Source organism: Aptenodytes patagonicus, chromosome 4 (genome assembly GCF_965638725.1).
Source record: "Aptenodytes patagonicus chromosome 4, bAptPat1.pri.cur, whole genome shotgun sequence".
Taxonomy (NCBI): Eukaryota; Metazoa; Chordata; class Aves; order Sphenisciformes; family Spheniscidae; genus Aptenodytes; species Aptenodytes patagonicus.
This window is the reverse complement of record NC_134952.1, coordinates 29,513,946-30,090,661: the sequence shown is the minus strand read 5'-3', so window position 1 is coordinate 30,090,661 and position 576,716 is coordinate 29,513,946. Positions and strand designations below refer to the sequence as shown.

The 576,716-nt window shown below is 40.1% G+C and overlaps 9 protein-coding genes across 18 annotated transcripts; 6 read left to right on the top strand and 3 right to left on the bottom strand.

Annotated features, from left to right (window-relative positions):
- The first annotated feature begins 3,732 nt into the window (after window positions 1–3,732).
- Window positions 3,733–57,390, top strand: TEC (tec protein tyrosine kinase). Of its 6 annotated transcripts, XM_076336208.1 has the most exons (19): window positions 3,733–3,806; window positions 22,680–22,727; window positions 22,817–22,999; window positions 39,970–40,071; window positions 41,087–41,168; window positions 42,798–42,926; window positions 44,385–44,425; window positions 44,901–45,082; window positions 46,025–46,090; window positions 47,915–47,969; window positions 48,154–48,233; window positions 48,692–48,825; window positions 50,041–50,115; window positions 50,912–51,083; window positions 51,248–51,464; window positions 52,003–52,067; window positions 53,152–53,270; window positions 53,618–53,775; window positions 55,780–57,390. In XM_076336208.1, the coding sequence occupies exons 3-19, from the start codon at window positions 22,862–22,864 to the stop codon at window positions 55,855–55,857; spliced, it is 1,893 nt and encodes a 630-aa protein (XP_076192323.1). In that variant the 5' UTR covers window positions 3,733–3,806; window positions 22,680–22,727; window positions 22,817–22,861; the 3' UTR covers window positions 55,858–57,390. The 6 variants fall into 6 exon arrangements, with proteins under 6 accessions (XP_076192323.1, XP_076192320.1, XP_076192322.1 ...); XM_076336205.1 differs by lacking the exon at window positions 22,680–22,727; XM_076336207.1 differs by lacking the exons at window positions 3,733–3,806; window positions 22,680–22,727 and adding an exon at window positions 4,389–4,495.
- Window positions 57,391–65,201: 7,811 nt separating this feature from the next.
- TXK (TXK tyrosine kinase) lies at window positions 65,202–79,801 on the top strand. The gene is made up of 14 exons (XM_076337596.1): window positions 65,202–65,272; window positions 65,508–65,610; window positions 66,420–66,625; window positions 67,945–68,010; window positions 68,651–68,705; window positions 69,515–69,594; window positions 70,986–71,113; window positions 72,333–72,407; window positions 73,384–73,552; window positions 74,280–74,496; window positions 75,459–75,523; window positions 77,660–77,778; window positions 78,234–78,391; window positions 79,733–79,801. The coding sequence occupies exons 1-14, from the start codon at window positions 65,202–65,204 to the stop codon at window positions 79,799–79,801; spliced, it is 1,581 nt and encodes a 526-aa protein (XP_076193711.1).
- Window positions 79,802–83,912: 4,111 nt separating this feature from the next.
- Window positions 83,913–95,530, bottom strand: NIPAL1 (NIPA like domain containing 1). Its single transcript, XM_076336204.1, has 6 exons — window positions 95,472–95,530; window positions 91,373–91,639; window positions 90,218–90,274; window positions 89,676–89,766; window positions 87,728–87,888; window positions 83,913–87,587 (listed from the first exon to the last, which is right to left on the bottom strand). The coding sequence occupies exons 1-6, from the start codon at window positions 95,515–95,517 to the stop codon at window positions 86,983–86,985; spliced, it is 1,227 nt and encodes a 408-aa protein (XP_076192319.1). The 5' UTR covers window positions 95,518–95,530; the 3' UTR covers window positions 83,913–86,982.
- A 10,336-nt stretch (window positions 95,531–105,866) lies between these two features.
- Window positions 105,867–110,499, top strand: CNGA1 (cyclic nucleotide gated channel subunit alpha 1). Its single transcript, XM_076337595.1, is given in 7 exon segments — window positions 105,867–105,981; window positions 106,273–106,343; window positions 106,724–106,749; window positions 106,852–106,953; window positions 107,872–107,979; window positions 108,128–108,234; window positions 109,082–110,499. Coding segments are annotated over 7 exon segments (1,947 nt in total).
- A 3,141-nt stretch (window positions 110,500–113,640) lies between these two features.
- On the top strand, window positions 113,641–160,898 carry NFXL1 (nuclear transcription factor, X-box binding like 1). Its single transcript, XM_076336203.1, has 22 exons — window positions 113,641–113,917; window positions 115,282–115,452; window positions 115,815–115,924; window positions 118,126–118,259; window positions 119,959–120,137; window positions 120,305–120,466; window positions 120,572–120,672; window positions 121,915–122,029; window positions 122,382–122,506; window positions 123,217–123,339; window positions 124,725–124,815; window positions 128,334–128,454; window positions 129,103–129,259; window positions 130,015–130,106; window positions 132,990–133,011; window positions 139,292–139,432; window positions 141,935–142,101; window positions 142,872–142,941; window positions 150,405–150,509; window positions 151,724–151,807; window positions 155,203–155,256; window positions 160,378–160,898. Exons 1-22 carry the CDS (start codon window positions 113,758–113,760, stop codon window positions 160,549–160,551), a joined length of 2,658 nt encoding a protein of 885 aa, XP_076192318.1. The 5' UTR covers window positions 113,641–113,757; the 3' UTR covers window positions 160,552–160,898.
- Window positions 160,899–167,796: 6,898 nt separating this feature from the next.
- On the top strand, window positions 167,797–334,364 carry CORIN (corin, serine peptidase). Its single transcript, XM_076336202.1, has 22 exons — window positions 167,797–167,871; window positions 188,045–188,189; window positions 200,697–201,149; window positions 227,147–227,357; window positions 249,778–249,959; window positions 265,464–265,577; window positions 279,850–279,957; window positions 281,538–281,648; window positions 282,581–282,697; window positions 286,311–286,409; window positions 293,648–293,879; window positions 297,064–297,209; window positions 299,816–299,923; window positions 304,205–304,318; window positions 306,771–306,881; window positions 308,553–308,682; window positions 321,145–321,267; window positions 324,304–324,353; window positions 325,889–326,063; window positions 330,911–331,182; window positions 332,881–333,014; window positions 333,473–334,364. Exons 1-22 carry the CDS (start codon window positions 167,797–167,799, stop codon window positions 333,653–333,655), a joined length of 3,393 nt encoding a protein of 1,130 aa, XP_076192317.1. The 3' UTR covers window positions 333,656–334,364.
- A 5,829-nt stretch (window positions 334,365–340,193) lies between these two features.
- Window positions 340,194–392,906, bottom strand: ATP10D (ATPase phospholipid transporting 10D (putative)). 2 transcript variants are annotated; one of them, XM_076336200.1, is made up of 23 exons: window positions 392,865–392,906; window positions 381,582–381,890; window positions 380,608–380,802; window positions 374,382–374,586; window positions 370,202–370,287; window positions 369,011–369,117; window positions 368,279–368,410; window positions 367,353–367,480; window positions 366,954–367,206; window positions 362,893–363,128; window positions 362,032–362,220; window positions 359,314–359,929; window positions 357,703–357,812; window positions 356,676–356,802; window positions 353,567–353,751; window positions 351,570–351,876; window positions 350,859–350,935; window positions 350,202–350,327; window positions 349,529–349,729; window positions 346,686–346,766; window positions 346,336–346,440; window positions 344,804–344,991; window positions 340,194–342,202 (listed from the first exon to the last, which is right to left on the bottom strand). In XM_076336200.1, exons 2-23 carry the CDS (start codon window positions 381,848–381,850, stop codon window positions 341,680–341,682), a joined length of 4,446 nt encoding a protein of 1,481 aa, XP_076192315.1. In that variant the 5' UTR covers window positions 381,851–381,890; window positions 392,865–392,906; the 3' UTR covers window positions 340,194–341,679. The 2 variants fall into 2 exon arrangements, with proteins under 2 accessions (XP_076192315.1, XP_076192316.1); XM_076336201.1 differs by having other exon boundaries at window positions 366,954–367,137.
- Window positions 392,907–407,530: 14,624 nt separating this feature from the next.
- On the top strand, window positions 407,531–414,063 carry COMMD8 (COMM domain containing 8). 2 transcript variants are annotated; one of them, XM_076337594.1, is made up of 5 exons: window positions 407,531–407,586; window positions 408,740–408,895; window positions 409,933–410,085; window positions 411,767–411,922; window positions 413,587–414,063. In XM_076337594.1, the coding sequence occupies exons 1-5, from the start codon at window positions 407,542–407,544 to the stop codon at window positions 413,605–413,607; spliced, it is 531 nt and encodes a 176-aa protein (XP_076193709.1). In that variant the 5' UTR covers window positions 407,531–407,541; the 3' UTR covers window positions 413,608–414,063. The 2 variants fall into 2 exon arrangements, with proteins under 2 accessions (XP_076193709.1, XP_076193708.1); XM_076337593.1 differs by lacking the exon at window positions 413,587–414,063 and having other exon boundaries at window positions 411,767–411,955.
- Window positions 414,064–424,688: 10,625 nt separating this feature from the next.
- Window positions 424,689–568,642, bottom strand: GABRB1 (gamma-aminobutyric acid type A receptor subunit beta1). 3 transcript variants are annotated; one of them, XR_012995169.1, is made up of 10 exons: window positions 568,575–568,636; window positions 568,401–568,492; window positions 568,248–568,315; window positions 489,839–490,059; window positions 456,584–456,666; window positions 435,018–435,155; window positions 434,761–434,913; window positions 431,647–433,420; window positions 430,998–431,165; window positions 430,556–430,877 (listed from the first exon to the last, which is right to left on the bottom strand). XR_012995169.1 is itself a non-coding variant. In XM_076336199.1 (9 exons), exons 2-9 carry the CDS (start codon window positions 568,471–568,473, stop codon window positions 425,502–425,504), a joined length of 1,335 nt encoding a protein of 444 aa, XP_076192314.1. In that variant the 5' UTR covers window positions 568,474–568,492; window positions 568,575–568,642; the 3' UTR covers window positions 424,689–425,501. The 3 variants fall into 3 exon arrangements, 1 of the variants encoding a protein (XP_076192314.1); XR_012995170.1 differs by having other exon boundaries at window positions 433,170–433,420; XM_076336199.1 differs by lacking the exons at window positions 430,556–430,877; window positions 430,998–431,165 and adding an exon at window positions 424,689–425,849 and having other exon boundaries at window positions 433,170–433,420; window positions 568,575–568,642.
- Between the last annotated feature and the right edge of the window lie 8,074 nt (window positions 568,643–576,716).

The following is a 576,716-nucleotide window of genomic DNA, read 5'->3' as shown; positions in this document are numbered from 1 at the left end:
TTCTCTTAACCAAGCCTTATTCAAATACTGTCCCTGTGGTTTTCAGTTATTTTGCTGGTCCCTCCATCCACCTTCAAGACAATATTGACTGCAAGAAAGAATATTTTATGGTAGGTCTGTAGTACACTCTGCTGTTTAGAATTACTTTCAGTGGTGCAATGGAATTATTACCCCCAAAATCTCTCAAAACTGGGGAAAAGCTCTGGAGAAAGGAAAAGCAGCACATTTGCTGATATGGAAACCAGACAATGAAAAATGACTGTAATCTTTTCTCTCATTCTCACCCCTCTTGAGGGTGAGAAAAACTCTTGTTTGTCATCTCTGCCCACAGCAAGCGAAGGAAGAGAAATAAACAGAAGAAATGCTCAGCAACTGAATTCACAGGAAGCCTCAGAGAAATGAAGAAGGGCTGAATAGGGTGAAGAGGGTTTGACAGGCATGAAAAGGAAAAAGAGGAAGAGCCTGTCTGTGACCAAGGGACTGGTAGAGATGCTTCCCTCTGACCAGAAAGATTGCCAAGAAGGGGCTTTTTGGACTCAAGAGCTCACCCAAAAGAACAACACTGGCTCCAAAGAGAGAATGGACATGGACCATGAGATGATGACGCATAAATAGGTGAATAACTGTTGGAAAAGATGGTCTATCAAAGTTGCCATGCAACTTGTATATTTTTCTTTCCCTCTTTGGTACTTTACACCACATGTGAGCCTGAAATTTCATAAGCCTTGGTCTTTCCCAAAGTGGAGCCTTTCTCCTAGAGAGGGGCGGTTTGCCACAAGAACTCTTCACTGCTGTTCCTTCCTTTGCAATACAGCAAAATCAACCGCCCTGGGAGCTGAGTGCCTTTAATCCAAAATGGAGTAAGATCGCTCTGCCATTTCAGTTCACTGAGTCCCCGGGGGCTTACGAAAGAAAAAGCTCAGTCAACAAGTGCTCCGATCCCTGCAGCCCAGAGGTGGGATTGATGCTACACCACCCCAGTCTACAGGGGTCCTGAACTTCTAAGAGGAAAGAGAGAAAAGATGCAGCAAGTAACACCGAGCTCCTCTGGAAATAGAACCAAAGCCCTGAAAGTCCCCTCCTTTTTGCATTTCCCACGTTTGCATAACATTTCTGCATGTGAAATTTTAGGGAAATGAAATAATTTCTGGTTCCAACTTGCTGCTTTTTCTGCAAAGTGTTGTTTTTTTTTTAATCCTGAAGCAAAAACATTCCCCTGGATAGAAAGCTCAGCCCCCTCCTGGCTGTAAAATTTATACAGACATATAGAAGAAGCTTAATATTTGAAAAGTACTTTTGCTCTTCAAATACACTAGATCAGGACACACTAGTAGCCCTGGTGATGGGCACTTTTAGATATTTATGAAGTACAGAAGGAAAACAAAAGCCTCCTTTCAAAATGAAAACTCCTTCCCCCAGTAATTCTGCAAACCCTGGCACTGTGCAGGGATTGGCATGTCTCTCAAATTGAAATCACACCACTTGCTCTGTTTAACAAGAGTGAAGGCATACAGGCCATGAGAAACCAAAACTGTGCAGCAGAAATCCAAATGCACGGTGCTGCCCTGCTCACCAAGCCATGAGAAGCCACACAGAACGACAGGCAATGCTTTTTCCCAAGGCTTTTGGAAAGCTTTCCCAAAATTTTTTCCCAAAGCTTTTGAGCCTTTCCTCAATGCATGTGCTCAGCGTGCATTTAGGAGAGAGTTTCCCAAAGGCTGCTAAGCACATCCTTATCCTTCACCACCCAGCCTTTGCAGAGCTCTTTTCCTGGCTCTCACAGCTGCTGTCCAGCCCAGAGCTGTTATAATTCAAGGCAAGCACAGCTAGTCAGAGCCCAGCCCTCAGGCAGTGACCAACCCTCTTAAGTCCCTCAGAGGCGTATCCCTGTCCTCAGAAGCAGTGTCATCTTGTAGTTGCTTTGATCCCACTGTTCTGCTGATGTCTTTATCTGCCATTGCAGTAGAAGAAGGTGGGAGGGGAAGAGAGAGCATTTTTAGGACTGAGAACTGGCAAGCTTCATAAAGCTTGCAAAAAAACTTGTGATCCACACCTCCACCACAGATGCTCCGTTAGTTGACCAGTCATCATCAAAGTGGTTAACTCCTGGTCAGTAGTTGTAAGAAGGACACCTTCAGCATGGCAATAGCCACATGCTTTGGACCACGGAGATGTGTTCTCCTGTCTCTTTGCTGCTGCTGCAGCTCTGGAGTGAAGTCTCAGGAGTGATGTAGCTGCTGCTGGTCAAGTCACATTGTAGCATAACCGCTCTCTGCTAGATGACACTTCTTTCTGGAGCTCAGAAACGGCACCTTACGGGGTAAAGCTATTTCAAGTCACTCCATAAGCAACTGTTAAGTTTTACTGTCCTTTTCTCCTGCCACAGCAGCAGCAGGCAGGGTGGGGAAAGCTGTAGCTGCTGTTGCTTGAAAAACAAAGCAAAATTTGCCTGCTTTGCAAAACTGACCGCATCAGTGGCAGTGGGTAAGGAGGTCTGCCTGGGCACCTGAGTGAGCGCTACTACAAATGGGTGGGGATGGAGTGGAGGGAGGGTAGTGAGAGCAGGCTGGTGGGACTGGTCCCTGTGAGGTGGCCGCATGGAGACTGCCCACGTGTTTATACCAGAGATGCCCCATGCACTAGGGATGCAGCCTTCTGACTCCCTGGGCTCAGCAGTAGTGTGACGGGCATGGGAGACGTGGCCACAGCGCCAAAAGCATAATTTGGAGGAAATCCCCCAAGTGAAAACAAAGACTCTGCAAGTCATTTCCTCCGAGCCGAACAGAAAGACATCTGTGTTGATCCAGCTATTCCGCACTAGTCACAACAAAACAATTCGTTTGCAAGCAGCATAGACCCCACTTGCTTTCCTTAGATTGACGCTTAGAAACACGAGAGATGTATTTCAACTGAACTTTACAAGCTCTTTTTCTCTCAATGAGGTTTTGCAGACTGACAGCTTCTATAGGTAAGGTTGGGCTAAGAGAAGGAGGTAAAGAAGAGAGCCTGAGTGACATCTCACTATAGACCCTGAAGTCTGAAGTTCAGCACAGACTCCTGATGGGTACAAAAAGCCACCTTCAGTTATTCTGGCTGTAGATGAGCGCCTGAGCTTTGGGGTCCTGGATGCAACCATTACACATGGTTAAGTACGAAGGAAGGCACTGTAACCCCAGGGGCCGCCTGGGCATGAGCAGATTTGCGATGGCCATTATGCAGGAGCAGCCTCAGGGTTCACAGCCCACTCGGGACAGAGGGGAGTTGTGCCCGTGACTTCCCCTCAGCCCAGCCTGCAGCCCTGTGAGTGCTCACTCTTCACTGCAGTTTGGAACAAGAAACACCTGAGCCAAAGCACCGGTCACACACATTTAAAGCCAGCTGGTGCCAAGCACATAGGTGCACCTAGATTTTAGGGGACAGTGTGCATCCTGCTCTGAGTTATAGAATTTGCCTTTTTCTTTTACTTTACCGACACGTTTCTGGGCAGCTCCTGCCGGGTCTGTTTGATGCGGGCCACCTTCTTACTTCAGCTTCTCGCCGCCTCGCACCTGCCCCGAGCGCAGAGGGCGCCCGTGACAGCGCTGCTGCCCCGGCGGCGGGGCGGGGAGCGGGATCCGGCGCAGGGGCCGCCCCCGCCGCTGCCGCCCCGCGGGGAGCCGCAATCGGCGGGGCGGCGGGAGGAGGAGGCGCCGCGGCCGCCGCCGCCGCCTTCCCGGGCCGGAGCGGGGCAGTGCGGTGCCTCCCTCCCTCCGCGCCGCCGGCGCCAGGGCTCCTTCCGCGGCGACGGCGGCGGCCGGGACACCCAGGTAAGGCAGAGCCGGGGCTGGCGAGCAGCGGGGCCGTCCCCGCAGAGACCGGGGGGAGTCTATTTCACCGTGCTGCCAGCCGGGGCTGCCCCGAGCGCAAGTAGCCGAGTCCGCGCCCCGCAGCAGCGCCGGTCTGCGGCGGCCGGGGGCCGCAGCGGCTGCCGGTGTGCCGTGGAAGCCTGTCCCGGGAGGGGTGGTGGCTCACGGAGCGCACCCTACAGCAGCCGCTGTTTGCAACTTAAAACGTAGAAGTATTCCTTCCTCGGCATCCACGTGTCACACGGATCTGTAAGCGGGAGCTATGACAAAAACTGCATTTTGCTAAAAATTGCTCTAACTTGTGTAATATAAGGGGTTGTAGCCCAGGCTGCCAAATCCATCTTAAAGCTAACAGTTGCTGAGTATTTTTTTGTTTATGTGACTTCCTTCTCTGAGTCTTTCCTTATATCCATATAACCCCTGTGCTTTACTAAGACTGTTCCACCTTGTCTCAAGGCACGATTAGCCTTGTGTGTGAGTTCAGTCATCTCAATAATTCCCCCTGCTTTCTGTCCCACAGTGTGGTCATCCTTTCCTGGCGGTGAATGCTCTTATGTAGCCTTGTGCTGGGATACCTCATACCTGCGGCTCATGCAGTAGGTGACTAGATTTGCATGGTGCTCTTCCACAGGCTTCCTTTCTGTGTCCCAGTAAGTTGGAACCGGTAACTATTTGAACTGTAAACTGAGCTTTTAGTGTAGACATGGCCATGAGCTCTCTGCTTGGAGTGACAGATGTGTACCTTGCTGTGACAAAAGCTAATCTGAAATACTTAGTATTGTTTTATGAGTCAAATAAGTGAGACTGTAGCTTTTATAGATGGAAAAACTGACTGTAGCAGAAATGCAGATAAAAAGGTGTCTTGCAAGTACTTGCTTCTGGAGCATTTGTTTTCATTTTAGAGTAAATATTGCCGATGCTTTATCTGACTGTCTCACCTTCGATATAGCATGGCTGCAGGGTGAAGCATCGCTGTTTAACTTCTCAGAACTCTCCAGTGACTGGAAGATGGGTTGTTACTTATGGCTGCTACATAAATGTGTAGGGTATTTTGAGCCATTGGAAAGCACCACCCATACAAATAGGCTCCCAGTTACACTTGAGGGAGTACCCAGAGTGATTTTGCACATGCTCCTCTTTCCTTTCAGCACACCAGCCGTGCTGCTCGGATCACACCACCTGTGCAGAAGAGGCCCTCTAGGCATTCTGGTCTTGTTTCACGGGTGCCACTCATGTAGGCGGGGAGGTAGTTCCCGGGCAGGGTGCTAATCGTAGCCTTTTGATGGTTACAGTTCATAAGGGGACTACAGCAGGAAAGAGACCGTTTGCTATCAGACTCTCCTCTGATAGTATTAATATTTCTCTAGGTTTTATTTTACATGTTTTATTTCACCATAAGATGTAATTTCTCAATAAATAATCACATTTGTCTCTGCATTTAGTCCTTAGTGAAAGGGTGCTTTACATGTTCTGCTAAATTTCTAAATGAATATTGTGAGTGTTTTGAACCAAATGACTTCTATGTGAGCTTGCCTGCTGAAACCACTGAAAACAGAGCAATGTGGTTATATTTGGCACCTGGTTACTCCCTCCTCTTTTTTTTAAATGAGATAATCTCACAGGTGTGAAAATCAAAAACAAAGATTTGGAGTTCACATAGTTAAAACATACTGCCAGTTAGATTTCTGTCGTGAAATAACTCTAGTTCTCAGCTGCCAGACCTGATTTTATTAGCCCTTCAAAATGTATAGTAGTACCACCTTTTTTTTTTTTGGATGTTAATGTAGAATTTTTAAAATCTCTTAAAACCATTGATTGTGAGGCAGCTAGAATTACATCCTAAGTGAAGTTATATTTTAATTCTTAGCTGTGGGCTCAGTATTGTGGATTTGGCATTGCAATGTATCCAGTAAGCTGGCTGACTGCCTACAACAGCTAAAAAGGGAGAAAAATAAAATAGACCTGATAAAACAATATCAGCTCCATATTGTTTCATCTTGCCCTGAAATAACCTCGTATTCAGAAATGCCGTGATAGTGTGGTATCCTGTAATTAAAGTTAAAATAACTGGGAAGTGGTTACTTTCACAGAATTGCTTGGAAGCATCAAGAAAAGTCTTCCCCCTCCACCAAATGTAGGTGTAACCTGTTGTAGATTTAATTCCCTCTGTGTTGTGTTAGTTAATAGACTGGATACACAAGAAAAGGTGCACAATGGTGTAAGTTTCATACAAATATTTGTATCTCAAATATGCAAAACACTTTCTGTGTATTAGACAATGGAAGTCAATGCAAAGATCATGGAAAAAATGTCCTCAGCCTCTGTTGTTAACCATTGACCTCTAAGATGTTTTTCTACTTTTGCTTGTTTTGACTTTTTTCAGTAACCTATTACCTTTTCACTGCTGAACTTGGAACTGTGCTTTAAAAAACGGCAAGTTTGTGTATGCCAAAGAAGCATGTGTATGCCAAAGACTGTTGTAGCAGCCTACAATGGCTCTCCTGCAGAAATAGGATAAGAAAATGCCAGTCCTAAAAATCAAAAGATATATGGAAAGCAGTATTTGGGCAAAGTGGAGTAAAGGTTGGCTTGGAGAAGAAGGCCTGGGGTGGTGGGTTTTTTATATTTCAAAGACCATACATGCTTCTGAAGGACATCTATCATACATTTTTGGATTTGTGCTACAGATATTTTTATTATTATGTAGATGCATCTATTTGTACAGAATTACCAATATGTTGGCTAAAAAGCAACAGCAATGGTCAGTCAGTTGTTGCACTGTGGAAGTTAGAGTGATGATGTTCATTAGTGACCTGCTCATACCCATAGCTTCCTCCGTTAGGCAAAACACAAGGGAATGACTCTTGTTACACTGGTTGCAGCCTGCCAGACCTCCTTCTCACTGCAGAGGGATCAGCCCAATTTACCCTAACTCTCCTGGCCGAGGCCTCATGCTAGCACTGGGTATTAGGTATGTCACTGATATAACAGGGCACAACTCTCCAGAAACCAGTGAAGTTGCACCTGTGTTTTAGCAAATGGTCAACTGGGTCTCAAGAAATGTATTTTTGTTAACAGAGGGTGTTACTTCTAAAGGCAAATCCCCCGTCTGCTCTGCTGGGCCTCAGGCAGAGGAGCACTCTGTTCTCCTGCTTCTGGTCTGGTTTTCTAAGTGTATTTTCTGAAGGAAAAAGCATTAGGAAAGAAAGCGGTGTGTAGGTGAGGGAAGCTGGCATTTGGGTGTATGTGTATACCCTTTGTCTGGCATGGCAGAAGAGGAACTGGAGAGCAGAGGCTTGTGATTGACCACTGCCCCGTGGCCGTTACAGCTCCGGCAGTTCTCAGTCATCCCCTGCCCTGGCTCAGCCGCATGGGCTGTGATTCAGAGTCAGGGAAAAGACCATGTGAGATAAAACTTTGAAAAACAGATAGACTTCTTTTTACATGTGGGGAGATGAGTCTCATCCTAGGAGATGCTTTGCAGGGAGGGGAGTGGGTCTTTACAATTTCCTAGATGTGGAGATGGGATGGAGTAAGGAAGAGGTCTGTTCCTTGCAAGCATTGTGATGTGGCCACTATGTTCAAATGGGATCATGAAATCTCTGGAAGAGTAACAGAAGCCTCCTGGGAGTAGGTCTGTCCATCACAGGCAGGGTTTACCTTTCTTAGGAAGAATGTCATCACCTAGGAGAAGTCTTTGGTTTTGACAAGACCCAAACATTTAGGAGGAAGATGACATTGCTGAAAAGATGCATCTTGGTTAGATAACTCTGTCCTGTATTCTGGGTGGTTCAGTAAAGCTTGTGCCTAGCTTGGTGTGGTCCTGCCTTGGTACTGTGGGCAGGAGAGATGGTTTTTGGGGGCCTGCCGCAGAGAGACGAGTTGCTCTGGGAGAGCCTGAGCCTGGCTGACGGCTGATGTACAAGAGCTGTTCCCCATCTGCCAGGGGCAGCTGTGGGACTCAGCTCTTGGTGACAGAAAGGAGAAGTGTTTGGCCACGTTTGCAGTTGCAGCCCCTCTACTGAGACAAAGCAGGAGGCTGGCAACTAGGCCACCTTGTTTCATTTCTTAAGGTGAAAATCCTATGCAACATTAAACAAATGCAGGAAAAAGGAGGAAAAAAAAAAAAATTGCAGTGTGCCAGGGTATATGGGACCTGGGCGAATGCTTTCTCGGCACTCCTGCTTTTCCTCATTCACGTTTCTCTTATCAATGGATGTATGAATGGGTACCACTTTGCCACACGTAGGGTATAACTTCATGTATGCTTAAGTAGGTCACAGCTGAGTTTCCTGTTGGGGGGGTTTGCTGAGCCCTGTGCCTATTACGAGCTGCGATCTGATTAAATTGTAAGAACGCTTTAGATCTAGGCCTTGTTTCCACTTAAACGTGGGGCAGAAAAACCTGGCTTTGGGTGGTACAGGAAGCGGGGTTCTTCCTTCTGAACCAGGGTATGGGCAGGACACCAGGACCCTGCCCCTCTGGAGAGTGCACTGTCCCCTGTCACGTTAGACTGGGACCAATTCCTGACCATTTATGCTTACTAAACAAAAGATGACTTTTTTCCCTCTCCAGGATAGCCACATATCTCGCCATCAGACCCAGATGATAACTGCCCTTCAGTTTTAGCTGAATGTAGTATCCCTTGTAACTCTGTCCTAGGTAGCCATGTGCAAAAATCATTTTGTCAGGTTCTCTGTACCAGTCTACAGGGGAGGTGAGAATCACAGTACATCAAATCCTTAATGTATTCAGGGTTGCTGCTTGTCCTGCAAGCTACAGGATGTCCTATATCGCAGGCTCAAGCTCCATATCCTGGCAGAAAGAATTAGTGTGTGTGTGTGTGTTTTCCCTGCCCCTCCACCCCCAATTACAAGCATCTCTTCCCAGCTGAAGTTGCAAACTGCAGCCATTCCCAGTGCCATGGTGGGAGGAGGAAAGAGGGGGCCTGTCCCACCTTGGGTTGTGTGACCCAATTTGAGGGACTGCACTTAACATGTAAAGTGAGTTGAGCTGAATGGACGGCTTTTTCTGTCCCATGGGAGATCCTCTAAACTGGTAATCTTAAATATACTTTGGGATCTTTTGGAAGTAAAATTGCTACCTAAACTATATCCAGCAAAGATGCTTAAAAGAACTTTTTTTTTTAACATGAAGAAATCTAGCACTCAGGTGTTAAGAGTGGCCGGTTCAAAACTGCCAGTGCAACTTCAATTCAACTTGCTTATGCATAATGTGTTATGAGATATGTTTTGTTATGTAGCCACATGTGGTTTTCTTTTCCCATCAGGCCACTGTTTCATTCAGACCATGGCTGGTCGGGCTGTTCTGGTTTGCTTTGTCATAGTAGGCCATGAGGACCAACTTGTCCTCAGTGCCGAAGGCTGGCACCTGGCTTGCAGCTTAGGTGACCTCTTGTTGATCCTCAGTGGTGCTTGAATGGTGCAGGTTCGGCTGTTGGGAGGAGGCATATTTACAGCTCTGGTGTGTCAGATGAACTATGAGGGTCTGTTTTATGGTAGGGGCATTTGGGAGAACAACATAGTGAAAGGCTGTGGGGTGTGACAGCAGTGAGAGATTGACTGGAGGGCTGTGGTTCTGCGTCAGGGGCTGCAGGCGGTTCCTCCACCATCACAGTGGCTCTCTCTCTCAAAGCATGAGGGGATTACAGCTGTCTGATTTAAAAAATGAAGTCACGGGCAAGCAGCAAAACTCCCTCAATTTTGTTTAGTTACTTTTCTGGATCTCTTGAACTGAAACTAACTCTAAAAGTCAGCGTGAAGCAGGTACTCCCCGTGAAGACCTGAGACCTAGCCAAAAGGGACTATCTTATCTTACCTTTGCAGTGTCTTAACTTTACTCCTTGTAGTTTTGACCTCAGTGGGACTGGATTGTGGCAGCCCAACTTCTGGTGGTGCCCCTTCTGTAATGTCCTTATGCCTCACCATAAATAATCGGAGTGGAGTAAGATACTATCAAGCATTAATGACTGTATTGCATGATGTCTCAAGGAGAGTTTAAGCTGAATGCTCTTCCTTAAGGTGATAAATGTCATGTGACAACTGACAAGTGCTCTCCATTCCCTGTTTAGCTTGCAACAGTTGAAACACCTTGACATCTGAGAACTGACATCAAGGAGAGCAGAGATAACAAGCTGCTTAGCTAGAGATGCTCACTACCTTGCAGGAGTGAGAGGAAAGGGAAAACGTGAGACCACAGCACTGCCTCAGTTGTGTTTATTTTCAGATTCAGTGAGAATTTTTTTCCCTTAATTCTTATATTTTGACATGAGTGAAACTAAAGTCCTTTGGTATTCCTTGTTGCTTAGGCTGCACTGTATGTGAAGAAATTCTTCAAGGTCACAGCCTGGGTTTTCAGTCCTGTATGTGGAGACTTTATTAGTAAGTGGCTGAAATGCAAGTAAAAGTTTAACAATTTAACAGAACTCTACAAATAACTTTAGGGTAGAACTCTGTGGGATCTGCCTAAATAACTTCAGGAAAATAGGTCTCACTCTTCCAAGTATCTCTCCAGAAAGTACCCAGCAGTGTGGATTCTACTTGAAGAGGTCTTTGTTTTTTAATTTTTAGTCTCTATCATAACATACATGTGGTTCAAGCACAGAGTAACACAGAAATTGAAAGGCTTTGTTAGCTGATTAAAGAAAATGAAAGCTGCTGTAAGTACAGTCTTTCAAGTAGTATGTCACTAGACATGCACAAATCACGAGAACATGAAATTTGGTCTGGTACTTCCACAACTTTGAGCGCAATCAAGTGGTAATTCTCGCACCAAGAGTTGTGTTGTCCCATCTCAGTGAAGTGAGGGTGTGGAATGATGGGGAGGGAATTTTGATTTTCGTTTATGTGAAATTTTCCTTGTAAACTATCCAACATAACAGGGTAAGAGAGTCTGGAATCAGAAGATAAGAACACTGACCTTGTCAACACCACTGCTTTGGTATGCGTAGCCCTGAATTGCCAGATGTGGGAACAGTAGCACAAGATCTCGGCCAAAATGTAAATGGTCATTCATTTCGGGTTCAATCTCTTGTGCTTGTTTCGTAGCAGAGGGGATGTATCCTGATGAAAATGATGCAGGGGAAACTTGACAAACAGGAACTTGCAGTATTTCTTGTTCCCCACTTGCTGCCTTGGGTTTTTCCTCATGCACAGAAGACAGTTCTGGCCTGTAACTTTAGATGTATCAGCACTGTCTGTATGAGAGAGGTTTGGGGCTAGTCAGACACTCAGTAGGTGCAAAAAAGCGATAGTTATCAAGTGGCCTTATAATACTACCTCAAAATAAAGACTTTGAGGGGAAATATACCCATTAGTCAACATGGATGTCAACACATGGGTTGTGGCCTGTAGTTCATCTGAGTCAACTTCACAGCTTTGTCTTCAGCTGAAATTCCCCTGTTTATTATTGAAGTATTTCTCACTGTGTAGCCTCCATGTAGTATAGCGGGTGCTTGTTTCTGTCTTTATTTAAAACCAGTTATTAATATAAGTGTATATTTTTCTTATTAATGGCCCTATTAATGAATGTGTTTAAATACAGTGTAGTTTCTGGTATATTTGGTTTGAATTAAACAGCCATTATAATGGGGGGAAAAAAAAGCATGGTATGTAAATTTTTAGTATATATTGCTAGCATCTTGCCATATAGCATATGGTTACCTGGACTATGCCTTTTGCATGCCTAATTTTGTTAAAAGCATAATACTGGTGTACAGATGTTGGAATTGCTCCTGGTGGAGGGTACAGGGCATGCAGGAGCTGTGCTTAATCTCTTGCTCACAAACCTGTTTAACTCTTGCCTCAGATAACCTAACTAGTCAGTGAAACTTCAATATTGAACTTCAATATTACAGCTTGCTGCTAAGATGTTCTTCATAGACCATCTGAAAAGCAACTAAAAGGCTAACTAAAAAGAGGGTATGATTTTATTAAGCTTATTCTCTTTTTAGAGAGACAGCGGTTGGTTTTGTGCCTACAATGGGGCTGTTAACAGCTATTCCTATGGAGTAGACATAAACCTGGCTCACATCTACTCTACATGAATGACCTAGAAGGGTGGATGCTTGATAAAAGATATAAAGAAGGTCGTGATTTTAGCAATATGGAGAGTAGACTGTGGTTGGTCTTCAACAACCTAGGAAAAAGTAACAGCACATTGCTGGAGCTGGTTCAGGGCCATCTCATCTGGTTCTGTTAAATTGGTGTTAACATGAAAGAAGAACAATACAGCAGCCATCACTTCTTTCTAACCTAGTGCTTATCCAGAGGTAGGTTTGTCTTCTGCAAGCCGCATGCCTGAGTCCTCCCAAATTCCCTGAAAGCCAACTACTTTTTTCAAATTTTCCCTGACCTCAGGACTTCCTTGCAGCTCTTCTCAGCCATATGAGGTCCTTAGCTGGGAGGTAGCCAATTTATTACAGATGAGTCTGGACTGGTTTTCCCACAAGCCATCCCTTTGCACTGAGGCTCAAGGATGCTTGTGTAGCTGTCATTCTGTAGATACTAAAGCATTCAGCTGGCTTTTATGTTGCAGGTGCTACAAGTTTTTATCCATTTTGGGAAGTAATATAGTTTCTATATAGCTGCAAAGAGGGGAAAAAAATAATAATTTGAGGAGCGCTGCAGAAGTGATAAAAGGATTTATACCTGAATTCTTATGAGACAGTTCCATCCAACTAAAGAAAATCCGATGATTGAAATAATAGAAATTAGAAGAAAAACAGATAAAGAGCTACAGCCTGCTATCAATTTGGGAAATGGTAGTTTCCCCTGAAGAAATAAAAATTTCCTTTACACTTCTTGTGAATAAAATATAAGTGCAAAAAGCGGGTGACAGGTTGCTATGTAAATAGCTTGCTTTCCTAGCAATAAGCAGCAAATACATAGTTGATGTTTGCAACAACCAAATGCTGTTTTGATTCAATTCAATTTTGAGGAACTTCTCCAAATAAACTCATCTCACTAATGGTACTGCTGGCTGGCACATTGCAAGGGTGAATTGCTACATTTTTGAGTACCATCAGATCATTGTACCTGATCTAGCAGGGCTCTGATGGACTGCATAGTCTGAGCTTTTGTAACTAAAGGCTGGCTTTTGAAGATGAATTCAAAACCTGTGTATCCATATCACTGGATTTCCTGCAGGCATTGAGGAAGTTATAGGTGCTCTGTGACCCACTGTGCTTCTACATATGCAAGGCATATTGGGTCATTTAAGGGTAGCCTGGGATGGAGTGTGGCTGAGGTGAAGTCATAATTGATGTCTGCTTCTACTTCGTGTGGGATGTACCTACAGACCACTTCTACATACCTCTTGTGAGACATGGAAAATATTTTTAATTCATAAAGCCTTTATCAAACTTAAAACCAATCCAGTTCATGGCATTCTTTGAAAATTGTGTGTCAACCCAGGAATGAGTGACTCAAAATGTTCATCCTTGGGCTGGTCTGTGGTTTTTTCCGTGGAGTTCAGGTGAGAGAAGCTAGCAACAAGTTGACTAGGATCACAAGCAGGTGCAGCAGAATCTGAACCCAAATGAGCAATTCCAGAGTAGTGTTTAGTAATGCAAGTGCGGGGTAGTGCTGGTACTGCTTTTCTGCCATCAGGAGCCAAGCCAGGATTTCTATGGCTTCAGCTGTGCCATGTAGATGTACCAGTGGCACTTTGCCATGCCTCTTCAGTGCAGAGAACAGACAGCCTCCTTAGGAGTATTTCAGGCTTGCTTATTGCTGGTAGAGTATGTTCAAGCCAGAAGAGCTTTCCTTCAGCCACTGATTGAGTTTTCTTGGTAGCTTTAAGATGATTGCAGGTAATGATCTAGAAGGCTGGGTGTTGCTTTTATGTGTTGAAATATTATTGTAGGAGATTGGTTCTAGCTCCAGAATGAATGGGCTTGGGACCAGAGGAGAGGTGGTGCCAGATGTTTAATAGGTGGCTTATTTCTACCATTCTCTACTTTAAGAGGTGTGTAGCCTGGTGGTAGAAAACAAGACTGTGATCGCTATCAAGTTAGTGCAAAGTTAGGTTCATTGTATTTTAAGTTACTTGGCATGTATGCTGGCAGAGCAGAAAGAGTTAACTTTAGTAGTCAGAGAACAAGTAGTTGTTTAGGGGAAAAAGTTCATCTTGGAGTGTTTCAAAAGAGAAGTAACTGAGGAAGTATTAGTCATTCCCTGTGCATAAAGCAAGTCATAATTTGTATGTGTTACAGTATTTTAGTTAGACCATGTCAAGAGAGTGTCTTGAATACTGAAATAAATTGAGCTTATTTGTGGTGTAATACATCACGTGCTTACCTGAGATTGTATAATGTTGGAAAAACAAACTCAAATTATGAAGAAACTGAATTCAAATGACCCCTAATTAAAAAGAAGCATAGCTGCAGGCACTGTTGACTTTATTTTTTTTTTTCTTTCCCATAGATTTGATTTGCTTTTCTTAGACTTGCAGTTTTGTGTACAATAGCAATTGACCTCCTACTTAATGGTGAGCTTTAGGATTCCCAAACAGAGTTAGGTTCAACCTCTGATTTAGCAGAACATTTATTTTTCCAGCCCTCTAAATCTCCAGCTTCCTGGAGAAGTAGGAACAGCTTTTGCACAAGCATCGCCCATTTCCTTTGCGAATCTCACCTTTGCCTGTTTCTTTAGTAAGCGGGTGTTACTGTTTCTCTTCCCTTCTGATCGGCAGGGGTTTTTAGAAAATGCTGAGACAGCAGCTCTGCTTTGCTGAATGTCCACCCGGCGCCACAGGGCTGGTGGGGGACTGGTGGAATAGCCTCGGTCTATGTAGAAGTTAAGGAAATAGACTCTGCTCTGAGCTTCTGCTCCTCCAAATCAATGCCATGCCAGTTTGGAGGTAGTTCTTCCATTTTCCTCTCTAACCTTACTTTGAAAATATTTGCTAGAACAAAGAGGACTGTCTCCTTTTGAAGGTACATACACACACGTAAGAAGGACCAGTATACCACATACCTCCTCCCAGTTCAGACCCTGACTTTCCCTTTCTGTTCTTGCTCTAGCTTTTAACACTTCTCTGTCAGCTGAGGGCCAGTTATATTTGTGCAAGTAAACCACAATAATAGTCTTCACCAGACCTTTACGCTGCACAAGTGAAAAAACAAATCTCTTTACGCACTGCCTCATCTGGCCAGCTGCAGTCAAACTCCTTGCAGCATCCTGAAGTCCTGGTGATGGCACCCCAGCTGATGAGAGCTGCTGTACGTCAGCAGAAAATTAAGTTTACCATTTTTGCTGCACTTTATATGTGGTATTTAGAAATAGAAATAAACCTGAGCAACCAATTTCAGACCTGGGAAAACCTGCTGTGTCCCTTCTAAGGGTTAGTATCAAATATCAGTGCTTAAAAATACTAGTCAGACGTGGATTAGGTCCTTGTCCGAACAGCGTGGATTAGGCATCATGGAAGTGGCAACAAATGCCACACCAGGCAGTGTGTATAGTTAGCTACAGCATCCTCAGTCAGCTGTTTAAATTCATCACTGTGATAGCACTGCCTCCCTCATTCAAAAATCAGAAATCTACCTTCAAAAACAAGTCTTTAAAAAGAAAGTGAAGTTGCTTTTTTTTTTACTTGCCTTCTCTAAATTTAATCTTCCTTTGCTTGAGTCAAATGTGTGATAATTAAAATATAGCTAATTTTCTCACACGTGATTTTGCTGACGGTTGCAGGAGTTTTTGTCAGAAGGCCCGGCTGGGGATAAATTTATCTTCTTGTAAAAGTTTGGTCTGCCTGTGCGCTAAGGCCACGAAATATGCAAAGCTCTCGCCTGGAAGCTGTGTGAATGCAGTAAACCCTGCTGACAGGATATTTTAGTTTGTCAGACTGCATATGGCTTCTGGTGAGCCCAGAACTCAGGCTCTCAGTAGAAGAGGTCAGTTCTGCCTGCAGAAGAGTTGAGATTGGGTTTTTTCTGTGGGAAGCACTATTCAGTTGTGGTAGGCTGTCTTGAAAGCTTTTCATAGTCTACAGCAAAAATAAGGTGGTGACTTTGGCTGCTGGAGTAGAATTTAACAATAGTAGCTAATGCTAATAGCATTGTTATGGAAATAATAGCAACCATTAACTGCTGTATATGGGTTGAGCAGAGGGTGATGCAAAGCCATGTTATGTATGTGGTTACAGAACTATCTAATATTCTCAACTCTTAAAAATAAACCAACAAAAACAAAACTAGACTGGCAGAGTATTTGAGATTCTCTTACTGTTAAAGGTTTTCTGTGTATGGTTTTGCGTACATTTTTAATTACCTTTCCCATGAATAGGATGAATTACAACTACCCTCTATATATGTGTGTATATATACCCTCTATATATACCCTTTATATACATATATATATATAAAGGCCTTCCCCCCAACAACATAAACAATCAGCTTTTCATGTCATATTATTATTACTCTGTGTGAGGAAAAGGGGTTGGATGAAGGTAGGGTTAAACTGTAATCTATATAGGTGATGGTGGAGAACAACAAAGACTTTTCACAAGCATTGAAAGAGTGGCAAAAACACAGGCTTGGAGATGTTATAGCTGTACCAACATCACTTTGCAGGCAATAAATACAGTAGGGGAACAAGTTCATGTTCAGGAAGATTTGCAACTCTTGGGCAGTGGGTTTTGCTTATCTTTAGTACAGAAGTGAAGATGACTTTCTAGTCTTTGAAATTGCAAGATGAAGTCATAATACCTTTTGACCAACAAAACAAACATGGGAAGTTGGGCATAGCATACAATGCAAGAGCTGAATACCTGCTCTATCGCCAATACCGTTTCTTGAGGCAGTGACACATTCAAAAGCTTTTTATCTTTTAGAAAGGACAGGTGGCTGAGCACGCAGAAGGTCAGCAGGCTGAGAAAACTTTCAGGTTTTGCTACTTAACTGATGTTTCAAAGTCTTTTTTTGTGCCTTGCTTTCCTGTGTCCCAAACTAAGTTTCAGCTTTATTTTCTTCCAGCAAAGAACATTACAAATGCTAAAGAGGTTTTTGATCAGAATAAACTGAAGGCAAAATAGTCAGTGCAAGTTTATAGGTATTGCAGAGCTTTTATGTGGAAGAAATAAGAAAAGCTACAAATTCTTTTCTGAGGAATTAAAAGCAAATACTCAGCTCTAGAGGAATGAATAAAAATACAAGAAGCTGTTGAGGATAGTGAAAATTGATCAGTCCATCCTTTGTATGGTATCCCATAGTGTTGCTAACTCAGTTAGCAGTAAATAATTTAAATTAAAAAATGCCCATGTCAGGCTACATCATGGATGGTAATAATGTAATTTTTGTTTCATAAAGCAGAGGTTCCTTTCCAAAATAATTTGTTCATGAGGGAATTGAAGAAGGTGCACTCTAAAGCTGTGAAAGGATAACTTAGTCATTGGAGTGTACTGCTTACAGGAGGTCACTATGAAGAGCAATAGCTGAATTTACAAATGTCTTGGAGACATGTACATGTCATTCTCCTAAATCTGAACTTGTCATTGTAAGGGGAAAGAAACCCTTTTGCTGCTCGTACCGTTTTCCCCGAGCTGTTCTGTGCACTTTGGCTCTACTTCTCTTTTGTGATGGTTTGATGGTCCAGTTTGGTGTGACTGAACCACCTTGATGCCAGCTGACCCTATCTAAGAGGGACCGTTACCTTTTCAGTATTGTTTTCTTCACTTACCCCAGCTACCTAAGTTACAATGCTAAAAGGAAACAAATGCTTGTATTTTGTAAAGTGTAGTGAGCCTGTTTCTGAGGAATTTTGGAAAATGTGTGCTGGCTGCAATGAAATACTCCTCCTGTGTGTGTACGTGAGTAGCTTTCAGTTGAACAAAGGATATTTTGCAACATCACATGGTTATCTCAGAGAATCTCCAGTCAGAGTTGTCACTGAGTTACCCTTAGCCTGTTTACTTTTTAACCTAAATTTAGTGCAGGCAAATACGAATTTTATTTTCACAGGGTCTGATTATATATAAAATTAGCCAGTTATTCTTTGGCTGACTTTCAAACAGAAACTGGGGTTTTGCAAACCTTTGGGTATAACTTTGAAATCTATTCAAAAGTAGCCCCCCAAAATTGTATTTCTGTCAATTTAAAAAAAAAAAGCTTGCATATGATAAAGTGGTTTCTGAGAGCCTGCTGTTATATTAAAAAAAAAAAAAAAAAAAAAAAAAAGGAGGAAAAAAGCAAATCAAGTATTTTACTTCTCCTTTTTCTGGCATATGATACATTTCAGGTATCATTACAGTATTTTTCCCCTCAGTTCCAATTTTAAAATTATGACAGATTATGCTAAAGTATATTTTTCTGTATTTGTATTTCTGTGAAATTTACCATTTGAAGAGGGATTAATAACAGTTGTCTTTTATTCAGTTGTATTTTATTTTTTGGAGTTTGAATCTGCAACCTTGGATGTGGGGCAAAAAGACTCTTCTACCATTTGAAGCACAAGAGCAGATTTTGCAATCCTTACTTACACTGAGTAGTAATTATTCAAATAAGCCTGTGCTGGATACTCATGTAAGTAACTATTCACATGTAACTTGGTTTGTAGCTTCATGATAAAGCAACAGTAGCTTCAGCAGAAAAAACAGGGTAAGGAGTTCTCTTTTTCTTCTTCCTTTTGCACTGTTTCTGCTCTCTACCCAGAGCTGTAGCATGCTGCTTATTCATTTGCCCCACTGCAGCTGTTTGCAGGGACGCATTTTGAACTTGATCAGCAAATTGATCTGAATGAATTAATTAACAAAATTTATATTGTGGAAGAGTTACAGATTTGAGTACACCACCTATGTACTTAAAATTGACATTTTGATTTAAAAACAAAACAAAACCCAAACCTGAATTAGTTAATATTGCATCATTTAAATTAATGTACTGCACTAGGTGATATGTTTTCAATGTTAAATACACAGACCTGGTATTGCTACCAGTTTGGATTGATGTGCCCAAAATGTGAAAAAGAGCAGTTGTGCAGGATGCATGAAACCCAAGTCAGAAAGCTGAGGATGCCGATTTCTTAGAGGGATTCTCTATCTTGGATGGCAGCCCATCAGCTTAGCATTAAGACTTTCCACGGCACAACCCAGATTCCTAGGTAAATGTTACCATTGCTAAGGAGAGGCAAAACTCAGACAACAGAGTTTCAGACTGTGTCTGTGGCTGAAAACAAAAATAAAATAAAATGTTTTCTGCTGGTGTTTGTTTTACCACTGTTGTGATAAGTGTGTTTTTCAGAATGCCTCTTCTCTTCTGAACCACTCCATAAGTCTGTGTGGTACAAAGCTTTGTGCCATAAAAAAGTGACAATTACTTAATGCATTTGGATCGGAGAAGCCCTGGTCGGATTGGGATGCACTTTTTCTTTTCTACTTACTGGGACTTTCATCCATTTATTCAACAGTTTGGACGTTACATGTGCTTATGGACAGGCTTACAGTGACTAATTGTTTCAATAAACAAACACAATCCAGGAGCTGGGAGTGGGAACCAGGAGATACACGGGTAGTGTTGCAGCTGCTGGGGTTACCTCATCACTTAGTGCCTCAGTTTTCCCCAGTGAAAACCAGGAAGGGTGGCATGCATGAGAAGCTCTGTATAAAAGTAAAAACTTATTTTGTGCATCTTGACCAATATTGAATTAACAGATTTATCTTGATAGTTCTTGGCATTTGTTTTGAGGAAAGCGTGTGGGGACTTTGTGGCCGGACAGGTGAATATTTTTATAACGTGAAGATGGATCAGTGCAAGTTGATGCAGACTTTTTGATACTTAAAATTGAGAATATTTCCCCACCCTAAAAAGGCTGAGAATCTGTAACTCTTTCTGATTTCAGTTGTAATTCTGAGTACTCAGCATCTCTGCAAATTAGATCATATTTGTTATGTAACTAAGGTTGGCAGGAACAGGGCAAGGAGATACTGTGAAAAGTTTAGATGGGTGGCAGCATGAAACTCCCACAGCTGTTGGGAACAAATAACAATGTGTCATGCAAACAGCTTCATGTCCTGAGGAATGCTCTGGGAACAATAGAATATTTGGGGGGAAAAGTGCAGAAAAGTTCTAAAACTGTACTGAAGAAAAAGTAGCGATGTATGGGTTTGCCAAGAGGTAAGGGTGGCTGTGACAGGTGCTTCTCAATGAAGTATTGCAATTTTGGAAAGGAACTTTCAGAGTAATAGGTTCAGTTGTCCTGAGCCTCATTTATGGAAACAGAAACGTGGCTAGAGCATTGGCTTGGAAAAACCCCAAACAAAACTGGTTTCTGTGACCAAATGCAGATTCAAAGGCTGATCTTCTGACCTGGAAAACTGGTTCTAATCTGCAGAGATCTCAGTGTAGCAACCACGTGCAGACATTGACCAATTACATTACTGATGCTTTTATTTTTTAGTGCTGATTTTGTCAAAAGGATTTTTGTTTTGTTTCTTGTATAATGTTAATATGACCAAAGAGGGCTGGTAGGGAAACGAAATATTTCAGCATTTACAGTATTGAGATTTGAAATCATAGTTAATTTTGAATCCTTCTTGTGATCTCTAGTGTAGCACTCTGGGGATATCCGTCTTAGAAATTGTGATCTCGGATAATAATTATGTTTTTCTTAAGTGCCAACAGAGAATTTGTACTATAGAGAACAGAAGGATTGTTTTGAGTGGGACAGGCTGTGATGGGAACCCTTATAGATTCATGTGCATTAAGCTGGTCTGAAAGTTAATACTGACTTTTAATTCTTTGAACAATATCTGTATTTTTAGTTCATGGTAGTATCCTTCCTTCTGCAATTACCTTTAAGATTGCCAATTTATTTTTAGAAGGGCAATAAACCAGAATTGGGTAGCTTTAGTAATTAAAGAATATACTCAAGACAATTACTAATTAAAAAAGATCTGTCTTCTTCCCAGGAATGCAGTGTGACAGATGACCAACGAAATATGTGTGTACATGATTCAGAGGAAGAGGAAAAGCAGAGATTTTTCATAATAATCACCATTTCCAATCCTATTATAGTCTTAGGCATCCTAACCTGGTCTTATTTTGTAGTTCCATGTAAACCACAGCCTAATTTTTTTAGCATATGCAGCGATTTACCTTGAAAAGAAAAGGATATCTTAAAGCAGTGAACAACTACATCCAGCTGTGTGAAATGGCAGGAGGGTGGGATATGAGAGCTTAGTTGGCCACAACAGGGAGTGAAACGCGGTATCAGGACTAGCCTGGAAGGCAAAGGGTGTCATTTCATGTACTGTCACAACAAATAATGAAATGTTTAGGCACAAAGCAAAAGGAGAGGCACTAAAGTGAATTTGTTTACATTTAATTTTATTTAAACTGTATTTTTGTAAGGTAATGTTGTGAAGAGGGCTGTGGCTTTTCAAGCTTCTCTGCACAATGCTGTGAAATGCACTATTTTGCCCATGCTGAAGCTATGTTGCCTGCAGAGAAAAATGTACATACATTTCCCCAGTGAATTTTGAAATACTGTAAGTAGTAAATAGGTGCATAAATTAAGCCCCGTGAGGTGAAAAAAAGTTGGGTTTTTTTATAGGTTGGGGGCAAATTTCCCACTGGTACGGAGATCTGCAGTGCTTACCTAGGGCTTGGGCTTGGGTTGTCCCCCCACCCCCTCCACACATACACTTGAGAAGATATTTGTAGTCACTGGTGCTTCTGCAGATGCTGCTGTTCCTTCTTCAAGCCATGGCTGTGCTGCTGTGCTGCTCTAGCCCAGGCTGCAGTCGGTCTGTGCCTGCAGTGTGTCCTGGCTTTGGAGCGTGGCTCGAGATGGGGGCCAAGTGGTGCAGCAGGCAGGTCTGGCAGAAAGCTAGCAAAGGGAAAGGTAATGGGGGAGAGAGGTTTCTGGAACAGTTTCTCAACAACCTCTCCCACACCTTTCATTCCTGCAACAGTTTCTCAACAACCTCTCCTACACCTTTCATTCCTGCCTCCGTGCCACCTCATGTGTTAAGTCTGCACAGGCAGCAGTCTGTGCTGCATGATGAAATGTCTGGTTGGATCCCTTCCCTAGCCAGCTTCCCAGCCCAGCGGGAGAAACACTCGCACCCACGCAAGGCAGAGTGGCATGGCAGAGCAGCAGCGAGCAGATGAGGGAGGAGGTCAGCTGTGCTTAAGCTGGCATCATTGCAAAGAACAGAAAGTGCCAGGCAATCTCTGTCTGGCAGGGCTCTGGAGCCAGACTTGCAAACCAAGTAACTGTGGGTGCGTTTGTTTTTATGTACTCCTAAGTCTGTCCTACAGGTATCAATCATGGTGTAAAACTTTAAAGCAGCTCAATGTTACCGAGTGACCAGAACTGTCAAAAGTGAATGTTTTAGGTTGTTGATGGTCAGCATAAAGTCTTCCTAAATAGAAGACGGAGGGCATATACTTAGCAATTTCTGAAAAATAACTCTAATGCTCTGTTCTCAAATGGACATCTTCTAAACGACCGTTTGCATCTGAAAATTTTCATTAATATAATTGGGGTGAATTTTCAAAATGACTTTTACTGATCCATGTTCAATTTTGTATATCAAACATATTTGCAAATGGCATTTATATGTGCACAGGCCTTAGCAATTAAAACTTTGACAGACATTAGGACTTTGCGGTGAAGAGCAGTTGTACACTGCTGCTTGCCTGAAGCACGTTTTGGATTTCTCACCCATATTTTCTGTGATGTAGCCTGCAGTGTCCCTTATTTCATCTCAGTCAGGTACAGCTTTTGACTTCCTGGGAACGTGCTAGTGCAACCCTCAGCTGAGCAAAGCTTGAACTTTCTTGTCTAATAATTAACTTTTGTAAACTTCCAGATACTTAGGGTGAGCTCCAGCTTTCTGTATATTCAGGTAGTTTCATTTGTAAGTATAAGCTCTTTTTACTACAGAAATTTCCAAATCTGTGATCCACTAAAGATATTATCGTAATGATTTTTCTTTCGTCTTCACAGGAACTGATATTCAATGGCTAAAAACAGAGGTGACAAGTGGCTGAAATGAATATGACTACTATCCTACAAGAGATTTTGATTAAAAGATCACAGCAGAAGAAGAGGACTTCTCCGTTAAACTACAAAGAGAGGCTTTTTGTACTTACAAAGTCTATGCTAACATATTATGAAGGCCGAGCGGAGGTAGGAGATGTGGATTTATACTATAGACTGCCTTTGTTCCTTTTTGCTTTTGTATACTATTGGCTTTTTTTCTACCATATATCGTACGGTATATCAGGAGCAGATGGGGGCAATGGCCATGGGTGGCAATGAACATGAGCTGCCACTTCTCTTTTCTCTAATTTATAATGCAGATTTACAGATATGTAGATAACTTACCTGATAGTCAATGGGAACTGGTTCTTACTCAGAGCAGTAGTACATAGCCAGGATGCCAGGAATAGATAACCAGCTATAAAAGCTGTTTTATCTTTTTTTATCAAAGCTGATTTCTTTCTCTATCCAGAGAGATGAAAGATCACTGCTATCACAAAGTGGGGGGAAAGGTAGAAAAACAGTCGTAGCTGCTTGTGGCCATGTTTACTGTGAAGGCCATTACTTTCACATCTGGGAATTAACTGAATTCAAGCAGGAGAAAGAGCATTTGATAGGAGCAGTGCATTGCAGACCAAGTTCACAGGCCAATTTCACTAGAGATGAGATCCATTAGAGTGGATCATGTAACCTAGTGACTGAAATGAAGCTGGAAGCGGTTTATTTTTGGCATGATTAACAGCTCATTGCTGTTACCACTTTATGTAAATTCAGTGACACCAGAAGTCAACAGCGTAAACTAGGCAAATCCTCAGACCAGCATTTTTCAAATATGCTCCAGACTTGGTTTCATCAAGATCACCTGTCCCTGGAGTGCCCTGTCATATCTCTTAGTGCTAGGGAGCCAGATTTTCCACTTAATTGAAGCTACATTACAGATTTGTCACAATGCTGGAGGGGATTAAAATGGCTGCAGTAGCTAATAGAGCATTCTCTACTCTCTGGGAAGCCATTCAATAAATAAACTTAATGGAGACAACTCTGCAACCTCTTGTGTTGGCTGTCTTACCTCCGATGAAGGAAGGTACGGGAGAGCTAAGGCTTGGTAAGCATGTTTCTCTGCCAGAGCTTGTGCTTGCAGCAGAATTGAGCTCATTTACCATGCTCCAAGACCACGGTGGACTATTGTAGTTGCCATTCTCTGAATATAACTTGGACACAGTTGAGGATTAAGAATAAAATCGCAGAACCACAGAATGGCTGAGGTTGGAAGGGACCTCTGGAGGTCATCTGGTCCAACCCCCCTGCTCAAGCAGGGCCACCTAGAGCCTGTTGCCCAGGACTGTGTCCGGATGGCTTTGGAAAATCTCCAAGGATGGAGACTCTACAACCTCTCTGGGCAACCTGTGCCAGTGCTCTGTCACCCTTACAGTAAAAAAAAAAGTGTTTCCTGATATTCAGGAGGAACCTCCTGTGTTTCAGTTTGTACCCATTGGGTATTGTTCTGTCACTGGACACCACTGAGAAGACCCTGGCTCCATCTTCTTTACACCCTCGCTTCAGGCATTTGTATGCATTAGTAAGCTCTCCCCTGTACCTTCTCGTCTCCAGTCTAAAGAGTCCCAGCTCTCTCAGCCTTTCCTCAAAGGAGAGATGCTCTGGTCCCTTCATCATCTTTGTGGCCCTTTGCTGGACTCTCTCTGGTATGTCCATGTATATCTTGTTCTGAGGAGCCCAGAACTGGACACAGGACTCCAGGTGTGACCTCACCAGTGCTGAGTAGAGAGGAAGGATCATCACTCTCGGCCTGCTGGCAATACTTTGTCTAACATAGACCAGGATACCATTAGCTTTCTTTGTGGCAAGGGCAAAGTGCTGGCTCCTGTTCAACTTGGTGTCCACTGGGAGCCCCAGGTCCTTTTCTGCCAAGCTGCTTTCCAGCTGCGTGACCCCCAGCATATATTGCTGCATGGGGTTGTTCCTCCCCAGGTGCAGGACTTTGCACTTCTCCTTGTTGAAGTTCATGAGGTTCCCGTCAGCCCATTTCTTCAGCCTGTCGAGGTCCCTCTGGATGGCAGCACGACCCTCTGGTGTATCAGCCACCCCTCCCAGTTTGGTGTAATCAGCACACTTGCTGAGGGTACGCTCTGCCCCATCATCCAGGTCATTACTGAAGATGCTGAACAGAACTGGACCCAGTATTGACCCCTGGGGTATGCCACTGGTTACTGGCATCCAACTAGATTTTGTGCCACTGACCGCCACCCTCCTGGTCCGACTGTTCAGCCAGTTTTCAATCCACCTTGGAATATGAATTTATATATTTTTTTTCTGACTATCAAGTTAAAATAGTACTTATTTTAGAATGCCTGCCTTTTTTTTTTTAATAGAACACTGTTTTTTTTTTTTTCCCCAGAGAATAAATAGGTGGGGGCTTAAAAAGCCCTGTGAAACATGTCTTGCATGCTTATCTTGTGCTAGCTCACATTTAGGTCAAATAGAAATGTAACTAACAGGTTTTGCAGGTCTAGTTGTTGCCCTTTAAGAAGTTACCACTTCCAGCTTTCCCCTTCCAGCTTTACCTTTCCCCTGCAGGTTAATGTCCTCTAGCTAAAATACCCTCCAGGAGACTGATGGGTGGATCTGTCTGAGAGGGGGTTTAAACTATCGGTTTTATTTGCAGTGAGATGGAGCAGGGCTGCCCATAGTGACCTCAGCTGTGGAGTCAGTAACTCCTTAAAACATTCCAGCCTGAGATAAGGACTGTTGAGGTGAAAATATACATTACACCTACGCTAGCCTAGCAGCTTGCTGCTGAAAGAGGCAGGTCCATCTCATCCCTGTCCTAGCCTTTGCAGGCCTCCCCCATCCACTTGAATTCGTCCTGGCACTTCTTGGAATCCATACTGCTCTGAAAAAACTTGCAAATCAGCAGAAAGATATTTGATCTGGTTTTATTTTTGCTGGGTTAGTGTTCTGCTGGGTTAGTAAGCCGCATTAGCTCGGTGCAGGATCTAACAAGCACCAGAGGCGGTGCCAGGTGGTGGAGGAGGACAGGATGCTCTGACTGTTGACATCAGCAGGTTGTTAGACTGGCTCAGCTGTAACACAACTTTCCAACCTCAAACCCTTTTCATTTTCATTGTTCCTCCCACTTTAGATTCTTTTAAACATTAATCAGCATTTTATTTTATTAACAATATTGTCTGAAAATAATGAGCTCTGATCTTAGAGGGGCACGCTGAATATTTTTGTCAGCAATACTTGGTTTCTATTTGGAAAAAAAAAAAAATTACTGTGTGACTAAGACCTCTGACACAGTGGTAGTTACTCCTTTGTGTCACTGGGCAACTGAAATGGAAAAAGTTTGGGGGTTTTATCAGTTGTTTGGTTTTTAAGCCAATGATGGTGGCTGTAAATTTGTATTTACAGTAAGACAGTTGTATATTTTGGCTGAAATAATTTATAGAAAAAGAAGAAAAAAAAATTAGAGATTAAAATAATTCTGGCCCCTCTGAATAGTTGGAGGTTTATTGCTGTAAGAAATGTAACTACTGTGTATGTTGGTTGAACTTAAAGATATGACAGATGAAAGGATAGGTATGGACTGATCTCACTTCGGGCTTGGCAATACTCAAAGTCCAGATTGGTAAGATAAGCATGGAAATCCTAAGTCAAAAGGACCCCACACCCTCATTTTAATCATATAACTGCAGTGGTAGCAGTCTGCCACAGGTGGCTGAGTTCTGCTCCTCTAGGCAAGTACATAATTCCCAGTGTGGTCATTGGCCAAACTGGAGTCTCTTGTGTGTTTTCCATTTTAACTTCTATGGGAATTCAGTAGGGAGAGTTCAAGAAGAACCCAGGGTTTGTGGTCACGTGAGTAGTCATAATGCTTCTTTTTAAAAACAAGATTAAATTAAGCCTCATTAACCACATTAGTCAATACTCAAAGTGTGGGCAATTCGGGATTGTAAATAAGGCGACAGAATTAGATACTTGGTATGTCTGGTGATAGAAGTGGAACATTTATGACAACAGAAAGCAGTCAACCATAGCAAATGTTCTTGTAAATGCTGCTGAAAGATTTAACTGACCCTGTTCTGTGCAGCCGGTGGTGGGGGATCACTTGCTCTTTGACCAGAAACTGCACATTATAGAAGCGCTTGTCTCTATTTTCTGTCCTATGTGTTGACAAAGTGCTGTATACCTACTTGGAGCAGTAAATTATTATCTCATAAGCATGACTACTAGCAACAGGGTAAAATCTTGTTTAAACTTGCTCATAACCTATTTAAATCTCTTTATACGTGCTTTCAAGCAGCTCGGCACCCTGTCATGGTACAAAGTGCCTACAGTGAAGCTGGAACTGCAATGCTGCCATGAAAAGGAGAAATGTAGCTTCTGCACTTAGAAATATTGCTGGACTGTACATGGAGGAGGTGTGTGAACTATCGATGAAGCATAACTACAGAATCAGTAAAGAGGCTGAATTTCAAGACTGACTTCAAAGCACAGAAACCTGAGGAAGGAGAGCCCTGGTTTAGGTTACCTGTGCAAAGCTCTACAATTATGAGTAATGTCATGGGAAACTTATTTTGTGTAGGAAGGACCATGTGTAGGACCGTGGCTTTTATGGCTTAAGTTCTTCTGGGCATTATGCTGTTTGGTTAAAAAAAATGGGAGATGTATCATCTTAAGGTTGGTTAAAAAGATGGACATTAAAAAGCTTGAAAATAAAGATACATCAGGAACTGACTTGCCTTAAGCATCATGGAGATGAATTTTTTAATGTCAGAAAAGAGGAATATTCTGTTTAAGCTGGAGATGGCTTCTGGTTTTGGCTTTTTTGGCATAAATTCTGTGAATTAGTAAGTGTAAATGTTGGGGAAATGCCATTATTGCACAATAGTGTAATATTGGGCTAACAATAATTATAAGCATATAAAAGGCTGAGTTAATGCTATAAGTTTCATGAAGCCTTTAATGGTTTATCAGCTGTCACTGTTGGAACGAGTATTTTCTGTCTTTTTTTCTTAATCTTGCAAAAGTGGCTAATAAGAACTGTATGTGATGGATTCCATTTGTAATGAAGACAAAAATTCATTGTAGTAAGAAATAACTGAATCAGTCTCCAAGCACAGAGTACTGATCATGAATGTATAAAAACAGGGAAGTAAAATATCTTCCTATTCTGAATATGGAGGTGTACTATAAAACTGAATATGCTACAGTCAGAAAGACAGAAAGACTTAAGATATGTACAGTGTTCTCAAATATGCATTGTAGACTTAGCGAGCTAGCTTTAAACAAGTTTATGTAGACAGTAGTAACTGTGGCAGTTTGGAAGTGGGAGGTAGTAGGCATTTTTGCATAAACTGGCCCTTGCTCTTGAGTACTCCTGCGCTATGCTTACTGGTGTCAGCTGGAGTCACTGATTGCAGTGTAACTGCTCCAGGTAATCTGATTGTATAGCAAAGGCATGTAGTTAGTGTTCTAGTGAGGAAACACTAGTGTGAAATATTTTATTAGGAAATCTCTTTCCAATTTTGTGTGGTTTGAAAGCTCAGCATACAACTTCAGGTATGCTTCTGTTCATTTTCCTGAACTATTCTCTTCAAAGAAATAAAAAAATGCTAATCTGTAGGAAATTAATAAGCAAAGTTAAGCAATTCTGAAATAAACCTGCTTGTTTGAAAATAAAACATTTAATGCAGTAATTAAAAAAAAACCAAACAAAAAAAAACCAAACAAAAAAAAACCAAACAAAAAAAACCAAAACAAAACTCATTTGGAACGGTTTTTTTGTATTTTTGACCAGCAAAAATTTAGCTAAAGTTTTAGTATTACTTTTTCCAAATTGCTAATTTCATCTTGAAGGGAGTGCAGGTTTAAAATCCAAGGAGGCATTTGTGGAAATAACTTCACATATGCATGGCCCTAGGCACGTTTGGCCATTTTCTGTCAAAAGTGGCCTCATATCTTGCATATTCAACTTAAAATGCTCTGGAGTTTATTTTCAAAGGTGTGATGCATTCACACTTTCAGCTGACTCTGTTTGGAAAATCAAACCTTAGCATTTATCTAGGAGTCCACCTTGTCACTGAAATTGGAAACACTTCAGTAAATATCAGCTGAACAGTTGTAGTGGAGAGGAATACTCACTTTACAGCTCTACTAGTATGCCTGGTGGCTGGTGTCCCACAGTGCAAGTGTCCCACGTGCTCCTTTGCAGAGTGGCTTAGCTGCTGCAAAGAACGGCATCTTTTATTCCTCCTGAGTTAGCCAACAGGACAGACCACACAGAAATAGCATTCAAGCTATTGCATCCACCAGAGTGGTCCACCAAGTACTCTTGGTTTATCCTCTTTCTCCTTGTGTGGCAATAAGTCTTACTGTTGTGAATTCTTTCTCAATAAATGGTCAGAAGATGTCTCTGAACTGGGAGAAGACATTAGGGCAGTCTGATGGCCCTGACTGGAGCAGGCTTGCTGCCATGTTACAGAATAGCTGTGACAGCAGGTAATGTGTGCTTCACCCAAGTTTTAGTTAGCTCATGCTGACAGAGCATCTCACTTGAACTAAAAATGCCACCACACTAGAGGTTTTTTCCTCTAAATGGCATTTTAGGCAAGGGAAGTTCTTTGAGATGAAGGCAAGATAATAAATGTAGGTGTTAAAGTACTTCTCATCACTGGAGTAGTTGAAAGGAGTTGGTTTGCACAAGTAAGAAGTCCTGCTAGTTTGTTGGTTTGAAAAATTTCACATTGATGTTTCTCATGAGTGCGGTCATCATTTTATGAATTGTTATCAATGTGTGGACTGTTAGCATCCTCATATCTGTTGGAGTTGTGGAATGTTCCCTTTCACAGTGCGTGCGCGCGCTCTCTCTCTCTCTCTGAGCTTGCTTAGCAGTGACACTCTTTAGTTTGAAAGTGTGCTGATGTGTGTGGTTTGGTTACTGTCCTCCCACACATGGCATGGCATGCTCTCATTAACCTTTTCAGCCTACGGCAACTTGCACTGACCTTGAGTATGAAGCTGAGTATGAGCTTAGGAACATGAAATTGCTTTAAGCTTTAGCGTCTTTATTGTTTGCTGTATGGATTACAGTTTACAGCAATAAATGGTTTATATTGGACTTTGCATTGTCAAAAGGTATAGGCTAAATCTTGGTCCCCATGGTCACCCTGCATGCGTTTGGGTGAATGGGGGTCTGCGGTGTTAGAGGGAGGACAAATGGGTGAGAGTCTGTGCTGCAATACCCGTTAGCTCTGGAGGGGCTGCACAGAGGATGTTGGGGTAGGCACAGCACTTAGTGATTTATTAGTATGCAGAAGCCGTTTGCTTCTACACAGAATGCAAATAATAGACCCAGAGGGAAAACGTTTAAGAGTCTTATTTAGAAGGATGCTTCTGCGGAGTCAAGTAGAAGGCAGCTTCCTGATGAGCTGATCTTGGGAGGTGCAGAGTGCTCTTGTCTTCACTGGCAGTAGTAGTATTTGCCATCAGGATCAGACTTGTGTGAAAACTGTCTTGCATAAACAGAAGAACTGTTACAACTAACAAAAATCAACCAGGATATAAATGAAAAAAGCAGAATAAAAACTTGAACATTCTTGGGGGTTGCTAATTTTGAAAGTCTCTTCCTAAGGAAAAAAGGTTCTTCTGCAAGAGTTGCATTTGGTTCTTGTAATTTGAATAGAGAGGAGACAGAAGCTACTGAAATTACCGTGGTGATATTTTAAGGAAGGAAAAATAACTTTAAAAGCTCTAGGGCCCACTCTAAAGCTGCAGGTTTCAGGGTAAAATTGTGTAGCTTCATTGCAACACTAATCTTGTGCAAATACTTCCTTTGGAGCATAACAACATCATAGAGTTCCAAAAAGCTATGCCAGTTACATTTTTTTTTTTTTAACAGAAGATTAATGGGTATCAATTCTACTGTTGTTTATTCCTATAGTGCTTATCCTTTATTATTTTTAACTTAATTACCCTGATTTATATGGCTTCCTTAGTCATTGCATAGGTGATTTAATTCTTTAAATGAAAGCACAATTCAGTATTAAAATGCTCCTGATTACTCTTGTTTTTTAATGTAAGATAAATAGGTTCTGAAATGAGTAGATTGGCAGAGCCTTTTTTTGTTCCAAGTCATAGGTAGAATCATAGAATCATTAAGGCTGGAAAAGACCTCTAAGATCATCGAGTCCAACCGTCAACCCAACACCACCATGCCCACTTAAACCATGTCCTTAAGTGCCGCATCTACACGTCTTTTAAATACCTCCAGGGATGGGGACTCCACCACTTCCCTGGGCAGCCTGTTCCAATGTTTAACCACTCTTTCAGTAAAGACATTTTTCCTCATGTCCAATCTAAACCTCCCCTGGCGCAACTTGAGGCCATTTCCTCTCCTCCTATCGCTAGTTACTTGGGAGAAGAGACCGACACCCACCTCGCTACAACCTCCTTTCAGGGAGTTGTAGAGAGCGATAAGGTCTCCCCAAGCCTCCTTTTCTCCAGGCTAAACAACCCCAGTTCCCCCAGCCGCTCCTCATCAGACTTGTTCTCCAGACCCCTCACCAGCCTCGTTGCCCTTCTCTGGACATGCTCCAGCACCTCAACGTCCTTCTTGTAGTGAGGGGCTCAAAACTGAACACAGTATTCGAGGTGCGGCCTCACCAGTGCAACGATAGAATGTAGTTCTATCTACCTACCTATAGATAGGTAGTAACGATAGAACTTTCTTAAAATACAAGTTTGCACAATAACTATTCCAGCTAGACCTGGAAGAGGACTGAGAGTTGACTGCTGTTTCCCCTCTAGGAAACAGAAATGAATATACACTTCCACAGGAATTGCGTAGAAGTTCTTAGCTGTACTTACTGGGGACATACCTTCACAACTGTCTCTAAGAGAGGTGGTGGCTTTAGATTGGTTCAGCTCTTACTGTTTAGTGATTTTAATGGAATGAAAAACAGTTTTTTCCCAGCATTGTCGGAAAAAGAATGAATCAAAAATTTTAAAGTGCAGTCAGGATAGATGGATTGTTTAAAACACACACGTGCTTTTATTTATATAAAATTAAAGATGTAATGATTAACTTGTGACAGTTACTTTCAGCATAAATTATATTGCTGAGCAAGTACAATGATGTATTTGCAAGTTATCCCACCTAGAATGATGCCTGTCACATCCATCTGGATAGAGAATATTGTGTTTGTACCTGTTATGAAAAACTGAAGAGTAAAAATACATGATGGAATAGAGGGCTTTTCAAACTTCTTCACAAGATCTATATTTAAATGCTAACTCAGAATATAGGTACCCACCTTTTCTAATTGTATAATACCTCTATAATGACTACAACCATTGCTTCTACAGATTAGCAGCATTTGGAAAAAAGTTAATTTTAACTTCTTTTCTTTGCACTTGATTACATAGAAATCAAGACAGAGAATTAGCAAGTGACTTGATAATCTGTCAATGACTGACCAATGGATACTGTTCAGGTTAGTTTGTCAAGCAAACTTACAGACATCTTTGTTGATATAACAATACCTGCATTGTTATTCCTATATACAGATCTCTTTGCTCAGCTAGAGTAGTGGAATTATGAGAGATCCATTTCTGATGAGAAAGAGCAATGTAGGAAGCCGAGTCTTGCTTCAAGTAAATACACAGATGTAAAAATTATATAAGCTGTGTTACATTGATTTGCTTATTTTGTGATAGCTGCTAGTCCCCCACAACAGCAGTGAACACTTAGAGCAAAAACCCAGTCCTTCTGAGGAGCTCTTATCAAAGTGTAAGATGCGCCAACAAGTTAGTAGAGACATGGTGCAAAGCATTGGTGGGACGTTAGAGTAATGAGTAAAAGTTTTACTGCAGATTAGTTGCCTACACCTCTTTTGTATGGTAACCTGTGGAAGAGAGAGAGCTAGGTCTGTAGCTAGCCACTGCTCAGAGCAAATATAGTAAGGAATCGGTTTTCTTTTAGGTAGATCAAACAGTAGGAATTAATTGTCCAAAATACAGCTGCACATAAAGCTGGTCAGCATTTTGAGCTATCAAGGTGATTGAAAGAAAAGACCCTGTTCTGCAGCAAAAGCCCCAGAAACCTCATGGGAGGGGTAAAACCTAGTCAGGAGGAAAGCAGCTGAGAGAATCTGAGAAGAAAAATCTTACAGAGAGCGTCTGGATAGAAGGTCTGCTGGAAAGCAGTAGAAGTTGGCGTTGGGAACCATGAAGCTCCATCCTTCCTGGTTTGTTTGTTCCTGTTCCCTCTTTCCCCCAGATTCAGGAAAATATTTTTTTAAATAAATTTTTTGCTCATAGTGGAACTACTGTATTGATGATGATCCAGAAGACACCAAATATTGGCTGAAAACCCAAGATAAGACAGATAAAACTTCCACAGCTGTGCCTACTGTTAAGCAGGTGCAAGTGAAAGCTGTTCAAATTGGAGAAATAACTCAAAGCTATTCATGTGAATGGAGGCAGCTTAACAGATGCATGGGAATGCTCACTTGAAAAGAGCAGGTCATAAAGAAACTTGAGTTGTAAAAGAAGTTGGTTATGTTGCAGTAATGATTCCCTGTTCTCTATAACATCTACCAAAAGAAGTCTGATATAAAATGAGGATCTGCAGTAATTATCTTTCTAGAAGAATTTTGATGTTTATGAGATGGAACAAATTAGATATAGTTGAAGTCGAAAAGTGTAGGTTGTAGTTGTTGAGACACTGACAAGGCATGGATGAGAATATTTACCTTATGACTAGACAGGAGTGGATGAGTCTTAAAGGTGCTAAGAAGGAAGAGCTGGAAGATAAATGAGATTCTGGAAGGCTAGAGAAGGCCTAGTTTTAAAAGAGCACAGAGGAGAAGCTGAGAAACTGTAAGCTATGAAGATAATTTCCAGAAAAGTGCTAGAAAAAAACAGGCTTTTTGAAAGTACCTGGAAGATACCAAAATTGCACATCAGCCAACAAAGATTTGACAAGAACAACAAAAAAAATCTCAGACTTACCTATGTCCTTTCTGCCATGGGGTAACAAGCCTCGTGGGTAGCAGAGAAGCAGCAGATAATCCTGTGTTTTCATTCCAGTAAGGGTTTTTCGACACTGCTGTATGAGACCTTTTCAGATGTCAGCGTTAGAAATGACCTATATAAGTCTTTTGTAAATCCGATTGCAGAACACATGGGAAACTGGTACAGTGTTCAGTAGGCATTGGTGGCTTGTTTTCAGATTGAAAGACTGTCTTGAATGGGGTGTCCTGTCTTGCATTTCAGTACTTTCACTAGTGATACTGTTGCTGAAATAAAAGCTTGTTGAGTTCTCAGGTGACATAAAACTTGATGGAGCTGCAAGCATTTTGGAAAACAAGTCTAGAAATCGAAGTGGCATATTGGGATTAGGTGTGTGGTGGGTTTGGTTGTTTGTGTTTTTCTTTATTTTGTAGAACGTGATTCAGTGTGAACAAGTGCAAAAGGTAAAAGTTTAGGCAGGAATGCTGAAATGTTCAAATATGGAATGGGAATAAGTAGTTAAGTGTCAGGCTGTCCCCAGCAGGACCTGGGTGACAGGATAGTGAATCGTAAGCTGGATATGTATCAATGATACCTTATTGCTGTGAAAAAGGCAAATGTTATATTAGGATGAAAAAATGGGACTGTGAATCCTTACAATCTGATGATAAAGCATCAGCTGTAGTGCTCTATCTGGTTTGCGGCAGTAAGTTTCAAGGAAGATGTGGACCTGCCTGGAAGATTCAGGGCAGGAACAGTGGGAAGGATGAGGTTCCCAAAAGCCTGGACTGTAATGAAGGGTTAGTGGAGCAGCAAGTGTTTAAAGCAGAGAGATGGACTGGTGATGGACAGGAATCTTCAAAGACAAAAAAAAACCCCTCAGCTCTGTAGTTGTGGACTCCATCTGAACCTTGAAGGAGTAGGTAAAGCAGCTAGTGCCTTGGCTAGGTGACCTAGCCAAGGGTCCTGTCCTGGGGCTCTGGTCGCTCGCCTGTGATGCCCATGGACTTGGGCTCTCCTCCCTTCTTGGCTCAAGTTGTCCGAGTCTAGTGTTCAGACAGCATGAAGGCTGTGTTAGAGGGGTGGCTGAATGAAAGGTGCCACTCACCCTATGGACAGAGCGATGGCCCTGAGAGGGGAGAAAACAGGGCAGAAATGCTACAACTGGGCTGGCCAGACTCAGAGCTCTGTGAGGACTTCACAGAAAACCAGGAGGAGAAGACTTGTGTGAAAGAACCTGAAGCTATGTGCTAGTTATTTTGAAAGCTGAAATGTTGTAGGTGATTTAGAGTCTGATACGGATGGAGGCCTGGTTGATTTACTTTGTGTCCTTTACTCTTATTTATATTGCTGCCTTATGTGATTGCAACCATGTATCATAACTGTAATTGTGTACGTTTGACTGATTGCCTCTCAACTGCAGGAGAAGAATAAATTACAGATAATGTGTTGTAGTCATGGTTAGGAAGTTGCATCAGTGCTACTACAGAGAACTTCTTTTTGTGCTTTTTGGTCTCTCCAGTGCTGGTGGCTGACATCTGCTGAGCAGCCAGGCCATGGTAAAGGATTCTCGGTTTCCTATTTTGCAGGACAGGGTTTAAGACTTTCTTCTTCTCGCTTATGTTTGTATTTTTTTTCCACTTGAAATTCTTCCCAAGAGTCAGATCTTGGATCAGGTCAGACTAGATCAGAATAATAATCACCTCTCACTTTTTATCTTGACTCTAGCCACTTTGGAAAGGTGAATAGAAATACTTGATACTTGCTTTTCTTAGAATAATAATTTAAAAATTAATTGAAAGGAGGCAAGGCATTCTTCAACATATCTGACACACTGGAAAATAAGGGGGTGGAAAATGTGGCCATCTAACACCTACCTACAGTAATTATATTTGCATAATCAGTAATTGCTTGGGTGAAAATGCCTCTCAAGAGGGAACTGTAGTATCCAGTGCTTCTTATTGCTAAATGGCAATGCTATTTTAAGAAAGAAAGAAAACCCAAACAAACAAAAAAAACCCAAAACAGAACCGAAAACACCCTTACATTTCGCTCTGGAGCATATTCTACCAGAGAAGTTCTCTACAGGGGATGTTGGGTTATCCAGGCTTTTCTGAGCTTTTGTAACATTTGCAGAGCAGCTCCATAAAAGGAGATGTTAGTAATGCTGAGACCTTCTATACTTGTGAGAACACAAGTTCCATGGGTCACATGCTGATGACCTCAGGATTTCCTACATGGGGATAAGCATAGGAGAAAGAAATTATATGAACAACAAAGAGAGACAGCATGGCCGAGACAAAATCTAGCTATTTCTTGACAGCCGGGCTGACTTCTGTGTGTTTTCATTGAGTGTTTTTCCAAATTGAATGTACTTTGTATTGTTTAACCCCCCCCAACTCCACTTTTCTGAGGGTAAGCAGCACAATATCTTCATCAGCAAAGAGGAAATACACTGAAGAAACATTTTATCTGATAGTGGGAATATGGGCTTCTTAAGCTGTAAAGCTACTATATTCAGTAGAGGAGTAATTCCAGGTGTACAGAGAATGAGCTGTTTGATTGTATATGTATCTAACACTTTGATATTTCTTGTCTTCCTGTATTCTAAGATTATTTTTTTAAAGGAATTGTGTAATCATATATTTGTTCCATATCTGACATGGTAGGTCTAGTGTTATAACTTCTTGATATTACTGTCTTATATATTAAATAATAGGAATAGCTTATTCTTTTTGCATTGCATGAAAACAAGACTTATTGCCTGGACTGGCCATCCTCACTGTGAGCAAGGAGCAGGGCTTCTAAAACTGTAAATCAAATTTTTGAAGCCTAGGCAAGTATGAAGTACATACGGCATTTTGAGAAGCTTTGTATAGTAGTTTCTGTATAGTCACTTCCCTTTTTGTTATTTTCAGCAAGCAGATACAGTTCAAAAAAACAAAACAAAAACAACCTTTAGTGTGATTTTGAAGCACATATTTTTATCTATTTGTTATCCTTATTAGGATAGTAACCTTTATTAGGATTAGTAACCTTTATTACTATTCTAACTGTGTTTCCTTCTACAGGCCTCCCTCTAGAGGCATATATCTGTCTTCAGAAAAGGGATGGACCAGCTTTGATAGGTCTCTTGGGTTCAGTGCCCTGTGACTCTTTTTTCCAAATCCTCTGTGAATACTTGTGTCCAGTTCAGACAGCATGCATGAATGTGCTGGTGAAATACTACTATTTCTACAGTGAATCTAACCTTTTTCTACTATGTTAGCCATCTTCCACCTCCAAAAACAACCGTGAAAAATGTCCCTCTGCCTCCTATGGTTTGACATTGTATAAGTGGCCATTGTACTAATTTGTCTCTTTGTAGCAGAGGTCACTTGTTGGAAAGAGTGGTTGTGGGTGGATTTGTCATGGGTGGCTCATGCCTGCACCTCTAATTCCCAACTACTTCGGGGCTTGAGCTCTCCCTTGATTCTGCATTTCATGTCTGCTGTATGCCTGGGTCTAGAGCAAGCCATTTGGCTTGCAGAATAGATGGAACACAGTGATGGTGTGCAAGATGTCCCATTATAAAGGGAAGTCATTTAAGCAGGGAGGGGAGAGCAATTGCAGTGGTCTTGTTAGCATTTTTCTTGAGTCATTCCTTCCTGCCTGTGCCCCTTGGTTTAATAGTGAGAAATGCTGAGCTGACAATTTGAAGCCTGCTGGCCATTAATAACTGTTGCTTCTGATGCAATCTGAAACATGTCTGGAGCAGCACGCTTGTATTTAATTTCACATATGTAAGTTTTTCTTTTAATCTGTAAAGTATGCAAAAATGGAATCTTCTCTGATGTTAGGCTTAATTTGCTGGATTGAGTTGTGAGGCGGGTCAACTTTGAGTTTAATTTGAGCTTAATTTAGCATCTCATGGTGAAACAAACTGAGCCACCTTAAATTATGAAAGTGTACAAAGGGACGACTTAGGAAATATGATTACTAGAATGATGTGCTGTGTATCAGGAGGTTTGCTTTATTTTTCCCCCCAAAATGTTTGTTGATTATTTTGTTGGATTCCTGTTCTTTGTCCTCCTGGCAGATGTATGCTCATCTTGAGTGAGCATTCACTGAATGCCAGAATTGGCAATACTTGGTGCCGTACCAAGTGTTGTAGAATTCAGTAACTCAATTTTTTGGCATTTGCATGAATGTATGTTTTACTTTAGGCAGTCAAAGTTCAAATAAGGGGATACCGTAAAATAAGCAGAAGACTTGAAACGTTTTTTTGATTGAAAATCCAAGGTTGCATACTTAATGCAAATTATTTTTCAGAATAACATGATATAGCTTTGTAGTACAGCCTATGGTAATGTTTATGATTTGACTTTTAATGGTTCATTAAAATGCCTAATTCTCTTCCCTCCCCTCCCTCCCCCCCAATTTTAAAAAGCTCCTTATTAGGGCTTCTCTTTGGGCTTTTTTGTTTTTCTGATGTTAAATAACAGTTACAGCTTTATCTGAACTTAGTTCCTGTCATTCTTCCTGATGCTGACCGTGACGTGCATGAATTCTTCACGCACATTTTCTCTGCCTGCTTTCTTCATAACAATATACATAAGAAAAGGAGTACTAAATGCATTTTAAATGCTGACGAAACTTCTATGTTTTCCATGGGTAGTAACTATTGTGTTTCTCTAGGGTGGTGGAATAGTGACAGCTGTATTTGAAGTTGCTCTTTGCTTCTGTTTATAAGAGTGTTTTCAGCTGCTTATGGTTGTGCCAGACTTGTGCTGTTTGGGCTGAAATTTCCATCCTCAGGAGAGAAGAGGGCGGCTGAGTAAGATTAGAGTATCTCAAGTAATTCAGTGATTACTAATTGTTTTCACGTTGTGTGAACAGTGTCCATCTTTCATAAGCCGCACTCTGGACTGGATGTGTTGGATGTGATTGGCAAGTCAAAATTTTTGACATGGATTCATTCAGGACCAGCCATAAGCTGCTGCCATTTTTGTTTTGTTCCGGATTCCAGTAGAAACTTCCTCTCCTATTACAGACTTGGTTTTCCCAAAAGTGAGAGGTGGCTCTATGCAGTCTCCGTAGATTCATCATAATTTTTCTGTCAGAAGTGTATTGTTCATGTGTTTCCCTTTGCCACATAGTAGAGCATGTTGTAAATTTCTGTGCTGGGCTTTCATTTTTAGCCTCTTGTGCTTCAGGTAAAGGCAAATGGTTTTGAACAATTCCTTCAGAAACAGCCACCTTAAAAAGGTCCGCTTGTGTGCAGACTTCACTGTTATTTCCTACTGCTTTTACATGTAGACTAAAGCCCAGTACACACCACCTCCAGTTATGGGCTGTTCTTCCAAGGAGCTTCCTCTCCAGAGTGTTGAACTACACTGTATTTCCATGCATTGTTACTTTGGGCAGCACCTGCTGAGCGCTGTGGGCACTCCTTTCCTTCTTTAAAATCTTCATAATTATCAATTTAGGTGAGCTAAATCTTCTCAGATGTCTGCACTTTTGACCTTGCTTCTTCAGGGCTTCTGCTAGCCTTGGTCAAAGAAGGTCCTTCAACACAGACCCCAGCTTGGCCCAGGGATGGGTTTCACCCCTATCTTCTGCTTCCTGCCTCAGCAGGATCTTGTGTTGCCTGAGCAGCATCCCAGTTTCTCTAGAAACTTGGTGAAACACGGTGGGAGCACTTCAGCAACAGAGTGAGGGAGCAGGTGAGATGATGCATTGACACCTATTTCCCTCACCGGTTTTAATCGTAATTTCAAATCGGCAATGGGGAAGCCTTCCTTCATCTGTGCTGAAGTTATTTTTTGTAAAGAAGAGTTAGATTAAACCTATGATTACAACTGATTGGAAACTTTATATATAAAGAATTGGTTCTTTTCACTAAGCAATTATACTGTACTCTGTGCGCTTTCACCAGTGTAGATCTCTATACCCGCGCTCTCTGTCATTTTTCAAATGACTTCTGCAGTTAAAGCAACATCAGTATCATAAGTGGAAAAGAAAGCAAGAAGTCTCTGCTGAAAAAAAATTAATTTGATAAATTAGTTATATTTTACATAATGTTTTTTGCTTTTCTCTTATAGAAAAAGTACAGAAAAGGATCTGTGGATATTTCAAGGATTAAATGTGTAGAAGTTGTAAAAAGTGATGGTATTATTCCCTGTCAAAATAAATATCCATTTCAGGTATGTTCCTTTTAAATAAAATATAAATTACCGTGCTCTTTTCAACAGTGCCAAGCCATTTGTATGTAACTTGCTTGAAATTACTGTCACTTCTAAATACTGAGTCTGTTCTCTGGTGCTCTGGGACTGTGTTAGAGGTGGTTCAGGATCAGTGATTAAAAACCATCCCCAGCAATCTCTGCTCCCCCTGCAGTCCCCTCCCTTGGGAGCTGTGCCTCATATGCTTGGTCTCTTTCTTTTCCCCACTCTCTCTGCTTGTGTTTTGCCTGGAAAGTGCCTTGTCCTGGTCTTCCTCCAAAATGGGTTAGCTGGCAGCCCATTTTCCCTGTCTTCATTCTTTCACATTAAATTAAATTTACTTACCGTTAAATTTTATAAGAATAAGAAAATCAAGATAAAAATTGTTGCATTTTCTTCCATTGTGAACTTGAATGGAAATAAACACAGAAAACAAAGTGCTTAGAGGGGGAAAAAGAAATGTTTAGATATGGTGGGTCGGATGCTGTGCCTGCTTATGATAGAGGGAATTATTGGAGTGACAGTGAAGTCCGCTGCCGGAGAGGGGACTTCGGCCCCTTTCTCCCAGGGCAATACTTGCTTTCCCACCAATACAAGCAGTGAAGAAAAAGAAGGCAGGAATTGCCTCAGAGCAGTACAGAATAACAAGGAGTTATGAAATGGCTGGGAACAAAGGATGTCTGATTATGAAATAGCTTTAGCAGTTAAATTGAACTGTTTTCTAGAAAACACACAGTGAAGAATGAACAAAGCAAAGTGTGAAGCAAACATTTTAAGGAATGCTCTCAAGATAGTATACCATTACAAAATCCTTCCTTATTCCACTGAAAGCAGCAGGTGTGAATAGTAAACCTGAAACCTTTTCCCAGGTTCTGCATTTTGTGGCTGAGGACACTAATTTTGCCAAATGTAACAGTCACTTGTCTTGTTCTGTTTCCTGAGGAATAAATAAATTAATATTACTGGGTGAATGTCTTTATTTATTCCCCCCCTCCAGGTTGTATATGATGCTAATACGCTTTATATTTTTGCACCAAGTGCACAAAGCCGGGATCAGTGGGTGAGGAATCTGAAAGAAGGTAATGGAAATTGCTCATGCTTAACATTTGACATGTTTAGATACCTTCACTTGAGCTGTCTGGCTGGGATGGAGTTAACTTGGTGCTGTGTTTTGGATTTGTGGCCAAAACAGTCTTGAAAACACACCAATGTTTAGTTGTTGCTGAGCAGTGCTTGCACAGCATGAAGGCTCTGCCTTTTTCTCCCTCTGCCCCTGCAGTGAGTAGGCTGGGGGTGGGCAAGAGGCTGGGAGGTGACATGGCCGGGACAGCGGATCTGGGCTGACCAAAGGGATATTCCAGGCCATTTAATGTCGTGCTCGGCAGTAAAAACTGGGGTAGAGGAAGACGGGGGTTGGGGTTTCTTGGCTTCCATATTGGCCGTTGCTCAGAGACTGGCTGGGCATCGGCCTGCTTTGTAGGATATGGTGAGTGATTGTCTTTACATCACTTCTGGGTTTCTTCTTTCTTTTGGTTATTAAGCGGTCTTTATCTCAACCCACAACTTTTCTCCTCTTGCTTGTTCTATTCCCACCCCTGTCCCGCTGGGTGGGGGAAGTGGGCAAGTGGCTGCGTGGGTGCTTAGCTGCTGGCCAGCATCAACCCACAACAAGCTACAAAGATAAAATGGTAGAGCTCCTATTGCATGTATCCACTGATTTTTATTTTTATTGGGCCAGCTCATGGTTTGCATACATAACATGTGGTAACGGGTCTGGGAGTATCAAACACCCAGACTGATTTAATTTGATTTGTGAAGTCCAGCTGCAATCAGAATTTGACTCTACTTTTGCACAATGTGTAAATCATCAAAAAGCTTATTCAAGCTAGTTAATGGCATCACTGAAATGTTTTGTTTGAATGTAGCTAGACAACATTGTGGGCCTGATGCTGGTCTTACACTGATGTAAAATGACAGGAGCCATCTCCACTGAGATGTGATCTGATAAATGCTATCATAGTGAGTAAAGGTGGGTTTTGGTTTGGTGTGGGTTTTTTTTTTTTTTTTTTTCCCAAGAACGTCTTAATGCTTTCTGCCACCATCAAATGTTCATGTTACTTGCAGGTGCTCTGTAAAGTAGTAAGAAATAATTCCTGGGCTGGGGACTACAGGGCAGGGAATAACCTCTGAAACTCAGCAATCCCATAGGATGGGAGTAAGGAGTCTTTCAAGCCAAACACAGGCGTTGTGCCATGGAATAGCAATAAACGTCAGCTATCTTGCCCTCAACAGAACACTATTTGTAGAGGAAATTGAGTCACTTACAGCAGTAATAAAAAGAAGAGGGGCAAGCAGAGCCCCCAGGGCCTTCACAGCTGCCTGACTGCTTTGCAGGGTGCAGGTGGGTGCCTAGGTCTCCTTTTGTGGATGCACCAACGCCTGCCCCTGCTGGGGTGGCCGGTTTAGGCAGGAGTATAGCACTCTTTTCTGGAATAAAGTAATGTATTATCCTAAAAATGTCCTCTACTGTCACTGTATCACCCCTTGTAAACTTGTTAGAAGGTCCTTAAGAGAAGCAATGCTGTAGTAAGGCCAATAAGAAGTGAAGATTATGTCTCCTGTGAAAGATACTGTAATATTTATTAAAAATGTCCCCCTCGTAGAATTTTTTTTTTATCTTTCAAGATATGCTCTTTTTCTTCTTGTAGAAATAAAGAACAACAGCAATATAATGGTAAAATATCATCCAAAATTCTGGACAGAGGGAATTTATCAGTGCTGCAGACAGACAGAAAAATTAGCACCTGGCTGTGAAAAATATAATCTTTTTGAAAACAGTAAGTACATATGTCTTCATATGAAGTTGCTTTGGCATATTTTTCTGCTTTTTTAATATGATCCTGTCATCACACCTGGATGCCCTAGATATTATTAGGCAAATTTGTAGAGCAGAGTGAATCAATGATACTGTGCCTAAAGTAAAGCAAAATGTTTGTTTCATTTCCAAGCATTTTGTGGGGAAAAAAAAAAAAAGCACCAGTGACTTGTCCTCCCAAAAAATGTTTGGAAAAAGCTGAAAGAAATCATTGAGGTTGCTGAATTTGTTTCACTTGGTTTGTTTTTACCATCTGAAACTTATTTGACCAAGTGTTTACCTGTTTACCTCAGGCTGAGGATAAAACCCAATGGCAAAAAAGATTCCGCTAGAAATCCTTGCCAGCTCTTCAGTTTTAATAAATAACTTCTACATACCCATATAAAAGAATAATAACCATGTTGCATTTGGTGTTACCACACCAGTGTTAAAATGATACAAGAAGGCTTAATGTATTTACAGACACATGGCTGAATTTTCTTAGAGGCTCATAAGCGTCCGTATGCTGAACGTGGATGAACTGTGACTTCCGTAGGCACGTGTATCTTCCAGCATCCAAATCGCGGGTTCTGCTTCTTCAGCAGTGGATGCTGTAGCATGCAAAGATGCGCAAGCGTGACCCTCACTGCAATATTGTCCTACATAAGGATACAGGATTATTTAGTCCTCGATTTAAGGAAAACTGTAGTAGGAAAAGAAATTGAGCCATTGCTTACCTCCTAGTGAAATCAGCAGTGCCTGGATGGTCTCCTACTTCGGGGCATTAAATGGGAATGGTGGGGACCTGTGGATTTAGTTGCATTAAAAGACTTGAAGAATAAACAGTGACTCATAGTCAGCCTTATTCGTCAGGAAGATGTAAAACCTGACATACAGCTCAACCTTTTAAGTGGAGAGAAAAAAGCAGTACAGGAGAAAAAAAATACTCTTGGACCTGAGAGAAGTAATAAAAAAAATACATACAACATTGCCTTACTTAGCAAAGCAAGGGTCAGGGGGAGTATTATTTTTTAGAAGTGCAGATGTTGATAGGAACAGACTTTTAGATTATCATGGTGATGAGCACTGCATCCTTTTTATATACCTTTTTTTTATTTCTATCTCTTTTTTTAGTTCTCATATTTCTGCACCTCAGGGCTGGTTAAGGGATCTCTGTGTGGCACACTCAGCTGTGGCACAGATATTGCCAAATCCTGTGGTGAATGTAGCCTGCCATCTGATTTAGGATGTTTTTGCAAGAATATTTAATCAGTGTTTTCCTAATGCTTAACTGGAGCTGTCTTTTCTTTCTGACTTACTAAACTATCCTGAAGGCTAGTTAAGATATTAAAACGTTGTCTGAAATTTAAACATTTCATTCAGTTTTTAAACTTATAGCTAAGTGGATAGACACAGATCCTTTCCTATGCTCTGTTTCTAGGTGTAATGAGATTGCCCTCTCCGATGCCAGAAAAAAGCACGGTAGGTAGTGTCTTTAAAATATTGAATAGATAATTGCTAGGTTTTGAGGTGGTGTTTAGATTTCCTGTGATTCTTGCCATATCCTACAGCAAAGGTCTATTTCTGTACATGTCAATGGGCATCATGCTCTACCTCAGTCTAGGCTGGAGAAAATACCATGGAATTTCAGTGGCACCTATTAGCTGTATCTGTGCTGCTGGTGGGAGAGGGGTTGGAAAGCAAATGCCAGCTAGCGCTGCCCTTTACTGGCAGCTGTAGAGCTGCAGCGCGAGCCAGCCCCATGGGTAGCAGCCACGTTGACCATCTTCCACATGCCCCAGCTGCCTCGCCAGGCCACCGCAGCTCGCTCCGGGGGCAACCCAGAACTAGCCCAGCTTCTGCCTCTAGGGTGCTTGGCTGGTTTGCACTGGTGTCATGGTAAGGGTGGGGTGGAGTGGAGCAGAGTGGACTGATAATAATGGTGGGTTGTTTTCAGCGAAGGCCTCCACCACCTGTTCCTCCAGTCGAAGAAAATGGCAACAAAGAGGAGGAGATAGTGGTAGCAATGTATGACTTCGAGCCTACAGAACATCATGATTTAAGATTAGAGAAAGGTGAAGAGTATACGGTGATTGAGAAGAATGACATTCACTGGTGGAAGGCGAGAGACAAATACGGGTAAACACAAGTTCCTTATTTTTTGTTATAAAGTTGATAAGGCTATTTCCATGTTCTAGTAGTTTATATTGACTGTGTATCAACAAATAACTGTATTAGACCCCACTTTGGACCCCATCCCTGAAATCTCATCTGTATCTTTATTCCGACATAGAAACCAATTTTAAAAAGCGCAGTTCTAGATAGATAGTGGGGCCTGACTGCAAAGGCTGTTGCAGAACTGGAAGCTTTTCAAATTATATTTCCTGTCAGACTTTATGGTTTCCAAATTAAAGCATCGGCCAGCCTGCAAAACCTTGCTAGACTGGTACAGTACTCCCGCTTCCCTGGGGAATGGCTCATTAGAGAGCAATATGATTAACACTTGGCTCAGCAGGCTCCGGCTTCCAGACTTGAATAATCATCATCTTATTTAATAGCTGGATCATTAGGGGCAGTCTTTAGATGAGTTGAGAGAGTGTGGCAGTGAGATGCCTTAATGACTACAACATTACATTCCCTGGATTAAATTTTTTCTCTGAGGTTTTAAAGGTGAAATTTTCCATACTTCAATATTTATCAGGTCCCTGTTGCAATACGTTAGGGGTAGTTGCGAGTTATCAGGCTGTGGTAGGCTCCAAATGTATTTCCAGTGACTGACTGGGACCTCCAAGCACAGAAGTGACAGAGCAGCAGAGGGTTACTCTTCTTTGCCCCTTCTGCTGGTTTTCTTGGACACTGCTGCTGCCCGTGTCACTTCTCTAGGTGCACTGAAAGTTAATGTGGAAATGCTGATGTGGAAAATTAGTTTCTGTATAATCAGCAGTAGAGTGGGTAGGTCAGTAATAAATAAATTACAGCGAGGGACCTCTGGTAATTAGCAGAATGAAATACTGTCTTCTAGGCATGCAATTTTACATGTTTTCACTCAGATTATACATTATATATATTTTTTTTTTTTAGAAAACAAGGATATATTCCAAGCAATTATGTAACAGGAAAGAAGTCCAACAACCTTGATCAATATGAGTAAGTGAATATTTGAATTAAAATCTGGAAGATCATAAAATGAAACCTATGCTTTAAGAATAACAATGTATTTTTAAAGTTTTTAAAGCAATTATTTACATACGATAGCAGTTATCTCAGAGGTGAAACTTAAATATTTGAAATAGGCATATATTTGTTCTGATTCTCCTCATTGTCTTCCCTGTGATTTATAATGTCAAGTCAAGTCAGTGAGATGGCCATAGGGCATGTAGTTTTTTAGGCTATCTCACTATAAAAGCAAAAAAATACCCCTCCCAGTTCTCTGATAGACAAAGGGAAACTTTAAAGGAAATTTACCTATTATAAGTGTGCTGAATGTTTGGGGGTTTTTTAATATTAAAGTGACGTGTCTATCCAAAGCGTGTGGCAGTAAGATAGTAGAGTAGAAAATAGTGGAAATCATTAAAAGTAAACATAACAGATCAGATATTTTGGAAGGCAGCTCTAATTTTCAAGAAAATATATCACTCGGTGCATTTTAAGTCTCAGTGTATGCATATAACTTATCAGCTATAAAAGTATAGCTTTCCTTAAAAAAAAAAAAACAAAACAACAAACCACAACACAAACAAAAAACCCCAAAAAACCCACTTTTTCCAGTTGATGTTTAATTATGGAGTAGTACGTATTTAAGAACATGAGGATAAAATTTAACACAGTAGTTTCCTAGCCTGTTGTTCTTGATATTCTAATTTCAGAACAGCATAAATTTTTGTGCCTGAGAACTTAAGACATGTTTCATGACTTTTAGATAAAATGGAGCTGTAAGGAAATAATAATTAAAACCATTTATGAAACCACATTAGTAGCTCCAAAACTCTACTCTCAGCCGCATATGGCTCCTACTGCTGTGTTTTGACAGAAGGCAGAATTTCTTTGGGGATTTTGCCCTCAGCTTCACTAGAGGGAATCACTTGTTCTTTGTTGCTTTCCCATCTTAGAGGCTCTTGCTGAGAGCTCTGGGCTGGGCTGCGGGGCTAGCAGAAAGGGAAGGAAGGAAGAAACTGGGCTGCCTTATCTGGTCCAGCCACTTTGTGCCTGACCACCTTGGGGCTGTAAGTCTCTGAGTCTCTGCGCAGTCCAGGGGAGGATTACTCCAGGTCATCTACCAACTGCAAGAAACCACTACCTCCGAACAGCAGAACTTGATTGGAGGCTGTGCCACTTCCCTACTCAGTTACCGCCGTGACAGCATAGTTCAAAATGATTGCACAATGCCATTTGTGAGCTGCGTGTTTTTCCTTTTTATATTATTTGCTGTAGCTGGCTGAAATGTCGTGCTTCTGTGGCGGCTTCAACCTGCCCGTGCAGCACCAAGCTCAGGGATGTGCAACTGTGACATTTAATTCACTTTTGACCTCCTCTTTGGTAGGTGGGTCCTCCCTGGAAAATCAGAACCGTGAAGTTATTGAATGACATAGCAGTCTAGCAGCCAGCTCTGCAGGTGGCTCAACTGGTGTGCAGGCAGCTGCTTTCACGGGGCTGTCAGCCTGCCCTTGGGCTGCCATTCAGAGCAACTACTGCCATCAGCCTGTGCGCGTTTGAGAAGTGTTTTTCCTGAAAAAGTAGTTCCCTTACCTGAACTTCATTGGCTTCTGTGGGATCTCACTGGATTTGTTTCAGGGCATTTTTATGGGATAACTGTACAACGTAATAGAGACTTTTTTTTTTACACTAAAGTTCAGTTGTTGACCTTTGTTATCATAAAATTATTGAATCTGTAGCTTTGTAATACTTTGCTTTAAGCATCTAACGGAAATCATACACTTCGGAGAAGTTTTGGTTACTGATGTTGTGTTGCAGGTGGTACAGCAGAAACCTGAACAGAAGCAAAGCAGAGCAGCTCCTCAGAAACGAGGTGAGTACAGCAGCCTGTACTCAGTACTAATACTGTACTGCAGTATTAACCGTGAAATTCACGTAAAGTAGCTTCTTTTATTAAAGCAAATGCTTATTTTGGCATGCACAAATCACAGAACAAGTAGAAGAGACATGCAGCTTAAAACAGCTTGTACAAAACTGTCAATGTGCTTGCATTTTAGGATAAAGAAGGTGGTTTTGTGGTGAGAGACTCAAGTCAGCCTGGCCTGTATACAGTTTCCCTTTATACAAAATTTGGAGGGTGAGTTTCTGTGGCTGCTCTGCACACCTTGTCTCGTCCAAATCCATTTGCATCCACCTCCAAATCCATGGGCTGGAGGAAAGCCCAGGAGAGAGCTCAACAAAGAAATGAGGGGTGCTGTGATAGGAAAGACGGGTGACTAAAATGAGCTTCTTGACTCCATGGTTAGGTCACATTTGCTTTAATCCAGAGTAGACCTGAACTGCCACTCAAAGAAGGTGGCCTTGCTTTCCCACCCCGTTTGGTCTCTTTCCCTCCTGCCAGTCCAAGTGTTTGCATTGGTGTATGGTGAGCTGGGCTGGGAGCTCACCAGGCTGAAAATTAACCTTTTATGGGTTAATCTTCAACTTGGTCTGAGCACTGAGATGAAGGAGAGTCACCAGTGCTCAGGATCTTTTGATATTCAAGCTGTTTCTGAATCGTGTGACATATTATTGTTATTGTTGTTGTTTTTCCAGAGAAGGTTCATCAGGAATAAGACACTACCATATAAAAGAAACAGTGACGTCACCGAAGCAGTACTACCTCGCAGAAAAACATCTCTTTAACTCCATTCCAGAAATAATTGAGTATCATAAACATAACGCAGCAGGTAGATGAATTGGATTTTTTTTCTGTCAAGGTTGATTTGAAAAGGAGTGTGAGGCATTTAGGGTTTTAATGAAAGTTTTTAGTTTTTTTATAGATCCTTCTTTTTCAGGGAAGTCATGAGACACTGCATTTTCACATTTTTTTCAATATAGGCAATCATTTGAAAGGTTTTATGTAAATATGTTCCTGTCCCCAGAGTAACAGAAGAACGGCTGTATCGAGTCAGGAAAAATCATTCATTTAGCTCCACATCCTGTCCCCATCAGCTGCCTGTAACCCACAGCAGATGGATAGAGATGGTACTTCCCCAGAGTGCTCTCCAGGCAGTAGCTTTTTACCTGCAGGTCACCACCGCTTAAAATGATCTAATCTTCCTATATAGCAAACAAATGAGGAGAACAGTAATGTGTTTGTTTAGGAAGTCCCGAAAGATGAGTCTTTGTAAAGGTTAGACGCTTCAGATCTATAGCTGATGCTGGTGTCTGCCCACTGTATGAGGGGACAGGGAGAGTTTAGGAATTACGTTCAAGGCACAGATACTACTATAGTATTTCTTTCAAGTCCAGTCTGTGCTTAAGTTTCCCTCATGACCAATATTTTCCAGATGTTTATATCTAATTCAGATGACCTGGCATTTCCTGATATTCTGGAAAATATGCTCCAAAACATAACCCTGCTTTTCACTTATTATAACTGATTTTACTACTTGTTTTTTAATTGCTTCATTGCTTTTACCTTATGGTGTATTGAGTTCTGACAAGATCTTAGGAGAATATTCAGCTAGCCTGCAGCATTTATTTTGTATATATAAAATCCCTGCGTGAAACCGCTGGGATTTATATGTGTGAAACAGAAATGATCAAAAGTAACATCGAGAGTATACATTTTAGATAATCTTTCTGATCTGAAAGGGGTCCTCAGCCTTTGTTGGTGCCAGCATAACTGTAAAGCACAAATATGTATGCCTATATTTATATCCATCTCTCACCAGTAAAGAAGCAGCGGCAAATTAGATGCAGTGAGTGCTCTTGTGTACCTCTTGTAGCCATTTTGAGTAGTCAAAACAATGCAATAGCAGAAAGTATGGTCAAAGCTGTATATAATGATAAGCTTATTGTTAATCAGTGTTGCAGTTTGCAGTGAACAAGTGGCTGATTTGCTGCCTGGCAGTATTTCAGAAGTAAGCTCTGTGTCTTGAATTATCTTTGAACCTCAGGTCTTGTTACCAGGCTGCGTTACCCAGTGACCCCAAAGAAGACAACAGCACCAACAACGGCAGGATTCAGCTATGGTAATTGCATGTTATATTAATCTGCATGTAGCTTTTCTAATGATTTTATACATGTAATTTGCCACAATATTTTCTAAAAATTTTAAAAGGCCTAATTTTTTTTACTGTGATTGCCTACACTAACTTGCGCGGGTCCGAGTTGTACCGTGGAGACCCTTGCTCAGAGGATCGGCATGCAAAGGCATGACAGCTGGTGGCAGGTGTGTGGTGCCAAGGGCATCAGCGAGGAGAGGCAGAACATGTTGCCGGTGCTCCAGGGCAATTTGGCATCTTCCTCCATCCTTTTGTGGACACCTTGAGCTCTGCCCAATTAAAGAGCTGTGCCTTTGGCTCCTTCATAAGCCTCCAGACTTCTGGCTCAACCTTGGCCCCTCTGATCTTTGTGGAGGGGCTAGTTTTTGTTGTTTGTTTTTTTTTTTAAATTGGAATAACCTGTTTTAAGCATGGCACATCAGGTGATGTGAGCAGCTGCTACACACTAACACAACTTTCTATGATGGCAGCTTGTTGAAATCAAGTCTGATGATACCAGCATGTAATTACCGGCTTCAGGAAAGTTTAAGTTTTGCCTTCTGTGTTGCTCAGGAGCTGCCTAAAGGTTATGTCTAGCTAAAAGTTTGTTTGTTTTGTGATATATAGAAATGCTCCATTTTCAAGTTAATTTTAAGATGTTTTCTCCCTGAATTCCCTGATTTGCTAGTAATCCAGCATTTCCGTTTCCTCCTCCCTGTCACCTACCAGTTTGGTACATTCCCTAGTACAGCAGTCATGGGCTCTCATTTGTTTTGTTTTATAGAGAAATGGGAAATTAATCCCTCAGAACTGACATTCATGAGAGAACTGGGGAGCGGTCTCTTTGGCGTGGTGCGCCTTGGGAAATGGAGGGCGCAGTATAAAGTGGCCATCAAGGCAATTCGGGAAGGTGCGATGTATGAAGAGGATTTCATTGAAGAAGCTAAAGTAATGATGTGAGTTGTGTGCTTGGCACTTTTATTGCCAGTTCTAGGCCTCTGATGCCGTTTACTGATTATAAATAAAACACTTCAGGCAGGTGGTATTTTTGCAGTTTTGTGGGGTGGAGAGCTAGCACTGCGTGGAGGAAGTAATAATGACATGATCTCAATCTTTTCAGGAAGCTAACACATCCTAAATTAGTTCAGCTGTATGGTGTGTGCACACAACAGAGACCTATTTACATCGTGACAGAGTTCATGGAGCATGGCTGCCTTCTCAATTACCTGAGACAAAAACGGGGAGTTTTGAGTAAAGATGTCCTGCTCACTATGTGCCAAGATGTATGTGAGGGAATGGAGTACCTGGAGAGAAACAGCTTTATCCACAGAGACCTGGTAACATCCCATTAAGCAATACACTCTTCTCCGAAAACTTTATTTTTGAGCTTACCTATTCTTTTTTGAAACAGCCTGCTTGTAAATAACTACTTTTGTTCCTGCAGAAAATTATAAGTAGTTGAAGTTGGCTCTTTAGGGTCTAATCAAATCTCTAAAATTGCCCTATACAGAAAACGATAGAGGCTTCTCTCTCAAGAAAATGGAATAAAATCTCTCTGAAATTTTTATGAAGAGTTAATAGCTATTTGCGCTGATATAAAAGCATATCTCTGTTCTGTATTGGTGCCATTTTCACCACTCGTGAATCCCTTGAGATGATAACTTTTGCTGGTGATTTTTTTACAAAATGGTTTAGTTGTAAAAACAGTACTATCAAGAGCAAATGCACACGTACTTTTATAATGCGAATACACCAATGAACTTGGTAAATTGGTGAACTTGCTAAGCAATGAGGACAAAGTCCTCATTAGACCGTTGTAATTTGTCTGCAAGAGACTACAAGTTTTCCATCCGAATCTAACCATTTTCTTTGCAGGCTGCCAGGAACTGCTTGGTGAGTGACTCAGGAGTGGTCAAAGTGTCAGATTTTGGAATGACAAGGTATGGCTGAGTGTGCAAGCACATCTGTGGGCATTTGGGAAAATTCACCTAACCCTTGTACTTAGCCATAAGGCAATACACGCCCAGCAAAATTAGAGGCAAAAATTATCTTTTCTGACCTCTCTAGGGAAAGACATCCTTTGGTTCATTTTATTTCCAGTGTCTTTAAAGCTTGTTCATTCTGTGGTCAAGTGTCGATTTCCTTACTCATTTTAACTCTGGGAAATCAAAACTAGGCAGTTTATTCTCTAGAGAAGTAAGTGTGTCTAGTGCTTACCATGAGAGGCCTGGCTTTGAACTGACTCCGTGGTCTGACTGGTCTTCTACTAGCAACTTTCTGTAACATCTGTGAAAATCTTACAAATTTTAATCTTGTAGTGATGCAGGAGGCATATTAGAGCTTGTGTCTCGGACAGCAGAGCTCACGCTGCAGAGGTAATAGTTGTTAGTCTGTATTTTGGTAAACAAATGATAGAAAGAGGCTGTTCAGTGAGTTTGGGGTCCTCTCGGGGTAGATGGTTCAGAGTTGCATCTCACTAGCTGAAGTGCTGGGAGGTGCTGAGACCCAGAGAGGGATTAATTTCCTGCCCTTGTTAGCACCCGCGGATGCTACATCAGGTGGGTGATGTGTGGGTGAGGCAGGGGGTGGAAAGCAGCACCTACAAGGAAGGTGTTAAAGCACTGTGGCTTGACCATGCTGCTCTTGGCTTTTGCCACCTTTCTGTGCTACTGAGCTTGCACGTCCCCTGACATCTGAATTCAGACTGGCCAGTGAGAAACAGAGCAGAGCAGAGCATCATTTTCTCTTGTAATACAGACATTTAACTTGCAGGTGGCCTAGACCTGTGTTGTATAACTAATAATCACAAGAGAAGACTCTGAGGTCATAAGAAAAATGAACTGGGTCTTGACTGAAACCCTAGTACTGCGCCAGAGAACCTATTTTTATCGTGTGATGCTAACAGTCTTGGCCATTAGGTGGCAATATGAGCTTCTAATATTCAAATCCAAATCTAAATTATAATTTGCAGGCTTGGAGGCTGACTGAAGGAGATCATGTTTTTCTTTCTTTTTTTTTTTTTAGGTATGTCCTTGATGATCAGTACACAAGCTCCTCAGGGGCTAAATTTCCTGTGAAATGGTGCCCCCCAGAGGTTTTTAATTATAGCCGATTCAGCAGCAAGTCAGATGTCTGGTCATTCGGTAAGATGTTCACTGTTGAAAGAAAGCACTATTTTTACATTTTATCAATAGCGGTTAAGCTCCAGTTATTGGGAAGGATTCAGACATCTGAGAAGAAGCTCAGAGAAACCGTTTACCACGGTTTTATGCTTGCATAAAGTTCCACAGAGACCTTTAGAACTGTTATTTATTAAAACTCATGCTACTAGAATAAGATGTTTTCAGCGATGACACATGTGAACACTTTCTAGAATATGGATCTCAAACTATTTATCTGTCAGAAATCCTGAGCCCAGGGCTCAAAATAAACATATATTTTTAAGAAGTTATTTGCTTATTTTCTTAATGTTTATTTTCTTTTTTTTTAGGTGTTTTAATGTGGGAGGTATTTACGGAAGGAAAAATGCCCTTTGAAAAAAGCTCCAACTATGAAGTGGTAACAATGGTTAGCCAAGGACATCGTTTGTATCGGCCCAAACTAGCCTGTAAGCAGGTGTATGAAATGATGATGATGTGCTGGCAGGAGGTATATATATATTTTTTTTTCTTTGAATTGAAAAAAGGTCAATCTAGCAACAGCAATTAATCCCTATTGCAGCATTCTGACTGTATCCAGCTCTCTCAGCTATTCATGTGTTTATTGCTAAGACTTTGCAAGTGAACTAGAGCTGTGATAAGAAAAAAACACCGAGGAAATTTCTATGAAGTAAACAGACTGTAGGATTAAGTATGCAAAGGCATTTAGTAACAAAATGAAGTAATTGCTAAATCTGTGCTGGTCATGATTATATCTGCATACAAATATTGCTAGCAAAAAAAATTCGGTGAGAATGGCCGAGAGGTGGAGAATCTAATTTTATATTGCCTCAGTTTATTAATCATTACAGAAACATGCCAGAATGACCGAAAGTATTTTTAAAGGAATACTTCATTACCTGATTATAAATTATATAGGAAATATAGATTAAGTTGCAGTTGAATCTAAATACAAATCCCAAGGTTTATAAAGAAAGATAAAAATACGCTGTACTATTAATCCTCCTAACCCAGAAAGATACTGACTGTACAATTTTCAGAGGTCAAAGGAGCAGCAAACACAAATTTAATACCTTATCAACTAAATCAGTATAAAACAGTTTTTGTGGTCTTAAAGAAGAAAGTCTCTAAGGATAGGTGCATTTAATGAGATGCCTCTAATTTTGAGAGAGCAATTGAGGAAACCCAAGAATGGAAAGAGCTATGTGACTTATTTCTAGTTAGTCTTTGCCACAGGGGGTGCTGGGGAAAAACTGTTCTTTTCCAGTAATAAAGATGACATACTGTCTGACACTTGTCTTGGAGGAGAAGGTGCCAGAACAGAGAGCAATTAGTCATCAAACCAACTGGTGGAGATCTAAAACTTACAAACCAGTTGGTTTATGCAGCAAAAAATACATTAAAAACAACAGTGCCCTGGAGGGCTGCGGAATGACAAATATGTCTGTAGTTCAAAAAATCTATTCACGGGAGCCAGGAAACTACAGATCATTAAATTTTATTTGTACTTGGTAACCTGCTTGAAACGGTCATTAAAATGGAATAATAAATTACCTGGAAGATAATGATAAGTTATTTGTTAAATACATATTAATATTCAAAGAACATTATAGGATTTATATGAACATCAATGAATTGATTAAAAATGTATTGATTTCATCGGGGGTTATTAACAATAAAATCTAAGCAGTCATCACGTGGGAGAGAAAGAACCTTTGCGAGTCACAAACAGGACACAAATAATGGCAAGATACTGTCAATCTTTGTCATAAAATATGATTAACTGTAGGTACCTCAGTCCTCATTTAATAAATTTATTAATGGTTTGTAGAGGGCAGTGAATACTGAGGCTTCAAAATTCAGCAGGTGATACAAATCTAAAGAGGCTGATAAACGGAGGAAAAGTGCAAGTTACCCAGATATTCAGAAGATGCTAAATTAACTGTGTCAGCAGGGTCAGCGAAGACTACCTCAGTGTATTGCCATAATTAAACAAAACAAACAGGATGTTATGACACATAAGGAACTCTATGGAAAATAGAGTAGATGAAGGATGCCATTGCATAAGCCTATGGTGCAGTCTCATTTTGGAGTCCAAAAAATAACGTTGAAGTAAAAGAGGCTTCAGAGAATGACACTCAAAATTCTTAAGAGCATGAACGACTTGTGTAAAGAAAGATTGGAGAAATTCATTTGGGGAGTTGGGGATGGGGAAGAAAAATGAAAGTGTAGCACTGTGCAAAATAATGAATTATATGAAGAGTGTAGTCCAAAACCTATTTATGCTTTTCCAAAGCGTAAAAAAAAAAAAAAAAGGTGGCACTTACTGAGATTAAGCGACACATCCAAAATCCACACAAGGAAATATTTTTGCATGTACATCTAATGAAACGGTAAATTTGTTGCCACAGAATGATATCAAGACCAATAACTTATCAAAATCAACACAACTCTGTTGCTTTCTGATCACAGCTGTGCGTGCTTTTATTTTTAGAAACCAGAGGGTCGCCCGACTTTTGAAGACTTGCTTCACACAATCATAGACATTGCAGAGGGTGAAGATTCTTTCTGAAAAAGAACAGCAGCAGAAGTACAGGAAAGAAGCCACTTTCCAGACATGTGGCTTCACCATTTCTTTTAAAAGGCTTGATTCTGTAGGCTGCTGGATGCTGCTAAACAGTATGGGGAACCTGTAATATCTGATCCACTCCAGCACAAGGAGAGTTTTACATGATGTTGGGAAATGAGCACGGTATCTTCAGCAATACTAGCAGTCTCTCTTTTCTCTGAAAAGTCAGCATTGCATATCTGGCAAGTTGAGCTCTTTATGGAGGAAGAGAGAGAATGTGGCCAAAGCCCAGGAGCCTAATTTGCATTTACTGGGTTGGGTTCATGTACATACAGTCCATGTTTCTGAGTTTCTCTTTACACAAGCAGTAGTAGTAGTAGTGATTTGCATGCTTAAAAATTGGAGGTATCTATAAATGGCTATTTACTGACATTGAAAAGTTTCCAGAGATTCTCCAGAAACATTGTTTTTCTTGGTTGATGGGTGTTTTATGATGCATCAAGAGCACAAAATGTGCCTCTCATTTGCACGTAGTAGGTTGTTAACAGCACAGTCTTCAGTTTAGTGTAACACTCAAAGCTTTGCTTCAGAACTGAGCCGTGATATGTCCCAAGCCATTCTAGGCTGTTTGGTCAACCAGAGACCTCCCACCGTTAGTCTTGATGTTACTTGTGAAATATAAGTCCAAGATTCAGCACAACTGGCTGTCAGTGTACCATAGTACCTTGTTTTGGATTAATTATAAAATAATTTATATGCTGTATGTATTGTAAATATATAAATTCTGTGCATTTATTTATATAAAGTGTGTTTTCCTCTTGAAATTTTCAAGCACATTTGTCCTACCTTCACTTACTTACACCACTTGATACATGGGGTTGTAAATGAAAGAAAGTACACTCTCAAGTGTGTTTAAGGAGGGCTCCTCTTTGTCTGTCATCTGTACGTACAGTGATCTAACCTTTCTGTTCTTAACAAAAATGTCATACTACATGTGTATGTAAATAAACTGAATGTTAACTATTGTTTGGAACAACTAATGTGTTGCCAATAATTTACTGTCAGTGCATCATAAGCCAAACTCATTGTTCATGTGAATACGGTGTTACGATAGTCCATGTATGTGTGTATACACACTCTATACAAATATATATTCATACTACTATATATATATTTAAAATGAATTTGGCCATGATGAAAAGTTCAGTGCAGAAATGCCTGAACTCTCTTTAGAAGTTCCATGCCCTTTTCCCTCTGCTAGAGGCTAATGTCTCCACAGCCTTGCTGAAGCCTGTTTCAATTAACCTGACTTTGTACCAGTGGATGTGAGGAGTATTTGCACTTCAGTTTTGCTGTAGCCACCTCCTGAGTAATTCTATTACATGTTTTCTTTTTCTTTTGTTACTTGTGCCAAGTGTAATAGAAAATAGATTGCACAAAAACTTTTTTAAAATTTTTTTTGCAAGCGGGCAGAGAGGGCTATGGTGCAGTGTATTTCCAATCAAGTTATTAAAGGTAACTATCGTTGGCTTAATACGTTCTGTCGTTGCTGCATTTGAGTATTTCTGTAATCAATTTTGGAGATGCTTTGTCTAAACCCTGATGTTCAAAAGGAGGAAGCCTCTTGTTTCTTGGAAGAAATGTTTTCCTTTTCTCATGCTATTCCATTGAAAAGTTACAAGCTGTCAGAAAAGATGTAAATTGCTATTTCCTTTTTCTTAATGACAAAATCTCAGAAGATGATCGCAACTATGCAAACAAACCTGTCAAAGTGTTGAGTCCAAACCACTACCCAATCATTACTCAACCACATGTATTGTTAAAGGGGAAAATCTAGGGTTTTCTACCTGTAGTAGAAAAAGGAACATGGAAGATCTAAGGTAAGCTGAGCTCGTCTTTCCTTCCCTAACTGCTCCTTTACACCCCAGTTTCTCAGTGGAGACACTGCAAAGTATGGCATTGCCAACACTTTTGACACTACGTCATGAGGAATTCTACAGTAGTAAGTAATGTCTCCCTTAAAACACAAATGAAGCATAGGCAAATCAGGAGATTAATAGTTTCCATAGAATCATAGAATCATTGAGGTTGGAAAAGACCTCTAAGATCATCCTTAAGCCTGTTTCTATACAATAATTATATATTTATTATTAATTTATATGATAAAACACACGCTAACTGCTGACTTTTGGCAGCAGTTTACTCATTGAGGTGGGTGCTTTGAATTGGCCACCTTTGCCTGCCTCTTCCTAGTACCTGAGGATAACTTCTGTGTACCTGCCATTGGGTTTGATACTTACTTAGGATGCCAGGAACTGTGAGGCACCTAGTTTTTAGATAAAAGCATTTTTGTAGTTGAATGTAGCCTTAGATGGTTAATTTTGGAAAGGATCAGAACACCTCTGGAGGCAGCTGTCTTGCTGACTCTCCCGATGTCTTTAAAGGCAGGTTGAAATACCGCACCATCATTTCTTCGGGATGAGCTCGCTCATCCTTAAGCAACTTCAGTCCTTCTTCCCCTTTATATTATAACTGAATTTTTTCAAACATTGTGGTCAAAAAAAATCATCTGGACAGAACCAAATGCTGTGATTTACATCTGCTGTATTTTTTCCTTTTTTTTTTTTTTAAGAAATACTTAGCCCTACTGACTACAGTTTAATAGTTTTTTCTGTAAAATGTGTGTGAGATACTAGAAAGCAGACACTTCTTTCACTTTTTTTTTTTTAACAGATGTGAGATTAATATCTAGTCTGTTTGGGGCTTGTCTTTTTTTTAAAAAAAAGGTAAGTAGGCGGGGTCAAGAAGTATTTGTGATTTACCATGTTTCATATCGGAGCAAAGAGCTCAGCTAGGGCTGTTTTACTGGCACAACTGATGAAGAGAGGTTTGCATTTTTATTTGAATATAAGCGGACAAACGGACATGATTCTTTCTACCTGTAAGTAAACTGGGCAGCATATTTTCATCTTGCAGTTTTGTTTTGTGCAGCAGCAGTGTACTTAGCAAATGAGCTATTTAATTATTGTCATAAAAATACCAACCAGCTTTCTCTTGCACTGCTCAGGTAATCTCTGTTCAGACTGCTTGTCTTGACTTTCAGAATTACTGCACAAATATGAATCCATTGTACGATGGATTCAGCAGAGCAACTACTTTTACATACAGATAGGGAGATATTCCCATATGCTGTCATTGCAAGCATGTACAGCATAGGCATGAATAAAAAGTTTGGTAGAACTAGAGCTGGCTGTCTTCTAGAGCAGAATTAACTCACAGGAAAGACAAAGTCTCATCTTGCACATGTGAAAAGCTGAAAGCTTGTCTTTTAGAATATTTTTAGAAGCAAACTATACTGTGGCTTTCTACTAGATTATTGATTTTCTAGTACTGTTGAAAACTGACAGACATACCACATCAGGAGGCCATACTGTGTGTTACAGTAAAGATTTGGGTTTGATGGGTGAAGCTGAGTTTGTAGTGTTGAACACAGTTAACCTGCTGCAAGAGCAAGAACTTTGTGCAAAACATGCTAGAAGGGTGCAAGTCTTAGACATGGACTACAGCACTCTCAAAATTAGTAGTGCTTTGAGAAACACTGAATCGGAAAAAGAAACTTAAGCCAAAAAACCCATGAAATAATAAAATTAGAAAATGCAAATTATAAAAAGTAATCTCTAACTTGTTGCTTGTATCTTTGATACTACTTCCCCAAGGCTGCAAATTACAGTGAGTTATAACTGAAGATAGGAGGAAGATTGCACACATAAAGATGTGTGAATTGGCCACCTATACAGACAATATTATCAACCCAAAGCATACTGCTGGGTGTTGTGGGACTTTATAAGGACAGCTACTGGCAGCAATGGACCATCTCAAAGGACTTGTGTGTTTTCACTCTCCCTTCTCTGTTTTCATGGGACTATCTTTCAGCTTCTCAAGCAAACAGCTGTTCCTGACAGCCGACCAATACTTTTCTTCTTCCTTTAGCATCCCATCTGCTCCGTTGTGTACAGATAAATTTGTTTTCAGGCCTCTAAGTTGTTTATCAAAATGTCAGCTGCAAATTTTTAGGCTGCATATTTGTCAAGCTAACTTCAACACCAGTTTCCTAGTATTTCCACTTCATCCACATGCTTCTCTTGCCATGATATCTTTTCTCGTTTCAAAACTGTGCATGCTAAAAGGTCTGATTTTGGGCATCAGAATTCAATAGGCTATCATGGCTCTGTGCTAGTGTTGGGATTCCTATTTGTTAACCTGTCACCAGGGATAATATGACACTTTTAAAAACAAATGCCTTCCTCCTAATATAGTCATTTCCAGAAAGAAGATGACATGAGCAGTGAAATGGAATACGCTTTTTGTTCCTATGTTAAATTATTTCTGGAATTGGCTGAACTTTGTCTGAGGTTGCAGGATTTCATCAGAAATTGGAGAAATTAAATTCTCCACACAATTGAAGAAGGAAGATTCGGCAAATCCTAGATTCAACAGCTCAAATGCTCATCTTGTTTGATTTAAACTTAGGTTTTAAGCTATTGACTTTAATTGCTCTGTGATGACTTACTCTGAGGATCAAAACCAAAGTGTTTTGGTAGTTTATGTTTTGATAAAACTCAGGGAAATGTGGGCCGAGAGGTCTAGTGGGGCTTTGGATGCTGGAGAAACCTTCCTTCCTGTGGATTTAAAAGAAGCAAGGTTTGACCACTTTTTCTGGAAGTTTTGGGAAAATTTGTGGTTATGTAGGAAACAGAGAAATTGGGCCTGAAAATAATGATAGGTCTGTAAGTACTTTATTTTAAGAGACTTCAAAAAACAATTTACTGTTAAAAATTATGGGATAGTTCTTTCTGTTAGCCTGTATTTCTTTCCTGTCTCCTGTCCAAGCAGCCTGTCATTCATAATATGGTAAATGTTATAGGGGTCTCTGTTCTCTCCAAAATATGGAATCCAAAACGTGATTTCCTTGCTGAAGCACGACTCTCACCGATACCATCACTGATTGAAGAGTTCACAAATTTAAAATTAACGTGGTTACTTGAGTTAGGGACCAGGGGGTCAAGGCTTGCTCATACATATGTGACTCTAACACCCTTTGACAAATCCAGAGTGTTTTCCTTAAGGAAAGGTCCTTGGTCCAAAATTGAAGGAAATCGGATAGAATAGTTCCATTTATTTCAGTGATTTGAGTTAGGGTGTAGCAGAAAGAAAAATCAAAAGAAATATTTAAAACAATAAGTAAATTCTGAAAATCTATTTTCAAGTTGTTATTTGCATTTTAAAAGATAGCAATTTTTCTGCATTAAAATGCAGGGGTTTAAAAGTTATTCTTATTTCTTAGTTTGTCTGATGGCTGTTGAATAGAAGAAAAGAGAAAGGAAGGAAGAGCCTGAGTCACAGGAGGGTGTGTGTAGCTGTGAGAAACTTCAGGCAGGAAATGCAGGCTTCCTGTAGCGCTGCCGTGAGCATTGCTGTGGCACCTGGAGGCAGCCCTCAGTGTAAACATCTCCCTCGGCCGCTGGCAGAAGGTCCAAATGCAAGCCAGTTTAATCAAATTATTCATTCAGTGTATCGAAGCTGTCACCATTTGCAGCGTTGGCCAAGTCTTTCTAAAACAGCAGCGCAGAGCAGCTTTGGGCCTTTCTGTAGTGAGTTAGGAACTCAAAAAATATGATTTTAATCAAGGGGAGGAAGTGTTGTGCACGAAGCTTACCAGTGACTAGGGAGGATGTAAAATGCATAGATCAATACACAGGTCTTTGCTTGAGATGCTGAAGTTCTAATCCATCAGGTCAAAACTTCCTGACTTAGTTCAATTTAATTAAAGCAGGACTTAGCTCCACAGAACTGAAGGCCTTTCTCTATGTTCCTTGATAATGTTTCCCAGCAGACCAAATTTCCAAACAGAAATTAGCAGTTTGCACTGCTATAATCTATGCTCTTATTAATTTCTACTGAGTTAATTCCACGAGTGCTCTAGGAGTAATGCATGGACAAAAGAATTTCAGAAGCGTTGAGGTTGAAAACAAACCTGTCTGTACACATCTGTTCTCGGCAAAGAGCTGGAAATGCTCTTCTTTAGGATGATGAATACCTGCTGGAGTGATAGGCTGTGATTTGACACTTAAAATACTCCAATAAGGAGAATGAGGAGAAGCAAACTTTGCAGAACTGTGCAAAGTTTGTGCTGCTCCTCAGGACCCAGCAATTCAGTTCAGCATGGGCTTATCTGGCCCATGGCCTCAGTCTAATCTGAGCCTTCACTTTTCGCCTGCAGAACTTGGTCACGTTTTGTGATCTTTACTTAGTTAGACACTCTAGCCTTGGAAAAATCGCTCACCAAATGAAGCACACGTCCCAGGAAGCACTGTAATTAAAGCTTTAACCTATACCTTTTCTGTGGTTTTAGGGACAGGACAAGAGACTAAATATTTAATATCATATATGCTTGGGATGTTTTAAAAACATCGCATACATTCATTTATTGCTAATTGCTTTTAGCACAGTAAAGGGGGGGTCAAACACAAAAAGCACCCATTAACAGAGCAAGTCTGAAATGCACTGAAGGCAAAAAGGATTCCTGAGCTTACACTATAAATTTATTCAAATCGCTGGGTTCATAAAGAAAAGCAAGACAGAGTTACATGTCCATAACGTCGGTCTGAACTCCTTGCTTTCATGCTAACAGCCCAATCTTTAAAATCTTATCAGAAGATCGTTCTTAGATCACATTGAAACTCTGCAATGCTGCTTCTAAATATTTCTGGTAAGTGTTCTATAAGGAGAGCAAGTTGTCTAATGAGGAATAATATATTTAATTAGACTAGATGGTTTAATCAGAAGAAGTAGACAAGCTTTCAAATGTCATGTTCCTTCTGGCACATCACTAAATACTTTATAAACATCGATTAAACTTCATGGCACTGGCTGAAGTAGAAGAAACCCAAGACTTTTTTTCACCCATGGTGTTCACTGTTTATGAAACACAGAAGCGATTATAAAAATAAATGGGAACCTAACACAGTCTAGGTCAGGGGACAAACATAATTCCTTCCCAAGATATTTGGGAAGGTTTGGCAAATAGCATGTAATTTTAAACAACCCTTTTTCTAATGAAATTGCCATAACTTCCTCAAAAGACAGTACCTGCAAGACCACACTGTCATGCAATATGCTTCCAAGGCACTAATTAATACTGCTTTAGAGACACTCACTCCTTGACACCATGACACTACTTTACTCAAATTTATGGGTTTTTCTGGGGAACAAAAAAGCAATGGTAATAAACCAGAAATAATTCCCAACTGACTTTTTAAAAGTGATTTTCATTCCAAGCTTGTTCTTACCTTGAACATTAATAATCTCAACCCTGTAGTAAAACAATGCTAGAGACCATGTTCAGGCAAACTTCAGCTGCTATAATTTTAAACAGCTGAGGGACAGTTTAATGTACACTGGAATATTATGCAGCAAATAAATTGCATTGCCCGTATCTTTTCAGCCTGGTTTCTTTAAAGAAAATTGTCTGTGTCAGGTGGCTTGGGTACTTGTAATTGCTGCATTTTGCATAGCCGTCAGTGGAAACTTTTATCAAACAGTTGATACTGTCTTCTGATTAACGTAGGCTTGCCAGCTTCCCACATGATAGGTTCTTCACAGGATGCAACAGTCTAAGGGAAATTGCCCCACAACTTTCAAGATAAATACTCTAACCAAAACACATGTGAGACAGGTCTCTTCCAGCTAAGGACTAGTTTTGATCTAATCTTTCTGACATCTGACATTCTCCTTTCTTTTATTAGTGCAAGATTTGCGAAATTAGGTACCTTCATAGAGAAAATAATTACATTTTCATTGTGTAGAAAGGTTGCTTAATGTTTTGAGTGCTAGGATGCATACTCTCGGCACACTTGGCTGAAACGTTGGTAACAGGCATTGGCAAAAAGTCTTACAGAACACCAGAAGGGACACCCTATTTATTCCAGGCTGGATTAAGTCATTAGGCTCAACAAGCCAAAAACTCCATGAGAGAAAAACAAATAAAGTGGAAGACACTGGTGGGACTGGTGGGAGAAAGACATACCTTGTGAAAGATAAAACAACAGAATACTGACACCTCGGATATTCTATTTCAAGTAACTTTCTGAGGCCTCTTTTTGTACTATGACCTCTGTGGCAGAAAAAACTTAGGACTCACTCGTTGGAGCGGGATATAAATTTTATTTTCTGTCAGTGCAGCTGAATATGACTGGAGCCTTGCCTCTGCGTGCCTGGCTCTCATGCTTCCTAAGAGAGCGTGCATTGCACCTGAGAGCCTGAGCCTGGCCCGCTGGTGCTGCTGCCCTCCCACCTGCCCACCAGCGATGCATGTCGGTGAGATGGTTCAGGGAGCCGACCCAGCAGAGAGCGAGTCCCCACTGGTTTAGCATCCCGCCTCGCTCCATTGGAGATGAGATGAGCAGCAGTGCAGAGGGAAAGGGGACGGGACCATAGCTGCCACAGCTTGGCTTAAACTGCCATCGAAACACAAGTTGGGGAAAGTAGGTCTCAGCCTGAGTAGAAGTGGACCAGAGCGGATGTCAACCATTTATTTACCTCGTTCAAATCTTCTTAATGCCTTCCGACCTATTTAATATCACATCCTCTCTGCTGCTCATACAAGATATACTAGATGGATTTCTCTGTAAAAGTATGATGTATGTGATGATGTGTCCAATGTATTTTTCTCAGGATTATCAAGCACTTGGCACATAAATGTAAAGCACATCTTTGGTAGCATTTAAACCTGGGCTAATGCATATATTATATTAATGGCTGCAACAGAAACAGGAAAATCAGTATTAATTCAAAGAATTTAATGTAGCATGTCTCCTTTAATAAACCTCACAATAAGAAAAAGCTTGTTGTGCAAGAGTGGTTTTGTATTTGGCTTGAATGATCTAAAAATTGTGTCATTGCTGAAGGGAACGGTTCTCCACCTCCTGTCCCTGATGATGTTCTCATCCCCTTTATTGCACTGGTTAGAGCTTGCACGGGGTGGTGAGATCAGTCAGATTGGTACTGATCTGGCTGACAAGATCTTTTTTTTTCTTTCTGATTTAGTGAGCTGATTTAACTAATCACATGGCCTCATAAACACTAAGACATTGTAAGGAAGACAGTGGGAGCAAATAGATGGGGTGGCAGGAAAGGTCTGCTGTCTTTGGTGGATGCAAATTCAGCCTTAATGATTTGCTAGATATCTCACAGCAAGACAGAGCTAATAATGGGGCTAAGCACATACGGTAGTCCTTAATTCTGTAAGTTTTGTAAACAACCAAACAGCAACACTTCAAATATGGGAAATGTTCTTGTTCACAGATCACACCATCCAGTCTGTTTTCTGCTGCTGCTGCTGCTGCACAGTGCAAAAAAGGTATGTGAAATGCTTAAGCTTTTCAGCAATTAGGATGATCAAAATATCTACACATAAAGGACTTTTAAAAATTCCTCCATTTTCAGTAGAACTGCTAATTGTACAGAAGTTTAAAGAAGCTCTACCCTGAGTATCCCTAATATGAAGGAAGGCGTATATATCCGTGAATGAATATTTTTATGTGAATGTTTATAGACATGTATTCACACAAATACTTCATGTTTTTCAAAATCAGAGCAATGAGAACGAAAATGAACCTGGACCCTGATACTGGCCTGGTGACCCAGTACTCAGCCTCACAACCAGACGTTTCCTATGCATTGACTTGGAAGTGCAGGGTAAGCAATGTTTTTGGCAGGTGAAAAGAGAGAATTGAGGTGGTGTGCCATATGGTGGCTCAGTACCAGAACAAGCAGAGGAGTAACTAACTCTTGAGCACGTAAGGTGCTTCATTGAATAAAAATTATAGAGTAAAGGTATCCGAAGATGCATACTGATGTAAATACAGGGTCACAGTGAGGTTTCCCAAGCTCTCTGTCATGGGCAAGGTGGTTCCTTCTCCCGCTTCTGGGTTTGGGTGATGGAGGTGGGAAAGGTGGGACTGCCCTGTTGGGCAGATGCAAGCTCACCTTGCGCAGCTGGCATGTGAAACATCCACCTCAGTTTCGCTAGATCTAAGCTGAATAAGCTTTCAAAGCATAACCAAGTGCAAAGCTAGAACCTAACCTGATGCAAAAGAAAATGTTCCTGCCGATTTGCTAAGAAAGTCTGCAGCGCCCTCCGTGTTAAATCTCTAGATAAATGACCAAAATTCCAGACATTGTAACTCCACTGATTTCAGTGCTGCTCTGCTTTACACCAGCTGCGGAGTTGTCCCAGCATTCATACCATGTAGAAGTCACCCCGATTAGGTAGATGGCTTGTTTATTATTCACTGTACTTTCCATTGTCATTTTGGCTTCTACACCAAACTACTCAAATGTAAGTCTCCCGGTTTTACAAGTGATGAGGTGATAGTGCTTTACAAGGAGAACTAATGACCACAATGAATTCCTTTTAGTTACTGGGACAATATAATAGCAGGGGAATTAAGCAAGCAATAGTAGGGAGAAAAGACTAATTACGAAAGATACTTTTTTTTCACTAGCGTAAGAGGCAATTACAGTTAAAGAACAAGCCGTTACCTCCTCTACCTGCCGAGGCCTTGGAAGACTACACAAAAAACCCCAGAGTTATTGCACTCTATGACTTTTTTGCTAGAGGGCCCTCAGATTTACCGCTCAAGAAGTCAGAAGAATACATTATCCTCGAACAGTATGATCCCCACTGGTGGAAGGCAAGAGACCAACATGGGTAAGAGAATGGGCATCTATTTCAATCTCCCTACACAGAAAGAAAAAAAACCTAAAACAACCCCTGTGAAAGCAGGCAGGTAGAATGAGACATGTGCAACAATTTGGGGGCAGGTTTGAAAGTATTCAGCTACGTACGAGGCACACGGATTCACCGGGCAGACTTTAAGCAGTGTTTGGCGTCCCAGAAATGGATGGGGAATCTAGAATCTTTTGGGAATTCAGAGTTAAATCCTAGACTCAGTAATTTCCCGAGCAACATAAGGGCGTTTGAGGACCATGTGAATCACTGGGCTCTGAGCCATGTGCAAATCCAGCTTTCCATACTTCAAGTGCTTTACAATGCAGTGTATATGTATAAACACTTCATAAAGGCCATAGAGATTATTAAGACATGTGCCTGAAACAAAATCCCTGATCCAAAATTCCTGGACGTTTTAGAGAGCTAGATAACTTCAGATAGGATCCTTTCCACATTTACGTTTGTTTCATGTCGTTCCCCTTTCTCCTTTGCATTTTCTTCATTCTACCAGGTACTGTCATGCTGGGAATGGTTATATGTTATATAATAACGGTTTCCTTTTCATTCAGATTTCTCCTTTAAATACTTTTAAATGCTTTTTCTCAACTCATTTGTAGTGAGAGTCCACTGGATTATTATTTTGTATATACATGCAAGCACACACTTTACACTTTATACACTTTACACACTTTACATTTAAACAAAAAAGCTTTATATAGTTACAAGGTTAGAAATGAAGAGAGTGGCTTCTGATTCAGAATAAATGCAATTTTTTTCTAAATTTTCTTGTGGTTTGACTTGAAAATTTTCATTAACATGCTGCTCTCAGCACTCTATAAATATCCTATCCCAGCTGACTTACTCATTGCAGTAGCCATCCACAGTTGTGGGGCAGAAAGATTGTGCCTGGGATGAAAGGACTCAGACTTCTATTCAACACTCACATTGGGATTCAGTATCTAACAACATAGCCAATAGTATAAGTAACCTTTATAATTCAACAAAAGGAAGATGCATATCTTAATCCTATTAATATTTTACACCGTACTATAACAGAATCACAGAATCATCTAGGTTGGAAAAGACCTTTAAGATCATCAAGTCCAACCGTTAACCTAAAACTGCCAAGTCCCACTAAACCATGTCTCTAAGCGCCAGGTCTACACATCTTTTAAATACCTCCAGGGATGGTGAATCCACCACTTCCCTGGGCAGCCTGCTCCAATGCTTGACAATCCTTTCGGTGAAGAAATTTTTCCTAATATCCAATCTAAACTATCCTCAATATGTCATTTCAGGAATGAAGGCCTAATTCCCAGCAACTATGTTACTGAGAACAAGAAAAGTAATTTAGAAACATATGAGTAAGTACCCTTGAAAATGATAATTGCGCTTTCTTTTCTAAAAATGGATTGGAGTGATACATTTTAGTGCTTGATCCTTCAGTCTTCATTAGACATGAACAGATGTTTATTGAAAGCTCTATTTTTTTTTCCAAAACATTACTCTTACAATGAAGTAGCCATTTTGATTTGGAACTATTTGCTCAGGGAGTGTAACGTGAAGTTACAAACACTGAGTACTTCAACAACAGTCATTTGCATAAATCAGAATGTCAGAATCCAGATGTTTCCTATTTCTGTAGGCTCACTACATGATACTTCTATATTCTGATCTCTTCCTGTTGTGAACGTGTAATTAATTGACTAGAAGCTAATTCCAATTACTTCAATCTAATTTACTGGAGAGAAGAGTAAAATTCTGCAAAATTCTAGAGAATTTTATTGCATATTTAATCACAGTGAATGGGGAAAAGAGTTGTCATATTTATAGTGGTCTAATAAAGTCATTCCAAATTAAGAGACGCTTATATACAACAATAGTTCTATTTGGGTTTTTGGACTGGGAATACGGCAACTATTAAGATGGATTACTTTTGTGAAACAGAGCAAACATTAATTTTTACTGGCTGAAATTAAAGGATAGGTTATCTCCTTGTTGCAGGTGGTACTGTAAAAACATAAACAGAAGCCAGGCAGAACTTCTCTTGCGCCAGAAGGTAACTCAGCTTATACAAAAAGCTAATGATATCTAGAAAGATCTATCAGTAGAGGCATCAAGAGCATTACCACAGCCAAATCAAAATCTGCTTGGTATGCAGTAAGAGAGAGAGTACTTTAAAATAAAAAGGCTTTCTGGGGTAAGCGTACAGTGCAGACTATCCAGAATTCACAGAGTTCTAAATTGTAGCCCCAGCAAATTCTATGTAGATTTTCCACACTAGATAAATCGCATTACATGCGGTTTACTGTGCTTGTCTTTTGTACGGAACATTGAAGACTGAAATCCATGTAGTAAGTTCGTGAGGTTAGCAGAGCTTTACAAAACCCCTGTGTCTTCCTTATGTATAGAGCAAACAATCCATATTGCGTTCTAGCTCCTATCAGTTACCAAAGTGCCTAACTCAGTTAAACTCATTAGGTCTTTGCTCAAGGACTAACACAGGGCTTGGGCAAGACATACCAGAGAAGAACATCTCAGATTGAACTGTTTTACAGTATTTTATTCTAATGATCTGTACAATTTGATTTTTTAATAAATCAAAGCATTTTCACTACTTCACACTGAAGAGTATAATTCATCTAAATTATTTAACTCCAAGAAATTGCCTGGCACTTAGTATTTTCCCTTGGTTAATTTTGCTCTGCTATCTACCTGGCTATCAATTCCCATTCTCCACTGCTTTATCCCCCTCCCAAGTAGTCATAGGTATTGCACAGAATTTGGTAATCAGCTGCAAGTCCTATCTCAAGGGAGGATTATTCAAACTCAAAAGCAGAAAATAACTCTACCTGGATTTCTTTTCAGTCCAAAGAAGGTGCATTTGTTGTCAGAGATTCAAGCCAACAGGGACTTCTTACGCTGTCCATGTATTCGCAGGCTAAAGGGTGAGTTGCTCTGAATGGTTAGGGTTTGAATCAAGAGGTGATGGAATAGCTTCCCCAAAACTCTTTGGGATAAGTGGGTAGGTTGGACATGCCAAGAACAGGAGCAGGGAACCACTGGGGTGCTGTTCATGCAGAGTTAATTACCCCATGTGCAGAGCGTTGATGGTGGGCAGTGGATCTGGGAGTCAGGGTGCAAATGTCCTGCCAAGACAAGATTAACTGCACTCATTGAAACCCTCAAATAATCTGCTGTGAAAGCCGTGCATCCCAGCCCTGTAATGCAGGCGCCTTTGCGCATTTGCGTCTTCTTGCCTCTCTTTCTAGTTGAAGTTCCATGGCTGCCACACCACGCCGCCACAGCCTTCCGCCACTACACCAACTGCTTCCCTTCTCCACAGGCTCTGCGCACTGTAAATTCATCCCAGACTCTGCTGTCCCCAAACTTCTCCTGGTTTTCTCCTAAAATCACCTCACCTCCTCACTGTACAGTCTTACTTCTTTTGCCAGAGGACGGCCACAGGACTTGCTTTTCCCCCACAACAGGAGCAGTCACCTAGAGCGCTGACTTATCCCTTCTTGAGCTGCCTTATACCCTCCTCCCTCAGCCCTCCTACATCCTCCTGCATCAGTGGCGTCTGCTTTCCTTCTCTTCTCTTAGAGCAAGCCAGAGGTGAGAGGAGCAAGGAAAAGGCATCGCTGCTACCACCACCCTCTTCCTCTCTCCCTCCCCTCCTCAGGAAGGTGGGGCGAGCCCTCCTTGCCACCCCCTGTGCTGGGCACAGGCTCACGTTTGCAGTGGGGTACCAACCTTCCGCAACCACCTCCAGCCTGAAATGCAAACCTAACTAACTTCTTCATTTTGAATGTCCCAGAAAGCAGGGGTAGATGGGCAGCAAAATGTACAGAAAGCAAGAAAGACAGATAATGTGGAGAAACACAGGAAAGTAAATGTATCAAATAAAAGCTCCAGTGAGGAGCCTTTTGAGAAGCAGAACAGAAAATGTAATCTCACAGTATACATGAATATGTTTTTAACTTTTGGGGGGAAACTCAGGTAATGAAGAGCATTTTAATTTTAAAAGCTTAGATTCAAATAAGTGCTGAATTAGGAGGAACATCTGTTAAATGCTACGGCTATTTCTTATGGATGCAACAATACTTGTGCAATAAAAAACATCGTGCAATATCTCCCAAAGTTGGGAGAGAGAGCCACTCAAGGGGTCTTTTTTGTTTTCCCTGAAACACTATCCCAGCTACACACAGCCATTATAAGTTGAGACTTGTACCCCAAGTTTTTAGATTTTTTTTGTACTTTCTTTCAAAGTGAAATTCAATCAGATTTATAGTATAATCTATTTTTACTGAAAATTATAATCCTTTGTTGATTTCAGAAGTCATAGTGGAGATATTCGACATTATCAAATTAAGAAAAACCACTTGGGACAATATTATGTAGCAGAAAAATATCTCTTTTCATCTGTTCCTGAACTCATCGAGTATCATCAACACAATGCTGCAGGTAATGCATGCAAGTTGATAAGGTTTTACAACTGATGATTTGAAGCTCCTCAGGATTTTGAGAGATTGGAAATCACTCTTCCTCTAATACTTTCCTTATAAAAAGACACACAAGTTTTTTTATTGCTAATGAATTAATATATGCCATGATCCTTTCTGCCAAAGTCATAGCTGTAGTGTGCATATACTATGGGGGAAGTGAAACTACCAAACTCATCTACACGTATTAAATGAATTTTACAAAGCTAGAAGCCTAATGTATTTACCTGCTCTGTATTCTCTTGGTTCATATTTGACTGAATGGAACTTGCGTGAAATTTGATCATAATTCTTTCCTTGTCTACAACAAGGACTTGCATGCATGCAATTTAAGAAAAGCAGGAGCTATGCTGTGCATCAGCAGGCAGCATTCTACTGATTTTGGCAAAAAAACCCACCCCACAAACAATCAAAGACAGAATTAGGGAACACAAGGACTCTCTAACACTGGTTTGCAGCCTACCAGAGTTAGCGACCTCTAATTGTTGGCTGACAGCAGCCTTTTATAATTTTTAGCATTAAAAAATGCCCTTCACCTTGGTTCTGCCCATCATTTTAATACAATATAAAATGTTTTTACCCTGAATGAGTGGAGATGGGAAAACACACAGAGATTCCTCGCACTAGGGAGGAAGGAAGATCTGGGAATGGACAGAGCCTTTTGCTGGAGGGAGGAGGATTGTAGGAAACACATGAAGCAGAAAAGGACCTGAAAGTAACAGTGGGAAGAATGAATGCACGCAGGGAGTCCTTGGTGAGGGGTGTACTCACTGGTACTGTTGGCTCATGAATTCAAAGAAAATGAATGACAGACACACAAATATTTCTTGCAATGGGAAACAATCCTGAGGAATCATGCTGGAAGAGACTGCTTAGGTGGGTGATATAGTATGGTAGTACACATTTATTTAAGATCACTAACATCGTACAAACAAGCAAGAGTGTCGCTTTTGGTTGTATGAAAGTATAGATACTTTTGTAGTCAGGGCCCTATTGAATAGTCTTCCTCCATTTCTTCTCACCATAGTGTTTTATTCGAACAAGCTGTAAGCAAAAGTAACTTCAAGAAATAAGAAACGTACATCAGATTCCAAATATTTTTGTTTGAGAAGAGGTACGATATAGCGTACTTTAAAATGGAGTAATTGGTCAACAGAATATTGTTGCTTTGTCCCCTACAGGTCTTATCACTCGTCTCCGACACCCAGTTGGATCAGGTGGATGTTCTTCACCAGCAACAGCAGGACTTAGTTATGGTAAATTTTTTATCTTCTTTTAGTGGAGATTTAGGTATCTGCCTAGGCAAGAATTTAGATCGCATTCACCCAGCTAATAATTAAGTTGTATCTATCTGTGAAATTTCCCAGTAATAAGAAACACATAAACAGCCGCATATTCACCAGAAACAGATACTCATTTCCTCGTAAGGCGTCAGTACCAAATGAGACACCTGACTCAAGTCTTCCTGTTCAGCGACTGTTGTGTTTCTGTTACAACCACCAGTGCATTTCAGAGCTATCTGGACTTTTCTAAGCAGGCCTAAGACTCACATATACATTTAATAGTTTTTCAAAGGCTATTTCATTTATTGAACTGCTTAGGAAATTGAAATGAAAATTATTTATGGGGAAGATGTTCCTTGTCAGTTCTGCAAGTTTTAGAAATAAGAATGAAATCTTATACAGTATTAGAAAATAAGCAATAAATGCCAGTTTTGTGTGTATAGATCAGGAAGTTCATATCATCTGGCTGATGATAGGAACCTCCAAAATTGTGTATCTTTCCTGTCAATGTTCCCATTAATCTCAAAGCTTAATATTTCTGAAGGGCAGAACTATTGTGGTTATTACAATAGAGGCAGCCAGTAACTATTTCTGTAGCAATACTATCCATCCAGAACTGGTTCAGAGTTCAACATCACGTACGATAATGCCAAAAAAGGTCTCATATGTAATCAAAGCTAAACATAACTTGTGTTATCTTCAAGCCTCAGACATTCCTACATTAAGCAATTTAAACACTAATCACATTCTACAAGCTGTAAAATAACATTCACATATAAACATATATGAGCATGTGGAAATTTTCAGATATTTAAAACTCATGCTATAGCTGATGAACAATTGTGATGTTTTGCTGCATGCATTAACTGCAAATAGCAAGGCATGTCTCCTGGAGCATGGCTCAGGAAAGCTGACCTGACTGTTGTAACATACTGGGTTGCTTTTATAGAGTGGGAATTAAACCCATCTGAACTGACGTTCATGAAAGAACTTGGGCACGGGCAGTTTGGAGTCGTTCAGCTGGGTAAATGGAAAGCAACCATCAAGGTTGCCATCAAAACAATCAATGAAGGTGCAATGTCTGAAGATGATTTCATCGAGGAGGCCAAAGTGATGATGTAAGTATAAAAGCTATTATATCTGACAGTTGACATTGAGATGACCAAGAAATACATGTAACCTAATTCCATTAAAGCAACCAGACAAACCAATTTGATGGGAATGGTGGATGTGCAGGACAGAAAGGCTGATACAAAGGTCTGAATCGGACTGACACAGATGCTTGCTGCACCTATTGCCAGACTCTTTCTTTAGAGCGTGCACTGCTTTGTGCTGTGGAGCTCAACGGGGAGTAAATGTGCTGATAAATAAATATGCTTCTACAACTACTCTCTCATCCATAACTCAGTGCCTCTAGGACCACTGGCAGTGCTCATACCTAACTAAAGCTTTTGAGAAACTATATTACCATTTCTGCTAATTTTGTAAATTAGGGAAGTATCCAGACCAGGTCTTGACACAGCCCGGAAGAGAAGAACCCTTGCAGGGTCATGTCCCCTGCCTGAAAGCCAGGCATAACTAGACCTTTCCATTTCACATCATCCAAATCAAGCTTTGCATTCACTGCATTTATATAACTGATCAACAATTATGAATTCAAAGAGTGCACTTTTTGGAGGAAATTGTAGGCAGAAATGTATTAGATAGTGGGACAACTCTCAGGCCAGTTGAACTGAACACTATTTATCAAGTACTGAAAGTATTTTTCAAAACCATCACGAGAATCAAAGGTCTAGTTACCTGCCAAGGGAAATGCTAGCCTGTCTAAAATGCGATTTTAAACAGGAAACTCTCCCACCCGAAGCTGGTCCAGCTTTACGGAGTGTGCACACACCACAAGCCTCTCTACGTTGTGACTGAATTCATGGAAAACGGCTGCCTGCTCAATTACCTTCGGCAAAGGCGAGGGAAACTCGGCAGAGACGTGCTGCTGAGCATGTGCCAGGATGTGTGCGAAGGGATGGAATACCTGGAAAGAAATAGCTTTATTCACCGTGATTTAGTAAGTACAATAGGTTTTCTGAAGTTCTTGGTAAATATTGGCAGTATAGAACATGCCACTGTATTTTATGGGACACTAATCTGTCCTGTAAGACTTCAGCCCTGCAGGATCTAATAAGCCAATAGTGTTTTCCTGCCTGTAAACCAAAACTTTTCAGCTGTTCTTTTGTCTGTGGACAGCTGGAAAAACTACTTGATAATTGAGAGAAGTCAGAAAAAATTGGGATATTAGCATGGAGCAGGCCAGTGTTAGAACATCCCAATGTAAGAGTATCATGCAGTGATCACAACACAACCAAAATCACAGCAATAGAAAAGGTCAGCAACAATGAGGATTTTTTTTTTTAAACAAAACCTTTTTCTATCTGCATATTTTCTGCTCCCTACTGCCTTACCTTGATGCTGGGATATCTGGGTGGCTTTTCTGCCCTACCCCTCATACACAGGGAGCCACAGGAGAGGAGCTTGTTTCCTTACTCTCTGCTTTTTGTTCAATGCTTGTATCTGGATGCAGAGAGGAGATCTTCCTGCTCTCCTCCCTAGCTGCCTGAAGAAATGTAAAATCTTGAAAATTTCCAAGGAGTTCCTGATTTCTGTAATGAAAAAGTCACAAAACATTTTTAAAAATTCACATTGAGTGTCCTAATCCTAGTGTTCAGGAAAATATCTGCTTGAATAACAGACTCTGCAGCCTAAAATTTCTTTCACCATGCAGGAATATGTAAAAATACTGCAACTCATACTACAAGCATTTAAGCTGATATATGCTATGGATGTATAACTACACAGTAGCAAAATATTTTCACTGACTCAGAGCCAGAAATTCACTTATATTTTTGAGCAAGACACTCATCTCTTTTTAGAATATAAACAGTATGAGCTGAAACAAAAATAATCAGCTGTTGTATTTTTCTTAAAATGCTTTAGCACAGATTTCAGCTATGTTTTTCTCATTTTCCCCAGGCTGCAAGAAACTGTTTAGTCAATGCTGAGCACATCGTTAAAGTATCGGACTTCGGCATGGCGAGGTATGAGGCCATTGATGCCGGTTTAGTGAGTGACTATTCTCAGTCAGCAGCAGCATGAACTTGAGTTAACCTCATTGCTTGCTTCACTGATTTGGGGAATCCCACTGCGGTCAATTTTTGAATTCTAATGGAAATTATAACGTTGTTTAACTGTTGTACCATGAACTGGATGTTGTGTCCTCCTCTTGCTATTGGTGAGTGTAAGACAGGTAAACAAAGTGCCTGGTAAACTTCAGAAGTAGTTCACGGACAGAGAAATGCCCAGTGCACACAGGGCTGCCAGAAGCTTGAAGAAACAAATTCCCCAACTTTTCTGAGCAGCGGGGAGGACAGAAAGTCCCTAGGGACAGATCCGGGTGCTGGTGCTGACCTTTAGAGGCGGCAGCGGCTGAGTAGGTCAGGCAGGAGGCAGGGAGGACCGGCAGGGCGGGCAGGAAGTGTGATGTGTGCTGCTTTACCAGGGAAGTGGTTTTTCTGCTTGATGAGAGGGACCAGCCAAACATGGAGAAAGACAGCAAAATGCACTCTGACAAGCACAGGCCAGAGAAACGTAGCTCTGCCCCCATAGACTTCCCCCAGAGGATGTGCTATATTTTATAGCTGAGCTGACCGAATGACCAACTGCTACCCAAAGGGGTTGCCTCACTCCTTCCTTCTTTCCTCTTGCAAGCCCAGCACAAAGCTCTCCACTTCTGTGTTTTACTGGCTGGTTTTTCTGCCGGATTAGTAGACTTAGTAGACTGAATCGGCTCACTCTGGAGGCAGACAAGCTTGAAAGGCAGTGCGTGGCTCTGAGCAGGAGGTGGTGGTGACATTCGCCTTGCAGCTGCAAGTCATTAAATCAGCACAGCCGTGCTCCTTTAACTTTCCCTTAGGTTTTGCCTCCTATTTCTAACCTAAGGATTACAACACCCCAGCAGCTCATAACCGAATACTTGTTTTTCAAAAGGCTGTCCTATACCATGGCAGTGCCCAGTGGTTGCACTGCTTCCCAAAAGGTAAGGTCAGTATCAGGGGTCTGGACTCATCCAAATGCACCAGAAAACACAGTAAGAGACCAAAGGGCTGTCAGGGTCCAGTCTGAGAATAATGGACCTGAATTGCTCACTGTGCCAAAAAGTGGAGACCAGTGGTGTGGCTCTAGGACAGGCACTCACTCCCCCGGGGAGACCATGGAGGGGTGATGGGATCACAATCTTATTATTCAGAGCTCGCACAACTGCCACTACTGGTTATTTTGTACTGTTATTTCATATGTTCCTTATCCAATAACCTCTCATCTTTCTGTGCCTGCACCAAAATAAGAAAGGGAGAAAAAGAGATGATTTCTCTGAATGTGACCTCCTTTAAAAGGTGCTTTAAAAGGTGCTTTTGCATTATGCCTTCTGTAAGAAGAAATGTTGTGTAGTGCACATCTGTCGTCTGCTCAGGAACATTAATACTGGGAAAATGTGCACAGAGCTCGTATGGAGGTAGGGATCAGTCTAATAGCCTTTTAAAATGTTGCCCTATAAATGCCTGCATCGGGCACATAATTTCATCTTAACTGGGAAGTCAGCCTCTATAAGCTTGGGCAAAGAAAATTACTTTTCCAGTGCACCTGCAAGAGCTGTTGGCTTGTATGTGATGAACATTTCTTTCTGTGTTGCTTCTGTAACAGCATGCCAGAAATAGCATCTGTGAGGTTGGGCAGTGAATTCCACCCATCAGTTACGAAGTGTAGCCCTCTGCCAGTAGTGTTTGGGTACAAGTGGTTGAAAAGGTGGACTCTTTTAAAAAGAGACAATTATCTATTGCTGCTGGTTTTCCTGCCCATGGCATAGGGATCTTTCCTATCAATATATACCCAGAAGATGACAATAACAACCTCAGTCTTACAGAGCGTATCAAAATGTTTTATTCTGACATACTTCTCATAAACAATTCAAATCATTCATTTAAACAGAAATGTCTTTAAGCGCATAGCTTCCAGTGTGGGTACTGTGTGCATTTTGTATTAAATTAGTGATACCATTTCTTTGTTTCTAAATTGACACTGTATTTTTATGGAATTATGAACCATCTGTGGAAATGTTGCCCGACCTGCTTGCCATTTAACTATCATTAAAATATTTGCTGTTTCCTGTTATTCTTTAGGTATGTCATTGACAACGAATATATCAGCTCTTCAGGTGCCAAGTTTCCAGTCAAATGGTCATCTCCTGAAGTATTTCATTTCAAAAAATATAGCAGCAAATCAGATGTCTGGTCATTTGGTGAGTTGATTAGGTTGATGTGCAACATACTGTGCTTCCCTAAAACTACTGATGCGATTTAAGAAAGTGTAACTTTTTATTGATGCTACCTATCTTAAGCTTGAGTCCTTCCCATTTTTCACATCTTGCCTATATTGGACGAGTATGTTTTTTAATAGAAAGGCTCTGTGCCTAAATACTAGATTTTGACTGAAATGTGTATTCTTGGTACGTCTCCATTAGCCAAATGTATATTCACCTCTGTTTCATGGACCACCATCTTAGCTGACTTAAGAGAGAGCAGAATTGTATCAGTTGAAAATGCTTTTGGTAGTCTGTCTTCATTCAGCTCACGTTGCCCGTGTTTTCATGCAATACACAAAAAATCAAGAGTGGTTTTTGTGCTTCTAATGTTGTTAAATAGCTTGTGGGTTTGGGGTTTTTGTTTTGTCCTAAATATTTTGGTTCAATTCTAGGTGTACTGATGTGGGAAGTTTTCACAGAAGGCAAAATGCCTTTTGAAAGTAAGTCAAATTCTGAAGTTGTCCGTGAGATTTCTCAGGGTAACCGACTTTATCGACCACATTTGGCATCACATACTGTGTACGAAGTCATGTACAGCTGCTGGCACGAGGTTTGTTGCCCTTTTTTTTCCTGTGATATTCCTTTATTTTATTATTAATTTGTAATGTGGATCTAAAAGCAATCTTAAAAAATTGAGGCATTAAATCCTTATTTCACATCTGTGGCATCCTCAGTACCTCTCACTATGCTTTTCACAAATCACACCTAGGTTTACAAGCCTCTGTTTCTTTTGACTGTTGCATCTAATAAATATAAAGCACATCATCAGTACAATAGGTCTAGACCATCCCTGGTTTTGAATATGCCACTGTTGTCTCTCTTCTCTACGGCGTCAAATGTAATACCTTTTTCACACCTCTGTATCATGCATAGCTTTCTCTAGCTCTGCTCTGAATGGTAACCTTAACACATTCATACACAAACTGGGTATGCTCACTAAATGTGGATTTTGAACCCTGTTTTTCAGGTGTACATCAGTACCTCTGCACATCACTACAGCTCCTAGGCTGCACCTCTTTCACTCTCTCCACTCTGATTTAGTACTTGATGTTCTTTCTCCATTTCTCCAGCACCTATTTCTTTCTATATTGGTATCAAAACATTGATTTAATCAACTTCTCCATCTGAGTAATCCCTTAAGGTCCCTCCTTCTCTAGTGTCTAGAGGAAATTAATCTTTGATTTTAGATAAAAAGTACTTTCAGAAGAGCTTTGTGTGCAATGCTTTCATGTAAATAGGCAGGCATACACTGACAGCAGCCGGGGAACCTTGTTGCTACCATTGTCTCCTTTATCCTACCTCTCCTTTCTTGCCCATCTTTTAACTCTACATGAAATTTTTAGACCCTGAGTAAAAAAAGCTTAAGAGACTGAAATCTAAATTGCATCTAGCTTGCTTGCTTACTGCAAACATCCATCGGGATGCCAGCCAGCAGAGAGAGGAGGGGGAAGAAATTCTCTCTTCTCCTGTCTGCCGTCACCCATGAGTTTGTTCCATGCTGAGCTGCAGTACATCAAATGATACAACAGTGAAGATCCTTTTTCAACAGCCCAGGAAACATTCCTGAGTATGATGGTTTCCTGAGAGGTAGTGCTTTCCAGTGACCCATTGCAGGGCAGAAATCTTATAGGAATTGTGGTCCAGAATTGAAACAAATATAAAGAAATTTTAGGAATACTTGGAAAAGTGGCTGTGCTCACGCTGCTGGTGTCATGAAGAACAGATGATTTTTTTTCCTTCAAATGATAAACTTGATCTTTTCTTCTATATTAATAAAATAAAATGTAATTTTTAAGTGGTAGCTCATATGTACTTGTAACCATCTTCTGAAGTCTGGTACTATAATTGATCAATCTGCTAATATAAATTTATCCTCTGCTTTTCTTTTCAGAAACCTGAAGGACGTCCTACTTTTGCAGAGTTAATAGAGACCCTCACAGATATGACAGAGATGGGATAATCTGAGATTTTACACGAATTTATTTACTGAAAGGTTAGCCTTAAGCATGTCAATAATGTAGCTGATACAGAAAATCTCAGCCTTTTACAGCAGTCTCCACTTAAACTGCAGTACCAGCATCCTACATATTGAAGCAGCTGTTCAGGCTTGGCCTAATTTTTACTCATTTGAGAAAGATACTTCAGGAGGCTGGTTCAGGACTCTCAGGCTTTATTTTCATAATTTCATAAAGAAGTAACCAAGCTTACTCACCTTACAGGCCTTCTTATTTATTCTTTTTGTCAGAGCTACACTAATTCCTGTAACAATATTATTAAACTATTTGGCACTTAATATGACTCATGCACTGGGGAATACTGATTGGCAGCAGCAAAAATGATGGAAGAACCTCTGATGAAGCTCTAGCTAGGTCATGTTTAAAGGCAAGCCCTTTTGCTGCAAAGCATCCAGCACGGAAGAAATGGAGCAGTGTTTCAGAAGGGGCAGCGAGCTAACTACCAACTGCCGGAGCAGCGCCCACACGTGTGCCCGTACCCACTGCTGTGGATAAAGGCGGGCAAAGGGAACAGTCATCACTTAGCAGCTCCCAAGTCACATGTGAGCAGCTGGAAAGACTGAACATCCCCGACGCATTTTAAACCGGCATCGCAGGTCAAGGCGCCTTCTCTAGCAATTCTGTGTAAAAGAAGGAGAGTAAGGATTATCTTATCCAAACCTCTCCCTGAGTTTTCCAGTAATCTCTCCCACTCCTCGCCTGCTGCTGCCTACTCAAACGCCCACACTTGCCTTAGTCTTCCCCTTGCAAGTGCCCAGAATGGTTAAAAGACAAGTTAGAGCTGGGACCTGACAGTAAAACGAAGTGCTCTGAATTAGTCTAGCTCAGATGGATCCTGCGATAGCTGACATGGACAATGTCTGTAACCCTAGTTGTTATGTTATTATTCACTTTTAATTTTAAACCTTAATTTTGGTTGATACAAATATATTATAGAAAAGGCAGATGAAGGTAATAATTGTTTAATATAGAATAGAGTCAGACCATTACAAATAAATAGTTTTTTAAAAATATGTGATTGCATTGTGAATTATTTATAGGTAAATACATCATAATATTTCATTTTATAGCACTTTGCAGACAAAATACTTAAAACCCACTAGCTGAAGAATGATTGAGTTCCACACAACTTAATTTTTCCTTTCCAAATTTAAAAAATAACTGCAACAATAAAATTAAATATACCAATCATCCCAAGTTTTGAATTTCCAGAAGATGACAGCACCTTTGGGTCACATCCATTCCTGGCATTAATCACTCACCTTTACTGCAATAGTATTTTGATAGTTATCATCCCTTGGGAAAAGAAGTTCTTAATCCTATTGTTTGAACATTTGGGGGTACCTTCCAACACACTTTTGAGGCATTTCTGCTTCAAGTGAAGCATGATGTCCCTATCGTTTCATATAATCTGCTAGAAGAATTGCCACCAACTGATGTCACTGTGTGCTTTTATGAATGACTCATTTACGAGCATTCAGTTCCTTATCAGACCTATGACTAAATACAGATCTATACAACACAGTACCACACATTGTGCTCACCACAACTTTATGCCCAGGCCACAGAAGTACAAGGCTTTTCAGCAGATGATGCGCCACAAATGTGAAATTCAAACAGTCTCTGCAATATAAAAGTACATGGGGAGTTTGAATAATGTATGAGGCATCTTTTTTAATAGCTCTTGTAAAACTGGTTTTGCCACATTTATAATTGCAAGTTAATATGTAATACACTACAGTACCGTGCAATAAAAAGCTCCGGTAGGTTTATGTACTCAAAGCACCTTGCTCATGCTCATCTCACTGAGTTGTCCCATGGTGAATACGCATCCATCCTTGAAACGTGTTGGTCTAATACACAAGAGCCAATAATGCTTGCCTACCAAGCCTTCAACTTCTCAATATAATCTTTCTGTAGGCTGCTTTGGGCAAATTATGAGTAGGCTGTTATTAACACTCTGACGCAGATAAATTTAACAGCTGCTATCATCAGGCTGACAGTAAATAAATGAAAAAGCACTAGAAAATGCTTCAGAGTCAGTGAAACCAGCGCTTAATCAGCAACAAGAAAGGTCTACAGGACAAAGGTCAGGTATCTACAGTGTATTTACTTACCAGAACGGCTACACCCATAAATAAAGACTAAGTAGGCCACCTCAGTCCTCACAGTGTCTCTGAGCTTAGCTCAAACTCAAAGGCAAAAATGAAAGTACTTATACGGGTGAACAGTGAATGCCACCCATGTCACTGAACATAGAGAGGCGTATGTGGGCAAACGGATGTCTGTTAGCTGTCTTTTTAAAAACCTTTGTGTGATAAAAGAAAGACCTGGAAGAGCAGTAAAGGTTAGAAGGAGACACTATACCACCCTCATATAGCGAATGTCTAGTCAAAGGCTGTATGAGTGCTCAGCATTTGTAAAAATTTGGTTGATGTTTCCTGATCAAACATCAGAAAACTTGCAGCAAGTCAGTATTAGGCAGAATTCCCAGCCTCTGTGCGCCAGCTGCTTAGGATATATCTCTTTTCTATAAAAAAAGCTGCACTGTTGACAAACTGGAATGTATTTTCAGAAAATGAAATTACTTCCCTCATCAAAAGTATTCCTGACGAGCAATGGAGATCAATTACTTGTGTGTATGAGTCTGGTGACGTTTCTCTCCGGTGCCATTTGGTTTTCAGACCAACATTTTTACCCCCTCTATAAAGTTTCACAAACAGGGAGGCCTTGCAGACACACTAACGCACATCGCCAAGCGCCACTCCTCCCTCATGCACCACCAGCCTGGCTCCCCCTCAGCCTCCCCGTCCTGTTCTGAACCTTGGCACCACTTTAAAACCTGCCAGAAAGGAGTCAGCTACGGGAAACTCGCTCTGTTAAAAGAGTAGTTTCTAACACACTTGTCAGTTTTGTTTTGCTGGAATTTAAACAGTAAGAGAACGGCATTTGCTAGGAGTATATAATTCCCCATATAGTTCCAGGATGCAACCCTGATGAGTAAAGAGGTTGGAGTTTTGAATCAGTACTCTTTGGGATGGAAATTTTTTATAGCATGGCTGTTTTAAGCATGGCTGGGAAGGCAGGTAAAGGAAGATGGTAGAACAGGTTTCTATAGAAACTAATAACCTACGTACTTCCTTCCAAATTCCCTGCAGATTATTTAACCTATCCAAGTCTTCTTGACCTACCTACATTTAATCAGCACAGCTATGTAATGAATTTAATTGCCCATTAATTTGTCCTGAAGTACAGTAGTAATGAGTAGCTGCCAAGATTTGTTTTGTATCAGCATTTGAAAGCCGTAATTTGGTTAGCAATGTATTGCCTCCGAGGTTTTCTTTGTTCTAGTTCTTAACCATTCCCTCTAATTTCCAAAACACCTCAAGTTACTTTAGATAATATCCTTCATTTCACTGCCTGGAAAACCTGACAACTCACTAAAATACTCTCCATTGAGACTGCCATGAGAAAGAGATCCCTAATACATCAGCTTTGGGTTTTCTTCCCTAGTTTAGAAGGGAAGGCATTTTCATTTGCCCATTATTTTTGTCTCTCAAAATCCATGTCTTTTGACTACTGATCATCGGCATTAAATGTTCCTTGCCGATGCTTTCTACAGACCACCAGGGTAAAAATAACACATCTGGACAAACTGGGTAACTCTGTAAGAGAAGCTAAAACCTCTTGATCTCCCCATAGTCTTCCCTCCAGTTCCATCATAACAACATTACAGACTTTTTAGCTCAAGGGGAATATATCGTAGTTTCACACGTGGCTTTGCTAGGGGAGTGGAAAATTTTCTTTCCTATCAGAAAAAATACTAAAAGTCAAAGCTACTAAAAGGTCATGATCAGGCCAGATGCACATGAACTGCAAGGACATCAGCCAGACTTTCTTCATCTAGAATCCACTTACGTGTGCATAGGACCAGCTGCTAAAACCAAGATTATTCACTTTGGATCTATCAGATAGCGTTCAAATGCTTACCAGAAATATGAATTACACTCCTTTTAATCCCTTGTTTAAAAAACACATACCATTTAGTACCTAACCATGAATAATTTATTACAAGAGAAATATTAGCATAGTTTCATTAAAAATTATTTCAAATTAATAACTAAATATAAACATTTTCAAAAATGACATCTCTTATAGCAAATGTTTTTTATACAAATAGAAAATCAGTAATTTACTTCTTAGCATGACAGACTTCCTGTACACCATGAAAATAAGCATTAACTTTGGTTTTCTGACATTGTAAGAAAATAATACTATTTCCCTAGTAGATGTTATTTATGTATAAAAGCAGATACACAGGTCCAGTAGAAAATACAGAATTTTTGCTTGGTACAAGTTAATTGACTGCCAGGAGTTAGTATGAAAAAAGCCCAAACTTGGTATAAAAAGAGTCCAGACCCTTCTCAAAGAAAGTATTACTACATATCTTAAAAAAAAAAACCCAACACACATCCATTCAAGAACTGGACTGGTTGCTTTTTCGTACAAATAACCCATTTGGTCACACCACAGTGATGACTGTAAAAGCAGATAGAGGGGCCACCAGCTATGCAAAAGGATCTCTTTTTCTCTTTTTAGGGCAAATCAAGATTTTCTTCAGTTATTCTTTAAATTTTATGAGTAATTCACAGTGAAAAGCAATGCAAGTTTTTGTTAAAAGGCAAACTGTAAAGAAAACTCCATCTTTAGCCTTTTTATTATTTGTATTATCTGTTTTTAACTATAAAGATTTTGTAGCTTGAATCTGGCTGACAAAGCCAAAGTATTCTCTACATTACCTAAGAAGTAATGAAACTGTTTACATATTTTCTTCTCTGAAGCTTTTTTAACACATGTATTTTAACAGCAAAGAACTGCTGTAAGTCTCATCACTTGGAAAGCTGAAAAATATTCCAAAGCTGTATACACTGTCATTATATTTTCAAGGCAAGTACATTTTTTGTGAAAATGTCTCTTTTGCCGGGGTAACATTGCTGCCACCTCCTGCACTATTGAATGTACTTCTCAAATTAGGTAATCACAGGTGATAACCTGAATACCCATTGCCTAATGACATCTTCTGGGCTTTTCTTTACGTCGGCAAGATTACCTGCAATCTTTTGTAAAGTACTGTGAGCAGAACAACCGGACACACTTTTCAGTATCACATTTTTCAGATATGCTCTTCATTGTAAAAATGAGCGTTTAGAAATAAGGTGCAGGTGATTCATACAATTTCTACCTCTTCCTGTAGGTATGTCAACTACAAACCTATCCAAGTGAAAAAAACAAGGTGCTTGTAATTTAGAAATAACCTTAAGCTAGTATCCCTAGTGTTACTTTCTAGTTTTTGATAGCTTCTAAAGCATCATTAAAAATCATTAACAAGCGAGATATTTCATGAACGTCTTTCAAATAGGAAGTACTTAAACCTTGCACAACGCAAACATGTATGAAATATCAGTGGCAACACTTTTGTTCTTACAGCTAATTTATGAGCCTTCTTCCGCAGAACAATTTGCTCTCCATCCAAAGTGTCCACTTTTACTACACTATTTGCACATTAGAGAATATACAGCCTGCTTCATGAGGAGGTTCTGCTTGGCGTATAAATCTCAGCTGATTAAAATAATTTTTTAATTGCTGAAATGCTAGCATCCTCTGGCAAAGGTTCTGGACTCACACTTAAAATCCCAAGAATTGGAAATACTACCTTTCTGATGAACTCGTCATGAACCACACATCTGATTGCTGAAGCTACTTTCCTGCTCACAAAGTGGCAACAAAAGGGATTGTAATGAGTAAACCATGGACTGTGCAAGCTGTTTTTGTGAGGTAAAGATCAGTGACCACAACTGAGGAACATACGTGGTAAAGATACTAATCTTCAAGGCCTACGGTAGATTAATAGCTAAAACATCTAATAAAGGTGAATACTCATTTTTAGAAAAGATGAAAAGGCCAAACTAAAACAAAAGATGTTTTGATGTTTCTCACCCCTTGTTTACAGCCCTTCCTTTACTTAGTACTTTTAGAAATAGCACACGGATTGGAAAACGGATTTTGCTTTTATGACGGAATATAAAATAACAGGACTAGTTTGCTGTTAAGAAACACCAGTATTTTTCCGGAAACTGAGAAAAGAATTTGAAAAGCTTAAATAGGTTTTGATGAATAGATGGCAGTATTAGGAAGAAGTACAGAAATAAGTAAGGCCCATTCTTAAGCCTCAAAGTAGTATAAAACAGAGTGGAAATTGTTAAATGCACATTCTGGTTTTCTTCTGCCTTTGAACAATTTGGGTTTTTCTCTCATGTAATTTTTTAAAGCCAACAGCAACTGTGTTCAGGCCTCTAATGAATTTGCTTTTTCTTAAAATGTAACTTGGTCATAGTTTTGAAATAAAAAGGTACCTGCACATCCAGGGATTTGCAATCCATTCAGGACTCCTAAGGTAGAAGAGCTAAGACTTTGCTGCTAAAAAATGGATTTTGAAGGAGAATGGTTACCAAGAACCACATTTCATAAATTTTTTGGTGACTTCTATTCGAGATTCATTGGTAGGTCATCAAAAATGAAAAAAACTTGCAAAAAATGTTATATTAAAAGCTAAAAGGGTTAAACAATATTTTCTTCATATTATATCTCCAATTAATATCCTTCAGGTAGACGATCTACAAGTTTGCTCGGCAATAAATTATAAAAATATAAAGAAAGCCTGAAATATTAAGGCCATCACTAAGATAATAGCAGAGTGCTTGTCACTTCAGCAAGGATTATCTTTTATCATGATGGGAAAAACTGCACTTTGTAAACACAGCTTACAAAGACCATTCTTTTCTGCTAAAATTCTCCAATAGGAGATGCTGCATAAAAAAAGGACAACCTTGAACAACCTTGTTCATTGCCTGACATACAATCACCATTAGGTTTCTGTCTGTCATGTTACTTATTGAACATTTTCATTCATTACTACCAACAGCTGGCACAGAGGACTGGCCCACACTTAACCAGCCTTACAGACGGTTTTCCAGAGGATTGCAGAAAAGAAGAGCATTCTGGTAGACACAGAATGGGCTGAGTCTGCAATTCGTGATACTTCGATGATGAACACCGCTTGAGAGTTTCATTGACTGAATAAAATGTTGTCCTCCTCATATGCCAAAGCTGGGTCTTCCATGCTCTCCAGTAAAGTGTGACAGGTTTCGTAGTCACAGTGTGGTAATGATGGTTCTTTTGCAACAGTAGACATCAACTGACTCCAGGTGATACTAGTATTTTTGAAAGCATGCAATAGAAAAATGCCTATGATGATACTGCAGAATCCACTCAGGGTTCCAATGATATCACCCAGGTCCATACTACTCCACTCCTTGAACAGGATAATGGAGCATGTCACAACTGTCGTGGTGAAACACACATAATAAAGAGGTGTCACTAGAGATGTATTGAATACATCCAACGCTTTGTTGAGATAGTTTATCTGAGTGCTGACTGAGAGCACTAAGATGCCCACCAAAACGTAAACCAATGGATGTCGATAAACTGGCTTCTGCTCCAGCATTTGTTTCATGGCAATGCCCAGGCCTTTCACAGATGAGACAGAGAAGGCACCAATGAATGAGCAAATTAAAATGTAGATCAGTATATTTGTCTGACCTCTCCTTGGAGCCACGATAAAAATCAGTATGAGGGCAACAACTGTTAGGAGAACAGCAAAGGTAACAAACGCTGTAAGAAAGAGGAAAGAGAAGAGTAATACACATAAGAGAAAATATCAGACTATGTCCAAGTACATGCAGAAAGTTATTCAGTGTCCTGAACACTTCTCTATGAACCGTAGCACAAGTTCATTGCAATTGCATACAGACCTGGATCTTGCAGCTTTCTTTCCATCTCGTCTAGTGAGGTGACCTCCTCCTCCTCAGGGGCGTGAATAACCATGACCGTTGACCCCAAAACGCTCAGTACACAGCCCAGCTTTCCATGAATATTCAGTTTCTCATTTAAGAAATAGGATGACAATATAGCACTGTTTGGCATAATATAAATAAAAGGTTCAGCTCCACCAGCCATGTGAGACATTAAAAATCTTTCTGTGTAACATGATAGTAATTCAAAACCTCTTTTGAATTTGGATATATGGGAAACCAGCCTGAAACAATCGAATTTTAAGGAATTTTGCAGGAAGGTTGGTCAGGACCAAGAAGGTCAGGTCAGGTTTTAGGGGGGTTAGCAACCCTGATCCCTCCCCTCCAGATTGTAAAGGGTCCCAATTGCTCAAGGAACTTCTCTCATTACTGATTGCCTGGGTCAGGAGTATGCACTCTCACACACCTGTAGGTTGACCACACAAGCTGTTTTTTTCTTCCAAAAATGGTTTAAAGCACTTCATTTGCCATTAGAACCAATGCACACAAGTTCCTCCTCACCCTCCCTGGGCTTTCCCACCCAGGCAAAGTTTCTGCCTGGCTTGCCAGGACTCTCCCAAAAACACAGAGAAGGCACATCTTCCCCTTCGAAGAGGACTGACCCCAGGCTCTCCAAGGGATTCAAGATTTAACCTGAGGATAATAACATGGCCCAAATGAGGCCACCTCACAGGGCACATGATTAGCCAGCTAGAGCACAACCTTAGGCACAGACACAGGCTTAGCAGTGTGTGGACAGGCTCACAAATAGTTTTTCAACCCACTGGTCAAATTACAGGTATTTTTTCGCACAAGGGTAATGAGCTCACCGACATGAAGTTCTCACGACCTCTCTGTTTTACGAAAATTGGAAAGATTGCTATCCACATCAAAGAAGAGGGCATTAAAAATCAAGCCGTTTTGAGAAGCAGCAGCCAGGCAGCCAGTTAGTCTGCATCTGCCTACACACTGATCCCAGCACATCTGCAGGTGACAGAGTTACACTGGTTTTGCTATGACAGAATGATTCCATTTTTAGCAGTTAGATTACTGCAAGCATCTTTAAAAAAAAACCCAAAAAAACATGGCCAGGTTGGTTTTAAACACTATGTTTCATATAGTATACTCAGGTCTTAAAAATAAGAGTTTTACAATTAACATACAATAATTCAATTTTGCTAATAAATTTTTCCCTAGAATGTTTGTTGTAAGCATAATCCACGTCTTTTCAGCTTCTGTGATAGCCATATTAATTTATGTGCTTAAGTACTTGGAAATTATTTGTTTCTTCATACATAGGAAATAATGAGTGTTTGAAAGGCATTCGTATTTCAAAAGAATGACAAATTTTAACTGTGGATATTAAAAACGCTAAAATTTCCTTTGCCTTCTTTCCAGAAGGACTTAGAAAAGACCGACAAACCCAAAATGCTTCCTAAGTGTGCCTTTATTTGAAATTATGCTCCTATAAAAAAAGAAATGTTTTTGAAAACATTTTAATGGGGGAATACTGTATTTTCTTTTAAAGTTTTGTCACAACTGAAGAACGGGGTAAGACTTTTTAAGAAAGCTTCGGTTCTCTAGGAAGAGATGAATTACAGCCTTCTACCACTGTGCATCAGCAGTATAACTGGTATACACTGATAAGAAATACTTTATAATATAGGTGGAAGGCTGTTGGGAAAGCATATATTAGTCTTTGGAACAAGACTTCTCATTCCCTCTACCCGGAAAAATTCAGTTCTAAATAAGCAAGGGATCTTTCCACCAAGGAACAAAAAGCATTTTTTGTCAATATATTCCTTTTCAGTTTTCTTATTACAGTTGTCTACTTTTGGCCAAAGACATTGCTTTTTCCTGACGCAGTGACTGGTTCATTTGTCAGAGCTTGCTTCCAGTTTGTACTAACCTTATGAGAACACTCAGTGCACCCAAGGGGGTAACTAAGGTTGCAGGTGCAAAGGCATAGGCAGCAAAGTTTGCAGCTTCTCCTAATCCCACTGCAGAAGAAAGAACATTTGGATCAGGTTGAAGGGGGGGAATAAAATAATAAATATTTTGTATGACAGCTATGATAGCAAATATAAACCAAAATCTTTTCTCTATATTATATATGCAAATTTTCCTTTCAGTATTATCTAGCCTCCTCTGGACACAATAAAGGCTGAAGAAAGTTAAATACCTTTCCCCTAAGTACTCCTAGAAGCTGGACAGATTCAACCCCATTGCTTTTGACTGGATATTAAAGAAAAGGTTGTTATTCTGCAAAGAGCTCCAATGAGCAAACACAATATTTGAGAGATGGGATATCAGAATGGCTTCTGTCATAAAGGTGATTGCAAAGACATTTCTTTTAAGTGAGGGGAGTGAAAAGTCAGGGAATAAATCTATTTAAAACAATCTGCTGTATGTAGCATTTACATACAGGTTGAGAGGAAAGAGGTGACTTACTTGATAGCAATCCAGCCCACCAAAGCCATTCCTTCAAATAAGAATATCCACCTTGTCCTGAAAGCAGAAAAAATAATCTCATCTTAGAAGAGAGATCACCTTATTATAATAAACAAAACTACAGCTTCACATTTGCCTCTAGTCATATAAAGTACTCAAAGAGCATGTTATCTGGATGCGACATGTAGAATATTTTGTTTGATTTTGACTGACATTTTTATTAATCGCTCCACTGCTTTGTGACTTGGACTTCTAAAAAATCGTATTTGACTAAAGGGAAAGTTCCAAGCAAAAGTAAAATGTCCAAGAAGATTGTTGGTGAGCTTAAGAAACGCTACAAAGTGCTTTCCCAGGTCAGATCCAATACATTCATACACAGTCAGCTGTATTTTGACACTGCTCATACTTTAAATTGAGAGAAATTAGGAAGAAAAATGCCACTGCATGCTTTATTTTTTTTTACATAAAACATAAGTATATTGAACATTCAGTAACACATTTTTTTCCAAATAACCAAATTCTCTGGAAGAGTATATTGCAAGAAACACAACAAACAAAAGAAAAACTTCTAATGCTATATATTTAAATCCATGCAAAGGGAATTATGAGATTAGTCCAATGGGTTTTTTAAAAGCTCTCCACATTTTTCTAGCTCTAGCTCTTCATCTGTTGACTTTGATAAAAGAATAGTTGTACTAACTGTAGAAACCTTTGTGGTAAGTATCCTTTCCACAGCTCATTGCAGTTCCTTTTTTTAAAAAAGAACTAAACCTAGTTAGTGTCTTAAGACTTTCCATCTCAAACGAGGGGGAAAAAAGATGGGAAAAAAGAGACAGAAAGGCGCTTTGAAGGGTAAGACAAAGGGAGAACTTTATTTGGTATCTAGCTGCTGTCAGGGAGGAAATATCACCAGCTCACTATATTTAATACCGACCGCTGCCACCACAGCCCTAAGAATTCTGAAATCTCAGTTCCTGTAATCACACCATATTTCCATCCCTAGCCAAGAAAGGACTTCTCATCACTGTTGAAGTATGACAGTTTTCAACTATGACGGTTTTAAATGTGTGATCTGTGACTCAAACCCTGATTTTGCCGAGTTATAACAGAGGTGTTTGTGTCCCCAGCAGGAGCAAGGCAGACACCACCGCTTACCAGCTCGGGGGACTCCTTTGTCTGCCAGTTTCAAAAGTCCTTTCTTCTTCAGTATGAAGCTAGAACCAATAAAGATACTGGAACCTATCGCCAAAGCCAAGCCAACGTAGAGGCGATATTTGCTTCCAGCAGGCGTGGAAATACTCTGGTTTGTTTCATTGAGAGTCCCGTCCATAGAGGTAAGGAGAGAAGAATGGGATTCAGACACGTTGATGATCTGGCACCATGCTTGGCAGGAGTCATGGCAAGCAAAAGAGAGCACAGCACCTGGGAGGAGAAAAAGGAGGACAAGTGATTCATGAACTAGGCATAGCTCTGAAGGAGCCCCATCCTCGCTCTGCTCACTCCTTTCCACATCTTCCCAGAGCACTTGTCATTTCTGACCATGCAAATAACTCACAAAATCCATATAACATACACAATGCTGCCCCAGGTCATTACCCACCCCTGTAATTCGCAGGTGCATGCCTTATTTTAACTATATTTTTTGCACTACATTGGCTCAGTCAAGCAATTAGGGCAATACCAAGGAATGCAACAACACAATATTATCTTCAATGTAAATTTCAACTTGAAATCGTAAAAGCTAACCTGAAACCTCAAGAAGAAAGGGTTCTTTTGTATTGTGCAGAGACCATATCCCTAAAACACAAACACACAGCCAAATCCATGATTTCAGACTTTGTCTGCTAAAGTAAGCCTGCTGTTATTCCAGGCTTCTGCTTTTACATTTGTAGCTGAGATTTGGAAACAACAACTAAAAAAGAGAAGGAAAAAAAATCTATATAGGGAGCAAACCCTTGCTGCATATGGGTACTAATACATTTTGTTAAAATCGTTCAGTGACTACTGTGTGAGCCAGATCTCCTTTAACCAATCATAAAATTTTGAGGTGGAGGCCTCATTACAACTCACAGCAATTTTCATCTAACCTCAACAACCCCTAGCTGGAGGAAGACCACAGCCTGCAAGGGACAGTCCCCCTGGCTATGCCTGCAACACAGCTGCAGAGCCGGGTGACCCCGAGCTAAGACTGAAACTTCACACTCTCCTCCAGCCAAGCCTTATCAGCATCATTACCGTGATAACCTGTGGGAATGACATCATTGCCATCAGCCTAGACGGTTTTTTTAAAGGAGGAAGAGGTATTGCATTTCCAAGAACAAAGGGAGTCGTTGTTTTGCATGGGGAAGCAGGGGACAGGCAGCAATGCTGCAACAGGGCTTATGGTAGTCTAGGCAGACGTTTCACAGTTTCTCATGGTAGACTGCAGTACGGAAATAGCATGGATCACAGAACCTAGGCTGGAATAGCTTTTAAGGACAGCCTTTTTGGAAAGAAAGGTTTTATTGCAAAGACATGTTAAAATATGAAACAGCAGATGCAGAAGTACAAAAGCTCAGTCCATTGTGATTCATATAAAGCATTGGACGCAACAAATTGTTTTGCTTTCCACGTTTCCCCTGTAATTAAAATGACACATGAAGGATTCATCCTGCTGAGTGGCACCATCAGTAATACACTCACTATTTTTCCAACTGAAAAAAACACTTGGAGACTTGGTAGAAAAGGATGTGCCTGTGTGTCTGTTCATACCTAAGCTCTGGAAATAATGTTCTGTCAAAAGTACTTCACTGCACAAGTAACAATAAGCAGCCTTGGATAATTCACCTAATACTGTTTAGGAAGGAATATTTAAAATATCGAAAGTATTAAAAATGGTATGAAATTTGACAGCATATCTTCATTTGCAGCTGCCAATGCTGATACTAACACTGGGAGATACTGCCCTTTACAAGTAAGGAACTGAGAATGAATACCTACTCCCAGTTGTCCTGTGCCATACTGTACAACAAACACATTACAGTAAGTCATCATTTGATTTTCGGGCTGTGCAATCACATTTCCTTGTTTGCCAAGAGAGTTTGTTTTGTATTGCTAAGCCAGGCTTCATAAAAATGGTCCCACAAGATGGGTATGTCCATATTCTGCAGCTGAAGATTAAAATCTTAAAGAATTTACAACTACATGAAACTACTTTTCCATAGTGTAGGACAGAGTATTCTGCCATCTTATCATTACTAGAAGCTGCAATTGGATAATGTAAAAGAAATGGGATTTGCATCTGTATCTAAAAGTATTTTAAAATTCTAAAGTATTAGTATAGTCTTAGAAGAAGAAAATTTTGCATATACTTAAGCTTTGACATTATTAAATAAATTACAAAAGAAAATTACAGAGAAGTCCTTTAAGCATTAACGTTTCTCTTAGCTAACACACATCAGGGCAAGGCAAAAAAGTGGAGAGGTTGCCAGTGAATGAAATCCCTTCGCTCTCAATACCTTATAATGATGCTAAACCGGACTGGCGACAGTTGTACCACCACCACTCAGCTACTACAGGCTTTACGTGAGAAGCAGCAACAGTTCTTGCCTTTAATTAAAAGAAAGCATCAAGAGAAAACCTTTTGATAAGTATGGTCTTTTAGCTACCTGCAATGGTAAAGGCAGCTTTCTATCAGTGTGTTGGGTTTCTAAAGTGAAGAAAATAACACTCTTCTCCCCCTTTTTGTGAATGGTATGCTTTCATTTAGGTGGAGATGAACGGCAGGCTTATTCCCTTCCATATGACACTACTACTACTTTTTCTACTGATTCTTAAGTTTTCCATTCCCCGGCAGACTTTATGATACTAAATAATGAAAATTTAATCATGCCATCTGTAGTAAGTCACTTAGTGACTGCCACAGGATGCTTCTCTCCTTTCTGAAATACAATCTTTGCTCACATTTACAAAGAGACGTTGGATTTTTCGCCTGTTCCATCTGCCAGCTGAGAAGAGTAATTTTGAATGGTTGTGATCTCTGTTTATTGTGCTGAGAAGGTTTTTCTAGTTTTAAAAAATGTGTCATTTGTTCCACTTGCATGTAAAGTGATATGTCACTCCACTGATCGAAGAACCATCTGAGAGCTGGGAAGAGGAGGCTGATCCAGGAATTACTATTACTTTACTCCCCATTGTGACCAATCTAAAGGTTACCTGGAAGGCCTGAGGAAGGTGACAAATCTCTGAGGCCGCCTGGCTTGCTCAGCACCCAGTTTCTGTAGCTAAGCTAGTTTCACCTCCCACTTCCAAACGTCAACAAACATGAACCTGTCAGCAGAACCCCTCCTGGCAGAAATAAAACTCTCCGAGTTCTGACTCAAGGCTGATAGCAACAGGAAACCAGTCTGAGTTCAGGCGTCCGCTGTTGTAACTTCTAAAGTGTTTTTATGATCCAAAAATGCTTTTGCAAACACCTAAATATTATCTGAGTCGGCTAGATTAGCCAGCCCGGTACTACCCCTTTCTTGTAGCAATTTTAACTTGCAGTCCTGCAAAGGCCTAGGGCTAACGTACCCTGCGGTTCACTAGTGACAGCCAGCTTAACTTTTATCCTACCACTGAAGAAACTGGTCCTAAGTCATCTGGAAAATTGTTTGCTTTGATTAGACATGTAATTTGACCATTTTTATCGTGCTCACGAGTCAGCTCACACCTGGCAGGGGCATGAAATGCCTTTCTCGGTCACCCAGGAAATACCAAGCCCACTGTCGCCAAGGCCTGGCTACCGGGGCCGAAAGTCGAGGTACTGAGAAGCAGCAAGGATTCGCTCCCCGGCACACCCCCATTCACAGAAATGCACAAAAGCTGCTGAAAAGAAGGTTTAGACACGAGCCAGCCACGGGAGAAGCAGCGCAGGAACCTCCCCGGCGCCAGCCGCGCCACACTCCTCGGAAAAAACTGCGTGACGTCACGGCAGAGCAAAGTCTTACGTATACAGGCGTCATGGTAGCCGCTGCCGCGGTGCGGGCGCAGGGGGCTACAGGAGCGGCGCCCGGCGCCGCGCACTTACCGCGCCCTCACCTCCGCCCATTGCCGCACCCCGCGCCGCGCACCTTCCGCGCAGCGCCGCGTCCCCAGCGCGCCCTCCCCCCCAGCGCCGCGCACCCACCGCACACTGAGCGCAGTGCCGCGCACCCACCACCACCACCCCCCTCCCGCCCCAGCGCAGCCCCGCGCTTCCCGGCTCCCCCCCCGCGCCCGCGCAGGCACTGACCCGTGCGGCAGGACGGGCGGGCGGGCAGCGCCTCTCGGTGCCCCATGGCTGTGGGGAGCCCCCTCCGCGGGCTCCGCAGCGTCGCGGGCGGTGGCGGCTCCGCCCGCCCGGGCGCGGCCCGGCGCACCTGGGCGCGCCCCCGCTCGCCCGCCCCGCGGCCCCCGGCCTGGCAGCTGGAGGTGGAGGTGGCATCCCCGCCCTGCCCGTGGGCGCGTCCTGACGGGGAACGGGCACGGAGGACTCCAGGAGTGACCCCGAACGGGTTTTATTTTGTATGAATCGTTATGAAGTCCCAGTTCTCACCCGGGGACTTACGCGACCCCACCTGAACACTGAGTGCAAAGGAAAGAGCTCTCTCCTGGTATACCTGGGCAGTATTTGGGTCTACTGGAAATTTCGATAGATTTAATTTTCCTCCCCTTCACACCTGGGAGAAGAGCCGTTTTAATGTGCATCCACGTAAGTGTGTGTTGGGCTGCCTGTGCTAGCCTTGATGGCTGTTTCTGCGGGCAGGCAGGGGGAATCCCCCTGGCCAGACTATCCCAGCTTCGCAGAAGAAGGGCAGCGTCTGGTGATATCCTGAGATGACTCCCTGTGGTTGAACAGGGTCTAGGGTGTCATAAGAAACAATTATCTTAATTACCCAATCAATCGTTTCAAGGTGGAAGTCTAAGCCCTTGTTTTTAACATGGTTAAGTGAAATACATTTACAAAATGTATGGCTTAATAAGCCATTACGTGCAGACCTAGAGTTACCCAGCAAACTTCCTGGGACAGTCTGAGGACCTTTAGCATGCACAAGAGCTCCCCAAACTGGAGCCAAACTGAGCTATGAATATAACACACCTCTACAGAGCACCACAGGGACATGCTGGTTTGACTCTAGCAGAGTTGTAACCATGCTTTGCAGCACAGCACCTAAATTAATCATTTTGGTTTTGCAAAGTTTATTAGCTCTGGTGCAGACTGGTGAAATATGGTGACGATGTCAGCAAAACAACTCGGTTTTCCCTAACTTAGGCATCCTTGACTTTGCAGTCCTGGGGTTAAACTGAGAGATCAGTTTCAATGTCTTAGTCTCATTTTTTATTTCTGTATTTATTTTTTAATATAAACAGTGCTCTGTATGTTAGGAGAAAAGGAGCGTTGCATTTGGTTTTGTGCATTTAATTGCCTATCCACTTTATCTTTACCATGTCTACATTATAAGAACTTCTATGGAAGGTGGCCTGAACCGAGTACAGGCTGTCTTATAAAAAGAATTTGACTTCTCTGCTTTAACTTTTCTGAAACACAGATTACTGCTACAAAAGAGCAATAATTTTAAATAGTATTTAAAACAGATAAATTAAAATCTTAAAGCACAAGCTGAAAATTTGGGAGCAAACTTCCATCTTCTTGTACAACATAAGCATGCCCATAGGATAAAACCACATATATGGACAGATACATGTCTGCAGTCTGTTCCCAACTCCTATTTTTGTTCTGTGCCCCCTCAGATCTGTCAACTCTGCGTGTTCACACCTCTGTTTCTGTCAAAATGTGTCAATTTTTCCAGCTTCCTTCAATTTGACTGAAGCACATGAAGTGTCAATCTTGCAAGCGACTCGGAAGATCTGCAGAGAAGAAGGGAGGTGGTAACACCTGCAAGAGCCTGCTGAAGCAGCGGAGAGGGTGAGCTGCCAAAGACCACTGCTTCCCCTGGCACAGCTCTCGCTGACCTGCTGGTCAAGGCTTCACTGCCGTGCGGTACCCAAAACAACACCACCAAGAAAAAATGTGGTTAACACTTCTGCAGATCTGCCTCTCTACAGGCCAACTCCTGTAGCAGACCATGGACATCAAAGTGTTTTCAATTAATGAATAAAATATTTAATCTGAGATACACTTACTTGTTTCTTGGTTGAAGATCTTTATATAGCTTATGCTTCATGTTTTTAAATCTGCAAAAAACTGTGAAAACACTATCAAACTCTTTTTTTCTGAAAAAAAAAAATGAAGCCACAAAAAACTTACAGTTAACAATCCAGGTCAATGGATAGACGTAAAGAATGTGCAATCCATAATATAATTACAGAAGGGAGTGGCTATACTTCATGTGTGTATACTTCATTGATGATCTATAGTACTTTGCATACTCAACTACTTTCAAAGAACTTTGAGACAATGCCAGGAAGAAAGAAACTACATAAAAGTAATTTATCAACATTGATATATTTTTCTTTATTTTGTATGACATGCAAAGGTCAAATGGGAAAGCAAATAAAGCCTTGATATACAATCTTATCATCTGACATAAAGAGGAAAAAGGTGCTAGTTGACCATTCAAACCAGCACCTCTGACTGATTTAGAGCAATGCCCGGATCATCAGCTAATGCAAATCAGCACAGCTCCGCTTATTTCAGTGGAGCTATGCCATCTATGGTTAAGCACAGGTCAACCCTTTTTTGTATGAAGCAACAATATGCATGTACCAACAGTCAAAGCAATTTTGTGGCAGTTCGCATTTCTTCAGAAGAGAAATAAGGATGTTATGAAACCCTGCTATACCTTTCTGGGTTATTGTACTAATTTTTTCCATTAGATGTATAGAAAATGCAAGAGAGAAGTTATGTTAAAATTCTGTTATTTATGCAATGAATGAAAGATTTGATGAAACTGATTGTTAAGCAAGTACTGACTTTAATTTTTGGTTTTCAATAAAAATGGAAGCACTGAATATCTAGACAACTTTATACTTTTATATTTATAAATAAAATAGTCATTGGAAACCTCATTTTTGTGCCTTAATAAAATTCATCTTGCCTCCGTGTTGGCCATGAATGACTGACATGGTGGTGTTGGGTTGACGGTTGGACTCGATGATCTTAGAGGTCTTTTCCAACCTCAATGATTCTATGATTCTATGATTAATTAAACAAAGTTTGTGTGACTTCTTGGCTTCATCATAAATTCTTTAATGTTGTTGATTTTTTTTGTTATACATAGATACATAGAGTTCCTTATATGTGTTATTACGTAGTATTTAATTATATTATCGTAAATACTGAAGATGATGATAACAGGTTTCACCACAGTGAGAAAAATCGTTGACTGTGCAGCTAGTCCAGGTGCAGACGTGAAGTGAGATTTTTTTTTTTTTTAGGAAAGCTGCCTATAGCATTTTGAAGTCCTGTCGTCATTGCTCAGCTTCTCTGTTGTGCATTACTGTTTTCTGCCTGCAGTCGCTGCTACCCGACAGGGTCCAAACAATACGGTCAATACGGCAGCTGCAGAAAGGCTCATTACCTGTCCTGCATGCAGCCACGCAAAAATTACCGAGCTAGATTTGAGAGTGGAGCTCTGATCGTGGGAACTTCACCTGCCCCAAATGCTGGTGATTTAGTTCGACTTGCAGGAGCAACACATAAAGGAATTAACTTCAACTGAGACAAAAAATGGTGCCTCTAGATTGCAGTTCAATATGATTAGATTGCTGTACTTGTTGTGAAGAGATTACTCCTATACATGTTGCCTTAAAAATGCCCAGATAGTGCCACCTTAACTACTACTTTACAGTGAATGAAAGACTAGCAAGGCTAGACATATCAAATCTATTTTAACTACAGTGCATTTTCTACCACTCTTATCAGTGATAATATCGTATATTGATGATTTTCTTTGAAATGGAATTAATCTCAATGGAATCACCTTTGTCTGAGTAAATATTTTAGCATCATTATTCTGTGCAACCAGCCTTGATTTCCCATGTTATTTTAGCTTGGAATAAAACTCTGCTAAACAGAAATCCTAACTGACTCTTCAGAGCTACTGGCACTCCTGCAGGGTCACCACATCCATTCTTTATCCCACAGATATTATTGAATGAAGTTCTGGGTTTTTTTTTTCAGAGGGTTTTCTGGTGAGCCTGCCCCTCTGTTCCTTGCAGGTTCCGGGTTGGGAGGAGAAAAGGCATCTCAAGCCACCTCAACCTGGGTGGCACAAGGAGAGCCTAATGACATGTTCTGCTCAGGACATATAAATAACTCTGCTGGGCACGGCCAGCCACAGCGCTCGTCATGCCTGTGGATATTTCAGAAGTGCTAATCCCACCTCAGAGTAATCATGCAAAAACTAGGGTCTGGACCTGGAAGACGCTGGTAAAAGGCTTTGACAGAGTCTTTTAGCATGCTGTGTGGTGTTATACTGTGTGCCTGTCAGCGCTCACGTCCACAGGAGGCTTGCAGCCTGTCCAGTGCTTTCCAATTCCAGCCTCATCTGCATATGGGAATCTAACACACCAACACACATCTTAAATTGCTTCTACTTCTTCCCTCTCCATCAAGCACCCATTTAACTCTAAAGTAAAAATACAGTACCACCTACTGGTGGAGATACTGTTTGCGCTGACGGTTTTCCAGTCACCAAGCCTCGTTGGGGCCAATTGTGCTTCATGACACTGAATTCCTCCTAACACTGGTCTACACAGAAGAGTATTAAATAAGCCAGAAGCCCTGGAGCCTTCTCAGCTACAGCACTTCCGACATGACATTCATTGCTGAAATAGCATCAGCATTAGAAAAGACGGAACAGTATTTGCAGAAAATAAGCCTGCCAAAACTGTGGTCCCAATCCAACCACCCATCTGTGTACACAGCTACAACACAGTAAGCTGAAAGGCAATGTTGTACCATTAAAACCTACTTATTTATAAATAAATACATAAGTATAATGTATCTAGTGTTTTGGTTATGAGTGTCTGAAACTAGAGGCAGCTTTAATAGGATTGAGAAGAATTACAGATGATGACAAAGCAAGATACAAAAATAGATTAAAGTTGGCCTACTAAAACAATAATCCATTAGTGCGGTCATTCTCCCATCAGTCAAGGTTACTTCACTGGAATGCGGAACGACAGGGAAAATATCTGTGAAAAAATATTGATGCTAAACTAATGTAATTGTCAGTGAAGTCAATGACAACTATGTAATTGGCTTTTAAAGGAGGGCAGGATTGAGACCACTGTGTTGAGCTCACCCAGAACTTGTCCTGCAAACCTCTTTGCAGGTAAGCGAGCTCCTGGCCTGTGTCAGACAAGGAACTGGTCTGGCCCAGTAGGACTCATCTTTCTCTGTTTGAGAACTTTGAAAAACTCCACAGTAAAACAGATAAGAAAAAATGTTAGAGTTGCATTACAGGACTGCTTATTTTAAAAGAAAACTCACTGTTCTCCACCAGAGTAAAAAGGTGTATCTCCTTTGTAGTTCGTATTGACTTGAGAGACCCAACATAGACTTGCTTAGCTTGGTTGGTCGTCTAAAACTTTTGGACAAAGGTATGCATCAAATGCAGGAGTTCACGATTAGTTTGATGTTCGTGTGACACACAGCAAGGCATATGTCCCAGACACTCAGTGCCACCACATATTCACAAAATCACTGCTCAGCATTGAACATTGAGATCTTTCAGACTGCAAACCAGGAAAAAACCCATGAGAATGACAGAGGTAAAACTGATCCTGAATCAATACTAGCTGGATGTAGCGACCTTCCGAGATTCCTTTCATATCTATGATTTTAGGATAGGAACTGTATTTCAGCCCTTCGAAGACAACAGTGAAACATATGCCAGAACTTAGAAGATTATTCACTTCTTTGTCCATTTGTTATGTTGGATACCTTACTGTAGATTTGTATATCTGGCTTCCACTGGGCATAATGTTATGCATTTCCTTGTTGCCCATTACTGTTTTATTTAAAACATTTTTTATTCTTTACATTTCAAATGTATATTCTCTTTCCTAGAAAATGGACTGTCTTAAGGGTTGGAAAGTTGTAGCAGCAGATGAGTCTAATTTGTTTCTCTGGTCAGGAGGCTGACCTGTGATACTGAGCATCATTTTGGGTTTGTGATTAAATGCACAACGTGCCAATCCACTTATGAATGACCACTCAGTCAGCTGGGCTGCAAGATTTAAGCTGGTTCATATGAATGCTAATGGCATTGCTTTCTCCTGCTCTTGGTTACAGAAACAAATGTGTCTTAATCCTGGGGTCCCAGGGGCTGGACTGCTTTCCTGGATGCTGCTTGTTGTGAAGCAAAGTTAAAAAGTAGCTCAGTAACTTTAGCTATGTCTCAGTTGTGACAAAGATACCATTTCAAATTTGAACATTCACTCCTTTTGCTGCCTGAAAGATTTTCTTTACTGGATTTCATGCTCAGCAACGCCTTTTTTTTTTCCAAAATGGGCCACGTAAAACATGCCAGATCAAAAAATCAATCACTAAAGCTCCTGAGAACTTAATTTTCCTCATTCTCATGGTATCCAGCAGTGAAACGAGAAGGTTGAGGTATGCAAACACCTTTCTTTCAAAGGTTCAAACAAACTTCTCTTTCAAAGTACACTAGGATCCTCTTGGGAGCTTTCTTGATTGTGTGGCCTCTACAGATGAAGCTTTGCACATTTCTAATGGAGGAGGACTGCAGCTACTTTACAAACCATTTTGCAAAGTCATAATCCATACCAAACTGGAAGATTAGTTCAGTGTCTTAAAACTTCATCATCATGGCATTTTCCACTAAATATATATTCACAATTTGTGGGCTTTTTTAAGCATCAAAATAGGAATGTAAAAGTTATGTTAGATTAGTTAGGAACTTTCAGTAGTTTAAAATGGTATTTCCTATTATTCAGCAATATGATAAACACATTAAAATAAACAGGAAATTTCCATTTATGGTGTTTTATCTATTCTAGTAAAGACCTGTTATTACAGTAAAAAAGCATCTGCAATATTAAGAAAATGGGCCAGCAGACAATACTGAATATATAGCCATTTACAATAATATTTTTTTTAGTTTCCAGAGTACACTCCAATATTTGTCCCTTCTTGTGCATGTTGATAGGGCTAGTAAGCTTCTGTTCAGGTGAGGGATAATAGTGACTGCCACTGTCACTTTCATCTCTCTCTAAATCTCAAAATCCATCACTAGGTCGAGGAAATCCTCCTCTAATATCTATGTCCTTCCCTGGGAATAATTCAAAGAACTGCACATGGGACTGACTGGTTGAGAAATCGATCAATAAGGGATTTATATATGAAATGTTGATTATATTTAGCTTTTCATGGTGGCTCTGCTTATGTAGTAAGGAAACGTGGCTGATTTAAAGGACTGAAATCGCTATTAGAAGCAGCAGATTACATTGCCAAGGTAAGCCTGCACACTGATGAAACTGCTTATTGCAGAACTGCTAAGGACTCTTCGCATGTTAGAAAAGAGAGATTTTGCTCTAACACACTGCAGATTTTAATGTTAATGAAGATTTTTTGCTGCTTTTTGTAAAGAAAAAAAGTAGATCTTTATATGATACCAAATTCTGTTTCAGGATATCCTTACTGGAAGCATTTTCTCTCTGAAAATAATGACTAGAGAAGTGAATAGGATGGGCCAGTAAGAAAGTGAGAAATAGGTAAAGTGAAAGAGCAGAAGAGATGGAAGCTGATCTTCCATTCACTACAATCCTGTAAAAGGATAATACTGCCTTCATTTTCGTGCAGCAGCATAGTAATTAATATAATTAGGTTTTAGGTCGTAATGTTTGAAAACTCAGCTGTTTATCATAGTAGTCACATTTAAAAATCAAAGATAGTAAAAGCAAACTATTTGTACATTTATCTGTATTACCTTTCAAACTTACTACCTAAATATGATAATGTGAAAATGAGCATTAGACTATTAAAGTAAAAGCAGTGTAACAATTTGTGACAATGTGTCAGTTTAAGAAAAATATGTGTGACCGTAGAATAGGAAACATGGTAGTGATACAATTTAGTAAAAACCACCTGAAATATTGCTTGAAAAACCTCTATAATACAATAAAAAAATGCATTAAGGTGAGTTCTGGACCCACTGAGTTTAACGAGATATTTTCTATTGTTCCCAGTGTCAGGGTTTTGTCACACAAATGCTGTAACAAGGTAACCATGGTCCCGAAACCAGGAGCAATTACCGTGTCTGTTCAACTTGCACTGGGCACATGCTGCATTAGCATTTCTGTGTCTTAGACATAAGAATTTCAAAACTCCCCACAATGTGCTTTGAGACTAACAGAATTCGAAGATATTCTTGTGCTACATATCCTGACTGATTGGCAAGGGAAACAACCTGGTGCAGTAGTCACCCAAGCCTGACATTCAGATTTAGTATTTTGAGACTACAGGGTAGTAAATACTTCCAATTTCTATGCCCATTTAATGCTTCCAGTGCCTCAGTAAGACGAAATCTCCAGTCCTGTCCCAAATGGCATCTCCTTTTTCCCAGCAAGTCCTACGCACGGCTGGCATAGCTCCTTCGGCAGAACACAAAGCACGCCACAGTGCTTCCACTTACAATAGACACTATCAGAGCGAGAGGAATCTGTTTATTTGCAAAAATGCACAGAAAATCCTCTTTACCTGAAGAACAGGGGAATGTAGAGAATACAGATTTTTCCCCAGTCTCCGGGCTACGTACTCTGGATTGGTGTGGATTTTTGTACACGTCCTATTTTACCACACTTCTCGTCATTTTTAACCTCTAGTACATCTGCAAATCAGTATGTCTGGATAGCACAAAGTCAAAGATGGGTTTTTTTGCTCTTCAAACTGAAGAAGACTCAAAGAGCGAAGACAAACATGAAAAATGAATGCCTATGTAGAAATATTGGTACTGGGAGTCTTAATGTGAACTGACTGGTTTAGAGCCCACTCTGTTGGAGGAATGATTTCCCTTGAGATGAATACATTTGCATTTGTCTGGCGCTGAGTGATTGGAAGTGGTTGGACACAGCTTTATTTTGCACCATTATTTGTGAGCTCTGTGGACTCCAGTGTGGCTCTGTGGAGGATATAGGTTAAATCAGGATGGAATTTTGTGTGCCAGCATTAGCAGAGCTTTCAGAGCACCTACAAGCAGATATAAAGCTGCTTAACTCAACCTGGCGTACTTTCAATCTCCACACTTTCAAACACAATTTATCCTTGGAGTAAGTCAGTAGAAACCCTGTTACAGCTTTTAGGCTCCTGGTGAATCTAACCTAATGTTTACTATGTCTTAGAGACTTAGAATTTTTTAATGTGACATCTTAGACCTGATCCTTCCTCTTAAGCATTTAAAGACTGACCAGCAATGTTGGACGACATTTAGATTATTCGTGGAAGAACACATCTTAGTCTTCAAACTTCATCTTTCTGTTTTGTAGAATGTGTTATATTGCTGTATTATTTTTTGCACCATGTGTCATTCATGTCTGATGACTGCTAGAAACATGGGTTTCCTCTCCTATTTCCTGTATAGGAATATTTTTAATTTCATTGACTAATAAGGAAAGTCAGGTAAGTCTGGCAGCAATGTGGCAACTGTATCATCCTGCTTCTCTTTTGCAGTGTGCTTGACTACAGAATGGAAGACTGATTCATTCTATGGCATTTGACTTCACTTATCAGTGGTACAGCAACTCATTTGTCAGTTTGTGGCTTACAGACATCTCTATACTCTGATTTCACATGCGCAGGGATATTGTTGCTGCAGTGGATAGCATCTGTTTCATAATCCTATCTAAATGGCCCTGCCAAGAGCAGATCACACTTGTAGACATAATTCATGCCCAAAGAGTTGGCAGTCTCATTGATGATGAGACATAACTCACAAAATTGTAAGAATAGTGGCAAAAAGGGAGAGCAGGAGTTATGTACACTACAACATTTTCAATTTTTTTAATATTGAGATGAACAAAACAGACATGAACAGCCACTAACACTTCCATTTATGTATTTATGTCCGACTTGCTATATGAGTAAGGAGAGACAACTACAACAGTCTTTAAGTTCCTAGTTACAGAACCTACCTTTGCTCTCAACAGAGTATAACTCTCAGATGTCAGACATACTGAAATTTCTTTGTACATCCAACCAATGGATGCTTCCTAGTCTGGCTTTCAGGATGTCACCTGTGCATGAATCTATTTATCCATCCTGATACAATAAATTATGAGCCTTTGGTTCAAAACCAAATGAAACAGCAGTAGACGTTTCAAACACAACTCTCTAAATATTTTCAAAGTATGTGATTAGGCTCAGGAGAAAGACCTAAATTAATGCTTCCTCTGAGAGAAAGATGTGTTGAACATTCTCTTCAGCAGCTGTTGCCTGGTCATTCAGCACACTGAAGCACCCACAGTGCCTTCTTGTCTGATGGGAATGTCATGGGAGAGAGGAAACTGGAAATACTATTGTTGTTTTGGGGGGAAGCAAGGATATAAAGGATTCATCTCGAGGGAAAAAAAAAATTGCTTGTTACTTCTACTAGTTGTGAAATGACTTGATTCTTTTTTAAATCAGTCTTCCTCAATTACCCAAGGTAAGACAAACTTGACCATGAAGGTAGGAGTGATTGAGACCCATCACTCCCATACAATTGTTCCCAGCGTGGTAGTACAAGACACCAGTGAGGAGGACCCTGGACTGATGGACAAAGGGGAAAACAAGTATGTCAAAATTACCTGTTTGGGGTTTTTTCTTTGATAATTTGGTTTGGATTAACTAAGCACAGATACTTGCCATCATATAATTTTCTTCACCCTCTATTAATAAATTAAGTTTTTAATACTGTGATATATTGCTTATTGTAAATATTTAGGAGATTAAAATCTGTGCTCTTTCAATTTCCTTAGATAACTTAGCCCATGATTAAAATGGTGAGAAACAGTCTGTGACAAATTAGATTAAATGGGGTTTTTTGTATTTCAGCAGATACCATATAACTGTGTTGTTTTGCTGTTCCCTAGGCAACGGTATCTACCCGGTGCATTTGCACGCTACAATATTAACAACAATAGTAATAAAGACGAGTAAGTATCTTTGTCATTTCATAAAATGAGAGTACTGCAATATTGGTTGGTTAAGCAGCAATGAAAAAGAATGATATATATCTAATAATTTCTTTATAAACAGTTATGTCATTCAAGCAATCCCAAAAGAGATTGCACATACATTTGAACTACATGCACATCAATTATGGTGATCATTCTCAATACCAAAGTTAATGGTTATCTATTAATTTAAAATAAAAGTAGTTCTATGTGAATACAATAAGCAAAACAGTTTTTGAAGGCCAAACATCTAAGTATAATGTTATCCTTACTGAATTCAGATGATTCTAATAAATAAATGTGGAAGCAATGGCTATGTGCATCCCGTGAACCTATCATATTTTTCTTTTCCTTAGAGAGGAGAAGAAGAAGAAGAAAGAAAAGAAGAGGTAAGACAAAGAGTAATAATACTATTTCTAAGACATTTAATTTCTTTCCAAATATGTTTTAACTTAGTCTGTAACAACTGAAAATGTAAATCTGTTTCTTAGCAAGTCAGAAAAAAAAAAGGATGGAGAAACACAAAAGAACAAGGAAAAAAAGGAGAAAAACAAAAATAAAGATAAGTCCAAGAAGAAAGAAAATAATGAAGAGTAAGTATTTTTCATTTAGGTCCTGCTATGTTCGTCTAATAAAATTGTTTTTGATGTAAAACCGAATCCATTCACAGGTATCTTGTAAACAAGATGCTTATACTCTAGTGAATGAGTGTACAGACTGCTGTTGTTCTCCTTAGAGCAGAGTTGTTCTGATTTAACTTCATATGTGGACAACAGAAATATGCATGCATGGAATTGATCTAAAAAAAATAATCGAGGTAAATCTCCTTTGGAGTCTGATTATTCAACATTTTTTGGATAACACCCTGCAGCAAAAGATGTGCCACTGTAAAGCAATCTCTTCTGCACATAAGGGCACCTACAAGCAAGTAAACTCTTCTATGATCTAAAAGTTCTTGCTTTACCTTTTGCTTGGTAAATTCATAATTTTCTGGCCAAGGAAGATAAACTTAAAATAGTGCAGTAAGAACTTGTGTTGTATGATTTCACATTCATTGGCTTCTTTATGTAAACTATGCCAATGTTTCATCTTTCTCAGAGCTAGACTTTTCCCAGTGAGAAAGGTATGATTTATCTCACTTATTTAAACACTAGTAGTCATATAATAATTTTATTTTTTGAAAGATGATCAAATCAGTTATCAGACAAGACAGTTACTTGGGTAGGAAACAAATTAATTGAAAAATGTTGAAATTACATGTGCCACTATAAACTGAAGTAGGATTGCCAAGTTGATTTTTCTCAGCAAAATTTAGAGTCTAAAATTTGCGTCCCAAGTCACACCTAACAAGCAGCTTCATGTTCTCCATGCATTCGAGCAAGGAAGCTTAACTTTAATAAAGACCATTTATTTTACAGTAACAATTTCTGGAATGCTTCATTCCTCAAAAATTGTTATGTGTATTTTAAGTCTCTCATTAAATCTCCTTTATTTTCCTGCCTATCACTTAGGAAGAAGAAAGATATTTTCATTATTGATCCAGCAGGAAATATGTATTACAACTGGTTGTTTTGCATCACAATGCCTGTCATGTACAACTGGACCATGATTATTGCTAGGTGATGTACTCCTTTAATGACTATATAAAACTTCTGGCAAATCATAACATCCCTAAATAGATAAAAAAAATATTTTATTCATCACTGATTTCATGCAAGTATTTAATCTCCATTTCATGGTAATTTACTTTTGTCTTTTCCTATTCAGAGCCTGTTTTGATGAGCTTCAGCATGACTACCTAGCGGTATGGTTTATTATGGATTATGTTTCTGATGTCATCTATATTGCTGACATGTTTGTACGGATAAGAACAGGTAAGCATACTCAATGATTAATTATTCCTCTTCATATATTTGTGTCAGGTGGTTTAAAATATTCAGAATACTACTACTTTTATTACCTGGGTATCCTTGATGAGGTGCAATAGTGAAAAAGACATTGAGATAGATCTCTGAAAGACTGTGGTCTGTGACCTGTAAAAATAGGAGAAACTCTGATGTATTACTCAAAGAATACATAAAGCTTGGGGTAAGCTAGGCATGAGGTAAGCTAGATACAAGCTGTTCTGCCTGCAGCTGACTCAACAAGACAAAATAAACATGCAATGCGGCCAAGTGAGGAACAGGGGTTCTGAAAAATTAGCACCAACATCTGGATTTTGTATTTAAGGAGACTCAAGTATTTGCTTGATTTTCAAGACCATTGAGCAAGCAAGACATCCGATTAACTTCAGCTGCAACTGTTTCTTTTAAAATCTTATCCTACATCCAGACCTATTGAGTAGATACACTCAATATGGAACTGAAATTCCCATGTTTAAATTCTTTCCCTCATTAACCACCCTTCCTATAGCCTGTGGAGTTTTTTGGGGGTTGGGGTTTTTTTTCAGATGTTCACCATCTGAAAACCAGTGGAAAAGCGGAGGGAAAGAATCAGAGCTAGAAATGTTTAATTTTCAAAGCTGTATAGTTTAACTCAAGCTGAGCCATATAGCACTAAGTTGAATATTTGGAAATAAGAAATTGCTTATTAAAAAGTAAGAGAATTTATGTACCATCTGGAACTTGCACCCAAAATATATTTCAAAGTAGATTTGGATTGACATTAAACACAACACAGTTGAAGTCGTAACATTTTTTATTATTTACAATTCGATCTTAGGTTACCTGGAGCAAGGTCTTCTGGTGAAAGAAGAACAAAAGCTTCAAGAGAAATATAAGTCATCTTTTCAATTCAAATTAGATTTTCTGTCAGTCATACCAACTGATCTCTTTTATTTTAAGTTAGGACTGAATTACCCAGAATTAAGAATAAACAGACTACTCAGAGTAGCTCGGATGTTTGAATTCTTCCAGCGAACAGAAACAAGGACGAACTACCCAAATATCTTCAGGATCTCTAACCTTGTCATGTATATCGTGATTATTATTCACTGGAACGCTTGTGTGTACTACTCGATCTCGAAAGCTATTGGATTTGGGGCTGACACATGGGTCTACCCCAACACCTCCGATCCTGAATTTGCCCGTCTGACTAGGAAGTATGTCTACAGTCTCTACTGGTCAACACTGACCCTGACTACTATCGGTGAAACGCCCCCTCCTGTAAGAGATTCTGAGTATTTCTTCGTGGTTGTTGACTTCTTGGTTGGAGTATTGATTTTTGCTACCATTGTTGGTAATGTGGGCTCTATGATCTCCAACATGAATGCTGCCAGGGCAGAGTTTCAAGCAAGGATTGATGCTATCAAGCAGTATATGCACTTTCGGAATGTGAGTAAAGACATGGAAAAAAGAGTTATAAAGTGGTTTGACTACCTGTGGACAAACAAAAAGGCTGTGGATGAAAGGGAAGTCTTGAAGTATCTGCCAGATAAACTAAGAGCAGAGATTGCAATCAATGTTCACCTGGAAACACTAAAAAAAGTTCGGATTTTTGCAGACTGTGAAGCTGGTCTGCTGGTTGAACTGGTTTTGAAACTCCAGCCGCAAGTATACAGTCCTGGAGATTATATTTGCAGAAAAGGAGATATTGGACGAGAGATGTACATTATCAAAGAAGGCAAGCTGGCAGTAGTCGCTGATGATGGAATTACCCAATTTGTTGTCCTAAGTGATGGCAGCTATTTTGGAGAAATCAGCATTCTTAATATCAAAGGTAGCAAAGCTGGCAATCGAAGAACAGCCAATATAAAAAGTATTGGATACTCAGACTTGTTTTGTCTATCTAAAGATGATCTCATGGAGGCTTTAACAGAGTACCCAGATGCAAAGGCTATGCTGGAAGAAAAAGGCAAGCAAATCCTAATGAAAGATGGGTTGCTGGACATTGAAGTTGCAAATTTAGGAAGTGATCCTAAAGATCTGGAAGAGAAGGTCACCTACATGGAAGGAGCGATGGATAGATTACAAACAAAGTTTGCCAGGTTGTTGGCTGAGTATGAAGCTGCGCAACAGAAACTGAAAAAAAGACTTACACAAATCGAGAAAATATTGAAGCCGGTTATAGAGCAAGAATTTGCAGACTTAGAAGCAGCAGATCCGTCCACAGATAAACCTGGAGTGTCAAAAGCAGAATAAAACACTGGAGGTTGCCAATAAGACTTAGGGTCAAATCCTGCATGCGGCTCAATACATTCATTTCTAATCTTTGTAGGACCTGACTATTAATTATGAAAAATTATTTACTGATGTAATGTCACTAATTTCCTACAAGCAGCACATATTTGGCAGGTTTTGGAAAGAAAAGGAAGAATTGAGAATGAAGATGGAAGATAACACCTTGCTCTTGCACAAACAGGTGGTATTATCTGCTAATGCGTTATGTACTCTTTATGTAACACCGCTCTACAGCAAATGCATTCGATCTATATACAGTCATATACTGGCAAATATTGAAAGTTTTGCTATTTCAAAATAATTTCTTTGTGTCTACTTATGGAAAGAAAGAAAGGTTGGCAACAATGGTATTGATTATTTTGAGTCAATATAGGCATGAACCATGATATTAAATTTGTGTATAAAGAAACACATTTTAATCTCTACTGATTAACATAAGATTAATTAAGTATGGGATATTACAGAAAGAATTAGGTATATCTACAATGCAGACATGAGTACTGAAGATTTAAGATTTGGGAAATACTATTACTTCATTGGGTCCACCTTGACTGAATTCTTGAAATATAAGTGGGCAGTTTTAAATGGTGCTTTTTTCGGGATGTTACATGCAAAGGCTGGAATAGGGAGGGGATAAAATCTGACCTTTTGTAAGCATCCCTATGACAAATATGGATGGCTCAAAATCTAGCTGTTCTTTCCACAATAATAACAAATACATAATGTTCAAGACTGTTCTGCTCCATGTAATCATATGGCTGCTGAACATGGACTATCAAGTTTTTAAGATCTGTGCTTAAAAATTTTTATGTCCCTAATGTAACAGTTGTGGATGCTGGCAGAGTGCAAGGGGCAGACACGACAGAAGGAGGCCAAACTCTTCCTACAGCGTCCTCTGTAGCTGCTGTTGGGGAAAGAATACAATGACTAAATAGGCTATTTTTTTCACTGATAGGTTATTTCTTTCTTCTGTTCTTAACTATTGCTAAGATAGTAAAATCTACTGTTTCATATGTCAGACACGTTTTCAACTGCTTTATGAAGCATTATCTCCTTGGATTTTTTCCCTAATTTATGTCTTTTTCCATTTGCAAAAATTGGTTTTATTAGTTGTGGTCTCAGCTGGGTATTTTCAGCTGGATATTTTTGGTAGACTTTGATCATAGCCATTTAACAGTGGAAAAGTTTGATTACAGGGAGTGAAGAAAGCGACTACAAGGAGACAATGGATAATTCTGTATTTAGGGCAATTTTATTATCTTGGGCAATCGGACTGCCACTCTTAAAAAATACATATGTAAATATTACTATCACTTGATAATATCTCTATACTTTCATTCTTCTCCTTAATAAGATGAAGATATTATAAACTGGATCTTTTGTAAAGTGCATTCATTTCTGCTTGTTTTATTTTTTGTAATGTTGATAGGTTTCCAGAATACCAGAGATCTATAAATAACTCCTGATTTCACTGCAAGGATTAAATGTTATGAAGTAATTAATGCATAGGATATATATGGAACAACAAGGATAAATGTAAATTTGAAACGGCTGTTCATTCACTGTTGATCCTGCGCTTTGAATGACATATGGCATAATGTGCTGGTGAGGGGAAAGAGTATGCCATCATTTCATTAAAGACTCTATCCGTGCACACAAGAACAAGCGTTATTCTGGCATTTACTATATTGTGAATGTTGGACTTTGCAATCAGCATTCTTCCAATTCAGGTCTTGAGTATAATTTGCAATCTGTATGGCAGCAGCATCCTATAGGGCTGCGTCATATTCTACTAGGCAGTTAGGAAGCACTTTTCTCCTTTGTTGAAGAGTTTAAGGCTTTGTATTAGAGAAATGTGTGATATGATAATGAGTTTTAATTAATAAAGGCAGAGATCTACTGTTGACATTTTTTCTTGTATCGATCCTTCAGTCTATGGACATGAGTTGTAGTCACTAGCTGCCTCTTTCTTGAGAATAAAAGTTCTTTGAGTTAAAGACACTTCAAAATAAAACGGAAAACCAGAACTGACCTCCAGTAGTTTACTTACTATTTTCAGACTCTTTATGATTGGAAATCTTGTATTATTTAACTTTTATAAGCATATATCTGCTGAAAATAAAACCTAAATGCAGAGTTTCCTCCTGGCACAAGACAGAACATAAGTGCTATAAGGAAATGTCAATAAAATTAAAACTATTTCAACTTGCACTTACTTGTCAGAACTTTTTAGGAGGCATACAGGTTCCTCAGTATGTATTTCTGTGCAGTAAAACCTTCCGACTATACTTCAGTAAAGTTTCTAAACACACTTTGTGGCCGATTTTTAACTCTCATACTCTGAAGAGGAGCTGTGAAGAAAATGCGTGCAAGAGCCACACGCTGCAGAAATGGCTGCCAGGAATTTACTCTGAAGAAAAGGAGGCTGAGGGGAGACCTCATCACTCTCTTCAACTCCCTGAAAGGAGGTTGTAGCGAGGTGGGTGTCAGTCTCTTCTCCCAAGTAGTGAGCGATAGGACGAGAAGAAATGGCCTCAAGTTGCACCAGGGCAGGTTTAGATTGGACATTAGGAAAAATCCCTTCACCGAAAAGGTTGTCAAGCACTGGAAGAGGCTGCCCAGGGAAGTGGTGGAGTCACCATCCCTGGAAGCATTTAAAAGACGTGTAGATGTGGTGCTTAGGGACATGGTTTAGCGGTGGACTTGGCAGCGTTAGGTTAACGGTTGGACTTGATGGTCTCAAAGGTCTTTTCCAACCTAAATGATTCTGTAAAAGACAGCTGAAGCCGTTGCTTCTGCAGCCAGAACGGCAGGCAAAAAGAAATTCAAGCATTAAGTAAGAAAGAGATGCCAGCCTGAGTATTAGCAAACATTTTTCTGATTACCGAGCGCGGAACAGGCTTCCCGCGCGCACGGCGGACCCTCTCCACAGAGGACTTCAACCACAGGCCGGGCGGCCACGTGGCGCCCCGGTGCACGCTGGGTGTTGGAGTCACCTGGCGGCTACTTCCGTCCCGCCCTCGCGGGGAGCGCTGGGAGCTGTAGTTGCGCTGCCGCGGGAGCTCACCGGCGTCCCTGCCGCCTCCACCGCCGCTTCCGGACGGAGGCGCCCGGCCAGGCGGGGCCGGGCGGGAGAGCTCGCCTTGGGGCGGCTGCAGCCGGCGGTGTGAGAGGGGATCGGCCTCCCTCCGCCGTCTTTCGCCCAGTGGCGGGGGAGAAATGGAGGCGGCCTGGCGCCAGGGCGGCCGGGGCCGGGGCCGCGCCAGGCCCGGGGCCGGGTTCGCCGCTCGCGCGGGGGCGGCTGCCCGACCCCCGGCACCGAGGGCCCGCGGCGGTGCCTGCGTTGCGGCCGCGGGGACCAGCGGCGAGGGGGCCAGCGGTGAGTGTCGCGTCCTTCCCCTTCCCCGGTCCGGCCAGGGGCTGCGGGGTCCCGGGCTGGGGGGCCGGCTGTGGCGCGGAGCCCAGCCGGGCCTTGGGGAACCCCTACAAATGCCCCGGCGTCGTGGGGAAGGGAGGCCGGCGGGCCCCGGCCCCGCTCCCTCGCTGCTCCGCGGTAGCGAGCCGGTGTTTCGCTAGATGTGCCGTCTCCTGCCTGCAGGTACCTTCTGGGGGGAAAGGCGGAGGCCTCGGGCAGCGGCTGGGGACTCGGGGGCTGTGTCCTCCCCGGGGTGCACAGTCAGTGCCCTTCGAGCAGAAGAGTACCTCTCGAGTAAAGGATGAAGCAGCTGTTTTTCAGTACGATCGGAAATACTCAGGAGAGTGCTGCCTGCTAGGGACAAACGTTAGGTACGCTAGTCAGTGTGCCACATTGCCCCGCTCTGGGAAAGGTGCGGGCTTTCTAATGCACGAGGGTTGCTATCAGTGCAAGTTAATGCTCGTGTAATACTTCGCAGGTAGAGAAGGGCCAAATACTGAGCTATTTTAAGTGGCAGCATAGTTTCTTAAGGGAAGCCCTAAAAATAAACTTGACGGAACGCCGGTAAATACATTGGGTGCAATGGTCTTATATGGAAAATTAGGAGGTGCTGAAGACCTGTGATCTGCTGAAGACCTTTGTATCTCCGTGGTATGTTACCTTAAAGGGACTTTGGTTTATTGCGAACTCTGTTAGGTTACATAATTTTTTTTCTCCATGTGAGAATCTTCCTCTATTTCACATGCAATAACTTAAAAAAACCCTTACGTTAAAATACCTTGTCACTTTTAATGTTGCCAGCTATGAAATAGCATGAACCCACTATTGCAATAAAGACTTGTTGGGTGGAAGGAGATCAATAAAAGTCGTAATTTAAAAAATACCAAATGCTGGGAGAGGTACCTGTAGGGTATCAGCAAATTATAACAATTGCTCTTGTCAAGAATTGCATGATTTTGTTTTTTTTTCTTCCTCATGTTACGGAAGCTGTGTTTGTGTGGGATGTGTGTGGGGTTTTTTTTTTTAAGTATCCTTTTCGTAAAGCAGCATTATAGATGCATATATTGTAGTATGTTTGGTTGGATTTGTCAGCAGTAATTGATAGATAATGATTCCTGCTGTGGATTTTATGGATAATGCACAGTAAAGAAGAAAATACAGTTAATCTCTTCTTGGGTGGTATTGAAAATGTAGCAACGTACTGCCCTTAAAAACATAAAATCAGCAAGCTCTTTAAAGAAAAGGACAGTTGAAAGTATGTAGAACTGAATGTGGCATTATGATTAACTGTCATGGTATTAATCATCATTAATCTGTTCTCTTAATAGAATTGTCTTCACAGAAGAAATTTGATGAAATTAAGAAGGCTAATCAGGCTGCAGCAAAAAAGCTAGTTGAAGACCAATTTAGCTCCTCATCTGAAGATGATGAGGAAGATGCTGAAGTAAAACAAGGAAAGATTTTGGCCAAAACATTCACCATTTACACCAGTCAAACTGGTAAATTTTTTTTTTCTTTTATTGACTTTTATTTTGGTATGAAAGCATAAACAATGCTGTATTATTGGTTGTGTATTAGAATTTTTCCATAATTGGAGGGAAAACGCTTTATTCCGATGACTTGTATTAAAAATATTTGTTCCCAACGATGCATGCTGGCAGTACTTCTTGCCTTTTTATGCAGAATCAATGGTATAGTTTTGAAACTGTCTTAAGTACTTCTAATAATCTGGTTTTGTAATAATATGTGCCTGGCCTCTGTTCAGAGAAAAAAAGTATATATACTTTTACAGCAGTGTCAACATGTACAGAATAGCAGATCAAACGTTACTGGTTGCTTTAAAAATCTTTATACATTAAAGATGGAGATGCAAGTGAACTGGAACGTACAAGACAGTACATGAATGAAGCTTTTCAGTCGGGGGCTATGACGTGTCTGATCTGCATTGCTTCAGTTAAAAGGAACCAAGCTGTAAGTATTTTGCAATAGTCTTTTAGAATGAAGCAAATATAACTGTCTGAATAACTTGCGTTTAATTATATTACTAAGGTAATTCTTGGGATTGATAGTTTTAAAATGATAGAGTACTAAATGCAACATTGGGCATCTCTGGATTTTTCAAACACTTGAAGAAATAAGTGCTTATATATATGTAGCTTGTAATCAGAATATGTATTTTTTGACATATGTTTGTTATCGTAATGTAAAATAGTTATTTTTAAATTTTAGAGAGTAGCAGATGAAAAAAAGAAGTGCAGGAAGGCCAGTGCTTACAATGGTGTATTCAATAAAACTGTGTTGTAGCAAACACTAAAGCAAGAAATAGTAGGAAGTCAGGAAATATTCTTGTTAGATTTCTAGCAGGGGAGCTAAGATAAACTTCGCTACCCCAAATGCTGATCAGGTGAAAGAGAAAGGTGGCATGTCTGAGGAGCTTGTCTGAATTCATATAGGTACATTTTTCATGGGAGAGATTTCAGGACAAACCTTTTTCACTTTTATGTATCAACTTCCTTTTGACGTTGACAGGCCCAACCCTGTTTCTGTTACAGTTACTTGAATCAAATACATGTTTGCAACTGTATGTTTAACATTAAAAGAAAAAAAGCGCAGAAAATCTTTAACTTCTTATGCTGGATGTACATGGACTACAAGTATCCAATGAAACTGTAGTCATTAACTTTTTTTTAGAAAGAAATGCAATATGTTTTGTATGAATTCTTAACATATTTAATCCGTATTTTTTCAGACCTTAACATATATGTTTAGCTTGATTTTAAAGTTCTGTGTCTCTTGATAGAGTTAATCTCATCTCAGCCCAAGTGAGATGATTTGGCAACTTGGAAGTCTTCTTTTATAACCCAGTGGTTTGTTAGTTATCTTGAATCTGTAACGTTTTAGCCAAGTGTGTTTGTTAACTTAACATCTCCTGTTTAGCTTTAGTTCTGGGCAGTTAGTTACTGTACTTTCAGAAACTTATGTCATTGACTTTGTCCTCTATAAGTTAATGGGGAAATTCTCCTTGTTTTCACAGTATAATTTTATAACAATGCCATAAGTTATTAAAAAAAATAAAGAAGTTCAAACTTAAATTTTCTGCTGCATTTCTCTTACCAAATTGTTATAGTCATTCTAAGCTGACAATTTAAGACATCAATACGTGGAAAGTACCAAAGTCATAAAACTGCATTTCTGTTATTTAAATTGCTTTCCAGCAGCAGGCTGGTATTCTAAGTAAAAGCTTGTGACTTCACTCCAGAACTGACAAAGAGAAGTACACTGGGAACAAGAACATAAAGGTTTAGTGATGGAGACAGGATACTGGCAAAATCAACTTTCTCTTAAACACATTCGCTTTTAATTCTGTTCTGTTTTATACCTCTCTTGCTCTTTGAACAAAAGACACTATGTTGAAAGCCACACTTCTAATCAAATCTTTTTCTTACTAGCGTTGTATGTAAATCCTAAAGTTTGGAAGGGGGAAAAAAATCATTTTAGTACTTTTACTACCAAGATGTCTAGAGACCTAGAGTATGGGACAGGGAGAGAGGTGGAGGGAGAGCTGGGCTTGTTTAGTCTAGCAGAGAGGAGGCTAAGGGATGATATGATTGCAGCCTCTGTCTACTTGGAGTTGTGAAGGTGGCTAAAGCCAAAGTCATCTTTGTGGTGACAGGTGGTGTAATAAGGTGCAATGGCACAAACTGGGGCCTGGGAGGTGCAGATGGGTACTAGGAAGGTAGTATGACACTTGGAGCAGGTTGCCTAGGATGGTTGTGGAGTCCCCATCCTTCAGGATTTTTCCAACTTTGCTAGGCAAAGCTGTAACTGAACTGAGCTAAGTTGGCAATAGTCCTACTGTGGGCACAAGGTTATGCTACATGACGTCCAACAGTGTGTTTAAATCAACATTTCTGTGATTATATGAGTATTTTGGGCTCCACAAGCCTTGGCAAAAACTTCCCACAGCAGCAGGAAAAAAGATTATAGGTATGAATCTGTAACAGTAAAACTGCCTGTATTAATCTAACAATAGGTATAATCTATCTTTGGAAACCCACTTTCTTAAATGGAAAAATAGCAAGCTTGTATGTCTTTAGATATTATGGATGTTCATCAATGGAAACAGAAAGAAACCTAATATAAAGCAATTGGCACTTGTATCTGCTCTCTAGGTCTGGAGCTGTTGTGGATGCTTTTGTATATTTCACCTGGTGTGTATCCAAAAGTGGGCCAAGGACAGCCTTTTCCTTGTGTCTTCTCCTTTGACGGATGATGATTTTGGGAAGAAAGATCATCCCTGGCCATGGTGAGCTCTTCGTGGTACACTTACAAAGATACTTTTATTGTGAAACATATGTGAACTGGAGTTACTTTAGAAAGGAATGGTACTTGTAAACAACATGCACACCAAAATAGTTTAGAAGACTGACTTTTCTACTGTTTTTCTGAATTATTTTTAAGTTTTCATTAACATGATTCAGGAATATTTCATAGTGATATTAAAAACCTGCTGCATCAAATTTGTTTTAACCTCTGAGAAGGTAACTTATCTATCGTCTGTCTCGGCTTCTAATATTTATTTCTGAATGGCTTTACATATTTATCACTTTTAAAATTGGCACTGTGAAATAAATTTAAAAAAAACAGTTGTAAAATAGCAAGATTTAGGGATTATTTTTTTTTTAAGTCTTTGTATAACTCAAGCATTAAAGCCAGTCTTACAGTTTTACGTGACATTGTATAAAGAAGAAGGTAATATTGTGGCTGCATGAATAATGAAGCTTGCTTTTTCAGTAGGTTTGTGTCTGAAAGTTCAGTCAAGGTTTCTCTGTGCATGTTTGTTCTATGCTTTATTTGCCCACCTACTTTTATGTGAAAACTTTTAGTAATATTTTTCAGACACGGTCCTCTGTCAAATTTGGTTGAAAGTGCCTGGTAGATTCAAAAGCGCCTGGTAGATTCAAAAGCTCTATTAATGTGGGATCTCGGAGAGCAGGTTTGCTTAGGAAATCGGGTATAAAGTTGTTGGCTTGCAGCGTCTCAAGTTGATAATGCCTATTCTACTACAAACTAGGTTTGTGTTTAAGCATAATGTTTATAATGAAAAAATTTCCAGGCGAATGGTATTTATTTAACATTTAAGTACATGATAAAACTGTGCAGTCACCATGAAGACATGGTTTATGGCCTGTAATGTATTATATAAGGGCAAATTGACATTTTATTTGATAAAAATGAGTACATAGGTCTTTCAAAGCCTCTATTCTTCTCTGAGGAAGAGCTCCTTGTCTGTTGTCTTTTCCCAGTGGAGCCAGAAATGGGAGCTGCTTTGTTTCTCCTTCCTTATGTTGCCTCCCTCATCCATGGCTTGCACCTGAAAGGCTTTAGGGCTTGTGGCACTTGCAAGTTCCAGACCTTTGGTGCCATCTATCTTAAGGAGTAATGTATTTTTTAATATCTGACACCATCAAGGATAACAAATTAAGGTGTGCATCTTATAATATCTAAGATGCTGAACTGATACAATCTAAAATATTTCAGATAAAATTTTAAATATTGTGCATAGCTTTAATAGCATCACTAAATCTTGTTTTACATAGCTTATAAATTGCTACTGGTAAAACCCTGTTTTTCAATCTCTTTTTTTTTATTTGTTCTGTTTAGGTTGTCTCCTTGTTGCATACATTTCTTTGGTATTACATAGAAATTGTTCTGTATGCTTGCTACACTGAGTTTTTTTGTATATATTCTTAGAGAAAAAAGATTGCAGTGATAGGACAATTCCTTAGACATTATAATGAATATATTGTAAAATCTGACATATAGCAAGACCTTTACTGTATATTATAAATTTAATTATGTTGTTATTGGTTACAGTATTTGAAAAATGTTAATTGGTAGCCTGGTAACAGTCTTGGGAAACTGAAATGATAAAAACTGCTTTTCTTTTTAAAAAATTCTTCAAAAAATTGATTTTCTTTCACTCCTTTTTTCCCATGTTGTAGTCCAAAATGTAGGTTTGAATACAAACGGTCTGAAACTCCCAGTAGATATTATTGTTACTGTGGAAAAGTGGAGAATCCAACACTGGACCCATGGCTGGTACCTCACTCCTGTGGTCAGATATGTGAGAGGGAATTCAAACCTTCTTGTGGTCATAAATGTTTGCTGCTTTGTCATCCAGGTAAATCCATTGCGTCTCTTGGTTGTGTGACCTGTATTTATGTAGCTGTTACATAGTTTTATTTAAAATCTGCTAACTATATTTAACATTCTCAGAATAAACCAGATGTAGTCAAGGCTGCATTTGCTGAATGGCCATTAGTGAGATATTCTTTTTCCTGTACTTAGGACCCTGTCCCCCTTGCCCAAAGATGGTCACAACAACCTGTCACTGTAAGAAAGCTAGACCAGTGCCCCGAAGGTGCAGTGCCAAGGAATGGTCATGTCGCCTGCCGTGTGGACGAACATTGCTGTGTGGACAGCACGCTTGTGAGAATTCCTGTCACGCAGGTAGACCTGCCTTCTTAAACTTCAGAGGAGTAGTTGTTTTAACTGTTAAGATACATCATTCTTTTGCAATTCCTACTCTCAATGTCACTTCGCAATTACATACAGGAGATTGTCAGCCTTGTCCACGAGTTAGTAAACAACGATGCATCTGTGGAAGACAGACAGCAGAAAGACTTTGTGCAAGTCCTCAGTGGCAGTGTGATCAGGTATGTTGAAGCTGTGCTTTTTAGCTTATTTCTCATCTTTATAAAATTTGATTGCTCAGTGCATTAAGGATTGGAAAAACTCATTTAGTAAGAAAATAATTTTATTTTTTAGGTTTTGAAAGTGCAATCAAAAATGTAAGCAGCAGTGTTTGAGAATGGATCTACTTGGTGGCCCAGTTCATTTCTGACAGTAAATGTCACTGTTCTGGAATTGTGCTAGGGTTAAGATAGCAGTGAATTTGACCTTGTATATTCTATTTTCTTGTACTTGAGGTTGAAATTTCAGCTGCTATCTTCAAAAACAAGCATGAAACCACAGCTTAGTAGATAAGAGTTTCATGCTTATTTACTTCTAGTGACTGTAACAGAATGAAAGCTTTGTGATTCGTTCTTTGAACTGTATTTGCAGCTCATTCTTAGGACCAAGGCTATGGATTGACAGACTGTAAAAAATAAAAATAATTTAAAAAATTAAGTGGCAGGGGGGAGGTTGCACCAGGAGGTACTTGGTCATTACGATCCCAGTAAGAACGGCACTCAGCTTCTGTAAAGTATCAATTAAAATGCGATTTATTTCAGCCAACACTCCAGAGAAAGGGAGTATAATATAAATAATAGTATGGCCCTTTTAGATGCTGGGAACCCCAAGCTGTGCAGCACTGAATGGGACCCTGATCCACGTGCAGCATGCAGTGCAGACCCCATCTGTAGAAAGGGTTACCCCATTTTGGTCATTGAAGCTATTGTAGGATTTTGTTACAAGAAAGCAACTCTGTTCATAATTTCTACTGTCAAACATAAAGGATGTTGAGATGAGAACTTCTTGCTGCACTTTTAGATAAAGGCAAGGACATGCAGGTGGCATAATCACTGGTACCAAGTGGGAGCTGCCTCCAATCTCCTCTGCCACAAGAAGTTTATCCTGTGGCCAAGGGATACGTGCAGCACAACACAGGCCTGAAGGCCAAGCTGTACGTGCAGCATGACACAGGCCGGGGAGTACTCAGGTTAACTGTTACGTGAACCACTAACTCCTCAATATACAGTGGTCTTCCAGTCAGGATCACTGCAGGGGTGATCAGTTTTATTTGGTGAACTCAGTGAATATAAGATTAACAAAATTCAGGAAAAAGTTAAATTCCATCCAGACATCTCCCACCCCTAGTTTTTCCCCTTGGGTTGCTTTGTCTTGTTATGTAGTTCTGTTACATTGCATTCACTTGGTTTCTCCGAGTTATCCAGGTGTGTGGGAAACCTTTGCCTTGTGGTAATCACACATGTGAACAAGTTTGTCATGCTGGTCCCTGTGGAGACTGTCCTCGTTCTGGGAAAAGGTCCTGTCCATGTGAAAAATCAAGTAAGCTGCTTTTTTTTTTTTTTTTCCCCCAAATAGGATAAATAAAGAAAAAAAGTCATCCAGTCTTTGACAGTCAGTAGTTTAGGTTAATTCTGCAGGGCAGGATCCATAAAAAGTTCTTACAAACGGTGAACTGTGACAGCTTGTATTAACTTTTTTGATTAATTCTTCCAAAGCTTTATTTAGTACCAGGCGTTTAATTGGCGATGTGAATAATTGAGTAATTCTAGATAAGCTTTTAAAAAAATGAGAGAGAATTGGCATTTGAAGTCATATCACACAGTGCATTTTTTTCCTAAATGTTTTGGCTTTTTTTCTAAATGTTTGCTTGTATTTCTCTTTCTTCATCTAGGGTTTACATTGCCTTGTACAGAAGATGTGCCCACCTGTGGTGATAGTTGTGACAAAGTTCTGGAATGTGGCATCCATAAATGTTCACAGCGCTGTCATCGAGGTCCCTGTGAAATATGCAGACAGGTTAGTCTTACTGTAGCAGGCTCACATTTCGTTAGGGTTTTTAAACACTATATGCCTGGAACAGGCATAGTCTCCTAAGGAAAATGAAGTCATACCTATCACAAAATCTATGACTTTCTGTTCATTAAAAGCAACACATTTTTTCCCTATTCCTCCCCTGCCCCAGCACAATTCTGAATTAATAGTTGAGCATTATGTATCTGAATTGAGGCATGGGTGAGGGTTTTATTGTTTTGGGTTGTTTTTGTTTTGGTTTTTTTTTTTTTAATTAATTATGCCATAAAGGCACTTAATTTTTTCCCCAGCTCTTCTAGCTTCCTTGCTGCTTTGTTTTATGCTATTTCTTCATTAGTGAAATGGAAGATGCTGTAACATAACATTATTTCCCTGTTAGTAAGAAAATAATATTTTGCAATATTGTATCAAGAGCAAAAGCCCTTGAAGTGGCTTTCCTCTTGGTGAGACCAAGGCTACAGTGAGGTGTCATCTAGAGCACAGCGTTTGCAATACCGACACAAGGTCCCCAAGTAGTTATTGCACAGATAGGTAATCTGCTTCGAGCATGTGATATACTTCCTGTTGTGATAGAGCATTGTAATGTTACTCTCCCATGAACTTTTCTTTACAGCTAGTAGTAGAACACTTTATTTTCCACTTTTTTTTTTTTTTAATTAAAAATACCCTGCTTTTTCCCCTATCTTGCTGCCCAGGAAGTTGAAAAACAGTGTCGCTGTGGAAAGCACACTAAACGCATGCCATGTCATAAGCCATATCTGTGTGAAACAAAGTGTACTAAAATTCGTGATTGCCAAAAGCACCAATGTAGGAGAAAGGTAAGTGTCCAGAGATGATCTTTCTCAAATGTATTGTTTAGATAACTTTTTTTTTATTTAGATAATATTTTATATTATATATAAATCACATCAATCTCTTGTTCCACCTCATGTTATTGTATAGAAAGAAGAGTTTTCTTCAGTGTCATTCAAAGTAGTTTGCAGTGTACCAGAATTCTCTGAACAGCATGTCACCAAGAAAAACTCAGTGGCCTTAAAAACTGGGAGGGGATTTTGACAACTTTCCGGTTCCAGAAGGCAGTTTTGCTTTCAGAGACTTGAGTAGTTACTGATACTTTATGCATTCCTGAGTAGTTAAATCCATTTATTTTCTTACTTTGTAGGAAGAGCTGGGAATATCTCATAACTTTGTAAGGGACATACTCTTATTTTTGACAATGCAGCATTCCATCCATCCCACCTTCTACTATGCATCACTGCAAAGAGCAGTGGTCTGACAATTAGGAATTTGGGTTTTGTTTCCTTTCTCATTTGAAGTCAGAGGAATGACTGATAGCTCAGACATATCTTTTCAGTTTATTGATTCAAGAAGGCCTGAAAGTTGTCTGCTATGTGTGAATTAAGGCATTACGAAAGTTGGACTTATTACCACAAAGAAGCATGAAAAATACAGTTTTATTCTTAGGTATTTTTGAGTATTATTATTATTACAGTGAATTTACTTTATGTGAAAAGATGGCAAAACAAGTAAATGCAATCTTGACATCTTTAATTTATGCTAAAAAAATCCAGGTTTCTCTTCCTAATTGGCATCCTTCCTTATACAGTTTGGAAGGAGGGTACCTTTCAAGTTAATAGAAAAGATGGGGTTCTCTCCTGACCTGGCATCCACCAATGTGGTGGTGGTGTGAGGTTCTGATTCTTCCACATCACTACTTTATATAAGAACAGAAAGTAGGTAACTGATCCTAAAGTTATCTGACCTTTACTGCAAAGGTAAAAGGTGTTCAAAACACTTTTGTGCCAGGGACGATATAGTGTAAAAGTGGAAGAAATTGCAGAGTAATGGGGAAAACTGTTGGATATCATATGTGTAATCTTCTGAAATTATTTTGGATTAAAATATTATAAGAATTTGAACTTTTAAAATGTTCTTATGCTTTTTGGAAGCCCTCTGCCTTTTTAGTGCATTGAAATGATGCTTTCAAATGTGTGTTTTCTTGTTATTTTATAATTTGAAATTTTTAAAACATCTTTACAGATGACCTCCTTTCTATACCTGGCATGAATTTGAGGAAATTTGACTAAATTGCATGAAAATTTTTTTTAAGAAGTATTAAAAAAATGAGATAGTAGAAGAGGGCAGATTTATACCAGAAATGTCTAAGTTTTCAGTTACATAGAGTATATATTTTTTTTAATAGTGCTGTCCTGGAAACTGTCCACCTTGTGATCAAGTCTGTGGGCGGACTCTAGGCTGCAGAAATCATAAATGTCCTTCAGGCTGCCACAGAGGTAAGAATAGGTGAAGGATCCCTGTAGTGACAGAATACTGTTTATTTTTGCTAAACTTTGTGCTTGCATGACTCTGTGAGGTGCTTAATGAATTCTCTCCCTTATTGCATGCGGGCATTTTGCGGGGGCAGTGTGTTTGAAAGATTTTTAGTGCTGGTTAGAGCTTACATAATGACAACCTGAGTTTTTACCTGGTAATTTTGCGTAGCATTGTTCCTCTGAAAATACTCTGTCCCCTTTCCAGCTGCTTAATTCAAAATCCATGGCTTGACTTTTTTCCCCAGATAATTCTGTTCACTGAATATATGTAACAAAGTCCAACTACAGATAGAAATGGCTGTGCTGGTTGAGTCTGGATGGTTTTTAAGAATCCTAGAATACAACGTGTGATACAAGTGGGCTTAAAAAAAAGTTGATGGAATTTGAATGTATATTGGTATCTTACTGGTAAAAGAGAAAATAAGAACTTGTTACTGACTATGTGAAGGATAACAAAAAAGTTTACTTCTGTGCCCTGTGACCTTGGTTAAAAAGATGCTGAAAACGGCCAAGATTACCTGGCGGCTTTTATCCTGGCCAATTGCTTGGTAAGGGATTAAATTGGAATGATTGAAAGAGTGGCTGTCCTCTCAGCAATTTTCCCCACAGAAGCTGCTGCCCTGCTGAAACAGCAGCTGAGTAGCCTATGTAATTTCCCTTAGTATTCTGGACTATAGATTGCAACAACTCAGGAAATAATTCACAACTTGTTCAGCTAATCCTACTTTTGAGGCAGTGATTCTTAAGAGGACAGGACAAGTAAATGTGTGTCGTGGTTTAACCTCAGTTGGCAACTGAGCACCACACAGCTGCTCGCTCACTTCCCTCCCCCCCCACCCCCATGGGACGGGGGAGAGAATTGGAAGAGTAGAAGTGAGAAAAACTCGTGGGTTGAGATAAAAACAGGTTAATAATTGAAATATAATAATAACAATAATAATAATAATAATGTAATAATAATAATACATAAAGCAAGTGATGCACAGTGCAATTGCTCACCACCTGCTGACCGATGCCCAGCCAGTCCCCGAGCAGCGGTCCCCCCAGCCAGCTTTCCCCAGTTTATGTACTGAGCATGACATCACATGGTATGGAATGTCCCTTTGGCTGGTTTGGCTGTGCCCCCTCCCAGCTTCTTGTGCACCTGCAGCCTTCTCAGTCAGTAGAGCATGGGAAGCTGAAAAGTCCTTGACTAGTGTAAGCACTGCTTAGCAACAACTAAAACATCGGTGTGTTATCAACATTGTTCTCATCCTAAATCCAAAACACAGCACTGTACCAGCTACTAGGAAGGAAATTAACTCTATCCCTGCCAAAACCAGGACAACGTGGTAGTTGTCCCAGTTAGCCTGCTATTAAATCTGTCACCACAAACTAGTGGTTTGTTTTTTCTCTGTTAACCGTGCCCCTTATCTTCTTCCCCTTCCTTTCTTCTCCCTCCCCTGTACCCCTCCAAAATCCTGGAAATACATAATTTTTTTTTTTTGTACTGTTAGGAAAAAACTGGTAACATTGTTTTTCTGCATTAGTTTGGTTGATAACTAAATCATAGAATAAAATTCTGGTTGGAAAACTAAGGAGCTAATGCTGCATTATAGGATAAACTTTTACATTGAATAGCTGTTTATATTTGATACTGCTTGCATCTTACAGCCTGGCTAAAAGTGACAATGATTTCTAATAACTAACAGCAGTGTAAAAATAATAAAGCAGTGCCTATAAGAAAACAAAAATGAACTTTGAGAATGTAAATATCAAATATATACATGTTAAAGTGTATGTAATTTATCAAAACAGAGCTAACTCTTGCCAAAAGTTGCATCTAATGAAGCTAATAACTATGATATCAGATGATAAATTTAGAAAAACAAATAACTTGTGTGCTTTAACAAATTACAATCTAGTACAATTTGTCATATCTTGTCAAAATATTTGAAAATATTCCTAATAAAGGCAATGATTTTGATTTAAAATATTTATATTCATGTGTTTCTCCTTATACACCAATATTTTAATAGCTGCTGAAAGTTATGATTAATTATTTTACCTTCAGTATGTAATACCAGGTCAGGTTAATTTTGCAGTGATCTGCCAGATCTCAGTGACCACTAATTTTAAAGGAAATAGTACGCCTCCTAGAACGTAACTTGCCATATCAGGTCCTTTAAAAGGTACCTGATCTCAGAATTATTAGAGGTTGCTAATAATAAGCACTTGGCCTTTAGCAGGGGTTCCTGGAAAAAGGTAGCTTAATCTATTCTGTTTGTGGTTTGATTTTTACATATCTCTTTTTCTTAAGTATTTAATCATGCTTGCTGAAATTTAGAATGTATTGCCAGGGAATAGAAATGTTTTCTTTCCTACTGTAGTACATTATAACACTTGATTTGAGAACAGTGTGCTCTCACCTTAACTGCAGGCTTATATGCGATCTGTGCCCTTTCATCTTTTTGAGAATGTAGGCAGTCTTCGTTAATAGACCATTTAAGTAAATTGTACACATTAGCCACTCTGGGCAGCATAGCTTTAGACCTTCAGTTTATTTTGTAAAAGTAGCTGTTTATGTGTGCTGATAATATAGTATAATTTAATTTCCTTTGCAATATGAAGACTGTATACTTCCATCCTTTTTTCTTCAGCAGCCTTTTGTCAATGAGATCTGCTTCTTGAAGTGTTTCTTCTCAGATCCTGCTAACAAGTCATAATTGCTTACCAAGTTGTGGTGTCATAACGCTTTCAAAGCATTGCTTTCTTTAAAGTTTCAGAATGCAACATGATTAGTAAGCCAAAATCCCATGTCTAAATTTGCTTTTTTTAGAAGATGCATATTCTTACTGTTAATTACTCAATAATAAAACTTAGCAGTTGGCACTTGATAAAGAAATAGTGTGGGAGAGTTATAAATGAAAACATAGATATTTTACGCATCTCTTTTTTTTAAATATAGCAGGTTAGTAGCATGAGTAACTTTATAAAGGAGGAGGGTCTTTTCAAAAAAGCATTAATTATACATAGAGGATGAACATTTCTTTAATATAGTACAAAATCTGCAAAACTTTATTGTACCAGTTTTTCAATGTCTCTTTTCTGTCTTTTGAATATAGATGAAAGATGACATGTCATCATATGTATGTAAGACTGAAATATAAATAGCAAGTATTTAAGTGTTGTGTGATCCAAATGACTGCGCTTTAATAATGCTGACTTCTTTTTAAAATGTGAGAGGGATTGTTTCTAACTTGATACTGGTTAACAGCTGTGGAATAATCAAGATTATTATTACTATTCTTTAAGAATGGTGAAATTCTCTTTCCCAAGAGGGATTTGAAACTAAGCAGAAATAAAAAATTAACAGCCATCTATTATTTAGGTCAAACAGGACAACTATACCATGTGCATATTCAGAGTTATGTTAGTTACTGTTTTTTATAATCAGTAGCTTATTCAGATTATCATACTGTTAATATATTTATTTTTAGGTAGTTGTAATCCATGTCCAGAGACTGTAGATGTGAAATGTAATTGTGGAAAAACTGTCATTAAAGTGCCCTGTGGCAGAGAACGCACCATCAAACCTCCCAAATGCAAACAGCTGTGCAGGTCAGTATAGAAAGTGTGTGTGTTTCTAGTTCTTCAGTGGAGTTTAAAGTGTCCTTAAAGAAAGTAGTAAAATATAACTCTAAAAGGCAAAAATTATTCCTTTAATATGATTACAGATATTACTTCTGAGTTTTCTGCATTCTTGACTACGCAGATGGAGATTAGCAATAATCCTCCCTATAAGACACCTCTTTGGTGCTGTGGTTTCATGAGCAGCTTGCTGCTGTCAAAGGGGAGGTTCTGTCCCACCAAGCACTTCTAATTCTGTAGTCCCACTCCCTTCTTCAAGTCATCTCTGGTATGTTTTGAAGTACCTCCATGAGGCAGTTTACCTAGAAAACTTGACTAGCAAAAGAAAAAAAGAAAATATTTTCTGCTGGGGTATAGCAAAATTACTTAGCGCAGAGTAGAATTAGAATTGAAATAGCTGTTTGAATATACAAACCCAACTTTGATTTTAATTTAATTTAGAATTCCTGTATAATTTTACTGTCATATTAACCACTGCTGAAGGTGAGAAGTAAACTCATTTAAAAAAAAAAAAAAACTTGTTTGTCTCAGTTCTTCATATTTTGAGCATAATTGTCCAGTGACTGTAACTTCATATTTCTTGCTGTCATATTGATTCATTCTTGGATTTTACTTCAGTCGACCACCTACCTGTCACCACTCTACCCAGGAGAAACACTATTGTCACTTCGGTCGGTGTCCTCCGTGTCGTCAGTCCTGCCAGAAAACGTTAATGTGTGGTCATTTGTGCCCTGTTTCCTGCCACGACGAAGCACTTGTGAAGCAAACTGGCTTAGTAAGTAAATAGTGAAAAATGGTGTGTTATTTGTGTTCTGAGGAATGAGCAACAGTTGTTTGACCTTAGTCTTGTGTTGGAGGCTTTTGGAGTTCAGGGTATACAAGTAATCAAGTAGGGAGATATGCATAGTGCTTAACCGAGAAACTAAGCGGTTCGAGCTCCTTTGTTGCAATCTAATTAATTTTGTAATACATATAATTGAATGTGCAGTTTTCAGCAGTTATAGTTACTCAAGAAATTACAAGATTTTTGTTAGAGTTGTATTACAAATGTTTAATTTCAAATGTAAGCAATTACTTTTAACATAAAAGCAAAAAATAAATTTTATCTCTGATATTTACTAAACTATCAAAATTTGCACAAGTTAGAACTGAGAAATTGTTTGGCATCTTTAAACATGACACATGCATGCACTGCATGATGATAATTTCACTTGTTTAGTAATTGAAATATTTTTATATTTTTACCTCTATTAAATGCTTAGAATAATTTTGCTGGTTTTTTGTTTGGCTTTGTGCTTGATTTTTAGCATTAGGGCCACAAGTCTTCATTTTCCTATCCCTAACCATGCTAAGGATGAAATTGTAATCTTTTGTATGTAGGGGGTGTTGATATTTCCATTAGTAAAATGTTAGTTACTAGAAAGTGGATTTGTTAGAACTGGGATCTCTTTAGATGATATGTTTGTTTATGGTCAAGCAGATCGTTCCAATTGTGTTTTGTATTCAACTACTGTTGTCTTTTGCTCTCAGCATCAGTCTGCAGGTCCTTGGGAACAGCCGTCTGAGCCAGCTTTTATTCAAACTGCATTACCATGCCCTCCCTGTGAGGTTCCTATACCAGTGTAAGTATTAAAAAAGAAAACAAATATGTTTGTTGTTTTCCTTTGGTATGAAAAGAGATTTTTTTTCTTTTTATACTGTTGTAGAGATGGACATGAAAATAACCATCTTTTCCTCTTCAGATGCAATGAGCCTATGTGAACACCACTCTCATAAAACTGGGAGCATTGGTGGTTGTTTAATAGACATTTTTGTAGTGTATGCTCACTGTATGAAAGGACTGATAGTGTTAGTAAAGATTGATTTTTCTAATACATGTTGTGCGCAATGCTATCTTAAAAAAAAAAAAATGAAAATTGCAAAGACAGCCATTGTAGGGCACATCTCCTAGTTCCTCTGAATTCCAACCTCAAAATCACCTCCTTTAGTCTGAAGACTCCTCTCCAGAGGAGGAAGGAAAGGAGAAGGATACCATACTGGAAAAGTTGTGCTTAGTTTTCTAACTAGAGGAAGCATCGTTACATTTCATAGTGCTTGGGGCAGATTAAGGTTCTATTAGCGTTAGATCACATTAATTCTGGAATATCCTAACCCTTGATTGATCTTTGCAACTGTAATGTTCTTTTTTCTTTTTTTGTTTTAAATGAAAGTGATACGAGAGAAGTTTCCTGAATTAACAAAATAATAATAGTAAACAAAACCATAAAGTAATGTGTTGCTACAAAGCAAAATAACTGATGCCTAAGGCTTTTAGAATCATTGCTAAAACAGTGGCATTTAAACGAATATGATAATGGAGAATAGTTTAAATAATCCTATTCTGTATGGCTGGATGTTAGTGGGGATTCCATCCTTCACCACTGAGATTTTGCAATACTTTTTGATGTTTTTTCTAATAGTTTGGTATCTTTGAACATGAGCAGTCAGAGATTTGGAATGGAACGTATTCGGTGTGTGTTTCTGTAAATAATTAAAAGAGAGTTTCTGGAAAATTACTTGCTCTGTTAATTTCACAGAACCATTGAGGCTGGAGGGTACCTTGGGGTGGGGTCATCTAGTCCAGCCTCCTGCTAAAAGCAGATCAACACTGAATTCAACCAATTTGTTCCAGCTTTGTCCAACTGGACCTTGAAAACCCCCAAGTACATTGATTCTGCAGCCTCTCTGGACAGCCTCTCAGTGCTTGATTATACTGATTTCTCCCCCCACACTGTGTATCCAGTCAGAACCTTCCTTGTTTAAGAGTATGGTTGTTGTCTCTTACCTCCCTGCTATGAACTTCAGTAAGGAGCCCAGCTTCATCTTCTTGGTAACTTCCCCTTAATGCTGAAAGACTACTATTATATCCCCAACCTGCAGTCCCCAGCCTGCAGTGTTGCTGGGATTTAGTTAGTCCCAGGTGCAGGACTTTGCCTCTGCATTTCGTGAATTTCCTCTCAGCCTATTCCTCCAATCTGCCTAGATCCTTCTGAATGGCTGTTCTGGTTTCGGCAGGGATAGAGTTAATTTCCTTCCTAGTAGCTGGTACAGTGCTGTGTTTTGGATTTAGGATGAGAACAAAGTTGATAACCACCGATGTTTTAGTTGTTGCTAGGTAATGCTTACACTAGCCAAGGACTTTTTAGTTTCCCATGCTCTACCGACTGAGAAGGCTGCAGGTGCACATTCCCTGCCCTCGAATGTATTGATTGCACCGTCCTTTAGCATTGTCTGCAAAATTGGTGTATTTTGTCTCTTCCAAGTTACTGCTGAAAAAAAAAATTAAACAAGATAGGTCCCAGGCTGAAGAATTCCACCTGTAACTGGTGTCCAAGCAGGATACAAACAACTAGCCACTACCCTTTGAGCCCGGTGATCCTGCCAGTTTTTCATGCATCTAGTAGTTCATCTGACACCATTACATCTCAACCTGAATGCAAGGTTGCTGTGGAGAACCTCTCATCCGCAGATTTAGTAGTTACATGGCAGAAGGCAATCGGGCTGGCTAAGCAGTTTCCCCTTGCAGTGGAACAGAAACATGCTACAATGGAATGCAGAGGTTCTAGAAGCCAAATTAACTGCTTATAGGAAGATTATCTTGGATATAATTGAGCTGTATAGAGTGAAGAACAGGCTCCTGTGCTACATCTGCTTTGTACTATATGAGGTGAAAGACTGATTGCTCGTTAATATCCTGCTGTCCTAAAGACCATTTGTACCTATTGGTAGTTGCTTTGTGTTAGAGAAATTATCAGGGATAGTTTTTGTTTTTTAAATACTCTTCTAGAAATTTTTAGGAACTGATTTACAGGTATTTTTGCTTGAATATTAATGATGTTTTCACTACTGTCCCTTGTAAGGTTTGAGTAGAGAAATCAAAATAATACTTGGGAAGGAGATGACAGGTATGAAATCAGAGGTAAAAAGAAAAAGGTACTTTTCAAAATAAATTGAGCAAAAGATTGATTTCATTTTTAGGAGATCAGTGTTTGAATGAGTCACCGTTTAATACCTTCACAATTCTGATCAGTGTGCAGTTTTTCTTTCCTAGGGATGGTAGACCATTCTAAAAGGGATAAAATAGTAAACATAAGAGTAGACTATATAGTTCTCTGAAATAACTGAAAAATATGAAGTGATATATTAGTAGAGCCAAAGGAGGAGATATTTGGAAGCAATTCAGGTAACTTTCTAAACACATTTTCTAAAATAAAAATTATTAATTTCATATACAACTATAATTAATCTGCACATGAAACACTGATTTTGGGATTGCCATCATAAAATACAGCAATCCAAACAACTGTTGAGAAAGAGAAGGCATTGATCTGCATAGATAGATGATTTTCTCTTTAGTTTGCACTTTTTAAAGCATTATTTTTGTGTGAAAAGCACTGTCACTGTTTTAAGTCCCTTATTAAAAAAATACATGTTTTCTAAATCTCTGATTTTTCTCTCTTTAACAGGGAGTGTCTTGGGCAACACGAGGTGAGTCGTGGAAACTGCCTTTTTAAGTGGAATATGAAGTATATCTCCCTTTGTCAGTCTGCAAAAAAAAAAAGTATTAAAGAGAAATATTATATGGCTTTTTTTGTATTTTAAAACCAATGAAGTACCTTATCACAAGGGCTTACGTATCAGAAGGTATTTTAGTTCCTTTTTGAAGAATACATAACTACTTGACTTCATAGAATTCTTGGACAGAAATTTAAACTCAGGATTTTTGAAGCTAGCTGTGTATTCGTGCAGTTGTTTAAATAGTGTAAATTTTTTTTGGGCGGTCTTTTTTCATTATCTACTTCTGGGTTTTTTTTCCTCATTCTATAGTTATTGTTCTCTCCCTATCACACACTTTCCTCAGTTCTCCTAGAAACTGCTGTGTTTCTTTTAAAAGGATAAGGAACATAGTGTCGTACAGAAAATTTCTCATGTGACTCAGATCTAAGCATGCATGGATGAAATCAGACAATATAGTGGAAGCTTCTTTAGTGTTACTTATTAGTTTTTCTTTTTGGTGTGCAGCCTTCTCCAGTTTTAGATGAAGTCATTGTCTATTTTGGCTTACATGAGAAGAAATCTAATTGACGCTTGAAGCTAAATAACGATCATTGTTATTCACAGTAATTTCTAAAAGTCATGAAATTTAAGATCAACTCATTTTTCTCAGTTTGAGAAGATGATTGCTAAACCAATCTTTAAAAAAAATTATTGCTATTATAGCTTTGGCAATATCTCTACTAGTAAATTTGGCATAAATTCACTATTGAAGTGCAGCTAACAATACTATAACAAACTAAGTTTCACTTTAAGCTAGTAAAAAATTCTAGAAAACAGTAAACACTTAAAAATATTTAAAGACACCCCCCTTTTTTTTTCTTTGACCTTCTGTAATAATCTTTTGGTATGTATTGTAACGGTGGCTTGATTACGTGGTGGCAACATCTACAAATGTTGTTAACAAGGTTCATATATCTGCAGTCTGTTTGTGCAGCACATTTATTAATCCAACCAAGCTGTGAATACAGCTTCCATAGAGCTATTTTGCAGCTTGTTGGTTGCTAAAGAAAAATGTGCTCTGAAAATGGATAAGAACAACTGTGCCTCTTCGTTTGTTGTTGAAATAGCTGGGGTTTGTTTTTGCTTTCCACAGTAAAATTTGCAGGTGTATCAACCAATGTTTTAGTGAGCCAATGACGTGTTTTGTGATAGGACATCTCGAATCTCACCCTAACTTTTATGAACTTATGTATAAACAAAATATAAGCTGTGGTCAATTGACCCAATATGTAACTTGCTCTAGACAATGTTACTGGGTTTGGTACTGTTCAGATGTACATGATTGTGAAGTTTATGTCCCTCCCCATAACAGAGGACAGTATGGCTGCTCTCATTAGAGGAAATGGTTCTAATTACTACATATTTATAACTACTTATTTCAGAATAATTTAAAAAAAGAAAAAATCCCTTCTCTGTTGCATACTAGTCTTAGCAGAATCAGACAATGGCTTTGGGTCATGTTTTCTGTATGGGTTAGTATAGAAAAAAAGGAAAAATCCCAGGGAGTCTATACCTAACTTTAATTATTTAAGTTTATTGATACTATATGATATTCTAGATTAAACATTTCTTCTGTCAGCCAGCAGAGCGCAGTGCTTCCTTCCTGCTGAAGTTTAGCAGTTTCTGGAGTGGAATGAAGTGTCCTAATCTCTGAGATTTTGATAGCAGTCAAGGAAAAGAATGATTTGTTAGAGTGTGTGTGTGTGTGTGTGTGTGAGGGGGTGTTACACAGTATTTTATGTGCATTGTACATTTTTATGTTGTTCTGAGATCTCTAAAAAGAAAAAAAAAAACCCCATGTAATGTCTGTTCAGTGTTTTACAGCCACGTTGGCTCTTAACAAGTAATCTCACCTCAAAATAATTTATTTTTGTTAACAAGAGAAAACACTTGTATGTACTTATGAATACTTCCTTCCTATAGTAGTTTCCAGCCTGAGGGGATTTTCACTAGGAAATATGAACTTTTCACAGGTGATGGAAGTAGCAATTTTCTCAAGCAAAGTTCTGTTGTGAAGAGGGGCTCGTTGCTGTACTATGTTACTACTTATGTTGGACTGTTGTTATACCTCCTATAATGGAGGAGGAATAAAAGAAACAAACTAGGAAATGAGTTATAAAGACTTCTTGTATTTTACCGGGATGACTGTAGATGATGAGTAGAAGAGAGAATGAAAACAAACATCTTAGGAGTTGTATAATAAGCAAATCTACTGTCTTTACATTTTTACTTGGACAGTAATTTTGTTTAGGTATTGGAGTTGGTTGTTTTGTTGGGTTTTTTTGTGGTTTGGTTTTTTTTAATTTCACTTTGGCATTTAGTTTAAAAAGTATTTTTAAGGGATTGATTTAGTTTGAGCTCTTACATGTCTGGGTATTTAGAACAAGCAATTTCTCACTTGAAACAACAGACTTAAAATTTCTTTTCAGATTATATAATTGTATAAAATCTGTGTTCAGTGGAAGTATGATTCTACATAATGTTTAACCTAAAATAAGATTTCTTTTAGCTACAGAGTGCAGCCTTCTTTTAAATAATTTTACTGTGTAATTTTTGGATGTTTTTACTTATATTTAGAAAAAATAACTCTTCATTCTTCGATTTGTAGGTGCTTAAAAGTAGCTCTCAATTTTGTTTCAGGTTGTAGATCAGAAAAATCACCTATCATCAACAGTTGCTGCCACCCCAAAATGAAAACTTGATGTTTTACTTTGAACTGCTATAAGCATTGGCATTTCATAGCAGTAGCATAGATGTGCTCTTTTAAAATCAAATTATGAGAGCTAATGTTTATATTCAAAATCTGTTTTTATGGGAAAACATTAATTAAAGCCCATACAAGGTAAATGAGAACAAACAAGGAAATCTTAACTGGATATGTTATTAATTTATCTGCTGTATTTAATTATCTTGTAGCTGCTTCATTTCATTAAATGTTCTAGGGGAAGGGAAACGTTCTGTTTTTGTTTCTGTGATGAATATTTTGAATATCCTGTAATATCAGTCTTGCTGTTCTCGGGCAGATAGAACTTTCTTCTTTTTTTTTTTTTTTTGGTAGGAATTTAATGCTATGTTTTATTATTCTAAATTTTTTTAGTTGTGGTTCATTTATAGGAGGAAGACCATTACTCTGCCTCTAGGTAAAATTTTATGTAAAACTTGATAAGATTCATCTTTATGGCTAAATACCTTATGAATATTTCCAAAATTTCCCTGCCCTATTGTACTTGATTTTTATTTTCATATTCCAATTGATGTATCTGTTAGTTGCTTTTATGCATTTGGGACATGTGCTGGAAAGCTTCTGAAAGTTGTCTTGTCCTTTTTTCCTTGCCTTCCTTTCCTTATCCAGTGGAAGACCTGTGGTCTGAAAATGATGCCTCATTACTTTCTTTCTCTTTCCATTCAGCTTTCATAAAATACTTCTGGTTCTCATCTGCATTCTTTATTCTTCAGCTCATCAGTCTCCTGGAGTTTGTGACTTCTTTGATATTCATCTTTGTAGCAAGAGTAGCGACCTCCATTTAGCCATTTCAGAAATGCATTCCAACTATAGAAAGTAAAACTTTTCTTTACTTTGTCCTTTGGATTTATTAGTAATATCCACAACAGATTGACTTGTCAAGAAATTGAAACAAAATTTGAAAATATAATGTAGGTTTAAATTAATTGAAATTCTTTTGGTTTTGGCTACAATGTCAACTGATTCCAGAAGACTCTTATCTTTTATTGGACTCAAGACTTGGGAAAGTCAATGAGTGGGGCAAGCTGAAGCTATGCTGGATGCAGCCAGAGGGCTGGGATGTTCTCTGCTGTTGACTGTCTGAAAGCTGCTACTGTTGTCTACTGGCTAGTGTGCTTCCCTGCCTCTGGCTTCATTCAACATTGCATCTCATCTGGTGTACTTGAGGGATGCTACCAGAAAGGATGCTCCACTTCTGCCTATGTGCTTCTGCTAATCCTCTTTAACTGGAGCTAGTGGCTGTGTCCTTATCTGATGGAAGACTAACTCTTGGTAAAGAAGTCTCATCAGCATATTGAACTGTGCAGCCATAGAGCTAGTCTGCTGTTACTGCCCTGATCTGCTGTAATTGCCTGAGCCGCAGAACCAGTAGTCATAAAAAATTGAGGGGAAATGGGGGAGCAAGGAAAGGTACAGAAGTGGGCACTGGCAGATCTTAGTGTTTAGTATACCTTTTCATTCAGTCTTTTACCTTCCATCATCCTTTGACTACTTTTGTTGCTACTGAAAGGAAGTTGTGACTCTGAGGAAGGAAGAGGAGGACGATGGAGGAGGATGAGAAGGGACAGGATATTAGGAACGGTAAAAGCTTTGGTAATTGGTGTGTGTTCGCTGGGTACAGTACTATTCTCTGCTTCAGACCCTCTTTTTATTAGGCCTATTGCTGGCTTTTGCTGTCTTGGTCAACAGAAACATAAGCCATCATAGACTGAGTTGTAGGATGTTTGCAGGGGGGAGTATGAACCAGGCATTCAGACTACTTGCTATGGTTGTATTAGTGCTTTAGCCAGACTAATGAGCTTCAGCTCTGACATACGGATGGGAGAGTAGTTGGACGTGATAGCCTCAAGGTTTTCTCCTTTGTATTCCATGCTTGATGTTCAGCCTGCCATGCAGACTACTCCTGTTCAGAGTCTCGGTGGGTCAGGATGAGGAGTTCAGAAGTCTTGTGAACGAATTGCATTTTGCAATGACTTGATGTGGAGTACAGTCTTTTTTTTTGAGTGGAGCCCGGAAAACGTTTCTATAGGCAAGTGGATTCAAATCCTACTTTGTATATTTTTGCTTTAGGATTGAGGGAAATCAACATGGACAGTGCTGAAGGGAGAATGTCCCTCGCTCTGCCCTGTGGGGGACCATCCTCTCTTCCTTCATTTCAGTTCCAATGCTCATCTGGGTGTATGGCCAATCAACTTGCAAACCTAGCAAAAGACAAGGAACTTTTTTTCTATTAATTCTTTTTCTTCCATTTTGATTAGTTGAATTGTCTTGCTCTAAAGACACATGTGTGGTAGGACTTGTTCAAAGTAAGTGGTACAAGTGTGCAATTAGTATTGTAGAGTTGGAAGAGAGAGAAGGAAGAGGTACAGTGCAAAGCTGTTCAGTCAACTTAAGTGGTAACACAAAATCACACCCTTAGTCTAGTCAAAGTAAGTTATGTCACATTAGCCTATTGTGTAATAACATCAGAAATAGTTTCTGTTTTTCTCTGCGAAATGATCATGATATTAAGGGGGAAAAAAATCAATTTTTTTGACAGCATCACAAAAAATTTTTTTTTTCATGTGAATATTATATAATGGTTGGAAAATGGGAACAGAGAGTTTGCTCTAATACTTATGATATGGAGGGACTTGTACTATTCAACTTTAGGAAAGTAACCTAGTTAACCAAGTTAGGAATTCACACTGCATTTCAGTGCCAATGAAGATTAAAGGCTTCTAAATAGATGCTCTGAATAGTACTACAAAGCTCTGTTAACTGGAGTGTTAACCTCAAATTAGAAACTACAAATATATCAGAAGACATTAAAATCCTAGTCCTGTCATAGAGACATTCTTCTTCCCCTTCCCATTCCTGGGAGGTGTATTTGATATAGTCAGTATTTGGTTTTTAGAATTTCTGGCTTGCAGGTTGTTTTCTGTTTGTAGAATTGTAAAATTTTGGGTTTATGATGACCATAACAGAATTAGCCCTGTGAAAGCAAACTGTAACTGTCTTCTGCAATAACCGTAAAGCAGTTTAAGAACCTTTAATGGAAGGCACGAGTATAATTCAGAAAGAAGGAATAAATCACACTAAAAGATTTGAGAATGTAATAGTCTGTTTAAAAAAAAAAAAAAAAGGAAGCTATGTTGCAAAAGTTAGACAGCTTGTTTAATTAATAAAGGGGGCTTTTTACCTGGCATAATCAGTGTAAAACAAATGTGTGGTTATGTTGGGATGGAAACCTAAAGTCTGTTAAAAAAAAAAAAGGTCAAATAGACATTGCACTGGTTTTCTTCTTTTAACAAAGATACTCAAGAACCAAAACTTCTCTGTAATGATGCTGTGCCTCTGTGTGTGTGTTTGTGTGTGTATATATAGTGTTGTGTATATATATGTATCACACAGTACACATGTGCAATGTGTGTATATATACACTATCTGCATATATATATTTTTTTTATATTTATTTTTAACTTCTAGGTTAGTCCATTACCATGTCACTCTGCAAATCCCTACTCATGTAAAAGACTTTGTGGGCGGCTTCTTGATTGTCAGAATCACACCTGTATGAAAGAATGTCATCTTGTAACTAAATTGAACAGTAGTGCAGATGGAAAGAAGGTAGGTTAATTTCCTTTTTGCTTTTGTTTTTGTGTATTTTATACATTGTCTTCAGTTTTAACTGGAAAATAAAGAATTTGCAGGTGGAAGGCACAGGATCTATTCCAGATTCCACTGGGAGACTTGCACGTGTTCTGTTCCCATTGATGCTGTGACATTTAGCTAATCTATATTTCTTTAGATTATAAAACTGAGACAATATTATATGTTTTGCAAATGCTACACTTTTTTGGTTTATGTTAACACACATTACTTTGTTTTCCTCAAAACCTTATTTAACACTCTTGGCAAGTCTCTTTTAAAGTCAGGTTTTGTAACTGTCAAGATGAAGTGAACTACCGATAATCCCTATATACAAATGCAGTTGCAATCTACTGGGGAAACTATTTACTGAGGAGAGCTGTAAATGGGTTGAGGAGGCTGGCAAATCTTTAGGAGAGAACACTGGAAATGTTGTAGAATAGGTGAAGACTTCTTAAAGCACTGGGGTCATATATTCGTGTTTATCAGCCTCTACTAGAAACTGTCATTTATGCGATTAAGAAGCTGTAGGTGTTAGTTGCTGAAGATAATATGAAACAAATGAAAGTAAGTACAAAGCTGAAAACTGTTCTAGTTTTGAGCAGCCAGAAAGCATATAGCTTGCGGTTTGAGAGTCAATTTGGAGGAAAACAGCTTTTTAAGTTTTTAAAGCATCACTTTAGAAGAAGTTGCAACATGGTCTCTCTGGGCATTTAGAAAACTGAGCAAACATTTAGTTGGGTACAAAACATAAATGTTATATTTTAACTTACTATTATGTTTTAATTTAAATAGGATGATTTCCCTGTGGATTTCAATCCTAGAAGTGGTCTTGTCATCTAATAACTGTATATATTGCAGTTACCGTATTATTCTATTAATGATTGTGGAACTTTTGTCTGAGGAGTATGAGCTGTTAGTGCAACTTGTGGAACAGTAACCTGCAGCAATAGAGTGATATCAGTAAGTACTGAGAGTGACAGTTGTTTAAGCGTCTCCAGTTATGACTATAAGAGGGTGTCTGCCTACTCCTTCAGGTAAACCAATTAAAATGTGAACGGGTCAGGATTATTCCTAGCTCCATTCTGAATGAGACAATACATTCTCAGAAAACAGGAGTCTATGTACATGTGAAGTATGGGTAAATCTTATTTCTCAATTTTCTTTGAGTTTTTATAAACTCAAGTTGGTTTTGACCTTTAGAGCTTTTGTTCTGTTGTTTTGATAGACTACATTGTAGGTGTAGTCAGAAAAGGGCTGATTAAATTTCTTGCTTATATGTCTGAGTAGTGATTTTTCTGTCTGGAATTTAGATTTATTCTGCATAGAATGTTGTGTTACAAAATGTTGCAGAAAGGACAGCTGTTTGCTTTTACCTACTGTTAAATTTTATATCACGGTTTTCTACATGTTTTCAGCTGCTATTGTCTTTTAGATGTGAGTTTTTGGGGGTTAGGTTTTGTAAATGATCACTGTACAAAGGTTCCTTTTTAAACTTCAGCAAAAATTGTTCAACTGTAGAAGCAGAAGAAAAGGGGACTGGAAGAAAATGGGGGAAAACTATCAAAATTTTAAATTCTTATGCCCTTATTTTGAACAGCATAAAGTGAGATGTTGGCATGGAATTAGTCCTTTTAGGGAAGCATTGTGTAGGTTCATTCTTGGATAAATTGGCTTTACTTTGAGTGACTTCTGTGAAACTGAGCATTTGAATGTGATGGTGGTTGTCAAATACTGTGCAGTGTAGGTTCAGTTGATAAATCATGTCAATCTATCTGTGTGTATTTGCAGGCTGGGGTTCTGGATGAGTTATTAAGATAAGAATATGAATAGAAATGGAACTTAATTTACTGTGCTGATGTTCATCACGTTATGCTGATGTTGATTGCATCACCTGGAATGAGAATGACACCACAGCTCTTGTAGACTGTGCAGTATATGGAGCTGAAGCAACGCCTTAGCAGCTCCCAGCATATACCTAAGCTAATACTTTTTGGAAGACTATACAAACTATCGTACACGTATGGAAATGGAATGACTTAAAGTTTGCTTCTTAAAATGAAGCAAACAAACCTCCCCACCCCTGTATTACAGAGCAGTATGTCATGACTAAAGTATTACAATAACATGGTGGGTGGTAGAAGTTAGTTCTGAATATGAAATTACTTCTTTTTCTAACAGTTTTCCACAGAGAATTAACAGGCTTAATGGCAATTTTCCAAAGCACTAATATTAAGAGATCCTTTTATGCCCAGGAAGCAAAATAGAACTCTGTCTCTTTGACCGACGAACGCTGGCATTTCTGCTTTTCTTTTAAAAGCATATTTTAATAATTATTTTTGCTTGAGGGATATCTTACTGAATAGCTGGATTCCCTTAGCAAAAACACCCCAACGTTTTCTTCTATATAAAAGCTTGTCAATGGCATCTAACAAACAGATGTTTGGCACTTTCCTTAGTACTTTGTTTTTATTTTGTTAGGCAGGTCCAGAATGTTCGCAGTGTGAAGAGGAGTGTACCAAGTCCCGGCCATCTGGCTGTCCTCACCGATGTGTTTTGCCCTGTCATCCTGGGGATTGCCCATCATGTCTCCAGATGCTTAAAATAAAGTGTCACTGCAAACTATCAGTACTGTATGTTGAATGCTTGTAAGTGTCAGAACTGAACCAAAGTTTTCATTTGAATGCTACTAACTGGAAACCATTTGAAATGTCTAGGGATGGGAGCTACTCTTACAGCAAGTTATAAGATTTCTCTGGAAGGTTACAATTTGTAATACAATGGGTTTTTTTCTATTTAAAAATTGCCAGTGTTTTATTTGGTATTGCTGCTAAAATTATTATAAATGCATGGAGTCTCGTGAGCAGAACTGGTTTTTATAATACAGTAATATTTTGAGTTATGTAAATATATAGATCAAACATGTAGTTTACTATATGTGGTTCTTTTACAGTATGTAAAAGAATTTTATAACAAGAATTAGAATTAATGTAGTTAGTGTAAAAGGTCTTTACAACTAATGTCCTTCAAACTCTAGCTGTTTTAATTGGAAAACTTCTTAGTAATCATTTGTACTCCTTTTTAATCATTTGTGTGTGTGTGGACAGAGGGTAAGCTAGGCTTTACTAAATATAAGATGGGACTTGTGGATTTAAGCATTATCCTCTGTATTGCTCTGAAAACATTCATCCCATGCGTGTATGTTCTTCTTTGTGCATTTTCTTTAAAGTACCTCAAATCCTCTAACTTTATGTGGTTTTGTCTGTAAAATAGTGTAGTTTATATTAGTCCCACAGGATGTGGACAAATGAGCCCACTTTTCTTTACAGCGAGACATACTTAAAATATACCCCTAATTGTATTGATTTTCGTTGTTTTTAATTTGGAATTTATCAAAAATACATCTTTTCTTTTACAGAAAACTAACATGTGCTGATTTAAAAGAAAAGGAGCTTCTTATTTCCTGCAAAAATCAGTGTCCAAAAGAGGTAAGCCATATTAACAGAGAAATACTTGATTTGATGAATGTGTGGAATTTTGTGGATTTTACTTTTTTGTAAGGTTTTTGATGCAGTTTCATAGGCCAAGCAAACTAGAGAAGTTTAGTCTAAATGAATATGCTAAATGATAGATGAAAGGGTGGTTAGTGAACTGTACTCAGAGGACAATTGTTAATGTCTTGCTGTCAAATTGGAAGGTTATATTGAAGGATCAAAGATTTGTCTCCAAGGCGTTAATGGCTTGAATGTTAAAGCATGCAGATGAGGTTGAATGTGGAAGAGTATGTCCTCTAACGTGGTTAAAAACTGGTCTTGAATTTGTATCCCCAAAATAATGGGATGCTGTTTGATTAGGAAAAATACTGAGAATTGTGCTTGCAATTGTTCTCGTCTAAGTGCAGGTCTAGTAATCACTGTCTGTGCAACAATTCTGGGGAGGGAGGGAAAGGATTTTATACTTGACAAGTGAGATGAGTTGTTAATGCATTAGTGAAATATATGTTAAGTAGTGTGAAGTAGAAGACAAGCCAGTTAATCTTTCTACTGGATCCGGGTACAGCTAAAGGGTTGCTGTAAAGAAGAGAAGAATAATGTCCTTATTGCATGATGCTTAGACTATGAACCAGTGTATATAGGCATCAGTAAGGAAGATTCATGTTAAATACTACTTCTGAGTAGTAAAGCCTGTGGAGCAGGGGAAGAACTGGTTGGAGAAGCTACCAAATTTTCATCAGCAACAGCTTAGATGTGTCAGGATTTGTCCAGTTGTGAATAGTACTGCTGTAAGATATGAGGGACGGGCCAAATGACTTTTTCCTTGTCCCTCCTAGTGCTGTTATTATGTGCTGCCTTGTGTGCTTTCAGAAATCCATGCATTACTTACTATTGTATCTTTGTTCTTTAGTTGTCATTAGTTGTGAGAGTGACAGCCCTTTCTTTGTTACCCACTGCAGGGTTATAATATTTATTAAGTGGAAAAACAGGAATAGTCAGGAATATTTTGGAAAGTGTTTCCACTGCTAAACTCTCCAGAATTTCTGAGAAATTCTCCTTCCCTGCAATAAAAATGCTTGTACTAAAGAAAATATTTTATCCCATAATCACTTATTATTTTGTTGTTCTGGTTTGGCCTTTTACTGTGTAGCTGAGTCTTTGTCTCATGCAGTATTTAGCTGGCACTCATAAATAATTTGATTTAACCCATTCTCCTTCCCTGATTCCACTCAGTTCCCTTATGCTGGTTTACCTATGATGTCCTCTAGTCTAAGATTTCTGTCGTCTTACCTCATCTCTTGTAGTTCTGAATTCTGCCTCAACCTAATAAATGTAGGTTCAAAACTTTTCTTCTGTTTCATTATTTTCCAGAGTCAGAAGCATCAAATTTGAATCCTTGCCTTTATTTGAAAACTTTTTTTGGTTTTGAGTAAATGCAAAAATTCACAGCATTCCAGTCTCTGTTCTTCTGTTTTTCAGACAAGATTGTGTTAACCCCAACAGGAAGGCTGTGCTGTGTGCCTACTTGTATCTTCCGCTTTTTGCCCTTGGAGATGCCTTTCTGATGTCTTTTTTTCTGTAAATAAATGTGCCTGTCACAATTTTCTCATCTGGATGTCTGAAAGCTCTCTTCCTGGTAGAGGAACACTTTTGGATATTATTTCATTGTCCATTTACCTCTTAATTTTGTCCTTTCATTTCCCTCTCTGTTACTTTGGTTTTATTTGCTCCAAGACTTCCTACTCTTTTATTTTCAAGAGTGCTTATAATCTCTTATCATGAACTATGTGTTCCTGTACTTCAGCTTCTCTTCAAAGATTCCCCCCCCACCCCCATATCTCATCTTTGACTTTGATTAATGTAACTGTTGTGATTTTTCTGGACATATTCCCAAGGCTCAGTCTGGGATTTAAAATCCACCTAGTAGTGGTCCTGAATTCTAGCTTGCAGTTCAGAATTGCCCTGTTCTACAGATTATGTCTTTTTTACTTAATTCAGTGGGATGTGAAAGAAAGCTTAGGACAACAGAGTCCACTTTGGTTTTATAAAGCTTTTATTTAAATCTAAAATGCTTATTCCTGTAGATGCCTTGAAAAATAAGGTTTATGCAGCTTCTGCTATCCAGAGAATCTTTTTAGTGTAACTGATGACGAAAAAATGCATGTGCTCTTCCCTTCCTGTGATTCTAGCTCTAGCTCTTACTGGCTTTCATGAAACATAAAACTACTAGTACAGTCCTGCTTCAGGTAGTTCATATCTTTGTCTTACAGTTCATCCTACTTTCCTCGGACCCTATTTTGGTAACATCATATGTACTGTATGGTTTTTTACCATTTTTTTTGGTCTAAAAAAATTGTTCCTGTTTCTCTGAATATTGAACAGTGCTAGGGATATTTTGTCTGCTTTATAAGTATACAATATTTGTCTGCAACTTTGGGAAAATTAGCTAGCTGTATCATAATACAAATTGTACTGATAGTTCTCTTTTAAAGGAATCATTGATAAACACAATTTGAAGGAGCAGCCTTAACATACATCACCCTGCCACTACCACCACCGCCACCCCTCCCCAGCAAATATAGATCAAGCCCATTAAGATGACCTCATGACAAGAACTTAAAAACAACTTGGCCAAAAGATAAGATGGATAAGACTACCAAATTTAGAACATTTAAAGTTTACAAATCAAGTACGTCTGCTCAAAACTAAATTTGAAATGTTTTGTGTGTAGTCCTGACAGCCTCAAGTAAATTTCAAATTAGTGTTTTATAAGAATTTTCTTACTCGGTCAGAAGCTGACCTTGGGACATTAGCAGAGCTCTGTGAAGTTGCTGTTTGATAAAAATCAGTGTGCACTGTAACTCCGCCAAGCTTAGCATAGTGCAACTTAGTAAAATACTGTATTCTATTGAACCTGAAGCCTTAGTTTTGAGATGTTTTTCTTTTTGGTTAGTGGAAATTGTGGTAGACACTACCATGTTTGACTTACAGGTAGCACGGTAGCGCGGTACATTTGGGGATTATAAAAATCAATTATATTGTCTGGTGCCTTGAAAAAACGCAACAGGAACTTGAAAGTCTTCAAAGGCTTCATGCTTTTGTTTTGGCAATGGCAGTATAAAACTATAAAAATAACTTCTAGTATTATACAGTACAGCTCACGTTTCCTTTCTGCTTTAGGGAGAAGCAAAGTCTTTGATATTGCCACAGCTGTTAGATGAGAAGCTTTAATTAAAAAGTTCTTTCTCTTATTTGGTAGCAATAACAAAATATCCTGTTGAAGGAAATGTAACTTTTTTTAAACCAGGGGTGATTAAATTCTTATGATCATGTTTGCAGATGTTTTGGGACAATTCTTACATAGAAGTTTTAACAGTCTATCAGTTTTCATTGTTTACATATTCATATCAGTATTTGTGGATCTGTGTTTAACACTTTATTCTGTGTAATTAATATTTTTTGACAAAATAACTGTACTTTGTACTTTGACTGTGCACTCTGCTACTGTCTTGATGTGAAATATGGGACCCCATTGTGATAAATTTATTTTAAGATGATAGTGCAGTAGAGACGATGTCATAAATTTTAAGAGTATGCATATCTTTTTTTTTTTTTTTAAATAAAGGAAATAAATTTTAGTTCCAGAATACTTAATTAATTTCTGTAAACACACCTTGAAAATGTACGTGGGTTGCAAAAATTTAATTTTAAAAGGCAAATGCACAGCTTTGGTCTATAATGAGAAGATTCTCTTCAACGTCTGGCTTAAGTAGTGGAGGTTTTCGTAAGATGTCTGGAAGCAGAGCCACCCTTTAAACTGAAGAGTCTGCCCCTTTGTTTGGAAGTGATAAGTTTATCTTTTGTATTTAGCTTTTAGGATTGCTGCTCAAAAGTTCTGTTTTCCTTATTAACAGTTTTTCTGTATTACCAGGTGTGTATTAACAGGTTGTGTTTATTACCTTCTGGTGGAGATCAGTTAAGCCTCCATGAATGTTGATGGGTTTTATCATCATCAGACATAATGTTGAGATTTAAATGCATTGCCTACAGGGAAAATACTTGTAAGATTTTTGTTTTGTTTTCAAAGCTGTGGATTAAATCCCTTTCTTTTAAAAGCCTCGCCATGTCAAACATAAAGCCTCTTCATTTTGGCCTTTAGTTCACGAGCTATTGACAAGAGATCTTGTATGGTGAAAAAGATCTGAAGAGGCACACACTTTCTATTTTAGTGCCAAGTAGCTCAGCATGGACACTTAAAAACAAGCAAAAAAAAGTCCTTTCCCACTACATTATTTATCCAGCAGAAGCAGTGGTGGGATTGCTTTAGTCTTCTGAGATCATGGAGAAATGTTGTTTTGCCACTCATTTCACTACTACTCTTGGTTTTGGGGTTTTTTTTTTATGTTGGTTTTGCATTGGAGGGAGTAAAAGGAAAGTTACACTGCCAGCTTTATTCTTGTACTGCATCCTGGTGGATGTGAACTGTGTAGCTCTATGCAGAGAACCAAATGTGTAAATTTGGGTTTCAGTATTAGATTATACATATTTCTGTGCTATGCAAATTTTGCTCTAGTGGTTTGTAAGAATTTTATTGCAGTACCACCTGGAGGTTGAGGTAAGGGCTACTGTCTTGAATTTGCAGCTCTGACATGTCACTTATAAGACTGTTTGTTTGGGCTTTGACACTATTAATGCAAATGTACCTAATTAGTATGAAAGACTAAGCTGGAAGTAATAGTTCTAGCCATGGATTGTTCTGGCCAGCATGGGATGACTTGCAGGTCAGACTAGATCGTGTTATTGTGTATGATGCTCTTGGGTAGGGAGCCAGGAGAAGGGCCCTCTTACTGCGCAGAGGTCATGCAGTAGCAAATTGGTTTTGCAAAGATTGTGGTCCCCAGTGAGTAGACTCAGCTGTTAGACCCTGTGGCCCCAGCTGGTAGTCTGACCTCAGTAGTGTACAAGGCTTAAAGACAAGTTTCTCCCCTCATTTTTTCAAAATGAGGCAAAATGCAAGATAGATTTGCTGATGATCAGTTATGCCTGAACAAACCTAAATTCCTTCTTTGATAGGATGACCAATTTATAATTTTTCCCCTCCAGATAAAGCAAATAGATTAGATCTGCTACATAAGGCTTCAGCAGAGCAATTGAGTCGATGCCACTTAGTGAATAGCTAGTTCAGATACAGAAGAGGGTTAATACAAGGATGAAGGTAGGCTAAAGGAAACGACTGCTTGTATTTTATTATTTAACCCCCCCCCCTCCAAAAAAAAACCCAAAATAACAACAACAAAACTAAATGAAAAGTTGGAGCAAGAGATGTTAACAATAAGAAAATTTTCCCAAGGACTGGACTGATGCTTGACCTTGCATTGTTTTCAGTAACGACCTTGGCACCAAAAAACATTGGAATTTTCTGATGGAAACTTGTGGAGTGTTGTCAGTACATGACAATTCAGGAAATGCATCTGCAGAACATGTGTATTTGGGGCATGTTATTAGATACAGAAAGAACAGTAAGACCATGCATGTCAAGGATAATAATAAGCGCCCAGGAAACAGCAGAAATTCTTACTGTCACAGCATGATTAGCTGGAGAGAAATGCAAATGAGAGCTGAAGATGTATTGGGGAAGATATTCTATTAAGAATAAGGTGCAATTAAGGCATTGTACAAAGTCCTTCCTGCTGAGATGTCATTTGGAATATTACATGCAGTTCTGGCTACTGTATTCAAGAAACACTGATTTAAGCTGGTTGAAATTCAATGAAGGGAATACTATGGGAATAAAGAGCCTTTTATGAAAGGACAGTAGAGAAATATCTCAATATGAGGATAAGAACTAAGGGGTTTAGACTGGCTAGAATAAATGTAGGAAATTCAAAAAAAGCTTTTGCATCTTGTAGTGAGCTCCTGGAACAGCCTCCTTAGCGAAACAGTAGAAAGAGGGCAGAATGGGGGACTGTTTTCATGGTAAGGCTTCATCCAGTCCTAGAGGGATTGTAGGAGCTGCCTGCCTTTAGGAGGACTGGACTTTAGGACTGAACATGACGACTTAGAGGTTCCTTCTAGTCCTGTGTGGAATGTGCTGAAACAGTGACTAAAAAAACCGAGCCTAAACCACAAAGTATCTATCAGTGTAATAATAGTTTGTGACTGGCGTGGACATGAAAGTATGTATGTCTGTTCCATAATTTTTATTTGGAAAATTTTGCATTCTGTTAAGGTATGTGTTTCATGACACTAGCTCAGAGGTTGAGCCAGTTCCAATGGACTTCTCAGAATCCACATTTACTAATCAAGAAGTGTATACAGCTGGGTTTTATAATTATCTTATGTAGTATTCTCATTCTTGTGGGTGAAGTGATGTATCATGTATACATTTTCATTTTTTAATAAATGTGGAAAAAATTTATCTTAAAGTTGTATGTCTTACAGCAGTTTCCAAGTTGTGTTAATCCCTTGACAGTGAAGAGGTGTTCTTTAATAAAGAACACTATCCAATGCCATTTTAAATGGTTTGGGGATTTAAAGCTACCTCTATAAATAAATCAACTGGATATCTTATGTGAGATTCCACCTTCAGTTATTAACAGTACTGGGTTATGTAATTGAAAATGAAAAATCATTATTGTGAAGATTTCTTATGGGTACGTGTATGAGCAAGGTATATTTTCAGTCAAGTTCTTAACAGAAAGTGAAAAAAATTGTTTGCTTTCTTGTCATTTTTATCTAATATAATGCTGGGAGCGCTGCTACATTCCTAACAGCATATTTAAATTAGTATCTCAGTTCTTAACATGGTAAGTGAATGATAGTATTTTCATTATAAATGTTAAAAATTGCACTGGCAGTAAAAAACATCTCTATTTCACAGATGTCAGAAATGGGTTAATCTGCCAAATGCCCAAATTTAGGATTTTGTGAAATTATTTTGTACATGATAAGAATATCGGTGACCTGTATTTGATTTTTGCATAGTTCAGAAGATTCTTGCATGCAAAATTTTCTTTTGTGGTATTTTTGCTTCTGATTCTCCCCTCTTTCTTTTGTTGACTCTGATCTACAAGTTGCTACAGTACACTTAATTTCAGTTTTCAGTTTCTTTTTACCTTATCTATTCACATTCCCCGAAAATACAGATAGCTAGGGTAGTCGTTGTATAAATTACTGTGGAGATGACTATTCTTGAAACATTTGAAAGGAGAAATTTGTTTTTAATCAAGCTGTGCCAGTAAAAAATAAATCGTTCTACAGGAACTGAAATACGGTAAATAACAAGCAAACGTTTGCAAAAAAAAAAATTAACTATTTCACAAGTGGAAAAACTGATAAGCTGAATAAGTTTTCTGTTAAGCTGCTACGTCTGAAATAAAACCAGTTCATAGATTCTTTGTAATTTTACAATTGTTTATTGGTGTGGGTGTTTTGTTTGTGTTTTTTGTTCTTTATAGTTGCCCTGTGGTCACCGGTGTAAAGAGATTTGCCATTCAAGTAGCTGTCCTCTGAACTGCAGCCAGAAGGTTAAACTCCGATGTCTCTGTAAGAGACTGAAAAAGGTAAATTTCTAAGTTACAATTTTGAGAACTATGTATTTTCTTTGTATGTTCCTAGGCTTGTATGGATGGATTGTTTCTGGTGCAGATTAGAATAGGTCCAGTTACTCTAGTAGAGCTGTAACAATTCACGTCAGCTGAAGATCTGGGCTGCAATATCAAAAGATTCACTGGAGAATATAAAATCCTGTTAGTTCTAAAATATGTTAGCTGCCTGACTTACAATAGCTTTATCTTCAAGCACACTTGAATTTTTGTAGCTCCACTGGAGAATAGTCAGATGATCTAGCGTGATTTGGCAAGAAAAAAAAAAAACAACTTTTCTGACGATATTGGGAAAGTTTATAATTACATAAGTTGGAACAAGCACAGATGTTGTGAATCCCTAACTAATGTAATTGGTTACGGTTCTCTGCAAACCTAAAAGCAAGTACAGACATCAGCATCCTTAGCTTCTAACAAAGATAAGGGACAAAGTAATGTAACAAGTTTAGTATAGCTATATAGTTTATGAGGGGGAGAACAGAAATTGATGTGAAGTCTTGGCAAATAATAATGACTTAATGAAAAAAAATCATTATCTGGCTTAATTAGAAGATGCTTAAATTATTTTCCTGGACCCAGTTAGTTTCTGAGGCTTCCCAACAGGCTGCAGTTCCCCAGAGCTCTCAGCTTCTCCAAGAAATGTCTTGTGCAACCAAAGTCTTGCAGGTAGGGTGTTCAGCAGGAGAAAGGATGACACGTACAGAACAAGTGCTTCACATTTTTCCTTCAATATTAGGGGGAGAGGAGGAAGCGTGAGTGAGAATTCCCCCCCCCCCCCCCCCCATGACCAGACCTTGCCCTGTAATCTCAGCCAGTTAAGAGAATGTATATGAAATTACTGAGACTCTGAATGCTAGCTCTTTCTGCCAGACTTCAGAAGGTTATCTTACTTTGTCTTAGGCAAACAAGTGAGAAGAGAGGAGAAATTCAACTGGACTATTTGATTTGTTCTTGCTTTCAGCTTAGCTTATCAGAAAGAAGGAAGAGAGAAAAGGACAATTTAATACAGAATTACAGGTCCAAATAATGTTTAATCATTAGCTTTATTTTCTGTGTAACCAATGTTTTACTAAATAAGAATGTTTTATAATTATTTTCATCAAGAAATGGACATTATAACTAAAATTTTATATAGGGAAATGATTATAAAAGACTCAAATTATACTTAACAGGAAATACAGTGCAGCAAGATACAAGGTCAAGTTTCACTGGAATGTGATGCATTATGCAAGGAAATGAAACGGAAAGCATCTGAGGTAATGTATCCGTTGTAGCTATAATTTCTTCCCAGTGCTTCAAGAAAAGTAGGAAAAAATGAACACAGAATTATTTTTCAAGGCAATACCAGCAAAAAATACAACATAAATAAATACAACATAAATAGATGTACTGTTTAATAGCAGCTACTTTTTCAGACTTGCATTTGGCTTAGTGGGGAGAACTGAAGTGTTTGAAGACAGTGTTAATTAACTCAGTGAAATACTATGTTAACATTCTGTTGTTTTCCTTTTTTTAAATTTGTTAGAACTGGTTCTTTCCTCTTCCGCTGAGAACAAGTGATGATCAGTGGTGATAAAATTGTCATTGCTGATGATTAGTGCTGTAGGATTAGGGCCAGGCTACTTCACAGGGCATTGTTAGACCTGCTCTTTCTGGTGAAAGTTTTGCAGCCGTTGAATGCTCAACTTGTCCAACATGAAGAGTGTAATCCTGTCACCCTGTACCAGAAGAATGGAGAGTTTTCAGCAATTGCAGTATACTTTTTAGCCTTCTGTAAATGTGACTTCTCCCTAGTTCCGCTGTTTTACGAAGTAAAGAAATTGCGGCATGCTGTCACCCAGAGAGGCAGAATATCAACCTTGCTCTTATAAGCCTTTTATAAAAACATAAACAAAAAGAATTGGTGCATAACTTGCTTGGTTTTTATCAGGTAAGTGTTAGATGTAATAAATGTACAACCCAAAGACTCAGTGGGTAAAGCTGACTTTTGTCAGCTTCTGCTCAGACTTTCAGGATTGATTGGCAAGTTCTAACAAGTACCACACAGACCAAATCCTGCAAGTTTGCAAGCAGGTCAAATGCTAAGACTCTTGGGATTTTCTAAAGGCATATCCCAACCATAACAAACAGTTCCAGTAAGGGTGTGAAGAGAAGTTCATAGGACATGGAGTGCACTAAAGCAAGGTGAATTCATAAGAGACTGCATGAGCTTGGACACAGCAGCATGTCTCAGTGTGGTGCAGTGCAGTGTCGGCTGCTGTGTTACTTCAGCAGATACTAGTTCCTATTTCTCACCCCTGACACTGTAAGCCACAGGGAGGAATCATCTAAGGCAATGAGCAAATGACTACGAGTTTCTACTATAAGCAATGCCAGAGGCAGACTGTGTGGCATAACCTAGCTACGTGTACCTTCCTCACAGAAGAACATGGATTTATTTGTTTTGGGTTTTTTAATATGAAGTTATAAAGGTCTATTTAAATTCTTACTAGGCACCTTTTTGTAGCCTGTGTTGACTTGTAAATGACATACTAGAATCATCTCCTATTATATACACTGACAAAAGTAGTTTATTATGTCAATGACTGTTCATTGTGTCAAGACTGGGAAAAGTCTTTTAAAAACTGCAGACATGTACAAAGATAATTTAGTTTGCACAGTTGCAAAACAACCATCAATTTCCAAAAACAGTGTGTTAACTCTTAATAAAACTCTTCATATATAGCAGCTAGGGAGTATGCACTTCTGAGGAATTGAATGTGTCTTTTACTGTACATTTTATTAAAGAAATAGTTCTAAAATGTTTTTCCATACTGTGATTATAACGGTTAAGCTTCCCTCTACCTACATCTATTATACCTATGTATCTTATACAAATATGACCACACCAGTGTAAAAAGAAGCTCTTCTGTTGCTTTTTTCCCCACGTTTGTGGGTCACTTTTTCTTTTGGAGCTGAAGTTCTGCCATTAGATGGCAGTGAAATACCAGGAGGCTAGTTGTGCAGTTTTTTTCACACCAGACTATGATTTCAGATGTGCGTGGCTGAAAAGGTCTTTCATACACTTTTCTAAAGGGAGTCTCTGCCATTGTGTCTAGATTAATGAAATTCTCAATAATGCTTTTATTTGATGCACGGTTTAGCAATTTAAAAAATTGTCTGAAGACCTGCAAATAGGACTGTTCTATTGACCCTGTCCTCAGTGCACACTGAGCTACATGGGCCGGTATGCTTTCTCCTCAGTCGTGAAGAGCTCTTGAATTGCAAATTGTTTGCAACAAATTCCACTTGCGCAAGTCATATTTAGTAAATTATTGTCACTGTTAGTATGCAAATCATCCAGTTATTAGGATCAAGACTGTTTTTCATTTCAAGTTATTAATCAGATTTTTATATCTAACTTTTCTAAAGGTAGTGATTCAGTGGCCGCAATGCTAAAGGTCCAAGAAATGTATACAAGAAGGCAGACACATACACTTCTCCAGGGTACTCTTCCTCTTACTACTATTACTGTAGTGATCTCTGGCTATGGGGACTTTTAGAGATCGAGCTGGTGTCTTTCTGTTTAATGGTCTTTGCTGGATTTATCTCCTGTTAGCATGCCTAACTGTTTTTCAGTCGACATAAACTTTTGGCATCTATAAACATCCTGTAGCACTGAATTTCTAGATTTAGCCAAATACTACATGGGAGTAGAATGCTTCCCTCTGTTACGAACCAGCCTCATGGTAATTTCATTTTATGCCTTTGCTTTTGTATTATGAAAAATATTCAGCATCTTCACACTCTTCAGGATTTTGTGCCCTGTTAGTCACATGATGAATCCTAGTTATGCATCTCTTTAGATGGAAGCCACTCCATCCTGTTGTCTTTTGTATATGTTCAGGCTTTACGTTCTTTTGTTATTGCAGGACCAAAACTGAATGCAGGAGCTAAGATTCAAGTGCATCATGTGTTTACATATTGATGTTTCTTCTGTACCATTCTTAATAATTTCTAGGATTTAATTTGCTTTCTTGAACATTACAAAACACTTCTATAAAATTATCAGTTGTAACTCCCATGACTTCTTTCCATATGACTTTCTGATGGTGGAGCATTTTTAATTACATTTGGTTTGCATTACACCAAGAGCTTTAAAGCAGTTTGGTTATGCATTATCCAATATATGTCGTATTTGGTACAAATACAGAGGTTTCCTTTTGCTCTAATAGTCAGGGAATAGTTAAAGTACTTGGAATGAAGTATATGTGTGTCAATTATATAGGAATTATCTGTATGTGTAAAGTGTACTCAATTGAGGATAAAGTTGCTGAAAACTTAGAATAACTGTCTTCAGGGATTTTCCTGGTTGTTAGTGAACAAACTATTCTTTTAGGTTTTATGTTTGTTGGTTGAGCTTGTCAAGTTGAAGTCAGACATTCAATTTATTACCTTGTAGCATCCATTATATGTTCTATGTTTTCCAAATGTGAGATGGTGCAGCTTTTTCCAAGAATATTTTGTAATCTGAGTAAGTTAAGAGCTCACTTCATGAAGGTTTTGCTCACTTTTGCTGAGAACCATTTTATAGGAGCAACTATGACTCTATAAGAAAATGGGTTTAGCTGCTGTTTACAATAGTTGCTTATCACTTTGTATGTCTGGACAGATAAAAGAGGCAGAAGCCAAAGCTGCTATTGAAGAAGAGAAACGAAGACAACAGGTATCAACCTTTCTCCCCCCCCCCCCCCCCCCCTTCCTCCCCCACCTTGTTCTTGTTAGTAAATAATTTAATTTACATGCAACTAAAGATGTATAGTTTGTAATGTGATATGCACGGTCATTCCTGTCAGCTGTTACCTTACTCTAAGATGTGTGCTGTGAATGATTTACAATGGTTAAGAGCCCACATGTTTTCCCAAACAATTTTCATAATTTTATGCAAAATGATAACTAATCAGTTTAATCTTGCATTACTATAACTGTGTATAGTATAGTTTATTTTTAAAATACTAAGTACTCTTGATTCTAATCGAACATTTTATAATGCATAAACCCCACAGCATTGCTGAATAGCCTCCACAGAGATTTAAATACTGGGTGAAGCTTCTCTCCTCCCTCCCATCGTGAAAGAATGAGGAAGCCTAAATGAGTCTTTGTCGTTCAAGGTCTCTGAGGGGGGAAAAAATGTGTATTTACTATAATTGCTGTTGTTGGTGAGTGTATGGTGTCAGCATTGTAATCCAAGAAGCTTCTGTGCCAGCTGCCTGGAGTCACTAATACTAATCGTATTTCAGGCCATAACTGTAAGCTTGGTTGGTGGTGATGGCTAGGTCAGGTTTGTCATCTGGAGGCTACAGCCTTAATGCACTCCTTCCAACTAGTTCATGCATGTGTGCCTGTGCCTGAGCATTTGGCACCAAATCATATTCTAAGTCCAATGCGTGCTTTCTGACCCTCCTTTTACTCAGTTATCACAATGGTTATGTATTAGGTTTATACTTGTGTTTTCACCTGCACGTCACACTCCGTTTTTACCGCAGAGCACTGGCTCACTCCCTGCTTGAAAGGGGGCGCAGGAGGCTTACTCGCAGACCGATCCTCTTGTACCATTCTCCCGATCTCATTAGGATAGACAGTTTCTCTGTGGGTCACCAGTTCTGTTATGCATACTTTGATTAATTGCCTAGAGACTTTATTAAAGCGTTATATCTACCAACCAATGCTCTAGCAAGGCCTGCTTTTGTTTTTCAAAGGGGAGTGTGTCTACTCATTGTGCAGGAAAAGCATGCAGTTATGTACCTGTTGTCCAGGGGACCAGGCACTGTTTTGTGATCATCTTGTAATGTTTATTGTTACATTCATGCCTCAGTGGTCTACAATATTGATCACATATTCCCTCATACAATTCATAGACAGTTCATCTAATTCTTTTTGTTCTCTAAATTGACCTTGGAAATGTTAGTTCTGGGACACAGGTCAGGAAGCGTAGCTTGCATACAGATGTCTGAAACATTTTGTTAGGCAGAGGTGATCTATAACTGATGGTTCTGCAAGCTGAGTACTGAAGTGTACTAATGGACATTTACACATGTAAAGAACATGTTTACCATTCTAGAGCTAGAAATTCAAAGTTGCTGCTGTTTGTATTGTACCGATTGTTTTTTTCATGCATTCCAGATGGCATCCCAGTTACTAATGATTTCTGCCTCAAAATCACTTAACTTACAGTCCCTCTAGTAAAGTCTCAGTGATGAGGCTCCTCTGAAACTGTAGCAGATTCACTCCACCAGCATAGTGTGCAACATTATTTTTGTCTTGATTCTTCAGCAATGATTGTTTCTCTCTGCAGTCACACCACCGTTGCTTTCTACTTGTACATTCGCTGAAGTCTCACAGTTACAGTCCAGCAGTACCCTTGTATGCAGAAGCAGTTGCATATATTGCACGTGTTTTGTGATGGATGCAGCTTCAGGGATAGAAGACTTCACCTACACATAATCAAGCCCATTAAAAGGTTAATTAAGAGTGGCCAGTTATAGAGCACAATAGCAAACAGTAGGATGACAGTAAAAAAATGGGACAAATAAAAGAGAAAAATAGGACAACAGTAACTAATAAGTACGCTCTAGAATTGCATACAAGTACTAACCTCAGCTACTGCAGCCTTTTGTCTAAAATTGATTCCCTTCCAATTTGATCTCATAATCTGCCATCTGGCAATGCAAACTGGAGGACATCGCTATCATAGGATGTTGGGTCACATTAAGAGTATATATTTATTGAGTATACTCCCTTCTGACAAAAGTTTGCACCTTGCACCACCTTCTTGATCTCATTACCACACTTTTATATAGACAGTTCATCTGTTACTCACAGCTTCTTGAGACCTGTTTTGATTAATACTTCATTAAATCCTTTATATACAAACTAGTTAGTGCTCTGGTAAGTCTGCACATTTATATTTTGGTATTTGCTATATTTGGTAGCAGCTTCTGCTAATATCATTTACAGATGGAATCACTTGTTTCTTAGTGGAAGGGAGATCGCTTGGTTAGGCTTCTTGTCATGGCCCTAGCAGCTGAACTTTCCCTCTGCTTCTAATTCGGAGGCACTGTGTGAGGCCAGGGTTTTCACAATTGCTAGAGGTGGAAAAAAGATCAGTGCTTTGATTATTTAACAGTTCAGACCAAGCGCTCTCTCTGTCCCACTCTAGCGTAAAAGATTTGGTTAAATTTTCAAGCTAACTGGTAATAGTCAAGACTTTCAATACTGAAAGTCGAGGTCTCAAACCTGAATTCTAATTTAATGAGTTCTATGGAAGATTTTGTTTCCTTTTTTTTTTTAGAAAGAAAAATGTTTTAACAGCTCCTTAGAAATTGCAGAAGTCAAACACCGCAATCCCATGTCTGTCTGTCCGTCATCTCCCCCCCCCCCCCCCGCCCCTAAAATACAAGACCTGCAACTTCAGGATATGTGCTTTTTGTATGTATAGTCACTGTTGTTTGCTTTCATTTTGCTACAATTTCCCATAGGGCTGCTACTCCTTCCAGTGCAGGAAGAATATAGAGAACAACACATGAAGGAGCAAAATCCAGTACCTGAGCAACGCTAAACTAGACATTATCTGGCATCAAATTGTTTTGAGTCTACAGTTTAAATAAATGCAGTTCATTTTACTTTTAATATATCTGTACACAAAGAAGTTAGGTTCTTACTCTAAATAAAAAGCTTGAGCTTGTTTAGCTTGAAAGATTAAGGTAGTTTGAAGACTGGGCACAACCACTACTTTCTTGTTCAGAGATCATTGAGGTGACACTTTGGGAACAATGACAGTTCTATAAAATCCGTAGGTAGCTTTTCAAGGATAGAGATGGCTTCTTTCTCGTATTCTGTGCCCACGAACCTTTTTTCATTCTGTGTTTTGTTTTTTATGATGTATTTATTTTTAGCTGGGTTTTTGTAAAGATCACTAGGAAAGCAATTCAGTACCTGTTATATAATTGTTTGAGCCCTATATTTTGATTCAGATTACTGCAATTCATGAAGCACTGTGCTTTTAAAACTTACAGATCACAAGTATATAGAAGGCCCAAATTTTATTTAGTGTTTGTGTAAAATGAAATGCTGCCATATTATCTATAAAACCTTAAGAACTCTGCACTTGCCTCCAGATTTTGGATTTTGAAAAACTGTTTCATTAAAATAATTTGCTTTTCTAAAGGAGGATTAGCTAGTTGAAAGTAATCTTGTTTCAAATAGCAGGCTGTGGAACTTTGTCTGAACTTTTCTCCCATATCGTCAGAGAATTGCCAACAGTTTCTGCCTTTATTATGTACAAAGGAATAGACATCAAAATGGGTCCCTTTCTCCTGCTAACAGTGGTATCTGGCACAAGAAGGGAAGTAAGATCTGCTTTGTGAAACTCTGACAAATACTTGCTGTCAGTAGAGGAAGACCAGACATCAGGCAATCTTGAGTTCCAAAGGAAAATTATATTTACTGGACTACTTCTCTGCCCATTTCCCAAAACAGCCTTATTCTTGTTTCTTTAATGCACCTACCTTATTGTCTTAGTCCCTCTCTTCCTGTCAGCACTGCAGTAGTAGTCATGTAGATTTATTTCCTCTCATGCCCAGGCTTTGTCTCTGCTCACTGTCCACATTTCCTCTGCTTCAGCTCAATCTTGTGCCTTTTGCCCAGCCAGTCCCGGCTTGCTGCGCTCTGCTGCTCCCATCTCTCTTCTCTCTTTCAGTTCATCTAGTCTCTCTGCTCCCTAGCTCCTTGTCCCATGCTTTCTCTAGCAGCTGACAACTCTACCCAAAAATCAGATAATCGTCGAACCTTTTCTGGTTTTAGTCTGTCTTGACTCTCCTTTAGAGCATCTTTTCTGATTTTCCTAGCAATTAGATGGCTCCTCATTGGAGTCTCATCCCAGTCTTACACTCTTTGTGCCAGGCTGCCTAATTCCAGTTTTATTTCAGCTTTGTACCCTAAAATGAGTTTTGTCTGTATTCTCTTGATACCCTTTTAAAAGGATGTAGAGGGGGATGAGGAACAGGGATCAGAGGATCCTACTGTTAATTCTAGGCATCACCCTGAAACTGCTATTCTGGGTGGAAGCTTGGCATTCTTCTTTTTTTTTTTTTTCCAGTTGCTTTTGCTTCGTTTTTGGGCCTAAGGGCATGAGCTTTCTTTTGAAGGATGCTGTGCACCTACTAGAGTCATATATGAGTGACTAAGTGTTAAGTTGTAACAATTAACATGGAATCTTTTGGGGCATGTCTAAGATTATAGCTAATAATCTAAAATTTAGCTGAGCATGCAAAATATAAAGAATTGGGGGAAGATGAGAGACATTTATTTATATTTTTATTAATTTATTTTTAGCAGAGAGCGCATCCTTACTACGGGGGGGAGGTCTTTGAAGATTTCAGCCTATGCTCTTATATACGTTATTTTAATAGCTTAAATACTTATGAGTGCTTTTCTTTAATAGGAAAAATAATATATTTTTAACATATTTCATGGAAACAACAATCTCATTTTGGCGTAACATATTCAGCCTGAGTTAAAAATCTAATGTAAAACTTCAGTTGGTTGCATTTTTGGCGATGTTTTTTATAGGAAACTAAACAATGGTTTAATACTTGGAAGCTAAGTGCTTTGTAACCACGGGATATAGTGCTACCCTCTCATCTGTAAGAGATGTATAACTTCCATTGGCTGCCAGTTATTTTTATAAAACTGTTTTGGGGAATGTTATTTAAAATCTGCTCATTTCCTTTTTTTTTTTTTTTAATTCTGACGCAAATGTCAACTACTTCTGTTTTTCTTCATCTAGGCTGAACTGGAAGCTTTTGAAAACAGATTAAAAGGGCGAAGAAAGAATAAGAGAAGAAAGGATGAAGTAGAAGTTGAACAATCATCATGGCAAAAATACAAGAACCTCATTATGCTGCCAATGTTCGGAGTTGCCGTTGTGATGGTTGCGTGGCTCATGGTCTACAATGACTGAAACAACTCAATATTTAATATACTTTAGTCGGGCTTTAGGTAGCTATTATTCCTAGAATGTTAGTCTGTGTGTAACAGAACTTAATATGCATAGATTATGTATGTATACTGTTTGCCAAGAGAAGTGCAGAGGAGGGAAGAAATGTCACCTTTTGTGTTGTTACATTCACAGCACAAAACTGAATTCAGACACTGAAAGTAGTAGTAGATTTTAGTCTACACCGAAGTGCTGATGTAATTCATCTGACTGAGATCCGTTAACATCTCTTCTATTAACATATTGTGTTACTTTTCCTTGTCTCCATTTCATAATATTAAAAATAGCTTAGTATAAAATGCTTTATTGAATATTTGTTTCCTGTAAAATCAATTTAGTGGTTTATTGAAGATTAGTATTCTTTTGCTAGTCTTTATGTTGTATCACACAATAATTTCTGTGCTTCGTCTCAGTTTTAATTATAACAACTGATGGGGAACTTCAGATCACCTAAGCTTTGAATATTTTGGGGCCTCATGTCAGAACTTTGTTCAGAGAAGGGAAATGTGAACTTTCAAGTCAACTGTATCACAAACAATAAAATGGGCCCCCTTACAGACTGGGGGGTTTGTTTTTTGGTCGTTCGTGGCCCCCCCCGGCCTTGTTTCCTCAAAATCAAACCAACTGAAAATTCATTTAGTGGACAGATGCATATGCTGAACATGGATGTGAAGTAGTTTCAGGGTACAGGGATGTGTTCTCATCACTGCCCCCATCGCCAACAGCAGAAAAGCAATTTGAAATTGAACTTAGAGCATCACTTGACTATTTGTATAGATAAATGTCACATTTGAATATTTGCATAGTTGTGCAAAAACGTAATTGAATAGCATAACAATACAGTTATATGTCGTTCTGAAGCCATCTGGATGGTGCTTGCTAATCATGTATAAACTATCTAACTAATCTTTTAAATGTTTAAATATTTTCTTACTGACAGTTTAGAATACCTTTTGGGATATCGGTGTTGGTTGATGGAACTGAAAGGTTTACACAGCTTCAAGATTATTAGAGAAGCTACATTGTCTAGCTTAGGGACTGCAAGTTAAATTTGGGGGCAGGGGAAATCAGAAAACCGAATTTTTAAACCTGTGCTGGAAATCTTATGCTGATACTTGAGTGTTATGGGTAACTGAAAAGTGCTTACAAGATCCTACAAAGGTAGGAGGTACAAAGCCAAAGGGCATTAGGTTGCCCTTGTAATTCAGGCACATAATTTCATCACAAATCCTGCAAAAGCAGTGGGACCGTTTGTGTGAATTAGTAGAGAAGACTGCAGTTTGTTTGAAAGCTCTTTCGGTTGATTTTGGCCCACTTGCAAAGGGACCCAGTATTAATTTGAGCTGATACCCAATTGTAATTATGGTTCAGCAGCAGAAAAAACATAGAAAAGCTGCAAAAGGCAGTAGCTTTTATATTGCATAGATTGACAAAATGGAGAGAAAATCACTTTCTTTTCAATTTTTCACCTAAGTTTGGTGAAAGAGAAGAGAGGTAAGGAAAACCTGGCAATATTTAGCATGGATTAGTGCTATTTGATAGTATTTAATGGTTTTTTTTAAATTGATTTTTCGAAATGCATACTACTGTTGTGTCAGGCCGTTAGTATGTAAAGTTGTAGATTAATTGAAATGACACTAGGCAATCATAGTTGCATCTCTGTTGAATTCTCTTATTTTCTAGTATAAGGAATAAACCATTTTCCATATTGTTACTTTAACTCTTTCTATAATATTAATGCCTGGAAGATAATTCCATATATAAATGTTGTTTCTTTAACCAAGTGAGGTGATGCTATTGTGTGACTGCTTATGCCAGTAACTCTTCTGTCACTGAGAGAAAAAGAAGAGAGATTTTTGTTCAGCTGAGGTAAAACATGAGGTATTGTCCAAAAATACAAAAAGATACCTTTATAGCTGAAATATGCAGATCAACATGAATGAGACCATTGTGGAAACAGCTTTTATCTTACATGACTATAACTCATTTTCCTATTTACTGCTAGCTTTTTCTTTAATACAAGTACAACATAAGGTTTCTCCTTGCCTCGACAGCAAAGAGAAGAAATACCTCTCTACAGAGCTATAAAAGCGAACTGCACTTGAGCTATATGTTTGATGTAGTTCTTGGTGTTCTTTTCTGCATATTTTGTAGTATCTGTGTGGAATATTGGAGAGAAAAGACTTGCTTCTTGTTGATCATCTTTATTATAGTAAGAAAGCACACCAATCTTCAAAAAGTCATTCCATTCATACAAATGTGTGTATGAGTAGGCATATTCCCTTTCTTAAAGGATTTGTATCTCTCCTGAACCTCGCATACGCGAGACAGACCTATTTTTGAAATTTTATTCAAAATAGTTCTGTATATCTTATCCAACCATCTGAGTCATTTGCACTCTGTTGGTCTGCCTGCTGAACCAGATACTTGTTTCTTGGCATTAAAAAAGTGTGGGAGTTCGAGCAATCTGCAGTTTAATAAATCACTGGTTTCTATTTGTTTTTTTAATTATTTTTACAGTTAATTTTTTGCCTTTTTTGGTTGGAGCTGCGTGTTGCAAGCATGACAACCGTTGAAGTAAAAGGTACAGATAAAATCTCCTGTTACTCAGTATAAATGAAAGATGGTAGTTCTAGAAAAGAAATACTGAACTGAAGGTGGAGGGGTGGGGGGTGTGTGTGTTGCAATTTAAATGTAATGTACTGTTATATAATGTAATGAGCAAATATTTTGAATGTTAACAGTTTACCAAAAAATGCATATTGATAAGTATACTTTAAAACAAATTATATGATCTGACCTGCTGTTGAAGGGAAATTATAGAGAGAAGCCTGATGATGAGGACACTTGACATGCAGAATATTTAGCTATGTGTAAAATGAAAAAACTTGGGGAGGCTTTTCCTGATTCTGAATGCATTCTGGTGAGCGTTCATCTTTCTGCTGAACCAAGGTGCTTACAAGTTGTCAATATATTTTGGATTGGAAACTCCTTGGACAAGTTTGTTCCCTGTAACAATAACGAAGCCATTGTGTGTGTTAATTTAATGTAAAAACCAAGTCAGACAATAAACGCAGCAAAAACAACTTGAAAATTTGTTTGTTCTCAAGGACTAGTGTAGTAAAGCAGCAAACCTCTCCTGGGTAATGACGACTGACATACTGCCGTGGAAGTTTTAGGCATGCTTTTTGTTCCCTTCTCTGGCAGTAGGAGCTCTTACTGCTCAGATTAATGCTGGAATTATGTAATTGCGTTCCTTCATGTTAGTGCTCTGACAAAATTGCGAGAATGGGTTGGGGAAGTAGATTAAGATGAAACAAATGGGAATGGACTTAGTAAATGATTTTTTTGGCCTCATGGGGAAATATAGCTGATTTATTAGGCATTTGTCCTGACCTTTACTAGAGGAGGAAATGTTACTATGCAGATAGCACCAAAACTTGCTCATAAAAGCTTCTATGCTTGATTGTGGCTTCAAAGCACTGAACTCTTTGAGTTTATCATCTCAGTAGTTCTGGCTCCAAAGCGTATCTGCTATATGCCAGCTTTTCTGAGAGTGATGAGCCTGTGCGTTGTGGGGTTAGAGCACAGAGATGCTTGGTCTGAAGGAGGTTTCTGTGCCTGGCAGTGGAAGCTTCTGTGTGGTAGCTGCTCTCTGGTGCGTGCTTTAGGGTGGAGTATTCATGTGTGGACAGCCCGTGGGCGACTGTCCTGGTTTCAGCAGGGATAGAGTTAATTTCCTTCCTTGTAGCTGGTACAGTGCTGTGTTTTGGATTTAGGGTGAGAACAATGTTGATAACACACCGATGTTTTAGTTGTTGCTAGGTAGTGTTTACACTAGTCAAGGACTTTTCAGCTTCCCATGCTCTACTGACTGAGAAGGCTGGAGGTGCACAAGAAGCTGGGAGGGGGCACAGCCAGGACAGCTGACCGAAACTGGCCAAAGGGATATTCCATACCATGTGACGTCATGCTCAGTATATAAAGCTGGGGGAAGAAGAAGGAAGGGGGGGACGTTTGGAGTGATGGCATTTGTCTTCCCAAGTAACCGTTACGCGTGATGGAGCCCTGCTTTCCTGGAGATGGCTGAACACCTGCCTGCCCATGGGAAGTAGTGAATGAATTCCTTGTTTTGCTTTGCTTGCGTGTGTGGCTTTTGCTTTACCTATTAAACTGCCTTTATCTCAACCCATGAGTTTTCTCACTTTTACCCTTCCGATTCTCTCCCCCATCCCACCGGGGGGGAGTGAGCGAGCGGCTGCGTGGTGCTTAGTTGCCGGCTGAGGTTAAACCACGACAGCGACCTTGTCCTCAGTTTCATTTAGTGCAGATATCCCTCTTCTGCTTTGATTTCATCCCACTACCAGTTGTTGTCTATGGGAATTTAAGTCGCTCCCTTTTCTTGCTTCATGAATGTAAATTTCTATTTGTGTCTGCCCTTATAATTCAATTAATCAATCGCTCTAAAGAATTATAAAATGAAGATACTGTAGTGGTCTGTATTTACTCGGAAGGGAAATACAAGGTAAAAATTAGAGAAAAATCAAATGAAGTCAAATTAGTTATAAACTAATGAGACATGCTTGCTTCCTTCCACTAATGGTTGCATGCTAATGAATTATTTGGACTCTGCATTAAAATGTTTATATGCCATGCTACCAGAAAACAAGTTTCTGATATGGATAGTGTATCAATATGAGCTCTGTGATATATTAAAGTCAGTAGGCTAAATGGCAGCTGTCTAGAAATAAGCCATACTCTGAGGGAACTGTGGCTTAATTCAATCAAGCATTACTTAATCTAAATTTTTCCTCATGCAGTGATTTCCATAAAATTGCCAACACAAACAGAACTTGGCTTAGACTTTCTCTGTCTGCTGTACACTGTGGCTGAATCTTGTAGTTGTGAAACTGCAATGTAAGTGGCTCCCCCACTTGAGGAAATTAGTATGAGATCAGGAGTCAAGACTGGTTTGGGGTTTGGAATTCACAGTTCTGCTGCTGAAGAGAAGACATCCTCCATCCAAGCCAAGCTGGCTTTGCAGTCTGAGCCGTCTGCTGCACCTCTTAGATTTCAGTTTTCAGTTGTGTTTATTGTAATTTTGTACAGGGCTAACCTCTATCTGTAAAATATTGTCATATGTAATGAATTACGGTTTGATTCCTCTTTTTATCAGCGTTACAGCATATTTGTTGTTTTACATTAAGCAATTTGAAGATTTTGCATAAATGCTCTTGCTTCTGTCTCTTTCTGTGCTTTTCCTATTATGTGTGCAATTGTTTTAAAAACAAAACCAAAACCACTGCTTTTTTCCTCCAGAGGGGACTTCACTTGGTTGGGTAAAAAAATGCAGGACTGAGTTACCAGGAGCAGGAGTTACTTACGTACAATGGCACTCCAGAAGCAGAGAGTGCCCAGCCTCTGCCCCGTAAAGTCTGCACACAAACAGAAAGTGACAGGGCCTAAATCTGAAGGTATGGAAATAAAGATAACTGGAAAAGAAGCTGGAAAAAAGCTAGGAAGAAGTGTTTCTCTTAGACATATATAAACAAACTCTATATAGAAGGGCTATCATCCTCACTGATAGCCAAGAGCGGTGACCAGGGATGGAAGCCATATTCATGTCGAGGTGGTTGTTCACATTTTTGGGGTGTTTTCTGACTCACATTTTGAATGATAGCATTTCAGAAGCACTAAAACATGCACAGTAAAAACTGGAAGCCTTTCTGTTTTACAAATGTCATCTCAGAACCCAGTTGTGGTGCCAGTGACAGCTCTCCATGGCTCCTGGAAGGGTCCTGAACCGCTGTTGTCTTTATCAGTCTTGGATGTGTTATGTACACAGACCCGGGCTACAGTCAGCCTCGACATCTTTGGATGCAGATACAGGAAAGAGGGGACAAACGCATCAAAATGCAAGTCTTAAAAGCCGATGTCTCATGGGGGTGGGGCATTTGCGCTGTCATTTGCAGCTTCAGGCGGCACTTGTCTCTCGGCATGAGACCTTTGCTTCAAAAGGTTTGCAACAAACAACGCAACCCTCCAGCTCTTAGGACGTTGGGGTCGGTCACGCCCGGGACCAGCGGAGGGTCAGATGCAGCGTCCCCGGCCGCCGCTGTCCTCCCGCGCAGCCCTTCCTCGCACGGGAGGGACTGGCCGCGACAGGCTTGCGTGGCTCCCGGAGCCTCACTGCGGGGAAGGAGCTGGAGAAACCTGTCGCCGGCTCCGGGAGAGCTTCCTCCCGCCGGAGCCCCTTCCCCTCCGCTTCTGCTGTGCCGGCGGCAGCGCCCGGCGCCGCTTTCAGCCCTCTTTTTGGAGATAAGGAGGATCGGTTGGGGAGAGGCAAGCCACTGTGCTACGGAGGAAAGCGTTGCAGTCCCTGTAGGCGCGAAACTCCCTATCCCTGGGGCGAAACGAAAGCCTTTGCATGACCGTAACGTAAAATAAAGAGCCGCCAGAAGGCAGGCGGATCCTCCGGCGCCCGGACGAGTCCTGCGCCCGGCAACCGCAGAAGGATGGACCCGGGAGCGCGGCACGGGCTCGCCATCCCCCCCCCCTCCGAACTCCGCGCTCCAACTCGGCGGGCCGGGAGCGCCGGTAGGTCCGTGCCGCGGGGTGGCTTCGGATCGCTTCAGCCGCCAGTGCGCATCCGGGCAGCCCGGGCGCTCGCCGGCAGCCGGCAGCCCCAGGGCGCTGCGGGGACAGCCCCGGCGCCTCGCCCGCGGCAGAGCCCCAGCAAGCCAAGGTAAGGGGTGCGAGGGGTGAGCTCCGCGGGTTCCTGCCCCGGACATCCTCCCTGGCTCAGGCTTGTCTTGCCACCTGAAGCCCTTCGCGGCGTGACGAGACGTTCTTTATCGGGGGTGGGGGGTGGGAGGCGGGGGGAGGGCAAAGGCTGTGCCCACCTCATCCGCCCTCCCTGGAGGACGGCTTTAGGGCGAAATTAGCAAGTGGGCTGTCTCTCAGCTTGTCCCCAAGAGGTAGAGCCTTCTGTGCAAAAGGGGTGGGGATGTGGCGGCTTTCTCCCGGAGGTTTATTATTATTGGGTGGAGGAGGGGGGAGGGGGAGTCTGCCGAGCAGACAAAATGCGGAGCCCCCCCGCCCCGCAAGTGTGTCTGTGCGGGAGGCGGGCGGTCGCGGCTCGTCAGAGACCGAGGTAGAGAAGGGTGGGGGGGGCGGCCAAAGTGGAGAGGGTTCAGCAGCAGCCAGAGCATGCTCTCCATGCAACAGTTCGCTGCTCTGCCTGCGGAGGAGGAGCGCTACCGGCAGGTCCTCTCCGCCAACCGGGTAAGGCGAGTCCGAGGGCGCTCCCCTCCGCGCGTGGGGCCGCCTCGGGGCCACGGGGCCGGGGGCTTGCGAGGGCGGCTGACTCCGCCGCTCGGCGACCCCCGGCCGCCGCCGGGTGCCGGGGGTGGCGGACGGGAGAAAGGGAGGGCGGCCGCCGGTCCGGCGGGGAATCCCCGTGCGCCGCGGGGCCGAGCGGCAGGTTGCTCGGGCAAGCGGAGAAGGGGAGAGCCCTGCTCCGAGCCCCGCGATCTGCCGTAGCGAGAGCGGACCCCGTGCGTCGCAGGCAGGGGAGGTGCCGTGTCCCCGGGAGGCACGGCCTGGGGGTCGGCCGGGGGCAAGTGACCGCCCGCGGGGAACCTGTCGCGGTTCCAGAGGGCCGTCCCAGAGCGCTCCCGTGGCGAAACTCCCTCTTGCGTGGCTGTGCGGGAGAAGCGCCGGGGACGGCCGAGTTCAGAGGCGCAGGGTGCAGGTGAGTCGCAGTCAACAACCGGTCGTTATTACCGTTTCACGAAGAGCTTAGCGGCGCCCTCTCCCCACTTCTCTCACGAAGTCGGCAGGGAAGATCAACGGGGCTGATGTGCCCGTCAATTGCTCTAGGACTAGAAGGAGCGGGGAGGAGTTGCGCCGAGCCCGACGGCAACAGGTCCGGCCAAGATTTGCAAGAGGAAAGTTTGGGCTTGACCTCCGGCAGGACGGCAGTGGCAGCTCCACCGGCGGCCGGGCTCCCGGGGAGCCGATGCATCGTGACCTCGTCCCCGGCACGGCAGCTGCCTCCCGGCAGCAGCGAGGGCTGGCTTCTCCCTGGGGTAGGATGCACCCTGGGGTCGGGTGGAGGGCCTCCTTCCGCCCGTCCCACGGCTGTCCGACGGGATGGTACCGCTGGTCACCACCATCCACGGGAGGTGGTCATCCCGTGGAGGGTCACAGAGGGGGACAGTTAATCGTTGTAGGGAGAAACAGAATAGCTGGGTGGTTGCAAGTGTCCGAAGGGGATAGCGCGGGTGTCCCCAGTCTCCCAGCACACCCCCTGGGAGGAGGGATGAGGGGGGCGGAGGAGCATGCTTTGCCTACCCTTGTGGGAGAGGCTGCACGGGAGGGGGGGCTTGTTCGAGGCGGCTGACGCGGTAGTGCGAACCTGCAGTCAGCCCCCCTTGTCTGCCCTTCCCTCCTCTAGCCGGGCAGTAGGTGTCTCCCGGTGTCCCCGGTGCGGGTGGCGCTGTCAGAGGGGGAGGCACGGCGGGGGCCGCAGGTGAACAGCGGGGCCGAGGGGCAGCCCGGGGGGCACCGCTCCTTGTGCGGGGCGTGTGCGGAGCCCCGCGGCGGGCGGGCGGGCGGGCGGGCGGGAGCGCCCGCCGGGAGGGCTGGCTCCTCTCCCGGCCCGCCGGCCCGTCGAGGTGGCGCGCAGGAGCGCTGAGCTTGATGCGGTAGCACCTGGAGAGAGGGCGGCGGAGCTGCCCGCGCTGTCACACCCATCCGCATGCGACCGAAATGGCACGGCAGCGGGTTTTACAAGTTTGTAAATACGGCAGTATACTTCGGTGGTATCGTTGCTCCACTTGATTTAAAATGCAGAATCCTTGGACGCATTTCATGGCAGACGATTAATTAATTAACCTTTATTTTAAATTACTAGCAGTCTGGCAGAGATGGTGAAACTCTTAAGTGAAATCAAATATCTAGAGCTTTTAATGCATTCACGGGGTCTCTTGGGAAGGTTTAGCTTTCAGCAGTAAAAATATGGGAATGGATTTTTCCATATGGCCACATACACCCTTCCTGTGTTCCTAAAAGATGGACCAGTCAGCAGGACTAAATTGTAATTCTTTAGTTTTGTTTTTGTAATGGATGCCTTAGTTGGAGATCTCTGTTACAAGCTTCTCAGGTACTGTGGCACAGGCAGCATTGGATTAATGTATCGCTGAGGTAATCAAAACAACTGTAAAGGAAGAATACAAGGAATGACAGAACCATTCTGTTTATGTGTCTCTGTAAAAGCTGGTGACATCTCCTGAGTGTCTTGGACATCAAGGTTCTGTAGGAAGCTGGGGGCTCCTCCGGGGGACAGGGGAATCCCGAACAATGTCCAAACCTCCTTTAGAAAGGAAATGCTTGTGACTTTTTTTTCCCTCCTCCATCAGCCATTTATGGGGTACCCTGACAGCCGGGTTTTTCTGCCCGTGGGGAAGCCCGGCCCTTCAACCTCGCATATAGTCGTCACTCAGCATGTATTTTTAAGGAAGCCACCGGTACTCGTTTTCCTGAGAAGGCTCTCAGGGTGGTGAGCCAGGCAGCACAGCTTGCTTGCCCAGATTAGAGAAATCTGCTTGTGCTCTGTTAGTATCTGATGGGACCATCAGGACAAAACATTGTTTTTCCTCAGTCTTTTGGAGCTGGGTCTATAGAAGGCTGAAGAAAGCATTCAATTCCTCTCCAGAAATCTTTGCTGGCACTTGACTGTGTGCCTGGGGTGGATAACTTGAGTGTGCAGTGAATCACAAAAAAGTGTAAGGGTTTGAAATGTGTCATGATTGGAGGTGTTCTATAAAATGTGCAGTGCACACAGGGCAATTTAATATGTCTGTATTATTGTTTAGCTGTTAATTATGTATTAGATGATGTCTGCAGATACAAATGAAAGCCAGGACTGTTAACAGTGCCAGTAATTATTTAAAAATGCAGGCTTACTTGAATGTAGGAGTTTTTTGGGGTTTTTTTGCTAAGCTGATAGACATGTTTAGGTCTTAGCACTCTGCTCCCTTGAGGAACATTACTGTCCTGCCGTTATACTAAGTCCTTGTATTGCCAGACACATAATTTCTTGTCATTACTTGCATGGCCAAGCGAGGAGTGCATGCAGAGGCTGAGGTGGATAAGCACCCAGACAGAAATCTCATTTACCAGAAGGGGAACGGTCCTTCCAAGAGAAGGTGGAACAGGCAAGGGAATGTTGGGATGGTTACACCCGGCGAAGAAACTCAGCGGCTCCTGCTTTCACCGCTACTCAACTGCTGTAACCAACAAATGCTGAACTCAAAGTAAGCCCTTTGTACACAAGCGGGAAGACAGTGCCTCCATCGGTGTGGCCTAATGGCTGTTTGGGCTCCGTGAGTCTTTGCAGCACTGAGGCCCAGCAGATTCAGGCCATCCCAATACAGGAGGCACAATATAAGCACTACAGGCGCTTCCTTAAGAGAGGGGAGCTGTGGCTTTGACCCCACTGGGACCAGGAGGCCATGGATACCAGGTCATCTGCTTTCAGGCCGAACAGCAGGCGCTGTGAGGCAGTTACACACAATGCCACTATCTCCTGCTGTGGTCCGGTTTTAAAAGATGGCGGCTACCGCTACATTGTGTGGGAAGAGTCGAATCCTGTCAGCATCTCAGGTATCCTTGGCAAGCACTTACAAGGCCAGATGAATGCCTTGTTTCTGAATGCCAGCCAGGGTTTGGCAGGGGCGGGTGTCAGGCCACTTGCAGCAGGGCAGTTCCAGGCTTGCACATGCAGCCGAGGCCCTTCCAAATGTGGCAGCCAGACACCTCCTGATTTTTAAGTGCCTTCAGGATGAAGCAGCTAAGCAGCAGGGCTTGAGGGGGGAAGTCTGATTACGGTTTGAAATACTGATGTTTTTACTCTGTCGCAGTTTCTTTCCCTACCAAAAAGAAACGGACCTCATAAATGGCAGGCTGGGTAAGTACAGTTCTCCAGTGTCAGGGGAGAAAGGTGGATGATATCCCCTTGTGAAGTGACGGATTGTCACAGTAGGACAAGGAAAGCTTAAATCGTCCTTGAGAAGGTTTTCACACACGGAGCAACCTCTGAAGACAGTGGCCAGACAGGCTCCCGCCTGACTACCGTCATTGCCTCTGTATTTGTAATTCCTAGCGACACTCCACAGTCAGTTTTTGTCATGTGAGGGTGTGCAGTTTTGTCTGGAACTGTCCCGAGCCTGTCTGGGTGCCAGGGCATAAGAGTCCCCCTCCACTTGCTGGGATCCGTAACTGGGGGAGTTAATACGTGCGTGAGGTGGGTCCTCACTTCCTGAGAGGCTGCGTGAGGAAAATGGGGGGAAAACGAGGTAAGGAAGAGCGCCTGCGCCTTGCCTAGGTGGCTTGCCTCCTTGGCTCACGTCGCAGCCTCCCGTGTCCTCCGGCCGGCCCGGACTGCCCCCTCTCCCCAGGCCGTGAGCGGCGGCGCAGCGGGCGGAGGCGCGGGGCGGGCTGGCGGCCGCAGGTCAAGCCGGGCGGCGCGGCGCGCCGCGGCGCTTGGGGTTTCCCCGCTACAGCCGCCTTGCCCGGCTGCGCTGAGGGACGCGGGGGGGACACACGACACTTCGTTCGTGGGTGCCTCTCCCAGTCCGCAGCCCGGCGACAGAAGAATATGATGCCGATCGCATCCCTTCCCGCTGTCCCCCGCCCCTCTATAAATAACTCTTGCTGGGCTGACCTGTCAGATCCCCCGGCAGAGCGGATCCCCTGACCCGGGCCGCCTGCAGTGGAAAGTCTGAATGCAAAAAATACCGTAGTAAAAATAGAGCAGCCGGGTAGCCCCTCCGGCAGGTCCTAGCGCCGGGGCCCAGTGGCTCTCGGTGCCGCACCGGCCCTGGCGCTGACCGCTGCCCTCTCGCCGACGGCTCCCCTGGCGTCAGGGTCGCTCGCGCGAAGGGCTCCCGCGCGGCCGGCTGCGCCCCCCGCCAGCGCTCAGGCCCGGGCGGCGGGGCGGCCTGCGCCGCCTCGGCGCTGCGCGGCCTTGGGAGCTTCCCCCCGCCTCCAAATCGGTGTGCGCTTTAATGCCCCAATGGTGAATTCTCTTCTCCTTTTTTAGCTGTCAGATGGAAGCATAATTCATTTCTGCTGTTCTGCTGTGGAACAGATAGTTCCCTTCCAAGTAGTGTTTTTAATTTCGGCTTGTCTTTGTAATCGGCAAACATGAAAGAAATAGGGATAATGGTTTAATATCCTAAATGTAAAAATAATAATGAGACCGCAATCGAGCAAGAGCTTGCCATTCCAAAAAGAGATGAGAATTTTGCTACCTCTGAAGTCCGAATTAGATTTCATCCCGTGCCTACCTCGTGCAGAAGACTGCTCCCCTGAAGGGATAGATTCTCCTCAGCTGTCATTTCAAGCCACTATAATTTAAAGCAATGCTTGTAAATATTTATTTTTGCATATGCTGTTATTTCTGGTTGTTCTTCCTGCGAAATCTGAATATCTGGAGGTTAAAGCCAGCGGCAGATATCACAAAGTGTTGTCTGAGTGCTGCTATGCCTTCTCCTTCTGGCGCATCCACGTTGCAGTTCCAGGTCCCCAGTGCCCACTGGAGCACAGCCTTCTCTGGGTGTGGTGGTGGGGTGGCCTTGGCTTGCAGCCAAACACCTGCACAGCCCTCTGTCTGTCCTGCGGGACGGGGGAGAAAATAGGAAGAATGAGAGTGAGAAAGCTCATGGGTCAAGGTAAAGGCTGGACAATCTTCAAGAAGGAAATCTTAAAGGCGCAGGAGCAGGCTGTCCCCGTATGCCATAAGAAGAACGGGCAGAGAAGACGACCGGCCTGGCTGAACGGGGAGCTCTTGCTGGGACTCAGGGAAAAAAGGAGAGTTTACCACTTGTGGAAGAAGGGGCAGGCGACTCAAGAAGAGTACAGGGATCTCGTTAGGTCGTGCAGAGAGGAAATGAGAAAGGCAAAATCCCAGCTAGAATGCAATCTGGCCGCTGTCGTTAAAGACAACAAAAAATGTTTTTACAAATATATTAATGACAAGAAGAGAGCCAAGGAGAATCTCCATCCTTTATTGGATGCGGGGGGGAACATTGTCACCGAGGATGAGGAAAAGGCTGAGGTACTCAATGCCTTCTTTGCCTCAGTCTTTAACAGGCAGACCAGTTATCCTCAGGGTACTCGGCCCCCCATGCTGGAAGACAGGGACGGCGAGCAGGATGAACCCCCCATAATCCAAGAGGGAGCAGTCAGCGACCTGCTACGCCACCTGGATGCTCACAAGTCTATGGGGCCGGATGGGATCCACCCGAGAGTGCTGAGGGAGCTGATGGAGGAGCTCACCAAGCTGCTCTCCATCATTTATCAGCAGTCCTGGTTAACGGGGGAGGTCCTGGACGACTGGAGGCTTGCCAATGTGACGCCCATCCACAAGAAGGGCCAGAAGGAGGATCCGGGGAACTACAGGCCTGTCAGCCTGAGCTCGGTGCCGGGGAAGATTATGGAGCGGTTCATCTTGAGGGCGCTCACAAGGCATGAGCGGGACAATCAGGGGATCAGGCCCAGCCAGCACGAATTCATGAGAGGCAGGTCCTGCTTGACCAACCTGATCTCCTTCTATGACCAGGTGACCCGCCTAGTGGATGAGGGAAAGGCTGTGGATGTGGTCTACCTGGACTTCAGCAAGGCCTTTGACACCGTCTCCCACAGCATTCTCCTCGAGAAGCTGGTGGCTCACGGCTTAGACAGGTGGACTCTGCGCTGGGTCAAAAACTGGCTGGACAGCCAGGCCCAGAGAGTTGTGGTGAATGGAGTTACATCCAGTTGGCGGCCAGTCACGAGTGGTGTTCCCCAGGGCTCAGTTTTGGGGCCAGTCTTGTTCAATATCTTTATCAATGATCTGGACGAGGGGATCGAGTGCACTCTCAGTAAGTTTGCAGACGACACCAAGTTGGGCAGGAGTGGGGATCTGCTCGAGGGTAGGAAGGCTCTGCAGAGGGACCTGGGCAGGCTGGATCGATGGGCCCAGGCCAACTGTATGAGGTTCAACAAGGCCAAGTGCCGGGTCCTGCACTTCGGCCACAACAACCCCATGCAGCGCTACAGGCTTGGGGAAGAGTGGCTGGAAAGCTGCCTGTCGGAAAAGGACCTGGGGGTGCTGGTCGACAGCCGGCTGAACATGAGCCGGCAGTGTGCCCAGGCAGCCAAGAAGGCCAATGGCATCCTGGCCTGTATCAGAAACAGTGTGGCCAGCAGGAGTAGGGAAGTGATCGTGCCCCTGTACTCGGCATTGGTGAGGCCGCACCTCGAATACTGTGTTCAGTTTTGGGCCCCTCACTACAAGAAGGACGTTGAGGTGCTGGAGCGTGTCCAGAGAAGGGCAAGGAGGCTGGTGAGGGGTCTGGAGAACAAGTCTGATGAGGAGCGGCTGAGGGAACTGGGACTGTTCAGCCTGGAGAAAAGGAGGCTGAGGGGAGACCTCATCGCTCTCTACAACTACCTGAAAGGAGGTTGTAGCGAGGTGGGGGCCGGTCTCTTCTCCCAAGTAACAAGCGATAGGACGAGAGGAAATGGCCTCAAGTTGCACCAGGGGAGGTTTAGATTGGACGTGAGGAAAAATGTCTTTACTGAAAGAGTGGTTAAACATTGGAAGAGGCTGCCCAGGGAAGTGGTTGAGTCCCCATCCCTGGAAGTATTTAAAAGACGTGTAGATGAGGTGCTTAGGGACATGGTTTAGTGGGCATGGTGGTGTTGGGTTGACGGTTGGACTCGATGATCTTAGAGGTCTTTTCCAACCTTAATGATTCTATGATTCTAAGATCGCTTACCAATTACTGTTGTGGGCAAAACAGACTCAACTGGAGGAAATGAGTTTATTACTGATTAATATAAATATTTAATTATTGATTCAGGTATTGAGAAACAAAAAAAAAGAAGCAAACATTAAAACACGGGGAAAACTTCCCCATTCCCCCATTCCCAGGCTCAGCTTCACTCCACACTCCTCCCCTCCCCCTTGTTATCGCCACAGGTGGCACTCAGTCCCTTCAGTGAGGCAAGGACGGCACAGGGGAGGACTGTGGTTCTCTGCTGCTCCTTCCTTCTCACTCCTCCTCTGATCCGGTGTGGATCCTCCATGGCCTTCAGTCCTTTTGGGAATATCTGCTCTGCCATGAAGCACCTACTTCTCCTCTGACCTTGGTGTTTGCACTGCTATTTCTCGCTTCTCTGCCTGTGTGGTGTTTTTTGCCCTTTCTTAAATAAGTTTTCACAGAGGCACCACCAGCTTGGCTGATGGGCTCAGATGTGTCCTGTGGTGTGGAGCCAGCTGGAACTGGCCGTGTCCAGCACAGGACAGGCCCCGGTCTCTTCTCATAGAGGCCACCCCTGCAGTCCCCTCACAGGTGCCAGCAGCTTGCCACCTATATCCAGTACAGATGTCCATGTAATCAGGGGCAGAATTATCTAGAATTGGTGGCCACCTCATCATAGCATCAGCTTGGGAAAGTATATCTGCTTACAACTGACCAAAGTGGCAGTGTTACCTCTGTGGTTGTCTGCTCCCCTGTCCCTCTTCCCCGATCCCCAAATCATGAAAGGATGAAATGAATCCAGCCGTCCTCCAGCTCCTTTTCACCATCTGTGTCGTTAGAGTGGAACCTCTGCAGCATCTGCTTCTTTGGGTGCCACACAGTTTATAATTCTCTATTTTTTCTTAGTGTTGTTGCCAGCATAAGGTAGTTTTTAGTGCGTTGCCATGTAGAAAGTGAAAAGAGGCTGAAAATCAGATACTGCCAGAGCTGCTTTGGAATGGTGCAGTTTATGCTTTGATTCAAGCCCTGCTCCTCTTCGTGAAGCATGTTTCCCACAACAGTATGCGTTCTGTGGGACCCCAGCCTTTGCATACGTGCTAAACCAATACATATTGCTTTTCTTCAGAGACACAGAAATCGAGGCAGTTTTAAAAACTTTTCCTCATAAAATAATCCACGGGGGACAGCTCCTGTAAACCTGTGGGAAAGAATGTCAGGTTGCATCATTGCAGGTGCTCCTGTAAGCTACTACTCTTCCTGAATTCCAAGGCTCGCTTTTTCTTGCAAAAGAAGCATTTTCTATATTGAACATTTAAGTCATCTTCACCCAGTCCTTAGGGAAAGGAATTGAAGGTAGACATGAGTTTCCTCCTTTGGGACTGCATCAGACTGCATCTATTCCAATTCATGCGTCGTAGTTCAGAGAGAGTTCAAGATCAGTGCTCAGTGGATGGTGCTTGTGCTTTGGGACTGACCGGTCAGTGATTGTCAAAGTCTGTCTTTTCCCTTCTTCTCTTCCTCAAACCTGTAACACTCAGTTCTGCCCTATACAGAACCTAGTGTTTTAAAAACTAATGCACTAGAATCTTCCACATCTGATCTGTTTGATACCAGAGAGATTTAACTTAACAGTGCTTTAACAGTAATAGTAATTGCCCAGAGCAATTGCCATTGCTCGTCACTTCAAAGAGCTCCTAGTTTCAAAATAGCCTATACTGTCACTCCAATATTACTGAAAGTTACTTGAGAGCGTCTCAGACTCAGGAAGCATTTCCTAGGAAAAGAAACTCTCATTTTTTCCCCTTGCCACCTCTGAATGAAGCAGTAAGAAATCACTTATGTGCTCCTTGTATTGTTCATCTCATTAGATTTCAGAAAGCAGTCAGGGCATTCTCTTGGAAATAAAACCACTGGTAGCATTGAGGAGCTTTCCATCCCAGGTCTCTCAGACCTGCGGCTCTGCATTCATGTAATAATACAGCATATATCTGTAATACACAGTTATGTGTACTCTGGCCTTCCATGGGCCAGTGGTGCGACACGGAGATTTCTTCCATTGCTCCTGCTTCCGATGTCAAATCTTTTGCTGAGTGGATTATTTTGCCTATGTTAAAGTTGTCCCAGAACCAGTGGGACCTGGAGATTACAGAGCAGGACATGCTACAGTTGTCAGGCTTTCCCCAACCTCCAGCATTTTCACATCTTCAGGAAGAAACTGACAGCTGAGCCCACCTTGCCTTAACAGCCTGTGCATTTTTGCCATCACACAGTGTTGAAGGACAGACATTGCTGAGAGACAGCTTATTGTTTGAAAGATGCTAGTTCTGTGCACATACGAATATTGTCCGAACGGATAATGTATCTGAAAGAATATCAGGAACTGTAGAGTAAGTAGCTATCTTTTTTTTTTCCCCCTTGCTATTTGATTTGTAGCAACCATGTAACAAAAGCATTAAGTAGTAAATGCCTTTTTTAAGCTTTGGTTTATCCCTGCTCAGCCATTTTAAAGGTGTAAGTTTAAATAATTTGTAGGGCATATAGAGAAGGCTGGAAAGGAAGTCTGAAATGATGATTGAATGTGTTTAGAAGTTATTAACGATTCATCTTTTCCCTATAAAGTCAGAGTATATGGAATAGTGTTGATAGTGGTCTGGAAGGCCTAAAAACCCAGATGGTTTCCATTTGCTTTTTCCTCATCATAGACAGGATTATTATGTGACTTTTGGAGATTTCCAAAGAAAATGTGAATGGGAGAAAAACGGGCATCCATTCTAGGGATGACAATTAAATTGAATAGTCCTAGCCATAAATACAGTAGGATTTTTCTTCTTTGACAAAATAATTCATCAGATTGTTACTGTGTCAGTGACTTAGATGGAAGTTTTTATCCTACAAATCCTTATGTGATCCATAAACCTTTGATACTATATCAAAGTCATAGTCAAACACGTACACCAATATAAGTGCCTTGTTAACCCACTTAATCTTGAGTTTTCTGTATCAGCTGTTTGTTTCATAACTTTGACAATAATGAATAGGTTTAATCTCTAGTAACCTATTCAGTTATTTCTGTCAAGATGTCCTGGTAGTTTCAAAAAATATCCTTCTCTTTCTTTATTTTCTCCTACTGAAGCAAAATGTTCAAAGATTACATGTTTCTGAACAAAGTGGTATCCTACTGAAAAATGAATGAGTCGCCTCTAAATTTTATAGGTAGTAGGTTATTGACCTGTGAGACATTGTGTAAGTCCATTTTCATCTTTGGGAAGAGGACAAATAAATATCCAGCTATGCTGAACAGATGAAGCTTTGCTCTGATGCTAAACCATGTCCTTTCCTTTGATTAATATTGCTGCTGCTCTTATCCTTGGTCCAAGGGTTAGTATCTTTTTATTCACAATTCAGAAAAAAGTCAGTAGTGTAAAGTTAACATTATACATTCAAATCCAAAATTTTAACTTCTTCTAGGCAGACGTTTGTAATCTATACATTTTAGAGAAAAATGAATAAGAAATGCATGAAACATAAGGGCACGAATGCTTCCAAGAAGATTCCTGCCATTCATTTAGCTTGCATTCCAGTTTAGCATCCTATTCATGTCATTGAAAGCTTCTGATTTTAAATAGGTTAAGTAGTTGTATAATCAGCAATGTGCATGGTGCATATATGATGTACTGGCCACCTTCAAGTTCAGAAGGCTAAGCCTACTGATGAGGCATTAATAGGACAAAAAAAAGGTATGTCCAATTATGAGGTCTAGTTGCTCTGTGCAGGATGGGGCTTCTGGTGGGATTTCTACACAGGTGGTGATTGATATACTGAATGGGAGCCACAGGGCAGGCAGGATTTCTTTTTGTCCCTTCTAGTTTTCCAGGCTTGAAAGCTGCTTTTAAGAGGTGGTTTTCCTCTAACTGTATCCCTCCACCCCCTCAAAATGTTTTTTCAGAATCTTTTTATTGCCACAAATTAGGCCACTAAGATTTTTTTTTCCCAGCTTTTGCTTTCTGATGCTAATGGCTCTTGTGCAGGCATCTGCTTATTGACATCCCAGCAAAGCAGGAACCTGAAGCGAGTACTGTGTGTTACTCCCCTGCCTGTTGAATTGTGATTCTCAGCAATGTATAGCCAGAGACTTGCCATCACCGCTCTACTTGCTTAGCAAACCTCAATGCAGTGAACATCTGGGTAGTCAGGAAGGCATTAGAGTGGTCTCGGGGTGTGTTCAGAAAAACAGCATGGCACTGTTGAAACTTTCTTGAGTAATTTTTGCAAGCCCTAGAAACTTAAAGAAAACTCATAACCCCCAAAGCATAAATTCTGCTTTAATTAAAGATTAATTTCCCCCGAACAATTTCCCACTGCCTGCTGAGGTAGGCTGAATGGATGTTCATGTTCTGGTATTGAGAAACATCAGCTAATGCTAACCATAGTCTGGTTCTTAAAATGAATGTCTTCCATAGACACTTCAGTTTTTGAAAAATCTTTGCTATCTTCCATATGTTTACTAAATCTTGCTCAGCTTATGAGGCATGGCAACATCACACATCTTGGCCACCAGCTGTTAGTAATAAAGAAGAGAGAGTTTAGAATTGTAGTAAGTTTGCCATCAGCTGAACTATTTCTTAATCTGAATGTTCTTGAAAATTCAACAACGTTTCATTGTAAATATGGGAAGCATCCATTGTTGTAGTTGCAAGTTTACACCACTGAAATTATAAATAATTCTAAATATGTACAATATATAAGTAAGTATGCAAACAATTAACATTTATGCCGAAGTGGAATCATTATTCAACAGCACTTCTTCTGAAAAAGGAAGAGATTCAAACATATTGCTATTGAAGAGGCAATACTGCTGTTCTTTAGTAATGATAAATATCCTTTTTTTCCCTCTCTTCTAATTCAAATTTTGAAGAGTGATCGTACTGACCCTATATGATGGCTAAATGGTGTGTCTAATTCTCATTTTAAATGAGGTGGAGAGCAGTTATTGGTATCACATCAGATACATGGAATCCAAGAAAATCCTTTCTTTTCCACTTCCACCCCTTTCCATGGGATGTTAAGGATAGATCACCTGTAACGGAGAACCAAGGTCAATAGTTTGTATGTGAATAACTTTCTGATTTCTAAATTAAATCTTCTCAGGGAGACCAGTTATTACATTATTTATCTAGATTTCTTTCAGTATCAAATAGATGCTTTTGAAAGTGCCTTTATAATCACTATATTGCCAAGATAAAACACTGGAGCCTTTCCCAAAAGAACTAGATGAAATGAGAATAAACTCAGAGCTCCACATCTCCTGGCCGTAGTGCTTATGTCTGAGTGACCAACTTATTTCCACCTCCCTCAAAGCCTTCAGAAAGGGAAGAATGAATTATGAAAGAGATGTTGCACCAGGAGCTAGCTCTCTTGAACTGAGCATACGCTGTAAGATAGTAACTTGGACACTGGTAACACCACTGGCAGCACAGCATTCATCTGTCATCCTGGATAAAAACGGATTTGGAACGCAGTGTGTGGGTGGCTCTGATAGCTGGTCGTACCTCAGCTAGAAAGTTCAAAGCGGGGGTGGGTTATGTCTGAGGGGGTCTGCAGTCACGCTGTTTGGACAACACTGTAGGCATACTCCAAAGGAGATCCAGCTTGGCAGGCAGCAGCAGTGCAGGGTCTCAAACACACAGATAACTGGAACACCATAGTTGTGTTTGGGTTTTGTCTCAACAAAACCGCTGGCTCTGTCTCAAACTGAAGCTGGAGCAGCATCAGAACTGCACTGCCACAGAGCTGGGTGAGACATACCTGAATGTCACCTTGTGTCTTCTGGGCTTCTCATGCGCATCTCCACGATTTCTCAGTTCCAAAGTTGTCTCAGTGGCTCACAAAACTGCTGAAATTATTTGTCAGGAGTTAAGAACCCCAGATTTGTGTGACGGAAATGAAGAAAAGAATACCACATCAACATTCATTAGTCTGAATTGGTGGCTTCTGGTGATGCCAGGTTTGGATTTTTACTACAGTGTCTCATGCTGGATTAATAACAGCTTGAAAGGTCACCTGAACGGAATAAGTGGCCAATGGGTCTCTGTGGTAGTCTGAAAGGCAAAAAGTCACCTTACTTTACGCATTGTGTCTTCTGTACACAGAAGAAACATCACTGACACAGTTACACTCCACTTACTTTAAGTGAAAATCTAAGTCAGGAAGGTTAAATGTGTTTCTGCTTCAGCCAAAAGAATCTGGCTGGACATAGCATCTAGCACCAACCAAATATTTCTTTTGGAAAGATGTGCCCAGCTTTATATGACATCTCCCTTACTGGGATACTGTGTATTTCAGATTGGTATGATGACTCAATATGTTTATATTTCAGTGGTTAAAATAGGGGTAAATCACAGTATTTTATTTCATGGATGGGAAAGGAGGTCTGGTCATCAGAATGAACTTTGAATGAATTATGTCAGCAATGTGTAATTTGTCTGAGGATATGGAATTTCCTGGGAGAAGTTACAGAATTACAGTGAACTTGAACTATCAGGAAAGCTAGTGCGTTTCATTGTGCAAATAACAGTTCATGTGATAATAACATGCTTCTCATGTTTGCTGCCTTGCTGTATGAAAAGGTTTTTTTTTTTGCTGCCTTGCTGTATGAAAAGTTTTTTTTCCCCTAAATTGCACTGTTTCCTTTCAGAATAACTATGGCACTTTTGTTCTTAAATTTGTGTACACTGGAATTTGAGTATTACTTGTATTTGCAGACAAAAGCTGCTTAGTATCCAATTTCTTATGCTGCCTTAATATTCATTCTTCAGTTGGTCCTTTTCAGTTTGGCTCTCTGATTCCTCTAACACTGAAAATGAAAGATTATGCAAAACCTTGTTTCCAGTGACTTTTCGCCTATTCCTGTTTTTAGCGTGTGACTTTGCCTGTACCTTTGGAGGATTTATCTTACACTTTCTACTTGTTACAGTGACTATTAAAGCATAGTGTTATATTTTTTGGATGATAGAGTAGTCAAATAGAAGTGCATTGCTGACTCCCAAATTTTCATGTGAACAGGACAGAACTGATAAAAAATGTAGAACATTTGCAGCTTCTGTTACTCATTCCCAGACATTGGAATATTGTGAGTTGGTCAAAAGAGGCTGTAAGAATGAGTGTGTTTAAATTTCTTTATATATGCTGTTGTGTGTTTAAACATTGACACCTCACATGTTCAGTTTTTGCTCTGTAGCCATGAGAACTGGGAACCATCTTCCCTTACAGGGAAAGGAAAGCTGTAATGGCTGGTATGGTCAGGTGAATCCAGTATCTAGAGCTTTAAGAACAGCATCATGAGGGTTGATAAAATCACAGGAGCTGACAACAGAGCACTGCTTCAACATTAGAACAGGAAACAGTATCAAGGATATGGGAAGAACTGCAGATAGTTTTCATAATCTAACATATTTTCCACACATGAACTATTGCTTGGCTGGGCAGCAGATTCCTCAATGGCATTATGAGGACTTCTACAAGGCCACCTGTTTACTGCCCCCTAATGACAGTCTTTCTGCGTTTCATGGTAGTACCTGTCTTCTTTCCACTTCTTTCCAGCATAAACACTACAATAGTACTTTGGTGTATGGCTTGCTCAAGATATTTTGATGCTTCTGATCCAACAGTTGTCTTCTACATTTCTTTGTAGAGAGCCATCATGCATAGAAGATACTGACAGTAGGCTGTTAGCCCTAATGGTATTTCTTTATTGGGAGAACATCTGTTAGGTTTGTGGTGACAACAGCAGGAGATATTTTTGTCAAGTGCTTATACCATGATTCAGGCTGTTTTATAGACTAGTAACTTAGATACTTTTTGTGTCTAAAAAGGAAAACTGCATGCTACCATAGGCTTTTCACCCATAAATCTCAATGTAATCTGTTATTTCTGTGCTTTAATATGACAGGCATGTTATTGAAATGACACCCATGAGATCAAATTCTCCCCACAACTTGCAGAAGATAAGTTGTGAATTTTGGTCCAATGAATTTTCAGTCTTTCTGTAGTCAGATGGCACTGTATTTTTTTTCCATCTTACTTTTTTCTGCCTCTGTGATTTCAGAAAATCAACTGTGAGGAGTCTGATCCAGCAGACCTAGATAAGCTTAGGATTTTTTTAAAAATCTGCGCTGAAATTAGCTCAGAGTTACTTCATGGTGTATTTCCTTTATTGCAGTCATTACTGAAAGAATGGCACTCAGGTGAGCAGTGGTTAATGGCATTTCATTAGGGACAGAATTTTTTAGAATTTAGAAGAAATTCAGAAGAAATTATCTGATGTTTTTAAGCATCCTGTATTCTGACTATATTCTTGTTTAATACAAAATCTGGTTGTATTAATACAATCTTGATCTTGTTTAATACAAAACCTGATTGTATTAAAAGCAAATGACTTGTTGCCTTAAAAACCAAACACTGACATTTCCTAACTACAGTGCACACAGTATTTAATTCAAAACAGTCTTCCTTGCATTGAGTTTTCTAACAGCAGTGGTAGGAAGGGAACTTGCACCGGTATTCTTCAAGTATTGAGAATATGTTTTGGTCCCGTGCTGTGCTAAATCTATTTTATGCCAAAATCTCCAGCATTTAGGGTTGGTTTCTTTCAGTCTGCCCTCAAGGATTCTGCTTCTAAGTCTTCTTGCCCTTCCCTTGGAAAAGGAGATAAATGTGTATCTACAAGGTACCTCAGTCTTACAGACTTAGAGACTGATTCAGAGAAACTGTTGACTACAGAGAGAGTTGAGCGAGACTCATTTCTTACCTTGGCCACTAACCTGGAAGCTTGAAGTGAGCCAAGTGAATAAGCATGTAGCACCCCTGTTTCCTTCTACAGGCCCATTTTTCTCTGAAGAGTCCATTATTTATGCCTTTAGTCCATTATTTATGCCTCTATTCCATTATTTATTAGAATTGAGAGGACAGAGCATGTCTGAAGTTTATGCAGATACCGGTGGCAAACTAGAGCACTTAAAACTGGTGCATATATTCTCTGTGTATTGCAATATTTTGCGGCAAGAGGAGAAGAAACAGTATCAGGGAATATATAAAGAGTAGGTATAATGCATTTAGGTTTACCTATAGGACACTTTATTAAATTCTCATTGATGATATAGGAACAATTAGCACTATCTCTAGTTTTATTTCGTATTCACCACAGAAATTGATGGAAAAAACTCATGTAGATGTTCAAGTGGTGGAAAACTGGCAAAATTGGAAAACTGGAAAAATTAAGTTTATGCTTGCTGAGTAACTGATGATGATTTTAAGTAGGTTTAGTGTTTTTCATGAGGTCTTTTCCTGTAGAAGGAAAAATAAAACATGCTGTTCAGTTGCTTATAAATATTTACTTTGCTATTGTATGAAACTAGCAATTCGTGGTGTTTAGAGAAGCATGTCCTTCACAATCCAACATTCTTTTCTTGAGCAGTCACTGAAAGCAAATTTGGATATAACAGTCCCTTTTAAAATCTGTGGTAGTAAGTTGTCAATGCAAAGACTGAGGTTTATTGTTGCTTTCAGGAGTTGGCAAGAAAGAAAATGTTTGAGGTTCTCCTTTAGTATGAACATTTGCCTGAAGTAGCTAGTATCCACAATGCCAATAGACTTCAGAAAAAATTCATCACAGAAACAGAGGAACGTAAGAAGCCCACTGTTTTCATTGGCACACATTTAATGTTTCTCCTGGGTTAAATCTGCGGCATCTGTACAACAGTGGTGGTAACTCTGCTCTCAGTTATACGCTTGTGCTTGGGATGATTAAGATCTCATGTACCTCCAAAATATTCAATATCACCTCCTCTTCACAAGAAGAGTCAAAAAAATTGATGATGAATACTATTTCTGTGTGTTTTCTCAATTCTTTGAAAATACAATTTTGTTGTTTATTGATAACATAGGTTTTTTACTCCTGAGACAAACTTTTTGTGGAGTCATTGGTCAGCATTTAGCTTGTATTACACTGGGTGGAGTTGGGCACTTTTGCCTGGGATTTGCAAGAAGTGCATCTTGATTGGGAGTTATTCCTTTAGGAGAACGAGCTGGATCTTACATTTGTTTGTCTTGAAGAAACTAAGAAGCAGCTTCCGAGTGCCCTAATCACTGGGCTGTGTAGTGATGGTCCTGCTCCCTATTATCTGGCCCAGCAGAACTGTGTTCTTTTTTACAGAATATCATGATTTCAGGGGATAGTGTGCTCTGATTCAGGAGTCGTCTACGTTCAGCTGGTTGTGATACTCTACTGAGTTGTAGATCTAATTTTTAACTGCTTCAGGCTAAAGAGGGAATTGAACTCAACAGCCCCATTTCCTGAGGGAGCACTGTAGCCACTGCACTGTTAGAAAGGGCAATTTTATGCCATTTTTCTCTTTTTTTTTTTTTTCTTTTTGGCTGTGCTTTCAAAAGTAGTTAGTGGCAGCTGTGTTTTGGGAGATCTGTATTCGTAACAGAGCTGTGTTACTCCTCTGTTACCTGTGCTCAGACCTCCCAAGGGGGCCTAATACGGGCTGTGCAAACCAAGGTTATGGAATTCAGGGAAGCCTGCCATGAGTAGCTGCTAAGCTGCTATATTCCAGCATGACCAGAAGCAAAACTTCAGGCAGACTTTGAAGACTTTAATATGAAAATGTAGGCAAGTGTGGACTGCAGGAAGTTACATAGTCAAGCAGGGATTGTCTAATTCCTAAAGGTCACCTAAGTCCTTATCTTTATCTGTGCCTGGTGAGGTGTTACTTGTGGGTAAGGGCAGTAATTTAGCTGAGATATCCTGAAATCTTGGATTGCAGCATTTGCAACTTCTGAATAAGCTGTTGATTAAGAAGAACACTTCTGACAACCAATTAATTCTCTCCAACATTCTTTATATTTCTCTTGTTGTGGGAAATGGTGATGATCAGATTACTGACCTTGTCAACTCACCCAGGCTGTACCTTTTCAATAGACAGAGCTACCACTTTTATTATTCTCACCGTGAGCTGGCTGTTGCAGATGTTCAGATAACTCCACTGTCTTTAAGCTGACCGTCAATTTACAATCTGCTTGCTAGATAAGACCAGTAGTAGGATGGTGTTGAGACTGAATCACTGGAAAAGGAAGAAGCTTATCAAGTGTGAGATACTGCTAGCATACAAAAGGTGCATGCAACTGCACAAATGCAGTTTTCTTAATTTCTGCTGTCTGTACAGTGTCTGCAGTGTCTAGTAACCAGGGGTATCAGAAATAGATGATAATTCTAATATTATCAGCAAGGAAAGTTTCCTTACAAATAGTCTTTGTGCCATGCTGGCACAAGAGACATTGCAGAATGATGGAAAATTATGCTGTAAATCCCACTTATGCCTACAGTCTTCTCAGTCAAGGCAGTAAAACAGACAGTGAGGTTGGTGTCGGGGTATAAATCTAGTCTCTCTGCAGCAATTCCTTAAGAAATAATTCAACTTCCATTTGTGCTAGTCAGTCTGGTAACCTGTTCTTCACAGAAAGGCACTTACAGCAGGGCCAGCCAAAGGGATAACCCACGGGGACTGGCATTTACAAGACTAATAATATATATGTTGTAGACCTCAGACTCTTGAGGTTCTTTGGGGAGAGGCTGTCAGGGTAATGGATGCATTTACACTCTTGTGTCCTGTCACAACCAACTTCAATGTGATTGATCGTCCTGACAAAGAGGATAAACTATTAGTCATCCTTTGGGAAGACATTGCTGGAATTAATAATCCTATCATTCAATTTCACCTTATCATAGGGAAAATTGTAATTATTTTTAGTCAATTTTGAATAAAGATATATTAACTTCATAACAACAGTTTCAGTCTTGCTATTAAATATTCATTTGGAATTTTGTTTTTGTTTCTGTTTAAAAAGTATGACGATTTTCCAGTATATGAGATCATAGTCTTAATGAAGTTATGTTTAAAAAATATATATTAAATACATATTTAGGCTTTTGCAAAGGTTTGAATTTTTGTACTTTGTGCAGCTTAATTGAATTCAGAAAATAATTTTTCTCTATTCTTCTATATTCCATTTATAGAACAGAAAATATTAGTTGCAAACTCTACAGAATACTGTGATAAGTTATAATTTTGTAAAGTACTTAAAAAATGAGACAGCATTATTGTGCATAATAAGTGGAACAGTCCTTATCACTTCTATTGTCACTTAAAACAAAGATTATAATAGTTGCTTGATTCCTTAATAAAAGAAACTTAAGAACATGGAGCTCTTGAATAGTTAGTAATGGATTATTTTTAATTATAAAATAAGCTGTATTTAGCCTTATTGCTTAAATTTATTATGTATTTTACATTTTTTTCAAATGAAATGCCTATCCAACTTCTAGTTCATCAGAAATGTTTAGAAATTTCAATGAAGCTGTTAAGTCTGGATATTGGGTGAACTAAACTAAATTATATGGATTACACTAGGCTGTCCACCAAGAAGAAAGTTTACATTCAACTTTTTGTTAAGAATTTAAAAGCCATTTATAGCATATATTTAAATCATATAGCTGTTCTGTGTAATGGGAAGGACTGCTATTGAAAACACAAGAGTTACTAATTAACACCAGAATGATAAAACTGTGCTCTTTTGTTTTTCAGGTCTTAGGAACAGATGAAGATAATATGGGGGATGGTTGCTCTCAGAAACTGGCTTCTGCCAAGTTCCTTCGACTTTTGCTCCTAATACTGATTCCATGCATCTGTGCCCTTATCCTTTTGTTGGTGATCCTGCTTACCTTTGTAGGTGAGTGCTAATGGAGTAAATAATTGACACATTTTTAATTTAATTTTAAACTGAGACTGCATTCTCAAGTCCTAATGTAGTTGTGGACATTGAAGATATATCTTAGCACATCTCCCTAAGAAACTAATCTACCTAGTGACTTAATAATGTTTGTTGCAGAGAAATAAATATGCCATTTAGATTTATATATTTAAAACGTATTTAAAGCACCGAAGAGGAAACCTTTTCTGAATTTCTCAAAGTAGATTTTTGAGGAGCATACTACCTTGAGCATGTAGTATGTAGATGGTTTTCAGCAGTCATTTTACAAGTACAAAATGACATTTATGTTAGAACATTAGATCACTGTCAGTGGAATGGAATATTTATCCCTTCATGGCACACATTGATGTGCAAATCTGATTTTTATTTTAAGGTGGAAGTTAATTTATAAATAGCCACAAATCCTTCTGAACAGCCTACAAAATATTACTGTTTAACTAAGGAAAAATATGGTCATTTCTTCTAAATATGAAATATGTATCAATGCAGAACCCCAAGTATGTTTTGTGGAAATTTGTCCCAGGTGTATTAGATTTCATAATGGCTTAGTCTGTTAACTAACTTTGTGTCTGTTACAGAATTAAAAGGTAATAATTTATTACAAAAAAATTTTTAAAAAGCCTTCCCTTTGTTACCTTTAGAGAAGCTGACATATTAAATTGCTTCAACTACAACATGACAAAGACAGTAAAGCTAGGTTAAAGCATTACTTTTTCAGGAGAAAAAAAAGTAAAAAAATCATCTACTTTCAGTGCTGAGGGTTTCTGGGATTTTTACTTCTTTTTTTTTTTGTTAATGAGAGTATTTTCTAGTTGAGCTTCCTTAAGTACTTCAGAAGCACATCTGTAACAAGTGGGGTAATGTGTGAGGTATATAGCTGTAAATCTATTTTCCTATTTTAAAGCCCCAACTTCAATACACTTCATACAATCAAACAGTTAGCAAGCACAGGAAGAAACTAAACACGTCTCAATAGCACCTTCAGCACTGTCAAAATCAAGACAATTTAAATCTGTTTTCTCAATTCAGTCTGTAAAGGATTTGCAACAAGGCGTTGTAGGCCTGTTCTTTTCATTTAGCTCAAGTTAGGGAAGTAAAAAAAACCCAAAGCTAGTGAATGTTATGATTGACAAGTAAGTCTTGGGATGTATCTTTAAATTAAGAACAGTCTGAAGTTTATTAAGATCAAGTAAGTCTGGCAATTAGGAAATATGATGCCATTCAATTTACTTTCCTTATGTTTAGCATTCCATTTGTATCCTTCATATCCTCTGCCCTAGATTTTCATTCTTTGGTGAGAAAGCAGATAAAAAAGCAGGTGTATTTATGTCAGCTCTACTCAATCTCCTTCTCTGAGGCATGTATCGACATAACACTCATTAAAATGTATGAAATCCTCTGGGGAAATGGGACCTGTTCCGATCCTACTTATGTAGCAAAAATCGGGACTATCTCCTCTTAAGTCAATGTGATTACTGTAGGCTGAAGAATAAGGCTTGGTGTTATTACCCAAGTCTAAAACTGGCAAAGCTCCCTTCAGCATCTTTTGAATTAGCATGATTATAATTTAGTATTCTTCTCTCTCAGTTAGCAGCTTTCATTTTATGTGCATTGATAGCCTAGAAACAATGTATCTATCTGATGACTGGAATTAAAAGAAATTTTGTGGGCATCTTTAAAGTGTGCATAATATAATACAGACTGTCTATTTATTGAGAATACACTATATCCAGAATAGTAGTTCATATTCATTTCAGTTCAATAATAACTGAATTCTGTTACAGTCCAATACTGGTATGATGACTTACATTGTAAGAAATGAGTTGATAGTCCTGACTGGCTAACACAAATTATTCGATATATAGGAAATTTTGTTCTTATTTTTTCATGAAATGGAGGAATTAAATTCTGTGGTTGTCATTCTAGTACCTTTCACTGGGGCTTGAAACATAAATAGAGAGCTCCAGTATATAATTTAGAACTGTATGAACTGTTTTGATTTGACTTTGGAAATGAACTCATCAGAAAACTAGGCATTTCATATTTTGCAAGAAAGTATTTTGTTTCCTGTGGTGAATTTGTAGGTAATTATTCTTTTCCTTCTGTAATATTTTTTAATTAAATGAGGCATATACACATGAAAAAGTGTGCGTGCACCTTAGAACTTTCCTATTCACTTTCCTTACATCTGTTTTGTTGTCTGCACATCATTGCAAGCTCTGATGTTGAAGAAACTGAAAAGTTGGTATAGGTGGAAGGAGACAGGTAGAGCAGTACAGTTATATTGTAGTAATAGAGAATATCCTACCTGAGGTGTGTCATGGGGGCCTGTTTTCAGAATATGTCATTAATCAACCTTTCAAAAATTATTTACCATCAAAGTATTCAAGATGCAAAACCCTTGAAAAAGTTATTTTGTTAGAACTGTGTACAAAGAAAGGACAAAGCAAATTCTCAGTAGAGATACACATTATTTTGACTAAAGATACAAGAGACTTTTATGGTCCATAGAAGACTATATCAAGCTGAGTTGTTTAGCTTTGATTTCTCTTAAGTACTTACACTCTGGCTCTGCATACTCTTGAGACTCCTGAGAACACAGAATGAGCTGTGTCTCCTTCACAGAATAAACATCAGGAAAAGTATATTATAGTAAAACTGCTAGGCTTAGCTTTGTGGCTGTTGGATCTTCCACATTCATAAGGTAACATGCATATGTCAAGACTCCTGTATCAATTTGGGAACCCAAATGTACTGGCCATAAGGAACTTTTTGCCACACAGAGGAAGTTAAAGTTGCGGGGAGTTATAGTTATACTCTAGAGTAAAAGGATCTTGATCCCTGAATCATTTGGAAATGCTGGTAGTTCTCCAAGTGATGTCGAGCCTCGAGGCATATGTCACGTCCTCAAAATCTGAAGCGACTAGCAGCATGGAGATCCAAAAGTTATAATTGTGAAAGCAACATGAAATATAAACGACAATGGCAATATTTGCTGTAAGACAGGTGTCTAAATTTAGGAGTTTAACTCTAACATATAAATAAACCATTTGGTCCCGGGAGTTTTTCTGATGGAAGATGGTAATCATCAGCTAAATGATCTGCCAGTTCTTTAATTTGATCTTGCCAACACAGCTATATTATGGGGAATGTCCGAAGGAGTATATCCCAGAGCAGCCTGTATTTCACCCATCTATAAGAACTAATTTACTCTATCAACCTTCTTTACTGATACACCTGGAATATTGGGAAAAAAAAAAGATGCTGTGAATACAGCTCCAGGTCAGAATGTCTGCTGTGAGACATCACTGAAGTCAGTGGGGAATTGTTCTTGTGATCTAGAGAATAATAATGAAAATCTGGCAGTCCACCCAGCACAGATGGACAGAAGGTCACAGTGACTGAAGCATGGATTCTGGTGTGGCATAACTGATTCCTCAGGTGCCCATGGAGCTTTATTCATTAGCCAGTGCAAAGTGAGTGTTTAACACAGGCACAGAGTTCAGGATTGGTTTCTGAATTGCAATATAGCCATTATGTATATGTTACATTTCATTTCTTAGGTTAAGAAAAGTTTTATAAATAAAAATTTCTAGTTGCATGACATATCATGCTCAAGAGACAGGAAAAAAGAAAGACACCAGATAAGATTTTTTGTTAGACCACAGTGTTATAACTGTAACTGGGAACTTTCAGGCAACAACAGCTGTTAATATGAAAGCTAGATACTGTCTTTCCGTCCAGCCCTTTAGTACGATCCTGATATTTTTGCTGAGACTTCATTGCCTGAAAGCCAGAAGTTGATGAAAGGGAAAATCTCTCCTTTCTGCACAGGATCTTAGGAGCCCAGCTTCATTCTGCAGCTTCTTTAAAAGATGCCTTCCACAAGTCTACTTTGAGTTCCATTTTATCTGGGAACTGATCCATTATTTGCATGTCACCTGTTAAGTTGCAAAACAAAACAAAACAAAAAAATTACAGCTGACCTCCTTTTTGACCCTTTGGGCAGCTGGTAAGCAGTTTAAGTTAATGTCTTTACTTGACAGGAGGAGCAGGATAAAGTCTATTACTGCAGCTCAACTGATGTGCAATTGTTTGGTATGCTATGGGACCTCCATATTATCAATGATGTGCCCATTTCTTCAGAGTGCAGAGTCATAGGGACAGACCCTGCAGAAGAAATCTCAATGGGTACGTGCTGGCTACTTACAGTAGTGAACCAGCGTTTTATTCCATGTGTAACTGCCTCATCCATTACACATACTTTGGTAGGCTGCTTTGCTCTGTTTCATTAGCTTTTTAAACAAACTTGGTCTTTTTGAGATTTCCTGCTGTGAACTGCTAGAAATCACCCACAGTATACACTGCCAAAATCTCCATTTAATAGCTTGAACAGTGTGACTATTTCTTAGATCTCATAACTGTCCATTTCAGATCTTTAAATAAAACATTAATTCCCCAATAGTGAACAGCAACTGGAAAATGATCAGTAAAACTGTTGGCAAAGCATCACTTTGAACTGAATGAGCCTGGTGCCAGTTCCTTGGTTTTGTACCAAACACAACGAAGGCCAGCATGCTGTATATTTCTGTCATCTGGACATGTCCAGCTGTAGCTGGAGACACAAATCCCAAATGGTTAGAGCTATTTCTCAACTAATTAACTATCTGGCTTACGATTTACTGTCTCCAGCTCTGTGTGAACTCACATCTGAAGAATAGTTGGATATAGTGTGCATGTATACGTGAATAAAATGCATGTTCTGCGTGTGTTGTATGGCTGTTAGCAGACATTGATAGAGAGTAATTCAGTTCTCATTACTGAAGAGATTAAAAAAGAATTGATTGTTTTAAAGCATCACAGTTTTTTCTTAGGTATCTTAACATTTAAATAGTTCCTTCAGGGCTTTTGATGCTATAAAAAATCTCCAGTAAGCTTAATTTAAGATTGAAGATATATGGTAGTATTTTGGGGGGGGGGAAAGGATGAGAATCAAAGCAAATGGGAACCTAACTCAGAGAGTGGACTCTATAGCCTGGAATTAAGTGCTTGAATTCCCTACCGTGCATTGGGAAGCTGAGAGGATAGGAGGAAAATGTGCGGGGAGAACAAGGTGACTCAGGAAGGTGATCCAAAACCGTCACATACTAAGTAGAAACAGAGTTGTCATCTAGAGCTAGCCAGTGGGGAATGCCAAACAGGTCTACGCCTACCTCTCTCAAGGGCATATGCACCAGAGCCCAGGCTCATGTTATTTTGTGGGGAAAAAAAACTGTTAAAAAGAATTTTAATACTACTCATTGTCAGCTGAGATGATACAATTGGGAAGGCCTTTTGTGTAGAAGAGGTTCATTGTGTGGTACACCTGTCAAGAAGAGAAGGGGAGCTGTTATCACTAGGAAACTGTGAAAATAGAACAAAAAATGCTATTGTTGGAAAGATGGGTTGAAGAAGCAAACAAGCATTTTGTTTGTCATTTCAGTGAAAGAAGTAAATGATCTTATGGGTAGTAGATCTTATGGGTAATAGACATAGCTATTATTTGTAGTTCCAGAAAAAGAATGAAATAAGGCTCTATGGGGAGAGGACAGAATCCGGTGGGTAACTTCAATATTCTCCTTAACAGTATATATTGGTCCACTGTATTAAGCCAAAAGGTTTTTTTTAAACTTCTTTCAATCATAGAATCATAGAATCATTAAGGTTGGAAAAGACCTCTAAGATCATCGAGTCCAACCATTGACCCAACACCACCATGCCCACTAAACCATGTCCCTAAGCACCACATCTACACGTCTTTTAAATACTTCCAGGGATGGTGACTCAACCACTTCCCTGGGCAGCCTCTTCCAATGTTTAACCACTCTTTCAGTAAAGAAATTTTTCCTCACGTCCAATCTAAACCTCCCCTGGTGCAACCTGAGGCCATTTCCTCTCGTCCTATCGCTTGTTACTTGGGAGAAGAGACCGGCCCCCACCTCGCTACAACCTCCTTTCAGGGAGTTGTAGGGAGCAATAAGGTCTCCCCTCAGCCTCCTTTTCTCCAGACTAAACAACCCCAGTTCCCTCAGCTGCTCCTCATAAGACTTGTTCTCCAGACCCTTCACCAGCTTCGTTGCCCTTCTCTGGACACGCTCCAGCACCTCAACGTCCTTCTTGTAGTGAGGGGCCCAAAACTGAACACAGTATTCGAGGTGCGGCCTCACCAGTGCGGAGTACAGGGGCACGATCACTTCCCTGCTCCTGCTGGCCACACTATTTCTGATACAGGCCAGGATGCCATTGGCCTTCTTGGCCGCCTGGGCACACTGCCGGCTCATGTTCAGCTGGCTGTCGACCAACACCCCCAGGTCCTTTTCTGCTGGGCAGCTTTCCAGCCACTCTTCCCCAAGCCTGTAGCATTCAAGAGTTTACCTGTCTTGTAATGTATTGCCTGCTATTCTGCTGAGTGATCTATAAATAGCTAATAATTTTTACTTTAATTTTAAATCATTATTCATAGCTCTTTGGGACCAACGTTTTCCAGGCTTTTTCTATTTTTGTGTTGAGTGGAGGAGAAGAGACAAGCCTAGGGAGGAGGAGAGAGAATGTGAAAAAAATCCCCTCAGCTATTCTTAAGTTACGGAAAAAATTATGCACTTTTCCAAAGGAGGAAAAAAAGCTCATTTTAACTTTTTGAAAACTACAGGAAGAACTACTGAAGTTAGAAACTTGAAACAAAGTAGGCTTCTGAATCATAGAGATTCAAAGCTTTATTTGGAATCAAAGCATCCAAGTAAAGATACATATTAGTGAGCACAATTTCTGAGCATGATCAGTCACAATTCCTTAGATTTTAGCAAATCACATTACTACTGGTCCTTATTTGTGAAACCAGAGCACATTCATTCTTTCTGTTTGGCCTGACCAGAGGACTCAAGCAAAAAACATTGCTGCTGAAATAATTTGCAGGTGGGAGATTTTTAGTTGCTTCTGTAAAATACACGCAGTAAATTCCTCCAAATCCCAATGAATTACGAACATTTGCTGGTGGAAAAACAGAAACCTTAACTATAAAGTTCCCCTGGGTTCTTCCAGTAGAAGTTAGACACAAAGATTTAGTCACAGTTAGTGACACTGGAGCCAAAACAACCCAGTCTGGATAAATGAGGATATGGTAAATCTCAAATGGTAACTGTTTCATTGAACCCCATTATATTTCAGGAATCTTAGAAGTTTTTCTTGCTGGTTCCAGTTGCTATAGTTATAGGTTACTCAATGAAAAAGAAAATGCTGAGATTGCCCCTTCTCAGCTATTCTAGTTCTCTTTTCTTCTTACCTATAAAGCTTTCCAACCCAAAGTCACTTCAGACCATAACTGGAAGTTGGGTTCTTCTGGCATTGTTAGTTATTTGTGGCTGTGATTAATAAAGACTTCCTTCTGCCCAATCCTTGAATTTCAGACCAGTCAACTGATTTAGCCTAGCTGCAGAGTGCATGAAGGGGTAAGAAGAGGAATTCAGTAACAGCAGTGGGAAGGGGCTCAGGATACCCAAGTGGGTACGGACTGCGTGTGGTACCTGGAGTTGGCAGAGCGGTGGGTTTGGCTAGGGAGAGAGCCTGGGGTGGTGGCAGGTGAATGATGCCTGGCTGAGAGGTGATCATGCGACTAGCCATTTTGGTAAACGCAATAACCAAACTGAAAACGAAGTTCAGGAGAGATGGTGGTGGGTGTTGTGTGGACTCAAGAGTCATCTCTACCAAGCAGCTAATGAAGGATCAAATCAATATGAAAGCCAGGAAAAAACGATTTACGTATCAGAGTGGAAAGAAAAATCTTCAGTTCAGAGGATTTGTAGAGAACAACAGGAGGTGAACTCTTGCTGATGCACTTGAGGCGTGACCATCTTTTTGGCTTGAGGGCCTGTAGCTAGCAGTAAGGGTGAGAGAGAAGAAAAGGAGCTGAAAGGATAAGCAGAAAACTCTCTTCTTTCCACACAGAGCCCAGCTGGAGGAAGCCATGTTTTAGGCCTTTTCTTTGGATTTTGGCTAAGGAAAGGCTGTGGTATTTGTGTCCCATTATTGAAAGGACAAATATTCTTCACTCCCTTGTTTTTACTTTATTGTCTTGAAACAATTTGAGAGGAGTGTTTAAATACCACTGTTAAGAGTAGACAACAAGAAAAGCTATTAAAATTATGAATTGTTCCCAGGGTATTTAAAAACAATTGGGAGATTTTATGTTTTGAGGGATTCCTCTTAATTATTTGTAATCAAGTCTAGCTGAACTGTGTTTATTATGATTGTTAAACACTTTTACATGACTAGCTAGTGGCAAAAATTGCTTTTCCTGTTTACCAAAAATTTCTTACATTGTGATACAGAGTGGTGCTTCTCTTCTAGCATTAAGTATGACTCTAATATATTTGGTTAAAAAATTTGAGTTAGTATTTGCAGTTTTTATTATTGATAACTAAGTTACATGTCCTATAGATGTTTGAGATGCCTTCTTTAATATTTGGATTAATTACATGATTAATTAAATAGAGATGCTGGGGGAGGGGAACCTCAATCCATCCTACTCCTACCAGTTTGATGCCAGGGCTGGCAAGAGATGCCCAGAGCCTGGAGAAGGATCACAGGTCAGCAGGAGAGCACCTGAAGAGCAGCACAAAGGAACTCCAGCCAGTAAGACAGCTTCATTGGGTGCCCAACTTAAATGCCTCTATGCAAACGCACGTAGCTTGGGGAATAAACAAGAGGAGTTAGAGATGTGTGCACGCCTGCAGGGCTACGACCTTATTGGCATCACGGAGACGTGGTGGGATGGCTCCTATGATTGGAGTGTTGGGATGGAGGGATACAGGCTGTTTAGGAAGGACAGGCAGGGGAGACGAGGAGGCGGTGTCGCCCTCTATGTCAATGACCAGCTGGAGTGCATGGAGCTCTGCCTGGGGATGGATGAGAAGCTGACCGAGAGCTTATGGGTCAGGATTAAAGGGAAGGCAGGGACAGGTGACATTACGGTGGGGGTCTGCTACAGGCCACCTGACCAGGAAGACTGAGCGGATGAGGCCCTCTATAGACAGATAGGAGCAGCCTCACGCTCACAAGCCCTGGTCCTCATGGGGGACTTCAACCACCCTGACATCTGTTGGAGGAACAACACAGCAGGGCATAAGCAATCCGGGAGGTTCCTGGAATACGTCAATGATAACTTCCTTCTCCAAGTGGTAGAGGAGCCAACGAGGAGAGGTGCTATGCTGGACCTTGTTCTCACCAGCAAAGAGGGGCTGGTGGGGAATGTGAAGTTCAAGGGCAGCCTGGGCTGCAGTGACCATGAAATGGTGGAGTTCAAGATCCTGAGGGCACCAAGGAGGGCGCACAGCAAGCTCACTACCCTGGACTTCAGGAGAGCAGACTTTGGCCTCTTCAGGGATCTGCTTGGTAGAGTGCCATGGGACAAAGCCCTGGAGGGAAGAGGGGCCCCAGAAAGCTGGGTAATATTCAAGGATCACCTCCTTCAATCTCAGGATCGATGCATCCCAACAAAGAGGAAGTCAGGCAAAAACGCCAGGAGGCCTGCATGGATGAACAAGGAGCTCCTGGACAAACTCAAACACAAAAAGGAAGCCTACAGAGGGTGGAAGCAAGGACAGGTAGCCTGGGAGGAAAACAGAGAAACCGTCTGAGCAGCCAGGGATCAGGTTAGGAAAGCTAAAGCCCTGATAGAATTACATCTGGCCAGGGACATCAAGAGCAACCAGAAAAGCTTCTACAGGTACGTCAGGGATAAAAGGAAGACGAGGGAAAATGTGGGCCCTCCCTGGAAGGAAACAGGAGACCTGGTTACCTGGGATATGGAGAAGGCAGAGGTACTCAATGACTTTTTTGCCTCAGTCTTCACTGGCAAGTGCTCAAGCCTCACCGCCCAAGTCATAGAAGGCAAAGGCAGGGACTGGAAGAATGAAGAGCTGACCACTGTAGGAGAACATCAGGTTTGAGACCATCTAAAGCACCTGAAGGTGCACAAGTCCATGGGACCTGATGAGATCCATCCGCGGGTCCTGAGGGAACTGGTGGATGAAGTTGCTAAGCCACTACCCATCATATTTGAAAAGTCGTGGCAGTCCGGTGAAGTTCCCAGTGACTGGAAAAGGGGAAACATAACCCCCATTTTTAAAAAGGGAAAAAAGGAAGACCCGGGGAACTACAGGCCAGTCAGTCTCACGTCTGTGCCTGGGAAGATCATGGAACAGATCCTCCTGGAAGCTATGCTAAGGCACATGGAGGACAGGGAGGCGATTTGAGGCAGCCAGCATGGCTTCACCAAGGGCAAGTCCTGCCTGACTAACCTGGTGGCCTTCTGTGATGGAGTGACTACATCAGTGGACATGGGAAGGGCTACAGATGTCGTCTATCTAGACCTCTGTAAGGCCTTTGACACGGTCCCCCACAACATCCTTCTCTCTAAACTGGAGAGGTATGGATTTGATGGGTGGACTGTCCGCTGGGTGAGGAGTTGGTTAGATGGTCGCATCCAGAGGGTAGTGGTCAACGGCTCAATGTCCAGATGGAGGTTGGTGATGAGTGGCGTCCCGCAGGGGTCCGTATTGGGACTGGTATTGTTTAATATCTTCATCAATGCCATAGACAGTGGGATCGAGTGCACCCTCAGCAAGTTTGCAGATGACACCAAGCTGAGTGGTGCGGTCGACACGCCAGAGGGACAGGATGCCATCCAGAGGGACCTGGACAAGCTCGAGAAGTGGGCCCCTGTGAACCTCATGGGGTTTAACAAGGCCAAGTGCAAGGTCCTGCACCTGGGTCAGGGCAACCCCCCAGTATCAGTACAGGCTGGGGGATGAAGGGATTGAGAGCAGCCCTGCTGAGAAGGACTTGGGGGTACTGGTGGATGAGAAGCTGGACATGAGCCAGCAACGTGCGCTCGCAGCCCAGAAGGCCAACCGTATCCTGGGCTGCATCAAAAGAAGTGTGGCCAGCAGGTCGAGGGGGGTGATTCTGCCCCTCTACTCTGCTCTGGTGAGACCCCACCTGGAGTACTGCGTCCAGCTCTGGAGCCCTCAGCACAAGACAGACATGAACCTGTTGGAGCAGGTCCAGAGGAGGGCCACAAAAATGATCAGGGGGATGGAACACCTCTCCTATGAAGAAAGGCTGAGAGAGTTGGGGATGTTCAGCCTAGAGAAGAGAAGGCTTTGGGGAGACCTTCTTGCAGCCTGTCAGTACTTCAAGGGGGCTTATAAAAAAGATGGTGGCAAACTTTTTAGCAGGGTCTGTTGTGACAGGACAAGGGGGAATGGCTTTAAACTAAAGGGGGCTAGATTTAGACTAGATAGAAGGAAGAAATTTTTTATGCTGAGGGTGGTGAAACACTGGAATGGGTTGCCCAGAGAGGTGGTGGATGCCCCATCCCTGGAAACATTCAAGGTCAGGCTGGACGGGGCTCTGAGCAACCTGATCTAGTTGAAGATGTCCCTGCTCACGGCAGGGGGGTTGGACTAGATGACCTTTAGAGGTTCCTTCCAACCCAAACTATTCTATTCTATTCTATTCTATTCTATTCTATTCTATTCTATTCTATTCTATTCTATTCTATGAAATATTTCAGTAATAGTCACAGGTTAAAAATAGATTCTCTTACTATTTAGTTTGAATTCCCTGATGCTTATGGGCTGCATCTCCTTAGTGTTATGCAGCTCTTTTGATTTGTGAACTATAATTACTTGCAACTGTTCCAACACATACAAATAAGCAATGTGTCTTTTTGTCTATGATATAATAAATGAACAAAAATAAAAATATAGCAAGTGCCTAAAATTTTGGATACAACTATATATTTAAAATACAGTATCAGAGAAGAATGAGAAAGAACTCATGGACCTGTATTTAGCAGCAGTAGTTAAATTACGTAATCCTATATAGAGAAAACAATACGTCTTTCAATTTTAAAAGTTAGTGAATATAAAATATATTAAAAATCTATTGGTTCCCTTGAAGCTTCAGAATTAGCTTTCCGAAGATGGTGGTACTATGAAAACAAGAGGTGATGCAATTTAAAAAGAGAAAAAAAACAGTATTACCAATCTTGTTAACACTATGATAGAATGAATGCATGTTGGAGCTCCCTGAAATTACACTCTATAGTTACAAACACCTAAGAGTTCAGTGACCTACTACAAGTAAGTTTAAAACGTTTTTAGTTCATGGAAGTGTTTATTTGTTTCTCTATTTGTATGTTTCTTTATTTATCCTATAGTAATCATAGCTTTTGTTTTGATGTGCTACTGTTACTTTGTTGCTACATGAAATTCTTAACTTTAGTTCTATTTAATTTTAACTTTGAAATAAATATTACTTTTTTCATCTGTGCCATTATAGTTATTATTAAGCTTCCAAAACAAATTGGTAACACTTGTCATTCCAGATGATGGTAATTTTGGTGCTTCTTTTCCTTTCTTCCAGGGGTGTTAGAAAAAACATGCTTTTATTCAAATGGAAGTGAGGGCCTCACAGTTAACGGTGGCATTGAAACATCTGATGTTCTTTTGCCAAACATGTTTGAAAACAGTTCCAAGACTGATCCCACAATGGATCTCAGCACACAGCCCTCTTCCTGGACCACCACGCCTTTACCCCACATTGACCAAATGAACAAGAACTCAAATATATTTAGAGACACTTTCCAGGAAAATTCATTTCCTCTTGCAACTCAAGCCACAGTGCTCAATCCTCGCCCTACATATGATGCTGCTTTGGCAGAGGGCTCTGAAGACAGCACCCAGCTGTTTGCCACTGCAGAGGAGGCGACTTTGTGGTCTACACATGCATCCTTTAACGACGCAGAGAGGATGACCACTCTGCCAGTATTAAGTCCTACCCGGCCATCTGTGTCACAAAAAATGGATCAGAAAAAAAGTAAGTTTACATTTTATTTGGCTCCATAATTCTGACTCAAAAAGTACAGAACGTACTGTTGGCATGCTTCCCAGCGTGTTCCCATGAGTTCTGAGGAATGTGTCCCTTTTGATAATTTATTTTATCGTGCACATTCCGTGTTGCAAGTGACTGGTTTCTTATCAGAACATCTGATCGATCCCGTTGAGGAAGATGCAGTAAATTCTTTCAGGTATGAATACTTACAATACATTCTTCAATTGGTGATAATCACACATGCTTACCAAGGCTGAAAATGAGTTATTGCAGACTGTATTCAGTTTGTAGATTGAATTTTCTATGTTTCTTTAAAATTACGTATGTTGCAAGTACCTTCCTGAACTTGGGATGTAATTACAACTTTTTCTGTGTTAATGGATAAATTCTTCTCTAATTTGAAGCAGTTTCTCTATGTAGCAATAAAGTTCCAGTGATGTTTCTGAGGACTATAATCAAAATGTCTAGAGAGAATAATAACAATTAACTGTGATCAGTATTTTGTTTTTTGGTTTGACTATGAAAGTAGGTGCATTTCATTAGTGCCATGGTAATTTTATTGATTCATCATGTCAGTGGTAGTGAAAGGTTCCCTGATACTGTTTTGCTAACAACTGAAACAGTAGGGTACCATATTAAAATGAATTTGTTTCTCTTGAACTGTGTATCATTCCTTTGCTCTTGATCCCACCAGAGCACAAAGCAAAACTTATTCCAGGTCATAGAGAGGTCTGAAATAGATGAAAGGAGATAGTCAGTGACCTAAAAGTGGCACATTCTGTTAAATGTATTTTTGAAATTTCTATAAAATGAAAATGAAGAGATGGTATCTGACAGTGGTGATCGCTTCTGAAAGGCCACTGAATTATATATGTTATTTTGAGGAGCAGGTCTGTATGTCATTCCTCTATTGGATTCTGTGCTCAGTTAAGTTGTAAGACCTGATATTAGTTACCTGAGATTTTTTGCTTGGCTGTTTTTCTTTAAGCATTCTCCCTTCAGGAGTTTGTGTGTGTCCCGTCTTCCCTCCCATCATCAAACAGGCAGGTAAAAGTTGAGAAACAGCTCTGTTATGACTTTTTCTTGTTCTTTCTGGAGAGAAGTAAAAGTAGGGAAAATCTTTGAATAAGACTTTCTTTTTTTAAAACCTGGCACACAGAAGAGATTTGTTTTGAGGGCATTTGGGTGATAGCTTATTTTCTCAAAAAATAGCTTTCAAAAATAATAACTTACTGTGAATCAATGATTTGTCATATTTTCTTCTGTCCCCTAGACTGTAGTGACCCCACAGGCCATTTGAATGGTCCAGGCTTTCTGTAGGTTCTGCTTGCTAAATGATTTTTCTTAAACAGATTTATCTCTTATTTTCTCCCCCTGCACCTCAAACTCATAACAAATGTATATAAATGCACACTTGTATCCTATTAGTGATTCATTTATTTATCTCTTTTGGTAACTTGGTTAATTATCATGGTGCCAAGGAACAGCATAGAAGCATAGTGTGCTACGCTACAGATACTTCCAACCCATAGGATTTTCAATAATTACTGTAGCAAAGGACACCTCAAAGCTAGTGGCCTGATGATTAATGTTGAGATAAACTGTAGGGCAAGATACTGCCTGTTTTTCTGAACTAGGTTGTCTTTGATGTTTTGTGGGGTCTAACTGTTCCTGTTCTAGAAGATGGTGTCTTTGCATTGCAGTCTTAGTAACTGGGTAGATACAGTATGGATATATTGTATAAGATTCTGTGTTTGTATTTGTATTCATTTGCCTAATCATCACATTTGAGACACCTGGAATTCCAGGAAACAGAGATGAAACAGTGTAAAACGTTTTTCCCTTTTCTTACCACGTTGGAATGAACTCTTTCAAGATGGATATAATATGCGTGTGTGTGTGTGTGTGTGTGTGTGTGAAGTGATATCTTTCCCTCCTAGGATGTTGATGCAAGGACAGTGCTACAGTGGCTCAGGACAACCTTAGGTCTGGATTTCTAAACTTTCAAATATTTGGGGTTTGGTGTTATATAGAAAGGCATTTGTAGCCTATGAAGACATTTGTAAGTATGTGCTCTATTCTGGTAAGTGCAGTTCATTCCAACAGCGGTATGACTGTGTGTATATTCAGTAGGCGTGACTACATGGCATTCTACTGTGAGGTAGTTTCTTCTGTGTAAAGAGAAAAGGACAAAAGATTTGCAATGACAAATTTGAAAGACCACAGGTTTCTTTAAAAAACAAAAACAACAACAAAAAACCCCATCCCAAACGGAGATACTTCAAGTTAGGTTTTTCTCCTCCTACCAGAAACATCAGGAGCTAGTATGTTGCTAATCAATAACCTCTCAGTCTTTGATTCCACTTTCAAGTGTTTTGCTTATCTGTATTCATGTGAATGTTGCCTTAATTCTGTGTGTAGATACATAAAAGATGTATATATATTTTGGGGATCCAGAAGAATTTGGTCTTGGAATTACTATGTGTTCCCACGGCTGACCGAGGCATGGAGGACTAGAAAGCAGGGGATTTTGACAAGTACACAGGGCTCCTCACTGCCTCGCTTGTCCTGGCCTTTGCAAATTAACTCCTTACACTTGTCCTCGGTCTCTTTGATCTCTCTTTTCCCACTAAGCTTTGCTTCTTGGAGAGAACTCTAAGGTAACAGAGAACATGGTCTGTTGTTCACAGGAAGTTCTTACGTATTCTGATGTGGAGGCAGATGGGGAATAACTGGGAGATGAGATATGAAGAAGTTTTGGAATAGTGAGACTGGAATAGCCTTTTGGAGTAAAAAGGATTTTTTGGGACAAGTAAGACTTAATGACCACATGGGAATGGTGGTAGTAGATCAAATTAAGTCTCTCTTGCTTAGTGTCTGGATCCATCTGCAACCATTACCACATGCCTAAAGAAGAATAAACTAGGGCTAGCATACAGAGACACTTCAACATTATATGGTAGCAGATTCCAGTGATCTGCAATGAGTCCTGATGAGCGTTCTCCCATGAATTTATGTAATCCCTTTGGAACCCATGTAAAATGGAGGTTTGAGCTTTTTAGGCATATCTTATAAGGAAATTAATCTCCAAATGAAGTGTGAGGCTGATGTTCCACCGTCATCAATGCACGCTAGCAGATCATCCATCAGTACAAGTTTCATCTGGTTCAAATGTGGGGAGGTGAATGCATTTCTGTTGATTTAGTAAGCATGCTTAACTTGGACTTTATGCTGGTTTTATGCAGGGTGTTAAAAGACAAATGATAGGTAATACAACATAGAGACTGCCAGTGCAAAACCAACCAGACAAAATTCTCTGAACGCATTTGAACTGGCATTCATATGGCTGTAATGCTTATGGTCTGGTGTTCGTATCCCTAGCACTGGATTTGCTTTACTGGTGAACCACAGCTTCAATAAAAGACATTAGAACACATTAATAAGAGAAATGATAAACATTGTGACCATATGGTATTCACTCAAGACTTTAAAATAACACAAGTAAGACATTGCTGAGTTACTAACTGGAGAGGAATGAAATTTGGCACATATGACATATATTATTTAAAAAGTCCTTGAAGCAGAAGGAAGTTCTTTGGCAGAAATTCTAGTAAAGAACAGATTAGTGGGTAAATGGAAATGCGTGATACAATAAGGAAGAGATGAAGAAGTTTATTTTCATTTTACAAAGGGAAGCAATGCCTCACAAGTCTATTAGAAAGTTCTTTGAAGGAGTCAGTGAAAATGCTGGTTAATACAACATACTTGGCTTTTCAAAGTGCTGTTAACAAGAGTCTTCACTGAGAAGTCTTAAAGACACTCTTCTCACAGACTAATTGCTCATTAAAAGACAGAAGGAAAAATAAGAATGAATGGTTAGACTCCACAGAGAAGGAGGTTACTGATGGAGTCTTACAGGGTTTTCTGATCTGGGAAAGCAGTGAATAGTCAAGTAACGACATTTCTGCTAATACAGAATTATCTGTCTAAAATGAATAGCTGGGAATCACACGAAGGTCTCATAGAGGAGGGAGTGACTGATAAAATATTTAGATGACTTTGTGCCAATAGGTGCAAAAGAATGCTGGAGAGTGGGAAACAACCCTAGCTCTACGTAATACAATGCTGGACTCAGCTAGCTTTGCCACCAAAAAAGACTTCACAGTTTGCTGCAGACAGCATTCTGGCTCCATGACTGTCAAGAAGGCAAACAGGGTGTTAGGTATCGTCATGAAGTCTGTGAAGAACAAAACAGAAAGTCTCATTACATCAGTTTATAAGTTCAGACAGATAACAGTAGAATTGGAAAAGGCAAATAGCAGACAACCAGACCAGTAGAGACGTGGAATAGCTTAGATGTGAGGAGGCACTAGATAGGAGGAAGACATTGTTTTCCTCCTGGAAAACAGCTGGCTGAGGAGTAAGAGTATGGCAGATATCCATACCATTTTGAGTGTCCTGGAGAAATAGAACAGGGAACAGTTACTCACTGTTTTTCATTATATCAGTAGGTGCCCTTTTTTTTTAATTTTTCGTTATCAGACAGTAAGTTAAAACAAAAAAAGGAGACATCATGGAACTCATTGCTACAGGATGATGAGAAAACCAGAAAGTACAAAAATGCTTGGAGAATTCATGAGGGGTTGGTCTGTTGGGGGCTTTTAAACACAATAGTGTCCAGTGGCAACCTCTGACTTGTGAAGGCTCAAGATTTTAGGTTGCCAGAAGTTGTTGTTATACTCCTAGGTGGTTGTTCCTTATATTTGCCCTAAATTATTAGAATTTTTCTTGAACATATAATGCTGGCCCCTGCCAAAGGCCAGCTTCTGAGTTAAATGTATCACGTGTTACCTCTCTGTTGGAAAGCAAGTGAAGGAATACGTTTTTCCTGTTGAGGGATTTGAGTTTGTGTGACTTCATGTTTAAATGTTTTCTGAAGGCATGGGCCATGGTCCTAAGTCACTAGGATGGTTCATTGGAGAGTTTTCTGATAGCGAAAACATCAGGAAGGGAGTCTTAGGTGAACCAATAGGTTCAGTAGTGTATATTCATGGAATTTAGAAGTATATGCAGTAATATTCTGTTCATCTGTCTATCAATGCTTAACAGAAAAAGTACCATGTACTAAGTAGTAATTATCTTAAAGAATAAAGGATGGTTTTCCGAGATAAGTATCAGTACAATTTTATTGGTACTTTTTTCTGTTTGAAACAAAAGTAGGCTGCAGTTAGGCAGTAAAGCAGGAGACTGACCAGGAGAGACCTCAAGCGTATGAGATTGAGTGGAATGTTTTCATTTCAAATGAAGCAGACTCCCTGTTTTGTAATACTGCTGATTTGGGGAGACAGGAAGAAGGAGAGAGAGCGAGGGTTGACATTCTTCCTAGAAAAACATCCCGTAAACTAATGGAATATGCACTGGGACAAGAGGTATTAGTATCTGATTCTGTTTCTTCTACTTACTGATGTTTATGCATACATATATTTAATATCCCTTTTTTTTCTGTGCCAAGTCTCTCATACTTCTCTCCTAGCAGACAGTCTAGTAACCCCTCTGCCATTTCACAAACAAAGTTTCAGTGAAGAACTGTGACAGTGTTCGAATCCTAACATGAAGAGTAACATGACCAAGCTTGATCTCCTGCCATACCTTTCTGTGCTTGGCATCACCCCCCCACCCCAGCAGGCTCCAGCGCTGTGAGGAGCTGAGAGAGCAAGACTCGTTCCTCAGCACAGCCCCAGAAGCCGCAGCGGGTCTCCATGGTGCCCGAAACGGTTCCCGCGGCTTGTGATTGCCGCTGAGCAACATCGGCTTCAGCCCCGTTTTTCCAGCCGCTCCGCCGCCGCCCCGGCTGCTGCGCTCCGGCCGCCAGAGGGCACTGCTGCCGCTGCCGGCGGCCCCGAGCCCCGCCGGGAGCGAGGCCGAGGGCGCTCTCGGGAGGAAGGGGGCACCCGGGGCGGGGAACACGGGCACAGGCCTCATCTGCTTGGAGGGGACGGGAAGTGGCAGCTGCGGAGGAGGAGAGGGAGGTTCCCCCGTGTGTTAGGGGGAGGCGGCACTGGTGGTAGAAGAGGGGGTCTGCAGCGGCTTTCGCTGGGGAGCAGCCTGCCTGCACAACTCCAGGCTGTACTGGGGTGTCCAGGGAGAGCGCTGGGCCTCTAGACTTTTCATGAGGAAAAGAACTGAGTAAAGAGCAAGATGGATAGAAATAAGGGACATGTTTTTCCTAGCTGTGGGTTATTCCGAACGTACTTGACAGAGTGCTAGGAAAAGGCATGCATCCCAAATGAACACGGGATGCACACACACAAGTGTGCAGGAGGGTGGAAAAAAGCATGAGTCCTGAACAGTTGCTTGGAAGAAAGAAGTGGAAAAGTGCATTCGCAAAAGCGAGTCACTGTATCAGAGGACTTGTTAAGCGCTTCAAAAAGCATAGCATTTATGTTTGCTTGTTTGCATCTTTCACTCTTTTCCTAAATAACAAATATTCTTATTATGCAGAGGACCCTTGGGTCTTTTCACATTTCATGCACATCTTTGAAACTGAGCAATTTAATTTATTTGCAGTCCCCTGCTCAGCCTAGAGGTTATCCTAATCCTCTCTATTGTCATTTAACTGTGTTTAATTTCTATATGAAATAAATCTCTGTCTCTACCCAGCATTTCTTACTTTGTATTTGGTGTTCTGGCACTACTAGAATCTACAGAGAACTAGTCTGGCCCAGCTTTCTGTTTGGTAGAAAAGAGCAATATGAGAACCACTGTGGGGATAGCTGGACGGGATATGTCACATGTGGCACAGAAACAAGAAATTCCCTGCCTCTCTCTCCCTGCCTTGCGCTGCTCATACTAAAGGCATTTTTTTTCTACTGAAGCTAAGGTATCCGGTAACTGCATCCCAAGTCAGACCATAGGCTTGCATCTCCCTAATCCCCAGTATCTCAAGCAGTGATCTAATAAATCACTTTGTCTTCTAGCTCAATTTATGTGTAATTACTCATACAAGTTGGAGTAGACCCAATTGTATAAGGAGTAATAGCAGCAATAGACCCATGGCAGATCTTCAGGGGTATTCTTGTCCTCAAACCCCCCCCCCCTCAAAACGTTGTTAAAACATGATTTTCTCCTGAAGGGAAAATGGTTTTGTTTTTTCAGGTTGGCATAGAAGAACATAAACAGTGGTCTCCTAAATGCCAGGCCAGGAGTTTAGCCACTCAGCTGTGGTTTTTTCATGCAAATGCAAGCATGAGTAGACTAATGTGGTAACTATTAATTTTTTTGGTGCTTGAGTTCATGCTTGAGAGTGTTTTCTCTTCCAGCAGTAGCTTCTGTTTCTTTATCTCGCCTATACCTATTTTTTTTCTCAAAATTAAAGAAACAAAGTGAAAAAAGCTGCCCTAAAATTTTGGCAATGTGGTCCTCATTAAAAAATGCATTTTTCTCACTAGTCAAAATAATCCCTAGAGCCATTCAGATTTTCTTGTCTAGCAGAAATTTAAAATCAAATTTGTAGTTGACATGGCAAAATTAGTGACTTACAAGAGAAACACATGGTGAATTTTCACTAAATTCGATAGCAAGAACCTGGTTTTCATCAGTTTGCCTATTCCACTATTGCTGTTTCATATGGGTGCATGGGCATAGCTTGGCAAGGAAACCATTAAGTTTCTGACATATAAGATGTATCAGCTGGAATCCAAAAGATTCTTAAAAGTCATTACTCTCTATATAGAATATAGAGAGATTTTTCATTGCGACTTACGTTTATAAGGAAGAAAAAGCTTACTAGCTTTTATCACCCGGTGCATTGCTGCTCTCAGGTGACTGTAAGTTTGCCAGAAACTTCAAATACTTGTGTGAGAATTGTAGTGAAGTTGCTAACACTTTCATACATTTACCTCTAGCTAAACTTGTGATTTCAATTCCCTTTAATAAATTCGTGGCTCCTTGTTGCAACTATTTTTTTGTAGATTATCATCTGTCCAAATGCAGTCTGATGAAACACTGTTCTGTATCAGATACCTAACAGACCTCAAGTATCTGTTGGGATTAATATTCTAATGAGTACTATAAATAACTATCACACCCCCCTTGCAATTCCATGTAGGTTTACTCTTTGGCCTTTCAGCAGTGTGGTTTACTTTCGAGTGGGAGATTCCCTCCTTGGAAATAACTACAAAGTGAGCTTTGTTCTAGTCTTTAAATGATGTGTGTGTGCTTCTGGAGTTATGGATGTGTGTACCTTTAAGTCTTTTCAGCTTTACGCCTTTTATGCATCCATTATGTTTTTTTACACTTGGTTGCTTGTAGTTTCAACAGATCTTTGTTGTCGAAATTGAACCATGAACTGACCAAGAGGCTAAGCAAGGAGTCATATGCTTAGCCTGGCATGAAGCTTTCAAGGATGGGAACAATGGAACGAGGCATATCTGCAGATAATTGGTTGAGAATTGCAGCCACTGACTTCCTTTTCAGACCCATCAGCTTCTCTGAAACTATTTTAAAAGTTATTTGCGTGGTTATTTCAACAAAAAGATGATGTTAATACATGTTTTGTTCTATATTGTGATTGATCACTTTGTTTCCAAAAGTACACCTTACATCTGGTAGCAGCATGTGATTTTATGTTTGATTAAAGTTGATCTGCTTTATGCTTCTGCATGGTCTGTTATGGATTATAATAGATAGAGTGCAGCCAGGTGTTGTGGGTACAGAGCCATCATTAATATAAAATGGTAAGATCTAAACTCTTGTCCAAAAACTGGCAGGTCAAAGTATTGATACAACAGGAAGTGATTTACAGTCACTTGTCATCTTTTGCAATCATATGAAGTTCAAGAACAACATAATGAGTACCATGATTTGAAATCATTATGGGGATGGGAATTTGAGAAAGTGATAAATAGCCCAATACGGTTAAAGATTAATTTAGCTACTAATCCATACACAGTGCAGCAGTAGAACCCGTTGCCCACAGAGGCTGTGGGATCCCTATCCTTGGGTGTTTCCAAGACTCAGCCAAAGTTATGGATGGCAACGTGCTGGTGGCAATCTCACTTGGAGCAGCAAGTTGGCTAGAGGCTTCCAGAGGACTCTTTCAAACAGTATTTCTATGATTACAAGGTATAAAAAAATTATTTGCACATAGGGAGTAGAACATGAGCATTTTGCACGGTTGAAAAAAGTTGAACATTACAGCTTGTTTAATGGTATTTGAGATAATTTTGTCCTAATTTTCATGGGGAAACTTGTTTCTCTCTAATTAACATAGGCAATTAAACAATGAACTCTAAGAGAGAGCATTGAAGGAAGCTATCTGTATTTATTAGTGGGATTATGTGAAAGAAATAAATGGACTTTTCATTCTGGGAAGAGCAATTGAAGTGCGAGGATTTAAAAATCTCAGTTTGCACAAGCAACTCGCAGGCATCATGTTCATAAGATTTAAATGCAACCTGAACTGACATACAGTTATAGAAAACGTCATCATAGTTATGTTAAGCTCTTAAACACCCGTATATTAATCTAATCCTTTTACACGTTAAAAAACACGGTGGTTTTTGACGTCTAACTGCTCAGGCTGTGAAAGTTTGTCAACATTCTTCTTCATTCACACAACAATCACATAGTGTAACTGGAACTCTAAAGAACAACTCCATTAATGTAGATAGCCAGGCTTGTCTGTGAACGAAGCGTTCGGACTCTGGTGGTAGAAACAGAATTAGGCTACCACTGAATATTTTAAAAATACGATGCTCAAAAGAAAATTCCAGTGATATAGACAGGAGAGTCATCAGCAGCCCCTCAGAATAATGAAAGGGCCCAGGAAGTTGTATATCATGTTCTGCAACATATACTTTGCCAAATATGCTATCAAATTCAGAAGATTTAGGCTGCAGTATTTCTGGCTAATGCAAATGATCTTTTACAGACAATGACTATCTATGCTGTAATGAAACAAGCGCATACATACCTCTGAAAAACATAGTTGTGGGAATTTTCCATAGGGAAAACAATAATTCGTTAGCCTGATCAGTCCTTAGTTAGGCAGGGCTTTGAAGATCAACACCTGGATCTTAAGCTCCACCTGCAAACTGCCAAGGAGGAAACTGCAGTTTGCAAAGTGAAGGTTTCATGTACTTGCAGTGTTCTGCTTAGCAAGTATGGTGCTGTATTCTGCTCTTAGTTTCTGGACAGATTTCACAGGGAGGGGTTTGCTGTTAATTTTGCCTGAAAGTGAGATGGGCATAAGTTATCATTGCGAGATATAATTGGAAAAAAGGATCCTAATTTCATACTGAATAGATCAGAAGAGTAATTTGGCTATTCTAGAAAGGTGATTAACCAGAGACAACTGAGACAGCTCAGGCACAGCCTATTTCTATGCTGACCTATTCATAGCCTGTGGAGTATCTCAACTATTGTAAGTCTTTTACAAAGCACTGTGTTTTTTTGTTTTGTTTTGAACATAACAGTACTGGTACATAGTTAAATGATGTCAATCAAGCTAGCGTTCATTTTTACTTATTGAAAACACATTTGTTAAAAAACCCCCAAAACAACCAACCAAAAACATCTGGATGCCTGCCTGGGTCCTGTGGAAGCTACCATTTTTTAATCCCCCCTTTTTTTTTTTTAACAAAGCCTATCAAGAGTACTAAAGTCACACACATGTTTCAAAACAATAGCAAAATCCTGTCCAACCTAATATGCCATGGAAAATAGTCTCTAGTGATAGATCTAATCCTAAAATTAATTTCATTTTGTGCCTTTTGTTTATTTAACGGTAGGTACTTAGAAATATGTCTCCAATTTCACCAAAGAATCCTGTAATTAGGAAATGACTAATCAAAATACCAGATCTGGCATATAGGCCGGCTCACACCTTGTGGGGGGTAGGTGTTTAGCCTCAGCTTTGGCTAATGAGCTTACCTGCTCTCAGCTGTGCCTGCCCAGGGGATTAAAGAAGCAAGTATGTGCCTCAGCCAGGAAGGGCAGCATCTGGAAGCACCTTGGTGAAAGAAGTGGGGCTCCAAAAAATGAGGTGGCTTGATGAAGAGTCCAGCCTTCTGCAATATTCTTTGGTCAGGAAAATAACTGAGTTAGAATTTATGACTGCATTAAGCTCTGAGCAAGAAGTGTCTGGTGCAGACTGGTTGTGGTGTTCCACTGTACAGCAGATGGTACAGATTGCCTTAAAAAAAATTATGATAACACTTCAACTCTGATCTAAAATATGAGCTATATTTCCCTCATGGCTAATCCCCTCTCTGTGACCTGGGAGATAATGAATTGTTTTTCTCCCTACTGCAGGTGGTCAGTAGCCTTATCACCTCTCCCTTTGGTACCTGTGGAGCACAAGGGGGAGTTGAGAATCACTCATTCCTTTCAAATTGTATAATTCATTAGCTGAATGAAGTTAAATCCAGAGCAATTGTTTTCAGCTACTCTTGGAGTCTGACTTCTATTTCAGATCTGCAGATGGGGTTTGCTGTTCAAAAGCTTGTTTCCCTCTTCCCCACATAAGCCATTATGAGTCAGCTGGGCTTCATTTAGAGGTTAGTGGTGCTGAAAAGGTGTCCCCATTCCCTATGCTCAGAGCCATACAGTGCTGTACGCTTCTTTTTATGCGCTGGTATTTGCTGTCTCCTCGATGAACTGACTCAGCTCTAACACTGGCTAAGTTAGCTCTTGGCTGGTTTGGCACCAAAGTTGTTTTAAAGGAAATGGCAAGCGCACATGGTTGAGAGGAAGCAGTATTGCAGCATTGCATCAGTCCCATTGTCTTGTGAAATGTTTTTCTGACTGTGTCAGTTGACCTAAAAAAAGTCATGAACTTCTGATAGAAACTTACTCTGACTGTACCTTGCTTACATCTTTAGGCTACCATGGCTGTTACTGAAACATGAGTGTGAGCCCTCAGGAGACATGAGTTTGTCAAATGTCTACCCACATGTAAATGCAACAAACTTAAGTTTGTACTTACCCTCAGGAGGAGTAGTTTGTACTTACGTCTTTGTGCTGAATTGAAGTTGTATAAAGGCACTCCTGTTAAGCCTTTCTTTAGGGATCAAGACATGACATTTCATGTGTAAAGTACTTCTGATAAACCAGATTTCCCAAAATCTGCAGGATCATTTATGCCTATAATCACCTAAAATAAAAGCTATTAGTGCTTTTACTTAAGTGCTTCTTAATCCTTGTTTCCATTTTGCAGTGTACTGTAGAGGATCTCAGTTCTAGCAAAGGAGAAATTTTTATTTTTTACAGATTGAAGGGAAGCTGCTTTTCACATTGTTTTCCATCCCTTTGTCATTTTTGCATTTTGGTACTGGAGGTATTGCTGTTTGTACACGCTTTTTCTTTTGCATTGGCTACAGACACAGTGTTCACCAAAAATTTATTGACTGTGGTAGCAGTCTTGAGACAGAAATATTTGTCAGCTCCTCAACGACATGTTGGTCTTGTCAAGAGAGACTGTTAGAAATGGGGACCCTGCTGCTGACAGTTGTTTGTAATATTGCGTTTTTACAACAGAGTGTAGAGTTAAGTATTCCCACTGTCTTTTCCTTCTCTTCCCGAGTGCTTAATGGATACTTCTAGGTATGAGCTTTGTATTTCCACAGTACAACTAAATAGTTTGTCTTGCAAAGGAAATGAGAAGTGTCATGGAAGTGATGATTCTATCACTGATGAACTGGTTCCTACACTAGCTGAGAATTAATCTGTTTTGGCAGTTCTAGAAAGGTAGAAGGTTCCTTTGGATCAAATCAGTGTGGATGTTACAAAATTTGTGGAATTTTTTTTTTCTCTGAAATTTGGTTTTCAAAACACTTCAGATGACTCAAAGCAAAATGCTTTGAATGCTGAACTGGAATTAACCATAGGTTAGTTCTTATAGAAGCAAGCCTACAAAAGATGTGCTGAACAAGCTCATTTAGCTTGACTTTCATTTTAATTTTCAGAGGCGTCAGGAACTTAGTGTCTGTTATCAATCTTCGTTGTGGCATTTTTAGCATTTTTAATGGAGTCCAGCCCAACACAATTATTTAACAACCCAAACTTACATGCAAATAGAGTCTTCTTGCAGCAGTTTAAAAAGGAGATATCTCATTTTGAGCAAAAGATCTTACAAACCTAGTAGCTTTAAAGATATCTTGAACTGTCCCAGCCCTTGAATGTTGTACATACTTTCTAAATATAAATAGGATGACCCATCTTGTTCTGTCTTTTTCTGTCCTCTTATATCATACACGTTAAAGCTTTGCTACACCTCAGCACAGATATGAAGGATTTACTTACCTACCAGTGACAAAAAACCTTCAAAACTAAGTTACCTAGCACTTCCTACTATCTTGACATAATTTCTGGATGATAACTAGCTTTACATATTAATTCTACTTAACATAGGGTCTATCATGACACAAACCCTTTTATTCTCAAAGTTGATACTTAAGCTAACTGGACAATATTGTTGTGGCTTGACCTTGGCTGTCTGCCAGATGCCCACCCAGCTGCTCTCTCACTCCCCTTCCTCAACAGGACAGAAGGAGAAAATAAGATGGAAAAGCTCATGGGCTGAGATGAAGACAGGGACATCACTTACAAATTGCTGTCAGGTGCAAAACAGACTTGTCTTGGGGAAAATTAATTGAATGTATGGCCAATTACAAATAGAGTTGGATGGTGAGAAAGAAAGACAAGAACTAAAACACCTTCCCCCCACCCCGCCCTTCTTCCCAGGCTCAACTTCACTCCTTCATTCCCATCTCCCCTACCTCCTCCCTGCCGTGAGCGGCACAGCGAGATGGGGAATGGGGTTGCAGTCGGTCTATAACTGTTCCTCTCTGCTGCTTCTTCCTTCTCACACTTTTCCCTGCTTCAGTGTTGGGTCCTTGCACAGGCTGCAGTCCTTCCAGAACAGCTCCCGTGGGGGTCCTCTGTATGGGCTGCAGTCCCTCAGGGTAAGCCTGCTCCAGCATGGGTCCTCGCTGACAAGACCTTATTTCAAAGTATTGAAAGAGTACTCTCTTTTTTGTGACATCTAACATGTTTTATAGCAAAAACAGTTTGCTGAAATTAAATCTGTGAAATCTTTTGACAAATCTTCATGTTTTAGATGATAAATGACCTAACCATTTTGCTATAGTGTAAAAGGGATAATTTAGCAATATAGTTACATCAGACCATGGAATGTATGCAGTGTGGGAATAAGTTTGTGGATATTTGAGTTTTAGTGATCTAATGAATAAAGAGTCAAAATGGATGAGTCATGAAGCATGATTAAGGTTCTAAGCAATCTCATATGGCTCTAGACTATTTTCTCCATCCAGTCACTTCCGTTGACTTGCATAACAACCATAACAACCTAAGATGAGGAGAATCTGTCCGTCTTATTTTATTGTGATAGAGCAACCCCCTATAGTTTTAGCATTTCTTTAATGGAGAGCAGATATAAGTGGGAGACAGCAACAAACTGAATGCTGATCTTGTGACTTCTTTTGGCAAATAACCTGTGTGGTAGTATTTGGCATCAAGTTAGGGAAAGATAGCTGTAGAATAATTTACTCCTCAGTAAGTCTCTGTCTTTAAAAATTAGAGGTTAATTTTAATCTTGAAACTATAGCTTTTTATGCTACTTTTTTTAGAAAGTGAATATATAATAAAGGAATGCTTTAATCATGTAAGAGGACCTTGGTTTTAGTTGTAAGACAATGGAAAATGTCACCTGGTATACATCGGTGAAGAAACCTTTGGGCTATTTGGTAAATAGCTGGGGTGAGACTGTAAAAGTAAACCATCACAGTGACATAATCCCCCAGTACATTGTTTTAGCAGGAAAAAAGCAACTGCTGTAACTGCCGTAGGGATGTTATGAAAATGCGATATGGCATGAGAAATAATAGCTGGGGGGAAAGGAGGTGTGTGTGATAATCCACAAAGATGTGCCCACTATTATGAAAATGCTTGAGAACATCTGCTCTAAGAAAGCATTTCTTAAGTGTATTTGTATTATTTGTCCTATTATTTACATACTTGGGTTGCTATACATCAGGATGGAAGCACCAAATGCATTGAGTACACAGGAGCTGTTAATAAAACTTCTAAAGCCTGAAACTTAAGAAATAAGTGCTTTTGAACCATGAGATTCTTATAAAATAAGCTTCTTATTGACTATAACTTCTTTTTTTGCATGGAATCACTCTTTCCATTTCCAATTATTCCTATCCAGATATCCTAAAATACTTATTTAATACAGTTGCAGAAGTGAATTGTGTCTATTTTCCTAACAGAAGTTTTGAGCTAATCAAAGGCAGATGACATGTATTACGTACATGATATTCCTTTTCAGGCATCAGCTTGTGTGGAAGTTTGAAATATTCTTTTGATTTTGTGCAAATGTACCTCAATAGATAACAAAAGGAGTATGTGCAGTTGAAGAGAATCCTAGCAGGAACCAGAGATGAGTAAACGGCGTTCAGCTGTTCTTCATTCATTGTGTTACTTTAATTTCTTTCACGCCACTTTCCTTGTCATGAAGAATTTGGAACCTGCTTCATTTACAGATGTCTCTTTAGCAAGCTTTTTATTTTTCCAGTATTATGGTGACAGTGTGTCTGGCTCACATTAAATCTTAAGGAGTTACAGAGGTTAAGAGAGTGACACATTTAAAAAGGGAGGGCAGCTGTTTAGGACAACACTTGAGCATATGCTAAATTCATCCCTATTCAGAAAGCACTTCAGCACATGCTTAAAAGATGCTCTCAGCAGAGAAGCTGTCTAACCTCAAGGTTGAAATTCCAAATACACAGTCGTCAGTGCTTTTCAAAAAGTAGTTGGCACCTACCTCCCCTGTTGATTTGAATGGGGTCTGCTGATGCTCAGTAGTTCTGAAAAAATTGTCCATTTATTCTGTGGCTACCTCTTTATCCCCACATACAGGGATATGAAGAGTTTTCAGCAGTTTCTTATCAGGATGTTGAGCACAGCGCTAAACTTGGGAATTTCCTTAATTACCCATGGTCTGCCAGAGAGGGTCTGCAACTTTTCCCAAACCTGTGACTTCTGATTTAAGGCATGCGACTAGTGCTTATTAGAGTAGTGCACCTCTAATTAGATGAAGCTTTAATTTAAGACTTTGTGAATTGTGAATGTTCAATGCCTTTCAGAACTGGGTGTGTCATTTTGGATATCCAATGAAAGAGGTTAAATCTTGATATGGCAGCCTCGAATATTCAGTTTAGTGCTTCGAAATATATAGACAAATAAAGTTAAGAACACTCTTTTTATTGGTAATGTTTTCATTAACATATATAATTTTGAACTGCTTATAAAGCAAATGTTACCCTCTCATTTAGATAGATTTAATTTTGGAAGGATGACTAGGTACCCTGGTTACAACAATTGTTTAGTATGTTATTTAGATAAAAATGCATGTGCAGTATTTGTATTCTAAGTGTTCCAGCATTCCACAAGGGAAAAAATGGAACTGAGGTGTAAATGACATAAAAGTGTAATGGTTCTTTAGGCCTAAGATAACAATGCAACCCCCCCCCCCCAGGTATTATAAATTTTAAAATAGGCACAAATGATTTGTATCTGAATAGCTTACACCCTCATAAGTATTTTTAAAATTCTTGTGTAAACAATTTTTTAAAATCTTATCTAAACCAAAAGCCTTTATGTGCAGAAAAGTTGGATGAAATCCAAGCAGAAGAAAACAACAAAGAAACACAAGGTGGGGTGTGTTGAAAGGTAAATTGCACTCATTATAATTGCACTCATTATTGAAAGGTAATATGCACTCATTGTAAGTAATGATTGTTATGTCTTGGGTAAAGGAGAAAGCATATCAGTAGGGACATACAAACTATGTGAAAATAAGAGCTGTATTGACAATACGAGATTGTAGAAATTATAGAATGAAGCTGACATTGTAATACAGAAAGTGAAGGGAAGGTAAAGATGGAAAATGAAAGGAAATGTAATTACATGGGAGGTTAAGTCATACAAAGAGTCATTTCCACCGCATCCAGAATAAGAGAGATTCTGGTGAGAAGAAAGCAGGGGTCTCCAACAGACGGCAAGAATAATTCAGACACTGAAGAGCTTGACATTGTTGAAGAAATGAAATGCATTCTTTGTCTCGCTATTTACAATGGCAAATTTAGGACAGATGTCTGAAAGACAAGCATTTTCAGGAGTCTTGAAGGGGAAATATTAAGGGAAAGCAGAAAAAGAAATAATTAAAAAAAAATCTTTAACTGGCTGATTTAAAAACAAAGCCAAGTGAACTGGATCCAACCTGAAAGTATGAAGAAACTTGTGACTTAGTTTGACTGGTACATTTTGAGTAGTATGGCCAAACTCTCTGTGAAGTTTCTTTATTGATTTCAAACTGTAATTCAAAGAATGTCCTGACACAAACAGCTGCAGCATAGCCAACAGAGTACTTTTTGGAAGAATTGAGAATTTTATACTGAAGGAAATAGTACAAATGATACAGAGATGTTGATCAGACTTGAAAAGAACTGAAGACTTAGGATTTTTTTAGAGCTATTTCCTTCCACAGCTTGATTTTGGTTTTCTGTCCATGTTATGTCTTCCTCCAATTTATACTTTTAACATCGATGTGGCCTGACACAGAGACTCATCAGGATTTTATTCCATAGTATGAACTATCCAAAGGACCTAATTCCATTACTGCATCTTTGATGTGTCCCTGTCTCTTCCTTGCTTCTGTCTAGCCTTCCATACAGAAAGATGACCTACAATTTCCCCCTCTCTCGGGCTTCCTCTCCCAAATTCACTGAAATTTTTCCACATGATTCTGAGTCCAGTATCGCTATTTAAGGTCTGCTTGGTTGGCATGGGGTTTATCTTCCCCATCATGGGCACCTTCATGCAGTGAGAAGCACATAAAAATTACCCAAATCTGACATGGCTAGGTGGGATCTGGGCTAGTTAAAGAAAAGATTTAAAAAGACAGTACAGCAATGCATGAGTCGAAACTAAATCTCCTTTGTAGAATTGTTTTAGTGTTTTCAATTATTCTTTCATGTTACTTGAATTTGAAAAGAAAGAATATTTTTATTAGACTATGGTGAGTTGCTCTTGGCGGGCTGCCAGGTAACCACCCAGCTGCTCTCTCACTCCCCTTCCTCAACAGGACAGTGGAGGGAGAAAACAAAATGAAAAGTCTCTTGGGTTGAGTGAAAGACAGGGACATCACTTACAAATTACTGTCAGGTGCAAAACAGACTTGTCTTGGGGAAAATTAATTGAATGTATGGCCAATTACAAATAGAGTTGGATGGTGAGAAAGAAAGACAAGAACTAAAACACCTTCCCCCCACCCCGCCCTTCTTCCCAGGCTCAACTTCACTCCTTCATTCCCATCTCCCCTACCTCCTCCCTGCCGTGAGCGGCACAGCGAGATGGGGAATGGGGCTGCAGTCGGTCTATAACAGTTCCTCTCTGCTGCTTCTTCCTTCTCACACTTTTCCCTGCTTCAGTGTTGGGTCCTTGCACAGGCTGCAGTCCTTCCAGAACAGCTCCCGTGGGGGTCCTCTGTATGGGCTGCAGTCCCTCAGCGTAAGCCTGCTCCAGCATGGGTCCTCCACAGGCTGCAGTTCCTTCAGAACATATCCACCTGCTCTGGTGTGGAGTCCTCCACAGGCTGCAGAGTGGATACCTGTTCCACCAGGGTCTCTTCCATGGGCTGCAGGGGAGTGTCTGCTCCAGCACCTGAAGCACCTCCTCCCCTCCTCCTTCTCTCACCTGGGTGTTCATAGGATTATTTCTCACACTTCTTTTTTCCTCACTCTCACTCCCCCATGCAGCATTTTGCCCTTTTTTAAACATGCTTTCCCTGAGGTACTGCCATCACGGCTGAAGGGCTCAGCTGTGCCTTGAGGTGGGCCCGTTGGAGCCGGCTGGAACCAGCTGTGTCTGGCACGAGGCAGTCCTGCCCTCTCCTCACAGAGGCTGCCCTGCAGATCCCCCATTGCACCTACACCCGATACTGAGAAAGCTGGGAAAAACAGGCAAGTTTTGGGCATAATCCTCTCAGTAAATCATATAAGAGGAAGCAAAACCCAGGGAAATAAAGTGAGAGAAATTATATCTAAATTTTATTTTAATTATGAGAAATTAATTATATCCGTGAGAGAGAATACAGTAGTTAATACAGTGAAAGCTTTTGGCCAGAGGGTGGTGTGATATGTGTTAGCCATTGGTGGAACCGTCAAGACCAGAAGACACTCATAAACCATTATAATCTATTGGCTGAATTTTCCTGTGACAGAAATGCTAATAATACTTTATTCTATCTGTATCGGGCGTTGTAATTAAAAATATCTTTTCCTTCAGACCTTACTTTTCTTGTAGTGTTAAAGCTTATGAGTATGACACCACTACTACTTCGATTTTATTAATCTTTTATCATATAATTAGTTTCTTAAATTTATTAAGATCTGTTATCCTGCATTTAACTGTACTTTTCCAAGGCGTTAAAAGGGCACCCAACCAGTGCTCTTCCTAGTTGAGGAAATGGAGGCTGCTGTGAGTTGTGGAAATCGTGTTTTCAAGCCAGTGTTCATGTGAAAAAATTGCAGAGATTATGCTTTTGTTGTGAAATAGTTGATTTTAACTTCTGATACTTGAACTAAGGAGAAAACAGTTTGTAGATTTCCCTGCTGGGTGGATTCCAAAGGATAGATCCTAGTTCCTGGCATCTATTGAAGTGTGTCAGAAGAAAATCACTTATTGGGGTGCTTTTTCTGAGTTATGGAGGAAGCATCTAAAATGCAGTATCAGATGTTCAGTCTCAAGTGGACTGTACATGAGAAATTCATAGCTGGAGGGAGGCCAAGAAATTTGCCCGTCTTCTGTTTTAATTGAAATGAAAAATGTACCAAGATTTCATAGTAAATTAAAAGAGGTATTAAAATTTTTGAAGACAGTAATGAGTTTTGGAAAGAAGTTTTGCTGAAAAGACCAGATGCTAGGTGGATCAGGTGTTCTTTTGATCTGGAGCAAAAGTCCATGACAATCTGGATATTCAATAGCAACAGGACAGAGGAGGTAAAAAAGGCATTCTGTAGCTTCATATGTCTCACATATGAGATTGTGAAATCAAGCAGAGTCACAAGATCCTTTTAAGGTCAGGAGAACATGGCAATTTGGGATTGGAAAAAAATGGATTTGCTGAAGGTCATTCCCTTATCAAGAAGTCTGCAAATTGCTGCTATAGGCAAGTTAGGCAAATGTCTAAGTTAGAATGGATGAGTGTGGTTTGGTTTTGCTCTTTTTAATGGGATTCCTAGAAATTTTTAAGACATTCTGGGATTAAAGATGAGATTTCATTCCACGTTGGTAGAGCTTTTGCTATGAAATAGCCAGGTGAATGTTGCCATTTTTCCTTGGGTATACTGAAGCTTTACCAGTGAATTTATGGACTGCAACTGTGCAACTTAGTACTGAGAGTGTACTGAGCTAAGTTCTGTAACGAAGTGGGTGGTGATCGCTGCTGCAAATTGAACACTGTTTCATTTTCCATAAGCTTCTTAAAGATGTTCTGTGAAAGTTGCTCTGATTAAAAAGATTATTTTCTAATTGAAATATCAGCAAGCTTGACCTGGGATATGAAAATCAGCTGCATACTTTCCTCTTTAAGCACTCTCATATACCATGTTATGCTTTGCATACCTGAGACAGAGGCTTGTTTTGCAGATCTACTATGATATTCCTAGTAAAAATATACCATAGTTAGGATCTAGGCCAGTTCACATTAGCTTTAACTGAAGGCATCATTTAACTGCATTACGTTTAAAATGGCTGATGCCAGGAGGAAAGATCCCAGATCTGGTTTTGTAGTGCAAGTTAGAAAATGCATTCAGAATGCAGAGTTGCACCAAATTTATTAATCCATTTTTAGAGTAAAGATGTTCTTTCATTTCTTATCAGACAGAAATTGACTCTGATGGTGCAATTCAAATATTCCTAACCCTTTCAAAGTGCTTTATGGTACTGGGCAGTGATGACATGTTCTGCAAAAGCACTGCTTCAGTTGCTGTGAGCAGGCTCTGATCTTACCCACTGGTTCCTGCCACTGCACTGCCCCTTCTCTTGTCCTAGAACAAATGTTTTTGCTGCCGAAAAACTATTCAACCCAATGATCTGATCAAAATAAAATAGTTATTTTTTTCCCCTCTTCATCTCCTCCACCATGTGCCCACCAAAAAATTAAAAAGTGCTGCAGGAGAGGAGAGGAAAGGCTGTTTTTTTTCAGGCAGGCTAATGTCCAGAGCTAGTTCATTGCATGGCCTCAAAAACATCCAGAAGCAATAACCACTGTTGGGTGAGGAATTATGACCTTACCATTACAGGGATGGTTGAGCGTTTTAAAACGAAAGTGATTAATCAAGCTTAAGCTGCAGTTTCAGTTGCATTTCTTTGGGGCTGCCATAAACATTGCCTTTCGGGAAAGAATGTAGGTGGTTATTTTCAGTCAGCTCAGTCGTCTAGTCCAGTTCACTTTGTGCAGATGCAATCCATAGGTAGTGGAATCTGGGAACAATCTGAAGAGAGAGGGAAAGGGAAAATGTGTTGTTTAAATTAGTTTCAGCAGCACTGAATATGAAACTGTAGACTTGCATTGCAATTGTTGGAGTAGAAGGAAGCCATTTTTATCAGTTCAATCCATCTGGCAATAGCCAGTGATAAACAGAAAACTCTTAATTTAGATGAATGTCAGAAATGACCTGTATAATTAGGAACCATGCTGTTCTGATCAACAGCTTTTTCACATGTTGTTATTCCCATTCACTGCTCTCCCCCCCTCAAGTATTGCCAAAACTAGTTTATGTGCCTTGTATTCCCCATTATTAATGAATCTTTACTGGAGAAAAGAAGTAAATAGGTTGAGGCTTTTCTATGTGTATTCGGCATTTATCTTCTTCTCTGGTCTGTTTCCTGCTTGGTTTGTAAAATGTTTAGTACTAGTATGTTATACCATCAGTAAGATTATCATTCTGGCACTGCAGGGCCACGTAGTTTATAAAACGCACTTAGCCTGTAAATATGGAGCAGAATTTAGCAATTTGATGGAATAGGTATGCATTTTGAGGTTTACTGCATTCTTTTCTTATATCTGTGGCTGTTTGTCAGTGTAATTATTCAGATTTTCTGTTTATTTGAAAAAAATACTGTTATTCTTACTAAAATATGTTTTTACCTTATCTCTTTAATCTTTTTATTTGAATACCTAGTCCTCATTAAAAAAGCAGTCCCTTTTGCTTGTATTTTAAATAGCTTTTCTCCTACTTTCAATGTCCTCTAAAATAAATTATTCCTTGCTCTGTAGAATGCTGTGTCTGTATCACTGTTTGCCTACATACTGAGCAATTTGGCACTGAGCAGACTTCCCTGTCTGAAAGATATGTTCCATCTATCATAAGCTATTGGGCTTGATACAAGAATTAATGGAGGAACTTGTTTTGTGCAAATGATCAGAATAGAGAATCTTTGCGTTTTCTTCTGGTCTCAGTTTAGGTGAGACAACCTTGTGCTGAAATAATGTGTTACTGAAAGTATGACCAACTTAGGCAGTTGTGTGGAACTTGAGGCGTCCCCTGCAAAGCAATAAGGATATGTCTGCCTGCTGCTGGGTTAGAGGTCTGTGGGCTGGCTTGGAGAGGGCTGATGCGTCTGCTGTGCAGCTCCGTGTGGTGTAAGTGAGCTAGTGGGGTGCTCTTCCCAAGCTCATTAGTCCTGTGCAGAACTAAATGTGTACGAACACAAGGTAGCTTTCCTTAATTTACTGGGGAAGGTTTTTGAGACTGTAGCACTTGTTACTACTGCAGTGAGAATCCGGGATGTATATAACTCTGTGATACAACAATTGCTATGACCCTGAAATTATGCTTTTTGACTCAGGGGTGTGGAGGGAACAGGACACTCACCTTTTGCACTGTAATTTACTTGCTGGGTGAATGATGGAACAACAAATAGAAGAGGTGGATTGAGGACCTGTGTTAAAAAGATGGGGTTCTAACCCAGGCACCTGTTTTCCAGAAGAGTGTTCCAGGATACGGATGTGCCTGGGATTAATACTGAACTGATGTCGTTTTACAGAAATGCAAGATTCACGGAACTGAAGATGGATCATGATTCTGTTGCAAGGATAGGTCCTGGGTTTAGTCCCTCCTTCCACCTCTCTTTGTTTTAAAAATTCTTGTATAATTGCTATAAAATTCCATCTTCTTGGCAATGAATGTTGAATTCAGTGCTGTGTTGTCCAACCACTGAGTACTCCTAAAAGATCAGATAGCTCCAAGGAACTGTAGCCCTTCTCTGTCAGGATTGTGTGAATTTTAAAAGGTCTAAAGCAGCTCATGCACATGATCTCAGCCAAAATGTCACTGCTTCTTGGCACATGCCATGGCAGGTACTATTTTGCAATTGTGCCTCAGGAGATACAAGATGATTTTGTGAATCATTTTGTTGAAATACTACTTGTGTAAGCCCTATGTGCCCCCCCCCCCCCCAGTTTAGGATAATTTGATTTATTTAAATAACTGTAGTGTGAAATTTTTGTGGGTGAGGGAGACCCAGAATTTTGCGTGGGTATGTTATCCTCTTACCACAACAGTTACTGAAAATGTAGTCCCAGCATCAGCAAAAGAATGTAGGCAAGAGATAACTGTGGGGAGGTTAGCAGTTTAAAGAATTTCTGCTGTAAAAGCTTCAATATTTTTAATCTTTAAATCAGAACTTTTGTGTTTTCTTGTTAAGCTTTCCCAAGCAATAAAAATGTTACTAAAAAAAATGAAGGGAGATTTTACGTTTTTATAGCAGGTCAAGATACTGTGCAAAAGTCACAAAATGGGTAGTCATTAAAGAGATGGCATCTTTCAAAACAAAACTTTGTGATTCTGAAATGAATTTTCTTCCCTTCCCTCCACCTTTTTTCTCTTTCGCCTTTCCCCTGGAAAACTATTTTAGTATCACCAGATTTTGGTCTCACAGCCTAACAGGTAGATTTGATGATCATCCTGGTGGTATTTTTCAAAAATACCTGTACAACTTCAGAAGTTGCACTGAAAATCATTGGCTTGTGGTACTAACTGATACAGTCACTTCTGAAAACTGCACTCTGCAGTTTTGAAAAGTTCTCTTAATTTGGAGGCTCACCACGTTTTTGCTGACCTCCTAGCATTTACTTTTAGTTCTGAATGGAGAATCTGTCCCTGAATAATATGGAAAAATGTGATTCCTGGATGAACAGATCCATTAGTCATTGTACTGTGGGAATGAGAAGAGATTGTAGCAGAAAATGGGTGTACACTGGTGCTAAGATTTCTTGTTGGCAGTACTGGGAGGGGGGGAATCTTAAATTGGGACTTGTGGACATAGTTTTAGCTTGATTAGAATGAGGGAAGAGACTTGCTGTTATTTCAGTGGGGCAAGATTCAATTCCTTAGTTTTTGTTGAGATTTCTGGAGAGGCAGAAGGCAAAGGGGGGAGCTTTGAGTATACTCATCAGGCACTAAAAAAATAGGGATTGTTTTTTACCAAGTCTAGATAAAATTTGAAACCCACCTTTTTTGTCCATCCCTTCAAAGACATTGCAGCTTGAAAAAGCTCTAATGAAATTTTTCTTCATTGTGCTTTGCTTTCCCTACTCTTATGTGAGGTTATATTAGTGCATAGATACAGAATTTGCCACTAGTGCATTTAGACAGTGGAGACTGGGTCTAGACTGAAAGCTGAAGAAGAGACAGACTTGCTGAACCCTTAGAGCTGAATCCAGTGTGCTTTACGTCCCCAGCTTTTATCAAGTCGGGAGGTTGGGTGTAAATGACCCACACAATTCTTGGAAGAAGCCAGTCCCAAAACGTCTGACGATGGAAAGGATCTACTCTATTCGGTGCTACCTATATCCAGTTTGCTCAGATAATGAGAACAGGAGAGCTAAGGCTTGAATGCGCTCATGAGTTTTCCCCCTTCAGAAGGCTAGAGTTGGGATGATTTACAGCATGATTAGTGGCAGAGTCTAGTCTTGAGAATGAGCTGAGGTCCCTGCTTATTGTACAGTGTGGATATGCTCTGAGTGTGAAAAAAATGCTGCCAGAGCCTGACTAGATGGCCTAGAAAGGCCTTCATCAAAGTAGGGAGCTGTCATAAATATTAGATTTTAATAGTTTTGTTCTTGATGAAAATTCTGAATTTGGTGTATGGCTTGGGAAACTCACTCTTAAGAACTTCATGTAGTAAGTTAACCCGCTGATAATGCATAACTGAGAGAGCCTACTGCACGTGACAGGGCATTAGCAGAGAAAGGTTCCTCTGGTAGGTCAAGAGTGGGACAACAGTTTAGGACAGGGTAGGTGTTCAACTTGTAAAATGAGATAATTCTATGTTGGTAGGATAGAGAAGAAAGACTGTGGAGGTAAAACCATCACCTTGGGAAAAATAGGTAAGCAAGTTGATGATTTTGGCAGGAAAGCCAGCTGCAAAGTAGAATGGTAGCAAAAAGAGAAACTTTACGGAAACACCAAAACCAGAGCAGCTTCAGAACCCAATTAGCCTTAATTTTTTTGTATGACTTCCATTTTTAGTTTCAGCCAAAGTTGGCTGTATCCAGGCTATTCTTACGGAGTGTTCATCCAACCTGTGTCAGAAAGAAATTTGTTTTATGTTATTTCTAGTCCAGTTTTGTAGAGAGTCAGAGGATTGTGAAAATATCTAAGAGTTTATTTGGTTTTCCAAACTAAGCTACCAAGCTTCTCCAGATCCTTTTTTTCTTAGATACTTATTTTTTGACAGTATTATGATAGCATTATGGAATGCCATCTTATCTGTGAGGTACAGGCATTGCTTATGTATTGTATGTGCTGACTAGTCAATTCAATATATGCTTTGAACCAACTATTAAATGGTGATACTTTTGTTCTAAATATATTGTTTTGATTTCACAGGTGCCTGCATAAATATCACCAACAGCCAGTGCCAAATGCTGCCATATAACTACACCACTATAACTTCAGTTCTTTCCATTGTCAAAAGTATTGAAATGGAAAAGTTCCTGAAGTTCTTCAGTTATCTCAATCGTCTCAGCTGCTATCAACACATCATGCTGTTTGGCTGTAGTCTTGCTCTTCCTGAATGCATCAGTGACGGTGATGACAGGTATTTGGGAACGAAAATCAGTCAGTGACTAGAGCCAATTGTGGTAAAATACCCTCTGTCTAATCAGACAAGGGAAGATCCAAGCTAAGCCTATGACCTTCTCATTGCAAAACTCCTGTCTGTCAAAGCTATTCACAACATTTCTGCCATGATAAGCCGACTGCAATAGAGTTCTCTTAGAAAAAATATTGCCACTGTATGGAATAAAATGGGGATATTAGGGCAGTCAGGCTTATTTTCTTAAAAAAGGTTGTCCAAAATTCTTGTACCTCATTTGTTCAATCTGGATGTGCCGAAATGGAATGCTTTGTAACAACATAAATGTATTGGGTATTTATAGTATTGGCATAAAGTGTGGTGGCTGTTAGTTAAATTAAACTTCAAATTTTTTTAGTCTTTCCTTCAGAAAAGTTAGTATTTTAAATATATTTTATGGTATTAGATTAGCAGGATGTATTCAGAGTGACATAAACTGTTTTGGAAGCTTAAGAAGCATGTCTTGTTTTCTGTATTTACATAATTACACAGCATTAGTATCATGTGCATGCACTTTTTTCATTGAGTTTGATTTGAAAAAGGATCAGTGAGTTTAACAGTGCTAAAATCAAAATACGGCACAAAAAGGAAAAAAGGAATTTTTTTTTTTTTAATATGTATACAATCTCTGATGTTTCTGGAGGGGGAAAGAGAGAGGGTAGATTTTTGTCTCCTTATTTTCATTTCTCCTTATTTCCAATTTCTCCACTGCGAAATTCAGTGGAAGAGAGTATGGCAATTGAATAAGTGATTCAATTAACACAACAAGAAACAAGAAGCCGAAAGCTATGCAGTTTAGAAGGGATAGGATGCTTATGAAAAAAGTTCTATGAGATGAGGTAAGCTGGTCTAAAATATAGTTGCCAATGAAAGGTACAGTCCCACTCCAGGCACTATATGCCTGCCATTTCCATTGCACCAGGGTGATTCCTGGATTGGTCAATTAAGCTCACTAAACTGGCAGAAAACTAACCCAGAAAAAAAGTGTGTACAGATGATTATATGGATAGGGTTAGGGTGGAGGTAAGGCAGCATGGGTAACGGTGGAGCGAGACTGACCATTAGACTGGCTGAGGTGTTTAATCCAAATACACCTGTGTGCATATCTTTGTTAGACTACCGAAAACTATTTTCAATTAACCCTGTTTAATTCAGTGCATGACTAATTATAGCCCCCCGGCTCCAACTCAGTATTACAATTGTTCCAGTTAAAGAATCTGATAACATACAGTCTTAAGCTACTTGCTGTCTCTAGAAATCATAGAACAAAGTAAGAAGAGTCGGTTCAGGTAATAAATGGATGCATTTAAATGTTCAACAACAGAAGAGGCCATTTCTCTGTTGCTTCACTTATTCTGTCTTGTTTGGAATTCGACTTTCACAAACCTTTTGAGAGTAAGTGGTGCGCGTCAAAAGTGCAAAGCTCATAAATCAATCAAATAAATAGAGTTGTGAAAGGATAAGATTTTTACCTTTCCTCTTCCATTTCTTTCCTGAAGACATCTTTCTTGCAGGGCTTAACATTATGACAGTTGCCTTGCTAATTTAGAAAGAATAGAAGTTAAACTAATGTTTGGAACATGCAGTTTTTTTCTCTGGTTTTGGGTGGCAACGAAAATACTTTGAGATTCAAGAGTCAGGGTTTTTCTTTGTGTGTGTGGGTTTTTTTTTCACAGCAGCAACCTTCTCACATTAATTTTTAGTGTCAAAGCTGGAACTGGTTTCCATGCCCTGGTTTATATTCTGGAGGTCACAATGCCTCCCTCTATTCTTATTTTAAGATCTTTTTTGTGGAAACTGTTCTGGCCCCTGCAGGCTGATCGGGAAGACAGTCCAGTGTGAGACTGTAAATGATGCAGGATTATGTTAGAATCTGACTTCACTTTAAGTAATCATACGTCTCCGGAGTGTGTCATGGGTGACACTGAAAATGTAGGCTGATTGGCAACCAAAGGAAGAACCATAAGGGTGGATTGCCAAAGTGCTGGTTTGTTAAATCTAGTTTGCTAAACCTGAGTTGTCCTAGTTTAACTTCTGCTTTCTTCTTTAAAGAGAATACTTTTTTCTGTAGGCAACTGAGTGATTTTTGTGATTACTGTTTTTCTTGTAGCATCCAATTGTTGCAGGCAAACAGATGTATTTCAAAGCCAAGAATAAGGATTTTAAGAAGCATCATGTCTGCATAAAGTAGTTATTTAACACCTTCCCTTCCCCCCTCACCCCAGCCCAACCACCCCCCCCAATAACTCCTCTCGGTGAGATCTGGAGAAAGCTTTTTGTTATGAAAAGCTCTTGGTATAATAGGGGGAAGTTACTTTGCATGTGTTGAGTGCAGATATGAAAATGGAAGAGACAGGCCTGTTTTAGGTCTGTTGAATAAGGGAATCTGGGAAGTAGAAACATACTGAAGGAGAAGCAGAAGAGCCACTGTGGAAGGACTCTGATGATAATGAATCTGTATATGTATGTATATACTGTAGCCCTTTTTTGGGACTATGGTTGTTTTTAACATGCAGTATCACAAAACATACACTGGTATGGAGAACAGTTGTTACTGACATTGTCACTAGTTCCTCTGGTCAATTACAGCTGTTTCATTCTAATTGCCAGTGCATCTCTGATCATAATTTTTCATCTATTGATACATCTTTGTTTTATAGAACAATTGTTTCAAATTTATGTAAAGCATAATTTGACAAATGCTGCTTACACAGTAGAGAGGAAATGAAACTCATGTGATGCTCAGATGTCTCTTCTTAGGTATTGTCGAGAGAGTCTGTGTTGGCAGCTGCAGCCATGGGAGCAATAATTATAACAATGCGTTACAAGAAGCAACAAGAAGGAAAGTTACAAACACTAATCTTTGGCATCCAGTGTACTGTCATTACATAGCTTTGCTCTGATATTTAAACGTATATCTGTTTCACGTTTATCTTTCATGTGTTTATAAACATTGTATTCATTAACACTTGAAGGAGATTAAGTTTCTAGGCAGAGAGTATCTTCAGTGTTTGTGTAACACACAGTGTAGTTAGTACCTAACTACCACAATACTGTTGCTCTTAAAAATTGTTCTGTATCTTACTGCAATGAAAATCATGTGTGACAGTAAAAATATATTAATTTGAAAAGCTGTATTTAATTCCAGCAACTGGATGTACAATCAGCTAGCCCTGCTCTTTTAAGAAAATATGTAACAGTACCTTTAAAATACTACTTTCCAGTAAAGGTGAAGTTTGAAAGTACAACTAAAACCTGTGTGAGAATGGAACATGGAAAGTTGAAATGCAGTAAGACTTCTTGCTTGCTTATTACTTGCTCATAATTTGCATAGTAAGAGGCTGTTTACTTAAAGGCATTATGGAACTTCTTCCTCCTTGGGTGAATGGATGAGATCTTTCCAATATGACTTCAAAATCAGACTTAAAAAACCTGTCGTAACACAGTCCAGCAGCACTGCTTAAGAGAACACGACTCAATCCTGCAAAGTAACACCAATGATGCAAGAACATCTTAAACTAGTTGATGTGCTTAACTAATGACTTCTAAAACATTCAAGGTAGTAACTTTTGTCCTTTTGGGTAGTATTAGACTGCAACCTATTACCGCCACATGCAACACTGGTCCTTTATTTGTTGTAAGAAAGATCTGTCCTCAGAGCTATTGGTCATGATTAATGGTTTAAGCTAGTGAATTCTACTTTACCTTGGGAGACACTAAGAGTGGGCCAAAGGTCAGTTACTGGAACGTAGTGGATGTTTATTTATAGCAACTCACTTGCATTGGATTCCACAAGTCCTACAGACTTCAGCTATTGCATTCAAGAAGACCAAAAAAAAATCTGAAAAAAGTTAGTGTGCAATGTTTTCAGATTTTTGAAAGAAAAACAGAGTGTATTTTAAAGCCAAAACTAATGTAAAATTTAAAAATTCAAAATCAATAGAGAAGTTCATAGTGGGTCAACCTATAACTGCATAATGCAGACAGACTCATTGAATGATGCTTTCTAATATTTCTTGCACTCTCTGAATACTCATGTTCCATCAAAAGACTTGGTAAAATAGGCAAGTTGTATAAGATCCTGAAGGCCTATGTACAGGGCTTATTTCAGACTGGGAATAAATTTGAAGGTTATGGATTCTCATAATACCTCTTCGCTGTCATGCTGTCTTCTAAAGCAGAAACTAATAGCTTGAGTACTTCCGCTAATCCTCTGTGTAAAAGTGTATTCCAGAAAGCCGAGGAAATGCCTTCCATTGATAGATCCCCAGAGTCTCAAATCTTTGGAGGTAAAACTTAATTTAAGCTCTGCCTAGAAAATAGTATTAGGGCAATACAAATTAAAAAGTGTAATAAGCTCTCAAGGTAAAATTCTAATGCACCTTCTATTTCTGTATCTGTTTACTCACAATGCTTTTTTTCATGTCAGACGTCTTTGAAAGTAAAGTTTTGAAGTGGTTTGTCTTCAGTTAGGGCTCAAAGAGTCCATCTGAGATCATGGCTTTTTATGCTGGATGCTGTACAGACATGCACTGAGGGGCAGCCTCCTGCCTCTGAAAGTTTATAGCCCAGCTGAACAAAATGAGTAAAGGATAGGAAGAGAAAGTAATACTGTCACATTAATAGCTAGGGAAGCCAAGACTGAGCAAGAAATTTGCAGTAGAGCAGAGAACTGAACCTGTAACACTTACATCCTCTGTCTTTAGTACAATATTATTTTTCCTCTTGATTAAACTCTGCAAATTCATTTCACTCATTATGATTTTTTCACTTTAGCTGTGATCTAATACCTACTGAACGTAAGAGGAAAAAACTCTGCTGTAATTTGATTTTTGCTTTTTTGCCCCCCCTTTTTTTTTTCCCTCTCAGGTTCATTCTAAAGGAGAAAATAATATAATGAAGGGAAAATGCTTTCTTTGATTTTCAGGCTCTTTCTTTCGAAGGAGTTTGTCATGTTAATGTCTATATGTAACAAATATTTTTGTTGTGCTGTAATATCTATGCTACAGACAACAGTAGCCAGATAAAGACTTGTAGAAAGCCAAAGAGGTCAGAATAGGGCTACATGGTATGTTGGGGGCAGGGGAAATTAACAAGTGAAAATGAAGTTAATAGGAAAAAGGTTCTAAGAAGCTGTGAATAGTTTGTATGCAGTCAAATATCCTTTGAAGAGCTGCTCTGTTATGACTCACAGTGGCAAATTCAATTTTGTGTTTTCTTCTTGTTCATTGTCTTCATCTGTTTTCTGTAATTTATAAAAAGGAAGAAAATGTCTCATTTTCATTATGGAAATAAACTAGGATGAAATATTAGGTCCAAAAAACAAATCCAGAAATATGTGTGGTATCTTTTATTACAAGCCGACAACAGTTTAAAACAAATTTGGGGTGAGGTACAAGGAAGGAGAGGAAGAAAATTTCTTTCAAGTCCTCTTAGAATATGAAAAAGAATCAAACTTCATAGAGTAAGGGATCTCTGTCTGTCATGTTTTGTATAACCCATGAATGAGATCAGTGATGTGGCTGTTTCCCTTTTCCTGCTTTTGTGAACTGCACTCTAAGCTTATCCATGTTCTTTGTTTCTCCTGCTTACAGTGAAATTAATTTTTATTTGATTTTCTTTTATCACAGTGCATATTTAGACTTTTAAAAATAACAAGACATTATATAAAACTATTTTTTAGAGTTAATTGAGGCTTTTGAAGTGTTCAGGAGAAAAAGTTGGCTGAGTCACATAGATCTTGTTTACATAGCTAACAAGAATTTTTATTTTAAGACTTTGAACAGGAAGCTATCAGCATACATTTAAGTCAATATCTGTTATGCAAAGTCCATAATGGGTTTAATTGTGTATGAATGGTGTATGAATATGTATGAGTTTGGATAGGCAATCCTCCACTGGCATGTTTGTCTTATTTTAATCTACCTAATTTTGGTAACAAAAGCAAGTAAATATGCTAAGACAAAATAGCAGCTGCTAGGAACTCTGGGTAAGCATTCTGATAGGTAGTCTGTGACATGGCTGCTACGCTATCTTTTTATAATGCACCTGCGTGGAAATGTCAAATTATAGTTGCACAGACAACTTTGCCATTCTGCAGCTTTTAAGAAATGTTTAAATTTTACACACTTGTGAAGTTACAGTTTCAGAGTCATTTTTGAAGTAACTGTATTGAGAAACCCTCCTGGAAGGACATTTAGAATCCCCTATCATAATCCTATCTGCGATGGTTTCATTAGAATCGGCGCTACCCAATTTAAAAAGTTAAGCTACAGCATTGGTAACGATCACTTACCAGTCCTCTGAGGAAGAAGGTGGGACAGTTTTCTCCTACCCCCACTGCCTTGTCTTTTTGTGTTCTTCTCATGACTCCATCCAGTGTATTTCCTGCCGTGGCCCAAGCACATGGGGTGGAGGCTACTTTCAGATGCTTATAAAGTGGCTACCAGTTGTTTCCTGAGTTTGCAGTCTGGCTTTTCACACCCTGTGGGAGTTGCTTCATCCTTTTAATATACTTTCTTTTTGATGGTGCCTCTTTAGACCAAGCAAGTTAACATGACTCAAAGAGGCTATTCCAGCTGGAGTTTTGGCAATGGTTGCCTATCAAGGAGATCCATTTATTCTATTCATCAGCCTTGAAACAGAAGATTATAAACTTCAACTTTTTAATCATGAATAAAGCAGAGGTGATGTTCAGTGGATGAAGTGCTTTATATCTAGAATGTTTGTAATCACGTGTTTTGTTTTAAATGTTGCCGTGTCTTGGCTTTGAGCCCTTGGGAATCCAACAGACTGATTATGTGCAAGAAAACACACTGTTGTAAAATCTGTCTTTGAATACATAACTGAGCCATAATTCAGCTTTCAGTTTTTAAATCTAGTTGTGGTTCTAGTTGAACCACACAACCTTGGAGAACCAGCTAATGAAAAACACATATAGTCCTGTCAAAAGTGAACACAAAAATTAGAGAGGAAGAGAGTGTGATAAAGTTGTGAATGCTTGCCCACACAAATAGTGTGCTCTGTCTGCCACTGTTACTAATTTTTGTGTCTTTCATTGTTGATTTAAAGCATTCTACAAAGGAAATTGATATAATTGTTACTGTTTAGCAGAAAAACTGAGGAACACACAGGGTGTGTGTTACTTGAGAAAGCCCAGACCAGCAGAACAAATGAGTAGTTTTTTCTTTCATTGTGCCCTTTGTACCAGTCAATATGCCTTCCAATAGCTGTAATTTCACCAATAGTTACAATAATAGTAATTGCATGGTCTAATTCTTTCAGAAGTAAAACGTTGAGGATAGAGTTGCTAATGGCAGATAGTCAACATGCCCCAAGAAACATTGAGCAAAGTGTTTCCTGCACAGTCTAAATACTCAGTTTCAGCTCCAGTCTACCCTCAAATTGATAATGCACTAATTCAAGGTGAAATAGAACTGATTTACACCAATAAGGAAGTGAAGTGGTTGGCAGGTGTAATGCACAGGGTAGAGATTCAAAGTAGCAAAAATGTCTGCTTCAGAGATCTGTAAAATAGCACTAAACAGTTCCTGTGTGCTTTTGGAAATATTTATGTACAATAACAGATGTCATATGCAACGTCATGATTGAAACCATGTTTCAGTGAACGTCCTGAACATACCTGAATTCTTTTCATAAATAAAGGGACAGTGAATCAAATCAGAGATAGTTCAAACAGAAAATTGAATAAGTAATAAATGGATACATATGAACAAAGAAAATCTACAATATGCAGATTCAGAAATTGACGGAGTATTTGCATGGAGAAAGGAATTAGAAGAAAACAAATCCTCAAACCCCAACTCCCACTATGAGGAAAGATAATCGTTCAAGAAACAAAATTGTATTTCTGCTGTCCTATGACTAGAACGTGTTCTTCATGAGATACAAGTGAGATGTTGAGTTAAGAAACAGCTGGTTTACATCTGACTTCAAAGAAAGGAATGCTCACATATTTCTGAAAGATTGGCGTTGACCATCTTGCCAAGAAAAAAATGAAGAAACTTGAAGAAACAGCATTCAAGAAGTAGCATTTCTGAAGATATATCTTTCTTCTCAATGCAGCCTGTATTACTCATGAATAATTTCATACTTCATGAGTTATTTTATTAGTATTGTGTAACTGTTACTTATAAGGCAGAAAAAAATGTGCTAGTGAGAAGATTACACTTTGCATTGTCCCTCAGAACTCAGACCTTGAAGTCGACATGTCATACTCAGCACCTTAGGAGCCATTACTACTTGGTCCCAAGCTGAGACAGTATAAAGGTTACAAATATAAAGTTTGTTTTTGCAAGTATTGCTAGGGAAAGTATAGGTAATGATGTGGCATTGGCCGAAATGCCTATATTTCAAGTTGATTAACATGTTTTCTTAGAGGACCCTTTCTCCAGATGTGTATAAATTTTTTTTTTGGGGGAAGCACCATTTAAATTTTTTTTATGCCTAATATCTGTCCTGGGCAAAAACAGAAAGAAAAAATGGGTTGCTTATGAAAAAGCATTCTTGTAATCACCAAGAGTTCCTAGTATGTCCAAGTTTTCGAGCAATGTAACTTGAAATTTGGCAGGGAGGTTGCTCTAATAAGTGGTATGCTCTTTATCATGGCTGTTGGAAGCTAGGAAGATAAGGGAAGTAGAAGAGAAAATGTGTTTACTTTAGGGGAACTTCTGTTTATAAAGTTTATGTGCCTATGGATATACCTACAGCAGTTAATCCCCAAATTTTGGCTTACACGTCTCTGAAAAATCATAGAGTCTCTGAAAGCTTCTCTGTCAATGTCATGGCTCAGCTAGTGTGGGTGGGCCTAAGAAGGACTCTACATGTCACTGACCCTCCCAGTAGCTAGGGGTGGCACTGGAGCTAGGTACAGGCCCTTACAGGAAGGGGTGGCTTATGAAATTAATTAAAAAAATAAAAGCTGGAAAAGTAATACAGATATATAGGCAATGGCATCCTACATTGGCCAGAATGATGTTTGTGGTCCAGTGGGTGTGAAGCCAGGGTTTGCCATAGCAGGCAGCATCAAACTTGCCCGCAGTGTTTCACCCTCTCCACTGATCTGATGTACTGACCACGAAAACTTTTCCAAATCACAAAAGAATCTTCTTTCAAAGTGTGCGTGTTGGGGGGAATTATGGATAGACCAGAGTTAAAAGGTTATCAAGCAGAGAAACATTTTTGAGAACAATTTGGCCATGGGAATGTCCCTTTGAAAACATATTTCACAATGCTGCTCAGAGGAGTTAAGAGAAGGGAAGGAGGCAGAAAAGAAAATCAGGAGGACTGGTTATTTTATGAATGCATATTTTACTGATTGATTGCCTCCAGCCCTGTTGTTGTAATGATTTGCTGTGTGTGTTATCTATTATAAGCTGTGGTTTCTGGTTTCTAAGTTGGTATATTAACTAGGGATCACAGGTCATCCTCCTACACACGCAGTATATTACTACTTATAAATAAATACTGATCATTTCAGTAACTGAAGTAATTGTTTACAATAAATCATAAAATGAACATCGCTTTTTGTTAATGCTTGTTTGGCAATTTAATATATCTGCTAGAAAAACACACTTTGTTTTTACAAAATGAGATTTATTTCATTTAATAAATTGCAATAATTATAGGACAGGAGCTTTCAGTAAAACCTTGCATTTTCACAAACATTGTGGGAGTATTAACACTGGTAGTTTTCCTATCAGACTTGTGCACCTGGACTCAAAACCAGAAACGTATAGATGAAAGAACATTTTATCTAACTATAGCAAAACTCCTCTAGTAGGTATGAGTACATTGTCCTGTGCAGAAGTTAATAAACAAAAGGGTTTTGGATTGAACAGTCATTAAAGGATTCTCCAAGATTCTTATGCTTTTCAGCTCATGTTTAGCTTCTTTTAGTGCCCAGCTCATTAATAAGTAACTTTTAAACCACCTGCAGTTAAAAACTAATGAGAGTTTAGTTAGTGAGACATACTAACCTTTCATAAGTTTGTCTCGCCTGTGAGAAGTTATTGTTGCCCTGCTGGAGACCGTAGTGGTAAGCACCAGGCTTACCACTCACAGGCAGAGCAGGACAGGCAAATTAGAATCACAGGATCACTCAGGTGGGAAGGGACCTCTGGAGCTCTTCTAGTCCACCCCCTTGTTCAGATCAGGGCCAACTAAGATGGATGAGATTGCTCAGGGCCATCTCCAATTTAGTTTTGAGTATCTCTAAGGATGGAGGTTCCACAACCTCTCTGGAGAACATGTTCCAGACCACTGTTTCATGGTAGATGTTAAGTTGATATAATTTGGTAGTGCTGCTGAACAAATCAGTCTTATCCTATTTCCCTGCTTGCTATTCCCCAGCTCAGCAGTGCCCTTTCCATGTCCTGGCAGGAGTATTTGTTCGGCTCCATGACATATTGGATCAGGAAACTGATCTGAATTAAATTGGGAGTGACTGATCTGATTCATTGTGTAACAGCATGAAGTGTCATGCTGGCACAAAGAGGGAGGGAAGAGAGGTGGGGAGAGGTTCAGAAGCCAGGCTGAGGAGGGGTAGGACAGCTTCTTTCTTTCGATGACATCTGCTCCTGCCAGCTTGAAGTGTTTGTGAAACAACTTTAATGTGAGGAAGCAACATGATAATGGATTACAATGAATTTCTACTCAACAGAGAGGAGTCTAGAGTGTAAATGAGTGATAGGTGTCTGTGATTCTTTAGGATTCCTGACAAGATGCAGCTTAAAAAGGTTTGACTTAGGCTGATTCTTGAGGTCTTCCTTTCGACAGTGCTCTGAAGTGCACAGGGAAACATGAGTTCTGGAAAGCTACGTGGAATTAAGGATATCTATCACAGTGATCTGTGGAAATGGGAGGCTGTCCTTTAGGCACAATGTTGTTTTGGGTGCCTTTATTATCCTGGTCATACAAATAGTTAGAGCAGCTGTGCAGTGTATGATTTACTCACTGTTACTCCAGAATTTCTGTAGCAGTGCTGTGGTTGAAATAGCTTTCTGTGATTCAGAGGACTTCCATTTCAGTGTGACAGCTTGTCTTTGCCAAGTGTGAATTTTGTTTGCCAACATCAAAAGATCTTGTAACCTGGATTCTCAGGCATATTAGGAGCTTCTTTTTTTCAGGAGACATTTCTATATACTAAATCAACAGTGTGTTCAGCATTTGCATGATAAATATCAGGCAAGAATTTTCAGAAATTTGACTTCATTTAGGAGAAGTTTTGGCAGATAGTACAAGATTGTAAAAATAGCTCATAATTGTAGCAATATTCTTAAAAATATTTGTTTAAACTAATTCCTGCCTGAACTATAGCTCTAATGAATTAATTTACTATGTCTCGCCCATTTTCACTGTCATGTTTGAATCAAGTGATGGGATCAGTAAGAGAAATCTGGAAGGGCTCGCTGCTTTAGTCAAGACAGATCCTCTCAGCTGATTATAGTCGTCATGCAAAACACATTAAATCATTTCGCTAGCTTTTTTGTAGTAATAATTTCAACACTATATGGCAAAATTTATATAGCACTTTGCTAAGTATGGTAGAACAGAGAAACTGCTTTTGCTGTACAGGGTATACATTAGGTGTTACAGTATTATAAGCTCAGCTGTGACATACGGTGCTGTCATATCCAGAAAGTGACTGAAGGGTCAGAGTGGATTTCTGAATTTCTGTTTGTTGCTGATTCCAGATAGAAATGACTCCTTATTTTGGTCAAAATAATTTATCTGGGGTTTGTCTACAAAATAAATGATTACACTGACTAAAAATTCTAACCCGCATCGTAGAGACTGTATGTGTCTGTCTTTAATGGATATCAGCTGAGTTGGGCCACATTGTCCAAAGAGCATTGCTAGGCCTGAAAGAGATGTTAAATTCAACAGCAGCTGATGTAGAAGATGTTAAATTCAATGGCAGCTGCTGCCTCCTTTATTCATTTCTGGATGGATAAGAGGAGTCTTTTTAATCTAATGGTATCTTTGGATTTGTTCCCAGTTCCACTTACACTGGAATCAGGAATTTATATTTCCTTCCTCTGTCTCAATAGCCTTCAGAGTTCTGTGTGAGCTCTTTGTTAAGTATGGTACTCTTGGATATCAGTGATCTGTTCTAAGACTTTTGCGAGTGAAACTCTTTAGCTGTCTCTTTTCTGTTGCCACCAGATATGGCAACTATTAAGGAATAGTTAACTGGACCTGTAATTTTTAGAGGAAAAAATATAAGGCATCTGTGTGGGCCCACAGAACAGATTCCAGTCCAATTTTTTCATCTCATTTGGTTCTGAGACTTTCGTGTCCTCATAGCCTATAAACAGATTGCATGCTCTTCCATGCTCCAGGCAATCCATTCAGTATCTCCATCTTTTTCATTCTCATTGTATAAACCAGGCTTTTTTCAATGTCTTGGAAAGTGCGTTCCTCTTGTGGCTCATCTGTATTTGCCAACCTTGTGACAGCAGATCAGATATTCATGAGTGAGAACTTTCTGCTTTCTGCTCTAGCTGTAAATCCTTACACTCAGTCCCTGCAGGGCAGATGAGTGGGCATCTACCAGCAATTCAGCCAATTAATATAGGCCTTAATCTTGTGTAAACAACTGGAGCCATTCTTCAGTCTTGCACCTCAGGGGAACTGAGCTGCTGCTACCTTTTGCCAGGATCACCTCTGAGGCCTTTTTTCTCCTTTAAGATGTTAGGTGTTTCTCAGACTGTGGGTCCTATGTAGTCTTTTTACAGGTTAATTATGCATCTTTGTACTTATACACAGGAACCTGCTTCAAGAAAACAGTACATGCATTCTAGCTAAAAACAAGGTGGGAAGTCAGAAAATATGTGCAGCTAGCTCTGCATTCAGTACTACAAAGTGTTGCATGGAGTTGAGGCGCCTTCCCTAAATGTTGCTATATGGATTCAATATGATTTTGTCAAATGAAATAACCACAAAAATCTAAAATAATCTTGCTTTCTTTTCAGATTTTATTTCTATGTAAAGAAGCAAATTTCAGATTTAAACCCATTTCTGGAGACAAAATAGAAAAGAAAATACAATCTTTCCAAATAACTTGCAAGATAAAGATGAAAACTGAACAATGAAAGACAGAAATACATGGTTTTCTTGATTATGTGAAATTGAAACCTTAAACAGCCCATTTATTTACAAATCCATGAATCAAAAAGTAGTATTGAGATTTTTATGAGCTTGCCTCATACAGCTCTATTCAGTGGCTCTGTATATGCTGCTCTGCGTGTTGGAGTACTGTGAGAGGGTACACAGAAAGATTTCACAAGAACTATTGCTCTCAAAATCTGTAATGCTGGGTGTGGGTGTTTGCTCTACTATAGAAACTTCCTTCTGTGACATTTATATTCTGTGGAAGTCTTTATTGTTAGAAAATCTCGAAAAGCATTAATGACAATTAGAACTAACAATGTCTGGTCTGTCAGCTTGTCACTTCAACTTGTGTGATTTCAGGACTGTAGGAACACAAAGGATAAACTCAGTTTTTTTCTTCCCATAATTTTTGCATGTTTCCTGGGTTTTTCAGTTTGTCCCTGTCCCCGTCCCCCTATGCCAGCAGTGTCTCACAATTGTATTACGGGTTCCTTTGTTCTGCCTCAGATCTTAGATCTATCATCATTCTTAGCCTGTGTGCCTGTGAATGATATAGTGGATTACCCCGCAGTGCTCTACAGCAAGGCTGTAGTATGATTAATATTTCCTCTGGTAGCCATGCCAGTTTAAACTTTTCCTTAAACAGATTTGGTTGAAAAAATCCAGCAAAATACCCTACAGTTGTTTTTAACTTGGCTCAATACCTGGAAACGGCTTACTGTGTGGCCACAGAAACAGTTATCCTGGAACAACTGAAGGGATGGAGTTGGGAAAAGAACAGTAATGAGGACCAGCAGTAGCTGAAAATGTTCATCAGTCTGCCTTCAGTCAGGTTGTCTACTGAACCGCAAATGTGACCTTTAGCCAGAACAGGTGCAGTCAACAGTTGTGTGTTCTAAGAGTGATCTTCATGTTGTATTTTCAGCTCTGGCATGCCAACTTCATTTATAACCTTTTGCAAGTTATTTACCCTCTATTGTTTTAATCTGTAACATTGCAATAATGAATTTCTCAATAGGGCATGGCTGTGGCAGTGTTTTTGCCAGTGGAGATACTAATGTGAAGACACAAAGAAATGCCACTGAAAAAAATGAGCACTAGATATATTCTAGAATTTACCAGCTTGCATGGAGAGTCCCTGCAGGATGGTTAGTTGTGTATTTTATTTAATGCTTTTGTCAGCTTTAGCAATTTCTACCTCTCCCTCTCCTGACAGCTTATTCCTGCTTTGCCTGTATCCCTTTGGAGGGGCCAATTCAGTTGTCAGATGAGAAAAAAGAATACTTTTTTTTTTTTTGTCACATTACTTTTCAGCTGAATCAGTTACTTGACTTGGCTTACTATACAGCCTACAAACAGCTGTTATTGCAAAACTGAAAGCAGCACAGAAACAGACGTAGACATTTGGGAACAAGAGCTGCATATGCTGGTTCCAGAAAAGACATCTCAAGAGCCATGCCCTCAGTGGCTGCTGAGTTTGAGAGCCAGACCCTTGAGCTACCTTGAACAATTGTTCTTTAGAAAATCTGTTAAATTCTGCAGCAAGAGGAAAACAGTTGCCTAAAGGATCTTTCCCCTCCTTACTGCTTCTTGTAGCATACTTCTTTGATAATTTCTAGTGCTCAAAACAACCACTTAAGTGACTTACAGAGTCTACTGATGAGCCCTGTGCATGGTAATGGGATTGCAAAGAAGAGAAGTCAGTATTACAGAAGGAGTAATTTCTGAAAAGAATTAATCTAAAAATGTAAAACATCTTTAAGTGAGTGATAAGGACTAGATCCATGTAGGATTATAATCAGGCAATTTGAATTCCAATTCAAGTGAACTCTAGGTGATTGGCATGAAGAGGAAGTCAGATCATCTGCTCTCAGGCAGTGTGTAGCCTCTTTGGAAGCTTAAAATCAGTTAACATAATAGTTTTAGAGCATATGCTGTTTTGTATATATCTGCTTCAATGAATATTTGATACAAAACTCTTTTGATAAATGGCTTCTCTGAAGATACCCTATGCAAATTAAAACCCCTTATTTATTCTCTTTACCCTTAATATTTAAGAAACTATAAAGAACGTTTTTATTTCTTTTGGTGCCATATGATTCTTAATGTTGATATTTCTATGCAGCTGAAATAACTGAAATATGAACTTTTAAGTGTGGGGAAACCAACCACAGAGTTAAAAATGTCACATACCTGTTCTTTCATCAAACCCCATCTTCAGCAAGAGTTTTTTCCATTAATATCCCGAAGAGCAGAATCGCACCCTAATATGTTATAACCTGCTTCTGTGCCTGCCACTGGCGCCAAATAAATTATGGTAAGATTGCCATAGACCTGCCAGTTTATTTTTAAAATGATTGGTCTCTAAGTAGCTGTAAATAAGACTAATCAAGATGGAGATTTTTAATGATCTTTTCATCCTTCAGTAGATTAAGCAGTATGTCCATACTAAACTTGATCATTATCCAGAAATATTTAATTTATGGAGCACACATGACTGAACATTGAAACTGGGCCAAATATTGCAGTAATTGCTGGATAATCCTATGTTTTCTGATTTGTCAGAGCTTCTCTAGAGACTGCAAATTCTGCTTGGCTTATTTAATCACTATGCAGTTGTCTTTTAGAAGCCTAGTAATTTCTAAATTATTATTGTGCTGTGTATATATCCAAACATTTACACTGCACTGTAATATTCAAATGGCAGACTGCATAAGCTAAACAAATGAGGTGAACTTTTTATTTTTGTGATTTTTTCATATAGATGAATCTTCTGAAAAAAATTACTCCTAACATTTTTTAGAAACTTTCTAGCTATTATGTGTAAATATAACTGTGCATAGTTATATTTTAATATAACTTTTTACTATTATTTGTAAAATTTCCATTGAAATGAATGATCAGTATGTTGAAAGACCTTTGGAAACAATGAACCATATATTGAACTTTTGTTCATTTGTTACATTTGAAGAAATGAGCGTACTCGTACTACTATTACCTGATGGCTATATGTCAGGCTATAGCTGCTATGTGGTGCTTTGGAAGTTAATGATTTAGGTGTGGGTCGAGGACAGAGATCATATCGAATACATCACACTTGTATAAAACTTCATCTGAGAGTCCTCAAGAAATGTTTGTGATTTTTTTTTCAAATAGCAGTCACATTTGTAAAAAACATAAGAGCAGTATAAATTCGGTTAGCTGTGGTAAACTCAAGTAGATCTCAGTCACAGACTTGTTAAATTCAAGTAACATCCCTGCTATCACTTCTTTGGAAAAAAAAAAGTCGGCAGAATATACTGCCTTCAAATAACTTTGTGATCATCAGATATGCTCCATTGGACCAGTGGGAACCACTTACAGTTATTGAGGTAGAACCACTGCTTACGTTTCTTTTCACTGTAATGTAATTTTGTAGTGTATTGTGTGTTTTCCTAAAAAATAAACAAGAGATTAACTCTAAGCATATCAGTCTGAATAAATTAAATGTCTAGCATCCACAAATAGATCAAATCAATACTCCATTTTAGTTATGTGGCATCTTATTTCTTACAGATATTTTGGAACTCAAGCACCTTCCATAGTAAGTAGCGGCTTTGCTTTTGACATTTTCTGTATTAGGGAGCCTCTGTTAAACCAGTGGGTCTGCTCATGTGAATACCTCTGCCCACATGTGATTATGCTAATACAGCTTTTTAGAAGTAGTAGATTAGTTAAAAATGAAAAGCTAGAAAACATCCAAAACCCTAAATGAAAGTGACTGGAGACAGTCACTTGCCTTGTCAAATCCCCTTTATTTAGGGAGATTCTCAGGCTCCAGTCAGGAGGCAGCGATGTCTACTGCAGGGCTCTTGCTGTGCCCTTTCTTTCTCTCCGTATCAAGTAGGTTCTGTAAAAAACAGAAGAGTGTTTTAGAACATCGTTATCTGAAGAGCCATTACAGGTCAGATAATAAACTTTTAATTAGCCAGTACAATGTGCAGAACTAATAAGTGGCAGCTCTTCCTGTCATCAGGAGGGACCATTTGTTCTTGGTTTTGTACACAGCCAGATATGTGCTTTATGGTGTTGAAATTTTCTGCCTTTCAACACATCGCAATCTGGTGGTGAAAAGTACTATTTTAGAATATATCTGCTTCTTTCCAGGCAGTAAGTAAGCTGCCAACTAGGAAGCTGCAAGAGACAATTTTAGAGATAAAGGTCCTTGGCTTGTTTCTGAGATAACTTCAGTACTGCACCACATAAAGTGCATTGTGTGAAAATCCTTAGCACTACCTGGAGAATATAACTCTGAAGATACCTATTTTGAAACAGTGGTTCCAACTAGAGTATGTAATGAACTCAGTAACAACATTGGCAGTACATTCCTCTTGTTAGCTACTAAGCAGAGAAAGGCAACCATACTGACTTCAGAATACTTATGCAAGTGAATATTTTGCTTTACACCAATTTCTTCATGTTACCGCTAGTAGTCAGGCAGCTCTAGCAGCTTTTTATACCTTGCTTTTGGGGTTTGTTGCCGTATCACACGGTTGCTAATAGTACTGTGTTTTTCTCTATTACTGTAGAATGAGGCACTAAGGGAACTGTTTGGTACTGTGGACTTTTTCAGTACACGCCACTTACTTGTGCCTGAACATGGAGTTCTAGCCACATTTTTGGGGTGGGCAGGTACAACCAAGAGTCAGACACAAAAAGAAAGATGATATGATTTAAGTGGGGTACTAGGAAAAAGATCTTTTCCATGGTATTATGAATGGTCATGAATGAAGCAAAATTACATTTTCTAAAGCCCAAAAGGTTCTGCAGTAATTTAGATATAAACTGCAAAATGTCATGTTGCAAATTTAATCACTGTAGGGGTATGGGAGAAAACATGTTAGATGTGGTATGTGTGATCTAAATGTGGGCTTGATGTGAAGACACAATGCACAGGCTGACAACGATCCCCAAGATGTAAACCTGAGTGACAGATTGACCTATTTCTTGAAATAGCCCTTTGTTTCCTTTCGAACACTGAGGAGACTGTGTATCCTTACAGTAAAGAATATGGTAAGGATTCAGAGTCATGCATTTATATTTTTGCGATAAATTAGCTATTTCAAATATGACAACTTTCATTAATGACTAGACTTACTATAATCTACTTTAAGTAAAATGATACTTAGAAGAGTGTGTGTGTGTGTTTTTATATGTATTTATTTCTGAAACTTCAAACAAAATATCAGAATACTGAATTGTTCTTGGCTAGGCAATTTATTTTCTTTTGGGTAACTACTTCTGTAATAGCTCTTCAAGTTGTTTCAAAATTCCAGTAACATCAAGAATTTGCAGTTTGCCCAACTTTATGAAAAAATTCAGTATATTCAGTTCAAATTCCTTATTTTATGTTAGTTTGTGATACTTCTTTCAGTTTTGTTCTCATTTTCTATGTGAATTTCCCTCAACAGACCAAATTTAAATAGCTCAAACAGTAATTTCATTTTACTGAAACTGTTCATTGTTATCATGATATTCCTTGTCTCTTCAGTGGAGCAGAAGTACATTGATTATGTATTCAGGGCGTTACCTAGTTATGTCTTGAAAACATGCAAGGATGGAGACCGCACAACCTCTCTGGATAACCTGTTTCACTCCCTAATTTCATGCTGAAAAAGTTCTTTATATCCTGTCTGAACATCTCTTGTTTCAGCTTATGTCAGTTGTCTCCCATCCCCCCACCATACACCACTGTGAATAGCTAGACTCCATAACCCTCCCCATGGGTTCTGAAGGGCGTAGTGGTTGATGTTACCCCCAAGCTGTCTCTTATTCTGGCTGAAGGAGCCCAGTTCCCTCAGCCGGTCCCGCAGGTGAGTGTTCCAGCCTCTGACCAGCTTGGTGGCCCTCCCCTGGATTCGCTGTTGTTTGTCAGTGTCTTTCCTGTATTGGAGCAGCCAAAACTGGACACAGTATTCACATGCAGGCTAGCAAGTGCTGAGCAGAGGGGGACAATCCTTTCCCATTATATACTGACTGTGTGGTTGTGTGATACAGGCCAGGATACTGTTGGTCTGCTTTGCTGCCAGGACACACTGCTGGCTTATGTCCAGCTTCCTGTCTACCAAGACCCCCAGGTTGTTTTCAGCAGAGCTGCCCCCCAGTCAGTCAGTATCTAGCCTGTATCATTACAGTGGGTTCTTTCTTCCCAAAGTGCAGGACTCATCCTTGTTAAATTTCATAAATTTCCTCTTGGCCCATTCTTCCAGCCTGTTTAGGTCCCTCTGAATGGCAGCTCTACCATCAAGTACATTGTTCCCACATTGTGGGAACAGTTTGGTGTCATCTGCAAACTTGACAAGAGCACACTTGGTCATCTCTTCCAGGTCCCTGATAAAGATGACAAACAGGACAGATCCCAGTACTACATATCTAGTTATTTTATCATAACAGGCAATCAGGCTGGTCAGCCATGATTTACCCTTGATAAATCTATGCTGACTGTTCCCGATCATCATCTTCCTGTGTCCAGAAATGTGTTCAAGGAGGACTTGCTCTGTGATTTTCCTCGGGACTAAATCAGGCTGACCAGCTTGAAGTTACCCAGCTTGACCTTTTTGGCCTTTATTTGAAGATGGGTGCAACATTTGCCTTTTTCTAGTTGTGAGCAACTGATGTCCATGACCTTTCAGAGATGACAGAGATAGGCCTTGCAAGAGCACTGGACAGTTTGCTCAGGACCCTTAGGTGCAGCCTCTTGGGTCCCATGGACTTATATGGGTGAAGTTCTCTCAAGCATTTCTGAATGTGTTAGTTGTTTCTGTAAGAGAGCCATACTTAACAATTACATGTATTTCTAGGTCTCTGTACATGTTGTTCTTTCCATTGAGAGCTGGTTGACATTTTACACTTCAAAGCAGTTTTGTTTCCTTTCAAAATATTGTGCCAAATCACCTTCCATGTCAGTGTAATGTTTGTTTAGCTGAAATTCACTTCAATTACATCACTTCCTCTATGGAATCTTTCTGGAATTTAATGGTTGTGATAAGAAAATCATGTATGGTAATGGTGGTGGCAGCTCACAGTTATGATAAAGGATGTAATTGTTTAGGTACAAGTAACTCTCTGATTTTCTTTATTTACAGTGCTGTTGATAATCTCAGCAGATAGCCCTGAAGTTATAGACAGTGAAGACAGTGGACATTCACAACTGTATTTCTAAATTAGATAAGAAAATGAATGAAAAACAAGGCATGCCTTCCCAGTCTTGGTGTTCACTGTTTAAAATATATGTATATAGTGTAGAATAAAATATTATATTATAAAGTAAGAGGTATCATTAAGAATATAATAAATACACATTAAGTTAACAAGCTAATCATATTTTAAACATTGCACGTTTTAGAAATTGATCATTCTTTTTTCCTGAATGACAAAACATTGATTTCAAGCTAAGTAAAAAAATTTCAATTTATGTCATATTTTGTAATAAAGCAAAGCCAGCAATGCATAATAATGCTTTAAAAAAAATACTATTTTACTTGCAAGTCAAAGCCAGAGTTACATTTCTTCATTATATTCTTAGGAATAAGTGCCCCAATTTTAATTATGCCTGAGAAAACTTGAACTGTTTTAAATGTGAGTGAGATCTTTCCTGCTTAGAGCATGTATGCAACTTCTGCTTTTTGGTCATTGATTCATAAGTTACGAACGTACATTAGCTTCCCAGTCTTCTGCTGGTAAATTTTTGTAATATTTTAAGAAATGCTAAAAGCACTGCTGTAAATTTGAGGAAGGAATCCACACATTGACAAAATGTCATGATGGGGCATTAGGAACTTATATGAGAGATCTTTTTAACCATTTATATGTTTTCTTTCTGTTGCCTCATCCAGAAGGCTGACATAGTCTTCTGGCGAAGACCACTCAGATGTCTTTTCTTTCCTACTATATATCCAGGCCTCTCTTCTTCCTAATTTTTGATGGTTATGATGCACTCTCTAGCTCTAGAGGTTATGGAAGGCTATTATGCTGTCCAGTTGGAGTTTTGATATTTATTCAGTGTGAACAGGTTGGTGTTAGTAGATGCCACCATCTAGCTGCCTTAGTGCTTCTGCTTTCCAGCAAGAAGAGCTGGGTCTTTTTGACTTACCAGTCATATGGATGAGAGAAGTGTTTGTATAGGCAGTGTGTCTCATTTGGGCTGTGTTATTTGCTTGCATGTGTGGACTTTCGGATGCAATTGCACCTGCTTACTGAGAGGCTTTCTGTGCTCCAGTGGTAACATGTTAGTCTGTTTGACAGCTCTCAGGTAACGAAGTGCTCCCACAGATGGTGCCGATCCTTACTGGGAAAGGCATTGAACAGTTCTTCTTTGTAGCTAAGACTAATGTTGACTGTGCTAGAGCTTTTCCTCTGCTCCACCAAAATGGTTTTCAGATAAAATGTCAGTGGAAGCTGGCAGTAAAGCAGAGAACTCTATGTGTGGATGTTCAATTCTCCCTTCCTGTGTGCATTATGCTGCAATAGTCTATGCTGAATTACAGCTGCCACGTATCAACTAACTTGGCTGAGGCTTCTTTGAAATTTCTTGCCTTTTAAAATCTTGACTAACTTGGCTAGCATTGTGTTACCTGTAATCTTGTAACTTTACTGTTTTTATCCTTTTCCAGATCTACAGTAAACATGTTAATAGATTTTCTAGATTTTTTGCTTGACTTTGTTGACTCTAATTATGTAGACCTGGAGACAGTTCATAGTTACCTATTTTAATTGGTTTTCCTATGTACATGTAAAAGACGAATAAAGAAGAAATACATATGCAGGTATATATCTCAGAATAAGAAATAGACAAGTATGCTGCATTTAAACTTGTTATACTTTTAAAATTGCTAATGTATAGTGCTTTTCTTAAAAAATATACAATTAAAGTCACGTTGATATTTATTGCATTTGATCTGACACTCAGTATGTTTTGACTGCTCAGGGGAAATAGCATAAAAGCTCATAAATGCTAAAAGGGGGTGATATAGTGCACAGAGTTGAACTTAGAAACTGTTCTGAGTTTGATTTGGGCTTAAATTTAGCCTGAAAGCCAGAGCTGATGTCACCGTCAATGAATAATGAAGATTTGACACCTTTTTGGTGTAGCTCTGTAGAACATAACGTTCTTCAAAAGTGTTTATATTACCTTTTTCTCTTTTTAAAAAGATTTCACAATTTACTAGAGTAATAATCTTTTGTATTTTTGTTCTCTGTCTCTTTTCTCCAGTCGAGGCCTCTTGCCCTGCAGGACATTTTGTGAGGCAGCAAAAGAAGGCTGTGAACCAGTTCTGGGTATGGTAAATGCTTCTTGGCCAGAATTCCTGAAGTGCTCTCAATTCCAAAACAAAACTGAAAATGACACCACTACAAGGGTATGCTTCTCACCACACCAAGAAAAAGGAAAGCAGTGTATGTTTCCATTCTTAACTGTTACACTATGTTAATGAGTTCCTATTTAATACTGTATTTTTCATTGTGTAGGAAAAGCTCTGGGATGAAATTACTATTTCTTGTTCTGTTATTATGTTCCTTCACATTACTGTGATAAAGTCTGGTTGTCAGTTGGTTATAGTTTTGCTGTGCTTTAATTGTTTAGGCTGAATTTTTTTCAGACTTGTATTGATTTGAGGCTTTTTTGTTTTGCATCAAATACTCTGAGCTGTTTCAAGGAAAGAAGGTAGGAGAAAAGTAATATGCCCTTTAGAAATGTTCTGCTGAGTTTTTCTTTGCTAAGCTCTAGTAAATGCAGGACTGTTCTTTGGAGCAGGAACCTGATACTCAGGCCAAATTTCAACTGTTTCCTTTTTCCTTGCTATAAAAATGAGCCCAGAACTGATCGAGAGGTAAACTTTTCAAAAATCGTGGTTTGTAAGTATCCACTCATAGAATCACAGAATCATTTAGGTTGGAAAAGACCTTTAAGATCATCAAGTCCAGCCGTTAACCTAACACTGCCAAGTCCACCACTAAATCATGTCCCTAAGCACCACATCTACACATCTTTTAAATACCTCCAGGGATGGTGTCTCCACCACTTCCCTGGGCAGCCTGTTCCAATGCTTGACAACCCTTTCAGTGAAGAGATTTTTCCTAATATCCAATCTAAACCTCCCCTGGCGCAACTTGAGGCCATTTCCTCTTGTCCTATTGCTTGTTACTTGGGAGAAGAGACCAACACCCACCTTGCTACAACCTCCTTTCAGGGAGTTGTAGAGAGCGATGAGGTCTCCCCTCAGCCTCCTTTTCTCCAGGCTAAACAACCCCAGTTCCCTCAGCCACTCCTCATAAGACTTGTTCTCCAGACCCTTCACCAGCTTCGCTGCCCTTCTCTGGACACGCTCCAGCACCTCAACGTCCTTCTTGTAGTGAGGGGCCCAAAATTGAACACAGTATTCGAGGTGCGGCCTCACCAGTGCGGAGTACAGGGGGACGATCACTTCCCTACTCCTGCTGGCCACACTATTTCGGATACAATCCAGGATGCCATTGGCCTTCTTGGCCACCTGGGCACGCTGCTGGCTCATATTCAGCCGGCTGTCGACCAACACCCCCAGGTCCTTCTCTGCTGGGCAGCTTTCCAGCCACTCTCTAAATACAAGGCATTTCCATCTCCTCAGAGTTGCTGCTCTGTTCTCTAGATCCAAATCTAGGTGAGGTCAGACCTGAGAGCAGCAAGCCTGACTCTTTTTTCTCATTGACATCATGGCTGGAGTTCTCTTGCTGGCATCTGAGACTTTACTGTTGATATGCATCATCCCATGAGCCTAAGTGACAGAGGCTTATATGGTCCATCTGTGGGTTCTAACTTTGTTAATGACTTCTGGGTGACAATAAACAAGAAGAAATGATATGATGAAAATTGTTTTTCTATTTTGTTTAAAAAACCTAAGAAGTTATACACTGAAAACTACCTTAAAAGGTCAGTGAGGTTATACAGTGTATCTTTGAATGTTAGTTAATGCTACAATTAAGATTGTTTGTCTAATGGATCTCACCAAATGGGGACCATAAGCAAGTAATTATAAAAATGCATATAGTTTTTTTTGTGCCTCAACTTCCCTTTGTAAAATAGGAATAAAACTGCCCTTTTAGCTCACAGGGATGTTGTAACCATATGTGTGTTGATGCCTTTGGTATCATAGTGATAAACATCATAGGAATTAGGAGTACAATAATTTTGTCCTCATGGCAGGTTCAAATAACAAATAAGGTAAGAGGCTGTAGCATAAATACGTATGTATGGTAAGGGGTTGTACATTGAACAATGAGAGTAACTAGCAATGAGCAATGAGTGACTAGCATATCATTAATTGAGCACGCTCATACTGGGCACAGAATGAGGTATAATTCTGAAAAAGCATCAGGATGTTAGAGACCTGGGTTTCATGCATGTGTGGTACACAGACTGAATACAAGGTACGATATAAATATGCCTATTACATTTTGACAAATTATAGCTGGCCGAAGTGTTCGAAAGCCCCACCAAATCTAGATAGCTGAACTTTTAGATCAAGCCAGAAGAGATTGCTGACTTCTGAAACTTTCAAGTTTCAGAATATCTCCTGGCTAAAATCACATTTTTAATACTGCTAGAGAAGAAGTTGGTTAGAATAGTGCCTGGTTGATGATTCTTCCATAATCTGTATGGCAGGATTTGCATCTATCTGGTAGTGAACTGCATAAATTACAGAGAAGTACACAGTGGAAGCTTGCTATTTCTCACTAGGGGAAAATATCTAGAGCCAGTAGTGAGATTCACTGCCCCTACCTGGCAGACTGTGGAGACCCAGGCTGCTTATTGGCAGTTCTGATATCCTGCTGTATAAAACAAAAGGCATTTTTAATTCATTTTTTTCATGAACTATGGTGTATAATGCTTGGATATGAATTGTTTCCATAGAGAATGATAGACTGTAGGGAATATTTTGACTTTTTTTTATTTAAAAGAATGGTTCTAATGTGATTCCTCTATGACTGAAAAAAATGAGAGAGCAGGTTCACTAGGCTGTTTCTCTTACAGAAATAAATTAGGCTGTAGTTGAATATTTCTTTCTGCAATTTGTGTATTTGAAAGAATTTACTTCTCTGAACACAGAGGTCGGTTCGCTGTTCCAACCCGTTTTTACGTAGTGCTCAGCCCAAAGTGATCTTCACGCTTTTCTCAGGGCTCAGTTCCTGGAAATTCCAAGAGCATGTCCTTGGCATATGGCTGCTTATGTCTTAACTTTGTGGTTTCTTTTGGGGACTAATGTCTCCAGATTACATGCAGTGAAACCCTCCTTGCCCACATATGCCTTGCATACAATTTGTTTTGTGTGATGATGTAATTCTCTTTTGGGGCTTTAGTTATTTCTTGTATCTAGCAAAAATAAGGTCTGGCTGCTATACCTGCTTGTTTTAGCACAGTATCACTCAATCCAAACCAAAATTTTCTCTTGATTATTTTTGTCTGATTGTGACTAAATACTCTATATCCTCCACATTTTCTGAGTTGAAAATTATCACTCCTCCAAAAATTCCTTGAACCTCACATGCTTTTCCAAGCTTTGTTGGAGAATGTATGCTTGACTGATCTAGTTAGAATCCAGAGCATTTATCCTGGGGACAAATTACCAGCTTTCCTGAAAAAAGTTTATTAGTTAGAATTGGGATTATCTAGTGGATATATACTTGTTCGTGTGTCACTGCTGATATTTATCTTTTTGTCTAGATTTTTTCCTCCACAGGCATTGCAAATTGAGTGCATGTTACCACTATGGAGAAACTATTATGACATACATTCCTGATGTGACCGCAGATGTACTGAATGTACTGGAAAATCTGAGCCATGTGCCATTATAGTAAAACCATCCGGGTGTACAAAATGAGTCACAGAGCAAAAGGTGCAGTTCTGTAGACAGGGCTGCATCAGTCAGGTTGATATTCTTCCACACAAGTGACGAGTGAATACCCAATAGGTGAGAAAATCAGCTACTCTGAAAATAGTTTTAGGAATCCAGCTGTTGAGATTTAAGATAGATGGTTGAACTGGTTACACAGTTCTAGTGAGTTGTGAGCATGTAAGGGAGTGAGGGGGAAGCATCATCAGTCAGTCATTCCACATGAATCCAATAATGCATTCTGGGGGGGAGAAATCTCAGAAACATTTCTGGGGCTGCTATACGCAATGAGCTGACTTACATTAACGTGGAGCTCTCACAAGAGCCCTGAAATTATTTTTCAGTTAATTTGAATGGTAAAATGCTTTCAAAAGCAGCAGTGAATATGATGCTTCTGCTCTTCATACAGCAAAACTGTGTAAACGACAGTGTGGAACTGTCGTGGTTTAACAAACTGTCAGACAGTGTTCACTTTTGTATTATTACTAAAGAGGCATATGAATGTCTGTTTCTGTTAAAAAATGATGCACAAGAGGCCTGAACTGCACTTCATAGCCATGAGGTTTGTAATAAATAATACTATTTAAATTATATAAAAGACATAGTACATTAAAATTTAAATATAGACTATAAATTCTATTGCATTGCGATGTGGCATATTATTTATACTGTTAGTTCTCAAAGGTACAAAAAAGTATATGACAAAAACCAATGAGACCTTTTTTTCCAGTGCGAACCTGTTCTTAAATAGCTATCAATTGTGCCAAATTATGAAAATACTTTTCATAGCATTTTTTCCAAGAACAAATTTACAGTTTTGTCTTAGGAGATTTTTATCTCTCCAAAGAATTTCTTTTCAATGTTTCAAGTAGCGAAAGTTAAATATACGAAAGTACATGTTTTTCAGTTACCTTTTATTGCAAATCCTCCTGTGATCACAATTTCATTCCTATTGGAGTGAATGTTATGGATTTTAGTCCTGACTCAGATTTAATGGAGACACTAACTTACTTTTTTTCTCTTTATGTTAGTTTCTTAAAAAATACTGTTCTTTTCTACATTTTTTTTCTGAACAATGTAAGAAAAGGACTTTACATGCTGTAATGGTTTCTGATTATTCTAATAATTCCTATATACTAAAACTTTAAATCTGTAAAAAGGAATGAATAAAAAAAAAGGAATCATGAAAAGGAATGAAAGTAAGTAAGTATGTGTATAGGTAACACATGACATTATAAGTAGCATTAAATTATAAGTAACACAGAACTTCCTGTTCTGTAAGACAAATGAATCTTTGTGAACTTTTTACTCACTGGTTATTGCAGCAGCTTTTCAGTTGGATACAGTCTTTTAATTAATTTTTTCTGGTTAGAAAAGTTATAGTAGTTGGTGAGCGGGAAAACCATTGCTGATAACCCGGATAATCTCCCTTCTTGGCAAAAACATAGAAATTAATTATTGTACATGTTGATAAATGCCCTGCAATGTTCAAGGGCATGAAAGGGCTAAATGCATGAATAATTGGAGTGAGCTCTTTCAGCTGTTTGAAGATGCCACCACAGGAGCTCTTAGCCTGTTTTAAGCTGGATAAGAAGCATTTAATTGGAGCACCACATTAAGAATATTGGCAATAGTCATTAACAGTAAATGTATAACATTTTAAGATACTGTAAAAACAAATAGTTAATAGATGTATTATTGCCGTAACAATAGACTTCAGCAGTACTTCTCTCTTATGATAATAGCATTGCCTTTACCCAGGTTTAGCTTTGAGTTTTGCAGTAACTCAGCTGAACAGTTCAAACTTTCTTCTAGTGGCTGTGTCCTGGTTTCGGCAGGGATAGAGTTAATTTCCTTCCTAGTAGCTGGTACAGTGCTGTGTTTTGGATTTAGGAGGAGAACAAAGTTGATAATGCACCGATGTTTTAGTTGTTGCTAGGTAATGCTTACACTAGCCAAGGACTTTTTAGTTTTCCATGCTCTACCGACTGAGAAGGCTGGAGGTGCACAAGAAGCTGGGAGGGGGCACAGCCAAACTGGCCAAAGGGACATTCCATACCATGTGATGTCATGCTCAGTACATAAACTGGGGAAAGCTGGCCGGGGGGGGCCGCTGCTCGGGGACTGGCTGGGCATCGGTCGGCGGGTGGTGAGCAATTGCACTGTGCATCACTTGCTTTGTGTATTATTATTATTGTTATCATATTATTATTATTATCATTTTATTTCAATTATTAAACTGTTTTTATCTCAACCCACGAGTTTTTCTCACTTGTGCTCTTCCAATTCTCTCCCCCATCCCACCGGGGGAGGGGGGGGAGTGAGCGAGCGGCTGCGTGGTGCTTAGTTGCCAACTGAGGTTAAACCACGACAGGCTGTCATCATACATGATCTTGTCCTGCATAAGCTGCAATAGTGCAAACAATACAGAAAATACTCAAGAGAATTAATATAATGTATACAAGGAAACTACTAATTTTCTTAACCAAATATGCTTAACTAATGCAGATCTTGTTTTGTTTTGTTCCAAGAATCAAACACCAATAAAAATTGTTCTAATACTCTTTTTTTCCATGGTGCCCAGTTTATCTTCCAGGATTTTTCACACTGGTATTAATTTAGAGAATGTCTTTGAGGAATACCTTTGAGCAGAGAGATTCAAAGGCAGTATCTGGTTACAACCAGGTATTTATTTTTCTGTTGGCAATGTGAAGCTAATTATACACATCCAATAGAGAATTTATTTGAGAAAAAGCTTTTAAAATCAGGAAGACATTATCTTTCTTTTGTGCCATTGCATTCACTTAATACAGTGAAAAGAAGAGAGAGATGATCTGTGTATGTGTAACATCGATACTGACCAGATGCAAAAACAGCAATAGTGGAATAATTTTTCGAGGGAGACAAAATGTTTTTCAGGACTGTGGTGATGTTTCATGTGAGGAAGCATTCACAGTTGAAAAAAATATTTCCCCCAAGCACTCATTCTTTACTTCTATTGACTCTGCATTATATTTTTTTATGTCCTTTGATTTTGTTTTTTTTCCCATTCTGCCTCCCCACCGTTTATCTCTGCTGGCCTTCCTGTTCTTTGCTTGTTTCTTTTCCAGCTTGCAGCTTCCTATGTGGCCTTTTTAGGCTACTTCACGTGAGTGGAAGAGAAAGGTCTTTTGTGTTCTTTCTCCCACAGTGTTTTGCATTGTAAGGAAATAGAGAAATGGACAGTTTCTTGGGGGGAAGGAGTTGCCAATCTTCCTAATTCTGTGATCATGATCCTAGTATCAAAACTTTCTAGAGTTGACGGCTACAAGACGCATACACTGTACCGCAGGGTACATGGGGTATAGGGAGCAGGTGATGAAAATTTGCAGGCAAGAGAATACAGGGATTCCTCTGTGTCCCAGTGTGCTACTGTGGCTGTATTGAGTCAGATGAAAAGTCCATCTATCTTGTAATGCTGACTCCAAAAGCTGCCAAAATCAGATGCCCAGAGAAGAATAGAAGAACAGGGCAAGACTATGTGGCAATATTTTTCCAAATACTCCTGCATTTTCCATCTGTTTGAGGTTGAAGGACTTTTCTGTAATTTGTGACCCACCACAGATTTTTTTTCTGTAATTTGTCCCTTTCTTTCATGAATCTATGTACATTTCAGCATCCATAGTATCATGTTGCAAAGTGTTACAGCTTATCTATGCATTGTATGAACAGTACCACCTTTTGGTTGTTTTAAAGGCAATTTTATTTGATACCTCCTAGTTCTTTCATAGCATTAGACAGTGAATGTTGTCTCCACTTAAAAAAAAAATTAGCATTAGCACTTTTCATGGTCATTTTCACAGATATACAGTGCTTTATCTGTTGCTATACCTTGAAATGCAACCAGATGTCAGTCTCGAGGATGGTAGAATACTATGTTTATTTCAGTCTGTGCTATCTGCAGCTTTCCAGGGACCTGCCCACATAATCTTCTATAGATGGCATTCCAGTAGTCTAGCTGGGAAGTATAGCACATAAATGGTCTTGGCTCCTCAGAGACACTTTAGACAGTACACCAGACACAGGTAAAATAAAGCACTTTTTGCCACCAATGGTGTTTAGTCAGGGATTTTGGAAGCTTTTCCAGATTTCAAACCTTTCTGGGGAAGGTCTAAAACAAGCATGTTTCTCCATCACCAAGGATTGCTTCCATTTTCTTTGGGTTCCTTTTACCTCTAACATTGTTTCTTCTTCAGGAGTTTAGGTGTGTGAATATTTGCATGTTTATATTAATAAATGTGTGAATTATTGACAGAAGTATCAATAATTAACATTTCCCAGCACATTCCTTTATAATAACACCTTTACAATTTTTAATAATTTTGGCAAATTTGAGTGGAATAGTCCATAATTTTTTTACTTCAGACATCTATTTCAGGCTTTATTTCTTCTTCTTCTTCTGCTTTGTTTCAAACAGTCCCTGCATTTCTGAGTATGCAGCTGTTTGCCTGTGTTGAAGAAGTCTTACAAATGGTTGCATATCTAAATCCTCTAGGTTTCAGATCAAATACCGAAATTCAACATTCAGTAAAAGTGTTTGTTTTACAGCATAAGACAATGCTTTTATAATTTCCATTAAAATGTGATCTTTGGCGGTATGATCGAATTGTCAACCTTCTGAAAACCTCTTCTTGCACAAGCTCGGTAGAAAGCAGAAATTACATTCGTTGGAGGTACTGTTCACAGTGTGTGTGCTCTCCTTACCCTGAACACTGCACTGACTGAACCAAACGTAACCAGTCATCACCTATTAGAAGACTGCAAGAGGTGAGATTAATTTTTCTTAAAATTCCTTCTGATTGCTGCTGGGTGCTAAAACTGAGAGAAGGAAAACTGATTTCATTCTTCCTCTTGTTTGCATATAACATACAAGATAAATAGGAAGCTGCTTACTTTAAGTAAGAAGAAATGGAGAAGTGGATTGGGATGGAAATCAGAATGGATAGGAGCAGAATGGGACAGAGATGTATTAGGAGGGGAGAGTCAGAATGATTTATAAGTGTTTGAACACACTTTTGTTCACAGCCCAGAAATTAATATGGGACTACAGAATCTTTGCTCTTCTGATCTGTAGGAAAAATGGTCAGATAAATATCCTTCCTGTTTTTCACCTTTGTTCCCTGCTGCCCAGGGAAGTGGTTGAGTCCCCATCCCTGGAAGTATTTAAAAGACGTGTAGATGAGGCGCTTAGGGACATAGTTTAGTGGGCATGGTGGTGTTGGGTTGACGGTTGGACTTGATGATCTTAGAGGTCTTTTCCAACCTTAATGATTCTATGATTCTGTGATTCTCCCAGGCCAAATTGGCATATTCACGCAGAAGGTAGAAGTCTATTATTGTTGCTCTCTCGGTACCAGTGAAGATCTGTACTGATGGAGATCTGTAAGCAAATAAAGATGGTTCCTTTAATGGTTCTTTTTGATCTATTTATGCTATTTTCTTTTCTGAACATGCAGGAAATTGCATAAAAGCCCAAATTAGAAGAACGTAAGATTTCCAAGTCACTTAAAGTTGCCATTCCAACCTCAAACAGCCTTTCTTGTATGACGAATTACAATCTTTTGATTATGTTATCATATTCTATTTTTACCTGACATCTTCATCTGTGGGATAAACACTGGTCTACAGGGAACTAGAGCCTGGAAATTTTGGCTTCCAGGAATAGGAAGGCTATTGTTTCTAGGGCCCCCTGTAGGGTTTACTGATTGTAGCAATTGGAAAGTGCAATGCATAAGGCAGGGAACTGGAGAAACAAAAAGATCGACTCATAATGAAGAAAATGTGATGTTATAATATAGAATGAGATTCTTTCACTGTCACTGTTGCAGAGACCATGTGTCATGTTGAGCAAGGCACTGGAATAACAGTTTTCTCAACTGTTCTTTGCACACTTCCAATTAACTGGCCTCTTCATTTGTGTAGCTGGAGGTTATTTGCAACTGGAACATGCTCTTGCAGCTATGATTAAAGGTAACAGGAGCTATTCTTTGAACATGTAAAATAACATCACAGTCTTTACTCTCCAGAAAAAAAAATCACATACTGGCGTGTCTTAGATTGGACAATTGAAGTTATTATTCGTTATTTCTTGTAACTTTCACCTTAGTATCTCAGTGCCTCATTTTTTCCCCTGTAAAATGAGAATGTGAATGCTATCTAATCTTATGTTGCTGTTAAGACTATCATATTTTGCCGTTTGTAATACTCTTCCAAAAATGGCAGAATAGAGATTAGGCTGTAACTCTTCAGTTAGAAGTTAGGAAACATGTCCAACCACACAGTGGGTAGTGAGGGAACCTACTGAGGAGCACATTATAAGGGTGTGCAATAGGATGGTGCTGGTGGTTTTGCCCTACCTTGCTTCTGATTAAAAGGCACAAACATTAAATGGCACAAACTAGTTGGAAAAAGATGTTTTAAAGTCTCTTACATATTTTGGGCACCTTTCTGTAAAGTTAGAAACCTTCTTTAAAATATATTGCATAAGTAGCTTTCACTGCAATAACTATGGCCCCATTACACAACTGGAAAATAATGTTTTTATTGCAAAATCAAGATCATGTGCTGCCCAAGTGGAGAGTGCACCTGAGAATGTAATAGAAAAGATTTTGAAATTATTCACATAAGTTTTTATTACAAACACATTTTTCATACAAGGGTCTGTGTGTCAGTTGGCTAAGTCTAAGATTGCCCTGTTTCTTAGGGATGGTAAAATAATATTTCAGGCTTAGAAAAGCATGTAAACATGTTGAAAAAAAATAATCCCCTGCTGCCAAAAGTTAAGAGTAAAAATGAAGGTGCTGAGAGTGTGTGTGTATCCATTGCTGTAGTGCAATAGAAAGGGCTGCTATGCTAGGACGACAAATAAAATTGGAAATCTGGATAATTAATTGCACTTGCAGTTAGTGAAAGCTGGAGCTATTTGTCTTTTTTGAAAAACACACTCTGCATGTTTAGGCATGTCCAGTGCCCAGTGGTACATCACAGCATCCAGTGTGCACCTAGTGGTTTGGCAAACTGTGAAGAATATCACATTGCTATACAGAAAGGCTGATCATGAGCAGAAATGATTCTATTTTTTGTAGGCACATTAAAGACTCCTTCTTTAGTCCCAAGGGCAGGTTTAACAGGTGTAACAGTCTTTTCATGACTGCCTGTTGAGGTCTTTTAAAATGGGTCATTCACTGATGGCAGTTTTAAATGGCTTTGTTCTGTCTCAAAAATTGTATTGTTTCCATTGAGATTATCTTTCAGGTTTTCCTCTTGACCTTCTTGCATTCAGTAATGTTCCTCTGAGAGCTATCCTGATGTTTCCCAGAATGGAAATATATTTCAATCCTTGTGGAAAATCTTGAATATCAATTCATCAGTGTGAAAATAAGTTCATAAGACTCCTGCAGCATTAACTTTGTAGTACTGAGGCTAATGATTTTTCTCCTCAAAGAGCCCAAGAAAACAGAGAATTTTTTTTAATCTTTTTATAGGAATAGAGCTAAAGCACAGATTGCCTGAATTGTGCAAGGTTATGCAAAAAGTTTGCAGCAGAGCTGGGAAGAGAACCTTTATCTCTGGATCACATAAAAGATTCTTTATTCCGTAAGAACATCTTGCCTTGCCTAGGCTTTTTTTTATGGCGTTGCTTCATAGTGCTTTTATAAATCAGCTAATCTTTAACAAATAAGATCACATAAGGATTTTTTGCGAGTGGCTGATTTCACTATTAAAAATCAAGTCAAGCTTATGGCATTTAATAAGTCAAGGCATGAAATTCAATTTTACTAGAGAAAGTAATGAGTTTTTTGAAGAAATTTTCTGTCTGCTCCTCAACCACAAAATAATGGAGGATGTTTTTTAAATCAGAAAATAGAAAAGAAAGAATTTTAAGGAAAAGGATGATGGAGACTTGTACTGTGTAAGGGAATATTAGCTGTATTTGCAGGTGGGATTTTCCTTAAAATGAGGCAGTGGTATTTCCACTCAGATTTAAGAGCAGTTATCATGAGATAGATAATACTTTGCAACTGTGAAAATCATAATATACTGAAACAGAAGGTGATTTTGCACCCTACTGAAAATCTAAATCAGCCCTTCTAGATGTCAAAATGTGACTGTTCACTTTTAATAAAGGGAACAAACCAGTTATTAATATTCTAATGTGCAGGAGTTGGGTTATTTGGAGGGTGCTCAGGAAAGAGTAATTTTAAAGAAAGTGAACGCTCACTTTGCAAATGGTGGCATACCTAATACACTGTGCAGGGACAACGGGCACGCTGCTTTTGCAGTGAAAGATGTCTTACATGTGTACTGTGAAGTCATGGAAAGGCAGAGGTGGCATCTGGGATAACTGAAAGAATAATGGAGAACTGAGGACAGGGAATACCACCTGACTGTCAATATCGCATTATTTTTCTAATATAGCTGGCCAGAGGCATCAAACAGCTGTTGGAACTTGAGATATGTCTTTGACTGCCAGGTAGCATCAGACTAACAGAAATAAGGCACCACGAGGAGCCAGGCTGAGCAATCAGCCTGCTGTAACCCAACAGCCAAGGACCTTCAGGAAGAAGCAGGAGCAGGGCTGCTTCCTCCAGGCATGGAAGCTGGGAGCTGAGGTCAGGCTGTGCTGGGATGCAGAGCCTGAATGCAGCAGGCAGAATTGGCCCCAGGCATGGTAAAGTGATGAACCAGGTCCAGGGTCCAACCAGAGAGCCCAGTCAGGAGGCGGGACCAGAAACAGGACTAGTGACAAGGCTCCAGTGTGGCTCCAAGCCCACCTAGGAACCAGGGCCAAAGTTAGGGCTGCAGACCACCTACGGTGTATATATGAGGGATCCATCCAGGAGCTGGAGTTGGATATAAGGCTGCGCCTACAGCACTGCTCAGGTGGGGACTGAAGTCCCAGCCCTGAGCTCAGCTTGAGCCCATGGGCAGGGTGTGCGTGGAGACCCCAGGTGAGGCTGGTCAGGGTCATTCAAGGCCATTCAAGGCCTATTGGTGCACTCATGGCTCTGACATGCATTACGGGCAGGTTGTCCTGGTGGATTCAAGAATGCAAAAATACAGAATACAGCAAAAATAAGAATACAGCAAAAAGCTGTATTCTAGGCTCTAGGTTGTACCTGGTAGCTGCAGATTAAGGACAGTAGTGAAAAGAAAACCAGCGCAACTGAGGAATAGTACAAAACCATGGGGATCTCAGGTCTAGGTCTGGAATGTGTCCTGATCATCATTGGAAATGCTTCAAGAGAGTGAGAAGAGAGAAAGGTATTAGAGTAACATGAAGACTGACAAACTGTCTCTTGCCAAAGTGAAGGCAACGGCAAGGCTGAAGGATACTGGTCTCCCACCAACAGCCAAAATTCCCAGTAAGAGACTATTGTGAAGACCAGCATGCTTCAAGAAGTAAGAGGCTTACTTTGTCAGAACAGGGAGATAACCTTTTTTTTCCTGATTTCGGTTTAGATTTTTAGGAATACACTTCTATAAACCACTTTGAATTGTTCACCTGATTCCTTGTTTGTCATTGGACAAATCACTTGGGCCTCCTATCCTTCAGCTTTTCACATACGGAAAAAAAAGGAGGCATAACACTCGCTACCCTGCAGTCTAAAGCTCTGTAAGATAAGAGCCATGTGTTTGAGATTTTAAGAAAAAAGTTTCCATCAAGTTTTCTTTTATGATACACTTACTAAAATCAAAAGATACATCACTAAATAATGAATTCCTGAAATTCTGTGAAACAGTGTGGCTTAACAACCAAATAAAGCAGATAAAAATTGCTATAGCAGCATGGAGAGTCGATATTTATTAGTTCATGTTTCTCATCTCTTTCTGCCTTTCATCTTTTATATCCTTAAATTGTATCTGCATGCTTTGTGAATCATTGCCAGATTTCATCAGCACCACTTTGCTTTCCATTTTGTTTCATTTTATATTTCTATTCTTTGGAAGACATATAAAATGAGATTACTTGTGTGCTCTGAGTTACTTCATGACAGACTGTTTTGTTGGAAGAGATTAAAATGAACTTCCCCTCCTTTTGTGAGTGAAATGTTGGCTCCAGAAAGAGGAGTTGAAATGGGACACTAGCAGTGTGTGAGTTTAGGACTGATCTTTCACTTAAGCTCAGTTTTTGTTTGCCCAAGAATGTGCTTAATCAACACATTATTGTGGTTAATACTTCACTGTTAAGGATAATTCCTTACACTAGGAATTCTACTGAGTGCAGCACCAAGTAAAATGTTGACACAAACATCATCATAGTCATTGATCTATTAATGGCTTCATCTGAAATTTATGTAGTGTATTACCTTTGTGCTATCATTTACTGCAGTGCCAAACTGAGGTCATAAAAGCTCATGCTACTAAAAATTATATCATTAGATATTTGGTTATTTTTCCTTAATTTAATTTTAAACTGTATTCTGCATGAATATACTTGTTGGCAGACATGTTATGAGGAATACAAAATTATGATGAGAATACTCAATATGTGTTTTTTTGCTTTTAAGATGTAGGTTATAAATATACTTTCCAGACTTTGTTAAGCATCAGGTTGAGAGAATAAAGGGAGAAGAAATAGGAACTGAACTCTATTATGGGAAAACAAAAATGCAAATTTAGGCATTTGAAAATGAGAACTATGGAGCTACGTTGTGATCAGGTGCAAAATGACTTTAATGGAGGAAGAGATTCTATAGCTGCTGCTGCTGAAACTGATGGTTTTCATACCTGTGATTTGCATTGTGGTAAAGTTTGAAAGCTACGATTAGAGATCTTTATTGTTCTTGGCAAACTTGAATACAAAGTTTGAATTACAATGGAATTTCTAGGAGTAGAATTTTGAACTTTCATGAGATTTTATTGTTTGAACTTGCTGTTCTCACACATGGATACATTTAATAGCTTTACACTGGCAAAGTGACAGGATTTTTTTCCTCCATCTCTGAAAGCTAATTCTCATTTCAGATATGTATGCTTGAAGTAAAGTTATTGGGGGTTTTTTGCTGATCTTTTACTGGAGGTTAAACTTTCTGTTTTGTTTAGCTTTGTTGAGTAGCCTGACTGTTAACTGTCAGCCTACAATTTATTTAATGGAGGTTGATATAATTTCTGTTACATGAAAAAAACCAAACAACCAAACCACAACAACCAGGTTCTGTACTGAATATTTGCTTTTCTATCTGATATCTTTACTTTGCATCCCCATGTAATTTTCACTTGATATCTTTCCCCATCTGTATGCTTTACAGGGTTTTTTCTCAGCCAATGTTTTTTAAAGCAAAGACTTGGAAGTTTGGTCTCTATTGTGTGGACTAAGGTGTAAATAAATTAATGGTGATCTGCATCTCTGTATTTTAAGTGCCTTGAAGGACTTGAATAGGAAGGTGTTATGAGTTCCCTCCCTCTGAACATAATGGCTGTGCAAGGTATCTCCAGTGGGATACCTAAAGCTCTAGGGTTTTTTTTGTCCCTTTAGGTATCTCAATTCCCCATATATCAAATAGCAATGATGACTGTCTTCTAGTGTTCAGGGAGTTATAGGAATGTTTGAGGAATCCTTCCCCTCTAGACAGGTGTCTGTGCTATGACACTGTTAAATCTCAACCTGGTAACCTTTTGCCTGAACTGGGAAGATCCATCTATTGTAACTTTAGTTGGATATTTAATCTGATGCATCTATTTAACGGAAAAAAAAAAAGAGCTTGTTTAATCCCATCCTAAGGTCAGTTTTTAACAGTTACTCTGTACAGCTGCTTTTTAGAGGTAATGGTAGATTGAACCTCACTGATTAACTCAGCCTAGACACCTATTTTTGAAATAACAAAAGTTAGATGAAAATGCCAGTTTGCATTTGCTTGAATTTGATTAATTTGGGGTTTGTTGCTTAAGTGCATCAATTAAGACTCATTGTTCTAACTATCTTTCATTTCTGCTTATTTTTTCTTACCCTGAAAAGTTTAACATGCATTCTTTCTTTTCTTCTCTTTTCCAGCACTGTGTGGAGGAGAGGAGAGTTTCTTGTGTGCCAGTGGGATCTGCATCCCAGGGAGACTGCAGTGTAATGGCTACAATGACTGTGATGATTGGAGTGATGAGGTCCATTGCAGTAAGTTTCTTAAACCTTGCAGTGTTCTGTTGAAGCACTGAATCCATTCAGGAAAGCCTAAAAACTAAAGAAGGCTATTGGTACAGAATAGGAGCTTTGCATATTATTTGCATATATTGACATTTGGACTCTCAGTTGCCATTGAATGTGTTTACCTTTGCTCACTCTGGCCACAGCATGTGTTTTTGATCTATCAAATTTTATGCCTGGAAGCAGATTCTAAGATTTCTGCAAGGAGCCATGTGGAATTAGAAGTATTTTGGGGCATTTTCTTTTTTGATGGATCAGTAACATGCATCAGAAGAGCACTTCTGATAATAAACTGAAGACTGTTAGTTGTATCTTTTTCCTAGTCCTTGGCATTTATTTTACAGCAGATGCAAAACCATCTTTTTAGAAATTTCTCTTGGCCTCAACTCTGGATGTGGTTTATTTAAATAAATCCCAGTACATGGTGCTGTAGAAAAGAAAAATGAATATACATGCTTAATAACTTAATTTCTTATTTATTTCTCTGTGGTAGTGTGTATCTTTAGAGCTCCTGTGTGTTTTTCTGTGTTGACAAAAACATCCTTGGACTACTAACACCTTTAGAAAACCTGAGCAAATGTACAGTAGAAAAACAATGAAAAGGAAAAAAAAAGAAAAAAAAGGGGAAATGTGGAACAATGACTAAATAGGGACTATAGTAGGATACGATGCCACAAAACAGTGCTGTGCATTCAGACTTTGGAAAATGTCAGACCTGGGGTTGAGTTCCAGACTGTGCAGTTTAAACTCACCTCAAAATACTTGTTCTTATTAGTGATTTAAGAGCCTGGCCATTCCAAGACTCACAAAGCTGCTTTTAAAGGAGTTGCTGATAGATTTTATCTGGGATACTCCAAGGAATAAATGATGACTGCAATTTCCTCCTGGTCTTAATATGAATGAGGCTAGAGCTTGCTTTTCCTTTAATAGCCTACAATTTATTTAATGGAGGTTGATATAATTTCTGTTACATAAAAAGTATTGTATTTTATCTTTGAATTTTTCCTGTCAGTGTTAACTTCGGCTTTTAATGTAAGCTAAAAAATTGAAAAATGCCTATGAGACTGTGGCTCTCAAGTTCCATTAGAAATGGGAAAAGAAGAAATTAGTAATATAAGAATAAAAATATTACATGTCTTGAAAAAACAAGCATTATAAATTTCATGAGTTAAGATTACCTTTAAAAGAAAGCCTTCTGTTAAATGATACAGGGTTTATAGGCAGAGTATGTCTTTTATTAGGATACTTGGTGAGAGTTGGGGAGAGGAGGTGGAGGTCAAATAAGACCTTCTTGAATTACACAGCAGAAATAGCAAAACTGAAGGAGGACTTACTTGCCTGAAAGCTTGTCTGATAAAAGATGCTGTGTTTCCTGCGATCCTTGCCCCTCTCAAATTCTTAAGTCACCTCATAGAATCACAGAATACTTTGGGTTGGAAGGGACCTTTAAAGGTCATCTGGTCAAACCCCCCTGCTGTGGGCAGGGACATCTTCAACTAGATCAGGTTGCTCAGAGCCCCGTCCAGCCTGACCTTGAATGTTTCCAGGGATGGGGCATCCACCACCTCTCTGGGCAACCTGTGCCAGTGTTTCACCACCCTCAGCGTAAAAAATTTCTTCCTTCTATCTAGTCTAAATCTACCCCCCTTTAGTTTAAAGCCATTCCCCCTTGTCCTGTCGCAACAGGCCCTGCTAAAAAGCCTGCCGCCATCTTTCTTATAAGCCCCCTTAAGTATTGAAAGGCCACTCCTTCTCTAGGCTGAACAACCCCAACTCTCTCAGCCTTTCCTCATAAGAGAGGTGTTCCATCCCCCTGATCATTTTCGTGGCCCTCCTCTGGACCCGCTCCAACAGGTTCATGTCTTTCCTGTACTGAGGACTCCAGAGCTGGACGCAGTACTCCAGGTGGGGTCTCACCAGAGCAGAGTAGAGAGGGAGAATTGCCTCCCTCGACCTGCTGGCCACACTTCTTTTGATGCAGCCCAGGATACGGTTGGCCTTCTAGGCTGCAAGCGCACATTGCTGGCTCATGTCCAGCTTTCCATCCACCAGTACCCCCAAGTCCTTCTCAGCAGGGCTGCTCTCAATCCCTTCATCCCCCTGTGTCAGAGGCCTTACAGAGGTCTAGATAGACGACATCTGTAGCCCTTCCCATGTCCACTGATGTAGTCACCCCATCATAGAAGGCCACCAGGTTAGTCAGGCGGGACTAGCCCTTGGTGAAGCCATGCTGGCTGTCTCGAATCACCTCCCTGTCCTCCATGTGCCTTAGCATAGCTTCCGGGAGGATCTGTTCCATGATCTTCCCAGGCACAGACGTGAGACTGACTGGCCTGTAGTTCCCCGGGTCTTCCTTTTTTCCCTTTTTAAAAATGGGGGTTATGTTTCCCCTTTTCCAGTCACTGGGAACTTCACCGGACTGCCATGACTTTTCAAATATCACGGAGAGTGGCTTGGCAACTACATCAGCCATTTCCCTCAGGACCCGTGGATGCATCTCATCAGGTCCCATAGACTTATGTATGTTCAGGTTCCTCAGGTGGTCATGAACCTGATCTTCTCTTACAATGGGAGGGACTTTGCTCCTCCAGTCCCTGTCTTGTGGTCCATCTGCTCTAGAGGTGTGGGAAGAGAGGTTGCCAGTGAAGACTGAGGCAAAAAAGTTGTTGAGTACCTCAGCCTTCTCCTTGTCCATTGTTACCTGTTTGTCAGTTGTGTTCATTGTGGGGTACGCTTTCTTTGACCTTCCTTTTCTGGCTGACATACTTAAAGAAGCCCTTCTTACTATTCTTTGTGACCCTTGCCAAGTTCACCTCCAGCTGTGCCTTGGCCTTCCTGACCCCATCCGTACACAGCTGGGCAGTGTCCCTATACTTTTCCCAGGATACCTGTCCCTGCTTCCGCTGCCTGTGCATTTCCTTCTTGCCCTTTAGTTTGACCAGCAGGTCTCTACTCATCCATGCCAGTCTCTTGCCTTCCTTTCCTGATTTCTTACCCCTGGGGAATCTATGGAAAGCATCCTTAAAAATCTGGCAGCTCTGTTCTGCTCCCTTGTCCCTGAGGGCAGTTTCCCAGGGGGTCCTATTGACTAACTCCTTGAACAGCTGGAAGTTTGCTTTCCTAAAATTCGGAGTCCTGACTTTACTCTTCATCTGTCCCATATCCCTCAGGACTGCGAACTCCACCAGTGCATGATCACTGCAGCCCAGGCTGCCTCCAATCCTGACGTCACTGGTTAGCTCACTTGTGTTGGTGACCATCAGGTCCAGTATCGCATCCCCTCTGGTAGGACTGTCTATTACCTGGCTTAAGAAGTTATCCTCAGTGCACTCCAGGAATCTCCTGGATTGCCTACATCTTGCTGTGCTACTTTTCCAGCAGATGTCAGGGTGGTTGAAGTCCCCTGGCAGGATGAGAGCCTGTGAGTGCGATGCCTCATGTAGCTGGAGTAAGAAGGCTTCGTCAATAGGCTCCTCTTGATCGGGCAGCCTGTAGTAGATGCCAACCACAAGGGTCCCTTTGTTGCTTTGGTCTCTAATTCTTACCCATAAGCTTTCAACCTGCTCTTGGCTATTCTTCAGAGACAGCTCTTCACAGTCTATCCATTTGTTGACGTAGACGGCAGCCCCTCTGTCCCTGCTTTCTCCTCTGTCCCTTCTGAACAGCCTGTAGCCATTGATAGCTGCACTCTAGTGATGGGATTCGTCCCACCAAGTTTCAGTAATGGCAACTAGGTTGCAGCTTTCTAGCAGCACAGTGGCTTCCAACTCCTTCTGTTTGTTGCCCATGTTGCGTGCGTTGGTGTAGAGGGACTTCAGCTGGGCTGTTGGCCGTGTCACCTTCTTAGAGGAACACACCTTAATTCCTTTGAGGTATTTCACCGGTCTTCCCCTGTTGGCCCATATTACCTCAGGAGCCCCTGGCTTATCTCCGTAAGACTTCAAGTGTGCTCCAGTGTACCCAGCATGTCTCAGAGCAACAGGCCCTCACTAGCACCCCACCCCTCTAACCTTGGTGTGTCATCCCACAGCTTGTCACTGGCAAGCCTGATATTATCCCCCTCCCCCTTCAAGTCTAGTTTAAAGCTCTGTCAATGAGTCCCTCTAGCCTGTGAGCAAAGACCCTCTTCGCCCTTTGAGAAAGGTAAATCCCATCTGACGCCAGCAGGCCTGGTGCCATGTAGACCATCCCATTATCGAAAAACCCAAACCCGTGGTGGTGACACCAGCCACAGAGCCATGTATTAATAGACTGGGTCTGTCTGTTTCTTCCAGTGTCGCTGCCTGCAACTGGAAGGATAGAGGAAAACATTACCTGTGCTCCAGATTCCCTTACCAACCGTCCCAGGGCCCTGAAGTCTCTTTTGATTGCCCTTGGACTACGCGTTGTGGCTTCATTGCCACCCACATGGAAGAGCAAGAATGGGTAATAGTCCGAGGGCCATACCAGGCTAGGAAGTTTCCTAGTGATGTGCTTAATCCGGGCCCCAGGGAGGCAGCAGACTTCCCTAAGAGGAGGGTCTGTCCAGCATATTGGACCCACTGTTCCCCTAAGAAGGGAGTCACCTACAACTATAACCATAACCTGTCTTTTCTGCCTTGTGGAGGTGGTTGTGATACTGGGTGGTAGGCCTTTCTGACCTTGGCAACACCTCTGGTGTAGATGGACCATCATCCACATCATCCATTGACTGGCCTTTCACATCCAGAGCCTCATACCTGTTGTACAGAGGCACCTGGGAAGGCAAGGTGGGCAAGGAGGGGGTTCGCCTGCTGCCCGGAGTGTGGACTTGCCTCCATTCACTCCTTTCCTTTAAGCTACTGCCTTCTGCCTGGCCAGGGGAGGATACAGGATCCCCTTGATCTTTTTTTTTTTTTCTGGTGGCTGTTCCTGTTTCTGTCTCAGGGAGGGCAGAGTATGGTTCCACCAGTCTATCTCTTTCTCAGACTCCCTGATGCTCCTTAATCTTTCTACTTCCTCTTGTAGCTCTGCCAGCAAGCTGAGCAGATCGTCCACGTGGTCACACCTCACACTGCCATCTGTTACCAGTGAAAGGCTCTGGCACACCCTGCAGCCTGAGACCTGGATGGCTGCATGTTTTTGTGGGAGCTCTGTCTGCGTTGCCACATCCATTCTGGCAAGTGCAGAGGACATAGCTTTCTGCTGGGTGGATACCATAGCTAAGCTCCTTCTGAGAGGGTGAAGACCACCAATTGAACTCACCTCTTGAGCTGGTAGGGTGATGACACCCTGCCGCAGAAACTGCTGTGCCACGCTCTGGTCGCTTGCGCTCCCTAGGCTGCTTTTTATAGGTGTGGGGTGGCCATGGTTGCTCTGACAACGCCCAGGCCTCAGTCAGCATCTCTCGGGAGAGCTGCCGGCTCCTAGCATCTCTCCGCTCCCCTGGTGTTTCTCTGCCTCAGGAAACCCCTCTGTGTGCCAAGATCTGCTGCTCCGCTGCAGATTGGGCCGGCTCCGGGGCAGCTCACCTCAGCCACTGACCACGATTAGAGGAACATTTTTACCAAAACTTATTAAGGCATGGAAATACACCATTAAGACACACAGGGCAACCTTACTGTTACCTTGTACTAGTTATTTTTATTGCCAAGTAATAACCCTAAAATTATGGTTTTTGCACAGCAGTGTTTTATTCCTGGTTTAAGTTAAACACACTTTTAAAGGTGCATTAGTTTGGGATATTTGGTTTGGTTTTCATTATCTTCCCTCTTCAGAGTGCTACAAAGAAGAGACCTTTGGGCATCATGACAGTTCATGTCTCCTTTTCTGACAAAGGCCACAGCCATGTGTGAGGGCAGCTATGTTCTTAATCTCATTGGAATGAAGAGGTTTCTTCTTCTGTTGAGATAAAAGCAGAACTACTAGACTTCCATTAATGAAAAATAAATGGCAAAAATTACTATTAATTAACCTTAAAAATGTATTTTCTTCAAGTCCAGCCAATGTATGCAAGTTTTAAGTGTATGAGTAGTTTGAAGACTCTGCCTTAGGGATCATTATAGATAACTAAAGGTTATAATTTTATAATGAATTCATAATTAAATTTATGAAATGATTAATTTTTTAATTCTTAAAATGCTTCTCCTTCGATCAAAGTAGATGCTATCAAATTTAAGTCTTATCCTAGGCTCATTTATAAGTTGTTTCAGTTCAGTTTCAAGATAGTTCAGTAGTAACTTTCACAGTGACTGACATTTCCATAATAATGAAAATATTCAGTACTCCCAAAAATTTAGTTGCTGTTCACCATTTAATTACTAAATATTTGGCAATATTTAGCAATATTTGAGAAAGAAAATAAAAATTTGAACTTTTATGCTTTGTTCTATTTTGTATAAACTGAATTCTGACTGCTGGTGCTTACACATAGCTTTCCAGTGTTTAATGGGAAACATGGGAAAGTTGTTCCCTTCTTATTAAGTCCAAACTGTATTTGCTCATAGGAAAGTTTTATCTAGCGTGAAATTTATTTTCAAATTTTTGTTGTTAACCTTGAGGATGGGGGGAATGTAGTATATGAAACAACAGCAGCAGATTTAGCTTAGATTAAACAGCATTAATGCATTGAAGAAGATAACTAGGTATAAACATACGGCTCACTTCTAGTCTAATTTCTGCTCCATTGATTGCTGGGGAGCTGTTTTGTCTGCATGAGAATTGTAGACAAAGAGTGTGGGCAATATAGATGGAGAAAAATATATGGACTCTTCATTCTAGCAAACAAACTTATGTAGCAGTAGATTGTTTAGGAGCAAAAATTACACAGAAAGGCAAGTATTTCTACTGCTGGAGTCTGCAAGTTTGCTGATGACACTAAACTGGGTGGAGTGGCTGTCACACCAGAGGGTCATGCTGCCATCCAGAGGAACCTCGACAGGCAGGAGAAATGGGCTGACAGGAACCTCATGAAGTTCAACAAGGAGAAGTGCGGAGTCCTGCACCTGGGAAAGAGCAACCCCATGCACCGATACATGCTGGGGGCCACCCAGCTGGAAAGCAGAAAAAGACCTGGGGTTCCTGGTGGACACCAAGTTGAACATTGGCCAGCAATGTGCCCTTGCCACAAAGAAGGCTAATGGTATCTTGGGCTGCATTAGAAAAAGTATCTTTCCTCTCTACTCAGCACTGGTGAGGCCACACCTGGAGTACTATGACCAGTTCTGGGCTCTTCAGTACCAGAGAGACCTGGACATAATGGATAGAGTCCAGCAAAGGGCCACGAAGATGTTTAAGGGACTGGAGCATCTGTCCTGTGAGGAAAGGCTGAGAAAGCTGTGACTGTTTAGCCTAGAGAAGGCTGAGGGTGCATCTTATCAATGTATATAAATGCCTGAAGGGGAAGGTGTAAAGAAGATGGAGACAGGCTCTTCTCATTGGTGCCCAGTGACAGGACACAGGTCAACGGGCACAAACTGAAACACTGGAAGTTCCTCCCAAGCATCAGGAAACATTTTTTTTTTTTTTACTGTGAGGGTGACCAAGCACTGGCACAGGTTGCCCAGAAAGGTGGTGGAGATGCCATCCATGGAGATACTCAAAAGCTGTCTGGACACAGTCCTGGGCAACAGGCTCTAGGTGGCCCTGCTTGAGCAGGGGGGTTGGACCAGATGACCTCCAGAGGTCCCTTCCAACTTCAACTATTCTGTGATTCTGAGAATGAAATTAGTCCTTGGTGTGTCTAGGCAGTGGCACTTAAAGCTTCAGAAAGCTAAAAGACATCATATTTTTTTCATCTAGATAGTTAAAGCACTTTATAGAATTTCAAAACAGGATTCTGTAAAGTGTAACTAATTGTATCTTTGTAAGGGTATTTGACGGCTTTAGATTCAAAAGACTCAAGCTTGCCAGTGTAGTTGGATGCATTAAAAAGAAACATAGGACTTTTGAAAACAATATCTGGAAGAATGTTTCTAAAGTATGCTTTACAATTTTAATTAAAATATTCTTGTTTGTTTGGATTTGGATTTAAACATTTTGTATTTGTGACCTAAGCATGACTACTGTTACATTTCCTGATACGAGAATGGGGAAGGTAAAAATGCTGCTAAATAATTCCAGTAAGATTTTGAACTTTACAAATTGTGATATAATATGTACAACAACCTGGTATAAATAATTTAACTTTATGCTTTGTTTGAAAATCAAACCATTCAAATTAGTCATTGTTTCTGTAGGAAATTAATGTAACAAAACTCATTGAGAAGGAAGGCCGTTATGTATCCTAAACAAAACTTATTTCATTCACTTGCACTCAATATCTCATTGATTTAATTGTCTCATCCCTAGTGTGTACACAAGTGGTCTGGCTAGAATCACTTGTTTTTGACAGTGAAAAACACTGGCTTTTTTTGTCCTCATAATGTCTTGGTTTCTTTTTGGTTGGCAGTGATGATTTACTCTTCCTACAAGTATTTTACACTCTTAGGGATTGAGTATTTTTTTGAAAATATTCCTGAGATTTACATTTTTTTTGCTTTCCTTGCATCTCCAGGGTTGTTCTTGATCTTTGGGATCGAGTGCACCCTCAGTAAGTTTGCAGATGACACCAAGCTGGGCGGGAGGGATCTGCTTGAGGGTAGGAACATTCTACAGAGGGATCTGGAAAGACTGAATTGATGGGCCGAGGCCAGTTGTATGAGGTTCAACAAGGCTAAGTGTCAGGTCCTGCACTTGGGTCACAACAACCCCATGCAACGCTACAGGCCTGGGGAAGAGTGGCTGGAAAGCTGCCCAGCAGAAAAGGACCTGGGGGTGTTGGTCGACAGCCGGCTGAATATGAGCCAGCAGCGTGCCCAGGTGGCCAAGAAGGCCAATGGCATCCTGGATTGTATCCGAAATAGTGTGGCCAGCAGGAGTAGGGAAGTGATCGTCCCCCTGTACTCAGCACTGGTGAGGCCGCACCTTGAATACTGTGTTCAGTTTTGGGCCCCTCACTACAAGAAGGACGTTGAGGTGCTGGAGCGTGTCCAGAGAAGGGCAACGAAGCTGGTGAAGGGTCTGGAGAACAAGTCTTATGAGGAGTGGCTGAGGGAACTGGGGTTGTTTAGCCTGGAGAAAAGGAGGCTGAGGGGAGACCTCATCGCTCTCTACAACTCCCTGAAAGGAGGTTGTAGCGAGGTGGGTGTCGGTCTCTTCTGCCAAGTAATAAGCGATAGGACAAGAGGAAATGGCCTCAGGTTGCACCAGGGGAGGTTTAGATTGGATATTAGGAAAAATCTCTTCACTGAAGGGGTTGTCAAGCATTGGAAGAGGCTGCCCAGGGACATGGTGGAGTCACCATCCCTGGAGGTATTTAAAAGATGTGTAGATGTGGTGCTTAGGGACATGGTTTAGTGGTGGACTTGGCAGTGCTAGGTTAATGGTTGGACTTGATGATCTTAAAGGTCTTTTCCAACCTAAACGATTCTATGATTCTGTGATTCTATGATTCTTGTTTCCATATCTTTAGGTCAGGTTGTTATTCATCATCTTGCTGCCTGATCATTTAAATGAAGTCATGCTTACAGTGCTCTGTAGCAATTAATATATAGCATTCCTTTAAAACTTATTCTGCTCTTGCTTCTGATGCCTTCATGCACACACATATTTCCTTTCCTATTTAATTCATACTAATCTTAATATTTCTTTTATCCATCTCTACATTTCCTGCCCCATTTTTGTTAAACAAAAGACAGCTGCAGTAATAGCAGAGCAGCTTGCTTGTCTGCTGTTTCAGTGCCAATTCCAGTAACCTGGTGGGTGCATTGATTTGTGCTTGTAATGCTGTGATCAGCTCCTTTGATGGCAGGATGAGGTGAGAAGAGACGAAGCCCATTCACCTCAATACCTTTGGTCTTAAAGGTACTGCTTAGTCAGGTTTGGTTCATAATTCCAGATAGAAAAATGTAAATATATCCAGAGGCATTCTCCTGCGATGTCCAGGTTCCTGTCGAAGCTTCCCCCGTCTGCAATCCCAAAATACAGGACTTCTTATATTTGTTTTAGATGCTACCAGCTTGGAGAGATGTCTCTGGTTTTTAGTTATGAAGTTACATACATTAGGGAGGGAGTCGTCTGTCCCTGTGCAGGTGGCTTTATCTTAACTAAATGTCTAAACTGGCTATATGGAGGATCAACTGAGAGAAACAGACATTTCTGATGCATCATTCCGGAGAAGTTCCCAGTGACTGGAAAAGGGGAAACATAACCCCCGTTTTTAAAAAGGGAAAAAAGGAAGACCTGGGGAACTACAGGCCAGTCAGTCTCACGTCTGTGCCTGGGAAGATCATGGAACAGATCCTCCTGGAAGCTATGCTAAGGCACATGGAGGACAGGGAGGTGATTCGAGACAGCCAGCATGGCTTCACCAAGGGCTAGTCCCGCCTGACTAACCTGGTGGCCTTCTATGATGGGGTGACTACATCAGTGGACATGGGAAGGGCTACAGATGTCATCTATCTAGACCTCTGTAAGGCCTTTGACACGGTCCCCCACAACATCCTTCTCTCTAAACTGGAGAGGTATGGATTTGATGGGTGGACTGTCCGCTGGGTGAGGAATTGGTTAGATGGTCGCATCCAGAGGGTAGTGGTCAACGGCTCAATGTCCAGATGGAGGTTGGTGACGAGTGGCGTCCCGCAGGGGTCCGTACTGGGACCGGTATTGTTTAATATCTTCATCAATGCCATAGACAGTGGGATCGAGTGCACCCTCAGCAAGTTTGCAGATGACACCAAGCTGAGTGGTGCGGTCGACACGCCAGAGGGACGGGATGCCATCCAGAGGGACCTGGACAGGCTCAAGAAGCGGGCTTGTGTGAACCTTGTGAGGTTTAACAAGGCCAAGTGCAAGGTCCTGCACCTGGGTCGGGGCAACCCCCGGTATCAATACAGGCTGGGGGATGAAGGGATTGAGAGCAGCCCTGCCGAGAAGGACTTGGGGGTACTGGTAGATGGAAAGCTGGACATGAGCCAGCAATGTGTGCTCGCAGCCCAGAAAGCCAACCGTATCCTGGGCTGCATCAAAAGAAGTGTGGCCAGCAGGTCGAGGGAGGTGATTCTGCCCCTCTACTCTGCTCTGGTGAGACCCCACCTGGAGTACTGTGTCCAGCTCTGGAGCCCTCAGTACAGGAAAGACATGAACCTGTTGGAGCGGGTCCAGAGGAGGGCCACGAAAATGATCAGGGGGATGGAACACCTCTCCTATGAAGAAAGGCTGAGAGAGTTGGGGATGTTCAGCCTAGAGAAGAGAAGGCTTTGGGGAGACCTTCTTGCAGCCTATCAGTACTTCAAGGGGGCTTATAAAAAAGATGGCGGCAGGCTTTTTAGCAGGGCCTGTTGCGACAGGACAAGGGGGAATGGCTTTAAACTAAAGGGGGGTAGATTTAGACTAGATAGAAGGAAGAAATTTTTATGCTGAGGTTGGTGAAACACTGGAATGGGTTGCCCAGAGAGGTGGTGGATGCCCCATCCCTGGAAACATTCAAGGTCAGGCTGGACGGGGCTCTGAGCAACCTGATCTAGTTGAAGATGTCCCTGCCCACGGTAGGGGGGTTGGACTAGATGACCTTTAGAGGTCCCTTCCAACCCAAACTATTCTATGATTCTATGATTCTATGATTTGTCTGATTTTAAGCAGATAATTTAAATGGGGTATGTGCTTTAGAAACTAAATGATGTAGATGTCTGAAGTTACATGAGTGAATCTTACAGCTGTGTCTCCTTACTTTTAATGTTGAAAATTATATACATTATGAAATGTAGAAGTCTCTGGTTTTAATCTTTTTCATATTAATAGTTCTTCTTAGAATCTCCTTTCAGGATTCTGCATCAAGAAATTGATTACGTGATGCAAACACTTTTCTATTTCTGGCTCTTGCATTTTTCTCGTCTTCCCTTTGATGGGCCATAATAAGTATGCAGGCAATAGTTAGGTTTTAGCAGAATCCATCCCTCTTTTTGAAAGTATAGTTTAATTTACTTAGCAGTGTCACTTTTTTACACAGCTGCAGCCAAAAACTGGTATTTACGATTTCATCATGTTGCTTATACCATATACTCTGTGACTTTGTGCAATGGAAGGTACCAGCTGAGGAATCAGAATTCAGCTCAGCCAGCTATCACATAGGAATATGAACAGGAAAGAAGCTGTAACGCTGATCTACAAATGCATAAATTATCCATGCTAAAACTTGGAACTGTCAGAAGGATCCTGATGAGCAAGTTTTACATGTAATGTACCAAATGTAACCATCTCTCTTACATCCCCCTGGCTGCACTTACACACACACTTCCCGAATATGTACACTCACTTCCTCTTCCTCCTCGTGTGACTTTCTCAGTCATACTTCTCTTTCACAAAGGGTAAACAAGATGAAGACCATTTTAGTAATAAAATACAAAAGAAAATGTTTTCACACATGTGCCACTGCATGCCACGCTTTAGAACAGAGCATCTTGTTGAATTAAGGTCTTATTTACTCCTAGAAGTGGCAGAATTTGTACATTGAGTCTGCACATATATCTTGTCCTGGTTATATAACAAAGACAGCTTTGTTTCATTTGCATGAGGAGCAATGGAAGCATAGAAACTGTCAGAGTTACAAAGTGATCAATAAGGATAAAGATTGCCAGAGTATTTCATGCTGTTGCATACTCAAAACAAGTAGTGTTTAGAATTTTACTCTCAGCTGGCTATTGTTCTGCTTACATGAAACTAGAATTTAAATATTTTCATTTAGTTTGGGGTTTTTGGTGTTTACTGTTTCATGCCTTTTGTTCTTTTAAAGCTAAATTAACTATTGACTACAAAGCTCATGGCTCAGCCATACTATTTTACTTTATGTCCTGAAGCATTGTCCTTCGCATTGTGCTGTTAATTCTGTTTGGACTTTCTAAGATGATGTGAAACTTGTAGAAAGCATGAATATTTCTGTGGGGGAAGGGGAAGAAGTGATTCATGTTCAAGTTTTAGAGTTGAGGTTGGTAAAGCCTTGGGAAACTTAAAGTTAGAGTACTCACCTAGGAGGTGGAATACTTGGCTGACATTGATCTGGAGGGATAGAAATCCCACTGCACCTTCTGGGAGAGTGCCGCACCTTTCAGTGTGTAATATACTTAGAAGGACACCCTTCTTTCAAAGTGGGACCACTGTGCAATCATGAACACAGGAGTCACACGCCAAGAGGAAAGAAGCAAGTGGTAGCATGATTCTGTTGTTTAGTGGTTGAGCATGTCAGCTGAGGGGAGAGACTTGTGTTCCAGTCCCTGCTCTTGGAGCTCTTTCTGTATGTCGTCTAGGAAAGAGCTCATTTAAAATGCCCACATATCTCAGTAAGAAAGGGCACAAAGAACTTCATTGGTTCCAGTGGCATAGCTTCAACAGGAAGGAGGGATTATCCACCCAGCTGTTCTATATCCTGGCATTCTCCCTGGAAAAGCCAGATGTGAAGGAAAAGCCTAGAGGAAGGCAGTGAAACTAGGTCACCCACTTCCCAACTGTGTGTTTGTAATCAAAAGTTATTGCTAATGGGATCAGACACGACCAACCCTATTTTCTCTTCTTCCCCCTTTCCTAACTACAATGTAGATTCCATGTTTTTATAAAACCTGATATTATTCAAGCATTTTGGATATTCTCAGAGAATATTTATCAGGGCTTTACTGAAGGCCTCAGCCATGGAAAGAAAGGCTAAACCCACTTAGGGCTGACAGTGCTAAGAATTCTTTGATGAGATGGCATCAGGCCAAATTCTGAGCCCAAAACTGTGTAAAGCATAAAGCTCATTTGAAGCCATTGTAAGATCAAAGGCAGGCTCAAAACCAGGGTCTGGGGATCTTGATTTTGCTGTTAGAAGCTTCAGCTCCACCTAATAACCACATCAGGTGCTCAAGACTGCCTAGTAATCTAGCTGATGAAACCCACAACCTTTCTCGAGAACTTCACGTGTATAAATTAATTAAACATTTTGGTCCATATGTGTAACCAGAGCACTTTCTCCTCATGGTATTGATCAAAAAAGCAGCTGGTAGGAACAGAATAAAAATGTCTAAAAATTGCTTTTGATTTTTCTTGTTCTTCCATACTAGATTCTAATAAACTGGTACACATTGAGTGTTAATGCAGACCTGTAAATTGTAGGGTATCTTTAGCTAATCTAGTTTTAGTCAATACATTCCAGTGGTCATAGTTTATTTGAAAGTTCCAATGTCATGTTAACGTTTTACAAAAATTTGTTTTGTAGACTGCAGTGATGATGTATTTCGTTGCAACACGGGAAAATGCTTAAATTATACCTTTGTTTGTGATGGATATGATGACTGTGGAGACCTTAGCGATGAACAGAACTGTGGTAAATGAAAGTTTTATGCTTTTCTAAAGTCTTTAAGACAGCAGTATTGCCTAAGCCAGCAATCTTTTTCCTTAAACTCCTAAAAGAGTAATATACCCTGCTGTTATTCTTTTTGGGCAAAGTAAAAACAGCTCACAAATTCTATATGCAATTTGAAAAGTTTTAAAGGAGAGTTCTGGGTTAATCCAAATTTTGAAGGTAGTGGTATTTTGAAGAAATATTTTGACTTGCAATTTGTTTTAAACTAATTCAAGATGTTATGGTTGCTTTCTTGCTAACTTGGCTGAATTTAATGAGATTAAAGCAAGCCATAAGAGGCTACACACTGGTGATGCCAACTGTTTTATAGCTGAACTGTTTTTACATAAGCTCCATAGTGAACTTGTATGTTTTGATGATCAAATTCTGTTTCTTTCAAATCGTGTTTTCAATCAACTTTGTGTGTTCTGCCTCCTTATATTTGTCTTTCTACCTACACTTTCATAGGAAAAAAATGAAGTTTTGCCGTAAAAAAGAATAATCTTCACATGTAAATACTGGAAAACTTTGAAAGTTTTTCTTTGAATTTTTTTCTAACTTTTGCTCCTGGTACTACACCTGAGAAAAATTTAGTGCTCTAAAATAATTTTTTAAAAATTAAAATATTATTTCTCACCTTTTTTTGTTCGCTTTTCTAAGGAAAAGCACAGAGAATTTCAAAACTAAAAATAAAGGCACAGTTTTTTCTGAGATTTGCTTTATGTTTCTTCTCCAAATTAAACATACTTTAAGATCTTGCACTACTTTTTGTTAGTTTTGGTTGTTTTGTGTTTTTTTTCAAAAACCATCTTTGATTAAAGACTTTTCTAAACATTAATCTGACTCTTACCATTCCTATCTTGAGATAGTTTTTTCTATATAAAATTTAAGATCTAACTTCTTGTACAGGCTATAAATGGGTTTCATAGCAGATTTGCAGACTGGACTGTGTCTACGCTCCCTATTTATTTTGGTGTAAAGTCGGGCCGCTCAACAGAATGCTTTTCTTTATTTGTGGAAGCATTCGGGTAGAAAGAGCAAGATGAAGATTGGAATAGTTTCTTTGTAGATAATTCTTATGGAAAATTCTAAGCGTATGCAAAAAACATAGTTTCTGATTAAGTGCCAGATATGACAGTTGAGAAACATATTTTTTTTAATTCTTAGTAAAAAGATAAATGTAGGGAATGATTTTCTCTGTCGGCAACTGAAAATGTTGGCTAACTGGAAATCATTCCATGAGATGGGAGGCCAGAAGATCTTTTAATGTGCTTAACAAATCTTAGAAACTTGTCTATTTGCAAATGGAAACGACTGTGCACCTGAGAGAAGGAATGAATGCATCACTATCTATATAGGCAATAGAATTCAGAACATATGTAACTACCATCTGCAAAAAGATCTGCAGGTACAGAAAATCTCTTATTGTAATTTACTAATGCAAAATAGCTCATTAGTAAGAATGATTAGCTTATAGGCATAGAACAATTGATCAATAATATAAATTATACAAATGGTAACTTTTCCTTTTTTTTTTGTCCTCACATTTGCATTTTATATAGATTGTAATCCAGTGACGCATCATCAGTGTGGAGATGGGAGATGTATAACAGCTGATTGGGTATGTGATGGTGACCATGACTGTATAGACAAATCAGATGAAATCAATTGCTGTAAGTTCCCTTAATCTCTAAATTAGTTTTTTCTTTCTTTAAAAATAAAAACCAAAATGTAAGATACATGGTATACTTACTTATTACTTGTAAGGCAAATCTACAGGCTTATTTGATTTCAGAAGTTCGCACTTGACAAATGTCCCTTCTGGTAGACAGCTGCAGCAAATTACACATTTGTTGCCATTGTTGGGAAGTACCAGCATTGCCTTGTGTTTCAGCTTCTTGTTAATTACAGAATTAGCTTTTTGTTAATTGTAATGTTCCCATTAAACAGTAATGAATGAATGTATGTAACCTCTTAAACTGTAGGTATTCTGAGTTTGTGACAGCTTTCTGATATGCCTGTATGCGACCTATCACACCTTGTCAGAGTTTGGACTTCTGTCTGCTCCAGTGATGATGGTGTATATCTGCAAAAAAACTATACTAGAATATTGCTGAGGTTGCAAAATCAAGTCTTGGGGAACTAGCACATGTTTTAATGTGATTAAGGTTATCATAAGACATATGCTTATGCTGCTTTGATTCTTGCTGCCATTCAGTGCTTGACCTTGCAACCGCTATCCTACAATTTTCCCTGAAATCTAAGAACCTAATCTGAATAAAGGAATGTAAGTAAGCGGACAAAGAATAGGTGACAATTTTTATATGAGTAAAAATGATGGGGTTTTTCTCTTGGAAAAGCTGAACCTTCATCTCAGCCTCTCGCTAATACCTGACATACATAGTTTCAGCCCCTGTAGTTAAAGATCAGTATAGCTGTAGGCTATTGAAAACATAGCCTACACATAATGAAAAATGTCTAGTGTCCTTCAGTGCTAAGCAGTGTTATCAGCTTCTCCTAAAATAACTTCAAGGCAATGTTAAAAAATAATTAAGACCTTCATTAACTTAAGTTGATCAGAATATCATCTTTTTTTTCTCTCTAGCATGTCATAGTCAGGGTCTGGTGGAGTGCAGAAATGGGCAGTGCATTCCTAGCGCATTCCAGTGTGATGGAGATAATGACTGTAAAGATGGAAGTGATGAAGAAAACTGCAGTGAAAGTAAGGATATCCCTCATTTTACTGTTCTTACTGAACCTACCATTGACTGCTTTGTTCTGAAGTGCCTTTAGCTAAAGCTGTCTGACAAATTTACTTTCTTTGCCTTTCAAATAACGCTTGCTAAGGCTGGTTAGTGTCTCCTTTCACACAGGAAGTTGTAAGCAGAGTTTTATTAGTCCTTAAAAATATAAAAAGTTAAAGAAATGGAGGTGGTATTTAGCATAGTATTTGGTTATCTGACATGATCAGCTGTTACTTGAAATAAATTAATACATATTCACATTGTCTGCAGCAATTAGAAGCTACTATCGCAGCAATTGGTGTCATCTGAGGAGGAATTTTCTCATGCAAATCCTATTTTCATCAGAACTTGTGAGTCAGAGAAAGGATGTTTTCATAAGTAAACTAATGATTTAGTGTGACTAAGGGAAAATATATGAGAATGTAAGTTTTCACAGCTACTTAACAGCTGTCTCATGATGGATTGTATGAAAGAAAAGGAAACCAGGCAGTTTCTTGAGCCCTGGAACATGGTTTCCCAAAGACTTGTGTCCTGTGGTACATTTTGACACTCAGAAAGAGATGATGTCATGTTGTGATAGTTTCAGCATTTGAAGGTATTTTTCACATGTAGTTCTCTTGTTTCTGGTAAGGTATAGGTTCAGATTGCAGCCTTTCCTTCAATGTGAGAATTATTGAAATCTTTCTCTTATGAATCTTGTTTTTAAGAAATTAAAGGAATTCACTTTATTTAGAAAACTCTAGTGCTGTCAGATGTAGTGGTAATAGGACAACCTATTCAAAAGTTATTAGAGTAGAACAGACCTGTTATCATAAGATAAATACACAGTGTGATTATATAAGCCTCATTTCTTCAGGAAACCAGTCTAGAAGAAATCCTTTCATAAGCATGTCTACTCAGTCCCTTCTGTTCATATTAAGTTCTCAGGATCTTCCTATTCCAATTTAAACATCTCCATGCCAAAAAACAACCGAGAAGTTGGAACATAGAAATTACCATTATTATTCTTCACAATTAATGTTGACGTTCCGAAGAGGTCTTGCATGAAATTTCTTCCAGTTCTGACTCTGGCAATCTAAAAACTGAGAACCAAGTTTTTTCCTTAGTTCTGACTGTGCTATCTCACAAAATGCTCAGTTTTTATTCTTCATCTTCCCTGATGTCCAACCTCAGTCTTATTCTATGAATTCCATGATCCTCCGTTTCTCTTGCTGATAATGAAACTACTGTTTTTAATATAAAAGAGATGAGGCAGGAGAATGGGATAAATTGAAAAGTACAAAACTATTTAGAACGTTCTATAAGCAACCATTTCAACTGCTAAAATTCACCCAACTTAAGCCTATTAAATTTGTTTATCACTAGTAAAAGAGAATTTCACAGAAAACGTTGATGCATGATCTGGGCTAGAAGTCAGCAACGTGTTTTGTTTTCACGGCTTTTTGCCTCTGTGGATGTTGAAGAAACGGTTAAAAATGTTTTTTGGTAAGATGAACAGATACAGATTCAAGGATACTAAATGCAGAGGAGTAGGATGGGGTGATAATTATGTAGTCAATGATCTCACAGATCATGCTAAAAGATTTTTCCATTTAGCATTAAACTGCAAAGCTGTTAAATATGAAAGTTTTCCTTGTTCTTATTATTAATTCTTCAATGTGCAAAAAACTCTATCTAATATTTTGCAATATTGTGTAGAGCAAAATTCTTCTTTTATGCAACCACATCCTGTCCGTCCTAAATTTGCATGAGAATATGTAGGCAGAATTTGGACTTCATTTGGATTATTCCTCTTTGGTTCCTTGCAAAGTCAATGTAAAAGCAAGGCAGAATTCTTGTTTGTAACTTTCTTTCATATTTCTTATTTATGTTGTTGATTTCAGCAACTACAGAAAATGTAATAGGACATACACTTAATACAAAGACTTGTCTGCTCTACAAATCAAACAATTTCGGTGTGCCTAGCAGAGGCAGTGAAGTTAGGGCTGAAGTGATCTGGAATATTGGTTTTGTTACAAACACAGTAAACGTCAAATCAGCGTAGAAATTTGAGGTCAAGATATAGTGACTTGCCACTTGCCTATATAAGGATACAGGGACCTTGTGTAATGGTACAAGTAGATACATATGGGGATTACAAATGACCATTGCTTCATCTGTATCTGAATGAGAAATATGGTCTCCTTCGCTACATACCTTAAGGAAATCTAAGGTATTTCGTCTATTAACATTACTGCTGTCATTCATTTTGTGACAATAGAAATCTAATATAGATGTATTCACAGCTGGTTGTGCGATCCCTTCAAAAAACAGGGTAGAGTGTGTTTATAGAAATTCAGCATTGACTGTGCTAGGATCAAAAGAATCTACACTGTAGCACAGGGATTTTTAAAGAGTTGAGAAACTCTTCCACTGTGAGATAAGGAGGCGTTGGAGCAAACTTCAAAAATGAATTTTAATGTAAAGATTTGTGATAGCTTAGAAGTCAAAAGGTTATCCCTACTTTTCAAGTTCCGTTTTGCAATCAGATGCACCTGTAAAATAAGACAGTCAATTGCTACAGCAAAAGAAAGTACCTCCGTTGCTTTAATATATAACATGTATGAAGGGAAGTAAATCCCCATTATTGTGAATAGATATGACTACATCATCAGTTATTTGGGACAAGGTTGTTGTCAAGGTCATTGAAACAAGATGTTTCTTCAGCATCTTCTGTATGCCCAATATAAGGATGCCATGACTGAATAATTAATGTTCGTGGACAGTAGTGCAATACGAACACTAAACAATAGTTGTAATAAACCATTTTAAACAGCATAAGATGGTAAAATCCAAACTGTTCAGTCTCTGTGTACAGAATAGTAAATTAAATGACTGATCTTGCAAAAGTCATATGGAAGAGAGAATTTAATGGTTTGGAAAGGAGCTATCACCACTGTGGGACAGAGAGAAGTCCAGGGATTTGTCAGAGAAACTAACTACCCAGGTAATGTGCTCAGAAACTTTTTGATGAGGTGCTGGTTTTAGTTATTCTGAATTCTATCTTTAAGACCATAGCCTTTTTGGGTTTCTTTTTGTTGTTGTTGTTGTTTGTTTTTTAACCAGCCAAAGAAGGACAATAAAGCTTCAGCTCTGACGACCTTTCTTCAGGATGATTTTTATTGTCCACCAAAACAATTATAAAATGAGAAGCAGATCAACTGAATGGCACTGAAGAATAATTCCCAGAGGGTATTCTCTTTCAGCTAGGACCTATTGTTCCCTTTGAAATCTGATTTAAATGACTTTTCATACTCTGCCAGAGGATCATGGTAAATGGCTTTCAGACATCAATACCTCTCATTCAGAAACTGGGATATAAATTCTTATATTAAACATAGGGGTAAAGAAAAGTGACATCTGGACAGTGCTGCACACTTTTCTTCCTTACAACACTTCCTTACTGCACTTGAAATGCTGTAGGGTACTTACTCAACTATGTAAACGAAATACTTAATTGTAATGTAAACTCTGTATTTTCTCATCACTACACCCCAGTCATTTTTATTAGCCTGGTAAATAATTAGAATAGTAAATTTCTATTTTCCTCAGGTCAAACCCTCTGTCAGGAGGGAGACCAGAGATGTACTTCCTGTCCTGATCCCTGTGGAACTTCTCTCTGTGAGATGAGAAACAGCCAGACAAACTGCAGTAAGTAGGTCACATGCTTCATACTGTCACTGTTTTAGGGTGTTTTAGAGTATAATGAGGATGCAGGGTAGAACACAGTAATACTTTAATTTACTATCTAATGCACATGTGTAATGATTAAGTATTGAAAAGGGCAGAGCTGAAACAAAAGTTTCATCATAACTCTTGATTATTGATGTACTAAGAGGTACTCATAACATTTGACATTGAGATATTTTCCCTTCTGTGAATTTTTGATACATTCTTAATGTGTGTTTACAGTTGCACTTTTTCTTAACATTTAATGGCATGCAGTGTTTACATAAAGTAAACAACATAGTGTAAGTGTAAAGCAGAAGCTACTGGTTTATTTTCAAAATATAAGAAAACATGGTACTGTGTTTAGTAGTCTGGAGAACTTTTAGCCCTTTTATGAAGGAATAATTTTGATACTCAAATTGGCAAAACTAGTTATTCTTCTGACCAATACATATTGTAGAGGATTGGGGTCTTCAACACTGCATATCTTCATTTTTATGTCCTGTACTATACCACTCCATGCAAGCCTCCTGTACCCACTGTACACTTGCTTCTGAGTAGCTGTCTTTCTCACTTGTGCAATGCAGCACTGTGAACATGTACTGAAAAGAAGTATATTTGGCTAGGGTTTGAAACTGGGGCAGAACTGTATTCAGAATTATTCAAAATTAATTAAAACTTGGTGATGTGTTAATACAGTCACATCAATTCAGGTCACCTTGGCACATGGGCAGGCTTGCCTTCACTTACATATGAATGTGTAGACATATCCTGTAATTGCTTTGTGCTGAGCAGTTACCTCTGCAAGGCATGGTTTGGTACTATATGGTAGCTTGTTTGGATGATGTTATTCCATTTAGGTTGGAATGGATACAGGAAGGTCAATTAGTCCAAACTCCACAGTCTCTCTAAAGTTGTGACTGTCATCCACAAGTGTTTGTTTGAAACAGGCACCATTCATGCTGGGGCCTTTAGATCCTGCTGAAGTAAAAATACAAGATACTTGGGCATATATGCTTTACATATGCTTCTATCAATGGTTCTCCTAACTTTTTTAAAAGGCGCAATCATAAGTACCATGTTTAGCATTAGAAGGAAGTTAGTTCACACTTTTGGTCAACTAGTCCAAACTCCTGATCAAAGCAGTGCCAATTAAGTCATGTGGCCCATGACCTTGTGCAGCTGAGTTTTGAGTATCTCTGAGGACAGAGATTCCACAGTCTTTCTGGGAGACCTGTTCCAGTGTTAGGCCGCTCTTATGATAAAAACCTTTTTTCCATATATGTAATTGGAATGCTCTGTGTTACAGCTTGTGTCTTTTGCCTCTCATCCTATCCCTGCACACTAAGAGTCTGGCTCCGTCTGCTTTACACCTACCCATTAGGTAGTTAACAGCAATAAGACCTCCCCTTAGCCTTCCTTTTTGATGGCTGAACAAACTCTCTTTTCCCAACTTTTGCCTGTAGATCGTGTGATCCAGTTCCCTAACCTGCTTGTTGGCCCTCCACTGACCTCATTCCAGTATATTGATGTCTTTCAATGAATTGGGGAGCCGAAAAACAGGACACAATACTCCAGATATGCACCGGTGCTGAATAAAAGGGAATGACAGCCAGTCATCTTGTCAGAGACAGCAATCAGATTAGTCAGGCATGATTTTCCCATGATGAATCCATGCTGGCTGTTCCCAGTCATCTTTTTTTCTTCATGTGTGGACATGTCTTCAAGAAGCAACTGGTCCATACTCTTCCTGGGGACTGAGGATAGACTGACTGGACTGTAGTCCCCTGGATCCTCCTTCTTGCCCTTCCTAAAGATGGATGTGATGTTTGCCTTTTTCCACTCATCAGGTGCCAGGGTTGCCATGACCTTTTGAAGATAATATAAAGCAGCCTTCCAATGACATTCCTCAGTGGAAACTGAGGCAGAAAAGACATTGAGTACCTTGGTATTTTCCATGTCCCTGGTCACTAGTTCCCCTGCCCCAGTGAGCATCAGACCCACATTTTTCTTACGTTTCCTTTTGCTGCCAACGTACTCACAAGAGCCCTCCTTCTTGCCCTTTACATTGCTCAATAGTTTCAACTCTAGCTGAGCTTTGGCTTTTCTGACTCCATTCTCTTATGCTTGGGAAATGTCTCTATGTTCCACTTAAGTGCTCTATCCCCTCTTCTGTCTTCTGGATATTTATTTTCTGTGTTTGAGCTTGGTCAGGAGATCCATGTTCAGCCAAGGTGGCCTTATGCCACACTTGCTTGACTTGCTTTGCATTGGAATGGACTCTTCTGTGCTCTGAGGAGGCTCTCCTTTAAGACCAACTTGCTGTCCTTCAAGCAGATATCAGCATGATTAAAACTCTCATAAGTACCAACGCCTGCAATCACGAGGCATCTTCCTGCCTTCTGAAGAAGGGTTCATCTACCTCCTCTTTTTGCTAAGGTGGTCTGCAGCAGATGCCTACTATGTACATCACCTGTGTAGGTCTGTCCTCTAATCCATATCCATAACCAAACTATTCAGGTGAGAAGGAGCCTTCTAAGCTGATTAGAGTAGTAGGTGTTGGGTTTTTTTACTTGCCTGTTGTGAACCAAACCATCATTCTCCTTCAAGAAATATTTAGAAAGGGTTATGAAATGGGAAGGAAGGTATCCATATAACACAAAACTAAAATGAATCCACTTCACTTTTTAAAAACTTTTAATAAAATTTAAATTTTTAAAATAATTTAAATTTTTTTTTTGGTTGAAATCTCAGCTATCATAATTGAATTATCTCGGTCGTTTTCTCCTCTGTGTCTTGCAATTCATGGTCAGATATTATCTCCCATGAGAGGTTGTCCCCCTCCTGGTCAAAAGGAAGCAATATAACTTGAGATACATACACTAATCAAGGAGAAATCAAACATGAGATATCACAACAGATCAAATTACTTCAGTTGTTGACCACATCTGCAGTTCCTGCTGAAATCCCTTGGAACTGTAGGTACCTGGCATCTCCAAAGAAAACAGTTCTTCAAGTAATCTTTTCTTGTCTTTGGTGAGATTTGAAGGTCATATTTTCCTGATGTTTTAAGGTCAGAATACATGAGTAATCGTTGAGATATAATTACTGACTTGAATAACTCCACTCTAGCTAGTCACAAGTTTAAATGTGTATGATAAGGTTGATTCCTTGTGGGCTGAAGGCTCATGGGATTGAAGGATGTTTAGTCCCAGATTCCTCTGCCTGCAGGAGAAGCAGCAGCTTTAGCAGCCTGTGCCTCTAAGAACAGGTGTTGCTTCTCAGTTTCTCCATTTGAAGATTCGGCTTTTTTATTTGAGCAATCCTGACTTTGCCACAAAACTGCGGTTTACCCAGGAACGGGGGCTTCAATATTTCTATCTGCTGTTTCAAAGCTTCTTTACTCATAATGCTTCCACAACTTAACAGGCGTTACACTAAGCCCTGTTTTATATGTTTAAAACTGTAGCAACTTTACATTTACTCAGGTCAAAAAAAGACAGTATTTTGTAATTTTATTTATTTTTAAATATGTATTACTTAAACTGCTTAGTAAAGAACACATAAAATGTATCTGATATATTGTGACGGGATGAACATTGGACTCACAGATGATGGCTGTGTAGTCACCAGTCATGCATAAGACAGGTCCTCTATTTGGCTGGCAAACAAGGCATCAGCAGCAGCCTTACCCAACAAGTAGGAAAATACGTAAATTCCCACAGTAGCCTCTGGTTCTTATATACTCACAGAGCAGTTCTCTCTTAAGCAAATTACCTTTCATAAACAGTGACTACAGGCCTGTAAAAGGCAAGTCTTTCAAGCAGTGTGACTGCAATTCAGTCTTTCTCACAATAAGAGAGAGCTGAAAGTGTACTGTCTTTCTTGGACTCATCTTCTTTGTGGATAAATCAGTATGAGACTTACTGTGGTCCAAAGCAGTTTGTTCTGTGGTCCAAAATCTTTTCCTGATCAATGCAGGTTTTTGTATCCCATTGTATGTATGGACAGCAATTTTGGAAAACGTTCGAGTAGCTAGGACTATGTTACAAGATAGTGAAAAACACTTTTTGACATGTGATACTTGAGTTCTAAAACAATGTTCCTATTCCATGTCATAAGAAACGCAAGAGCTTTTTCGTGAAGATGTTTCCTCATCATATTATGGGCAACAGTCCATAATTCTCAACAGGAGTAACACACAATCTGAATTAGACTTGTGGATCATCTCTCTTTCTCCCTTTCCGGTCCAGTGAATATTTAATTGTTTATACACAATGGAACAGCAAGAGAATTTGGGAGAGATTTTTCTTGCATAACATCTGGAAGTACTATTTTCTTTTTTCATGTTATTTTCACTGTTCATATTTTGACCAGAGTTATTTCATCTTTGGTAAGAGATGAGAATTCCCGTGTAAAATTTCAGTTTTGACAAAGCAGTATTTTCTGGCCCAAATAACTCATTGGTTGGAAAATTCCGAAGCATAGGCCACATTTCACAATATTGAGTATGATGGATGTTCTCAGTGTGTGATAATGTCTGATCAGTTTAGGCTCTGTATTATAATGCAGTTACAACATATTTAGGATAACAGAACAAATATCTGAAGGGTCAGTGTAAAAAAGACAGAGCCAGGCTATTTTGGTGGTTAGTGACAGGACCAGAGGCAATGGGCACAAACTGAAACACAGGAGGTTCCCTCTGAACATAAGGAAACACTTTTTTTACTGTGAGGGTGACTGAACACAGGTTGCCCAGAGAAGTTGTGGGAGACTCCATCCTTGGAGACAGTCAAAAGCTGTCTGGGCATGGTTCTGCACAAACTGCTCTAGGTGGCCCTGCTTGAGCAGGGTGCTTGGACCAGATGACCTCCAGAGGTCCCTTCCAACGTCAACCCTTCTGTGATTCTGTGAAATATCCCATTCAATTCTGTTACTATGTTTGGAACAAATTCCTGTATAGTAGGTAGAGCAAGTTAATAATAAATACATTAAGATATTAAACCCAGGCATAATCTGTTTAGTTTTTTTTTATTTAGGATAAAAGTTACAATGAATTTTATTCCTTGTTCCCCACTCATTAGTTTGTACTTACACATATGCTATAAATAAGGGAGTAGCAAGATCTCTTAAACTGTAGGACAGACATCTGAAGGAAAAAATAACACTTGGGTTACTTAAACTCAGTCAGATGTTCCCCTGGAGTGTATGTTCCTTTTGTTACTCTGCTTGTGGATTGTAGGGAATTGGGTGTGAGAGTCAAAGTTACTCTTTTCAAACCTACAATGACACTTTTGCACATAATGTGATAGAAGCTTTCTAAACACAGTGTGAAAGATGTAATCATATTGAAAACATGTGAAGAGCTATCCTACAGGGGCATTTCAGTGGACTAGATTTTCTTCTAGAATTTGCTTAAACCCCTATAAATGTGAGGCATAACAAAAGAGAGAATGATATATGTGCATTTCTACTCTTTAGTCTTGAATAATGTTATGTTATAGAAACACTTAGAACGTTGCATGTACTTTTGTGTTCATTTACTCGGGTTTCATCATGAAATACTGATGAACATGTAATATTCTGTACATGTCAAGAAAAGATGCTTACTGGTGAAAAATCAAAAGACAAAACCCAAACTGATCTGGGCATCTGGGGCTGACCAGGGCGAGTTCATCATGAAGAAAAGGAAATGGCAGTAATGTGAGGAGGATTGTTGAAGTCTTTGAACCTCATATACCCCAAAGCTGGGACTAAGTGGTTTGAGACAACAGCATTAGTTCAGTATTGGCAGTGTGCAAGGATTTAGCAGAGAGGAAATGAGCTTCGTGATCCTCAGATTAGAGGTAAATACTAAAAGAGGTTATAACAGGGAATGCCAGTCCAAGAAAGACTGGCCAGTTCTGCTGATCAACTGAATCTGTTGGATCTTCTTTCAACTTCCTCTCAAAGATCCAGCTATAGGATCACACAGTTGCCATGCTGTGCTGGCAACTGACATTAGCAACTGGCTGGCGGAGAATATTAATCATATTAAGATACATTTGCTTCCAGAAGAGGCAATTATATGCAGTCTTTTGATAACAAATAACTTTTGAATAGTACACTTTTTCATGGAAAATTTTCTCATATTTCAAAAGTAAATAAAATTAAATAATTTCACATTGGTCTCAGTGCTAAAAAAAAGCTGAATTTCAGTCTGAATTGAAGTGAAATTCTGTCTGTTGTTTTCCGTTGTGGTGGAAAGTTGAAAAATAAATATTTCTGACTACCAATTTGGGAAGAAATACAAAAGCTGTACAATTTTTTAAATCCAAACTACTCGGTCAGTTCAATATGTGTTGTGATAAACCCCCTAAAAGCTGGATGATTTTTTTATACAGCTATAGTCTGTGTAATCATATGGACTTGTAGCTGTTGCATTTATTTTGCTCTTACTTACGATTCTCTTTATTATCAATTATGTCTTATCTGAATTAAATTATTAGCATGTAGACTGTTTCTTACTCGGTGTTTGTGCAATACATAACCTAATCATCCCCATTCTTCCTTCAGATCTTGGGATGCAAAAAATAAAATAATAAAAAAAAAAAAAAATCCTGCCTTCTGTTTTCTATACAGAGAAATTGTGCAGTCTCTGTCATTAGAGATTTTTCAAGACCTGACTGAATAAAGCCTTGGGAAACCTGATCAGTCCTCAGAGCTGACCAAGCTTTGGGCAGGACATTGGACTAGAGACCTCCTGAGATCCTTTCCAACCCAAAGTATCCTATGATCCCAGTCTTCTTAATTTTGACAATTGCCCTGCCAGTATGAGGTGTGTTACGGTAGCATAGTACATCAGTAGGAAGTGTGTTGCTGTGCCGTACAGGAGCTCTTGAAAATCATCAGAAACTTGATTTAAAAAGAATAAATCTGTTTTTAAAGAATGGTTTATTGTGCCATGTTAAAGTTAAGATGTTACTCAGGAAGTTAATGCATATTGGTAAGGGAATCCAAGTCTCTGAATATGTTATTAGGCAGGCAGAGGTCAAACCCACCTTTCTTTACTGGTGTGAATAGGCTCATATGCGGTCTTGAGCTCTGAAACTTGTAGTTTCTCAAGCCTGAGAGGAAATCCCGACTGATAAATTTGTTAAATATTTATGTAATTATTTCTTCTGTATTTCATTTAATCTCCCACCATTTGTGTTTCTTTTTTTGTTTTCTTTCTGTGAAAGGTCAGTGTGAACCAATTACTCTGGAACTCTGTATGAACTTGCCTTACAACTATACTTATTACCCAAACTACCTGGGCCACAGGACGCAGAAGGAAGCCTCTATCAGCTGGGAGTCTTCTCTTTTCCCAGCCTTGGTTCAGACCAACTGCTACAAATACCTTATGTTTTTTGCCTGTACAATCTTAGTTCCAAAATGTGACCCCCATACAAATCAGCGGATCCCACCTTGCAGGTACTATACTATAATTCATTTAATTCTTGACTGACATTGTCTGTCATATTAGTCTTTCCCAATTTTCTGTTTCCATTGAAAATGCCAGAAACTTTGCTTTGGAATTCCCTAGCAAAAAGTAGAGAACCATATTTTATAAGATCATTAAATGCAGTTTATTACACGTGTGTGATTAGTATCTGAAGTATTCAAAACAAGGAGAGGAATAGCAGTTCAATAATTTTCAAAATGTATATATTGAATAGAATAGACTATTTCGGTTGGAAGGGGCCTACAACGATCACCTAGTCCAACTGCCTGACCAATTCAGGGCTGACCAAGTTAAAGCATGTTATTAAGGGCATCGTCCAAATGCCTCTTAAACACTGACAGGCTTGGGGCATCGACCACCTCTCTAGGAAGACTGTTCCACTGTTTGACCACCCTCTTAGTAAAGAAATGCTTCCTAATGCCCAGCCTAAATCTCCCCTGGCGCAGCTTTGAACCATTCCCACACGTCCTATCACTGGATAGGACATATTCTATCCTAGTCACGTTAACCTATAATGACATGGAGATTACACTATCTGTGTATTTAAGTAGTCTCCAGCTGACTTTGGTGTTGTTTCAAAATTGTGACAGATGTGTATGAAGAATAATCCTGGTCAAATCTCATGGCCCTTATGTGTTGGCATCAATTTAGGCATCCCATTACTGTATTTGAATTGGGAGAGTAAAGAGATATTTTAGTTAACTGCTAAATATGCTTAATGTTCTTAAAAAAGTGCTAGATTGAATTCCATTGCAGAAAATTACACATTTCTATGCTACATTTTTTTTTTTACCTTGTATTTCTTTCTCCTTCAAGAAGGAGATTTCTCTGCTTTGTGATGTGTGCTCTTGTTAACTGTTAACTTGTTAGATTGATTCATAGACAATATCACAGATGAGATTTGACTGAGAAGTAAAGAAAGTCGTCTGTTACCAAGGTATTCTGATACCCCAACTGTGAGAGTCGGTATGGGAATGTGGGAAGCATTTAAAAAAAAAAAAAAAAAAAAAGTACCAATTGCTTTTCCAATTTTCCTACCAGTATTGCAGTAGGCTTCCATATGCACTGTGATGGGCACTACTCTGAAGATTATCTACATTTTAATTCTTTAACCAGACTGACAACTAAATGGCTTGCAATAGCTTTTGGAAAGGGTCAGCTTTGGCCAAAGATTTGAGTGTGCAGAGAACAGAGGACAGAAATGGCTTAGATGTCTCAGCTAACAAAATCAAATTTTTAACATGTATTCATCATATTGTTGTGGTTGGTTTTGGGTTTTTGTCATTGGTAAATAAAAATTCTGGCATTCAGAAAGCTGAGGTTATAAAGTGGTGGTTGGAGTCAACCTTTTCAATATTGAGAAGGATCTAAAAGGAGAGAGAGAGTCTCTAACTGTAGCATGGTTAACCGATGTGAATTCATTCATCCATTCCTTCCAGCTGCTCAACTCAATGGTGAATCATTTGGCATGGAAAAACATTGTCTCTTCTTCGTGCAATCCCCCCCGCAAAAAATGAAATTTGAGAAGATTAATAATGTATTGTTTTCTCAAAAGAGCATAAAATAATTGATCTTAAATGGATCTGTTTGCTTGGTTTTGGTCACGGCATTTCTTGAAGCTGATTGCAGGAAAAAAAATGGTCCGTTGGTCAAAAGGTCAAAGGAAAATGAGTGGAATAAAATTACTTCCATGAAAGGACTGTCTGTTCCTAGAAGAAAGATCTGGAAAAAATTAATCAAATTAAATAAAAGGCAAATTAAAAGTGACATGAAAGAAACCAAAAAAAATAGAAATGGGTGGGATCCTACTGTTGAATATTTTTCAACCTATAAGAACAAAGGAGAATTTTCTTTGAAACAGTAGGAGAAAGTCCAAATGTTTATAGGTTTAGAAAATATGATCTAAAAGGTGCAATTAAATGAGTTGCTGAGTTTAGAAACAAGAGAAGACTTGGGGAGACATCATAGCCTTCAAATAGGTAAAAATGAGCTTCTGTGAGAAAACAAATAAATTGTTCACCATGTTCACTGAGGTTAAACCAGGAAGCAATGGATTTAAAGTACATCAGGAGAGCTATAGGTCAGATATAAGGAAAATAATAGATACCTGTGTATGAGAATGAGTGATAAGGAAGTATATGAAATCTTGCTGACTGAAGAGTTTTTAAGAACAGCTTAGACAAACACCTGTTAAGCATGATGCATGTTTCTGTTTGGAGGAAGAGATGAAAAGGATGTTGAGGTTCCTAATCCCATACTGCCTAGTTAATATTCCACAAAAATAAAAAAAGAAAAAGAGGCAGCTGAAACAAACAGGGATTCAAAATACCACAGGTACAAGACAAGACTATTATATTGAACAGCACATCAGCTATGATTCCAGGCAAAAGTAGTTGCTAAATGTTTAAAATAATGCTTAAAATAATAGGGGATTTTTCTATTATGCATTTTCTGTTCGTACTTTTGAAGCATTTGACATCGGGTATTTTGCGAGACAGGATGTTAATGTAGATGAACACTGAACAAATTTTGTGTGGCGCATCCTGTCTTTCTATGGTAAAAAAAAAAAGCGCAGCAGGAGGATTATATTCATCCCTTTTTCCAGGTATGATGATACAACCTTCTGTTGCTCTAACTGACAACACCCTCAAGACTAGCTTGATCTGTGCTTTGATTTTCTCCAAACTTTTAATTTTATTGAATTCCCTGGGGAGTTCTTTGCTCTTTTGTTTGCAGGTTTAAATATTTTGTCCTTCTGAAACCGCATGGTTTCTGAGGTAGCATCATCAGAAGAGGTAGCATTTCACTGGTACAAAATGTATTTGGCTTTTTTTCCTGAAGGAGGACAGTTAGTGCTTCTTAAAAAAGGTTCTCTGCCATCCCTTACAGAGGAGAGGATGTTTGTAGGTAGTTATATTTGGCTATTATAACTCAGGTAATAGTCTGCATACAATAACTTAAAATAATGTTTCAACAGTAGCAACATATCTTTTGGTATTTTCTTTTTTTTTTTTTTCATTTAAAGAAATCTGATTAACTGATTTTTCCTTGATCTTCATCTTTAACTTTGGCTAGGATTATTAACTTCCAATAACTGGGAATTTTTAAGACTGTCACTCAGTTACTTTGTGCAATTCCACTCTGTCTCCTCAGGACATTATGTGTACAGTCTAAGGAACGCTGTGAGTCTGTGCTTGGGATTGTAGGTCTGCAGTGGCCAGAAGATACTGACTGCACTCAGTTTCCAGATGAGAACTCAGACAACCAAACTTGTCTCACACCAGATGAAGATGTAGAAGGTAACTCCTATAAATACATATAACAGGAAATTAAAGATTTAATTAGGTTCCCAAAGTCACTGATTTTTTTCCCCATACCTCCTCTTTAAATTATAATATTTAAACTGTGAAAATGATTCCAAACTGGGTTTCAGGGAATTTGAATACCTACAGTTTGCAGATAAGAGGAAGTTCTCATAAGAAATCTATTAGAAGGAAGGATCAATTATCCTCAGTCTGTGAAAGTCAGTGTTTGAGATTTGTTGCTAACACCACACCTACTGCTTGCTTGTGTTTATACTTCACTTTTTTACCTATTTAGATGATATAATAATGCTTTTCTAACCATGAGACAGACTCTTGGCAATCTTAACAAAGCTGAGCCCCTCGACAGCTCTGAGAAAAATATTGTAATGTTAGTGTCTTTGCCAGCTACTGTTTCCTCTTGGTTTTTGTTTGGGAAAAGTTTTGTAGAGAGTTGTGCCAAAGCAGCTTCAGTAGCAACTGTCAAATTTTGAGTTCAGCTTAATACTAATCATTGTGGGTGTGAACATGGAACAAAAGAATGACATTGCCTTAAATGCTTCTACATATTCTTTGTATGTGTGAAGAGAAAAGCTGTGCAGCTTCTCATTCTACAGTGGTCATTGGATGTGAGGTCTGTGGGAATTCTGACATGCCTTTTCTTTTTCTTGCCAAAACGCCAGTAAAGTAGCTGGGAAAATAGTGAGATGGTGTGTGCTACAGTGCCTGCAATATGCTGATTGTGTTCAGTTCTCACTCTTCTCCTACTTACCTACACGGTGATGACGGTCTTTCCACAGTCTTGATCTTGCTCAGAGAAAGCAATGGGTGAAAGCTAGTCAGTGTATAGTTCTTTTAGTGAAGATGTATTGCTGTGAATATAGTGAAGGAATCATGAAAAAACAGTGAAGTATATGTAGCAGTTAGTACTATTTCTTCAAGCAAAGTCCATGTGCACATATATCACTGTGAAGATTTTATAAAGTTGTGTAATACCATGGTAATGAAATCCTCTGTCGTGGGACTCTTGAGAGACAAGGAGATAATTTCCCTCTACAGCAGTAGGCTGATGGAAAGGAATTATCCATTATTACACAGCAGTGTGTAGGAAAGGAAAAGTAAGATTTTGACACAACAAGGTGAGTTAAAGAAAAATAATGTGATTTAATTTTCTCGGGTATCAGATGTCTTTTAACCTTCCTCCCTGTGTTATTAGATTATTTGGCTTTGAAATGTAACATAGAGTGGTTATATTTTAAATATACTACTGCATACAGGACTAGTATGTTCCATTTCTAGAGATAAATTCTGTTCACTTATAAAAATTATAATTTAAAAAAAATTCTCACTTTAATTAGAGGGACTCTGCCTAGTAAGCTGATTCACTGCTTATTGATCATCTTAGCACTGAAATAGATATTCCTGGAAAATCAATGAAAAAGGAGGGGTTTTTAGTATTCTTTTAGAAACAGTGTAACTAATTAAGGGGTTTTATCAGAGTTGTTTTGGGTTCCCTTACTGCTAGAATTTTATATTGATTCAATGCCAGATTTCTACAGATTACCAATGTTGGTTAGAAAGTCTTCCCTGGGAAGTTTAAAATCTTATATAAATATTTCTGAAAAAAATACATGTAACAAAAGAAATTAAGCTTCTGAGAGCATTTAAAATGTTTATGATTACAAAATATAGGTGATTTTCCAACTTAAGCTATAATTGACAGAGTTATTACAATGTGCTGAATTGCTTAACTTCTCTTCCAGTCAGTGCTGAATCCAAGAATACTGCTGGCCAAGACAGTATGCATTGTAAACTTAGTTATTTTCATAATGAGTTATTCTTAAATGTTGGAAGTATAGTTCACATACCTTTTATCATTAGAATGTTATTTTCTAAGGCTCCCGAGTTGATTGATGATACTTTTGGTACAACTGTTTATTGAATCCTAAAATTTACCCAAGGAACTGCATGATACTAAATACCTGAGAGATTTTGCAGGAAGGAAAAAAAAAAGGCAACATATGATGGAGGTTGTACATCAAAGTCGGTGGCATGTACAGTGTGAAAAAAAGGGTGGGTTTTTCAAAACCATCTAAATAAAGCTTTCTCAAAATGTTAATCTGTAAGATGAGGCACAAGCGATGTAAGGGTTAATTAGTGGACACTTGTAGGTGGTTTTATTAATTCAAATAGCCACACAATTGCCAAAATATATTTTTTTTTTATCCTGGGAATCTCTTATACACATTTCAACACATCAGATGATCTATTTCTGCTTCACACAACACCACAACAGTGAGAAAAGTAACTAGAAAATCCATGCCCACAATCTAAACATTGCATGCCAGTTATTTGGCAAAGCTTTGAAATTTGACAGAGGGTGGCATGTGAGGGAGAGCTCTGGAAAATATTGCTCCACCCCATTCACAGTGCCATTGTTAAGAGTCTTGCCTGCTACATAGTTCCAGTTTAGTATCGCACAAGCTTTCTATTCCTGTCATTTATGCTTCCGAAACAAGTCACAGTGATAAATAAGTAAGTACACGTGATGATTAAGCTTGCAACTTATGGACTTGTTTCTCCCTGTTCCATGTCATTGACAGAATGCTCACCCAGTCACTTCAAGTGCCATTCTGGGAGGTGTGTCCTGGCATCCAGAAGATGTGATGGTCAAGCTGACTGTGAGGATGATAGTGATGAGGACAACTGTGGTAAATAAATTCGATGAGTTGGATCTTTTGAATGGAGAGTAGTTGAAGCATTAGAAAATGACTTCTGTTTTTCCTTCAGTTATTTGAACCATAGCATGACAGTTCAGAGGATAAGCCCCTTTTTCTGTAAGAAAAATATGTTTGAAAGTGGGTTTTTTTGACTAGTGACAGTGAAAATACTTTAGCAAGCATCCATCTTGATTAATGTCAACACAATTTATGATATTTGATAATTTAGATTCTGCTAACCGTATTCCAGGATGTTTGAGTATTCCTTTAATAATCAAGATAAAAAATGCTGCAGGTTTAATTCTTTTGATATTGCTGGAGGTTCTACTGAGCTAAAATGTGACTTCCTGGCAGTTCAAATCTTGAATTCATAAATATAGTTTTAAATTTATACATGGTAATATTTTCATTATGACGTATTGACAAAAGATCTGTGTTGCTGAAGTGGATTCTGTACTGCAAGGATCAAGAATTACATGTTTTTTCAGATTGGCCAATCTCAAGCTGTAGGTACAAGGATAAAGTGGTAACCACAAAGTTTATTCTCCAGTGTATTTCTGAATTTACTTACGGTAGAGATGCTCTTGACTTTAAACTTAAGGGGATGTATTGAGCTTGAGAATAACCAATAAATCTCTTAGTTGCTATTTAACCTTGTACGTGCTGGCAGGAGAATTTTCAGAAGGAAAAGGGAGCTTATACTATTTCTTTATGTGACTAAGGTAGCAGCCTCCATGAAGTTCTGCATGCTGGCCTGGCATCCCTAGGGGCAAAGAGAATAATTATAAATCACTAAGGATTTAGAGAAGAGGTGTGAATATGAGTAAAGGATTGGAAAACATTCCAGCAGAGTAGGGCTAAGGTGCACAACCTGTTTTTTTTAACAGAGAGCAGGTTAAGATGGAAGCATGGTTTGTGAGCCACAAAACTGTGTCAATAAAAGACTTTCTACTCAGCTGCACAAAAATAAAATAAGATCCAAGACCTGAAAGCTGAAGCTAGGCTAAAATTCAAGCTCTATAAAATGCTTCTTTTTTTAAGAGCAGGTTTTTTTAATGATTGAAGTAACCAAGGGGTTATTTATTGCTAAGGCGCAATGTATTCTCAATCTCTGGGACTTTTCAAATCACGCTTGTATTCTCTCTCCTCTTTCTGCCCCATTCCCCTCCCCCTGCAAAAAGAAAGCAAAAAGAAAAAAAAGATACACTTGCTGAAACAGGATTTAATACTAGGTCATTCTCTTGTTTGGATTATAAAGGAAAGGCAGAGCTGATGATCACAGTGACTCTTTCAGAGTTTGTAATCTCTTTACCTTTGAATCAATTGTCTCAGTTGTCCTCCCTGCCAAATATTCTTTGTTGCCACCTGTTCTTAACTCCTTAGAACACTAATTGCTATGCGTCTTTTAGGATAATTTTATTCTCCTAGACATTAACATATGAAATATTGCTCTAATATATAACATTCATTTCTTGAGTGGATCTCTCTCTGTCTCTATAGTCTAGACAGAATGTCACTAGCAATCAGCAGAATTCTTATCAGTTTCTATAAATATGGAAGACTGTATCTGCTAGGAAATTACTGCTGTCAGTGTGACATTACATTGACCAGGGGTAATGTTGTTACTGAAAAACAGAAAGTCCTTGTAGAGCTCCAGAAGTAACTGTCTCCAACTCATTCATATTCCATGTGTGCAGGACAAAATCAAAACTTGATGATCTTTCCATGTGTAAATGGCTAGCTCACATTTTATTAGATTTATCCTTTGAAATTGCTTTTGTATCATTAAATAACAGTCAGCATTTAAATTATAAACCTTGTATTTGAAGTACCTTAAATGACAGGCATGGAACAACTTCACAGTGCAGGGAGGAGGAGGCTGGAAAAGACTAGCTACAGCTTTTGGATGCTCAAGCTACTCTGGCCAAAAACGGAAGGTGGAACAGTCCAAAGGGACTAAGGTATATTCTGCCCACGCAGAGCAGAGCTGTATTCAGCACCCACTGTCTCCTCCTGTTAGGAATCCCTGTCATACTTTCATGTGATCTTTGTGAGAGGAAATGTCACCCATGCAATTGCAGTGAAATCCTAAGACTTTAGTGCCATTTAGGCTAGGATTTGGGGAGAAAATTTGACCCAGATTTCTGAATGTGAGACTTCTGAGTGCGTTTCAGTAAAGTGTGAGGAAGATAATTTCTGAAAATTCATATTATTATGGTAGACATCAAGGGAGTTTGTGGTATTAAATATGCTTGATTGTAATTGATCATATTAATTTACTGGCTGCTGAACAATTCCTCTGGCAGAGAGCAGAAGAGGGTCCTAGAAGAGTACTAAAGAAATTGAAGACATAACATTCAAAACCAGTATTGTCCTTCACTATTTTCTGCAATCTGAGTTCTGACTGTAGTATTTTAGTTGAGAGAAAAATGTGGTGGTCTTAATGTTATCAACTTAATAACAATTGCATGGGGAATATACGTGTGAATAACAAATGGTAACTTGCTTCAAATTTTGAAGAAGAATGAAGGTAAGATCACATGGGAATCCCTATCTCTTGCCGAAACATATGTTTGAGATGGGGGTGATATAAATATGGACAAGTTTTTCTACCTCCATTTTCACTTCCATTTCATTGTCATTAAATTAAAAATGTATGTCACAAAAATATTTAGAGAAGAAATATAAATACAGCAAATGGTAGATGTCTTCTACCAACAAAACAGTATATTTGAACACTGAATTCAGTAAGTAGTGAATTTTTCCTAGGGAATTGTCTCTATATTTGTCTATGTTGTAGTCGAAGATAAATTTTGGAGAGTCATAGAACACTTCACAGTTTAACACTATAATGTGTGATGAAGGGGAAAAGCAAACATGTATTTAATTAATTGTAAACTGCTAAAAAATTGCAAGGTTCATAAATTATATTTTTTTAAGCTTTTTTATTTTATTTTCATATCATGTTCCTAACATGACTGACATTCTTTGTTCTTTATTAGAGTAAAGTTTTGTTTGGTTTCAATTAATTTTTCATTAATAGTTATCACAAATATTGTCGAGAAGGAGACCTGGAAAATGGTGATACCCAAGAAAATTCTTTGATAGTGTGGAATTAGTTTCACAGGTTCAAGGCTACTTATTTCTCTGTGCTGTAACATTTATTTACATGGCTTTTTCAGTCTAAACAAAATCAAGCACTCCACACATCCAGTTACAATTAAAATGTGGGTAGATTTTACCAGTAATCGTATGAGCTAGTAGTGATTCTCTGGTTCTTGTTTGTAAAATACTCACTTCTGAAATAACACTTCTTGGAAACAACGTATCTGGTTAGTAACTTATACGCTGCTGTAGTTCCAGGTCCAGGCAAACAGAGGTGCTGCTTCAAATGTAGTTTGTGAGCTTATACCGCGACTATTTGCGTGTGGGGACATCAGGGCTGTCACCTGAATTTGAGCTTGGATTAAAATGAAAACTAGCATTATCATCGATAGAACAGGCCAAACAAGGCAATCAAACCATCTGTTTTAGGCAGGAGAACACATTGTTTTTATGGCTTCCTATAAAACCAGAATGTCAGGTGTGCAGGACATTAGTATGTCAAAGTATTTAAACTGGTATCACAGTGAAGTGCTTTATTAGTTGATGGAAATAAATAGTGAAACAAAACAAGAGAAAACATTTTTCTAAAATGTACTTTGGGCCATTCTTAATTTCCTCTAGCTGACTAACAGGAATTTTCCTGTCAAAGCACTTTGACACAGTTTTATAAGTGTTCCTCTTGAAATCAGAGAGGCTGGTTAGCAGGACGTTGAAGAGATGATAATGCAGTGTGTTCCCTGCATAATAATGAACCCTCTTGAAGATTCATACAGCATTAGGTCATTCTAATCTTTTCAAACTGGTTTGGTCTCAGATTATGGAACCAGGAAAACGGTTTGTGATCAATACTTACAGCATCTTTCTACCTTTCATCGTGATCTGCATTAGATTCTGTATCAGCACTGCCAGAAAAAAATTACATATTTCTCATTATTATTTAAAAAGCACTGAAGTAGTATGCAGTGTTATATGATTTATACCCATTTATCAAGTGTGCACTGTGACAATCTTATTTCCATTTCTTCGTTAGTAACTATTCTTGGTACCTTTTAAAATTTATACTGCAAATGAAATTATTTTGGGTGTTTCAGGGTTATTAAGGAAGAATAAAACAGTTGATTTGATATTGTATGCAAGTGTTTCAAAACTGTGCTTCTCTGCCTCCAGGTTGTAGAGAAAGGGGTCTTTGGGAGTGTCCTTTGAAGAAGCTGTGCATCAAACACACTATGATCTGTGATGGTTTCCCAGACTGCCCTGACATGATGGATGAAAAGAACTGCTGTAAGGGCTTGTGCAGTTTGTTAGTCCCATAAAGGGCTGATCACATTTTTGGGATCTTGGGGTGCAAAATAAATGGAAGTAAAAAGGTTTCCTACAGACAGAAAGGCTTAGTCATTCCCTCAGTTTCCTTTTCAGTTTTGCTATGGCACCAATTTATCTCTTTCCTCATCTTGTGTCCTCTGTTGTTCACATCCTTGGGTGCTTGCTGTCTCCTTGGTCACTCCAGTGCTCTCTCTTTTTTTCTCTCTCTCCCTCCTCCTTCTTGTGTCTTTGTGCTTCTTTTCTTTATTCCTTGTAGCTTCTTGACTCCTTTTCCCAACTTTTCTCAACTTCATTACATATAGATATAGCTGCTCACTGCTCTTTTTTCTTGATTTCCACTTGATTTTCCTTCTGATCTGTTCTTCAGTAAATTTCATGTGTCCCTGCTTTATTTGATTTCTCTTCTGCTTGGCATTTCTTAGATTCTGTCTCCCTACTTGGCTCCACAGGCGTCTTCTACAATCCAAACTGTGATAAGTATCAGAGATAGATACAAAACTTAGTATGGTACACTGACAGTATGGGCATACTGTCCATGTGCACAGTGTAAGTTGGCTCAAAGTGCTGACAGTGTGCAGTAGGCCCCCTGGTCCCCTGCGGGAACTGCCCTGTATTCTGTTTCCACTGCGCAGCTGAACAGTGGGATGGGAAGAGGTGGAAGACCTGTGAATGGCAGCTGCTTTGCAGGCTCCCACCCTGCATGCGAAGCTGGGAGTGGGTGCCATGAGATGTTAGCCTCACTTTCATGAATATATTAGTGGTACCCTGAATGCTCTTCTTTTGAGAAAACCTGGTGTGTGGGCATGTCCCCAAGACAAGGAACTGCAAAGGACATACTGGGTGACGCTCAGCCTGCACAAGAAAGAAGAGATGCTTGGTAAACTTGGTTGAAAGCTGAAATTTAATTCTCTGGGCAATCCTGGTATTTCAGCATTTCTGCTGGGACTGTAGGATATAATTTTACAATTTAAAAAAAGCTGCTCTTGAGTCTCTGGAGTTCTGTTGGCAGGGACAGGATGGTAGGCACATTTTATGTGCTATGTGGAGCATATGAATATGTTTGCCAAAATGATTGGCAGCCTGCATATATCACTAGATCTAACTTTGTTTCTTTTTGGGAAGAGGCAGCTCACAGAACGTTTCTTAATCTGGTTTTCATTGTGAAGATTATACCATCTGACTTCCAAGCGGTCTGTGTGCTATAATCTAAAAAACAGGAAGGTGGTATTAAAGTGATTTGCTCATGATCACACATTAAGATCATGGCAGAGAAAAGATTCTCCGACGACTTAGGTTAAGCTAGTCTGTAGTTGTCAGACTATATTTCCTCTCTGCTTTTGTGTCAGGGGTTGAATATTCCAAAATGGCAGCAAAGTTTCCCCAGCTGAGGGCTTCCAGCTTTTGAAACATGCTGTCTCTGGAAGGCAGAGTTAGACAGCTTCTTCTAGTTTTGCACACTTTATTCCAGAGCCAGAAAGATCACATATGTCAGAGTAGGCAGCACTGCCTGCTCTATCGGTATGGTTTTTGCTGTGGAGTACATTTTTTGCACTAGTGTTGCAAATAAATGCTTGGTTTGTATGGCAGTATAGATGCTATACAACAGCCAGACATAGGCACAACTGAATGCAGCTTTCTTCCACGCATTCTCTCCCTTTCCACCCTCCCCCAGCTCTCAAAAATTCCCTAATGACGGGGTTTATAGAAGCTGGAAGAGAAGTGTGTTAGTGAGGAGGGTACTGTAATGCCACACACCTGCCTTTTGGGAGGGGGTTTTTTATGATTGGGGGAAAGCTAAACGTCACCTGCAAATGGAAGCTCTTGTGGTTCCTGCACTGGACAAAGATTCAGGAAATCCCTATCTAATGCTGCCAGCTGGCAACCAACTGTGAGCTGGAGCATGTCTCTCTGTGCATCAGTTCCCCATCTCTGAAGTGGAGATAAAAATAATTCCATGATTTTAAATAGCAAAGGAGGGTCCAAAAGTGAATATAGAATTGGTGTGGATGAAAGGAAATACATATGCATTACAGTAAAATATTATTTCCAAAGAACGTGAAGAATAAACAGATTTGGAGCAGTCTCCTAAAAAGCATGGAATACTTAAAGCTTGTGAGAGGCTTAGACAGGTTTCATATGACAAGACCACAAATGATACTAAGTAATCACAGATCTTGCCATTTCCAGACACCCTTCCTTCCCTTTGAGTTGTGATGCCCTCTGCAACTGTGTGACAGCAACCACCTTCTGCCTCAGTGATGCCCATCCTGAATTTTGTTGCAAATCTGTCTTGCTTTCTTGCTCCATAAATCTGATCTGTGCCTACCCTCCTTCTCATTTTTTCAGTCTCAATGTGAACCTCACATTGATAATTTCTTTCTCGGAGTGAAACGTGTTTTTGTCCTTGCAGCATTTTGTGAAGAGAGTGAACTTGAATGTGCCAACCATGAATGTGTGCCGCGTGAGCTCTGGTGTGACGGGCAAGTAGACTGCAGTGACAGCTCAGATGAATGGGACTGTGGTAAGTTTCTGCCGTGATGCACTCTGCCTGGAAGTGATGTTTGGGTGATGCTAGTAATCACTGGTGATTTGATTTAGAATATAGTTGCAGTGGTGGAGAGATGCTCCCTTTATTACCAAAAGGAGACTGGGTTGAGGTTGGGAAAGCATGGAGGAAAGCGGGCAAAAGAAAAAGGAAAGGCTCAGTGTGAAGTGTCACAGTGCAAAGATAGAAGAAAAGTGATATGGCAGGGAACTTCTGAAATGTGTAGATGGTGTGTAAAATCTGGAAAGTGTTTTGGATAGAAGAGAGAGTAGGAAGACGTTCAGGTATAGAATTCATTTGGGCAAAACTTCCAAGCCCTGATTCTGTACTTGTGAAAATCGGTGTGAAATTCCCACTGACTGCAATGGTGCAGGTCCTGAGCTTACGAGAAGACAGTCCTACTAGGTCCACTTTGCACTGGCTAAATACCTGCAGAATGATGTAACCTGCTATTGCTGTCTGTATTCGGATTAGGCTTCATGCTTTTATGTGTTGTTCAAGAACTCTCCAGTATTATTCTTTAAATAAAAATGAAGGTGGATTTCAAAAAAATTGCACTGAAAAGAAACATGTTGGAAAGTGGTAGTATGTCCTCTGAGATTTCACTGAATTAACATATATTTCTGTGCATGACAGTAGTTTATATTACTAAGTTTTGAGATGCTTTGTATGTAATTTTAAATACAGAAAAAAGGTGTACCATGGCTTACAGAAGCAAGTATTTTGTATTCCTATTGAAGTAGACTGTATAAATATTTTAAGACATTGAACATGGTATGAATATTAATAAACAACAGCATTTAATAAAACCTATGCAACAGAGAAGAACTGTTCTAGAAATGCATATCTGAAAGGAGTAATCTAGGATTAATACATACCTTTCTCATGGAGAGAAGCAAAAGCACCTTCAACATATAAGAAAAATGTGTAATGACTGGCTATGTTAAGATTAGAACTATCAAAGCAAAAGTCAGAGGAACAGTTTAACTAAAACCAGTATGTATTTGGGGAAGAAATGCACACAACCCAACATCTTTTAAGGGATCCTAGAAAGGGAGGGATGTAAATTTCCATTTTGGGCCATTTTGAGAAGCTTTTTGTGTGTGATAAAAGCAGTCCACACACTTTTATACATGAATTAAGAAAGAAGCAATGCTCACGATCTTTCTTGTAAACAGTAGTTGTTTTTTCTTTCTCTAATTACACCCACATATTGTTATGACAGGAACAGTGCATATTACCGAGAGTCAAATGATGGTATCACTCTTATGTCAAGCAGCATTCATCCCACAAATTACTTTAGTGATTTCAGTTGGACTATTTGTGGGGTAAAACATCATTTAACAAGATTAAGGCTATCAGAAACCCATGTGAACCTGTGCTGGTGAGTCAAGAGTATTCTGGTTTATTCTAATCCTCAAGATGCCTTTGTTGTTTAGTGTCTCATGCTGTTGAATGTTAGCAAGGTTCTGATAGCCATGGTTGCCTTGGTTTTAAATGACATAGCTACTGAGTGTATAAAATCAGCAAAAGTGCCAGCATGTTCGAAAACTCTTTTGAATGTAGTTGTATGTTTTCAGTATGCCATTTATAAAACTAACTGTGAAATAATAACGAAGTTGTTCTTCTTTTTCTTTTTCTTTGCAGTTACCCTGTCTAAAAACATGAATTCCTTGATGTTCCTGACCATTCACAGGTCAGCTGCTGATAACCATGTTTGTGCTGATGAGTGGCAAGAAAATTTAAGCCAACTGGCCTGCAATCAGATGGGTTTAGGGTAAGGTCAGTAGTTTGTAGCATTGATGAATTTCTTAGGACAGTTGGAGTGCTGGAGTTAGATGTGAATGATCATTGATCACTGCAATGTTAGACCTAGTGTGGAAATGGTTCACAGAGAAAAGAGGTAATGAAATTTTGTGAACTATGGCAGGAACAAAAGCTCACTAAAATCTAGGCACTTTCACCACTTTATAAACGTTACATGATTGTTATTAAAAGAGTGTATTGAAAAGATAATGATGTCTTACCAAGCCTCAGTAGTTGAACTTCCAGTTATTGCTGAGGCTCAGGATTGTTTGGCAATGTGATACTCTGTCTTCCTAAGGAATTAAAGCAGACTTGTCTTAGGAAATACGGGAAAATTTCTCTGCGTTCATTTGCATTCTGCAATAAGTACTGTGAGCTAGGCAACCAGGTATATTTAACTTGGGTATCTCTGAACAATGAATTGTTAAAGATAGAGATTTCTATGTGGAACTCAGGAAAAAAAATAGCCTCTATGCATCTTTATTATTGCACACATAAGTAATAGCTGCTTTATGGAATAGTTGATGCAAAGTATAATTGTTGGATAAAAACCAAGTTCATCTGCTCTGATATCCAAAGCTGTCTTCTACTAGGAAAAGACAACCCTGATGATATAGAAGGATATCTTTTGTCAATGTCTGATCCCCGAACTGGATTAAGAAGTGTCTTTTCTGTCTGCCTTTTACCACTACATACACTGACATGCAATCTCGTTCTTTGTACCTTTCTCAAAAAACACGGGAGGATAAAGACCCTGGGTTACAGAGTCTGCACTTAACCTACTCTGTATTGCCTTGCACTGCATGGATGCTTGACATCACTTCTAACAGGTGCCCTGAATCCAAGACCACCTGTACTGAATGGACTGCCTGCCATTCTAACACACAACAATGCTGTACTCCTCTAGCTAGTTTAGTATGTCTAAATAATATTGACATTATCTTCATGCTTTAACTTTATATAACATCCTAATAAGCTTAAACTCCTTTGATACGTTCAAGAATAGTTATTGCTTTTACAACTACTTTGTTGTCTAAGAACAAACCGATGGTCTTAACATTAATAATGTTTTTCTTCTTAATATTTCAGTCTCATAGTCCTAACATAAAATTTGCTTAACTTTCCTATGATGCTTGCTGCTAGGAAAATGAAAAAGGTATTAAATTATCACAAGACCTCTGATTCATTCCTTTTTTCAGAGTTGTGCCTAGGCTGAAATTAGCATGAGTAGAAACTTATACCTTCCTGCTTCTTCACTGAGGCTTGCTAACAGATGCTATCAATCTAATTACTTTTAAGAAATGTATGAGACACAAATAATTCTTAAATCTCACAAATCCATTTTCTAACGGGGAAGATATTCTGCAAATCAATTTTTCTACAAATTCTTTTTTGTAGTGACAGGTGATGGTGTGAAAGGGCAGTGGGAAATTCCAGTTCAAATCTGAAGTCTACAACTTCAGTCTGACTCTAATACTAATTTCTAATTCTTCATGGCAGTACTTCAGGAAACCAAAGTAGTGTTTGTCTTTCCCTTTCTTAAAGCCTGATTTTGTCACCTGAAGCTTGATTTTCTTAGCTATTCTCCAAGTTTTTGTGAAGTGGCACTGCCAAAAATACAGTAAATTAGCTTTGAAGAAGATCTATAAGAAAAACAAAGATTATAATGCATTCACCAGAACTAATTTCAAAAAGGAGTACTATAAGTTAATATAATTATTTAATTCTTCTATTAACGTTGCATAGGGGTTCAGTGAAAATATCGCAGAGGGTAACATTTTCTATATGGTGAAGTGGAAGATTGAATGATAAATTGGAGTTTCATGCCACTGTGAAATCTGATCCAAAGCCATAAACTTCATCTGTTGGCCATTATGTCCTGTGTACATTATTTATTTGACTTACAATAACAAGAAAGTCTGCATATGAGGCTGATTGATAACATTGGTGTATTTAATAAGCTATTTCCAGTCACCATTGAGGGTACAGGTAAATTAGACTGTATGTTGCATAGAGCTCAAATAATGATGAAAAACATTCCTTTTTATCCTTTTTTTTTTTTTTTTAATAAATGTGATGTATTTTAAGCAGTGCTTTTCTTCAGAAATTCCCAATAGGAAATACTTCATTTTTCTCCTTCAGAAAATTAAAACTGTGAATATAGAAATTCTGTCCATATTTTAGCACACTGCAGAAACCCCCAGTTTTGTGGCTATGCAGATTTCTTTGATAAAGACTTATGATGATACTTGATTTTGATTTAGTAGTTCTCTTGTTTATTCTTAGAGAAAAATAGTGCACGTGAGATGTCAAAGTTGAGACTTCTTAATACCTTAGACCAGGAATTACAATGAATGGTAGCATATGGTATTTTTACTTTCTGTAAAGCTCTGCAAACTATTTTTCATAACTGTGGTGCTTTCCCAAATGACAACTCCCAATTGCTATATAATGTGGTAACGTTTAAAATACGAAAGCAATGTATTTCTAACAGCTTGTAGATATTTTTAATTCTTCAGCCTAAATTAATCTGAAAAAAATGAAGATAATTAAATGACAGTGGTTAAAGTTAGGTTAATTTAACTGATAGCGGTAACGCATTTTACATAGTATCAGTCTGTCTGTTTGGGAGGTAGAAGCATTGTGTCTGAAGCAACATTAACGGTAATTCTGTTCTGCCTGTTGCACAAAATTCGAGCTATTTTCCTGGCTGTTGGACAATTCTAATTCCACAGATGATCTGTTTCTCCAGTTTTTCACTGCACAACACATGAAATGTGTTGTGTGATGCATGATGCAACATCACAGAAAACTGTGCAAGTTCCAAGCATTGTCTGAAAGGCTTTGGACTAAGGGTGGCCGTTGCTCAAGTTATGCAATGTATGTTCTTAGCAGTTCTTACGTTTTCCTCTAGTGCAAAAAGAATGTTAGATATGAAGTAAACTTTTGTTTATAATGCTAAGAGCCTAATGGGAACTGTTTGTTCAAGTCTGAGGTTTCATGGTTTACAGCCAGAGGGGACTATCAGATCACCTGATATGACTGCCTGTTCATCTCAGGACAGATAATTTTGTTCAGAGACCTCTGACTGAATCTCAAATTTAAATACAGTAAAGCATATCTCTGGCAATTAGGTTTCCTGCTAACACAGGTAGAGAACAACAGCACTCGCCATCAGAGTCTCAGATCAGGGATTGGCTATATCCTGGTGCGTGCTGCAGAGGCTATGCTGCTGAAGATGGGCATACTGTGCAGGTTCAGAACATTATGTTAGAAGACTGTAGATTTGTCTTGATGTTTAGTTGAAGAAAACCATTTTCATATACTGTGAAGGCCACATTTTTTGTTGATGGAACGGTGATCATAAAACCATGGTCTGCTCAGATCTGAAATTTGACAAAACCAGAAGTTAGTGGATTTGTTCTGTTACTCTGTGGCAATGTAGTGGAATAGTTTGTCTTTCTTTCCTGCACTAGGATGAGAAAACAAATGTAATAATGATAAACTTCAGCAGCTTTTACCTAGCAGAGTACAGGGGAATTTTACCTGATCTGCTTGTTCTGGTCTAGCAGAATCAGCATAAAATCACAGCTGTAAGTTATACTTGTTTATAAAAATCTACAGTAAGCTCTGCTACCTCCTCCTGCTGCTGCTGCTCCCTTTCTTGGAGGCTGCACCACTGGTGGTCCACTGAAACAGGTAGCTCCTTTTCCTTCTTTCCTCTCCCATAGCATCTACTGTGTATGTATTTGTGGAAGGGAAAGGCCAATCTCTTGTTGCTGCCTGGCCTTTTGTCTTTCCTAATACTTTCTCTCTCTCTCTCTTTGGTACAAAGTTCTTTTAATAATATTTGCCAACGGAGCAGTCAAACTGCTGGACCAATAATCTTTTGTTCTCACATGAATTATGCTTTCTAATTTCTCTCTAACTATTTCTGCAACAGAAATAATGGAAGTTTAGTTTAATGTGTTATTTGCTTAAAAACATCACAGAAACAAAAAATTGAATACTTCTGTCCTACCCACATTAGAAATATGAACTTCTGAATTTAACCTGCTTTATTTTCTCCAAGAATAAAGATGGCCTTTAGTAAATCAAATTCCATGCTAAAGATTAAGTATTTGAACTCATTAATTCACTCTGGATTTCTAGACCTGCTCAACAGAATGCAAAATATGCTTGACCTACCTTGAATATATTCACATTGTCCATGGCTGCAGTATGTTCTATTAAATCTTTAGAGGATTTAGCAAAATAGGGAATTCTTCAGATTACATTTATTTTTTTAAGAATGGCAGCAAATAACTCTATCAAATAAAATTTACTGAAAATTACATTACAAGCTGTGGTAGATGTGGAAGACTGTTTTAGTAATTTTGAGCAACCATAAAACAATGGTAAAATATGTAGACTTTAATCAGTGTATTAGAGTTGTATTAGATTATATCTGATAGATTATGTCTCATCTTTCATGTACATATGTAGTTTAAAATATAATTATTTGGATAAGGCTTTTTTCCAAGAAATTTCAACCTAATAATTCCTTGCAAATTGTGACAGTTGCTTCAGATAGTCATTAGCATATGGTCACTTACCTCATATAACACTTTTTAGCTCCGTGATTGGATAATTTTATTTCTTTAAGTAAAAAGAGAATTGTTATTAGTGATTTAATATCTCCAACAACCTTGGAGCTGTCTGAATGTGCTCCTGGGCAACTGGCTCTAGGTGGCCCTGCTTGACCAAGAGGGGTTGGACCAGATGACCTCCAGAGGTCTCTTCCAAGCTCAACCATTCTCTGATTCTGTGATTGACTAAAAGAAATAGAAAGATACATGAATATTGCCAAACAAAGAAACGTTCTTATTCTAATGATTGATCACAATTTTTTTTTCAAACTATTTTATGTCACAGCTTGTACAAATGGCATTATAAAAACAATTTATTTTTTTTTCTTAGGGGCTTCCAAATCAAATTTACTCAGTTTAACACTAAACACATATTAAATCTGTCAGTCCTGAAAATTCATTCTGGAATCTGCAAGTTGAAGTGTTTCTTCTGGCTAATGTGTTATTACCAGTACAACTATGGGAACATTTCTTAGTGAAAAATAATTCTGTAAAGGACAATGTTGAACAAACACAACAGCGAATTTTGTTCAAATTCAGTGAATAGTCTCAGCAGGGGAAAAAAGGTTGAAAAGTCAAGTTATTTTGTTTCAACTTTTAAAAATTAAACACAATATTGTTTTGAAATAATTTTTTTTTCTCTGAAATATGTCCTTCATCTTTTTAAAATTAAAAGCTAATTAACCTTAAATGAAGGACTTTTTACATTTAATTTGAAGTTGAATTAAGACTTCCAGCTAAGAAAATCTGTATTTTATTTGAAGTTTTAAATTTAGATGGCCCAAAATGGTCCTTTTTAAATTTAGCTACAAAATCATACTTTATGAATCCTATAACTTACAGAGACTCAAATGACAGAGAAAAAGCATGCATGTAAAATTTTTTTCAGCATAATTACATGTTAAATCATTCTTGATAGTGTTGAGTAGTCTATCAGTTAGGACATAAGACTGAAGGTATTTTGAAACCTGGAAATAACACAGTGATTACCTACTTTCCACCAAAAATTTTAAGAACTATTTAATCATACATGTTTTAGTTTTCTGTCAATGCTGTGAATCTTTTTAATTTCCATTTTTTATGTCTCCATATGTTTTCGTGTTAAAATTTCAGATTTCTCTGATTTCAATGCTGTTAAAATCAAGGTTTTGATCTTTTACTCCATATTCTATGCCACAGCCATGGCTTAATAGAATTCTGCTCAAGACCAAGAAACATCTTAACCAGTAAGTAAGTACAGACAGGAAACAGATGCTGTTCCAGCTCTGAAATAGGCCTAATTTGTTTTATGTTAGTGCCCATACACACGTTATTCATCACCTTCTGGCATAACACAAGGCTTCCTTTTTCAAGCCTATTGTCACATGAGGCTTAAAACAATGGAATTATAGAAGCTGAACAAGAGGACTATTACTGTTAACTTTGAAGGGAGAAGGAATCCAGTTTATGGATTACGCTTTATTCTAAACTTGCAATTTAATACATTTGAGAGAGTTTGCCACAATGGAATAGGGAGAATGAGGTATTAAAACCATTGCTGTACAGAAGTATCCCAAATTATGTTACTTTTAATCATGAACAGAATATTAACTTCATAACCTAAAATTATGCCCTGCCTTTTATTTTGGTTTTTTTTTTTTCATTATGATTTAGTATTTAAGTCATAATGTTCCTTGTGTTTCACTATAAACTATACTATAGACTTTGACTGTTGTGCACAGTGATCAGCAGGTAGCAGGCTAGAATGCTTTGAAAACTATTTCTTTAATATTTCCATTGTACAACTTATGTAATGAAATTACCCTAAACATTACTTTTCCCCATTGCGAGCGCATTTATAATGTAGAAGACAGACTGGGTTTTATTGTTCTTTTTTAATTCTAAAAATCCCTCTCTTAAACACACATAAGGGAATCCATAGCTTGAAATTAAATGTATTAAAGGAATATTCTAATTTTTAAATTGAAATTTGAAAAATTAGTAAAATCTAAGTTAGAATTTCCCATTCAGGTAGACATAAGTGCTACTGCAAATTAAAATGTCTTGCCTTTCTGATTTTATGAGTGACTGATTTTGTAGAATCATTGAATAACTTTTTTTGAAATTATCTTAGATTAAAGGAAACTTAGATTAAAGAAATTAGATATGTTAGAATTATATGTGTCCTTTGTTCATTAGATCTAGCAGACATCTTTCTGTGAAGCAGCAAGACTAACTTGGCTGAGGCACAAGCAGTACAGTGATCCGAAACTGGAAGTGGAATTCTAGAGAGAGTGGAGAGGTAGTTCAAACTTACAAGAACTTGTATAGAACAACAGCATAAGTATCTGGAGAAAAAATCAGAAAAAACAGGGATATGAAACAAAAAAAAGCAAAGCAAACAAACAAAAAACCCAGAACAAAACCGCAAAGAAACCTCAGCAGAACTTACTATGTTTCTAAGATGGCAAGGACTTAAGAATTAGGGCTAGAGTAAGAAAATAAGAGTTTATACACTGCTCTTCAAAGTAGCTAGTTCTGCTGAAATTCATGCAGGAGCGTTTAAGATTTATGGTTATGGCAGATCTCCATTATGGCTGCCAATAATGGTAGCCAGTAGTTTTGAGAAGTTGTGGAGAATGGCTACATAAGGCTGAAAACTGTTAGGTATGCCATCTTTCATTAAAAAGGGAAAAAGAGGAAGATGCGGAGGTTTACAAACTAGTTGCCTAGCTTCAATTATCAACAAATAACTACAGAAGTATAAGGTCTTAATGACAGACAATATATTTATCAATAACAAATCATGTCAGATTCCCTTACTTTATTCCTTGAAAAGGCGGAGTCACTGTGGATAGGGAAGAAACAGTAGATGCGATATATTTCTAACTTTCACACTATGTGAAATGACTTTTGAAATAAGTAAGGAGATATGGACAAAGATGAAATGATACGAGACTGTTGATGATTCACTGTCAAACCATAAAGATGTATCGGTGGGGGGGCTAGACACATCCCAGTGTGTCTGGGATGATATTCAGTGTTGTCACGAGTCATTCAGGTGATGGAGTGGAGATCACGCTTAATATTTTCTCATTCAGCATCAAGCTGGGAGGATCTGAAAGCATTTTGGAGGACAGGATTAGAATTCAAAAATTTTTTGACAGACTGGAGAAATGGCCTGAATTAACCAGGAGTGTTTATGTGTAATCCCTCTGGTGTATTCAGCTTGTGTCAGATTTTGACTAGATGGGGAGAGTTCAGAATAGGTCAGCAGGAATGACGAGAGACCTAGAAAGCATGGTCTGTGAAGAAAGGTTGAAAACGCTGTGTGGTCAGTCAGGGGGAGAGAGGTATAGGAGCCTTCAAATATGTAAAAGGCTGCTGCAAAGAGGCAAGGAATAAAGTGTTCTCCATTTCCAGTGGAAATAAGGCAGAAGTAATGAGCTTAAATGACAGGCAGGAAGATTTAGAACAAACATTAGAAAAAAATTGCTAACTGTAAATCCTGGAATATATCACCTGGCAATGCTGAGGATTCTCCATCATTAGAGATTTTTACAAACAGGGCAGACAAAAATCTGTCAGAGAGAATTTAAATATAGTTGATCTTAATTTGGATTAGGGGACTGGATCAGATGGCCTCATAAGATTCCTTTTGGCTGAATTTTCTGATAGTTAACTGTTTAGTGAAAGAAAGCCTTGTGGAAGGATTTTTTTCACAGGTCCTAATCCCATTTCATTCTTGAAAACAGTGCAGAGCACCTAATGAAAATCTAGGTGAAAGACGTGCTTGTCTTTTACCACTAAACTTAGTATTTCTATCACTTTAAATGTAGAGCGGAAAAAAAAATCATAAAAAATTGCTGTTTGTTGTGCGTCTATTGTAAATTTACTTAACTATGGCACTTTTGATGTGGTCTTGGTGAAGTCCATAGACTGAGACTACAGGCACCCTAAAGTGTATTCATTGAGTGTTATGTTTGAGTGGTTTGATCTCAGAAGCTTCAGCATAGTTCTTTTGGATATAAAGTTTTACTGCAGATATTTAATATGAGACACATGAGACAGTCAGTTAAATTTTTGTGATCTATTCAGTAATAGATGCTTAGAACCCCATGGGTTTTAAAATAATATTTCAGTACTCAAATGGTTCCATCCAAATACATGAGATGTTATAAAGTCCTGGGGATTCCAGTAGGATTTGTAAGTTATCTTGGAAGCCTGGTGGAGGATCTGGTCCAAAGATTACCACTCAAAAGGTATGCATTATTGTTACCATGGTATGAATGTCTTATGTTTGCAGATACCACTAACAAACTTAAGTGATGTAGATATTTCAGTGACTGTACTGTAATGTTAAAAGATGCTCTTATGTGTGAAACATCTGTTCTAGTAACTGTTAGCCTTTTTTAAGATTAAGCTCTTCAGCATAGGTACTGGTTGCTACAGTGTATTTCTGCTGTGCCACAGAACCATAAAATCCCCATTGTAACAGACATCTGGAGAACATCTAGTCCATCTCCCACTTGAAGCAGGACTATCGCCAAAACGAGATCAGCTCAACCACTGCTCTGTTTAGCCAAGTCTTGAAAACCTTGGTGGACTGATATTCCACAGTCTGTTCCAGGGCTGCTCCACCTTCCTAGTGAAAAAGTATTTCCTTTCATCCACTATGAATCTCCAAAGCTGCAACTCTAGGCCGTTTCCTCTTGTTTTACAATGCAGCACTATTGAGGAAAGTTTGATTCCATCACCTTTTAACTCCTCTTCAAGTAGTTGTAGGTTGCTGTTGAATTGTTCCTTAGCTGCTTCTTCACAAGAGTAAACAAGTCCAATTCCCTCAACTTCTCCTTGTGCGTCAGTGCCATAGGCCCCTAGAAAATTTGAAAGCCATCTGCGTGTCCCTGTCCAGTTTCTGAATATCCTCTTAAACTGAGGGGCCTCAAAACTGCACATTGTGTTCCAGGTATATACAGTTTCAGTCAACAAATACAGTTTCAATTTTGCTTATTGTTGCAATATGGGTAATAATTAAAAGCATTAGTCTAAAATCAACACCAAGTTTCTGAACAAAGTTGTTCTGTTATATGCAAACCAAAGGGGGGGAAAAAAAAAAGAAAACTGCAAAGAAGTGAAAAAGCCTTCTGAAAGTGTTTCATAAAAAAGGCTCTTTATTTGGGTTGCCTGAAATCTTGAAAGATGTTACATATGGCCACACACATGACTTTTGTGCAGATTGACTTAATTTAGGTCAACTTCGGCAGGCCACTAAAATAAAAAATTGACAAGAGAGCTAATTTTGAAGTCGAAGATGTAGACTGATGTCTTAAAGTAATTGGCAGCTATAGGCTTGTTGTTGGAGTATGTAAGAAACTCAGTAAAGCAAAATATTCTTATGAAGAAATTATACACCATGAGTTGACACAGCTCTGTCCATTGAAAGATCCTTCTTCCCTTTTCTTTAGAGTGTGTCCACAGAAGAAATTGTGTGCTACAGCTCCAAGAGGGGCCAAGTAGAATCTGCTGCCTGCTGTGTTTCTGGAGCACAGGATGGGTCTGGCTAAAATGAGTCCCCATTGCTCTACCTCCCTCCTTCTCTCTGAGTGCTTTACAGTCCCGTGTGTAATGTATACTCCTGGCATAGCAGCCTCTCCCTGGACGCTGAAAGTCTCAGACCCAGAAGCTCACACGAGCCCGAGGCCTTACTCCTCCTCTAACATTTTTAGCTCGAGTCCTTACTCCTCCTCTAACATTTTTAGCTCATGTTCTGTCATTCTCTGGCAATTCCCCATATGCTCTGGTCTTTACACAAATGCTAACATTGTTTCCAGCTTTCTTCAGCTAGAAATGAGGCTCTTAGGTCCCCTTTATTCTGGCTATTTCTAATTAAAATAGATGAAAGGAGACAAGGGGTGGCCCTTGCCTATCTGAAAGAAAACCTTGTATAAACATCATCAAGGGGGGAATGCTCTATAAATGTTTATAGAAGGCATTCTAAAGACATAAATTAGGGCATACTGGTTTTGAGTGTATTATATCAAGCTGTGACCACCAAGGAAAAAGGCCATAGCCATAATTTTACTAAGTATAATACCTTATATTAATAATTATAAAGTTTCATACAGGCTTAAGTGTCTTGTAGGTTGTTGCCCTGGCTTAGAAGTACGTATCTGCTTAATGATAATTATAGCATCACAATCTGTAATTCAGAACTGCAGGTTTCAGCAAAATAATCTGGTGTTAGGGATAATACAGATTTGGAGGCATCAGATGGCATGATATTTGCACCTTTTTGCACATTTTTGAGTTATATATTTTATAGATCAGGCACTGTTTACAGCTACATAAAATATCACTGTACACAGTTATGAAATGGTAAACAATTGTTCACAGAAGATCATAAGGCAGAATATCATCTTAAGAAAAAAAGTTTGTGTATGTTTGGTGGGAAAAAGAGTGGGAAATAAGCAAATGATGGAAAGCAAGAGAGGAGAGTTTTATGTGTTTTCTACAAGCAGGCACTAAGGAAGAAAGCTCTTTTTGCAGCAAACAGCTTTCTCTAAATGAGGAATAACACAGTGTTTAAAAATGCTTGTTATTATCTGCCTGCACATTCTGGGTAGTAGATCATGGAATGATATTTGCTTAATATGCCCAGAGAAAGTTCTGAAAAATAAGTCATGTAACAGGCAGGATCCAGGGCTGTGACCTCCGAGCCTAGTTAATTCTGCCAGCCCTGTTGAAAACATTTCCATATGGTTGCATTGACAACTTTACCATAAAACAGAATTCTTTCTTTGATCTTTGTTAATTTATGCAATCAAGTGAGTAAAGGGTGCTGCACTTTTGAAAATATTTAAGAAATATAGTTAATACTGAAAATTGGACTTAAACTGATAACCTGGCTGGCATTACTAGGTACTGCCATGAGAGACTGGGTTCAGAGGCAAGTTTTAGGGCACATCACAGTTTTTCTGAACTTTTCTCATTCTCTTTTCCATGAACTAGGATTTAGAATTTGGCCATTGACCAGTGTGCAGGAGAGTAGTCATTGAAAGTCCTTGTCATTGACAGGGATTGATGGCTAATCATGGATGGTTCAGTGCTGGAAAGTTGCATGACTTGTAAAGCCATTTAAAAAATACACTCTTTTTTCCATTTAGCAATTGAGATTTATTAGAACAGCAATTTCTTCAGTGGCTTGAGTCTATCAGGCAATAACTAAACTGAGGAAGTGGATATATGAAATTATCTCCTGGTGAACCAGTCTAACTTACTTTCATATTCCTGTTAATTTGCTGCAGAAGGACAGGTTTGACATCGTCACCCGTGATTTGTTCTGTTTCGCAAAGCAGACAGCTTGGACTTAGAGATACTGTCAAGTATTATTAACAAGACCCAGACTGCTCTTTACTGTTCAATTGTAATGGATTTCCAAAGATAGGAATGTAAGAAAATATTTTTTCTTTTACCTCTTCTACATATGAAGATGTATTTTTTTTTTATTTTTGGAGGCAAGAAACTGTAGAAACAGTATGTCAATGTATGCACTACAGTAAATGCCACCAGAAGGCTCTTGCTGCTCCCGATTCCAATTCTGGTTCTTGTCAGAAAATACAACATAAGTGACAGTAATATGTTAGCTGGCCTGACTTCTTGGGGTGATTTCATTCCCCTAACTATGATTCTGCCACACGTGGCTTTGACATAACATTCAGCTGTATATCTTTGGAGTAAACAGGAGGCATTAGGGCCTCTTGACCTTCATAATTGTAACACCGAAACCTACTGGAAGGTCTATGAGTGTCTTTCATTTGTTTCAGAGGACCATCCAAAACAGAAATTGTAATAGTGAATGAGGAAATGCAGCATCAAAAATGGCTGAATCTGCACTCAGACTGGAAGAATAAAAATGCATCCACTTTACACGCACTTTTAGTGAATGGGTAAGTAACAGGTAAATGAGATTTATTTCACTGCTGTGTGTAGTCGCTTATCAATGGAGGATGGCAAATTTCCTTTGGTAAGCTCTTTTTTTTCCAAGGTATCTGTGTATAAATCCCAGCACATACTCATGTGAGTTGTTAAGATACAGTCTATAACAATTTTAGTGTCTACTACAACTGTAGTCTCTTTTGAGTCCACCTTGTGAATCCTCAGGGGCCCATTCTGCTAGACTAGGAGTATTTGAGTGACATAGAGGTGATGCCCTTGAAGCACCTGGAACAGACAGCTTCATTAAATCCCTGCTGACCAAGAAAGTCCAGTAAGTACTATATAGCAAAACCTGCAGCAACATCTTACCATCCTCTGCAGCCCGTGTAGTTTGGATTCATACATTTGGAGTGACCACAGCTGCTTCAGCAGAAGCTATATCCACTTACAGTAGGTTTCCTTAGCAGCTCCTCTGGCTTCAGACAGTGGTATATTCCTTTTAATTAACTCAACTAAACAGGTAGTTGGTATCTCATGGTTGAGACATTCAAAGTGTGACTATGAGACTGAAGAGCCAATAAACTTAAACATCCAGGACAAAACTGGGAGAGCCACCTAATCCGCATCTGCAACTGCATTCTTCAAAAAGCAAATTCATTGTTTCCCTGTTCTCCTTCAAATGCCTAGATTTCAGAACATCCTTCTTCCATAGAAAATCCTTCTGTTTCACAAGGGGAGACTGTCTTGGCTAAATGCAGAGGTACAACATGTGTGAAGACATAAATCTGAGGAATACACCTACTTTTCTTTTGCTTGGCTCCATTATTTTCTGTAGTGAAACTTTTCTGTAATGGCAGAATACTAAAAAGATTGTGTCTGCAAGTGCCTACTTTTGCTTTTCTACATCTCAGCTTTGTACTAGTTCTGTTTTCCAGTAGTATTTTCCCTATTCATTTAAGTTCATCTTTATTTCTTCATCTAGAAGAAGGGCTATTACAGGATGGTGCCTGATACTTGAAAATTTTCTTTTTAACTCTTTTCTTTTCCTTTCTCACTGTCTCTTTCCACTAGCCTAATGGTATCTAAATGCTTTTCTTCAGAGTAATACAAGAATAAACACCTTGGGTTGCAACCAGATGCAGGGGCAGGTCCACAATCATATTCTGTTCAGTCACTGAAGTGCAAAGCAGAAATTTCAAGGTACTTTCCCATGTTTGAAAGTGGTCTGCTAGGAAGTAAGTGTGAAGGGATGGATTTGAAGCCTCTGAGTTACAAGATCTAGTAGCAAAAGATCTAGTTTCGCTCGAAGTACAAGTTAAAGGAGAGAAAACATCAGTAATGAAGATTATTGCTAAAGCTGTTACAGAGATGAAAGTAATATGTAGGAACAGATGTTCCAGTCTCCCCGAATCCAGAAAATGGGTAACAAGAAGTGAGAAGATAAGAGGCCTTATCTGCATGAAGAGTGAGGCTGTTTTTTGTTTGACTGTGTCATGCATCCTGTCTAGATGGCTCTCACTGGCTGTGCATGTGCTGCAGATCAGATGCATCGTATACTGATCTCCAAGTCATCCCACTGGAGGACCTGCAGGCCTGCCTCACTTCTTATGTGCCAGGCTTGCTTTCTAGTGTAAAGCAAATTGTACCGGGGACAATATGCGTTTAGTCTCTTCCCAACACGAAGCAAGACAAGCCCAGGAGCTGGGAAGTGCTCCTGAGCCCTGCAGTCTAGGTGTATTCATCTGGATCAGCTTCAGCATGTAAAATGTCTGTGCTGTGGACTATGTTGTATGTTTAAAGGAGCTGTCAGGCTCCTGGACTATTGGGAATTTGAGCAAGAACCAACAAATGCACCACTAGTTTCATAAAGTTCTGATAAGAGGGAATGGCACAGTGCAGGCTATGCACACATGAAAAGCTTAAAGTTTTCTCTTTTAGAGCTGGCTATTTGATAAGTCAAAGAAACGAGTGTGAAACACGAGTGTGGCTGGTCTCAGCTATATTCTGTATATTTTTTTTATGGAGCGCAAATGCTCCTCAAAATTGTGCACAAAATTTTCTTTCCTGAAACTGGTCATCTATCTCTAGAAACAGAATTTTATGGTCTGTGTTTTCAGGAACAGAAAGTAGACTGATTTGCACAGTATATGAATGGGGCATATGCAGTGTAAGGGACAGAGGTTGGGTCAAATCACAGATTAAAGCTAATCTGGTGAGCTTGCTGGCACTCTGTTTTTGTGCCCCCATTAGTATCTATGACTTAAAATCACATGCAGCCTCTTTTTAGGTGGTTGCAATTTTAAAGATACTGCCTACCTACTGAGATTATAGCCTGCAAAGAATTAGCTGGGGAACAGCTAATCTGTGTATCCAGTCTAATTTAGCTCTGCATCTGCCTCAGAAAAGCACGTACATGGTAGGAATGAAAAAGTGGTGGAAATAAAAAGGCAGTCAGCTAGTTGAGCAACAACGCTCGCTGTTTTAACAAGGATCTCCCTTCCTTTGACAAAGAATCACTTCTTTCCTCTCTCATCTGAAAATTTTCAACAGAAATGATAATTTTTTGTTGTTTTAATACTTACTTTTGCGAACTTCCTGGATTTTTTCAAAACCCCAAACTTTTAGGGCATGAAAGATCATCTGTTATCAAAGGTATTTCAAAGAAAATTCTATCCTTCAGCTGTAAGGAAGAGGAGAATGGCAATCTCTGTTCTTTCAGGTGCCATAAGTTAAGACTTGACAGACTGTACATCCCAGCTGACCTCAGAGCTGGATCAGTGCCCAGAGACCGAGGTAGTCTGCAAAATATGTAGCACCCACTCAGGAAATGTATTGTAAAGCTGAACTAATATTTTGAATTATCTCCAGGCAGACGCTGGAAACCATGGATGATCTGGCATAAGAAGTTCCTTGTGTTTCTTTTTACAGTTTGGGGGAATTTTTAACAGCTGGTTCACAACGAGTACAATACCTGTGCTGATTTGCAAATTACCAAAAATTACATCAATTAATTGAGATTTCCACCATGTTCTTGTTTCAATATTTAGACAGATGTGTCGAAGCAGAAGCAAAGTGGCTCTCTTTTGCACTAAAGAAGGTAAGAGAGAAATGCATATAAAACAAAGATGTTTTTCAAGATGTGTTAAATTAACAAATGCAGATGTTTAATGCGGATTCATTCTGAAATTTGACTAGACTTCTGCAACATCCAGTTTTGCATTGTTTTTTTTCCTCCTACTCTATTCAGTTTCATCAGCTTTTCTTATTTTTTGACTACGAGGCTGTGTATTGCAGTAGCCCAGTCCTGCTCCCACTAAATGAATTTTGTCAGCAGTCAGGTTCCAAAAATTAATTTGATAAAACTTCCTGCTGAAAATATCCTTTACCACCAGAGTGGTTAGCAGGCTGTCTGCCTGGGAGTTGAAGCTGTGATCTGTTTAGTTGTGAGGCTCAAGGGGACAGAAGAACCTGAAATAGAAAGCTACCTACCAAGCTTATAGGCACAGCAGATTGTGCAAGTTTAAGTGGTTTGAAAATGCAGAAATTCTTCATCTTCAGTGAAATCATGTTCTACAGACAAGGAGAGCTGAAGAACACTTAAATTATGAATTAGCTTGACACAAGGAAAATTAATCACAAAGCATGACCTAAATTTGGGAAACTAATCAAAACATTTACTACTCTTATCAGAAAAAAACAGTAGCTCATAGGAGCCTGTCAAAGGTGTTTGCTTATGACATATGTTGCTTTAAGTACACTTAAACCCCTTGCCCTCTGAAGTCACATGAACACAGTAAGAATTACAAGTTACAAATAACCATTGCTCCGATTTATTTCTTCACCACTGAATTCCCACGGGTCTATGCAATGGCAGCATATCCTCCCTTGGGAGGCTGATTACAGAAACTGGTGGTGTTCTTTTGTTCTCTAAATCAGACTGAGTATAAACAGGATAAATAATGTCTGCCATCTTACAAATCCAGAATATAAAGTGAAACAAAAGTGAAGGGCTATTTCAGAAAAAGTAACTGTCTGGCAGATGGAAATCTGGTATAACTTCCAGTGGAAGTGGCTTATAAAATAGAATGGACAGAGTACTGGAATGTCTTCAAATCTTCAAATATTCTCCCTTAGCCATTTCCACAGGCAAAGCAAGCTTGGTGTGGTGTAGCTGAATAAACTGTGTGACATTCACCACATACCTGGTTTAAGAAAAGCCTCATTATTGCTGAGCAGATTTTCCAGAAGCAGTTCTTCTGGATAGTATAAACATGTTGCTAGCTGACAGAAAGACAAGGACGTAAACCCAGGAAACCTTCCCAAGGGCAGCCTGGTAACTCCTGAGAGAAAGGAAGTCAGGATCCCAAACTTAGCTTGGTTAATATTTTAGGCTGAGCCGGTCAAAATTAGTATCAGGAGAGCAAATCCTTTGATATAAAGGAAGGATGAAAATGGCTCAGTGTGTTTGATATTATTGTGTGGTTATTGATGACTTCATTTACTGTATTGTTCAGTGTAATTTCATGACTCTGTTAATATCATTATGTGCCCAGTTTTCTTGCAGAAGGTCTTGTCATACAAGACCTGCTTTGTGGTAACAATTAACTCCCTTCTGCATTTGTTCCTCACTAGACTGTGGCCGTCGCCCAGCTGCTCGCATGAACAAGAGGATCCTTGGTGGTAGGACCAGTCGCCCAGGCCGATGGCCATGGCAATGCTCCCTGCAGAGTGAGCCAAGTGGACACATATGTGGCTGTGTTTTGATTGCAAAGAGATGGGTCTTGACAGTAGCACACTGCTTTGAAGGGTGAGAGGGCCCAGACAGCTTTACTGTTCATATAAACTTGCACATGTGAATTACCAAGTCTTCCCTCCTCTACCAAACACACTGGGGGTAGGTGATGACCTTTGCAGAATGGCAAATCAGAGAGGCCTGGTTTTAAGAGACTAAAAAATCATAGAATCATAGAATCGTTTAGCTGGAAATGACCTTTAAGATCATCAAGTCCAACCATTAACCTAGCACTGCCAAGTCCACCACTAAACCATGTCCCTAAGCACCACATCTACACATCTTTTAAATACCTCCAGGGATGGTGACTCCACCACTTCTCTGGACAGCCTCTTCCAACGCTTGACAACCTTTTCGGTGAAGAGATTTTTCCTAATATCCAATCTAAACCTCCCCTGGTGCAACCTGAGGCCATTTCCTCTTGTCCTATCGCTTATTACTTGGCAGAAGAGACTGACACCCACCTCGCTACAACCTCCTTTCAGGTAGTTGTAGGGAGCGATGAGGTCTCCCCTCAGCCTCCTCTTCTCCAGGCTAAACAACCCCAGTTCCCTCAGCCACTCCTCATAAGACTTGTTCTCCAGACCCTTCACCAGCTTCGTTGCCCTTCTCTGGACACGCTCTAACACCTCAACGTCCTTCTTGTAGTGAGGGGCCCAAAACTGAACACAGTATTCAAGGTGCGGCCTCACCAGTGCCGAGTACAGGGGGATGATCACTTCCCTATTCCTGCTGGCCACACTATTTCGGATACAATCCAGGATGCTATTGGCCTTCTTGGCCACCTGGGCACGCTGCTGGCTCATGTTCAGCCGGCTGTCGAACAACACCCCCAGGTCCTTTTCTGCTGGGCAGCTTTCCAGCCACTCTTCCCCAGGCCTGTAGCGTTGCATGGGGTTGTTGTGACCCAAGTGCAGGACCCGACACTTAGCCTTCTTGAACCTCTGTTGTGGTTTAACCCCAGCTGGCAACTGAGCACCACACAGCCGCTTGCTCAGTCCTCCCGCCCTGGTGGGATGGGGGGGAGAATCAGAAGAGTAAAAATGAGAAAACTCGTGGGTTGAGATAAGAACAGTTTAATAATTGAAATAAAGTAAAATAATATTAATAGAAGAATATACAAAGCAAGTGATGTACAATGCAATTGCTCACCACCCGCCGACCGATGCCCAGCCAGTTCCCAAGCAGCGGTCACTGCCCCCCAGCCAACTCCCCCCAGCTTTATCTACTGAGCATGACGTCATATGGTATGGAACATCCCTTTGGTTAGTTGGGGTCAGCTGTCCTGAATGTGCCCCCTCCCAGCTTCTTGTGCACCTCCTCGCTGGCAGAGTATGGGAAGCTGAAAAACACTGCTTAGCAACAACTAAAACATCAGTGTGTTACCACATCATTCTCATACTAAATCCAAAACACAGCACTATGCCAGCTACTAGGAAAAAATTAACTCTATCCCAGCCGAAACCAGGACAACCTCATACAACTGACCTCGGCCCATCGGTCCAGCTTGTCCAGATCCCTCTGCAGAGCCTTCCTACCCTCGAGCAGATCAACACTCCCGCCCAACTTGGTGTCGTCTGCAAACTTACTGAGGGTGCACTCGATCCCCTCGTCCAGATCATTGATAAAGATATTAAACAGAACTAGCCCCAATACTGAGCCCTGGGGAACACCACTTGTGACCAGCCACCAGCTGGATTTAACTCCATTCACCACAACACTTTGGGCCCAGCCATCCAGCCAATTTTACCCAGTGAAGAGTACACCCATCCAAGCCATGAGCAGCCAGTTTCTCCAGGAGAATGCTGTGGGAAACGGTGTCAAACGCTACTAAAGTCTAGGTAGACAACATCCACAGCCTTTCCCTCATCCACTAAGCTGGTCATCTTGTCATAGAAGGAGATCAGGTTAGTCAAGCAAGACCTCCTTTTCATAAACCCATGCTGATGGCCTGATCCCCTGGTTGTCCTGTACATGCCGTGTGATGGCACTCGAGATGATCTGCTCCATAACCTTCCCCAGCACCAAGGTCAGACTGACAGGCCTGTGGTTCCCCAGATCCTCCTTCCGGCCCTTCTTGGAGATGGGCGTCACATTTGCTAACCTCCAGTCAACTGGGACCTCCCCAGCTAGCCAGGACTGCCGATAAAGGATTGAAAGTGGCTTGGTGAGCACTTCCACCAAATCCCTCAGTACCCTTGGGTGGATCCCCTCTGGCCCCATAGGCTTGTGTGTATCTAAGTGGTGTAGCAGGTCGCTAACCATTTCCCCTTGGATTATGGGGGCTTCATTCTGCTGCCCGTCCCTGTCTTCCAGCTCAGGGGGCTGGGTACCCAGAGAACAACTGATCTTACTATTGAAGACCGAGGCAAAGAAGGCATTAAGTACCTCAGGCTTTTCCTCATCCTTTGTCAATGGTAGAAAACAGTATCAACTTAGGTTTTCACAGGCTTTATTATTCATTGATGGTGTCTCTACTGATGAAAGCTAAACGAAGATGCCCTGACTTTCAGCAGGAAACAGGAAAAGGAAGAAGACCACAACACTAATCCTATAGCTCTCATACAAATGCCATAGATTAAAAAATCATTCTGGGCACCAGCATAGAAATGACCCTGGAGAAATGCTGTGGCCATTAGTAAAAATAAAAACTGAGTATTTACTCACAGTGCAAGTGACATAGTGAAGTCACTGCCTTTTCTGATTATAAACACTCTACTCCTTTATTAGGATTGCAATCATTAAAAGGTCAGTATTAACCACTACTCGGTGCCTCCTAGTTTCTGAGGCCCTGTGGTGGATGGACAGTCTGGAGTGCAGAGGAAGTTTACACGTCTTCGGAATTGTCTTGGTCATGGTCTTCCTTCCCCGTCTATTTTTAAATAAAGCTAAGCACTGTCTGGAATATTTCTTTACCTTTGGAAGAACTTTTTCTGGTGATCTAAAATAAAGGGTGGGATTTAGAGGTAGATCCTTCAGCAATATCGGACTGCTACTGAATTTCACGGGTAAGAGATTACTCTCCTTAGCAAAAGATAAGCAAAGAAGACGTCAAATTTATGAAGTAAAAATTCTCCCACTTTTGTCAAATGCTACTACATTTTGGAGCTGTTCATTTACCCCTCATTTAGGGCTATATAATATCTATGTGAGCTCAGAGTATTATGTGTAAAAGGTCTCTTTCGCATTTGTATTCTAAATACCTTAAAGTACTAAGATATTTTGGTTTAATAATTCATTGAGGAGTTATATGAACTTTTTTCACTTCTCCCTCTCCAAATAGATTTGAGGATAAGTTCCCAGCAGCCTGAAATCTTTAAATTCTTCATTTGTATAGCTTGATACAGCAACAGCAAGATCATTCGTGATGCCACAAAGTTTTCTTTATATAAAGTATTTAAAAATTTACCAAACCAACCAGATAAGCCAACAATTAAAACAGATTATAAAGTGCTCTGGCACTTTAAACAAAATGCTCCATTTTGTGAAGTATTTTATGAAGTTCATGTGAAGTTTGGGATACAAAACATGAGGACCATGTAACAATAATGCAGCAGAAAGTATTAATGCAAATAGTCATGACTACTTGTAGAGGGCATAAATGGAAAGAGCTACATTAAAACATTGTGTCCTTTGCTAGTTTTCTTAGTATAGTCCCCAGAGTTTTGTCAAGACTGTTTTGAAATGCATTACACCAAAGCATCCAAGACATTAAGGTTTTTTTCTCGACTGTAGGACAATGCATTCTGGCTGTGACTGCTCATTGCTCTCAGCAATGCTTTTTTACAATGCACATAAACACACTAGCATATGAATATTCATAGCACTTAATCTTGTAACTTTATGGAAAAACTCGCAAACTGATGGTGATGGCAAAATGATCATTATAGTCTGAAATACCAGAATTTTCATGCAACTCTTAAGATAAAAGTAGCCTTTATTTAGCAACCAGATCTTTTTACAAATTATAGAAATTACAGTCCTGTTGAGTACTGTGAAAAAGCTGAAATTTTGCATGCTTTGATTTACCCTGCTTTGATTAAGCTTTGATCTTGTCAAAGGTGCTTAGTTACATGGAACTGTCTTTCATCAGTTGTGAAAAATGCTGACTTTTTTGAGGGTTTTTAGAATCACAGACTAATTAGGAACCCGTGACTTATCCTGTGACCAGTTACGATCAAGAGATTACACCCTCAAAGACTTTGATAAAGTCTGTGTTTTTCTCATGTGTCTCAACAGACACTAGTTCAGTCTTCCCACTTGGATCATACGCATCATTTTTTTGTGATCTTGTATATTTACCAAGAGTCTTAAGCAACTGTAAGAGTCAAAGTAACCTTTGATCTTAGGCATAGGAAGTATGCTTGGCACAGACTGAATGCCCAATAAATAAGGAACTTTTCCCATGGCTATCATAAAAGATTCAATTTTCATAATAGAATTGCCTCTTTGAGACTCCTTTGGGATTTTAACTAGACTTACTGCTGTCAGCAGCATACTAGTGAACAATATTGTCACCCCAGAGAAATTTGTACATGCCCGTCAGTGAGCATGTGAGCACTTAAGACTTGGGCAGGACCCAAGGGATGGTTTTGAGAGCCTTTGGCGTTTCATACAGCAACTACTAGGTGGTTACATGCCTTCTGAAGGTGTGAGCTTTAATTCGTTTGGTAACCGGCAGGAAGGAAATGGAAAGCACTGTCTCTTGTTGCTCAGTAAGTAATGATGCCGAAGTATTTGTTTTTTCTTGTACCATTTGTATGTGCAATGCTTTGCAAAGTGCAATGTGCAAAAAAGTCAGAGACAAAAAACTCTCGGGTATTTTTGATTGAAATTTCCCATTTTTTCTTTTTTTTACAAAGGAGAGAAAACGCAGCTGTTTGGAAAGTAGTGTTTGGGATTAGCAATCTTGATCATCCATCAGGCTTCATGCAGACCCGACTAGTGAAGACCATTATCCTCCATCCACGCTACAACAGAGCAGTCGTAGACTATGATATCAGCATTGTGGAACTAGATGAGGATATCAACAAGACAAGCTATGTAAGACCTGTCTGTTTGCCCAGCAGGGACCAGTTGGTTCGGCCAGATACCTACTGCTACATCACAGGCTGGGGACACATGGGCAACAAAAGTAAGATGAGTATTTCTGGGACTCTTGGGAAAACATGTGAACTTTCTGCTGAGTTAATCAAATAAGTGATCCCATTACAAAGCTTTATCCATTTATACTATTACTGGACCTTATTAAATACTAGGGAACTGTAACTACCCATGAAGGGATCTAGCTGTGACTAGAGCCTAGCTTTTTCAAATCAGCAGCCTAAATGTATGCTCCTTAATCCTTATTTAGATAAGTGGCTTGATTTTCAAAAATTTTGAGGACCTAGAAACTCCTATCAAGAAAGTCACCTGGACTGGTTATCATTTTACCGGTTTAGGTTGTATTCACAACTGTATTGAGAAGGGATCAGATCATCAGGGGCGGGCAACATTCTTAGTTCAGTGAAAGCGGAAGGCACTGAAAGCGTTGGCATACAGCCTGAATGAACGTTTTCTTGAATCAATGCTCTGTGTCACACTTTGGACTTGTGACATAATTTATTCCATCCAGGCATAATCACAAGTGTTGTTTTTGTCTCTCTGAACAGAACGTGGGTGTGTTTTCTTGTCCTGTGGCCACTGCAATCCTTGGGTCCCATGACAAGAACAGTTGTGTTATGTACATCTTTGTTTTGACAAAACGATTCTGCGTGCATCATATGCAAATTGTCCTGGCCCCAACCCTGTTAACGCTCTAGCCATTGTGTTTCTCCCCTTGCTATTATAATAATTACTAGGGAAGGCTGTTGTTCTGTACACTGGAGAAGGAAATTTTCCTTTCAGTATTGCTTCAGGTGGGACTTCACCTCTGGTGGCCAGGTCAGACATGTGGCAAAAATTAAATTGCACATGTGAGGGATAGGCTGTTTACTAGCAGCTCTACCCATCTAAAAATATCTTTTATGTAATGGCAGGAAAAAAACCCCACGGAATGCTTTTGCACCACTAGTAAGTGGAAAAAGGTTCTTTGTTCTCTAATGAGGTTTCAGCGTTGCTTTTAAAGGTTTTATGTTATGAAGCATCAAAAACCATCATGGCTACACAGCTTTTACTACTTCACGCCCTAGGTTGAACAACTTTCCTTAGAACTGGAGCTCAGTCAGCTGTTTAGACCAGGAAGGAGTCCTTTATTGTCTCCCGAATGCGCTAAAATAATTTCAGTAACCTTTGAATTCTGATTCCCTGATACACTCTCTAAGTCAAATTTACCCAAACATAACTCAAAACGGCTGTGATTATACCAAGCTTTACCATGAGAGACACCGAGAAACAGGGAGATCCTGCCATGGAACGATGAGTCAAACCTCTCCTCCACCTCCCTCACATTACTGTTTTCCAGCCAATAAGCCCCCCATCTTAAAAGTCGCATACCATATCATGTAAAGGTGCTCTCCCTCCTCAGGCTGTCAGTGCGAATGCACGATAAACAGCAAGTGTCACACCAGTCCCCACGTGCTTAGTCCTTCTGCAGAATGCAACACGCACGCTCCTGGCTCAGGAGTGTGACAGTCATGAATCCTGCAATGCAGCAGTGCAAAAAACCACCTGCTTTCACCTTAGCTTTGTGCTAAAGGGGGATTATTCTCTCCTTACATTTTTTTTATATATATAAAAAGTAATATTTATAATCTATCCTAATGGAAATATTTATCATATCTCAAAGAGCCATCATAGCTAAGTATTTGTGTGTTTGTGTGTGTATCATTTAATGCTTAATTCTGTTTTTCAGTGCCTTTCAAGCTTCAAGAAGGAGAGGTTCGCATCATTTCCTTAGAACAATGCCAGTCATACTTTGACATGAAAACCATCACCAGCAGGATGCTGTGTGCTGGCTACGAGTCTGGCACTGTGGACTCTTGCATGGTAGGCTTCTCTCTAAGGAGACACCCACAGCCAGACTTGCTTTTAGAAATCAAAGCACTATGATGTTTATTAGGTATAGCACACTTCATCTACTATAGGAATGACAACAGTTATTTACACATTTTAACCCAACTTTTATTATTATTGTTGGTGTAATCAACTGCAGTTTATAATGAAATCCTGCATGAAGACGCTAAGGTTTATCTGTATTAGTTAACTATTACACTGATTTTTTTTAATTTGTATGAGCCTTTTGCAGGTAATTTTTTGTACAAATGTGACAGGGAATAAATACCGGTAACGCTGTGTGCTGCTACATCGTTCAGCAGAGCAGCCAGTTTTTACAGCCGAGTTACTTACTAAAGGCAAATCGCTGTAGGAACTGAGACATAGCTTTAACCATATGACCACTGGCCACGTGTAGCCCCTATAGACTGCTTTTTTCTTTCATGTTGCAGGGTGACAGTGGAGGACCGCTTGTGTGCGAGCAACCTGCAGGGCGCTGGACTTTGTTTGGTTTAACATCTTGGGGCTCTGTCTGCTTTTCCAAGGTTTTGGGACCTGGAGTTTACAGCAATGTGTCACATTTTATTGAGTGGATTGAAAGACAAATATACATCCACACCTTTCTGCTAAACTAGCTCCAGATGGTAAGAATTGTGCTGACAGACAAAAGAAAAAAGGAATCAGCACTTCAACACTGAAGATTTTGCAGTCGAGAAACTCTATGAAAAGGAGTTTCAAGCTCTATCTATTCTTGTTGTGGAGCTATGGAATATGCAGTGTATGTTAACGGTAAACCCTCTGCTGGTGAATATACTTTGGGGTAGAATTAATAATCCTTTTGACTTTTCTTTTAACTGTGTTGTGGTGCTATTCCAAACACAGCAAAAGGCTTAAAAGAAAAAATCAGCCACTTTCTGCCTTTCAGCTATTCAAACTAAGCAGTAGCACAGACTAGAAAACCTTTTTAGATAACCTATTTTAATACTATTCAATTAGGAGCACATGCATTTTCACTCCTTGTCATGAGGAATGAACTCAGTGCATTCAGACGGCACTGACGGGACGTATATTCACAAGGGCGACACCAGGCATGGCCGCACCACACGCTGGAGGGTGTGGGGGAGATCGACGGGTTTGTACGTCCATGCGGCACAGGGCACATCAAAGTACACGCGCAGGTCTCCAAAGGTGCGTAGCCGTGTGCTGCTGGTGTGCCTGAGCTAATGCATTCTGTCCCTCAGGGTGGCTAACTTGCATGGGCATAACCTTGTACCATCCTGACTCCACAGCTTCTGTTCCCGGAGCCAGCTTGGGTGTCTCTGCCGGGTGATGGAGGGACCAGTAGGCCAACAGACCCATAGCTACCATTTGAGGCACCCAAGACCAAAACTTAGTTGTTCAGACTCTTTCGACAGTTTCTACCACTTAATTTTCTGAAGCTTCCAATGTCTTAATGTGTCCAGGAAACACCCATGTCCTGACAGCACTACACCGATTAGCACATTTATCAAACTTACTCCCCACTGCCTTTTTTCCCCATTTTGGATAGTGTGTTCAGCCTATAAAGTGTGCATTGAACATCTCCAGCCCTCTAAAAACGTAACAGGGTTGGCAATGCCACTGCAATTGTTTTCCCCCTTAGAGTCAGCTACTTTGAACATCTGGCGAGATACGGGAAGATGCAGATTTAAAGTGCAAAAGATGCAGTGTGAGCAGTATCCCAAATACTGGGAAACTGGGTATTTTTGGATAGATCTGTGCTAGTATCTTGCATTGAAAGTTTCATTTTGCTTAGCAAGATTGAACGATTGGGAGAAAGAAAAAGGCAGAAAGAAATCTGAATGATAGAAGACTTGGATTCCAACTTCTGTTCAAATGAATATTAGAAATATGTTAAGCAAAGTACAACAGCTTCACCAGCAAAGGCTCAAAGAGCCCTGCTCAAGTGCTTGGTAGCCAGATGGCGGAGTGCTCTGTGCAGTAGGTAAGAGGCTAAGCCTTGGCTCCAAGAGAGTCTGGTTGAAAAACATCATGATGGAGCTTGGCACCTCTTTATGGTGCTAGAGGGGAGGTGTGTCTTATCAACTGCTGTAGGTGACGTCCTGCGCAGCTCAGCTTTTGGGAGGCCAGAGTAGGAGGAGTCTGGAACCTGAGGATTACAGGATGAATTTCACCGGGGAGCAATGCCTTTAAAATTTGCGTGTTTTCAGTGCTGTGCCTGGTCTGCTGTGAATCCAGCCTAAGGCATGTAATTACCCTCTCTGCTACCTCTGGCATGCCCCCATGACAACATGGCAGGGCCTTGTCAATACCGTGACTGCCGCATGTGGAAACACGCATTAAAAGCGCTAACTAACATTTCAGGTACTATTAATCATGTTACAACTATTCTACATAGATCTGACTATTGCTTTAGTGAAGGTTTACCTCTTATTTCCGTATCTTCTCCTTTAACATGCCTAACGTTAGACATACTAGACAGCATTATTAATAAATATTCAATATTTATGGTATGGATTCTGAAACTCTATTTAAGTGACTATTGCATCACTGTTTCATGCTCAGAAAGAAAACCCTTCTAGGCCTTGCTAGGTTTGGGTTTGGTTTGTTGGGGTTTTTTTTAATATATTAAGGATTTTATTTTTATTATAACATATAAATGCTCTTCTTCCCCCAGCTATAAATGAGAGAAAGCAGCTGCGACCATGTTTTTCCAGTGCACGTAGATTACAGATGAAGCAGGTTATTGATGCCCTTGCCTCAAGGATACAGAAGCTGGAGCTCTCAGCCCCCCACTTTAGCTTTTCTCGGGGGCCAGGATCTCTGCAGCTGTAGGGCAGCACCATTCAAAGTCCCGGAGCCGGTTACCCAGAGTTACCGGAGCAGGCGGCCCAGGGGCTGTCAGAGCCAGCCCGCCCCACCGTCCGTCTGACGTGTCTGGTGACAGGCAGGTTTCAGCGAGGTCTGTTTTCCAGAAGTAAAAACAAAGAGGTGCTGTTGTGAAGTGAACAGCCCAGCCTGACATCTCTCCACCAGATGAAGCGGTTAGCAGCTTTGAATTTTGTAAAGCACTGGAGTACATATAATCATTTCATGTAGATATTAGCACTACCAAATGATAATATGTAATTACACATTTTAATTAACTGGGTTTGGCCTGCCACCAGTCTCCAAGCACTTCCCCCCAGGAAATGAGGGAGAGTCCTGCTTAAACATATGGTCCAGCCCCCTCCAGTATGGGATCAGTCCAAAGAAATTGCAGGCTGAGCCCCAGCCCAAATGGCTGTAGGAGGGAGCAGTTGGGTCTTTTCCTTCCCCGCAACTGTGTCTGACTCAACATTCCATGTAAAGAGGAAATTTGTAATTTTATAAATGTATTTTTATACTGCTTTTTTTATGTGTGCACATGAAATAGGCAAACATACTCCTTCCACTGTATCGAGCCTTTCCCTGTGTGCTGACATAACGGCTACGATCACAATTATGCTGTTTCTCTTACAAGTGTAGCCTCACTGTAAGGTAACAATTGTTGGTTTTACTTCTACCGCAGCTGTAGCTCCAAATGGAAGCAATGTCACGCAGTCAAGCAGATGTGTTTCTTTCTAGCTGTACTAATAAAAATTTACAGTCATTTTCCAAGTAACTTCTCTGTTGAAAATGTGTTTTAATCTTTAGAGAGAGAGAGAGACTCAACGACAATATGGAGGTGTGAAGTTGTAACTTTAGCAATAATGCCTAAAAATAACCTTAAAAAGGTATTTGCATACCCTTATCTAGCTTGTTTAAGCAGCCCCGGCAGCGCTGTTAGCGCTACCACACTTGTGGAGGTTCTGGCACTACCACCGCTGTACAACTTTTAGTTTCTTCTGCAGGTATGCTTCTGATAGAGAATATTACCAAGAATGCCGCTGCCAACAACTGCTCTGGATTGAAAAATCTGAAAAACTAAAGCTGCAATCAGATTTCTCTGAACGCATTTTGTTCTGTGGCTTTCCTCAGGAATACAATTAGTTTGAAATAACCATCTCCGTTTAACCGGTACGCAGCATTTCAACAGCATGTACACGTGCTGAAATCAAAACAATAAGCACGCAGAAACTTAAAATAGTTAAAATTTGCCTTTTCACTGCAGTCAACAGTAAGGTATCCAGGACCACGAGGGCGAGAGTAACATAACCAGAGTAAACCAGGAACGAGTAATACAAAAACCGTACTGAAATTCAGCTACGAGAATGTTCTTAACACAGTCACCTTCAGAACTTGTCCATCAGCCTCCGCAGAGAGCAAGGGCTGGTCTGAGCAGCAGCAGAGCCAGGGCTGGCGGGAGGGCGGGTGCTCTGCGTTAGCTGGTCCTCAGCCTTGTGCTGCAGCCAGCGGGGCTGAGGGGAAGAAACCACAGCTTGGGTTAAACGTTCAGCTCAAACTGTGCCCCAGGTACAGACCAAAGCTCACCGTGCTGCAAAAACACTCACTCAGTAAAGGCTGTGGCTGACTGCCACCTGCAAATGTTTAGCACAGGTGCGGCTGCTGTGAAAAAAGTAATTTTAAAAAAGTGGGTTTTTTTTCTGTAAATCAATGTCGCACATCAAAAAGTGAGTGCAAGCTGCTCTAGGTGTAGCTACAAAGTTTGGGGGAGTTGAAGGTGGTTGTTCTGGCTTGTTTTAAACTGACAATCAAAAGTGTAAATGCTGTGCTTTCCTTCATGACATCTGGAAGGCACCTGTGAGATGATCTTAAAAAGCTTGTTTTCAAAATGGGAAAGTCAGGTCATGCTGTGCCTACGTGCAGAAGCAAGCAGGGGATCGTGACGTCTCCAGTGCTTAAAAAAAGTAAAGGAAACATTCAACTGTTGAGAAGCAAAGGGAGAGCAATTCGCTTGCACCCTTCACTTGGCACCACTTTAGATATGGCCAATTAACATTTTGAAGCTTTTATTGAAGACTCACTACCCTCATGTCCCCCTCAGTAAAAAACAGCACGTGATCACAGCAGAGCGCCCTTAGATATTTCTGCTGTTTGTCCACAAAAGAAAGAAAGAAAGAAAGAGAAAGAAAAAGATTGGGTTTTACACAACAGATAATTTTATCACTTAGACTGCTTGTCCAAGTCCTCTAAACGAACACAGCCTATAGCGGACAATTTTAAGCAACAGGCACCATTAGTGAAAGAACACACCAAGAAACAAAGAGAGTGTGTGTGTGTGTTATTTTGTACCGCTTCAAGTGGTACCAAAGTACTTACAATCTCAGCACAGAGAAACTTTTAAAAGCACCTAAAGTTTCAAGGCAACCCACAGGGCCTGGCCCTTTTGAGACCCAGATGAAACCATCCTTCATCCAATTAAGAATCCATCCTGAAAGCCTCACCGCCCCAAGCAGTGAGTAGCGGGGTGACTAGGCTTGTAAAAAGCTGCATAATAGCAATTCAGGTGTCCCAGAGGCATCGTGCAGCTGGCCCCAGGTCTAACAGGTGGCTGCCACTCACGTTTCTTCGTGTAGTTATTTTGATGCCACGGCTTGCAGTCACAGAGGATTTTGGAAGACCTTACTCTGAATGCTTACAGCTTTTGTATGAGTGCTGGTTTTGGCTGGGGTAGAGTTAATTTTCTTCATAGTAGCTAGTCTGGGGCTGTGTTTTGGATTTGTGCTGGAAACGGTGTTGACAACACAACACTGCTGAGCAGTGCTTGCACAGAGTCAAGGCCTTTTCTGCTTCTCACCCCACCCCACCAGCGAGCAGGCTGGGGGTGCACAAGAAGCTGGGGGGGGACACAGCTGGGACAGCTGACCCCAACTGGCCAAAGGGATGTTCCACACCATATGATGTCATGCTCAGCATATAAAGCTGGGGGAAGAAGAAGGAAGGGGGGGACATTCGGAGTGATGGCATTTGTCTTCCCAAGTAACCGTTACGCGTGATGGAGCCCTGCTTTCCTGGAGATGGCTGAACACCTGCCTGCCCATGGGAAGCAGTGAATGAATTCCTCATTTTGCTTTGCTTGCGTGTGCGGCTTTTGCTTTACCTATTAAACTGTCTTCATCTCAACCCACAAGTTTTCTTACTTTTATACTTCTGATTCTCTTCCCCATCCCGCTGGGGGGGAGTGAGCGAGCGGCTGTGTGGGGCTTAGTTGCCGGCTGGGGTTAAACCACGACAGTATGATACACATGCAAACTACTGAGACTAAATGATCAGCTACCTGCCAAATAAGCTGACAGGTTCTGCTCCTGCAGCAGAGGCAACAAAAGGGCAGGTCACAGGCCAATGTTGTCCCCCAAACTCCTTTTTACAGTGACAGGAAGGGGAGAGAGCTAAGCCCTGCTCTCCCTCAGGTCACTGCAAGTCTCAGAGCTCCTCCATGAGAGCTCAACATACCTCAGTCATAGAGTCACAGACTTGTAGAGCCATAGAACAGAATAATCTGTTCTCTCTGGCCACAAGTGAAGAGAGGCCATAGATTTAAGGTGCAGAAGAAACATTCAGATGAGACAACAGGAACAAAACCAATATTTGACTTTGAGGGCAGGAAAGCACTGGCCTGGCCTGCTTCTCTGGAGCTCTTTACAACAGGAGAACATCTGCTAGGAATGATAAGGGTAGAGCCAAGCTTGCCTTGGGGCTGTGGAGCAGAGCAGATGACTTCATTGAGTCCCAGCAAGCCTGTCCCTGTACGATTCTGCCCTTGTACCAGCTAATCTCCCTGCACAACCTACTGGCCGTTTTGCATCTTCTTCTTGGACACCTCACAGTTCCCGTGGCTTGTACAGAAAGCCGAGATGTTTCACTCGGGACACCCGGAGTCCACTCCTGGCAAGGTGCCCCCCGCAGCAAGAAGGTTGCTACAGACCAACAGCTGAAAATCGTAACTGCAAACCAACATGCTCGACATGATCTCTTAGAATTTGAATGTCTGCCATCACTTCAAAGGTCCCCACTAACCTTATGTTGGAACTTACCAAAAATATTTTGTCATATGTTGAACCAAATTAAAAAAAAAAGTATTTGCAGAAATAGCTGTCATCGCTGGCTCCTTCCACTGTTTTTCTTCTACAGGCTAAACAAAAAGGATATTTTTCTCCTCACTAACACGAGGGATGGGGTCAGCCCTAATTACATTCTACCTTTCGAAAACAGAACCGTTTTAAACTTTTGGTAACATGTGGTGACCTGCATTTGAACGAACTTAGCGTGCCCTCAATATCTGCCCTGCATAGCAGCAGCTGTCTCAGACCTCACAGCGTTTGTTTAAATTCTTTCAGAGATCTTAAAAGATGTGGAATATGTAATGTTGATCGTTGACATGGAAAGCTCATGGTTCGATTAAAAAGCAGAGCCCTTGCCCCAAACACGGTGCCTAAAAATAAACACACAAATCTCGGCAATTTGAAAGCAGAAAGTTTTAGAAAGAAACAGAACCAAAAAATGGGCTCAATACTAATAATTCATTAGCGGCTACAGTTTGAGGAAACTGTTTATTTCAACAGGTGCTAGTGGATACAAACAATTTCCTAAGTTCCTCCATAAATTGGCCATGTAACTTTTTGGGGAGGGAAGTAAAAAGGAGGCAATACTTGAGACAGTCTGGAATCCAGAAGTAACCACACGCACCGCAGCCAGCTTTTGTGCAGTGTGCAGAGCAGTGGGAAACTGGCAGAGGCGGGACATCTCCAAGGTAGATGAGCAACAGAGCTCAAATTTGGGACATGCAATGGGTTATACCTTCTTTTGAGCAGCCTTTAGAGATACTTTAGCTGTTTATTATAAAGGTCTGGAGGAATGTAAAAGCACCTGAGAGTGAAGAAGAGTCATGTCATCAGCTAGAAGCTGCTGTTTATAAGAGAAGACCTGAAGACAGACTGGAGCTGCCCACTGCCACTGGCAGACAATTTTGCAGCGCAGGCATGAGGTAGAGTTTAGAAAAAAGTCAGGCAGCCAACATCTGAGTTGGGTGAGGAGGAAAAGAACTCCAGTCAGCGGTGAATGACATGAAACGGCACACGGAGACAAAAAGGAGGGATGTAGCAGGAGGATGAACTTATCACGGAGTACAAAAGGCTGCACTACAATTTGTTCTTTTTGTGGAAGAGGAAGGTGAGGGAGACACGTGACGCCTATGTCTCATCTGGGCCGCTCTTCTGATGCTTAAAATTGTGTTTGGCCGGCACCGAGATGGCCCACGCAATAGCCTGGTCAACAAACTGGACCACAACGGTTAAAACAATTACTGTATACGCATACTGGAGGAGTCTTGCAACAAGCCAACCAGTAACGCTACACCCCAGCCCTTCTGCTTACTTCATACTTCAGCAAGTGGTGAATCCCAGGGAACGCTAGGATTTTAGGATAGCGGTGCAAGGGAGCAGGGTGGCTTACCCGAACTGGATCCTGCAAATCCGTGTTCATGCAGTGCCCTGTCCATAACACCACAATGTATTATGCGATCTTGCATACAAGAAATAAGCAGTATGCAAAGTCTACCATGTGAAAAAATATAAAAAACAACCCAGCCATTTAGGTCTTGAACATCTTAATAAATTATTGAAAAGCTTTATAAACAAAAAAGCTTTTAAGGAAATGTGTGCATCATCCACCTTGGCTGAAGAAAACAAAACCACAACGTAGCATAAATCAGCAGTTATTACTCTTGGGTTTTAAACAGTTAGCATTCCAACTTTGTAAAATACATTAAAGCATTTTCTTCACACAGAACAGAATTCAAACCTGCTTTGTGTGCTAGAGAAACGGCGCTGCTGTCCTCTTCAGAAGCACACACAGAGACTTTGGCATATGAGTTATTACTGCCAAATGTGTCTGAATTAGTTTCGTTTGATGAATTCAGAAACACGGTCTTTTCAGAATCCAAGCCATTTGTATGCCCAGACTCATCCTGAATGTCTGGTAAGAAGGAGGTGTCCTCTACTAACCCATCTCTTGAGCAGGCCTGAAAAGGTGTTTCAGATGTCGGCAAAACGCTGGCAATGCTTTCTTCCTCTGGTACAGCACCTGTGGCTGAGTTGGAAGACCCAGAAGTAGCCTGGAAATCCACTCTACAGTTTACAATGCAGTCATCTTTCCATCTCTTAATTGCTTCCCTCTGCTCCTCGGGGGTCAGTCTGTCAAGGTGCTTGGCTCTCAACACCGGAGACGGAAACAGTGTTCCTTGGAGAACTCTCAGCAAATATCTACAAAATAAACAGTTTCAAATAAGCTGTTTAGAAGCAGACTCAAAACTGTTTCCAGCAACGCTAAAGGAAACCAAACACCCTTCAAGTAACCCTGAGGCTGCAGCAGCCTCTGAAACAGTTTTTGCTGGTGTCATTTTGTCAACATAAACTATAAGGCCAGCAACTGCACCAGAACGTGTTTTAAAACTGGTATTTTCAAAGACAGATACTGATCTCGGGTGCTTCCGTTTTTCTGTCCTGAACACGGTTCTCCTACAGACTAGTTACTGCAGCCATGTGCACTTGCAACTTCAATGAAGGGCCGGGGTCCAAACTACACTGAAAGTGGAGCTTTCTGCCTATAGTGTCAGGCCCCAGAAAAAAGGCATCAAAATCAGTGCGAGTTTAGAGTTTCCCTGGCACTTCAGTGCAGATACAAGGAGTTAAGAGCTATTGTGGAAAAAATCAGGCCTAGAAAAATTCATGCTTCCAACTGAGAAGCTGTTTATCACTGCTGTTTTGGACTAATATAGCCCTGGAAAGCTGGGAAGAGTAGGCAGAGCATCGTTCTAAAATTCTTAACTTTTGCAGGAGCCAGAGAATTCACCAGAAGCAAGAATGAACATGAAAGCAAAGGCCAAAGAAATAAAGCATCACATGCAGTAAGAGGAATACGGAGTACAGTGATGTTCCAGAATTAAACTCTAGGATTAATTAATATTAGAACTGACTTAACTGGCAACTTAGGTTGGGCAAAGGTTTTAATCATAGATTTTTGCAGTGAATTTTCAGTCAACAGGGCATCCATCATCTGTCCCTCTGTAGAAGAATTGGTCCTTAAAAACTCCAATGAAAGCCCCAATCTCACTCCTTCAGGCTAGAAGGTGTAGAGCACCCTTTAGCTTCACAGTCCCTGCTGAGTGGTGGCTTTTCAGCACCTTACAAAGGATTACATCAGAAATAAGCAAGGAAAAAAACGTATGCGTGACAGCAGCAGTTCCATAATAGGCACTTCTACTTCAAATCACTGAAGTAGAAAAGCTTGAATTAGCCACAACAGCTATAAATCTTCTGAGGTATTGGCACAGGGAGAGTGCAAATGACTCAAAGAATTTCACCGGTAAGTCTAAGTACTTTGCATTTAATTCACCATGAAAAACACTGTCTTCTTCAAAATTGAACACCTGTACATCGGAAGCAGTCACCAATCTGAAAGTTTTCTCCCACCTAGGCTCCCTACAGCCCTACCAAAAGGTCCTAGAACAGCATTTATCTATTTATTTGTCGTGTAAGGGAGATTTACTGTGTGTGAAAGAAAAGGTTCTACTGTCACCACCCGAAGCCAAGCTGAGAGCAGGGACGGGGAGGAAAGAGCATACAAGTTTCTTGCACCTCAAGGTTTGTCCTTCTGCTGAACTGAAGTGTGAACCAAAACTATCAGCTGTGATCTCCGGTGAGTGCGGCAAAACCCTGGCTGACGCGCTTAAGACACAGATGGGGACTTCTTCAAAGGGGACTCAGGTACTTGGTGGCTATTGCAGGCACCTACAGCCACAGCTCTGCCTGCTTTCCTGCCAGCGGCACTGACAACCCATGCAGCCTCTACTGCAGCAGCTGATCCAGAAAGTGTACTCAGACTGTGCCTAACGATATAAAATGACGTCAGGTGAGGAGGAAACGGCAGTTTTTCTCCCCAACACTTCTCTCACTATCTGTCTGTGCAATTCAGTTTCAAGTCCCACTCTTTCTGAAAAGATATGAAAGGGAAAGAGAGAGATATAACACAGAAGAATGAATAAATCAGCACTGGAGGCACTGCGCTAATAGGCTGCAGACTTGAGTTGATGTTCAGCCAGTGAAAGGAAGATGGCTGTGGCTACTAAATAGAGCTAGACCGAGAGTTTGATGAAGGCTCTTTCACTGGTTTTCACACACTTTGTTTTTCTCTGTTGGCTTGCTCAGGTGTCTCCCTGCTCAGTGTGTTGGTGTCTGGCACCTCCACCCAACGCTCCTGCCTTTCCAGGGTGAATGAGTTACCGAACTTGGAGTTATGACTTCTTCAGTAAGGCAAAACACTTAAACATTAGGCACGATAAAGACACAACTCGGGACCCCTTGTGAATCTAGTCAGCGTGTTTCCACCCCACAAAGAAGCCTGTATATGCATTCTTCATTCTAAATATTCTTATATATAGTCATGACATAAATTTCAAACAGAAAATGGTTTCACAAATAAACACAGACTAAGCACAGTACTTCTATGTATAGTACATGTTCAACTTTGATCACTAATTTAACTGATTTGTGTATAAATTATAAACTCCGTGGTTACAGAGATTACTGTTTTTTCCCTCCAGAGACAATATTTAATATAATATAAATGATGTAATATAACATAAATCGCAAAAGAAATTTTTTATTTACTGAAACGTACTTTGAGAACATGTCACTAAAGAGCTGCCATCACATGGCTTCATCTGGTAGAACTATGATATTTTCTTTACATTGGGCTGGGGGGGGTGGGAAGACCTCTAGCCAGAGAGATTTATAGCATCACTGACTCAAAGAAAACTAATTTTGTTAACAACAGCAATCTGCAATTATAAAACAGAAACACACCTGGGTAGCAGAGCAACACAAGTAGTCAGGAGGCAAACTAAGTAAAATACTGGGTCTGTCATGTGCTTTTCCATGATCCAGTAGGGATTTGATGGTGGGTTGTGGCTTTTGCAGGTTGCCCCAAAAGCCAGAGCGAAGACAAAGTAAAACAGGATGCTGCCAACTGTAACTACTGTATGTATCCAAGTCTGCAATTCAGAAAAGGTAAGAAATCAGCTTTAAGCTGCAAACAGAAAGACCTGTAACACCTGTATGTGTGTACACATGCATGCATGAACATGCACACACTCCTCCTCCAAGGACAGCTGCTTAATGTAACAGAGGATAGATCTGTTCAGATAATATTCCTAATTTTATACAAAACGTTCCAGGAAGAATGGAGCCTTCTTCCTACAGTTTATAGGTAACCCAGCAGTTTAGGGTTTTTTTTTTTATTCTACTAAATGCAGAGCTTTTGATTCCTTTGTGAAAGACATTTTTTGTGCCAATTGCCTTAGATGACCACTGGCAGAAGAGAAAGCCTTCTCAGGCAAATGGAGGCGAGATCTTCACATGACACCACCCTTCTGTATCTTGCTTGAGACATTGGTTAACTGTTCTACATTGGAGTTTTCTGTAATTTTACACCTAAACGGCTATAATAGTTACTACGGAAACAACACTGTCATTGGTCTGACAGCTTGCCGACACTCAAAAATGCCAAATAAAACCCATTTAAGTAATGTTTTCCTATTCAGAGTGTGGATACACTCATGCTACCCATATATTCTCAATAAAGACATCTTTATCGCTACTGCCGTGCTCCCAAAAGAACAGTGAAAAGACTGAATCGCAACTTGAAACTTCATCCATTATGAAACAATCCTAAAAGATATTTTTCATAAAAATGACAAGACAAAAAATAAAACCCATTAATCTGTGTCCTTCTACCGTAAATATTACTGTATTTTCTTTAAAATTATGCAAAATAGCCAAGTATTACCCCTGTAAGGGCTGTAAATTTATCCAAGCTAATGCAGATGCTTTAGCGTGCGCAGACTTAATTAAAAAGTGGAATAGCATTTCTGTAGCATATCGGTTCTCTAGTTCTGGCACCAAAATATACCTCTGAATTGTTTATCCTGGCCACAGAGCAGATCATCAGTGCCAAGCATTCAAAATCAACAGTTCACATTGTTGTCTCTGAGACGCAAGCTTTGGGAACTAATGAAGGCTCAGTAGATCACTGGTTGGTTTTACCATTTACAAAACTAAACTGACATCCCCAAAACCACCGTACAGGATCCCTTCACCATTTACAAATAATTCTGAGGCCAAATTTTGTTAATTTTAGTCATACGAGTAATTGTATTGACTCCAATGACAGGTGCATCAGGAGAGCTCACATGGTCACATGAACAAAATATTTAGGTTTTGGCCCTTTTATACTTATTCCGTTTTGTATATGAAGCTCTTTCTTCTGTTTAATTTTAATGAAAGCTGTATGCACATACTCTGCTAGCAATATACTCTTTTGGAAACAAAGTACTCACCACAGACTTGCACTCAATGAGAAGGTGAAACAGTATTATGAAGAGCGCTGCTGTGTTTATAGGGTTTCCAAAAGAAAAAATGTCTATGTCTGAGCCATAGTAAGTCTGTAAAGGAAGACAGCAGTCAGCGTAATATATTCTTTACGTATAGTCCTACTACACAAAGTGGCATGAATAGTTTCAATACCATACATATTTGCATGCACACAGTTCAGCTCAGTTCCAGTGACAACCCTATTAGTACACATTTATATATGAGGAAGTAAAATCAAACACTTCATTTTATTCTCAATTTGCCCGGGTTTTCACTATGTCAAAATGTATACATGTATTTCATATCCAGCACTTACAAAGTAAGGCACAAAAAAGCAAACGAGACTTTGGTAAAACGCATCCAGCAAGGTTATCCAGAAAGTTGAAGGCAAGTAAGCCTGTAAGAAAAAAAGATAATGGCATTGAAACAAATTGAACAAATTGCTGCATCCTTAATTAGCCTTAATTTGGATTTGGGGAAAGATTATCTGCGGAAGTAATTCCAGTTAGTTTCCCAATGAAGAGGCATCTTTTGTGTTATGATAATAAGAATAGAGCGCTCACTCCACACATGTACTGTATTGAAATCAGCAGCCAGATCTGGGAACTCTGATCTTACAGCTGTTCCTACCAGAACAGACCTACCAGAGCCTTACCTAACTGAGTACTAAGGAAGGGAGAGGGCTAGGGGACAGTGAATTACCCTAGCAGCTTACCATCACTGAATGCCAAGTCCCACTTTCTTCTATCTCCACCCCTTCTTTTTGGCACATGTGCTTCTGCCTCTTAATTTGTGCTGGTTGACTCCTCTGTGCAGACCGGACTCCTCTGTGAGCTAACTTAACTCACTAGAATGTGAGAAATCAATTCACTTTTCCACTGCGATAACACGCCGTTGTTTTAGTGAGTTAAATCAGCTCCTGGAAGGATCTGCTGGGACAACCAAGCTGGCACAAGGAAGGTAGTTTAACTATGCGGGTGAAAACAGGGAACGGGAAGAAAAGAAGGGAGAAGAGGAGAAGGAATGAGCCTTCCTCACTCAGTGGCAGCAAACTGCTATGACAGCTCAACTGCTTATGAAACCATAACTGCACGTGCCCTGGCTCAGATATATCCCACTCCTTCCGGTACTAAATTGAGACACACAGATGAGCAGTCTAGTCACCCAGGACTTCCTCTACAATTAGTGGAGAGAGATGGGTTTCTCCAAAAAGCCATTCAGCCCTTTCAAGAACTGAAACTGAACTGCTCTCTGGAGGTGGTGTGGGAAACTTATCTTCTTATTTGCCTGTCAGGGAAGTGCTTTAAATTAGTGAAGATGAATCCAAGTTACTGTCCATTTTTATGGCTTATACAGAGCCGTGCACTTGTGATGTCATGGTGCAATACTGTCATACTACATCTTTTAAAGCATTTCTCTTTCTTCTATACTGCACTTAATTCAAAGCAATTATTTCACTGTGCTTCCATGCAAGAAAGGAAATTACGTACTACTTAACTCCAACCACAGAGCAAGGCAATGCTGTGCTGGACAAAAGAGAAAAACTCTGATAAAAGTTAAGGGGGGAAAAAAAGGGGAAAGAGAAAAACTATTGTGTAATGCAGTAATTCTGATTACGTTGCCTCAAAACCTTCATCTCAGCTCAGATCACCGTACATATCCTGAAGATCAAAACAAAGGGCCAAATCCTGAGGCCTTGTAACATTTACTTAGTCAAAAAACGCTCTGTGATTGCCAAAGCACGGACCTGCTCCAGCCAGTCTACAGAGGCTCGAATCGGTACCAAAAGAGTACTTAGTTTTGCAAAAATATCGAAAACCAAGCAACATAAAATATTTAAGGGTATGTAAAAAGAAATGTAAAAGTCCACAAACAAACAAAACAAATTGCCTCCTCACTGTATATACTACTTTCCCTTCTAAACCAGACCTAGACTTCTGCCAGGTTATACAGATGAGACTGCACAACTATACACAACATGTTGTAGCTCATTTTTTTTAATAGTATTTGTTAGAATAGAATAGGACAGAACAGAATAGACTAGACTATTTCAGTTGGAAGGGACCTACAATGATCATCTAAGTCCAACTGCCTGACCAATTCAGGGCTGACCAGAAGTTAAAGCCTATTACTAAAGGCATTGTCCAAATGCCTTTTAAACGCTGACAGGCTTGGGGCATGGACCACCTCTCTAGGAAACCTGTTCCACTGCTTAACCACCCTCTCTGTAAAGAAATGCTTCCTAATGTCAAATCTGTTATTGAAAGGCTATGATCATAAAGAAAATGGTGAGTTTTAGGTCAATCATATGCTCAGTGTTTCCTCTCTCTGGGCTACTAGTATCTATTCTCTCTCAGGCTCAGTATGTCACTGCTTTCAATTGTTATAATAAAAATATTATTTTAATTGTTAAATTAAAAAAAAATGATAAAATGAAAATTATGCTAGAATTCATGCTAAGTAAAGCAGAAACCAGGAAAAAGCTTACTGATTTATATAATTTTGATTTAGAAACTACCCCCTGCTCCCTGCGGTTTTCTGCGCTAAATGTTTGGACAGAATTTACTTATAGAGCAGGTATGATGTATAGTGTTTTCAGATGGGAGAAAAGTGCCAGCAGCAAATTCCAGAACATACCCATAAGGGGAAAAGAACCCTGAATGACAGAACTTTCTTGAGGATTATTTGAAAGGAATCTACTTTGGTTCTTATCCATTTCTCATTACTTTGGCAGTTGAATCCCTTATATGACAGTGAAAAAACAGTATCTAGTGCCCTTATCGCGAAAAGTAAGCCCAGATGCTCGAAAGAAACCCATTTTGAGGAAGCATGTTAACAGCTGAGACAGTGAATGAAGTGAACATGCTGGTAACAATGTTTATCTAGTACACTGCTTCACCTGAAGTCCTTAATTTCTCTTATCATCCAAACGTCTGATAAGATCGGGTGTATGGCTGAAAAGATCCTACAAAAAACTTTTGAAAAAACAGCTTTTATTTGTGCACATACATTTGTGCGCAGGCCTAGATGTTTTTCTAATAGAGAAAGCAGTTTTAAACTTCACGTTTGCCTGATGTGAACCATGAAGGAAAGAAAGACAGAAATGGCTCAAATGCTGACCATTTCAATTTGCTTCAGGCCAAGCATTCTTCAACCTACCACAGATTTCTGGCTCATCATGTACAGCTGTGGGAGCTGCATGAGTATCTCCGCAGACACATCTTTGTCCAAGACACCATAAATGATGGGTGGCACCGATGTAAAAAGGAGATTGAAAAGAATCAAGATCCAATAGTCAGTCATTGATGTGCCTGAAAACCCACAGAAGAACTGGTACCAGAACAGTAGGTTCACGTAGGCCTGAAAAGTCAAAGATGACATGATAAAATGTTACCCGTAGCCAAATGTTTTAAAAGCCAGGAGGAAAATAGGCAGATCTCAGGTCTGGTTACAGTAATCTGTGGAAAATTAAGTATAAATGCTGTGGAGCTCATGCCAATCCCACACTTTGAAATTATATTTGACTAGCACACAGCTTTACATTTCAAAATTGGACAAGACTTGTTTAAATAATCATGCTGCCACCACATTAGTAATGCCCATTACCCACTGTTTAATCAAATCAGACGATGGCTTTGAGTGGGAAATTCAATCCAAGGAATAAGAGTCTCTGCAGACATAAATGGGAAACTGAATTGTTTGACTTACGCTTTTTGTGTCTGTTTGAACCCATTCACGATAGAAACTAAAAAAGAATATAAAGCCCCACTAAACCCTTCAGCGCTCTCAAATATGCTAACTGTGATTTCCCTGGGATGGGACAGCTACATACCACATTCTTGTAGAAGAAGTAAAGCACCATGTTGGTAAGTCTGGTATAACACCAGTGACCATGGACAAGCAGCAGCTTCCTGAGGTGTCTAAACTGAGAGACTGCAAAGTCACTTGCCATCACAGCCTGCAATGCACATGAAGGAAAGGATATGTTATATCCAAACTGTTAAAGATAAACTTCAGATACTGCCAAGTGAGCAACTTACCTACTGTTGGAAATTCTTATTTTATGATTTTTTTATACATAATGCTTACAGTCTTACCCTCACTCACATCTGAGCCCCTCCATACAACATTTTACACTAACACACACAGCTCAGCCCAACACAACATAGATGGGAACATGGCTATCTTTATTATTACCACACAACTGCACAGAAATCACTGATGCTTAGGCTGCTTGTTTCCTGGCAGGACATGAGTAACAGGGAGTTGGGTGGCGGGCAGCAAGCTCTGTTGTTTGGAGTTTGAACCCCTGCAGCATTCAGCTTCTGAGTGCTCCTGGAAGAGTGCTGAGGCCTGGGTCTGCGCTCAGGCTGCAAACTCTTGCCCATGTACGGTCATGGTCTGTGGAGCCACTGGGCCTCCAGGGTAAACTCTGAACTGATTTAAAATGGAATCTGATGTCATCTGCAGCTGTCTTTGTATACACTACCTGCATGCCTTCTTGGCCCAATATTCCCACACCGGTGTCAGCCACTTGGATCATACTGACATCGTTGGCGCCATCACCTACAGAGAAAAGAGGAAAAATCAAAACTAACCTCTCTTATTTGGAATGCAACCTAGAGGCCTTTGCTGCTATCACATTGCCATGGAGGTGGCAGGAAAAGACAAATATACAAGAACACCAGAGAGTTCAGAGAAAAACATTCTTATGGCCAACAGTGCAGTCTATGGAAAACCCTACAGAATGCAGGATTAGTAAGCGGAAGGCCTGACTGAACTGAGCTATGTTCTCCAAATGGATATTAGCTGTTCCTTTTGTCAGAATTTAGTTGGTATGCTGGAACAGAAAATATGGGTGTTTTAAATCACAGCCAGTCATCTCCCCGCTCCCTCCCTATTTTGGGGGGTTGTGATGGAGAACGACAAAGAAAATCCCCTTATTTGCTCCTTTGGACATGTTACATAACACTGTGCACGACTGCTGCTGTTCTTGTTGCTTTCGATTACCATGAGTAAGTTTATGGACGAAATGTGCTAGTTCAGAAGACTAACATCATCTTATGCCAGAGACAACTACAATTCAAAGGATTATCTTCCTTGTAAAGTAAATTTTGTGACAGACTTTAACAAAAACATAGGAGAGAAGAAACTGGCTTCTACTTCTTCTCAGAGAAAAGAAGATAACCACAGGACTCACCTACAGCTAATGTCATTGCCTTTAGCTTATTTCGCACCAGTCTGACCAGGACACTCTTCTGCAGGGGTGTGGCTCGGCAGCAGACTACAGCCCGACATTTTTCTGTGAGTTCCAAGAAAATATTCTGTAGGCTGTCATGAAGGACATGCTCTAAAGTCCTTCCATCAATAACCAGGCCTGCACTGAACCCTGGAGCTTGGGTGGAGACACTTGCAGAGACATTCCCAAGTTTCTGACTGGGTTTTTTTTTGGCAGAAGTATTCTGGATGCCTTCTAAAATTTTGCTCATCACCAAGGCACAGGCATCCTAATTAAAGACGAGAAAGGCAACTTATTAAATACTGTTTGTGTTCTGGCTCCCTTTTCGATTTATAAAATACATATGGAGAAAAGGTCAAATGCTGCCCTCGTGTAGCATTTCACTTGAATCCAGAAAGGCTTAGACATGAGGCTGAATAACCCTTTAAAATCACAAAGGATGCAGTCTGTTGTTAATAAAAGGGCCTGTGATTTAATTTGGCTTAAGTAGATTGGCTTGGGTATTGTACTAGGAGAAGGGAAAAAATTGAAGCAAATCAGAAAATGTTCATAGACTAGCAGAAAAAAACAACCATTAAGGATTCTGTAATACAAATACAGTTTTGATAGAAGACTTTTGCTCTCTGCATTTCTTTTGTCTGGTATGCAAAGCCAAAAGTGCATTTCAAATCAGATTATAGGTGAGCTGCAATGAATTACTGAAGAACTGGCCTTTTGGAATTTTTCACCTTGTCAGAATCAATATAAGATGCCCAAAAGATTCTTTATATCAATATATGTCATGCGTGTGCTATATAGAAGAAAATACATATTCTTAAGTCTTCTCATTATTTTACTTTGAAATGCAACAGTATCAAAACCTGTCTATTTTTTGTTTCAAAGCCCAGTTAGAGGGAGGATGAGCACTTCTGCAGAAGGGGCTCAGTTCTCACTGTTAAGGCACTCGTTCCCCAGCAGGAAAAAACAGAAGGAAAAAAGTGTTAGTGAAAATCGAACCCCAAGCTTTCCTCAAACACAACTGGACTAAAAATCCTTTCTTTTTCACTTTATTTTCCCCACAGTTACCACTTGCCACACAATCTTTTATGGCAGATACAAATTGAATTTCTAAAGTAACACATAAGCAGAGAAAAAAAGAAAAATGAAAGGTCTTAGAAAAATCATCCAGTCCTTTAAAGAAGTCTCAGATTTCATGTCTCTGCTCTGAGGAGAGACATTTCATACATGGTTTTACCAGTTACAGTTAGTAATTTCTCTCTTAAGAAACCCAAAATTGATAAAAATCAAGATTTGAAAAACAGCTGGTTATAAGCATCCACAAGAGGACACAACAATCAAGTAGGATTAAACCTGCCACCCAAACCAGCAGCATTTTTAACCACTCTGTCACATGACTCAATTACTGGGTGGTGGGGAGAAGGTGGCTTTTTCCCTGATAAAAATGTTGGCAGATTAGTTTTCTTGAATAGTGTACAATGTACTTTAATGAGACAATTCTTTGTACATTTATGCAAGGCAAGCAGAGCTGAGCAAATATATTACACAAAGCAGCACAAAACTTAATTCAATAGAATTTGCACGACAATAATTCTTACATTGCTAATATGCTGTAACTCACAGCCATTCGAAATCTCTAGTAACATGTGAAGCATGACAACTCTCTAACCTACCACAAAGAGAAATTAAACAGTCTATTCAATTAAAATAATTAATCATCACTGAGGGACTCTATATAAAGAAACAGATGTTACATATATATAAAGGATTTCATATTTTACCTGCAAAGAAGCAAACCGTCAGTTTTCCAGTATTTTCATCTTCCAAGAAATCATGCTGTCTTTGGTCGGTTGGAAAAGCAGAGAACGCTTTATTTTTCCATATTGCCCTGTGATATAGCCTGACCGAATTTTTCAGCAGAGAAAAAAAAAATTTGAAGAAAAGTGTAACTTTCCACTCACCCTACTCTGTGATTTGAGAGTGAAGATTCTGTCATCCGGTTCCAGCAGTTTACAAGCATAGGCAATGTTGACAGCTGTCTCTCTCTTGTCCCCTGTCAGCATCCATATTTTTATTCCCGCTTTCCGTAATGCCTGTATTGTGTCTGGAACACCCTCCTGCAGGCGATCTTCAATGCCAGTGGCACCTTAATTTAGACAAGCAGAAGGATTAGTGCTGCTGTATTTCCAAAACCAAAACACTGCAAGAGTGACAGGACAAGATGGTCCTCTGTGTATATCCACATCCCAAAACAGACACCCTACTGGGACACGCTTGGGAATTCCTCCCTTCCACATCTTTCTGTCCCAGAGCCCATCACATGCGAGATTGTTGACACGTACCCTCGTTACAGCCTCAGGGGCCTCCAACTCTTCACAATACCCTTTAAAGCCAACTTTTCTCATTCTCATGGTTGTTTCATCCCATAGTGGCTGTGGGACATAGACTCCCAGGCTTCTCATAACAAACATACTCCATTATTCCCACTCCCTCCTACCTCAGACTACCCCAAACCTTCTTTCATGTACCACCTCGATCCTTCCTATCTCAAGGCCCACTTCTCTTTCTTATTCTAAACTCTGCTCCAGGCTGAATTCTCTGTACCTCTTGTCCCAAGCCCTCACCTTTTCCACACCAAAATCCCCTCTTCTTATATCGTATTTTTGCACACTGCTGCAAAGACCTGCCATTCATCATCAGGTTTCTCAGCCACTCATCACTGCAGTACCTCCTGTCTTAGGTCCTTTCAATTCATAGCACTAAACTCTGTGTTTTGCCCTTCCTCCTGCCCACATTGCCAGCCTTGACATAGTCCCCCACAGGGAGGAAACACATGCTCTAACACACATGCCTTAGTGGTTATAGAAAGATTTTCAACAAAAAAATACAGACACTTAACAGAGATACCCTCTTTTCTGATGTGCACAGCAGGCAGACGTGTCCCTAAAACCAGCTTACAAAATCTTCTGTTCGGGTAACAATGAGGTAACACAACATCAGCATAAAGCAGAACCATCTCTGAAAAGCTGCAGTGCCAGTGATTTACAGGCTGTACAGGACATTTTCATGGCTTTTTCACAATACAAATGGTACTAAATCATAACCAGGAGACATATTTGGCTTGTGGGATTCTCAGGCTGAGAATTTCTCAGAAAGAAACTTCAGCCAGTTGCAACTAGGTTCATTCTGGAAGACAAACAATAAAAAAATTCAAAGCAAAGTTTTCCCTCCTAGCATGTTTCTAGTGCGGGACTCTAGCCAGCAATTTGTATATAAAGCACTGACTGTCATATGGGGATGGATAAGAGCCAAAAGGTCAGGCAAATTTCTGACACTACAACAATTTCTTCAGTAAGTAGCTGCCAACAGGGCACACAGCTCATGGCCCCTAGTCACTGGGAAGACAAAAACCTCCAGGTCCTTGCTCTGAGCTCTGCCTGCATTTTGATGCAAGCCAACAAAAGAGGCAGGAAGGAAGATGCTGGGATCTACTTGATGCAAGCTTCTTTGAGAGACACTGCCAGGCATTGAGGGAAGAAAGAAAAATGTTGTTTCAACTTAAGCACTCTATACACTTAACACTCCCCTTCTGAGGTACTTGATCACTTTGTAATCCAACAAAAGCCAGTTTCAATACGTATACTGCTAAGATCCAGATCTGTGCTTAGTTAAGTACTGAATGTTAGGACTATTCTTTCCAGAAATAGATTTCCATTCAAATAAAGGCCTGAGGCTTTACATACAGCCATATGGATTTCATACCTGCCTAAGCAGTGGACTACAAACCACTGCTGTCCTCCATGATCCTGGCAATACTGAGATGATTTGAATTTTTGCTTGTTGCTCTTTGAGGACAAAGTCTTCATTTCTCAGTCCTAAGAGGACAGTCAGAGTTACAGCTACACCAGGTAATGTTTTTTAAGGAAGCAAAGGAAGGCTCAGAGAAGCAGAATGAGAAGTGCTGTAAGTAGTTCTACTCTGCAGATCACAATGTACATATGCCCCAGGCAGGGGTAACTAAGCTAGCAGAGGTACTGAAAGCAAGCACCTTGGCAGTATGAAACCATTTACCCTTCTTACTCTCACTCCCATTTAATGTTAGGGCCAACCCATATTGCTTACTGTCCCACCAGAGACATGAGACAAAAAAATGCCTTGGCCTGCAGGACAGCAGGTCTCCACAGCAACTAGACTTCCCTCTGCTGACTCTAGTGCAAAAGGGTACCTGTATAGCACATCATCCCTTAAACTACAGCAGCTAGCAGCACTGCTCTGGCTTCTCTCCAGAAACTGAAGCCCGTAATCCCAGAATTCCTTTTAGTATCGAGGTTTATGGCATTTGCCTTGAGCAGATGTGGCACAAAATGAGGGAAGTAACAACTTCCCACACAATAGGATCTGTCTCTCTTCGGCTTCTAGCATGAGTTGCCTTTACCACCACAGTCAGATCTTGGCACTTTGTTTTCCAAACGTTATTTGCTGGGCAGTCCTCTAGAGCTATTATCCCAGACTGCCTGCAGTTTACCTTTTACACATCTACACCAAATGTTTTTCATTTTGTTTTGGCCTCCCCATTTCCGCACAGCTGAATGACCATCAGAGGAATGGTTTCTGCAGAAGCATGCCTGACTTCTTATCTCCATGTTATTACAGGAGGACACAGCACAAGCATACCTGCTGTGCCACAAATGTAACATGTCCAGAAGTGGGATCCCTGTGAATGTTTGCCCAGGCAGGCTGTGATTTGTTATTATCATTTCATGTGCTTATGATGACACTCAAAAACTCTAGTGAGCACAAAAAAGAAACCCAATAAAGAAAAAAAAAAAAAAAATCAGTAAAACTTTACCCTTTACAAACAACAGAAGAGCACTAGCTGTCTTCAGTATGTTTTATAACTAGTACAAACTTATCAGCAAGATTTATGAAAATTCAGGAGTGACAATAAATTCTAGGTCTGTAGAAAGCTATGTGTTACACATATTGAGGTTAGCACAGCTCTCTGCAGGTATAATTCCAATTACAAACATCATAAGTAGTTTCCTGGGAGTTACAGCTTCTTCTACGTACCGAGCAAAGTTAGTTCGGTCTCAAGCCTGATGGCAGATTCAAGCAGCAGCTCCTCCCTGTTGTCAATGCTGGTTTCCGCTAAAAAATGATGATTTAACCACTCTGCATATTCTGCATCACTCATCACCTACAGAGAGAGAGAAACATATGGCATGTATCTATACTGTGTTTTCAAAGGCACCTCAAAAGTGTCCTCACAGTTACTTCTGCTGTCCACATACTGAACCTAGAACGCAGCCCCTGGCAGCATACTTACGTGCCCCAACACATCCATGGACTTAGTATGATGTTCATAGTGTTAGATTACTTTGCCAGGCTTCACAAGCCAGGTTACTCACCTCACCCTGCAGGTTCCTGGAGCTGCCTGACAGATTTCCATTTAGATGGAAGGTAGGCAGGCCAGTGAGCATAGTATAGTCTCCCTGCTGCTCTTTAATTGCAGCACTGACACAGCCACAGAATCACTGCGCAGCTGTGTACAGCTTGATGACTGTACAGCTACACAGCCTGTACTTTCACTTTGCATAAGGCTTTGTAAAGAGGTTTCTTGCCTGTTTCAATCCCTGTGGAATTTTACTTCTGAGCAGCTTTGAATTTAAAATGGAATCTCAAAACATCACTTAAGTTTTGCATCCAGAGCTTGTAACACTGCAAACTGTTTGTGAGACCCAATAAAACACGTCTGACTTAAATTGTTTTCTGTGTCTGGAATTCCCACCAGGGTAAGTTTCACACAAGGAGACCTTCTCAGGACACTTGAAGAAAAATCAGGCTATTTGACAACCCATTTTAGAATTAGGCTATTAAGCTGCTTGGCATCCTAAACTGACAACAACTATGGCAATCTAATGGAAGTCAGGAATTGATTTGGGTCAACTTACAAATTCCTCCTGAAAGAACATAAGGATAAACAAAATGTGGCAATGGAAGCATCTGTTTAGAAGTGGTGATGTCTGCTCCATTGGTGATACCACTCAGGTTTACACATATTTTTAAGAATGTTTACAGTCTGTATTAAAAGGAATACCTTCTTAGCAATACACAGAGTGCGCAGTCCTCTTCTGGCATAGTCATCCAAATGCTTCTGAGTTCTCTTTTTAATCTTCTTTTGTTCCATTTCTGAATTATTAGTACCTACTATCATACAAAAAGCAAAGAAAGCAGATTAAATATGCATTCTTAGGCTAAATTTAGCGGAAAATTTTGCATGTCTAAATACGTTTTAAAAATACCAAAATGTTAACAGGGTTTTTTTAAACTATGAATGTATCTTCATGTTTGCACAATGTACTGTGGCTGTATCTACAGCAAGCATGCAGCATGCCAGTCAGCACAAGCAGTGAGGGGGAACCCATCTAGTACTGATACATCTTTGGATGCCACTAGTATATCAAAATGTTTTTATAAAATAAAATTATTTTCTAAAATGAACTGGGTCACAGACACCCAAGCAGCTTTACTGTTACTGGTCTAGTGAGAGGAAGCTAAAAGGGTAGTTGCAGAAAAGATTTTTTAAAAATAGCTGTTAAGGGGTGGACTATTTGGACAGGCATTCAACTCACCTAACTTTGGACATGTAGAAGTTAGGTTCCAAGTTTACCTTGAGAATCAAAGTAAGGAGAGGTACCTCCAGACATTAAATTACCTTAAATTAAATTAAATTACCTTTAAGTAAATGAAATTATTAGTAAGACAACAGATTTTGGAGGTACTGTTTCTGCCCCATGGCCTACAGAGGCTTTTTGTCTAGACTTTAGATGGCTAATGTTGGGTGAGTTAAAATCCATTCTTGGAATTGGAAATATCCCTTTTCCTCACTGAGATCAGCCAGCCATGGAACACACAAAGCAAACTCCCTTTTGCAGAAAGCAAGCCTTTAAAAAGAATTTCTTTATATTACTTTCCAAACCATTAAAAAAAACCCACTTGGAACATCTTCTGAACTTAAATATATTTAGGTATTTATTTCTAACTTACAAAGATAATACTTTCTTTTTACTGCCTTCAGTTAAAAATCAATGACTGTTCACTACAGTGTATGAATAAATCAGTTAGTGCTCAAACAATAGGGTGCATCCCTCCTGTGGCAGATTCAAAAACTGTTTACCCCCAAACAACAGGGCCCAGCAGGAGGCACCACACAACTTTACAGACATTATTATTACACCTAGAAACACAGAAATAGTCAGTAGTCAAGGGGAAAAAACCTCAAAAAGCACTGATAGGTGACATCTGCTACCAATACCGCTCTCCAACAGCGCAGAAACACTGACATAGGTAAAGGCTAGAAAGTGTCTCATTCTAATAAACACCTCTCACCGTGTAGCAGAAGGAAACTATTCAAGCAGATGACTTTACTTTCTAACTGGAAATATTTCAGTTGGCTCCAAAGGGTCTGCTTAGACACCACTAAATCCTTTGAATAACAGCTACTTCTCTCTTCTCAGTTTCCACACCAGCACACAGCATAGCCATATCTAGGTGACAAGCAATACTACCTTTCTGGGTTCCCTGTAAGGGACTATTCACAGATAATAGTTCTGCTTGGTTATTTGTCTCTTCTCATGAATCAGGCCATCTGTTCAACTGTACTGAAGAATGACATAGGTGAGCAAAGAATTAGAAGTTCTATAGATACCTTGAGATGCAGTTCTCAACAAATCCATCATGACTGAATCTGCACCTTTTGTGTACACCACGACTTTGTTGGAGACTGGATGTCGAACCACCACTGACATCCTTTTCCGCACTGAATCAAAAGGCAGGATATGCAAAAGCTGAAACGTTAAAGATCCCAGACCTGCGAAGTCCACAGTTACTTGATCTGGAGTCCTGGACTGTAAAATACATTTATAAGCCCTAGCAGCATGAACCAAGGCAGCTTCATCTGGACTCTCAGCTTCATAACATAGTTTAGGTAAGGCAGACACTTCAATAGATGATGCGGCATCGTTGTGTTCACAGCTAGCAGCTACATTCACTGTACCTAGTTCTTGAGGCACTTGGGAATTTTCTGGGCTGTCAGTATCGTGAGGCTCAGCAGCCCTTTGAGCAGCTCCATCCAAAGCAGGTGAAGCCAGTTTCATTCTGAAAATAGACAGTTTGCTCACAAAACTATTGGGGCTTTCAGATGATGACTCTTTTACACTTGGAAGTGGGGAGGAACTTAGTCTCCGGACTGACAACCTCTGGAACATCTGCCTGATTTCCTCAAGCGATTTAATAGGCATCCTACCCAGCGAAGAGTGTCTCATCTGGAACAGAACAGTTAGAGAAAGCATTTATATTAAGTTCTTCATATTTTATTACATTAAAGAAGGACAGCTTACAAACTATGTATGTTTTTTAATGAATGTAGTATTTTAAAATTTACCATGAGTTCGATTGCTTGTATTAAAGATGGCCAGCTGAATTAAACATATAACCATATGAGTACACTAAACACCTTCTGTCAGAGCTTCGTTATTCAAACCAAAAGAATTGTAAAAATACTTCAGATCTGAAAACTGTACGCATTCCAAGTTTGATTCATGACTCCATGTAGTACTTCTCTTTAGAACTGTTTCACTAATGAAACAGTTAGTATGACATTCTAACTTTTAAAAGTTGTGGCAAATGGAACTAAACACTTTAATTCTTGTTCTGAATTAGCAAGATACTTGTGAAGAAAAAACCAGCTCCATACCCCTCACAGTAACTAGCTACAACTACTGTTAAAAATACAGTACCTTATCAATACTTTTTTAATGTCTGAATTTAAAACAAAAGACAGTTCCCTTCTCATCAATGTTACAAAATAATTGGCTTACTGTTATTCATAACGGTTAGGCAGCTAATAGCTTACAAACAAGGAACAAGGCATGCAAGGCTGACATTCATTTCTCATTATTGGTGAAGAGTTAAGAATGAGTTATCACGAGGAAGCATGTTCTCCTTTGCCACTGAAAAGCATAAAGTAAGGAGAGACTCTGGCTTCAGTTCTACCGCAACTGCACGCAAGTTGTAATGTGTCTCTATTCAGCATCACGGAAATAGAGACTAGGAACAGCCTTTCATCACCTCTCCCTAAGGCAATACTGAAACCTTCCGTGGCCTTGAGCTCTTTCAGGTCATTCCCTAATCGTGAACTCAGAAACCTCATGCCACATTGCCCCTCCCAACCTACCTACTAGTGACCTGGAGATCTTCTCCCCTGCTAGCAAGTCATCCAGAAATATTATTCTCAAAAACCCAAGAATCCCGCCTGTATATTTTTCTACATCACCTTTAAGGAATGGCTGATTAGTAACTATGAACACAGCTGCCCCATCCACACATGGACCTGTAGGCTGCCTACTATGCTTTCTGGGAATGCCTGGAAGCACACTAAAATACCAGGCTTATTTCTGCATAGGAGGTACTTTCTACTCCACAGGATACCTTTTGTGAATGTCTCCAGCCATGGCTACAGGTTCACTGCCTAGATGGACACCAAAATCTAGTCCTGCACGTCATAAACATTTTTTTCAAAAGACAAAGTCAACAAATGGAAATCACCAGGGGATGGGGGGGAAGGAAATCAAAGCTGAACTTGGGAACTATCCTGCAATACAGTCAAAACTGGTAAAAGATGGGGTTATGAAAATCCCACCCTGAAAAAAAAAAAGATTTGAAAAAGATAGTAGTATCTTTAAATCAATGTTAGGTTGTGTGCTCTGAAAACAGCAAGTGGTCTCAGGAAGACAAACACACTCCAGACCATTAAACCATGACAGTCTAGCAAATGCACTGTACATTCACGGTGAGACCACTTTATGTCATACTGCAATGCATTTTTTCTTCAGATTATTACACATATGTAACTTGATCTTCCATACTTTTGATGAAACTCTATTTGAATAGTCAGGGAACAGGTAAGAGCACTTTCAGTTCCAATATTCTGGGAGTCTTCTAAGATTATTCTCATCTTTCAGCCAACAATAACGTATTTGTAAAGGTAACCTGAGTGTTAGGGTACTCTTAAAGGAAGCTATGCACATGTCTGGAAAAAGATAACTAGAACATAGAAAAATCACAATTGCCGTTTAATATCAAAATTTGTCTTGTAAAAGTTACAAACAGTCTATACACAGAAGCAAAAATATTGAAGCCAAGTTTTTCTGCATCAGAAAAACATTACCAGCATTATATTACAAATTAACTCATTGCACTCCATGGGTTTACAGTAATTCCCTTCTTTCTAACAGGACAAACCAACAGAGGAGAAAAGGGTAATTTTTTAAATGTCAGTTCATTATTTTTTCCTTTTGTAATCAAACCAAAGAGAGCTCATTTATTTATGAATATGGCCAAATAGTCAAAAATAAGGCCTTCTTACCTTATGACGTGGCTGATTGGGGACTGAAACTACAACAGTATTACAGATTGAGAGAGCAAGAAAGAAGTCAGTGATGTACATTGCCTCCAAAGACAACCTGCTGCTGGCTTCTTCTGATTGTTGATAGGAATGAGAAGAAATTTGACTGAACTTCTCCAGCAGTTGTGCGTCTGGTACAACATCCGTTTCCTATTGATGAAATGAATAAAACTTTCCATTAGGATATAAGCTTAATCCAGTCTCTGGAGGTTAAATCAGTTACAGATGAATGAAGTGCAGAAGCTCATACAACTTCCTTCCTCTCAGATGCTGAGTTGGTTATACTAGGAAATAGAGGAACACTCTAGCATCTTCACTGCCTTGTGCTAGCCCATTGAAAATGGCAAACTTCATGCCCAGACAGGTAAACAGTAGAGCTTTCGTTCATAGATACTTCAACAGAGATTAAATATGATGAATGCTATTTAGACACCTTCAGGTACAGAATCAGAGTTTTTACCTCTCATAGCCTCCAATAAATATTGGTCATCTACATATTTCCTATTAAAAACAAAAGAAAATGCTAGAAACCTCTTAAAACAAAAGAACAAACTGTTACTAAGATGAAGCTGGTCATTTTAGCTGGAGTGATCACGGACTCACAGCAGCAAGAACCAAAGCATATACCTGTGTGACCCAACGAACATCTGCAACATCAGCTGCAAATAGGATGCAGGCAAGCAATCATGGGAGGCTCTGGTTTTGATGGAAGAAAGAAAGGATTTCTTAAATGACAAGCACTCTGATCAAATGGGGGTAAAAAGATATTCCTTCATGAGTTACTTCAGAAAATTAGCATCAAAACCAACAGCTTTTACTTACAATGGGGCTGCTGAAAGCAACATGTCCTGAGTGGGGACCATCACCTGCTCCATCTTCCCTTCCTAATGCAGGGTAACTACCAGACAACTGATTCAAAGATTTTCTGTTCAAAGGTTCATTCACAGCTCTGCAGTTGTGCCCCCGCCATTTTGACATATGGGTCGAAGAGCCACACTGATGATCAGCTGAATCCTCATCCTCTGAATCCATCTCTTGATAGGATTCCAACCTCTTTGCTATGGAAAGGGAAACAAAATTACTGTTCCACAAGCAAAAAGAAACTTGTCTAAAACACTGCCTGGAGGTTCAGGAAACAAAATTTTAAAGTAAGGAATTTAGTCTATAGTTAAGAATAATCCACCATTTATGAAAATAAAACCCATAACAAGCCATCACACTGACTTCCCATTTGGGACACCGCACTTCAAGAGCAACATTCCACTGGAGTGAATCCAGAAGAGGGAGCAAGAATGATCAGGGTTCTAGACAACATGAGCCGCATGGAAACAGTAAAATAAGCTGGAGTTACACAGCCTCCAGCAGGGCACATTGATGGGAGCTAAATAATAGTCTTCAAGTACATGAAGGGCAATTGCACAGAGAAAGGAAACAGCCTGTTTTCTATGCACACTGTCGGTAATAGAAGACACAACGGTCCTATATTGTGGCAAGACAGACTCAGGCTAGATATCAGCAAAACTGTCAGAGAAGACATGACATACTAGAACAGAATGCCTAGGAAAGCTGTGAATTGGTCATCCCTGGAGGTCCTGAAGAAACAACAAAAAAAAATATTCATGAAGAATGATAGCAACAACTCTGCCTTAGGCCAGAGAAATGGGACCAGATCACCTCCTGATATGTTTTCTAGCCTAATTATTTTATGATGGATCAGGATTGTATGCCAGTGGTTTGACAAGTAGAGCTTCTAGCAGGAACTCATTGAAACTATGTTTCTTATCATCTCTGTATTGGACACCCCCTCACACACACATACACATTTTCTGAGCATTTAACTGAAAAGCAGGTTCCAATAATAAAACTTTGTATTGACATGTCTAACATCTTTGCACCAAGGATATAAATGCAGTTCTGTGCCAGGAACACAAATCTAGCCAGGAACATCAGTGGTGTAAAGAACCTCTGTAGCAAATGGAAACACGCCTATGCTATCATGTGCTTGTTGAGAACATACCCAAGTGTTTACACTGGAGTTCTGGGACAGTGTTTGACCACATGCAAGAGGCTGCAATCTCAATCCAGACAGCACTGGATCACTGTAGGCTATTCAGCTTTCAAGCTGTTACCTGTCACTGTGAAAACAGCATGCAATGAGCATACACCAGCAGTTCAATGTCTGCATCCACTGACAGCATGGAAAAACTGTTCTGAGAGCTGTGCATTGCCTATTTATTCCACTAAAGTGTGAATACAAACAATGGCATCCTAGGAAAAAAACAATATTAACATACAGACATCTCCTGCCACACCACTAATTCCCTATTTTTTTCTTATTTAAAGTGGCAGCTACCGTACAGGAAAGAAGTGAAAAGTGGGACATTATTCTATTTTATGCGAATGGAAAACCTATCCACAGTTCAGAGTCCCAAGCTCTGGTGCTCAAAATGAGATGGAAATAGGTTTATTATGTCACTTTTGAGTCCTCTTCCTCCTAGCCAAAGCCATTTTCCTATGTTCAGGAAATGAGATACTGGATCTGCTAGCCTGTTAAGTTCTCCTTATTTCCTGTTGTCTTCTCTTTCTGGAATGTAAATGAAAGCCTCCGGTCCCTCATCCTGCCATTCTGATGAGTCCAAGGAAAGCAGGGAGACCAGAGCTTACACCTTCCTTGGCAGGCCATCTCCCTGATGTCAACACAAATTTAATAAAACAGTTGTTTTAAAAAAAAAGATAGATGGGAATGTAATAAACTGTGGCTCTCCACAACTACCAAATATAATATTCCACATGTGGTATTGATACCTTTTACCAGAAAGCAGCAACAGTGACTTAGTATGTGTTTGCAGAGGCAGGTTTGGACAACACAAGCCCATTCCACCATGCTTCCAGGCTGTTGAGAAGCCTGCATGCTCTGTCTGAAGTAACATCATGTGCCACCACTACACTGCTCTGCTGCCACAGTCTAAGAGGCACATGTTACTTTAGACAGCACACTGCATGGGGGCACCTATATGAAGGATTATACTGAATCACAGTCATTGCTGTTGTGTGCTTCCCTCATGTGCACTCCTTTACCCTGGGCAATACGGATATAAATACAGAAATATATGTACAGACTTGTATGCAAAAGACTGTACGTCTTGCACTGCAACTCTTACTATATGTAGCAGGAGCCTTGCAAATAGCAGCTCTGTGCAACTGAACAAATGTAAAACAGGACTGAAACACAGGACCTCTAACATTTTTCAAACTGATTTTCAGGGCTCACATAATTTCTAGATTTGTTAGGAAGAAGCATATGCTTACCCTCCCAAGTGAAAGACAGGGCGCAGCAGGAAATAATTATAAACATAATTAGCACACTAATCTTTTTGGAAGATAACTCTAAGTGAACTACTAGCAGAAGTAAGTGGTATACTTTCCCTGGCACAATGAGATCTGGATCAGCCACAGCTACACCATTCACACTACTCTTTGGTTTATCTCTTCTGAAATACTTTTCCTTCCTTTAGAAAACGCTCTGAAAATATATTCTACTTTTTATTTAAGTTGTTCATTCACCAAGTTCGAAACTTAAAAGTATTTCTTCTCATTTTGCTGTTGTCACCCTTCCCAGTATAATTATGCAAAGCCAAAGAAGCACCTGGACACCCGCACCATAAAATTTTCAAAACACGTGCAGAAATCACTGTAAAAACGGTTTGTAACCATCTGCTCCTGTGACACAGCAGAAGAAGCGCTGAACTGATTCATTGCTGCGGCCAGCAGGGTGTGCCTTTTGCTCGTAGTTGTGAGCAGTTCTATCTGGCAGCAAAACCACCAAAACCACAAAGGGGGGATTAATACACAGCTGTGCTTCATGTGTCCACCTGTCAGCACCTCACCTTTGATCTCCTGTGGAATACTTGCATTGCCCACCAGCAAGACAGCAAATGTTTGCAGCCACTAGTACTTACATACAGTAACGGTAATAAAAACTTTGTGGTTTTATCTAATTAATAAAATAGCTAATTGAATCAAAGACTTCATGTCACTCTACCCAATTTTCTCTTGTGTCTGGAGTTGTATCTTCTCCTGCCTCCCTGAAGGCTTCAAGTAGGCTCTCATGAAATGTATATTGAAAGATGCTACACTATTAGACAACGAGGCAGCAACTATTCAGTAACATCGCTCGTTGACTTTTTGGCTAACAATAAACAGGTGTGTAAGATATAAGTAAGAATACAAAAGTCATTATTTTTGATGGAGGTACTCATCTTTGCAGCCTTAACACACACATGTACACACATCTGCTTGACTTGTACCTTAACATTACTGTTAAAGCTCTGACTTCAGCATGTATTTTATTTGGGTTACTGTATCCTCAAGGGCAACAAAAAGTACGTCAAATCTGAGCCTTAAGATATACCGCATAAAGGTGGTACACTGCTATGGCAGTCAACAGGATGTTTGAACCCTAAAATGCTAGGGAAGCATTGGCACTCTAGTTAAAAAAAAAAAGAGAGGAAAGACTAGATGGGCAATTTTCCAATGTTCTGGGTTCGGAATATTGCAAGGAGAGAAGCAAAACACAGTAGGTATTACTTCTTCCAGAGTGAGTAAAAAACATTTTGTTTGTGGTATCAAATAAGTTGGAACTTAACTAGCTGCAATGCAGCACCTTACATACAGCCTTCAAGTCTCTTAACACACTATATATGAAGGGATCTAAATAATAGGGGAAGATGCATGACTATTAGTAGGATAAGTCTGAATTCATACCTTCTGTGAGTGTGTATTGCCACACAAACCTCATGAAGTCCACTGGACCTCTATCAAAACTTTCAGCTTCTCTGAGAAGAGACAAATGACCCATTGTGAACACAGGTGTAGTGTCTTACCATTTTCCTCATGGCAATACTCCTGTCCTGCAATGCTGCATCTCCGAAAAACCATCTTATTTTCAGTAAGGGTTCCAGTCTTGTCAGAGAAGATATACTGAATCTGGCCAAGGTCTTCAGCAATATTCAGTGCTCGACACTGAATTGTTGAGTCTGTTTTCTCATGGTAAAAATCAATGTCATTCTGTATTAAATAAATTTGTCCCAATTTGACAATTTCAATTGAAACATAGAGAGAAATTGGGATCAAGACCTATCAAAATAAAACATGGGGATTAAATAAAACCAAACTCTTTGGCCAGTTACAAGCATGAAGTAGCTCTACTGAAGCCAAAGAGTTACTTCGAGGATATAAATGAGATCGGAATATGACCCATGTTCAAAGCAGACCAAAGTTACCTGTAGTAAAATGATCATTGTCCAGAACATATTGAATCCTGCTAATATTGGAGGAATCAATTTCCCATCTGGCTCAGGGATGTTAAAAAAAGGTATTTCCGAATACCTACTTAACCAAATTCCATGACCTTGAAAACAAAAACAAAAGAAAGTGAGTCAGTTGTATGTAAACTGTATCACAGCTCAGGGTCATGGTGTTAGCTGTTATACTCTTCTTTCTAAGCTTTTAAACTACCATTTTCTGTCTTGAGTTTTTCCTCAGCAGGAACCCCATTAAAATTAAGTAAGTATCAATGCACACATGAATAAATACCTTACATGCATTTCTATCAACAGCACATCTCAGAACTAAAGGAATACTAACTACACTTGATAAACACTTTTTTTTTAACCCTCTGGCAATTAATTGTATTATCCTTGCTTGTCCAGGTTTTAGTTAACCTGTGAACACCATGTCATCATTATTAAGTGTAGTCTGGAGAAGTTTTTTTAAACATGTTTTAAACACCTTTTTGATTTGTCATAAAAGTTAGTCTGTTTACATTTACTCAAGCTCACTATTTAACCAATCCCTAGTCACACTAGGCCTCTCCCCACAATGCTGTACATGCACCTTATGTTACCTGAAAAATCCTAAGAGAAAGTAGGAGTTTTGCAGAGCAATTAGTGAGAGAAAAGAGAAATGAATCAGAGAAACAGGTTCCAGACCTAAGAACTTGCACCAGGAACATACTTCTTGACCACACTCCAGATTAAACATGACAACATGAACTAAAACCCGGCAGCATCCCCAACTGCTGGGGAATTACACATGGATAAAGGCAGTTTCCGAGATGGGCTGTTAAAATGAATCAGCCCCAGAATAAAATACTAAGCATTGTAGGCTGAGAGAGGAAAATAGCAGGAGTCCGCCGATTCTCACTTACCTATTGCACCAGTTAAACACATCAAAATTAGAAGCAGAACACACCAAAGAATATCAGTGTTAACTTTTCTTTCCAATTTACTGCGCTTGTAATGAGGGCCACTGTTATTCAGCATGGCTTTGGTTTCATGACCTGTAACCACAACACAGGTTGAAATTCTCTAATAGCAGGTATCAGAACCGCAAGTGCTTTATGTTTCTAAAGCTCTGGGAAACAGGACATTTCTGTTAACTAATATTTGAACAGAGATTATAAATACAAGCAAACTAATGGCTCCTACAATATATGAAACCTGTCCTAAAGAAAACTGAACAAGCTAAACCAAAATCTGTCACATACACATTAACTTTTATACTGTCAATAATATTCCTTCCTATAAAAACAATCTTATTCTTGATGTTTTCTATATTATTTCTCATATTTTCTACAAAATCCTGCACCTGCATTACAACTATCTGGCTGGATACATCATATTGATTAGTTTAAAAACCTCTGCCCTTTGATACAGAACACTGAAGAACAGCACTAGCTTCCATTCTGGACCAGAAAAAAATCCTAAGCAAGCCACGCATCTCCATGTCCATTTCAAAACCTGGGTTTACCATCACAACTAACAGTTGAAGACAAGGATCTGTTCACACAGAACAGAGCTGGCCTCCCATGAGTAATCAGGACACATAACTCTTATCTTGTTTACAAAGCAATCTGTGAAAGCCAGGGTGGTTCACTAACCTGCATATACCACTATGCCTACAACAGCTTCTGTGTTTCTTACTGTGCATCCTCGGAGCAGTAAGTTTTCCTTGCTGAGGCCCACTCGATCCTTGTTTGAATGCTCACTGAAAAAAAAACACATTACTTCGGCTGTAGGACTCCAGCAATTACCAGTCAGGCTTTGCAAAACCATTAGGGAGCAGATTTCCCAAAGAAGCTGCTAGTCGCTGACTGCCATTCTGCCATTCCTGATCAGGCTTTTCAAAAGAATGGGGTAACATGCTTGCAGATCACCTTTGAAAATCCAGGCATGTAGGTACTGTATTGAAATTTTTTTGTGTTTACAAGCCTGGCATTTGCCAGCTGGCATATGAGAAGTAGGCAACACTATTGAAAAGAGCTCAAGACAAGTCTGAAAGCCTACGACTTCTACTTGGATTGCCAACATCAGAAAAAATGCGAACAAAATACAAAATCCCATTTTAAATATACTGTGAGCATCGTTACTCCTGTGGCATACTTTCAGTGCAGGTAGGCCCACTGTTTGTCAAGGTGTTTCCTCAGAAACTAAAATTTATATACATTTATTTCTCTTTTCATATTTCTAATGTGTCAGTGCCCACAGGGAAGAATATAGATTTTATAACTCTCAAAAACTGAAAATCAGTCACCCCATGAAATAGTATTTTGTTTTCCTACTGTCTATAGAAAATCATAAACCCATAAGAAGAAAAGACACAGATAGGCACATTGGTCAAAAGAAGTTTGATCAAGTCACTGATGGTTACACAAAACAAATCGGAGTAGGAGAGGAAGCCAGTCCTTCCCATTTCCAATTCTGAGCAATGCAGATTGTCCCATCAGGCCACTGTCCAGACCAAATACTGTAGATATCATGTTATTAAGAGCAGATTTGAAACAGCTATTTCAAATATGGAATACATAATTGCAGAACAGCCTGAACTAAGATGTTGCAAATGTTTAATACAAAATAAAAAGCACTAGTGGGCTTTCCCAGTTCACAATCTGCTGCTCAGAAAGCCCTTCTGGAGCTCTGTCTGTTGGGCTGCACTCAGAAATGCAGTGGTGCAAACTGACCTCTATACATGTTGTCATTATTTTTTAAAGCAAACATTACAAGCTCTCTGAAAATTAGTAACAGCACCAAAGCAAATGACAATAGTTCAAAGAACCACCAAGCCTACTTACACAAAGCCTCGGAAGCAACTGAGGTCGTTGTTAGGACTTTCACATTCTATTCTACTGGAAAATTTTTCTGGATCAATTTCAGAGACCTAAAGCCATAGCAAAAAAAACCCAGAGAATTCAGACAAAATATGATGGAACTTAAAAACATCATAAATTCATAGGTTCAGGTATTACTATCTAACAATTTAGCTTCAAAACTGTAAGTTGTTGGTGGTGTTGATGATCTGCTACCCAGTGTAAATCAGACTTACACAGCATGGAAGGACTTCCTAGCAAATATCAAACCCTGGCAAGTATCAGTTGAATTGCTGATATTTTGAGAACACTGGAGAGGAGAAAATGAGTGGAAGAGTGAGAAGGAAGAAAAGAAATGCAATAAAAACATCTGAAAAGCAGAGATTTCCCATAGGTTTTTTTCATTATAAGGAAAAAAAAAAAGAGGCACTATCTTCCCTGCAAGCAGAATTTCTTCCAAACAGCCACTGTTTCCGATACCATGACCAGGATGCTATCTGTGCTAACACAAAGGAAGTGGGTAGAACTTTTTAATGACGTTGAGCCTTACCAGACCAAAGAAAGGGCTGTTATGAAAGACTAGAAGTACATGTTGCGAATAAAGAGCAGGTGAGCTCTTCAGTGAAAAGCCAAGCAGAACAAATATCCTTTATTAATGAAGAATGAAACCTGACAAGAAAAGAAAAACCAAAAGGCCTTATCTTTGGAATTGCCTGCAATTGCACTTGCAATTTAATTTCAATTAATGGCATATGAGTGTGCCTCTAGTATAACAAAGGCTAGCCTCTGGTATAACAGAGCTGTTTCCAAGCTGAGTACCTTCCACTAACTCTTTGGCAAGTCATTTGTCCTGCTCTTTAGAAAAAAAAGAATGACCAATTTAAGGTTTCAAACTCCAAGGATAAATCTGTAATTCACAGGTGTAACTGAATACATCTACATAATTACAGGTCTCTGAGAAGGCTGCACTCCCACAGTTGGGTGACTTCACACTGGCAGAATAACAACTGTGAGGTTAAAACACAATCCTGCAAGTAGAATTTGAAACTCAGAAGACATAATATTAACACATACTTTGTTGGCTTGATTAAAAAAATTTCTTTGCTATGTTTTGCTGTATTGATTTGTTGCACTGTATTAACCTGAAGTCAATGTGTACACAGTCTTAGACAGACAGACACCTTCAGTCTCTTTGTAAATTTAATTAACTATGAAAGACCTCTCTCTCCACTGACCTTTCTCATGTTTACTTGTACAGGAAGTACAAAATTTCTGTAAAATGTTAGACAGTATAATTGATTCACGCTTTTCAAGCATTTCACATTGTACAATGATTACATAAAAAAGAGCACAAATAGAATAAGAACTACCCCCAAAAGGAAGTAAAATAGCCAAAGCAGTCTATTCTTTTTTCCTACAGCCTGGAAACTGTCTACAGATATGTATTTCTGGTGAAAGCATCTTATTTTTGATGGACAACTAAACCATTTGACTTGGTCAAACAATTTGTAATAGCAGTGAAGGTGTTAGTAGGTGCTTCTTGCAATATACCTTGAAATAGCAACCACAGAAACTCGGGGTGTAACCTATAGTGGGCACTGAAGTTATGTCTACGCTCTGCCAGTATAAAACAGAGGTGACAAAAACTATGTCCAAAAGCAGGTATCTTGATATGGGCACTCAGATCTTCCTGGACTATACGTTTATGGTCTATATTTCTTCATTATAATCTTAACTTTGACAAAGCAAATATTGAGAGTAGAAGATTTTGCACCTTATTTCTTGAGATGCTTTCCTATGTTTCCTGGCACAAAAGAGAAGATTTTCTATGGCAGAATTAAAATTACTTGGATTTTGTGTAAAGGTCCCTAAAGAAGGGGGACAATAAAGATGGAAACTCAGTAAGGTAGCCAGGAGTGACAGGCCCTGCATCAGACTCTCTCACTGGAATGGGGAGAGAGGCAGCTTCCCAAGGCCATGCCTGCTGCTTTGGCTGTGCTGTGCTCCTGACAAACTATATGGTTTGATAACATGGTATGGGAATGAAGTGGGTGCATGACCAAGGTGGAAGAGAAGAGCTGGTACCTCCTTTCATCAGCTTGCCTTCTTAGGCTGCCTGGAAGAAAAGGACAGCACTTTCCTTTCCACTAGGTTTCAGGATGCCGCAGCTAGGACTGGATTCAGTCATTGACCATGCAGGCTAAGAAGGAACTGACCAGTGCAGTTCTGTGGCCTCTCTTATAACGTAACAGGAAATACTCACTGCTCACAGTGCCTTAGTGCTAATGGCATATTAGCTTCTCCACCCTAGTGAACCTGTGCTTGGTTCAACTAACCATATGAGGTGTGGAAGTAAAAGGATATTAATCCCTTCTCAATGGAAAGCAACATTTGAGTATCTTGAAAGCAACAAAGCAATGTCAGTTTGTTCACTAAATAGCTCATTATCCTCAGGGAGCAGGTCCTCAGCTGTTTTGTGTAGCTCTCTATGAATGTCAAGATGGTTGGAGACACTGTGTTCTGTGCCTTGTTACCCACTATTACCTAAGAAGCCTCGAGTTTCTTTCCCAATTTCTTTCCTGTTGTCATTTAAGCATTTAAAAAAAAAACAACCTATCCTAAGTGGCCAAAACATAAATTTTACTACAAGAGTTTCAGCTCCTGTTTCATGCTTTAATTTTGCCTTGCCTTCTCTTAAAGGAATCCCAAGTGCAAGAACAGATGCCCCACTGATAACCTTTTTCATTGTGTTTCTACTTGCTCAGTCACAAAGAAGCAGGACATAACATCCTTGCAAATAGGTTAAGTCTTTTTAGTCCTTGTCTTCAGATGTTCTTTAATTTGATGTGGTTTATTCCTATTCTTCTGAGCTTAAGAAACAGAGATGTCAGGCAGTCAGCCTCTTATATAGCACTACCAGAGTCTATTCAGCCTGAGTTTATAAGGACAAAGCCTCTCGCTGAAACTCAGCTGGCGGGGCACTAGAGATCTGTGAAGTTGACCATGGCTCTACATTCAGAAACCATACAGTCCTGACAAGAAGACTCTATAATGACTTTTTTTTTTTTTTAATTTGAGGACAAAAATGAACAGTCTTGAATGGTGAAGGAATTGTCACTTTTTCTGGACAGTATGACTCTTCCTAGCATTTTGGTGCAAGTTTTCTGGAAACAGAGAAAACAGTCTCTTTCTTGAGTGAGACTGAATTCAGACCTTGGTAGCAGGAGCTGGTATGAGATCAGGGCCACCTCAGTATGATGTAAGCCTGTAGAACTATTTGAATTTTGCCTTGCATAATGATATGTATATACAGAAAGATCAAACAGTCATTTCTGCCTTATTGTTTTAAGATTAAATAAAGAAAAAAAATTAAAAAATGCATGTCACTGTAAGGGGTAAGAAACAGCTTTGTTCACGGATATCACATCATGCCTTTGGTATTACCATACTCGCTAAGTAACAGGGGAGTCTTAATGCACAACAAGGTACTCCTCATCACTTCCTCACCACTGCTGACAATCCAGAGGCAGTTCAGGTAATTTTATCTCCAGAGTCCATAACAGTCTGTTATTATGGACAGTACCGAGTCTCCCGGCTGTTGTTTTCAGCACAGTGTTTCAGCAGCAGAACTCAGCACCAGGTGTGCTGAAGATTGCAGAAATGCCAGGATTCTTTGTTCTTTTGACATCATCTTCTTTGGGCCAGCCTCCAGCATTCTGTCTGCTAGGTATAATACTAAGTATTGTTTGGAGGTAAAAATACATTTGCAATATGAAAAAACAGTGAAAGAAAGAAGATAGTATCTGTTCCTCTCTCTAGGTCTTTATACAGCATAGAACTCCCCTCTAAAAAATTCCGATTTCTCACTCATAACATGATATGCACCGTAAATGACTTTTTGACATTTACCTTAATAGTTATTTTTACTGGGTTGCATTACTTGAAACAGATCGATCTCTCTCTGGGTTAAGTGAACGCACAAAGATTTGCTCCAAAATAACTCAAGCAACAAATTAGAACTATGTTACCTAGTTATTTTGTTTTCAGATGGGGATTGCTGAGCTATCAAGAATTAGGCAACTAGAGGACTGGGTTGTTTGGGTTTTTTTAGTTGACCATCTGTCACATCAACTTTTTTACACCACTAGAAATGCACAATTATCACCTGCTCTGAATATCCTCTCACCACCTGCCTCTGCTTTAGATTGGTTTCTCCATCAAGGCTTGCCGTTTCAATGTAACAGATCCCATCCAGGTCACTAGAATATAACAGCACCATGTCAGCAGGAATTATTTCATTACGTGAGAGCCGGATGAAGTCCCCAACATTGACATTTTTCCAGCATTCATCTATGTATTTCTTCTCCTTCCTGAAATACATATAAAAACAGTAATTTTTTACAAATGCATAAACTGAAAGTTCAGAGAAACACAGTGTAACTAGAAAATTACTCTAATAGTTAATTTATGCTTCCAAGTCATTAAAAAACCGCTGATGAGATAGTCTATTAGCTGAAGGTGAATATAATTACAAAGAATCAGCTCTGGGGTCCAAGCCCTGTTTTTCTGGGAATTACATTCCAGGCACCCTCCCAGAATATTTTAGCTCTATTTAAAATTCAGCCCTCTTGCTTCCTGTATTTTCATTATTCCAAGAAAGCAAACAGTGTTTTCAGGATTTCTCTTTGGGTCACACTTTTTCTTGCAACTATGCAACCAAGAGCAGCAAATCTTCTTCCCTTCTGATAGGGTCTTTCAAAAATGTCTGTCACCAAAGATGATGAACATCTACCAGTAAGCAAAGAATATTCAGCAACCACTTCACTGATGCTCTGAATATAAATACTTGTATTTGCAGACTTTTAAAATATCCTTTCTATTAATTTTGAACATAAGGTACCAAGACTCTATAATACTCAAGGAAGTCAATAAAAGCTCAGGCCCATCAGCATTGAGTTGAAATTCTTTATTAATATGAAATATCCAGGCGTGACATATGTAAGTTTGAACTGTTTTCAACTTTCCATTTATAGCTGCTGTTCTGTCCTCAGCTGAGATGAAGAATCTTCCTTTTATGTAATCACAGCAGTTTATTGCAAACACAATCAGATTTAGAGTGGTGAATAAGATGCAAGGTCATAAGCAACAAGGAGTGCTTGATGAGCTAGCCGGAGGCACACAGCAGTAGGCTACTGCAATATGGGTGATGAAACACACCTACAGTTGCTGTTACAAACACTGCACAGGTCTGCATGCAGTACGTTTTTGTACGAACTATTACTGCCCTCAGCGACTGCCTGGCTTTTCTGCATTGCACAGACTAACCCTAGAGCTATGTTTAAAGAGAGGAGCATGTACTCTCCACAGTCTTTGTTTCTCCATCATCCAGGTTGGGGTATAGTCCAGGCTGTGCTAAGGCTGTCTTCCACGCTGTGCTTCCTTCCCTGGATCTCATTCTAAGCTGGCCGAGAAGCACGCTCACACTGAGGAGTTAGGAAGTCCACCTAGCTTCTACAGTGCAGACAAGCTAACAAGTTTTGCAACATGACCACTGTGTGTAGACTGGCACTTACCTACCAGCTTTAATCAAAGTGCTAGCTATGTAAAATGTTTCTGATAAATACTGAGATAGAAGCAGACACTTCTAATGACAAAGAAAGTATCAGAAAAATATTCCCTGTATCAAGCTTTGCACCCATACCTTTCAGACCTGCATTATCTGACAGTACCCTTTTGAAAATGCTTGTCTACAAACAGAGGGCACAAAGCCCACACAATTAATCAGTGTACTGATGACAATTTCTCCAGTGAAGGTAAGATGGTTATATTGCTTTCAAAGTGCAAACAAAGCAAAAACAGAAAGGAACAAAAGCTGACATAAAATTAAAGCAATATAAGGTACATCTGTTTTCTCCTTAAGATGCTCATCATTAGTTTTCTACGCAGATGGAACACTGGCACAATGGAAAGCATGTAAAACTTAATTAAAGCTACAGCCATGCCTATCACAAGATGGTTGGAGTAAAAAAAACCTGCAGGAATTAACTTTTCATACCAGTGTATTTCCTTGAAAATAAATAAATAAATAAAAAAGTCGAAGGAAAAATTTCTAAGGTAAACTATTATTACGTCTAACAAAAAAACGACGTAGTAATACAAGTAAACAGGATAAGGGAAGGAAGATTTGCTGAAACAGGATGTGACTCTCAGTTGCTGAAGGTATGACATGCTTTGATAGCTGCAAAGGTGCTGACAAAGTAAATCTATTCAGGAGACTGAGCAAGCTGAAAACTACTGATTTTTTTTTTGTTTAGAACTACCCCTCAGGTATTGAAAACTACATCAGCATAATGTGATGATAATTTTTCTGTAGGCCAATTTACCCCGCTATGAAGACCAAGTGAGTCCAATTAGGGTACAACACCAACTGGAGCAGAATGCCCCGGTCACTCCAAAACAGCACCCCTTTACCTCACCCTCCAATCAGGATGGAAAGGATTTGAGAACCCAGGAGGGCAGTGGGAGAAAATTACTTCCACAGCCAGCTTGTAGTTAGAAGAGTTAGAGAAAGGATGGAAACGGAAAGGTAAGCAAGACAAAATAAGCTCATAAACAAAGAAAGCAATGGCATCACTAATGTAGTAAAGATAAAAATATCAGGTGAGAAGGTGTCAATTTCTGCCACTGACTTCTACAGGAATTTTTCAAAGTGAATTGGAATTTGCAAAACCACAGAAATATTTGGAAATTAAAGGTTTTGTGACAAAGCAACCCTTTGATTTATCCTTGAAGTAATTATTTACTAGAGATTAAAAAAAAAAAAGGAGAAAAACGCTGGTACTCTTGCATCCCTACATTTTTTCTAACTACCATGTATTTCACCAAAAACTACAAAAACCTGTTTTTCTGTGCTTCCAGTGTTGAGATTAGCCCTCAGGAAATAGCAAATATTTCTCTTTTACATCACTACCTATTTAATAAACGTGGGACTGAAAGTATATAATGCTTCTTTTTACTTGATGCACCTGGATGAGTCCCACTTTCTTTTTGCCAGGCTGGAGCCTGGGAGAGGAAAGGAAAGCTAAAGGTAAGGAAGAATCTTGTAGAAAGGATTATTCTTTCCAGATCTCAATTCCATAAAGAAAAACTGGATATGAAATTATATCTGGATTTAAAATATATACAATGATTTGCATAAACATGCAGTTGTAAAGAACAGTAATTATAACACATCTACATGCAAGGCCTGGAATGGAACATAAATACGTTTTTCTTCTCTCTCAAATATATCAGCCAGCAAAGTTATCCGTCCTGGATCAGCACAAAGTCAGACAAAAAGTTTAACTGTCTTTAGTAGTAGGTCAGTGAGGGAATAAATGGATTTTTCCATCATAATCACCTCACGGCAGTTCTACTGAAATGACAAACTACATGATTTTAACAGATGCTCAAACAGAAGTGCCTTACACTTTGTGTTTCATGGCTATTTAAATAAGATCCTACCACTTTAAAATAATAACTTGCTCAAAAGGCCCAAGGACTTGATAACTAAGTATTTAACACCATAGCAACAATTACAAACTAAACTGAAGTGCACATTAGCATATTTTATTGTTTATTGATATGTTTTATTACTCCACAAGGGAAAGATGAGACAGAAAAAAAAAAAACAACAAAAACATTTTAAGCAACATTATCTTATCACATTTTCAAGACAGAAATAAGCTTTCCTGCAAAAATCAGCTTCAGGCTCTGTGTATTTAAGGCCAAATACAATAATTCTGATCTATCAAATGGATAAATTCCAGAACTCCAAGAAGTAGCAGGTTGAAAGTTCTGAAACTATGGATGTCAGACATTTCCTGTAAGTAAAAGCAAATAAGAGTGTGTGTGTGTGTGGCAGAAATCAGATTTGTCAAAAAAGCACAGAAACTAGCATCTAGTTGCTCAGGTAGATTTGTCAAGGCACTGAGACTGGCACATTTTGTCATGGACAACAGAGCACAGCGAAACTAGTTTCTATTATGAACACTTAACTTTGTATAAAAGCAAGCCTTACAAGAGTTCAAGAAGCAAGGATTACTGGTCTTCCTGAAAATGCTTCATGCAAATTCTCTTCAGATACAAACAGGTGGCCTACCAGCTTTCAAGCATGACAACTATTGCTTAGTTACGTTGAGATAGCAAGAAGAGCCATTATATTGGGCACTTGTCTCAGCAGCCATGAGGTATCGGTATCTAATGTGTAAGTAAAATTATGCAGATAGCATGTAAAATGTATACAACTTCTCCAGATGAACAAATACACAGTAAGAAAATAACTGGAAATTGTATTCAACATCAGCTAGTTCTTCATCATGTTTACAATTGATACGACTATTCTTGATTAAATGCATGCACTGGAAGAGTCATTACAATTTCTAAGGGATTCTTGTTTAACAGGTTAAGAAATTCTGAATCCTAATGTGAGATTAATGGAAGTTTAAGATAAATCAGCTCACACATAGTGAACAATCATTTCTGTACCAGTAAGATTTAATTCTCCTGAAGCATGCCTCCAAGCTTATTTTTAAAACCAGATTACACTATATAAAATATTCATGATAAAGAAACTAAGGAGGAAAAAAGTTGCAAAAACTAAATACTTATAGGCACAAGAAGGAATTTTTAGAGGTGACTAATATGGCCACTCATTATTACACATTTTTGGTGACGGGGAAGGAATCAAGCCAGAAAAGAAGATCAGAAATTAATTCTGCTTCATTGACATTGCAAGTAACACAGAGTTTTCAGGAATATGGATATCGAATGCTTCAGCTTTCTGGCAATGAATTATTTCAGGGTACATGACAATTTATAGCAGAAATAATCCAGCTTCTCTCCCTTAAGCCTTCTCTGCAGACATGAAAAAGAAGGAAAATATTTATCCTTCCTAATAGCCCAATTACTAACTTGTTGCAAGCTCAAATTTTTATAGGTTGAATAGAATGTTTCTGGGAAATCTGCTATATATATTCGTGTTTGCAGAACAAAAAGCCGTTTGTTTTTCCTTTGATGATATAAAATGATAGTCCAGACTTCTTCTGTGCTTATGAGCTTACTCTTAAAATACCAATAGAGTATGGCAAATGCCAGAAAGCTGGAGATTCCATCTTCTGAGTAATATCACAATATATTTAACGGTTATGTAGTACCAGACTGCAAACCTGCTGCATGGGCTGATGAAGGTCATGTCTACAATACAGAGTTTAGGTTTTGGCATAACCAGCTAGCACATTAAGATTTTAGAAAAGTTTATTTTCAGTATATTGCCTTCACTAGGAAAAGGTGTGTCTTTTAACAAATTCAGTAAGGTCCGAGCAGTAACACACAGTAGTTGCGGTAGTGCCAAACCATATTTAAAGCTCCCTCTTTTCATTAAAGTGTCTAACTGCCCATCAGTCCTCTCCTACAGGTGCTATTTGTGATGGCTACTACAACACATGAAAAGTTATGTTTTTCAAAATTGTTGTTTTCAAATTGATGTTTCCCTGCATGACCACTCTGCATGCAAGAAATAAAAAGGGTCCACTATACTTCCTTTATCTTTGTATTTTACAGGCTTTGAATGAGTCTCAGAATATCCTTTTATGACGGGTATAAAAGAAAAACAATGATGTGGGCAGCACTGACGTGCACTAAAAGAAGTTTTTTGCCAGTTAATTTAGAATATGGTCAGTTTGCGTTCTTGTCTTTTTATTATCCATGCATAATAACTGTCTGTCAGCAAACGTCTCACCACTAGCATGCTCCACTCCTGACCTGCACCTACAGTCTGTAATACTGCAGTCCTGCACTGTGGAACAGTTTGGTACAAATGTTAGCATCTATGCGATGCACTCAAATAGTAAATGATCTAGTTCTGTTTGGGGAATGTTACTACATTATGAGTACATCCCGATACCATTAATGAGCTTTACCAATATAGTGATAAATTAGCAACCCTCGAATTTCCCTGATGCTTACAACGATTTTAAAGCAATTAAAAATACAAATGCTATGTACAACAGTGCTTAACTAGTCAAACTACCTTGGTTAATACAGCACAAACTCATGCATGAACACTCTTGCTTCAGCCAAAGACTAAATTTTTTCAGCAAATTTTACACTAATTTGATAACCATTTAGCAAAACCGGTGATCAAGACTCAACTGGACTAGTCCCTGAGCAACCTGATCTAATTAGACCTGCTTTGAGCGGGGCGTTGGACTAGATGACCTCCAGAGACCCCTTCCAACTTAAATTATTTTATGATTCTATGAGTATCCAGAAAGTAAACCAAAAGATTTATCATATCACATATACTCATAATCAAATAATAACAATAAACCAGAAAGACTGTTGTCTCTTACCTGCTATACACTTTGGTTAGTAAGTTGTTTATCTGTTTATCCATTTTATACTTGGAGTAATCTTCCAGACCATCTTTCACTGCAATAATTGTCAGAACCACTACTAGAGGTAGCATTGTAATTTCTTTTTGGAAGGCTTCTACCAGAGGAACCCAATTTAGGACAACTAGAAATAGGAAATACAAATTGGCAACTCTGAAACAAAGAGAAAACATAGGTGTTAGCTGTGCTAGCGGACAGTCATCCTTATTCCCCCACTTCATCCTATATAGACGCTTAAGTTAGCAGTAATTTATCTTTTCTTCCCCTCAACTGCAATTTAACAACTAAGTATCCAGAACTCTGTTTTCACCCTCCAGTCAATGCATTACTTAGCTGCACAGTTGCTTAATAGCAGAAGATGCAGAAACCAAGAATTTTCCTGTATTTTCCAATCTGTCTGCCAGGCATATGTCTTCTAGTGAGGCTTTGGTGAACTTGCACTCTCTCAAATTTCTAGGTATTTTAAACTTAATTTTGCCATCTCCTGGGGGAGATGACATGTTTTTAAGAGGGAGCCATCCTAAAACCTCCCTGCATAACTTTACAAATCAGCAGTCCTCCAAGCAGAAGGAAAATGAAAAAAATTGGCAACAGAGAAAGACATGAGGGAAGGGGAGAAATACATTTACAGGAAATGAGTTGAAAATCCTACTGCAGATTGCTGTGTGGCAGTGCTCCAAGAGTAAGGAGTATTTAAATAACCCAAATAACAGAATGGGTGGAAATTACATAAGCTATGGAGAAAATGATCAGCCTAACACTGATGATACTCAAGAGACTTTGGCCAAATAACACCCACAGATCTTTTCAGAAGTGATAGGCAGGTCAGGAGGAAGAATAATTTTTGAATACCTGTCTATACAGTAATACACACATTTAAATAAAAGGATTCAATTTCAGAAGAATTACCACAATCAAAAGGATTTCATTACCTGTGAAATTGTTCAAATAAATTCCGTGGTAAAAAATTCAATAAAGTATACTTAGTAGTCCGTATTTTGTTGTTCATGTACAGTTTTGATACTTTTTCATACTCTTCCTTAAAGTGTCCCAAACAGGGTATCACTATCCTATGTTTGCCAATAGTTTTTGATGATTGATAGCACTTGTTACTTGAATTGCTGCTGCTGCTACCTTCTCTGCCCTCTGAAGATATCAGTCGCTGCCACCGGTATCGGGCCCAGCGGATGGGATCTGCCATTGCGCCTGAAACACACTATAATCCAAGGAGCGTCCTCTATCTAGAAACATGTTAAAATACAGCAAGTTAAGTAGTAATTCTGTAAAGGCTTTTCAACTAAAAAGTCACAGTTACAGTTTTGAATAAGCCTAGGAAAAAAGTCATTTCCATATTTTGATTAAAAAACCCCCAGACAGTTAATAGGTTATGTGAGGTCAGGAACATCTGCTTCAAAGGTTGAATTTATCTGAATTTCATCCACCCTTTCAGGATCCTAGAGTTTGATTACTCTTTTTAAAATGCACAATATTTTTGTAATAGCAGCCCGCCCACCAGTTTCTCATGCTGTAGTATGGTGAAAAGGAAGACAAGCTGCTAATTCTGCAGAGAACGACATTTTGAAAGGAATCCTTATCTCAGACACTGCAGTCCTTGCTGATGGTTAACAACCTTTATTAAACTCAGGAGTCAACAATATAGCAATAGGCATCTGAGTACAGCCTTAGACCTGAAGTGAGGAATTGCCAGTGAAAGGCACTACGTAGCTATTATGAACAAAAAACCTCTTGCTATTGAATTGGAAACAGGTTTGAGAATTTTTACCAGCTGATAGAGGATGAATAAACTTCATGCCAATGCTTCTCCTTTATTCACCTTAGCTAAGCTCTAACAATCTACCCAGGAATTTGTTTTCCTAATGAAAGCCGAAGTTCATAGGTATAGGTGATACTCACTTTGTCAAACCACCCAATGCAGTCAGAAAAGGACTTTTACACACACAAACCATGCTTTAATAGAAGCTCAAAACTGCTGTTTTTTTACAATGAGGTGTTTTTATAATTTACGAGTTTTTACAATTAATAGTTGCCATATTTCTTGTACTACTTCTTCCATAGAACAGCTCATATTATATTTGTTTAAAACTGTAACTTGCATGAGACCCAAATCATCAGTACAGCTACTTCTCGCTGCAGATTACTTTCCTTCCATCTGGTATCTTACTACCTGCATACATTATAGCAAAATTTTTTACTAAATCCTCTTCCTAAATTCCCACACAAAAGCTGCCTCTAAAACTTGCTGGGTCTTTCTGAATGAAATCTCTTTACTACAGACTACCCTATGCAGTCATCAAACTAATCCTGATTTTGGCTTCTATTACCACATGTGGGATCTCTTTCTGCCATTGACAAATGCAGTTCGGTGCTGCTCAGATTCCTCCAAAACGTTGCTGTAAAAAGTAATTTTCTAAACTATCAATTTGACACCACCATATCTTCTCTTACATATCTTCCTTGATTTTTCCTTTCTTCTATTACAATTGCAGAAATCTTGAAACACGGGCACAGTGTCCTCAGCAGGTCCTCTAGCAATGAAGTAGTATTAATATCTACATCAACCCACCCTGTTCTTAAAAAGAAGATGATTCTGCAAACTTCCTAAAAGCCTGGTCCACTGCGTCGCTACCCTTTGGCTAGAAAGCTTTCCCCTAACGTCGACCTGGTCTCTTCCTCTCATCAAATTAAGACGGTACATTTTTGTCCTATCATCATTAGATGTGGATAGTTATTGAGCGTAAAAATCTTCATGTTTTGGAAGACTTTTACCGCATACATAAAACTCACGTTTCTCTTTAGAAACCCTGATCCGCATGTGAAGGGAGAAGAGAGACGGTGAGAGAAAAACACACCTCTATATAGCATCTCCTCTCAGCATCCCCTGGCAGTTCCCACATGAACTACTGTTCTCCCAAGGCCCTTCTGCAGTGCTTCCCCAGGCAATGTAAGGGATCAATCTGAGAAAAAGAGACCTTCCTTTTTCTCAGTGCTAAACCTCGTGGTCCCAGTAACCATCAGACTACCAAAGGCAAGCAACTGCTGCACAGGAAGGCAAATATGTCTGGGACTTCTCAAAGAAACAAGAAGGAGATTGTGAAGATTTTCCAAAAAAATACAGCATCCTCTTATTTTCACAGAACGTGGCTTCTTCACGTCCTTGCTCCCTCTAATCCTACTGCCCTCACCATAGAGGCTACTATCCCATTTTAGTCAGGGTTAGTCTTTTCTCCAGAGATGGAAACTCTAACATCTAGAAGCAACTACCTCACAGCAATGAACTACTTTTAAGGTGTGGCTACCATATAGTCAGACGTGAATACTGATCTGTACACACGTGAAAGAGATGCTTCAATTCATCTGCACTGAGTCTGAGAACAATACTAAAGCTTGGAAGGAAGCCAGGCCTTCAAAAATATTTAGGGACTGCAGAACCTGTTGCTAGTGGAGTCCATACTTTGCCATACAGAGCTCTTCAATACACATAGGGCTCTTAAAAATCAAATGAACACCAACCCATCTACATGAGTCAGGACTGAAACAAATTATTGAAAATTAAAGAGTTTAAAAAGCTGACTGGCTGAAAAACTGGTACTTTCTTCTTTTGCAATCACAAATTCTGGCAATTCAGTTCTTTAAAAAAAACTTCCAGGTTTTGGATGGCGCCCTTAAGGCTTGGCTGTTTTGAGGAAACAACACTCCTCTTTAACTGCCTCTGCTGTGACAAATCAGTAATTTCACAAACAGATCTTATGCAACGAGGGGCCTTTTTAAAGAAAAATTTGCTTTAATTTGCTGGATTATCAGGGAGAGTTTTAACATGATTTCTTCTTTGTCCTGTTAATTTTACCAGTCTCTTTCAAGCCTCCATCTTTAGCATGAATCATACAGGGTGTGTCAGTTAACCATACTTTTGCTGGAAACGATAATCCCTTGCCCAAGAGCAGTAATCTGACATATCTCTACATACTGTTACAATGCATGGAAAACTAAAGGAAGGAAATACCACAAGATTTTTCAAGATGCCATATGAACCAGGTATTTGAGAGCAGGTCAGATTTGTAGAGAAAATCATGTTTGTTTTCGTAAGACCAAACAAACATCTGATATTGGTGACTTCTGTGACCAGAAGCAGCAGCAAAAGTAAAGAAACTCTTTCTCAAAGTAAACTTCCAGGACTAGTGGGAATGCAAAGGCTTTAAACAGCAGATCCTGTTCACTCAGTGAAAATTATATAGGCAAAATAACCTATGCAGCTAAACCACCTTTAAAAGCTTAAGAATTACATTATCAGTAACATGCAAATAAAGATGGGAAAAGAGAGTTGAGAATTGGGAAAAACAAAAGAGAAAACCTCACAAATTTCAAAACCTCCTAAATTCTCTTTTTTGTTTTCATAATTTATTACCTTTTGTAGCATTTGATACCTGGTCACCACTGTTAAAAAAAGGGGGAGGGGAGTATTGGACATTTTAATGTGTTAAGCATGTTAAGACAGAATTCCTCACCACTGGATCTGGAACCAAAGGTTTAAACTGCATACGCAGTGTTGCCGAAGAGCAGTCACCCCTCACTGCACACGCACCCCTGACACAGCTCCAAAACCTCTGCCCCACCCTTCCTCATCCTCCTTCAGAGAAGCAGAGCTTAGAAAGTAACAGGAAACCTCAATCAATTGTGTGCACTGCGTATTTCTGCCAGTATCCTCAGCATTTTATTGTAACGACATTTAAAGTAAACTCTGAAGAAGATTGTATGAACAAGAAATAACTAACACAAAACCACCACCAGCACTGTACCACACTGGAAACACTGTATGACAGGCATCAGGTAATCACCTATGGTCAAAAAGGTGAATCAGACAATTACAAGCATCTTGGGAAAAAAAAGTATCTGGATCTCATACTCTGCCACAACGCCCTCTGACTCACCTGGGATTTGACTGAGCTACTATTTGCAAATGATTTTTTTTAGTCATTTGCATTTCCATTTTAAAATAGGATTTATGAGGTTTCAAACTTCAGAAATCTCTTTTGCATTTTTTTGTTCCTCTTTTGAATGTTTTTGTTCTTCTTCCTCATTAAATTTGGATCATAAAGTAATGAGCACCTTTTCTTTGGTTAGCTAGGAGTTCAAAAGGAGATTCATCAACTTCATGTTAGGTATGGTAAAGGATGAAGTCGCCGAAGATCAAATAAAAGCCGTTTTAAACAATTTTTCCAAGAAATCCCTTCTCTTAAAACATAATTTGACCCTCTTGTCATGTCATTTTTCAGAGTAAATTATTGAGTTCTCCAGCCTAACGTGAATTTGAAGCAGTAATACAAAACAGTAGATATTTCTTTAAACACTGGCAAAAGACCCACAAGATGAGTTACTTTTAGACAGATGTGAGAGACAGAACTCTGAAGCAGTATTTTTAAAGGTTTATTTAAAAAAAATAAGTTTATGTTTAAAAAAGCCAAGAATAATGTTCATGTATTTGAAAACAGGAAACCTAAATGATCATATTTAAGTTTGAGGACAGTGTTACACAAGCTAGACTGTTCTCATTTTCACACTGTACACTCTAGTGAACACTACTTAATCTTGCTAAATAGCAACAGCTGACATAGAGCTAATCCAGATATGTCTTACATGCAAAAAGCCAAGTTTTTGTAGCAAGCTCACTAATGTCATGTGATCATGATGAAATGTGGAAGGCAACTATCTGACACTGGACATATTATTTGCTTTCTCTCTACCTCAGATGTCTCATGTACTCTGACTCCTTCCTCTTCTTATAAAACACTTGAGATATTCTAATGGAAAACTGGAAGGACAAGATACAGTTAACGTGCAATAGCTGGTTCTCAAATCTTTTTAAAAGCAAGGCACAGCAGCATCATTTTTACCACAGGACAGAGAAGCACTATACACTATCCATGTTTGACCATCCTATATCACAATAAAAAAGCCTTTAATAACACTCTGCTACTGGTAATGCTGTGAAACCCCTTATTTTTAAATGCTCTGTACCCTGAAAGAAGGGCCTTTCATCATAAACCCCAATATAATCATTTTCTTGTATGTACATTTCATGTCCAAAAAAGTTGCTTTCTTTTCCCACCACTTGCCTTTCATTGTCTCTTGTAAACTCTGTCAGCTTCCAGTTCTGTGAAGTATCACCTTCATATCTGCTTGCAAGCCTTCGCTCCTAGCTTTCCTGCAGGGAAACGGAGCTGAGACTAAAAAAATCCTTAGTTCCAATTATATGATTGGGTAGCCTTTGGCAAATCACTTGGCATTCACTGACTTCTCCCATCCCAGATTCTTTCTAGAGATTGTCTGCAAAACAGATGTGTAGATAATTTAGCCAATGTTCATACTGCTCTGAAACTGCACCTTACTATTATGTTGTGGTTGTTTGCTCGCATGTCATGTGAAGTGCCCTACCATTTACCCTGGGTTCTCTTGACCACTTCCTCCCTTCTGACAACATCCCTCTCTTTTCCTGTGATCTCCAAATAGTGAGTCCTCATTCTTCTTTCAGAAAATTCTTTATTAAATACACTTGGTAAATAACATATTTCACAAGAATGTTCCTCAGACCTTTGGCATGTGCATGTGTATGGTGCTTATTTCTACCCTGTTCCTGCTTAGGCACAGTCTTTGGACATAATGTGGAGGATGCCTCCTGTGTCCTCTGGGTCTGTTTCCAGTAGGAAGTAATCAATCGATTCTCGGCAAACGTAAGTGCAATCAATAAGACTGCATTATCTTACCTGAAAACCGTCTACAGCACCTAAAAGGGAAGCAATTCAGACAATGCATCTCTCTAGCAACACCACTTTTCTTAGCTCCCCACCTGAGTATTTCAGGATGTTCTGCAGCTCTGAGGTTCTGGAGTGACCAGGGAAGATAAAAATACTAACCCCGATGGAGGTCACACTACATAAAGCTATGGAGAAGCGGGTCATCCCTGATCCACTCAAAGTCCCATTTAAACCTCTTAGCAAGTGTTACTGCACAGGCTTACTAGCACTTGTGTCGCTACATTACGACTGGAGTACACTGTCAGAACCATACAGGCTAAATGTTAAAAACACCTCCTTATCACCTTTGACAACTCAGAAGCTATAAGACAATGGAGAAGCTTAAGGGACCCACAGCCTAAAGATTAATTTACACTCTAAAGAACAAATACTTCTTTTCTCCTAAGGTTTGCTACTTTCTCTGTAACATGCAATTTCACAAGTTTGTAAAATGTCCTTGCAAACCAATATGAAATCTGCAGAGACACCCTAATATGCTAAATAGATCTCAATAAGAGACTTGTGCTGCCGATTTACGGGACAAACAGCCAAAAACCTGCAGGGATCAAAACTTCAATTCTAAGAAAAATATGTGGTTATTCGCAACCACATCTTCTGAGTTACATTCATAAAGGGGATGCTAAGAACTCTTGAATTAAGAGTGGAAGGCAAATGTTACCATGAAAAGTGAAATGCCATGGCAATATTTTGCCATGCACTCCTACCTACGAAGTCTGATTTAGCATGGGCAACACTGAAAACCTGCAAACCTGGAAATGCCTTATCTTGGAAAGGAAATTTCTTGGTTGTGAGTACATTAAGCCAGCCATTGGCAGCTCTTCACAACTAAAAAATAATCAGCAGGATGCATTAAAACCCAGGAAGTGCCAAGGCCCTCACACAAGGTCAACTGCAAGGTAATTTAATAGTAAACCATACACGCAGTAGTGCTGATTAATGTGCTACAGTGTGGGAGCAGTGCACAAAAGCAGACAATCTCCTCCACCTTGGGTAAAGTTATTTAGGATGCCAATCAGATCTTGTACCTACAGACACAACTGAACCATACAATACCAAATTTTAGGTTTAAAATGCAGATGAGTCCTGTATTTCTGCTACAGGTAACCAGTTTCAAAATAAAACTGAAGACTACTGGAGAGCTATGATTTGTGCAAATGTTTTCCATCCTCTTCTCCATTCATCAGAAAAGTTCTGCTTTATGCCCTGTTCTCATGTGCCACATCGGTCTCTCAAAACTGTAAAACAAAACCTTCCAGAATAAGTCTTACTCTTTTATGACCATCTTTTCTCACGAGTATATCTTTAGCTTATGGTCATGCAGCATTTAATCACTGCAGATGCTTTGATATGCGTGAAATTCACATTAATTTCACAGTAAGACTAAAGTGTGGGGCATGTTAAAAAATTTATACTGGTGTTCATATGATGCAAAAGGATGTGATTTTTTTGTAGTCAGTGTACGTTCCCTAAGTTACAGTAGACAGTTTTAAAGGAAATGGATCCATATTGGCAGTACTGCTGGTTTTTAACTATGATGATTTCTTTAAACGGCCAAAACTCTGTTGCGTAGACAAGGTCTAGGTTACTCATTGAAATTTATACTGAAAGTACCTGTTACAGCAAGAAACTGTACTTGAGTTCCCAAAATCCTAGGTTAGGCCTCTGACTAGTCATATTCTTCTGGTTTTCTAAGACACCTACATTATCAGCTCTTCAAGAGTTCCAGAAACTCCCAAGGCATCCAGACAGGCTTTCAGGTTTAATGCTCTATGGTTCTTCAAAGGGTCTGGGAAAGGAGGTTATACACATGGTTACAAAATGAGCACAACTCCAAATCCAAAAAATCCTCCACAGCTCACTTCAAATGAATATACTAGATTTGATTTTATCTTAAAGACCTTCTGGTTTTAAAGACTTCTCTGCCAACACTGGAAGCCAGAAATGTGGATGCTACACGTGTGGGCATAACCTGAGCTACTTAATATCTAGATAACTAACAGCAGTTAAGCCACAAACGTACAGATTTCCATGAAGGTCTTCAAGTACTGTGCAGACTTAGATGGCTCATGTCAAGGCCTGTAGCAGTGCAGCTTCACTGTTTTTTAGCCAAACAGATTAAAGCTACCTTAAGCATACTGCAATCATACCTACCAAAAGTGTTATCTTAAATATGAAGAATTTACATACAGCCTTCTGATTTTTAAGAAGCTGAAACAACAGCTACAACAGATGTGAGATACCTGCATATTTCAAAGGGATGGTAATGCTACAGCTGACAGCACCTTAACTGTCAATGCTGTTGGGCTGATCCAGTGTTTGCATTGTAGGTTCAGCAACAACTGCTGTGCATAAGCACAGCTCCTGCTTTCTACCAGTAAAGCATCTTCCTCACATGCAGTCCAGCTGCAAATGACAGTGCTGTTTTAGAACATAAGCTGTGCATGACATTTTTTCCTTGGCATTTTAAGATTTGCAGTGGGAGATCCCTTCGGAGAGGCAGTTCTGAGGGTCAGGCTGAAACTACGCAGGTGTCTAGTTTTTGTTTCAGCCTCATGAAATCTTTTGTGGCACTTCTATTTATTTTAGTATTGTTGCTTCTGTCCTTGCCTTTCTTACTCATCTCCACACCCATTATCTTTTTATTTCTCTTCCAGTACTGTTTATTATATTCAGATCTAAAATTAGGCTCAGATCTTGCAGACTTCACTTAATATTTCATGACACTGATTTCAACTATTAGCTGTCCAAGACAGGAATTGTGCATCGTCCCTGTACTTGGAACACATAAATGTATTTTCATTTCATTAACGTGACAGCAGAAATTATGCCAGTATTTATATCCATTTTAAACAGCATACCAGTATATATTGATGGTTTCTGGCTTTATACAGACAAGACAGGGCTTTTAAAAGTCATTACAGAAACTGCAATTAGGTGTGATACAGGTGGTCATCAGCCACAACACTGTTCAGCAGAATTCAAGACAGCAGTGAATATAATTTTCCAGCACTGTAGTGAATTTTTGACAAAACTGACTCTTCTATAACCTCAGGAATACAATAAAAGCATTGTACAATAATGCAATGTAAAATTGCAATAAAATCTGTCTACTGCTTGGGGATATTTTGACAGGAATAACCTGTGAATCCCCTTTAACCACTAGAGAGTTTCTGCAACACTACAAAACATGCCTCTTGAGAGGATATTTCAGGCCTGAAAGAGAGAAGCGACCTACAGCAATTCAGGGCTCAACTACAAATGTGTATCTTTGAAAGTTTTATTATTAAAAGTGAAGTCTAAAGGTATAGGAGCCTAGAAAAAAATGCAGGGGGTTAAGAATGCTTGAATTCTGACCCTAGTAAACTCAAAACTATTTAGGACACTAAAGAAGCAGTGCCGTGAGTAGCTGAACTAATTTAAAAGCTAACACTGAAACGAGTTGCTCCTGCTTCTCCTACCTCCTGCTCCTGGCTTTGTCCCCTCCTTCATAATCGATCTGATACTGAACCTGGTTCGACTCACTGATCTGCAAGACCTTTTACTAACTCAAAGACAATAACATTACTGGATTTCCCGATCCAGCTTACAGCTGTGAAAGTATTCATGTTGGCAGAGGGAGGTGGGACATGAATGTCAGATTGGAGTGAGTGTCTTTGATTACTTATGTAGGGCACTCGGTCCTGATTTTGGCTAGTTTTCATTAGAAATATGTATCAGCTGTGATTACTGCCTTTGAAATCCAGATCAGCCATGGTAGTGGCAATTAACAAAAGAATGTGATCCTTGTCTGTCAGTCCTAGCTTTTGCTCCTGTAAACAGTAACTGCCCACAAACTAACTGTAAAGATTCAGTCTAAAATGATGGCTTCAGACTAGCTTTTGGGGCACGCAAAGGAGTTAAGAGAATTAAATTCCGCTCTGATCTTGGGGAAACAATTTAGTGCCTCTCTGCTGCAATTGGGATAATGACCCTTCTGTTATCTCATGATGATGCTATGAAGATAAATATGTAATTGTGGTGCTTAGGGACATGGTTTAGTGGTGGACTTGGCAGTGCTAGGTTAACGGTTGGACTTGATGATCTTAAAGGCCTTTTCCAATCTAAACAATTCTATGGTTTTAAATAAGAGGTTTGTCAATACTACGGTCATTGGTGAGACATGAATACCCTAGTAAGTTTTATTTTAGTATGAAAATAATAGTAATTTTGATATTAAAAGTACATTTTTCTTCAGTAGCTGTACTTCTGACAGAACAGTAGTTTCCCTTTAGGAACTTTGATTTTTCTTTCCCACCCTTGTGAACATTTTTTCTTCACTAAGCCCAGTAATTATTATTGTGGCCTAATCCTGTAACTGACCATGTGCACTATGCATCCCTCTGTACTTTCCTGAAGCTTCAGGGATTTCCCAGTAGCTTACATGGACCTAAGTCTATTTCCTTGCCATAAATCTGTGAAGTACGTAAAAGCTTACACCCTTTCCCCTCAATCACTGCCACGAACTATTAAAACAAAGGCTTTTGTTTCTGGAGTCAAGGTCTCAATTACCTTTTCTTTCTGGTCGGCTTCCAGAGAAGCTCAGTCGATGAGACTAATGTTAGCAGAGGTGGCCTCGTGGCCCAGGGAACATTTAAAAACATAATAGCACAAACCGCCCTTTTCCACTGCCCACGACGGCCGCGGTACCACTGAGCTTCAGCCGCCGACGCGGCGTGAAGCCGCCGCCGGGTTTTGCGGGGGGCGGTTCGGCCTCCGCAGCACTTGTCCGGGCCAGACCCCTCACGCCTTCAACATGTCACCCGCGGTTAGGAAGAGAGGACCTCCCTCCACATCCCAGTCCGATTGGGAGGTGAAAACGGACAGGTTGGTTGTGACGACCTCGCCTTTTGACGCCGAGAACCGACCGCTTCACGTTCCCCTCAGGCTGAGGGGCGGCACCTGCCCGGCAAAACTTCCCGGGCCGCCGGCAGCACTGAGGCATCTCGCGCAGGGCCTGGAGGGCGGCGCTCCCCTTCAGAGCGGCAGCCTCGCCTCGCCTCCGCCCCAGGCGGCGGGGGGGCGGACCTGGCTGCCGGCGGCTGCCCGCGGAGCCAAGGCCAGCTGCGAGGCCCAAAGGCTGGCGGCCGCGACCCTCGCGCCAGGCCGGCAGCCGCAGGCAGCCCCGTTCTCCTGCCGGCGCGTTTGTCCCCGCGGCCGTACGGCGACGCGGGTGGCTCCGCCACAGCCTCCTCGCGAATTAGTGCGGCTTCCTCCCACGACCGCTGCTTCCACGTCTCCCTCCCGTCAGGTCTCGGCCCAGGAGCCCGGCACCGGTGTCCTCCCGCCCCACCGGCCGCACACCCGGCCCCGCAGACTGCCTGCCTGACCCCGGCCCGGCGGGCTTACCGGCAGCACTGCGCACATCCCAGCGTAATGGCCGCGACACCCCCCACGCCCGCCGCTCTCGCTCCGTGTCCGCGGCCGCCCCGCCCCGCCCCGCCCCGCCGGTGCTGCCCGGCCCCCCGCGGCTGCGCCGCGCCCCTCTGCTGCCCCGGCCCGGGTCCGCTTCCTTCCCCCGGAGCCCTTCGCCCTCCGCTCCTCACTCTGCCCTTACCGGCGTTTTGCTGCCCTTTTCTTCTCGCTTGTTTCCCGCTCTGGTCTTTCTCCCCCGGGGAGTGAATGACTGAGGCAGGACCCGCAGGGCTGGGCTGCGGCGCGGGACCCTTCCAAAAGCGGCCCCGTCGCGCACCCCACGGCCCCGGGTGAGGAAGCTTTGCTCGTTGCCGTAGGGGCCAGGCCTTTGGTTGCCGCTTCGGGAGACGAGGTTAGGTACTGCCAAGCAAGCCCTTTTTTCCCCCGGCCAGGGGCAAACCCAGCTCCAGACCAGCAAGACAGACTGCGTGCAAGCAAAGGGCCATCGTGCCCAGGCATCAGCAGCTGCGCACCTGTTTTTCTCCTGCCATGCTCAGGAGCTGAGTTTTCAAAGCGAAATACGAACAGAACTGCTTTTACAACCTCCGTTGACCGCAGCACTTGCCCATCCAAAGGTTAGTTATTGTTTAAAGGCTTTTTTTTTCCTTGAGGCCTCAGCAGATAGAGGCTGTGGCAGGAATGCGGCTGTGACAGAACCTGACGCCCTTGACAGCTTGTCAGGAAAATTGATGTTCTTGATCTTTTGCCAGGGCAGTCTGGCACTGAAGGCAGCTCGGCCTGTCTAAACATCAAGTTTTTTAGCCACTAGGCTAATCAAGGTTAGGAAACACTCTCTCTTGTTTCCTAGGAAGTAAGCCTCTGGCTATTGAGAAACTGCCCAAATTATCTTAAACAAATCACTGCCATAAGGAACCTCAGTGAGTTGTTTCATCAATAGCCCTTTTGAAGCCCTACACTGTCCTTTTCGCTCTTACTGCCTTCCAGAGCAGTCTTGAAGGCTGCCCCTTATAATGAAATCACATGGCCTTTTACACGAAAGTAAGAGGATTCCTACTCCATGACCATCTTCTGCTGAAAAAGGAAGAGAAAAAAACAGAAAAAGTTATTTGCAGACTCCTTGGTCCCTACTGAAATGGACTGGAGTTACCAGTACTTGTCCAGTATGAACAATGAATTCCTAACAGAGCTGGGAGGGCTGTGCTGAGCAGTGGTAGTTCATTGTGCTCTCCTTCCCATGTGCATGGCATTGTTTTCCTCTGTTGTCCTGCATTTTAGGTACTCAATGACTTTTTTGCCTCGGTCTTCACCGGCAAGTGCTCGAGCCTCACCGCCCAAGCCACAGAAGGCAAAGGTGGGGATTGGGAGAACGAAGAGCCGCCCACTGTGGGAGAACATCAGGTTCGAGACCATCTAAAGCACCTGAAGGTACACAAGTCCATGGGACCCGAGGAGATCCATCCGCGGGTCCTGAAGGAACTGGTGGATGAAGTTGCTAAGCCACTATCCATCGTATTTGAGAAGTTGTGGCAGTCCGGTGAAGTTCCCACTGACTGGAAAAGGGGAAACATAACCCCCGTTTTTAAAAAGGGAAAAAAGGAAGACCTGGGGAACTACAGGCCAGTCAGTCTCACGTCTGTGCCTGGGAAGATCATGGAACAGATCCTCCTGGAAGCTATGCTAAGGCACATGGAGGACAGGGAGGCGATTCAAGACAGCCAGCATGGCTTCACCAAGGGCAAGTCCTGCCTGACTAACCTAGTGGCCTTCTATGATGGGGTGACTACATCAGTGGACATGGGAAGGGCTACAGATGTCATCTATCTGGACCTCTGTAAGGCCTTTGACACGGTCCCCCACAACATCCTTCTCTCTAAACTGGAGAGGTACGGATTTGATGGGTGGACTGTCCGGTGGATGAGGAGTTGGTTAGATGGTCGCATCCAGAGGGTAGTGGTCAACGGCTCAATGTCCAGATGGAGGTTGGTGATGAGTGGCGTCCCGCAGGGGTCTGTATTGGGACCGATATTGTTTAATATCTTCATCAATGCCATAGACAGTGGGATCGAGTGCACCCTCAGCAAGTTTGCAGATGACACCAAGCTGAGTTGTACGGTCGACACGCCAGAGGGACGGGATGCCATCCAGAGGGACCTGGACAAGCTTGAGAAGTGGGCCCGTGTGAACCTCATGGGGTTTAACAAGGCCAAGTGCGAGGTCCTGCACCTGGGTCAGGGCAACCCCCCAGTATCAATACAGGCTGGGGGATGAAGGGGTTGAGAGCAGCCCTGCCGAGAAGGACTTGGGGATACTGGTGGATGGAAAGCTGGACATGAGCCAGCAACGTGCGCTCGCAGCCCAGAAGGCCAACCGTATCCTGGGCTGCATCAAAAGAAGTGTGGCCAGCAGGTCGAGGGAGGTGATTCTGCCCCTCTACTCTGCTCTGGTGAGACCCCACCTGGAGTACTGCGTCCAGCTCTGGAGCCCTCAGCAGAAGAAAGACATGGACCTGTTGGAGCGGGTCCAGAGGAGGGCCACAAAAATGATCAGGGGGATGGAACACCTCTCCTATGAAGAAAGGCTGAGAGAGTTGGGGATGTTCAGCCTAGAGAAGAGAAGGCTTCGGGGAGACCTTATTGCAGCCTGTCAGTACTTCAAGGAGGCTTATAAAAAAAAAGGCGGCAAACTTTTTAGCAGGGCCTGTTGCAACAGGACAAGGGGGAATGGCTTTAAACTAAAGGGGGGTAGATTTAGACTAGATAGAAGGAAGAAATTTTTTACGCTGAGTGGTGAAACACTGGAATGGGTTGCCCAGAGAGGTGGTGGATGCCCCATCCCTGGAAACATTCAAGGTCAGGCTGGACGGGGCTCTGAGCAACCTGATCTGGTTGAAGATGTCCCTGCCCACGGCAGGGGGGTTGGACTAGATGACCTTTAGAGGTCCCTTCCAACCCAAACTATTGTATAATTCTATGATTTTAGCATGCCCTGCACCCCTGACCACACACTGAAAACACTTTGGCTATGTTTCAGTGAATGGCAGCTGATGGTCTGTTCTTTGAAGTGCCCATATGGCTAGCAGGAATTTCAAAACATTGGCGTGTCAGATGGAATAAAAATATATCCACATCAAGGAAGTCCATAACTCCCTCCTTGAAATTATGCAGGTTTATTCTTCTGGGCAGGAAAAGATACAGAGTTCTTCTGTTTCCTTGGCAGGATCCACCACCTTTGCTGGCTCAGGTGCTGTAGAAAAGAGGATGCAATTCTGGGGAGGGCAGAGCGAACTGCTGCAAGATACAAGGTGGTAGCAGGCCTGCCAGAAAACAGTTATTTAATGTTGTTTAATTGGTTAACATATCGATTTATTGGAACTTTCAGGTTAGCATAGGTGTTTGAGAAAGAAGAGAACATCACCCAGCTTTTAAATGAACTAGCTTGGCTGCCAGAAGGAGCATAGCTGCCTTAGTGCAGCATTGTGCAGTTTAATTAGATGTGTTGAAGCAGGGTATATGAGCTGTTCGGAGAGATAGGTCTGATTGGGTGGGTGGGAGGCTTTACTGGCGTCTGACTTGGCCATTGCACATACATGTTTTCACTTTTGTACTACTGTCCAGTAGTACAAATGGCCTTGATCCCAAGCTTGCAAGTCCCGCATGTCTGAAGTGTAATTAAACTGTCTTCTCCCAAGTATCCTATGGAAGAGTAACTACAAAGAAGATAGTCACCAGAGATAATGCTTGATTGAGAAATCTCGCTAATAGCTTTTCTGTGTGGAGGTAATGACACAGAATGTCATCCACACAGATACATCCCTTTTTTTCCAGAGAGGTCTACAGGTGTCTTTCATATTCATTCCTGAACCACCACATGAGAAGAGAAAACTGTGGGCACGTGAGAGCCATTGATGACTCCAGCACAGTTGGAGAGCTCTTTGGTCTTCTGTGTTCTTCAAACTCTCTGTCTGTTCATGGCTGCAATAACTCTGCAAGTACAAGCATGAACAGCTCGTCCAGCTGTGCTCATACTGCCACTGGTTGGGACACATGAAAGAGAGGAACTTACATCATGGGAACTGTCAACTAAACGTGTTGGCAGACTGAAAACTTTCCCACGAAGACCTGGAAGGAAGAGGGAAAGTTGTCATAGCATGCCATCAAACATTTCCCAGAGCACCTCAAGTTAATGATATGCTAAGAACGTGGGTATGATTCCCAAGACATTCCAGTGCCAAATCCACATAAATAGCAGTGCCAGTGGGGATTTGGGTTTGTAGACATAGATGGTTATCATTACTGCAGTGTGGATGCTCCTGGACCAGCTTAGCAAGTACAAGGTGCATTCATATCAGGCCAGTGGATGTACCTGAGAGATCTCATGTGTATTTGCAGTATAAATAGTGACATACTATGATATACACTCTGCTTTAAATATCTTTGAAGATGTGGTAGCATATTAATCATAATTTATAGCCAGAAAGGGACTTGATAATCACCCAGTAATTTGATCACCTTTTTCCTCCTTAGCTCTGCAGTAAACCCAAATAATTTAACTGTAGCAGACATTTCACCAAAAAACTTAAATTTTAAATTACATTGAATTATTGTTTAAAAGATCATTGGCTAAGTGACGTATTTAGAGTCCTAACCAATGTGACTTGTGAAAACCCAGTATTTTGCCAGTGCAAATTAGAGCTGTCTGTTGTACATATGCACTAAGGTAGTCTTTTACTACAAGACCCTCAGATATATTTCCTGACAGGACCCCAGTCTGACTCAGTTTACAGGATGATGGATGCACAGTGAATGAAACAGCTGTTTATCTGTTCTAGTCTGTGTGTGGCTATAACCTTTATTTACCGTACACAGTCTAAATCTGTATAGGTTTATTGATTTCCTTGTGAAGAGATTGTGTTCATCACTGGAGTGAACATTTTATAAATATTCATGAATTTTCCTTCACAGCTCCCTGTGAGACAAGAAGGTATTACTACTTCGATGTTACAAATAAAAAATTGAAACAAGGGAGAATAAACGCTACAACATGAAAGTGTTTGCTAGTGATTCTGAGGCTACATGCTCAGTTTGAAAGATCTAACATTTGTTTTTATATTTTTACAGTGCAAGATATATTCTATGTATATTATTTACATTTTGCACATCTTGAGAGAGGTAGAGTAGGTATGTAATTATTATCATGGGAACTTTCCTGAAAGGCACCTTCTGGGTCATTGAATCTATTCCCTTGTTATTGCAAGCATGCCATGTAATCTGGTTCATAAACTGACTGAACTTTATCTTAAAAGTAATTAGGTGTTTTTCTAATATTACTGTATTAGAAAACTGTTCCAGAGTATGGTTGCTGTGAGGGTTAAGAATTATCTTCTAGCTCCTAAACTCAATCTCATACCCATTTGCTTTTATACTAGCAGTGACCACTGTTTTAATGGTTTAAATAGTTCTTTTCGTTCCTGGTGTTTATCCATCCACCTTTGTTTTGCTAAAGTAAACCAGATAAGAATGAATTATATCAAACTGAATGAAGGCTAACTAAATTCTGAATAAAAGTGTCCAGACAAAGGTGTAATGCAGTTTAACAAATCCATTCAGACCTTAGTTAATGTTGGATAAATTGCCATGACGTAGCTTGTGTAGACAAGTTTTAAGGGAGTAGCTGACTGTAGTATTCACTCATGCAATCCTCATGCTTTGCCTGTGGTTTATACCATTATGTTTAGCCAATTGCAGAATGCCAGGAATCAGGAAGCTTGCGTTATATCCCAGTTCTGGAGGGCAGTTATTAGCAGTCAGTGGCAGTTACTAATATTGACGTAGTGTTTACTGATATACCACTCACTGTGGTTTGGCCATCATGTGTATTAGGAACTTCCATCCTGAAAGTCACTAAGATGATGGGACTTTTTGTTCTAGGGATTTTCATTCTGTTGCCTGTTCTGCAGAAAGTAACTATCAACTGAAATTTAACAAGGAATCTGAAAGTGTCTTTCCCTTTTAAGGGGCTCTGAATTACCACGACAAGCAAAAAATCATCTTAAATGAGATATCATCATCTTACTGCAGCTCCTACTGCAGCAGGAATTTCCTCTTACCTTGGCGTTAGTACTTTCTATGATAGGGAAGCTGAATTAGTAATCTATAGTGAGACTCCAGCTTCTAACAATCCAGGTTCACTACCCGGCTGAGCCAACATGGGCCCATTGAATAAGAAGACACAAAACTATAACTCTGAAGAAAAGGAACACCATCTAATGCTGCTACTTCTGGGCTGATGGGAAAGTGTGTATGATTGGAAACTAGTACTAGCAAAGTGGAATTTCACACTGACGGCTTTGATGCACTTGGATAAATTGCTTTATCCCTTCTTTTTCTGTTTACTGTGGTGTGGCAATTTCCCATGGCTAATCTTCAGCCCTGTCTCATCTACAGCTGTAAACTTGTAATTAGTGTGTTTACACTGCTACAGTTTTATTGTGCATCAGAACACTTTTGAGATGCACTTACAATATGTACTTAAGTGCCTTCCTTTTCATTGTATATACAAGCAAGTTATTTGACTTGTTGAGTTTATCTGGTCCGCAAAATAACCTTAATTCCGCATCTTCTTTTTATCAAACCACTCTATTGGCTAATAAAATGAGCTGAGTCTGTGATATCAAATGAACTATTTAGTAAATGTTGCTTTTTTCTCTCTCTTTGCTTGTAGAAAGTTATTGTCTGGGTTGTAATTTTTCTCAAGTTTTTTTTCCTATTCACTTTTTTTTTACAGTTTTTCTAACTCATAATTTCTGCTGAACAGATGACTCCAACTTGCTAAGCAAAATTTTTCACTACTTTGACATAGTTACTTATGTCACAACTAATATATCAATTTATTGAACAAATAAAAATAATCCAGCAGATGGATATGAAGATGCCACTTGGACTTTTGATTCTCTCAGGTATTTTCCACAAGGAAAAATCCAAGGCTGTTTCTTCATAAGATGGTTAATCTAATTTTAGGATACCTAGTATCAGATCAAAAGTGTCTACAAGACACCACACTGATAAAACCTCATTTTTATGGTTAAAATGTATTTAAACATTTTTGAAGGTGAAACTTTGTCCGAGCAGACTTTATATCTGATCATCTCACCTTCTAGAGCCAGTGTAAACCAAGATGAAGTTAAAGTATAGACCAAGAGAAAGCGCAAGTATGGCTTTAGCTAACTTGGAAGAAATGTTACCACATGCGTGTTTCTGATCCACTTGGGTAGCCCAGTACATCACAGATCCAAGATTAATTAATGAATAGCCATGGCCATGGTAAAGACAAAAGAGATTTATACTTTCACAGGTATCTGTAGGTCAAGTTCAAACTTAGAAAGAAGCCTAGGGTTTACTTTTAACTAGTACTATATGTGACAATATTAGAACAACTGCTCTTTGCTAGGATTTTATGTCATACAATGCATTGTAATTAACATATGGAAAAAACATATCCTGTCTTCGAATGCACAAACTATATTTTCTCCTTATTTTCCTCTTATAGGTAGAGGAACTATTTAAGGAAAACTAGGAAAATTAACATAATTGTAAATTTTCTATTTTCAGGATTTCTCCTGAAATACTCTCCAAACTGTGAAAGGAAAATTTCTTGCTACATTCCTTACAGTGGCTTGTAGAAGAATGAGTAGACCATGTCTTCACAGTGCAAAGGGAAATTATCTGGAGAGCTCTTCTCCAGAATTTGCTCCAGAGTAACTCTAAATAAAAGCAAATGTCATCTCAGCTACTTCACTGAAAATTAAGAATATCTTTATTGATGCCATAACATTAAACCATTGCAAATCTGGTGTGAGCAAAATACTAATCAAAGCTATCGTCACCTGCATAATGAGATTCATTATCTCACTGTAGCAAACCCTCTGTATAAATACATGCATTTTCCTACCTTATAAAAGTCCTGCACTTGTGCATGAGCCAGAGGGTTTTCAGACTTCTTCAGCTGGCTGGTAATGCTTTTAGGTAAATTAGAACATTTTTTTCTACCTAGAAAGAGAGAGATACAATGGTTTTATTAGCATGAGACTCTTACTCATGAGTGAGCCATGAGAAAATAGTTTGCCATTGCAAAGAAGTACGCAGTGTGCATCTCTTCTTTTTGTATCTTTGTTAATTTGAGACACTCTCATGCTGAAGAAAAAGAGGAATTGCAGTAATATGATTCAAAGCAGAATTTGTCCCAGGAGTCATGGAGGTCATGGGTCATGGAGGTTATACAACTGCAGCAACAGTGCGACAGTTAGCAAGGTTCGAAAAGTTGGTAACTATAAAGAAGTTGTCCAGGACTCTGCAGCTGCTTCCCAAAATCTACTTTTCAAATTAATACATGACTATTTAGATAGCTTTGTGAGAAGATGCCACTTTCAAATTATTTTTTTCTGGCCTCCTCCTCCTCTGCAATGTATTTCTTTGCATTCCTCATGAGCACTACATTTGCTGTGTTTGGTATCATATTGCCATGTGTTTCCTAAGAAAAAAGAATTTCTATCATTCTGGACACGCACCTGGCTTGCTGCCATGGTCACACTTTTCCCAAAATACAGAAGAACTGCTGGTTCTTATCAGATATTATTTAAAGTTAATAAACATGATGGTGTAAAGCCACAAACTTAATGGATTCCTACACCACCTGTAGGAGCAGTCAGATATTACTATCTTAATTCTGCAGGTGGGGAAACGCAGATGCAAGAAGATGAAGTGGGTAGGAAATAATATAGTGACAGAGTTAGAATTTTTTCTTCATCCTAGTTCTGTGCTAAGTATGGTAGTCACACAGCCTGTCTCAGAAAAGAAAAAATGGGAACAGATGTTAAATATCCTTCAAGGAAAGTTATATGTGTGAAGTGTACTAACTGACTCCACTTTCCTGAGCTTGGATACAGGCATGGATAGACAGGATTTGTTGTTTAATAGGAGTCTAGGAACATCTTCAGTGAATTCTATTCAATTGTTATTTCCCATGGAAAAGAGAAGGGCAGAAGTAGGAGGTAGATATGAAAGGCTGCCCCTTATATATTATTTAGAGACCCCAAAGAAGTCCAAGCATTCTGGCCAGCACGATGTGCTGCCAAACTGGACATAGACTGGCAAGACTGAGAAAGACTTGTAAATCCCAAGGTGATTTGCCTTGGGAGCAAGTTGGCTGTATTTACCCTGGAAGGGATTTAGTGGTAAAAAAGCACTGCTGTGCTGTACTGGCAAAAGCACTCTTAGCATGGATGTAGCTGTATCAACAAACTGTGCTTTTTCTTAGTCTGTTAAAATTACCTTCTCTTTCTATGCCCTTGGTTGAAATAACCTCTGCCAGCAAAAACAGAGTTTTGCCAGCGTAACTATTTGACTAACAGCTGTTTTCATTACCTTAAAATATTATGTGATAAAAATAAAATCTATAGTAGCTATCATAGTAGCTCTCAACTCAGAGTCATATAATAAATACAGCCCATGAATTCCTTGTATGGTTGAGGGGAGATGTACCTAGTAGTGTGTTTATTATTTTAAGAATACTTTCTCCCCGCTGCTAATATGATGTGTTGGTGCAACTTGCTATTCCAGTGTCTACTAATTGTTGTTTACTAATAGGGCAAAGAGTCATCATACTCTACCCACAGGGCATTTTCTTTTATCTTTTATGATGCCCAAAGAATTTTGAAAAGCACCAACACACTATTACCATTCGTTATTAATATTAAAATCTTAGGGTTAAGCTTAGAGAAGGGGAGGAATATTTGGCTTATAGTTTTACTGCATCTGCCCTAAAAGTGATTATTAATTTTCTGTTGTTGTTGTCTTTCTGCATTCCAGCCATTACAATTATTAGACCTGCACATGGTGAGTAAAATTCCAGTCCTGATGTATACTTGGTATTCAGTTCACCTAGAACTCTTAGGCATGAAACGAGGGATGTAGAAGTACAGAAATGGTAATGATTTTTCCTTATAAAATGGTAGCAAAAAATCAGATGAAAATAAACTCTTCTGCATGTTCCCTGAACACAGGATAAGAAATAATGGTCCTGAATTGCAGGAAAGGAGAGTTAGGAGAATATTCATAGAGACTCCCATTGGGTGGGAGGCGAAGGCTCCTCCCTCTCCTGTCAAAGAAGCTTGTGCAAGGAAGTGTGTCTTGAGAACAGGAGAGGAAAGGCAAGACATCCAGGTCCAAGAATAAGTCTGTGCCTGCCCAGCTGTGGACAGAAGATGGTGACCAGTGGGAGTCGTGAGCATACAGCCCCAGGTACTGACTCCAGTTTGTGTTGAGCTATGAGTTGTTACTTTAGGGGGTATATGGCTCAAGCCAACTACAGGCTCCTTATCCTATAGAGTAGGTCACTCTTCTGGTCTAAACTATTCCTCTGCCTCTGTCCTACCAAATAGTGGGTGTGATACCAGCTCCTGGTTCTTCCACTGCCTCAGGCAGGCAGGTGTTGAGATGTATACAGTACAGATAATAACTTATTTGACTTAGAATAACATGTACAAGATTTTTCCCATCTGGTACTTCAAAGCATGCTCAGAGAGTCCGGCAGTAGCAGTTCCCCTCTGAAAATCTTGCAATGTAGCAGAGCTCTTTTGAATGATCTCTTTAGTATGTGAACCGTCTATCTGTATACCGCCTTGTCTGTGAAAGGTGATACAGAGTTCGGTACATAAATTGTGTGTCTCTGAGGTGATGTTGAACCACGAGAATGTCCCTCGCAGCTATTGCTAGATCTTCGGTGCAATCTGTTACAAGGACAGAACTGCTATAGAAACCAGCAAGAGGATTTTGAAGTTGCAGAGTGAGAAGTGAAATCAAGAACATTTGAGGAAGTCCGTCTAGTTACATCTCTTTACTGGAAAAAGCTAGAGAAGATAGAGACAAGTATAGAGCTATGGACATAGACTGTATCCACTATGCATGATGTACTGTACTCTTTATGTCTCATAGTGTGAATACACAAGTAGTATATTTACAGAAGGGGGGGGGGGGGGAGGGAGGAAGAGAACCAAAACTTGTCGTGGTTTTATGTGCTTAAATATTACAAGTAAAATAATTTAAAAAATTGATTTCTAATTCAGGAGAAATGATTATAGATTATAAAGAGCAAATAGCTGATAAAGAATGTTCTGCACGTCAGTGTCATGTTGTTTATCCAGCCTCACTTATTATGAACTTCACTGGCTGGTCAGAGTGTAAAAATTAAATAGAGATACATCATTTTCAATCTCTTTCAGCTGTAGCATATCACTATGAGCATGTTTGTATGTAAGCTTCTACAAAAGCTTTCAAGATTCCTGGTTTAATAATTAAAGCGGTTCACTGATTGATATTCATGCGTCAAGCTGTAGTTTCAGGACCGATTTCATTTGATCTAAATGTGGGCTGCCAGAAGGGGTAGTTTTGTCTTCCCCCTCGGTCCCAGTGACAAAGTTCTCTTCTGTTCGAAGTGGTGCTCTTGTTCCAATGATGGAGGACAAGAGAAATATTTAGACAAATAAATAGATAATTATTGTGAAACAGGTGTTTATGTAGATCATTACTCTGTCATGTATATGTAGATAATTTGTGTTACATTTATATTCTGTCATGTGTTTGATAAAGAACAGATGTTTGTGCATACCAATTAGTCCTGACCCTCTAAAGATAAAGAACCCTGACCTCCTGAAGATAGAAGACACAGGAACTGTAAAAACAGTTTGTTGTAAAGTGGATAATGAGACGGTCTGATAAGCGTAAAGGACCTTCAAGCTGTCAGCAATATATTCAAAGATCAGCGAAACCTGGCGCCAACTAGGTGAAAGGGGACAAGGAAGACTATCAGCCTTCACCGGAACGACCCCGGCCCAGAATTATTTGGAAGATCTGCGCAGATGCAACTAATTAGCATGAGGAGCGAGGATAGGCGTGGTTAGATAATGAATATGTATAGGCGTTATTAGAATATTCATTACTCAATTGTATAAATGAGATGTAACTTTTGTTGTGGGCATGCACGATAGGCGGAGAGATCCCCCGTGCATCCAGCGCACTGCAAATAAAGAATATACTATTCGAACTAATTCGTGAAACACCAACCTGGCTGAAATCTAACCCGTGAAAAAAATAAATCAGTGCAAAAATAACAATTCGTTTTCAGCCATATCAGTTGCAGTTTCATCCTGCAGCCACAGGCACCCTAATGCTGGCAAAAGGGAGGGGAAAATGAAGCAGAGCTGGAAACAGGGGCTAGGGAATCAGTGGGACCTCCCTTTTCCACGGCAACCTACATTTAGCTCAGCTTAATCTGAACTGCAACTTTATGTTTCCTCTGCATTTAAAAATCCCATTTACTGGCCCCTCTGTGTTAGTAAAATGCAGAATTATCTATTTATTTCTATTGCCATACCAATTTAATAGTTCCTTGTGGGTCAGAGTTACACTGGTGCTCAGATGCTCTTCCCAACTGGATATACTTAGAGCAATGTAAAACACATTTATGCTACTATAATATTAAGAACCTCTTATTATTATTTCCCAATGTTTTAATTATTGCCATTCCTCCAAAAACAAGGGCAACAAAAGGATTAATTTTAAAATATGTTTAATTACTGCAGTTTAGGTTGTGGGTTATCTGTAAAAGCAAACAAAACCCTCTATAAGTCAGCAGCAATGTGGATAATATAATGCAAAGTTCACTTCGCATTTCTCTCTCATAAAGCTGCTTCTTTTCTTGCTGTCCTGGAGTCTCTTGCGTACTTATGTTCTACACATTTCTGTCCCTGCCTTTGATTTTGTGGTTATTTGACAGCTTACATGCAGAGGGGTGGGGTGGGTTATTGCTGCTGTGGTACAGAAGCATGAAAAGCTGGTATTTTTAAGGCCTAAAACCTGATGGCAGATCCAAATAATGCAAGTCCAAACAAACTCCGAACTGCCAAAGGCCATCTTTGTATGCCCTACTACTTTGTAGTTGTACATGGGATCAGAAACATGGATTTAGCTAACCCAGCTTTCGTTTCCTTGTGCGGTCTGACTTTGCTCCTCGTATGTCAGTAGGCTGAATCCAAACTATTATTTTAAACTACACATCTATGAAAAGTGAAACTCTTTATTCTTCAGACCTGCAAAAAATAAGCTGCTTTGAAAGTGTTCACTGAGATTGTGTCAGACAGAATGGTGGTTCCCTGTCCTCTTTTATGTGTTCCTGTCTTTCACGTGTTACATCTTTGCTCTCTTGCATTTGTCACTTGTTTGATCCCTTTCATCTGGGCGGGACACTCATTACCTTTCTCCTTGTTCCCCCTAACTTCTCTCCAAGTCTGGATTTCTTTCATATTTCTCCAGCGTTGTCTCTGGGTCTGTTTTGTTTGGAGCAGAAGCTCCCCCTGCTGCTGTATTTTGTAGTGTGCAACATTGTACAGTCAAAAGAAACTGGATAGGTTTCCAGTTATCTAACAAAGCAAGTTCTAGGGGAATAAAGGAAATTATTATTGAAAATTACATAAAATAATTTTTATTTGCATTTTCAGCTATTCCCGAATTTAACAGCAGCATCAAGTAATTTCTCCATAATAAAATGAAATAAATTTTCCAGAAGCCTTTATTAAAAATCTGATCTATTAGCAGTAGCAATCCCTGAGAGAAATTGGGTGCACCTGAAAGTTTACAGTCAGCCAAACATGAAATCGGTTCTTCCCCATCTGTTTCTTCTCCAAAACTCCCACACACCACACTGTTCTTAGAAGGCCACATACCTGTCTTTGGAGAAGACGTGCTGCAAACTGACTTAACGAGCCTGAGGTTTTCTGCAGACCTTGTATCCACCAGTACAGACTTGTAGCTGCTTTCATATTCTTACGGCCCAGTGTTACTCTTACATACGCATACTTGTTTGCCTGTGAATTAGCCTAGGGATTTCAGTGAAATAAGGTCTGCCTACAGGTATTTCGGTTTCTGCGCAGTTCTGTGTCTTGCTGGGACTTGAATTCGTACTGGTTTTCTCGTACAAGTGGTTGGGGCATTTTTGCTTCTTCACATCCACATTCAAATGAACTTAAGGCATGGAAAGGTCACTGCTAACATTAAAACCTGTTCTGTAAACCTCCTCCGTGGTCTGGTTAGCATCCCACTTCGGCAAAGCAGAAACAAGAAATGAGTTGTTCATGGTAAACACTGTACCTGCAGCATGGACTTCTGTAGTTAGTATTTCTCCTAGCTTCCTCAATTTTGTTTAATATCAGAGATGTGACGTCTGTTGTAAGCCTTGAACTTCCTCCCCTGCCGTAAGTTGGAAGGTTAGCCTGTTAAGAGTGAAAAAGCAAAGCTGCAAAACAGGCAGAATGTAAAAATAACTGACGTGTTATTGCATATAAAAGCTCCTAAAATTTTGGGGGGTTCAACTTCATTCGCTGATCTGACTGAAAGTTGCACAGAGCAGCGGTTTGCCCTCCGAACCCGCGGGGCGACCCCCGCGGCACCGGGGCCGGGACTCGAACCCGTGACCTCGGGCGGGGGAGGGCGGGTCTTTGCCTGTGCGCATGCGCCTCGCCGCCGAAGGGGAGGGGGAAGCGTGTGCTCGCGGGCCGTCTGGGCGGTCACGTGCTCGGCGGGGGGGCGGGAAGGGCCGGGGGATGATGCGGCTGCTGGAGAAGCTCCCGCCGGGACGGGCCCTCGAGGTGGGCTCTCCGCGCCCCCGGGCGGGCGGCAGCGGGGCCCCGGCGCCTCTGAGGCAGGCGGAGCCGCGGCCGCCGTGCCGGTCAGCAGCCCGCCCGACGAGGCGGCTGTTTTCCGAGAGGACGGGGCCTCCGGGCCGCTGCCGCCGTGAAGCGAACTGGGGGTGGGGGCGCGGCGGGAGCAGGCGGGTGCCCCCCGGTCCCGGCCGGGCGGTGTCCGGTAATGCCCCTGGGGGTTGGGGAGGGCGGTGCTCGCCGCGGGGAAGCCGAGGTGCCGCTCTCCGGCACCTGTGAGGGAGGCCGAGCCCGTCGTCCGCCGGGCTGCAAAGCGGTGCTGCTGCCTCACCGGCCTCTCGGGGCTGTGGCCCGTGCTGCCCTCCCTCGCCTCTCTGGGCCTCTCCAAAACGAAACGAAAAGTACCAGCTCAAAATACGCCGGGGGTGCACCTAGCGGGTGTTCATGCGCTCGCTTTGCTGTTAGAATATTGGAAATGTTCTTGAGCTCTTCGCAGCATTAGTCGTCTGCTCTCTGAGGGCTCAGCGCTGTAAGCCGGTGCTGAGGGAGATGGCCTGCGCGCGGCAGCTCTCGGCTGCTCCCAGAGAGGCTCCATTGGTTTCCAGTCGGTGAAGTAGTGGACTGCCTGGATTTGCTTCACTACAGTGCTCAAAAATTACTACAGCAGGCCAAGAAGCCTGGCATACAGAAGAGCCTCAGTACTAGAGGACAGTGGTTTGGGAGACTAGAGAGGCACAGGCTTGGAGATCAGCACTTTGAGTTGTGCTTTGCATCCTGCCAATCCAAGTGCAGAGATGACTGAGGTGTCCTTTGGTGTGGCAGCTCTGCTGCTCAGCAGTACGTTATAATAGTTTTGTGCACGACTAAGTCCAAATGTAAGTCCAAGGTGAATCTAAATCACGTGATTTCTGTGGCCAAACCTTGTGAATTGACTCTGGGGGAGAGGGGAGGACAGTTCATATGCCGGGACTACCTCTTTATGACTTCTTAGAATGGTACGTGGGCTGCACACAGAGAAGGCATTGAGACAGTACCCGGTGAAGGGAGGGGTGATAACTGAATTGCCTGATCAGTCTCGTATTTGGTGTAGGTTAACTGTGATAGAATCATGTTCTTAAGTTATGTATCGTGTTAATTTCAGTTCCTTCATAAAATAGTTGATGGCATATGTGGCCGTGCGTATCCTCGATACCAGGACTATGGCAGTATTTGGAGCTTGTCGGAGTGGATGGAGGTTTTAGAAGAAACAATGACATATTTCAAAACTGCAGTTGGCAAAAACATATCTGATGAAGAGGTAAGGGCTCATCACTGATTGGGCTTGACTTTGAGAGATCATACTGGAGTGATTAGTCTTGTAGTTTATTTAGTATTAAAGTATTTTTATAGTGTAGCATTTGAATAGTAGCAGACTAAGCCTAAATTGGCAGAAGGTTAGTAGCATTTAGAGATACACTGTGAAGACTTTTGAAAGAAAAAGTGAAATTGGACACTGATTTTTTTTTTTTAAGTAGAACTGGATAATACTTACTTGTTAAAGTACTGTTTTAGTCACTTAAATTGATCTCTTAAGTACCACCAAATTAAATCTATTTTCCTTATGATACATAACCTGTCATTACTGTTCATTAGCAATAAAAACAATTCACACTCTTGTTTGGCTTTCTTTGTTCATTACTACTGCATTGAAATGTTTTAAAATATTGACTGTATGTAAATAAATAAAAAAAAATCTAGACTGTGAATGGAGGACCATGTGGGACAGGGACTATAATTCAGGGCATTCCAATATGTATAAACTTTGCAAAAACTTGTTCCACTATCAGAAATATTAATTCTCATCTTTTGCCCATTGCTCCTATTTTGACTACCTGCTAGTAGCTAGATCAAAGAAAGGTACTTGTGTAGTCATAGGAAAGTCCGTACATCAGTATGTCTCTTTCAGCTAAGCTAATGTAGTTTGTCTCCACTCTGACGTTCAGAAACTTTCAGAGCTAAACCTGTGTTGTTTGTATGTGTGATTTTTTTGTTTGTTTGTTTGTTTTGACTTTAGGGTGGGATCTAAGGTGGGCAATAAAGCCTCCATTCTTTGGTTTCTTTTAATTTAAGTTATAAGAAATTTTTTTTTTTTACACGTTGCTGTGGTAAATACTGACTCTAACTGTCAAACACAGAGAGTAGCCACTGAGTGGTATAAGAAAGATGAGACTATGGAGTCTAGTATAACAGCTGTCTGGGTAGAAGCTTGGATATCTACAGAGCACAGCTATTGCAGGTGGTACATGTTATTTCTGTGGTTCATAGTTTAAACAATTACTATTTTTATTTTTGTAGGCTGCTCAGCAGATAAATGAGTTAAATTCAGACTATCAAGAAGCAATTGCAAAGTGTCTAAAAGGCAGAAAGGAAGAAATCAGGAATGCACTAGTGGAAAGTGTAAATGCAATCTCTTCTGCCCAGCTGCAGGATTTTGACTGGCAGTTAAAGGTGAGAGTGTTGCCGTAATATTTGAAAGAAGTGTTCCACAACACAGAAGTAACTATTGATATAGTCCCCTTAGGCCTGCTCATTCTGGAGCATGGATCAATTTTTATACGTATCAGAAAAGCACATTCATAACACATAAAAGACTTGCCAGAAATTTGTATAAACTGTAAAATAATTCTTCCCCCCTCCTCCTTTCTTTTAAAGCTGCAATACCTATCTCTTTCCTAAAAGGAGCTTGAGCGTTTTTCAGGAACACCTGAAAGTTTCGGATGCTGTAGACACTATTTTTACTCAAAGAAGAAATATTAAGAGTAGTACACTGATTCAGGATGTGTCTCCCTGACTTTTTTCAAATTTTTGGATTCCTGCAATAAACAATGATTTAATAATTAGTTTTAAATCATTTATCTTTAGGCTTATTTTGATAATAAGCCAGTGAGCTGTGTTGCCTAAAGCTGGATGGTGCTTTGGGGTTACAAAGACACAGCTGTTTTAACTTAAGCTCTATCAGAGACTTAAGATACAAACAGTATAAGTAATGTTGTTTAGTTACTCCATGGGAGCTGTTAAACAGACATGTAGAGCTGTTAAATAGTTCTCCATTTCAACAAGTGTTAAATAGTTTGTGCAGCAAACAGCTTTGGAAATCAAAGAGCAATGCCCACAATAGATAAGATTTTTGCAAGAGCAAATATGGCATCATAATGTGCTTCAGATGAACTGTTACTAGGGATTGATCTCTCGCTAACTGCATTTACTGCTGACAAAAATATAAAATAGGCTTATGTGAACTCTTGTTTTTTTGCTTGTGGTTTCTTTTAACTTCTGTAGGATTTTTGAGTTTCTTTCTATTCTGTGATACAAATTTCTGGTACATGTCTGAACTATTGTATTCATTTTGCTTTAAACCACTTCTTTTTTTTCCTTGAGCTGATTGTGATATTTTTTGCTTACCATAGTTGAATCCTACTAAGGACACTGTCTCTCCTGTGCTGTACCACATTCTGCTTTCTAAATAAATAAGATAGGTGTGTACAATACTGACCTACAGTATTATCAACTGATCTTTGATTTTAATATATTTTAAAAGCCTTATTTATACTAGAGTGAGTATAATAGTAAACAAAAAAGAAAGCACAATTGGTATGTAATTCTCTTCATCAGTGATTGTCAAATAGGATATCTGACAAACAGTGTTTGATCAGCTGTAGAGAGAGTTGAAAAATGCACAAAGGTGTCCTCTTTCTCCCAACTGCCCCCTTCTGTAAGACCCTTCTTACTCATTGATTACCAGAACTATTTGAATACGGTGACTTCAGAATTCATATACTTCACTTTTAAAAAGCCATGATCAAATGTATCCTTTCGTTTCACCTAGAATACAAAAATGTAGTAGCCCCGTAATTCTAACAAATTCTTTTGACAAATGTATTGCTATGAAGAGGGGTTTTAGTATTTCAGTATATTGTTGGTATTAACAAACAGACAAAAATCCCAACAGCGGGGGCGGGGGGGGAAGCAAAACCAAAAACTGCAGAGATGACTTGTGAGAAGTTAGTTTTGTCATGCTGATGTTTGTTCTGGTAGTACACATTCAATATAAAGTGCAGATGTGATGCTATGAAAGACTAAAAACTTAATGGTTCCACCTTACACTTTGTTGTTTCATCAATCTGCATAGCTTGCTCTCTCCAGTGATAAGATCTCCATGCTGCAAATGCCACTTCTCAATCTTGATTTGGATGTGAGAGAAAACGGTGAAATTAAACCAATTTCTATAGAGATGAATAAGGAAGAGTTGCAGAACCTAATAAATGCACTGGAAGCCGCTAATAAGGTAGCTTTTACCAATATCATCCTTTGTTCCTGACTTCTCGTGTACCGAGTTTATTTTAACTGAAATTGTTTGTTCTGGGTATCTTGCTGAAAACCCAAAGTAAATCATTCATTGGCAAAATGACTATAGAGTTACAGAAAGCCTTACATAAGGCAGACTATCTTGGATAGACTTCAGAGGTTTTTTAGTGCACTTTTGTCTAGAATTTTTTAAAAACGTAATTAGAATCCTGATAAGCATAATAGTCTGTTCAGAGCACTATTAAAAAGCCTTCTGAGAATAGGAGAAGCAAATGCAATGACAGTGTCAGATGAGAGTTGATTTTGAAAGACTGGAGAGAAATCCGGTGTTCCCCCAGCTTCGCAAAATGTCAGTGGCTGGGAATGCATACGGGAGAGTTGCTTGGTTCAAATTGAGTGCTTTAATTTCCATGGCATAGTAAATCAGGAAGGAAGTTACAAAGATTCCAATACAGTAACCCAAGAAGAAAATTTCAAGTGAAATCTTATTTGGGGTGTCTCAGATTTCTTAATAGAAAAGACTAAGGGAAGTGAGGATTTGAAGAAAAATTGTTAGGTGAAGAAATGTCATCAGACTTGCACCCTGGTGATAACTGTGAATCCTGGAGTCTCTCCTTGTTTAGTTACCTTTCAGTATTAATTCTTGCTCTGTTATAAAGGAAAGTAGTTTTTCTTCAAATCTGAAAGTGTCTTAAATATTTATTGTCTGCTATCTGAGAGATGGAATTCTCTGACATCTTGCAGGATGGATGTGAAAGTGTTATATCAACATGTTTTAGAAGTTAGCAGCTTCTAGTTGCTTCGTAACATTTAGCAAGTGAGGGGTTTCTGTAGACGTTTTATATAATGTTACGGTGCTATAGCTGGAATCTGTAGAGCAAAATTTAGAAAAAAATCTTCGTCAGTATATAACAACTGAAAATAATAGTTTTATTGCTCATAGAGTTAAATACTAAGTTGTTATAGCGCTGTTAATATTTTGAATTACAGAAGACACTAAGATTATGTCTACCAGTTGCTTTAATGAGGCTAATGTGAGACCTCTGAATAATTACGCAGTTCTCGGTAAGATAAATGCATTAGTCTGGATACAGGTGGTGTTCTTGTGAAATGAGAGCCCTTAACAGCTTGCTTTCTCCTGGATTTTTTCCTCCAAAACTAAATAAAAATCGTAGCTTGTCATAAACTCTACACTATGCAAACAAGGATTCTTCTGGGACAGATTTCAGTCTCCACATGCCTTTTGTTCTGCTTGAAGGTCTGTATGGATGCTGTGGGATGTTGTCATCTCCTTACTTAGTTTTATGTGCACACAAGGAGGAATTCACTCTAGAAATGGTCCCTCAGTTCTGCTTTGTGCGGAAAGAATCTCACTGGACCTGGAAATTACCATTCTACTTTTTGATTACAGGGAGCTGAGGAATGGTTTGCGTGCAGTAAATGCTAAAGAAAGTTATTGGAAGTGATAGTTGTGTGAGGTTGTAAAAGAGAGCTGAGAGAGGGATGGTGTATTTTCCAGAGGAGAGGCATGTTTATACAGTTGCATATTATATTGTAACAGAAAGCAAAAAGCTGTATTTCCTAGACTGCTTAAGTTTTGGTCTCATCCAACTTTAATCTCATTCCTTTTCTCCTTTTTTGAAGGTTGTCTTGCAACTGAAGTGATGGAATGCAGATCACTGATGGTATCTGCTGGCGATGGCTCCCCAATTGACTTGGGGGGAAAAAAAAAAGTTCTCTGCAAAGCCAGAAGTTGTTGATGCTATAAAATACTCAAGGGAGAAGGCTGTTGGGACTTGTGACCAAATAAACTACTAATCTTTTGATAAAAATAATAAAATCTTGTATCTGTTTGACCAAAAATATAAAAATCCAGTGTACAGTTGCTTTTAGTGCTAAAGGTTTATGGAACTATGGAAAAGTATCACTTACGACGTATGCCATATTCGTTTTGGTTAAACTTCGACAGTGACTGCATAGGTGTCTAGTAAAACTAAGGCGTCTTACTTGCATAATATGTTATCCTTATCTAAGGTGCCATGATAATGAAGAACGTGACAGAGTACTTGTAGCATTAATGTATTTGTAAATAGTAAATAAACACTCAATTTTGTGTGTGAATAACAGCAGTAAATTGTTTCTTGTTTTATTAATCACTAAACTCAATCTTTTTAGATGCTGGGAAAAATCATCTTTACAAACAAAAGCAGTACAGAATCACAGAATAGTTGAGGTTGGAAGGGACCTCTGGAGGTCATCTTGTCCAACTCCCCTGCTCAAGCAGGACCACCTAGAGCAGGCTGCACAGGACCATGTCCAGATGGCTTTTGAATATCTCCCAAGCATGGAGACACCACAACCTCTCTAGGCAACCTGTTCAGTGCTCGGAAGTTGAGGAAGAAGCACTGGAGCTTTACTCAGAGTAAAGTTTGGGTTTTTAGCTTTGGTTTCATATCTTAAGTGAAAATATATTAATGTTTCCAAAAGAGGGTGCAGTGCTGGAGAGGAGCTGACCTATGTGGACTGTGAAAAGGATATTCCCAGCCCATTTAATACAGCAGACAACTGGTAAATCCTAGTCTAAACCTTTCTGAAACCAGACTGCGTTTTGATTGTAGTACGTAACAAAAGTTAGAAGCCGTAACAGTAGAGTACACCAGGAATCTTAGGTTTCTACTATTTGTTAAAGCATTCTTCCATATATAAAGAGAAAATTATCTGTAATGTTTACATAAATAGTAATGTGTACTTCTCAACGTGTGTGTGTGTGTATATATGCATGTTTTGTGTATATAAAAAGGCAAAGTATTGATGACTTACCTTCTTCCTAGTTTCAAAATCAGGGTCTTGAGTTTCTTCCACTATAGTTTGTTGTGCCATAGGTTTTCATATAAGAAAAGTGTAAAATAATGCATCCATACAAAAAATTGGACTTCAGAGGACTGGTCAGAGAAGAGGAGGAGGACAAGAAGCTCTCTTGTAGAAAGGCTGCTATGAAAAGGATTTTAATAGGCTTCATGGGTAGGAAACCTAAATGCATGTTTCTAACATGAAAACTAGCACAGAAGTTTTGTGGGTCAGAGAACACTTTAAAAAAAAAAAAAGTGTATAAAATGTAGTCTGTTTCCCTTTTATTTGGTATTGGTACATTTAGTCAGACGTGCATGTAGTTCAGTGTCAGCAATTCAAGAAAGATCAGAAAAAGTGGAGAAGGGGGTAAAGAGTCATAAGAATGAAAGACTGGAAAATAAATCTTACAGTGAAAGGACTGCAATCTCTTCAACAGATATGGCTTGATCATAGTCTTGAATATACATAAGCAACAGAAATTTGATAATGGATCAGATAACAGATAAAGACCTTGCATAAGTGGTACCAAATTCAGGCTAAAAATTCAGATTGGAATTGGTATTTGTCTAGCTTTATTAAAAAATCTGGAAAGAGTTACTGCAGGTTGTCCAGTGTTCTGTTCAGGAGCATGCTATTTTTCAATTGCGAGTTTAATGAATAAGTTGGTCAGGTCTATTTATTTTATTCATAGGTATATTTGTCTTGAGTCCGCTTTTCCCTTTCCTCTAGATCTAGTCACTTTATAGAAGAATGAATATGCTACTTTGATATGGCCTTACATGTTTAAATGCTTCATGGCTTGTATGATGCATACTGAAGGTGTAACTGTGCTTTAGCTTTCATTGTACTGTGATAGCATATGTTGCTGAAAGGCTTTTGTAGAGAAAAGAGGCTTAATTTTTGTTAATTGATTTTTTTTAACTGATTTTTATTGTTGGCACACTTTTTATCATTTAGGACAAAAGGACTGAAAACTATTTACAGTAGCAGAAATAATAAACAGCAATACATTTCATATGAGTGTACATTATCAGGTTTGGGATGTCATTTGGATAGAAGACACTTGTGTGCTGATCCATTTATACAATTTATAGATGTACCGTGAACACATTTAAGAAAGCAGATCCCTAGAAAGTCTGTACTTCAAAGAATATTAAAGTGGGTATTTAAAACTTATTTTGCAGTATGTTGCAAAAAGTACGTTGAAGAGAACTTTTGTGTTGCTATGTCTTAGTTTTCAAAGATCAATTGTTCAAAAATACAGTAAATTCTTCAAAATAGTTATGTGTTTTCTCAACAATAAAAGGGCACAAATGATAACTTCCATTTTTATGTTCAACCTATGAAGCTTCTGTTGCAAAATCTGCCACATGTCTAGCTGATAGCAATTTTTTTAAAAATGTAGATGCTATTTAAAAATATTTCTGACTTTTTCTTAGTAGTAGAGACTTAAAGTTTATATAGTTTCATTTTAAATTTTATAGCAAGTTATGCAAGAATGGGTTTATAATTACTCTAAGGGTATGTGGTGGTGTTTCATCTTTAGTATCATCCTGTATTTGTCCTGTCCTTTACTGCAGCACTGAATAGGAAAGGCTGAAGAATCATTTTTCAATGATTTTTTGCTTTAAAAAAAAAAAAGAAGATAAGACAGTTTCTGTTATGATGTGACAGCAATAAATGTGCAATGAACTGCTTTTTCGTGGGTGTTAGACTTTATTGAAAGTCTGAGTATTTTTTATATAACCATCAAAATGATGTTTTTGACGGGGGCCATAACACCACCATGTGAATGGCTAGAGAGGGAGAGGAGCACCCGTTGACGAGCAATTGAGAACTAAAACATGACTGTCATGGAATTGCATTTGAAATGCGCATCCTGACCTTACATCTCTGCAGAGAAATGAACTGTCCTCGTAAGGCACGTAGTGGCCTCCAGTAGGTGGAAAGGAAAAGGACCAAACAGAATGGAGAAGAGAGCTTGCTGTTCTGTACTTTGTACCATCTATCAGAAAGTGGTTTTGTTCTGTCTCTGCTCTGAGAATTAGGTACTTCTGGAGCAAGCAAGGTCTCCAGTTGTGACAGATAAGGCATTTGTGGAGACTGTACCAGGCCAAATTGATGCAAAAAGCTAGAGATTCCACAAAACCCATTATACTGGTGTCCGCTTCAACATACACTTTGATGAACGCAGGTAGACATGAAAAGGTAGTGAATAGGAAAAACGTACGTGTAATGGAAACATCTAAACCAAACTCACGTGGCCAGGAACATGTCTGTCAAGTATGCCCGGCTATGCTCCCTTCCAGGCTGAAGAACGGGGGATTAGGTAAGGAAGTTGCCATTGCATTTTCACCCAGGTTTTCATACAGTGCAAAGCACTGCAGTGCACATCACAGCCCCTGGAGGAACTGTATGCTGGGACCAGAGTGAAATACAAGAACTGCACCGGTAACAAAAGCCGTGGAGGGGCTGTCACGTGGGGAGCGTCACTCACAAAGCCACTTGAGTCTGTGACTAAGGGGGGAATCGGGGAAATCTTCTGAAGGCGTAGGAATTAGGCCAAAGGTGCAGGAGTTTAAAGAGACTCCATTAACATTAAATAACTTTTAATTTTGTCCTTGCCTATCTGCTCACTTTGTCCATATCTGTATTTTTCTGTGTTCTTCCTGGCCTGAGCTCTTTCTAATTGGCTGGTTATGGTAAGCTGAATGGCTTTGACGTTTGCATGTCCCACCACACTAACTTGTAACGGTTGTTCCCAGGTGATGCTCCCCCATTTGTTTTGTTTCAGGGACACGTGTTCGTATTCTCCCAGCGTTTGCCCCTGCAGAGCAGCTCAGTTCTGGGTCCTGCGGTCACGTGAGCAAAAAAAAAAGGAAAACAACCATCATAAATCTATTGGTGAAAACTCTCTGGTTTTGCAGGTACTATGTACAGATCTCTTAAGCATGTAATTAAGACCAGAAACAAAATTTTGTACAGTAGGCTCTTTGAACCAAAAGTCCTAATGAAAATAGTACATATAATGGACACACTGTATGAAGTTTTAATTTCAACATGTAAAAAGCACCTACAGAAATTCACATTGCATAAGCAGACCTGCAATTTGAATCAGAAAATGCAGCATATCTTGATACAAAATATAAAAGTGAATTATAAAAATAATGTTACTTGCCCTCCAGTGGCATTCATTGCACTTCTCTCCATTTCATAGAAATCTTCCCTTGATTTCAGAAAAAACATGTTTTTCTTGATCAGTCATTTCAGCTCTGATCTTGGCACACTGAAGTGAATCAGAATTGGATCTGACCAGCAAACTGTCAGTATGGAAGTGACTACTGTAATAAAACTGCTTTTGCAACAAAGCAATTGTGTATGTCAAGAAGCTGTGTTTTTAAAAGGTCTATATAAGCCTATAGAACATTTCTGAGTTCTGGGGCAAGCCTTTCTGGTAAGAAACACTCTGAAACATGATTATGCTTTTATCTGAAAGGTAGTTTTAAGAACCAGTAACACCTTGTCCTGAAGTATGCACACTTTGCTATCACTTTGAGTTGTGAATTAATATTTATAACGAAGTATCAGAAATAAAGGGATTTTTACTTTTCTGGTACCAGAGAATGCTTTTGTAAGTGCATGAAGATAGTCTATGAAGTTTTTTACTTCTTTAAATCCACTTTAATTACATTTGGCAATATCCTACGCTTCCCTCCGTAAATTTATAGTTTATACGTACTTCAAGACTGCTCCAGGAAGACCAAAAGACCACTGCCAAAATGTAGAAAATGGGGCAAATCTCATAGAGATTCATCCTTCGGACTTTTACAAGCCTGTGTGGTTCACATCATCAGGCTGCTCTGTGGAGAGGTCATCGCAGGAGCAGAACCTTTTGTTTTAAGCTGGTTTGTGGAGGATATACTGGATGTTCAACTCTTCACGTTGTCTATGGCTGGGAATTTTACTCAAAGGTACTCTTCATATGTGCTAGCACCAGCGGGAGTCCTACATAGAGAAGGCTGTGGCTATTTTTTAGCAACAGATTAGTCAGCTAATTTAGCTAACACAATAATGAAAGGCACTGGAATGTGTGGAGGCTTTTCTAACTGGAAACTACTGCTGGTCTACAGGGACTGCTTTGGTGGTGGACTATCTGGGGGCGAAGGATTCCTAGCATCATATAGATTAAATAACTTTTTTTTTGATGGCTATAGTAAAAGAAGGAATTCTGTTTCTTGGGAATGCAGAGGTTTCACATCTCCGTATTTATTTTAATATTGATTTAGATGGGAGCCAGAGCAAGCATTGGATGATCTGACAAGAACTGCTGTTAACTGCCTTTGTAAAACCCAAACCTGAATTCTTTACTTATGCCAAAGTTTACCTATGCCAAAGTCTTATTCAGCTCTTTCTTGAAATGATGATTTGCCACCTTTGTTTCGTAAAGCCGCTGTTTTCTGCAGCACACAATATTCAAAGTTAGTTGCCTCTGAAAATCTGAAAAAATCAGGTAATAGGCTGTCAGCTAGATCAAAACAGCAAATGACATTTCAGAGACGGGAACAAGGAAACTGATATGTTCACAGATGCAAACAAGGTTGCTGATGCTCTCATTGAAATGCATCATCTGCCAAAGGAAACCATCTTTATGAATATTTTTGGCAGTGTGATTGATATTTTATACTTTCCTCTAAGACTGTGCAGAAACAGATAGGCAGTGATGAGTTAGAAGACATTATTGATCAGAGACCGTCTCTAGAGAGATGACATGGTTCTGCTGCTATGTAATTATCTGTCCTGGTTTCGGCTGGGATAATTTTCTTCCTAGTAGCTGGTACAGTGCTGTGTTTTGGATTTAGGATGAGAATAATGTTGATAACACACCGATGTTTTAGTTGTTGCTAAGCAGTGCTTACACTAGGCAAGGACTTTCCAGCTTCCCATGCTCTACCGACTGAGAAGGCTGGAGGTGCACAAGAAGCTGGGAGGGGGCACAGCCAGGACAGCTGACCCCAACTGGCCAAAGGGACATTCCATACCATGTGACGTCATGCTCAGTACATAAACTGGGGGGGAGTTGGCCGGGGGGCAGCAACTGCTGCTCGGGGACCGGCTGGGCATCGGTCGGCAGGTGGTGAGCAATTGCATTGTGCATCACTTATTTTGCATATTCTTTTATCATTATTATTATTATTATTTTCCCTTCCTTTTCTGTCCTATTAAACTGTCTTTATCTCAACCCACGAATTTTACTTTTTTTCCCCTGATTCTCTCCCCCATCCCGCTGGGGGTGGGCAGTGAGCAAACGGCTGTGTGGCGTTTAGCTGCCTGCTGGGTTAAACCACAACATTATCTTAGCTCCTTATTGGTAATGATACTCAATGGATTTTGCCAAGAATAAAAGTGTAAAAGAATGACTACCATGCCATTTCATAGACTGGCACCAGCACAAGACAAGAGGTGATGTTTTTATAACGCTTGGGGACTCAAAATGACTTATAAAATAATTGAGAAACACATGCCAAGGAGCAGACAACATAATTAGAGTTCACTCTGCACTCCAAGACAGTAAATAGACCAAAATCACCTGACCTTCATTTAAAAAATGCCAGATTTCTCATTTGTCTCTTAATTCTTTCACCTTGTGCATATACATTTCGGTATCATCACATGCTGAAATTCAATATTCTTCTGTGATCTCCTGCCTTCTTTGGGCCGCAGGGTGGATGCCTGTGGGGGTAGGAAGAAAAATACTTATACAACCACAGATGTGGTTTTTTATGCTTTTCAATGCAGAAACCATTTAAAAACATTTTTGTATGCAACAGGTATAACACAGCCCTTTTTTGACTAATACTCCCAAGGCAGTGTTAGCAATGCATCCTCAGTACGTGGGAATTCACGAGAAGGGGCAGAGGTTGGTCAGTGATGGGAAACAGAAGCAGCTGGTGGAACATGGCCCCCAGCCCTGGATGACTTTCCTCATCATGTATCGCAAGAAATCCTCCACTTGCAGTACAAGGGGATGGAACATTTTGTGTAAGGGTGAACGAGGTGAACCATTGGGTAACTCTGAAACAGCAACTTCTGTGTTGTTCAGTGGTAGCATAAAGCGCAGAAATGTTGCCAGAAATATTCCTGTGATATTGAAAATGTTTTTTTTTTTGTGGTGTTTTAAGACCTTTTCTACCACTATTGCTATTCCTTCGTAATTGTTTTGAATTGTGTGGGAATATAAATGAAGGGGAAGGATTTTGGTTTACCCTTCGTAGTGACTGCAGCTGACTCTTACACACTGTTTCGGGCTGATCCCAGCTCTCGTGCCTGCCATCACAACAATAAGACTCTTGCAAACCAGTAGTTTTGCTCAGCCAAGCAGGGTTCACAGGCTGGCTACCCAGCTGGGTTGGTATTACAGAGATGGGCAAAATGACTGTAGTCTCCTGGCTGACTCCATCCCAGTTTGAAGCCCTGGACAAGCACAGAGGAGCTATTTAATTTACTCTGCTCTCGGAGAAATACACGCTCCAAACATGTTGCCCATTTAGCCACGGACCGTTTCATTCATAATTAGGTGGGATACTGCCGAAGAGAAGTAAGATTAGAATGAGATAAAAAGATCATTATAAACGTGAAATAAATAGTTTCAGGAGCATGAAAACCAATGAACCTTGTTTTCCCCGTGGACCTGGGTATTGAATTGCATGCTTGTGTGAATTCTCTGATGGCTAGTAAGGTTGGAGTTCATCAAGTCCCTTTCTCCCAGAGAAGAGGGATGGATTAACAGGAGCTTTGTCCTCTGCTCAGCTGCCTGCTTTGTTGAAACTTGTGAGAATGTATTATCTCACAGATCCTTACTGTTCTGTTATCTTTTGGTTGAAATTGCCAATGGATTCTAATATTATTGGGAGACTCCCACATAAGCAAACACACACACAGTGACAGTAGAAGCTCATATCTTCGGAAAACCTAGCTAAAAAGGACTTCCAGCACAAGTTTCTTTAAATAATCTATTCAAACTCACAAACTGCATGAAACAGTGGCACAAATTGTAAGGGGGTTTAGCAATAGGACCTTATCTATGCTGAGCTTGAAGTCTGGTTCCTATGGGCAGGCAAGCTCACTACTAAAATACAACAGTGATGGAGCTTAGCATTACAGTGTTATTCATCTTTATTGCTTAAAGCCAGCCAAATGACTCCAACCTACTGATGGGAAGAGGTTGCCTTTCTTTTGTACTCAGTAATTCCTAGTTCCAGATGGCAATGTACATGGGTAACCTGTAAATAGCCACATTTTTCCATCCACTGCCTTTTCCTTGCTGCCAAGCTATTGCTCTCAAGTGAGAAAAGTTTTCTTCTTTTTTTCTAAAAGTAGTGGAAAGAGGGAAAACATGCTGGTTATGATTATACGCTCTGTTCCCAAGTTTTGGTTTTAATTCTCTTTTGAGGCTTCGAAAGAGGTTTTAGTTTAAATCCAATGTGACTTGCAAGCTCGTATGCCAAGTTCTCATTTCTTTACCAGAGTTAGTGGTTAAATGTGCGGATAGGAGCTCGGTGGGAGGCAGGAGATGCTGGCTCTGGGCTAAGATACTGCCAATCTGCAGTAAGTGGCTCTTGCCTCTGTATGTGGTGTAGTTATTAGCCCCTGCTGCAAGACTTTGTGCCGAGAGCTGGCAGATGTTTCCTCACTCAGGATCGTGGCTTCCAGCTCTCGACGCAGCCAGGCCTTGCTGAGTGCCGTTCAAAACTGACAGCAGGGCTGGGGTTTGTGTCGGTCACCTGTGTTGAAGGACTCCTGCTGCATGAGGGTGGACCCTGCTATTTTGGAACATGCCATTCTGAAGGAGTTTTGCGTTTGCACTGCTCTTGGTTTGTTAATGGCCCTTTCTCTGCTCCATACCCTTTTTTTTTGCTTGGAACTGTATAATGTAACTGCTTTTAGCCCATGTGCCTAACATCTGTGCATGAACTAGATGGATGATCCATAAGCTAGCAACTCTGTGTATGCAGATGTTAGGAGTCTACAAGAAAAAATGCTGAAGACCAGTACAGCTGATCTTTGCTCTTGTAATAGAAGGCAAGGGATCCTTTTCTATTACCTAAATTTTTGTTTCAATATCACGTTGGATGTTGGGTCTTCCTAAATGTCCACTGCAGCTGTAAGGAGGGCTTGTAATGTCTCCACACCACTGGAACAGCTGGGTTAAATTACTGACCTGTGGTCTGTCTGTGAATATCTTTGGGAAATCAGGTAATGCGAAAACATGGGTCACTAGCAGTTGTTTTTCACAGAGTATTTTACACTACAAATCTGCAGGATGTATTGCTTGCTTTGAATTTATTTCTGCCTATAACCACAAAGCTAGCAAGTTCACTGGCTTGTAGACTTATTCTATTTGTAAAGTCCGGTGCCAGTTTGTTGAATTCAAAACCGTTTAATGGGGTGTGTGTTTGGAAGGGACAGCACATATGGCCCTACTGCTGTCTCCCTCCTGGGGCTATTTTTTGCAGTTATGGAAAGTTCAGTTTGCTTAGCATGCAAGACTTCCATATGTTCTGTGTATTGTTTATTTTATGATACCAAAATATTGTTAGTTGCCACTAAAATATTCTCGATCTAAACATTGTTTAAATTTGCCTAAAAATTAATCAAAATGTCCTGTGTGGGATGATGTGTGGTAGTTCTTATTTTGGTTGCCGATATGGTGCAAATGTTGAAAAATTATTTGGAGTTGTTTTAGGGTGGGGATAGGCATGCAAGTTGTACCCTATTCAGAAGAGCCATTTGACTGAATTAATACGTATCCTGAATCATCTCAAATTGTACCTAGTGGCTGATTAATGTGGTAAAATTGTGCGACTCTTCAATAGACTGGAGGCTAAAGGTTGTAGCAGAGAAGAGGCAGCTGAGAAGACCACCTTTGTGCTCCATTGAACTTGGGATGAGACTGGGACTTTGGAGCCCACAGAAAAACCGATAGTCTCAAGGACCCTCCTAGAGTAGCAACGTCAAATGCCTGTTTTTCAGCCTTTTATTTTTTTATAAAGAGTACATTAAAGCTATCCCCTTTCTTGTTTGGTGATTTATCATTTGAGACTGTTTCTGCAGAAGCCTGCTGCTCAAAGAGAAGGGGCAGCAGGTCCTGATCTGTTAGGACGTTGAGGTCTCGCAGGATGTGACAAACGTTAATGTGTAGGAGTGTTTCTTGTATTATTACATTTTGCTTAAAAAGTTGTAATGTCAACTGGTGATAAGGTCATCAGTTGACCTTACTGCCAGGCAACGAGGAACAGGTGAAGAAGCTTTCCACATCGCTCATTTGTATTCCCTAGTAACTCCTAACTGCGGGTATTGCTGCCTACTGTCCTGATCAATGTTTCTTTCTGTACCAGCTGGCATTGATAACAATCATCTCAGTACCTACACAGACTCTGTTGGCTTGTATAGCTTGACTCTCCTAAAAGTATGAAACCCTTTCAATACAAAATAAAATTTAACTGGTAATAGTTCTGCTTCAATAAAATGCTATGTTAGGCAACATAGTATAAGCGCTGTTAGGAAAAAAATAGCAATAGAGAAGGGAAATGGGTTTCATACAGCTAGATGACTGACCTATTGCTCCTCAGCTGCATGCAGCTTGCTAGCACTTCGCCTGCAGCTGTGGTTGTGTCAGGCAATAAGCAGCCGGGTGGGGAGAGGCAGCTCCTCAGGAGCAGTGTACCCAACATCACCGGTGTGCCGTAAGACTCAGCTGTATCTCCTGTTTCTCAGCGGACTAAGGAAATCTGTAGGAAACCACGTGCAGAACTCTCCTCAGATCTGTTCCCAGACATCTGCCAACTTTTGGGAGCATGTGTTGCAATTACCAGCCACAGGAAACCTGGGAGTCAAGAAAAGTAGCCGCTCTTGGGCTGGCGTATCCCTCAGTAGTTGCTTCCAGGAATGAACACGTGTTTGTTTTCGACTTTTTAATACAAAATTACAGATGGCACAATTGTTCTCATCAATTTAAACTTTGCTACTTTGTGGAAGTAAAAAAATTCCAGTTAGACCCAATCTGTGGATTCCTTAGTTGGAAACTCAGTGGGATTTGTCTCTGCTGCTGTTTCTTTCTTTTGAAGATCCCTGCCTCTCTGAAAATGTGAGTTGACTTACATCTCCTTGAGTGATACTTCTCACAGACACTATGGAAATACTTTCTAGTATAACTATTAACTTTGAAATGATGCATGATGTAATAGTTAAAATCCTTCAAATTTCTTTACACTCTAAATGCTGAAAGGCTGTGACATGACTACTACTTTGAGTTGTTTTACTGTCCTGTTTCGAAGCATGCTGCTGTGGGAATACAGTAGGACTAATTTTTATTCCACTTAAAAAAAAGATTAAAGCCGGTACAGAAAGGTCATGGGTGATGCACAAACTCTGTAAAAATCGAGATATAGCATTTTTGCTGAAGATGCTTTTTAAGAGCAGATCTGTACTATTCTGATCTGAATGTAGTGATGCTGGATTTGTTGGGGGTTTTTTTTGGTTTTTGTTTTTTTTTTTTTTTTGAAAGCTTAAATCTAGAACTATTTAATGGCTGGGTATCTTACCTTGAACATGTAACATTATGGCTACTGCAGTTCTTCAGAGTTAACAAAATTGAGAAGGAAAAGAAACAAGTCTAATTATGTTAGTCTATGGTAACGTTATTGCATAAATTAGTGGACATAATACAGCCAGTAAACAACATTGAAAAGAATAAATGTGATGGGAAAGACCATTCTGGACCACTTGTCTATCGAGTTAACATCAGTCAAATCAGGGATTTTAACTTTGATCTGGGATGCCCTTCTTCGTAAGCGTCCTTTTTTATGAAGCCTGTGCCTGTCCAAAGCACTCCTACTGTAGAGGTCTCTGCTGGAAGTGGCTCTTCTGTACTGCAGGTTGGCACTGTCGTACGTGTACGTGGTGGCTCGGGGGTCACCGTGGCTCGTGAACACATCTGAGCTGCTGACATCATTTCGTATTTCAAGTGGGCTAAGAAGCATGTTTCCATGGGGATCAACCTGTGTCAAGGAAGGAATGTGAATTAGACAAGTTCCTCAGCCAGCCCAAGGTGTCTCCCAGATGGACAGGTACCTTCCGGCTCTACTGCCAAAGTGCTCCTGGGGCTGCAGTGACAGTCGTGTCTTGTATAGCATCGACGGAAGTGAAAATACACTTTCCTGACTGGTGTGAAATTATCTGTTAGGTATCTAAATATCTTCCATTCTGACCCAGCTCTTGGTCTGGGACCTTTTCATTCAGTTAGTTATCTCATCCCCTATAAAGTAAAAGTTTTCTAATTTTATCGTTAACCTGGATCATGGTCTTTGTGAAATACTGAGTTTTAATGTCTGGTGACCTGACACCCAAAGCTTTCATGTACTCAAGGTGAAAAAAATATATCGCTGTCTCTGTCAATTTTATACAGTTTTAGTGCTGTAGGTTAGTTTCAAGGACAGTTTTGTAGCAATGGGTTCATCATATGAGGAACATATAGGTACATGTGAATTTTATCAGTTATTGTAATATGCTTGTGATGAGAATTAATTTTGGAGAATTACTATATTGCAGAGATGGAAATCCCTACTCCCCAGAGCATACCATTAACTTGCTCACGTGCAGATAGAATAATCCATTTTACTCAATGAAACCTCGCATTCAGTTGCATTTTTGTATGTTGGTACCAGAAGCAGTTGTTTCAAATATGTTTATCACTTGCTTTATTTATGCTGTTAGTTAGTCACGGCACTGTTTTAAGTACCTGAACAAAGAACTGGAAACTGCAACTGGTATGTACATGTCTGGTGCAAACAATATATATATATTAATATAAAATATTTTAATATCATTACCTTTTTTATATATGAATGTAATTAACCATGAATGGCTGCATTACTACAAAGTGTTTACCACAGAACCACAGAATCATTTAGGCTGGAAAGGACCTTTAAGATCATCGAGTCCAACCGTTAACCTAGCACTGCCAAGTCCACCACTAAACCATGTCCCTAAGCACCACATCTACATGTCTTTTAAATACCTCCAGGGATGGGGACTCAACCTTTTCACTCATCTTTATTTTTCTACATGTTTGTAGTAAAACCTCTTTTAGGAAAAGTTTTTTGGTGTTTCCAGGATGACTCCTGACTTCTCCATAAAGACTTCCTAGATGGTTCAAATTCCCAGATATTTAAACATCCACTGTAGCTCATATGAGGGAAATACACATCAGGACACAGACCTCTTAAGTGAAACTTCAAAGACTTCGCCTTGAGGCTTGAGTATTAAAATTGTTTTTTGTAAACTGTGGCGTTTGACCTACCTCAAATATATTACAATCTCTACCATGGCTGTCTGGGGATGCCTTTATACGAAGGAAAAAAAAAATTACTTATTGACAATATCTAGTCTTGTGAAGCACCAGTGGTATGCAATGCTTTGTTTGCACTCTGAGCTTTATATTTTTAGCAAGATATAGCAGAGCTAGGAAATGGTATAATAATCTGCAGCACGTTTGAAGTATGTTCAAGAAAAAACTCCAAGCAGAGGACACGGTGAAATCCAGTCTCTGGGGGCTGCCGCAGAGGAAAGCTGGAAGCCAGAGAAAGCCTCGGTTCCACCTGGCAGCGTGGAAGATGTTCCTTCCCTTTGCCGGAAGGAGAAAACGTTGCATGATGACTGCTGGCGTATTTATGCTGTGCCAGACTAAGCACTTACTAACTGAAAACAAAGAAGTGAAGGGGCTATTTGTACAAAAGCCACCCAGGAGAGCTGTGGGGAAAAAAAGTCTTCTAAATGGAGTAATAAGTCACCACAGATAGAAAATGCAGTAGTCAGGTTTAGCAACTGATTCCGTACACTCTGAAATGAGCATTCAGTGGGAACATCCCAGTTCCCACCACTGTTTTGGTGGGAAAAGCTCATATTCTGGGTTAGAGAGGCCAGCTGGTCACAAACCAGTATGGTGTTTGCAATCTGTACTTGAGATATGGGCTACCCAGTTTATACTTGTTAGGCCAAGTCTTCAGATTTAAGCAGAAGGAAGATCTAAGCTAGGGTTTCCTACTATCCAGAGGACTGCCATAACTATGGGACTATTCATTACTCCTAAGTTCTGACATTCTCTGTGCAAAAAGCAATGACCTCAGAGTTGTCTCCATGTAAAAAGAGAATTTTTTTTTAATTCTCAGTTTTGATAAGTCAACCTTTTCTTCCCAGTTTTATGAAATAGCTCTTTGAGCTGTCTTTGACTACATAATCTAAAGTTTAAGCTAATTGACTTTAGTGTTATAATAGTAGTAACAGTAGTGCAAGCATCATTAAGCAGTTATTATGGCTCCTCTTTTGTGAAGACAACTCATAACTGCCTACAATCTAAAGTGGTTCATAGGGATGTTTCTTAAACTAATATGCCCTGACAGTTTATTATAAGCCAAGCAGCGTATGAATTCCTGCTTTAAGTGTTATGAACGAACCTGTTATATTTTAAAATGAGTTTTATTTAAATCATTTTAGGCAGGATGATTTGTATACGTCATGAAGCAATTCAGTCTTTGAATTGCAGTCTTTGCAATTCAGAGCAAAGGGCCTTAAACTGATCTTGAATAAATCAGCTCAGAGAAGTATAAAAGCTCTTCTTATGTACCTGGGTCAAATTCTCTGCTTGTGCAACATGAAGCTGGACTAATAGTTAATTTCCCACATTGTTAAGAACCCTTTCAGAATTTATTGAAGTTCACTCCACAATATTCTTAAAACTTGTGCAGCTGAGGAGTTACTGAAGCATAGGAGTTCTACAAATTCCCGTAGAAATCTGGAAAACATACAAATTGTTAAGGGATCCCCAAAAGAGACTTGTTGTTAGTTTTTTTTATGTTAATGTTAGAATGAATTAACAGCAAATATGTGCACAGTAAAAGCTGTAAATTTTCTGTCTTAAAATCTTTTCTCCCTTACTTAATATGAGGTTACCTGGGGCTTGCTGATGGTCCTGTGCTGTAGGAAGCCTGTGCATTAGAAACAGCTAGCAGGCTTTAAGTAATTCCACCCCATGTCTCAGTGAGGAGGCTCTTTCCCCACATCAGGTACGTACTGCAGTTTTACACAGTCTTTGACACATTTGCATCAGATGGCATGACAAAAAATGGGAATGGAAGAGACAAGGCTCTGTCTAGTCAGTTTTCTGGCCCACTAGCTGGCTGCCTGCTTAGGAGTAGAGTATCTTAGTCCCATCCTTAGGTAGGAAAGATTAGCCATATCAAGCCCAGAGTAGTTCTTGGATATAACACATTTATCCTTTCAAATACCACCTTGTTGTTCTTTAAACAGAATGCCCTATATTTTATTACATAAACTGACCATTGCTCAGGCAAAAACAGGATTTCTTGCTTACAGATATTCTGAGCCTAAATGTGTGTTTGCATCAACATATACACTTTGCCTTGTTTGTACAACGCATAAATTTTGCCTAAAGTTGTAGAAAGCTGAAGAATTGTTATTTTTTTTGTCTTTTGAACATACCATGAAGAATATGTGAGGAGGATGTCAAAGCATCTAAAGCTGACGTTGTGTTAGTCATCTGGTATAATTATCAAAGTCTAAATATTCTTCAGAAGCATGTGTATGGTGATGCTTCTTGTAATGAGATTTGTATCTATATTGAGTGTGTATCTACATTGAGTTTATAGATTTTTAATTCTTCGTTTGCACTGGAACTACCTAAAGCCTAAATCAGCACAGGTACATATATATGAATCTTCATCAGTGATGGAAAAGCCTTGATGTGTGCTCAGAAAACATTGTAAAAAGTAATAATAATCTGGCTTGTATGTTTACTTAGAAAATGAGTTTCCTGCTTAGGAACATCAAACAATATTGTGTAAGTCTAAAATAGTTAAAGTAATAAAAAAACCCCAAAACAACAGTCCTGTGTTGACCACATAAAAAGTAGCCAGTCAGTTCTAGAGGAAGAGCATGTTGGCATTCCTTGACAGAGGATGGGTCTCAAATGCTTAGTGTTGTCTGGAATGGGTTTTTCCCTACCTACTTTTTTTACGATAACTGTTGGGAGAAAAAAGGTAAGAACTTTTGTTTTGTCTCAATACAAAAACATCTTTTCTTTCTCTTAAGATGAAAGATTCAGGGCCACGTTACTCATACAAACTATCTTGTTGGAACAAATGCAGCAGTGTTATCACAATCTGATCTGCAAAGAAACAGGTTATGCTCAGCAGGGATATACTTATTCAGCTGTGGATTTACTTGAATGTTAAGGTAGTTGTGTGGTTATGTGCTCCCTCCTCTTTCTCCTTCCAGTAGCCACTGTACTGGAAAATTGTATGTTTTCCTTGGAGTCTGTGGCTGGTCTCTGGCTTTCCATCCCAGGTGTTTTGTGGTTCACAGAAGGTTTGAAAGGAAGGTGTGATACTGTGCAGAACTGGGGAGCAAGAGACCATCTATCACCTGCCTTGTGTTGCCATTTATGAACCCCTTGATGGCTCAGCCCCTTTCCCACTCACATTATGATTGCATCCTACCTCTTCCTTATGCTTAAGAGACATCGTCTGTGTAATGATTATTCACATTGTAACTGTCTGGGGAAACAGCAGCAGCTGCATGCATAGACTATCTAAATATTTTCTTGCTGGGTAGTTTGTCCTATTTATCCATAATTACAGTGGTTTCCTCAGTGACATCTAGCTTCGACAAATGGACAAGGAGATATAAACAGTCTTTATGCTTTATTTAGAGAAACAGAAAGCTTGTTTACTACAAATTAATATTTTTTTGCATATTAAAGATTAAAATGGCATAAACTGTGAAACTGGAGGCTTTATTTCCACCTTCTTCAGTCTGTAGAGCAAGGAACAGCCACAGATGAAACAGCAGTATGGTTTCATTTTCCATCTGGTCTTCTCTATACTGTGTTGATATCGTGGTCAGTTTGCTGAGTGTTGCTCACGTCTAACGCTTTTGTTATCTGGTGAAGGAATTTGAACTCTTTTAGTCATGGGAGTTGTATGTCAGATGGGAATGAGCAATATCTTCACCTGGCACAAAGAGAGGAAGCACTGTTACATATCTTCTATTGGCTATAGGTCCCTGTATGGATAAGTGGTATGGGTCAAGAGTAAAAGGGGAAAAAATATCCTATAGCTGTATATACTTACAGCTGTACTTCTTTTGTGCTCCAAAAAAACTTTCCCCTGCTGTGGTAGAGACATCATAATAACAGTGAAAAATCTCAAAACATGATGGAGAGAGGCTGGGAGTTGTCTTCAATAGAGATCACATAACCTTACTGTGTCCCACTGCTCCAGTCATGTGCATTCTTCCTGCTGAAGACAGAAATATGGCTGTTGGACATCAGCATTTCCATGCTGAGTGAAATGAATGCTCACAAGGTCCCACATCAATGTGTCTCCAGTGGGATAACAAAATCCACACACGTGTGTGTCTATGTGTATGTGTATATATATATGTATCTAAAATCACAAACTTGCGCTGTACAGGCAGAAAGCAGTTTGTTCACTTAAAGCATTCTCAGTCTCCGAATGAAATTGCAGTCTAAAGTGTGAACACTTACAAATCCTGGTACAAAGCCTGTATGCCCTCTGTTTTCTGTCAGAAAAATGCTGGTGTATGCACGTGCTGCTCTGAAAAGTTCAAGTGTGGTTGTAAATACTTTCCATCCTATTCTGAGTACTGGTCTCAGCGTAATCTTTGCCAGTGTAACATTTAGACAAAAGCTTTTAGTCATGAATTAGGACTTTTTGTTAGTTAAGCAAACTCTCCAAATATGTAGGAAAAAGAGCTTACCTTCACTCTTATCCTTTACACTTTCTCATCCTTTACTCAGTTCAGTGCACTGGGGGCCACGTAGCCAAGGCTGACCTCTGAAGAAGTGTTGCTTCCTTCTTCATCATGAACCCTTGCTGTGCTTCTTCTCACCTAGGCTGGGTTATCTCAGGAGCTGTTGAGGTGGCTGGTCAGAGCTTGTGGGTTTTGCTGGGTTTTTTCCCTTCCCTATCTTCCGTAGAAATAGACAGACAGTGTCTGCGCACAACAATCTGTAATGGGATGGCTTATCTCCTCTGCTCTGTGGAGGACAATACTTTGCGGGACCTTGGAGACTGCCTGAACTGAATTTGTGCACCCACTGTAATAAAGCATCTCCTACACATTGGGACAGGAGGTGAATGCGGGTAAGGACTTTTAGTGCTCAGGAGTTCACTGAGACTGAGGACATGAGGACTCTGTTAATGATGTTTAGATGTAGTGGTGTGGCTGCTGGGACACAAGACACACAACTCTAATATTATAATATTAGAACTAATAAAATATCACAGAGTTTCTGAAATGCACTTCCTGATATGTATGTGAAATTGCAACCGTCCATCAAGCTAAAGTCGTACCTGTTAAGAGTTTTATGTGTCGATCTCATTCTTCAAGCTGAACAGAGGGCTCAAATATAGTTTTGTCCAAATGTTATCACCTCAGGCCACAACAGTACAGAAGTTTATAGGACAGTCTGGGTAAGATCTCATTAATACTTGGATGTAATATATTGTAAGAAAAGCAGAGAACAGAAGAAAATTTTTGGCTCATTAGGATATGTATTTTCCTCTGAGTCAGACTGGGCCAAATACACCTGAGGGAAGTGTTTATTTCTGAAAAACTGGGAAAAAATGGAACATGTTTATAGAAGTTTGCAAGTGCTCAGTGATGTACTGCTAAATTAAACTTTTCCCTGTTAAAAAAATGTCCATAGTATTACTTCCTTGAGTTTGTCTGGCTTGTTTTTTAAGAGGGGGTAGCTGTGGTCTGCTTGAATTTAGCCTGAGGGAAAAATCCTGACAGTTGTGAAAGCTGTTATAACCTAGCAGCATCCTCCTTGCGTTTCTGGAAGCTCAGTGGTGTGGGCTTCATTCAGGACTCACTGAAGCAACAGTGTCTGTCTTTGCTTTCTATTTTTTGTGAAGTTTCTGTGTGTAAAGAGGAACTATATAATAAACATTTCTTCTATACCACCTTCTATAGCAAAGAAATACACAGTTGAAATGGTAAATGTTTAACTTCCTTGTACCCCTTGTATTTCTTCTGTGCTGCAAAGAAATGCTTGTTTTGAATATTCATTTGCATTTTCTGTAGTTTCTTCCTCTGTTTTCAGTTGAAGACGGAACAAACCGTATGTTGCTGTAACCTCCTTAAAATATGACTTTTCTCTAGACAATCTTAAATGCTTTTGCATGTGTGTTCAGACTGCATTTATCTCTATCATCATATACATCAACATTGTCACAGCAGAAATAACATTTGAAAAGTTAGCTTGAACATTTTACCTGGACTCTATTTGTTTCCAGCCTGCTCTTCTCGCCTGTAGCATGTCCTGCCCTGCCTGCTGCCTTTTTTTGACGTTGGGGTCCTTTCCCAAAGAATATGTAGTTTACAAAGGCATATTCCAGCAAGGCCAGGAACACAAACACAAAGCATCCCATCAGGTAAATATCTATTGCCTTGACATAGGGAATCTTTGGCAAGGTCTCCCTGAGGTGGGTGCTGATGGTGGTCATGGTCAGCACAGTTGTGATTCCTGCGAAAGGAAGAAAGAGACATTGACTAACAAGACAGGGAAGGAGATCTGAGCGTGAAAGGCATAATGGCAGCATTGTCCAGCTACCATGCACTTCTCACGCAGATGGCTTAATTATGTGATCAGATTCTTAACAGCCAAGGGAATGCGTTTTGCAGGACTGGAAAGGAAGATATCCTTGCAGGCCTGCTGGTGGCACCTTCCTTGGCTTTCCATGCAACGGAGGGTGAAAGAAATAGCCTTCAAAAGCCCAGGCTATCTTGGTACACCTTGCCTTAATTTTTACAATAATTCAGCTAGGGAACGTGGTGTTAGCTGACCTGGATAGCAAAGAGTTGATCACCGTTCTTTCTATGTGAGGAAATACTTCTCACTTTATTTACAGCAGTAGCCCTGCTTGACCCCGTAGGGTGGCTTGCATTGCTCTGGGGAACTGGAATAAGTATCTAGCTTTTGACTGAAAACAGAGGATTGAAAGGAGAAAGGGAAGCTGTGTGATAAAGTCATCTTTGATGAAGAGAAAGTGATATATATGCTTGTACCAAAACAGCTTTTCCTGTTAAAGGGGTGCCTGCAAGTAAAGCATTTCCATCTCATTGTGTTATCCATCACTGCATGATTCTTTCTTTTTTTGTGTGCGTGTGTTTTGTTTTAGCTGGATGAAATTATCTTTTAGTCTGCTTTAATCACAGGTCATTAATGCATCTAGATAATAGCTCTAGGCACAGGTGTAATGAGTTGAATTTACAGAGAGGTGGGACAAAATAGAGGTGGGACAAAATGGCTTTCTGGCATTAGCATTTGAAAAGCATATCTGCCTTAAAGCGCAGATGGTGGCAGAAGATCTTGGTTCTTATGGAAAGTTGTAGGAAGGAACATGGTACGGGAAATAACAAACTATGTAGGTAAAACAGGTTTATTTGGTGTAAGCTGGTATATCTCCACTGATGTCAGTAGGATCTTGTGTATTCATTCCAGCCACACATCTGGCCTGAGAGGACGCTTTTTAACATCAATGAAATGTTGTTGCAGCACAGTGTAGATACCCTTAGATACCTGAATTAGACCTTTACGCTTCAGTTTGGAAGCAAGATACTTTTGGCCTGATCCAAAGACCATTATGGCAACTGGAAGTCAGTCAGGATCCCAACCTGACTGCAGAGCAAGGACTTCAGATGTAGGCAAGGTGACACCTGCCTGCCTTCCTGACAACGAAGACCCTACACTGCATGTCTAAGATCACAATTAATGCTGCTGCAATCAGCTGTATGGATTTGGTACTACTTGCATTCAAAGGCAACGAGTATCTATGTAGTTCAGTGATTTTGAAAAGAAGTTACCTAGAGCAACTCTGGCTGCAGAGGCATCATAATTGATCCAAAAAGATACCCACGACAGAATTGTGATCAGCGTGGAAGGCATATAGGTTTGCAAAATGAAGTATCCAATATTTCTTTTAAGCCGGAAGCTAAGTGATAGTCGAGGATATGCTCCTGAAAGAAAGAAGTCATATAATGACTAATGCCTAACAAAAGTTAGACACTGATATTTCTGGGTTGGGGAAGAGGGGGAGCTTTTTTAACTAGCCAGTGCTTACCTGTTGTAAATTCCACTCTCTTTGATACCATCTTATAATCAACGATAGAAAATTGGGGGAGCTCGATGTTATTAACTCCCGTTACTGCCGACTCTCCTCCATTCCAGTAAAATTCAATATCATCAGTAGTGTATCCATCTGAAACAGAGGCACAATTTGATTATTGATTTTTCTTTTTGTTTTATTACTTGGCTTAAACAGTTGCGGTTGAAGTGGAGGGAGCTGCCGTTAATCAGGAGTTCAGCCTTCTGTTGTGTGACATTTCTGTTATACAGAAGCCACGTAGCCTCCTCTGTACACAGAGGAGGCTTCTAGGTGTGGAATGGGAGAAGACAGAAAACAAGGACAGAATTTAAGATTAAAGATCAATTTTTAGCTAGCCCTAATACTACTACTTTTTGTTCAGGCTTGAGTTGCTCAGTTTACCAACAGGCTGATATAACATCAGCAAAACTTTTAAACTCTCTAGGAGGAGCTCTGACAGTAAAACCAGGTTCAGTTGCCAGCTTTGCATTTGATTTCCTATGCAGGCTGTGACAAAATACAGAGTTCGGAGCCAGTGGAGGCAAAGATGATTCTAGAAGAATTCAGGTGCCTGTACTCTAACCTGACAATGTCTGTTGGAGCTGTAGGTATCCCTTTGATATTCATGCAGCATTTTATATTTTAATTAGACCATGCCATCTTTGATCTTCTGTTATCACAGAACTATTTCCTATTGACTTCAAAACTAGCATGTTTCTTCTCTTTCCTTTTAACAGTGATGTTGATTATTTACCATTTAATTAAAAATTAAGTTGCCATTCTACCACTGGGAATGTTAACATTATTGTTACCATTTTCAGAAACATTTTGATTAAACTCAAAAATGACTGAGTTTCAAAAAAATCTCACAATTGATGACATTTTTTAACTAATATTTAAACTGGTTCCAATTTATTGCATTTTACTACTTTCTCCAGATATCTACCAAAGGCGAGAACAACATCTCATCTATTTTTAGACTTTTCCTTCAGGTGTTAGATTTAATCAGGTTTAACTCATATAACACAGATCAAATAAAAACATGTGTTTGAACTCAAAGCTTTAGAGAACTTGACAGTAGTTTTGCCAGCTGAACCAACCATAGCATCAGAAGCCTCTACAGTGTTAGGAACTTATCCTTTCGTATGCACCAGTAATGCAGTTTCTAGCTAGGGACATTAGTCCTGAGACGTCTTTTCTTATGATAGTGCCTGGTAATAACCTCATCTCTGGAAGGCTGACCGCATGCAGAACGGGTCCGTAGTTTCCCTGGTGACAATCAGAGAAGCTCTCACAACTTGCTGCCGGGCTCAAGGGACTGCTTGGAAAGTCTGCAGTTATTGAACAGCTATCTTTTGATGCAAACACACAGTGACGGGCCGAACAAGGTTAAGTGGTCACATATCTTATTTGTGAACTGCTCAGTGCCATGGTTTGCTAACTATCTGAATTGCTCTTGAAACTGTACTAACCTGTGCAATATGGATTGCTGCTGTTTGCTTAAAACTTCTGCGCTTCCCATTACTTATGCTATTTTTTTTTAAATGAACCACCCCGGGGTTGTCACACAGGGCTCTCTGCATGGCTGGTTTTCATGCCTTCCAGTTAGGAGCCAAGAGCTTTTCATTGACTTCAGTAGCTGCTTTAAAGGCATTGCACACAAACCACAGGGCCAACATGAGCCACATGTAGGATGTAATACAGAATGATTGAAGAAGGGAATGAAGACTGCTAAGTCTGTTTAAAAGGCCAAGACTAAGACTGTCAGGGAAGCATTAACTTCATTTTCTTGCAAATCTGTATTATAAAAAAGTCTCTCTTGAAAGTCTTCCCTTTTTAAATAAGATGCAGCAAAATAGAGGAAATGGTAAGCTGTCACCTCATACTGAAAGGGTATTGATTATCTGTAGACCTGACACCATACAAACATCCTTTACATGAGGTAGCAGTCATAGCCATTTCTTTGTCTTTAGGGGCTAGAATTAGAAAGAAGAAAGGTGCAGCACTACCCAGAAGTTTCACCGGTACTTGCTGCAAAGTCCCAGGTGAAGGTTTAGGTGTGAGAATCCTGGATTCTGCTTCAGGGTTTGGAAGAAAACGGTGAACCTGATTCTTCTGTTCTGTGCCATCATCAGCTGGGGCCCTTTTCACACCCCTCTCTCCAGTTTTGCTCCAATTGTTCTGCTTCCTCGGCCGGTGCACGCTGGGACCCAGGGCAGAGAAAAGAACAGTTTCCAGTGCTCAGCAAATCTTGACTTTATTCACTGTCTCCTTAAGCAGCCTCTGCCAGCCTCTCTGCAGTTTCTCCACCTTCTTGACAAAAGAGTGAATCGTTTGGGCACCTTACTGCAGATAAAATTCCCTTCCCCAAAGGAGAATTATTGTAGATTTAGTTGTTAAAACCAAACTGGCACCAGATAGACACGTGGGATATCACAGGGCAGATTTCAAAAGGAAAACAGGCACACTTTCCTACAGAAGGATCGCACCATGTTATTGGTACATGGTGCCAATGGTGATGCTGGACCTTTGCAAAAACAGATTACGGGAGTTTTGTGATGTAGGCAAATGTGTTTTTCATGAGTCTTGGAAAGGTTTCTATGGCTACTAAATGAAAGGTAGAACTACAAGGTTATAAAGTCGATTGACCAAAAGCAAGAACCTTGCATGGAAGATTTCAGCTGATGACAAGCCATCACTGCTGGCAGGCCATGTCTTTAACTCTTACAAACTTAAAAATTGCTTCCAAATACTACAAAAAATGGATCTAGTGTGAGCTACTGCTGTTTCTGATATGCTGATTTGTTCCTTGAATTTACTCTGGTTAAAGCTGGGGGAAATTATGAGAAAGGGATAGTCATGTTTTTCAGTCAGGAGCATTCACATTTGTTAGCTCTCTTTTTAGAAGAGTAGTTGAGCAGGAACATCTTCCTATGGTTTTGTATAGAGAGAACCTCAGTACAATCATGATTGCCGTGACAGTCATTGTAATAACTCTGCTAGACACTAACAAGGTGTAAAGTCTCCCCAGGCAGTCCGTTCCCTGGCGTGATACGATTTTTGTTGTTTGATGCCCTTCATTACGTGCTTCGCACATTGTTCTAGGTGTGCGAGAAGCGTTGCTTTCATGGCTGACGATGACTCAGGGATGCAGGGCTTGGAGGCTCCACAGGCGTTGACGTGGCTTTTCGCTTTCCAAACTAGCAAACTCGGGAGGACCATAGCCGGCTGCAGTTTAAAGGCTGGAACCGATCTCAGCTCTGAACAGAGCTGGCAGAGGACAGATCACTCCTCCTTTTCGAAGTGGATGGCGCCTTCAAGTGAGGAGCGGCAGTGATGTAAATTAAGAAACGTTCGGTTTGGCGCCCCCGGCCCCGCCTGTCCGCCCCCCCCCGCCCGGCGGCGCGGCGCAGCGCGGCCGAGAGGCCACGGGGGGGCGCCCGCGCTCCGCGGCGGCGGCCGGGCCGGAGCGCTGCCCGTCGCCCCCAGCCCGCCGCCGGCCGCCCCCAGCCCTCCTTCGGGCCTCGGCACGGCGGCAGCCTGGCTCGCCGGGCCCGAAACGTGCGGTCCCGAAGGGGTTACGCCTGTTGCTGAATTTGGCCAGGACAGCAACCAGCATACGTCTGAGGAGAGCCGGGTTTTGGGGTGGTGATATGCTTAATGTCAGCCACTGTCTTTAATGGCCGGACTTCCTACAGAGGGTGCGTTGGGATTTAAACACATTTGCTCAATACTTCTGGAGCAAACATGGCTTCATTTCTGGGCTGACATCCCTAGCAGTCTAGCCCACTTAATCAAACAAATTCCCCAGGATTTCTGTGTGTGCTTTTGTTGACCTAAATAATAAGTGATTGCTAAGATTTTTTTTTTTTATTAGTAAAGCTCCCATGAAAATTGAGCTATTTAAGCCTTTGTTTGCTTGCTAGACTCTTTTCCAGCTTCAAAACCACTAAAATATGTTTAATTGCCCAGCTCCAGATACTAAACTTCTGCTTCCTAGAAAATAATGTCTAGAAATGATAATAACAGTCCTTGATGTGCCAACACTTTTTTTTTGTTTTGGGTTTTTTTTTTTTTGTTTGTTTTTTTGCTTCTAGACCAGCAGCTGAGAGTTTAAGTGAGAACACTTTGGCAGAATTACCACAGATCTAAAAAGTAACTAGATTCAAGCACGGCAAGAAATAGGTTAAGTATAAATCTTGCTGTTCACAGACAAAAATATTTTGGAAATGTTGCTGACATTGTGATATAGCTGAGGTTAACAGTGTATTAGATGTTAATGTCACCAGGCTGTTTTATTTTCCACCGCAGCCCTTACCATTTCAAATACCTCTGGGATAAATAAAGATCTGTATTACATTAACTTAACAAATAAAGTCGTGGTGCTACTATTATTACCACTTCCACAGAGATGTCCAAATGGAGCCCCTTTTTCCTTCTGATTCTCCAGGGTAGGCAGCTCCAAAATGCGCAGCAACAGGGTCTCTGCCTTAGGGATCTGCGTCTAAATAGGGCATTTCAAAAGAATATTTCCACTCTGCGTGCCCCAAATCATTTGGCCTTGTGTAAGGACATGACGCTAGAACCCAGCCTTCTTCCATCACTACTGGATCATCCCTTTCCTAACAACTCAGTCTTCGTTGCTGAATGTATTCTTACAGTATAATTTTTCTTGTTTCACATAGTTATTATTTCTATGACTCTATTCAAACAAGAAGATAAAGCATTTCTTCCGCACACCACCGAGGCAAATTTATTGTACTATTTCAGCTTAAACCCGACATGTGAAGGGGGCACCACAGATCTGAAGATGTGTTTTGGAAAGCGATGTCACTAGTTAACATTAAGGTTGGTAGAATTGCTTGAAAAGGCTCCCTGCCACCTGTGTTAGAGTGGGTGTTTTTATCTGTACGTGACTTTTTTTTCACTGAGAAATACTTTCTATAGGCAGATGGCAGATTGTAACTGGGGATATGAGTCAGAATTTAGCCTAAGCAATACTGACCCAAATGAAAACTTGGTTAGACTGCTGGAGTACTACAAATTGTCAGTTATTTAAGAAGGTTTCTCAAATAAAAATGAATTTAACATATGGAGCAATCTGTTCCATCCCAGTTGGAGACATCACTTCCTATCCATTAGAAGCAGAAAATAAATGTTATTACAGCATAAAGCCACTCTTGCAACATCCTAATCTAGTTCAGAGAGTGAATTATAAACTTGTGTTACTGCGCAAACACTTTTAATATTGGTTCATTGTTACTTGTTATCATTTTTTGCCCCTCTAACTCTTTAAATCTCATTTGCCAGTGAGACTTGATACGAGGTTGAAAGTCCTTTGGGAGAGGAATTGTTTGGTTTTGCTTAATATCTCTTCAATGGCTAACACAGCAGGACTTCTCAGTATCACTGTCATCTCAATAGATGGAAACATAGAAGGTTTCTGGCTAAGTAGTCAGACTTGTACCGAAAATGCCTTACTGGTTTTTTTGTCTTCTTCTACTGGATTATGCCAGTGATGTCAAAGGACCTACTGAGCCTAAAATAAATATAATGCAGTGCACAATCAGAAATACACATTAATAATTTCTACCTAGTATGGCTTTCATGTGCAAGAGTACCTCTTATAAGGCGTAGTGGTATTTTTTTTTTTTTTCCCTGTTCACTAGTAAGAGTTTCACTCTCATTACCTATAAAAAAAACAAACCAAGGAATTATTAGGAAAGGAAAGGCGAGCAAATGCAAAATTCTTTGTTTGCATTTTCATATGCTTTCCAATTCATGTTGTGCTATATCTTGACTATTATATGCAGTTCTCTTTCTTTCTCAAAAATAGCTGTACTAAGTTGGCTACAAAGAAGGGCCACTGAGATGATTAAGGATAGACTTGCTTCCATTGAAAGAAGGACTGACTGAGTCACGATTCTTCAGCCTGGAGGTAAGGGGGCTGAGGGAATGGTCTGACCGAAGTCCGTAAGATCCTAAGTTATCATGGTGAGCTTGAACAGGACATGATTATTCACAATCCCTCACACTTCCAGACCAAGAAAGCAACAAATAGTATGCTTAGTGGCTAATTTGAAAGAAATAAAGGGTAATACAATGTACAGCTAAATTGCAGAACTCATTGCACAAGGTGACACGAGTATCAGAAGTTTATGCTTGTTCAGAAGCTATCATACATATACAGAATAAAAATCTATCCAGGTTATTAAACACAATGATACTATTTCTGACTTGAGGTAGCAAAGTGCAGAACACTTACTGGAGGACTTTACTGGGGAAATATCAGCATGTATATCCTATGCTCTGTTCTAGCTTCATAGATGTGTGCTGCTGGCCGCTGTCAGAGACAAGATGATGGGTGAGATAGACGTTCGATTTGAGACAGCACAGGAGTTAAGGGTCTGACATGTTCCACTGCAGCCAGATTTGCCCGTCTCATGTCTTTCACCTTTACAACTCATATTTTTACTTCATCGCTGGAATGATGATTTTTAGCCTGATTTTGAGAGCCTCTGACTCTACACGTCTTTGTGTAATTCCTGTAAATTAAATTGCAATTAGGAAACCTTGTTCATGCCCACGCATTTTGTGTAATAATAAGCAACCTGCCCATAGTAACGCAGTGGCCAAAATGTCACTGAAAACTCAGACGTCTCTTATATGCAAATGTTTAGAGAGTAGTGCCAGTGATTTAACTTTGGACTTGAGACATTTTGATGACCTGTTGTCTCAAAATTAGCAGCAATGACACTGCTTTTTTAACTTTTTTAACAAAGCAAGTGTGCAGTATGTGCTCCTGACTGGTGTCTTCTTGTGCAGACTAGATACTTGTGTAATTGTACATGTAACGTACAGATGCACAACTGCTATTAACAGATCAGCCCTGATAAGTATGGCCATCATACATTAGTTTCTACAGACCTTTAGCTAGTTTCTCATCTTACAATCTAGTTTGAGTGGCTCTGAAACATGAAGTTTTGAAATGGTACTTTAGTTACTTCGGTAGTTACAACTGCTGAGGATCTGTTTGTTCAACTGCTTCCATGTTTCTTACTTCTTTGCCTGAATCCTCTCCTCCCATGGGGTTGAAACCAGCACAGTTCTGAAGTCACGCCGTCGTGTTCTTGTCTAAAGGCTAGTCAACAGCGATCAGGACAGAGGCTATGCATGAGGAGATTAACCCCAATAGTTTCCTTGCCTTGTGTCCAGGTTCACTTGCTGCTGGTACCAGACTGTCCTTGAGTGTTCGGAGCTGGGAAGAGAGGGGTTGTTTCCTTCCAGTAGCAAGTGTCAGAAATCCCAGTCGTCTTCTCTTGCTTTCGTTCTGAGACGGCTTTTTCCTGAATCTGTTTTGAGCTTTCTCCTTTTTCTTTCTTCCCTTTCTTCTCCTTTTGAATGGACACTTATACTGGATACAAGCTGTATCTCAATCTGCAGAAAGTTGAACCAAAGCTCCTGACCTCTTCTGGTGAGGTTTGCTTGCTTTTTTTTCCCCTCTTCCTTTTTTTCCTCTACCCTTCATTCCCCCCTGGTTTGATGAGGAGGGAAAAAATCAATTTTCAGGAGCAGCAAAATGCAGACCACAAATTGTTTCTACTCCAATCCGGGCAGCACAGGCTGGGAGTGCCTGACTTGGGATGAGAGACTTCAGCGTGTCGAGAGAGACCTGACCTTTCCTGGAAGCCAAGTGTTGCAGTCCCTCACCTCTTTTGCTAACTCAAAGGACTTCCACACCTTCACATGAACCAGACTAAGGTGACTTGCTTGCAGTGCTGTCAGGAGGACGTTTTATGTAGAGTTTAAGTCTGATGCAAATCACTCTTTTCACCCCTCAGTTTCCTCCTATTTCTTTCTCACCTGGAGCTGCTGTACAATACATGGCTATCCCAGGCTGAGCCATAATCCTGGAAGTTTTTTCTGACTTGAGTTGCTTTACAAAGTTAAAAAGAGAACAACACTATTTATAAGCACATTATGTAAACATTAGCAACAGAGGTCCAGCTGCTTAGCATTCAATTAATTTAGTTCAGTCAATATTGCATGGTACATAGTTTTGTCTGCTCGTATTGTAAACACATCTTGCCCTTGAGCACTTATTTCATTTGACTAATTAAGATCTACTTCTAAGTGCTCTCATTTTGTTGCCTGGCAGACTCCCCCAGTTTTAGATACAGCTGCTGTACTCGGTGAAAAAGGCATTTGAAATCCAGGTCCATCTGGTTTGTGCTCCAGCGTGTCAGGCCAAAACCTGCTCTTGTTTAAGGCAATAGGGTCTCTGTTTTCAACAGGACTCAGACTGCAGATGAATCAGGACATGTTGTGTTTCTTACTTATACCAGCATGGCTTACGCAAGGACACCTTATATTTCTATGCAATATTGTGTTCCCCTGTCTGAGATGGTGAAAACCCTTTTAAAATTTTAATTACTTAATTCAGGTCTGTAAATTTTTCAGAGAAGTAAATATGGAGGCAAGTACGAGGCCACTGTACTTGGGCTTTTTAGATAAACAATGAAAGTGAAGTTTTCATAGTGGTCTCACTCAGTGTTCTGACTACGTAAGTAGCTGAATTTTCAATTCATGAACAATTGTAGAAAGATTTAAAGTTATACTGAGCTACATGAAAATTTTCATTTAGACAAAATTAAGAATAATTGAGTGAAAAAAGTACTTTTCTAAACAAAATTAATTTCAAATAAAAATACCAACTATTTTGACTTTTGAAAATGAAATATTGATTCTTTTTAGAAAATATATTTTACAATGCACATGTATTGTGCATGTATTACACTTTTTCTGCATGCATATTTTGCCAAAATAGTTACACATTACTGAATCGATATACTTCACTGGGAAAAAAGACTTGCCCAAAAAACACCATGTTGTTCTTTATGACATTATTACAAGACCATGAAAGGAAATGTAGATTTGACTGTTGTTTTAAACTGTGTCACTGATCTGCTTTACTTTTGTAACCATAGGTAAATACTAATTCTGTACTGCCAAGGAATAGGAGCAAGGAAGTTCTACAAAGAACCAAAACTTAGGGAAAGGTACATCCAGATCTGTACTTGGTAATAGATTTATAGCTGTAACAGGAAAAAAAAAAGGAGCTTCAGACTGAATTCTGGTCTTGGTTCTATAGAAATGACTCCCATTGCTTATGAAACTGGGATGGCATTGGCTTCTCCTGAGAAAATTTACCTCTGCTAAGGTACTGAGATAAGCCAGCATAATTTTAAACTCCATGACACATACTGCAGTTCACAGCTGGGCTAAGCAGTGCAAGCTGCCAGCGTTTTTTAGGCTGCCTGTGTTGCTGAGACTGAATTTGTGCTAGCAATGATTAGGAACAGAGTAGTAAAACTACGGTAGAAAATAGCAAAATTCTGTTATTACTAAGAAAATATACACCACTTTTCATCCATAGACTTTAATACTATACAAAATCAATCCATCATCCTTGTAAGGAGACCTGAAGTGCATAAAGGGGAAGTATAGAAGGAATATAGTGTACTTTACCAACATGTTGTGTTATTAATTTCACCTTGGCAAATCAATGCTAAGCCAAAGACAGGGGTATGTAGAGCAATGTTAGGCCCTACTAGTCTGGTATGACTGTACAGCCTGGGCTGAAAATCAGAATTAGCAAGTTGTATGTTCCCTTGGGCAATGAACAGGCTGGTTTCAGGAGCAGAGTACAGTCCTGCACCAAGGAGATGAATGGCTTCTTGGACACCAAGGTGTCTGTGATGCTGTTATGGTTGCCATTTTTCCTTAAGCACTAAAGAATGAGTAGGGGATTTCTGTGGCTAAAAGTGTAGGCTGAAGTCAAGGAACAGGCTTTTTAGGTGGTTGATGCACAAAGTCTACTTGCTATCTGCAGTTTTGTGTGGAGGCAGACATGCGGCACACGCTCATTAGTGGACTAATACGAGGTGTTAATGGAGGGGCAGGCGCTCCATAGAGAGAAAAGGTCCAAGGAAGGTCTTACAATCAAAGGACACTGAATAATTTTCTGTGTGCCTAATCTTGTTGATACAAATTCCTGCCCACAGTAAGTGTGTGAAATATTTGAATTACGGGTTCTGTTGCTTTGACCCTAAACGTGAATTCAAATAAGGCAGTCATTCTCTGTGTGGTTTGGATTAGAAATGGTAATATGTTAAATAACCGTGTGTTTTCTCAGGAAGAACTCTCTGTAGGTAATGTAGTGTTCATAGGCACTTACAGAATATAAATGAATGAGAATGGAGATAGATTGCTGAGGAGATTAGCCATATATTCTGAGTTAAAAGTAAGTCATTGAGGGTATTAGCCCAAATTGCACCTCACCAGCAGGAACAGATACACTGGATAGAAAACTAGCAACCTTTATGCGCTGCTTCATTAGCTCAGATCTATACTTAGAGTTACTGTGCAGCCTTTCCATTTTCCCTGGCCGTCAGGACTATGGCTACGCAGCCCTGATCCTGGCGTCCAGTGTCTCGTGTGAAATGAATCATTGACTAATTCAGTTTCCATCTACATGCTGATGGACAGTTGTCCCTTGTACAAACCAGGCTGGTATGCACTCTAATGGTAACAGGTATTTGAAAGACTGAGGGAGACAGACGTGCACCTCTCTGCACAGATGGTTCCTGCATTGCCAGGGAGATCTGGGCTGGCAGTCTGGGAAACTTGGTGCTGCTATTTCCATGGAAGCCTGATGAATTGAGGGAAAAGATAAATTCAGTGAAAATCATATCAGTATGAATGAACTCTTCAAACACAACTGAAATGCTCAATGTTTTCTTCTTGAAGTTTCCCCTACACTGTGGTTTGCTCATAACGACCGATGTTTCTTTGTACAGTCCACTCTTGCACTTAATGTTTGTTGCTTTAAGTTCATGAGGAAGATGAATAAATAAATAAAGCTGTTAGAAGTGGTAGCAGAAAGCTAATGGAGGAAGCATTAAGAATTTTGTCTGAAGGACTCAATTCTGTTCTCAGTTCTGCAGAGTAGATTCCTGAGGGCTGGAGGACTCATATGTGAATATACTGCCCACTTACTAAAACTACTTCATGTTAACATTGTCCCAGGTGAGGTAAGCAGTCTTTCCATATTGGGACTTGAGGCATTGTGTTTTGTTTATTTGTATTGTTGCAGTGTCAAGGAGCCATAGGTATAGATCAAGACACAGAGTGGATAGGCACTGAACAGAGAATTTCCCAAGATTTATAATATCTGTAAACTCCGATGCATTTGGGGCAAGGCTTCATTCTCACAAATTGAAGTGAATCCATGAGTACCAGAATCTTCCAATTTGTTCTGGGTTTTGTTTGTTTTATACAGCAATTCACACCTTGGCAGAAGACAAGTAAATACATAAACTGTACTTATGGTTGTAACATCCTAGGACAACTGCATTATCTCAAAGCACAATATGCCGGCTCTTCAAAAAATGTGATATGACCAGGTGCAGAGATTGTTTTTCCTGCTGCTCTGACTGCAGAAATACAGACTCATTTAAGAGCACAGCTGTTTCCAAAGAAATCAGCCCCTCCTCTAAATGAACCCTTATTTTTGAAAAGCAAGCCCAGCTTTTCCTTTTGGTGTTCCCCTGGCCTAGGGGTTGTCAGAGGCTGAAGACTGAGACCTGGTGAGGCTGTGCTGGGAAGCAACTCGGCCCCAGCTTTCCTGTCCTCTGCAGTCACCAGGGGACAGCCTGGGTCCTGTATCAGTACCTCTGAGGCTACCGAGATGGCACTAAAATGAGAAGAGCAGTCGATGAGAATAACTGCATTCCTCTGTGTGCAACAGAAAAGTGCTTAAGATATACCAGATAGGTGGCTTGGCTAATTTCATGTGCTCATGCACTGAAATTGTTGTGTCAAGTATTTGCTATTAAAATCTATGCATCCATATAGAGCTATCCATCTTTTTGAAAATAAAAAGGGAAAGACATATAGACTATACCAGCAGCATCTGGGTAACTTCTAAATTTGTGTGCAGTATAAAAATGCATCGTGAAAGTAAAATAACTGGTTTATAGTCCTCTGGGGAAAGAAATCTTTCCAAAGTGTGGAAACAGAGCAGTCGCTGTGGCTTAACACTAGTGTACTGTGAAGGAGTTATTTTAGCTTAGTGACTGACTTAAAAGATGAGCGGTAAGGAATGACTTAAACTGAGCCAAAAATACATTTTAAATTTTGATGTGAAAAAAATGAAACATACAGTCCTATTTGGCTAATTTCTCAGTTTCAATATCAACAAGCTATTTGTGAATCTGTCTCTCAGAGTATCTGAAAAACAACTTGCTCAGCTCCACAACTCTGTGCTAGTCTTTCTGTCCCAGTGATGTTTAAATCTGCTGCTGTGGATGCTCATGCCGTAACTTTAAAACCACTCCTGTTTTGCTGCCAGCATGTTCTCTGCAGCTCAGAAGGATGGCATTTCAGCTATTTCAGAAGTTAATGTGGATCTACAGATTGCTGTGTGCGTGCAGAGTCTCCATGGGCAATCCTTCTCAAAGTGAATGTGCAGTGATACAAGCTCAGTGTGTGTATTCTGCATAGGGTATACTGAGTGGCCTAGGGTGTATTATCTGAATGTCTTTAGAAATGATTAAAGTGTGTTTCAAATTGCAAAATGTGTTGCTCAGAGAGCAGTCACTTTGCTGTCCCAATGAGCGGTATATGGGATCACACCAGCAGCCTGTGTGTGCTGATCTCCATTCCTGCTCTTGCTGGGATGTTTCCTATGGTACTGTCTTGCTTGTCGTATGAGTGTGCTGTGATAAAGTGTGTTTTTCTGGTGTTAACTATTCTTTTGCTAGCGTTTGTGGGAGCTAGTTGCTTGAATATGGCATTTGATCCATGGCAGAGCCCTTGTGAAATAAGGCATTTTCTGTATGTCCTAGAGCAGGCAGCAATGGGAGTACAGAAGAAGGCATGGATGGAGACCCACCTGCACGCTGGTGAATTGTGAATGCTGTGAATTGGGTGAAATGCTGAGAACCTCGTATCACTTATAGCTGGCAGATTAAGTCAAGATGGGCAGGCAGGAACTCTTCTGCCTTTTGCATTCAGACAGTTAATCTCAGAAAGATCCCACTATTTGAGTCATCTGAGTTTTGGAACAGATACCTCGCTCTGTCTCTTCATAGTCCACCAAGTTTGAAAGAAATTTAAGGCTGAGTATGTATTTTAGAGCAGTTAAAGGAATTGGCCAGAAGCAGAAGAGAGCTCTTATTCCCAGTGCTACACTGTAATAACCAGAGACAAGTCAAAGTGGAGAAAATGATTTTTTTTTCCCCAAGGTTTGCAGGGCCTGTGGGAAGTGACACATGCTGGGACATGGGTTTATGGCTGACACGTCTCATGGAGGAACGAGGGGAGTCTGACAGGCGGGTGAGTGAGAGAAGCTCTTCATTTACAGATGTGGCAGAACCTAAGCAACTGTGAGGGGTGGGAGCTGCCCTCATTAGAAACATCAGAAAAATGGAATCTCTTAAAAAAAGCATAGAGTTAAGCATCCTTCCAGCCTTTTTTTTAACTGGGAAGGGGCCTTGCAACTGGTTTTTAGAATACTCTGAGCAACGAGCTCCTTTGGGACAGAGAAATTATGCCTTCTGTGGAAGCAATTTGATATGCTTGGTGGGAAGAAGCAGGATGAGACCAGATGCCCTTTTAGTAGTTTTGGATACTTTAGGGAAAAGACATGAGTGGATCCAGCTCAAAGCTCCTGCTGCCTCACGTACCAGCACAGTCAAATTCATTAGTGAATTTTTATTGCCAGGCATGAATAAATTACTAGATATCTGGTGCCTGCAGACAGGCAAAGGGAAAGCTGTCTGGGAAAGCTTGGATTTAAGACAGGTTTTTAATCTCTAATAAAAATAGCCCTTTTTGTTTGAGGTGTAAGTTCTTACATCCTTGGTAGTTCAAATGCAATCATACCCTGGATCAATGCAATCTTGTCTCAAGCAGGGAGCTGTGATAAATCTGTTCAAATCTCATTCTGTCAGACCACTCTGAGCCACCAGAGGTGATAATGAATGTTTAGGTATGAACACAGTTGTTGTTTTTTCTGGCAACAAACTATGTAGAGGTTCAAGTGGAGTATTTTATTGATTCACTGCAATATCACTTTAAGTTGGTTGTGCTTTCATCAAAGCATTACATATATTTAGTGTTAGGTCTATTTCTATATGAAGCAGGGACAGTCATAAAACCAATGGAGTCAAGGCAGAATTGCAATTTTCTATACTGTAGCCAACTAAATAAATCTTCCTCTTTTCCCCAACTTGCTCTGTTCAGGTTCCTGTAGGCTTGTTCAGTTCACCCACACAAATGAGGTGTTTTCTAAGAGTGCTGCTGACAAGGCTAACGCATGGTTCAGTGTTGCAGTGTTGATCCCTGAATCATGCTGCAGCATTACAGTTGTCATAGAGACACAGATTTTTGAGACCAAAGGGACAGTTCTGATAATCTGCTCAGACCTGTTGTAAAACACATAGTAGCTTGCCAATAAGTAAACAACTTTGCCAAATTGGAGCGCAGCCTGGCCCTCCCTCTCCTGTGACAGCGAAACACATTTCACTTGTTTGGGAGATGCTGGAAGAGAAACCCCAAATGGGGATTTAATTTACTGTCAGAGTGGTGCTGTCGGCACATCATTTTTTTCTGCTGAATGAAAGCCAGGTGCAAGCTTAGTCCACAAGGTCACACCATGATTGTGATACTGGCGACTTCAAAGGGACAAAGAGTATTAGAGTAATAACAGTATCCCTTCTTATCTTCTAGGTGGTGCGGTGAGGTCAGCACTTGTATTTGTAATGAAGGATGCTAGAATGGGGCAGCTGTGTGCAGTCAGAAGTCTCTGACAGACAAGCGCTGGGTGATTTAGCTGTAGCAGTTTGATGCTACTGTCCCTGGTTGTTTGCCTCCTTCTTCTGTCTGCTCCTTTATCAGCTGAGATGTGTGTCTGCATCTCACCCATGCCGGTCCAGAGCCTGCCGCAGCTGCTGCCAGGGATAGTGGGCTTGTGCCAAGGCACTGGGTTGTGAACTGCCATAGCAGTTGTAGCCCTTGCCAGAGGCTACCTGGTACAGCAGAACTAACAGCTGGGGGATTTAACATCTTAAATTGCCAAGCTGACATCCATCAGAGCTCATGTGAGAGTGCCAAGCAGTCTGGGTAACCTCCAGCCAAGTATTAAGTCTCCTCTGTCCCAGTATATGCTAATCTGTGAGAAATGGATTGTTACAGATCCCAGCTCTGCTGATTAAGCAAGTCCAGTTATAAAATCCCTTGATTTTATACACAGAAGTTTCCAGTGGCCATCATGGTATTAGACACTGAAACAGGTCTAAAGCCTCTGACATGGTCTCCCCATCTGCTGCTGCAGAATTTGGAATAAGGTGAACTGCTTGAGCAAAGCCTTGAAAATGTGTGTGAAGGAAGATGTGCAGCCAAAATGCTCTCCTCCTCCTAAATGTATACATTTCTCTGGTTGTCAGCTGTGCATACATAGCTTCTGCAGTCCTGTAAGATAGCTTTGGGAAAGCTGGAAGTGTAATTTTTTAATGAAAATAATCTGCTGACTCAATATAAGCATGTATTATCCCTGCGTTGGCTGCTCTGCTGGAGAGGTTTGATAATAGGGCAGTGTTTGATTCTTCGTGCTCTTTTCCCATTCCTGTGTAGCACAGTTGTTTTGCTGCTATTTGCAGTGCCTTAAATTACGGCACTGCAAGGAACAATTCTTAGCACTTTAGATTTTCAGGGATTGTCTTTGGCTAATTTCCACAGCATGCCTGTGAGGTGTAATGACTCACTGCCTTTCTGTTCACAAATAGTGCTATGTTCATCTATTTGAGTAGCTTAAGAGCAATTCATCTGTGGGACTGCCTGGTTCCTCTGGAGCATGCTCCTTCTGCAGTAGGGGTAAGTCTCCCTTAAAAACACGGGGGAACTCAAGAGTGGGCTAGGTTGTGTGTGCTACAGTATTGGTGTGCTCTGGCACTGCTACAGAGCTGCACAGCTGTTGTGGATGCACTGGGGAGCACTGAGCTTTTGGAGGGCCAAATGTGTATCCAGCTTGCTCGGTTTAGAGGTGGGGAAGCACCCTGGGACAGGGAGAGGACTCGCTCAGGAAGATGCCATCTTCCTGCCACCCTTTAGGGACGAAGGAGATCCTGCAGCTCTCACATTGAGGGGGAGCTGGGGAGGGAGAGGGGGCAGTTTGCAGCAGCTTCCTGACCTCACATCCATGCACGGTCCAGCCACAGTCTGGCCCTGGGTAAATAAGTGACACTGAATTGAGGAAGCAGACAGGACTTCAAGCACAGGGGGACAGCACAGTGCAGTGTGTAATGCTTGTGAATCTGAGTATAAAATCTGTTAACTGACATGCTTTCCAAAGGATGCTGTTCAGGGAACCACTCGGCAGCCCTAGTGTCCTTGTACACATGATCAGAAGAACACAAAGCTCATAAAGTTACAGGTTTATTTTAGGGGAGTTCAACAACGGTGTGAGGAACACATGATCCATCTTGGCCATGGTCTAGTGTCTCAGCATTGGTTTAACTGTTAGGCTTTTCTTGCTGTTTCTATTGCACAGTCATACTGCTTGTGATTGCACCTGCAGGTATGCACCTCCATGTAAGCCATGCATTTACACCTGCAGGAGAGTGGAGATCAGTTTAATAACTACTCCTGTTTAAATGCAGGATATATATTTTACGTGCCCATACAGACCTTTGATTTGGTTTATTATTCAGCCTTTGTCTTTTTGCTTAAATTCCAAATTGTTGTGTGTATTTTCTACAGGCATTGAATTCTCCTCATAAACATTTATCTTAATTTCTGAGTTAATTTACAGTGTTTCTGCTGATCAGATCTAATTTAAAGGGTGGGGCTGAGGAAAGGGTCATCCACTTGGAACAAACGTTTGAAACAACTAATAAAAAAGCAGACAGGGAGGATTCTCAGTTAATGTGAGTTGCGGTGGTTTAATCAACAAAAGTGGAGCCATGCCAGTTTTCACCAGCTGAAGATCAGACATGTTACTTCTATGTCAGATTACGTGCTGCTGAGAGCTACTAGGTTTAGGATTATTAGTATTGCATAGATTTACAGATCCATACAGGTCCTTTTTCTGTCTACATGTTTAGTTTCATTTATTGTTTTCTTTCTGTATGCAACAAGCCTGCATGATTACTGGCAGCACGAAGGGTAAAAAAGCTGCTAAAAGACAAAGGATTAAAACAAGGTCAATGTTACTGTTATTACATTCTTGCTGAAGCCAAGAAGACTGTAGGTAGCAGAAGAAGAAAGTCAGTGGCAATGGCAACTTAGAGCACATCTCCTCAAAGTAGCGATTATCGTTCAGTGATCGTTTCCACGAACCGTACTGCTCTGGAAGCTGGTGCCACGTGGGTTAAACCATATAACTGTACACAGTACAAAACTGAACAAAACCACTTTCCAGTGCTTTGAAAATGGTCGACCAGTGCACGTAGTGCACAGTATCTGTCTAGCGGTGAGAGATGTTACTTGCTGTTACCTAGGCAGTTCCAGGATTGCTTAGTGATTACAGTACTATCTTCCCTGGCCCTTTTATTTAAGGAACAGCTCTGCCCTGGGGTTTATTTAATTCCTGTCTCTCCCAAAATTGAGGTGGGTAAGTCTTTCTTTCAAAGGGATATTTTTTTGACCAAGAAAATGTTAACAATTTGATTTTCATCCTAGCTCTGTGAAGATTTGGGTACTGGCACAACAGAAAGCTGAATAGCTGAAGTGCGATGCAGGAGCTGGAAGGAGAGGTTTAGGGTGGGAATCCCATAAACTGGTTCTGTCGTGGAAGAAAATGTCACATGCCTAATGTATGTGGCACTAACAGAGAGGCAGTTGTCACAGTTATTACCTCTTTATTCACCCTCTCCACTTTGTCCCCTGGTAGCTTTCAAGGAGATTAATGGGTACTACCAAGTGCTGAGTACGCAGGACAACTGGCTTACTTGTACTCAAATGCCTAAGAGAGAAGTAGGCAACCTGGTCTCCCAAACTGTGTTCTTCTGCCAGGTACATGAACAATAAACTTTCAAGAGTTTTAGACATGCAGAGGAGAAAAGCTGTGGTGCATTAGAAGGTATATTTTAGGCGGAGGATTGTCCGTGCTACATGAAGATGCCAGTGCTCCTGACACATCTACTGCCTGTGGGCTTTCGGTAGCAGGTAAGCATGTTTGTGCTTTTGGAAAATCATTCAGTTGTTAGGACAACTGATCTAAATATTCATGAGAAGTAATGCACTCTGCCAATTGACCTGTTGGCAAATTGTGAATGAAAATTTTGTTGATTTCTTTGGATCGGCTCAACAAGTATTAACATATCAACATATATATCTTTGGAGACATGAATTATTTATAGCAAGTGTTCAAAAGGTCTGAAAAGCAATTTTCTTTTGGGGATGTGTGACTGGCCACATGGGTGACATGGTATTCTCTCATCCCTGATTGTGTTAGCTTTTTAATTGCTTATTCCATCTGATGCTAATTTTGATTCTTGATGAGGTCTCAGTGGTAGTATCTAAGTCCATTTGCACTGAGCATTCATCTCTACAAAGCTTCATTTATGTGAAAGCTTGTGAATAAAGAGGTATGAGCCAGCCAAGTGTCAGTCTGGCTTTGTTATTTGGGCTGCGAGCTGACAAATGCGCATGTACTTTGATCAGCTTTAGTCATGATTGGGCAGGAGACTTCAGTTCAGCTATCTCCCAACAAATAAATTCAGGTATGAATTCAATATGGAGGCAACTTCAGTATGAAGTCGCCCATTTTGATTGCTGTGGTACTGTATATATATTCATTTCCTCTGGTGATCAGGTAGGAAAGTTACTGAAGAGATGTGTTATGCACTTTATTTTGAAAATCAAGAAATGACTCATTCTCCAAACGCATCCATTGCATGCCCTGTTAAGTTTAAGACAGAAGATGAGCCAAGCAGCAGCAAGCAACATCAAGGAAACTGTTTTGTGCCAAAAAAGGCAGGGAACTGAAAAGCCCAAGGATGCATATGACAATCATGCAGCTTAATGAGCAGATCTGTAGGTCCTATAAGGTGGTGGATTATGAGACTCGGCCAGAGTTTTGCACTAGCGGAAAGTAACTGGGAAGATCAGTAGGGTGACAGGCAGCACTGGAAAAGGAAACTAAAATTGCCTACTGCCTCTGCTTCTCGGGAATGAGAAGAAAATGGCTGTATATGTGTTTGTACACAGGGGTGTGGGTTTGCAGTGCTCCAGTCAACTCAGAGCAATGTAGATACAGACAGGCTAACTGAAAGCAGATGTACAGGGAAGGTTGATGCATGTTGGTCTAACACAAGTGTTCATTACATGCACATTGGCTTGGCCCAGCTTGCCACACTACTGCATCTGTTGGGGGGGGGTTTACTATGGTGCATAACCAGTATGTCCTTCCAGAGACTTCCTTGTACGTGTTGAGTGGTGACCAGAGAATAAGCTATTGTGGTGACTCGGGACTGCAGCTATTGGAGTGCTTCATGGGAAACCTTGACAACACTGACTCCCTGCTTCTCTTTGCAAGATGTCTGCCTGCAGTGCCAAAACACTAGGACCTTAAAAATAAAAAACACCTTTTTTGAATCTCTAAAGAAATAAATGAGCAGGTTCTGTTCAGACAATGATCTCCAGTAAAAATAATTTCTATTAAGCCTACTGTGAATGTTTACTTGATTGAAATCTTTTGCTGGTGGAATAAAAGGTTTGTTGTTCTCAACCTGGCAGAGAATTTCTAAAATCACTGTAAAATGACATTCCAGAAAAAGGAGCAAAAGCGAATAATTCTTGGGGAAACATTTGCAAGAAAAGCTGCACCTCCACTGATTTATATTAAGACTGATATTGATTATATACTTACAAAAACCAAAATACTTCATTATGGAGAGTAATTCTGAAGGTATGTGCCCATTTCAATGCTTTAAATAAGGCATAATTCTGGTGCCATCACGTAGAAATTATAAACAAGTATAAACATTGGGCTGGGAGCCTGTCTTGTCTCTCATCAGTGCTCTAGACTGACTGTAGGGTTTTCTCAGTGCCTGACAATCGCCACCGCACAGATCTGTTGAGATATATTACATTTATGTATACTCAACTGATGAAAACCTCTGCAGTTCAGAATAAACTGAAATCTTTCCCAGCAACAATTTCTAAGCCTCAAAGTGATTTTGTCTTCTTTGGTTTAGACTTATTTATTTTATATTTTTGTTACAATACTATTAAACTTTTAATATGTGAATATTCCATTGTTTTGGCACTATGGAAATGTTTTTATTTGTCAAATCTAAAAAACTGAAGACTAATAGAATCCTTTTGAAAACTGATGTTGTGAGGTTTTGGGGAATTTAACCCCTTTTCAGTCCAGAGCACAATCTTATATTACGAGCTTCTGCAGAATGAAAACTACTTACTGGACTTCTGATAACTTTTAGTTCCTTGAATGGGAGGTGCTACAAACAATGAAAACATTGGTTTTGTTGATGACATAAGTATTAGGAAATGATTTTGATAGGTAAGGAAGAACCCTTAGTCCTGGATTAGCTTGTTTCTCTGTTTATTTAATACTTCAAACTATCCATCAAAACGGAAGTTCAAACACTAAAACTGTTCTTTCTCTTCAGTAACTGAACCAAAATAATGGATTTGGGGAAATCTGTTAATCCTTTCTAGAACCTGATACTTTAGAGATAAGTATTATTATAATAAAAAATAATTTAAGTCTAAGTGCAACAGTTGTAATGTGATAAGTGGAAGTTCTTAGAAAACTGCTGCATTATTTTGTCTTGGACTCTATGTAGTCTTAACTAGTTTGTTTAGACAGATTGCTCTGTGGTCAGTGGCAGCAGCTGGTTTGACCAATGACAGAATAGAAATTCTTTTCAAAAGCCTTGATAGGCATTTCTTTAAAGGCTAGCATCATAAAAGATATAAAAACTATGTTAATGACAAAAATTTGCAACTGCACGCCTTGATCCTATGCTCATGGAAGACAACGGCAAAGCTCTCATTAACCTTGGTGCTGAAGGATCAAGTTGTTTCCTTTTATAACCTCCAAGTGTTTTGGTAAGAGTAATTGATCAATCCTCCCACCACCATGTGGGGCAGATGTTAATCCTGATGTTAGAGATGAATGCACTGAGGTGAAGTAATTCATTCAGGTCCTGTGGTGATTAGGCACTGAAGATGGACAGTGCTCGGTTGCTGTCCTCTGATCTAATCATCAAGAAATACTCTTCTCCCTTCCTTGACACGAGATTTTGAAAGACATCTTACATGTTTGGATCAGCCAAATATTGTGAATTAAACATATTTTGGCTTATGTATTATAGAAATATATTGGGTATGTTCAGTGTGCAAGCTCACTGGGCACACAGTATTTGAACAACTTGCTCCTGTTTTACCTAACCCGTGAATGTCTTTCAATCCACAGCTGTCATTTGGCCAACCCTTTCCCTCCAGTAACTTACAACTTTCAATTTCTAGTGTGCAATTTTGTTCATCCAGAGGATATCTGCGTAGATCCATCATGCAAGCAGCTGTTGTTGTGATCCTGTAAGAGGAGGGTGAAAAAAATAATGAGATTTGAAACCACATTTTACTTGTTTGAGAAGGCAAGATTTTCTGTAGTGGCTTTTCTGTTTGTTTAAATACAGAACGGTTACGCACACAGATTCCTGGCATACAGGCTTTACGTAGCTTGCAAAGCATGATTAAATAATTTATACAGCACAATACACTGGTTACAGTATAAAGCATCAGAGCATATGCTGAATATCATAGAGCAGGATTTTGACTGAAAACTTTAGGTGCAAAAGTGTACAGTGTTTTGAAGAACATTTAATGAGATTTCTACTTGGTCATCTTATTTTCAATGTTCTTAATTCAGTCATCTTCAAATTGTTTTGCAAATTGTTTTATTTATAACTCATACTGCTGATAGCTTTCTTTTTTCATTTTGTCGTCCCCTCCTGCTGTTTTAATTTTGTCTGATATGTATGTGCATTTTCATCCATGCTGTGGAAATATTGGTAATATCTGATTCATTATTTTTATGGTTTCATAATCAGTTTATCATTAGCTATGATAATTGAACATCACCTTTTAAAAATGGCATGATGCAATCAAAAACTTGTGAAATGTAACATTGTCTGGTGGTTATTTAATGAACATTGAAAGTAGCTACGATGTAGGCTGGATCTTAGAATCATAGAAGCATAGAAGCATAGAATCATAGAATCATTAAGGTTGGAAAAGACCTCTAAGATCATCAAGTCCAACCGTCAACCCAACACCATCATGCCCACTAAACCATGTCCCTAAGCGCCTCATCTACATGTCTTTTAAATACTTCCAGGGATGGGGACTCAACCACTTCCATGGGCAGCCTCTTCCAATGTTTAACCACTTTCAGTAAAGAAACTTTTCCTCATGTCCAATCTAAACCTCCCCTGGTGCAACTTGAGGCCATTTCCTCTCGTCCTATCGCTAGTTACTTGGGAGAAGAGACCAACACCCACCTCGCTACAACCTCCTTTCAGGTAGTTGTAGGGAGCAATGAGGTCTCCCCTCAGCCTCCTTTTCTCCAGGCTAAACAGTCCCAGTTCCCCCAGCCGCTCCTCATAAGACTTGTTCTCCAGACCCTCCACCAGCTTCGTTGCCCTTCAACGAACGGATCAATCTTCCAGATCTTGGCTCCTTTTAGAGGGCATGTGAGTTGACATTTGCTCCCTGAAGGTATTCTCCATAGCCTAAGCCTGTTTGCAAGGCAGTTCCTCTCCTTTTGTTAGACTGTAAATCTAAGCAAATGCTTGCTGATAAGCCTGTGACACTTGGGAGGAAGGTTAAGTGACTGCTTGAGGATAGGGGTCAAATTATAGCTTCTTTTAAAGTTCCCTTTAAGAAAGACACTCATAGTGGTGCTTTCAAACTCACAAAAGTGAGTTAGCACCTGCATTTGCCTTTTTTGTGATAGATGGGTTCTTAAATGCTTATAAAACTTCTGAAGTTGTGAATGGGCAAACTTGGTTTGTAATTTCATTGGTCTCTCTCTCTCCCTCTCTCCAAGGGTTCCTACCTGAGAAAGGCAGATAACCTCTTTTCTTGATCTGGATTTGGTCCTGCTGTTCCAGTTCCATGTTAATTAATGCCACAGGAATACATCTGGAGATTTTACTTTTGATGTGCTGAAAGTCAAGTACATTTACATGCTGTATTGGGGTGATAATTCTTGCTGTCACAGAACTGACAGAATTAAAAGAAAAAAAAGGCACATGCTTCATTACTGTTGCATGCTTCAAATTATCCTAAGTCTACAAAATCCATCTGTATACCTGTGTATAAGGACCATCTAGCAAGTGCTGTTATGAGAACCAGTCCATGAAACTACTCTATAATACTGTGTAAAGTACCATGGAAATGGTACTTTATATTTATGCTTTTCCTCAGGCTGATTTTTGTCACATTAAATTGAATTGCATGTGTCTTAATGGGTTTTGCATTTGTCTCAGAAAAGGTCAAGGACTTCAGCAAAGGTAGGACCTCATTTAGTTTAGCCATGTACCAAATATATGTCACTGAGAGGCATTGAGAAGACATGCAGTAATCATTTGTCAGACTCCTACTTAATAACGTTTAAGATCATACAGAATGATATACTAACATTAGTCACAGTTAAATGCTTTTTAATGAAGGTTTCATAGGGTAATGTTTTGTTCCCAATTAATAACTCAGCCTTTATGGTAATTTAGTTCACCTGTATCAATCAGATTTATTTAAATGTGTACTGAAGTAGAAGTTGACACGAAGTGTTTCCTAGACCACAGAGTTACAGTGGCCAGATATTTCCTAACGGCCAGTGTATCTATACTGCTGACTTTTGCAGTTTTGCATATCTTACATCAGCTACATAAGTAGTAGCAATTTGTTATTCTTAATAACATCAATACAAATTAATTGTGCAGTAGGATACAATGCAATTGTTGTATACCTGAGTTTTAAATATTCCACATAATTATTTTTTTCCTGACATTGTAATTCTGATAAGGCTTTACTCAAATGTATTGTCTTCTCACTATTTGTGCACAGTTTTTGGCATACTGATTGGTTTGATGGGTCTGATCACTACTATAATCCAAAAACAAAAATAAATGTATGTGTTACTAAGACACTGCACTGCTAATTGCAGGCGAAGTCTCAAAGTAAATACTTGGATTATGCAGAAGAAAGATAATAAACTCAGTATTGGTTTCTAGCAGCAGTAAGTAATACAAATCTGCCTGGCCTGTCTATTGGTAATTTCTCATCCTTCATCCTTGTTAAATCACTCCTTGTCTTTATGCTACAAGGAAAGGTAAAACAGAAGCATTTTATGTTCTCTGCTTCCCTCAGCTCTGTCTTGCATTCCCTATAGTGCCTGTAAGGCAGTGTAGTGTGTATATGTCAATCTCTATACTTTGGGGAAAGTCCCCCTGAGCAGTCAAAGGTGGTGGTGGGCAGCAGCTCTCCCCCTCCTGACTCTTTTAACCCCTTAGCAGCAGTGCTGAATGCTACTGCAGCTCTCCGGTGAAATAGCAAGCAGTTGCTTCCAGGGAAGAAGGGAGTGACAAGGTTTTTGCTGAAGCTTGCAGAGACGAGAGCTGCACAACATGAGATGGGAAGGACAACTGGAGACTTGTCAAGCAGGTAGTGGAGGGTGGCTGTCACAAGATTGAAGCTTGTGGCTTCCAGCAGCAGGAGAAAGGATCCCACTTCACCTGTAGACCCGCAGCTTTGGAAGTGGTACAGTGCCCTGGGCAGGGGGGATGACGAGCGGTATCTGCCCAAGGATTTGCCAGAGCCAGCTGAGCCTGAACTGCGTGCCTGTGTGAATGGGAAAGGGCAGGCGGAGCTACTGCAGGCTCCTCCCCGAAGGGGAGGGAGGCACCAACCTGCCAACACAACGTGATGTCTCCTAAAGCTGGAGGTGCTTAAACTTCATTGGGAATCTTAGGTTTCCTTGAGAATAACTACTTGTAATTGCAGCAGGAGTCCTTCAGGATCCAGCAACATTCATTACCTGTAGTTCATAAATCTGCCTTTCAAGCATTTCTTTCTCCCTCATAACAGATCTCAGCTGTGTAAAATTTTTAATGGCATTATGCTCTGAATAACCACAAAATTTGTTTAAGGAGATAAATTAGACCCATACGCAATCATAGTAATTGCTGTCTTGATTAAAAAAAATAAAATCTTTTATTATAAACAGAGTAAAATCCCAACCTGGCTGCACTCTTTCATCGGAGAGAGTAACTGATGGCTTGCACATGCACCAGAAGCTTAAAAATGAAGACATTCAAATGCAGAATACAAGGGTGTAATGGCAGGAAGGGGAATGAAATAGTCTGAAGATAGGGCAAAGCTGCAATAAATCTGTGTTCAAGAGGATTAGTCTTGAAAATCCCTGGGCACAAGCAGTTTGTGGCAATGGTGGAATATCATGAGGCTCTGTAAAAGTTTAAGTGGAGGACTAATCCTACACTTGAAGCAGAGCTATTTATACCTCAAAGTAGGATATGTTACTTCTAGGCTTTCCATTTTTAAAACATGTTTTAAATTATGTATTTTTCCAGTGTTGGGGCTAGTTTATTTTTTTTGTACAGTGTCTTTTGCTCTACTATCCTTACATTCTTTAGATTCTTTTGAATACAAATGATAAAAATGGGATTATGGAAAGAAGATGAGCAGTTAGGTGGAGATATATCATTATGCTACTTAATTTCATTCCTGTCAGTACTCAGACATTCTGGGATGAAGTGAAGTCTGAATTGCTAACAAGCAAGATAAATAACATTTGCAAAAAAGCAAAATTAACTGATTTTTTTTTTTAATTGTGGTGTGGGGTTCAAGTTATCTGATCCACTGCTTAGCTTTTATTTTGATGTCTGACTCTCTGAATACCATATTCTTACTATATAATCAAGTTATTTTTTTCCAAAAATAAAATTATATGAAAGAAAACATTGATGTCCAGTATTTGCAGAACTGACTTCCTTAAGTAATACTGTCAGAGGTTTCCCTGCAGGGCAGCAGGTCTTGTAGGAACAAATGGTAAAGCTTAATATTTTGGGTTAAGTCATCAGTGAGCAGTTAAAGTAAGTTCAGAATGAGCACAGAAAGTGGAGTTATGGTTCAGTACTTAGAGCACTTCATCAAAATGCTGTCAAAAAGCTGTTCCTCAATTCTTGAAGGAGAAATAGAAGCAATATTTAAGACAGGAATGACAACTGAATGTGGAGATGATCAGAGCTAAACAACGCAAATTCTGTCGTGAAATGTTTCCTCCATTTGGAGGACAGGTATCAAATTTTAATATGTTCGTTCTTTTTCTCTCAGTCAACAGAGCATAAATTATAAATGTATATGAAGATATGAACTGGGATGGACTAATTTTTTTCCTTAAAATCAAAATGAAATCTTCAAATCAAATAAAAAATAACCATGCTTCTCTTAACCATTACAGAGCTGGAGCTCTAGTACACACTGGAAGTAGACTTTCATATCCCAGGTAAAACATTGCTTTTATTAAATCAGTGTTAATTTAACTTCAATGGTATTGGGGATCTTAATCCCACAGCAACTGTTTGACATCAGAATCCGGTCCCATATCTCTGGTGTAATTGGCCTAATTTTTCTGGAACCAGGAAGACTCTTGATGTTTAAGATTTAATGGGTTGTCTTGTAGGCAGAGTTATTGAAGGAATAGAGGAAGGCAGAAAAACTGTACATTTAATCTGCAAATTTTTTTCTCTGTGGTACATGTACAAGGTTTACAGTTGTCATGTCTGCTGACAGTGTAAATTTCCAAGCAAAGCCTGAGTGGCTGAGTCCTTGGCCCTGGGAGAAAATGTCAGCTCTGAACGTGCAAACATGCCCAACTTCTAGCGCTGGAAGGGTCTACTTACAGGACGTACATTTGAGCATTAGCATTATTTGTGTTGGTGTCCTGTATTTTATATAACGTAGTGTGTACTTGGGAAATCTGTGTTTAACAGTCTATGTAATGCTTGTCTGGTCAAATTCTATTAAAAAAGAAGTTACACATGTTAGTAAGATTGGGAAGGGCCAATAAGTGCTTAAATAATAATGCTTTCACAGATCTCATTAGAAGTTGAGAGAAAATTGGAATATTGGGTCCTGAGCCAGATGCAGTAAAAGATTTAGATACTTAGTTTTAGATATGAGTACATTAGCACGTGGAAACCAATTTTCTGATGATTATAATTTGGCTAATTTTTTTGCCTCCCCCCCCCCCCAATCAGTAGGAAATATAACTTTGAATCTAGGGAGACAAGCTGTCAACCGCTAGGTCACTGCTGTAGATGACATACTTTGAGATAACACTCAAGTTTATAAGGAAAGCTTTTGTATGGATTTAGGTTAACAAGTGCAACACACATTTCCTTTTAATCTTGCTCAGAGAAACAGTAGAGTTGCATAAACATGAAAAAACAAAGAGCATCTTGAGGAGGACGTACAGAGGAATATACAGCTCAGAGTTAAAGCTGTAAGCAGCTGAGAAACAGCGTCTAGCATGAGAAGGGCCCAACAACCTTTATTATATTGGGTAAAGTGACCTGTTCTACTTAAGTCACACAAAGATGAGGCCAGGAAAAATGTGTCAGACTATGGGCTTTCTACTGTGTTTTATTGATACTCTGAACTGGTAAGAGTTTGCTTGATTTGCCTCTCCTTCATCCTTTTTTTTTTGTTGAGAAAAACAATCAAAAAATGGATTAAAATTCACAAAGAAGTGAAAATGGTTCTTAAATATGGAAATTCTGTGGTGTACCTTTCTGAAAAAGGTGTATATTTATATATGCATGTATGTGTATGTATATGTATGCATGTAAATAAAGATGCTATTTATATTTTTGATTAAGCAGAGGGAGGTGGATTTAACACACTGCAGACAAATAAACATTAGGTCAAACCTTTCTCCCAAGACTTTACTAGAACTTTGTTGTAATTATTTTAGGCAGAACTGCCCAGCCAACCAGTGGTGCTACAGCAATCTGTCGCCATACCCTACAGTGCAGCCAGCTCCTGGCCATGCAGGAGCCGACCTGTTTTCAATGCAATAACCAAGCATGTCTCCAGAAGCCACCTCTTCCACCACTTGTGGACAGTGGTGGTGTGGAAAGGCGTCTCAGGGATAGACTGCATGTTCTGGCTACGGCTCCTGCTGGCCTGCGATGCTGTTGCCTCCTCCTCCCCTGCCACCACGTTCCTTTCCTCCCAGTCTGCCCCTTTAGTTGCCCACATTGAATCTTGAATGAAATGCAAGCAGCTCAGCAGTAAGGTTGGTAACCTCAGGTATCAAGGTGATGAGAAACTGGGGCAATAATATCTTGAGCTAGTATAGCTGCAGCCAGAAAAGGACACGTGGCCAAATTCTGCAATGCCTTTCAAGGGCTGAAACATTGTTTTTAAGACAAAAAGAGCTGCCATGGTCCGGAAAAAAAAAACCTACTGAAAAAATCAGAAAAAGAATTAAATATAATAGTACTGCTGGGTAGTGCTGTAGTATAGTAATGGACTGGGATTCATGCTGAGACCTGGAGGAGTCATTCTGAGTTTATTGTCTATCCCTGTGTAACTAGTAACATTCCTGAAAGTGAATACACTTGTAAAATGTAGAGGAGGAATATTTGGTTTTCTCTGAGGTATAAATACAAATGTCTGTTTCCAAGCAAAAGAGAGGCATGGAAAGTTAATCTTCAGGGTGTCAAATCAATCAGCTGCATTGGCTTGAAATAAGAATGTTAAAAAAAGAACTTAATAAAAACATTACTGTCCCTACTACTCTTTCCAGTCATGTATGTTCTTCTCTCCAGAAGCTACTGAGCTGCCTTTTGGACTGCTGTGCTGTCCTGGAGCTCCCCTGGGACACTCCTTATCCCATACCTTTTTCCTCTCGGGCATATCAATATAACAGCTGCCCACCAAAATCAGGCAGAATTTGCCCGAGTTGATCATTGTACTTGTTAGGTTGGTTTAACATGGATCAGTTCATCTGTTGGGCTCACTGCTGGGCCCCAAAGATGGTTAAATGGCACCATCTCTGAAGAGAGAATTAAATTTAGGAATGATCCCAGACTGGTGAGAGCTGATGAAGGCAGTGCTGGCACACAATGTCAAGTTATTTATCAAGTTATTCCATTATCAGTGTTACGCACCAGCGAATTGCCAAGGTCAACTCATTGCTGGTAAGCTTCTTGAGCTTTGTCTCAGACAGAAGTCCTGGAAGAGTCAAAAGCAATTCTTAAATAATGTTTTCTGTCCATCTCAGAAGTAGAGCCTAATTCTGTAGGGACACATTCAATACATCTTAGGCAGAGGCAAGCCACTGATTTAATGCACAGTGTGACATCCATCTAAGAGAGAAAGAATAGTTTGTGAGTGTGTCTTTATATGTCCAAACGGTTACCAGGTGTGGCACAGGAGATGTTGGCTTGCAGTGAGCATGTGCTTAGTCTTGCTGTTGTGGTCATTTCAGTTTGCTAAAATTAATATTCTTTAACATAACCCAGGCACTAGTTTCTTACGCTGTTTTTGTCCCTACAAAGCTATGCAGTAAATGGTGTCTTTTTCACTTAATAAAAATCATGAGTTCTCTCTAAGAATACCTGGTAGCTTGGTGGTGAGGGGAAGGTAAAGCAAGAAATTAGAAATCATCTCAAGCTCTTCCCAAGTCATCCACCCTTGGTCAGTGCTGGGGACAAGATAATGGGCTAGATGGACATTTGGTCTGACCTTTTTTCACATTTTCTAATGTTCTTATCTTTGACCAAATTAAGAACTTAAGTGGAGGCCTGCCCCTCACCACTTTGTAGTCCATCCCAGGCTATCTTTCATTCCCCAAATCCTTCCTTTCTGATTTCAAGTCGCCCAGCACATTTATATGGATAGTCTGCATGCACAATGAATGGGTTTGGGGTAGTGCTTCTCAGGGAAGCAAGGTCTAACTTCCTTCACAGGATTTAATACACTCTAGAAGATGGGTGGAAATAGCCCAGTCTTCTACAGGAATTACAATAGTACAAAGCAAGATTGATAAAAGAGACGAACATGCATCCATGATATTTCACTCCTGTATGCCCAGGAAATGTTTTCTATTCCCAAATATTTGATCTAGTCTCTTGCACCTGTGCCGTAGTGATGGCACTGCTTGGTCTTTAAAGCTCTAGTTATATGAGTGGTCCTGCTCAGTTACTCGTGTGAGTTGACATGTGGATACTGTCACAAAATACCTCAAAAAATTCACAACTCCTTAATTCTTTTTTAGATATACACAGTGGCAAGACGTGCAAAATTAAAAAGGAGAGCTCTTGGACTTGTGTATTGTAGATTTATTTTAGCCTTTGTAAGCAAGCCTATGATGGTGTCAGACTGAGTCTCTGGCATTTTGTGCTGAGTTGGAGCAGGTGTAACTAACTAATGCATGCTACAAAGCAGAGGAGCTGCGGGACTGTATCTTTATCTCTGGCAATTCCAGCCATTCAGGGTGAGCAAACTATTAAAGACAACAGTATGAGAATCAGCTTTGTGCTACCATCTATTCAAGCGTAAATACTCTTCTGCTAGACTGAACTGACTGTGAATTTGAAACCTGTTATCCATCTGCTGTTTATTCTTTTTTTCCCCTCTTACAGGTTGTATGTACTTAGTTTGCTTTTTTTTTAAATGATGAAGGGCTGTTTGCCGGAAAAGCTCGCTGCTGGTCTTCCTTTAAGGATCACAAGTTCAGAAATTTCTTGAAGCATTTTGAAGCTTATGGGTTTTCTGATGAGGGCTTGCAGCTGTAGTGTCTTGCGATCATGGTGCTATGATCTATAGGACAGTACTGTGTGCTGCCTAAGAACTGCCTGTGAACTGCAAATGGTCTGGATACTTCACCACCAATGCCACCTTGAGCACTGGGCTGCTGCATGCTGGTGCCTCCACTGTGTTAGCTCTAGAGGTATCCGTGGGACAGTGGTGTTACCCAAAACGCTGAGATATTCAGGGCTAAATATCCACTTTTCCACAAGGAATTGTGGAAAAGTGTTATTTCTAGTCCAAAAGAAGTCTCCTGTTTGCAGCATGTCTCTGTGAGCAGTCGTGCTGCAGAGTCGAAGGGGTTGCGTGCTGCAGAGAGTGAGGGCCAGCAAGCGGCTGCCTCCTGGAGACCAGGATCTCCTTTAGCTGGCCTTGCTGCTGTCCCCCTCCTCCTCAGCTTATGAACCTACAATCTCAACTACCATTCCTCCTTAGAAACAGATCTCTTAATAAGCTCTGTAAATCCAAGTGAGAGCTGCTCATTAGTAACAAGTGTGCGGGTGGGCCAGACTATGGCATGTCAGGTGTCAAGGTGAGAACCTGATGGGAAGGATTCATTACACTCCTTCACTGCCTGCATCACACTGTCTTCGGGTTTATTCAGTGATCCCCATTGAAATCTAGCACTACACTGTCATGCTCAGCATATTTTAAAATTTGATTTGGGTTAGAAGCTGGTTGATTTGAAGGTATGTTTCGGAGTCAGTAAAAGAAAGCCAAGTGTATTATAAACAGTAGCTCAACGGATATTCACTCCTGAACTCATCCTCACAATGAACCAGATGTTTGAAAGTAGAGACCTGCAAAGTGCCTAGCACTATAAAGCACAACCTAACACAATAACATCCACAGGAGGAGGTGTTCAACCCTTGCAAGGTGTCTGATTCCTGGGAAGAAGTCAAGATTTCTTACACTATACTATGTATGCATTCTGGCCAACCCTTTTTATATTTTGTTCACATAGAACATTGACTTCTACAGTCAGTGCCAAGTAGAAGTGTCTCAAAGGTTAGATAATCTTCGACTTGGGTGCTGTATGCATCAAAATATTTTGGGGAAGGGGGTATCACATTTTGTTGTCTTGGGAGATTTACCTTGGCACTCAAAGAAATTGTCAGTAAATTAATCATCGTTATTTTGCTTAAAGAAACAAACCCTTGCTGAATAGTCTGATTTTTAGCTGCCAGAACTCTGCTTCAGAGAACAGTTACATAGTACTATCACAAAGGAGGCATGGGGTGAGGGGATTACCCAAAATGGGGACAAACAGGCTTGCTGGCTTCTGCCTTCCCCAGGAGGAGAGCCTGAAGCTCTAGGGCAGCGGTGGGAGTATGAGGTGGTGGGGAAGGGAGAGCTCTGATGTGAAGGAGTGGGAGAAAAGGTCTGTAAGAAAATATTTTGCTTTGACTGAATTAGAAACTTGTAAAATCAAAACCTTAAGCCAGATACGTACTTTTTATAAATAATTTAAGTTCTTTTTCTGTTCAATACAGTGTATCAGAAATAATTCAGAATAGAGTGAAGATGAATGACTTGCTTGTAAAGATCTAGAAATATAAAAAAATCTCTAAAATGTTACAATGTAACTTTTAAAATATTAGCAAAAAGCTCTCTCTGATGCTTGTAAGCCAAATTTCAGTGCAATGAGAACTTTTACTGCACAGCTATAAACCCATGAAAATAAATTTTATCATATAAATCCCAAGAGAACTATAACTATACCAGGGCAAACAAGATACTTCAATAAAAAGTGCCTGAGAGTTGGAGCTGAAATTTACTGCAAAAAGTAATTTAGTTTGATAGCGCAAGTATGTTGCAAGCCAAAAAGAAAAAGAGAGTGAGCCAGATGGGAAGTGCTTAGCATAAAGGAAGGTCCAAGAGGGAAGTAAAGTCAGATAACTGGTTTTCAGTCTGGTTTTAATAAAAAAAAAAGGTGCTAAATCTGTAACTTTTTCAGTATCTCTATACAAACCTTCTAAAAGTGACTAAATGCAAGAAGAGTGATGTTACTACTGAAATTCTTAGATGCAGATAATATCCACAGACTGAAATATCCCACTCAGGAGGGAAGAGAGGTCTGCTAGATGGTAGCAGTGATGTTAGTGTCATTTGGTATCTTCATCTTTTGGGTTGTTTGTTTTGTTGTTGTTTATTCCAAAATAAAACCAAACCAGACACCAAGATATGTGTTGTGTGTGCATGAAAGAAAGACATGCACATGTTCGGATGTCTCCCCTTCTTTGGCAGAAGAGGAATCTAAGCAACATCTTCCACAGCCAGCCTGGTTTGTAACTGGAGGGCTTCAAGATGTGCCTGGCCAAAATGACTGGTAAAAACCAGATTGTTTCTGGGATCAGACTTACTTCATATTGACCCATCGCTATCTAACTTCCTTGTAACCAAGGAAGATCTTCCTGGATTTTGGAAGCAGGGGTGAGGCTCAAGAGAGTGCTGTCATAGAATCATAGAGTCATTAAGGTTGGAAAAGACCTCTAAGATCATCGAGTCCAACCGTCAACCCAACACCACCATGCCCACTAAACCATGTCCCTAAGCGCCTCATCTACACGTCTTTTAAATACTTCCAGGGATGGTGACTCCACCACTTCCCTGGGCAGCCAGGGAATGTTTAACCACCACTTCCAATGTTTAACCACTCTTTCAGTAAAGACATTTTTTCTCACGTCCAATCTACACCTCCCCTGGCGCAACTTGAGGCCGTTTCCTCTCGTCCTATCACTAGTTACTTGGGAGAAGAGACCGACACCCACCTCGCTACAACCTCCTTTCAGGTAGTTGTAGAGAGCGATGAGGTCTCCCCTCAGCCTCCTTTTCTGCAGGCTAAACAACCCCAGTTCCCTCAGCCGCTCCTCATAAGACTTGTTCTCCAGACCCTGTCATTTCCCTGTAGGTACTGTGCGACGTTTCAGGAACTGTGAGTTCTCATGTAGCTTCTACACGTCAACATTACCCGTATCAGTGCATCTCAAACAGAAACCTAAAGTCAGGGGAGGAAACGTGCAGAAGCAAGGATCAAAACAATTTCCTGCTTTCATATTTCTTGCATTCTTCTGATGCCTGGACTGCTGGATTTTCAAAGATGGGGAGCCTGCTCCTTTTCCAGTGGTTGTAGCTTTACCTATGCACTGGAAAAATGAGCCAAAACAGTGGCTTCAGTACTAAACAAACTTGGCTGAGAGACATAGAGATCTAGTGGTTTTAAATGAAGAGAAATGAGGTGTTATAAGCTTTCATGAGTGGCATGGAAACTTTTTCATAGTTGAGAAGTTTAATCTTTTCTTGATTTTGCGAAACACGTGAGAAACAGAATGATTTTGAATGTGGCATGTCCTCTGACTCTCTGTTACACAGTTACTACTACTAAAACCACAGGTTGTCAGCCCTTGCTGGTGGTTTGCAACACCTGTGTGGGCCAGCAGAAAGGGCAGGGCTCAGAGAGTAATTGGGAACACCTGGGGAAGTACCTGCCTCTTTTTGTTGGTTGTGTCTGGCTTGATGTCTAGCTTCTTCTGGAACTATGAACTGAGTGGGGAGCTGCCTTAGAAAAAAAATGGTAGAAAATACAAGTAAGTGCTAAACTTCTGTGTTTTTTGTGGGAATGGGTGTCTGACCAGGCTAAGTGTCTGTTTAAGATGTGAAATGCTAGGCTTTTTGCTGATGGTAGACGAGCCCTGCTTCCTTTTTTAGCTATAAGGAAGAGGAAATTAGTAACTAATCAATTGTAGAGAAATTTGACTTGAGATTTTAAGGACTTCATGGTCCTATATTGTTTGAAACTACAGTCCCTGCTCCTAGGAGAGTGCAACAGAGAGGGAAGGCAGCATTTTCTATAGGGGTCCTGTGGAGAAAAGAAGGAAAGGTAAGAGGCAGGAAGAACCCTGATGCAAAGGAAAAGAGGCTTCCACTTGAATCTGTGGTTAATTTTATGGCCACACTTCTTTATAATGAGCTCACCAATGAAATCTGTTAATGATATGTATCACCTAGGAAAGATTGCAATAGCAGCAGTAAATGGCTTCTTACAGTATGGCATTGTACTGCTTTATGTTTGTAACTGACTGTAAGACCTAACGCTCATTAAAATATGCTTTTACCACTTATAGACAAGATCTTAAATTATCAAGCCTTTACAGACCACTCAAGTGATTCTTAATATAAAGTGTGATTGATTTCTGAAGGTTTTTCTCAGGTCTTTGGTATTCACTGTTTTCCCATGTTCTCCCATTCTGACCAGACAGTAAGCACACCTCATTTGTTCCAGATAGGTAATTGAATGTGAAAACTAATAATTCCAGTCAGCGAAGCTGGCAGCATAATTATGTCTTGATACGTGTGTTGTGAGGAAACTCAAGTGCATCTGAAGAAGCTGAGCTGCTGCAGTTAATCTACCATGTGCGGTGACTAATTTCATTGGAGAACTGAAAGTAAAATGAAAATCTTGCACTAGGACCTTAATGAGAGGATCTTTGCTTTTGCCAAAATATTGACCCTGCCGGCAGTGTGAAGTGTGAACAAAGAAATTAGATTGCCTTTTTGCATACCCCTGACTTGGGAGGAACGCCAACGTGATTTGTGTGTAGAAAACTGATTGATGATCATGCCCTGTCAATGGATCTTAATTGGAAAACAAGATAAATCAGAGAAGAAATGACGTTTTCATTGCATGTGGCCCAAGGCTGATTCTGTGACAGTGAATCAGTTTAAGGCATGTATTACTTCAAAGAGATTTCTAGTTACAACAGCTATATAATTCTTATAACTTTTTGAATGAGCATAAATTAATTGTAACATTGAAATAAACTTGGGACAGTAGGATGTTTCTGTTATTCCAGTGCAGCTTTTTTGTAGTTCTTATGCCTTATTTTTCTTTGTGAATTGTGCTGTTAAGTCAGTTAAAACATTGTATCCTGCCATTCATTTTAATTATAAAACAAGATTTGGGACACAGTGGGAAGGGAAGGATCTTTGGGTCATTGTTCATACTCAAACAATATGCAAGTACCACCTCATGATACTTCTTTCACAGCCTGATCAACATGTGTCTTAAAATACTTGAGAGTAGTAGGAACAACTATTAAACAGGAAGTTTTTCTGATAGTTAGCCCTCTAATTTGCAGCCTGAATTGATTTATAGCTGGTGTGTACCCCTTTGCCTTTGGGACAATATTATCCTGTGGCTTACACAGCACTTTTCCCTAAGGTTGTTTTTCCCCTTTCTGGACAACAAGCACATCTCCTGTCAGTACTTCTTTTCCTGGGTAAAACAAAATTTTCTGTCGTTGTTAAGCAGATATATGTCCTTTCCCAGCTGCAGCAGCACTAGATGAAGAGGTTGCCATCTTCTAATTTGTCCCCCCTTCCCTGGAAATTAAAATCCATTATTATCTACCAGCAGAGCTACTGATGTGAAAACACCCTGAATAGTCTTTGTAAATCTGTTTTTGTTGACTGGTAGTTAAATTGGGTAAGGTGTAGCTAGTTCATAGTGACTGAAATAGATTAGGAAGTGTTCACGAAAGCAACCTTAGTTAGCATCTCTAAGAGAGCTGTAATGTCTAGCAGAGAAATGGTGATGGGTAAATTGGAGTAGAGTGGGAGAGACCTTCTTAAACCAGCACAGTGTGGATTAGGAGAGAATATATGTGTATGTCTGTGGGGTCCTCTGTGTGAATGTTTTATCTGAGCTTGTCCTTTTCACCCAGTTCTTCAGCTGGGCTTGTGTAAGATGGAGCAGGTTAACAAGCCCCAGAGAGTGACTAGCTTAGTTATACTCAGAGCATTTAGTTTCTCCTGACTGCCAACACTGATGAGTCGTATGCGGATTTTGTCTGAGTGGGTCACATGTTTGAAAAGAAAATTGGATTTGTGCCGATGAGATATTTTTATCCTAAAAGATCTGTTACTAAACCCAATATTGAAAACTTTGAACTGGTAGGGAGTGGATATTTCGTATTTGAATGTGTTGGGGGGGCAGATATTTTCACTGTTTTTGTCTTTCAGTAGTGGTAGTTGTTTTACAAGGTGGGCAGCAGTGTTGTATACCAAAAATGTCTTATGGGGAAGAAAAAGGTACAAAAATTGTAAGCAGTTCTAGAGCAGAATATATATATTTATTTTTTTATTTATATTTTAATAGAGGTGAGAACAACTTGCTCCGATGTTGAATCTTTGTCCTGTTTTATTTGGTTTTGGACTTCCTTTATATTAAAAATGTAATTTCTTTTTACTTTTAAACAATGGCACTTAGTGCTCTCTTATATTCACTGAATGCTGTGTGCACCAGTGATCCAGCAGACTGGTATGTCGTTGTGTAGCATCTTGAATGCACAACATCTGTTACTGGTCCTCTGTAAACTGAATATCCCTCATAAACAGAGCACAGAGGCTTGTTATAAACAGCGCTATTTCAGGAATTAAATATATATTTCATAATTTAAAGAAGTGTGTAAGTCCTATAGATAATATACTTGTATAAATGCCTTCCCCATGATGTCTTGGAAGACCTTATCTTGTCTGTTTGCTTTTTCTTCCAATTTTTTTTAATTTTATTTTTTTTATTTCAAAACATACACATTACTTTTTTAAAAGTTTCATAAAAAGATTGCCTGGTCATCCAAGTTAGGTACTCAAAATCCACTAGCTATTCTAATTTCTCCTTGGTACAGAATGTTTTTCAAATGGATGGAATACAGGACAGCCAGAGAGGTGGACCTGTTCAAGTAGGAGAGTAGAAGGTCCAACTAAGTACTTAAAGTTCAGGTTGTCCACTCCATGCCTCATGGAGACATGTATAGACATACTTTTTGATACTTAGCATTTTCTAGGGCTGGCAGGTTGTAATTAAAACAGTGCCAATTTGTATCTGAAAACCAAGAGAGGTATGAATGGAATCTCGTGGTACCTTTTTACATATTCATTTTGACTGTAGAGCTGCATTTAGGGTACTCGCATAGAAAGGCTGGCTGGAGAACACTTGATTTTTCACTAAAATCATGAAGGTTAGCTATGTTCTGAATGGTGGTGCGAATACATTTGGCAAGATCACATGCAGTTGTGAAATGTGAGGAAGCTGGATGTTATGTGAATGTGGGGATGTGTTAGCTATTGGCTCTTCCAGCAGAGATAATCAAAGCTTTGATGGAAGAAACAAAATGAGCACATTTTATGAACCAAAGCCATGAGCTGAATGAGGGCAAGACTTGTCTTCCTCAGCTCTTTAAACATCAGGACAGATAACATTAATGCACTTTTGAGTGTTTTCTGGCTCAGGCTCTGGTGTTGACTTATATCAGGCCTTCTTGTTACCTTTTTCCTCCCGCCTCGAGTAAGCTTTAATATTCTGCAAGCTTGGACTCTGCAGGCTTTTGTTCTCTCCTAGCAACACATCTGCATTTGATTTCTACAAATAGTTGACATGTAATTCCTCACAGTCAGTATCTGGTTTTGTGCCTGTTTCTTCCATCTTTAGCTTTGGAGTATGATAGACTCTTTTTAATGCTACTGTGCCTCTATTCATGCAGTGTTCACGAGGACAAAATAAGCAAAAATCTCCTTAGATGATAGAGATGCTCTTTACCATAATGGTAAAATACTGAATTAAGATTGAGGCTTATACAAACAGACAAATTTCTTTTCCGCTCAAGTTGTCTGACTCATTAAGGAGAATTTTCAGATAAGATCAGGTTGTTTATGGTATTTAATTCTCACTTTGTGTTTTGTCACAACCTTGCTGTGTTGCATGGCTTCTTGGAGCCTCAAGGGGTGGTTAGGTACTTTTACTTGTTTTTTCCTCCCAGGACAAGAGAGAAATACAGTAAGACCTGCTGCTTGACTACTATATTCCATTTTCTTCTGGATTTCATAGTTCAGAAGTTCTTCCCAGAAATGTTTTAATGATGGAAGCCATCATAAATTGCATGGGCATTATTTCATCAAGATAGCTAATAAAAGTGTAGGAAAGTATGAAAGACATCATGCCAACCTGTATTGTTTTGAAACTCCCATCCTTCCACTTTCCATCCTGTATAAATTTTTTGCTATTATTCTCATGTTTAGTAGCTAAATAACATGTTATTGCTAAGGCTCAGTGTTCAGGTAAGCCTAAAGAAAAGGTGCTCTAATAATCTACAGCCTTGGTGACTGCTTAGTTGGGTTATCATGAACTCTAGATTTTCAAAGAGCAAGATGGCTTACTTCAGAGATAAGCAAACAGACAGTTCCTCTCTTACCCCCAGCAGATCAAGATGCAAAAGGAATATGTAATTTATAGGGAACGATTTACACTCTGGGTTTAGCCCCTTTTTTGCTGTTTCAAAATCGTCTGAGAGAGCGTAAGTTCCTTGGATGAACAGGCTTAATACTGCTTGCCATTTTTTTGCCTTCTCTTATGGGCTGCAAACAGTTCAGTAGAAGGAGCTATCACAGTGTGTTCAAATTCCATACTGGTTACCCAGCGGTTTCACAGAATGATTTCTTTTCCTTGAACGGACACCTTATTTTTGTATTGAAGGAAAGAGTTGGGAACGTTTCCAGGAGAGGGATCTGAAAATGGGTTTGGAAATGTTATATTTTAAACTGTATATATTGCAGCTTCTACTAGTTTAATACAGCCTTCCTGGGTCTAATTTAAGGCTCCTTTGGAAGAAGGAATATTTACATATAAATTTTTTTTCTTGTTATATTTACACAAAATAAGTGCATGACTGGCATAGTGGAAAGAACTATGATAAGTTTTTTTCCTTTGATCTTTTAACTCCTCTTGTTATGGCCAAGGCTGTCTCTTTGAGTATGCTAATAGCTCTTCAATTTGGCGAATAATACCTCGCTTATACTGATAAAATTTCCTACAGGTGACTGAGTATGGCAGAAGATTGAGTTATTCCCCATGTGAGTGAAAATTCATGGACAATGCTGTGCAGTATTCAGGCAGCTTTACTTACAATCTTGTGGGCATGCGGGCCTTTGAATTTTTTCAGGAAAATGCTTTGATATTTTCACTGGCATCTTAAAAATAAGCCTGACGTTTTGCCATTAAGAAATAATAGAAAAAAGGAATCAGAAATTGAATAAAAGATCACTAGTGAATGAAAGCTCTTTTATATATATATATATATCAAACAGCCATCAGCTCAGTGCTCATAAAAGACAGAAACTCCCATTGCCATTGAGAAAACATTTCCAATGAAGCAGGCACTCCACCATTGACGTCTCAATCTTGAGCTTATAGGGAGACCCACAAAACATCCTCAAAGATGAATCTGGAAACTAAGCTTTATGGCTGTATTGTTCATAACCAGAAAAGTGAAATGATATGGGTACAAAATACTTGTGGAAAAAGCTGCTGCTTATAACCCTAGCTAGTTTAATTGCACAGCACTCTGAATGGCTGTACTTGGTGGAACAGAGGAGGTAGCGACTGCAGTATGGGTTGAAATATTTTACATGAGTTTTGTCAGGAAGGAAAATACTGATGGGTCTGTGAGTTCAGATCAGTTGTTCTAACCTGTACTTAACCTGAAATTTGTTGCTTTGGTTTGACCTAAAGAGGAGCTTGTGTGCCTGAAAACTTTCCTGAAAACTTGTATTTTTTTACAGTTAAATCAGGTGGTGCAATAAAAATACTATTCTTCCATAAAAGACAAAGATTAATTTTGTCATTTTTATTTTCCTGCAGTCCTAAAAGTGTTTCAGTAGAGTTTTTTTGTTCTGTCTGGGCTGTTGTTGCTTGTTGGGGTTTTTCTTGTTAATCAAACTGAATAAACTTCATTCTGTTTATGGCATCTTTAATGACAGCCACACAGATCATCTGCCAGTTTGGATCCTTTATATCTAGCACACAGGCCGTCCATTTGAATCTTCATGCATTTCCCAGAATTAGGAATATTTTAAAATATTTTAAGTATTTAACTAATGCCAAGCAAATGCATTTGTTATGCAGAGAAAAATTATTTTTCTCCTGTGTAGTGATTTGCTTATAAGAAATTAAGCATTCAGTGACTCTAAGGTTGATAATATACCATATGTATAGTAATTAAATATTACTGAAACATCTGTGACACACCTTCAAAACAACTCTTCTCCTTGCTTGTTTTCTAAAGGCAGAGTCCCAGCAGGGGGCTCCCAGGTAACACTGAGCAATCTTTAGTAGTCTTAATGCACACTAGCTGCCCACACTTGGATGATAGTTCTGTATACTTAGAGTCTTTATTTTACTTAAGAAAGGTTTTAGTTGCTAAACTCTTTTGGCTCATCTTAAAGTGTTTCAGTGGAAATTGCTGTTCCTTGAATCCAGAGGTAGATGGTGAAAAGCTGAAATTCTTGCCTTAGATCTTTTAAAAATCTGGCTCGTATAGGTCTTGTGCCAATTTAGGCTTAACACCGTCTAACATCCCAGACAGAGCTTGGAATTCTTATGCATTTTAGTAATTTTCTGCAAACGGGTTAAGTGTATACCCTGTATCAGGAAGAGGCAGCATTAATTGTATTAAGAGCAGAATTATCAGCCTCATGTAAAGTAATAATTTAAAAAATTAAAATTGATATACCATCCTAGAATCCGGCCAAAAAAACAAATGTGCTAATTTTATAGCTGTTTCATTTATTTCTTTTGGTGAAAGACTCAGCAGTTGGAGACCTTGTAACAAGACAAGTAGGCCAGTAGCCAACTGTATTTCAAATGATGCCAGCTGGGGTCAATGGAATAATTTTTAGGAAATAATTTTACAATTTTTTTATTCTCTCCCCTCCCCCCATTTGCAAAATGTCTGACTAAAGATTTCTCAAAAGTATTTCTTCAGAAACACTTCTTTAGGTAATGAAATATCTCTTGTAGACTAGTTTATGAGCTAATAAAATAGAAATTGAGTTGTGGTTTTTTTTTTAATTGGACTCCAAAGCTGTATTCCACAGATGTTTTCTGACAGAAGAAAATAATGGGAAATGGGTTAAGACATTATTTGAACTAAATCCTTACCAATAAAATAAATATGTGCAACGTTTTTCTTTCCGTCCCTTGATCAGAACACACTAAAACTAATAAATACAGCATTGGGGACATACAGGTGATTTACTTGGATAACTGTTAGGCCTTTTAAAAACTCTTAAATGTTATCTCCCATTTTACCAAAAAATAGATAGCCTTAAGAGATACGGTCTTTCCTTTGTAAAAAGGTTTATCATCAAACCTGAGAACAAGTTTAAAACATCCCACATCAGCTAAAAAAATAAAAAATGTTAAGTTTTCCATACCAGATTTACTTTCCAGTTTCTTCATTTACACAAATATATTAGGAACAGGACTGGAAGTGGCTTTATGCTTCCAGTATAACCATTTGATCACACTGTCTTACATAGTTTACAAATCCATCTATCTAAAGATTATGAAAAATGCTGCATTTGTAGTCTCTTGTGACCATGCTCTTGGAGGTGGTTAGAGTGGATCTGCTAAAAGAGACATCAGCAGCATGCAACAGAACATCAGATAGTTAAATTTCCCAGGCCAAGGGGTGCCAAAGGGTCTAAACTTCCCCAGATTTCTTCTGCCTGTGCCATGATGCATGGGAGATGTCAGCTTACCCTTTGTATGTAACTTTTCTTCTCAGATGACAAACTTTTCTGTCTGATCTATAGAAATGATGGTAATATAAGAGGGTATATACATATCTTTTTTGGAAGATGATTGGTGTCTTGTTGGACCAAGCCTATTGTTACGCACGTGGCTTTGAAAAATTGGTCTTTGGCATTTTTTCATGAATGTGAAGAACTGGACACTTTTCACATGTGGAAAATACAGTTTTGCAAAAAGGAAGCATAAATAATTTGTACTTGTTTTGATTTGTTTTTAGCTGTTCTTTCCAAAGAGAAGCTAAGTGTATACACTTACTGACCTGACTCTAGGAAGGACCTGTGTGTGGGGGTTTTTTTTTTTGTGTGTATGTGTTTTGTTTGGTTGTTTTGGGGTTTTGTGTGTGTTGTGTGGGGTTTTTTGTTGTTGTTGTTTTTGGGAGTTTTGTTTGGCTGTTATTTTTAAAGGAATTTCAAGAGCTGGAGCCAATGCCTCTGTCAGTGGGACATGTTGTTGTTGGTACTGAGGTCGGAGGCTGTGACTGCTGTGTTACTCTGACTTGCGAGCAGGTACCTCAGCTAAGGTGAAACCAGGCTGAGGGAGCTGAGGCTGATGTTGCTGCCTGATGATTTACTCAGAGATCAAGAAATAGTCTGCAGTCAGTTCAGACTCCCATGTAGGTCACTCCCATGTAAATCTACCTATTGTAGGTTTAACTGCTGAGTGAGTTTCAGGTTGCTTTGTCCATGCTTTTGACTCTTGCTTTAGGCTCCAAGTAGCTCCAGTACCTCTGATACTTCTAGATTCTTCCCTGAAAGATGATGTCTAATTATATTTGTAATCCAATCAAATACATCATCCAAAACTACATAAATTGTATTTGAAGTACCTACCTCCTCGTATCTGCTCAGGCTGACTTCTCAGTCTAACAGAAAGAGGTCAGACTTGCAGTGTAAGGTGCGATTGTATTACCAATGCTATAGCAATACTTGGTAATCTCACCTTGTTAACAGCTTTATAAATTAAAACATTCTAGTTGTCACACAGTTTGCCTCTTAAAACGAGGTCATATTTGCCTGGCAGTTATGAGACCATGTATGTTGATACTCTAGCAAAAGTGCCAAAGAGAAGAATGTACTATTGTATTTTATAGAGTAATTAATTTTACATTTTGTTATACTCAAGGGCGCGGCTATTTTCTAGATTGTAAATTCTCTTACAGCTACTTCTAAACTAGGCCACTGATATTTGAGAAGAAAGGCTAATCCTCTTTTAAGTGGAGATATTTGTAGAAGAGTGAGGGTTAAGGAGAAAATACATTGTCTGAAAACTTTTTTTTTAGGCTTGATTATTTGCATCTTAGCATTGTACTCAAAACCCACTTCTTAATCTGTCTTAAAATTACTTAAAACCACTGTGTTTGATTTCCTTAGTGAATTAATCAAGGCAGGGTTGCTCTTGATGCTGATACCTTTAAACACTTGATATGGTACAAGCCAACCTTCTGCACTGTGCAGCACAGAGCAGGTACAGCCTGACGGCTGTGAGCTTTGTGACAAAGGGGATGTCTCTGAGAAGCAGCAGCGCCCACAACCTGGCACCTCTTATTAATTTTCCTTTTTCACTTTGTGTGGTGTTAGCGAATGGGCTGTCCCAGCATTTGTTCAGGATTTCAGCAGCTTTAGGGTAGTGTTCGTTAGGACAGTTCTTGTCTCTTAGAGAGAATACCGACATTAAGACTCCTCTTTCTTGTGGATCTAAGTGCGTTCATCAATTTGGTGCAGTTCTGGTAAAATATTTGCTGCCTCCCCTAGGGCCTTAATTTATCTGCCTGATACATCTATTGCATAGAAAAGTACAGATTTACCCCTCACCCCCCGCCCCTCTAATTTTGGTTGAACAGCTAATTCACTGATGTCACTGATCAACATGAATATAAATGAAATGAGAGTGAGGTTGGTTTTAAGCAGCTAAGAACTTACGTTTTCTCCTTCGATAATAATTGTTCTCGGCATACTCGAAATTAATAGCATGCAAATTGGAAATCTGCAGCAAAGTACAACTTTAATTACTGTCCCTTTTAAATTTTTATTATTAGAGGGAAATGGATTTGCTTTTTTTATTAAATGTCTTTTTAATAAATTTCAAGACCTGGAAAACACACATACTGTGGTATCTACCAAATGTATGCTGATATGAAATGCACTACTTAAAGTATGTTAGCATACTAGGATTCAGCACAGATCTCTACTGTTATGTACCTGTATATAGCATTATATAAAAACATACACTAAATAATCTGTACTGCTAACAATACATACCAGCAGTGGTTAAATTCCAGTGGTTTTTAGAAAAGCTTTTGCCTTTTTCTTTCAAAAATACAAATAAGTGGTGTAACTGTATATGTCCATTTGGTGTTCCTTGCAAAGTACAACCAGCAAGAAATGTGTTCAAAATCTAGTATTTCAGGGAAAAAGCAAATATTGTAAAGTTACGCAAACTTAAGCGCTAACTTCTAGAGTATGAAGATGAAATATGTACCACCACAGGGGTGTGTACGCAGCTGGCCACACTGATACAGTAGGAGTTACATAGCTCACTTGTGAAAAGCTTGTGGGGATTTTCTTTCTGGTTGCTCAATTATAAGATATCTGTGCACCTAACAGGTTATTGGGCACGAGCTTTTATGGTTTGTGAGAGGAGAAAGCTGAGATAGTAAATATATAAAAGCTCCTTTCTCATCTGATACCTACCGCCTAAAAGCAAGTAAAGAAAGAAATACTCGTAAAAAAAATTGCCTATGCTACTATTGGATGAAGTGATTCTTAGAGTGTATATAAATTTATTTGAAATTCTTCTTGATCAAAGGTACTTCAGTGTTAATCTCTGCCATTAAATTTATTTTTACTTAATTTCTGTCTCCCAATGTGAGGCAACTGTAAATAATAGCATTATTTATACACACTAGAGATGAGCTTTGGTGTGAATGGAGTTCTTTCAAAAATAAATAAATAGTAAAAAAATGTAAAGACCATTATATTTAGAAGTGCAATTTTGATGCAGATTGGGTTGACAGTGGCAGAGTAATAATTCCAAACTATTGGAAGACCTTTGCACTTCTGATATGAGAGAAAGGGAGGACTTGCTCAGATTTAGTAGGCAGAACATAGTCTGTAAAATAGAGGTTAAGAAAATAATCCAAAAACAATTTATACCATGACAGTAAGAGATGATGTGCTGTATAGAAAATATGTAATCCATACTTTGTAGTGTCCTTCAGTTTTAAATTAAACATTTGTTAAATGTTGTCTAATTATTTTTTATTGTTCTTTGCATAGTAGTAATGTGGTTAAATAGTATTTTAGCAATATTAATATATTTAAATAGGTGACATATAATTTCAGTAATCTGAGTTTGATCTAGCATCTGCTTGAATGAAGTGGTCTTTGAATAAAGCCTAGTGGGCTTTGCTCTACAAAATGCTTATAATTCAGTTCTTCAAAGTGCTGTAGTTGATAGCCACAATCAATTACAGCATCTAAATCTTGTGTTTAAATTCAAGCCCGTGAAGCCTGTTGTTGTGACTCCACCAGACTGCTTATGTACTTAACTACTGATTACAAGAGCCACCACTCACATATTTAAAGCTGAGTCCGTGTTAAGTACTTGTGCATTTTTGTTGTTTGATTTTTTTTTTTTAATACACTCTCTATAGGAGTCATTCAACCTGAAGTGTTTCCCTACCTTCCCTAGGTTATTTTCACATTAAAAAGTGCTATGTGAAAATGGAACAAAAATTAAGTTGGCTGAAATTGGAGGAAAAAGTTCCAAATCAAATACAGGGAATTATCTGACAATTCAGTAGGAGTTTATGAATAGTTGCTCCCCACAGAGCTGCGTGTTTCTGCCACGTCTGTTGTTTATTGGGGGTAAGGGGGGGGGGAGATTTGCCACGCATGCCACTGCAGGGGTTTCAGTTTGCGTGCTGTCAGTGATGAGGAGAGCACCTCTTTTTTGGGATGGGCAGCTGGTGGCTTCCCCCTGGCTGTTTGTGAGGCCATTTGTGCTAAAGGAAGACAGCAAGGCTGTCTCTGAGTTACGTCTGGGACTTCTTACCCTGCCCTGGCAGCTGGAGATGGACCCTAGCTTTCTTCCTTTTTCTTATAGTTTTGAGTCTTCCATTTCCATTTGTGGTATTTATTAACTACCAATGTGCCTCCATTTTGTGCTTGACACTGGATAAAACCTCAGTGTTTTGGAAGCAGTCTTTTTGGTTTGCACAGAGAAGCCCATAAGCAGTTACAGGTTTTCTGGTTTACCTGCAGTAGTAAAGGTCTACATAAATCACGCCCCGTAAGTTTTAAGGGCTGTACTTACTTTTGTCTTAAATTTCCTCAGTTTTGGCTGTGTGCTTTCAGTTATAAATTACTACAATGATCTCAGTCTCAGGTATTCTTCATCAAACGATGTTAAAGAAAGGATAAATCCCTGTGTTGATTGGTATGTTACATTATGTATAACAAATGTGTGAGTAAGGTAGTAGTGAGATTGCATTTCACTGTATATACAGCATTACACGGACATAGCATAAAGGTTACAAATCCAACTACTCCAGAGCGAGGAGGTGCCTGAACTGAGATTGTCTCTTCAATTTCCAGCTGTGGCGTTAAGCAGTGAAGTACACAGCAGCCTCCGGGGATGGGTATAGAGCACTGCAGTACATAAAGTTTCCCCACCAGTGCCCAACTAAATATTGGAGAAGTAAAACAATGATGAACTGAGCTTCATGCAGCAAATGGACTAAATGTGCTGGTCCCCCACTGATTTATCATCCTGTAGCACTCTGTCCTTTCCAATCTTTGTACATTAAGTAGGGGAATAAGAAACCGAAAGAGTTCCTTAAGAAAGAGTACTGGGAGCAGCTGGAGGAGGCAGGTTTGGGGAGAAGTGTTCATGCCTGGAGATGAGTGTAGCTAAGCTGGCGGGGAGTGTAAATATGTGTTTCAACATCTAAGCTGGAGAAAAGTCTGGCTGGACCTAAAAAAATATTTCTGAAATGCAATGGGCCCAGTGGGGAAGTAGAGCTGTGTGCTGCTACTGCCGCGTTGCCTGCTGCTAGCAAGTTAGATGGGTGCAGGGGATACCCAGCCTGGGGAGGAGACAACCATTAAAAAAAAAAAAAATTGAAAAGTACTTTTTATTTGAACTAGAGTAATGCAGTGGTTGTTTGTGGTGAGCTTAGGAGTGGCTAGGTTACAGTTCCTTTATTCTTGCTATTTTTTGTTTTGTGTCTGAACATAATTACATCTCTTTGTTTTTCAGACACAAACCACATCTCTCTGTGTCTGAAAAACAAAGAGAGAAAATACAATTTCTGCAGGATTCTTTTATTCTGTTCCACATTTTTTCCCCTCAACTAGAGCATGTAACTGTTCTTCAGTTAGATTTGCTCACTCATTCACTAAAAATGAGTAACGCTGAGAGTATCTCGCTCCCTGGCGCTCCTTCACCTTTCTTGCATAGAGCTATGAGACAGACTACAACTGTACTGCCTCCTTCCAGCAGTATTTAAACAAGAACATCCCTCAGCCTCCGCATAAAAAAATAACCTGTATCTTAGTACGCCAGTGCCTGCTTGAGTGTTATTGTGCTTCATGCAGTAAATTGCAGACTGTAGCTGTATTGAGATGATAAAATATATATTTTCTTTTTTCTCAGAATGTATTATACAAACCAGTTTGCAGTTTCTATCAGATTAACTGCAGTGTGTGGGAAATGACCCAGGACAGACTGCGTCAAATTAACCAGCTTTGAACATGGTAAGAATGATCCTGAAAATGCATTTTACTTTATGGCAATGTCACATACTGATGGTGCTGCAGCTCCCACGCAAATACAGACGATGTTCTCTGTTTTGACTTTATAGCAGGGTGGAAGAGTCCTTGCTCAAGCATGAGCGAGCATAAATGACCTTTGGTGCTTTTTTTCCTTTGCTAACCACCAAGGGTAAGGAGTAGCTCTTTCTCCTACAGCTACTGAAGCCTGGTTAATAAATGCAGCTGTATTTTGGCCGTGCATGCTGTCTTCCATGCACAGACTGTTGGTTCCAACTGCTTTCTCCCCGTGGGTTTAGGTACTGATCATTGCTCACTCATTTCCTTGCACCAGCCACGCCGTGCCCAAGGACTGGGTCACAGACTAGGAAGAGGAGATGACAGCAGGACTGATAGAGGGGCACAGACAATTCGAACAGTCCGCAAGCAGCGGGAGGGACAAAGAAGAAAATCCATCTGCCTCCGGATCAATCTGCCGTGTCCTCTTCCTCTCCTTTTTTTCCTTCTTAGTTAAACAAATGCTCCTAGCAGTGCATCTCCTGTGATTAGGGGCCATGCTGGCTGCCCATCAGGCACGTTTGCTCGTTTAAGGGTAGTCTGTTGGAAGAAAGTTTGCAGCAGGCCCAGTGTGACCTGTGGCAGGCTGAGCTGGCATCCACAACGCACATGTGAACTGCCCCCCTCACCCCTACCCCTTCCTAATAGCTGTACATTGAGGAATGTATTAATTTGCTTGTGAATCCTGAAAAGTGACCCTCAGAGACTGAAATGTTTTGGGAGGTGGAAGAAATGACAAATATTTGATTGACTTATTTTTGCAAAGTTCTTGTGTATCTTCAGGTTTCAAAAATATAAAGGAAGTCCCAAATTGGTTCTTGTGAGCCTTAATACCGTGTAACCACATATGAAAACACTAAATAGGAGGAAGTAAAGTTTTCTGTGTCAGCTGTGATCTAATGTCTTGCTCTTCCTTGGATTCTTTACTCCAGCATAACACGACTTCCTTTTTTTTTTTTTTTTTTTTTTTTTAAAAGATGCCCACTGCTAAATCTTTTGGCATTGATACATGGAAGAAATAGCTTTTTTGTATCATTTTCAAAACTACTCTATCACCTGATAAAAGAATGCTCTATAAGTTGCCCTGTATTTTCCTGTAGAGTAAAATAAAAAGTAGCTTTTTATTTCAGTTAGATGACATCATTTTTTATCATTTAGAAGGATTGCAGTAATTTTTTTTTGGCTGGAGCTGTTTAGTAACACAGGTGAGGACAACCTATTGAGTACCAGCGTAGGTAGGCTGCTTGTTGCCATGATGGGATGTTCTCAAAAGTACCCAGTAACTGACTCTTTAATCAAACCCATGAAGGTGTTTGGAGGAAAACCAAAACTCCGTAGCCCCAAATCATGGCAATACAAAACCAGTCCAAAAAGCAGTGAAATTTCACTGTACTAAAAGATGTGAGCTCCTGGCTAGCAAATTTCTTTAGTAACTCTCAGATATATCACTAAAATAGAGACAGTCAAGAAGGGAAGTTTACACTTGAATTTACTTTTAAGACTGTATTTAAAACAAAAGCATTCTGCATTTAAATATAGCTTTTCTTGTATTCCACCTTTAGGATATGCTAGATGGACTTCCATGGGTATTGCATGAATAAGTGGTTAGTAAATCCAGTGTTGCATGGGTCAATTCACATTTGTGAATTGGTTGGAGATACATGGATGTCTCTTGCAGTGTTTACGTCACAGAAGACCTTCTTTCTGTAAGACGTGGTGAAATAAGTCCTTACATTGAAGGCAAAGATCATCCTTCACCCCTGTCCCCTTGCAGTTGTAGCAGTGCCTAGCAAAGTGGCATCCTCTGCTGCAGCAGTATAAAAATGTGTGGTCTCACTAAAACCAAAGGTGGTTGGTGCTCCAAGCCAGACCTTCACGTGCTTGTCACAATATGCTCAGTCCTCCTGCCTTGAAATAAATGAAGTCCTGCTCTAATGAAAGATGGGTTTGTGTCTGAACGTCAGAAGGAAGGGAAATCTGTGTAATGGTATCACTGAAGGTATGCTGCACTTCTTAACAACTAATACTTTTGAAGGTTATGTTTCTTTCACCACACCAGATGAAATTCTGCTGATGTTTATTTTGAGGCAATATCATGATAACAGAACAGATGTCTTGGAAGCAATAAGATGTCATTGTTCTAGTGAACTGCTGAGAATTAAGAGGTGGCATAAAAATACTAGGAAAGGATGATTTAAATCAGAGCTTCTTTCTTGACATCATGGCATAAGAATGTGAGTATGGAATTTAATACAATAAATTAATGTTTCCTTAAATATCTTAAAGACAGATTACATCTCTAGCATCTTACCCAGGAAAGAGGAAGAAAGGACAAGCAAAAGAAACAACAGCATGTGTTGGTTTGAGAATCTAGATTTCTGAGAGAGCTAGAGAATCTTGCCTGAAAAGGCAATAAAAGTAATGAGAGATGCTGCTAGTGCCAAAAGGGTAATAGCTAATGGGATCTGATGAATTATTAAAAATGGGGAAAAAAAATAAAGAAGAATCCAGTATTTTACCAGCTGTACTGGGACCAGCCTAGAGCTGTCTCAGACATGAGCCTCATGGTGCTGCAGGTTTGCACATTGACTCAAAGGGATTTTTTTTCTTTCTCTTAGGAAGCAGGTGGCTATACCACAGAAAATAATAATAGCTGCTGGTGGGAGTACTTGATAGAAACTGAAGAATCATGCACTTCAGGTACATAATACTTAGCAGTGACACTCAACTTCCCTGGCATATTTGAAATGGAATTCAGTGGAAATATTAATGTGGAGTTAAATATGTTTATGTGTGTTTACTTGCTTGGGCAATAGGATGGAAGAGTTATTTTGAATACTGTTACGCATTATTCATGACTGAATAATTAACAGAAGTAGCATTTGCAGTAAGAGACATAACAGCAATGCATGATTTTAGAGGGCAGGTTTAGGAGTATTCTGTGTCTGTACAAGTTTATATGCACACATCGTTCTTTAAACTGTGGGGATAGAGCAGCTGAAAGTTACTGGTAAAAATAGCTAAAGGGACTGTTTTTTTTTTTTCATGATAGAAATAATACTATAATGGAGACATACTGAAGTGATAATGCTTTATTACGTGATCTAAAACCAGTCCAGTGTATTCAATACATATTTCCCCTGTTTTTTCATCTGTAAAGCCAGATGATTAACCTTGTTTTATTTTTCCTCAACTCTGTTGAGACTGAACGTTGCATTGATGCCAAACTGCCAAGTACATGGATGCAAGCAAAGCAGGTTATTTAAAGCTGCTGTGATTGTTCCAATTCCTGTTTAAAGAAGCCAGTAAAATTTCATATCTGAGCCTGAAAAGAAACATTTAACTCTGGACTGAAAATAGAAAATTTGTGTGGGGAATAGGAGGCACGGGTGAAAGCAAGCATTTAAATCATCCCTGAGAGATGGTTTGAGGCCCTCCCTAATTTGCTGGGAACTCAGACCCTGGTCTGCAGTGTAATTGGTGTTGTCTGTCTTGTTCAAGTCATGCCAGGCCAATGCTCTGTCTTCAGTAATGAAAGTGAAACTCGCAGGTCACAGCACAACTCCCACCTCTGTGAGAGATTTGGTGATACTGTCTTTAAACTCTTTACTGCACAGAAGCCAAACGCAAGCTAGTATGTTGCAAAGTTTCTTCTCTACTCGTGAGACTAAGATTGGACCTGTGCTCAAATTTCTAACAGGCAATGCTGAATTTTACCTAAGAACAATTTCTGCAGTGCTTTCTCCTGTTTTATTTCGTATGAGGCAGATGTGTCATCTGGTATATGAAGAAATTGCTGTTTGTATGATCTAAAGGTAATCTGTAGACTGACAGAAGCATATTTATTACCATGAGGAAAGTGACCACTAATAGATGCAAACTTAGTGCAGTAATTGCCATCTGTTGTACGAAACCTGTTTCAGTGTCTCTTAACTTCATTCTTTCTTCTGCTCATTTGTTATCTTTGTCTTTGATCAAATCTTTCTTGTGGGATGGGGACACTACATGTGTGTTCACTGGCAGGTGGCAGACCAAAGTCTGCTCACCAGATGTGTCTAAACAGCTGCCTTGTCCTTGGAGAAAACACGGCACATCAGCTTGAGCTGTGAAAAAGACCTGACAGCGGAATGTCTCTTTCTGCATGTGGTTGGCGATGACAAAGCTGTTGGTGGAGATGGTCATATCTGTCAATATTTGGCCCTGCTGCAGCCTGAGCCCCTGCTGCCTTCTCTGGGGTGAGAAAGTGGGGGAGTCCCGAAGCCTGGGAGAGCCCCAGGTTGCCCCTGTGCCAGCGTGCATTAAGGGCATGAGGCAGGGGTGAGGGAGGAGAAGGGAATTGCCCAGTACTAGAGTGCAAGTGTGTGGAATATAGGTTGCACTTTATGTGTGGGGTTTTTCTGTTTGTTTTTCTTTTTTTTGGTTTTGTTTGGTTTTCCTACCCAGAGCAGTGAGGTATTGGATGGAGTGTTAAGTTGCAGAGCTGCAGCTGTTGCAGAGTTGCAAAACTGCTGCTTAACCATTCAAATGGGAATGGTTATTTAACCATATGAACTAGCAACCTCGTTATGTGAAGGTGACCATCTTTGCTGTTGCACTGGAGGTTTGCCTGAGCACCTCTGAGGGGAAGAGCACAGGCATTATGCTCGGGCAGGGTCACAGCTTCTCGGCCAGGCTGGTGCTTTGTGGATGAAGCACGTGAGAAGACTTGCAGCAGGTTCACCAGATGTGTCACAGCTTTTGCTACCTCTGCAGAAGACAATTATTGATATCAGATGTATGGCACGTATATGGAAGTACATGCATGGCATACATTTCTAGGTGTAGTTTATATTGCATACAACTGCTTGTGAGGGACTACTTGGCTCTAATGTACATTCTTGCCACTGTGCAAATCCTGGAATGTAAATAAATTTAGTTCCTGGCCTTAAAAAAAAAAAAAAAAAAAAAAAAAAAAAAAAAAAAAAAAAATTGAAAAGTTCTCAGGCCAAAAAGCCCTCTAATGATAACTGCCCTGCTAAGCTGATTTTCAGGAGTAAGTTTGATTGAAAGGAACCGTAGGAGGTCTGAAGGCAATGGGAAAGATGTATTTTTCAAATGCTTTGTTTAGCAGACGATAATGACAGCCTGTAGTTTATCAGCTATTTCCTCACGGGTTCCTTGTTTTCTTTTTCATGACTGAAGTAGCAGGTTTTTCTGTACTAGAACAGATCTGGCTGTAGCAAAGTGCCTGTGTGGTCCTTGGTAGCGACTGATGCACTGCCTGCGAATCTGACAAGTTCAAAGGAAAACTTATGATGAACAAAAATAATAATTTTTAAATGCTTGAATTGATGGGGTGGAAGGCTTCTTCTAAGTGCATGGGTAGTGTTGTATTTTAAAAGGTTATGTTTTTATAGGCTAAGAGGTCATTTCAAACTTTTATTTTCAGTAAGCTCTAAGTTATCTTTCCCCAAATATTATTTTCATTTTGAATTGCTGCAGCAGTTTGGGTTTTTTTCAGTCCTGTCTTAAGTATCGTTTTGAGGTATTTCAGCTGGGTTTTATGCTTTATGATTTTTTTTCTGATTAACTGAAGTATGCTTTCAGGTTTATATTCTCTGGACGTTATTTTCACTGTTGAATGATACAGTGATCAAAGGTTGTTTCAAGCAGGGGATGGTTTTTTTTTCCAAGCTCAGCTACCTTAACTTTAAAAATAATTCAAAGCGTACTCAGGCTCTGCAGCAACTTCAACATAACAAATAACTTGGTTTAATTTTAATTTTACATTTGTGTACCTCATCATTAGATTGCGCCTGTTAAGATTTTAGAATATATTTTTATCTACAGGGGTTGAACATAGTTTGCACTGTATGAAGAAGCAGTTATGGTGTGAAGAGGCAGTGATAAATCAGGGCAGATTAAAGAAAATCTGTACTCGGATGTATAGATAATCCTTAGGACATTTGAAAATTTAAATGAATTCTTTTTATTCCCTACCAAATGCTGGTCACATTTCTTCAAATGACTCCCAATTTTATATTTTACATTGTTCTAAAGAACTGCTGGAGAATTTCAGAAGGAAGGAAGTGTTTGTCTAAGCTATGATTGATTACCAGGTGAGAACCATAATAAAGAACTCATTAGTAGTGTTATCATGCTCAGAACAACTGAAAGAAACAGGCATTAGGCTTTGTTAGTTATGGCTACAGCTATTAAAGGTAGTTTTGATGCCCTGAGGAAAATTCTTGGATGTATTATGGTGGTCTAGACGGAGTATTTGCTGACTCATAAGCTGCACTAAGAAACCAGGAAAAAGGCAAGGAGAGCAGCATCGGTACTACCTGCACTTACCAATCACGACTTGCATTCTGCCAGGACAGCCATATATCCAATTAAAAAACTCAACGTACCGTAGGCCATATAGGACTGTCCCATCTGGATGGAGTCGAATCATTCGGTTTTTCACTGTCACCCCATGGACAAATGACTTCTTGTCATTTTGGAAATACGTGTCCGGCACCCAGAGCTGGTCAGCCACTCTGTTGTCCAGAGTTAGGTTCAAAGGTATTCCAGAATAAGAGAGCCTTTTATCCCTCCAGGACTGCTGGAAGTACATGGTCAGGGTGTAGTCCTAGGGAAGAAATAAGAAGGGCTTTTTGTGTTTTGCATACTGATTACCTTAACAGAAGTTTATTTTTAGATAACTCTCAGTAACTGAGTATTAGTAGCAATAGGAAATTTAAGGATCGTTAAGATGTTGTTGTCATTAACCATGATCGTAAGCCTTGGCTTGTTTGTGTTAGTGTCGAACTTCACACCACTCACCAATGGTAGTGACCACCTGCGGTCATGGGCTTTCAAAACCTCCTGAGCCAGAGGGAATACACGGTACATTTGGGTCTCCAGCCTGTGGATCACGCTTGCACGTGTTTTGATAGGTTTTCTTTAATGTGAAAGAGCAGGGTTTAGCTGACCTCAGCCAAATAGCATTGCATACCATTGAGGACACTCTTTTGATATTGCCTGTCTTTGTCCTGAAAGATTCCCCCCACAATCCAGAAAGGCCAGCAGTTCCTAGACCTCCTGAGAAAGAGCAAATACGATCTCAGAACATATAATGGACAAATTCCCATTCTGCATCTGCTGAAGCTGCCAGATGTAATGACCTTAGACAGCTGGGCACATCTCACCTCCGCCTGGGGAATGTGGTGCTATTACCACATAGAAAATGAACATCTCTTGATTATCATGTTGTGGCTTAGGTGAAATACCATTTATGCAGTCCTTCAGCTTTCACTTAGTCTGAAAAGAAATTGTTCTAAAACGCTTCTGGTCTGATTTACTTCCTCGTGTCTGTCTTTCTGGGAATTTGGTGATTTTAAAGGTAGTCAATTTTTTAAAGTGGAAAAGCCCGTGTACTTTGTAGCTGATGGAGTTCTTAAAAGATGACTTGAACAGCAGTATGTGGAGTATTAGTTTTCTCTTCCTCATCTCCTCCCCCAGCCCCCTTTTCAAGTGGCAGGTCACTTTGTCACACGTCTTAATGGTAGAAGTGTAGCAAAATTATAGATATTATTGAAAAAAATGGTTAGGGGTAAGATTTTCTTTTATGTGAAGGAAAGCCTTACCTCTGTCATCTCTCAAATCCTAGCCTGGACTGGACTTTTTGAAGAAATAGAGAATAAAAGCTGTCTGATGTGATTTACTTTCTTCATCTTCAGCGGCTTCTTAAGACTGTACCGTTGCCATGAAATCAAAGCAGAGTTGCTACCTTTCAAAAAGACTTTCTGCCTGAAATGTTGAATCTAGCAGAGCTATAGACTTATCATCAGTAAAAGAAGTTAATGAAAACACTGTTCTTGCTTGCCCTGGGCCTGTAGTGGTTGTTTTGTATGGAGGAAATGCCATGACTTGATGATCAGTGGTCACATACAATAGGACAATTACCTCCATTCCGAGCACCGATTTGCAAGGATTTCCTAGATACGCCCTTTTCCGGGCCTGCAAGACGATGGTTACCCACGAAAGAGCCAAGAGGTGGTATGCCAAAGGCGTAAGTTTTTTTGTTTTGTTTTTTTTCCTTGCCCAGGTAACTAGGAGGAGGTCAGGACAGCTTCTTTAGCTTTTCAGACCACGCTGGTCAAGCCTGGAACTACAAAGTAATGCAGTGGGGTGTATGCTGTGCTCTGCTGAATAGGTGATTTATAATTTAAATAGCAGTATGGAGAAGCATGTTTTTGCCAAGGAGGCAAGTTTTTGAATGTACAATTTGAATAGAGTTGGGTTAGAAGCAGACACTTAAAGAGAAGTTAAATCCTTGCCCTTTGTTTCTCTTATGTATATGCAGACCCACAGATCAGATGGGAATTGGATGAGGAAAAAAAAAAGAAAAGAAAAAAAAAATCACTATTCTGGTGCAGTTTTAATGTTGTATCTGTTTTCTAGCCTGTCCTATTTCAAGCAATTTTAGGTAGAAAAGCTTTCATAAATGGCTGACACAAGTTAAATCCTCAGTGCTTCACTTAGTATCCTCTACATCTTCTTCCTGATTCAGCAGAGCCTATGCAGTCTGCAGCACAGATAGAATACAAATTCCAATTATACATAATTATCTTTTCTCCTTCCTGCTTTCCTTTATATTTTCACTAGGTCTTAAAGCTGCTTTTGTAGAACTGTCATGCCGTCCTGGAAAAAAGCTAACAATTGAGAGTGGTGCCTATGTGATGGTTCTCAAAGCTCAACCAGGAGTGAAAAATAGCCAAGATAAGCTACAAGAGATCTTAAAGGATGTGATCAGGTGAAAAAAAGAAATTCTGTCTCTTGGTTATGGCTAGTAGAAGAAAATTAGTTGCTATTTTTAGCATCATAATCTGCTTTAGAAATTTTATTTCATCCAGCTGTGCTATATACACAATACTGCTGTTGGTAACACTACCGTAGAGAGAGTGATCCTCTGCCCTGCAATTGTGCTATGCTATGTAGAAGTACGTGGCAAGCCAACCAGTGTTAATAGGGAGAAAAAAAATCTAAGCTTCATCCTAAAGGAATCTCGGTGTTTCTTAACTCAGAAAGAATTATCTATTTTTTTTTTTTCCATTGCCCAGAACGTGGGGGTGTTACTCATTCAGTATTTTAATGAGGAAAATGAAGAGTCATATGTCATGATTGTGAGAGTCCCTGTTGCTGTAAGTTCTTATTTTTAAAAGCATAGTTAAAGGTTATTTTAATGAAAAGCAAATGATATCTGAGCTATAATAACCCAAATTATATAGTTATACATTTTCTAATTTATTTAATGGAATACAGTCTTACCTTTCTCATATTGATATTTTATCAGTGAAGAATGAAATGTTGGCAAACCATATGGCTAGCCACATCTTAGAGGTTTTTGTATTTTTTTTTTCATATTTTACAGTGGTGTGAGTGAAGTGAGAATTTAATGACTACTTGCCTTCTACCCTGTAAAATTTGTGGGGGATTTTGTGGTTTCAAGTTCTAGAGTGTATGAACAATTTCTGAATCTTTCATATCTACAGTGGTAATTGGCTGCAGATTTTTTTTTAGCTTTTTCTGACAGTTTCCCAAGATCTCAATCATCAGTCTAGGTATGAAAATAAATCAGACTATGTTTAACTTTTGTGTTTAAGAATTTCTAATAATGAGTTAAAAAAGCAGGGCCCAATGTAAAATTAAAAAAGAGAATCTATTTCTGCAGATAACTGTTTTTTTTAAATGATTTGTTTTAAAAAAATTTCACTTTTTTTAGACGCACACTGAATATTTTTTGCCTAACTGTACTTCATGTAATAAAAGAAAAAGCTGTAATGCTGCTGAAAAATCATGATATTTCAGTAGATTTAACTGAGCTGTCTATGCTTTCCACAAGTGCCTCCCTGCTTTTCCAGGGCATAGTCAACCTTCCTAGTGGTAAATGTCTTAGCACCAATGATAAACTTGTTTTGATGTGTTTGATTTTTTTTTTTTTTTTTTTTTGGTATGTGATGAAGTCTGATTTGTTAGAATGAGATGGGTTTTTTTCCTTTCTTAGTAATTGTGCAGATTTCTTATTTCTTTGTATCAAACTGGAAATGTGTGAGCGTGTATAGATATGTACTATAACATATAAGCTGATTTGTGTATCAAACAGTGTTTAGTAAGGTGCATTAGGTTGCTAAGACAAATACTTATGTGCTAGTCCTAGGTAAGAGATTCTGTGAAAATGTGAGTAAGAGAAACTAGCCTATTTTACTCAAAATGGCAAATTATTTCTTGATCTGAATTTAAGCAGCCTCATAAATAAATATTGGCACCAAGCTTCACAGTTCACTTGGGTAATATAAATTTCTTGTAGTAAAGAAAATGAATGGACCAGTGATGTACATTGTACTTGAAAGCAGAAGAAAATTTATAGTTCCAGTAAGTAACAGACTGGAGAGTTCCCATACAATACTAAATTTCCTTTTTATTTCTATTTTTTGGTTCCCTAACTTTTTTTGTGCAATATGTATAAATAATGTAAGGGCATGTCATGGTTTCGCCTCAGCCGGCAACTGAGCACCACACAGCCACTCTCTCACTCCCCCCCCGCCGGTGGGATGGGGGAGAGAATCGGAAGAGTAAAAGTGAAAAAACTCGTGGGTTGAGATAAAGACAGTTTAATAATTTGAAATAATAAGACTATACAAAGCAAGTGATGCACAATGCAGCTGCTTGATTCACCTTCTCCTTCAGCAGTTTCTGCGACTTGTTGCATGGGACTCCATACAGCAGCTTTCCACCTCCGATGCTTTCCCACAAGACGACAGGACCCATCAGTGAACAGGGCACATTGCTTCTCATTTTCTGGTAGTTTATTATACATTGGAGCCTCCTCAGCACGCGTTACCTCCTCCTCTGGCGATATTCCAAAATCTTTGCCCTCTGGCCAATCCATGATCACTTCCAGGATTCCTGGGTGACTGGGGTTTCCTATTCGAGCCTGTTGTGTGATCAGTGCGACCCACTTACTCCACGTAGCATCAGTTGCATGATGTGTACAGTGGACCCTCCCTTTGAACATCCAGCCCAGCACTGGCAGTCAGGGTGCCAGGAGGAGCTGTGCTTCAGTGCTGATCACTTCTGAAGCAGCTCGAACCCCTTCATATGCTGCCAATATCTCTTTTTCAGTTGGAGTATAGCAGGCCTCAGATCCTTTGTACCCCTGACTCCAAAACCCTAGGGGTCAACCTCGAGTCTCCCCAGGTGCTTTCTGCCAGAGGCTCCAGGTAGGGCCATTCTCCCCGGCTGCGGTGTAGAGCACTTTTTTTTTTTTTTTTTTTTTTTTTTTTCTTTCCCTTGCCCTGCCTGGACTGGCCCCAGGGCTACTGCATGAACTATCTCCTCTTTAATTTGTTCAAAGGCTTGTTGTTGCTCAGGGTCCCATTTGAAATTGTTCTTCTTCCAGGTCACTTGATAAAGAGGGTTTACGATCAGACTGTAATTTGGAATATGCATTCTCCAAAAACCCACAACACCTAAGAAGCTTGTGTTTCCTTTTTCTAGTTGGTGGGGACATGGCTGTTACTTTGTTGATCACATCCATTGGAATTTGACAACGTCCATCTTGCCATTTTATTCCTAAGAACTGGATCTCCTGTGCAGGTCCCTTGACCTTGCTTTGTTTTATGGCAAACCCGGCCTTCAGCAGGATTTGGACTATTTCCTTCCCTTTTTCAAAAACTTCTCCTGCTGTGTTGCCCCACACGATGATGTCATCAATGTATTGCAGGTGTTCCTGAGCCTCACCCTGTTCCAGTGCAGTCTGGATCAGTCCATGGCGAATGGTAGGGCTGTTTCCACCCCTGGGGCACTCAGTTCCAGGTGTACTGGACACCCCTCCAAGTGAAAACAAACTGTGGCCTGCACTCTGCTGCCAAAGGGATTGGGAAAAACGCATTAGCGATATCAGTTGTGGCATACCACTTGGCTGCCTTTGACTCCAGTTCATATTGAAGTTCTAGCATGTCCAGCACAGCAGCACTCAGCAGTGGCGTGACTTCATTCAGGCCACGATAGTCTACTGTTAGTCTCCACTCTCCATTAGACTTTCACACTGGCCATATGGGACTGTTAAAGGGTGAGCGAGTCTTGCTGATCACTCCTTGGCTCTCCAGTTGACGAATCAGCTTATGGATGGGAATCAGGGAGTCTCGGTTGGTGCGATATTGCCGCCGGTGCACTGCTGTGGTAGCGATTGGCACCTGTTGGTCTTCAACCTTCAGCAACCCCACAACAGAGGGGTCCTCCGAGAGACCAGGCAAGGTGGAGAGCTGTTTAATTTCCTCCGTCTCCAAGGCAGCTATACCAAAAGCCCACCGGTACCCTTTTGGGTCCTTGAAATACCCTCTCCTGAGGTAGTCTATGCCAAGGATGCACGGAGCCTCTGGGCCAGTCACAATGGGGTGCTTCTGCCACTCATTCCGAGTTAGACTTACTTCGGCTTCCAGTAGAGTTAGCTGTTGGGATCCCCCCGTCACCCCAGAAATACAGATGGGTTCTGCCCCTTTATAGCTTGATGGCATTAGGGTACACTGTGCACCGGTGTCTACTAGAGCTTTATACTCCTGTGGGTCCGATGTGCCAGGCCACTGAATCCACACAGTCCAGTAAACCCGGTTGTCCCTTTTCCCCCCCCTGGCTGGAGGCAGGGCCCTTCTAGTCCTGGTCATAGTATTGGTTTCTCATTTCCTGTAAACACGAGTCAGAAGTCCCTTTATTAAGATCAGAAGTAAGATCGGCCCTTCTACTCTGTCTGGGGAACTGCCCGCTGGAAACTGGAGCAGCAATTTTCCTGGATGAACCTCCTTTTGTGATTGTTTTTCCTTGCAACTCACGTACCCGTGCCCCTAGGGCTGAGGTAGGTTTTCCATCCCACTTCCTCATGTCCTCTCCGTGGTCACGCAGGTAAAACCATAGGGTGCCCCGTGGTGTGTACCCTTTATATCCTCTCTCTTGAGGAACAGAACACTGACTCCTAATAGCCAAGATACTGGTCCGTACAGGTGGGGAGTAGGACCTATCCTCTTTGAGTTGCTGGACCTTCTGGGACAGTTTCTCCACAGCCAAGACAAGGGAGAAAGAGAGACTTTCTTCTTATTGCTGGAGTTGACCAGCCAGTTCATCCACCGTTTGTCCCTCTTCATCCTTCCAGGTCATCACTACCAATGAGTTGGCATATGACGATGGTGAGCTCCTTATAAACTTCCACCACATGGGTCATGTGCACTTGACTTCATCTAGAATCATAGAATCATTAAGGTTGGAAAAGACCTCTAAGATCATTGAGTCCAACTGTCAACCCAATACCACCATGCCCACTAAACCATGTCCCTAAGCGCAGGGGAACGTGTTAACTCTTTCTGTCCTGCTTCTGACATGTCACCAGCACTAACAAACCTTAGTTGTTAGGAACTGTATAAAAGGAAGTACCTGAGATACCTTTTAACAGGAATCATAACAATACCACACTTCATATGTCTTTGTTCTTTAAATATCTTCTTAAAACTAGCCTCTACAATGCTGTCTACAACTGCCTTCCTTTATTCAGCAACACTTAAGACTACTGGCTACTTAATATGCCCACTGAGGCCATTAAACTACGCAAATGCATACAGACTAACTGCTGCCTTAGAATCATAGAATCATTAAGGTTGGAAAAGACCTCTAAGATCATCGAGTCCAACCGTCAACCCAACACCACCATGCCCACTAAACCATGTCCCTAAGCGCCTCATCTACACGTCTTTTAAATACCTCCAGGGATGGGGACTCCACCACTTCCCTGGGCAGCCTGTTCCAATGTTTAACCACTCTTTCAGTAAAGAAATTATTCCTCATGTCCAATCTAAACATCCCCTGGTGCAACTTGAGGCCATTTCCTCTCGTCCTATCGCTAGTTACTTGGGAGAAGGGACTGACCCCCACCTCGCTACAACCTCCTTTCAGGTAGTTGTAGAGAGCGATGAGGTCTCCCCTCAGCCTCCTTTTCTCCAGGCTAAACAACCCCAGTTCCCTCAGCTGCTCCTCATAAGACTTGTTCTCCAGACCCTTCACCAGCTTCGTTGTCCTTCTCTGGACACGCTCCAGCACCTCAACGTCCTTCTTGTAGTGAGGGGCCCAAAACTGAACACAGTATTTGAGGTGCGGCCTCACCAATGCCGAGTACAGGGGCACGATCACTTCCCTACTCCTACTGGCCACACTATTTCGGATACAGGCCAGGATGCCATTGGCCTTCTTGGCCGCCTGGGCACGCTGCTGGCTCACGTTCAGCCGGCTGTCAACCAGCACCCCCAGGTCCTTTTCCGCCAGGCAGCTTTCCAGCCACTCTTCCCCCAAGCCTGTAGCGCTGCATGGGGTTGTTGTGGCCAAGTGCAGGACCCGGCACTTGTCCTTGTTGAACCTCATACAGTTGGCCTCGGCCCATCGATCCAGCCTGTCCAGGTCCCTCTGCATCTTGATCTTTGGATAGCTGTTCATTGTTCAGGTCACTATAAATCATCTCCAGCCTGGCTAATTCCCTTAGCTACTGGATACCCTTCTCCTTGGTGGTCCACTTGCTTGGGCGACATAGAACATCTTCCTTGAAGGGATACCTTTCCTTCACGCTTGACAGGAGTCACCTCCAGAGGCTGAGGACTTGTGTCCCTTTTCCAATTGTTTTGTCAATGCCCCCTTCCCTAGAAAGGGATCCCAGCTGCTTGGCTTCTTTACTCTCCAATTCCAGGCTACTGGCTCCATTATCCCAGCATCGGAGCAGCCAGGTGACAATATGCTCGCCTGGACAATGGCTGAAATCTTTTCGTATATCTCGCAGCTCACTCAGGGATAGAGATCGGGTAGTCACTGCCTCGTTTACGAGTTCTTCCTCTTCTTCCTCCCCACGCAGCGGCCGGCTGTCCTCCTCCTGTTCTCGTAATAGCCCTACTCCAGGGTAGTCTGCCTTGTACACTCCTTTCTCCGGCTCCATTTTAGAAGAAGCTTCTTCCTCCCTTACTAAACGAGCTGACTTCCACTTCCAAGATTTCTTCTTGTGTACAGGGGTGACTGATACCGGCACAGGTTGGCTCTTTGGTTCAGCCGCAGGGCCTGTCGCTGAGGTTGGAGTGGCCGCAGTTCCTGTCGCCGGGGTTGGAGTGGCCGCAGGGCCTGTCATTTTATCGTCAGATCCAGAGACCTTCTCTTCCCCTTGAGGGTACTGAATGGTGTTGAACAGGGCTCGGTAGGCATGGGCCAGGCCCCAGCACGTGGCAGTGATTTGTGTCTCTCTGGAGTTGCCAGGGTGACAGCGTACGTTTTTCCAAGTATTCTACTAATTTTTCAGGATTCTGCACTTGTTCAGGGGTGAAGTTCCAAAACACTGGGGGTGCCCACTGGCCTAGGTACTTGTCCATCTTGTCCCACACACCCTGCCACTCATAACTATCCAGCCTTGGGGCAGATCTCTGGATGATATTCTAAAAGTGCTTATTAACCTTAGGCAAAACCGAAACAATATTCCCAAGCGATACAAATAGAAACCAATAGAAGTATCTTAACTACCCAAGGATGTTCAGGATACTGAAAAGTTACTGTAATGAAGGAGGAAACATCATAGAAGAAGGTAGCGACGCTGCCATTCTGTATTTCCTCCGTAAATAACCTCTCGGAGGAAGAACTATAATTGCTAATTGTCTCCATGAAGTGGTACCCGAAGTACAGTAATGGCTTCAGTACAAAGCTCAAATACTAGATTAAGCTCAAGGCCAGTGTTTTAATAACAAACCTCACACAAATATCACTAATCACTGCAGACCACAGCAAACTGCAAAAACCAACACTAATCTTTAACGTGTACAACAAAAAAAAGAGCATGATGCAGATCAGATAAACTAATGTCGAGAACAGATGAATCAATATTGTGACCTGCAACTGTTAACAGATACAAAATTCCTTAATGTGCTCTGGTTAATCTGTTGTTATCTCAAACTCTTTGAGCCCCACCTTGGGTGCCAAAAAGGACTGCCGTGGTTTAACCGCAGTCGGCAACTGAGCACCACACAGCCGCTCGCTCGCTCCCCACCCCCCCCGGTGGGATGGGGGAGAGAATTGGAAGAGTAAAAGTGAGAAAACGCATGGGTTGAGATAAAAACAGTTTAATAATTGAAATAAAATAAAATAAAAATATATAAAGCAAGTGATGCACAATGCAATTGCTCACCACCCGCTGACTGATGCCCAGCCGGTCCCTGAGCAGCGGCCCCCCCCGGCCAGCTTTCCCCCAGTTTATGTACTGAGCATGACATCACATGGTATGGAATGTCCCTTTGGCCAGTTTGGCTGTGCCCCCTCCCAGCTTCTTGTGCACCTGCAGCCTTCTCAGTCGGTAGAGCACGGGAAGCTGAAAAGTCCTCGACTAGTGTAAGCGCTACTTAGCAACAACTAAAACATCGGTGTGTTATCAACATTATTCTCATCCTAAATCCAAAACACAGCACTGTGCCAGCTACTAGGAAGGAAATTAACTCTATCCCTGCTGAAACCAGGACAGGGCAATAATGGAGTTTTTATTTTCTGATAAACCTCTGTAGCTCTCTGAAACCATTAAAGATGCATTAAAATAGCTAGATAATTTGGATCTGCTGGTAATTTCTACTGTGTGGTTTACCAGTTCAGCACAGCAGAATATAATGTGGAATACACTGTTATATTCTAACCTTGTGGGAGACACAGAACAGACACTTCACCACGCTTATCAGTTGAATTAAGGACTCTGGAATAAAAGATGAGTTTACATGTCTGCTGTACTGGCAGTTGCTTCGCCTTTCACAAATTCCAGACATACATGTTTTAAGGGGAGAATAGGGAATCTTTTAACTTGCAATATTCAGCTTTGTGATCTAAAAGACCTTTTGTGTTTTTTCCTTTTTCCAAGGTGGCCTCAATCTAAGTTCTGTTATCGTTTCATGTATTGAAAAATAGCTTGGCATATTGAGATGTATTTAAGTAATAACCAAATATCAAAGCACATTCCAGAACTCTTACCAGCTAAAAATTAACAATATGGATGCAGTTCTTAGCAGAAGTTAGTAAATGGAAGAATATTTTGTGAATATTTAGCTGTTCTAGGTCAATTAAATATCAAATGTTAGATCTCTAGATGAGTTTGCATGTGAAGGCACTGTGCAGCAAAACAGATACGTGAAACACATCAGTGTCATACTTTTAATAGATAGCAGTGTATACTGATAGTTGTGGGAGGCATACTGTACACTCAAATGATCTTAAATTTAAATTATGTCCTTGGGAACCATCCAATAATTAAATATCTGGCAGCATCACAGAAAATGAGATGCAAAGCAATTCAAATATAGTATAACTTAAGACAAACATAAGTGAAATTTCAATTTAAAATTAAATATGATGATCAAAATACTAATATTGACTGCAATAAGGCCATAAATGTAGAACAGCAATATATGTAAATCCTGCTGTGACTGCAAGCTGTCATTAATTGGAGAAGATTATTTTCCATGTTTATCTGATAGTAACAAGAATGGGAAGAGCAGAGTTTTGAGACAATGGTAAGTGCTGAATTTGCAAATTGTAAAAAAGCATACTCATTCATATGTTGTAAGCATGCTAATGCATCGGAAGAAGCTGTTAGCGTTTGTTTAGCAACGGTTAGCTGTCCTATCTTGGAACTCCTAGGGAAGATCCATACCCTCACCTGCAAAAGAGCTATTTTAAGATAAGGGAATGCAAATGGAGATGTGGTTTTTTGGGTGTGGGGTTGGTTTTTTTGGTGTCTTTTTTGTGGTGGTGTGGGTTTTTTTGTTTAGTGGTTTGTTTTTTTTTTTTACATCTGGTATAATTTCCCATATACACTTGGTGCTCAATTCCAGATACTGCACAGAAATTAGGGGAAAACATTTTAACCCAAATTATGGAGGAAGAAAATAATGGTTCTGCTCATGCTCTTCTCTAAAAATGTCAGGGCAGCTACATCTCTTTGCTAAGTCTGCAGTCCAGCCAAGCAAGGAAGCCAGGGAGTTAGGGATGTGCACACTAGTGGATCAATTTTTTTTGCCTTTTTCCCTAAGGACATAGTTCAGTGTTCCTTTTGGTTTTGTTTTCAATGGAGACTGATGTGGCATATGTTATCCAGTTCCCCTTTTCTGTCCAAAGTAGTGGGAGGAGGGGGCAAGGAGCATGTACTCAAATTATTCAGTACACTGGCCTGGTTCACAGGAGGCTATGGTTCTTGTGAACTATGCTTCTGTCAGGTGAAACAAGATAGGAAGCTCCATTGACTCCAGGACAATAGAATAAATGCCTTCTATTTTCCTGAGAGAAGCTGTTTGGTTTTTTTAACGGGATCAGAATTTTCCCACAGCAAGCTTCAGTTTTGCAGAAATCACATTTTCCGTCAGAAAATTGCAAATCACTTGTTAGATGCAAGGTTTCTGTAGGAGAAAAAGTTGTGCAAGGTATTGTTATTTTGTTTGATCCAATTGGTAGCTCTAGTTGCTAGTGAAGTGCCTTGCATTTTTGTTTTTCAAATGTGCTGATAATTCTCCAGAGAAGTGTTTCATAAACCTTGTTGGCATTTATGACTTCACAATTGAAATTAAGTACATGGCATCACAGTCGTGTCTTGCAGAAAGCAGCAGAGATCTGGCAGGAGTCTGCATAGCTGTAATGATGATGCTTGTTATTGCTCAAAGCACAGCCAGGAGCAGGATTAGGCTCATTATAAGTGTAGCATGTTGGAAATGAAGACGCTTATCATTACAGTATTGGGATCCAATATTACTCTTTACAGTCAAGGCAGAAGTCCCCTTAACTGCAATGGAATTGGAATTACATCCAATGTCTTCAATCATTACTGAAAAAGCAAACTAAAAGGCAAAACGTTTCTCGGTTACAACAGTAGGCTATGCATTTTGTTGCATTTTGTTCACTGTTTTAGTAATAATACTTAGCAGAAGTATTTATTACTGCTTCTGACATTTAAATGGGCTGTTATGATAGTTGTGTTCCATTAGTTTGGCATTATTTAACATAGAGGAGGGTAAAATCCCAATTTTATCATGTGTGTTCTACTTTGCCTCTCAGGGAGAAGAACAGTAAGGACTTCTGTACTTTGGATCAATATCCCATTGCCTTGCCCTCTGTTTTTTTCTCTCATTTGAGCTTTGCTAACCTGGGAGGCCTGAACGTGCCACTTCTTCTTTGTATAGGAAGAAAAGAGATGATGTACTAAATACTAATATGGATTTCTTTAATTAGGAGTGGACTTGGCTAAACTTAGCAGGAAAGTAAGGTAGCAGGTAAGGTAGGCTTACAGATATGTTGTTGTTATCCTCACTGCATGCTGGAATCTCCTTTTAAGAAAGCTTGAAAACCAATATAGCATTCCCAGCTGCACTTCAAACTTCCAGCCACATAACCCACTGTTTGGGGTAGCAATGAGATACACCAGTATAACATTGCTCACAGTGCAAATTAATACTATGTCTGTCTTAAGTGGCTATGCTAATTGCCGACCTAAGAATCGGAACATGTCCATGTTATGATTCATATTGCCTTAAAGATCAATGAACTGCTTTTAGTACCTGTAGGAAACAAGTAGTGATATCTATTCCCACACTATTCTGCTTTTGAAGCTGGTAATCTTTTCTATATAGAGGGTAATACTGCCATAAAGATGCTTGAGGGGAGGGGTGAAGAACAAGAAAAATATGGCACAGGAGATATATGTGCTTAAGTAAGACAGCCTTGTAATGAAAGCTGGAGAAGACAAATACTGGCATATAGAGTAACTGTATTCAATGCGTGCATATATTTTTACAGGCAGCAAACAACAGTGTCCTTTGTATTTTGGCTCCAGTGAGAGTACCTGGGGTTGAATAAAGAACAACTGAAGGGAAAACAAAGGAAGAGAAAAGCTTCTTACTGGCAAGTAGCCCACAGACCAACATATGTTAATCCATGTCTAGCTACATCTTTTAGGAGCAAATGTAGACAGCAGTAAGAGACAAACATGTTTTCCCTTAGACAATTTTCTCTGCGAGTCAGCTGAAAGCAGTTTTTGCCAAAAAAACCAACCAAACCAAATTTGTCCAGGTGGTCTATACCTGTCTCTCTGTATCTGAGGACTCCAGTTAGTATTCAAGTCCAGGTACTAGCGACTACAGTGCAAAGGTGTTCTAGGTATTACACTCTGCTTTGTGCTGAAGTTGAGGATGTTCTAGGATTCTTCTGTGAGTTGTGCAAAACCTTGTCTGTTCATATGCAGGTATGAAAGGGAACGGTGGGATGACGTTTGAGGACTGTGATACTGTGCCCAAGTAGTGCTGTCTTCATCCTCTCTGCAAAGCGGGTGGAGCAAGCACTCCAAGTTTCAAGCTTTAACTTATGTTCCAAAATGTTTCAGCCAGCTTGGACTGAAAGCACCAATACACAGGAGTGGGACTGGGCATTTGGGAGGAAACTGTACTTCCCAGGTTCTTGTGTGGACTACGTGGAGATGGCTCCTTACTGACTGGGGGACTGAATCCTAATGAGGCGGGCATAGATCAGCTCTAAGGGTCTACAACATGGAATGTGAGGTGAAGAGTAAAAGCAAACTAAGAAAAAGATATGATGGAAGGATGCAGCACTTTAAAGTTCCAGTAAGGGCAAAACATTGTGGAAAAGTGGAGAATTAATTAAATCACACTTCCTTTGCTACCTACAAGCAAGATAATTGGCAAGCAGCCTTTTTTCTAACAATAGTTGTTTCTGAAGCACTTGATAATTTTTTTTCCTTTGTAATTTCCAGTTAGCTCAGCAGGGGTGAACTATGAGACCATTATGAAGTGCACAGAATGTCTAAGGAGGACGGCACAGTGCTAAGAGCTCAGAAGAATTCCTCATGGTGTCAGTGCACAGTGCTGCAGGTGAAGCTGAACCGATTGCTAGCTTAGGAGCAGATGGGAGAGGTTTGCTGAATTTTGTCTTGAATGCTATTGTGTAAGCGATAACAGTACCAGAAATCTTATAAGCACTGGACAGAAAGTTGAAGAGAACACAAGCACAAGAATGCCAGCAATGTAAAAAATGAATTGGAGTCACAGGACAAGCTAGCTACGTGTGTACAGTAAAAGAAAAAGGCCCACAACCCTTAATTCTGTGTTGTGCAGGGGCTTATGTTAAGGAAAGCTTATGAGTTAGAAATCAGTAGTGAAGACAGCAAACCATGGCCAGAGTCCTTGGCTCCAGAAGATGCTGAACAATGTAGGAGGGAAGTTACATATATGTTAATATGAGGTTGGGCTACCTTTATAGCAACAGCTACTGATTTTTATTTTTTTATTTTTTTAATGCCTTAACATACTTATATATGTAATATATTTTTTACCAATTTACTTCTCTGCAGATTAGTTAGGAGTTATTGCTATTTCTGTAGGTCTGGTGATTGAAATCTATTTGATTCTTCCTGCCTGGTCTTCAGTTGTCATTCTACTGTATCAATTTTCTTTAGTTTCGAGAGAAGCAGATGGAGGTCGAAGTGACATGCAGTGAGTCAGTGGCTCTACCTGGAATAGAAACAGTAATCATTTAGCTGTCGGGTCTTTAGACTTGTATATACCTTAATGGTTTTTTTTGTTGTTTTTTTTTTTTGTTTGGGTTGGGTTTTTTTGCTTTGCATGTATGTTTCAGTTTGTCTTTTTTTTTTGGTTTGTTTTTTGGGTTTTGGTTTTGGGTTTTTTTTATTCTAAACTGTTTGAGACTACTTTGTTTCATTGTTCATGATGCTTATGCTTGAATAGCATTATGTAAAATGGTGATGATAATGAAGAATGTTATGTGTCTGGAGAGATTTTTCCCGTATGTTGTTGGCATCCTGATTGCTTTACAGAATTCGAACCCATAAATTATAATAAGGTCAGGCTGTCTCCCTGATACTTCTAAATGAAGGACTGTGATATTTTGTGCTGTATCTGGAAACTTGGGATAGAGGAGCATGTCCTAGTTTCGGCTGGGATAGAGTTAATTTCCTTCCTAGTAGCTGGTACAGTGCTGTGTTTTGGATTTAGGATGAGAATAATGTTGATAACACACCGATGTTTTAGTTGTTGCTAAGCAGTGCTTACGCTAGTCAAGGACTTTTCAGCTTCCCATGCTCTACCGACTGAGAAGGCTGGAAGTGCACAAGAAGCTGGGAGGGGGGCACAGCCAGGACAGCTGACCCCAACTGACCAAAGGGATATTCCATACCATGGGACGTCATGCTGAGTATAGAAACTGGGGGGAGTTGGCTGGGGGGGGCCGCTGCTGGGGGACTGGCTGGGCATCGGTCGGCAGGTGGTGAGCAATTGCATTGTGCATCACTCACTGTGTATAATCTTTTATCATTATTATTATTATTAATAATAATAATAATTTTCCCTTCCTTTTCTGTCCTATTAAACTGTCTTTATCTCAACCCATGAATTCCCCCCCCCCCCCCCCCCGATTCTCTCCCCCATCCCACTGCGGGGGTGGGAGTGAGTGAATGGCTGTGTGGCGTTTAGCTGCCTGCTGGGTTAAACCACAAGAGAGCATCATGACATTTATGCTTTTATAATGTCTCTCAAAGTGAAGGTGTTTTGCACTTGGAGTTGATAACGCTAAGGGTATTAGTGACACTGTCATAGTATGATAAAACTACTGACATGCTGGTTGGAAGGTCCTCTGAGAGTTTCTAGTCCAATCTCCTGTTTGAAGCAGGACTGTCACCAACCCTGTCTCAGGTCAGGCACCGCTTTCTCTAGCAAACCTTGAAGACCCTCAAGGATGGGAATTCCACAGCCTCTCTGGGCAGCCTTTTCCAGTGTTGCATTGACTTTCTGGTGAAAAAGTCTTTCCTGACATCCACCCTGAGCCCCCCAAGGTGCAATTAGTAGCTGTTGCACTTCTTTATATCATCTGCCACTACTGGGCGCGGTTTGACTGCCATCTTCCCTTCAGGCAGTAGTAGGCTGCAATGAAATATTCCCTTGGCTCTTCTCTTTGCCAGACTAAGCAAGCCCAGCTCCCCTGTCTCTCCTGATAGGTTATGTGCTGCAGGCCCTAACTATGTTGATAGCTCTCCACTGGACCCTTTGCAGTTTCTCACAATCCCTGAGGGGAGGGAAGATACAGGACACACTGTTTTAAGCGCAGCCTTACCATTACAGAATATAGGAAGGTAACGACTTCCCTCTGTGCTGGCCATACCCCTGCCAGTGTAGCTCAGTATGCAGTTCACTTTACATACGATGAGAATGCACTTGGTGGCTTGCATCCAGTTGCTGCCCAACCAGTCGGATTCCAGCCTGCTCCAGGGGCTGACATCTGTAGTGCTTGCTGAACTCTGAGTTTCCTGTTAGCCCAATACTCTAGTTTATTAAGGTCCCTTGAAATGAAGCTCTGCCACTGATTGTGTCAGCCGCTCTCCCTAATGTAGAGCCATCCATGTACTTGCTAATGGTGCACTTTGTGCCATTTATGATGATGTTGAACAGTGTTGGCTCCAGTGTTGCCTGTTTTGCTTGTTGCTGGCTGCCAGCTTGACCTCAAGCCATTAATCACTACCTTTTGAGCCCTGGCAGTCCACCTAGCTAATTTTCAACCTATCTAACAGGCCATTTGTCCAGCACATCATTCCTCAGCTTCCAAATATGAATGCTGTGGGAGATGATGTCAAAAACCTGACTAAAATCAAAATATATTACATCTCATCCACGTAGACAGCCTCTGTATTGTAGAGGGCAGTCAGCTTGATCAAGTATGATTTTCCTGTGGTAGATCTGTGTTGACTATTTTAGTTACCACTTTGTCCCTCATATGCTTTGAAATGGGTTCCAGGAGGATGTGCTCTGTGAGTTTTCTAGGGACTGAGGTGAGACTTATAGCTCCCTGGGACCTTTTTCTTGCCTTTCTTAGAGACCGGTATAACACTTGTCATCTTTCCTGTCATCAGAGACCTCCCTGATCACACAGGTTTTTCACAGAGGTAGGCAGCTGTCCTGAAATTACATCGGTCAACTCCTAAGTACCTTTTGACCCACATTGTCCCTCAGCTTTTCGCAATTCATGTACGTACAAAAACCTTTCTTGTTACCCTGTCTCTTTCTACTTTTAGGTCCAGCCGTTTTCAAGCAATATTTTTATGCTTCACAGAATCAGAGAATCATTTAGGTTGGAAGGGACTTCTTGAGATCAAGGAAGAACTTGTCTGAGACATGAAAGTCAGAGGCAGCCTTAGCTGCTCTCTTGAAACCCAGGGCTGTGGTCCTGCTTTTTGCCCCTTTTCCCTCCTCAGGATTCTGAACTCTACCATCTCACAGTCACTGCAGCTAAGGCTGCCTCTGGCTTTCACATCGTGGACAAGTTCTTCCTTCTTATAACTATGAGGTCCAGCAGAAGCACCTTTTCTTGTTGGCTTCTCAGTTAGCTGTGCCAGGAAGTTGTCATCAACGTGTTCAAGAAGTCTCCAAGATTACCTGAGCCCTGCTGTATCATCCTTCTGGCAGATATCAGGGTGGTTAAACTCTCCCATGAGGACATGTGAACATGAGGCTTCTTCCAGTTGTTGGAAGAAGGCCTCATCTACATCTTCTTCCTGGTCAGGAGGTCTATAGTAGATACCCACTACAACAGCACCCATGTTGGTCTGCCTTGATCCATAAACTCTTGGCTGACTCCTGACCCATCCCAAGGCAGAGCTCCATGCATCCCAGCTGCTTTCTCACACAGAGGGCAACTCCCTCTCCTTGCCTTCCCAGCTTGTTCAACAACTAATTCTTCATTGTTGGTATTCTTGACAGTTTTGTTGCCTTGCTTTCATCTCTTGTACACTCCCTTCTGTGTTTTAGTTCATCAAGAAAATCCTGTCTTAGTCAGGCAGGCCTTCTGCTGAAATTCTTGGTCTTCCTGCATGATGGGGTGGATTGTTCCTGGTTCTTTCTAAGTTTTCTTTAAAAATCAGCCTCCACCCTTTCTGCTTGATGACTGCTTGCTGGGGAATTTTACTTAGCAATTACCCAAACGAGCCAAATTCTACTGTTGTAAACCCCAGAGTCCTACCTGCTGCTCACCTTCCCAGCTATCCTCCAGATCCTGAACTCTGTCATCTTGTGGTCACTGCAAAACAAGCGCGCTGTAAATACTTGTTTTGCACCTGGGATGTTTCTACAAAAGGCAGCTTGAGAAAAAGGTTCCCCATGTGATTTCTTATGAGCTGCATAATTTAAATATTAAGCTGCTTACATGACAATCTAACATCATAGTTGATGAGTTTACAACACTGATGCAAATTTTCTGTGGAAAACTTGCTTTTGGCTTTTGCAGGGAATCAATTTGCCTTTAGATGCATGTATCAATGCCACTAAATCCTCAGAGCAGAATCCAGAGTATTTTTAGAGTGTTGATAATAAAGGACCTTGTTTTATTTTTATCTTACTAATAGCACAACCAATTGGATAACTGAGTTGGCCAATTCAGTATGATTAATCTGATTAAACCACTACAAATCCAGTGCCATTGCCAGTTTCACGGGAATCCACATTTCAAAACATTTTATAGTATGTGTAGTATAGTATGTTTTAGGAGAGAGAAAAACAAGCAAGAGCAAATAACTCATCGGTCAGTTTGAAGGCATGTGGATAATACTCCTAAGTACTGACTGGGATATGGAAGTGCAGTCTCTTTCCTGCAAAATAAGTAACTAGGGAGAACACAGGAATGGCAATTATTTGGAGAACTGAGTAGGTTATTGCAGAAAGTTGGGACTTGTGCCAATACACTGAAAATTTGGGAAAGTGTGTTCTTGCAAATTACATTATAAATAAAGCAAAACAAAAAATCAGTTTTCTTTAATGCTTACAGCAATAAAACCTCTCTGAGACCAAAGTTTCAGAAGGCTTTCACCTCACTGAAGCCCAAGACAACCACTATTCCCATCCCTTCTCGTGGGTCAGCACACATTTGAACAGCTGATTAGAAAGTGGAGGGAATCGATCTAGTTTAGAAACGAACCTTGTCATTACTATTCTGGTGTGGTGGTTTTTTATGTAGATAAATTCTCTGATCCTGTCCCCACCTGGCTACCCGAGCACTAATGCTGGGGCAGGAAAGGACAGCTAGGAGTGAAGGGAGAAGGCAGAGCAGCTCCTTTGCAGGGCAGCTCAGAGCAGCTGTGAAACTAGTTGTGGAGCGGGTTTTACAGCCTCAAAAATGAGGCAAGAAAAACTCAGGGACTTGTGAAAGATCATAGAGCACGCTTACCACCATTCTCAACTGAAGGCAAATGCCATTGCATTTTTCACGTTTGCTAGTCAGAGGAGGCCAGAAGGAACCAGAACGAGTTAGCAGTGTGGTGCCATGCATGGGGCTACAGCAGAGGCCAGGTTTATTAGCTGTGTAAAGCTGTTCTACAGCTTCAGGTCAGAGTGACAGAAGAAGCTCAGATCTATTGCCAGGGCTGCACCTACACTAGTCAAATGACTGTGGCACCCAAGGTCTGTCGGTTGGCATCTGGTGGCCTACCTGCTATCTTACATGGGCTATGTAAGTTTCGTAGTGTTTTCACAGCATCAAAATACCATATGAGCTCAGCAGCCAGTCAACTGTTTCAGTATTATCTTGCCTTTGTTTGCTGTTATTTATTAGCAGGGGAAAAAAATATATTAGCATCCAAACCATTTGCCAAAGTAAGGAAAGCCAGGCTGACACTTCAGTTTTTCCTTGCTTTCTAGAGCCTATTACTGAATGTTGAGGGACTGTTGTAAAGCTTGTCCTGCATGGTGACCTCTGAGAGGGGCAGACTGGAAGCCTTGCTGGGAGAAGCGTGATGTTGGTTTGGGCTTTTTGTTTTGTCCCCTGCCCCCCCCCCCCCCCCAATATTAATTTTCTTGGTCCATCCTGAAATGTCAGCAGAAGTATGCATAGTTTCATTTCCCTTAGTGCTTTTTAGGGACAGCTGTGTCATAGTATGAAGGGTGAAGTTAAAACATCTCACAGGGACTTATATGTGATTATCACTGACACAGAAGGCATAGATTTGGTGTGTCCTTAATTTCTTGCACTTGACATGATATAGGCCAGAGGGGCTATTGAGGGCTGAGGGGTCCTAAATCCATGGGTTGTTGGCCAGGCAATGTTTACTTCTGGGGCTTTAATTTCTGGAGTCATTGCAGTGCCTTAACCATGTCAACTAAAAGTCCTCATGAATTTTTTCCATTTAAAAACAAGCAAACAGCTGCTTGTTACTGGTAAGTTTTCACTGCTTTGCAAATTAGACAATTTCCATCCCACAGAGGAATAGAAATTCAGTGTGTTTTCAGGAGTGAAACAAGTATTTCAAATTGTGCCTACGCTTTTATTCCTCCTTCTACAAATATGGCTGCTTTTCTGTTTCTTTTCCTTAATGCCTCCACTGAGTAGAAAGACTAATTTTCCACTAAAATCCACTTGTTTTCAGCCAGGAAAGTTCTACGTGCAGATGGCCAAGCTATGTGAAGCCTAGATCTATGCCACTATTGTTTAAAGCTAACATGTAATGTTTTCCCAACTACGGCTTTCTGTAGGACTGGCTTAGCTTATTACAGAGCCAATCAAAGGCGCTGGTCTTGGAGGCGTATGAAATATAGAAGTCCAGAAGGCTTGGGTTTTCTGAAGATAACGCTGATAAATGGGGTATTTGTGGGCATGAATGGAAACCAGTGTCAGTGAAGCAGCCTGGCAGAGGAGTAAGTTATGGCACAGCTGTAGCTCTTCCTCCTGCACCCACAAAGCTGGTCTGTGGCAAGGAGGGGATGACAGTAAGAAACTGAAGCTGGGACAGGAGACCAGCTGTTTGGCAGTTTTGGTGTATGGCAGAGGTGACTAAGTAATGCCATTGTTCATGATATGAGCAACGATAGAGATGATGGGGTGGTTTTTCTTCTTTGTGGTAATGGCGGCGAGTCTCACTATTCTTCAGTATGTTAAAATGGCTCTGCCTGGTGACTTCTAATGAGAGATAAGGCCCTTACAGGTGATCAGGTAAGTGATGCTCCAGCACGAAGTAGGATGCAGCACCGTGCCATGCAGCGACAAAAGCCTTGAAGCAATATGGCAAATGGCTTCAGTTAAGGTCCCTGATTATATGGTGTAGATGTAGTCAAGTACGGCTTTAGTGGAATGAACCTTTTCCATATATTGCCTGTTATTTGCCTTACCCAATCGCATAAAGCTTGATTAGTTACAGAATTAGTGGGTTTCCATCAGTAGACACTGAATGCTTAGAGATAAACATTCTGGCTAGTCGCAGGACTTTCCAGATGGATCTGTTGTATCTGGGTGAATGTTTAGTTTTTCATTTATTTATAGCAGGAGTGGCTTTTGTATCTATTAGAGTATAGTCATAAATTTACTGAACTACCAAATAATTTATCTTCCTGCTTGCTTTCAGCTGATTACAACATCTCTAGGTATCTCAGGATAATATGAACATCTGTTCCCTGGAGACTGACTCTTCACAGACAATAATCATAAAGCTAATGAATGGAGTGGGGAATGGTGTTTAGGGAACAACTAGGGACAGCTCTGCCTCTCTTTGCTAACTTCACCCTAGTATTTCATTCCTTTTGCCAGATTGGCTTTCTGACACACCCTACAGCAAACTTGCCAGATGCAATAGTCCATTTTCTTCAGAGCAGGATAGAAAATCAGATAGTGACTCTGGGACTTGAACAGCTTGCTCTAACAATTTGTGTTAGCAGATCATCAGAAACAGACAGTCCTGCCTCCTTCACCACCCACTCTGAACCCTAGAGCACAAGACCAGAAGTGGGTCTCAATCCAGCACTCACCACTGTTCTCAGGGAGAGATCTTCTCCCATAATTTCTCATAATTTAAGACAAGTGAAATCGATTACTTTCCTGGTACGCTTTTCAGTTTGCTATTTTTAATGATTGAAGTGAATCTGACACCTAATTTGCACTTGTTAAAACAGGCTTAGGAAAATGTGTTGTAAATAAATCTTGGGAGGAATATAAATTAGCATGATTCAGGGTAAAATAACTTCCCTGTTGTGGGACAGAATGAAAATAACGCTGTGGGGAGATTATTCCACTTCTGTGTGCTGGAGGATTCTTATATCTTTTTATGTAGTATTTGATATTGGTCATCACTGGGTACAGGACTCTAAATGGACCTCAAGTCTTAGGCAGCATGACAGCCCTGTTGTTCTAAGGCAGCCAGACTCTTGGGTCTCTCCTGGATTACAGACATGATAAAACAGGCAAACAAATGTCTGTGTATCGAGCAGTGAAATAGCTGCAGATGAGAGAGAGCTCTGTAGCTTCTGCAAGAAACATGGATATAATTAATTCAGCATATGTAATCTTACTGAGAACGTATAGCGGGCAGGATGGGAGAATAGCTTGGTTTTGGCTGTAGCAAAATAAAATTCAGTAGGCTTAGTAAAGTATTGTACGTCGCCTGCTGTAACTGTAGCTGCCACCGTTTTGTGACATGGATAATACTCTTTTGACTTATGTCTCACCTCAGGGAGCAGCTAAGAAAGCTTAGTCCCTGCTCAGCACTTCTTTTTTATCATATACCTTCTCCTAGATCACCAACCTGATGTTTGGGAAAAGCTTTTCTGTGATGGGGAATCTGTTAGGCGGAAGATAAGTGTTCTGTGTGGGAACAGTGCTTTTATTTCTCCCTTTTTTGTATTTACAGGAATGATTCCAGTTCTTTAATCCCATTTTTAGTCAGATTTTAACTGTATTCGTTCTTCAAATTCTGTATGCAAAGATTGCTGGTAATAAATATACTTATTTTCTGCAGCATCAACATAGGTTCAGCAGTAGGTGTCAGTTCAATATTGGATGAACTGTTTAAATGTCTCCCCAAACCTTTTTCCCTCTCCATTTCACGGCAAGTCCAAGTCTAGCAAGCAAAAGGAAATCACTATGGTTACAGCACCCAGTTCTAGCAATGAGTCCAAGATTTAAGTCTTACCGCTTATAGCAAAATATATATATTTGAGACACCCCCAGATACTTGGGATCGTGTTTGCAAGTGTTAAAACAGACATTGACAGTTTTAGATAATTCCATTGCAACGCTTTGCTTGCAAGATAGTGGTCTGCTATTATAAGTGGATTGCTTACATAAGAAGTGAAAGAATACACACTAGGTTAAAACACAGCTCGAAGCAGTGTTGGGTTTTTAAAGTCACAAATCTAAGATTTAATCACCACCTGGTTAGCAGTCTGTGTCAACACTGTCAGCCAAAAAAATGATTGAAACTTAATTCCTTCCCAGCTGCAAATATTACCAAGACATCACTGTGGGCCACTTTTAGGCATTATGAGATCTATGAACATTATGAAGCACCAGAGTTTCTGAAACCTACAGCAGATGACTTTATGGCCCAGGTGGTTGGTATTTCCTATGTTGAGGTCTCTCACCCCAATAAGTAACTAATTTTAATCCAATTGCTTACAGATGGCGGAAAATCACTGACCTACCACAGTTCTCTACAGTAGACAGGTATCCATCCATAAGCCAAATTAGCAACCCAGGACCAGAATCACATAGAGAGATTTGTTGAGATGCCCAGCCATTGCATAACATCAAGTGTGCAAATTGACTTCAACAGGGTGGCTTGTGTGTACAGTTAGATATGGGCTTAAGTTTCTCATGGAACTGAAATTGGCACACAGATCTGTGCTTGATCTTCAGTTGTTTTAATCTGCCAAACCTCTGCAGGGCTGGAAACTACATTTTTTGTACTGGTGCTGCCGTGATTTGGTAATTCACTTAATCTTGTGCCTGATTCAAGTGCCTGGTGTTCTCACTGAAACGGAAGCTGCTTAGAGGAACGTTAGGTGCCTGTGCGCTGTTAAAGCAGTGCTGGGGGCTCTGCTAAGGGCTAAGCCTAATGGGAGAGTCTGAACAAATAATGCCTTTACGCTGGCAAATGTCTCTTCTGGCTGTGGCTCAGGCATAGGAGTTAATCTGGATGGGGAATGTCTAATCTGGACCATTCTGTTCTTCAGGTCAATAAACCATTGTACGGGGTTGTCTTTATGCTTAATGGACAGGAAAAGAAGGCTCAGAGTTCCCTAAGAACTGAATTTCAAACATGAGTACAGTAACTAGTGCAGATCAAGTGACTGTATCATAAAATGTGATAATGTGGGGGTTTTATGGCATTCTTAGAATGGCACTACTTACTAATCTTCAAGTGTTCAATATCCTATAATGTCTATTCTCTAGATTCTTTTTCTTAATGAAGTGTTGAACTAATTAGAATTTTTAAGCACATTTAAGCAAAACTCATTCGTAACATTTTTCTACATTAGTCATCAACAGCACACCGCATTTTTCCATTTGATACGATTTTTTTTTTACTTTTTGATATTAATTTTTTGAGTCTTTCAGGCAATTGAAATAATATATAATGTTTTACTGTAAGTAGTCTTTTCCATTTAGTGACATCGTAATTGGTGGGGTTTTTTTTGTCCTGAATCTATTAAATAAATATAATATTGGATGTAGAATTTTCTCCAGACAGCAAGTCTTTGAACTTTATAACTAAGTCAACTGTATCTCAAGCAGTTAGGACATATTTACCATGGGATTTTTTTTTTTTTTTTGGTATATGAATTAGGAAGCAGCTGCTGCTGCCATCACTTGACTTTCAGATTGAGGATGTTTGAAAGGATGCATTGTTTCAGATTAAGCTTTATTTGTATCTGAGGCCTGAGATGGGTAATTGCTAACTCTTTTTGCCCTGGAGTTTTTTGTTTTGTTTTGCTCAGAGGAACCTTAAGAATTATGTTAATTGGTTTGTTCATTTTTTAAGGCCACAAGGGACAAAAGTAGAAAGAGCTGGTGATGGAATAAAATGCAACATGTGCTCAGTAAATGTAGATCATGTCACTTCTTGTTTTTTCTCTGATAACTGGTTTCCTAGATAAAAGAAATGTGGTGGATCTCTGATGTTCAGTAAAACATCTTTGTGCAATTCAAATTGGAGAAGATGGGAATTAGTACAAGAACAGTAGAATGGTTAAGGGGATGTGCTAGTAGTGTGTGCTGAACATAAAAGAAACATGCCAAGGGAGGTTACAGGTGGAAATCTTTAACGATCAGATTTGGGACTCTTATTTTGCCTTATATTCTCTTTCTGGCACAAAAAATCAAAACATGTCCATGAAATTTGCAGCTGATATTAAAGTAAGGACCTACTGTCAATATCATGGAGCATCAGAAAATCCCAGTGATCACCTTGAATGCTGGCGTAGTAAAAGTGGGATTATATTCAATACTGAAAAGTCATAGACTAGGAGACTAATGATAGGGATTTATTTTATAAACTGAGACCTTGTTGGGGAATGGGATGAAGAAAGATCTGAATATTTATCAATCTCATGTGTCACCCTTATGCAGACGTAATAGAAGAAACAGGATCCTACTGCGTACTAAGTGATGTATGCCAGATGAGTCAGGGACATGCTACCCTTGCTGTCCATGAGCAAGCGGGGCTGGGAATGCTGAGCATCATACTGGTCATTCACAGAAGGACCAGTTAATCACTGAGGAGATTAATTCAGGCTGGGGCAGTTGCAGAGAAGGTCTGTGGCAGTGTCGGGAGAATGGGGAGTGGTGTCCCGAACTCCAGGTCCAGCCTCGTGTGACAGCAGCAGGCTCGGTTAACTGGAGTTTGGGAAATCTGCATGCTACTGTACAGGGATCCTGATTCACTCTTAGCTGTGTGTTCTGCTGGGTAGTGGTGGGCTATAAAAGCTGGACTGATCATCATGCAGGCAGTCAGAGCACACCTCTGAGACACTCTGTGGGCCTGAGCTATCACCACCAGCTAAGACCTGACTGAAAAACTCTCAGAAAGGTGTGGGAATTGCATAGCACCAGCAGCGGCTTTTAAAGGGTGAGCTAGATGTGTGCAATGGAGGACTCTTACAGGGAAAGACTGGCAGGGTTACCTTCTCTGACTTTCAGCGTGACACCTCTGCTTTACACGCTGATGCGAACTGACCGTCAGAAATTCACTTCTGACAAATACTCTGTTTTACTGTCAGCATTGAAACTATAGCTGGTAATGCTGGATCTGCCTCTCCTAAAGTTGTAGGTGTTCCCTCACGTGCGTGCTGTGGGTAGGAGAACAATTCATCCCACCCCCAAGCTTCAACGTTATCCTGATAACTCCAAGGATGCCTACAAGCTCTAAGTGAAGCTGGGCTGCTGTGTGCTACTCCCTGCAGGCAGGAGAAGACAATTTAGGAGAAGGCAATTTCAGTTTAAGTTGCATGGCAAAGATCTGGGTGTGGGGAGATATCTTTTGGCAGGGGGTGAACAGTAGGGTTGCCTGTAGCGGTTTGATTGGAATTGTCAGTTGGATCTTCATTACAGTTTTCTGGGGAAGGTGGTGGCTGAAAAATAGGATAAAAGCAGGAAGGTGAACGTGGAGAGGAGATGGAGGGAGTATGAAGTGCTGGGGCAGGAAAAAGTGGTCAGTGAGGGATTAGGCAAAGGCTAGGACTTCAGAGATCAGAAAAGTGATCAGGAGGGATCAGAAGACAGTTCAGGAAATCGCTTTTCTGAATAATATTTTAAGTGAAGTCAGGGAAATGCATTTGCTTTCACAAAGCTTTCATTTCTAAGGAACAGGAAAAATAAAAATGCAATAGAAGGAGTTTAAGCAGCAATGTGCTGGAAAAGCCTAGGAAAGAGGCAAGCTTGCACACTTGTGCATCAGGGAATAGTAGCATCAGAAGGAAGAATGGGCTGTTTAGGGTTTGTTGTGTTTTGTTGTGTTTTTTGTGGTTTGGTTTTGGTTTTTTTTAGGTCAGTAGACAAATGGAAAAATAAAAATAGTTTTGTATCACCCAAACCTAAAAACTTCAATTTTCTTGCTGAAATGAAAATTCCTCTAAAATGTTTTTGAGCAAATGACACCTCACATTTGGTTTTGTTTTTCTTTTTAACAACTTTATTATAAATAATTAAGTATAGATGAATATACTATAAAAATATAATCTTAAAAATCAATTTATCAGGCTGTTGACAGTATTTTTTATGCTAGAGAGGTTGAAAGTCTTCATAAAATGTGAGAAGAATTAATGAATATAATTTTTAGAAATGTTTCTGTTCTGAGAGACCTTCCCAAAGTTCCACCTAAATGATTCAAAGCTTGTGGGTGTTCAGTCTCTTTCTAAGCTATACCTACAAGTTTTTATATGAATTACAGAATCATGCAGGTTGGACGGAAGCTCCAGAAAACCTCCTCCAACCTCCAGCATGTCCAATGAGATCAGGCTTTTTGGGGCCTTGTCCAGTTGGGTTTTGAATATCTCCAAGGATGGAAACTCCACAACCTCCCTGGGCAACATGTTCTGGTGTTTCATCACTCTCACAGGGAAAATCTTTATCCTTATGTTCAGCCAGAATTTCTCACGTTCCAACTTGTGCCCCTTGTCTCTCATCCTACCCCTCTGATGTGTGTAAGTTAAACACAAAAAAGCTCGTACTCATGTACTGAACTGAAAATTTCATTAGAGCTGCTTGTTAAAGATATTACATGATGATATTGACTTTTAATTTCTTCTTATGTATTCACGCATGATGTTTTAACATTCTTTTTTGAACAGGAAATTTCTCAGCATTTAAATCATGTTAAAGTAGAATTATATGTGACTATGTAAGACAACCTATGGTTAAAAGCTTCAAGTGTGTTGTAATCATCTCTAAAATATCCTTTGCTCCACTGAGTTTATATTTGAAATTTGGCTGAAATACTTAGCTTTAAATATGTAGACCAGAAAATCAAGTAGATCAAAGGGCTTTTGCAGTTTCCTAAATCATCTTCACCTACAGATGAAGGGAAAGTTCTCACAGACATGGGTTGGGTCAGTGATTTTAAACGCTCAAGTGGAGGGGAACATTTATCTCCCGTTCATGTGAAGGTAACCCAGAAAATTATTTTTATTCACATAAGGTATTTTTCTGAGATAATCTCCTGCATTATTTTACCCTGTAATGTTCTAGTAATAGCATGTGTGTACTTCTATGATATTTTTCTTTTTTACTTAAGGTGTGTCAGGAAATAATACTGAGGATTAATTTTTTTTAACCATGAAATGCTGTCATGTCTCAGCAGATGACAGAAATAGAGCTCACAAAGAATTAATCTAGAACATTCTACTGGGATTAAGTTCTTATTAGTAAAGAAGAAGAAAATAATAGTGAAAGCTTTGAGTCACTTTGAGTAACAGCTATTAAAAGTCGGGTGTGTTTTAATTTGGTTTAGATTCTTGTCATATTCCCAAGCGTGAAGAAAACTGAGGGGAAAAAAGGAAAGAAAAGCATCCTTTGCTAGTATACTTCTAGCAAAGAAATATCGGGAATCAAGTTTTGCAGCTACTTGCTTATAGGGATGCACAGGTGACTTGAGAATGTATTCAGCATTTTCTTTAGCTGGTGTTTGCAAATATTTCTTTCTGGCCAATGTATTTTGATGTTTAGGCATCTACCATAGAAATAAGAGTGCAGCTCAAGTAATAAGTCTGTAGGAATGCTTCAGTGTATATCCTGGTGTAAGAACTGGCTTCTAGCTAAGCTTTTCAGAATCATCTGCAAGCTTCGATAAGGGAAGATCAGACATTCGATTTTTAGAATACTAGCTCATTTCCCTTTCTTTTCTCTGTCTAAGGTATATCATATTTCTTTAATAAAGAAGATGCATTTCCCTAATAGAAGACACTGATATTACGATAAAGGAGCATAATAGAAACCATAGGGACTAAGATAGTGTTTGCATTACTTTCTCATTTGTTTGTAAATATTCTTTAATATCAATTTTTTCTTTGATGTGGCTGTTTTGTGTGGCTATGACTAATAAGATACCTCCTATTCAAGCCGGGGTGTTCCTGGCTCTCTTCATCTCAGCGTATGCTGTAAAGTCACTGAAGGAATCAGAGTTAAATGGGAACCTGTACAAATTCTGAACGCAGTGCATCCTGCCTCTTGCATTTGTCTACAAACACTGCTTTGGTTAGGTCAACAGGTAGCCTGGCTTTTGCACAGGCTTCCAGAGCTCCTACAATTAGATTGCAAACAAAGGCTACAGAAGAGTTTGCTGGTTAAGGCAATACAATATCTGTATGGGGACAAAGAGAGAAAAATCAAATTAAATTGGAAGTACAATTGCCAGTGGAGATGCTGGGAAAGAGGAAGATGGTATTGCAGAAAAAAGGGAAGATCTTATTTCAGTCCTGGGAAAATCTGGAAGAAGAAATTAAAGGAGAAACATCAGAAGATTTATTGTAAATTTAGGAAGGTGTTAGTGTCTTACAAGAATTGTTTCTGAGCCTCTTGATTTTTATACATTGTTAGTCTAAAATACTGAATTTGTCTGTAAGAGCTTCAGAAGTTCTAATACACAGTTCAGGGATGTTCACATGAACACATAATTTGATCTACTGAACTTTGACGCTAGTTTTCTCAGGTACTTTCTGTAACTTTTTCTTTTTTACTACACTCTCCTGTCAGGACGAATATTCAGCCTTGACTTAGAACAAAGCTTTTGTCTGCTGCCACTCAAACACAAGCCACTGAGCAAACTGTTCCTTTGTTTCCTTAACTGAATTTTGAGGCAGTGGGACCTGGGTCTAGGCCCCTTTCTTGAAAGGAGTTACTTTTTCTGATGAGCGAGTAACTACATATCTTTATGAACTTTGTCATGCCCAGCAGAATTGGGCTAGAGAGCTCTATCTTACCCGCTCTATGAAGGTTTGTAAACATCTGAAATAGAGTGGTAAGATGTGTGTAACATAGCCAGCAGCAAAACCAGAAAATTATTGTTATAAGAAACTTAACGTGGGATTCACAGAGCTCCTTAAACAACAAAAAGCAGCATACTAGCTTTTAATGGAAAAATTCATAAGGGCAGGTGGTGACTACCTTTGGAAATCGATGCTCTTTTCTGACAAATGCATTAATTTATAATGGCTGGTAGTGTCAGCTGTAGTCAACCTCCCTGATCTAATAAAGACAACTCTTACATTTTACAGATGCCGAAATCTAAATTTGGCTTTTGATGCCAGACTGGATCAATGTTTTAATTAAGGGAACCTATAATCCTTCCTTTAGCTGCCACTTTCCACTGCATGTGGCCACACGTAGCTTTTTGTCCCTACAGTGAGGAGGTGATTTCCAAAATGCCTGCTGAGAGAGACAAATAAGTAGACTTTTTGGGATATTATTGGAGAATCCAATGCTAAATCCTGTGATTATGCATGCTAGCCATTTGATCATTGTTGAGAGTTTTCTTTCCGTGCTTCTATTTATCTAGCAAGTTAAGTAATTTTTATGTTTATTTGCTATTCCTGTTTATACACATTGAAGTTTCAAAACCCTACTTTGCAACTGAAGAAGAGTTAATTAGCCCACCCTAAAGTTCAAACACCCTCATTAATACGAGAGTCCAGGTTTGCTAGTTACCAAAGATTACTGAATAATGATCCCATCAAGGAAATTTGTACTTTGCATGTACAGACTATGCAAAGTGAAAGAAACACAATTTGCTGAATGTTTTGTTCACAAGAAATTACATGTTAAGTAAGCACAGACTTATACCTGACAAGGACCTTTAAAGGAAATAGGAGAATCATTAAATTCAGAGATATGCTCTTGATGTCTGTTTTGCTGTATTTCTGGTAAATTAAAAAGTCTGTGCATATTGCTTTGACTATTCTAATAACCTGAATTTTGAAGCAATTGGCCTGAATTTCTGGAATTGTTTCAGTTTTTGTTATTTGCTTATTGTGTACCACGTAAGTGGTTTTTGTTTCTTCATAATACTGATGCCTTTTATGTAATGAAGTTCACTTGTGAACTCACTAGTTTTGAACAGACTAGAAGGATCTGCCATTATCTCACAAAAGAAAATTTCAAATTACCTTCCGTCATGGGAATGCGTTTACAAAGACAGTATTCAGAGGGGCTTTGTTTTGGAGTAAAACAGTATTCCCCCACCGCAACAGCCCACCTTATCAGTTCCACTATGGTATAGTATTTTATCCTAAAGCATGCTTCAAATACTAAAAAAGTCTCTCTTGAAGAGTGCATCCCACATGAAGAAAAAGAAAATTCTCAACACGTTAAATATGTACTTGTCACAGATATTTCTGCAATGAGGAGTAGTAGGATTACTACCAAGATAAAAATTCTTTATCCTTTTAGATCCTAAGAATTTTATTTCTTCTGAATTCCTTTTTTCTTTCACTTTAATTTTTTTTCCCAAATTCCTCTCTTATAGGATAGTCCTATTCTTCCATTTTCAGCCTTTTACTATGTTAATATAAAAATATTCCTTTATCATAGACATTACTCTCTACTGACTACAGAAATGACCAGTATGAAAGCCCAGGCTGTGACAAGTTCATTTATATCATTTGTTTTGTAACAGACTTGATAAAAATTGTTTTAGAAGATGAAGGAAGAAGTAACACTACAGAGAAGTGATAGGTCAAGGTTAATTTCATTTAAAAAGAATCCATAAGGAACATTATTTCTTTCCACAGAGCAGAAGAGCAAGTTTTTTTGCTACTCAGCTAATCCTTCCCTGACGAAAGCTTCACTGATCCTGAAAACTTCCAGACTGACTTGCCAAAGGATTTCTCTTTCCCGTCAGTGACACATGGCTGGACCTTTAAGCATGAGGATTACTTCAACATATTGTTTTAGTTTTCTTAATACACATTCTGATATACTTTTCAGCTCATTCTAGCTAGCACTTGTCTCTTCCCCTCCCCCCCGCTAAGAAAAGTCTAAAGCCCACAATCTGTTAGATGTATGCTTTAAAGCATAGCTTGCTTGTAAAAGCCTCATACTTTTCCCAGAAGTTGGAAGATGCTGCATGGAAAGGGTGCCTGTAGCAGTTATTTTGCAGTCGCACAAGGAACCACAACAGCCTATGGAATTCAAGGGAATGAGGTTTCCATTATATGTTCCTAACTCACTTTTCTTCACTGGATCCAACATATTTTAGCAGTCAGTGTTAGCTTTAGTGGATAACTGTAATTTCTCTTGAGTATGAAAGTAGAAAATATTTATATTTCCATCAGTTTTGCCTTAAGTCAAATTTATGTGATGCTCAAACAGCTAGCCCTTCCTCTTGCTTCTTATGTCCTCTTAATTTAATTCCAGCATCATCTTAATGAGAAGCATTATTATGGGTGCGTATAATGGAGTCCACAGCCAGTGCCCTGGCCCACAGTGGACTTCAGGTGAAACTGAAGAAATAAGTACTAATGTCCAGAGTTCAATGAGCAGGGACCTGAAATTCTGCCTTCTTGTGCCATATTGCCACTGGTTCAATCTATACGGAGTGGGTGTGCTCTGCTGTACTCCCATTAGTCCTGGTCTACCAGTCATCCCAGCCAGAGGATTTACTGAAACAGCCAGTGGCTTTCATTTACCCACATCCATAAGTTTCCTTTGGGAGGAAGACCAGATGAGCTGGAGAAATGCTGGGTCAGCACGATCTTCTTGCGGCGTGAGCACATGGCAAAGGCTGTTCGTGGTCTGGAAAGCAAGGTGGGTGGACAGGGTGCCCGTGCCCCTCAGGCAGGTCTGTGCAGCTCTGCTGATGACAGTGGATACGCCGGCACATCTGTGATCTGTCAGAAAGCATGCTATAGGAAGTGTTACTCTATGAAAGGTCCTTGGTACAGGGACATGACCCCAGCCTGTTTTGCTAGCCTTCTAACACACCCCAAATTATGTCTCCTCTTAGTCATGGTGAGGGCAGCGGCTTCAGGCTTGGAGTTCATTTTTATGAGCAGTCTTGAGTATTTTAGCATGTTTTGATCAGCAGAGGATGGGCAAACATATTTGTATTTGATTAATGCCATAAATAACGGAAGCAGATTATTTGAACTGAACAGCTTTGTGGTCTCCTGGACGAAGTGAGTCACTGCTTTCATGTTTTTAGGTCCCCATATGGCATTTGGGGAGTCCCAATCACATGTTTGTTTTGTAATATTTCAGAGCTTTTGGAAAGGGTTCTACTTTTCTTTGACAACACACAAATTACTTTATGGGTAACATTTTCTTTCGGCTTATGACTGGACTTTTCCTTAAATAACAATATTTCAAAAAAAAAAAAAGTAAATGTTGACTTTTTTTCCTCTTGTGCTTTTGCATCTACCACATTTATTCTTCCTCTTCTGTCATTTCCAGCTGGATGCAACTAATAAATACATGCCCCAGATGTATAGCTCTGTACCATGTTTCTTTCAGCTGGTCTTGATGAGCTTACACCAAGTTATTTCTTGGCATGTTCCTTCGGTAACTTCTTAGTCAGCTACCTGACCAAGTGCCATGGGAATTGCTCCTTCAGTTTGTTCGATCCTAATGAATGCTGGGCTAGAAATATTTTCTGATGGGAATATGCACTTTTTCTAGTAGTTTCAAATGTTAAAACCATCTTATGTTGATACTGATCATCACAGAAGTGGCTGTCATTTAACATTTTTTATATTAAAGTCTAAGGATATAATATGGCTTACTGTGGTGAACTGTTCTTTCGTGTTCAGGATGCACCAGCTTTCTTTGTTGTCATTAGTTTGCATGGACAAATTGCCTCTTCGACTACCCGGCCATGAGAGTTCTGTGTTCTCGTGTTTTCCTGTCTTATGTATATTTTCAACAACCCACCAAAGGAAAGACAAGTTTGGCTCACTCGCTCGTCCACGGTAAGTAGACCATAAACAGTCTGATTGAAATCCTGTATCTGTGTGGGTGGGGGAAGCAGACCTGAAACAGAAGAGAGTTATGTATCCGTCTGAGGTGAAGCATGCCTGTAAGAAACAGCTACATCTCAGACAAATAAATAGAAGCCCTAGACGTTACCGAGTCCCTGTGAGAACAACATTTACTACTGCATCTATATGATATTCAGCAAATTAGCCCTACATGATCTGATCCAAGGACTGGTATGGAAAGAGAAAGAAGCTTATTGTCTGCCTGGGGTTCCTTACAACTCCAGGAGAACTGGGAGAAATGACTGTTAATCTACAGGTGGTCCTTTCCCCCATCACTCAGGAGAATTGAAAAGATGTTTTGTGTCTTCTGCCCTTCCACGTGCCTGTAGTAGTGACAGGCACTATCTGGTCCTTCATGGGAAACTAAGACATAAGTGCATCAGAACCTTCTGTTGGCACATGTGCGCTTCATCTCGTAGTAAATTGTTCTTCATGAACACGTTTACTGGAAGGGAAAATAGACTTGACGAGTGCTTCACCAGTGAGGTTTCAATGAGTGTTAAATGATTTAGGGGATGTTTCTCTTAACTAAGTCTTGGGTTTGTACTTCTCATGCTGGCCAAACTCCCAGTAGCTTCATTCAGAGCATGAACTTCAACCCTTGAATGAACAAGCACACAAAAAGGAAGGAGTTTAGAAAAGACCACCTATAGAACCAGATGACAAAGTCTAAAGGACTACATGGCACTGTAAGACTTTTATAAAAGCCTTATGTAAGCAGGTCATCTGCCCTGCTGAGTGGTGGCAGATGTTAAAACAACTGTTTTGTAACTGAACTCTGCTCTGCGCTAAGAGCTGTCTAGAGAGATTTGAGTCAAATCCCTGTGATAAACATCTTCGGAATGGGCTCATAAACATTGTGCCAAGCAAATGGGAAAACAATTTTCAAAAAAATAGGAAATTAAAAAAGATATACAAAAGTTAAATTGGCACACATGTGAGTGAACACTATTAATATGGCTGTTTTGCAGAATATGATGTTGTTAATGCTTTGATTAGCATATGACTGGGACAGGCATTTTTAGTTTAGATTGTCAGCCCAGTTATACTAAGGTTGTTATTTCTTTCTCCAAAGGATACTTTCCTGAACAAAACTCTCTAGGCAATCACATCAGGAATCTGACATGTGATACCAACAGTCTCTTTTGGGATAAACTCTCTAAGGCTTCTGTGGTTTGGAAAAGGAAAGTAGAAAAATAATCCCTGAAAAATGTCCTGATAGAGACTTGTTTTCTTTAAGTGTCTTTTCTTTGACATACTATGGAGCTTCATATGTATACTTTTACCATGGTGTCAACTATTTTTGCCTTAACTCTCTGGACCATTAATACGTATTCTGCAATTACACCCAGGACTTTGAGTCAGACACAAAACCCAGATATACGCCAAGTGCTGAAACAGTTCTAAAGAGTAGATCTGTGGGTTCTAGCACTTTTAAAAAAATCAGGCCACTTATTTCAAGACTTAACTAAGAAGAATTTGGAGACAAGGAGAGAGACTGTGTAAAGGGGGAGACGCCTTTTTATTTCTACCCTTTTCTATGGTTTCAGACTTGGAAGTCTCCAGCTGTAGTCACACTGTCCCTCCCAAATATAGTTGTGCAGGTGATAATGAGAGATGGTAGGCAGCTGGCGACACCAAGCTGTGCACACACAGCAGGCACTTGTGTCAGATGTCATTGAGTCAAGTTGTTGGTGATGGATTCCCCAACATTTGTGAGCTGGGCTGGAGGAGTAGGCTGGAGTCTCCCTGTTCGTAGGTGGATTAAAACTGTGCGAGGGTTGTTACAGCCAACAGAAAACATGTTTGGTTGTACTTCGGTAAATCAGGAAGAGAAAGGCTGATCTCTTATCTTGGTTGGTATGAAGATGAATTAAATGTCAGAGTTAATGGATAGGGACAAAAGACAAGAGAGAGGAGCAAGGACGCAGTGTCTATATTGGGGAGACTGTGTATGTGTTTCTAGAGAGAACACAATAGAACTACATTTTATCATTTGTATGTTTTATATGTTAAAAGTGGCTCCCTATGTATGAGTATGGTGCCACAGTATTACAGAAACAGAAATAATTATTATAAGTTTTAAATCAGATTTGGCTAGCACGGATTTCTGTGTTTGCGTAAGGAAAAATCCTAGAAGGTGCTCACACACTGTACAACTGCAAGGATCAATGCTACCTTATCCTGAAGAGTTTAATAAAGGAAGCAAGGAAGAAAGTGAAACATAAGCTTGGTTGTACCTTCTGCCTAAACATAAAAATAATTAGAAAAGACAAAAAGACAATCAGCCAGCCAGCAGAAGATAAGATTCCTGAGCTGTGCTCACAGGGGTTGTTAGAAGAGATGAATGAAACTGCTGGTAGATGAGTAGATAGTTGGTTGAAAGGAAGAGAGAAGAAAGGCTACCAGGGCTACTGGTTGCTATTAGAGCAACAGGCTACCAATTTCATAATCTAAATCAAAACTCAGAAGTCCAATTTTAGGCTACGGAGTTTTGACATCCGACACCCCCTTTGAACAAGAACACAGCCTTGTCCATACATGAGGACACACTGTGTATCCTGTGTTGTTGATGCTAAAATAGCTGGGAAGAGATGAGCATGTTGTGATGTGTTTACACGGTGTTTCACTGAGGGTGCTAAGAGCTACCTCATCATAATGAAATATAATTTTAAATTATTTTCATGTTATTTGTTATCATATGAGTCTTTCACAGGTATTAGCACTAGGTTTATCCTTGCAATGCTCGCTGGGGTAGCGAAGTTGCTCTGGAAACACTGGTTGCCATATAGACCTGATAGTGACAGAACATGTGAGAATCTGAAACTGTTTCACTGTGATTTTAAAAATTCTTCTGAATTTTTAGCAATAAATAATTTTTCATTTAATCTCCCTTGTTTTATTTTAAATAATCACTGCATATAATTTACTTAGAGAATTGGCCTAAAAAAAGGGTGACTCAGTCACAGAAATTAAGCTCGATGTGCCGAGAGCAGCCAGTGGCGTCAGGGTGTCGTCTTGTGTCAGAGCAGGTGGCAAGATTTATCCAGGAAGACAAACGCTCTAAACAGTCTCTTCAGGTGACCACCTGCTGCTTGGGCACTTTGGTTTCCATAAGCTTAGCATTGTGGCTCCCTAGCACAGAGGCTGAGCTCTGTTAAGACTAAGGAGCGTATGTAATAGAGAACTGGGCAGAGAGGATTTAATGAGCTTGTGGAGAGCCCATGGACAGACCTTCTCTGTACTGTCTCATCTTATTAAGTCATGTGAGGCCAGTGGGGAGTGATGATGGAGGCCTCCGGATCAGGAGCTGTGGATCCAGTAGCTGCCTCTCCATTGTTGTATTGAGGTAGCCTCAAAGCCAAGCTGCCTCCCTGTTCCACCTTACCCATTGGCCGGCTGTTAGAGCCTGTTTCTGGAACAACCTGCTTACTGTTTTTTGGGATGTGCACAGGGCTTTAGTTTGTGCACAAGTGCATAAACACCTGCTGATCGTCATTTCCTATACTAAAGGCTTGGTTCAGTTTCCTGCTTTCAAGCTGTCAGAGAGGTTTGGTGTGACTGATGTATGCCACCTGAACTTTCAAAATGATGGGGGACATCTTGTGTGTGAGTCCTCTGAAGGACCACAGGCATGAGATGACAACCAATGAGGCACTTGACAGCCTAATGATAGCATTTGAATAATAGCAAGATTTTGGGCACTTGCTATTGAAAATATTGGTACCTATTGGCTCACTTCAGGAAATTTCTTGAATTAGTCAGCTGAAAGCAGGCTACTGGTTATATTTCCCTGAAACGTCATGGTTTTGGTGATTTATTATTTCTCAAAACTACATTTTCCTGGCTCTAGCTGGGTGTCTTTGCACTGGTCCCGCAATATTTTGAAAGTTTTTTATTGCTTACCCTTATTTTTAAGAAGTTAATATACACTTGGTCTTTCTAACAGGTTCAGATAGAAAGCCCTGAGGTATCATATCTGAGAGGATTAGTTCAGAGAGAGGTTGAAATAGGTGACCAGTGTTTCCTGCTGCTGGTCTTTAGGGGATAAGTCATTTCTCTGACAGTAATCTGTTGTACCTACTGTCAATGTGACATGTTGAAAGTATTTATTCTTTGTTTTGAGTGTAATAACTTAATTCTTACAGTACTTCTTAATCTTTTCCTTTATTGGTCAGTTCATGTATTTTTGCACAACATGGTGAGCACTTCTTCCTCCCAACTCTGATATTTTTCTGCTATTGAGGCTTTCTCATTCTCTGCCTGAGTTGACTGGTTAAGACAGACTGGAGGTGCTGGCACAGGTGAATACTTGTTTCCAAACTATGGGCTGTTTGTTGAAAAATTCAGTGAGACCCTTATAAAATGAGCTGTCAAATGGTTCATCTGGAGAGAGTCTGAGATGCTGTGGCAGAGCAACACCATGTGATAAATGTGAAATTTGACAAGTGAGGTCTACTTAAGTTGGTGGCCTTTGAACTCAGGGATAGTGGTCCTGGACTCATGAGTTGAAGCTGCAGACTGTGTAAAATAAATGGGATCTGTGGTCACCACCTTCATGAAAATCCACCCTTATTTTCATGCTTTCTACATCATGCTGTTGCCAAGTAATAAAAATTCAATTCGTTGTGAAATGAAAATCATTCTAGCCCTAAAATGCTGTCAGACTTCAAAAAAATATGGCTTATTGGCAGCTGCATCCATCATATCATGCTTTACTGTTCTTCTTTACATATGCTATTTAGCCATACCAGAGTTTTCTTTCCTATTTTACTTACTTATAACATAATGGTTCCTTTCATGCTTTCAGTGGCTTGTTTTGCATGACATAGTCAGGCTAGCCTTAGTATAGATTTATTGCTGCTAAAATATGTCATGAGAATAATCAGATTAACTGTACAGGTGACAGGTGAGGCTGATTAATCTATCATCGTCCACCATAAGCAATTTCAGAAAGTAATCATTTTTATTTTCTGAATGACCTTCGTAAGCCATCTGTGCCTGGTGTCTTCAGATACTGAAAATCCAGACCTTCAAGCTATATGCTAAACTCTGGAGGGAGGGGAAAAAAAAAAAAAAAGGATTTTAACTGACTATTCAAAACCAGTCCCATTACACAATTAACAAGCAATTTTGAATGTCTTCTTGCAAATTAATAAGCTGTTAGAAGCAAGTAGTGGAAACTTACAGTATCTGTGCAAGAATGATTGTGGTGAGCTCATACTAAGTATTTCTCATGTTTCTTCTTGATCCTAACTCCTCTATGCCTCAGTTCGCTCACCTGTAAAATAATAAATCTTGGCTATTTCATAGGGCTCTTCTGAGGCTTAATTAATTGCACTCTTTAAAGAACTATAGTTAATATACTGTGATACATAAAATGTTATGCTGTAATTGGTGTAAGAAATAAAATGTCCAAATAACTATATGTGAGGAGAAGGGATATGTCTCTTGAAGGCACTTTTACCTTTCTTTGCAGCAGTAATTTGAGAAGCAGAAAGGAATGGAAACGAAAAACTAAATCAGTAGAATGTTTCCTTTTCTGCTAATTTTGCAAGACTTGTTTAAAGTGGGAATGTGTAGACTTTGGAAACCAGAGACAAAACGAAAGACTGCACAGTGTCCTCGGCCTAGAAATGAGGGACTGGAACTCAAATATTGAAGACATCCTGCTAATCTACCACCTACTATGATATACCAGCTGAATCCTTTGGAAAGCTATAGCTCTTGGTACTAGAAACGGTGTCTTTGTAATCAGTATCTTTTCTGAGACCTTTTTTTGCTTCAGAACCCAGGCAAAGTCTATTTGTCATTGCCTGGGGAACTGCAAGCAAGTGGCTCCTCTGAAGGCCCACAGGGTTTTACTATATTTCTGCTTGGATTTTTGGTAGACTTGCAATCCCAAGCAATTTTTGGATCGCTTAGGAAGGATAGTTTGGATATAGCAGCTACGCTCAACTCAATTAGTATCTATTACTTAAAACACTCCCTGCAGCTACCCTACAGTAGAGAATTAACATTTGGTTAAGAAATTTGCAATTCCTTGATGCAAATCACAGAAGGAAATATATATATACACACAAATATATATACCCGCTTATATAAAAAGAGTGGGTTTTGACACCTCACAGTGACACCCTTTGGTTTAAATTGATGAATGTCCCTATAAAAGGAGGAGGTGTTGGAAAAGGTCTGAAAAAGCCTGGACGCTCATTGTTCCATGGGGCCAACAGAAACAAGGTGCCAGGAACCCTAATAATGCATAGGTACCATATTGGGCTATAACAAAAGGAAAATATAGACAAGGATGATGGAAGATTGTAGCCAGGTAGACCGCCCCAGGTGATTACTTCAACATTATTTATGTGGGCTCTGTTGCAGCTATGCTATAGCTGTGGGGGATAGTCTATGCTTTGCCCTCAGATTGGCATAGAAGGAATCAGAAACACTGGGGATAAACACAAGGGGAGAGCAGTGGATATTGTCTACCTGGACTTCAGTAAGGCTTTTGACACTCTTCCTTAAGATCCTTGTAGAGATGATGAAGTATGGGCTGGATGAGCAGACAGTGAGGTGGATTAAAAACTGGTTGAACAGCCGGACCCAGAGGGCGGTGAGCAGTGACAGGAAGTCTAGTTGGAGGCCAGTAACTAGCGGTGTACCCCAAGGTTCAACACTGGGTCCAGTCCTGTTCAACATCTTCAGTAATGACCTGGATGATGGGGCAGAGTGTACCCTCGGCAAGTTTGCTGATGACAACAAACTGGGAAGAATAGCTGATATGCCAGAGGGTCATGCTGCCATCCAGAGGGACCTCGACAGGCTGGAGATAATGGGCTGACAGGAACCTCATGTCAGGAGAGAAGTACAAAGTCCTGCACCTGGGGAGGAACAACCCCATGCACCAATATATGCTGGGGGCCACCCAGCTGGAAAGCAGGTTGGCAGAAAACAACTTGGGGGTCCTGGTGGACACCAAGTTAACATGAGCCAGCAATGTACCCTTGCTGCAAAGAAAGCTAATTGTAGCTTGGGCTGCATTAGAAAAAGTGTTGCCAACAGGTCGAGCATGGTGATTCTTCCTCTCTACTCAGCACTGGTGAGGCCACACCTGGACTCCTGTGTCCAGTTCTGGGCTCCTCAGTACAAGAGAGACACGGAGATACTGGAGAGAGTCCAGCAAAGGGCCACAAAGATGATTAAGGGACCGGAGCTTCTCTCATATGAGGAAAGGCTGAGAGAGCTGGGACTGTTCAGCCTGGAGAAGAGAAGGCTCAAGGAGGATCTCATCAAGTAGACAAATACCTGAAGGGAGGATGCAAACTGGACAGAGCCAGGCTATTTCCAGTGGTGTCCAGTGACAAGACAAGAGTAAATAGGCACAAACTGAAACGCAGGAGGTTCCTCCTAAACATCAGGAAACACTTTTTTACTGTGAGGGTGACTGAGCACTGGCACAGATTGCCAATAGAGGTCCTGGAGTCTCCATCCTTGGAGATGGAGCAGCCTGGACATGGCCCTGTGCAGCCTGCTCTTGCTGGCCCTGCTTGAGCAGAGGGGTTGGACAAGATGACCTCCAGAGGTGCCTTCCAACCTCAACAATTCTGTGATTTTTGTCAGTGTATAATCTATTAAAAGTTTGCAGTTCTTAAGTCATTTAAATCCTGGACATTTGTGCAGCCACAACATCTACTGAGGAGAATTTGGCCTTTCTGACTTACGTAATCACCCTTCACCAATACAAGTTTATGCAGTAGATGGAACTGTTCATTGAGATCACCCAAAAGGTGAATTAGGTTTGAATGCGTTTATCTAAGCTGTAATGCTTCACACATTCTGCTAGCACACTGCATGCTGCATTAGCTACTTTCTGCCTTATTACCCTATAAAGCTCTCAATGTTTTGGGACTTCGTTATTGCAGAGAATTGGCTTTCCACATCTGATACCTCTGCTGCTGCAATTAGTGTTAATGTGTGAACTAACAACCAGTTTTAAAAAGAGAGGGGATAAAGCAGAAACATCTCATGAACAGTAATAATTCATATATCTTTTTTCCTTCATATCACAGCAAACTGGGAAGCGGTAAATGCAGGAAAATGAACAACAAGAATGTGACCTGCTCTGGGGACTTTGAGCTGACATACAGCATTAAGAGGTGTCTATTACAAGCAGGGGAAATTTCTAGACATGCATTCTTCAGAAAGAACTGGAAAATCTTGAGATCTTATTTGCAAGTGGTTTTGTTTGTTTAATTTCTCAGTGAAATTTCTTGGAATATGACTTGTTTCTCCCCACTTTTGCACTTTATGAAGACTAGCTCAAAAATGTAGTCCCAGAGACATTCACTGGAGGGGTACGGTGGGCATGTGGTGAGCTTAACTAGCCAAAACAGTTCCTAGAGTTCCACGCTTTTTGCCTTGACCTCTATATATAATTTCTGTGGCTCAGGTAGAATGGTGGCAATCTGCATAGTCATTTTGTTTCTGGTATTGATGTCTACTGAAAATGATGCTAGCTCTGTTGTTGTGCCTTGTAACACGGGCTGTTAAAACCAAGCATCTAGGAAGCCTTTAGAGGATCCATTCTGAAGTGGATTCAATATAGAGATGAACAGCTCTAAACACTAGTATGATATGAACTAAACTCACTCTTCATACTGAAAAAGAGCATAATTAGATTTTCTATTTACTTTATTTCAAACCAGTTTAAAAATAATGAAATCAGTGGAATTTTTTTAATGTGGAATGTGTTAATACACAAGGGACATGATTTATATTCTGAAGTGTTGGTTTTGTGGTGCTTTCTGGCAAAGTTAATGGGTTAAGATCTGTGGTAATAAAGAACTGTGCTGAGTAGTCTGACATTGAAATGAGTACAAGGAAAAATAAATCCAGTGCTAATCAGGTAAGATATATCAAAATGATGTTCCTTAATCACCTGTTGTGTTATTATGAGGAAAGTCAAAGCCAGTAGTGGTCACTGAAGCAGACTTTAATGTGTAACATTTAGCCAACAGTAGGAAATTTGGGGAATTTTGTTTTAGGATTTGAAATGTCTGCAAAATTGTTTTCAAAAGAGAAATGGGGAGTTGCATAGTACAGTGTGCAGTTGTGTTAAGTGAAATCTCTGGTTACACACAATTTATTTCAAGACTAGTGTCTCAAATACCTCACAGCTGAACCTAACCCAAGTGTGGCAGCTCATGAGAGACCATGTAATACAATAATGAAAAAAGAGCACCGTAGCAGCAATGAGAATCAGAGGAAATCTACAGCTGTGATGGGTATAAGAGAAGTGTCTGTTTTCTTTGAACTCTTCCTTTTGTCTCCAATATCACCCCTGAAAAAGCTTCATATAAAGATCTGTTAAGAGTATTATTCAGTTACAACAGTAGCCTTTGCAGTCAGAAGGAACAGATTCACACACCCCCAGAGGACAGGAGATTTCTAAACCATGTAACAACAGCTTTTAAAAAATACTGCGTTTCCTCTAGGAGGAAAAGGTGTGGTTGGTGTGCAAATACTCAGTGGACAGCTGACTAAGGTATTGGGCACTGGAATGGGGGAGTGTGCCTATATAGCAGGCTCATGGTGGCACAATAATGCAGTGAAGGAACAGCCCAGTATGTCCTGAGAGACTCTGACTGGGTGCTACTGGTTATAAAGATGTGACATCCAAGGAAGCTACACTTGGTAAGCTGAAAGTTCAGGTGTACTCTGAAGAACTGGAAAGATCCCATGGCAAAGAGAGTATTTCTGAAAGTCTGTATGTGTCGGGAAAGATGCTGAAATGAATTGCACTGAAAAGAGAATTTGCAGGGGGGAAGGGGCTAGTCAGTCCCTGAATCCATTTCATGCCTGAAATAAGTTGAACGTAACAAAAATGTTGAGGAAATTTTATGGTTTAGCTGTGGTCAGATGTACCATTGCCTTTTACCTCACTTACTATGTACCTCTGTTATGAAGAAAGTTTAATAAACTAGATTCCCAAAGAGCAAACACTATTGGCAGTAGGATGCGATGAATTACTCAAGCAGGATAATCCTGGCAGAGTTGTGAGGCTCTGCCTTGAGAGGCGCAGGCATAGTGTGTCCTGGGTGGAGGAGTGCTGCTGTGAAGGGCTTACTGTACAGCCTGGCCTGAAATCATGGCACCTAATGACTGTGAAGCTTTTATCTTGGTGAAAAGCAAGTCTCTTGTCTACTTGGAAAGAATGTCTATAACATGAGTGAGGGAGGTTTTGGATGCACTTGAATTGTAGCACTTGTTGCAAAGGGTGTTAAGGCCACTTTGCAAACTCTTGTTTGCCTTTAAAGAGTCTTTAACGTGCAGCCATTATTTCTAGATAGTATGAAGAATGCTTAGGGCAATACACTGAAAAATAAGAAAACCAGCAGAAAATTATGATGATTACTTTACTTACAAAAAGCTATGTTTTTGAGAATATTTGGCTTCTGGCTGAACAGAATTTATTAAGCTAATATCTCTTCTCCTGGCTGGAGCTGATCAAAACTGCCACAAGCAGGACACCGACAGTAGTGTTGAACAGTCTGGGATCACTCTAAGAATCAGCCTGAGTTACAGTTTTGTTTCCCTCTATAATGGATCTGACCAATGATACGTGGCCTGTAAGACCTCTCTGCATAGTAAGGTGGGGCTATTTATTTTCCTCTGGCTCTTGCAGCCAGGTTTCCATGGCTTTTGCCTGCCCTGCTGGGGAATAAAGCATCACAGTGAACAGATGGGGCAGCTGAGCTGTTCCTTCAGAGACCTTGTGTCCATCTTGGACACGAGGCCCCTGGGAGCTGCTGTACCAGCTCACTCCTCAGGGGGTGACTTTTAGCCTTGAAATTCTAACTTGGGAAGACAACGATCTATAATGTATTGCTTACTCTACTCTTAAAAACAACAGGAAGGACAAAATGCCGCAGTAAAATAAAGCAAGGGAATGGGTAACCCATATTAACATGCTTGGAAAAAAATAAAGCCCAGGAAAAGCCATTGTCAGTGTCACGAGTTCCTTGGCTGTCATAGTCAATCGTACAAATCCCAGTGATGTTATGTCTGCAGCAGATGTTTTTTATTATTTATGATGGGCTGTGGGGAATTTGCCTTTTAGTTGGATTTGTTTTGGTGTTATCATCTTTTTTCCTCTAGGCTGTTTCAGAGCCCTGTTGCAGAGCGAGTCTTTTCTCAGATGGTCCATAAACTTCAAAGTCACTTTCCTGTATCTGCTGCCGTAATGCTTATTTTGATCGGGAGCTGACACCAGACTGAATGTGTATATTGAATGCAATACTGTATGTCACATCTTCTCTTAATGAAGTCAGGCAGAGGGGTGAGCTTTCTGCTGTAAAATTTCCTTATTGGTCTTTCAGAAAGAGTGGGCATTCAGAAACAGGCTGTGATTTCCCAGGAATATGAAGAGCTGTGTTTGATGTAAGAGTGACAGATTAGGCAGACTATTAGAAAGTTGGCAAAGGCAACATTCTGTAAATTAGAGATATCAGCTCAGACCTGTTTTTGTTTAAAAATCTGTATACACAGAAATTTTGAGCAAGGACATTAGGCTGCAGCATTCCATCATGAGAACAGATCATCACCGCTCAGTGGTTGTAAGGACAAGACACTGTTACCTAGCAACTTCTCAGAGCCGTCTTTTATAAATCCATCCTGTCACAGATGTCACGTATACGCCACAGTTGGTCTTTACAAATTTTGCACTGGGTAGTACTGCAAAATATATCTTCTGAGCAGTAGTACCCTTGGCAGGTATTAAATCACGACAGCCCAGGTTGTTCTTGCCCTACCTGCTTGCACAGCAAGGCAAAGGCTGTGGATTAGTTCTTTGCATAAGTTACCAACCTGCTTGGATTCAGAGATGGAGCAGCGTCTGTGGGAGCTGTTACTCAACTTCCCTCCTTCTTTCTTGTACAGATTGAGAAAGAATGGACAATGGTCCGTGTTGATTCCCGTGCCTATAAGCTGCTCTCCATCTTTTGTTGCAAGAGATAATTACGAGCTGTAACTTTGTCTTCTTGAGGTGAAGAACCCTTACTCTGGCTCAGTATTAAAATCTGAAATGAGTAAGTAGAGATACTCTCAATTTTGGACAAGTGCTGCCTTCCTATACCTCTATATGCTTCTCAGACACAGAGGATTTGATTCTGGATAGAGATTTTGGATGTTACTGGATTACAGATATCCAGCAAGACTGATTTAAGGCCTTAACTTTTCTTTCTAATCTTTGCCTACTAATCACATTTATTTTGAGATAATGCAAGTTCACCATTGTTTCCAATGGCATTTGGAGTTGGAATTTGGAAATTCCAATCTTCGTTGTATGTGTTACTCCTTGCAATATTTTGATGTGTATGTTGTAGTACTGTAAAAAGGGAGTTGGACACGTTATCCTAAATATTACAGGGAAAAAATACTGTGCTGATTCCTGCATTACCATTTTTAATTGCTTTCCATTTATTCTGTTATAAGCAGATGGAGTGCAGCACCTCTTGCTTCAATAAGTAGTTGCCTTTAACTTGATGTGTTATGAGCTGGACTCTTTCTCTTGGATTCTGTTATAATACGAGTCGTTCAACAAGCTAAGCTTTCTCTATAGCTCCTAGAAGCTGACAGACATCACATCCCAAAAGAAGATGCCATTAAAAAAAGAATTTCATGTTTTGAAGTGACCAACTGTAGTAATAAAATATTCTGGCCTGTGACTTCCTCATGGTAACTTTAAGTGACTTGATATTAACTGGAACTTATGAACTAAGTATCAGAGACAGTGAAAAGACTGAGGTCCCATTCTGGCTTTTTTTTTGTGGGTTCTCAGCATTCTTTCTATGGGAGAAAATTTCACTGGAAATTGTCACTTTCTGTAAGAACATTGTATGGAGAGGATAAGATACCAGCCTGTCACAATAGCGGTGAATTCTACCTTAAACATGTTTTGTGATGAGGAATTGTAATCTTTATCTTATTTTTTTCAGATTTCTGCCTGCAATAGAAGCAGCGATGACTGTAAGGACAGGAAAGATAGTATTAATGCATTTTGCAGCCTGCCCATTGACTGGGAAGCTACAAACAAACCAGTACTTTTTGTATTGCATACAAAGCAGCATTTTGACTCCATGTGATGGAAAGCAACTATTATGTTAGTTTTTCTTCCCCAGATGACCTGGACAGTTACGATGAGATGCCTTTCTCATTTCCATGCAGACTTTAGCCCATGATTCAAGCAGCTCAAGCTATGGAAGCGTAAAAGGGTTTTCAAACCTATTTTGACAAGTACATGTTATTTTTTTTTTTTCTCCCAATTTAACCAATGGGATTATTCAGATTATATGGGCTTTGAGTACAGGTGTTTGTTTTATTTGAGTAGAAAATGGGTGGGTAAGTACCCTGACAATGCAATGTTGTAAGTATCTCACTTCAAGGAAAGTGATTTCTGCTCTGTCTTCTTCCTTTAACTGTCTTGTCTTTGTGTCAAGATCTTGATAAACTCAAGAAACAGTCTGAAAAAGTGCGATGTGATTCAGTTAAGGACGTGTTCAAATTTCTGTCTATACCCAACAGGAACAACAAATGTGCAAATACAGGACAGGGAATAGGTAACAGCTCTGAACAAAAGGGTCTGTGGCTCACAAGATGAATGTGGACTAATGTCAAGCTGTTGCAGAAAGAAAAAAGGCATATGCTGTAGTGGGATGTGTAAAGAGAAAGAACCTGTAACATCTCGTATTTAACATAGTATAGAGAAGACATAGAGGGGATGTGATATCAGTCTTCAGATACATGAAAGGCTGCTGCTGACTTCAGTGGCTAAGTCAAGACACGATGGGCTTAAAATGCAGCAAGGTAGATTTCAGTTAGTAAGGGGAAAACTTTCTAATACCAAGGATACACGTTGCATCAGTTGCTTCAGGATGTTACAGGGAATCAGTCACTGGCAGTTTTTAAGTACATACTAGCCAAATGTGTGGTACAGGTACTATACCACCACTAACCCTGCCTTGGAGCACCCAAAGAAATGGACTGTGTGACCTTCTTAGGCTTCTTTGGGATTATGCCAATATGTATAACAGCATGATCTCATTATCAGGATAGTACTTGATAAGAGGCAGGAAGAAAGGTAAATATTTTTTGAATACATTTATTTTATTTTACAATTACCCAAATATCTATTCATGCTAATTCCTAACTTCCCAGTATTAAAAGCTTACGATAACATCTAAAGAAAGTGTCCTAAATACACACAGAGTGATCTCCATGATGCAAATCAGCCTCTGTTACCAGAGCTGCAGGGCCATCCTCAGCAGAAGTCTTGTTTTTGAGGTTCCCCTTCACCCCCCAACACCTTTATTCTCTCCTATTACCTCTTCTAACTGTGGAAAACTTCCTACAGACAATTCCTTCAGTCCCCTTTACCATGACATACAGTTAGTCTTTCAATCTTGCCATGGCAGGTGGCAAGTTGTCATCAGGACCGCTCGTTCTAAATCATGTACCAGGATGATGGTGACTGGACAGAAAAAAATTTGCTCTTTAATACAAGCTGGATTCCTACACATTTTTCTTTTGGCTCACTTGTTTGCTTTATCCACATATTAAGTCCTGTGATTTAGATTATAAAGTCTTTGAGTCAGAGCTTCTACCTACTGTTTGATTAATGTCTTGCACATGAGTTTTTCCTCTATGTAAAGATGGCTGTGGTCTCTCTTTGGTACTTTCTCCCTTGCCCTTCACCTGCTCAGAGTGCCTAAGACAGTGGATCAGCTTAATAATCGAAGCGATTTCAGGTCAAGTACTTGGCACTCATTCTGGAAACAGCCCTAAACAGCAGAGCTTGATTAATTGATCAATATCTGATTTCCAGTTAAACATTTAATAAATCTTATCTTTTATGCTATGTTATGCACAATAAGTGGCATATGAAAGCAGCCAGCTGGTTAAGATGCACACTGTGCCGTTCAGCATATTGGCCAGCCAGCCAGCGTGCAAATGAAGCAAGCTGCCAAGCCATTTGTGCGGATGGGACATCACGGGGAAAAAAAGAAGGCAGCTTGGTAGAAAAAGAAAGTAGAGGGGTAGTAGCAATGATGGAAGAGAAAGGAAGTGTTTTAGGAGCCAGGGAAGGGGGCTGCAGCCATTGCTGATCAGGTGAAGCCTTTAAATATTGAACCCACTTGTTTCGAGTTGATTACTTCTGGTTTACCATCTGATTTTGTTTAGTGCATCATATATCAGCCGTTGTTGCTCCACATGAAGACAGAGTCTGGAGCCAAGATAAAACAATTTTGCTCATCAGTTAGTTGCTGGGCGAAGTGAACTGAGCGCTAAGGGTTAGATCACAGCGTATGATCATCTCAGGGAAGCTGCTCTCATTCACAGTAGAGGATTAATTAATTAGAAATGCCTCTTTTGGCCCAGTGAACTATAATGGAAGAGAACAAAAATTTTAAAAAGTGATTCAGAAACACTAGTCATTGAGCAACCAGAGGATCTTGACAGGAAAAGGAGCGAGACCTGTCAGAGCTACGGACCTAAAGAAGATTCTTGGAATAGTATTAGTCCTAGTAAAATCCATGACGAAGTACTCAGTAACATAAAAGAAAACAAGCTCAGAGCAAATGGTATGTTTCTTAGGTGGAACTTTTATTATTGTTCTCTCTAGCAACTGCTTCGTTCATTGATCAAACTATTTTAAAGAAACCCCTTGTGATAACACATATGCACACAGTCTATTCAGTCCAGCCAGCAACTGGACTCAGAGAACCTGGCTTTTTCAAGCAGAAATGCACGTATCTCCCCATTTTGAAGCATTACCAATAAAAATGAAGTGCTGCCACTTGCACCATTAACACTTACTTAAGTATAGGTAAGGTGCAGCATTTGTTCCTATCAAATATAACTTCATTAATGAAGTCCTTTTTCATATTTTTGTGTTTGCTTGGCATAAGCACTTTTTTTTTTTTTTAAAGAAAGTTGTATAGTTTCTGTCTTTTTATAGTTGGTATGTTATGGTGGATCTCTTAACTGCCACTATTCCCTCAAATTTCAGCCCCATAAGCCTTGACTGATGAAGTTTTCTTCAGCTGAAAGTAGTTTTTAATTTGAAATGCACACAGAAAAACAGTACTTTTTTTTTTTTTTAAACTCAGCAGTGCAAGTCTGACAGCACCAGGTGCCCCTAAGACCTAGCGCTTCTATGACTTAATTACACAAAGTCTACAAATTAAGCATGACAGCACCTGAAATGAGTGGGATTTGTTCTATCTTCCCTTGACTCTGTTTCTATGCTTGAGAAATCAAGTGCATGGGCAGGGGGAAGCCACACTGTGCTCCTGTTCATCTCCTGGATGCAGCGATGGGGCCACAGGGACTTGAGGCCATGGCATGAAACGTCCCCTCCCACCCCAGGGATGGGTCTGGCTGGGCACACTGAGGCCGGGGCCATAAGAAGGGGTGTGAGGGATGGGTATAAATAGGAGACACAGATAATAAACATGCTAATAATGAACGGCAACATTTAAAACGGGATGAGGGCTGGGCAGTTTGGGTGCAGTGTTTACTGTTCTGTCCTCGTCTTTTTCTCTATACGCACCTATCAGAAAACACAGTTCACTGAAATCCTAAGTAGGCTCCGTGATGCCGTAATGGACTGATGTCTATTGAAAATTATCTGCTTGGTAACAATTGTTCTGTGCTCGTTGTAGTACCACTAATAAGAATTATTTCATTGGCTTTTATATGGATGGCACAAGCACTTTGCATAGTTTGCATTAGCACACGTGAAGAAAAACCCTTGAAGGTCATTCACAGATTTCCCCTTTACACCACCTATGTTCTTACAGTAACCCTTCTAAAGCTCATGCTGTCCATTTTAATTGTATTCAGATGAACATGTTTTACACTGCGTAAGAAAGATGGCTTTAGCGATGCTTTATTGATGTGCACAAGGAGGCATGAAATTAGCTGCAATACATAACACTATTTCTTTCCAAGAGGCTTTAATTGCTTTATACTCTTATGTAACTGGGACCACTCTGCATGTGGGTGTGTGTTTAAATGCACATCAGTGTGTTTCTGTCACGCCATTTCCAGATGACAAATATGGAACTGGAGAGAATCTCCAAACAGCCTTTGCTACAGCCAGTCACATTGCTTTAAATTAGGAATGGGGAAAAATGTCACATTCCATTGCCTTGGCTCATTGAAATGTTTTATTGTTGACCCCTGATTTAATTTTCTCTCCCTTGCTCATTATTTCATGTAAATCCTCCCCCCCCTTTACTAAATCACTTTTTATTTTACGTGAACTGTCATATCACTTACAGTAGAAGAACCTTTCATCACAACTTTGACAGACATCTTATAATGGGGATGAATTGATCGATAACCTGCTGGGCAGACATGTCTTTTGCTGATGACAGTACAAATGAGCTTAGATTACTGATTTGGACCAGATTCCTAATACCTAGGGGGCTGTGCTGAAAATTTCTGCCTTGGCAGAACACAAACAAGGCTCACAGTAGGGTGAGTAGCTTAGTTTATACATCTTGGGCCTTCATAATTTCCCTTCGATAATCTGAAAGGGTTTTGTCAGGTAGCAGAAAAATGAAAAAGAGCTTATGTAAAAAATAAAACTAGTTTTAAACCATTAATAGCTGCAGCAAATTCTCTTTTTGAAACAAAGCCTAACCCTGTAGGGCGATGCTGCTTTCCTGGGATCGCAGACAGCAGGATCAGTTCAGGCTCTTGGTTCTCTTGCAACCTTCTCTTTCGGAGGCTGAAGTGATTCTTCTAGGATGGGTTTGAGAGTATTTCTACAGGCTTCTGTTCCTTCAGGGCTAACCTTATACCAGTCAAAAACAGTGAGTGAGACGACCTCTGGAGTTAGAGGGTAGGTTGTAGGGAAATTTAAGCATATTTGATACATAATTGCTCCTTGGTCCTTACGGATTCAGCACAGTGAAGTCGCATCTTGTTAGTTACGGCGTATATGTTCAAAGATAGCAAACAGATTCTCCTTGTGGCAAAGCATGCTGTGTTAAGATCTGTAGCCTTCTGCTGTGAAAAGTACATGGAAGACGCATCGTGAGCTGTTTTGCATCTGTCCACATATTGGGTTGGCTGCAGGTTTCGTATCAGTGCAAACACAATTAATTATTACTGCCTTGAGGATGAAGATAACTTACTCATTTTGACAAAATTCAGTTTCACAGCCACAAGAGCGTGTCTCTGTCAGATGCCATCTACCTACGTAGGCTGGGAGCAAAGGCTGAATGAGCTCCCTTTCCCGACACTTGTGTCTGTGTATTCAGTTATATCTAAAGCTGCTGCTTCCCCTGCTGATGCTGAGCTTGTGTGCCCAGCCCTTGCCCTGTTTGGAGGAAGGTGAGGAGAAGGTGGGCAGCTGCTTCTCGCTCCCACCGAGGCAGCTTTACCTGTGCAGCCTTTTCCTTTCAGCACTGGCAAGCAGAGAACAGTCAGGTGTGTGTTGCAAGAGGCACTTGCATTCAGAGGTGCATGGGGAGAGGGCACCTGAGCTGCTCTCAGGAGACAGCCTGAACCTGGAGCAGAGCTGGGGTCACTGCCATGAGACCTACAGGATTTCCCTCCTGTGCTTACCCCTACAAATTTGCTGTGTCCAGCACTCGCTTAGTTTAGGTAACCGCTTATTTTGCTTGTGCCTTCACCATTGTTGATTGTAGCCTTCAAAACTGTTTTAACCTGTACTATCTGGGAGCTGCAAGCCAGTAGGGAATAACTGCTATGCTCCTATACATTGCACCAGCAGTTGGGAATCATTTGGTGATGCAGTCCCTAAGGAATCCTGACCTGGTGGGAGCTACTGATTTCCTGCTTTCCACCTTTTTTTAGCACATGCAGCCCCAATGAGCAGCATGCTGCATGTGCTCCAGCCTGTAATTCCCAGTACAGCCAGCTAATGCAGAATTGCCGAGTGTGTATTTCAGTTAGAATTACAGATGCTGTGTATTTTGATGATGAATCTGCTACAAGACTGGAGAAAGGTAACAAATTAGCTATCGCCAGACACACTCCTGTTTACAATCCTTGTGGCTACTGCTGTATTGCTGTTAGATTTTAGCACTTTTGTTTGAGAAAGGACTTCATATTAAGAAATCTGTCGTCTGAAAAACAAAGACTGTCTGTGCACATTTGGTACAGAGGGATTTCAGCTGTCCAAACAATCTTCTAAGCAGGCTTCTTTTCTCTTTCTAGGGAGGTTTTACAACTTCACTGTAGAGATTCCTGAGGAGTAACATATTACTTCTTTTAAAAAAAAAAAAAAAATTTAGCTTCTTTGTTATTCTTACCTCTACTGAAAATGTGGCCATGAAAATGCTGTGTACTGAAAATCAGTAATATGGGTTCTTGCATAGACCTACACAGATTTCTAGATGGGGGAAGAAGCCTCAGCCCAGTCCTTGTTCCTTGCTGAGGCAAAGAAAGAACTTTTTAATTGTGAGTTTTCATACATTCCTATTGTGTAACTTCGCTGGATTTCTGCTTAACTCCTGGGGAAAGACAATTCCCACTAGAGCTGCATAGGCAAACATCGTTGTCTGAAATTAGTGTATTTAATATTAGGCATTTACTGGGGTAGGGCTGGACCTCAGATACGTTTCCTCTCATGTTTTCTTACTCAAAAACATGCAACAGCTTCTACAGGAGCAACTTATCCCCGCACCAGGATAACTTTGTTCAGACCATTCCTCAAGGAGGTGTGAAATCAGTTACTCTAGAACAGGGAAATTGTATTTTGCACAACTGCTCAAGCCCGTAGGCAGCCAAGTGAAAGGGAAGCAGTACTGCACCTTCTTTTGTGAAAAATGTCTGGCTTGGATGCCTACACTGTGAGCATTCAGTTAGGAAGATGACTTCTATCTGGCTAGGTTAGGCTGATCTCTGCTTAGTGAGCTGACCTCATGCTTTAATTGGGTGCATGTGTGTCTTTTGCTGCAGGTCTTGGTACAGGCAACCTAAACGGCATCTGACCCATGTCTGTTCTGAAACAGAAATGGTGCAGCCATATTTGCAGATGCCAAATCCAAATTAATCATCCCTGCTGAGTCTGGACTAATTATTTTGGGCATAGTGCTGCAAGATGTGGCTTCCCTGCTTCCAGTCTCAAAGTGGTATCTTCATGTTATCCTGCATGATGTGAAAATACGAGCCTGGAAGGGTATTAGCTTGATTATTGGCTTACACTCATCGCAGGATGAGCCATTGTCTTGGACACCTCACATTCTCTGTGTATGGTGTAGAGCATGTAATTCAGGAGTGCAGGTGCCATTCACCTACTCAATTGCACCACTGCAAATTAGACACAAAGCACTGCTATTCAGATTTGGTCTCACGAAATAGAGTAGAAAGAGCGGAGAACGAGGCTCTAAATTTAGTCTGTTTAGAATGACACACTACTGAGTGTTCGCATCTATTTTCAAAGATGCAATAAACCAGCATGGCAATACTAGTAAATGTCATTAGCTCTTTGAATTAATAGAATTACTGTTGGCAGCCGACGGTAATAGATTAGAGCAATTCTCATCTACTACATCAGAGTAATTCTTGGCAGTGTGAACATAATGAATCTGAGGAGTTTACAATACAACCATCCAACTAAGACTTGGAATATAAATTCTCAGCCTGTAATCACTTCCTTTTTTGCCTCTTTTCTCTTTTTCAAGGCAGTATGATTTTATTTTCAGTCAGTCATAAAATTTCTGTTTAAAGTTTTTATTGGTTTTCAAAGATGCAGCTGATTGGTTAATGTGATTTTAAAAAGAATCATTCTCTTTTTAACACAGGACATTTTCAAGCTTTGAGAAATTTACCTGAAATCATGGGTTTTTTAGGCAGAGAGATTATAAATTTTCATTACACATATTAAGTCATGCCATCTTAACTGGGCTATGGATATTAAAGTACTGATCCTGTTCTATAGCTTCTTTAGAAGTCTTTTCAGTAAAAGAAAAACTGTGTCCCAAGCTTATCAAGCATGTAGTTTATTAATTTTTTCGCAGTGTTTAATAGCTGTATTGATAAAAACAGCATCATCACAATAGCATCAGCACTATGTAAGCCCTTGAAATGCTACAGAAGCCAGTATTTTGTCACTATAGTTCTTAAACCTGATACCAATTTCTCTACTGTTGGTATAAACCTCTGGTATAAGCAGAGTTATTGTTGATTTATGTGGAAGAATTAAGTCCTACTGAGGTTGTTACCACTGGAATGGGATTGGGAATGGATTACGGTTCCTTCTGTTTGTGAACTGGTCTTTGCTGTTCCTACCCTCTGTCTGGGCTACAGTCCAAGCACTACATGAGTAACAGAGCTAAATCTTAAGAGATTCAGAGACTCCGAACTGGTTGAGAAAACAGTGTGCTTTCATTCTTCACCTGTTTGTGCTAAATTTGGAATTATTTTTAAATAGCCATACTGAAAAGAGAGAAGAGAGCAGCTCCTTCTACTTGCCCCCAAAGAGATGCTGGTAAGACAGTGCGCAAATGCTCCCTGCCACCTTTTAACAAATGAGTTCAATTGCTGAAGAGGACCATTGCCACCTTTTAATAATCCCATCTTTGCTTATCAAAGGCATTGAAAGATGCTGATGGCTCTAATGTAGAGCAGCACCTATGTGTCGCTTGTCAGAAGAATTGATGTATGTGGATTACAGGTTATCCGAAGATCTGTACAGATACTGAAAACTATGTTCTGTGCTCGTTCCCTAATGGCAGATTTATGGACAACTAGCAATTTCCTCAGATTTGAACACAAAGCGAATGTTGAAGCTAATGGCTGCACTCTGCAATGATTACTGACAGACGATACCCTGCACGGCAAAGGAGAACCACCAGACACAGGCGAACATGCCTAAGACCATGATGCGTGTGGAGAACCTGACAGTTGGCTCCTTCAACACAGTGGTGAAAACCAGGCTTTTTTATGGAAAATTGAATCTCTCCATATAATCTTAAAAACATCCATCCCATAGGCTGGGCCCCAGTTTTTTTTTATTTATTTTATTTTCTTTGCTGAGATATGTATGTTTGTTTGTCTAATACTTCACCTTGATGGCCATCACTAAAGCAATGCCCCTGAAGAACTGAAGTTAGAGCAGTATTTATGCATCTAGAGGACTACTGAAGAGTTAAACATTCCTTCTGTTGCTTCTTACAACTAAATGTCCAATACCACTGTAATGGAGAAGCAGAGTTTTTTGTAAGCTGAGCAAAAGGAGTGGATGAACCTTTCTCTGCTGTTTGACCAAGAACAACATAAAAGGGAAAGGAAAAAAAAAAATTATGTACAGCAATGTAGAGATAGGGAAGCCCAGGGTTTCTGAAATGACCAAAATTACACAAATGATAACCAATTCTGAATCTCTTTCATGCCCTTCCCTCCAGTTTTCATCATTATACTATCTTCTGTATTTTCTGATATTCTGAAGCAACCATATAGTAGTCTACACAGGGAGAACTTGCTAGAGGAAATGACCTACTAAAAGTAAATGCAAGACAACACTGTGACTAAGTGCTGTACCAACAGATCCTGCCCTTCTCTGCCTACATTGGCCAGCCTTCCCTTGGTTTAATTCAGGAAGGATTTTGACTTTGTTATTGCTTCCAGTTGTTTTCATTCCAGAATGGATAGTGAATGGAAAAGAAAGTAAAAACCAGTTGTTTCTCTGCAGTCCACCATAGAAGCAAATGATACCACTCGTTTGACAAATGTGCCAGACTCACTCAGTAAAAACAAAAAAACCTACTTTTTTCTGGCTGTTCTGTAATCGGTTTATAGATTCCAGAAACTTACAGAAAACACAAAACATTCAGTGACTTGGAGGCTCCATAAAGATTACATTTTTTTTTTCTAATGTGTGTAAGTCCAGTAAATACTGTTAATTTAATTCTGTTAGGCTTATAATCAACAGGACAGAAGAAAATTTGTATGGAAAAATGCATCTTTGTAGGCATTTTCTTTCATAAAATAATCCTCTTAACCACTTGTGGGTTTTTTCCCAACTGTTTGAGCAAAAATGAATTCTCAAGTGATCGGTAACTTGAATTATGAGCATTCAAAGAAACTCCCCCATGATCTGAGAATGTTGGAAGCAAATCATAATCACCTAACGAAACATAAAAATACAGAGGCAGAAATACATCACACAGAGAAAGAAAGCATTCTTTGTGACTCTTAACTCTTATGCTCTGCTCTGCTTTTAAAATGAAATCAGAGATATCATAAAATATCATTGTGAAATCCAGTATTTTAGTAATAAATCTGTTGGATATTGTCATAACTGGTCATGTTGGAAAGCTCAGATCTTCAGCAAAAGGAAATAATATAGCTAGATAAAAATATAACTGCAACTCTACAGCTGATTTAGGAATTGAATTAGGCTATCTATAATCTTAGCCAAAAAACAGCTTTCCTTTCTAATCCTGGTTCAGGGATGAACAATACTGATTTTTATAAGATCCCTAAAAACCTCACATATGATGTCCTTGATAGCTGTCCTGTGCAGTTTCTTATTCTCACCTAACATTTCTCTGCCTGAGTCATCATTTTGTCTAAGCAAATGTTTAAGTAACTGTGGCCAGCCATTCTTATCTCTTTTGGGAGTGATTTTTTTTCGAAGACCTTTTTTTCAACGGTTGTGTTGCTTGGGGAGCTCTGTGCAATACACTCACAGTTCTGCTACTGATCAACTGTTGTATTCTTACAGTTGCAAATAGCTGTTGTGGGAGGCAAGGGATAGATTCATGGGTTTTGGAGTATTTTTTGCAATGGATTTTCGTACACTGACAATTTGTCAGCAGGAAATGCCGAGTGAAGAAGGCTCCAGAGGATCCTACCAGAGAACCAATAATACCCATTTCAAAACATGGGATACCATGCTAAAGAAACAAGGGCTGTCACAGGTACAGGAAGAGCTGTTTATAAAACCTCCAGGACAAAACTTGGATTTCTGCACTGCATTACGTTTTCATTTACTATGTAGTCCACAGTGTGAATCCATTGCTTTTTGCCATGGAACACTGCAAAGGGAGATAGAAACTGAGTCATAGTATTTTGATTAGATAGAAACTGAATCACAGTATTTTGATTACAGTCACTCATATTTTTTAAATCTTGTATCTGTATGTAGAAATAGTAGCAAAACAAAGTAAATTTCATAACACTGCTTAATATCATGCTCAGTTGTTGGTACTGTCTGGTTTACAAAACAGGAGAAGTTGGCAGTGTTTACAAAACATTTTCTAGAGCAAGAAGGCTCTAGAGTAGAGCTGTGAATTTGTTTCAGTTCCAAAAGCGAATACCTTCTGTTCACAATCATGGTGGAACACTACAGGGTTGATTTTCATCTTTGGGGAGATTTCTGTGAATTTTGCTTTTGCCATATCTATTTAGCAACAGAGTAAAGCGATGCTTTAGATTTTCCCATTCCATTCTCCAATGCTAACACCAAGTCCTTAGCATAACCTAAGCCATTTGTTGACCTTTATGTTAGTGGTAATCACTAAATAAATAAAGGAATTTATGAACCATTTCTGAAGATGATGTTTTCCCCACCATACTTCTGCCAAAATCCTCCTGCTCAAACTCCTAGCTATGCAGCTACCTGAGCTGAACATCTCAGCACTAGTTTTTGAAACACCAGTTCTGGCTTTTTGTCATTTGCTGATACAGCAAGGAATGGGGGTGAGAGATGGGAGCCATGGGACAGGAGAGAGCTCTCTTTTGAAGGGAAATTTTCTTGGCCATCCTTTCCCATTCAGCTAAACATAGACAGTAAAACATTTTGTAAAGTAAAAACAACTTGAAGTGAGGAAAGAAAACTAACTTATTTTTTTTTAACTGAAGTTGATCCTACATTTTGTATTCCTCTTTAGATTATATCGTGCTTACAGATGCCCAGATAATAGAGATTTAGTCTGTTAACAGAGATGGATGAAAAAGCAATTGTTTTGTATTTAGTTTTTAACGTTGCATCTTCTGAGAGATTTCTTTTCTCAGAAACCATCTTTCACTTTAATGAAAAATGTAGTTCGTTTTTTAAAATTTGATTGTACTATGATAGATTGTATACAATACACTGTCTAGTATTTGTATTCTGTTCTGGCATGCTCTAGGTATATTATTATCATATTATTTACATAAGTTTTCTGTTGATCATTTCTGAAATACATTTCACCGATCCTCTGATATGCTTTTATCATTTGACTCTGTGAATGCAATTGTCAATAAGACTCTCTGGGTGTATCAAGACTATAAAGAAACTGAGAAATTACCTATGTCTGCTATCAAGGTATTATATCACCCCTTGCTAAGGTGAGAAACATATTCTTGCTTGATGCTTATAATCCACTTTAGAGAAACATACCTCCCACCCTCACAAAACTCAGAAACATGCTGGAGAGAAAACTGTGTTGTTTTGGTTTTTTTTAAGCACTGCTGTTGATCTGGGTCTAAGCTATGCCTCACTGTCTGGACTGAAGGCTCACTCACCATTTGCTTTCCTTGCTTCCAGTGCCATTTTAAAATGTCGTAATTTTCTCCCTGGAACTAGATAGAAACCATCGAATGCCACCCAAAGTGACTATCAAAGTGCAGACCAATTTCAGCAAGTCCATAACTAAACTCCAGCTGGGTATCTTCCTACTGTCTGCCAGAAGTCCTCCTTCTCATCTGCCACGCAGGTGTTTGGTTTGCTCACCTCCACAATAATGAATCTGACACCCGGTGAGCCCTCAGCTTGCTGCCCCATCATGCATATCTCATGTGTCAAAAGATATTGAATCTGAAAAAAAAATCATTTGGTGACTGCCTGCTGCTGCATATTCAATGGAAAACCCAACCCTGAGAAAATGAGCTGGATTGCTCACGTTAGAAAATGTGTGTTTACTTATCTTCTTCTAACATATTTTTATTCAGTTTTGCATGAAAATTCATTTGTGGCACTGATGTGGAAAGCAATATAGAAGTTGCCTATCTACTAGAAGTCATACTGTGGAAAATATACTGCCTGTCCAGGAATTTGTTTGTTTCAGGTCTGTAATAATGCCCAGGCTGAGTGGTCAAAGCATCTTATCTCCAGCCTTATCTCAAAGACATTGGTTCAAAACTTGCCGCAGCTGGAGTACCTAGGAACTTGATGAGAAATAATTTATCCCAGCAAAGCATCTTGTGTGATAAAGCACCTTGATTCTGTTTACTCCTAGCTCTTTTCACAGAGCGATTTAGTGTAAATCAGTTACTGTTCTTCCCTTAGTGTTGTTCAACAGCTATTTACAGCACAAGTTTGCAAGGTTTTGAGTATCCTTGACGGGATCACAAAGCTCAGTTATTGATGGAATGTACCAATGTTTCCACAAGTGACCTCTGTGAGAAGGCTTATTTCATATGGACCTAACTGTGGGATGACACAACCAGAAAGTTGAGTGAATGCAAGAAGTCATGTATTAAAATAAACAGGATGCAGGTACATTTAGGTAAGATTGCTTAGGTGTAGATAAGATTGCTTAGATGTAAAAACAGGCATGATAACAGATTTAATAAAAGATAATTCATAGTATAAAAAAACAGTACAGCTGTGCTGTAAGGCACAAAAATTACAGGGAAATGAGGAGATTTGGGAATAATACTCTGAATTGCAATTACTTTCCATCCAACATCTGAAAGATGCTTTGTTCTGGAATGAATATATATGCAGAAGTTGGCTTTTGAAAATACACTATGTCTGCTTGTCCTCTTTTTTTCATCTGGATCTGAGTCACTGATTTCAGACTAGTTACTGCCAATTTATAACAGTGTTGGTGAGCCGGGGTTCTGATCCAACATCAATGTGTAGTGAAAAGTATGACTCCAAATTGGGCTACTCACATTACAAAGCATGACATTACTCATCAGTTGTTTTCTTAGCGACATGTGTGAAAGTACACCTAGGAAGCAGCAAGGTAGCCAAGCATGCATTTCCAGACTGCATAAGCCGGATCCTTACACGGGCTGGTACTTGGAATGACATATGATGGGCTGTTTCATTAACTTGAAAATGAGTAAAATGGCCACTGAGTTTAAGGGTATCATGTAAGAGAAAAAATTGAGGGAAAAAAGGATTATGGGATGTAAAACAAAGGACACAAAATGACTTATCCTTATGTGAAATGAGCAGGTATTGGGAAATGTGATATAAAGTCATAAAGTGAACATAGGTGAAACAATGTCCCGGAGACAAGGTGAACCCCCTGACTGAGATATGGAAGGACTGCTCAACAAAGATCTGATTTTAGTTCCTGGAGTCTTTCAGACTAGCTTCGAGTAAGCACAGAAAATACACAATGCAGGGCAGGATTCTCCTCACTCAGTGGATGGACTAGATAACTTCTCTCATTTCACGCTGATTTCTACACTTTCATCTTAACAAATGTAGCAGTTTTTGTCATGGATCTAAACATCTTGACTCTGCTTAGGTCTTGTTACTCATTCAGTATCTTTATGCAGCTATAACGCCAGTTTACCCAGTTATCCAGGGACTTTTTGCCAAGTGCGTGAAAATTTCCAGTTGGCACACACCAACCACATTACCTTCTGTTGCCTTTGACTGGTCTTTATGGGAGAGAAATGGCCAAGAGAATGAGTCTGAGGAGCAATTTTATCCACCAAACCACACCTAATATCCATACAGTTATTAGGTGGCTCTAAATTACTTTGTGCAACTGGTCTGGTAATGCTTGAATCATGAGGCTAAGGATTGTTGGGGGGGAAAAGTGCTGCTTGTTTTGAATTTACGGAGTAACAGATTATAAACCAAGAAAAAAAAAAAAATCTTTGTCAAGGTCTTCATACTGCCTAACTTTATCTTCCTAACCTTGGAGAAATATCGGCATAGACTTTGTATGATAGCGTTAATGGAGAGAGAGGGAGACAAGGATCCTTCAACCAAGTTATTTAGAGGAGGGAGGGAAACTTTCTTCTTTGGCACTTTAAGCAACCTGCGTTACCTCCCTGGTGAGCAGACTGATAGCAGCTGAAGATATTTGGCACTACCATGCTCAGCTCTCATTACAGCACATCAGTAGCAATGTTTTGGAATCGAAGTACTTGACCTGCTCATCTACCCAGGAATTAAAGCTGAGCATCCACCTTCTTGTGCCCCCCCCAGGGATGGCTGACTTTAAGTGTTGCTCCCAGCATAAGACATAACTCACCCAAGAGGCCAAAGGGCTGAAACTGCTGAAACTGCAATGCAGAGTTGCTATGGACAATTTTTTTTTTTAAAGAGCACACTGGGCATGGTACTGACAGAGAACCCAGTGAAGTAAGTGCCCATTCTAGAAATGAGAATGGCAGGTCTGGGAAGACTTCTTCCACTTACAAGCTGCACACTTTGCATGAAGGCTATGGTTTGTTACGGTGCACTAAAACTCTTCCACAAATACCTAAAGATAAAAACCTTTTCCACAGAAGGGAATTTCTGCTCATGCTAACTGCCCCGGTAAATATGTGAGACAAAAACCAGAATTTGTGTCAGTCTCTATTGCTTCTTCCTCCCCAAATACCACCCTCGCAATTTCTTGCAAAAGACAGTATGACCATGGAGGGATACTTATGAAAATCTGCCCACCTCATTAATGATCAGCAGAGCCCTCTGCTGTTGCATGTTGTTGTCATGTTCCAAAAACTGGGCAAACAATGATCTGAAATTTAATGAGATTAAATAGCCTATTTACAGAATAGTCACACAAGAAAAAGGCATTTAGCAGCATCAAAGAGTAAATAGAAAGAAAAAGTAAGTTTTGTATTTTGACATGCCTGATTCTTCAGTATCATTATTGTCTTCTCCTGTGAATCCATTCTGCAAACAATATGTTCTTAAATATTAAAGTGAATATGTAAGCTAAATAAATAATGAATACACAAAGTTTTCCCAAGCCAGCCCAGAACCGTGTGTGTTTTGAAAGCTAATGCTGACAGAGGATGCATGATGCTGTGAGGTATTCAGAAACTTCCCTTTATTCTTGCATTCACACTATGTTCCTCTGGAAACCTACTGTACTGGTTAAAGTCTACTGTGCTGACTCAAGTTAAATTCACAGTTGCCTCTTTATATATCACAATATGTCATTCAGTAATTCCACTGAGGAAAATGTAATTACCATGCAACATCTTGTGCTGTCTTGGGATTTCTCACTAGGTAAGTAAGAAATAAATTCCTGTCAGTACTGCAAGAATACTGTTGTAGAGATGTAGGAACAGACCAGCTGGGTCATAAGCCACGATGCTGTGTTGAAATTACTGGTCACAGGGGATATATTCTTTTTTAGCTGCAGGCTGTATGCCTTTTCTTTCCACTCGAGTGTGCAGAAACTTGCCCTCTGTCCAAATGAACAATGCATTTAATTCTCACAACGTCCCTGTAAGGTGGGAATCATAACAGAGGAGGAACTGAGGGCCAGAGGAATTGCTATGTGTCCACAGTCATGCAGCAAAAAAAAAAAAAAATCTGTGTAAGAAACAGAAATTGACCCTTTGGTTCCACCTAGGATCTCTCCCCTGAGACTGTTTTTTCTTCTATAACGCAACAATATATAACTGCTGTAGGCACTGATCTCCTGCTGAACACAGAGTGAAATCTATGGCTTCTGCACTGGCCTCCAAAACACCTTCTGAGCCTGTCCCAAGCCCGCTGAATTGCTGCCTTTTCCTTTGGAATCGGGACCTCCCCTCGTAGCTTTGTCCTGCCACTACAATGACTGTCATGATCGCAGGGAGGAAGAAGCATTAACACCCACATACTTCCCCAATTTCGGCACAAAATTCAAAGCTCCTATTGCGGACCTGTTCTGATTTCTTAATTTAAAGACAAATATACAAATAAAATCAAAGGTAGTTGATCACTCATACCTACAGAGAACAGAAGAGATTCTCACTTGTGACTTTTAAAGCTTGTACGTCATTCTGATAATGTAGTTGTGGGTGTGAATAATAAAGAAGACGATGCATAGGTAGTTGTTCACATTCATTTTGTTTCCACTGGAGCTGGCTCAATGTAGACTAAGGAGACTGAGATCTCCGATTACTGTCAGAAAGACCGATAGCTTCTTATACCAACATTCAAACGTTAGGTTAGGATGGATGAATATAGCAGCAGGAAAATTGTAAAAAAGCTGCAAGGAAAACCAAGTTGTCTGCAAGCCAAGATGCTGAAATGACAGAGAATATATTCCTGGGAGGACAACAGGCTTCTTGTTTTTTCTCACTTGCTCATTTTCATTTGTTTGCATTTTGCTATTTACATCTTCTCAGAAGCTTTAGCATAGAAATTAAGCATTTTGAAAAGTTTTCCTCGATGTCTGTGTGCATTCAGGCCAGTTCAGTTTGTCTTGAGTTTACAAATGTTAGTCAGTGTTTTTGCAAGAAAATGCAATTACTGCAGGAAAGTATAATCAGCTTGAGTAAGGTTGGTTTGATTCATTACTGATGCATCCTCACTGATTTCAGTGGAACCTAACCAAAGGACAATGTGAGCTGAGCACTTCTGTGCTCCATGTACTCCAGAAGAGCCCTTTGGGGCCGATATTTAGTGGAAGAACAGCTAATAAATGGAAATAATTTTTTCCCTATCTAGATTTCAAATATATTTTTCTTCTACAGAATTTCTATAACAGATGATTCAAGAGCACATGGATATAGCTAAATATTAGCTAATTAAAGTATTTCAACCAAAGTGTATTGGTTTCAAATTGGGTTTGGCTTCCTATTGCCTGAAGTTTCTCCAGCTTCCTGCTCCAGAGTTCCTGAATATTGCAATGTGTTACAGTGATCACTTCTGTAACTGGAAGGCATGTGAAATACTGACTTTCCATTTGCTTGGACTAGTAAATGCAAAATTATACATCCTAATGAGTTTATTGGATTCATAATGTTTTAAGTACAGAGCTCGATATTTTTTAATCCCTTTCCACAATATTGTGCTGAACTCTCCATCACTGTAATCACTTGGATGAGAAAAAAACCCAGAACAACTAAGGAACGTAGACCTACCTGCTTTAGTTCAAGTTCTTTTCTAGCCCAACAAACAGCCTTGAAATACAGCAAACCTGAAACTTATAAAAAATGTCAACTGCACTGTAAGAGGTTCTATGTAGTCCTAGACAAACTAATCTAAACCACAGTATTCCTGTTTTAAATATGGTGAAAAGAATTAGCCATCTGTCATGACAGCAGCTTGACCTGCTGGGCCCCGCAGAGCAGCAGTGAGATCAGCGGGGTCCCTGCTGAGCCAGCAGTCCTCTCCTGCAGTCAGGCGCTGACGTTGTTCCCTGGAACAACAGGTTGTCGTCAGCAGCTCCTCTTGCACTTGTTCTCTATGAACTGGAGCACCAGCGTTGCCTGGATTTCCGAATACAAGCTGTGCAAAAGTCATTGAAACCATCAGGTCCTGCAATAAACCCATGTAGTAAGCTTGCCTGAATAATACATGCCTGAATCATCTGCAGATTAGTATTTCATCTTTTCTTAAAAAAAAGTATTTGTTTCCAATAATGTAGCTTAATAGCTACACTGCTGCGGGAGGAGGGTAGGTATAAGCAGGAGTATTACCTCAAGAGAAAGTGACTTGTAAACCAATTAAAAAAAAAAAAGTCAATTTCCTCTTTCCTTTTGAGAAAGTGTCGTGGTTTAACCTCAGTCGGCAACTGAGCACCACACAGCCGCTCGCTCACTCCCCCGCCCCCAGTGGGATGGGGGAGAAAATTGGGAGAGTAGAAGTGAGAAAACTCATGGGTTGAGATAAAAACAGTTTAATAATGGAAATAAAATAATAAAAATAATAATAATAATAATATACAAAGCAAGTGATGCACAATGCAATTGCTCACCACCCACTGACCGATGCCCAGCCAGTCCCCGAGCAGTGGCCCCCCCGGCCAGCTTTCCCCAGTTTATGTACTGAGCATGACGTCACATGGTATGGAATGTCCCTTTGGCCAGTTTGGGTCAGCTGTCCTGGCTGTGCCCCCTCCCAGCTTCTCCCTGGCAAGGCATGGGAAGCTGAAAAGTCCTTGACTAGCGTAAGCACTGCTTAGCAACAACTAAAACATCCGTGTGTTACCAACATTATTCTCATCCTAAATCCAAAACACAGCACTGTACCAGCTACCAGGAAGGAAATTAACTCTATCCCTGCCGAAACCAGGACAGAAAGAAAAACAACTTTTAAACTGGACAACTTAATGAGCAGTGTTCCTGGATGGTCCTTTGTTCTGTGTTACCCTCTGAGAAGAGGCAGTTCAGGAGCTGACCTATCATTTTAATTGCTTCTGGCTTCTGCAGACGTGAAAAGCGAACACCTGACACTGAGGACACTGCTGGCTGCTCTGCTGCTCTTCACCAGTGCTGCACTCGCTCTTAATGACGAGCTGAAGAATTAGTATTAATACCCCTTAAAAAGTAATTTACGGTACGTATTTAATGTCTGTTCTTTGAATAACTGGAGTGCTTACAGGTATTTTGAAGGCAATAAAATAAAATAAAGTTAAATTAAAATCCATGGTGTTTCATAGTGGGCAGTGCAACAATACTGTACCCATGTCACACTGCAAAATGTCCAGAGACCACCAGTGACAGTGCAGTATCATGTTATTCATGAGAATAGTCTTGACTCATGCTCTGTGTGTCTCCTCTTGCCTATTCCTCTTCTAGGACCTAGGGCAGTATTACTTACAAAGCATCCCTGCTCCAGTAAGAGATTGAGGAGATCAAACCCAGAGAAGGACAGTGGTTGGACATGGGCCACATTTCCCTATTTTGTCTCTGGCAGTGGTATTTCCCTGGTGCTATCTAAAGGGCAGAACAGTGTAAACTGCATTTAGGATTATAGGGTTCCGGGAAGCGAACCGTGAAAGATTTGTGTTATGGTATGTTTTCAGTATTGGCGTGATGAAATGTCCATTGGGATGAGACACTCCAGAATGAGGTGGAGTTTTTAGTTTCATATTTGAAATTGGCTCACTGAATTGATCCAGTGCAAAAATTTCCTCAAAGAGCAACTTTCTCTGATAGACCATGTCATATTGGTGAGAAGAGCCAGGATGACTGCTGTGTGTTGAATGGTTACTACTTTGTTTTGTTTGGTTTTGTATTTTCCTGAAATATGCTAGTCCTTCTCATCATCTGCTTTGCACTTAACTCTGAGTTTCTACTAGGAATAATTAAAAGGAAAAAATGTGTTATCTGGAATATAAAGATTCCTTAAGATCTCAGAAGTTCATACCCCCAGTGTGCTTCTGGAAAACAAACTCCTTTCTCTTGACAGTGAGAACTGAAAAGATCTATATTCAGGATTCATTTCCAATTGACACCACAATGACACTGTATTTGCTCCCTATTAGTTTAGGAATCCACAGAGCATTTAACAAACTGTGAAGTCTGCCATTGCAGATTTCATTCCCAGCATGTTACTGATGTTTTGCAGCTTACTTTTTTTTTCCCTAGTTGGTCCTGGCACAGTGCATAACATAAACCCAGAATTTACAGGTGGCTGTTAATCCCATGTTTTGTTTCCTTCATAGGAAGCCGTGACAAAGCTGCGCTGCCTGTGAAATGCAATATATGTATGAAGCCTCTGAACCTCATCCATTTCTCTCCTTGACCAGAGTATTGTTTTGACCAGTGAATGGTTTGCAAAACAATCAGTTAAAGAAAGGATAAATCATCATGGAAGAACACAGTGTGGGAGGGTATCGTTCCAGGCTTGGTTATTCTCTCATGCTGAAGAGTAATGACACAGAAAATTATAAGGAAACAAAGGTTGAAAACTGATGTAAACCCGAGAGCTGGACTGCTCCTGCAAACTGCCGAGTAAACTGTTGAGCTGGTAAGCTAATATGCACTTAATTTTACTGGTGTGAGAAATTTTATCCATGAGCATACTCATTGAAACCAATGGGACTATCAGCATCTAGTCTCCTTGGATGGGACCAGAGTCCTCAGTGCTTTGTGGGGATTAGTACTGCCTAGAAGTTCCTGAGATAGGCAAGCATGAACGTATCTACCTACAGCTGACTGCTACTCATGTTACTTCAGCTACACTTAAGAGTCTCTTCAGGTTAAAAATAAGCTGGGGAATTAATTGCACTCCTCTTTTAATATGATTAAGATCCTGAATAATATTTAGACACCGTGTATCTGTTTCAACAGTTTTAACTTTGCTACCTTTTCAGTTCTTTCTATAGGTAATTAAAAAAGACGTGACTGAAATTCTTCCATCTCAGCCAAATGGATTGATGAATTTTAATGGAGAACATTTATTCCAACCTTTAATTAAGTTTGGCAATCTGAAATCATTAATCTTTGCTTTGAAACTACGCACTCTATCGTGAGCATTTAAAACCTTACAACTCAATCTTGCTATAGGGTAGATGTCTGTGTGATAATGCAGCTTTCTAGAAGCTGCCTTTGTGCCTTTTAAATTACCTTTCCTTTGTTCATGACGTAACACAAACCATTAAGGATTTGTCCCAGCAGACGATGGAGCAAACCACAGTGTGACACTGCTTTGGCCAAAAGCAACCTTTTAATCTTGAAAGGTCATTGTAAAGGTTGATAGGCAAGAAATCTAATCTACCTTCTCCAGCCCATGTAAATCTTAATACAGAGCTATTGCTTAAAGAAAGAATCCAACAGACTGCATTATCTGGTGTTATTCTGCTAGATTATTCAGTGACTGCTACTACCGATTTCCTTGTGAACATATTTGCAGTAGTTTAGCCTTTGGGGTGGAATTAATTTCATTTTAATATGCTTTTTGGAGCACTGCCAGAGTTACAGGTGGTACCGTATGTGAGGGAAGAGGAATTCTACAAGCATGGAAGTGCGTGCCTTGAGATCCTGAATTCTTTTTCTAGAAGAAAAAAAGGAGTCTCAAAGAGCATTAAAGTATAAAATCTTTCTGGTAGCCATCTTGGACTCTTTCATCACCTGCTAGAAGCCCTTATAGTTGGTTTTTTTCAGGTTTCACTGATGCTTTAAAATACAGCACACTTAGATGGATGGGAGATGAGACACCCCAGAGAACTCTTCCAGGCAGCTGCTGTTTGGAATACAGCAATCCACAAAACACGTCAGCTGGGGATACTTTTCAATGATGGCTATCTCTGGGTTTGATTTAAGAGTTTCAGCTGTTGTTCCAGAGTACTTGGCATCCTGTGAACAGGAACAAATCTTTCTGGTGCTAGCTTTGGAGCTTGTTACTGTTCCTCCCGTGAGGCTAGGATCTTTTCCCACCTCAGGGTGAACTGGAGGTGTGACTGTTCCCTCTCTTGGTTGCGCAGCTTCAGCTCCAAGTCTGTACTGAACTGCAGTTAGAAGAGAACAGTTAGAACGGCCTAGAGGAGTTAAGGAATACTTTTCAGGCAATAGAGTACAAAGTAAAGCTGATTAAAAAATATCACTAAGTTTTGCAGATGCTTAAATGTATCCCTTAAATCTCCTTATGAAGAAAAATGCTTAGTTTGGAAGATTCTGATATTCTCTCCTTTCCAGAATCAGAAGTAAAAAGGCAATGCATTTGGGGAAAATGAAAACGTGAGCTTTTAATTAAGCCCCTGCCCTGTCCTACAGACACACAAGAAAAGAAACATCTTTCAAGTTCCTGGAAGAACTTAAAATTTAATTTTATGGATTTATTTTTCTCTTTTTAAAAAGCGGTTATTTTTGGGGAATGGGTCTTTTGTGTGAATCGTTGACTGTTCCATTATTAAAGAATCATTTGGGACCCTGAATGTTTCAAAAGGTTTGTCCCACTGAACTGAGGGGTTTGTGCACACTAACAGACCACAAGCTGGAAGTTTCCAGCAGTCACAGCACAGCCATGTTGTTTGATGCGGGTGCCAAAACAGGCAGTGCTGGGGAAAACCTTGGATTTTCTCATCCACATAATTGAAAGGCGTATCTCACTGCAGGTATACACCTTACCTAATGAAATCCTAGACACCCCAAACTGGGTGCTAAAGCTTCCACTGAACAGGAGGAGGGTGTCACCCCTCCCATTTCATATGCACCACTGTGATATGATTAACTGTAGATTTCAGGAACCAGACCTGGCTGGAGAAGTGTTTTAGGGCGTGATTAAGAAAACATGTGGTCCTTTCTTTTGCAGGTGGTCACTTGCTCACTCCAGTGGAAGAGATTTTTGACAGTTCATCACAGTGATACCATCATATTTCAGACTTGCAGTTGTTTGTTGTTTTTTTTTTTTAACTCCATGCTCAGGAGAAACAAGAAGGTAAGAAGCAGCTTACCAAAAAAAATACGTTAAAAATTCAACTGACTCTAGTAATTTTCTGTCCTTTGTTATCTTGTGCTATTCTGTTGCATTCCTGGAATATGTTTTAAGCAAATGGGAAGTGTGACTGCTTTACTTCTTGTCTTCAGAAATGTAAACCCTGCACAGGCTGTATTATCTGGCTGGACTACAGATGTGTCAGGATGCCCTGTGGTGTGAGGTGTAAAATCTGGGCTAAAAGATGAAGTACACAGGTCAGAACTGAGCTTATCAGCTCTTGAGAAAAGCTGGAAAGTGAGGGTAAGCCACCTGCAGTGGCTAGAAAGAGAAACAATTGAGGGAGTCAGGGGAGTTGCCCTTGTGGGCAACTGTGAGTTTAACATTAGATAAACGAATCACATCTTTTCTATGAAGAGCATTCATAGCTACTTTGTTTAGACCTTGAAATCAGGGAAGTATTATGCCTGTCATGCTAAAAAGAAAATTTGGAATACAGCTTGTATCAACTCTGAAGCTGATCTCAGGTTAGTTTAACTTTTGAAAAATTGAGATATATCCACTTTCTGGATCATATGAAACAACATTTAAGTTATTGCTTTATCTTTTTTGCCTACTTGTTAATTTTGTTGAAGAACTGCTTATTCATGTAGTCAAATGAAAAATAACCCAACAAAACATCCAATAACAGTGACCCAGTCATTTAACCTCAAGCTGCCTATTTCTACATTCATTCCGTGTTTTACCCTTTAATATAATTACTCGTGTTTGGAATAGACAGTGATGAAATGATCTGACCTTTATGTATTATTACTTGATTAGTTTTTCCATATTTGCTGGAAAAAAATAAAATCAGTTGCTGAACATTCTTATTAATATTCATTTCAAGTGCTTTTGCATGTCCTTCATGCTCTTCAAGAGAGCTGCTATGTAACAGAAAAGTACTTCTCCTTTATTCTGCACTACAGCTAAGCAAATTTTCATTAATAATTATTGAGTTTTGTCTTTTTTAAAAATCAGTTTAATATATTATATTTAGACCAAGGACCATTTATTATCATTGTGACTACCCTGATCACTTCTGTTGCTTCACTGGCTGAGCTGAGGGAGTTTGACTTTTTAGTTCTCCAGGAACCAGACTTAAGATGACAAAAAATGAGACTTGGCTGCTGTGATGCAAAGAGATACGAGATGGGGTTCATAATGCTGATTTGGTTCCCTAGTGTAAAGTTTGTTTCCTACATTGAGATGCACAACAGCCACCATGCTAAATTCTCAGATACTTAATCCAGACAGGGAGAAAGAACAAGATGATATGTGAAACTCTGGCTATGTCTATAAACACAGCTTAAGCCTCCCTCAGCCTGCAAAAAGTACCTTAAGATAACCCGTACCCACACATGAAAGTCTCTCTACCGTTCCTAAAACTGGGGTCCAATGCATGAGCACTGGCCTGCCAGGATTAATGGGCAAACTTTCAGTGCCTTGGTTCTAAGCCTTACCCAGTCTGAATGTTTAAACCCACAGATTTAGCTTCTCTTGACTAAACACCTACCAGTGTAGGATGCCACAGCCACCTGGGCTGGCGTCAGCCCTGAAGTAAGGGGAAGCCCTTCTGTTCTTCTACGCCCTGGAGGCATCTATATCCTTGCCTTGGATTTATAGGCAAATTTGAAAACTTTTGTGTGTGTATATACATATTTTGCCATAGTTCATCTTGTGAGATCGTCCCAGAACTCTTGAAATTAGGCACAGCTGACTATCTGTGAATGTTTATTGATGTTAAGGGGAGTTCTGCCTCCTGAATGTGTTAACCAATTATTATTTTATAAAATAGAAAAATTCAGCTATGAAGTCAGACCGGGTTGCTCACAGCTCCATCCAGTCAGGTCTTGCAGACCACCAAGGACGGAGACTGTGCAACCTCCCTGGGCATCCTGCTTCTCTCCTGGACTGTCCTCAAAGGGGAAAAAACCCTCTTCCTTACATCGAGTCTGAACCTCTTTTGTTTCCCTTCATGTCTGTCATCTCTTGTCCTCCCACCATGTTCCTCTGTGAAGAGCCTAGTTCCATTTTCTCCCTAACCTTTTCACAGGTCCTGGGAAGCTGCCTCTGAAGCCATCTCTTTCCAGGCTGAACAAGTCCTGGTCCCAGAGCCTCTCCTCAGAGCAAGTGCTCCAGCCATGATCAGCTTGGTGGCTCTCCATTGAACTTGCTTCTGTTCAACATCTTTCTTGTATTGGCTTGGGGGGGAGCCCAAAACTGGATGCAGTACCTAGATGTGGTCTAGCGAGTCCAAAGTAGAGATAATCAGTTCCCTCAAGCTACTGGCTGTGCTTCTGTTCATGCAGCTCTGGACACAGATGTCCTTCTTTACTGCTGTTTATACAACTGAATAAAACTCTAATCCTCTGTTTCAACCTGCAGAGTGATACTTGCTCAAAGACCGCTTATTCATTTGGCTTGGTTCTGATGTTCAGACTGTCTGGAATTCTGCTGATTACTGTCATTTTTTGAAGGAAATTGAGCAGTTAGACTGGTGATAAACAGCAAACACAGCAAACCTGTGCAGATCCTAGAAGTAAAATACATCAACACTGCTACGTGGGAAACGACTACATGAAAGTTCAAACAGAAAAAGCGTGAAGTATCCCAGAAAGACACACTCTGAAGACCAAGAAGATTCTTTCTAGAGATCATGTGGGGGGAGAACACAAGCTTTTTTTAAATTTTTCTACACTTGCAGAACTGTTCACTACCCAAACTGAACAAAGTAAGATGCTCTGAACTAATTAATATAGTTGAGCCGTCAGAGAACTGTTTATAAGCCTCTAATTAATCTGTAAACTTCTAGTCCATCAGAAAATGCATTTCTCTTGGATTCAATTTGTAATGTAAGCTAGTGTTTCAGCAGTAGGCCTGGGAGCAGCCCTAAAGTAAGAAAAAAAGGGAAATACTATACTGCTTCCAGGGAAAGTTAAATAAGTGTAGTAGAAAAGGATGTCTGACAACATGGGCAGTGGAGTTTTAAGTACTGTGGGAGACGCTTCATTCTCCAAACCAATGACAATCTGCAGTCATGACAGCATGAGGGATCAAACATGACATGCAGGTCTACTCTGTGCCACAAACACATGACTTCATCATTCAGCATAAGCCATGGTGTCAAAGATGCACCAGAAGATAATGGCTGTCTCTATGTCTAATTTCTTATGTATAATCATACGGGCTAGAAGGATTGAGACAGAGTATGAGAGGGTGGTATCACGTGAAATGGATGGAAAAAAAAAATCTATGCAGCTGGTTTATTTAATTATCAGTTTTCCCAAAAGGACACATAAAGTGAGTGGTTTAAGCTAAATTAAATTCTTTCTGGGGCAAAAAGGTGTTATCCAACAGGTTGGGATGTTGACAGCATAAGACAGACTACTTAAGGAGAAATGTTGAGAACCAGGTAGTGACTTTTGAGCAGCAGGCAACAGATGAGATCCTGCTTCTCTGCAAGATTTGCGGCTTATTTAGGAGATCAGATAAATGTAAAAGCCTTGAGTAAAAGTGACTTTGGGTGTACAAAAGCAAAGAATTATACTTCTCCTGTCAAAGAATGATGAAACATTCTTTCCGTGTTTTCTTTACCCTCTTTTTGCTGGGACACAAAACCTTCAATCTGCTAGCACATAAACCAAATCTTCATCATCAGTGTAAAATCAGAATGGTAGGTCAGGAACAGTGTCCCCAATATAAAATAATGGGCGCTTTTTCCCCCCCTTTTTGGTGTCTCTTAACTACTCTATAAAAGGTTCCTTATCACGTGCACTGCTCTATAAAAGGTTCTTTATCACGTCCACTGGTTTTCAAAACTTTAGAACATGTACAGCTATCTTTTCCCTATTATGAAGGTTTCACCACCTGCTCAGTAGGAAATACATTTTAGAGAAAATTATGTCATGTACTGCAGAGTCCAGCTACTTCTTGACCGTTTCCTAGTAGATATAGCAATATGCTATTTGTTTGCTTGCCCTGAAGCTTGAAGGTAGTTACCATGAACCATGCTATCCATGTTTATTTGTGATGTACAAGCAGCACCTTCTGTTAACCATGTAAAGGTATCAGAGTAAACCAGACAATTCACATCACAGCAGCTTAATAGATTTAGTCATAGCATGGTTCTTAATGAACTCTTTATATTCATGTAAATGTCTGATATACTTCTAAAGGAACGCTGTCATGGATGAAAGTTAGCTGAACAGTCATTAACTGAGACAAAGCGAAGGGTCACCTTGTACCTTTGAAGGGAATGCTTGCAGTTACTGTAGCAAGGATGTGACAATCTGATGGAAACAGATTAAAACTTATTTCATGGTATATTAGGGAGAAAGTACAGTTAGAACCGGGCAACGGTCATCAGGACTTTTACATTCTACTTCTGCTTGTTCGATGTATGACAAGCTCTTCAGCTTATTACCTGCAAAAATCAATATATGACAACATATCTGATGCCACGTGGGAAAGCCATGAGAATAAGCGCTCAATTAATCCTTCTGTAAAAGTTGCTATGGCAGCTCACTACAGTATTATTGAACTACCAAGCAGCTATAAAACAATGCAGTCCAAAGAGCTGAACAGATGAGGACCAAGCACTCGGGGGAAATAACAGAAAGGTTGACTTCAAGGCTGTGCAAGTCTCAATTCATTAACTGAGTAAAGTATTTCACAATAGTTTAGTATATTTGAAGAAACCACTACAACTAGACAAGCTGCTTGAGCAGTTATTACTGATGGCGTTCACGGAATTCACAGTAGTTCTGTTGTCTATATTTCAACTTTTTACCTGAGGACTGGGTTTACTCAGACATACAGATCAGCCTGTTGACTTGACAGACAGCCTACAGCCATGACAAATTCTCAGCTAATGCAGCAAAGGGGTATACCTCCTTCATAGCCTAGATATATATGTGGGTTTGTTTGGTTTTTTTAATCTTTACTCTTATTTAAGCACTGAGACTAGAATAGAAAATTTAACCCTGCCCGTGGTTACCAGGATTTGGAATAGCTGCCTCTGTCATTCTGGAAATATGGTTTCATGTGCCTGAGGAGAGCCAAGGGATGAGACAACTCCCTCCATTACTGCTAGGGTGAGACTGACTGGACAGAGCCCTGGTGGAGTCCAACCAGACTCCTCTCTTGCCAGGAGGAGCTTACACAATGAGGATGTTGCTCTCTCTGCTCATGTTACTGGTCTCCTTCAGCAACAAAACTGCCCTATAGACAACAGAAGCTATAAACTAGCATCTTCTGGTAAACATTTCTGGCTCTGAAGCCACAGAATGGTAGCTCTTACTAAACAAAGAAAAAAATCTACAAGACAGCAGTTCAAAAGGAAAAGAGAGAAGGTGAATGATTCACAGGTTGCTGCAACCTTAAGCATTTCAAGGCTGTGATTCTCAGAAAAACTACTAGAATAAAGGATTATTTTACTAGGTAGAAAAATTTTTCTTAAGCTATCAATCCCCTCATTTCTGCAATGATGGATAAAATTATTGATCATTGTCCAAAAGACTCTATAACAGTCTCTAGCAACACAATAAAGACCTTGCAATAAAGAACACTCTAGACATGGGTATGTAGAGTTAAGCACTTGTGATATGGGAAAGCCCCTTTCAGACCGATTCAGAATGGAGACTGTTTTTTCCATATTTTGCCTTAAGGAATGGGCGATCGGCTATACTGGGAACAGTTGCTTCCTTCCACTGAGAGATGTGGCATTTTATGAAATGAAAACATCTTGCTTTTTTGACCAGTCTTAGTCGAGCTGCCCCACCCCACACATGGAGATTAGTTAAGGAATCCAGTAGCATGTAACTTTCCTTGATTAAAAACCAGTTAAGTTCAAATTACAGTTTCCCAGGGGCTGTGCAAGCGTTGGAATGGAGGAGGAAGTTGCATGTTGGATCCATCAAAGCTAAGCAGAAATGCTGTGAGCTGGTGCAATGCAATTAATGCCCGGTGATGTTGCCACTGGAAACAGTCACATCCACTTCCCTCCAAATTAACAGTATTTCAGGTGTTGAGACTTTACAAGGTAAGTTCCGGACCTTTCAGAGCAGGTATTTTAGTGATGGTGTTTGCTGTGTTTGGCTTTCCTAGGGTGTACCACTTTGTAGAAGCAGCAATCCTGTTACAGGGTGGTACAAACAGGTTGGAGTAATTTGTTCTTCGACTGTTTTGATAAGCTCTATGTTCCGTTTTCTCTGCCTCATCTGCGCAGTCCCTACCATGTTCCTCCCTGAAAGTACAATACAGCAACAGGAACTCCAGGAGCTGAAACTTGCAAAATGTTGTCTTTGTGTGGTATTAGCACTCTGCAGAGCCTGGTATGCTACACACAATGTGACAAAATCTCCTTTCCTCCCCATTCTGCCAAGCAAATATAACAGTTCCACACAAACAGGAACTGTGTATATATAACAAACAGAAAAAAATAAATATGAAAATTAAAACAATCTCTGAAGAGACTGTTTTAATGACAACTATTAACTAATATACCGTGGAAAAAATCCCCACTCCTGGGTAAGTTACTTTGGATGGGCAAATATCACCTTTTTGTGAGTGAAATAAACTGCTGATCAGGATGGAAATGTAAGGTTTCTAGCTTCTTTTCACTAAATAGGTGTTCCCCTATAGAGAGACAGCATCTTAGATTTTCATATGAGACCAAACATAAGAAAAGAGTCCGAGAGTAAAATGCCCACAGTGCCTACTACACCAACATGATTTTGTAAAATGTTCAAACTTGTAACTGATTTTTCATTTTCTTCTGGGAAAAGGCTGTCAAACGAGGCAAGCACTACACAGACACATTTTTGCTCTTTAAGCCTGCATGCCTATTAGCATTCCTTCCAGCAACAGAACTGAAATCAAATGCAGTATGTTTCACACCTGTAGCTAGGAGACTTTTCTGATTTTGATAGCTGGATAGGCAACGTCCTTATGTACTTGATCTGCAATGTTGGGTTTTCTTCCCTTCTACAAGAAAGACAGCATTTTCTAGAAGCTCCTTTTTCTTCTCTTTTTGCACCTTTTACCCAACGCCACTAGCTTGCAGAGTGAAGTGTCTACCTCTTTGAATCATTTAACGTGAAAAAATGCACATCTGCCCATCTGCTGCTACAGCTCAAGAAACTCCAACATTTCTGATGACAGCTGCTGATCATGCAAAGGGCAAACCAGTGCAATCAGAACCCAGAACCTCAAACCCGTAGCAGGTATTTTTGATCACGGCAGGGAGCACTTCTGGAGTGCAAATTCAGGCACGCAAACATTATCTCAACAACGCAAATAACTTTTCCTAGCAACCGCGATGTGCTTGGCCAGCGTTTGCTGTCTCTCGGGAGGTAGTCCCCTCTGCAGCCTGGCGCCCGGCAGGTTACAGGGGCTTGCGGTGCCGGCGGGGACGAGCTCGCCCCGCCGGAGGCGCTGGCTGCCCCCGCACCTGCGGGGAGGCGCGGAGCTCCGCGGCGCGGCCGACAGGCGGCGCTGTAGCGCGGCGGGCTCCACAGCTCCGGCCGGGCGCGGCGGGGAGCCGGCGGCAGCGCCCTCCGTCCCGGCCCGGGGGTCACTCACCATGTTGACTTCTGAGACCACGTCGATGCTGGCGATCTCTATCCGCATGCCCACATCCACGGGCGGACCTGCGGGGGGAGCGGGAGGCGGCGTTAGCCGGCGGGGGGCGCCCGGGGGGCTGGGGCGCGGGTCGGGGGAGCGCGGGCGCCTCACCTCCGAAGTCGGGCCGGAGGCGGATGTCGTAGCCCTGCAGCAGCCTGTCCACCGTCTCCTTCACGTAGGACATGTTGCTGGGCCCGTCGGCGCTGCGGGAAGGAGCACAGGCGGGTTAGGAAGGCGGCCGGGCGGCCCCACGCCCGCACCCCTCCGCGGCCCGGCGGCGCTCACCTGCGCGCCGCGCACGCCACGGCCAGCACCAGCGGCAGCGACAGGGCCCGCGGACCGTCCCGCCTGGCGGCCGCCGCCGCCGCCCCCATCCCGGCCCCGGCCGCGCCGCCGCCGCCTCGCGGGGGAAGAGCGGCGGACTGCAACTTGGTGCGGAGCGGAGCAACAATTCCCGACAGCACGACGCATGCGCGGAGCGGGGCGCCGCGGCCCCCGGGGAGCACCTCTGCCCGCCACGGCCCGCGTGCGGCGCCCCCGCCCCGACCTGCCCCGGACCCGAGCGGACCGGAGCGGGCCGGGTCCGCTCCGCCGCGGAGGGGCTGAGGGAGACGGCGCGGCAACAGGTGCCGGCGGCGGGGCGGCCCTGCCGCAGCGGGCGGCGAAGCCAAGCGGCTGGCTGGGCGGATCGGAACCGAGAGCCTGCGGGCCGCCGCGAGGGGCTGCCGCGGCCGGGTGCAGCCGCCCCCGCTGGGGCGCGAACTTCTGGTCAAGAGAAAGTAAATAATTGTTGAGGGCACTCCTCTGTGACAATTCACACTGATAGGCTCTGATGGTAATGATAACGTAAAAGGGAATTGACAAATTTGAAAGAAATAGCACGTTTTGGTGCAAATAGCACTTTTCCAGCTGTGAAGGCTTAACTGCATCCATGCATCGCACTGCTCCTTGAGCAGGTTTGTCGCTGGAGCTGTCCCACAGAAGTACCCGCTGTGGCATATGCAGAAGATCGCAACAGATTTTTAGTCGCTATTTTTCAACCAAAGTAATTGATCTTGTGTTTAGAAGGGGATTTTTTTTTAAAGACTATGAATTGATGCTCTAACGTAGCCTGACCTCTTATGAGCAATATTACACACTGACTAATCGGAGCCCTGTGAACAATTTCTGACTATGCCAGTGCCGCTCTGTTTCCCTGCACAGGAGCTCAGCAGAGATAGCCCTTACCCCTTTAAAATTGAACCCACCTCATCTGTGCGCTATACAATCCTGTGCGCTGACCTTGGGATACGTATTCGATGTTTCTGAGGCTCCTACAGTGTCGTGCAGACTTAATTCTGAGAACAGCCAGACTTTTGGTGATGCTTTCATGGTTGAAATATGCCACAATATTTGAAAAATGCAGGAATACTGAAATAGATAGTTTGTGACACAAATTCTAGTTATAATTTTGAACATTTTAACAATGCATATTTCTATGCAAATCTGTCACTCTTGCAGGAGCACAACACACTTCCTGAGAGATTACCAAGGGAGTCTTTCACCCTCACAGCTACTTCCTGTAACCATGACAGTACAAGTTTATGAAAATAATTATTTTATTGGTGGTTTGTAACAGTATAATAAATATATTCAATTGGCTTTGAGGACTTTTATACCGAACATATCTTTCTTTTTCTCCTATTTTAGTCCTTAGTTGCTGAAAAGTGTGGTCTCCCAGCTCAACTCGACGGTACTTTAGCATTGCTGTTTGGAAAGAGCTTTTAAAGTTTACTAATCGTGATTAGTACATTTTAGTAGTGTTCAATTATAATTGGTGCAGCTTGCACCAATTTAGCACTTCTAAAAAAAAAGTCCTACCCATGGAAGTCTACCGAAAGGTATCTTTTTATTCAGAGTTTTATCAGACATAGCCATAATAAAGTTACCTGGTTCCCCTGAAGCACTGAATTAGGATTTTCCATGGGACGATAGAGTCCTGTTTTACTTCTTGATGGTGTGCAGGACTATATCCTGTAGATAATTTTAGCTCTGTCATAAGCCATGTGAAAGTCAGATACGCCTGTATGAAAGTGAGACCGCTGCTCTCTACGGCTTGCCAAAATCTGTCTTGAGGGACAAATGCAGGGGTTTATTCTATATGAATTCTTTATTCTCTGTACATTTCAGGGCAGCTTTAGTTCGGACTAGCTGTAGTCCGGTCCCTGGACTGAATGCCCATTAGTAGTTGAAATGTTTTAGGTGCATTTCTGGAGCTTATCATCTGGTTGGAAAAGGCGTGAGCTAAGCCTGCCCTGCAGGTCTCCTGCCGTTAGGGATGCCTCAGCCCAACAAGTGTACTTCCAGGGAGGGTGAGGATGGTCTCGGCAAGCCGGTTCCTCTGAGAGCTCTGCCAGCTGAGCTGTCCTGGCTTCTGCAGACCAGCGTCGAGCTTTCTCCACTGAGCATCCCAAAAATAAGACTACTGAGCCGTTGACTGTTTCCCAAAGGTGGCACGCTATGGAAATCCAACTCCATTTTGTTCAGCTTGATCACTGGGGACATCTGGGCTCTAAACTGGGGTCTTGAAACAACTGCAAATATCCCGCTGTGTGGAGACAATACTGAAAAGGTCCCTCAGTAGCTGGGGCTTGGGAACAAAGAGGTTTATATGGTACTTTCAATAACCATACAAAGAAGGAGCTGCATGGCATTACACTGCCATAGCAGGGGTGGTGAGAAGGATTCTTTTTGCCCCATGGGGTGGGTGATGGGAACATGTTTGGGACCTGTCTTCCATTGCTTCCAGGACTGAAAGAGATAAATTATTAACAGCAGGACTTCCACTCTCCCACATGTCACCAACTGAAATGCTCAGTAGTTTTATCTGAAGTCTAAGAACTTGAAGTTCTGCATTCTTTGCAGAATATTTGTTTCTAGGAAAATATAGCATGCTTTTCCAGGCCACCAATGCAGAAGAATCTTGTCGTAATTTTGATAAAAATACTCCTTGCGACATAATTCTTGCTTTCGGCAGCTCTTTAACAACCTCTCTTACAAAGAACAGGTGACATCCAAAATGAGTGACCATGGCAAGGAGGCTAACTTTCAAAGCCCAGATATTATCGCTATTGTTCACAAACATTTTCCAAAAGCTTTTAGAGGTGACGAGACATCTGGTGGTCTGATTTACAAATGTAGTTCAAGCTGCAGCTGCTTCTGCAGTCGATAAACTTGATTCAAAATACAGCAGTGTGTCTTTCCATCCACTCCAGTGGGGTTTGCTCACTCAGTCAGGCTGAGTGAAACCTGATGGGTTCCCAGCGTGGCTTTTAGGCATCTTGGAATTTGCTGAGCGCCCCAGAATTTAGGCACATAAGTAGATGTGCTGCTTTGTACTTTTGGAAATCAGGCTGCTTAGTGCCTAAAAACCTAGGAGGTTAATCTGGAGACTTTTGCCACTAGTTCGCAGTATTTTTAAAGAAAAAGAGACTTCTGTGGTGCCTTCAATTTCTGCTCTTACGGTCTTTTCTTATGGTTATTTTCTCATATTTGTTGTTGAGTAATCTCTTTTCTTTAAACCATTGCTAATGACAATGCCAAATTCCTTTCTATGCCGGGTTTAGTATTTATAGGGTCTATGAGATAGACATACATCTTGTAAATAAGATTTTTTAAAAATGTTTTCTGGGATGTGTTAGTGAAGGCAGACCTTTTGGGTGGGGAATAGTTTCATCTTGATTAAGCATATATAAACACTAGTACACTAAAACAATTGAAATCCACTAGTTCTAACATAGTAGCCATGACTTTTTTTTTCATATTCTGAGGCATGTCGAATGCTTACCAGAAGCAAGACAAATAATATTATCACAAAGCATGATTCATAAAACCATCCTGGACCAGCTGCATGTTCATTTTTCACCTTCATTATGCATAAACTTTCAGGAGGGAACCTTTTTTCTTACACAGAGAAATGTTTCCAGTTTATTAAAGATCCTTTTTGCAATGCTCATTTTCATTTGGAATCAGAAAGTGAACACAGTACAAAGATAATGTCCTGCTCAGACAATGTTGGCTAATTAAAAAGAATACAAGAGCACTGAAAAAAAGGAAAATTCTTCCTGTTTCCCACTGGATAAGATCGGTAGGAAGGAAGACCACAACTTTTAATGAAAGTAGGGGAAAAAAAAATTGCAAAAGTGGTGCCTATGCAATCTCTCTCCAGTGATACTTCGTGCCTTCTTAAATGTAGAATGAGGGAAGGTGTGTCTTTGTGACTGCTCAAAACAGAGAAGGGGAGCTGTGTGCCTTACACTGTGGACTTTGTATGTGGAGGTGATGACTGAAAATGCTAATATTTGTAGTACTGACTGGTTTGAGTAATTGGAAATAGGGACTTGCAGACCCAGGATGCTCGTAATCTAAGTGTCCAACTGGACTTGCAGTTTTCCAGTCAGTGGGGAGAACTATTGTGGGAACAGGTACACCAGCCACAGGCCAGAAGCAGGACTCGTGTTAAGTGTGAAAGCAGCATCATTAATTGGCAAAATTGCATTACAGTGTAACAGTGTGCACAGAAAACAGAATGGGAAACCAAGCTCAGGATCTTTGGATTATTCATTGTCAGACATCTGTGCCCTACTGGTTGCTTGGCTGTGTGGCTTGTCAGACTGCATACACCTCAGGTAAAAGAAAAATGAGAATTAGGATGGATATACATTTTTTCTTACTTGGCACTGAGCAGGTGACATTTTGCAGTAACTATACTGATAAGGTGTATTCAAAATTTTAGATCAATTTTTCAAATTTGTAAAAATTAAGCTAAATGGTTGGGCTTGAAAACTATGAAATGAAACCTAGGAACTCTGAAATGACTACATTTGCAGGTAAAAAACAAGTCCTGTTAATATTTATACTTAGAGAAAAGAGGCAGGTAACGAAATAGGTCACATATTTCATCTGCTTAGTGATAATGCTATTGTCATTTTATACCTACAGTAATCCCTTGAGTCAAATGCAGCTTGTGAGCAGTCTCCTCGGATGGCAGAAAATGGCAAGCTGGAGATACTTTTAGTGTGCTTTGGGGATTTCAGTGCAGCGGGAAAGCTGCGCAAGCGATCGAGAAGAGCTACCGAGTGAGACACTGAACTTGCGCTTTATCCTGGGATCTGTAGATGGTGCGATGTTGCCCCACACTGAGGAGAGCACCTCACCCTCCCAGCCATTTCCCTTTCCTTCGGGTCTCTCAGTAAGCCTCCACACCCTTGCCCTTCCCTTAGGAAATAAAAAAGGTACAGCTCAAAACTCATGCCCTCTTTGTGCCCCACGTTTATCCCTCCTTTTACATGCTGTAAAGGTCGATTAAGATCGTCTTTCTTTTAAGAGCCTGTAAAACACTTAGGACAGTGCTTTTAAAGAATTAATAATAAATATCAAAACTGTGAATTGAAGTTAGTCACCTTCAATAATCAAAGTGAGAAGAGAATACATAATAAGAGCTATAGGATTCTTTTTGTCCTATAATATCTACAGCCAGAATAATTTCATGAGTCTTTAATCATGTCAGATAAACATCTGTAACACTCATTTGAAATCCCTTTTTAGATCTCCCAGCCCTGTGTCTACACTACTCATCCAACATTCTTTCTTAACATGACAGAACTTGCTTCCTCTCGAGGTGCGCAAGTCCAACACTGCATGCCTAATGACAGAACCCCCCCTGGCAGTACATTTTCTTTGCCCCCCTCCTCACTACCTGTGCAAAACAACTCTGCTGGCTTTCCGAGTCCTTCATCCCAAGTGTGGGAGACTCACAAGCTCCTTCTCCTTCTGATGCTAGCTCAAGAGAAGTAGTAGAGGCTGAAGATTAAGGTCTTTGTGCCAGATGCTATAGACATTATCAAAAAAACCAATCCTGGCTTCAGAGAACAAACCATTCAGGATAAATTAGGAAGACATTCGTGTGTTGAGACAGACATGAAGAAGGTGAAGGCTCATGGCTTAGACAGGCGTACTCTTCGCTGGGTCAAAAACTGGCTGGACGGCCGGGCCCAGAGAATTGTGGTGAATGGAGTTAAATCCAGTTGGCGGCCGGTCACGAGTGGTGTTCCCCAGGGCTCAGTTTTGGAGCCGATCTTGTTCAATATCTTTATCGATGATCTGGATGAGGGGATCGAGTGCACCCTTAGTAAGTTTGCAGACAACACCAAGTTGGGCGGGAGCGTTGATCTGCTCGAGGGTAGGAAGGCTCTGCAGAGGGACCTGGACAGGCTGGATCGATGGGCCCAGGCCAACTGTATGAGGTTCAACAAGGCCAAGTGCCGGGTCCTGCACTTTGGCCACAACAACCCCATGCAGCGCTACAGGCTTGGGGAAGAGTGGCTGGAAAGCTGCCTGGCGGAAAAGGACCTGGGGGTGTTGGTTGACAGCCGGCTGAACATGAGCTGGCAGTGTGCCCAGGCGGCCAAGAAGGCCAATGGCATCCTGGCCTGTATCAGAAATAGTGTGGCCAGCAGGAGTAGGGAAGTGATCGTGCCCCTGTACTTGGCCCTGGTGAGGCCGCACCTCGAATACTGTGTTCAGTTTTGGGCCCCTCACTACAAGAAGGACGTTGAGGTGCTGGAGTGTGTCCAGAGAAGGGCAACGAGGCTGGTGAGGGGTCTGGAGAACAAGTCTTATGAGGAGTGGCTGAGGGAACTGGGGTTGTTTAGCCTGGAGAAAAGGAGGCTGAGGGGAGACCTCATCGCTCTCTACAACTACCTGAAAGGAGGTTGTAGCGAGGTGGGGGTCGGTCTCTTCTCCCAAGTAACTAGCGATAGGACGAGAGGAAATGGCTTCAAGTTGCGGCAGGGGAGGTTTAGACTGGACGTGAGGAATAATTTCTTTACTGAAAGAGTGGTTAAACATTGGAAGAGGCTGCCCAGGGAAGTGGTGGAGTCCCCATCCCTGGAGGTATTTAAAAGACGTGTAGATGAGGCGCTTAGGGACATGGTTTAGTGGGCATGGTGGTGTTGGGTTGATGGTTGGACTCGATGATCTTAGAGGTCTTTTCCAACCTTAATGATTCTATGATTCTAAGGCAGCAGTTAGTCTGTATGCATTTGCGTAGTTTAATGGCCTCAGTGGGCATATTAAGTAGCCAGTAGTCTTAAGTGTTGCTGAATAAAGGAAGGCAGTTGTAGACAGCATTGCAGAGGCTGGTTTTAAGAAGATATTTAAAGAACAAAGACATATGAAGTGTGGTATTGTTATGATTGCTGTTAAAAGGTATCTCAGGTACTTCCTTTTATACAGTTCCTAACAACTAAGGTTTGTTAGTGCTGGTGACATGTCAGAAGCAGGACAGAAAGAGTTAACACCCGATGTATTATCCTGTAGAAATTGAGCACACATATACCTTTCCATTGCAAGCAGCTCCCTTGATTTTAACAGGCTGATGCATACTGTGGCAAGTTGCGTATACATTTGTAGGACTGAGACCTTTGCTTCTGTGCTTTTTAGGCCTGGTCCTGTCTTTATTTGTAGGGGGGGGGGGTGTGTGTGTGGTGTAAGAAATGAAAACTGTTACTGGAATGGCCCAGAAATTATTTTTCTGATAAATGGAGTTCATTTTCTCCAGCTTTGCCTTTTCATTGTTTTCTGAAGCAGCTCACTGCAAAACCCTATTTAAATTGTCAGGTTAAATAAGTCCTTTTAAAAGTAGTGAGTAGAGAAATACGAGTAGTATTCTCATACTTGGAAGTATTTTACCACACTGAACCACTAGAATGCAATGTGTCTCTTTGTCCCATTTCAGTGATGTGATGCGCTTGCTACGTACACTTATGAATCTGTGAGTCACGTAAATAAGAGACTAGCTTGTTTGCTTCTAGCAATAAAGAGACAGAATGGCTGAATTCAGTCATACAAGCAACTTTTCTGGGGATATTTTCACATAAGTGTGTTGATCAAAGTGTTCCTTCATCAGGAAGAAGAAAGAAAATACGTAATCAAAATGAACTTTTCTTTGAGAAAATATAGATTTCTGCATTATTTACTCTCAAGAAATTTAGAATTGAAAGATACTCCTTTCAAAGCCCTGAGCAACCTGATCTATCTTTGAGGTTAGTGCAGCTCAGAGCAGGAGCTGAACTTGGCTCTGAAGTTGAACAGGAGGTAGGCTAGATAACTTCCCCTTCTAATTTCAAGTATTTTGTGATCTTGTTACTCTAAGGGGTGGTAACATAGCTGTCTGCCTCTACTTCTGGTTTGTGGTTCTTCCATGGAAACTGTAGTTCCAGTTCCTTTGTTATCTCCAGTACCCCCTGCTCACTTGCTGTGCTACGTTGCTGGGGAGATTGAAGGTCCTAACTAGTTTTTCCTCAAAGCTAGTTTTACATTACAAGTTTTGGGTTTTTTACTTCCGTCTGATTTGGGATGAAAACTGGGGCTGAACACTGGCCTTTT

Excerpts from the sequence above, each read along its gene's own strand:
- TEC (XM_076336205.1), top strand. The coding sequence starts at position 22,862 with ATGAATATGACTACTATCCTACAAGAGATTTTGATTAAAAGATCACAG. Across the intron at positions 44,426-44,900 it reads CGATGCCAGAAAAAAGCACG|CGAAGGCCTCCACCACCTGT; the intron begins GTAGGTAGTGTC and ends GGTTGTTTTCAG. Across the intron at positions 50,116-50,911 it reads AACGGCAGGATTCAGCTATG|AGAAATGGGAAATTAATCCC; the intron begins GTAATTGCATGT and ends TTTGTTTTATAG.
- TXK (XM_076337596.1), top strand. The coding sequence starts at position 65,202 with ATGTTCTTGTTCACAGATCACACCATCCAGTCTGTTTTCTGCTGCTGC. Across the intron at positions 65,273-65,507 it reads TGCTGCACAGTGCAAAAAAG|AGCAATGAGAACGAAAATGA; the intron begins GTATGTGAAATG and ends TTTCAAAATCAG. Across the intron at positions 71,114-72,332 it reads TCATCAACACAATGCTGCAG|GTCTTATCACTCGTCTCCGA; the intron begins GTAATGCATGCA and ends TGTCCCCTACAG.
- NIPAL1 (XM_076336204.1), bottom strand. The coding sequence starts at position 95,517 with ATGGGGCACCGAGAGGCGCTGCCCGCCCGCCCGTCCTGCCGCACGG. Across the intron at positions 91,640-95,471 it reads CCGCCCGTCCTGCCGCACGG|GTGCTGTGCTCTCTTTTGCT; the intron begins GTCAGTGCCTGC and ends TTCTCCTCCCAG. Across the intron at positions 87,889-89,675 it reads GCACTGAGTGTTCTCATAAG|TGCTATATTGTCATCCTATT; the intron begins GTTAGTACAAAC and ends TATGCCAAACAG.
- NFXL1 (XM_076336203.1), top strand. The coding sequence starts at position 113,758 with ATGGAGGCGGCCTGGCGCCAGGGCGGCCGGGGCCGGGGCCGCGCCAGG. Across the intron at positions 115,925-118,125 it reads CAGTTAAAAGGAACCAAGCT|GTCTGGAGCTGTTGTGGATG; the intron begins GTAAGTATTTTG and ends TCTGCTCTCTAG. Across the intron at positions 123,340-124,724 it reads AGCACCAATGTAGGAGAAAG|TGCTGTCCTGGAAACTGTCC; the intron begins GTAAGTGTCCAG and ends TTTTTTTAATAG.
- CORIN (XM_076336202.1), top strand. The coding sequence starts at position 167,797 with ATGCTCTCCATGCAACAGTTCGCTGCTCTGCCTGCGGAGGAGGAGCGC. Across the intron at positions 282,698-286,310 it reads TGAAGAAAACTGCAGTGAAA|GTCAAACCCTCTGTCAGGAG; the intron begins GTAAGGATATCC and ends TATTTTCCTCAG. Across the intron at positions 331,183-332,880 it reads GGGACACATGGGCAACAAAA|TGCCTTTCAAGCTTCAAGAA; the intron begins GTAAGATGAGTA and ends TCTGTTTTTCAG.
- ATP10D (XM_076336200.1), bottom strand. The coding sequence starts at position 381,850 with ATGGCAGATCCCATCCGCTGGGCCCGATACCGGTGGCAGCGACTGATA. Across the intron at positions 356,803-357,702 it reads CTCTGTGTATTGCTAAGAAG|GTGATGAGTGATGCAGAATA; the intron begins GTATTCCTTTTA and ends CTCTCTCTGTAG. Across the intron at positions 349,730-350,201 it reads ACTTCTTCTACAAGAATGTG|GCCTACGTGAACCTACTGTT; the intron begins GTATGTAGCTGT and ends TTGACTTTTCAG.
- COMMD8 (XM_076337593.1), top strand. The coding sequence starts at position 407,542 with ATGATGCGGCTGCTGGAGAAGCTCCCGCCGGGACGGGCCCTCGAG. Across the intron at positions 407,587-408,739 it reads CGCCGGGACGGGCCCTCGAG|TTCCTTCATAAAATAGTTGA; the intron begins GTGGGCTCTCCG and ends TGTTAATTTCAG. Across the intron at positions 410,086-411,766 it reads ATTTTGACTGGCAGTTAAAG|CTTGCTCTCTCCAGTGATAA; the intron begins GTGAGAGTGTTG and ends CAATCTGCATAG.
- GABRB1 (XM_076336199.1), bottom strand. The coding sequence starts at position 568,473 with ATGTCCTACGTGAAGGAGACGGTGGACAGGCTGCTGCAGGGCTACGAC. Across the intron at positions 435,156-456,583 it reads CACACTAGAAATTGAAAGTT|ATGGATACACTACTGATGAT; the intron begins GTAAGTTACTGG and ends CCTCTGTTTCAG. Across the intron at positions 425,850-433,169 it reads TGGAAACAAATAGAGTCCAG|GTTGATCCCCATGGAAACAT; the intron begins GTAAAATGTTCA and ends TCCTTGACACAG.